The sequence below is a fragment of the Schistocerca nitens genome, chromosome 5 (assembly GCF_023898315.1).
Source record: "Schistocerca nitens isolate TAMUIC-IGC-003100 chromosome 5, iqSchNite1.1, whole genome shotgun sequence".
In the NCBI taxonomy this organism is placed as follows: Eukaryota; Metazoa; Arthropoda; class Insecta; order Orthoptera; family Acrididae; genus Schistocerca; species Schistocerca nitens.
Genome location: NC_064618.1, coordinates 481,141,391 through 481,567,163, shown reverse-complemented (window position 1 = coordinate 481,567,163; position 425,773 = coordinate 481,141,391). Strand labels below are relative to the sequence as shown.

Sequence of the window (425,773 nt, the reverse complement as noted above, 5' to 3'; positions counted from 1 at the left end):
ATCTCACTTTTAACCAGACTAGCCCAAAGTGTGCCCGTAACAAATATTATCAATGGATTTAAGACTACTGGAATTTATGATTGGGAAGTACAGGGGTTTAACAAAGAAGCAATCCCAACTTCAGTATTCAAGACAACTGATCTGATGAAGTAAAAAAAAATAATAATAATAAAAAAATTGCCTAAATCCTAATGTGCCACCACAGGCAGCTACCATCCGTCAAGAAATAGACTTCCACTCAACAGACATATTGTCTTCAGAAATCACTTCAGCTTCTAACCCTATAGACACAGCGCCACTGGGAATGGTTGCTATCCCTGCATCCACAGTTATAAACCCACCAGGAGTAGCCAGTACATCCACAGGAGTATGCCACAAAAGTTTTGAAGACCTGTTATTAGACATGCTTAAGAGTGAGAAAAAACCTGAAACAGGTGATAAGAAGCGTAAAAGACTTGTGACCAACTGTGAGATTATTACATCAAAACAATATAAGAGGAAACAGAAAAATAGGAGGAAGCGAACAGGAAGACACTCAAACAGGCTGCAAGAGAAAAGAAGAGAGAGATGGCAAAGATCAACCTTTCTAAGCCTGCTGCCAGAAAAAAAGAGGAAGAAACTTAATAATACCGCTGAACAGACAAGTAAAGAAAGTGATCAATGTTCTGTATGTGACAGTGACGATGATTAGGCTTTTATAAGTTATGCTGACGAAGAAGCAGATGAACATGATGTGAATTCAATAGAAGTGGGTGAATATTGTGTTGTCAAAGTCTATGGAAAATCAGAAGTGAATTTCAGGCCGTACATAGCAAAAGTGACAAACCAGTCAGACACTGGATATGGTGTCATGTTTTGCAGACGTCATTACCAAACAATGAAGTTTATGGAAACAGAAGAGGCTTACATTACCAAAAAAGATGTAGTAAGGAAGCTGTCAAAGCCTCTTAAAAGCAGCTCTGCTAGATTCAAGGACATGATTAGCTTTACTGATTGTTTGAGTGACCTATCACATATTTATTAACATTTTTTTAACTACACATATGGTATAATAATTAAATATTAATACCTGTAATTGGATTGATCTTTACTAGTAATTGTAACTCCTGTTCCTTAATAACAGTTGTGTTATTCGAAAATATGAAGTAATTTCATACCTAGTCACTTTGCAGGTGTTATCTTACATTGTCGGTAACTCAACTACAGGGTCACTGAAATGACTTATATTAATTTACTAATGGGGTTTACATGTTTGCTAACAGGCCCAGTTACCTCAATTCAAACAACAACAGTTTGTATGGATCTAAGGCACTTGTGGCCCATGTGCCCCACTTTGTAAGGGTATCTGGGCCCATTAGGCTTTTTTTCCCTTTAAGTTTAAATTTCATTCCTTTATAAAGTGTTTGAAGGCTGCATGTTGTATTTTAAGAAAACATATTTCAGATATTAATTTAACGTATTAGTGCTTCTCAGGCTAGTACTACATTAGGAACTACGTCCTCACGTTGTAAAATCATGGCCCATATACCCAAACTAACCTTACCGTAACCTGCAAACCAGTTCTGTAATGAAACCTAATTGTTGATTTCAAATAATGAAAAATCCAGGATAGAATGTAACAATATTGTTGGTTTTTTACACAAGTCAGTTTACAAACGGAATGTATTTGTTCTCTCGATCTGGATACAAAATTAATGTAATTAATTAAATGTGGCCAGGGGCGAACTAGAAGGCGGTCAAGGAGTGAGTGGCTACTGGGAGGAGGGAGGGGTTTGGGGGAATGGAATATCGTTTAATAAAAGGAGAGTTAGGGTCCTCCACCGAGAAATTGGTAAAATTTGGTGTTGCTTAAAGTAGTTTTTGGTTAGTGTTTTGGAGTTCAGAGTAAAAAGAAAACTTATTTTAACATGGGAAATTTTATAAATTACATAAACCATAAAAAGGTCAACTTACAACAAATAAGTCTTTATTAAATTTCTGGATACAGAAGATGACATTAAAGTAAAAACTTGAACTCGATATGAATATAAAAAAAAATTCTATAGCAAAATTCACTGGATATTTCTGTCTTCTTTACTGAGTATGTCAATGTCCATATCTCTTTCGTTATGGATATTTGCATGAACCAATCCATTGTCTCACCTGCTCCATTGTGTTACGCAAATAAGTCTTTATTCGTCTCAAAGTAGAGAAGCTTCGTGAGACCTGAGTTTCTCCTGGCGTATACAACTTTCAAATAACTTCCGGGAATTCAGCCAGGTAACACTTTCAGCGACCGCCGATATTTCGGCGGGAGAACACCCCGCCATTTTCAAGGCAAACTGCAACGGACCGGCGGCGTACATGCAAATTTAATACCTCGATTCTCCGACAGAAGCAGGAAAGATAACACACACACACACACTGAACACTAGTGCCACCAAAGATGACCAAAGTCAGAGCTATCGATAGTGAGACCACAGTCATGTTAGACTGTGGTGAGACTATGAATTCGCAGGTGAGGCAGCATTGACTCTGTTCCTCTGTTTTTTGACAAGGGAGAGAGCCGGATTCCAAACAGAGTTTAAACAGAAACTTCCATCCCTGTTAACGAGGTTGCTCGCTAATTTAATCTCAACTGCCTCCCTAGTGACACTGTCCTAATAGCTGAACGTGCATGCCAATATCTCGGTGTTATTATATAACATGGGGTGACCAGTATCCAAGCAATGTTCGGCAATAGCAGATCTATTTGGCTGCTGTAATCGTGTGTGCCGTTTATGCTCAGTACATCTGTCCCCCACGGTCCTGATAGTTTGACCAATATATGCCACGCCGCGGCTACAAGGAATACGATATACACCCGCCTTACGCAGTCCAAGATCATCCTCAACGGAACTCAAAAGTGCTCTAATTTTAGATGGAGGTCGGAAAACACATTTCACATCGTATTTCCGTAAAATACGACCGATCTTATTAGACGTGTTTCCTACGTAAGGCAAAAAGGCAGTAGACTTAGGTGTTGACTCAGAATTATCATCAATCACCCGATGTACAGTTGGTCGATAGCGCAACGCACGTTCAATTTGTCTATCACTACAACCATTTTGACGAAATGTAACTTCAAGATGGGACAGCTCAGCTGGCAAAGTCTCAGCGTCAGAAACGACATGTGCCCTGTGTACCAAGGTACGAGGGCCGGCCGAAGTGGCCGTGCGGTTAAAGGCGCTGCAGTCTGGATCCGCAAGACCGTTACGGTCGCAGGTTCGAATCCTGCCTCGGGCATGGATGTTTGTGATGTCCTTAGGTTAGTTAGGTTTAACTAGTTCTAAGTTCTAGGGGACTAATGACCTCAGCAGTTGAGTCCCATAGTGCTCAGAGCCATTTGAACCATTTGAACCAAGGTACGAAGTACCCCTTCACGCTGAGCCGAATGGTGACAACTATTAGCTTGTAAGTACAAGTCGGTGTGAGTACGTTTCCTGTAGACTGCATGTCCCAATGATCCATCATCCTTCCTCCTAACCAACACGTCGAGAAAGGGAAGGCAACCATCCTCTTCCACCTCCATTGTAAAACGAATGTTCGGGTGGATCGAGTTCAGATGTTCTAGAAAGACATTCAAATTCTCCCTACCGTGAGGCCAAACAACGAAGGTATCGTCAACGTATCTAAAGAAACAGGCGGGTTTTAAAGGCGCCGACTCCAATGCACGTTCCTCGAAGTCTTCCATAAATAAACTTGCGATCACAGGAGACAACGGACTACCCATCGCAACTCCATCTGTCTGCTCGTAATACTGGTCATTAAATAAAAAGTAAGTGGATGTCAACACATGCCTAAAGAGATTAGTTAAATCAGCAGCAAACCTGGCTTCAATTAACCGCAACGAATCAGACAGAGGAACACGAGTGAAGAGAGAGACCACATCGAAACTCACTAAAATATCATTCAGCCTCAGTCCCTCCAAACGACGTAAAAAATCAGCTGAGTTCCTGATATGATGTTCACACCGTCCTACTTGTGGACTCAACAGAGAAGCAAGATGCTTGGATACACGATATGTCGGAGCGCCGATGTTACTCACTATAGGACGGAAAGGAACCCCTTCCTTATGAACATTTGGAAGGCCATATAACCTAGGGGGAACGGCACTATAGGTGTTAAGCCTCTTGATTGTGTCCTGCGACAAACCACTTTTCTTCAGGAGGCTGTTGGTCTTTCTCTCAACACTTTTCGTGGGGTCAGCATCGATTCTGCGATACGCTGAATCAGATAGTAAACGTTGCATCTTTTGTACATAATCATGTTTATTCAAAACAACGATGGCATTGCCCTTGTCAGCAGGTAAAATAACAATACTGGGATCAACTTTGAGAGAGCGTAAAGCAGCCCTCTCTGCTGTTACATTACTCTTGGGTGGACGAGCCCTAGTCAAAACACGGCATGCCTCCCTCCTAACTTCCTCTGCAGCGTCAGGAGGTAGTTTGCAAACTGCCTGTTCAATTGAACTAATAAAATCAACTACCGGCAAATTCTTCGGAGTGGGTGCAAAATTTAAACCCTTCCCTAGCACTGATAAGGTTGCGTCGTCAAGAAGCTTCGTTCTGGAGTGCTTGCAGTGACAGGGATAGACCCAAATATTTGAAGTAGGCCTAAAACATACATTTGGGAAAAAACTGCTTGTCACAGATCTTTAAAGCATCAGTTGCTGTTTCAGGTCTTTTACTTTCGTCAGCACACTTTTTCTTCTATAGTTTCAGCCCTCCTTTCATTAAAAGCGAAAAACTCTCCAAAAACTGTTCATATCTCTCGGATGTCTGGATTACTTCATCCTCACTGTATTTTAAACAGCAGACAGCAATTGCTTGCGATTCATTGCAGCAACGTCTTTAATCACTGACTCCAATCTCTAATACACTATTATTTCAGAAAAAATTGACACTTCACTACGCATGATTCGGTCACACTACTCAAGTTACACTCTTCAACAATGTCAATAATCGTAAGCTGAAGACAAGGGGTCGCTGACAGCATGTGGAATAGTTGGAACTAGTGACAGGACAACTCACTGTTTTTAACAATCGATTGGTCAGTTGATTATTTTTTCGTCTAGTCGGTTTCTTCCCTCGGTTGCAGCCGCTATATGGATGTTTACACTCAGTTTTCGGGTTTGAGTTATTTTATTTACGTTCTCTTTCAGCATTTTCGGTTATCAATTTTTGGTTGGTTTCAAAGTTTAATGTCGGATGTTGCACTGTTAATTTATGTATATATTAATTAACCAACACTTTTTAACACGTTTCAAAATATCTATGTCGGAGTTGTAAAGATCGTTTTGGGACACACTGTATTTTCCGTACGTCTTCAATGAGACAATAAGAAGCCGCCAACAATCGGCGGTCGTATGCACCGCAACGTCGCCCCGCGCGCTAGGCAACTGAATAGTTTAAATATCATTTGCTTTCTACTCATTGAGCTGCATTAAAACGCACATAAATGACCTTCATATTCCTTACTACAAACGCGTACTACGTTTGAACATGAACGTCTCTATAATGCGCTTTCACAAATTCCTGTTACTCTCGTGTATAGTTTATAGCTACTGGTCGGTAGGTGGCGCGTCTATAGGCGTTGCCAGGACTGCAACGCGTTGCAGAATGCGCGTGCCCGGGAAAATATACGATTTGACCCAAATATCCGACGATTTCGAAGTTTTTTGTCTTGGGTCAGCAATTTAAGTGCTGGTAGGCATACCTGGCATATTTAACTTTCTTGATTATTGTAAGTGGTACATTAATATACATCCACGCCCGCTTCAAGTTAAATGATACCTGAATTAATTGGTTTAGATAGTAAGCTAATTGCCCCTCTTATTTTGTTAAAATGTGTTTGAACTACATTGCAGCCTATATTGCTACATAATTACAAAACAAATGATTGAATCTGTTGAAGGTATGTATTTGGTGTTTTCTGAAATCATTTTATCCAGTGTAATAGGGGTCTATAGCCCGCCCCTCCCCCCTTGACAGGGGTCTATAGCCCGCCCGCCCCCCCCCCCCCCCCCCCCCCCCCCCGACACGGCCACGGATTTTCGTCAGTTGTGGTGTTAGAATCCGATTCCATAACTTAGTTTCCACAAACAAAAATACTTATCACAAACTCAGTAAACAGACAACAATAAACAGGCACTACCTATTTATTCTTTACTTCGCACTCGATTGTTGACGTCAACCAAGTGCTCCCCACCCTGGCATGGTCACAAACCTACTTGACCAAACCTTGTCAGAACGCGATTTCCGCAGGCGGCGCGGCATTATTTTTCTGATAAACAGTAGGTACTAAATTAACGATTAACGGACCCAAAAGAACATAAGTTAAAGAGCCTATTAACGTTTTTCACATTAATTTACAAGTTCATCTGTTATCTTGAAAAGTTAACTTCGTTAATTAACGCTCTTGTGCCCAGCTATGCTCCCGACGCTGTGCCTGGGGATCATATGTGCGTGAGGTGTGCTTGCTTGTGTGTGTTTTCTTTTGTGAAAAAGACTGGCCGAAAGCTCTATGTGTAACAATCCTTTTGTTCTGCCCTTCAGCAATACACTGTGTTATCTTTAGCTGAGCAGCGCTCAATCCGTTATTGGCATTCCGACCGACCTGGGCTATCCATTATTTTGATACTGTAAGTATTGTTATGTTATATGAACAAGTCGGTCAGGTACCACAGATTTCATAAGCTTTCCACAAAACTGATGAATCAAGCACATAAAAGGCACTATAGCCTGCAACCAGAACAAGTAGTTGTAAACATCTTGTCAGAGGAACTTGGTAACAGGCCATCTCAGAATTTGGCAGAGGCCTAAATTTCACAAATATACTCTGTATAATTCGTGTAGAAGAAATTTTCAGTGCGGCCGAAGCATCCTCGTTTTGCCTTTTGTAGGTTCAGGCAGAAGGTGAATGACGGGACTTAACGGAGAATTTTCTTGACAATGAGATCATCCACAAGCAACATATTGGTACAGGAAAGCTCTGTGTGATCTACATCCACATCTATACTCTACAAACCACTGTGAAGTGCATGGCAGAGGGTGCATCCCATTGTACCATTTATTAGGGTTTCTTTCTACACTCCTGGAAATTGAAATAAGAACACCGTGAATTCATTGTCCCAGGAAGGGGAAACTTTATTGACACATTCCTGGGGTCAGATACATCACATGATCACACTGACAGAACCACAGGCACATAGACACAGGCAACAGAGCATGCACAATGTCGGCACTAGTACAGTGTATATCCACCTTTCGCAGCAATGCAGACTGCTATTCTCCCATGGAGACGATCGTAGAGATGCTGGATGTAGTCCTGTGCAACGGCTTGCCATGCCATTTCCACCTGGCGCCTCAGTTGGACCAGCGTTCGTGCTGGACGTGCAGACCGCGTGAGACGACGCTTCATCCAGTCCCAAACATGCTCAATGGGGGACAGATCCGGAGATCTTGCTGGCCAGGGTAGTTGACTTACACCTTCTAGAGCACGTTGGGTGGCACGGGATACATGCGGACGTGCATTGTCCTGTTGGAACAGCAAGTTCCCTTGCCGGTTTGGATGTACCGTGCACTATTCAGTGTCCCCTCGACGATCACCAGTGGTGTACGGCCAGTGTAGGAGATCGCTCCCCACACCATGATGCCGGGTGTTGGCCCTGTGTGCCTCGGTCGTATGCAGTCCTGATTGTGGCGCTCACCTGCACGGCGCCAAACACGCATACGACCATCATTGGCACCAAGGCAGAAGCGACTCTCATCGCCGAAGACGACACGTCTCCATTCGTCCCTCCATTCACGCCTGTCGCGACACCACTGGAGGCGGGCTGCACGATGTTGGGGCGTGAGCGGAAGACGGCCTAACGGTGTGCGGGACCGTAGCCCAGCTTCATGGAGACGGTTGCGAATGGTCCTCGCCGATACCCCAGGAGCAACAGTGTCCCTAATTTGCTGTGAAGTGGCGGTGCGGTCCCCTACGACACTGCGTAGGATCCTACGGTCTTGGCGTGCATCCGTGCGTCGCTGCGGTCCGGTCCCAGGTCGACGGGCACGTGCACCTTCCGCCGACCACTGGCGACAACATCGATGTACTGTGGAGACCTCACGCCCCACGTGTTGAGCAATTCGGCGGTACGTCCACCCGGCCTCCCGCATGCCCACTATACGCCCTCGCTCAAAGTCCGTCAACTGCACATACGGTTCACGTCCACGCTGTCACGGCATGCTACCAGTGTTAAAGACTGCGATGGAGCTCCGTATGCCACGGCAAACTGGCTGACACTGACGGCGGCGGTGCACAAATGCTGCGCAGCTAGCGCCATTCGACGGCCAACACCGCGGTTCCTGGTGTGTCCGCTGTGCCGTGCGTGTGATCATTGCTTGTACAGCCCTCTCGCAGTGTCCGCAGCAAGTATGGTGGGTCTGACACACCGGTATCAATGTGTTCTTTTTTCCATTTCCAGGAGTGTATTTACATATGGAATGTGGGTAAAATGATTGCTTGGATACCTCTGTGCGTGCTGTAATTATTCCAGTCTTGTTCTCATGATCCCTATGTGAGTGATACAAAGGGGTCGTAGTATATTCCTAGAGACATCATTTAAAGCCGGTTCTTGAAATTTTGTTAGTAGACCTGTTCCAGATAATTTATGTTTATCTTCAAGGGTCTGCCACTTCAGATTCTTCAGCAGCTCTGTGCCATTCTCCCATGGTCAAACAAACCTGTGACCATTCGCACTGACCTCTGTATATGTTCAATATCCCCTGTTAGTTCTATTTTGTACAGGTCCCCCTCACACAGAAAGGACCGCACAAGTGATGTGTAAGCAACCTGCTTTGTAGACAGATTGCACTTCTCCAGCTCAGTATTCTACCAATAAACTGAAATCTACCTCTTTTGCTTTACCCATGACTGAGCGTATGTGGTCATTCCGTTTTGTATGCCTACAAAGTGTTACATCCAGGTACTTGTAAGAGTTGACTGATTCCAGCTATGACTTATTGATATTATAATCATAGGATACTTTGACTTTCCATTTTTTGAAATGCACAGTTTTACATTTCTGAGCATTGAAGCAAGCTGCCAATATTTGTACCACTTTGAAGTCTTGTCTGGATCTGACTGAATATTTATGAAGCTTCATTCAGACAGAACTTAGTTATAGATACCTGCATCATCTGCAAAAAGTTAGTATTAATATTGTCTGCAAGGTCATTAATACAAAACATGAACAGCAAGGGTTCCAGCACACATCACTGGGGCACATGCAAAGTTACTTCTAGATCTGACGAAGATTCTCCATCCAAGATAAAATGGTGTGTCTTACCTACCAAAAAGTCCTCAATACAATCCTGAATTTCATATGTACCCATACGACCAACATTTTGACAATAAGCATAGGTGTGGTACTGAGTCAAATACTTTTCGAAAATCAAGAAATACTGCATCTACCCAGTTGCCTTGATTCCAAAACTTTCAGTATGTCATGTGAGAAAAGTGTGAGTTGGGTTTCACGTGATTACTGTTTTCGGAATTCATGCTTTTTGGCACAGAGGAGGTCATTCTGTTAAAGATACCCCATTATGTTTGAACTCCGAATATTATGTTCTGAGATGTAGAACAAATCAGTGTCAAGGATATTGGATAGAAGTTCTGTGGATGACTTATACTAACCATCTTGTAGACGGGTGTAATTGTGCTTTCTTCCAACTACTGGGTACAGTTCTTTGTTTGAGGGATCTACAAGAAATTACACTTAGAAGAGGAGCTAACTCAGCCTCAGATTCAGTATACAGTCTGATAGGGATTCCATTGTGATAGGGATTCCATTGGATCCTGGAGCTTTGTTTAATTATAATGATTTCAGCCGTTTTTCAACATTACTGACACTAATAGTGATTTCGCATATCTTTTCAGTGGTATGAGGATTAAATTGGGGCAATTCTCTTGGGTTTTCCTTTTTAAAGGAACATTTGAAAACAGAGTTAAGCATTTCAGCTTTTGCTTTTCTTACCCTACCCTCATTGTTGCCACAACCACCTCATGGTCACTAGTCAAGGGGGATGTGAATGCAATGTTGTCACCAAAGTGGATAAGAGTAGAAAAAGTTTTTATGGATGCTGTGTAACACCACAAGAAGATGTAACAATTATTGGTTGACCCTGTGTGCTGCAAGTCAGAAAGTGATAATACAAAGGGAATAATTAGAAAATTGAAAAACCTGTGATCAAGCTACAGAATGGATAGCTCCATTAGTAACACGCAGCTGTCTCGAGAGGAAATGAAAATTCTTCAATGTACTTTCTAGTATGTGATTTGTTGCTGAAATTGAGACGTCTAGATAGAAAAAAATAATATTTTTGTGAAAGATTCAAAACATTTTTAGAAATATTATGCACGGTGAAGATATTTGCGACTGACATTCTTGTAAGCTCTGGCATGAAATTTTTATTTACCAACACTTGCTTAACAGATACTATGCACACCTTAGGGAAGAAAATTGCTCTAGTTGTTTCTGAGCTGATCAGATTATGTCCACAATTGAGCTATTTTAAACACAAGGGTGAATTTTATAAACAACCTGACAGTGTTGCTATTGGTTCAGCATTGTCAACAGTAAAAGCTGGCTTTTTTTATGGAGTATTTTGAAAAACATAGGCTCCTACTATATAGTTACACATGTAGCAAATTTTTCGTTATCACTTCGTATTATTTTTTAAGAAACTGTTTTTGATTCTCCTGTAAAATTTAACAAAATGGAGTTACGACATTTTCATTGCCTACCATTGATTTGTTATATGACTACACAGGAAAGACTACAGAGATTCTACAGTTTATTACATGACAGCATCCCAAAATCAACTTCACCTTGGAGATAAAGTGAGTTGGACTCCTATCCGTAGAGAACACAGTGTATAGAAAACCTACAAACACAAATAGGTATTTAGATGCCACTTCATACCTAACCCTGCCAAAATGCAGTGTGTTCATACACCTTCTCTATCAGTGACAGTCACAGCTTGGAATTGGAACTGAATTTCCAAAAGGAGAGGCTGAAGGTCAACAGTTATGACAACTTATCTTCAAACAAAGTAGCATTAATTAGCTAATATGAAGGATGATGGTCCAACTTCTGACTGTGCAAGGTTACCATTCATTTCCACAGCTGATGGCCAGATAAATAAAATTCTTCCAAAAAGTTGTATAAAGATCACTTTTTTCAGTCAGTACAAAATAAAAGAATTTTTCAAACACAAAACAGACATACCTTATCATCTTTATGCAGCAAGAGTATGAAGTGACATGTAGCTGTGACAAAGTGTATACATATAGGCAAAACTGGGAAGACAATAAAAGAGCAGATTAAAGAGCATTAACACCACACTTGTTTAGAACAGAACATGAAATGTGTGACAGCAGAACATCAGGAGAACTGTGGCCACATTTCAACAATGTATGATTGTTAGCCATGAAACATTTATAGAAGAAAGCCAGAGAAGCAATTAAGATCTCTAAGACTGTGAATAATTTCAATAGAAATTATGGCTAGAGGCTTCCAGCTTCATGGCTTCCCACTGTTAAGGAAGTAAATACTCAGCCAAGGGTGTGAATTCAGGACATCACTTCTGCAACATCAAACGCTATTTCGGTAAACATACCCATTCTCTATCTCTGCCTGTTATTGCTACCTACCCAGTGATGATAGCCTACCAATAACAGCTGGAAAAATTTACTCAATAATACTACTTCTTCAGAACAAGTCCAGGAAAATTTCCTTTAACAATTTATACTACCCCTTCCGCTTCCACTTCCCCACCCCCTCCAGATTGCTGCTTGCATCCCACGTGATGTTACATTCCGGTCCGAGATGCTGGAGTTGGCAGTTGTGTGTGCGTGAGGTATATTTGTGTGTGTGTAGCCCTCTTTCATAACTAAGGCTGTGGACAGAAGCTAAGTGAGTGTCTTTAAAACGTGCTCATCTGCAACCTGATGAATCTTCTTTATGGTAAGTAGCAATCTATCTTTTCCTACATTGTTGATATTCCTACTTGGAGTTTCCATTGTTTGAAAACTTCTTTTAAGCCATCCATAAGACTGAAAGCACTCACTACCATGCACATGGTTGGTTGATGAGATTTCAGTCGTGCCAGAGGACTTTGCTCAGTTACATTGTACTTGGGGATAAATGTTGTTCTTATGCATTCTTGTCCACACTCAACAAAGTGCTTATCATCGTTTCATGTAAAGTGGATTAATATTGCTTAGCACCGGGCACCACTGAACAAGACAATAAAACCTACCATTATACACTTGTTCTCTATAGCATAATTGTCTCTCCTGCCTCTAAAAACTGGTCTCTTGAACCCCATGACAGATGCCACCAGTGTACAAGGGAGAGCGAGGTTAACTGGACAGGTTAGGCTAACTGATTCCCACTTTTAAATTCCAGCAATAGTTGTTTCCAGTGTCTTCCACTAGACGGCTAAAAAAACTGCTCATATCTAACAATTTAAGCTATTAAAAACAGTTAAAGAGCAACAAGAAATTGTGATGAGTGGCTTTTTTTGTCAGTAGTTTTTCCTACTCATTTTGTTTTCAGTTTATTTGTTACTTAAATAAGCATTTTGAAGAAACTAATTACATAAAATAATGGAAGTGCTGACACTATACAGAAGTTTGTTTTTTATTAATTTTAGTTGAGTACTTGTTTTACTGACCTAGAAGGAAAAAAGGTGTGTTTAGATTAATAGGACATAAACGCGCTTAGGTTATTTAGGCTGGGTCAGTTAACTACTTTGTATTTTACTGGTATTGTTTTTTATTTTTAAAAATCTTGTATATAATACTGTTGGCAGTAACTTTCACTGCAAAAACTGCAATGGTGTTCACTTCACACCTATTTTAGATAAGTTATAAGTTGGTATTTTCAGCTGTCACGAGTTTGTAACTGTACAACCAATCACTGGTTGTATTCAGTGTACGATCTGACACTACCAGAGACAGCTATTAAAAAGAGGAACTAGCCTTCATGCAATATTTATTAAATTTAACATTCTTCAAGCAATGCTAAAACATAATAATAACCTGTTGATGGTCATGAAGTAAACTTTATGCCATCAAGCACAAACAAAAGGATTTTAACGCCAGTTCCTGCTTCAACGAACCTGTTGGTATGTATTATAGTTTATTATCCACAGCTATGAGGAAGGTAAAATATGATTTGCACTAACAACAAGAAACTCGTGGCACACTGACAACAAGAAAAAGTATTTGAGAAGCAATGGCTTCACTCTTTTATGAAGAGCCATATACATCCTCTTTAACACCTTGAAAGGAATAGTTTGAGCCATGCCACTAATTCAATAGGACAGTTGCTGGTAAATTTTTCACAAATTCCAAAGAACGCCTTCAAAAAATTCAAACATGGACTAGAAGACACCTACAACCTTGATGATAGTAGCCTCACAATGGTAAAGATTGCCTGAGTTGTCTTTTCTTGTGGCCAGAAGCACATGGGGAAGAAAACTTGTACAGAGAGGCATGCTTGTAGCTAGTTGTAGTATTATAGGGAGCACAGTAAAAGCAGTTCCTCCATTTTTCATGTTGCAACATGTTCATTTTCATTATCATATGCTCGTCATCACACCACCTGGAACTGCAGCACCAGCTCACATCTCAAGATGGATGACTGGAGACAGATTGTCAAGTTTTTTTTCAAATGTGAATGACTAAGCTTAGGAAGACCAACATTTCTCACCATAGATAATCGTGGAGCCAAATGTCAGTAAGAACAATAAAATTGATCAAAGAAAACAACAGTTGTATTAACGTTATCGACACACTGCAGCCATAAACTGCCACCTCTGAATAATGCTGTAAATGGTCCTTTGAAGTCTCAGGCTTGTGATACTTGGCTACCAAATCATCCTGGTCAGACACTTCGTATCTACGAGGTAGCCTGGTCTAGTGTATCACACAGTTCCATCTCCTTTCACTCCTAAAATTAGCTAAAGTTGCGAAGCTGCAGGGATGATGTCTCTCAATGATGAAACACTTGGTGAAGCAGATTTCTGTGTTCACCTGTGACAGACCAGTCTTTTGAGCCATCTGAGAATTAAAGAGTTGGTTCAGAAAATAATCTTCCTGCAGCAGTTCCGCCATCTTTTCCTGCGTCTGCTTTGTTATGTGTGAATACAGCCTTTAGTAAGACTTTTTTATTTAAATTTGACCAGTTATATTTGGCCTACCAATTACTAAGAACTAAATGCTGTTGCAGTGCACTTTTACAATGTTTTTACATTAAAAATAAATTTATTTAAAAAATTTCTGTCAATTTCATTTCCTGGAACAGTTAATAGTACTGGTTAGGTTTTATTTAGTGTACGGCTTACAGCATTATGTATTACAAGTACATACAATAAAGCTGACATGTATCAGAACAAGCAGATACATCTATTTGTATGTATTTGTAGGTAATAATGAAAGCTGGAGAACGAGTAGCTAAAAAAATGTTGATGTTTGAGAGAGCTCCACATTTTTCTCGGTTGTGTAGCACCTGGGAGTTGGTCAGTTGTATATTACCAAATTTCATAGGACCATGGAAGTAAATCCGCTAATTTTCTCCATTCATCTCTTAGATTACAGCTCTATTTGGCAATTTGGCAGTGTTTACCCAGACTGGTCATCTAGATGTTAATCAAGTGTGTGGCAAGCTTTAAATGTTTCATGAATTGATAAGTCTCTGGATCTTTCATATTTCATCCATTTACTTGTTACTGCTTGATGTCATCAGAGATTTGAAGGGGCAATATTGGCGAGCACCGACAGCCAAGGTGTTGGTGAGGATCGAAAAGTTACTGTCATGATTCTTGTCACATTGTTTAGATGGATACCTATTTTATTGACATGGCTACTTGAACTCCAAACAAGAGCTTGTGCTGCAGTTCTTAAGGTGTATGCATTAGGTTAGGTTAAGTGGTCACCTTGCAAGTGAGTTAATTGTTTCAGACTTCACAATAATTGCAAATAATAGAGAGTCCTGGTGCTTAAAATTCCTGATCATGTAGTAGACTTCGCATGAAACTAACTTGGAACAGGTGGTTATTCAGTTTTTTATACCATGAGGAGATTATCTTGATGCAGAGAAGTGCCTTAGTCACACTTATACAAGACAACTTATTATTGCACTGTTTTCAGTACATTACTTATTATGTATTCAACTCCTTGACTGAAAGCAAGACCTTCTGTCATCAAACTGTAGCGGAGTATCAATTTAAACAATGGAAATTCCAGATGGGAATATCAACAGTTATGGGAGGACAGGTTGCTATTCACCGTAAAGAGGACACGATGAGTTGCAGACAGGCACAACGAAAAGACTGCTACACATTAAACTTTTGGCCAAAGCCTTCATCAGAAATGAGAAACAAACACAGATTCACACAAACAAGCATGCTTCACATGCACAAGACAGCTACCTCGAACTGAGTTTGGCCTGAGCAGCAAGAGAGAGTGGTCATGTGTGAGAGGTGTGCTTTCTTGTGTGAATGCATGTGTGTTTCCCTTTTCTGATGAAGGCTTTGGCTGAAAGATTAATGTGTAACAATCTTTTTGTTATGTCTGTCTGCAACTCAAAGAGTATCAATTTAACAATTACAGATAAAAGGACAACTGGATTGTGACTAGAACAGACACATGGAGTTCTCTAACTTCCATGAATGTCATCAGGAAAAAGACAGTGACCAAATTACGTTTACTGATTATGAGGACTCATAGTGGGACCAAGACAATTATGTTTAGCACAGGAATTCATTTCTGTAAACGTATCATTTTCTCACTACACGCAAAATACGCAACACACATTCAAATCTCTCGCACTCTCAGCACTGATGACTGGCCTATTACGTATGTCATTCACTGATCATCTGAAGCCCCACACTCCCTACCGGTTTACATGCCATTCAGTTGAGTTTATGATCTGCCCAGAGAGGTTTGCACCTGTTGTGCTTGTGGTCTTTGTTCATACCACACACTACTGCACAGTGGTAATCTTTCACCACAGTGCAGAATGCAAGCTGTATGTATATTTATTTTTAGTGTGTTGCTGTTGAACATGATAACTACATGTTCGTAGAACATGCTGACACGATGCTATTGTATGGAGAAGCTCCGTGCAATGGGAGGGTTGTTCATCAGTAGTATGTGGAGCATTTTCCAGACCACCAGAAACCTTTGCACTCCCTCTTTGCTAAGGTGAACCAGTGGGCTTTGGAGACGAGTACATTCACCGCCAGCAGGGCTGACTGTGGTGCAAACCACCAGCAGGGCTGACTGCGGTGCCACACACCAGTTTGAGGAGGTTATACTACATCCAACGGAAGAGGATATGGTGAGTACCTGACGCATAGCAGGCAGAATGAATGTGGATCACCAAACCGTCTGGTGGGTTCTGCATGAGCAGCAGCTACAGCAGTACCACCCCCAAAAGGTACAGGCAATGTGCCACAATCCAGCTTCTAAAGGTAGTTCTTGCACCGTTGTGTAGACGAGCCCAATTTCCCATGGCGGATTCTTTTCACAGATGAAGCCAAGTTCACCAGCGAAGGTTTTCTCAAATTCCACAAGTCACATGTGGGCTGATGAAAAATCTACACGCTACATGCGCAATATGGTCTGAACATTTGAGTACAGTTCCTGGATTCAAGTGTGATTGGACCACACCTTCTTTCACCATATCTCATGGGTGCCATGTACTTGAGATTCCTTGATGGCACACTGCATTGGCTCTTCGATCTTCCAAGAGCCCGTGCAGTATGCCATCAAGGAATCCTCTTGTGTTACTGCAGATGCATCAAAATGTGTGGTTCCAGCACGATGGCAGTCCATCCAAATGGTACCGACCAACCACGTGCCATCCTCAGTCGATAAGAGTCACTGGATGTGAATATGTAGGAGCATGTGGTCAGCACACTGCCCTTTCAGCCATTATCAGTTTTCGTGACTGGAGCCACTATGCATCATTCAGGTAGTTTCTCAATTGGCCTCACGAGGGCTGGGTGCATCCCGCTTGCCAGCAGCACTTCACAGATCCAGACAGCCACCCTTCCAATAGCTAGCCAAGCCTGACAGCACTTAACTTCGGTGATGTGATGGGAACTGATGTTACCACTGTGGCAAGGCCATTGGCAGCACGATGGCACACCACCTCATTTTTCAGATACCGTCTGAGATAACCTGAACGAATGATTTGGGCAACAGTGGGTAGGCCATAGTGGCCTGCAGGTTCTCCCAACACGAATCCACTAGACTACTCCCTGTGGGGTTGGATCAAAGCTTGATTTATAAGACCCTTGTGACATCTGAGGAAAACCTACTGGCATGAGTTATAGTTGCAGCGAATGCTGGAAGACCAGTGATTGGCGATCGTGTGTACTATAAAACGGTATGGAGGTGCCTTATCTGGGTCGATGTTGGTGGTTGTCGCAGTGAGCCTACTTGTACACAGACCCTGACGACAAGAAGCAGCAGGAGTCAGAGAGCAATGTGTGTTGTGATATTTTGCAGCTAGCGGGAAAACGGTATCTTTTTGAACACGAGTTCCTGTGCTAAGCTGAATTTTCTTGGTCCCGCCTACAAGACTTCAAAGACTGTACAGGGAATTTAGTTACACCCTGTACCTTATATTTCTCATTGTCAAAGTACTGCATGTACAAATCTTTTAATCTATATCAGTATCTTTTATTAATGATAAGGCTGAAAACTGAAATTTCACTACTTGTTTGTCATTTGACTGCTCCTGTTTATTTCAGAGACTGGAAAGTACATGATCCTCTTCTGCCTTAAATGTTGATGTTCATTTCAAACTTTCATTATTTTTTGTGTACTTCTCATAATATACAATAAAAGTGAAGTTTTTTAAAATAATTGAACAAGACAAATAAAAAGAAAGTGCTTTAATTACCAGCACAATAAATATATAAAAATATTATCACAGTACTTACAATATGTACAGAAATATGTACAATTTTCAAGATATACACTAAGTTAAATCCATCATCATCTTAACTGAGTATAGTTTGAAGGGGAAAAATGGGGGTAATATGTACACAGATACAACTCAATGAGACAGTTGGTTTTAGAGGGGTGCGTGGGTGGTTTGGATGTTGGGCAAAGAGACAGAGCTCATCTGCAACACTATTATCTCAAATCTTTATGCACTTTGTCACAAATGCTTATCTTCCTACTAACTCACTGACATCCAAAATATAGAACTAGAGCTTTCCCTACAGTGTCTTATGTCTTTCTGATGTCTTGCCTTTGTTCTTGTAGTTGAAAAATGCCAGCAAACCTATTTTGCAATGATTTTGTAAAAGTCTCATTGAATGATAGTAATGCAATATTAAAAATGTATTTAACTGTCACAAAGATAAAAAGGAGAATATAAATTTTCTGTTGTGACCAGAATTCCATGCAACACAGAGGATAAAAAACTATTGTTTTGTGGGTAGTGATTGTACGTTGTACTATCACACCGCAGGAAAGTTAGAATGCAGACTGTTCAGCAAAGGCATGTGCAACTACTCATGTCATGACATTTTCCATCATTTGGATAGTCATCATATTTTTTTTTTGCATATCGCCTACACAAGTCCTGGATTAGCATTAATAGTCCATTGAACTACTTCCAATAATAGTGGCATTTTGAAGTGCTTAGCAACTGCCTGAAATGTACGAAGATGTTCTGCAATGTTCGACACTGGAATTAATGTTTGGAAGTCTCCTGAGCAGTTGCAAAATCGGGTCATATTCTCCATCTTAATCTGAAACAAATATATTTCATTAGAAAATGGCAACAATAGCCTCAAGTACAGGTCTAACTGGATATATCACTGCAATAAATGTCTAGTGGTATTACTCTTTGTGATATATCCAGATTAAAGATTAAAATTTTTAAGTATACATCATACAATTTGCAGATAGAAATTTTGGAACCTGTAGAGTTACAAACAAAGGAAGTGTCCCAGTTTTAACAGTTAAAACTGAATACAAATGAGTTTAAAATATGAAGTAACTGAAACTCAACACAACAGAACAGTTCATGGCAAACATCTGGATAACGTGATCACTGTGGCCTCTGATAATAGAATACTACACTACGGATACATTGAAAGATATGTAGCATTATCATATGTTGCCCTTGTCAAATAATCAAAGGTTGCATAACACACATTGTGTTTTTTCACTACACTGAAACACCGCATCTGAACTTTTGACAATGCATAGAGTAAGAAAGCATGACAATACACCAACTTATATTTTGGGAAATATGACAAAGTTCTGTATGTATTAACACACACGTTTTCAAACAAATGTTTCGCTTTAAGCCAAATAGTACCCAATCTTATGAATCTACTGGTCATAACTGCCTGTTGCATGGTATTGTTTCTTCATCAACTTGCACTTCTTTAGTCTTTATAACATTTTACCTTCAAATATTAACTACAGAGTTTTAAAGATAAATGAATTTCCTGAGCGACAGAAGAGATGCATACCCATATTTTAAAATAATTTTTGTCGATTTTACTCATTTGATCTGCATTCTTTCCTGGCAACATACTGAATGAAGACTTGGACAATGTACATGCCATTTGGTACCTTTGGAGAACCAAGCTGCATATTCATAATGCGTCTCTGACTAATTGTTAGCCATTCTACACACCTCTTCTGTGTGCACAAAAGCCTATCTTCGACCTCTGGTTGATTTGAACAGTGACATGCACCAAGTGGATTTTTTTGCGGTAGAATTATACAGACAATGCACTATTTCAGGTTAGAAACTGACGAAAGAAGTGTCTTTCGTCTAGATGAGGAAATTAGCTAGGAATTTTTCAGCACCAATATAGGAAAACATACTAAAAGAAACAACTGCATTACTTAGACTGTGGTTTGACACTTGCTCCTCTTGACTAAAGATTTGCACGAGTGCTTACATAAATAGGTAACATTCTACATTCTGTAGCAGGATGGAAATGTTATGTTACTTACAATGTGATTATCAATCAGTAGTTACAAGGTATAGCCAAAAACTTTTTAACAATCTTGAATAAGAAAGGACTGGAGGATGAGTGTAACATTATACCATGACCCTGAATTCAACCATTCCAATTACAATCTGGTCATGAGTCATGCTACTGTTAAGTAGTGACTGCAGGTGATTTAATCATAAAAAATTAATCCTGTGCAATTCTGAACAAACTACACTGGTTTACATATCTCACAAATTCATCAAGAGGAATGGAGCAAAAGCATGTCTTTGAAATTTCTTAGTGGACACATGTATAACAACAGGGTGTACACATGGACAACAAAAAAGAATTTCCAGATATTTCCCAGTTAAAAATACAGTTTTTCTGGGTGAAAATGCACTTTTTCTAGGTGAAAATACACTATAACCCAGATGGAAGTAGACTTTTTCCATGTTAATTGACAATATACTTTCCATCGGAGCTGTAAAACATATCGGTAAGAATTTCCTGGCACTCCCAACAATAAACAACACATTTTGGAAAGACCCTTCATGCCTGGCAACATTTACACTGCATATTTTGGTATTACGAAAGTATATAAGCGAATTCACCAAACACAGCATGGTCACTTCTGAACACAGAACACCAACATATAAACAGTGCGATGCCCACACTACGATATGGAAACAGAGACTGTAGTAGTGCTACGAGTGATGTGGCAGTGAACTTCGAGTTCGGTAAAATGTGGCACGATAATACATATTTTTGCTTTGCAAATATGGCTACTAGATGATATTTTTCATCAAAAAATGCTAAGCTTTCTCGTATAATACTGGTCCTCAAAACATTTTGCTCTTTTTTTCCAAATGTATGGTCAGGCAGGATCCTAAGAACACAGCCTAAAGTGCAGCAGCTGAATATTTCAGACAAGAACGATTATGAATTTCAGTGTCGTGCACCAAACATTTCATGGGTTACCTGGCTGAGTATGTGTTCCGTCAAGCACTTCGCCTTTCTATAGTAAAGCCAATTATGTGTGAAATTGCTCCAGAATTCGCTTTGCTCATTTTTAATGATAAATTATACTTTTTGCTATAGTTCTTGCACAATTTGAACCTATGAAAGAACTACAATAAAAATGAAAAACTAACCTGGAAGATTTATCTGTTTTAATGTCTGTTCCCTTTAAGATAAATCAAACACAAATGTGCCAGTAAAATTTAAAATGATGACATAAATGGCTGGTCTTCTGGGCCTGAAATTTTTCTAAGTGGCTGATCATCAATGTCTTAAGTTTTGAAAGAGTCAATCGCTCCACGATTTAAGAAATTCATCGCACATTCTCACACGTAACAAAATCCGTTTTGCGTTAAAAGGAAATTTACTTAGAAAGTAATGCTTCTCAAACCACCATTCGAAATATTTTCCTGTGACCAGTTAGAAACGTAAACAATTGTGATGTCATGCTCAGTGAATTCAGTCTGTTGCTAATATGTATTGCATAGTCTTCATCCCAAAGCCTTTGACACAATTTGCTGTTGGCACATGCTGTATGTGCACTGTGTTTTGTTTTTGTAAATAATTCATTTTCTTTGCAACTAAAGTTTTATTTTGGTGTTATTCTCTCATTTATGTTTTATTGCTGCTGTAGTATTATAAAGTCAAATTATTTGTATGAGTATCAGTTCTTTCAAGCCAAAAGTATGGAAATTTACTTAAAAACTAAAGTGAGGAAAAATTCCCAGAATCCAGAAACATTTCTCAGATGTCCTGGGGCATACACACCCTGAACAACAAAAAATGAACTTTTCTATCTAGTTTCTGTTCGAGAAATTAAATCAAGCTTGTTTTACACTTCACTGTTTAACTGATATCTTTCTATTTACTGTTTGTGAATACAACTCTTGTAATTTCCAAATTTTTATTAGTACTAGAAATAATGTTACTAGGTCCTCTTCAATACAAAATAGGCTGCTGTAAGGCTCTGTTAACAAACCAGTGATACCTATAGGTAGAAAGGAACTGCAATTATTTAGCAACAGGTATCTACACTGATCAGACAGAACATTATAACCATCGACATACTATTGATATAAACCCATCCAGGCAATATCAGAATCACCCGGTGAGGAATGACTGCTGGTGCATGTAGTATCAGTGACCATGCTGACCTTGTCTACAGTGGTTCAAAAAGTGGCTCTGAGCACTATGGGACTCAACTGCTGTGGTCATCAGTCCCCTAGAACTTAGAACTACTTAAACCTAACTAACCTAAGGACATCACACACATCCATGCCCGAGACAGGATTCGAACCTGCGACCGCAGCAGTCGCACGGTTCCGGACTGCGCGCCTAGAACCGCGAGACCACCGCGGCCGGCGTCTACAATGGGAAAAGCATGTTTGACCGAGAGCAGATTGTGATGGCCCGGAGGCTTAGCACATGCATTTCGGAAACTGCATGATGTGTCGGCTGTTCGAGGAGTGCTATGGTGAGTGCCTTCAATGCCTGGCGAAACCAAGGATAAACCATGTCCAGACATCTTGGGATTGGGCAGCCACCCCTCTTTACAGATGTCAGACGCCTTATGCTGGGCAGAATGGTAAAATTGGACAGGCAGCAAACTGTGGCAGAACTAACATCAGACTTTAATGCTGGGCAGAGTACAAATGTGTCTGACCGCTCAGCCAATGACATATACGTGTGACAATGTTAACACCATAACATCAGTAACATTGGCACTGGACCTTGGCACAGTGCAGAGTGCTGCATGGTCTGATGAATTCTGACTTCTTCATCATGTCAATGGAAGGATGCGAAACTGTCGTCTTCCAAGGGAACAGCTCCTTGACACCTGCACTGAGGGACGCAGCCAAGCTGGTGGTGGCTGCATTATGCTCTGGGGAACATTTATATGGGCAACCATGGGTCCAGTGGAGCTCGTCTGAGGCACCTTGATGGCCAAAGAGTATCGTACACTGGTTCCAGACCACAGACACCCCTTCGTGACGCTCACGTTTCCCGACAGGGGGGTTCAAGGAATACAGTTGCTAGTTCCAATTGATGTGCTAGTTTCCCAGCTCACCATATCTGAACCTGATAGAACACATTGCCTTGTGTCTGCAGATGTGGTGCCAACTCCCTCCAGCAACCTACCAAGGCCTCATTGCAATTGTGCCAGGATGAGTCACTGTTGTTATCCATGCCAGAAGAGGACATACAGGCTATTAGGTAGATGGTCATAATGTTAAGACTGATCAGTGTACGTAATACACACATCTACATCTATATTCTGCAGGTGCATGGCAGTGGGTAAGTCCCATTGTACCAATTATTGAGCACAGGAAGAATGATTGATTGAGTGTGTGTGTGTGTGAATATGTGTGTGTGTGTGTGTGTGTGTGTGTGTGTGTGTGTGCAGCAATTATTCTAATCTTATCCTCATCATCCCTATGTAAGCGATACATAGGGGGTTGTAGTATATCCCTAGAGTAATCACTTAAAGCTGGTTATTGAAACTTTGTCAATACACTTTCTTGGGATAGTTTAAGTCTGCCTTCAGGAGTCTGCCAATGAAGTTCCTTCAGTATCTCTGTGACACTTTCTCACGGATTAAACAAACCTGCGACATTTGAGCTGCCCTTCTCAGTATATGTTCAGTATGCCCTGTTAGTCCTATATGGTACAGGTCCCACACACTTGAGCAATATTCAGAACCAGTCGCACGCACGACTGATTTGTAAGCAATCTCTTTTGTAGATTGATTGCTCTTCTCCGGTATTCTACCAGTAAACCAAAGTCTACCAGCTGCTTTACCCACAACTGAACCTATGTGATCATTCCGTTTTATATCTTTATGAAATGCTACATCCAGGTATTTGTACAAGTAGGCCAATTCCAACGGTGAATCACGGATATTACTGTCATAGGATACTATGTTTTTTGTTTCATTTTGAGAAGTGCAAAATTTTACATTTCTAAACATTTACAGCAAGCTGCCAATGTCTGCACAATGTTGAAATCTTATCAAGGTATGACTGAATATTTATGCAGCTTCTCTCAGATTGTACTTCATTAATACTGTGGTGCATGAATTTCACTGCAGTGGACAACTTATAATGGCCAATTTTCTGTCATTTTCAATCAGTGATGAGGCTGCAAATGCATGCAGGACACAACACCAGTAGAGAGTGCCAATTGCAGTGAACTGTGTGCATTTGCAGCCTCAGGACTGACTGAAAATGCCAATCCGAGGAGGATACCTCCCGAGGAGATCACGAATGTAAAATCAGAGAGATTCGAACGCGCATGGAGGCTTTCAGACAGTCGTTCTTCCCGCGAACCATACGCGACTGGAACAGAAAAGGGAAGTAATGACAGTGGCACATAAAGTGCCCTCCGCCACACACCGTTGGGTGGCTTGTGGAGTATAAATGTAGATGTAGAAGAAGCGACCAATAACAGCTGTCCACTGTAGTGGACGCTATGCGCCACAGGGTTAAAGGTAACTGCATTATCTGCAAAAAAGCCTGATATCATTAATTAATATTGTCTGCAAGGACATTAAGATATAACATGGACAACAAAGGTTCCAACACACTTCCCTTGGGCACACTCAAAGTTGATGACTCTCCATCCAAGATAACATGCTGTGTCCTCTCTACCAAAAAGTCCAGTCCAGTCACAAATTTCAATTGATAACCATATGATAGTGTGTTAGACAGTAAGTAGAGGTGTGGTACTGAGGCAAATGCTTTTCGGAAAACAAGGAACACAGTATCTAACTGCTGTCTTGATCTAAAGTATTCCGTATGTCGTGAGGAAAGTGTGAGTTGGGTTTCACATGATCAGTGTTTTCGAAATCCATGCTGGTTGGCACTGAGGAGTTCATTCTGTTCAAGATATGTAATTATGTTTGAGCTCAAAATATGTTTTAAGATTCTACAACAAATTGATGCCAAGGAAAATGGACAGAAGTACTGTGGAAAACTTCTACTACACTTCTTGTAGATGTGTGGGACCTGTGCCTTTCTCCAAGAACTGGGCACAGATTTTTACTCAAGGGATCTACGGTAGATTATAGTTAGAAGAGGAGCTAACTCAGCTGCAAATTCAGTATAGAATCTAACAGGGGCTCCTCAAGCCTGGAGCTTTGTTCAATTTTAACAATTTCAGCTGTTTCTCAACACCACTGACACTAACGCTTATTTCACTATCTTCTCAGGAGTGCGAGGGTTACATTAGGACAGTTCTCCTGGGTTTTCCTTTGTAAAGGAACATTTGAAAACAGCATTTCAGCTTTTGCTTTGCTACCCACAATTTCAGTTCCTGTCTCATTTACTAGGGACTGGACACTAACTCTGGTGCCACTAACAACCTTTACATACGACCAAAATTTCTTTGGATTTTGTGAAATGTCATTTGACAATATTCTGCTACAGTAGTCACTGAAGGTTTCACACATTACTCTCTTGACAGCCACACACATTTCATTTGGCATCACTCTATCTGTGTTTTACACCTATTATGCTGTAGTCTCTGTTTCTTTACAATGAATGTATACCATGAAGGTTCCCTCCCATTACGAACTGTTCTAATTTGTTCATATCTATCCAGCGCATGGTCAACTATTCTTTTAAACTTGAACTAGAGTTCATATACAAGCTCCTGCCCTGTGCTGAATGTTTCAAGTTCCCTCACTGAGAAATGACACTACTGACTTTTTGTCTAGTTTACTAAACATATATATCTTTCTGCTTGTTTTAGTTGTCCTTTGTACTTTGGTAATCATTGTTGCCACAACTGCATCATGGTCACTAATACCAGTTTCGATGTGAACATCCTCATGGAGGTCAGGTCTAGTCATTGTATTAGATCCAATATATTTCCATCATGAGGCTAAGTAATTTTTAGCGAAGACAGTTAGTAAAATTTCATAGGATGTCTTATCACATCCATCACTAACAAAACTGTAATTTTCCCAGTTAATTATTGCATGATTATAGTCTCCACCGATGATTTCGTCTTGCCCATACAATCTCACACGCATCTTGATTTCTATCTTAGTGGATTTGAGTTTCTTGTTTACTGTGACAAATACACGATCTCCATTTCCTGTTCGCCTATCCTTTTGATATACACCAATTAAAATTTCCCACAAAAATCTCACTGCTATCAATTTCATGTTACAATCATCTTTTTGTACCTAGCATTACATGAGCTTCACTGCCTTTCGCGAGTGCTTCAAACTCTGGTACTTCGTTGTGAATGCTTCGGCAGTTTACCATCAAGATTTTAATACTCTCTCCTGTGGGAGGCATTTCTTTTGATTTTACCCTGATACTTTTATCTGGATTAGCTGGAGAGTTCACACTGTTAAAAGAATTAGTGGAAAAAGTGTATCAACGTCTGCTATGGTGAACATAGTTTGATACAGGAAGTACTCATGTTCTTATTGCATGACTTGAGCTCTTCACTTTCAATGTATGCAACAATTAAAATCATTCACCATCTACTGGCTGTGTTATTCATTAGTGTCGAGTGACCCTTCAGAAGGAAGTGAGTATTGGTGTCCCAGTGTTTTCTTTTGAGGTATACATGTGGCAGTTGTCATTTGCAGCCGTTGTATTCAACCACACACATGCAATGGGACCTTCAGAAGGAAGTGAGTATTGGTGTCCCAGTGTTTTCTTTTGAGGTATACATGTGGCAGTTGTCATTTGCAGCCGTTGTATTCAACCACACACATGCAATGGGACATCTTAATGCAGTGCAAGTTGCAAGGGTGCCCTGTTCAATCTGAAAAGGATGGACTTCTGTTAGTACTGCTGCAGATGCCAATGTCTGTCCTTGTGTCATCCATAGGTGTGGACAAACTACAGGGAAATAGGTCAGTATACAATGTGAGTTGGACAAGTTCACCGATGCATTAGGACCCCACTTGAAGACCGATACTTGGCCATCTCTGTGATATGGCATCATATGGATACTGCCAGAGCACTGCAAGACATCCTCACAAGAACCACTGGAGGTGCTGTGTCTAATACTGTAATGAACAGGTTACAAGAAAGGACCGTCCGACTCAGGCATCCTATTCAAGTACCCAGCTTGACACAACAACATCCTTAAGCTTGCCTTCCGTTCTGCCATTCTTGTATCAACTGGCAACTTGATGACTGGACAAAGTTGTTGTTCACAGATGAGTCCTGATATCCTCCGAGACAAGGTGATGGCCGTGTTCGTGTGCAGAGACTTGTGGTGAACAGTACTCGCCAAATATTGTCCACAAAATTGACAGATTTCCAAGGTTCTATGTGATTGTGGGGAGGCCTCAGAGTTAACAGCCATACAAATCTTGTCATTGACAATGGTAATCTTACCGTCATGCAGTCCATTGAACAGATCCTGTTGGACTATGTGGTGGACGCTGGGTATGGTGGTGGCCCCGAATTCCTTCTAATTCCAGGCCCGACATGGTGGACATCAGCAGAGATGTCTTGTGAAGCCTGAACACTGAAATAGTGGAATGGCCAGTAGTGAGTCCAGACCAAAACCCCATCATGCCAATGTGGGATTTTCTTATTTCTGGCTGTCCTGTTCCATCACAGACACTCCAAGAACTTCTAAGGGCTCTCACAGAAGAATGAGAACGGATATCACAGGAGGGCCTCTGTAATCTTACAAGGAGCATACTATGTATGTGTCAGGCAGTGGTAAAAACTCACAGTGCAGATACACATTACTGAAGCTCTCAAAGTCCAAAGAAAAGCACCCAGGATGATGGGGTGAATGATTGTTTCCACTTAGTTTTCGACACCAGTTAGACATTTCACTTGTTTTTATGTAAATAATCGAGTATTGTAATGATGTTTTGTCGTGTACTTAGTTTCAGAAAGTTAAGATATAATCTGGTAACATACCCAGTCCGCAATTATTTCTCAGTATAGTATGGCAGATGCCCAAAATCATGTTCCCCTAATTCTTTCGAGCAGTGTATTACACCTCTGTCTGCATGAGCTGTATTTGCAAATCAACAACTTTGGCGGCAGAGAATCAGACATGATATTAATTGTAAATTTTTTCTCTTGCAATATCCCACATCGTGATAACAAATGTTTGTTAAGACAGAAGTAAAGCCAATTTGTAGTAACATTATATAAAACTGACTGACATTCTCAGGTGAAATTCTACCTAACTGGTGTTTGGTGAGTTACACTGTATGTATTTCCCATGCTTATTTTGGTTCTAGGCTTGGGAGTAGGTGGTGGGGAGGCAAAAGGAACAGGCAGTTATCTTTTAATTCATTATTCATTATGTTACTAATTTTGTGGCAAAAAGGGAGGACAAGAGGACGACAGCAATGCAGTCTCTGAAAATACACTGAGGTGCCAAAACGAGAGGGGTAGCAAAATGCACGCATACAGATATAAAAGCCAGTGCACTGGTGGAACTGTCATTTGTACTCCCACAATTCCTGTGAAAAGGCTACCGACATGATTATGGCTACATGGACAATGCAGTGGCTGACGGCCTCCACTTAAATAGCGAGACCAGTGGCATTTGCATTGAGTTGTCAGTGCTGACATACAAGCAATGCTGCGTGAAATATCACAGAAATCAATGTGGGATGTACGACAAACCTATCCGTTCGTACAGCGTGGTGAAATCTGGCATTAATGGGCTATGGTAGCAAATGAATGACGTGAGTGCCTTTGCTAACAGCACAATATCGCTTGCAGCACCTCTCCTGGGCTCGTGACTGTATCGGTTGGTTGGATCCTAGATGACTGGCCTGGTCATATAATCCGTAAGTCCTGATTTCAGTTGGTAAGAGCTGATGGTAGGGGCAGTGTGTGGCAAAGACCGAACAAAGCCACAGACTCAAGTTGTCGACAACGCAATGTGCAAGCTGGTGGTGGCTCCATAGTGTTTCATGGAATGGACTGGGTCTTCTGGTCCAACTGAACCAATCATTGACTGGAAATGGTTAAGTTTGGCTGCTTGGAGACCATTTGCAGTCTTTCATGGACTTCATGCTCCCAAACAACAATGGAATTTTTATGATGATAATGTGCCATGTCACGGGTCATAATTGTTCATGACTGGTTTGAAGAACATTTTGGACAACTCAAATGAATGGTTTTGCCATTCAGATTGCCCTGCATGAATCCCACTTAACATTTATGCGACGTAATTGAGGGGTCAGTTTTTGCACAAAATCCTACACTGGCAACACTTTCACAATCATTGTCAGCTATATATATGGCTCTATACTTTTGCAAGGGACATAAAATGAGTTGTTGAGAACATGCCATGTCGAGTTGCTGCACTATGCTAGGCAAAAGGAGGTCCAACACAAGATTAGGAGGTGTTCAATGACTTCTGTCACCTCAGTGTAAAAGTTCAATTACAATTAACAATAAAAATGCACATAATACATGGTGTATCACTGTCCACAGTGAAAATATTACAGAAAAGAAGGAATTGGAAGTTTTAACAGGGCAAGATGCACTTTATACTTCTATGTTGTTTCTGTATAGATTGTTTCATGTGCTAGAGCTGTGAAGAGTGGCTCAATACACAATACCACAGCATGTATTTTGCACATGAAACTAGCTGATTATTACCTGTATTATTTTTGCCCCTTTCATAGATGTTAAGACTGGACTTGGGTAGTGTCAGACTGGGTAGTGCATCTAAAGGCTTTTTGCTCTTTTTTCCTTTGCAATAATTTTCCACAAGAGACTATGATGAAACTGAGCAACTGAAAGTTTTGTTCCAGAACATGAAGTATAAAATGAAGAAATACACAATACATCATCTGCTTGTGAATCAATCATTGTGAAGGTATGTACCTTCTTAGTATCTTGTTGATTCCCAGAGACGAACAGTACAAAAGCTGTCTGCTGAGTATGCTATCATTAGTGGATGGTAACCAAAGCTGTAGTTCCATATTATTAATTATTATAATAGCCTTTTATATGGCACACCACTGAATGTTTCAAAGCAAGACCAACATACAAAAGCAATAAAATTTTTGCTTGCATTTACATATATGCAAAGTATTTGGCCACCTTACCTCATGACATTTTGAACATTGCAAATCTTGAAGAGTATAAGCCATGGTCTTTCTGTGAACTATATCCAGTAACATGTATTCAAGCTCTTTATTGTCATAACTTGTTTGACACAGTGGGCATTTCCATACAGGGCTACAGAAAAAGAAAGAAAAAATGCTTTATTCCTTTCTGTCAAACAGAAGGTACAGAAATAATTTAAATATTAAGATATTTCACGAAACATATAGAATTATTAAAAAAATAATCACATAAAAAATACTCCAAATGCTTTTAATGTGTCAATAAATCTCAGCTGAAGGTTTATTAGAATTAACTATTGGGGTACACACATCTGTTAACTGTCCATATGCTCTTGCTTTTAAGATGGCCTTACGACAACAGATGAGAATCAGTATGAGAACAAATACACAGAAAATGATTTTCAATAGAAAAGATTAATTGTGGTCAGGCACCATGATCACACTGCAATCACTTTTAAAAAAGTCCACACACTCTCTCTCTCTCTCTCTCTCTCTCTCTCTCTCTCTCTCTTACACACACACACACACACACACACACACACACACACACACACAAAACCTTAATTAAAACTGTTCTCTCTTTTCTCTATAAAACATACAAGAATACGATTTTATTTATAAAAACTGAAATTACTGAATATATCCTTTAGACATGAACAACAACTGAGGCTTAATCATTATATTTTCCTCTTTCTCTTCATCAGTTAGGCAAAGGCCTACTCAAAATTTTTTTATGTCTACATCTTATAGGCATCCATGTTGACAAAGGCTCATCCACTGTAGTTACAAATTGTAGTGTTTACATGTTGGAGGGCCTCTGCCAGCTGTCAGATGTGTCCACCTGCAATCCCTGGCACAGTGTCTCCATTCCAGCAATCCAGCAGGATCTCTAGCTGTTCTCAAATCATTAGGTCCATCCAGAACCTCTCTCCTCATCTCCACCAGCCTGTACACTCCTACCATCTACCTCAAGTCTCTCTCCCTCCCCTCATCTCCACCACCCTGTGCGCTCCTACATTTTACTTGCTTCCTTAAGTCCATAAACAAAGCCACCCAGGGTGCTCCATTGTGGCCAGTTAATGTGCCTAAAAGAGACCATCACCTTCAGCCTATTACTTGTAATCTACCCTCATATATAAAAGACACCAACTATTTCTTCCATCGACTCTCCGCAGTTATTATTTTTTACCACCCGGTGCCCTGCTCGTCAGAGTAGATGCCACCTCCCTTTTACACTATCATCCCTGTTGCTCAAGGTCTTCCCATTTTTTACCACTACCTTTCCCAAAGCCTGATTGACTCCAAACCTAAAACTCCTTCCTGGTCACTGTGACCAACTATATAGTCACCCAATTACTTCTTCTTTGAAGACATCACTTACAACAAATCCATGGCAAGGCAACGGGCACCTGCATGACTCCCTACTGTGCCAACCCATAAGCTGTAATCACTGTGCTGCTTTCTACATGGGCACAACTAAGAAGCTGTTGGTCCGCATGAATTGCTGCCTGTTAAACTATGGCCAAGAGACAGCTGGACCACAGCTGCTGAACATGCTGCCCAACAGTACGTACTTCACTTCAATGACTACTTAACAGCCTGTGCCATCTGGACCCTTCCTACCAACACCAGCCTTTCTGAACAGTGCATGTTGGAACTCTCCCTGCGATACATCCAATGTTCTCATCGTAACCCACCCCCCCTCCCCCAACCTTTCCCATTATCTACCTCTCTCTCATTCTCTCATCTCTTCCACTTCTCCTCCCCTCCCATCACCAGCACAGCCTCTTGACCGCACATAGAGCCCTGTCATGTCTCCACCATGTCCCTTCACACTCTCACAGGCAGCACATCTTGCCCTACCCTGCTATCCCTCCCCCTTCTTCAACCCATGCCGCATCCTTACCCAGACCACCTGCTCATGTGAGACATAGACGGGCCACAGTGGCTGGAGACAGTAACTATAAGCGTGTGTTTTCTGTTTCTGAAGAAGAGATTTTTGTCCGAAATCTTAAATGTTTAACACTCTTTTCATCGTGCATGTCTGTGGTGTGTAGCAGTCTATCCTTCTTCATAACATTATTCTTATTCCATCCTGGCCTTCCTATGTTGGATTAAGTCCATCAGATGTAAACAGAAAAAAACACACACACACACACACACACACACACACACACACACACACACACACACACACCTAGCCTCAACCTTTGCTTGTACTTGTCCTCCACCTACTTATCCCCTTCAGTGCCACCACTCCAGCCCTACATACACCTATTCTGCCAGTACACCTGCACAGTCAGTTCCCCTTCTCTATTTCTCTCCTTTCCCTTTTTTCCCCCACTTGCGTAGCCTCCCAATGCTGCAAGTAGCACATCTCTGCCAGCTCCCATATGCAGCGTTATCGTCTTATCCCTCCTATCAATGCCACACACCTGCTCTGTAACCCCCCCCCCCCTCCTCCTGACAGGCCCAGCAAAGATTACCATTCACCTTAGATGCAGTCAGGCCTTAGTGCCTGGAGATGTCAATGTCTCTCTCTCTCTCTCTCTCTCTCTCTCTCTCTCTCTCTCTCTCCCCGTGTGTGTGTGTGTGTTTTGTTTTGTTTTGTTTTCATCTACATGTGAAAACTGCTGATCTGCCACTCGACACCTCTATGTTGTAAGTAGCAACCTATCCTTTCATATTATTATTATTATTATTATTATTATTATTATTCCATTCCAGATTTTACATTTTCTGATAGAGTAACTGCCGTTTTTAGTTCCCTGCTGGCCATTAAAATTGCAGCACTATGAAGGCAGCATGCACTAAACACCAAATTGGTGTAAAGCATACTACATACTTAGATAAGCAAAAGTGCAGACACAATATGTAGGTAGCAATATGTAATCTACAGTCTGTGTATATAAGGAAAGAGTAAGCAGTGCGTTATCTGTCAGAAATTGCATTTGAATTTTGTTCATTTATGAGAAAATTGTATTGAATAGAATTGGAAGGAAAATCAGCATTGGCCGTATTTTTTGTTGTTTTATTGTCAGCAAAATCGATTTTTTGTCAGCAAAATCGATTTTCGGCCACTTAGTGACCATCCTCAGTGCTGTCATATACAATTAAAATTGGTACGCACTGGTATCAAGCTATAACCACAAGGCACTGGTATCAAGCTATAACCACAAGCTTAGAGCGATCACATAAACTGCCAGTACACCTGCTCAGTTTATGTGATCACTCTAAGCTTGTGGTTATAGGTTGATACCAGTGCCTACCAATTTTAATTGTATATTACAGCACTGAGGATGGTCACTAAGTGATCGAAAATCAATTTTGCTGACAATAAAACAACAAAATAAGGCCAATGCTGATTTTCCTTCCAATTCTATCCACTATTAGGTCATGTTGCACACAACACGCCATGGAGTTGCCAATCAATAAAATTGTATTGAGCCGTACATCATAGTTGGATAGTTGCAAGATCATGGTGCATCAAGACTGTCTTATATCTTTTCACGGTATTGCTGTTCATACTGGTTAGAATCTGACAACTGCTATACAAATACAATATCAAGAGGTTCAGGAGGACCATTTTCAACAACATGCAGCGTATAAAGGTCACACATGACTAATCTCAAGAAGACAGACGTATTGTTTTTTCGGATGTGCTGGATTTTACAGCTATGTCATGCAGTTTGAGCCAGTTAATGGGTCTGTCTGCAGCAAGAGAAATATCCACAATGAGAAAGCAATTATATCTGGAGCACTATGGACTGTCAGCATGGGGCTGTTGCAAGTTTCCATATGCATCGCTGCAGATCCATATGCATCACTGCAGAGAGAGGCGTGCCAATGGTTGTGCACCTGATTACAACAATGGACACAGTATTGGCACTGCATCGTCTTTTCAGACACGTCCTGGTTTGGCGTGCAGCATGACTATGGGCGTATCCATGTGTGGAGGTTCCAAGGGGAACAAATGTGCCAGGTTGCATTCGTCATTGTTAAACAAGCATATCTCCTGGCAAGATGGTATGGACTGTCATTATGTATGCAATGTGGAAATTCACAGTATTTTCCTGGGACCTATTAAAAATGTAATAGTTGTGACGTCATGCTCATCAAAAGCAGCTTGTTGTTATGCAGTATTGAATAGTCTTCATGCGAAAGCCTTTGACACATTTTGCTGTCAACAGATGCTTGTGTGTGCTCTGTGTTTTGGTGTTCTAAATGGCAAATTTTCTCTGCAACTAGAATTTTATTTTGCTGTTATTCTCACATTTATGCTTTATTGATGCAGTATTATTCTGCAGTAGTGGACTAAAGTAAAATTCTTGGTTAGAGTATCAGTTCTTACGAGTCAAAATTATAGAAATTTAACTGAAAAGTAAAACAATGAAAAATTCCTGGAATTCTAAAAAAATTCAGGATTTTTCCTGGGTGTCCTGAGGTGTATACACACTGTTATCATTCCTGAAGCTGAAAACAAGCTCCAGGGAAAATAAAGTGTTGCTTATCATTGCAAATTTGTGTCTTCTTGTGATAAACTCTGCCTAACACAGGCAGAAAACGTTGTGTTGATGTTAATAGTTAGCTTGCAACTTTGAGATGGACTGTAACTGCATAAATATTGCATGTGAAGATGTGTAATGATGAGAAACAGTTGACTGAAAATGTGGAGGCATATGCTAAGAAAATAGTCACATTAATACCAACGTTTGAAAAGCCTGTTCCTAGATGATTAAAACTAAGTGCTGGACTGGGACTTGAAGCTAGAACCTTTGTCTTTTGTGGTAAGTACTCTACCAACTGAGTTATTGCAGCAAAACTCACAACTCGTCTTCACAGTTTTATTTCTGCCAGAATGTTTTCTGCCACATCCATGTTTGAAATAAGTAAAATTACCATGATCCTCACCATAAGAATTCATATGGAGTTGGTAACATCTTCAAAAGGACACTAAAACTGTTTAAAGAACTGTTACAGTTCATTTAAGTGATATGGTTATATTTAGGATGCCTGCACATAGTGGATAATTTTTATACACAGCTTGGTTCAGAATTCCTATAGAGGTTGAAGGGGGGACGTAAAATTTTGATAAGGAACCCATGTCCAGAAATGTACTGTTTGGTTGTAAAATAAGTTTGAAGATCGCGTCACTTTCAATGTCCAGCTTGATGGTATGCCATTTCCATCTGATCGATGTTATTCTATCTGTATATTGAGCAAGCAGTAAAGGAAACAAAAGAAAAATGCGGAGTAGGTATTAAAATTCATGGAGAAGAAGTAAAAACTTTGAGGTTCGCCGATGACATTGTAATTCTGTCAGAGACAGCAAAGGACTTGGAAGAGCAGTTGAACGGAATGGACAGTGTCTTGAAAGGAGGATATAAGATGAACATCAACAAAAGCAAAACGAGGATAATGGAATGTAGTCGAATTAAATCGGGTGACGCTGAGGGGATTAGATTAGGAAGTGAGACACTTAAAGTAGTAAAGGAGTTTTGCTATTTAGGGAGTAAAATAACTGATGATGGTCGAAGTAGAGAGGATATAAAATGTAGACTGGCAATGGCAAGGAAATCGTTTCTGAAGAAGAGAAATTTGTTAACATCGAGTATAGATTTAAGTGTCAGGAAGTCGTTTCTGAAAGTATTTGTATGGAGTGTAGCCATGTATGGAAGTGAAACATGGACGATAACCAGTTTGGACAAGAAGAGAATAGAAGCTTTCGAAATGTGGTGCTACAGAAGAATGCTGAAGATAAGGTGGGTAGATCACGTAACTAATGAGGAGGTATTGAATAGGATTGGGGAGAAGAGAAGTTTGTGGCACAACTTGACTAGAAGAAGGGATCGGTTGGTAGGACATGTTTTGAGGCATCAAGGGATCACAAATTTAGCATTGGAGGGCAGCGTGGAGGGTAAAAATTGTAGAGGGAGACCAAGAGATCAATACACTAGGCAGATTCAGAAGGATGTAGGTTGCAGTAGGTACTGGGAGATGAAGAAGCTTGCACAGGATAGAGTAGCATGGAGAGCTGCATCAAACCAGTCTCAGGACTGAAGACTACAACAACAACAACAACACAGCAGTGGGTGCAAGAAACTAACAGGCTACATTTGCAACTAAAAGGGTTGGCTATGGGGTTCCACAAACATGCTCCAGGGCTTGCGGACAGAGTGTTTGAAAGAATTTGTGGCAGATACACCTTGCAAAATGAACAGCAGTATCACCACATGGATCAGTTCCTGTAGAGCACTTAGGTCAAAGCTCATTGTTTCCGTGATGTGTGCGCCATGAAGCATGTCACTGGAAAGTGACCTGATTTCAAACTGCCATCCAAATCATGCATTTTTGGATATGGGTTCCTTGTAATTTTTTGTTTGTAACAAGTTGTGAAACCAACTGCACCCAAGTACTGTATTGACTGGTGCATAATGAGTCATTTTATGGGAGCATTCTTACAATTTCAAGAATCATGTAATGTGGAAGTAACAAAATAAAATGTGCCTAAAACAACAGAATCTATGCACATCCAACTTTTTTCACTATACGACGATCCCTGCAGCTAGCTGCCACCAGGTACAAAATGCAAGATCTATAAATACCTACCATCTGAAGATGAGCCAGCTATGGCTTGAAAAACAGCTAAAGGAAGAATAAAAATGTTCTAAAAAAGTGTTGCAGAGTGGCTGGTCCTAGTAGCAAAAAACAAAAACACAACAATACTCATAGGGCTAACATCAATACAATAAATTTACTTCAGCTTATAAATGATAGATATTTTCAAATTGCTTCTTTTATTTTAATTTTTCAGAATATTAACACTAAATTCTACAAAGATCAGTTTGGTAGGTGGTGTGATAACTACTCAGCTCTTTCTAGAAATATTTAAGAAATCTAAGGAGAAATTACTGGTTTCAGTGGATATGAACTTAATGTTATTTTTAACAAACATGACGATACCTCATTTTTCCATGTTTTCTCTACATAAATAGGCTACTAATTTATAATCCTTTACATTTAAATATGGACACATGTGTTTACTTGGTGCTCAGACACAGATAATAAATTAACTTTCATTTGACATCCTAGAGCATGTAAAAAGACCAAAAGTTCATTTTTCTTTCTTTCTTCCTTTTTTTCTTTTCAAAATCATATAATTCAATTGAGTACATGTCCTTCATAAGATATAGGAATGCTGTGCACGTAACAGAACAGGTGATCATGATATCCTAGAACGTCGAGATATATTTATTTAATTTAATAGTACGCACAATGTAGATTTCTTCCTCTACCATCCAACTTCCATTTTTTTGCCACAACTGAAAAATTAATGAAAACTGCTAACAACTGAAGTCAAAGCAACTACCAGAGATTTATTGTACATGACAGTTAACTTACGTCTCGTTGTCAACTCCACGGTAGGGATCACGGCAAAGGTCAATATCTCGACAGTGATTGCAGGCTCTGCATATCACTTCTGGTAAAATGAATGAAATACAAGGATCATGCCATGTGGCAACTGAACTAAATTCTCCAATGCCAAGGAGGCGTAACATATTGCGGCGAATATTGTTGACTTCTTCCTGGACGCTAGGGTCTAGTGACAGTACCTATAATGCAGAACAAAACAATAATAAAATAACTGAATTCTAGATATGCAAAAGGACAGTTTCCAGGAAAACGTGGTATATGAGGAAATGGTGGTGATTGCACCTAAAAGATTACACTAAACATGGGTACTATTCTCAATAATTACTGAGGTATTTTACCCCTGACTAATAAAAGGGAAGACATACACAACAAACTATGATACAATTGACATAAAATGAAGGATCATTCAAATACTCTGCCAGTAGTTCAATTCTAGCACACAAAAAAGTGATAAATCTTATAAATTTCTTATCCCTAAAATCAGGAAGGAAAAATGTGTACAGTGGAGGGGAAACCACTAACTTATGGGCAAAATAAAAAATTATTTAATGAAATCAAACAACGTAATGCGAGTTAGTTTTGCTACCTGCATCACAAGCACATTACTGCTTGTCTTTAAACACAACAGAATACTCAGCAATCACAGAGACTCCAATTTTGACTATATAAAATAGAGGGAAACATTCCACGTGGGAAAAATATTTACCTAGTGCGTTATGAAGATGAGACTGAAAAACATAAATCAAAGAGTGTGAGATCAAGGAACAGTGGTTTCCTTGGAATGTGACTCACTGTACTGCTTAGGAAACTTGCAGAACTGAAGACAATATTATGGAAAGAGAAGAGATGAGGTGGGAGTCTTGATATTATGAGAAAAAATTTGGCAGAGCCCTGAAGAGTTAAGTCAAAACAAGGCACCTGGAATAAACAACACTTCCTCTGCATTATTAAGATCTTTAAGAGAACCAATCACAACACACTGTTCTATCTGGTACGGTTGATACATGAGTCGGCAAAACATCCTCAAACTTCAATTAGAATGTAATAATTTCAATGAAGGCACATGCTGCCAGGTATGAATATTATTGAAACATCAGTTTAAAAACTCATCATTAAAAAGTTAATGACATTAGGTTTTTCTAGGGAAGAATAGAAAAACTGGTAGATGCTGACCTCAGGGAAGATACGTTTGGGTTCTGGAGAAATTTAGCAATACAGAAGGCAATACTGACCCTAGAACAGTGTTGGAAAAGCTTCATGTAAGTGGTCTAGGGCTCATCCTGTCAGAATGTCTCGGCTTTGTGTGGTCCTCCTTGGAGCTACTTGGTAAATTACGACATTTCATTTGGCAGTGTCATGCAGCACTGTTATTTCTGGCATTTGGTGCAGTGTGCTTTGATCTGTACACAGTGGCAGCACTGCTTATCCCTCGCTATTTGCTTCTGGTATAAGGGAAATTTTGTGGTTCTTGCAATGGGGCATACATTCAAAAAAGGCAGATAGTGAGTGACCTATTGTCACAAGCCTGGATAGAAAATGAACGAGAATCACAGTCTTCCCTCCCAGAGAGAATATTGTGAATTCTCAATGTCCATTAAGCAGTCACATAAGAACCAGGCACCAAAAATGTCCTATAGAACTGCAAGCACAAGGAATTTAAAGATATAGTTGGTGATGAATGGGCTAAAAATTACAATCACCAAGATGATTTTTATGGGATTCGTTGTTTTGTACATCAAGAAGCACTTGGCACTAAATTTGCAGCTCATTATAATTGCTGGTACAAATAGTAAATTTTCTGAAAGCACACAGATTATTATGGTGTTAGTTTCAACAGTTTTTGATGGAACTGAACAAAGAGTGTAGGGATATATATATATATATATATATATATATATATATATATATAACAGAGGGAAACATTCCACGTGGAAAGCTAGAATTTTGAGTGTATAAAAATAAAACCCACATCCTTTCATCTTTCCCTCTTTCCTGACGAAGCAAGCGTTGGTTGCGAAAGCTAGAATTTTGTGTGTATAAAAACTATATATATATATATATATATATATATATATATATATATATATATATATATATATTACTGCAAAATATGTTGGTTAACTTAAGGGACATGCCTACAATGATTTTTTGATTTAAGTTCTGCTATTGCTGAATTTATGAAGGAAAAAGGAAAGCAGGAACCAATATTAGAAAAACCAGAATGAACGGCAGACCTCACTTTTTTTGAACTTGATTGCACACTTGTATGCCCTCAGCAAGATGTTGCAAGATGAAAAGCAATTTATTTATGGGGAAAGTGGAGCCATTTAAAAGAAAATTAGATGGTGAAAGGGACAACTTCTGACAAAGAACAGTGCCCATTTGCCTAAGCTCTCTTGTGTTAAAGAAAATGCAGTGTTGAAAGAACCATCTCAAATCTGTCTTTGGGACCATTTGATGTTTCAGTTTAAAGAGTCCCTGTGCTTTTGCAGCAGAAACTGATTGTTCTGGAATGTAATTCCCCTAAAAAGATAAATTCTTTTGCGTTAGAGCTGTCCAAGACTTTTACGAATTATACCTTGGAAAGAGTTTCCACATCTCCATACAGAGGATGCGAAACTGATATCACTATTACTATCAAAAATATGCATGTGGAAGGTTGTTATTATTATAAATTATTATTCCTATTATGAAATTAAGCAAGTCACGATTACATGGCAACCTGAGTGACAAAAATCTGCAAACTGAATGTGTTTGTCCACATGCTGACAGTGTGTCCCAGATATAAATTTTATCATGTCTTCGGTGAATTAAATGATAGCAAAAACATATTTTGTTTGTGGTCTATGTTTTTGACAAATATATCCACTGGAATGAACAGTTGGTCTGGGTAACAAAATTTGATTCTACATGCATTTGAAATGAAGATTTATTCCACCCTAACCAGTGTGTCATAGAGATTATTTCTTTTCGTCTATCTTTCTATATGTAAGCTTAAATGTTGTAAGAAATTTAAAAGGAACAATGTGGTGTGCATAATATTGTTGGTGTAATAAAGCTGCACACCCAGCTTTATTTTTATTCGTGTATTCTCTTGTACAAACAGCTACAGACTGTCACGTGATACAGTGCATTTGCTGTTTGCCCATCTTCCCACTCAGACAGTGTGGTGCAATAGTAGGTTTGATGATTACATTGCAGTTCTAACAGAGGTGGCACAGAATGAGGAATCAGTTGAATGGAATGGGTAATGTATTATAAAGAGGTTATCAAAAGAGAACAAGAAAAGTAAAGCAAGGGTGATAAAATGTAATGAAATTAGATCAGGTAATAGGAATTAGATTATGAAATGAGACACTCAATGTAGGAGATGAGGTGTACCATTTGAGTAGCAAAATGACTGATGATGGCCGAAGTAGGCAAGATGTAAATAACAGGAAATTGCTGCCAAAAACAAGGAAATTGCTTCTGAAAAAGACAAATTTGTTACCAGTGAACAAAAATTCAAGTTTTTCAAAAGAAAAAAATTGTCCATTATGGGTTGCATAATATTCAATTTACTTGTTATTGGCCAATTTTAACTTTATAGTCACCATCATATAGTATTCACATAACCTCTATGCATCATGTTGCAATAGATGTGATATACGAATCAATCCAGAAGTGTGGAACCGCTTATAAACATTAACATGATATCTATCAAATAGGAACAGAAAGTCTGTAATACATTTGAGAGAACCACACACAAAATAACTTAACTATGTATTTGACATCCAACCACTCAGAACCAGAATCATTCCATACATGAACAGAAACTCCAAAAAACAGTTAAAACAGCACAGAAAAAGAAAATAAAAACACTTACAGACCAACAAATACACTTAAACACACCAACCAAGTAGAAAGACACACATTAACTCTACCTATGTCTCAAAACTCACTGACACAAAATTTAATAATGAAGAAACACAGCTAAAACAGAAAGGTTTAAAATGAAACATAAACAAAAAAGTAAACAAGTTTACACAGAAAATTTAATTACAGAATCTGAGAGCACACAATCTTATGAACAGCAGAAGGGCATGAACAACATGACACTGGTCTAACTATGGAATTAATAGGCAAACAAATTAAAAATATCACAGATACAAGACGTGAACTCAATTAACCAACAGAGAGAACCACAGAATCTAAAACTCTGAAAACCCTTGGAGAAAAAAAATGGACAGAGCAAATATAATTGTAACCAAGGCAGACATGGGGAATAAAGTTGTTCTCATCAACAAACAAGAGGACAGTAACAAAACACAATAACTCATTACACAGAATAAAATCACAAAAGCGAAATCAGATTCAACAAATACGAGGGTTGCCCAGTAAATAATGCCCCATATTTTTTTTCTCCGAAATAAAAAATATTAGAAATGTGAAACTTTAGGTGCGAGTTATTTGAAGTTTCCCGCGTGTGTACGCAAAGTTTCAATTTCCTCCGACAGAGAGCGGTGGTGTAGGAATGTTCTAAAATGGCGTCTGCAAGTGACATCCGTCAGAAACAACGTGCAGTGATTGAATTTCTCGTAGCAGAGGAAGAAACCGTGGGCAATATCCATAAACGCTTGTGCAACGTCTACGGAACATCTGCAGTCGATAGGAGTACTGTTGGTCGCTGGGCACAGAGGGTGAAAGCATCAGAGGGCGGTGCTGCGGAGCTCCGAGATTTGCCGCGGTCGGGAAGGCCTCCCACGGCTGTCACGCCTGACATGTTGCAGCGGGCTGATGTTCTCATTCGACGGGATCAACGCATTACGACTCGACAATTGGCACTGGAGTTGTCAGTAAGCAAAGGAAGTGTGGATGTGATTATCAATCAGCTTGGATACTCAAAAGTGTGTGCAAGATGGGTTCCTCGGTGTCTTACTGTCGATCACAAATCCCAAAGAAAAGACATTTCTTTTGATTTGTTGCGACGCTTTCACGTTGACGGGGAGGCCTTTTTGTCACGGATTGTGACAGGTGATGAAACTTGGGTGCATCATTTTGAGCCCGAAACAAAAAGACAATCGATGGAATGGCGTCATGCTTATTCTCCACAGAAGAAAAAATTCAAAACAGGTCCTTCAGCCGGAAAAGTCATGATGACTGTGTTTTGGGATTGCGAGGGTGTGATTCTCATTGATGTGATGCCAAAAGGCAGTACCATTAATTCAGAGGCTTATGTCAAAACATTAGACAAACTTAAGCAGCGCTTCCGGCGCCTTGGGCGTCATGTTAACCCACAGGATGTTTTGATTCAGCATGATAACGCTCGTCCTCACACAAGTTTGAGGACTTGTGAACACATCGCGAAACTGGGTTGGATAGTGTTACCCCATCCACCCTACAGCCCCGATTTGGCTCCTTCAGACTTTCACTTGTTTGGGCCAATGAAGAATTTCATTCATGGAAGACGTTTTGCCGATGACGAAGAAGTGATTCACGAAGTGACAACCTGGCTCCGTAGGCAGAGTAAAGATTTTTACTGGCAGGGAATACACGCTCTTGTGTCTCGCTGGAAAAAGGCCGTCGAACTTGAAGGAGATTATGTGGAAAAATAAAGCAAGTAGACAAAACATCAGTCTTTCACATATGTAAATTTGATTGTTGTGGAATAAATACTTCTGGAGAAAAAAAATATGGGGCATTATTTACTGGGCAACCCTCGTAGTTTTGTAACACAAATGAAAAATGCACTGATGAGCATAGGATGCACACTTGATGACAGATAAAACTTCGTATGGCATGTATGGAACCTATTGCTCCAAAACTCTGGAGCCAACCAAAAATTCACAAAGTAAACATCTCTGAAAGACCGGTCACAAATCACAGAAACAAAAACACACACACACAAAATTATGGAACAGTCAAAAACAGAGGGGAACTAATAAACCACATAAAAGGCACATGTGTTCCAGATACAGGTGTGTTGCTGCACCCTGCAATCTGTTAACAAAGTTAGATACTTAAAATCAATTACTACAGGATTACATCTCAGAGATAAGCTCACTTCTACACCTTATTACTGACCAAAACTACTTTGCGTTTAATAAAGAATGCTACTTACAGAAGGAAGGACTGTGAATGGGATCCCCCAATTCAGGAAAGCTAGCAAATACCTTCATGAACAAAATATAAGAAGGAATATACCAGAAAATAGTACCAGGTACATACAATCTACTATAGTGCTGGAGATACATGGATGACAGCCTGTATTTGGTAGAAGAACCAGAAACGAAAACAGAACAACTACACACATAGGCAAACACACTACACAAAACCATAGTTTACTTTAGAATAAGAACATGCAGGGCAAATAAACTTCCTAGATACAGCTATTACAAAGAAAAAGAAAAATAACACACACTAATTTAGTATTCACAGGAAAAAGGCCACAACAGGCACAATACTACACCCGTCATCAAACCACCTACAGCCCACAAATCAAGCAGCTCTCAGATAGACGCTAGAGTAAGAAGCTAGACATAACAATACAAACAGCAAAAAACAATGGATATGAAGAATCTATTTAAAGACGACAATCCAGGTAGACACGAAAATAAAACAAGCTAAACAAGTAATGCAAACACCACATAAATCCAGTGACTGACACACACACACACACACACACACACACACACACACACACACACAAAAACTAACCAGCAAGCTGGCACACATTCACATATGGAAACAAGCTAATACACATACCTGGTAACACATTTAAGGACCAAGGAATACAAATAGCTTACCAAAGTAATAATTCAAAACAGAAAGGTTTGAAGGAGTAGGATGACACTGATATACGCAAAAATGTGGCATTTGCTAAAACAGTGTAACATCTGTGATGCTCCATAATAAGAACAGATCAACAGAACTTCTGAAATAAGATATAATGAACATGATACAGCATGGAAGTATGGTTGGTTGGTTTCTTGTTAGAGGTATTCTACAAATGTTGAATAGCTTGAATGGCTATTCAATATTTGTAGTATACCTCTAACCAGAAAACTAACCAACCAACCACAAAAGAAACATATGTGAAAATAATCAGATCCAGGGGGGGAAAAAAAAGAATTTAATAAAGCTACATTCACTCCGAGGGATTTGTCGCAGAAATTTGTACCTGACACAAGTCGTGGAGAAAAATACCTCGGTACATGCACATTGCAACTTAGTTCAGGGGCATGTGCCTGGCAAAAGTGGCCAATGTTAGCTTTCTCAATGGTGACATGTAGCCAGTCAGTTTCATGGAACATGGCATCCGACACAGAACTTCTATTTCTTTACAACAGCATCTGAATAGAATTGTAAAAAGGGAGAATAACTGGAGAAAGAAACGTAGGTAGTGGGTGCATTTTAACTGGTGTTGTCATGCAGCTCTCAGTTCTGTGATAAGTGACCTAAAAGTTCAAGACATACAGAGTTTCAAAAATTTTGTTCGTATGTCTATGACAGACTTTGAAGTACTACTAAATGTGACAGTTCAATACTACACATTAAAGAATATAAATTTTCGAGAAGCTGTAACCCCTGCTGAAGTACTTGCAGTTACATTGCATTTCTTAGCTACTGGAGATTCAAACAGCTTCTTAATGTACATGCATACTGTAATAATACCAAAAGCGTGTCAGGCTATAATATGAAAATCAGGTCTTGAATCCTCTTCTGAAGGACAGCAACATGTTTTTTGTTGTGAAAGGCTCTCAGTTGACATTCGACGTACTTCGCAGCTGAGGTAAACTTGTCTTCCTTCTTCCTCATGATTAGGTCATTTGCACACCTCAAAACTTCTGTAGCATCATCACTAGAATATTGTTTTTATTACTTTTGCCTTCTTGAATGGTGGGTATGTAGGAAGGCTCCGAATGAGTACTCTAAGTACTTGCTTGCCTGCCAATGATGATGATGTACTGAGGGCAGTCTCTCCTACATCTAAATACATACTCTGCAATCCACCATATGGTGCGTGGCGGAGGGTACCTCGTACCACAACTAGCATCTTCTCTCCCTGTTCCACCCCCAAACAGAACGAGGGAAAAATGACTGCCTATAAGCCTCTGTACGAGCCCTAATCTCTCTTATCTTATCTTTGTGGTCTTTCCGCAAAATGTAAGTTGGCGGCAGTAAAATTGTACTGCAGTCAGCCTCAAATGCTGGTTCTCTAAATTTCCTCAGTAGCAATTCACGAAAAGAATGCCTCCTTTCTGCCAGAGACTCCCACCTGAGTTCCTGAAGCATTTCCGTAACACTCACATATGATCAAACCTACCAGTAACAAATCTAGCAGCCCGCCTCTGACTTGCATCTATGTCCTCCCTCAATCCGACCTGACAGGGATCCCAAATGCTTGAGCAGTACTCAAGAATAGGCCGTATAAGTGTTTTATAAGCGGTCTCCTTTACAGATGAACCACATCTTCCCAAAATTCTACTAATGAACCGAAGACGACTATCCGCCTTCCCCACAACTGTCATTACGTGCTTGTCCCACTTAATATCGCTCTGCAATGTTACGCCCAAATATTTAATCGATGTGACTGTGTCAAGCGCTACACTACTAATGGAGTATTCAAACATTACTGGATTCTTTTTCCTATTCATCTGCATTAATTTAATTTATCTATATTTAGAGTTAGCTGCCATTCTTTACATCAATCAAAATCCTGTCCAAGTCATCTTGCATCCTCCTACAGCCTCTCAACAATGACACCTTACCGTACACCACAGCATCATCAGCAAACATCCGCACATTGCTATCCACCCTATCCAAAAGATCATTTATGTAGATAGAAAACTACAGCGGACCTACCACACTTACCTGGGGCACTCCAGATGATACCCTCACCTCCAATGAACGCTCACCATCGAGGACAACGTACTGGGTTCTATTACTTAAGAAGTCTTCGAGCCACTCACATACTTGGGAACCAATCCCATATGCTCGTACCTTACGTAGGAGTCTGCAGTGGGGCACCGTGTCAAACGCTTTCCGGAAGTCAAGGAATATGGCATCCGTCTGATACCCTTCATCCATGGTTCGCAAGATATCATGTGAAAAAAGGGTGAGTTGCGTTTTGCAGGAGCGATGCTTCCTAAAGCCGTGCTGCTGCCTGGACAGAAACTTCTCTGTCTCAAGGAAATTCATTATATTCGAATTGAGAATATGTTCAAGAATCTTGCAACAAGGGATGTTAAGGATATTGGTCTGTAATTTTGAGGATCCGTCCTCCTACCCTTCTTATATACAGGTGTCACCTGCGCTTTTTTCCAGTCGCTCGGGACTTTATGTTGGGCAAGAGATTCGCGATAAATGCAAGCTAAGTAAGGAGCCAATGCAGTAGAGTACTCTCTGTAAAAGCGAATTGGTATCCCATCAGGACCTGGCAATTTATTTATTTTCAACCCATTCAGCTGCTTCACAACCCCAGGGATGTTTATCACTATGTCCTCCATACGGGAATTTGTACGAGACTCAAACGGCGGTATGTTTGTATGATCCTCCTGTGTGAAAGATTTCTCAAATGCTACGTTTAAAATTTCAGCTTTCGTTTTGCTGTCTTCCATTGCCAGGCCAGACTGATCAGTGAGTGATTGGATGGAAGCTTTCGACCCACTTACCGATTTTATGTAAGACCAGAATTTCCTTGGGTTTTTAGCAAGATCTTTTGCTAAGGTATGACGGTGGTAGTTGTTGAATGCTTCGCGCATCGCTCTCTTTACAGCAGCACGAATCTCTACTAACTTTTGCCTGTCCTCATTCTTCCGATCTTTCTTGTACCGCGAGTGCATCTGTCTTTGCTTCCTGAGCATCCTCCGAATTGCGCTGTTAAGCCAGGGTGGGTCTTTTCCGTTCGTAACCCACTTTTTCGGCACATACTTGTCCAATGCGTGATTTACAATGTGTTTAAAATTTGCCCATAATTCTTCCACGTCCATCATACCGGAAGTAAATGAAGTCGATTTGTTTACTAAGTGGGATGCTAACAACTGCTTATCTGCTCTTTCTAGTAAGAATACTCTCCTAGCCTTCTTGACCGACTTTTTAACTTTTGTAACCCTAGTCGTAATGACAACATCATGATCACTAATCCCTGTCTCAACACTGACACCGTCGATGAGGTCTGGTCTGTTCGTGGCTACCAGATCAAAATATTTCCATTACGAGTTGGTTGTCGATTTAGCTGCTCAAGACAGTTTTCGGATAATGTGTTCAAAAGTAATTCACACGACGGCTTGTCTGTACCACCTATAATGAATCCATAGACATCTCAGTTTATACTAGGTAGGTTGAAGTCACCTCCGACTAATATAGCATGATCCGGGTACTTCTGCAATACAGAATGTAGAATCCCTTTGAATGATTTTAGAACTGTCACGGTGGAACCTGGTGGCCGGTAATAGCACCCCACAATTAACTTCATTTCCACTAGGCCTGTTAAATGTGTCCAGATAACTATACAATCACACTCTACTTTGACCTCAGTAGATACAATATTTTTGTCAACTGCAATGAAGACACCACCTCCTACGGTGTCTAATCTGTCTTTCCGACACAAGTTCCAACCCTCACTAAGTATTTCAGAACTTCCTATCTCAGGGTTCAGCCAGGTCTCAGACCCGAGAATAATTTGCGCACCACACGCTTCCTGGAGGGCAGTAAATTCAGGAACTTTATTCCGAACACTCTGAAAATTTACTGCTAATATCTTGATAGCTGAAGTGTCTTTGCACTGAGCGCGTCCTGATTTCCCTGCCTGCACGTCGACTGGTGAGCGTTCATCAGGACACCTCGCACTACTGCCTAGCGTAAAAAACCCCCATGTGCATGCCACAAGTATTCTGCTACCCGAGTAGCCGCTTCCTGTGTGTAGTGTTCACCACATCTCTCTTCCGATCCACTAAAAAAGGGGGGCAGGGGGACATTGTTCATACTATCTTTTTCTTTAGGCACCAGATTTTGAAGAACAATGATTTCACAAGAATTTGAGATTCGCTGGAACTTTACTGACTGCATAGGGGCAGTAGATGGAAAAAACCTGCAAACTGTCAATCCCGCTCATGTTCGAAGCACTTACAACTATAAACACTCTTTCAGTACTGTGTTAATGGCATTAGTGGATGCCAATTACCAGTTTCTTTGTGCAGAAATGGGAATTTAAGACGTATTGCAGATGGAGGTGTATTTAACTCTACAACCATTAACAAATCCTTTCAAAGCAGGTCAGCTGTGCACATACCAGAGCCAGAACCTCTTCCCCTAGGTAATTGTTGCTGACAATGCCTTTGTAGTTCAAGAACATGTTATGAAACTCTACCCAGGTAATCATAACAAAGAAAGAATATCTAATTACAGTCTCAGTAGAGCCTGACGAGTTGTCAAAAATGCCTTTGGAATACTATCGTCTACTTTTCGTGTTTTATGTAAATCTGTTCATCTTAATCCCCACAAAGCAAACTATTGTGAATTTGTATTTATCTTCACAATTTTCTAAAAAAATCTCTCGAAGCTCACCTAATTTATTCACCACCAGGGAGTTTTGATTTTGAAAATCTAGAAAGGGGTACTGTAGAACCTCGGAGAATGAAAGACCACCTACCACTTACATCGCTATCAAGAATATGTAGAAATTTTGCTGGCGATACTAAGCAAATAAGAAATGGGTTTGCGGCATATTGTGCCACCGTAAGACAACAGGTGGAGTGGCAGTATTTAGTGCTGAAGATAGTTCACTGATAATTATCACATTCAACGATAATGATTTCCTTGTCTTGCGCGAATGTAAACACCATTTTTATATTTTTCATTGTTGTCTAAATAAATATTTACAATAAAAATCATCTGCCCCCTATGAACCATGGACCTTGCCTTGCCGTTGGTGGGGAGGCTTGTGTGTCTCAGTGATTCGGATAGCCATACCATAGGTGCAACCAGAATGGAGGGGCATCTGTTGAGTGACCATACAAACATGTGGTTCCTGAAGAGGGGCAGCAGCCTTCTCTGTAATTGCAGGGGCAGTAGTCGGGATGATTGACTGATCCAACCTTGTAACATCAACCAAGACGGCCTTGCTGTGTTGGTACTACGAATGGCTGAAAGCAAGTGGAAACTACAGCTGAATTTTTCCTGAGGGCATGCAGCTTTACTGTATTGATGATGGTGTCCTCTTGGGTAAAATATTCCACAGGTAAAATAGTCCCCCATTAGGATATCCAGGTGGGGACTACTCAGGAGGTCATCATTATCAGGAGAAACAAAACTTGCGTTCTATGAATCGGAGTGTGGAATGTCAGATCTTGATATCGGGAGGGTAAGTTAGAAAATTTAAAAAGGGAAATAGGTAGGTTAAAGTTAGATACAGTGAGAATTAGTGAAGATCGGGCCGGGAGGAAAATATCTTCTGGTCAGGTGAATACAGGGTTATAAATACAAAATCAAAAAGGGGTAATGCAGGAGTAGATTTAATAATGAACAAGGAAATAGGAGTGCAGATATGCTACTATGAAAGCATAGTGAATGCATTATTATATCCAAGATAGAGAAATTGTCCATGCCTACCACAGTAGTACAAGTTTATATGCCAAGTAGTTCTGCAGATGATGAAGAGATTGAAGAAATGTGTGATGTGATAAAAGAAATTATACAGGTAGTTAAGGGAGACGAAAATTTAATAGTATTGGAGGACTGGAATTCGATTGTAGGAAAAGGAAGACAAGGAAAAGTAGTAGATGAATATGGACAGGAGGTAAGGAATTTAAGAGGAAGCCGCCTGGTAGAATTTTGCACAGAGCACAACTTCATCATAGCTAACACTTTATTTAAGAACAATGAGAGAAGGTAGTATACGTGAAAGAGCCCTGGAGACACTGGAAGGTTTCAGACAGGTTATATAATGGTAAGACAGAGATTTAGGAAACAGGTTTAAAATTGTAAGACATTCCGAAGAGCAAATGCGGACTCTGACCACAATTCTTGGTTGTAAACTGTATATTAAAACTGAAGACTCTGCAAAATTTCAGAAGATGGGACGTGGATAAACTGAAAGAACCAGAGGTTATAGAGAGTTTCGGAGAGAGCATTAGGGATTGATTGATAAGATCAAGGGAAAGAAATACAATAGAATAAGAATGGGTTGCTTTGAGAGATGAAATAGTGATGGCAACAGAGGATCAAATAGGTAAAAAGGCAAGGTCTCGTAGAAATCCTTTGGTAACAGAAGAGATACTGAATTTAACAGATGAAAGGAGAAAACATAAAAATGCAGTAAATGAAGCAGGCAAAAAGGAATACAAACGTCCCAAAAATGAGATCGACAGGAAATGCAAGCAGGGATGGCTAGAGGACAAATGTAAGGCTGTAGAAGCATATAACACTAGAGGTTAGGTAGATACTGCCTACAGGAAAATTAAAGAGACCTTTGGAGAAAATAGAAACAACTGTATGAATATCAAGAGCTCAGATGGAAAACCAGTCCTAAGAAAAGAAGGAAAGCAGAAAGGTGGAAGGAGTATATAGAGGGTCTATACAAGGACGATGTATTTGAGGGCAATATTATGGAAATGGAAGAGGACGTAGATGAAGATGGAATGGGAGATATGACACTGCATGAAGAATTTGAGAGAGCACCGAAGGACCTAAGTCAAAAGAAGGCCCCGGGAGTAGACAACATCCCGTTAGAACTACTGATGGCCTTGGGAGAGACAGCCATGACAAAACTCTACCATTTGCTGAGCAAGATGTACGAGTCAGGCGAAACAGCCTCAGCCTTCAAGAAGAAAATAGCAACTCCAATCCCAAAGAAAGCAGGTGTTGACAGATGTGAAAATTACCGAACTATCTGTTTAATAAGTTATGGCTGCAAAATACTAACACGAATTCTTTACAGACGAATGGAAAAAATGGTGGAAGCCCACCTCGAGGAAGATCAGTTTGGATTCTGTGGAAATGTTGGAACATGCAAGGCAATACTGACCCTACGATTTATCTTAGAGGACAGATTAAAGAAAGGCAAACCTACATTTCTAGCATTTGTAGACTTAGAGAAACAGAGTTGTAGCCTATCCCCAATGTCATTCAATCTGTATACTGAGCAAGCAGTAAAGGAAACAACAGAAAAATTTGGGGTAGGAATTAAAATCCATGGAGAAGAAATAAAAATTTTTGGGTTTGCCGATGACATTGCAATTCTGTCAGAGACAGCAAAGGACCTGGAAAACCAGTTGAACAGAATGAACAGTGTCTTGAAAGGAGGATATAAGATGAACATCAACAAAAGCAAAACGAGGATTATAGAATGTAGTCTAATCACGTCAGGTGATGCTGATGGTTTTAGATTATGAAATGAAAGACTTAAAGTAGTAGATGTGTTTTGCTATCTGGGAAGCAAAATAACTGATGATGGTCGAAATGGAGGGGATATAAAATGTAGACTGGCTATGGCAAAGAACGCGTTTCTGAAGAAGAGAATGTTGTTCATATCGAGTACAGATTTAAGTGTCGGGAAGACCTTTCCGAAAGTATTTGTATGGTGTGGAGCTATGTATATACGTGAAACATACACGACAAATAGTTTAGGCAAGAAGAGAATAGAAGCTTTCTAAACATGGTGCTACAGAGGAATGCTGAAGATTAGATGGGTATATCATGTAACTAATGAGGAGGTACTGAATAAAACTGGGGAGATGAGGAATTTGTGGCACATCCTGACTAGAAGAAGGGATCACCAGTTTAGTATTGGAGGGAAGCGTGGAGGGTAAAAATCGTAGAGGGAAACCAAGAGAGGAATACATTAAGCAGATTCAGAAGGATGTAGGTTGCAGTAGTTACTCGGAGATGAGGTGGTTTACATAGGATAGAGAAGCATGGAGAGCTGCATCAAACCAGTTTCTGGGCTGCAGATAGCAACAACAACAATAAAACTCATGTAAAATAAATACACTCTAATTTCCTCAAAAGTGCATAAACTCATTCTTTGCTTGTTTACACTGTTCAGAAAGAGCAACAAATCAGAGGCATATCACTTTGATATGTACGGCTCTTCTCTATCCGATCCTGATGTCTTCCAGGGTGAACATTTGTTAAGTTTGTAGACCATGGGGGAATGTAGGATCCAATAATGAATGCCTTTCGCAATATTCTTCAATTAGTTTAACGGGTTTATTTTCTGCTCACTCCATTTTCACAACCTGCTACTGAATATGCACAGCTGATCACTTGCTCCCAAGAAGCAACACCACGAGTCTGCCTGTGCATTCACAGCAGAAAATTTTATCAGGGATTAGTGCAGAGTTTTCGATGAGCATATGGATACAGACACTTATGTCAGAATGGAGTATTTCTCAGAATTCTTGTGTTGATGTTGCACACACATGTCGCTGGAACTTGCAATTTGTGCCACTGCTCATGTGATGGGCATAAGCCTACATGACAAATCTCTCAGTGTGAACGTAGCTCAACACTACAAGAAAACTGCTGTATTCAAAATGCAGTCACAGAAAAGAAACACAAAAATGACTAAATAAACATCTATAACCAAACATTATTAAGCTAATAAACATGTAGTAGATAAATTCACAGAAAAATAGGTTTAACAAAACAATGAGATGTACCAACAGAAGTTACAACATCACAAAAGAAACTAGAAGAGGTGTGAGAGCATCTACACAACATGAAAATATATCCAGCACCAGTGAAGTGGAATGTTCTAAAACTAGTGCAACTATGTGTGAAAGAACATTATGAATGAAGTAGGAAGCAAAAAATTGTGAGAAAGAATTGTAACTTAACACTACTTAATAGTAGTAATGAAAAATAAGAGAACTATTTATGATCTTGACAAACAGATTTGTACGACAAACCACACTGGTACAATGACCACTGGAGAGTGCTTTGAAATGAAAGTTAATATATGGTATAAATAAGACTTTTATTGCATGTGTATGAAGTTTCAACAATAACTTGGATTATCATCATCTTAATTTTCTTTTAATACCCGTGAAACAGGAACGTGTGGGTATCGGCACTTACATGTCAGTTGTGCAGTGAGGCAGGTTTACAGGTACATCTATGCACCTCATTTAGGATGTAGGTTATGGTAACAGTGTGGTAATGAGAACTGATAACTACACTTGCCAAAAATGTATTTATTCTGCCTAATGAGTAAATAAACAAGTGACAAAAATGAAATCAACTCGCAATGACCATTAACTGATGATCGCGATAATTGTCTTTGCATAACAGTTCCACCAGTCCCGGAGGCTGTACACTCCTCGGTATAAGTGCGTCATCCAACTGCGTGAGAACAGCTGATGTGTGTACAGAACGAAATGAAATTTTTCTCACAATTGCAAGGCACCTTGTATTTCACGGATGCAACAAAGCGAAAGTGGAAATGAACAGGAAGTGCCAACTGAACTTCCGTATGGGTCTGTGGGGAGCTCGCATTAAACCCATGTGGTCTGCGGACTGAAGTTATAGACTCCCAGAATACACATCTTTACTGTACAATGACTCAGTTCACACCGCCTGTTGCTTTTTCTGCTGACCCGCATTTGTGCACACCATACGTTGCCACAGTTTTGCCTATTGGCAGCAATGCATGCCGAAGGATATATGATGCAACTAACTCGGGCCAGCCATGAACGCCTCTGGTACTTTCACGTATTTTTGCAGCACGGCTGCCACATCAGATCCCCTCCTCGAGAGCAGAGCTCGGAAGCTATGAGAAAGTGCAGGTGTCCAGACTGTGTGACAGATATTTGGGTTCTGCACGTTTCATTCTGACATCAGTGTGAGTGTGATGGAGGTGGGCCGGTCAGCTGTGATTGCGTGGTGGCGTGTGATGTCAGCATGAAGGTGCACAGTGGGCATGTCCTTGCACAGCTGGCTAGCGACAGTAGAGGCAGGCAGCACTGGCTGTGAATTACTTGAAAAGATGTAGTCTTGCAAGAAAAACTGACAACAAGAGGTAGCAAAATAAAGCATTTAGGAGCTTCACTGTTCAAACTTCACAGACACGTTAGGTTGTGGGAGTTCGGCCCTGGGATTCAGTCCAGACTCAATGCTTCGGTACGGCGATCACAAGAAGTGTATACACTTGCGCAAGTACAGTGTCGTTGCATAAATGCAGTTCCTGGAACTGCGACGGACAAGCCTGGCAGTGCGGAGAGAGACGTCCGGAACTCGTCGGGAAAGGACACGAAAATCCGGTGTGGAAGTTAATCTGGCCTCAATGTCTGATGCGGTGGAGGCACAGTGATGCGAACACAAGTCAGGAGCTGCAACGGACAAGCAGCTGGTTATGCAGGAGATGGTTTCTGGAGTTCGACTGGAGACGACATGGCTCACTGGAGACAGGGTGTCTACTGCAGGTGATGGCATGATGCAGCATGGTCATTTGGATCGGACATGGCGGCTGGACGGTGTGACGTCATCAGCTGGTGAGGGGGGAGGCAGTCACTTTTGATGAGTGCGGCCTGGGGCCCTATTCTGTAATGTTCATATTTATCGGTGCAGTTCTTAATCCAAAGTTGCTATTCTGTAAGCTTCTGAGGTCTGATACTGATCAGCCCTCCCACTGATTTTCTGACAACTGTACCGAGAGGTGGTTAGGTTTGGATAATGCCACTCATTCGGTTCAGTGTGACTTGTTTACAGCTAGAATTTGTTAATTTAGAAATGTTGAGTGGTTTTAGTTTTGGGCTTAGTGATTACGTTTTACTGAAGAACCACCAGGACTCATCCGAATGGAAAGTGAGTTCATAAAAGACTGTTTTCCTTTGTTAGAAATATGATTTGTATTGTTTTTACTGTGAATGATTATAACATCAAAGAAACATTTTTGGTCAATATTCTCACAAAACACCAGCTATTTTTATGTAATTAAGAGTTTATGTTGGCTCTGCTTACATATATGACACGAGTGTTAGCTGAAATACTTGTGACTTTGCGCACTTTTTCCCGCAAATGGTTTAGTTGTTAATTATCGAAACATGTTTACAACTTTTTAGTTATAATGGACAGGAATTTTATGAGCCTGACCGTGGAAACCTTCCAAAATTTCAGGCATTTGTGACTTAAGCCTGCATCATTCAGTGACAACGTGAGCCTGCATGTCTATTTATTTAAATCTGGACAGCTGGTCCCACAGTAGTTGTCATGGCCAAGTGGATAAGGCAAGAGTCAGGAATGCTGTAGATTGTAAGTTTATGTCCCGCCAGGTGTAATTTGGCCCCCCCTCCCCTTCATGTTTGTAACACATTCTGAGACTTTGTTACTCATGAAAGTTACATATTTTTCTGCAATATTCATTGTTATTTACATTTAAGTGTGCACTTTCTCAGTAATAAGTATCTTTGATTTTGTGACTTCCGTATGTTTAGAAAAATGAAATTGCTGCAGATGAAATTGCTGTGTGTGAAACAACTGACAATGACATTTTTCTTTTTTATTTTCACAAGCAATTCACCATTTTTTTTCTGAATATGTAGCGATTTCGGAGTGTGTGGTTAGACAGGAATCTAAGAGCACAACTTACATTACTGTGAATGAAATTAGCAGCAATCATCTTTATAATTCTTGCTTGTCACAAGTATTTATCTGCGATTGGATCCTTAACAGCAGTCGACAGAGATGAAAGATCCTTGCCATAATATTTTTAGACTACACCACTATATATGAAACATTTTGATTCAACAGATGTATGTTATAAACTACGACGAACTTCAATACTTGCACTCACCACATGCTCACGAAAAGGGATTTTTCAAATTTTGTTTTTTAGACTCAAATTGTTGACGTGTAATATAGGGAAGTAGGCTACTTCATCATTTGGATCTGTAGGAGTGAGTTACGACCACATTCTACGCATTTTCTTACTCTTTCACACTCTCTTAAACAATTTTTCATGTGTTTTTATAGAAGTATTTGTACAGTGTGGCACTACACACCATTCCTAACTCATATTCCAAAATGTAAAATCCAAAACAAAATGTCAATTTAAATGAGAATAAAACAACATAATATGGCATTTAAGACAATTTCCAGAGCACACGCAAATAACTAATCGTTATTACGCATACTTGGAAACACATGATGAGCAAAATTTGAACAGTATTATGTACTCTAAACACATTTTTTGGAGCTGCAAAGATTAATGTGCCTGTGTCGGCTGCTAACACTTCAGGTTTGTGGCGCTCTGCACGCTACAGCGTGCATGCACGGGTCTGCGGCACCTTGCTTTTAACTGGTTGGCGTGAGGAGAACTGACAACAGTGCCTTGATGAGCGAGAACCCTGCAGCATCTCTTTCAAAATAACATGAGGGCTCTCCATTAAAAACAAGGCTGCTCGGTGCACTCGCCTACCGACTTGATCTTCAGAATGGTTGAAAGATACAGCATAGCACCCTTGGTCGACTGTGCCAGCTGGTGGTGCAAAGTGGGGTGGGGGTGAGGCTGCAGTGCACCTGATGACAGCTGGCTTCGTGTGTGCGTCACTGGCAGCCACAGGTGGGGGGCCTGCCTGACCAGTGGTAGAGGAAGTGGTCAAGACATAAGCCAGCTTGACTTGGTTGATTAATGCTTTGGTCGGCTTGCCGTTGCACTCAACGTCGAATGTTCTCTTGCCACAGGTGATGACGCGGTGTGGACCTGAGTATGGGGGTCAAAACAGTGGCTGTACTGTGTCACTACGCAGCATGATGTGTGTACAGCACTTTAGGTCGGCGTGTACGAACACTTTGTCGGTGCCACGCCGTGACGGTGCATTCGATCATAGGCAGGCCATGTGGGAGTGCAGACGTTCTGCCAGTGGAGGGGTCGATGCATTGCACTGTGATGGTACCCCCTCCATAAAATCACCAAGGATGGCGAGAGATTGTCCATACATAAGGTCAGCCGGAGAAGTGCCAATCTCTTATTTCTGTGTTACTTGCAGGCTGAACCTGAATGCATCTGTACAGGCAGCGCTGAGACAAGCTAGAGCGGCTCTTAGTGTTCAATGGAGCAGCTCGATTATGTCATTAGATGCCGGATGGTAGCTGGTAGTTCTGTGTAACTGCACGCCACACAGTCGGGCAACTTGTGTGAACAGTGCATAGTTAAACTGGCAGCTGAAATCCATTGTAACATGACTAGGGCAGCTGAAGCATGCCACCCAGGTGTTAACGAAGACTGTGCTTACGGTGTTGGCAGTGATGTCCGCTATGGGTGTTACCTCCAGCAAACAGTCTACCGTTGTTAGCAGATAATGCCTGCCTTGGGACAGAGGGAGAGGGTCCACAATGTCGACATGAACGTGTGTAAAACAGCTTGTCGCATCCAGAAAGGTGCTGACAAGTGCAAGAGTGTGCCTTCCGACTTTACAGGCGCTTGCCCATTGATTACAGACTTCCCATAGTCCTGGCCAGATGAAATGCACTGCCAAGAGCAACACAGTGGTGTTGATGTGGGAGTGTGACAGTCTGTGGACACGGCTGAAAACACTGCACCTGAATTTCTCCGGGAGAACCGAGCGGTGTGTGCCTGTTGAAACATTGCACCAAGTTTTACAAGCAGAGCCAGGAATGAGCACTAGCTCAAGCTGTAGACCGCTGGAGGTGTCATGGCGGAGGCTGTCCAGTTGTTTGTCATTCTTCTGTCCTTTGGCAAAGTCCTCCGAGTTCACAGGAGGAGAGATAATGGCACAAGTGTGGAACAGGGAGTCAGCAACGATGTTGTCAATTCTGGAAATATGATGGATGTCTGTGGAGAACTGTGACACATACTCCAACCGCCGGAATTGGTGCGGCACACAATTGCTATTATTGCATGCAAATGTGTGGTTGGTGAAAATTATGAAGGGACGAGCTTCTACTGATGGGTGGAAGTATTTCACTGCATCGAACATTGCAAGCAACTCATGATTGTAAGCATTTGATGCATGTTGTGACTCTGAAAGCTTTCATGAGAAGAAGCCAATTGGCTGCCACTGAAGCACTGTTGAAGCACTGCTCCAATGGCTGCCTCGCTAGCACCCATGACCTCGGCCATGGCCAGTTTAGTGTTATGCACGGGGTGAGCGAGCAGCGTTGCTTCTGCTAGGCTTCATTTGGACTTAATAAAGCTTCTCTTCATTGCATCCGTCCAGTTAAGAAGAGTCCTTCCCTTCGCAATAGGTGTTCCAGCACTGCAAGGCAGATGACCATGGGCTGCGTGATGGTCGAACAATGCCATGTCGCAACATGGCCTTGATCTCAGCCGTTGCTTCAGCGAGTCGCTTGGGCACAAGTCAAAATGGATGGCACGAGGAGAGTAGGCCGGGCGTAGTCACAATTAAGTGGACCATCAAATGTTTTGATGTCCCTCGGTGCACTAGGTGGGCGAGTGAGCTCTGGAAATTTGTCCAGTATGACTGCGTACAGTCTGGGGGACTTCATTGGTTTAACGTTGAAGAAAGTGGTCAGCCGTTGCTAATTTGAAATTTGCCATCGAATCAATCAGCAGGGTGTTCAAGTTGCTGGCTCATAAGTTGTAGGGGCGAAGGAAATCCGCACCCAGGACTGGCTTGTCGAGATCAGCCACAGCAAATGTCCAAAGGAACGTGCCACGCTGTCTAAGGTCTAAATTTCGGTGATGACTGCCATATGTTTTTATTGTTGAAGTCTTTGATGCCATAAGAGATGGCACCTCAGCCTTCTGGCAGCTTCTTAGCATACATTGGGGGAAAATAGACAGTCGGAACCTGTGTTGACAAGGTACTTCACACTGCCAGCCCGTTCAGTTGCGAAGAGACGCCTGGATGTTGCACTGAAGCCACGTGCACCTAGGCCCGGTTGCAGCTGACATTTGGGTGTGAGCAGGGAGGACAAACCTTTGTCAATTCCTTGCCAATGTGGGAATGATACCAGCCTAGCCTGCTCTGCTTGACGAACCTCCAGAATAGCTGGTACTGCACTACCAACTGTGTGAGCCAGATAGGCGGTATTGGGATCTGCTGCTGCTACGGCACCTACTGCCCTCTGTCCATGAGTGGGCCAACCGGTCAACCTGCGTGTTGACTGCTGCCACCTGTGTGGCCAAGTCCTGAACTAGTTGGGGCAGGTCTGCATCCGTGCGCCAGTGGCTGCAGCAGATGCGTATCGGCGCGGAGTCAAATTTGCCGGCATGGCAACGGCATTGTAGGCTGCCATGGCAGTGGTATTGAGCCCCGTTGCCAGCATGTCATGCACCGATCAGCCAAGTCTGTGACTGCATACAGCTGCAATTCTGTTTGCTGTTGTGCTAGAAGGCTGCGCATCCAGATAACATGCAACAGCGAGTCTCGGACCATGTCAGACTGTGCAACACTCCGCATATGGCGCATAAGCTGAGATGGCCTCCTGTTGCCGCACTCCTCTTGGGCCAGCAAGTGATGCACCCTTATTGCTGAGATGATAAAATTTGCCATATTAACTCCTGTTTTTGTCAGTTATATGAAGACTGTGTCGGTGGGGTGGTGATTATGTCCCGCACTTCGGCTGCATAGTCTTGATCTAGTTGGCTCACGACGTATTTGAATTTGGCGAGGCCGCAGATGGTGATATTTCTCAAGAAAATCCCCTCCACTTGGCTGAACCACATGATTGGGTTGCGGGGCCAAAAGAGCGGCAGTCTAATCAACACACGTCCTGCGCTTGCCGCCGCTCCCATAACTGTGGGAGGTGTTGGTGTGGCCAGCTGGTACCGGGTGGGCAGAGACTGTGCGTACGGAGAGTGCCTGTAGCTCGCTCTCCAGTCAGTGGTTGCGTGTTAGCAGCTCATCTATTGTCTTTTGTCTACTGTCTTTTGCAAAGTCATTATCTTGCTTTGGCACCTAGTTCACAATGGTTTGTTCAAAAATTCGTTCTTCGTACATGAGGGTGTACATGTTACAACAATGGCGGTTTCATGTCACAGTGATGAAAGTTCTTCACCACGTATTTAGCCTAGTGGTCACGTCGGGGTCACCAGTGAAGCGGGAACATGTGGGTATCGCCGCTTACATGGCTGCCATCCGGTGAGCCAACTTTACTATCTTACCCATGCACTTTGTTCAGGATGTAAGCTAAGGTGACGGTGTGGTAACGACAGCTGATAACTACACTTGCCAAAAATGTATTTATTCTGCCAAATGAGTAAATGAACAAGTGAAAAAAATGAAATCAGACTTCAATGTCCATTAACCAGCAATCGTAATAATTGTCTTTGCTTAACAGTTCCACTTGAACACTGATCCCAGAGGATGTACACTCCTTGATGACGAGCGTGTCATCCGATTGGGTGAGAAAAGTGGACTCGTGTCCAGAACAAAATGAATTTTTTCCTCAGGATCGCAGGGTGCTGTGTATTTTGCAGATGCGACGAAGTGAAAGCGGAAACGAATGGGAAGCACCAAACAAACTTCCGTACGAATCTGTGGGGAGCTCGTGTAAAGCTCGACCCACGTGGCCTGCAGATTGAAGTTATAGACTCTTGAAATAAGTGTCCATACTGTATGGCAGCTTAGTTCGCACTGCCCGTAGCTTTTTCTGTTGACCTGCGTTCGTGCACGCCACACGTTGCCACAATTTTGCCTATTGACAGGTATGCACGCCAGCGGATATCTGATGCAGCTAACTTGGGCCGATCATAAGCAGCTCTGGTCTGTTAATGTGTTTTTGCTGCACGGCTGCCACATCCGTCACAGTTGTGATAATAATTTCTTTGTGGCGACTAGTTTTGGGCAAGCACGGCCATTTTCAGACAATAGCCTTAGATTTAAGGGTAAGCAAACGGTTCCCACCAGTGTACATGTAAGTAACCAAAAATGCATTATACTCATTACACAGATACAACATGATGTGTATTATTCCTCACCATTAACCATTACACAGATGCAACTAGTCATCACAAAGAAACAACTATTATAGCAACAGTGACGGATGTTGAAGGAAAATAAGGACTTTTATTAAAGTCACAAAACATGGTATATAATCTACATTATTTGTAACAACTGCAACTGTGGAAAAAAGGAGGCCTAAAAACAAGAAAGACAGCACAATGCATATATCTGCATATTCCACTGTATTGGAATACGGGGGTGAAAGTTTTTTACTGAAATGATGTTATTGGAATGTACTCAGATTGTGAAAGTTCTAGTGTATAAAGAATAACAGAAAAATTGCAATATTTTAGTTGTTTCCAAAAATTACACAAGAACATTATAATTTTTTGAGATCCAAGTGTTCAATTAAACTGTACTTAGTCAGTGCATTATTAAATTAATAATTAAAAAATAGTTAACAATGAAATACAAATACCTTGCACACTGCCTTAACAAATTCTAATGCCGGATTCTTATTGACTGTTGAGTTTATTAATAATGGTGACACTTCATCATCAGCAGTGGGTCTATGTTTGCGAGCTTTCTCCTGTATAGACTCTGTCATCCTGCAAAACATATTAATTTCTATCAGTAACTGCATACTGCAACATTTACATTGCACTACTGTGGGATGATTTGAAACTGGGAACAATAACACAGCAAAAATGTTAATAGGAGTATAAGGACAAATACATTCAAGTTACTCTGAAGAACAGGGAAAAGATCAAAGACCACACTTTCAATGTCACTTGTCTTCCACCAATGCCAGAACCAATTGAGTTGTTACCACTCATTGCTGTGAGTACATGGCATTCTCATAGAAAGCAAGTTCTCACCCAGAAAGTACAGAAGCACCTCCACGATGTGCAAATATCAAGAATAAAACTGTAAAAAGCATTAATTTTGTCTCTCTTCTTGGTGAGACTGCTATATCAAGCAGTTACTATTCCCAGTGCAGATTATCAGCCTTTTACTTACTTCTAAATATAACATGGAAATTACAATATTGAAACTTGTAAGTAAATGGCAGTTCCTGAGTCAGAATACACACAAAGTTCTATTTTCTTAGAAAATTATGTACATTTTTGGGAGAAAAAACTAAATATTTTAGATATTTTGTCGAAAGTCGACATGTTGAGAAACGTGGATGTTGTACTTAAGGTTTATAATTTATATAAAAAACAGCTAACGGCCACATGTATGGTTTAAATAGGTTTATAGATAATAAACCTATTTAAACCATACATGTGGCTGGTAGCTGTTTTTTATATAAATTATAAACCTTAAATATTTTAGGATGCAGCAGAAAGGACAATTCTGTATTAAAATATTGATACTAACATATTTCCAGTTATCAGTACACACAGAGTTACAGGTGTTTGAATGCTGTGCATGCAAGACATGTCATAAAAATGATTCAGACCACGTAATAAATTATAGAAGCAACTTCTTGATGTAAAATAACACACATAATTTACAGTTTAAATTACATTCTCGTACATTCCACTGTTGACTCAAACACAAAATGCAGCTATCTTTCTAATGTGTTTTTTTTTTTTTTTTTTTTTTTTTTTAAAGTAGCACTCTATTTTTCATCAATTACAACACCTAAATCATTAAATAGGATGCAGTATGATGATATTGTTGAGCAATGAAGATGACTAGTATGGTAATTCACTGTTCAGACTACAAATGTAATTACCACATTGGTGATTACACCAATCCACACATTTACTGAGGACCAATGTCAAAATGTTTTTCCATAACAGTAAGGGGATTTTCATGACTCCACTGATGAGGGTTTTGGGTATTACTGATGCACAAGCAACTCCATCAGTGACAGAATTAATTAGTGACTAGCAATCGCCAATGAACAACATTCCAATAACTGACCTTCGCTGCACGTGTGAAGGTGTTGCGCTCACTTAATGGAATGACATGTTCCTTGATCACGTGATTATGTTACAATGGTATTGTGGACTAAATTATAAAGCAAATGTAACTAACTGCTGTTAACATTTGCTACAGTTTTATATGTAGGCATGAGTGTATGTGGTTTTTATTGGACTATCTTCTACTTACTGAAGATTGATTTTTACTACATCTGTTACCCTGTTCAGTATATGCATACATACATTAATACTTGTTTCATAGATCACGAGTACGACATTTCGTAATGATGTGGAATGTGCCACTTTAATGTAAGTTTTCTTCACACAAAATAATTTATTTATTTTATTTTACAGTTACTACTTCATATCTAAAAATTCATCTATTGAGTAGAAGGAGTCTCCATTCAGAAATTCTTTTAATTTGTTTTTAATCGTTGGTTGACTATCAGACTTTTAATGGTATTTGGCAAATGACCAAAGATTTTTGAGGCAGCATAATTCACACCTTTCTGTGCCAAAGTCATATTTAACCCAGATTAGTGATGATGATCCTTTCTTCTAGTGTTGTAGCTAAGCACTTCACTGTTATTTTTGCGTTGGGGTGGGTTATTAATAACAAATTTCATAAGTGAATATATGTAATGTGAAGGTACTGTGAATATACCGAGTCCTTAAATAAATGCCGGCAAGGTGATCTTTGGTGGGCTCCAGCTATTATTCTGATTACACGCTTTTGTGCAATGAATACTTTTTCTGTTAATGATGAATCATATGATGTCATATGAAAGCAGCAAACGAAAACAGGTATAGTAGGTTAACTTACTGATATGTTTATCGCCAAAATTTGCAATAACCTAATCATTTCAGCAGATCATCCATATGTATCTTCCAATTCAATTTCTCATCAATCCACACACCCAGAAATTTTGAATATTTGATTCTGTCTTAGCAACAGACTTCTGTTCATAATCTATATTTATCCATGGTGTTATGCCATTTGTACAGAATTGTATATACTGTGTTTTCTCAAAATTCAGCAAGAGTCCATTTGCAGAGAACCACTTAATAATTTTCTTAAAGCCATTATTTTCAATTTCCTCAGCGGATTCTTATTTCTTGGGTGTGTATCATCAGCAAAAAGAACTAGCTTTGCATCTTACTGAATATAGGGTGGTAAGTCATTAATATATATTAAGAACAATAAGGGACCCAAGACCCTGTGGGACACCGTTCTTGATACCTCTACTGTTAGAGAACTCTCTGTACTGTTAATTGAAACTGGATAGTCCCGGGTGGCATACAAACAATCGAAAGAATGAGGGCAACTGATCACTGTACAACTGGAGCACTGAGTGGTAGCTACACACTCACATACACACAGGCGACTACATTGTGCAGTAGCGTGACACTGAAGAATTTTTCTTCAGTTTTTATGCAGCGCATACATTAAAAGCCCCTATTATCAACTTTTAATGGGATACCTGTCATTTATCTGTTTCTATAACTCTTTTTTAGAGGTAAACTCTTCATCAGAATATGATCATGCTGGTGCTCAGACAGACAATTTTCATGCTATTCCTTTTCTTCATTTTTGAAACAAGTCTTGCTATTCTGTTTGAGATTCATTCCATGCCTGTAATATTATTCTTAATTTTCTTCTTAAAATATCTGATCTGTGCTCTGTTCCTCTGTAATAATACATTTCTTCTTCTTCTTCTTCTTCTTCTTCTTACTGTATTGTTGGCATGGTAAATTTATTGATTATTAGCAGACTTTAAATTGTCGAACTGTACGCACCATGGGCTGTCAAACAGCCCATTCGCATTTATTCCTCATAACACGATCAGTCAAGAAAGTTACCTTAAGAGAAATAACAACTGCATGGCATTAACATCTAGTTTCAACAATTTGCATAGTACTGCAGCTGACCACATCCCCATCCCAACCTTATGGCTTGGGGAAACCTCTGAAACCCTGGTCGGAATCTTGTCACCTCTGGCATACTGCAATTAGGGTAGATTCCAATGCATTTATTACAATATTTAGCTAGTGGGCACTTTCATTGCTTCATTTAGCTGTAGTACTACATCTGTACTAAGCAGACACACCAACCACTCTGCCTGGGCAAGCTGGCCACATTCCTGTGGTCACCAGTGGTTGAGAGTGGTATGTTGCACACACGTTGCTTGGCAGCACACCACTACCCACCCTTGTCACTTTTGTTGGTTGGAGGGAATGCTCGCTGCTGTGTGTAAGGGGCAGTGTCTGTCATCTAGCGGCCACCAGTGACTCTAAGCCGATGTATTTTCCTCTTTGTGGATAGTTTCTGTCATGGCATTACAAAATGTATGATATTAATGACCAAATTATAAATTTAAATTGGCCCAGACTTGTCATTGTCAAATATTCTTCATTATTCCAGCTGTGTGGTAAATTATACCCTGAAACTAAAAGCGCACCTTTCAATAGAAGAATTTTGATTATAAGAAGCGTGCGGATTCTAACCTTTCAAGTACTGGTCAGTTGGAAGATGTATATTGTTTATTCTCTGTGGTCTTGATATTTTTAGTTACTGTCATAAGATGGTCAATCAGCATCAAAGAGTCACTTTTAAAATATTTTTGAAAAACACTGAATCTATCATTGCAACTTAAAAATGCTTAAGACTTGCTTAGCATACTCTCATTTATGGTTAAAAATGATCATGCAATGGTTGTCCTTATATGAGCAGAGAGCTTTTCTTGATCTCTTTTTGTACGGGATGATTGAGGGACTGCAGATGAATGTAAAATCAATAACACCTTCAGCTGTCTATATTTCGAATGTAATTTATTTATGCAACCTGTTTTGGCATTTCACTGGGCCATCTTCAGGCCTCTTGACCGATGTACAGGAAGAATCCAGCCTCATGTGCAATCGAGATAGGGGCCACCATTCAGTAACTGGTATCTGCAGACTTCTGTTCAAAACAAATAAGACATACGCTATGTGATCAAAAGTATCTGGACACCCCAGAAAAACATACGTTTTTAGGTGCACTGTGCTGCCACCTATTGCCAGGTACTCCATATCAGTGACCTCAGTAGTCATTAGACATTGTGAGACAGCAGAATGAGGCACTCCACGGAACTAACAGACTTCGAATGGGGTCAGGTGATTGGGTGCCACTTGTGCCATTCGTCTGCACACGATATTTCCACACACCTAGATCCACTGTTTCTGATGTGATAGTGAAGTGGGAACATGATGGGACACGTACAGCACAAAAGTCTACAGACCGACCTCGTCTGTTGACTGACAGAGACTGCAGATGGTTGAAGAGGGTCGTAATGTGTAATACGCAGACATCTATCCAGACCATCACACAGGAATTCCAAACTGCATCAGGATCGAATGCAAGTACTATGACACTCAGACAGGAGGTGAGAAAACTTGGATTTCATGGTCGAGCGGCTGCTCATAAGCCACACATCATGCCGGTAAATGCCAAATGACACTTTGCTTGGTGTAAGGAGTGTAAACATTGGATGATTGAGCAGTGGAAAAACGTTGTGTGGAGTGACGAATCATGGTACACATTGTTGCCGATCCGATGGCAGGGTGTAGGTATGGCGAATGCCTGGTGAACGTCATCTGCCAGCGTGTGTAATGCCAACAGTAAAATTCGGAGGCGGTGGTGTTATGGTGTGTTCGTGTTTTTCATGGAGGAGACTTGCACTATTTGTTGTTTTGTGTGGCACTATCACAACAGAGGCCTAAATTTATGTTTTAAGCACCTTCTTGCATCCCACTGTTGAAGAGCAATTCGGAGATGACAATTACATCTTTCAACAAGATCGAGCACCTGTTCACAATGCACGGCCTGTGGCGAAGAGGTTACACGACAATAACATCCCTGTAATGGACTGGCCTACACAGTCCTGACATGATGGAAAGGAGAAAGCTACATAGGTTAGGCATGGGAGAGACAAGATGCAAAGTAGAAGGCAGTAGGGAAATGACGAAAGTTTAAAGCTTGTGTTGGAGAACGTAGGCAAGAGGGAGTGGGAGTAGTTGTGAGGGATGGTCTGAAAGAAAAGGTACAGGGGATAAGTGACAGGATAATGAAGATCAGAATACTGTCTCAGGGAAGAAGTATGCAGATGGTTCAGGTGTATGTCCCTCAAGTGGGGTGTACCCTGAGGAAGAACTACAAAAGCAGCTGAAAGGACAAAAGATAATAATCGCGGGAGACTTGAATGCGTATGCAAGGAATGAAAGACAAGGGTATGAAAATGTTCTGGGGTAAAAAGGATGGGGAAGTACAAATGAAGAAGGAAAGAGACTACTGGAATTCTGTGCGAGAAATGGTTTAGTGATAGATAACTCCTAGTTTCAGAAGAAAGAGGGCTATGAAGTAACATGGCACAGCAGGAATCTAGTGCAGAAATCTTTTGTGGATTACATGCTAATCTAAGATTGGGAAACAAAGAGGATTGTAATGGATATAAAGGTGCTATCATTTGAGGCACTGGGTAGCGACCACCTGCTACTTGTTAAGAGCATGATAACCATAAAGGAATGCAAGAACACAGTACCAGGAAAGGAGAATTAGAATATGGAAACTGAAGGAAAAGGTAGTCAAGAAGAATACCAGGAGATTCTAAGGGAAAGGCTACCAAAGGATGAACCAAAAAGAAAACAAGAGGAATGGGGAAAATTTTATAGTGCTATTGTAGAAGCTGCAGTAGCTGTGTGTAAAATGGCGAGTGGTAGAAAACGGTGGAAGGAGACACCATAGTGAAATGAAAAAGTCAAGGAGGTAATGGGAAGGAAGAACAAGGCTTTCAAACTATGGTTCAAAGAAAGGACCAGATTAGCAAGATAGGAATAAAGAAAAAGAAGAGACAAATACGAAAGTGGTTGAATAGGGAAGAAAGTGGATGGAAGATTGGACAGATATGATGGAGGAAGATAATAGATGATAAACGAAAGTACCATATGGAAAGGTCAAAAGTAAGAGGAGAGGTCTGAGAGACGATGCAATAATGACGTATAAAAGTGGGATAAAAGTGGGAGAGATTTAATAATAAAAATAGGTTTGGAGATGAGTATAGTAGACCAAAGAGGTAGAAGTAAAGTTGGGCAGCAGGGGGGGGGGGGGGTGGACTGTTGTAATTGCAGTTTGTTCATACAATATTAATCCAAAATACTGAATCATTATCAACTGATAATTAATCTCTGCAAACTAACACAGAAAGCTACATACAAATATGCTAATACACTAATGGGAAAAAAATCACACCAAGGAAAAATGTGTATTCAAATTTTGCACCCATCACATAAGATTGGCTCTAGTAGCGCCATTATGAGAAAAGCCAATCAGGTTTCCTGTAAATGATGCTGTAAGTGTCATGAGTGCTAGTTATCTTTGAGATTGGATGTGGTGAGTTGCTGTTAGTCAAGACTGACTTTAAGGTGACAAAGACACCACTATCAACACCTCATAGAGTTTGAATGAGGTCATGTAATAGGGCTATGAGAAGCTGGATGTTCCTACTGTGATACTGCAGAAAGGCTTGGCAGGAATTAGCCACTATACACAATTGCTTGCAACGGTGGTCACGAGTACGTACAGTCGCAAGTAGACTGGGCTGTAAATGGCCATGGGGCACAACCAAGAGGGAAGACCATTGTGTTTTGCGTATGGTTCTGGTGTGGTACTGCACGCCCTGTAGCGTGCATTCCTCTTCCCCGAGACCACTGCTATTTGTGACTTCAGTGGTGTCCAGCAAGAGCTCATTGGAGGGCAGGGTGGTGGTTAGCAATACTTTCTGATGACACCTGGTTCTGCCTCGGTGCTAGCGATGGCCGTGTGTTGGTTAGGAGGAGGGCAGTTGATCTGGGGTGTGATTTTGTATGACAGCAGGAACACTCACACTCCCAAGCACCCTGACTCCAAATCCGTACATCAACCTGATGATTCTACCTACTGTGTTGCCACACATGAACAGCATTCATGAACATGATAATTAGACCGCGGATTTTAGGAAAAAACCTATTTTGTTCCTGAGTTCCTATTTGCATAAAAATTTGTACTTATGCGTTTCATGACTATTTACACTCAATAGCGTTAATGCTATAGGACCTAAAAAAGCCTATTTCGACGTTAGTACCTATTTTTGCCTATTTCGGCTTTAATATCCTAAAAAGTGCCTATTTCATCATATTAGACAATGGCTCCAAGCTTTTCCACACTATACGACAGACAGAAAAAAAATATTTTCTGCCCAGCGTGCAGCAAGGTGGCTAGTTGATATGCGCTCATGCTTCGTATTTGCCCAACACTTCGATCTTTTTTTATTTTTTTATATCGCTATCCCTGTTAATACCAAATACTCTTTATAGGTGTTTTATTATTCATATGTAAAAAATAGATAACGGATCTTTAGGTTAAAACCTATTTTTTTTCCTAAGCTCCAATTTGCATATAAGTTGGTACTTATGCGTTTCATGATGAACTAAACTGAATACCGTTAGTTCTATAGGACCTAAAATTGCGTATTTCGACGTTGACACCTAATTTTGCCTATTTCTGCATCAAAATCCTAAAAAGTACCTATTTCGTTAATCTGACATAGAGTTCTTGTGTTTTCAAAGATTAGAAAAAGGAAGTAAACTTTACGTCTCGTCGAAGGCGAAGGTCGTTAGAGACTGTTTACAATTCCTTTGCTTGCCTTACTACCAACAGCACTCGGCACGGTTGAAAGGTCATCCATCCAAGTACGCGCCGAGCGCGACAGTGCATAACATTGGTGAGCGAATGGGAACCGGTCAAAGATTTGAGTTACACATTAGAATCGAACGTGGGAGTACTAAATGTTATATTTGAAAATATTTCATTCGTAGGATTCTGGCCAGCTGTGTATTTTCGCAAAGAAACGGTTTCATAGCCCTTAAGCTGAGCACGGATTAAAAAATCACAATGTTAATCGTAGATGCCCTCTATAGCTAAATTACTGCCCTTCGCGCATTTTCTCTCTGCTGTCTACAGGCAGTCCTATCAAACTACTCTGTTTCGTGAAAGGTATACGTGAATTTTCCGGTTCGAAAAATAATTTGTCAGTAGTGAGATGTTTTCATCTGAAGCACCGGTGGCCATCTGTAAGATGCCATATGTCCAGCAACGAGTACGGTACTTCCCCTACCATTCCCATGCACCGCAGTAAAAAAAAAAAAAAGAAAACAGGTCATCGTTCACTTTTTCCCAGAGAAAACAAATCAGTACATTGTGTAGCGACCGACGTGTTAAGTGTTACTGACGTTCTAAGTGCAAAATAAATTGTAGTTTCTGTGTGAAAATATTACGCCACGCCGAAAACAGCTAGTTCAAAGTCTACACATATAAGGCAGTGGCTGCAAGATTTTCCGCATTATACAACAGATGGGAAAATTATTTTCTGCCAAGCATGCAACAAGGAGGTTAGCTGATGTTCTTAGACTTCTTATTTTCCTGTCACTTAGGATTCTTTTTTATCGCTATCCTTTAGTAATACGAAATACTCTTTATATGCGATTCTAAACTGCATTTCCCTTTTCTCTCGTATTAGGTTTCGAGTGTTAAGAAATTTCACTTAATTCAGCATGCAGATGGAATCGCACATAAAGCTAATGTTGAACGAAAGTCAAAATTGAAGCAAACTCTTTTAACCAATAAATCTGGTGAATCCTCCGAAAAAAACAAGTTCTGCAGTGATTTGTGTCATGCACTTGTGGCAGCAAACATCCCCTTGCGGAAACTAGAAAGTCCTATTTTCAGAGGTTTTCTTGAGAAATACTGCCATCAGTCTATTCCTGCAGAGTCAACTTTACGTAAGAATTATGTGGGTTCAGCTTACAATGCTGCATTGCACAGAATTTGAGATGTTGGAGAATCTTGTATATGGATTTCTGGGGATGATACTACTGACAGTCTTGGCCGTTACATTGCAAACCTGATTATTGGCAAGCTAGATCCAGATGCTCCATCCAGGGCTCATTTGATTTACTCAAAACAGCTTGCAAAAACTAACCAACAAACAATAGCACAGTTTGTGAACAATGGGCTTAAGGTGCTATACCCAAACGGAGCGGATGAGAATAAGGTGCTTCTGGCCGTCACTGATGCTGCTACATATATGATAGCAGCGTTTCAACTATTAAAAGTATTCTACCCATTGATGCTGCACGTAACTTGTGTAATGCATGGGATCAACCGCATAGCAGAGCAAGTAAGACTACAATTTCCTAAAGTAAATAAAGTAATATCTATGGTGAAGAAAATTTTTGTTAAGGCACCATCAAGAACACAGGCATTCAAAGAACAGCTTCCAGATGTCCCATTGCCGCCAGAGCCTATTGTCACCCACTGGGGCACATGGCTGATAGCAGTAGAATACTATAGTACGGATCTCTCAGCTGTCCAGAAGGTGGTTGAAAATATACCGGAGGATGCTGCATCTGTAACTTCTTTAAAACGGGACTTATCTTACATTAGGGCCCACTATACATTTATGGCAAGAATAATTTCACAATTAGAAGGCTCAGGGAGACCTATCTACGACAATATTTCTTTGCTTGAAGAAGTCAAAATGAAAATTAATGAAGCGCCAGGTGAAGTAGGGGAAAAAATACAGGCAAAAATGCAAACGGTTTTGCAGAAGAACACTGGCCTGAAGGAGTTGTGTGCAGCTGCTGACATACGTAGTGGAAAATCCAGCACTCCTGACTGCAGCATTCCTGTCCAACATGTACCAAAAATGGAGTACGCCCCTGTCACATCTGTTGATGTAGAACATTCTTTTTCAGCGTGTAAATTGATTCTGACTGACAAGCGCCACAGTTTTTCACTAGAAAACCTAGAAAAGATTTTGGTTATTTATTGTGAAGCCAACTATGGTCAGAATATGTGAAACTACGAATGTATTAATTAGACCATTGCCACATCTTTTTTATGGAGATCTTCATCTTGCCGGAACTCAAAAACATTGAGAGTTATGATCAACATTAATGTTGTAGATTGCTGTGCTCTGTAACTGTGTAAATACTCATTCTCCTTGTTTTAATGACTAATAAGATTTTCATACTGTCAACCCTGTGTATTTTAATTTATTTTTATTTTCTCTGCATCATTTTTATGAGAGCCTATTTTAGGTTTTATATAGCCTAAATGAACTACTGAAGGAGCCTATTTTAGGTGCCTAAAACAAAATTTTTTACGACCTTAAAATCTGTGGTCTAATGATAATGCTTGGCCACATACCGCTATTGTAACCCAACATGCTCTACAGAGTGTTGGCATGTCCAGTCGAGCACATATGGGACGTCCGCGGAAGGCAACTCCAGTGTCGTCCACATAAAGCATTAACCGTCCCTGCATTGTATTGGCTAAGTGCAATGGGCATGGAACTCCATCCCACAAACTGACATCTGGCACTTGTACAACACAATGCACAAACGTTTGCATGCTTGCATTCAACATTCTGGGGGTTACACTTGTTATTAATGTAACAGCATTTCACATTTGCAATGGCTATATCACACTTCCCCCCATGAACCATGGACCTTGCCGTTGGTGGGGAGGCTTGCGTGCCTCAGCGATACGGATGGCCGTACCGTAGGTACAACCACAACGGAGGGGTATCTGTTGAGAGGCCAGACAAACATGTGGTTCCTGAAGAGGGGCAGCAGCCTTTTCAGTAGTTGCAGGGGCAACAGTCTGGATGATTGACTGATCTGGCCTTGTAACATTAACCAAAACGGCCTTGCTGCGCTGGTACTGCGAACGGCTGAAAGCAATAGGAAACTACAGCCGTAATTTTTCCCGAGGACATGCAGCTTTACTGTATGATTAAATGATGATGGCATCCTCTTGGGTAAAATATTCCGGAGGTCTCCGGGCGGGGACTACTCAAGAGGACGTCGTTAACAGGAGAAAGAAAACTGGCGTTCTACGGATCGGAGCGTGGAATGTCAGATCCCTTAATCGGGCAGGTAGGTTAGAAAATTTAAAAAGGGAAATGGATAGGTTAAAGTTAGATATAGTGGGAATTAGTGAAGTTCGGTGGCAGGAGGAACAAGACTTTTGGTCAGGTGATTACAGGGTTATAAATACAAAATCAAATAGGGGTAATGCAGGAGTAGGTTTAATAATGAATAAAAAAATAGGAGTGCGGGTTAGCTACTACAAACAGCATAGTGAACGCATTATTGTGGTCAAGATAGACACAAAGCCCATGCCTACTACAGTAGTACAAGTTTATATGCCAACTAGCTCTGCAGATGATGAAGAACTTGATGAAATGTACGACGAGATAAAGAAATTATTCAGGTAGTGAAGGGAGACGAAAATGTAATAGTCATGGGTGACTGGAATTCGTCAGTAGGAAAAGGGAGAGAAGGAAACATAGTAGGTGAATATGGATTGGGAAGGGGGGGGGGAATGAAAGAGGAAGCCGCCTTGTAGAATTTTGCACAGAGCATAACTTAATCATAGCTAACACTTGGTTCAAGAATCATAAAAGAAGGTTGTATACCGGGAAGAATCCTGGAGATACTAAAAGCTATCAGATAGATTATATAATGGTAAGACAAGAGATTTAGGAACCAGGTTTTAAATTGTAAGACATTTCCAGGGGCAGATGTCGATTCTGACCACAATCTATTGGTTATGAACTACAGACTGAAACTGAAGAAACTGCAAAAAGGTGGGAATTTAAGGAGATGGGACCTGATAAACTGAAAGAACCAGAAGTTGTAGAGAGTTTCAGAGAGAGCATAAGGGAACAATTGACAGGAATGGGGGAAAGAAATACAGTAGAAGAAGAATGGGTAGCTCTGAGGGACGAAGTAGTGAAGGCAGCAGACGATCAAGTAGGTAAAAAGACGAGGGCTAATAGAAATCCTTGGGTAACAGAAGAAATATTGAATTTAATTGATGAAAGGAGAAAGTATAAAAATGCAGTAAATGAAGCAAGCCAAAAGGAATACAAACGTCTTGTCTCAAAAATGAGATCGACAGGAAGTGCAAAATGGCTAAGCAGGGATGGCTAGAGGTCAAATGTAAGGATGTAGAGGCTTGTCTCACTAGGGGTAAGATAGATACTGCCTACAGGAAAATTATAGAGACCTTTGGAGAGAAGAGAACCACTTGTATGAATATCAAGAGCTCGGATGGCAACCCAGTTCTAAGCAAAGAAGGGAAGGCAGAAAGGTGGAAGGAGTATATAGAGGGTTTATACAAGGGCGATGTACTTGAGGACAATATTATGGAAATGGAAAAGGATGTAGATGAAGACGAAATGGGAGATACGATACTGTGGGAAGAGTTTGACAGAGCACTGAAAGACCTGAGTCAAAACAAGGCCCCGGGAGTAGACAACATTTTATTAGAACTACTGATGGCCTTGGGAGAGCCAGTCATGACAAAACTCTACCATCTGGTGAGCAAGATGTATGAGACAGGCGAAATACCCTCAGACTTCAAGAAGAATATAATAATTCCAATCCCAAAGAAAGCAGGTGTTGACAGATGTGAAAATTACCGAACTATCAGTTTAATAAGTCACAGCTGCAAAATACTAATGCGAATTCTTTACAGACGAATGGAAAAACTAGTAGAAGCGGACCTCGGGGAAGATCAGTTTGGATTCCGTCGAAATGTTGGAACACGTGAGTCAATACTAACCTTACGACTTATCTTAGAAGAAAGATTAAGAAAAGGCAAACCTACGTTTCTACCATTTGTAGACTTAGAGAAAGCTTTTGACAATGTTAACTGGAATACACTCTTTCAAATTCTGAAGGTGGCAGGGGTAAAATACAGGGAGCGAAAGGCTATTTACAATTTGTACAGAAACCAGATGGCAGTTATAAGAGTCGAGGGGCATGAAAGGGAAGCAGTGGTTGGGAAAGGAGTGAGACAGGGTTTTAGCCTCTCCCCGATGTTATTCAATCTGTATATTGAGCAAGCAGTAAAGGAAACAAAAGAAAAATTCGGAGTAGGTATTAAAATCCATGGAGAAGAGATAAAAACTTTGAGATTCGCCGATGACATTGTAATTCTGTCAGAGACAGCAAAGGACTTGGAAGAGCAGTTGAACGGAATGGACAGTGTCTTGAAAGGAGGATATAAGATGAACATCAACAAAAGCAAAACGAGGATAATGGAATGTAGTCAAATTAAATCGGGTGATGCTGAGGGAATTAGATTAGGAAATGAGACACTTAAAGTAGTAAAGGAGTTTTGCTATTTAGGGAGTAAAATAACTGATGATGGTCGAAGTAGAGAGGATATAAAATGTAGACTGGCAATGGCAAGGAAATCATTTCTGAAGAAGAGAAATTTGTTAACATCGAGTATAGATTTAAGTGTCAGGAAGTCGTTTCTGAAAGTATTTGTATGGAGTGTAGCCATGTATGGAATTGAAACATGGACGATAAATAGTTTGGACAAGAAGAGAATAGAAGCTTTCGAAATGTGGTGCTACAGAAGAATGCTGAAGATAAGGTGGGTAGATCACGTAATTAATGGGGAGGTATTGAATAGGATTGGGGAGAAGAGAAGTGTGTGGCACAACTTGACTAGAAGAAGGGACCGGTTGGTAGGACATGTTTTGAGGCTTCAAGGGATCACAAATTTAGCATTGGAGGGCAGCGTGGAGGGTAAAAATCGTAGAGGGAGGCCAAGAGATGAATACACCAAGCAGATTCAGAAGGATGTAGGTTGCAGTAGGTACTGGGAGATGAAGAAGCTTGCACAGGATAGAGTAGCATGGAGAGCTGCATCAAACCAGTCTCAGGACTGAAGACCACAACAACAGCATATCACACTTACATAAACCTGTGATCTTGCAATGTTAATCACTTAAATATGTTACCTAGACAAATGTATTCCTGAAATTTTATTACTCTACATAATTATTTTTTGGTGCTGCGATTTTTTTCCCATCACTGTATTTCAGAACAGTTGCAAGTTTTCCATATAAGTGTGCATCTCATACAATCATGTAGTTGCACAGCCAAATACATACCACCTTTCATTACTATCAATGTTGTTGTTGTTATTGTTTTTGTTGTAATCCTGAGTCCCAAGACAGGTTTGATGTAACTCTCCAAGCTAGTCTATCCTATACTAGTGACTTCATCTCTGTATAGTTATTCTAATTTTAATCCATTTGAAACTGCTAATTGTATTTAATTTGTCATCTCTATCTATAAATTTTACACCACACTTCTGTCTACTGACAAATTAACTATTCAGGATTTTTATTCTTGATTAATAAAAGTTGACAGTGGCTCCACAGGATTTGTTTTCAAGATTTTATTATGCCTGCCCTGTACTGGCCCAGCCCTTCTTCAGTGGTTTAAGTATCAACAGTATTATTAAAAGGACAGATTTCTATTTAGCATAAAGATGACACAATGAGTTGCAAACAGGCACAATGGAGAGATTGTGCACATTGAGCTTTCGGCCAAAGCGCTCTTCCACAACGAAAACACACACACGCATTCACACAAGCAGGGACATCTCATGCACACAGCTGCTGCAACGAGACTGCAACTGTTGTGTTGAACAAAAGCAGCAATCTGGAGTGGTGGTGGTGGTGGTGGTGGTGGTGGTTGGGGGGGGGGGGGGGGGGGGAGGAGATGGAGGGATAGCAGGATACAAGTAAGGGGTAGGAGTGGGGGTGGGAGAAAAGCGCTCTCTGGTGTGGAGCCTTCACAGACAGGCACTATCCCACCAGCAAACATGTCTCTTGTGCCATATCCCCACACACTCCCAATCCTCCCACCACTCCCTGCAACCAGCTACAAAGGAGTACCCCCTTCGTCATGTAATACCAGCCGGTACTGGAGCAGATGAATCCTCTCCTTTATCAGGGTTTTGATTTTCTATCATGCCCGGATATGAGGAGTATCTACCCAATATCTTTCCCAATCCTCCTAAAGTGATGTTCTATCACCCACCTAGCCTCCTAAACATCCTAGACCATTCCCATGCCACCCCAGCCTCAACCCGTTTCCACATTAACCTGTGATCTTTCAATGTTAGTCATTTTAAGTATGTTACCTAGACAAATGTGTTCCCAAAATTTTATTACACTACATTAACTATTTTTTTGTGCTGCGACTTTTTTTCTCTGTTACTGTTTGTATACGGTATCCATACATGTATGAGAACATTTATTGCAAACCTGTTCAAAAACAACAGTAGTTTGTAAGATGTTAGAATTTAATTACATTTACTCCAGTGTTTCACAAAACTGACAAATATTAATGAGAGCAATAGACTGTTGTAGCAGCTGTGTGAGTCCATGTCATGCGATTGATTGTCTGCGAATGTATTTTTCGAATGACGGATTTGGGGGAAAAAACTTGTCTTATAATCAGGCAAGTACGGTATATCAGTTTTGCTCTAATCATTGCACAGCTTTCTATATTGAAATGAGCACCAACCAGTTATCCTGCAGGATAAATGGCCACTGCCAAACTGTGGGCAAGAGCAAAGTCACGCCACCCTGTGGCACAACACGCAGCTGATCAAAGCATGCTGGATTTCAATGGTCGGTTGCGTCACAATCTGGATCCTTCCCTCCACTACCAGCTTTACTGAACTGTGCAGATGGGAGTAGTCCTTACAACACATTCTCCACTACCGAAATCATCCTGGGGTCAACCTAGGATAAACTACTGCCCCACATACTCCACCCAACGGTTTCCGCCCTCTGTCCCCTCACCCTTGTTGTGCACCACTCTCTGCCGACATACCCTCTGGTCTTTTCACCTTCTCTGCTTCTCTAGTGTTCTGTTCCCTGTTTCCCTCGCCTCTCCCTTCTCCATAACCCCTCGACACTGCACCTAGCAGGCTTTTTCTGATATCCCTCACCCTTCCCTGCCTCATTCCGTATGGCTGCTTTTGTTCAACATGACAGCTGCGTTCTGGATGCAGTGGCTGGAGATGGTGGTCATGCGCACGTGACATGTGCCTGCCTGTGCAAATGTGGTTGTTTTTTCTTATATGGATAAGACTTTGGCCGAAAACTCAATCTGTAACAGTCTTTTATTGTGCTTGTCTGGAACTTAACGTGTCATCTTTACAACGTGTAGCAATCTATCATTTTCATAATATTTTTTAATATAATAGAGGGAAACTTTCCATGCGGGAAAAAGATATCTAAAAACAAAGATGATGTAACTTACCAAACAAAAGCGTTGGTATGTTGATAGACACACAAACAAACACAAACACACACACACAAAATTCAAGCTTTCGCAACCCACGGTTGCTTCATCAGGAAAGAGGGAAGGAGAGGGAAAGACGAAAGGATGTGGGTTTTAAGGGAGAGGGTAAGGAGTCATTCCAATTCTGGGAGCGGAAAGACTTACCTTAGGGGGAAAGGAGGACAGGCATACACTCGCATACACACATATCCATCCGCACATATACAGACACAAGCAGACATTTGTTAAGGCAAAGAGTTTGGGCAGAGATGTCAGTCGAGGCGGAAGTACAGAGGCAAAGATGCTGTTGAAAGACAGGTGAGGTATGAGTGGCGGCAACTTGAAATTAGCGGAGGTTGAGGCCTGGCGGATAATGAGAAGAGAGGATATACTGAAGGGCAAGTTCCCATCTCCAGAGTTCTGACAGGTTGGTGTTAGTGGGAAGTATCCAGATAACCCGGACGGTGTAACACTGTGCCAAGACCTGCTGGCCGTGCACCAAGGCATGTTTAGCCACAGGGTGATCCTCATTACCAACAAACACTGTCTGCCTGTGTCCATTCATGCGAATGGACAGTTTGTTGCTGGTCATTCCCACATAGAAAGCTTCACAGTGTAGGCAGGTCAGCTGGTAAATCACGTGGGTGCTTTCACACGTGGCTCTGCCTTTGATCGTGTACACCTTCCGGGTTACGGGACTGGAGTAGGTGGTGGTGGGAGGGTGCATGGGACAGGTTTTACACCGGGGCCGGTTACAAGGGTAGGAGCCAGAGGGTAGGGAAGGTCGTTTGGGGATTTCATAGGGATGAACCAAGAGGTTACAAAGGTTAGGTGGACGGCGGAAAGACACTCTCGGTGGAGTAGGGAGGATTTCATGAAGGATGGATCTCATTTCAGGGCAGAATTTGAGGAAGTCTTATCCCTGCTGGAGAGCCACATTCAGAGTCTGATCCAGTCCCGGAAAGTATCCTGTCACAAGTGGGGCACTTTTGGGGTTCTTCTGTGGGAGGTTCTGGGTTTGATGGGCTGAGGAAGTGGCTCTGGTTATTTGCTTCTGTACCAGGTCGGGAGGGTAGTTGCGGGATGCGAAAGCTGTTTTCAGGTTGTTGGTGTAATGGTTCAGGGATTCCGGACTGGAGCAGACTCGTTTGCCACGAAGACCTAGGCTGTAGGGAAGGGACCGTTTGATATGGAATGGGTGGCAGCTGTCATAATGGAGGTACTGTTGCTTGTTGGTGTGTTAACTCCTTTGGTTCCATCAGATTCACCTGGTCCTACTCCAAATCCCATGCCACTTTCCTTGACGTCGACCTCATCTGTCCAATGGCCAGCTTCACACATCCGTACACATCAAACCCACCAACAAGCAACAGTACCTCCATTATGAGAGCTGCCACCCATTCCATATCAAACGGTCCTTTCCCTACAGCCTAGGTCTTCGTGGCAAACGAGTCTGCTCCAGTCTGGAATCCCTGAACCATTACACCAACAACCTGAAAACAGCTTTCGCATCCTGCAACTACCCTCCCGACCTGGTACAGAAGCAAATAACCAGAGCCACTTCCTCATCCCCTCAAACCCAGAACTTCCCACAGAAGAACCCCAAAAGTGCCCCACTTGTGACCGGATACTTTCCGGGACTGGATCAGACTCTAAATGTGGCTCTCCAGCAGAGATACGACTTCCTCAAATCCTGCCCTGAAATGAGATCCATCCTTCATGAAATCCTACCCACTCCTCCAAGAGTGTCTTTCTGCCGTCCACCTAACCTTTGTAACCTCTTGGTTCATCCCTATGAAATCCCCAAACGACCTTCCCTACCCTCTGGCTCCTACCCTTGTAACCGGCCCCGGTGTAAAACCTGTCCAATGCTCCCTCCCACCACCACCTACTCCAGTCCTGTAACCCGGAAGGTGTACACGATCAATGGCAGAGCCACGTGTGAAAGCACCCACATGATTTACCAGCTGACTTGCCTACACTGTGAAGCTTTCTATGTGGGAATGACCAGCAACAAACTGTCCATTCGCATGAATGGACACAGGCAGACAGTGTTTGTTGGTAATGAGGATCACCCTGTGGCTAAACATGCCTTGGTGCACGGCCAGCAGGTCTTGGCACAGTGTTACACCGTCCGGGTTATCTGGATACTTCCCACTAACACCAACCTGTCAGAACTCCGGAGATGGGAACTTGCCCTTCAGTATATCCTCTCTTCTCGTTATCCGCCAGGCCTCATCCTCCGCTAATTTCAAGTTGCCGCCGCTCATACCTCACCTGTCTTTCAACAACATCTTTGCCTCTGTACTTCCGCCTCGACTGACATCTCTGCCCAAACTCTTTGCCTTAACAAATGTCTGCTTGTGTCTGTATATGTGCGGATGGATATGTGTGTATGCGAGTGTATGCCTGTCCTCCTTTCCCCCTAAGGTAAGTCTTTCCGCTCCCGGAATTGGAATGACTCCTTACCCTCTCCCTTAAAACCCACTTCCTTTCGTCTTTCCCTCTCCTTCCCTCTTTCCTGATGAAGCAACCGTGGGTTGCGAAAGCTTGAATTTTGTGTGTGTGTTTGTGTTTGTTTGTGTGTCTATCAACATACCAACACTTTTGTTTGGTAAGTTACATCATCTTTGTTTTTAGATATATCATAATATTTTTGGTAAGACATGTATGACAAATTTCTCAAGTGGCATAACAAGACTTGCATAAAAAAATAAAGTTCCTGAATTTCATGTGAGCTGCACAGTGCCATGTGTAAAGACTTAACTATTTCTTGCTATCTCAGAATGTGTCTTGTCAGCCTGTCACTTCTTCAAGTCAAGTTGTGCCATAAATTTTTTGTCTCTTATTAAATGCAGTACCTCTTTAGTATGTAACCAGTCCACCCTCTTCTGTAGCAGCACATTTCAAAAGTTTCTATTCTTTCCTTGTTGCACTGTTGAATGTCCACATTTCACTTTCCGATAAGGTTGCACTCCAAGCAGTTACTTCTGAAAGAGGCACACTGACACTGAAAATTAATGTACATACTAACATATTTCTCTTTTTCAGAAATCTTTCCTCACAATTGGCTGTCTACATTTTATATTTTAATCATTTATTTCACAACCAAAATAGACAAAATTTTCTGCTTCTCTTAGGGCCTCACATCCTGTGCTAATTTTCTCAGCAGCATCTGACTTAATTCATCCAGACTCCATTACTTTTACTGATGTTCATTTTATAACCTCTTTAAAAGCCTCTAGCCTATCGTTTTAACTGATCTTCCAAGTCCTTTGTCATTGTTGACAGCATTACAATGCAATCAGCAATCCTTAGAGTTTAATTTAATTTTTTATATTTATTTCCCCTTTCGGAGTTTCTCCTTAATTTTTTTAAAGCTTGTTCATGTACAGGTTGAGCAATGAGGGATACGCTACAATACTGTTTCCCTGTGTGTACAGGTTGAAAACATAACTGATTTCCTCAAGTATTCCTCTCCTTCATGTTCGAGACTCCACAAATGCTAGTCATGCTTTCACTTCTTTATTTTATCCCAGATAGCCTGAGAATTTTCAAAGAGTTTATGCCATTCAACTTTGTCAGAAGCCTTTTTTAAATTAACGAATTATATAAATGCAGATTTCTCTTCTTCAATCCCTCTTTTAAGGTAAGTGATAAGGTCAGTATTGCCCCACATGTTCCCACATTTCTCCTGAGCTCAGACCCACACTGATCTTCCCCTAGATCAGCTTCAACCAATTATTTCATTCGTATGTAGACAATTCATTTCAGTATCTTGTAACCAAAACTACACCTTAATGCAATTAAAGAGAAAATATGTTGGCTTTGTATTGCATGAACATAAATGTCAACAAAGAGGAGCATGTGCAACAACTAGTTAATAGCATTGCACAGCAAAAGTAATAATACTGGAGATGGATCTTACTGGTATAGCCTGAGAGCCATTTCTTCTTTGATGAGGTTGCGAGCAAAATCTGCTGCTGTAGCATGAGCAGCCAACCCCAATGGTGCAAGCTGTGATAGTGTTTGGCTGCTTGTGACCCGTCGCCGCCTGACTGGTGTTTGTGGACCATCTGATTCCTGGTGGGAATAAATACAGTTAATGATTCACATGCATGTTTAACCGATCTTTCATAAAGACACTCTGACAATTTTTTCACTCAAACAAAAGTGTAGAGAGATTTCAAATATTTTCCTAACACAAAGCAACAATGTGTACCCTGCTAAGACAGAGAAACTTTCTTTGGCCATACAATAATTAGTGGGAAGACAAGTGAATATTGCAATTAAAAATGCAGACAGAAAAAGGAGGCAGTGTGAGTGTGTGTGTGTGTGTGTGTGTGTGTGTGTGTTAGACACCACCATACCGGTATCTATGGGAGGGGCAGGGGGGGGGGGGAGAGGAGATTTATAAAAAGCATTATTAAAATAATGTTTTAAAACAACTAAGCCCTTTTTACCCCCCCCCCCCCCCCCCAAATAGGTCACAGTACCACAACCTTATTTTTATATACATAATGCAATATACAACAGAAAGATCTCCATTAACACAGTCTCTCTTTAATTACATTTCTTACTATCTCTAACTTTTCCCCCTTTTCTTATTTTTTTCCTGTCCTAATTCTAACTGCACAGTTCATTTCCTTTCTCCGTAATCTGTCTTTACCCTCACTATGGCCTATCATCTAAACTGGAAAAGTGCATACCTATGTACTATCTCTCATATATTCTTTCTGGCACCTGACCCCTCACATTTGTCCACCTTCATCCTCACTCCTGGTGGGTCCCTCTCATCCTTGGGTCTTAGAATGGGGTGCAGGTAAAGTGGTGGCTGAGCAAAGCGTTCTACACAGAGAGAGATGGAGAACACTTGCAACGTTGGCAGTTTGCCCTTTCAGTGCTCTCAGTACTACACTGTCAGGCGTCAGCTGAATGGGGTGCTAAGCAGTCATGTTCCTAGCAATATTGTTCCTTGTGAGAGTTTCCCCATTCCAATACATACATTGTGCACCTAGTAAGGAATATTCTACTCATACTTTAATTTCATATTTCAGTCATACGTTCTGAGCAATTTGTCCCGCTATTTTTATGGATTCCAAGCTGCTTTTGAACCACTGATTTAGATACAATCTATATGACCACAGAAGTAATGCATTTTTCATTCTTATACACAATTCTTCCAAAGCGGAAATCCACTCTCTTCAACTTGTGGTAGAGATCAGTTGGAAATGTTTTACAAGGGATCATTCAATTTTTCATTTATATTGTCATGAACATATAGTTGCTGCACAGATTAATGTATATAGCAAGCAATATCATAGCCACATAATCAGGAACACACTACAGATTTTGTAGACATTGCAACTGTCTGCTACAACTTCAGAACTACCACAGACAGCAACAAAAAGGACACACACTGAAAAGATTATAACTGCAGAAGTGAAAATATTGTGTTCAAGTGAACACGACAGCATTGAGAATAAGTTTTGATAGCAACTTGACTCTACCTGGACCAGCCAAGACAGTAAGTAATGTAAAGAATATATGTGAAACTATGCAAGAAAAGCCCCGTTGATCTGTGTGTAATTACAATGAAATATTTCTGAGTGAAAATATAAAAAAAATGTACTGTGTGTTACTCAACAGTGACTTAATGTAATGCATTTCTAAATAATTCTACTGTTGATTATAAACTTGTGCTTTATTTATTCAAGTCGACCTTATGAACTACTCGTGTAAATAGTCTTGTTCTTGTGCTGCACTGTGTACTGTGTGTTACTCAAAAGTGACTTAATGTAATGTATTTCTAAATAATGCTAAATGTTGATCATAAACTTGGGCTTTATTTATTCAAGTGAACTTTATGAACTATTCATGCAAACAGTCTTGTTCTTGCACAGTTTGTCTAATAATTTTTATCTTGTTGTTGTTCTTTATGTTGTTCAGTGTCTCATAGTTACAGTAAGCTGGCTTATTTGTGTTGACAAGCAGTGTCAGTACCGCTCTGGTTTGTGACGGATGTTATTGCTCGATAACCAAGCGATAATATCAGATTTCCTGGTATGGGTTGTAGGGAATTTTTTGAATAACACTGAGTGGACACTAGTGTCCACCACAATAACTGAATTTGGGTGCAGGAATGTCAATAATTATTTGTAAACCACTTTTTAAATACACTGTATGTTGTCTTACTATGGCAATTCTCAGAGCCCTTTGACTCTGAAGCCTTAAAGATTAGTTTACTCTCAACAATAAACCCTTTGTCTGCTGACCCTGCATGTACAACATAAGTCAACTACCTTTACCTATTTGAACTGTAAGGCCACCAAATCCATCACTCATTATCCAGGAAACTGACCCTGTATGATTCTGGTTCACATACTTTTCATCGATATAATAAATGCGAGATGTCCCACCATCTCAAACCTCCTGCAGTCTTCTTAAAAATACAGTCTTTGCAGCCACAATATCACTTCTCTCCATGAGCCATTTTCTCTCTTCATTCATCTTACGATATCGAAAGCCCATGTCGTTTAATATCAAATACCGTCTGACATAAAACATTCTTTGAGAAATGGCCCAGATCACCTACTTCCTTCTTACTGTTGCATCACTTCCCTGGCAGTTTGAAAGATGCAGGTCTACTTGCTTTGATAGATGTGTTCCCTTTGCTGGAGGTACATTTCACAATTTTGCAATCCCACACTGCATGCCTTAGCTGTTCTTGCCTGGTTGCTGCCAACATTGGGGCGAGCACCACATTGTGGCAAGCCATCTGTTTAAGCCACTCTTTTAAAGAAGTTCTACACTTGGAACACTATAGTTCTCACTAGCTTCTGTAACACTTGGCACTTTTCTGTTCTGTCTGCCATAACAAACACTTTATAAACAATATAACAGCCAGCACACATACACGGGAGAAGAAATCGCCATTACACGTTCAAAGTACACTCAGAAGTGTGTGCAACAGACAAATGGTTGAATGATGCTATTGGCTGGAGTGTCATGTAGTACACTGTCTCCTGCTACTGTGCATCACCCCACCACCCGCCATCTTAGCTACAATCAGCTGCCCTTTCTTTTTATCTTTTACAACCTGTCTCTCTCTCTCTCCTATCTGGGGAAGGGTAGTGTGTAACTATCTTATCTCACATGCCTACTGCCTATTTGCAAGGGATCTGTGATTTGTTGGATACTACATAAGGTGACAGAATATTACAACTCTAATAAAAAATTAATATACTCTGAAATTTGAATTAAGCAAAACACAATATTTAGCTGAGGGCAGTCTTCACTGACAGTATGTAATAACAAATGACATGTACTGAAGCCATAGCTAGGTACACAGAACCATGATCAAGCCAAAGAGAGATAGTACTGAACTAAGAGAGAAGATCAAAGTGAGAAAGGGAAGATTCCGATAAATCTTACCACATGGCTGGTGCCTTGTTCTAAAGTCATAGTGTGAGATACTCGCACTCACGGAGTGATTGAAAATGCTTGTGCACGCGGGAAACATTGCTGCATTCTGTTCAATGTGATGAACAGCTAAACTGCTACTAACTGCAAGGTGGTAAATGCTTGTCGTAAGATGCATGACAAAACGGCAGCTGCTGGTCTGCCTTGATGCTCAACCTGAATGGGCAAGAGTGGTAACACATTAGACCTTAAGCAGGGTTTCCACTTGTTGCAACAGAAGTGACACTAGTTGGCTGCCGCTCAACTGGTGTCACTGAAGTAGCATGTAGGAACACCCAAATTCGTGTGACTCCTCTTTCAGTCACTGTCGCTCAAGTGACATCACCGAAGTAGCATGTGGAAACACTAAAATTCATGTGATCCCATTTTTAGCCACGCCAAAAACGTTCAAGTCACTCTAACGTTGTGATACCACTAACCCCCCCCCCACACACACACAAAGCAGATCAAACAGCTGCCATCTTCTGAAGCTATTTCCATATTTGGTGCTTTTCAAATTTATGCCTGGTATTACGAAAGTTACACAGCTTTAAAGACCTCTTCAAAGCACATTGACCTTTCGGACCACACAGTGGTAATTTATGTGCTAGATAAGATGTTTTTAATGTATGATGCATGGATATAATGTGTGCAAGTAAGTAAGTATTATTGAGTGATTAGTGAAAGGAGGTTTACAGTTGCACAGCAACTTGCTTAATTCTTCAAAATTTGATACTTAATCCAATGGTGATAGTAAATTCAGATTCTAGTATAATGGCATCTTCAATGCTCTAAACAAGATTTCTGAGAGCCTTTTGATGAAGGAAATCATCTATATTGGAGAAAGTTTGGTGCATTTGCATGGAGCATAACTCCAAAATTTGGTACAGAATAACTTTAACAGTTCATCGTATTTAATTGATTTGTGGTGTAAGGGTGAAATGAGTCTTCAGGGCACTGTAAATAACACCCAACACATCACACAAGAACAATGAAACTGTAGTTTTGTGGATATGGTAGAAATATTGGAGAGGTGAAAAGTAATCGCCAGATGTCGCATATTAAAGTGTCACTTGTATTTTTACTCAAGCAAATACTGAATCTCTAATTTTTTTAAAAAACAGCTTGATACGCAGATTAACAGTTACTTTTGTTACCCAAAAGTTGTTCAAGAACGGACTTTTGTTTAGAAGTGATTCTTAATTTCTAAGTGTTTTTAATGCTCCTGAGTTACTTCTATGTGAAATTCTCTTCCACATTCAAAACTGTTACACTTTCTCTCCTTCTTACTGGAGTCTAAGCTCAATTCTAATGCCATAACTTGAATGAAAACACCAATGGCTGTTCGTATGATCTCAGATGATGCCATATTGAAAGCCATAGAACTAGAATTTTTGACAGTAGTGTGTTGAAACAGTGAAACAGCAGCACACAGTACCACTGTTGTACCAGCCATCATGTGATTTACTTTGGCATATTTCTATTGCTTGTGGAAACACATATTTATAAGGCTTAACTGGCACCATATTCCTGTAAGCTTCAGATTTAAAAAAAAATACAGCTGTTGCCAACTACAGGGGATGGCACGGGCCACAGCCACCCTGCTGAGACACAGAAGCCGATCGGGTCTTTCTGTTGACAGAGGTTTTGTGTTCTATCTCAGTTCCAACTGTCTGAAAGGTAGTTCTCATGCTATTCCTGTATCTCCATGAGGAAGGACATCCATTTAAAACTGCCACAGTTTTTAATGGTTGCCGCCATTCTGAGTAAATTATCAACTCTTTGCAAAATTGTGGGAGCGGAAAATGTTTCTTGATTTTGCTTCCTCAACATGTCATAGTTGGTGTCGAAAAAGATGGCAGTCAACTTTAGGCTCATTCTCTGTACTTGACATAATGCGTTCGCCAACAGTCAATGAGCATTCAGTACTGTTCTGTGCAACAATGTCTAGGACTCAACATGCGCAAACTGCCACTGTTCACGAATTGGACTGTAGTAATCATTCTCACATGAAGTTTCTTTTCTCACGGAGATTTAATTAATGTTTTAAATCATGACTGAGTTTTCAATATTGACAGGGAAATTATGGATGCACCAGTAAGCTCATTATTATTAAAGAGCCTTGAATTTGTTATCCTATTGTTTATTAATTCACACTCGGCTCTCTCTTTCTTTGCAGCGCAATTCTATCTTTTACTTTATTACTTTTTTTCCTCAACTTAATATTCTTTAGAGACAAATAAAGATATGAGCACATACAAAAACAGTGCACCAACTAAGAGGTGCTACAATCGACAAAAATAATTTTTTTGTTTTGCAACAAAAAGTACCAAACAACACAGGTAGTGACTGCTCAACTTACCTGAAATTTTCTTCTCTGTTTTATACAATAGCATGTATTTGAAATATTCTGTCTATGTTGGAGATCATGCTGACTGCTTTTGGTTACATAGATATTCAGAAAAAATTTGTTTGGTACTTCACAGTTAGTGTGTCTCCTTGTGGTTAGTACGCTACTGGGAAGAAGCTGATACCTGAATATGTTGATAAACAGCACTGATGTAGCCAGCTATCACTGCGCTAACGTTCTCTCGGCAACCTCCAATGTTTGGCAGAAACTCCAGCAAATTCCAGTTCATAACAATAGTTGGCTGCAGAAAATATGTAAATATTATGAACAAGAAGTTGTGAATATGTTATTCATGATTAGTGAAGCAGCAAATAATAATGAACGCCATAGGGAAGAAAATCTGCAACAGTGTCTCATCAAATTTTTCTGAAAGCAATTAACCTCAGAATATGTCAAATTGTAAAATTATGTTAAAATGTATTGTTCTTTTTGAAGAAATTAGAGGAGAAAATAAAGACATTGCCGTAACATCGAGAGAAAATAAATGACACATTGCAAAATCACACCTTAGACTTAAAATTTATCATTCTCTAGTTACAGTTTTTCTTCAGAATTTCTCGAGTTGTTTCATGTAATATATGCTATGGCTTCCAGATAAATACATAATATTTGTACCTGCAAGAAGAAGAATGACTTACAAAGAAAAAAAGAGGAAGAGAAGAGCACTTGAAAGATTTACGTTTTGTGCTAAGATAATGTAAGGGCTTGTGTGCATGCACAATCTCTGCCTCTCTTGCACATGCACTCCCACACCCACAGAGAGAGAGAGAGAGAGAGAGAGAGAGAGAGAGAGAGAGAGAGGGGGGGGGGGAGGTAGGGTCGAGGAGCTGGCGGGATAAGGCACAATAGCCAAATGATGATAACAGCACACACTGCTCAGTTACAGTTACTTAGATGGGGAAAAAGTTATATATAACACAGTCATAAGCAATGCCGGTCATAATATTTAATTACACTCCTGGAAATGGAAAAAAGAACACATTGACACCGGTGTGTCAGACCCACCATACTTGCTCCGGACACTGCGAGAGGGCTGTACAAGCAATGATCACACGCACGGCACAGCGGACACGCCAGGCACCGCAGTGTTGGCCGTCGAATGGCGCTAGCTGCGCAGCATTTGTGCACCGCCGCCGTCAGTGTCAGCCAGTTTGCCGTGGCATACGGAGCTCCATCGCAGTCTTTAACACTGGTAGCATGCCGCGACAGCGTGGACGTGAACCGTATATACAGTTGACGGACTTTGAGCGAGGGCGTATAGTGGGCATGCGGGAGGCCGGGTGGACGTACCGCCGAATTGCTCAACACGTGGGGCGTGAGGTCTCCACATTACATCGATGTTGTCGCCAGTGGTCGGCGGAAGGTGCAAGTGCCCGTCGACCTGGGACCGGACCGCAGCGACGCACGGATGCACGCCAAGACCGTAGGATCCTACGCAGTGCCGTAGGGGACCGCACCGCCACTTCCCAGCAAATTAGGGACACTGTTGCTCCTGGGGTATCGGCGAGGACCATTCGCAACCGCCTCCATGAAGCTGGGCTACGGTCCCGCACACCGTTAGGCCGTCTTCCGCTCACGCCTCAACATCGTGCAGCCCGCCTCCAGTGGTGTCGCGACAGGCGTGAATGGAGGGACAAATGGAGACGTGTCGTCTTCAGCGATGAGAGTCGCTTCTGCCTTGGTGCCAATGATGGTCGTATGCGTGTTTGGCGCCGTGCAGGTGAGCGCCACAATCAGGACTGCATACGACCGAGGCACACAGGGCCAACACCCGGCATCATGGTGTGGGGAGCGATCTCCTACACTGGCCGTACACCACTGGTGATCGTCGAGGGGACACTGAATAGTGCACGGTACATCCAAACCGTCATCGAACCCATCGTTCTACCATTCCTAGACCGGCAAGGGAACTTGCTGTTCCAACAGGACAATGCACGTCCGCATGTATCCCGTGCCACCCAACGTGCTCTAGAAGGTGTAAGTCAACTACCCTGGCCAGCAAGATCTCCGGATCTGTCCCCCATTGAGCATGTTTGGGACTGGATGAAGCGTCGTCTCACGCGGTCTGAACGTCCAGCACGAATGCTGGTCCAACTGAGACACCAGGTGGAAATGGCATGGCAAGCCGTTCCACAGGACTACATCCAGCATCTCTACGATCGTCTCCATGGGAGAATAGCAGCCTGCATTGCTGCGAAAGGTGGATATACACTGTACTAGTGCCGACATTGTGCATGCTCTGTTGCTGTGTCTATGTGCCTGTGGTTCTGTCAGTGTGATCATGTGATGTATCTGACCCCAGGAATGTGTCAATAAAGTTTCCCCTTCCTGGGACAATGAATTCACGGTGTTCTTATTTCAATTACCAGGAGTGTAGAATCTGCATGAATAACACTAGGAAGACATGGACAACAAGACAGTTTTTTTATAGTGCCTTTTACGGTTTTCACTTATGTGAAAACTGTTTGTTAATAGTGGGTCTCAATGTATTTTCTCGTAAGTTGAGTGCTCGGATACAATACTAAAGCTAGAACATTATTATCACAATAATCATAGTTTTCTTACACAAACTAAATATTTCCCATTGTCACTGTGTGATTGCAGCACTAACACCTTTTGTAAATTCAAATTACCTGCAATCAACAATGAAGTCACTGTTTTATATGGCATAAAAAAAAACTTTCATCTGCCTCAGGAATTTAAGTAAATGAGATAACTGAGAAGCAACGAAAAGGACTTTAGTAAAAGAAATTTTATCTGAACTGTGCTGTCTTCAGTAACTTCAAGTTAATTATGTGCTTCAATATTACAATGTAATTTTTAAGAGCATTCTCATTTTATTCTCTGGATATGTCTGAATTAAAGCAGGATACAAAAACAATAAAATGTCCTTTCTTTATGCACTTAAACCACAAGCATGAACATTGAATATTAACAGTTAGGATTTGTATAGTGATAAACATTGGCACAATTGCTACTACACATGGGGAAAAAACTCAACATGCAGATACTAAATATAACCATCACTTCCCAATAAGTTTAAGAGCATTATAGCCCTATTTCTGATGCAACAGTTCATTCAGGCTCATACAATTAGTGTATATAGGACAAGTGTTACCAGTGTTTAATGGAGAATCACCAAAACACTTCGAGATGATTGCCGTAACTGCTTAACATTTCTATTTCATTTATTTATCTCATTTAATAAGTATTTGAAAGTATGTTTGACTCTGTCAATGTGATGCTCTAAATTGAAGATGAGGGAGAGAAAACAAAAATGGTAATTGTCGTTGGTGTTTGACACTTGAGAGACATAACAATTCACCTGTCAGCAAGTGCTTACACATGCTTACACACTTGAAATGGCCTACTTTCCCTCTCATTGTTCTTGGATCAGTAATGTCAGATGACTTAGGAATACTGAGTAAAACAGTTATCAGGATAGTATGTACAATAGCATTTGAGCAATAGATGATAACATACAATTGCGTGGGGATAAAGAAATGAACTTAAATTTGTTTATAGCAGCAAAGATTTCTCAAACTGTGTAGAAAAAGTGGTCTACAGTTGGGTAAGAATGCTGGGAGAGGAGATATTCTGTCACTGCCTAAGCAAAATTCAATCTCTAGTTAAATGTCTGGTTTTATTATTTGACAGTTGTTTTGTTGGGTGTTCATGAATATATGTAAAAGTTATAAAACTAAACAAAATGAAAATAAATAGAAATAATGGAAATTAGCTGCTGTTATGGAATACTACTTAAAAATAATGGATAAGTATCTTTCAATATGAAATAAGAAATTTTTGTTACATAAATAATGGATATGAGATGGCCTAACTCACTTCATCATCCTCAGCATCATCATTCTGGCTGGCCATATCGTTAACATCATCCTTTTCTGCTAAATTTGCTCCATCACCAGCACCAGCCAGCCCTTCTGGTAATTTACCCTGCACACCAGCATGATTTGCCTGCAAAACAAGATTTACAAACGAATTACACTGGAACCCACAATAAGCTGAAGCAGAATTTTTTTTTTAAAAGGTACATGAAAACACACTGTGAAATCAACAAATTTAAGAGTTAAGAGAGAACCCATGACTAGTTTCATCGATACCCCATTGTTGTAATGGCGACCAGTGCACCTAGTGCTTAATCCCCTACAACCATCTCAACCAGCAGCCTTAACCCAGCTATCCCAATGAACATATGACTTCAACAACAATTCCCACAAATGCAGCCAGGATAGCTTGTTTTAATCCATGCTGCAAGCCTATGGGAGTGCCACAAGCTTATGTTATGAACTTGTTTCAGGCCAACATGTTGCCAGGTATCTTTGCAACTACAAAAAAGCTACCAAAGCTTTTCTTGATATTCACATCAACTGTCACAATTTCCACCATCTTCAACTGTCCACAAGCCTTAACTGGCAGTCGCACAGGAGATGTTAAGAGCCACTGCATACTCACTGGCTAAATTTGGAACACATTATGGACAATGATCTGGCTCATAATAGCACCCAAAACATAACTGATGACACATGCATGCTTATTTTTGTATTTAAACACGTCAGACTGCCCAGAGCCAACTTGTTCGAGAACAAACCTTCAGGTCTGCGAATGAGATTTAAAATCCTCCACTGGAACATTTACTCAGCGTCATTTAACACAGAAAGAAAGCCTGCTCCTTGCAATGCATAATGTTCATCCATAAATTATGGCTATCACAGAAATGGACAGGTCTAATATCCAGATTAGTTTCACCAGATATAAAATAATTCGAGGAGACCAGATTGGTGAAAGGGGGAAAATGCCAGCAATAAATGATATTGCACGCCTTACATATAAAACTAGCAGTTGGCTTATTTACAATCATGTCATTTTATTATTCACCAAAATCAGTCATATTAAATTATTTATGGCAGGAAATCTTAAAAACACTATTTGTGGTGACCTTAGTTCTTGTGTTACAGCACGGGGTTGTGAGACAATTGACTGAATGGTTTTTCTTTCACTAACAGAAGACAAAACAATTTGTTTTGTTAAATGGCATATCATCCAGGATGCTACTAATCACCTATGTGAATAAACTTAGCTGTTGTCATATCTGTCTTTGTTGATCTCTTACTCTAAGATGTGACTGGGATGACCTGAAAGACACTGTGGCACTGGATCATCATCCTTTCCTGGTCTCTTTAACAGCAAACTCACTTCTTCCGCCCTTGATGGCAGACACACGCAAAAGAAACTGTGACAAATCTAACTTTGAATGTTATTCCACATGGGCAAAGGAGGAAATAACCAAAGTTCACTGTATCTTGCTGGAATGTATGGCGTATGATTGGTTCAAGACTGTGTTGAAGAAAGCAGCTTCTGCAACCGTTCAAAGAAAACATATTTCCAACCCCTGCAATAAGCAGACAATAATTTGCCGGAAAGTAGAATTCTCACAGCCTACTACTTTTAAGATCAGTATTAATAGAATTTGGAGAGCAGCCTGTTAGATGAAATGAACTGAAAATACCGATGTGTCAATGCCAGGATCAAGTGACCCTTTAAACAATGCAAATGTGCTGCTTACAAGTCGTTCTGTCCCTCGGCAATGCACGGTGCTAACAAGATGGACACATGGTGGAAAGTTTAGAAATATTAAATATGCTCACAACAGTGGATATACAGAAACAGACTGGACAAAATATTTTAAAGACACAATATGACTACCATTGGTTAACCCTTAAACAATTTAATTTGGGCTCATACAGAAGGATCACTTCATACGCAACCTCATCACAATGGAAGTAATTAATTACATACCAGTAAATGGCCGGCATGAATCCCCCCCCTCCTCCATCCACGTGTGTGTGCACTTACACACAAAAACTGTCACTAGACTATTTAGTTCAATTATTATATCCCACATCATAATGTTTATTGTGAATATGATCAAAATGAACTAATTATGAGTAACTAACCAAGAGGGCTTCAACTGACGACGAAGAAAACATCTACAACCGTCTGCAGAATGACAACATTTGACCACCAACATTTGCCATCAGTGACATTGCTGTACAGGACTTCTGATAGTCTGGAAATATTATAGACTTTACATAAAAATTGTAGAATTTTGCACTTAATCACGGCTAACAGTTGATTTAAGAATCATGGAAGAAGATTGTATACGTGAAAGAGGCCTGGAGACACTGGAAGGTTTCAGACAGGTTATATAATGGTAAGACAGAGATTCAGAAAACAGGTTTTAAATTGTAAGACATTTCCAGGGGCCGATGTGGACTCTGACCACAATTTACTGCTTATGAACTGTAGATTAAAACTGAAGAAACTGCAAAAAGGCAGGAATTGAAGGAGATGGGGCCTGGATAAACTGAAAGAACCAGAGTTCGTAGAGAGTTTCAGGGATAGCATTAAGGAACGATTGATAAGATCAGAGGAAAGAAACACAGTAGAAGAAAATGGGTAACTTTGAGAGATGAAATAGTGGAAGCACTAGAGGATCACACAGATAAAAAGATGAGGGCTAGTAGAAATCCTTGGGTAACAGAAGAGATATAGAATTTAATTATGAAAGGAGAAAATATAAAAATGCAGTTAATGAAGCAGGCAAAAAGGAATACAAATGTCTCAAAAATGAGATCAGCAGTAAGTGCAAAATGGTTATGCAAGGATGGCTAGAGAAAATGTAAGGATGTAGAGGCGTATATAACTAGGGGTAACATAGATACTGCCTACAGGAAAGTTAAAGGGACCTTTGGAGAAAAGAGAACCACCTGTGAGAAATCAAGAGCTCAGATGGAAAACCAGTCCTAAGCAAAAAAGGAAAGGAGAAAGATGGAAGGAGTATATACAGGGCCTATGCAAGGGCGATGTACTTGAGGGAAATATTATGGAAATGGAAGAGGACATAGATGAAGATGAAATGGGAGATATGATACTGCGTGAAGAATTTGAGAGAGCATTGAAGGACCTAAGTCAAAAGAAGGCCCCGGGAATAGACAACATCCTGTTAGAACTACTGATAGCCTTGGGAGAGACAGCCATGACAAAACTCTACCATTTGGTGAGCAAAATGTACGAGTCAGGCGAAACAGCCTCAGCCTCCAAGAAGAATATAACAACCCCAATCATAAAGAAAGCAGGTGTTGACAGTTGTGAAAATTACCAAACTATCAGTTTAATAAGCCACGGCTGCAAAATACTAACACGAATTCTTTACAGACGAATGGAAAAACTGGTAGAAGCCGACCTCATGGAAGATCAGTTTGGATTCCGTAGAAATGTTGGGGCATGCAAGGCAATAGTGACCCCACGATTTATCTTAGAGGGCGGATTAAAGAAAGGCAAACCTACATTTCTAGCATTTGTAGACATAGAGAAAGCTTTTGACAATGTTGACTGGAATACTCTTTTTCAAATTCTGAAGGTAACAGCGGTAAAATACAGGGAGTGAAAGGCTGTTTGCAATTTGTATAGAAACCAGATGGCAGTTATAAGAGTCGAGGGGCACTAAAGGGAAGCAGTGGTTACGGGAGTGAGACAGGGTTGTAGCCTGTCCCCAAAGTTATTCATCTGTATATTAAGCAAGCAGTAAAGGAACAAACAAAAAATTTGGAGTAGGAATCCCTGTAGAAAAAATAAAAACTTTGAGGTTTGCTGATGACACTGTAATTCTGTCAGAGACAGCAAAGAATTCGAAGAACAGTTGTACGGAATAGACGGTGCTTGAAAGGAGGATATATGATGAACATAAACAAAAGCAAAACGAGGATAATGGAATGCAGTTGAATTAAATCATGCTATGCTGAGAGAATTAGATTAGGAAATGTGACACTTAAAGTAGTAAAGGAATTTTGCTATTTGAGGAGCTATTTTGCTGATGATGGTCGAAGTAGAGAGGATATAAAATGTAGACTGGCAATGGCAAGGAAATCATTTCCGAATAAGAGAAATTTGTTAACATCGAGCATAGATTTAAGTGTCAGGAAGTCTTTTCTGAAAGCATGTGTATGGAGTGTAGCCATGTATGGAAGTGAAACATGGACAATAAATAGTTTAGTCAAGATGAGAATAGAAGCTTTCGAAATGTGGTGCTATAGAAGAATGCTGAAGATTAGATGGGTAGATCATGTAACTAATAAGGAGGTACCGAATAGAATTGGGGAGGAGAGGAATTTGTGGCACAACCTGACTAAAAGAAGAGATCGGTTGGTAGGGCATGTTCTGAGGCATTAAGGGATCACCAATTTAGTATTGGAGGGCAGCGAGTAGGGTAAAATTCGTAGAGGGAGACCGAGAGATAAATACACTAAGCAGATTCAGAAGGATGTAGGTTGCAGTAGGTACTTGCACAGGATAGAGTAGCATGGAGAGCTGCATCAAACCAGTCTCTGGACTGAATACCACAACAACAACATCAAAATTTTATTCTAAAATATCTTTTCAAATGCCTTTCAACCAAGGCACCAGCTTGAGTTCCTGCAATGTCTATGAGAACTGTACCATTTGCATTATGCCACATTTCCAGTGCTACGCCGAGTAAACCAGCATCCCATCACCACGGTGCTGAATAAAAAGCCCCATACATTTGTGGACAGCTAATAGGATGTGTGAGAAGGGGATCACATGATTGTTACGGGCTGCAATCTGAGGAGCAGAGTGCAGTCCAGTCACTCTCTTGTACTTCAACTTCCAAATTGGGTAGGCGGCTTCCTGCCATTTGCCTCTGATTCTGTTCTCCTCGATCGGCCACCAGCTAGCTCAAACATGAGCCAACTTCTCTGCATTTCATATTACTATGTACTGCTATTATGCAGAGTGGCAGATGCCCTCATCGTCCATCCTGGATGAGTCCTTATGTAAGCCATAATTTCAGAGTATAGTCAAAATTCAATTTATTTCTCTCTCTCATTTCAAACCACCTTTCCGAAAGCCTCTCTCTACCATTCTCAATCAAGCCGTTACTTCTCGCACCTATACAGATTGGTGTCAGAAGTCAGGATCCCCCTCCATTTGGTTTCAAGGGAGGTGCAAAATTTTGGTTCACGTTCAATGCTGTGTGGCCAGTGATACAATGTTGCCACTGTTGCTTCGACACGAGCTGGGTGTTGCAGTGTGCCGGTGCACTGCCGGGAGTGAGCTGCATCTGTACATTCCACTGCTACAGTGGGCCAAAGTATAGCCTACAGCTTGTTGCCTGCCATCCAGCATTACTAAGGAGTCACGCCACGAATACCCTGGACATTTAGGGAAGCAGAAAACTGCCCACATGTGCACTGTGTTCGAGCTGGCACTGCTCGGGGCTCATTTGACTGTCGCAGATGGCCAGAGCTGCAACACTGAGCCTGGGCATCACTGCTAAGCCGTCCCATCCATGTGGTGTGCAAATCATGCAGTGTGTCTAAGCTGCTCCTGCGAACGGTTGTTGCCTGATGCCACCCAGAGGCACGGCCCACCAGCTGCCTGCCACCCACCAGTGTTACCCACCTATAGTCCAATTAAAATAAGTTTGTGACTGACATTTCAGGAAGTCGAGTAGCAGAGGCCAGCTCTTTCTCTAGCGCCATGTGTTCACTGTGTTGCCCATTATGCAGACACGACATCTACCACATGTAGTTGCTCAGTTGAAACACTACCCTCCACCACTGCTATCTGTCAATAACAGTTTTTTTAATTGGAGTATATTACTGCTCTAGCCTGACCCACCAGTACTATGCCCGCCAAGCTGGCCATCTACACTGTTCACTGCCAACCTGTAGCCGTAGCCAACAATGCCAGTATCATGCTGCCCTCGGCTGGGCAGTACAGTCTTCCTTCATACTGCAACTGTGTGGCCCAAAGGCTGCCCCTTCATCACTGCAGTCTGCAGCTGCGTGTTCATCTTTGGGCTGCTATACCTGAGGCCTGTCACTGTTGGAACCAGCAGTCTGCTGCTGGGTCCACAACACATTTCTGGTGCTATGCCAAATAAACCAGCATCCCACCACTAACGTGCTGAATAAATCAGCGCACTAGGTCTGTAGGCAGTCAATAGGAGGTTCAGAAAGGGATTATATGGTTGCTGCTGGCTCCATCCAGTGGAGCAGTGGACAGAAGAGCCATTCTCTTGTACTACAGCTTCCAGATGGGGTTGAAGGCTTCCCGTACTAAGCTCATACATCAGCAAAAACCAGGCTCTAACTGGCTACCATCCAAAATAGCTTCAGAAAAGGATGGGGAACATATGATACTCATATAATATTAATGGCCAACATCTTTGGTGTGTTTGGTCAGGGCAGATTCCTCACTGCAGGCTTCTTTGATTTGTCGGTTGAGTGCAACTCAGGAATCTCTAAACTAACGTGTAAGACTCACACAGTGAATACCAGACACCTTCATCATAGGTATCTACTTGCTGCATACATTTGGTTGAGTGATGAGATGCTGCAGCAAGGCCTCATGCTTGGAGGGGCCCTCAGCCCAATATTGTACACTACATATAATGCTGATGCTGAAACTTCTGTACATATACTCAACTGCCACATTTCTGCAGGACACCTGCCATATACTAGTTCAAGCTGACATACTACTTCCTGACAGACTAAAAAATGTCCGCATTACACATTTGGTTCCGAGGATAGAACAAGTGACAAACATTTTTATAAGACTGCCACAATGTTCAATCTGTATCGATCACCACTGGTACAACTAGAGCTGGACTAGTGTGTGATCATCTGATAAATAAGACAAAACACACTGTTTTAGAATCTGTATTGGAGGTATGTCCTTAACACGAACCAGCTGCTCTCATGAAGGCAGCAAAATGCCTCTTTGTTTCAGCACAATTTCCGGCAGGCTAATTTATGTTGTGAAAAATTAGGACTCTGGACATAGAAAGGATAATGCGAGCGCCAGTTCATTTTGAAGAACGTAAGAAAAAAAAGTGTTAATGTCATTTAAAAATGAACTATCCGGCCGTCACCTGATGGTGATTTATAGAGGGGGAGAAAAAAAGAAACACAGAAATCTTAATAGTTAGTTGATCCTGAATATGGGTACACTGTTAATGTATGTGTACAACCAAGTATTTCTTTTATATTTAAAAACAAAGGTGATGTGACTTACCATACGAAAGCGCTGGCAGGTCGATAGAAACACAAACAAACACATACATACACACAAAATTCTAGCTTTCGCAACCAATGGTTGCTTCGTCAGGAAAGAGGGAAGGAGAGGGAAAAACGAAAGGATGTGGGTTTTAAGGGAGAGGGTAAGGAGTCATTCCAATCCCGGGAGCGGAAAGACTTACCTTAGGGGGAAAAAATGACAGGTATACACTCGCACACACACACATATCCATCCGCACATACACAGACACATGCAGACATTTAAATATATTTTTCCCACGTGGAATGTTTCCCTATTATATTCAAGTATTTCTTTTATTAGAAAATTGTGCAGTTGGACCAAACTGCCGAACCCCCCACCCCCCATTTTTCAGAAACAGAACAAGCAAGTATTGGAATTACATGTTACACCAAAGTAATAAGACATATGTATGTATCCGGATCCCACTCCAGCTACTGCCAGTTCTGGGTGCTGACAAGCCCTCTCCGTTTGGCTCGGTCCTCCCACCACTTTTCTTCCTCCACTTGCTGCCAGGTCACACCTCTCCTTTCCACAGATATTCTCACTCCCGTTTTCCACCGTGTTCTTTGGTGCCCTCTAGGTCTTTTCCCATCCATCTTTAATTCTTCCATAATTTTGGGAAGTCTCTCCCCATGCATCCTCTTAACATGCCCGTACCAACTTAATCTCTTTTTTTCAATTTCTTCTCTCATATTTTCTTGTTTAAGGTCCTTTCTAATATCTACATTCCTTACTCTGTCCATTCTTGTTTTTCCCTTAACTGCTCTGTGAAATTTCATTTCCCCTGCTTGCAGTCTACTCCAGTCCCTTTCTGTCATTGTCCATGTTTCTCCCCCATAGGTTACAAAAGGGAAATAATAACTCTTATACATAAGGGGTTTTGCTTTTTCTGAAACTTCCTTATTCCAAATCAGGTGTTTTATTGTTTTATAGAACATGCCTCCCTTCTGTAACCTTCTATAATTTTGTTGGTTATTCTTCCATCACTAGATATTTCACTCCCTAAACATGTGAAACTGTCTACCAGTTTGAGGAGTTCTCCATTCAAAATAATCTTCCCATTGATCTCTTTGTCTCTTCCAAATACTATTACCTCACTCTTATCTTATTTATTTTTAGTCCATACCTTTTCATTATTTCCTTCCACAAATCAAGTTGTACCTGTACATCTACCTCTATAATGCCCCATATTACCATATCATCTGCAAAAGTCTTTTTTTTATACTATATCTTTGACGGCCCTATTCATTCCCTCCATCACAACATTAAAAAGTGCAGGAGAAAGAATACATCCTCGTTTAAATCTTTGTCTTATTTAGAAGTTTTCAGAGTTCCCCAATAAGACATAATGGCATGATAAAAAATACAGGATAATGATTACAACCATTCACACTTCTGGGAGTATAAAGAACTGAGGGTTCACTTAATTTCTTGGTGCAGTATTTACAGCATTAAAACTGTTGTCCAATATTTTATCTATATACAACAGTTTCAGAAAGTTTACTAGCTAACTTGCTTTATTTGAATAACATAATAAATAATGACTTTAGAATTTTTCTTCACAACACATCAACAACACAACTCTACCAGAATTCGATGAATGAAATTGCAATCAGACAGCTTAACATTAAGAAAAAACATAAACTCACTCACTGGATCCAGCCACATGAGATACTCCCAACACTGCTGATATGAAATTTCAATGCTGTGGAAGAGTTCTTTATTTCTGATGCTCTGGACAACAAATTCAACATAGCCAATAGCATCTTCAATGTTTCTTTTCTTGGTGCATATAATGATCTTGTTGAAATTTGCATACACTATCACTGACCCCAGTCTCTTAAACTCTGCTACGAGCTGTAGACACAAAACAGAACGAAATACATAATGTAAACAATAAACGAAAAGTTCATGTACAAAAATGTCAAATATATTTTTCCCACAATTTGAATTAATACTCAATGAAAATAATCAGTTTTTGAAAACAAAATATAATTGTATATATAAAAAAATCTACTCACTGAGCGGCGGCAGGAGAATGCACATATGAAAAGTTATTACGTATGCAAGCTTTTGGAGCTAGTGGCTCCTTCTTTTGGCATAAGGGTTGAAGGGGAAGGATAAGGGGTGAAGGAAAATGACTGCTGCATCAGAGATAACTTACAGGATGGGATGAGAAGAAATCCTGTCTGTAAGTCACTGGCTCTGAAAGCTTGCATACACAACACCTTTTATATGTGCATTTTCCTGCCATTGCTTGATGAATTAATTACTCAAATATTTATTAGTCAAATTAATTTAAATTAGTACATTACTCATTGACAATTTTTGTCGCTTTTTGTAGAGCTCTTGTTAAGCTGACTAAGTAGTTGGCTGTACAAATACAGGTGCACTGACAGGGATAGGATGGTCATTTCGACAGTGGAGGTGACAGATTGACAGAATTAAGTGCAGCTGCTTGGATATGGTGAGCTTGCCATGCATGCTAAGCATGTTCATGATGACTGAATGGAGGAAAACCCAGTGCAGAAAACTAACTGATGAAATCACAATGGCTGCAAATAAATGCATTTTATTTTGATGAGCCTGTTTGTTTTGTTTAAGGGCGTAAGGACAACTGGGGTCATATGCATCCAACTCAAAACTACAGAACACAAAGACAGAGAGGAGTTAAAAAACGACTATATGTCAATCCCAACTGATGTAAGAGAAGACAGCTAAAAACAGGGACATGGAGAAAGTGCTACCAAAGACACCACACAGAAACAGAGGTCCATAACTAAAAATTAAATGGCCTTCACCATATTGCTACGACAGATAAAAAGTAAAACGCAGTCGATGGCCTGCGCGGGAACGTAAACGGTTAAAAAATGGGCATTCCGTCAGGTAATGGAAGACAGTTAAAACTTGGGCGCAATGGGGACAAAGTGGTGGGGGAGCAGCACTTAGCAGATGATTATGGCTAAAAAGGCAGTGCCCAATATGTAACCCAGCTAAAATGACCTAGTCCCGGTGGGTGAGCCGACAGGCGGTCATCCAATCCACTGGGAGAGGTTTAATAATCCAGAGCTTATTCCCATGAAGGGAGGACCAATGGCGATGCCAAAGTGACACTACCTCCTGACAGATGGCAACACAGAGATCATTGGAGGAAATATAGGAACTAGTGGGCTGAGGTAGGAGGACTGCAGCCTTGGCAGCAGCCTTTTTTCCTGGCAGACCAACATGACCAGAAATCCACATAAACATCACAGTGGCTCCATCAAGAGTGAGCAAGTAACTGTTTCCCTGGACCCGTTGCACTATGTACAGCGCACATAGAGTTTGAAGGGTGCCGAGAGAGTCTGAGCAAAGGACACAACTGAAAAGTCAGTATTGTTGGGTGTACCCCGTGGCCTGATACGGGGCAAAGAGCTCGGCTGTAAATACTGAGCAGTGTGTTGCAAGCCAATACTGAAAAACGTAGGCACCAATTATGAAGGCACACCCGACACCACGGTCAGTCCGAGAGCCATCAGTGTACACAAAGGTACTATCGTGAAGTTCTATGCGAAGGTCATGAAACTGAAGGCGATAGAGTGAGGTTGGGGTAGTGTCCTTAGGAAGCGAATGAAGGCCTAGGTTAACACTGTCTGCTTCATGAAGCCAAGGTGGTGAAGGGTTAGCACCCACCAGGAAAGTTGCAGGTAGTACGAAGTTAAGCCGCCGGAGCAAGTGCTGAAAGTGGACTCCAGGAGGTAACAGAGAAGAGGGATGCGCCCCATACTGGTGATCAAAGGAATCATCGAAGATGGAGGCATACGTGGGTGGCCACGCATAGCAGACAAACAGCATGTGTACCTGCCGAGGAGAAAGTCACGGCGGTAGGACAGTGGTAATTCAGCAGCTGCAGCAAACAGACTCTCAATAGGGCTATATAAAAGGTGCCAGGGCCAAATGGATGCCACAATGGTGGATAGCATTGAGACAGAGTAAGGAGGGAAGGACGTGCAGACGCATAAACAAAACACCCATAGTCTAGTTTCGAATGGACAAGGGACCGGTACAAATAGAGGAAGTACCATTGCGGACATGTAGGACATTGAGGGACTGTGTACAGTGGGCTGCCAGGTAAGACACTTGGGAGGACCAAGAGTGTTTCCTATCAAGCATGAGCCCCAGGAATTTTGTATTTTCAACGAATGGAACAGCAACAGGCCCAAGATGTAAAGATGGTGGGAGAAAACAATTCCACTGCCAGAAATTCGTACAGAAGGTTTTGTCAGTGGAAAAATGAAAGCCACAGTCGATGCTCCAGGAGTAAAGACGATCAAGAAATCGCTGAAGACGTCACTCAGCGAGACAGGTCTGTGAAGAACTGTGATAGATGGCAAAAACGTCATCAAAAATGGAGCTGGAGATGCCCGGTGGTAGACAGGCCATTATAGGGTTAATGGTGATAGCAAAGAGGACGACACTCAGGATGGAACCCTGAGGCACACTGGTTTCCTGCATAAAGGTGTCCGATAAGGCAGAACACATTCGCACCTTGAACACAGGGTCTTTTAAAAATTCCTGAAGGAAACAGGGCAAGCGGCCACAGAAGTCCCACGTGTAAAGAGTTTTTAGGATACCTGTTCTCCAGCAGGTGTCGTAGGCCTTCTCCAAATTGAAACACACAGCCACAGTCTGGGATTTTCACAGAAAACCATTCATGAAATGGGTGGACCTAGTAACGAGATGGTCAACTGTAGAATGGTATGCTCGATATCCACACTTTGCAGTCGTGAATTGGGAGGGTCGAGCCACCATACCAGCCGGGCACGAATCATACGTTCCATCACCTTGCAAACACAGCTGGTGAGAGAGATGGGGGCAATAGCTAGAAAGAAGGTTTTTGTCCCTACTGGGCTTAGGAATGGGTATGACGGTGGCTTGATGCCAACGTCTGGGAAACGTGCCCCCTGTCCAGATGCAGTTGTACATATTAAACAGAAAGTGCTTTCCCACATAAGAAAGGTGCTGTACCATCTGAATGTGGACAGCATCTGGTCCTGAGGCGCACGATTAGGATTAACTGAGAACGTGATCTAGCTCCCTCATAGTAAAGGCAGCATTGTAGCAGTCACGATTCTGAGAAGAGAAGGGTATTGCCTGAGCCTCCTCCGATCATTTCCGATGGAGGAAGGCAGGGTGATAGTGGGATGAGCTCAAAATTTCCACAAAGTGGTGGCCCAAGGTGTTGGAGATAGCAATAGGGTCCATGATGACATCGGCTGCTACTGTCAGGCCGGAAATTGGCGAATGGATCTTGTTCCCAGAGAGCCGTCGGAGGTTGGTCCACATGACAGAGGAACGGGTGCAACTGTTAAAAGAACTAGTGAATGAAATCCAGCTAGCTTTTTTTGTATCCCAAAGAATGTGACGACACTTTGCATGCATCTGTTTATAATGAATGTAATTTGCCATCATAAGATGGTAGTTAAAAAGGCGGAGAGCACGTCTCTGTGCGCGAACAGCGTCGTGGCATGCCTCAGTCCACCAAGGGACTGGGACTTGGCATCATAAAGAGGAAGTGCGACGAATGGAACGTTCTGCAGCAGTAAAGATAATGTTTGTGAGATATTCCACCTGGTCATCAAAACTGAGGAAATCTTGTTCTTCGCAGGTTGCCAGGGAGGAGTAAACCCGTCAGTCAGCCTTAGTGACCTGCCATTTGGGTGTGCATGCAGGTGGGGTAGGAATAGCACATGGGAAATGGTCGCTCAAGTAGGTGTCAGAAAGAACGGACCACTCAAGATGATGGACAAGCTGGGAAGTGCAGAAGGATAGGTCCAAATGGGAATAGGTGTGTGAGAATTTGGAAAGGAATGTAGGTGCTCCAGTGTTAAGACAGAAGAGGTTGAGTTGATTACGAAGATCAGCCAAGAGGGTACCTCTCGGACAGGTTCTGGGAGAACCCCAAATGGGATGATGCACACTACAGTCACAGAGTTGCAGAAATGGGGGAAGCAGCTGCCCAATAAGCTGAAGGAAGTCTGCCCTGGCGACATCAAATGATGGAGGGACATAAATGGTACAGAGGGAAAAAGTTAGGTGAGGAAGGAAAAGGCGAACTACAACAGCTTGATGGCTAGTCATGGAGATGGGTTGACTATGAGTGTCATCCTGTATGAGCAGCACGACACCCCCGTGAAATGGAATGCCAACCTCAGGGGGATGCCGACTAAGCTATCACATGGTAACACCATTGAAGGGGATCTTCAAGTCAGCGAAGGAGAAGACCGTTCGCCTTTGTTGGACTTCTTTGATCATTTCGGGTTAGCAGAGTAAGATTCAGATGTTGTTTGGCTGGAGGGATGTAGGAAGTCTTCATGGGAGTACTCCTTCTGTCCTAACAGTTGTGTAGCTGGTGGCTTTGCCATGTGAGGGGAGAGTTTGATGGCTTGTTGCGCAGCTGGACGAGGGGATTGCACTGCTACCTCGACACTGGGTGATTTCACAACCTTAGGGCTGAATCTGAGGTCACAAGTCTGTGTGGCCATGTTCTTCATGGAACGAGAGGTAACAAGAACAGAACTACAAGTGTCAGATGGGAGAATGCAAGGTTCGTGACTAGCCAATAACTTGCGAGCAACTGGATAAAGCACTTTTTCCTTTACTTGGATCTCCTGGACAGTCTACTCATCAAGATACATGGGACAATCCTGAGAGGAGGCGGCATGGCTGCCATTGCAGTTGATAGAGCGGGGAGAAGAAGGTGGACAATCACCCTCGTGTGCATCCCTACCACAGGTTACACATTTGCCTGTGTGTTGACAAGACATTCTAGTGTGGTTGAAATGATGACACTGGTATCAGCGCATCGGGTTCGGAATGTACGGTCGGACTGTGATAATTTCATAGCCTGCTTTGATCTTGGACAGAAGCACCGCTCTATCAAAGGTGAGAAAAAGACTGTGCATGGGCACTAAGGAGTAATCTACCTTTTTCATCACCCGATGGAAGGTGATGATACCCTGATCAGACAGGTATGATTGGTTTTCGGCCTCATTCAGACTGTCAGGAAGCCTAGTGTAAATAGCACCATGGGAAGAATTCAGAGTTCTATGGGCCTCGAAATAAACAGGATAGCCGTGGAGAAGTGAGGCAGCAAGCTTTTGTTGTGCTTGAGAATCTGAGGTAGTCTCCAAAAGCAAAGTGCCATTCTGTAAATGAGAGCACGGTTTCAAAGGGCCAGCAATTGCATCAACACCTTTCTGAAGAATAAACAGATTTACCGTTGCGAAGGACTGACTGTCTCCAGTACATGAAATCATGAGGAACCGTGGTGCAGCTGGAAGGGTCTTTGAATCATTAGGCTCATTCCGTTTACATTTCGTAAATACTGACTGTGAAGAGGATTGGCTCATTGTGAGAAAATCCCCCACAATTATCAGCGTCTCTGATGGTGTGGTCCTTACAACTGGGGGCCCCCTTCACAAGGGGGCGCACCCGCCTTAGGTGATTGTTCACACTTCAGGACACACCTGAGCACCGGACTGAGGGACCAATCAGCAATTTGGGAAAGTAGAAGATCAGGCAATCACCCCTCCTTGGGCCTGGCCTGTACCAGGGGTATGTGCAAACCCTACCTGTTGACCCAGGGCTGGGAATTATGCATTAACCAGTCACCTATTACATGTCAGACACGTGGGCCAGCCGTCAGAAGGGCACAGGGAGGAAGAAGAAAAAGATAAATCTCAAATGCCGAAGTGGAGGAACGAGAGGAGAAGGGAAGCAAAGAAAGGAAAAGGGAATGAAAAAGAGTAGTGAGACTTCTTATGTCAGCAACGGTCTGTGCGGAACATTCCCAATAAACCCCACACATGATCCCAAAGGGAGGTGACAAAGGATAGCAAGAGGACAGACATGCAGCAGGGAAGGGAAAAGATGCTGCAAAGGCTGGGACCCCGTAGTAGCCAAGCACAAACCCACCAAAGAGTGGCGAGCCCCCTGAGGCATTTGATTAGCCTCATTTAAGTAAAGGTAGCCTTATGTAGAGATTATTTTGGCATCTGTGAGCTTAAAATGATTGACTAACAACAATGTATTTACAAAATTCATTAACAACAAATGCAATAAGTTATAAACAAGATCAGCACACTAAATGATAGTCAATGAGGTGGTCTATCAAATGACACCTATGTGACAGTTTCCCGAGTGGGAAAGCGTGCTGGTCCCCGGCAGGAATCCACCCAGCGGATTAGTGTTAAGGTCTGGTGTGCCGGCCAGCCTGTGGATGGTTTTTAGGGCTGTTTTCCACCAGCCTCGGTGAATGCGTACTGGTTCCCCTTATTCCGCCTTAGTTACACTATGTCAACAACTGCTGCGCAAACACTGTCTCCATGTACGCGTCCACCATAATTACTTTACCACACAAACATTTGGGATAACGCTCTTCTGGTCTGTGGTGTTCCCGGGCGGGGAGGGGGGGGGGGGGGTCCACTGGCGGCTGAACCATGATAACCCTGGGTTCAGTGTGGGGCGGCAGTAGGGTGGGTGGAATGCTGTGGCCTGTTGTGGGGTTGTGAACCACTGAGGGCTACGGCGGCATGAAGCCTCTCTGTCGTTTCTAGGTTCCCGGTTCAATACAGACATACACGTGACAGTTTACATTTTGTGAAGATTACAATCAGAGAAACAGCCATTGAAGAGATTATGAGGAGAGGATGGCTATGAACATATTTATACGGCACATTGACTTTTCATATTTAATTTGTGAATACTTGAAGCCAATCACTCCATATTGGACATCTGTGGAGCTATAATTTGAACATATTCAAAGATTGGATGTTAACATTACAGAGAAATGTGACACTCGGAGCCATTATGAGCAAAGGCTCATCTCAAGTCTTCTACTATTAAGTTCCAGATGAAAGCTGAGGAAATTCTCTATTGCATAAATGCTGTTTTTGTTCTACCTGTAATACGTTTCCATAACTAAGTGGTAAGTGTGTTGGACTGCTATTTGGAGGACCCATGTTCAATTTCTGGTACTGACAGGGATTTTTTCTTTGTGGGACGATTGGAACAGGGCACACTCAGCCTCATGTTACCAGCCGAGCTTCTCAAGTGAGAAGTAGCAGCTCCAAGCTTTGGGAAGCCGACAAAGGCTGGGAGAGCGGTGTGCTGATCCCATGGCCCTTTGTACGACATCCAAAGGAGGCCACTGGCACAGGTTGACACTGTAACCGGTCGGTACAAAATAACCCATTATGGCCAGTAGACAGACCTTTAACTTCAGCTTATTCTGCTGGTCTGCAAAGCAGAAAATTTGAATATTATAGAAAATTTTCTCAACAAAATGGCACACCAGTTCCAAGATTTCTCTTACATAATTTTACTTTGCACTGAAAGTGACTGAAATGTATCTAAGAAGAAATTTTCAAAAAAATGTACTTGTCTCCTCACACTGATGTTTCATTAACATGTGTTTAATTACACTCTTATCTTATTAAAACTAAATATACATCAAAAGCTTATGAACTAACTTATTTTCATTATGCAGAAAGGCATGGTATTCTTTTTGGCACTTCATATTTTCCTGGACTGTACAGATTTGCAATCATTGGGCTTTTTATACCATAAGACTTTTGGTTTGCAAGGTGGACGATGCTGACTTCTTGCCTCGATTTTTCAATTGACTACCAAGTAGCCATCTTCATGTGACATTTATGACTGAAGATTACTAGTGCATGTTGCTTTGTTTATATTAATAATTGGCTTAAAACCCAGTTATTTCTTTAGTTTGTTCACAAAGACATAGTTGTACGCCTACTGCCTTCCCAGCAGTAGCTAATTTCATTAGTCTGACTGTTTAGTTTTAACTTAGCAAACGCAACAAAGCATAGCAATGCACAATGATAGAAAACTCCAGTTATGAAACTCACCTAAAGATGGTTGCTTGGTTGTTTGCTGTACCACATTCACCACATAGTGGCACAAAAGTGAGAGTCTGAGGAGTGTATTGGAGCCACACATAAGATCATGAGGGATGTTGTCACTATAATAATTCAACAAGGTTGATGCAATGTTGCGAGGTAGGTTAGCTCGATGAAGCAGTGGACTCAGAGGCACGCCACAAACCAATGCAGCAAGGGGCAAGCCAGATTTCCACAGTGGCAGCGGAGTTTCAGGATACGTGACTGGTAGCAGCACATATGTACAACAAGAATGCCATTGCCAACTGTAAGTACTGGTCATTATGTAATGAAATTATTGTTAGTCTCACAGCTCTACCAGACCAAAGGGGCTGCGCTGGGTGAGGCTGCCACACTGAACTGCCAGTAGAAGTCACTGGTTTGAGGCAAGGAGGAGCAACAGCAAGTCCATCCTGGATTCAGCACCACAGCACAGCAGGCTATTGCAGGTCTACTCCAAACCAAGGACAGTAGATCACTCCCCATGCACACCAACCATCTTTGATCATCCCGGGACAAGCCGTCTCATCGTGCTGGGCTTCTCTGACGGTGGCACAGACAGTATGCTGCCAGGAGCAACAGCAGATATGGCATCGTCAACTATAAGTGTTACTGGCATGGAAGCCTCACTGCCAGCTTACACAATGAGGCCAGCAGCGCACAGTGGAGGCTCCGCATCAGCATCGAGGTGCATGCAACGAGCCAGCCCAGCAGAACACATTGTTCAGCAGATCACTGACCCATTGTACTAAATAGTGCAGATGCTTCAACAAAGAACTCGTTACCTTTGCAGCCGCCTATCACTGGAGCCTCCTAGGCTCCTACCTCACCTCCACCACCCACTTGCACCATCCTGGTTCATAGCTGCCCCTCCCTGCATGGGGGGGCTATACTGCCAAAATCATATGAAATACTCATTACAGCAAGATACATACTGTTCTTATTTTCCCAGTACTTTTAGTGAAGAAGATGGTGGAAAAATACAATAACAAATATGAAAGTACAGTGTGGACACTTTAATGTACCAGTTTTAGGTGGGGCTGTTTTAAACTATGGTGGCTTAAGATACCTGTAGAGGTAGGGCCAGTACTACCTCGTTTATGGTGCTGCCAAACTCAGCATGTAACTGCAGTAGCCATTACCAAATATTTTATGTACTTAGCCTTGTTTTGTGTTGTAAGAGGCTACTCCAGCTCTGTCAGGAGGTTAGAGTATGTCTCCCATTACTACAAAACGTTCAGCATTCTCTGTTATTCAGTACCAGTTCTGCTTTTGTACTAGCCCAGACCTAAAATGCAGACTGCCAGTCTTGCAAAAGGAAGGTGGGGCTTGTTCCCCCAGCACATCTCCTCTCTCCCCAGTGATCGAAGTTCTCATTTGTTTACACTTGTAGCTGACTGCCACCTAAAGTGCCCGCACTACATTAGTTAAGATAGTTTTGACTATCTTCAGTATGCAAAATGTATTACTTCTTGTTAAAGTCAACAGACAAAAAGACTAGTTGATAACATTTGTACATTACCGTTTTGTTCCTATTAACAAATGACATTACAAGCTAGCTGAACTATTATCTATGGAAAATGAAAGACACTAAATGGGGGGAAGACATGTAGTGTTGTCCAATTTACTATCTTTCATTTACGTATGGAGTGAAACAAACTATCAAAAATAAACAGCAAATATGATCTGCACCTGTGTAATTACCACCTACACATTACCTGAATGAAGAGTTTTTTCATCAGGCTGTGCAAAGTTCTTCGTAAAGCCGGGTCATAAAGTAATGTGTTCGGTGACCGCAACCATCTGAATAAAATAACAGATGTAAAATTAATCTGTGTTTCATTGTACATGAGTATTCATACTAAATATGAAGAACATCTATAACAATGCAATATCGCACCTGTAGAATTGAACTATCTGAAAATCTGCAAACACATTTTTGTAGACAGAGACATCCCGAAGCCATGCTCCCACCATTGACCTGAGTACCTTGAAAGCCCCACTGCAGCGAGCAATATCATCGTAGTTGCCCAGGGTCGCTGGTCCTCCACCGGACATCATCTCTTCGAGGGATGCTTGTGGCATTGTGTCAAATGCCACACTAGAGCTAGTGCCTGTGAAGAGAAATGGAGTATTAATAATTTTTGCAAGTATACTGTGCTGCAATTTTCCTGTCTATTTCATAGTTCACTTATGTTCCAAAATTATATCGTAATTGTTTCCACGCAATGGCATTACTCAAAGAACTATTTCAATTACCAGAAAATTGATAGGTGGTACAGCACTAAAGATATAAAGTTTTACAGTGTCACAACAAGCAAACATTATGGTCTGATTAAATTGTACACATAAAGAATCATACCAGAAGCAACATAGGACTACTTCTATGCCAGAAACATGATGCGAACTCTGTGCTTATGGGGATAAGCACATTTTCTGGTTGGTAGCCTGGGGTATAACTGTCCACACTTATAACAACTGGATCTTTAAAACAGCATACACTTTGTGAAGTAATTCCAGATAAATTACTGTGGTGTATATCTACATCTACATAGATACGCCGCAAGCCACCATACGGTGCATGGCGGAGGGTACCATGTACCACTACTTGTCATTTCCACTCCTGTTCCACTTGCAAATAGAGTGAGGGAAAAATGACTGTCTGTGTGCCTCCGTATGAGCCCTAATTTATCAAATGTTATCTTCGTAGCTCATATGCGCAATGTACGTTGGCGGCACCAGAATCGTTCAGCGGTCAGGTTCAAACGCCATGTCTCTAAATTTTCTCAATAGTGTTTCTCAAAAAGAATGTTGCCTTCGCTCCAGGGATTTCCGTTTGAGTTCCCGAAGCACCTGTGACACACTTATGTGTTGTTCAAACCTACCAGTAACATATCTAGCAGCCCACCTCTGAATTATTCCGATGTCTTCCTTCAATCTGACCTGCTACAGATCCCAAATAATCGAGCAGTACTCAAGAATAAGTCACACCAGTGTCCTATATGTGGTCTCCTTGACACGTGAACCACTCTTTCCTAAAATTCTCCCAATAAGCTGAAGTCTACCATTTGCCTTCCTTTCCACAGTTCTCACATGCTTGTTTCACCTCCTATCGCTGTACAACGTTATCCCCAGATATTTACACAATTTGACTGTGTCAAAAAGGACACTAGTAATACCATATCCAAGTATTACAGCTCTGATCTTCCTACTCATCTGCATTAACTTACATTTTTCCACATTCAGGACTAGCTGCCATTCATCACACCAACTGGAAATTTTGTCTAAGTTCTCTTGTATCTTCCTATAGTTGCTCAAATTCGACACCTTACCGTACACCACGGGATCATCAGCAAACAACCGTAGATTGCTGTTCACCATATCATTTATGTATAGAGAGGGAAACAGCGGTCTATCACACTTCCCTGGGGCACTCCTGATGACACACTCGCTGTCCTGGACCAGATATTGTGTTCTTCTACTTAACAAATCTTCGAGCCACTCACACATCTGTTACATATTCCATATGCTCGTAGCTTTGTTAACAGCCTGCAATGGGGCACCATGTCAAATGCTTTCCAGAAATGTAGAAATATGGGATCTGCCTGTTGCCCTTCACCTGTAGTTCACAGTATATTGTGTGAGAAAAGGATAAGCTGGATTTCGTACGAGCGATACCTTCTAAGACCATGCTGATTCATGGACATAAGCTGCTTACTCTCAAGAAAGTTTATTATATTTGGACTGAGAATATGTTTAAGGGTTCTGCAGCAAACAAGAGTTAGGGATTATTGCCCTGTAATTTTGCTTGTCCGTTCATTTACCGTTCTTATATGCTAGAGTCATTTGTGCTTTTTCCCAGTTGCTTCGGGCTTTGTCCTGGGCGAGAGATTCACAATAAATGCAAGCTGTGTAAGGGGCCAATGTTGTAGAGTACTCTTTGTAAACTCAAACTGTGATTCCATCCGGACCTGGTGATCTATTGCTTTCAAATCTTTCAGTTGTTTCCCTATGCCAGGTATGCTTATTACTATATTGCACATATGAGAGTCTGTCCGATGGTCAAATGATGGTATATTTTTCCTGTATGGATGATCACTTGAATGTGAAATTTAAAACTTTGGCTTTCGTTTTGCTATCTTCAACTGTCACACCGGACTGGACAACAAGGGACTGAATGGAAGCCTTAGACCCACTTAACGATTTTACATAAGACCAGAATTTCCTTGGGTTCTCTGCCAGATCTTTTGCTAAGGTGTAATGGTGGTGACTGTGGTATGCTTCATGCATAGATCTTTTCACAGATGCACAAATCTCTATTAACCTTCACTTGTTGTCATTTGTGTGAATCCTTTTGAACCGAAAGTACAACAGCCTCTGATTCCTCAGCATCTGCTGCCAAATTTTGTTATTAAATCTTCGTGGTTCTTTTCCATCCTTTATCCACTTACTATGCACATAGCTCTCCAGACCACAATTTACAATCTGCTTAAACTTTGCCTATAATTCCTCTACACACATCTTACTGGAACTAAGTGATGCCAGTTCACTGTCTAAGTGAGATGCTAATAACTGCTTATCTGCTCTATCTAGCAGAAACACTCTCCTAGCCTTTTTCACCGATTTATTAACTTTTGTAATTATAGTTGCTATAATGACATGATTGCTAATTCCTGTTTCTATACCGACACTGTCGATAACGTCTGGTCTATCTGTAGCTACAAGGTTTAACACACTTCCACTGCATGTGGGCTATTGAGCTAGATGCCCAAGACAATTTTCAAAAAACATGTTCAAAAGTATTTGACATAACTGTCTGTCTGTAACCCTGCAATGAATCCGTAGACATCCCAGTCTACACTCAGGAGGTTAAAGTTGCCTCCAACTAGTATTGATAATGTATGTATTTATGCACTACTCACTGTGAACTTTCTTTGAATGACTAGAACTGTCACAGCAGAAATGGGTGGCAAGTTAAAATGTCCAACAATTAACTTAGTTTCAGCTACACCTGTTATATGCAACCAGATGACTTCACTGTCACACTCAACTTCAACCTCAATTGAGACAATATTTTTGTCAACTGCAATTAACACTCCCCCTCCTACAGCCTCTAATCTGTCTTTCCAATATACGTTCCATGACTCGCTGAATAGCTTGGAGCTTTCCACTTTGGGTTTCAGCCAGTTCACAGTCGCAAGAGTAATTTGAGCGCAAGACTTTCCAGGAGGGCGGTAAATTCGGGAACTTAATTATGAATACTTCGTCAGTAAATATGGATTGGTGGTGTGTCAGACCTTTCAAATTGACAAAGTGAGTGCATTTCCGAACCAGTGTCATTGCGCACAACAGAGTAGCGCCCTACTGTTGACTTCTTCTTGAATGAGCTACCAAAGGAGACAATTATGGCTTATCTGCACACATACTGGCACTCTCATTCCACTACCAGAGATAACAAAATGCCATTTTGGATTTAAACAGACTACAATCACTAATATCTGTTTACAAAATTAACAATGTAGGAAAAGACAGATTGCTACTTACTGTAAGGATGACATGTTAAGATACAGACAGACACAATTAACAGACACACATAAGCTTTCAGCCACAGCCTTCACCAGAAAAAGAGGAGCATACACCATTCATCCACACAACCAAACAGACCTCATGCACACATGGCAACTCGGACCAGAATGCAGCTATTACTTGGAATGGAAACAGCAATCTGGAGGGGAAGGGGAAGGATGGCAGTGTATCGATGGGGGGAGAGAGGATTGCTGTCTGGCAGAATGTGCAGTTACTACAATGCCAAGACGCGCAGTGTCAGGAGGTTGTGGGGCAGGGAGGTGGGGAAAATGGAGAGAAAAAGGAGAGGATCGGGGAAAAATGGGTGTTGTAAGTGTAGAATATGTTGTGTACTGCACTGTTCAGAAAAAACTGTTAGTGGAGGGGAGGATCCAGATGCCCTGGGTAGTGAAGCAGCTACTGAAATCAAGCATGCTATGTTCAGCTGCATGTTGTGCCTCAAAGTGGTCTACTTTGCTCTTGGCCGCAGTTTGGTGATGGCCGTTCATCCTGGTGGACAGCCAGTTGGTAGTCATACCAATATAAAAAGCTGTGCAATGATTGCAGCAAAGCTGGTGTATGACACGACTGCTTTAACAAGTGGCCCAGAACCTGATGGGGTAGGATAAATCTGTGACAAGATTGGAATAGGTGGGTGGATTGGATAGGTCTTGCTCCTGGGTCTTCCACAGGGATATGATCCTTGTGGCAAGGGGTTGGGACTGGGAGTGGCATAGGAATGGACTAGGGCATTGTAGAGGTAGGGTGGCTGATGGGAAGAATGGGTAGGATTTCAGGTAGGACGTCCCTCTTTTCAGAACAGTATAATAGGTAATCAAAGCCCTGGTGAAGGATGTGGTTCAGTTGTTCCAGCCAGGGTTGGTATTGGATGATGGGGAGGAGGGGGGGGGGACGGCACTTCTTTGTGGCTGATTCTTGGGGCTGGTGGGAGGACGGGGGGTGTGAAGGGAAATGGCGTGTGAGATTTGTTCGTAGACTAGGTCTGGGGATAATGCCTGTCACTGAAGGCCTTTGAGGGGTTTTTTGGTGTGAAAGGGATGGCAGTTGTCGAAATGCAGGTACTGTTGGTGGTTTTAATATGGACAGAGGGGCAGATGGAGCTGTCAGAGAAGAGGTAATCAACTTATAAAAGGTGGCACACTGAGTCAAGGATGACCAGGTGAAGTGGATGGGAGAGAAGGTGTTGAGGCTGTGAAGGAATGAAGATAAGAGTGTCCTGTCCTCGAGTCCAGACCATGAAGATATCATCAATGACCTGAACCAGACTAGGAGATTAGCATTTTGGGAGGCTAGGAAGCCTCTAGGTGGTCCATAAACAGGCTGGCATAGGAGGGTGCCATGCGGGTGCCTATGGCTGTGCCACAGATTTGTTTGCGTTCAGAAAAGAAGTAGTTGTGGGTTAGGATAAAGTAAGTGAGGTATAAGAGGAATGAGGTAGTGGGTTTGGAATCTGAAGGACGCTGGGAAAGGTAATGTTGCATAACCGTAAGGGCATGGGTGTGATGGATGTTAGCGTATAGGGAGGGGACAAGTAGGGATCCAGGACACCAACCACTTCCTTCACTGTATCTCTACCATCCCCGACCCTTTACCTCCTGTATACTGTAAGAGTTAAATGTCTTAAAGATCTCCTCTCCGTTTCCTGGTCCCTACAGTGGAAACACGTTTTTGCCAACAACCCTACCAACCAGACTCAACCAAACCAATATTGAATCCTGCCTGACCCAGTTCAATCCTACATCCAACAGTGATCCACCCCTACTGCCTCCAAATCACATCTGGTTAACTTTCCAAAATTTCTTAACTTCAAACCTTGGCTCACCATTATTCCCCAATCCCTCAGCATGCAAGTTAACCTTGCATCCGGAGAAACACCCACAATCCACCACCTAAAATCTGATCCTGACCTTATAATACTATCTGCTGACAAAGGCGCGGCTCCACCAATGTTGTTTTGAACTGCACTGCCGCAAGCAGCTCCACCAGCTGCTACAGTGACCCCATTTCAGAAATCCAGCAGGATCTCCAGTCTTGTCTTACAATCTTAGGCCCAACCCAGAACTTCTCAACTGAGTCCATCTCTCTACTCACCCCTACCTCTCCTCGCACTCCTACCTTCTACATGCTTCCCGAAGTCTATAAACCCAATCATCAAGGACATCCCAGTGTGGTCGGTTACTGTATCACCACTAAGAGAATCTCTGCTCTTGCAGACCAACATCTTCAGCCTATTACCCACAACCTACTCTCCTATATAAAAGATACCAACCATTTCCTCCTCTGACTTTTCACAGTTCCTGTTCCTTTACCACATGGTGTCCTGCTAATCACTCTTGATGCCAGCTCCCTTTACACTAACATTCCTAATGCCTACAGCCTTGCCACCATTAAACACTATGTTTCCCAACACTCAATGGATCCCAAACCTACACTATCCTTCCTAGTAGCCATGACCAACTATATCCTCTCCCGTAATTACTTCTCCTTTGAAGGCATCAGCTGCAAACGAATTCGGGGTACAGCAATGGACACCCGCGTGGCATCATCCTATGCAAACCTGTTCATGGGCCATCTAGAGTAATCCTTTCTAATCACCCAGAATCCCAAACTCCCACCTGATTCAGATTCACTGATGACATCTTCGTGATCTGGATCAAGGATGACGATACCCTAACCACATTCCTCCACAACCTCAACACCTAATCCCCCATTCGCTTCATCTGATCCTCCTCAACCCAACAGGCCACCTTCCTTAATGTCTACTCCTACCTCAAAGATGGCTACAACAGTACCTCCATTCATATCAGACTTATCAACCACCAGCAATATCTCCACTTTGACACCTGCCGTTCATTCCATACCAACAAGTCCCTTCCAAACAGCCTAGCCACCTATGGCCGTCGCATCTGTAGTGACAAGCAGTCCCTCATGAAATATACAAAGCGTCTCACTGAGATCGTCACAGACTATAATTACCTTCCCATCCTTGTACAGAAACAGATCTCCTGTGACTTATCACTCCAGTCAATTCCACTTCCTAAAGTCTCATTGACCAGCCACAGAGGAGCATTCTTCTCGTGACCCAGTACTATCCAGGACTTGAGCAGTTGAATCACATTCTCCAGCAGGGTTTTGACTACCTCTCGTGTTGCCCTGAAATGAGAAATGTCCTACCCACTATCCTTCCCAGAGTTGTATTCCACCACCCACTGAACCTACGCAATATCCTTGTCCGTCCCTACACAACCTCTGCTCCTAACCCCTTTCCTCATGGCTCATATCCCTGTAATAGACCTAGATGCAAGACCTGTCCCATTAATCCTCCCACCACCACCACCTACTCCAGTCTAGTCACAAGAATCAACTATCCCATCAAAAGCATGGCTACCTGTGAAACCAGTCATGTGATCTACAAGCTAAGCTGCAACTGCTGCACCACATTCTACATGGGCATGACAACCAACAAGCTGTCTGTCTGCTTGAACGGTCACAGACAAACTTTGGCCATGAAACAGCTTGACGACACAGTTGCTGAGCATGCTGCTCAACACAGTGTTCTCCATTTTAATGACTGCTTCACAGCCCGCACCATATGGATCCTTCCTATCAATGGCAAATTTTGTGAATTGCACAGGTGGGAATTCTCCCCGCAGTATATCCTACATTTTCGTAACCCTCCTGTCCTCAACCTTAGTCATTGTCCTACACCCACCTATCCCCTTCCCTGTTCCCACTCCAGTACTACAGAGCCGTCTTCTCTGCATCTCCCATCATGCGTTGTTGCTCTCAGTCTGGCCTTGTCAGCCAGAGTCTGTGGTGATGTGTGTGTGAGTTGCGTTTGCGTAACTGTCTGTTGTCTAATACTGATGAAGGCCTTTTTGGTCAAAATCTTACATGGTTGACAGTCTGTTTGTTGTGCCTATCTGCGACTCAGCATCTCCACTATGTGGTAAGTAGCAGTCTATCCTTTTCATAATACAGCCATTGTTCCATCAAGGATTTTCCATTGTTTGATTTTTAGCCATAATTATACAAGGAGGCCAATGAACCTTATATTAATTTGAAAGGTATTTTGCCACAGATTTACACAAAGAAAAAAAATCATATATGTATGTAACTTTTAAGAATGGTAAAAGGAAGAAGATGCTTTCATATTCATAACTCTGATTTACCTTCTCTATCACGTATTAAAATCTCCAATATGTGAACTCAAAGACTTAAGTGCTACCAATTTCTGCCCAGCGTACTGATCACTTGCTATGGTAGAAATGACACACGGAAGTAACAATATTTTGTGAAAACACATTCTAGGGATGTTCTTGTTTACATGGTTCATTTGCAGTAAGACACGCATACTGAGCAGCTGCAATGCGACAATTGCTAGGTTAGTGATGTTGCCAGCAGTCGAAACCGAAATATCATAGTAACAAAGCCTGTAAGTAATGTTGTATACTGACATTGTTATTTTGCTTATTTTACTGTAAGATTAACTCTGTCGTCATCTGCCACTGTTAACAGAAAATCTGAGGTTAAGTTCCTAATTTTTAATTTCATTCGTTTTCAATAACTATGACTTCTGACTTCCCTTATTAGATAGAAACTATTTGTTTTAGATTATGGCTTGAAGGAGAATACCAAGAGATCAGAGTGAAAGACGCAGAGGTAGACAGATACAAATGCATTTAAATGTCCACTGAGGGTAATTCCACATAATTTTTACAGTTATAATTGTGGTTTGATTAATTTGTAGTGTAGATTTTGTAATGCAAAACATTTCGCATCAGAGGTTGCGTTACGTGATACAACAGCATTCACATTGTGTTGACAAAAGGGAAAAGTTAAATTTCCGCCCTTAAAACAAAATTTATTTTTCAGTTAACTTTATCATGACACACTCCAAATGATCCAAGAATTCAAGAGAAATCAAAGGATTATTTCAATAATATTTGTAGCTACAATGCAGCATTTACTATAGTCAGTTCTGAGGCCAAAATTTCAGACAAACTTTTACATGTAGGGTATCACTTTAAGATACATGACATTTTTCATCATAGGTCAGGTCCAATGACTTTAATGTATGGTTGTTCACCATGTTATGCAGAATTACATTTTTATGATCTCAAGACTGCTATTCACTATAGACTTAATGAGCAATCAAATCAGTCATGCAGAACAGATAAAAAAAGTAATGTATGAAACTGCTACTGCATTAGTATGCACTAATCCTTTTGCGTGTTCTTTCACTGAGATGAAAGATTATTTTGCAGGAGTGGAAAAGAAAAATTGAGAAATCTGTATGGTTATTATACTTGATAAATATTTAGACCTCTGGCATTGCAAACTGTTGTGGCCCCTATTTTTACTACAGATGATTGTCAGCCACCATTCAAAAGAAATACAGTGCGGTTTCCGATTCCTCACTGGATCCATTAGCACATTCATTGATATTTCCTAATAGTGACACTGAATGACATTCTAATTTGTTCCTTAACACACCAAATATGTCTACTGCGAAACAGCCTAGAAATAAAGTTACCATGTTGCTGTACGCATCCTATCACCTTTCTATTACAGATGATTTCAGACTTTAAAATCATTCACATATATTATTTTTGCAGCAGATTGTTGATATGTATGCAAGTATCGAAGGTATGAGACTTCAATTCATAAGGCAAACTCAGTCTGCTCTAAGGTTAGAAATGTACAATAATTCATGTTATCATTTACAACATAACCCAAATGATACTGTAAAAGAAGAAGTTATTTTGACTTCTTCATTTAATGGTTCTCCAAAAAGATGTATGAAAATTATTTGAATGAAATGTCTATTGTTCAACATTTTGGGAAACCTTCATAATTTTTTACAATCACTTGCAATCATAATCAGACAGAAATTATTAACAATACAGCAGAGAGAAGTGACACTACAGTGCAGTGCAAGTCATGCGATTTTCGCACATTTTTGTAACGCTGTCAAGGTGCTTCTGCGCCAGCCGCCAAAGGCACTGTATTCCATGACATTTGTGCACTTGTTCTTAGAACAGTTTCTTATTCTGTTGTTTATTACTTATGGAGTTACTTTTGACTATTACAAGTTCTAATTGTCGAGTTTATTCTACTTCCATGTAAAACGTCTCAATCTAACATTCGTCATCAGCCAACTTTCTGTGCATTAGAATGAAGTGTTTGTGATTCTGAAGTGAATAGTTGCTTCTGCTATATCAGCGACTAATAGCACCCAGTAATTTTTTCGGATGGTCACAGATAGGAGGCTACTCCGACACTGCTGTCGCCTACGTCATAGAATTAACTGCATTATATCACAGGAAGGAACCGCATTCAACATGATGGATGCATTGGCAGAGCCAGTGCCTTTAGTATCATGACTCGCCATGCATTTGCCATGCTTTTGGATGCATAACCCGGCTTTACGGTTTGCGCAGTTTGAAATGAGTTTTCTTTGTGCCGGAATAATAGCAGATGCAACCAAATTTGCAATCTTTGCGAGACAGTTATATCAGAAATATGCTACACAGATCGAAGATGTGATCACCATTCTACATAGGACAGATGCAAAAGAAGTGTTAAAAATGGAACTGATATGACGGATTTCCACTTTACAGGAAGAACGTGTCAGAGAAGTCCTAACCCAAGAAGACAATGGCAACAGAAAACCCTCACAACATTTATGACACCTGAGGGTGAGGTAGATACAGGAACCGTGCCCGATAGTCTTTTGCGCATGCTGTGGAGCAGTCACTTGCCACCCCAGGTGAAAACCATTATTGCATCACAAACTAGCATGCCTATAGACACTAGTGGAGTTAGCTGACAGTCAGTTACAGCTGACGCTGTAAGGCCTGCGCCAATGAGTACAGCGACAATGGCGTGCAACAGCTTGTCATCACACACAGTAACATCGGCCGCTTATGACGTGCTGTCCTCCAAAGTGGATTTATTGATCAAGAAGTCAGTAGAATTACTGACTCAACGTGACCACAGAAGAAACGGGGGCTGTTATTGCAAGCAATCGAGGAGGCGCTTGTCTACCACATCCTCGACATCAGGTACTGAGAAGCCCAATGTTTGCTGGTTTCACAGGAGATTTGGGGACTGGGCAAGCAAGTGTACGATGTCCTGCTCACACACAAATGTCAGCAGCAATTGGATGTAGGCACATTGACCAATTGCAGGGCATTGTCTCAACACCTATTCATCTGTAGCCATAAGGCCGAGTAGAAATATCTCGTACATATTGGTTCCAACTTACGCATGACCCCATGTAAGCACAGCAAGCAGCCGCATGCTCCCTTCTGTCTGACGCCACCAACAATTCAACTGTATCGACATATGGAACGCTGCAAATCAGCCTGGACCTCAGACTGTGATGTGGCTTTACTTTGGATTTCACAGTTGTAGATGTGCAAGAACCCATAATAGGCATGTATTCTTTGGCACATTATCAACTGCTTCCTGATATAGCAATTACACGGCTTGTCGATGGCATCACTGAGTTAACTAGTGTAAGACACCAGTGGCAAGTACGTCGATTTATCGAAGATCTTCCCAGCACTAACAAGATCTCCGGGAGCATCGAAAGAGATTTCCCACGAGATGGTGCATCACATAAAAACTGCGGAAGGCCCACCAATCTCCTGCCAACCTCACCACTTGGCACTAGGTCAACATGGCATAGCAAAAGCAAAATCTGACAGCATGATTCGTGAAGGTGTGAAGCTACCATTGAGTAGTCCCTGGTCGTGGTGATGATGATGGAGATTTTGGTTTGTGAGCATTCAGCAGCATGGTTATCAGCAACCACACAAATTCCCAATCTTTTCACTGCCCAATTTTCCAGAACTACAAGGAAAACAAAAACACACAGTCCCTGGGTGGAGAAAATCCCCAACCAGGCTGGGAATCGAACCCAGGACCCCATGATCCAGAGGCAGCATTGCTAATCATTAGACCATGAGCTACGAACCCCCTGGTCGTCTCCACTACACTTGGTGCCAAAACAGAATGGTGCATGGCACCCTTTGGTGACTATCGGGCACAGAATGCTAAAACTGTCCTGATTGTTACCCAGTACCATTACTTTGGGACTATAATCAAGCATGATGTGGCATGACTGTATTCAGTGTTGTGCAAAGGCATATATGCAGATTCCAATGGCAGAAGCAGACTTACAAAAGACAGCCATTGTCACATCTTTTGGCTGTGTGAGAGTTGGTTCATGATGTTTGGCCTGCAAAACGCAGCGTAAATGTGGTGAAGGTTCTCCCAAGTGTATCTTCAACCAGGCAAAAGTTGATTTTTTGGGCCACAAGACAATGTCCTCGGACTTGCTACTCCTGCCAGAGAAAGTGGAGGCCATCCTGCAGATGACCCGGCCAAATACCTGCAACGACTGCATCGTTTCCTCGGCACTGTCAATTTCTATCGTCGACATTACCTCACGAAGTGGAGCTGCAAGCACCATTAACAGCGGCACTCATTGGCCCAAAGGGCAAGGGAAATTCACAAGTTTCATTGAGGAATGAAATGATCTCGGCATTCGAAGCAGCCAAGAAGAGTCAAATGGATGCTCCATTACTTGAGACCCAGAACCATGTCCACCCCTGTCATTAGCAGTTGATGCTAGTCAGACAGCAATCGGCACAGCGTTTGAACAACTTCATGACGGAGCACAGCAGCTGCTAGCATTCTTCTTGCAAAAGCTCTCTCTGTCTCAATGAAAATGGGGTGCTTACGACAGAGAACTTTAAGCAATCTAGGAAGCCACTAAATATTTCCCATCTCAGCTGGAGGACAGAGAATTTATGTCTTATAGCATCCGTAAGGCTCTCGCATATGCTTTCCGACAAAATAACTTGAATTGTTCACCTCAGCAGCACAATCAATTAGTCAACATATCTCAGTTCAGCGAAGATATAAAACACATTTCTGGAATAGACAATGTAGTGACCCACTGCTCCTCCTGCGTCAGCAGCATCACTCGTTCGATGGATTTCACAGAGCTTGTGGTGGCACAACAATCAGACCGGGAGCTGCACGAGTTGCTTGAAGAATCCGAATCGTTATTCAGACATCAGACAGTAGAGATTCCTGGCACCAGCACCAAGTTGTAGTGTGATGTGTCCAGTGGCAAACCTCACCCTTTCTTAGCCATGGAATTCAGGAGGTGTGCTTTTGATAATGTGCATAATTTGTGCCATCCGGGAGTTAGTACAGCAACATGAGTAGTCTCCACTCATTTTGTGTGGCCACGAGTCAAGAAAGATTGCCAAAACTGGGCATGGACATGAATTAAATACCAGTGCTTGAAAGTCAGCAGACATGTTCAACTTTTCAGATACAACAACTCAGTTTGCATGCATTCATAGATTTAGTCGGCCCCTTTCCTCCTCAAATGGTCAATGGTATTTATTAACAGTGATTGACCAGTCCACCCACTGGCCAGAACTCACACCAGTAGATAACATCTCGGCTGAGACCTTAGCTTCTGCCTTTGTTTCTAGTTGGGTGTCACACTTTGGTTGTCCTTTGCAGTGTCATGATGGATCGCAGACACCAGTTTGAGCCTGATCTCTTTGCAAAGCAGACTAAATTCTGTGGCACTGTGCTCATAGAACCCCGTGCGTAACAGGATGATAGAACACTGGCACCAATCACTGAAAGCAGCCCTCATGTGCCACGAGGCAAGTTGGACAACACTGCTGCCAATCGTGTTGCTCAGTCTGAGAAGCACTTACGAGCCAGATTGGGACACTTCAGCTGCCTATCTTGTGAATCATTATGTCTGCTAGGGGAGTTTGTGAATCCACAGTACTTGCTCCTACCTATCTTGGAGATGGTGATTTTATTTGTCAGTTGAGAGAACGCATGTCCCACATCTGGCCCTGGCAACCGCTCCGGCATGGCATCGGTCCTACGTATGTACACCAAGACCTTCACAAGTGCACACACATAATGCTATGCTCTGATGGTGTCAAACTCTCGTTGCAAACACCTTAGTCAGGACTGCATAAAGTGGCACTCGACATTGTCATTAATTGCAGAACTACTACTGTCTCACTGGACCGTGTAACACCTGCATACCTCTTTCAAGAAGAAATTCTGACGACAACAAAGCACAATCAGAACCCAGTTTCAACTGCCTTTGTCACTGCCGGTTCTGAGAGCCAATCGATGCAAAGAAGCCCTCTGGATGGACAGCACGATCGGGTGGATGAGTCCATTTCCCTGAAAGGATTTAGGACTATGCTCCTCTTTCCCATCAGAGGCTGATGCAGCAGACAGAAGTGACATTACACTGCGACACAAGTTGTGCTGTTTTCATACAAAATTTTTGTAACACTGCCAAAGAGCATCTGCGCCAGCCACCAGAGGCGCTGTATTCTGTGGCATTTGTACACTTGCTCTTGGAATAGTTTCTTATTCCGGTGATTGTTGGTTATGGAGTTGCCTTTGACATATTGTAGAGTTGATACTACTTCCATATAAAATAACTCCATCTAACATTTGTCATTAACCAACTCTCTGAGCTTTTGAATAAAGTGTTACTGATTCTGACACAAAGGGGTCTCATCTCCTCCACTGGTGGCTAATAGTATGCATGCAGTAATTTGTTTCGACAGCCACAGACATAAAGCTATTCCGACAACAACATTGATCCCCATGAATCTGCTAACTTCCATCCAGAAATTGTTATATGAGCATTCAAGGCTAAATTAAAAGAATTAATTGATGTAGTGGTAATGAAAAACATGTTTGGAAAAGTTGAGGCAGTCTTCTACACAACTGAATTTCAAAACAGAGGGTTGCCACATGCCCATATTTTAAGTTTTATGTGCAGAAAAAACTATAAATAATATAATGTAATAATAATAATTGTAAAGTTTTATGTGCAGAAGAACTCCCCCCCCCCCCCCAATGAACTGTTGACCTTGCCTTTGGCGGGGAGGCTTGCATGCCTCAGTGATGCAGAACCACAATGGAGGGCAGACAGATGTGTGATTCCTGAAGAGGTGCAGGAACCTTTTCAGTAGTTGCAGGGGCAACAGTCTGGATAATTGATTGAACTGCCCTTGTACCATCAACCAAAACAGTATTGCTGTCCCAGTACTGAGAACATCTGAAAGCAAGGGGGAAACTACAGCTGTAATTTTTCACGAGGGCATGCAGCGTTACGGGTATGGTTAAATGATGATGGCATCCTTTTGGGTAAAATATTCTGGAGGTAAAATAATCACCCATTTCGCTCTCCGGGCGGGGACTACTCAGGAGGACACCGTTATCGGGAGAAACAAAACTGCTGTTCTACGAATCGGAGTGTGGAATGTCAGACCCCGTAATCGGGCATGTAGGCTAGAAAATTTAAAAAGGAAAGTGGATAGGTTAAAGTTATATGTTGTGGGAATTAGTGAAGTTTGGTGGCAAGGAGGAACAAGACTTCTGATCAGTTGAATACAGGGTTAGAAATACACAATCAAATAGGGGTAATGCAGGTGTAAGTTTAACAATTGATAAAAAAGTAGGAATGCAGATAAGCTACAACAAACAGCATAGCGAACGCATTATTGTAGCCAAGATAGACAAGAATCCCATGGCTACCACAGTAGTACAAGTTTATATGCCAACTAGCTCCGTAGATGATGAAGAGATTGAAGAAATGTAGGATGAGATAATAGAAATTATTCAGATAGTTAAAGGAGACGAAAATTTAATAGTCATGGCAGATTGGAATTTAATAGTGAGAGAAGGAAATGCAGTAGGTGAATATGGACTGTGGGTAAGGAATGAAAAAGGAATCCACCTGGTAGAACTTTGCATAGAGCACAACTTAATCATGGCTAACACACTGTTTAAGAATCATGGAAGAAAGTTGTTTACGTGGAAGAGACCTGGAGACACTGGTAGGTTTCAGATTGACCACAATTTATTGGTTATAAACAGTAGATTAAAACTGAAAAAACTACAAAAAGATAGGAATTTAAGGAGATGGGACCTGGATAAACTGAAAGAACCAGAAGTTGTAGAGAATTTCAGAGGGAGCATTAGAGAATGGTTGACAAGAACAGGGGAAAGGAATTCAGTAGAAGAAAATGGGAAGCTTTGAGAAACGAAATAGTGAAGGCCGAAGAGAATCAAGCAGGTAAAAAGATGAGGACTAGTAGAAATCTTTGGGTAACACAAGAGATATTGAATTTAACTAATGAATGGAAAAAATATAAAAATGCAGTAAATGAAGCAGTCAAAAAGTAATAAAATTGTCTCAAAAATGAGATCGACAGGAAATGCAAAATGGCTAAGCGGGAATGGCTAGAGGACAAATGTAAGGATGTAGAAGTATATAACACTAGGGGTAAGACAGATACTACCTAAATGAAAATTAAAGGGACATTTGGAGAAAAGAGATCGACAGGAAATGCAAAATGGCAAAGCAGAAATGGCTAGAGCACAAATGTTAAGGATGTAGAAGCATATAACACTAGAGGTAAGACAGATACTACCTACAGGAAAATGAAAGAGATCTTTGGAGGAAAGAGAACCACCTGTATGAATATCAAGAGCTCAGTTGGAAAACTGAGCTTAACCAAAGAAGGGGAAGGAGAAAGGTGGAAAAAGTATATAGACAGTCTATACAAAGGTGATGTGCTCGAGGAAACGGAAGAGGACATAGATGAAAATGAGAAGGGCGATATGATACTGCATGAAGAATTTGACAGGTCACTGAAAGACTTAAGTCAAAACAAGGACCTGGAAGTAGACAACATACTGTTAGAACTATTGTTAGCCTTGGGAGAGCCAGCCATGACAAAACTCTTCCATCTGATGAGCAAGATGTACAAGCCTGCTGAAATACTCTCACACTACAAGAAGAATGTCATAATTCAAATTCCAAAGAAAGCAGGCATCGACAGGTGGGAAAATTACCGAACAATCAGTTTAATAAGTCAAGGCTACAAAATACTAATGTGATTTCTTTACATACTAATGGAAAAACTGGTAGAAGCTGACCTTGGAGAAGATCAATTTGGATTCCGTAGAAACGTAGGAACACAAAAAGCAATACTGACCCTATAACTTATCTTAGGAGATAGGTTAAGGAAAGGCACTATGTTTATAGTTCTGTAGACTTAAGAAAGCTTTGGATAGTGTTGACGAGAATACTCTCTTTCAAACTGTGAAGGTGACAGGGGAAAAATACAGAGAGTGGAAGGCTATTTACAATTTGTACAGAAACCAGATGGCAGTTATAATAGTAGAGGGGCACAAATAGGAAGAAATGGTTGAGAAGGGAGTGAGACAGGGTTGTAGCCTATCCCCAATGTTACACAATCTGTATACTGAGCAAGCAGTAAAGGAAACAAAAGAAAAATTTGGAGTAGAAATTAAAATTCAGGGTGAAGAAATAAAAACCTTGAAGTTTGCCTATGAAATTGTAATTCTGTCAGAGACAGCAAAGGACTTGGAAGAACAGTTGAACAGAATGGGCAGTGCCTTGTCGGGAGGGTATCATCAACAAAAGCAAAGTGAGGATAATGGAATGTAGTTGAATTGTATCAGCTGATAGTGAGGAAATTAGATTAGGAAATGGCACACAAAAATAGTAGACGAGTTTTGCTATTTTAGCTGCAAAATAACTGATGATTGTCACAGCAGAGAGAATATAAAACACAGACTGGCAATGGAAAGAAAAGCATTTCTGAATAAGAGAAATCTGTTAACATCAAATACAGACTTAAGTGTTAGGAAGTCTCTTCTGAAAATATTTGTATGGAGTGTATCCATATCTGGAGATGAAAAAACATGAACGATGAACAGTTTAGACAAGAAGAGAACAAAAGCTTTTGAAATGTGGTGCTACAGAACAATGCTGAAGGTTAGATGGGTACACAAGGTAATCAATGAGGAGGTGCTGAACAGAACTTCACTAGAAGAAGGGATTGGTTGGTAGGACACATTATGAGGCAACACTTTAGTATTGGAGGGAAGTGTGGAGGGTAAAAATCATAGATGGAGACTAAGAGATGAATACACTAAGCACATTCCGAAGGATGTAGGTTGCAGTAGTTATTCAGAGATGAAGAGGCTTGCACAGGATAGAGTAGCACAGAGAGCTGCATCACGCCAGTCTTTGGATTGAAGATCACAACAACATGTGCACAAATTTCAGAAATTCAAACACAATGTAAACTATATGAATGTGTTGCAAAACATATAATGCCTGGATCATATGGTGCATTTAATCAAAATTCTACGAGTATGAGAGATGGCAAATGCACAAAACGGTCTCCTAATGATTTCTGTAAAATCCCTTGACAATCAGTTAATTGATATCAATTGTATAGATGGCATGATTATGATGTTAGCATTAATATTCAATGACAAAAACTTGACAATCGTTACAATATACCATACAATCTATACTTGCTAAATGTGAATGTTGAATTTTGCACTACAGTTGAAAGTGTTAAATACATTTAAAAATATGTATACCGTATTTACTCGAATCTAAGCCGCACTCGAATCTAAGCCACACCTGAAAAATGAGACTCGCAATCAAGGAAAAAAAAATTTCCCAAATCTAAGCCGCACCTGAAATTTGAGACTCGAAATTCAAGGGAGAGAAAAGTTTTAGGCCACACTTCCAAATCGAAACAAAGTGAGACACAATTTAGGTCGAATAAATGATGATACAGTTACAGTAGTTTGGTTCAAGTCGTAAGCTTAGCATTTAAGCTTTACCAAGTAGCCATTGCTATGTGACTGCCGCTTACAATTATATATATATATATATATATATATATATATATATATATATATATATATATATATATATATAAAGAGGAATTGTCTCATAAACGAAACAATGGCAAGAGACTGCTATTTGTTGTTACTTACACTGCTGCTTTCTTTGATAATGATCAACAAGAACCAAATAATAGAGTGCGTATGATAGAAGATGTTCTGAACGAGAGTTTAACGAAAATATTTCTCCATTTGAAAATCTTTGCAGACGCCTCTTTAGTACATTACATTCTGCACAGAAATTAGAGTCATCTTAGATTTAAAAATCTAGTTAATTGCCGTGCTTCATTTCTGACTGTATCACTATTAGGCATAACAATAATACGAATATAAACATGACATGATATGTATATTCTTCCGCGTTTGCTGTTGTCTCACTCTAGTTTCGTAGTTTATTAGCAGACAGGATTTAAATGAGATAGCAGCAAACACGAAAGAATACATGGTAAAATGTTTATATTCGTATTTTACTTACAGTGAAGAGAATACTGCATGTGATTCACAATTCATAAAAGTTCCTATTAGCAACCATCTCTTCTCACAGGTAGGAAAAAATTCAGAACGTAGAGTTGGCTATATTGACAAACATCCCAGTCTTGCCAGTTGGATTTTCGTAGTACATTGAAATGCTGCGACATTCGAAGATGAACAATATGGAATTTGTATTTACTTCGTTGGATAATGTATGAAAATGCAGTGGTCAAAACTCGAGGTGGAAAAAAAAGCTTGTCTTCCACCTTCTTTTACTGACGCAGAAGTTTTGGCGCCAGTATTTATCTTTGTGCCTGCAAAGCATGCCTGTGTAGCGCTACATATATTCGACGGCAGAAGTTAGTTGTGGCGTCACCTACCAACATTTTTCAGAACTTCCGCTTACTTTGCACTCGATTCTAAGCCGCAGGCGGTTTTTTGGATTACAAAAACCGGAAAAAAAGTGCGGCTTAGATTCGAGTAAATACGGTATATAGGGTATGATAGCACAAGTATAGAAGTACACAATGCTAACATATGGGAAGGAAGAAGAATTAAGAATATTTCTTCATGAAGATTTCTTAAGGAAATACAATGAAGAAATTTCTTACAACAGAGTACTATTAGAAATTGGTGATATTTTAAATGGTCATAATTTGAATGCCAGTATTTCTTGAAGAAGATATTCTAAATCCAATCCAAGAAGAGTTAGAATTTAGTGAACTTTACGAAAGAGCTAACTGAGCAGTGTAGTATATTTGGCCATTTTATTTGTAAAATTCAGTACCATGACACTGGGTCTAATGTGTTTTGCTTGACTGCTCATACAGGATGTGGTAAAACATTGACACAAACTGCAATTATACATAAATTAAATTTGTTTAATCTTCATTTCATTGCAACTGTCTTCAGCGGCATAGCTTCATCTCTCCTAATAGGAGATAGAACCTTGCACAATGTATTTAAATTGCCCATTCCAGTATTAGAAAATTCTGTGCCCGTTATAACATAGAAAAGTAAAAACGGTCAACACATTAATTAACGATCATTGATTCCTAGAGATTAAGTTTCAATGTGTCCACTTCAAGTATTGTAACTTGTAGGCAGATTATTTGGAGATCTTTGTACAGATGGCCGTAATAAACTAACATTTGGAGGTAAAACTGTTGTTTTAAGTGATGATTTTTGACAAATTTTACCAGTTGTTCAATATGGATCATGTGCAACTTCAATTACAAATTGGAACAAGTTTAGAAAGTTTTACCATGTTACTTTAACCAAAATCATTTTGCATCATGAAGTAGAGTTTTCGGATTTTTCAAACCAAATTGGTAATGGCAAGCAAGAAAAAGTTTCACATCTTGGTGACTATTATTGAAATACCACAGCCATAGGTTGGTGATCAAAATTATATTGTTAATGATATTTCTAGCAATATTGCAGAAAACATTTTATCACAATCCGTATTAAATTCAGTTACTCTAGCACCAGAAAATGAAGTTCACACTACAATTAATAACAACATACTTAACACTATGCCAGGTGAAGCAATGATAAAATAATTTGTGATAATGGATACAAAATTAATAATTACTATCCAGTAGAATTTTTGAATCCTCTGTCTGAAAATGGCTAATCACCACATAAATTACAATAAAAAAATTATTGGATTTCAGTAAAAATATAAATACGAAAGAAGGATTAGTTAATGAGACCAGAATGTCTGTCAAATGTTTTTTAATGATGTTCATTACCAAGTTTTAACTCAAATAACACAAAATAAGTGAATTTTGATTCCAGGTGTGCATATTCAAGTACTACTTTATCTATCCAGCAGTTTCAAAGAGCACAATTCCCGATTATTTCAGCATTTGATATTACCATTAATAAGTTAGAAGCACAAATATTAGAAACAATTGGGATTTTATTGAGACAACCAGTCTTTACTCACGGTCAGTTATAAGTTGCAACAAACAGAGTTTGACCTTTCGATGGTTTGAAATTTTATATTTGTGAACAGAACGAGCAAGGGCATTTACAGAATGACGAAGGAATATTTATTAAAAATATTGTTTGCACTGAGGTTTTGTGTAATTAAATTGTAGAATAAAGCAGTTATTTGCTTCATTTGTGTCTTTCATTCTCTTATGCTTCCTCATTGTCCTGTCTTACTCCTATCCTCATAGCTTCCAAGTAAGACCTAAAAATCTGCATAGTGTTCAGGTAAAAACCACAAATAAATTCCAATTATGTTTTATTACTTTATAAACACAATTGGTCTAATTTCGAGCACAGGTGATGCTAATAAATACAAAACCATCGACAACTGCAGAATATTCCACTGGTATTTACATCACACATTATGCTGTTTATTCCCACAGTAAAGAGGGTGACATTTATATCAGTTCACTGAGGGACACCATTCTCTTCTACAAAACTGCTTGAGAGAATGTCTACCATTTAGTATAGGATAATGACTCGGCAAGGAAGGATCTTAGGGAAACTGTTAACTTTCCACAGAAGTCTTACTGTGAAGCTGGCCATTACGATTTACTTCGCAATAGTTCAATAGGCCTTTTTAATGCCAAAAATCAATCCTAGGATGTGCTTATACAGCACATAAACAGTGAGAACAATGTATTAACAGAAAAATGTGCAATGTTGAGGCATTTTTCATGAGGCTTTCAGATACCAGTGTCCAAGCAAATGTTATGTACATTGCTATGTCCACTGCATTCTGGGGGACCTGTAATGCTACACAAATACAGCAGACGTATCAGACACAACAGTGCATGGGTGATAACATAAGGACACTAAAAGGATGTTTAGACACTAATGGTCCTTTCACCAACTGTGAGCTTCTCTTTGCAACCAGTCAAGCATTTGGTGAAAGAATCTTCAGTGTTTAAATATCCTTTAGGTGTTCTGACTTCATCACATGTGCACATTTGTATCTGATGTGTCTGCTGTTTGGCTTATTGGATCGTATAGTGCCAAATTTTCCAAAAATTCTGGAGTGGACTATAAGGAAGATTATACAAAACACTCACAATCAGTCTAACAAATGACCCAAATTAATTTCAGCAAACTGAACACATGCTTGTCAGTTGTAGTTTGGATTGCACCATAGTCCATGAGCTCTTCTAAAACAGAAACAGAACTATAACACACTCCTACTGCTACTGCATACCTCCTTGTTGATGATAGATGAAAGCATTTTAACAGTCTTTAAATTACTACCAGTCATAGCTTGTTTATTAGACTAACCTTCAATGTCATGAACATGACTTGACTGCAGAAGTGTGTTTACTGCCAATCCATCGATGTCAAGATCAATGCAGAATGTTGAATAGCAGCCTGGGTTATTATGAACAATACTTGAGCTTTCTTCAAACTCAGTCAGCAGCCTGTTGAAAACAGATTTGTTTTTATGCATGTGTGAAACATTAAATAATCATTAATTTAATTCAAAGCAATAAATAGAAAATTAATACTGTTTGATTTTATATAATTTTTTTACAGTTATTATTTCTCAGGGTAGAATTTAATCTCATGGTAGTCTGTTAGCTTCATGTGTAGCAAACACACTGTACTAGTTTCCTGTTGGCACTCTTGGTGCTAGCTTGTGAGATGTGGCAAGCTGAGAAGTGTTCAGTATCACCTACCGCAGCAATGGAGGTGGTGCGCAATGGGGCTTTGAAATTCTGCTTTCGTCTCAGGGAATCTTCAGCTGAGGCCTCTTTGATGTTACAGGAGGCCTACAGACAGTGTTCCGCACAGCTTGATGGTGGTTTAATTAATTTTAGGAGGAGAGAGAATCAAATTTCAGAGTAACATGGACCTGGTACTCCAGTTACTGCTCTTACAGATGCAAACATCAACACCGCTGCTGTCATTGAGAGAGAGGATCAATGAATAACCTTACTAATGCTTTCTGAAATATTAAAAATGTTATTGGGTGTCATCTACACGTTGTTGACAGAAAATTTTCCTTGAAACAGACTGGATGCGGCATCATGATAATACAAGGCCACATACTGCAAATGTTGTTACTGGATATCTCGCAAAAATCAATGTGAAATGGTTCCCACACTGTCTGTACAGTCCAGATTTAGCCCTGTGCTACTTTTTTCTATTCCATAACCTGAAAAAAAAACCTTTCACGGCAGGCATTTTCCATCATCAGAAGTTGTGGTGAAGCCTGTGGACATGATTCTGAAGGCCCTTTCAAAAAATGTTTTCCAGCATGCTTTTACTAACTGGCAGAAACACTGGGACAACTGCATCACATCATAAGGAGGCTATTTTGAGATGCATTATAAAATTTATGAGGGTGAATAAAGATATGCGGAGGAGGGATGGGGGTGGGGGAGAAACTGTGATCATTCTAAAAACCCTCATAGTTAACACGAATAAGAAATATGTAGAGATGCAGAAGTTAAGGGGAAGTCTTCCATTCCAAATGGTCCCTGTGGAGAAACGAAGTCTGAAGTAATAACTAATTTGTAAGGCACCAATTTCTATTCACATTCTCTATGAGTGTATCACTCCCGATGAAATAGCTGTTTGAAAGTTAGGGATTTGATTACTGATAGGCATCAGCCCTGTTCCAATTGTCCTTATTTAAGGAGTTTGTTAGCAACAACTCCTCTACCTTCTCAAATATTAAACATAGAATGTATTGAAAATTTAAAAGAATCTATATTAAAAAAATAAATAAAAAATAAAATAAATAAATAAAAAACTTTGTCACATTCAAAAGTATGTGCACAAAAAGTGACATCATTTTATTTTACATTAAATTTAACACACAGATGGTAAATATTACAGAAACAATTAGAAAAAAGGATAGTCATGAGATACTGAGTTGGCTTTAAAACAGTGATGGCAGTGAGACAAGTACTAGCTATTTTAATTGAGAAATACAGAGGAAAAGAAAATATAAAATGGTGTGGGCAATAGGAAAAGAAATGTATAACCATGAAACAATAAGTTATTCAAGAGTCAAAAGCAAATGAGTAACTCCACAGACTTTGGGTTTAACTTCCCAACCATGCACCTCTTCCCTCTTAACATGCACACATTTTCCATCAAATAACTTTCCCTTCTTTCTTCTTGTGTGATTTCAACATCATCATGATGATCATCATCCTAGTAATCATCATTTTTTAATCTCATATTCCTTGAGTTTAATGATCTCTATTCTTATTAAACTGAGACTTTTTCCCCCTTCCTACATAACTCTGCCCTCAGCTGTTTACACGCCAGTCTATATACTGAACTGCCATTATGTTTTCTCAAATATAAAGTTAGCAGCACAGACCCTGTTTAATGCTGAATGGAGAATGCTTAAAGAAGTTTCTTGAAATCACCCATCAATATTTTAGTGCTTTACTTTAAGAGCTTAATCAGTTTTACTACTTGAAGTGTTGGTACTATTTCTAATATTACAGCCCTACTTACACTACACAAATTATTTAAAATGCTTTCAATGTACATTAAGACAGTGGCTGAAAGAAAATGCTGCAAACCTGTTATCATCAACTTCTCGCCCTCCAAGATCTGGTCTTTCAGTTGGAGAGCACCACAGGACAAAATTATTCTTAATGAGATGTCTTGCATAGAACAGATCTGCTCCAAACAGAGGTGGATCTGCTGGAATGTTCCCAAGTGGCGCATGAAAATATCTTGCTTGTTCTATCATCAAATTTAGTACAACATTTGAGTTGAGATAGTGGCGTACCACATTTCTTGCAACTGTACGCTGCCAGTTCAAATCCCACTGAATCTCAACATCTTTGACATGAATGGGAATCAATGGGAATTCTTGTAATCCTGGCATATTTGAAGTCAATGTAGGCAGATCTGGAAAATAAAAAAGTATTGTCAACAGAGAAGATAAAATACATGACGAACGAACACACACACACACACACACACACACACACACACACACACACACACACACACACACACAGAGAGAGAGAGAGAGAGAGAGAGAGAGAGAGAGAGAGAGAGAGAGAGATCAAAAGCAGGACACGGAAGAAAAAGTTACGCCTAAAGTACAAGTGAGACACCAAGTGATACTGAGGTACACACATAATTCACGATCTTTGCTATGCAGTTAGTAACAAGAAAGAATAAAATGGTAAACAAAACAATAATTATAGATTAAACAATGGAAAACCAGGATGGAGTGTAACAATATTATGAAAAGGAAAGTTGCTGCTCACAATATAGAGAAGACGCTGAGTCGCAGATAGGCACAACAAAAAAACTGTCACCAATAAAGCTTTCGGCCAGTAAGACTTTCATCAAAAAACTGAGGCCACGCAGCCAGCAGCAGCACCAGTGCATGATGGGAGTGGTGACTGGGTGGGGGCAAGGAGGAGGTTGGGAGCGGGGAGGGGAGGGGTGGTGGACAGGGAAGTGTTGCAGGTTAGCTGGAGGGCAGGTGAGAGGTGGGGAGGGGGAGGGAGGGGGTTGCAGAAAAGGAGAGAAGTAAAAAGATTAGGTGTGATGGTGGAATTTGGGCAGTGTAGTGCTGGAATGGTAAGAGGGAAGGGGCTGGATGGGTGAGAACAATTACTAATAAAGGTTGAGGCCAGGAGGGTTATGGGAACATAGGATATATTGCAGGGTAAGTTTCCACCTGCACAATTCAGAAAAGTTGGTGTTGGTAGGAAGGATCCATTTTGCACAGGCTGTGAAGCAGTCATTGAAATGAAGGTTGTCATGTTTGGCAGTGTGCTCAGCGAAAGAGTGGTCCACTTGTTTCTGGCCACAGTTTGTCGCTGGCCCTTCATGCGGACAGACAGCTTGTTATGTGGCACATTGGTTGCAGCTTAGCTTGTAAATCACACGACTGGTTTCACAGGTAGTCCTGTCTTCGATGAGATAGGTGATGTTTGTGACCAGACTGGAGTAGGTGGTGGAGGGAGGATGTATGGGACAGGTCTTGCATCTAGGTCTATTACAGGGGTATGAACTATGAGGCAAGGGGTTGGGAGCAGGGGTTATGTAGGGATGGATGAGTATATTGTGTAGGTTTGGTGGGCGGTGGAATATCACTGTGGGAGGGGTGGGATGGATAGTAGGCACGACATTTCTCATTTCAGGGCGCAAAGAGAGATAGTCGAAATCCTGGCGGAGAATGTAATTAAGTTGCTCCAGTCCTTGGTGGTACTGAGTTACAAGGGGAATGCTCCTCTGTGGCCAGACGGTGGGACTTTGGGAGGTAGTGGGAGACTGGAAAGACAAGGCTCGGGAGATATGTTTTTACACAAGGTTGGAAGGATAATTATGCTCTGTGAAGGCATCAGTGAGATACTCAATATATTTTGAGAGGGACCGCCTGTCACTGCAGATGCGACGGCCACAGTTGACTAGACTTCTTGGTGTGAAACGGGTGGCAGCTGTTGAAGTGGAGGTATTGCTAGTGATTAGTAGGTTTGATATGGATGGAGGTACTGATGCAGCCGTCTTTGAGGTCAACATTTAAGAAGGTGGCTTGTTGGGTTGAGTAGGACCAGGTGAAGCAAATGAGGGAGAAGTGGTCAAGGTTCTGGAGGACTGTGGATAGGCTGTCCTCACTCTCAATCCAGATTGCAAAGATATCATCAACGAATCTTAACCAGGTGAGGGGTTTAGGATTCTGAGTGTTTAGGAAGGGTTCATGGTGTATTAATAGGCTAGCTTAGAATGGTGCCACATGGTGCCCGTAGCCATACCCCGGATTTGTATGTAGGTAATGCCATCGAAGGAGTAATTGTGGGTGACGATTTGGTTGGTAATGGCGACTAGGAAGGAGGTTGTTGGTATGGAATCTGTCGGGCGTTGAGAAATGTAGTGTTCAATAGCGTTAAGCCATGGGCATTTGGATGTTAGTGAAAAGGGAGGTGGCATCAATAGTGATGAGCAGGACACTGTGTCGTAAGGGACAGGAACTGTGGAGAGCCGGTGGAGGAAATGGTTGGTATCTTTTATACAGGAGGGTAGGTTCCAGGTCATAGGTTGAAGGTACTGGTCTGCGAGAGCAGAGATTCTCTCAGTGGGGCCACAGTAACTGGCTACAATGGTGTGTCCTGGGTGGTTGGGTTTATGGACTTTGCGAAGCATGTAGAAGGTAGGGGTGCGGGGAGTGGTTCTTTCTGCTGTTGTAAGGTTAGTTTGCAGGTTGAGCGATTTGGGGAATGAAGGTGAGGCAAGGTCTGAGGTTAAGAAATTCTGAAAAGTTAAGGGGGGGGGGGTGACTTGGGGGTAGTGGGGGTGGCTCTGAGCACTATGGGACTCAACATCTTAGGTCATAAGTCCCCTAGAACTTAGAACTACTTAAACCTAACTAACCTAAGGACATCACACACACCCATGCCCGAGGCAGGATTCGAACCTGCGACCGTAGCAGTCCCGCGGTTCCGGACCGCAGCGCCAGAACCGCTAGACCACCGCGGCCGGCCGGTAGTGGGGGTGGAGCTCAGTTGGATGGAGGAGTGAAATGAGTTCGGCAGGGTTCAACATTGGTCTTTGGTTGAGTCTGATTGGTAGTGTTGGTGGCGAAAAACGTGATTCCACTGTAGGGACCGGGAGAAGGAGAGAAGGTCTTTAACAAGTCCTGCATGAATGAATTTGGGAGTGGGGCAAAAGTTGAGGCCTTTGGAAAGGACTTATATTTCTGTGGGGCTAAGGCTTCTGGAGGAATGGTTCATGACTGTATTATGGGTCTGTTTAGGTTCTGGATTCCGTGTGGTGATGGGAGGGAATTTTGGAGGGTGGGGTAAGTGTGGTAGGTCTGCAAGAAAGGGTTTGTCTGCTATGAGGGGAATCTCCCACGCCTTATCTTTCCAGTCTCCCACCACCTCCCAAAGTTCCACCTCCCGGCCACAAAGGAGCATTCCCCTCATAACTCAGTACACCCAGGACTGGAGCAACATAATTATATTCTCTGCGCAGGTTTCGACTACTTCTCGTCGTACCCTGAAATGAGAAATGTCATGCCCACTATCCTTCCCATCCTACCACAGTGGTATCCCACCGTCCACCAAACCTACGCAATACACTTGTCCACCCCTAAATAACCCCTGCTGCCAACCATTTACCTCATGGCTCATACTCCTCTATCTGGTGAGTAGCTCAAAACATGCGATCAATTTTCATATAGTTAGTAATTTATTTTGAGCACGTGAACCAATAAAATTTCTCTAGACCACCTACAGCTCTGTGCATTACCAAGTTCAGAGGACAAATGGACCTGAGTGGCAGTGAGTTTTAAAACGTCTGGAGCACACAAGGAATGTCAAGACGGTTCACATTATGACATCTAGAACACGTGGAAGGAGAAGCAATGATGTGCTTAAACACACAGAACACCTAGAGTCATGAGCAGGAGCACATTTTAACATGTTTGGACCACTAAGTGTTAAATGTCTTTGTGTGCACTGATATTAGTCTAATCAATTTATTTCACAGCTTAAATTACAAAGCCCTAAAAGTAGATAGTAGGAATAATACTAGGTACAGGGATGTATCCAGGCACACAGTCTTCATTCTCCAACCCATCAGATCTATTTCAGTTAAGAACTTAAGACTATCTTCCTAACAGTACAAAAGCCTAAAAAACAGCCAACACAAGATAGTAAGAAAACGGAGGGATGGCGCACGCATGTGCGCATCTGTGTGTGTGTGTGTGTGTGGGGGGGGGGGGGGGGGGGGGGGGGACGCGGCGGCACTTGTGCTTACTGTACACTACAGCAGTTAGCCTCAACCCCAAAACTGTGTAATTTAAGTCAATATATATTATAAGTAGACTAGTGAGAGCTTCATTTAACATGGAAATTATGGGACAGGCTTAGTATGTGTTCCAGCTGATTGAGGAATTGCTAGCATTCATTGGACTTCATTGCCCGCCCTTCATAGCTAAGTGATCAGTGCGACAGAATGTCATATCTAACGGCCCGGGTTCGATTCCCGGCTGGTTCGGAGATTTTCTCCGCTCAGGGACTGGGTGTTGTGTTGTCCTTATCATCATCATTTCATCCACATCGACACGCAAGTCGCCAAAGTGGCATCAACTCTAAAGACTTGCACCAGGCGAGCGGTCTACCCAACGGGAGGCCATAGCCACACAGCATTTCCCATTGGACTTCATGTCAAATGCAGCTCAAAACGTGTGATCAATTTCCATTTTCTGCAGACAGCATCATGCTGAGTATGACCATTTGATCCTCTTGGTGTGTGTTATCATATAACTATCTTTACAACATCTACAGGAGTTTCTCCTTTGCAATTCTAATTATTAATGTGCAATTTCTCTCAAGGACATTAGGGGCTGGCCTAGTTCTGCTCCAAAACCAATATTAAAAATTGTTATGTCCCTCTCCCCATTCCCCAGTGTCACATTTAATTTCGTAGATTTTATGGGAGCTGTTGCTAGTGGTCAAGGTACAGTCAACTCTATCACATCCAACCACCAACAGTAACTCCACTTTGACAGCGCTCGCCAGTTCCATGTCTAAAATGCTATTCTTTACAGCCTTGCCATCTGTGGACGTCACATTTGCAGGGGAAAGCAGTTGTCAAAATACATTGGTAACCTTACCAGAGTCCTTACTGACAGACAGTATCCTGTCCAGCATATCCATAAATGAATCTCCCATGCCATCTACTCCTCTGACACCTGCAAACCTGTTAACCAATTACCATCCAGCAATCCTCTGATCATCCAGTATCACTCTGGCCTTGAAAAGCTCAATCACATCCTTCATAGTGAAGGCTTCGACTAGCTCTCATTGTGGCCCAAGATAAGGTATATTGTACCCAAAATCCTATCCACATCACCCAAAGTACTGTTCTGCCACCCACCCAACCTACAGAATACCCTTACTCACCCCATTCCAATCCTATGCCCAATCCTGTACTGCATGGATCATTCCCCTGTGATCAACATAGGTGCAAGACCTGTTACTACCTCCTACTGCAGTCCAGCCACAGGTATTTCCAGCCCTACAAAAGACAGGGCCATGTGCGAAAACAGCCATCTTATGTATCAGCTAAGACACAGCTAACTGTACAGCAATCTATGTTGGCATGACAAGTAACCAACTGTCTGCTTCAAGAAATAGCCACTGTCAAACTGCAGCAAATGGCAAATTTGATTATCTCGTTGCCAGATATGCTGCACACTACAACACAAATGACTTCAACAGCTGCTTCACTATGTGGTCCACGAGGATACTTCCTTCCACCACAAGTTTCTCTGAACTACGCAGCATATCCTGCATTCTTTCTACACCTTGGCCTAAAACTCCACTAATCTGTTTCCAATGCCTCACCTATCTATCTTTTCTCTCTTCTGTCCACACCACTAATTTCCCAGCCACACCATGCTCTGTCTTCTCCCACCACTCTTCCTCCTCTCCATGATGGTATTCTCCCATTCTCTCTCTCTCACTCTCCCCCCCCCCCCCCCCCCCCCCCCCCGCACCCTTTCTCTGTTGTCAGGTACATTTTGGTGTCTGTGTGTATGAATGTATGTACTTTTCGTCTAATGGTGGGCAGGAGAGGAGGAGGAGGAGGAGGAGGAGAGCTCGTGTGAATGCAGTTTCTTATTATCTACGAGGGCATTTCGAAAAGTAAAGATACAATGGCTCGCAGTCCTTAAATACAACATTTATTTAGAAAATGTCAGTTACATCTTATTAACTGGATTATTTGTTATTTTTCGACATAATCACCCCCATTATCCAAACATTTGTTAAGTTGGTGCACAAGCTTTTGTATCCCACAGTCATAGAAGGTTGCCGCCTATTGTCGGAACCCCATTTCAACTTCATCTTTGATCTCTTCATTGTCGTGGAATGATTTCTTCATTGTCGTGGAATGATTTTCCACCTAGATGTGACTTCAGGTAACGGAAGACATGGAAGTCGGTGGGCGCAAGGTCCGGGCTGTATGGCGGATGGTCCAATACGTCCCATTTGAATTGTTTGAGTGGTGCTTTGGTTACAAGAGCTGTGTGAGGCCGAGTGTTGTCATGAAGTAAGCGGACTCCACTTGTCGGCATTCCCCTGCGTTTGTTTTGGATTGCCCTTCGAAGACATTTCAAAGTCTGGCAATATGCAGCAGCATTAATTGTTGTTCCAGGAGGCATAAATTCCAACAGAAGAATACCTTGTCTGTCACAAAAAACAGAAGCCATGATTTTCTTCACTGAAATCGACATTTTGCATTTCTTGGCTTTTGGTGAATTCGAATGGCGCCATTGCATTGATTGTTGCTTGGATTCAGGTGTATGGTGATAAGCCCACGTCTCGTCACCTGTCACAATGTGATCAAGGAACTTATCGCCTGCTTCAGTATAGCGTGAGGAAGTCGAGTGCAAAGCCCATCCTTTTCTTTTGTGTTCTTCCGTTAACAGTTTTGGAACCCAGCACGCACACAATTTCCTGTACCCTAACTCGACAGTCACAGCGTCATTAAGATTTGTCATTGACACGTCTGGTATGATCTGATGCAATTCTTTCAATGTGAGACGTCTATTTGCACGAATTGCTTTCTCTGTTCTCCAAAGAAGGGCATCAGAGATCACAGATGGCCGACCCGTTCTTTGTTTGTCATGAACATCGGTCCTACCTTCAGAGAAATGACGACACCATTTTGTTACATTTTGCCGATTTATAATGTTCCCATGAACAGAAACAAATTCTTTGTGAATATCCGCTGGTCGCTGACCTTTTGCGTGAAGAAAACGTATGACGGAGCGCACTTCGCACTTGGCAGGATTCTGAATCGGCGCAGCCATTTTAAACACGACCTACTCCAACCAGAAGCAACGTTCAACTGCCAAACGACCGCGAGGAGACAGCTAACAGTTCAAGGTTAACACCAGTGTTGCCAACTTGCTCGCCAAAACTCTTCTGTTTCTGGCGTACGGTGTGTCTTTACTTTCCGAAATACCCTAGTATTTCTGTGCTCCGCAAATCAGTCTGCTATAGATGAGTTGTTGCCTTTTTCTTATTTTACATATTGCTCTATGCCATTCAAACTGCTTTTGGCATTTGAACATTAAACATCTTTCCCTAAATTCCAATTTAATGTATTTACACATGGATTATTATCTATCTTTAACAACTGCTTTCCCAATAAAGTAAGTATAGCACTAAAAACACATCCAAAAATTCCTGGGCTAACAGAAGGAATCAAAATATCATGTACAAGGAAAAGTAAAGTGTTATGATCAGGACAAACAAAGAAATAAGATAGATTATATATTACAAGAAATGTAAAGCGTCATTTTAAGGAAAATGATTAAAAAATCAATAAACCTCTGTATAATGCCAGAAATTAATAAATCCGATAATAAAATTAAATCTATATGGACAATAATTAAAAGAGAAAGTGGAAAATTAGTTAAAAATGGGAAGACTCTGTTATTAAAGAAAACGGCAAAATAATGAATGATAATTTTTGTTCCAGTCTGGTGTGGCACATAGACTGAAAAAATACACACAAAGGCGTTACTGATGTGGCACATAGACTGAAAAATTCATATAAAGATGTTATTGCAAGATGCTTGATTCCCATATTCACTGAGTAAAAAATATTTGTATATTTCTGAATGATGTCGGAGTAAGAGCCTACATGTTCTTCAGTTTTGGTAAATCTTTATTCCAAGCTGTCCACAACTAATCCTTCTGCTCACTTGTCAACAGCCATAAAAAGCTTAACAACCAATGAAATTCACTTTAAGAGAAGCCTAAAGGATTTATTGGTGGCCAACTCCTTCTACTCCATTGATGAATTCCACAGTAAAACCAACTGATTTGTGTGTACATACCTTCTGCACAATTTCAGTGCAGTAATGTGTCCATTGTAAATGTGTGTGTGTGTGTGTGTGTGTGTGTGTGTGTGTGTGTGTGTGTGTAAGTGCAATCTAACTTCTGCGCCATTTCAGTGCAGTAATGTGTTCATTGTAAATAAGTATTATAGCAGTTGTATTACATGTTTATTACCTTATAAATAAATAAAAAAACTTTTTAATTTTAAATTCAGTGCATTAGTATTTGTAAAATTACTCTTTCATATAGTGTTCATTAAAAAATGACGATCATTCCACTTGGGACCTGTGGAATGGTACATTAGCTTATTTGTTTTAGTTGTACATATTTGTCATGTATTGTTGTTTTTCTGACATGTTCCACATCCTGGAGGACCTCCTCACTATGGATCAATTGGAATGAAAGTAAATCTAATCTAATCTAAACTAAAAAGTTAATATTATTGGACAGAGACATTGGCGTAACATGCACATATAAACTGCTGTAGATATGTAACATTACGAAGTAAAACAGCATGTAATGCGACGATCTAAACTATTGTAATTATACGACTTTATCAGATGGAGGTACTGGGTAACATGGACAAATAAACAACCTTGGCTCACATTGGGCCTCTGGTGAACATCTATATTTGTGGTTTGTTTAGCTTGAATTTAGCTGTAATGCTATATCTGAACAACGCTCTATTTTCTCTTGATTAAATACAAATTAGTATAGGTATGTATGTCATCAACAACTTAAATATACCAAAAGTGATGAATGATTTACATATTTAATTGTATGGCTGTAACACAAAAAATACTGGTCATGACATTTACTATTCTTACATTAACAAGACAAACAGCAACATCCCTTGTAAAATATCCTCCATGGTGAAGAATGGTAAAATCAACGGTAAAAGATCTCATAAAGATTTACTGTGAATGTTTGCCAAACACAACAGAAAAAACAAATATTTCTAAAAATTGATTTTCAACTGACCTATTAATGATTGAACAGCAATAAATGTGGGTCCTTTCTTCTCATCTTTGTAGTCTTGGAGAGCACGCTGGATAAGACGAAAAACCTGGCGTTGATCTGTCTCTATACGGACTTCAAATGATACATTCTTAGGAGGAAGTGAATCCTCTGATTTCCCTCTGGTAATCCTGTAGTAACATGAAAGTGTTTCAGCTTAACTTAAGACTGGTCTAGAAACATATAGAAATGAAGTTTATTTATGGAACACTAAACTAGGTGAATTTATTGTGTCTCTACAGTTAACAGCTGAGACAACACAGAAACTTACCAATCACACAAAGTTTCATTATTAAAAGTTTGGCTAAAGTGCACTAAACAGAAGGATTGTACACTTATTTCTTTTACAAGAAACCTACATGACTTCTGGATCACAACTTTATGATAATATGGAATATTTGAAAGTGTGATTGAAGTGTCATTGTAAACCATGAGATTAGGAAACTACAAATTGTTACTAACTTACTTAGTAAAGGAAAATCCAATGGTGAGGAAATGTAAACAATGAGTAGAAAGAACCCTTCCACAGAATGTGTGCTACATTGAGCGAAACTGACAACTCTGCCCATCAGAGTAGGCTAAAATGATTAATTCACACAGAAGCTCTAAATGGAAATGACAAACCACAGTAATCATAGAAGTTCATCATGAAGATCGATGGTAAAATAATTGAGAATGAGAAGATTGGGAGGATGAGAAACAAGCTACAGACTCTTGTGGAACACATACACAATCAGATTCATACTATGTGATGCAAACTGATGCAACGTGCTACCAGGATACCAAATGAGAAACACCCTCAACTGTTGTTGATCTTTAAAGTGGCTATTCTTCAACACTGCCACAGGTAGTGCAGTATAGAGGCTGTTTGTGAGCAATGGTTTCTGATGGTGTGAATTCTGTCAGATATTTTCGAGGAGAGGTGGAATGGGCCAGTACAATAATTTTTATTATGTAGAACCATGAGTCAGGAAGCAAAAAATATCCCTCTCCCCCCCGCCCCCTCCCCTCTTCCACACTAGGGGTCATCATCATCATCGTTCATACTATAAAGAAAGGTGTTCCAATTGCATTTTTTCACTCTTTTTTGCTATGATATTTATATCAAAACAAGCTCTTTAACCCTGCAGAAAAGCATGAATCTGTCAACTATTTCCAACATTAAGAAGAATTCTAATCAATTTTTGACCAAAACTAATAATGAGCTTTATGTCAAGCAGTTGTAAAAACACATGTACTATACCTCGTGCCAAAATTGTGTAACTACATTCCATGGCTACAGTGTTTAGCCTGGGCTTCTATTGAAAGACTGGTCATCACTAAAAATACACTTTTTGTTTGGAGCTGGAGTAGTAGTTTGTTTAACTTGTCTACAGATCTACATGCTGTATATGCCATTTGTCGTTCAATCTGTGGCCGCTTCTTCATACGAAAGTCTATTTTGTTACACTGGTGAATCCCATACATCTTTTTCCATTTTTGCCATCATATACTGTATGTCTGTAACTGATCTCACACACAATGCAATGGCCATATAGGAGTATGAGGGTTGGAACTTTAATAGTGGCAACTATTTATTTACAGCTCTTACAAAATAGATATGTGTTTCAACGTTTTACTGACCTTCAAAGTAGTCACCGGCATTGTGTATAACCCATTGCCAGAGAGGTGGAAGTAGTAGGATACTCTTAGCAGTGCCAGTTGTGTTGACAGTTCGAACGGCGCTGGTCGCAGGTTGTGTTCCAAAAATGAACAGCATAGAGACAGAAATGATGACACTTTCTGCAGGACCTGACCATCATTTTGCAGGACCATGCTCAAGCACGTACAGTGCAAGCTGTTACTTATTTGTTTGGCTGATGGGGCTGCTAAGTGCTATACCACCTACAGCACTCCCCTGACTTAAGCCCTCGTAAGTTCAACTCGATTGCTAAACTGAAGTAAACACTTCACGGCATTCACTTCAGAGCTGCTACAAATTCATCGGCAACAGACCACGCTGATCAACACAACTGGCACTGTTATGAGTATCCTACGACTTCCACATTGCTGGCAACGGGTTACACACAATGCTGGTGACTACTTTGACAGTCAGTAAAACTTTGAAACATGTATCTATTTTGTACGAGCTGTAAATAAATAGTTGCCACTACTAAAGTTCCAACCCTTGTATGTCATTATCATGCATATGTAAAATATTTTTCTGTCACAATGTAGGGAATGTAATTTATAATGTGTGTGTGTGTGTGTGTGTGTGTGTGTGTGCGCGCGCGCGCAAAAAAGAGAGAGAGAGAGAGAGAGAGAGAGGGGGGGGGGGGGGGGCGATCACTGCAAGAGCCCGCCGCGGGCCCCATTCTATTTCACACTAGCCGAGCTATGCTCAGCGTACATTCTCTATGTGTATTGCTACAGCTAATTGTGTATGTTACTGGTTCCTGCTGAGTGTTACTTAAATACTGTGTTCAAGTTGTTAGTTCTTCCGTTGAATAAAGTTATGTTCAGTCTACTGGTCATGTTGTACTTATACCTACTTACAACACAATTGGTGACGAGTCTGGTACTGTTCTCCGTGCAAGTTTCTAATCTGATTGTTGCTCCATATTCTCATGATGACTGATGGTATTACAAAGAATATTTTACATTGGTTGGCTGAACAGCAAGAATCATTTGCCACAGTGTTGCACCACCGATTGCAGGTGCTGGACAATCAAACTCAAGTACTTCAATCATTGGCTTCTCTTCTGTCTAGTTGGCATGCTCCCCAGTCTGTGTTGCCTGCTGTTTTGCCCTCCGTGGTTCCCAAGGTTTATCCACTTCCCTTTTCTACATAAGATGAGTCCACTGAGGAATGGGAATGGGAAGCATGTGAGAAACGTCTGCGACAACACTTTCAAGCTTTGGTATTACTGATACTATTTTATGTTGTGCCTAGTTCTTTTCATGTATATTGCCAAGAATGTATAAAATCCTGTCAACTCGCCCCTCTGTAGGGTCCTTTTTCTTTAACATTTGGCCACATGTTTGAACTTCTTTCAAAATGCTACTGCAAGCACACCCATGTTATTGCACCCTGGGTTGAGTTTTACCACTGTGGAAAGCAACAACAAGAGGTGCTACCATTCATTTAGCTCTGGATCGTGAGGTGCACGAGCATCCCTGCACTATGAAAATACATCCATCTCCAAGGTTTTAGGTATTGCACAGTCATTCAAGCTGCAGATGACCAAATTGAGTCTTGGTGTGAGGTATTAGCAATCCAAACCTCTCCTCCACACCAAGCTTCAGATACTTAGCTGGGACCAAGCAAGTTGGTGCTGTGGTTAGCACACTGGACTCGCATTTGGGAGGACAATAATTGAAACCCAGATCCGGCCATCTTGATTTAGCTTTTCCATGATTTCTTCAGGCAAATGCCTTTGAAAGCACACAGCCATCTTCCTTCCCCATCCTTCTCTAATCTGATGGGACCAATCACCTTGCTGTTTGGTCATCTTCCCTCAAATCAATCAACAAACCAACCAACCAACCAATACTTCGCAGGGGGAAGACATAGTCATGGCGATCCACACACAATCACAGCATCTAGATGGCCGGCCTTGCTCCCAGCAGCAGTAGAACCAACAAAGTAAACAAGCCAGCAAACACGAATGTACATGTTCCATGCTCCTGTCCTGTCCTTATTGACATGGATATGAATGTAAGCATTGTATCAGCTATTTCTGTTACTCCGAACAATGTTTTCATTAGTGTAATAATTTTTCATTAAGTTCTGCACATGCAAGTGGATACAGGAGCTGCGGTAGCCTTGTTAAACTCACAAATTTACATGGACCAGGGTTCCCCTCCACTTCTCCCAGTGTCATGAACATTAGGTAAATTACAATAAACAGAGTATTCTTATACTCAGCCAATTCTCTGCCCTAGTGACCTACAAGCCAGTAGCCTGGTCACTTGCATTTCTTATTGTAGATAATGCATGTAAGGAAAATCCTTATGGATTAGATGCTTTTAAGTTATTTGGTTTTACCATTTCAGATGATGTGAATTTAGTGTCTGAACAAGCACAATATACACAGTTAAATCTGTTAATAAGTTTTGAGTTTTCCTCTTTGTTCTTTCCTTGATTAGGGTTTGCCGAAAATTTTCAAGCACTCATTACCATGAAACCTTCTGCTCAGCCTTGTTTTTTTCGGGCCCATCTGGTTCCAGCGGCACTCAGGGAACACGTGAAAGATGAATTAGATTGCCTCACAGAATCCGGCGTTGTTCGGCCTATTGCATCAAGTGAATGGTCTACCCTCCTTAGATATAGTAAAGGATCTGTTGGGTCGGTTATGCCTCTGCGGTGGTTTTAAATTTCCTGTGAATGTAAAGGGTGACACACGGGAGACGGACGTTTTTGAATGAAATAATACTCAGCCAACTTTAAAATTAATGCACGTTTATTTACAAAAAATCAAAGCTCATTATTTGCCATTTTAGTTAACAAAGTTATTTGTGAAAAATAATGTCGTCAAGGTCATGTCCATCATTTCGAATGCAGGACTCAAGTCTCTTCTCAAAATCCTCCATCACACAGACTAAAATCTCTGCAAGGATGGTAGCAATTTCTTGAATGATTGCATTCTTCAACTTGTCCAAATTTCGTGGTTTGTTGTTACAGACGCAGTTCCTACGGTACATCACAGAAAAGAGTCACATACTGACAAGTCGGGAGACCTGGAAGGTCAAGGAACATTGCCAAAATGTGAGATACACTGACCAGGAAACATGCGACTAAGAAATGTCATTGAAGTGTTTGCAGTGTGCGATGTTGCCCCATCCTGCAGGAACCAAACGCGTTTTAAAGGGATTCGTTGTCTTAGTTCTGGTTTCAAGAATGTTTCAAGCATACAAATCTAACGAACCAAATTAACAGTAACTGTGACCCCGTTCTCTTCAAAAAAATAAGGTCCAATTACGCCAACAGAGCCAAGAGCACACCAGACTGTTACTTTTTCTGAGTGTAGAGGACACTGGTGGATAAGGTGTGGATGCTCTGGAGCCCAGTAACATAGGTTTTGCTTATTCACGGTCCTGTTTAAATGAAAATGAGCTTCATTGCTCATCAATAAAATTTCACTTCATTCGATCCCAAAATCACTTGCATTCTGTAAGCGAAGTCTTCTTGTACAGCAAAATCAGTTTCCTTAAGTTGTTGGACAATGAGCATTTTGTAGGGATGGAATTTTAATTCTTTAAGCAAAATTTTTCTAACCGATTCACGATTGATTCGTAACTCACTAGAATGATGTCTAGCTGACCGTCCTGGGCTTCTGACTGCCGCTTGCCCTACCCTTTCAACATTTTCTGGTGTCGTTACTCTGCGTCTCAGGCCAGGATGCTTCTTATTCAGTATGTTTCCAGTTGATCTTAAGTTTTCCACCCGAGGATTGTGTTACAGCTCGGAACAGCTCCATGTCGACTGACATTAAACAGCGCACGAAACAATCACTGTGTAGCAATAATAGACTCACCACTTTTCACGAATCTGTCATAGACAAACACTCGACGTTGCAAGTCCCACTGCTCCATAGTGACTGAGTAAATGAAATGGCGTCTTGTGTCGATCAGAACTATCCCCACCATGACCACCTCCCACACCGTGCCCTCAGTACTACGCAGTTCCAAAACCGTCCGTTTCCCGTGTGTCACCCTGTACAATCTACAGTGGATACATACCTGACACCGTGGCCAGATGAACTCTTTGCAAAGTTATTAGGTGGTAAATATTTCTCAAAAACTGACTTGTTGGATGTCTATTTACAGCTCCCTTTAGATACAGAATGACAACATATGTTAGATGCCAATACCTCTTTTGGACTGTACCAATATTTGCTGTTGGTTTTGGAGTCACCAGTACTCCCACTATTTTTCAACATTTTTTGGAACAAGTAACAGAAAAGAAAGCTTAGGCCATTGTATTTGCTGTGAAGAAATTCCACGTTTTTGTCTATGGTGCCAAATTCCACCTGGTCATCAGTCACAAGTTATTGGTTTCCTTATTCAGTCCTTCTGTGTCGTTACTGGATAAAGCGGCACACCACATTCAACGTTGGCATCTTTTTCTTTTGCATTACAACTACAAGATTCATTTCTGCCCTATGAATCACCACACAAATGCCGATGCTTTGTCCCGTCTGCCGGCTGGTCCAGACTAGGATTTGATCAGGAGGAATTACTTTGTTTTCACATTGATGTTGGCACACAGCAGACAGTTGATGGTTTTCCTGTAACTAGCACTCGGATTGTGAAGTCTGTAGCTTCAGGTCCCATTTTGCAAATCATAACATTTGTTCAACATGGCTGGCCGGATTCACCACCTTCCCGTGTGTCCGACAATCTCTGTAGTTATTAAGTCTTTCGAAATTAATTCTCTGTTGTGGATGGTGTTCTGCTTTTAGACACATATCACATGGCCCCTCAGATAGTGATCCCCTCAGTGCTTTGTTTGGAGGTTGTTTGTTTATTACATTCAGATCATTGAGTGTGTAACACACAAAAGCATTGGCCCATTGGCACATTTTAGACCAGCTTGGATTTTGTCCTTCGTCCTCCACCTGGACATCACCCTGTGCAGCTGACATGCCTCTTCCAGCTGGGTGTGGCTGTCTGGGGATGCAGTTTCAGATGTTGCCCTAAATGGATTCCAGCTGTTACTGCCAGATGCTGAGGCCAGCATATCTGCAACATTTGTACGGAGGACAACCTCTGCTCAATGCTCCACATTCAGCTTCACTTTCGTGTGGATGGCCACATGTCCCCTGATGTCACTCCACTGCCTCCGAGCCCACCCAATCAGGCGCCAAATCTCCTGCTGCTGTCGAGTCTCCACTCCCGAAACTGATAAGGGCATCCATCTTTGGTGGCCGAACCAACAGTTCCTCTATTACTTCCGACACAATCATCAGGGATTCTGTCACCTGATACCAGTATCATCAGCATCGTGAGCACCTTTACCAATGCCAAAGGTCAACATGGAAACAGCCACATGCTATGTCATCTGCAGAGAGCACCTCAGACGTGTGTGTGTGTGTGTGTGTGTGTGTGTGTGTGTGTGTGTGTGTGCGTGTTCAAGTTGTTAATGCTTCTGAGGAATACAGTTCTGTTCAGTCTACTGATTGTGTTGTACTTATACAACAAAGTAGAGCACTTTTCACGTCATGTGCCATGTTGCTCACTATCACTGGTCTACAGTTCCATCTCTTGTCATATTGCGTAAGCAAGATGCATATTGTTTGCTGTAAATACTATTTGTCAGTCACAATTTCAAAGTTATGTATATCCTACACAACACTGCACCTATAAAATGATATAAATACTGTTTTTTACTGTTGATAGTGCAGCACTGTATAAGTAGAGTTTTCTGAAACTGTGGAAACAGTTAACACCTCATGTTGATCATAACTACTGTTCATAAAAGTTGAGAGAGCTGTATGCAGGAAGAGACTGGTACTTCAAAAAATATAGCTTATATTCAATGTACATGAAGGACAAGGTTATAAACTTATGTTGATAGCTGCAAAATACTAACACAAATTCTTTACACATGAATCGAAAAGCTGAACTCTGGGAAGCTCAGTTTGGATTTTGGAGAAATGTAGGAACACACAAGGCATGGAAAAGGGAGGGAGTGAGACAGGTTTGTAGCCTGTCTCCGATGTTATTCAACCTGTACATTGAGCAAGCAGTAAAGGAAAACAAAGAAAAATTTGGTGAACAAAGTTAAGTCCAAGGACAAGAAATAAACACTTTGAGGTTTATTGATTGGCGACTTCATGGAGTGTCCTGTGCACCACGACCAAATAATGGATATACTTGGAAGGAGAGACAGCATTGGTCGTATTTTTTTGTTTTATTAACCGCAAAATCAATTTTCGGTCACTTAGTGACCATCCTCAGTGCTGTAATATACAATTTAAATTGGTAGGCACTGGTGTCAACAAGCTTAGAGCGATCACATAAACTCTAAGCTTGTTGACACCAGTGCCTACCAATTTAAATTGTATATTACAGCACTGAGGATGGTCACTAAGTGACCGAAAATCGATTTTGTGGTTAATAAAAAAAAAAATACGACCGACGTTGATGTTTGCCAATGACAATGTAATTCTGCCAGAGACCGCAAAGAACTTGGAAGAGCAGTTGAAAAGGGTATATAAGATGAACATCAACAAAATCAAAACAAGGATAATGGAATGTAGTCGAGTTAAATAAGGCGATGGTGAGGAAATTCGATTAGGGGGAAACAGCGCACTTGAAGTAACAGATGAGTTTTGCTATTTGGGCAGCAAAGTAACTAATTATGGCCAAAGCAAAGAGGATATATAAAATGTAGACTGGCAATGGAAAGAGAAGTGTTTCTGAATAAGAGAAATCTGTTAAGATGAAATATAGACTTAAGTGGTAGGAAGTCTTCGCTGGAATTATATGTCTGGAGTGTAGCCCTATATGGAAGTGAAACAAGGATGATAAACAGCCTAGACAAGAAGAGAATAGACACTTTTGAAATGCGGTGGACAGAAGAATGCTGAAGATTAGATGGGTAGATTGCATAACTAATGAGGAGGAACTGAACAGAATTGGGGAGAAAAGAAATTTGTTGAGCAACTTGATTAAAAGGAGGGATCAGCTGATAGGTCACGTTCTGAGACATCAACGGATCATGAATTTAGTACTGGAGGGAAGCATTGGGGGTAAAATTTGTAGAGGGAGACCAAGAGATGAATATAGGAAGGAGATTCAGAAGTATGTAGGTTGTAGTAGTTATTTGGAGATGAAGAGGCTTCCACAGGATAGAGTAGTATGGAGAGCTGCATCAAACTCGTCTTTAGACTGAAGAAGACCACCACCACCACCACCACCACCACCACCACCACCACCACATCTGCTGCTAAAAATGATTAAGCCGGAGAGGCACTTTTCATATGCTGTTTTAGCAAACTATACCGTTCATAAACAAACTACACCATTCATAAACAATATCACTCAAAAATTCCTGTAAATTTACAACTTATAACTATATAGTACATGAACATACTGACATAAAAAGAAGGGCAGAAGGGAACTCACTTTTCTGTGTGTGCAGTCTCATAAAGTCGACCCATGGCAGGCATGTTGTTGGTTCTTACAGTGTCCAAAACAAAAATTAAAGCCCGATTAACTGGTGTTAGGAAAAGTCCAAACATTGCTCGTGGACCCTGTGGTGCTCGAGTTTGGTACAGAAATATCCTTCTCATCGACCCACCTGTAACAAGTATAGCAGTCTTATATATCAATATAAGGGCCTAGTAAACATAATGTAGTGCTTCAGCATATTATATAACAACAATGATCATTCCTGTACGTAAAAGACATGCTTAGATCAACAATTGGAAGTATGTGCATCCCAAATGCTGATAACAGAAAAATCATTTGTAATTACAGCAATATATACCTATTCACTGGAACATTTTCAAATATTTTTAGAAAAAAGTCAACTATTATCATGCCACCTGTCAGCCAAAGCGAATGACAGTCTGTGCCAACTATTAATATTTATTTTCTGATACATTGAGATAAAAGAAATTATTTGGAAATGCTGTGTAACACTTACACTAACACTCCAACCAGAACTACACATGAAAAAAGTAAACTAGTAGAAAACACATTTATATATGAAAAGTTAATGAAATAAATTTATATCTGGCCATGAAGCACAGCAAATCATACACCACAGAAAGTGGTGTCACAGGAAACAGTTAAAACTAATTAATAAACAATGGAAAATTACAAAGCAATGTTAGAGGAAGCTGCGGAGGGATGTGTAAAATATGACAGATGTAAATTTTACATTTAATGAACTTAGAGATGACTTCTATTAATCCTTAATGGCTGCACTAATAAAGAGATAAAAAGAACTGGCTTGCAGAAGAATCAAAATGTCATGAACAAGGAAACGGAAATTATATGAAATGGTTACAACAGAGAAGTAGTGGAGATTTCATATTAAATGTACATCTATACTCAGTAAATCACTGAAGTGCACGGCAGAGTGTGCTTACCATTGTACCAGTTATGAGAGCTTCTTCCTTCTCCCTTCATGCATGGAGAAGAATGACTGCTTAAATGCCTCGAGTGCAGGTTGTGAACAGTCTGATATTATCTTAGCAATCCTGATTGGAGTATTACATAAAGGGTTATAGTGTATTCCTAGATTCTTCATATAAAGCTGCCTCTTGAAACTTTCTAATTAGGTTTTGATGGGATAGGCTGTATCTCTGTTAAGGTGCCTGGTATTTCTGTTGTCTCAGCACACCTGTGATTTCTCTCATTCGCCAAAGAAACCTGTGACCATTCACACTGCTCTTCTTCATACACATTCAATGTCACCTGTTACTCTCACTTGGTACTGGCCTCATACACTTGAACAATATTCTAGGATATGCCGCGTGAGTGTTTTGTAGGCAATTTCCGTATTTTCCTACTATCCTACCAATGAACCAAAGACAGCATGTGATTGAGTAGATGTGATCACCCCACTTCATATACCACCAACCTGTTATATTCTGGTATTTGTCTGGATTGACTGGTTCCAGCTGGGACTCGTTGATGGTGTGGTCATAAGTTACTATAGTTTTTTGGTTTAAGTGCACAATTTTACATTTCTGAACATGCCAATTTTTGCACCACATTGTGAAATCTTATCAAAATCTTACTGAATATTTGTGCAGCTTTTTTAATTACAGATAAGAGCACCCTTTCCAAAAAGTCTAAGATTACTATTAACATTTTCTCCAAGGTTATTAATATAAAACATGAATAGCAAGAATTCCAATACCTTTATCTGGGGCTCAACTGAAGTTAATTCTACACCTGTCAATGACCTTCTATAGAACATAATGCATCCTCCTTATCAAGAATTCCTTCAGCCAAAATACATATTTCACTTGATACCCCATACAACCATACCTTTGGTAATAAACATAGGTGTGATATTGACTCAAATACTTCTCAGAAGTCAAGAAATATTCTGTCCTCCTGTCTACCTTGATCCATCAGTTTTAGGATGTCATGAGAGGAAAGTGTAAGTAGCGTTTTACAAGATTGATGTTTTTGGATCCACAAGGTCATTCCATTCAAGATAACGCATTATATTTGAGCTTACAATATGTTATAAGATTTTACAACAGACAGATGCCAAGGATGCTGAACAGCAGATGTGTATTTTTTTCAGTGACAGGATGCAAATTTTTGTTCAAGGCACATACAGTATATTACGGTTCAAAGTGAGATTAACTTAGCCGCAAATTCAGTATAGAATTTTAGAGATTCCATCGGGCTCTGAAGCTTTGCAGTATTAGCAACAGCATACATATCACTCATCTCTGTAGTGGTGTGAGAATTAAACTGTGACAATACTTTGCCGCCCTCAATTTCAGTTCCTGTGGCATCAGTGAGTGCCTGCCAGTGACAAACTTTTCATAACACAAGAATTTCGTGGAGCTTTGTAGGAGGTCTTTCAATAAGATATTTATCATTAAAGGCTTTACACACTGCCACTGTTACAGCCAATAATCTTTTATTCAACATTGCCCTAATTATAGCACAATGCTGTATTTTATGCCTATTGTACAGTGGCCATTGCTTCTTTAGAAGTTTCTTTATAGAGACTGTATAGTATGGAGGGTCCCTCACATTAGAAACTATTCTATTAAGAACATATCAATTCAGCGGTTGGTCAACTACTCTGCTAAATAAATTGTTGTTAAAGGAAACAGACAAATAATGAGTAACAGGTGTCAGGTACCCACATATTTAATAACCATTTCCTGGAATTATCTCAGGAAATAAGTGCGTACAGTTCAAGGAATAATGCAATGGAATACACACAACAAACAATGCCAATGTGATGTACATACAGCCAAATTGCAATGCTCTGCCAAGGAAATTAAGAATGTAATTAGCTCCTCATAAACCAAAAATTCACAAAGTTGACAATATCTCAATTAGATTACTAAGCTGCTGTTCACACGTATCTAGTGTATGCAGTCACATAGGATAATACCATGCTATCGCAAAGTTATTTCCATGTAGACTGAAATGTGGTTTGTCAGACATCTTTACAAGATGATGATGGTGGTGGTGGTGGTGGTGATGATGATGATAATTATGAGTTTAAATGTATTAAAAGTCCTGGTTATCAGCCCGTCATACCACCAGAATTCATGTAAAATGAGAAAAGGAGAATGGTCAGCTCCAGGATTCTTGGTCAGCTCCACGATTCTTAACTTTGTTGTTGTGGTTAAAAATTTGTGGGACAGTAACTTAGCCCCTTAATGCCTGAATAAATTTCTAGACAAAATATAAAAATCAAAAATAGTGGTGCTTTAGAGGAACCTGAAACACTCTGGAGACTGCAGCACTTGTCAGAAGCGCTGGTAGCTTCATGAAGGATCAGCGTCTACTGGTGTTGTCATTCAGAAACAGTTACCCTTCCAGTTATTAGCACAGCATTTGTATGATGCAAATTCCCAACACTGAGCATTAAGGGGTTAAGTAAATGGTTAACAGTGACATAAGGTCCAGGCAGCTAGAAACTGTAGCTGGTCATGGGGAACAAATGCTGATGTGAAAGCAGCTGCAGCTGGAGGCTTCCCACAGCAGCTATCTGAGGCGGAAAGCACACCCTCTGCATCCGCGCCTACCAACATCACTAAAGCACACACCAAGAAAGGTAATCAGATGACTAACATGTGATGAGAAAATGAAGATTTGTATAGTTTAGACAGCTCATTAGTTTAAGCAGTAAATAAAATAAAATATCTACATAAAAGTTTAAAATGCATGATGATGCATGTGGAGAAACCAGGTAGAGGCATGTTGTAGCAAGAGATGCGCCCTCTGTACCTATCTGACGAACACTGAGACGTATTAACTGTTGTTATAATATTTGCTTTTCCTCATGAAACACACACTTCTTTAAGCTGCTATCCCATTGTCTGCAAGTACCTGTGATAGCGAGGTAAACAGATTCATGGCTTGCCTCGGATTATCCAGCAGGGAACACATTGTGAGAATATGGGCTATTCTTAGAGAACTACCGCAACTGCAACTCCTAATATAAAAGGAACTCGTGGGTATGTTTGGTCTGGCCGACACACAGTTGGCACAGTATGATTGCATCTTTCCCAGAGTTTGGATAGATGCCTTGGTGGCTCCCTTGATTGCTCTCAGCTTGTTGAGGGTTGTGGCAGCATACCATTCCATATCCGAGGTTTTCAAAATTTGATGCCTCAGTTGCAAGCACAGATCTGTGCCCGGTTAATCCAAGTTCATGGTTTTTGCTGTGGTTGCATTTTTGGTTAATTTGTGAGCGAGTTCATTTCCTGATATGAACAAGTGGCTTGGTGATGGCTCTGAGCACTATGGGACTCAACTGCTGAGGTCATTAGTCCCCTAGAACTTAGAACTAGTTAAACCTAACTAACCTAAGGACATCACAAACATCCATGCCCGAGGCAGGATTCGAACCTGCGACCGTAGTGGTCTTGCGGTTCCAGACTGCAGCGCCTTTAACCGCACGGCCACTTCGGCTGGCAAGTGGCTTGGTGACAGATGAATGTTGTGGTTGTTCCAAAGCTGTGTAGATCAATTAATAGGTGTTGGGTGTTAGCAACCAAAACGTTTCTGGGGTATCGCCAATATTTTCCTTGTAAGTGGCTCAGGGAGTCACTACAAATCAAGAAGTCCTTTGTTGTGAGATTTTGGATATGCTGCAAAGCCCAGTATATGGCTCCACAGTGCATGCAGTGCATGCACTCAACAGGGAATATTTTTTGTGTTCACTTGTGTATGCAAAATCATAACAAACAATATCACTGACTTTCAATTCATCTGTGTAGATGCAGTCAGGATTGGGGTAGCTGTGCAGAACTGAACATTACTGATATCTGAGAATGCTGGGATCTGTATTTCCTTTAGGGACATGGAAGAGGTCCACAGGACTGGGTACACAATATGGGCAGGGGCAGAGGGGTGGGAAGGGTGAGTTGCACTGAGAGGGAACCCTATGTACACAGATAAGAGGGAGGAATTGGAGGTCCTTATAGAAAGGGCCTCCAATAGTGACCCAATTGGTCTACCTGTTACGGGGACATTTGAAAAGTGTAATCTGCTGATTTTGGAAGAGACTCGACTAACACTATGAATGGGTGGGGATCTGATAGATAGTAAGCGCATCTGAAAGGCAGTAACTGCATTGTCCTCCTCAGGAGAATGTCTATGGAGCTTGTACATTGCAAATCAAACACCACTGTGGTGGACAGAGTCTAAGAAGTTTAGTATGGATGATGCTGCTGATATACAAGTAACAAATGCATAGTCCAGGCAGAATAAGATCAAAGCTTTGTAGAATCACAAAAGAATGGTGCAGTATGCTTTGCAGGAGGTGCTGCTGAGAGGTCGGAGGGTCTTAAGTTTCCTCATTCAATTTGCCTTAGGTGGTGTACGTGTGGTAGGAAAGTCCTAAAAATTTGATTTTTTCAATGAATTCATGTAACTCGTTACATAAGTGTAATTGTCGTTGAGAATGCATAGTTATTAGTCAACCCATGATGAATTTTCATCGAGAAAAATGATGTCCACTATCTAGGCCCCAATTTTGTATTTCCTACATGGTTCCCTGAAGTCGTCTCTCTGAAGTGCGCAAAGATGTAGAATCGTAACACAAGCAATAGCCATCCGCAAATAGTAACAATGAGACCATGGGTCCCAGGGCGGTCATTACACCATCGACTGTAATGGTGTAGAGGATTACACTCAAAAGTGATCCCTAAGGGACTCCATTTTCCTGTACATATTGGTCGCAGAGGACTGAACCTGTCAGGACCTTTAACAGTCAGAGGGATAGGAAATTCTGCATAAAGATGGGTAAGCAATCCCTGAAAGCCCACCCATGCAGTGCAAGCAGGATGTGATAGTGCCAGATGGTGCTGTATGTCTTCTGCAGATCAAAGAACACAGTGACTGGGCATTAGCAATGTGCAAGAGCTGCTTTGAAATTGATAGAAATGTCCTCTGTCTTCTGGATACCAACAGTTGTCAATTGACTGTTCTTTCACATAATTTACACAGAGTATTTGTGAAAAGTGTTTCTGAAGAAAAGATCTGTTAACATCAAGTATAGATTTAAATGTCAGGAAGTCTCTTCTGAATGTATTTGTATGGGGTGTAGCCATGTTTGGAAGTGAAACATGGGACGATAAACAGTTTACACAAGAATAGAATAGAAGCTTTTGAATGTGGTGCTAGAGAAGAATGCTGAGGACTGAATGGGTAGCTCAGGTAACTTATGAGGAGGTAATGAATAGAACTGGGGAGCAACCTGACCAGACGAAGGGATCAATTGGTAGAACACATTCTGAGACATCAAGGGATCACCAATTTAGTATTAGAGGGAGGTATTGGGTGAGGGGGGGGGGGGGGGGAATCGTACAGGAAGACAAAGAGATGAATACACTAAGCAGATTCAGAAATATGTAGAGTGTAGTGGTTACTCGGAGATGAAGAGACTTGCGCTGGATAGATTAGCACTGAGAGCTGCATCAAACCAGTCTTCAAACTGAAGACGATGACGACATCATCATCTCGTCAAATATGATCAATGGCTGAGGGAGATGCCAGGAACTACTGTGGGCAGATGTTGGCTGCAAATGCTTAGTCCACACCTCTCAGGATGGGGTGTGGGCCTTCAAAGACTATACCTACTGTTCCTAACACTCCTGCTTTCTTTTAAAAACAGTTCCTTCACTAAAAAATACTGTTAAATGTTCCATAGAAGGATAGCATTTGTCTTGTTGAAGCATCCTTCTATGTGTGCTGATAACTGAGGCCACTTCTTCGAACCACTATGGCACAGGTTTCAGGTGGGAGGGCCTGAAGAATAGGGCATCATTGCTTTAGCAGCATTTATAATCGCAACATAATCATTCCTTTGATATCCTTCTCTTGACTGGCCTCAAAAGTTGTTTTGGAGGTGAAAGGTTGCCAATTGGCTTTCCAAGGTGGCCAAAGTTTTTGTATCCCATTGGTCGGTGGTTTGAGAAAACGACAGTGATAGGAAAATCGTCATTGGTGTAGAGATGGGTAGTTCGCGAACGAATGGATGCAAAGGAACGGTTCACCAAGATGAACGAAAGGACCAAGGAACGAATTCCAAGGAACGATCGGTTCATAGTTCACTTCGGTCGTGGCAATCTACTTATAGTTCCTGGGAACGAGGAACGATCGGTTCATACTTCACTTCGGTCGCGGCGGTCTACTTATAGTTCCCGGGAACGAGGAACGATCGGTTCATAGTTCACTAGTTCATTTCGGTCGCGGCGGTCACTTCGGCAGTTCTCGTTCCAGCCTCGGTCTCCCTCTCCTGCACTTGTCGTTCTGCACATGACCACCTGTCTCAGTTCCACTGCCGACTGCTCCTAGTTAGTTCAGTATCCAGTTGTTCGTTTTGTTCACTGCGCTCGCCCATTTTACATGTGTTCCAAACTGTTCTTGCACTTGGTTCTGGCTATTCAGTGTCCACGACCGGTAATCAAAAAGTATTTTATAGTTACGTAAATTATGTAAAAATTATGTTGTATCTAATAGGTACGTCTTTTCAGGTAACAAAAGGGCATATCAGCTCACTTCATTATATCGATGAACAGCAGAAGACATACTTATAACAAGGCAAGTTTTTTTTGTTATTCATATATTTTTTGGTTTCATCGACTTGATTTAGCAACTAACTTTCAATAATTTGCTTAATTTTTAGTGTAAGAAAATTCACATAAAACGATTTTCATGTATCTTTTGTATACAAAACATTACATTTAGGAAGGCTCTAATTATTTTTAAGTTTGGTTGTTTGCAATTTGCATAACCTGCTAGTTTGGCTTCTTGGGGGGGGTGTTGCATTTTGGCTCAGTAGGAAAAGCGGTGCCTCTCCATTTGAAAAGACACAGATTGCCATAAAATCGTATTTACTTATTATCTCAAAAACATTTGTTCAGAAGGAGCTTTCAAATCAAAAAAAATTATTACTGCAAACTTAATTATTATTATTATTGCTGCATTAACTTTAATAGTGCAACATAAAAACCTAATTTCTAAGCATGTGACGCAAGTATGATGAGAAAACCACATGTTATTTTATGCTTCCATAAAGTCTCTACTTCGCCTACGAACTCAGAGGAAACGTGAAGTATATATAGGGTGTAAACGATTATTGTTTACAACGTGGCATAGCTATGTACTGGAAGTCGAAACGAAGAATTTTATACAAGACCCTTGTGGTCTATTAAGTTGGGAAACAGCCGCCAACAGGTTTACAAGACTACATGAGCTATAGCCCATGCACGTCTCGTGAGATTTTCGTGTTCTTTTCTCCAGCTCTCTACACATTGTCATCGATTGTTTCGCAATTGTTGCTTGCATTAGCTTGTTATTTCTTCACAGCCTAATTATTACATGTTAGTCTGTTTGTTGTATCTGCTCGTAACGGGCAACACATCGTCCGTAATTGGCGAGCAGTCTGTACTTGGGGCCGGTTTTCCGTGCACCACCCTATATTATTCCCCTGCGATCAGCCACACAACGCTACAGTTGGCTAAACAAGAGGTTCTGCAGAATCACAGAAATTACTTCTTAAAGTGTGTAAGAATTCTGTAATGAATAAAAACTCTACACTGCAGGAGGGAGGCAAGTGACCCCTCTTGGTGCCCTCCATCCTTCAGTCACCTACACTACTAGTTTTCAGTTTTTCATAAGAAGCATATACCACGCACAAATGAATGGTGAACGAGTAAACATGAATGGTTCCCAAAAAAGAACGATCAGCAGTGAACTAGTTCCCAAGGATGAACGACTTTGCCCATCTCTACATGGGTGTTCTACTGGATCAAGGGTGAGATGCACTGGATCAAGGGTGAGATGCTTGGGTTACAGACTGTGAAGTCTATGGCTGAGTATGTTCCATAGTTCACACTGAAATGTGTTGCATCTCCACTGTTAAGCAGGTATACTTCTCATGCTAAAATTACCTGCTGTTGCTTGGCTATTGCTAGATGTGTTTTAACTGCCCTATAGAGGATTGTGCATCAGTAGAAGGGGGAATGGAGGTAACTGTTCCATTAGCTCTACCAGCCTGTGATGTGGTATGTGTCTTTCTGTGGGTAGATAGTGCCCTACCTGATAGGAGGAAATAGACTGACACAGCTTGTAAGGCAGCATTTAGAGGCACCTGCTAAGTGAAAGTGTCAGAACATATGAACATGATGCTTCCACCAGATTGGTATTAATGAGATTTTGACAACACAATTTGTAATTTTTAACATTAGGGAGTTGGGTTTCTGAGAACCATGTCTCCTGAATTGCCACATCAACTGAAGAGTAAGTAGCCATAAGTTGATGGAATCTGATCACACAATGATGACAGCCATTACAATTCCGTAGGAGGATATAAGATTGGGATCTGAAAAAAAACAGCAATGGAAAACAAATTAATTTGCTGTTGATTTATGCTTCACACGAATGTGTGCGTCTACATCGGCATTAAGATGCTTGACCTCGGGGTTGGGGGAGAGGATGGATGGAAGGTGGGTCGAATCGACGGGAACAGCAAAACTTAGTTTCACTTTTGAGTTTTCTTTTCTGTTCCGGACAGGTTTTTGTTTCTATTAGAATTATACTACACTTCCCCTGAAGGGGGAGCATCTTGGCAGGTGTAATTTTCCCTGGTGATTACTAGGGAGAACAAGGTGTCTACACCTGTGCTGGTGGGGTGGTTACCACTGGTGCTGTGACTTTTGTGGTTGAGAGAGTTGATGTCCTCTCTCTCAACTGAAAAACATTTTTTGAAATATGCCTAAGGATTTGAGTAGGTGTTTGAGACCACCCCACCATCGTGCTAAGTGTGGTTTAGTCACAATGTTTGCAAATTATGATGTTATGTCAAATGAGTATTGTTCAAACTTATATTAGTACTTCGATTTGACATGCAGTCCAGGGTTTTATATTCTGGATTTTATTTTCTTTCTTGAAAACTGGGTATGTCAGTGAATAAGGAGGTTGGCATTTAGGGTGGTTTAGACGTCTAGGGGTTGTCTTGTCAGGTATGCTCTCATGAGTTGTCCTTACACATGATCCACAGGTAGGTTCACTAGTACAGCGAGAGGACATGTGCTAAAGTATCTCATTGGTGAGGAAAGAAGAGTTTTGCACGACACCTGTACACCAAGACCTAAACTTTCTCAGGTAAAGCATTTCCATCAAAGATTAGAATAAAAGCTCCAGTGTTTATCCTATTATCCTTAGGTCCACTCTGAATGTGACAAACGAAATATGCTCTGCACTGTTCTTTCTTTGTGTGTTTTTCTTCGCTCTTTATAGCATTAGATCCCAATGGAAGATGGGAGCCTGAATCATGTCAATTCAGCTATGAGGGGAGACAGTAACTGGTATATCTCTAAGCTTGTCAAAAGTCTGAAGTGCTTGTGATTAGTTAACACTTATAGTTTTGATCAACAGCATTCCACTTCTATTTTCTCTATTGCAGCAACTTCTCCAACCTTATCAGCAACTTCTCCAACCTTATCCTCAATGTCATCAACTAAAAACAAAGGTTCTTGTTGTTGTAAAAGATTCACAATCGATTGTGGGGCACATCAAGAACTGGGTGAACTGTCTACCTCCATTTATTCTTGCCGGACTCTCATCCTGTGGTGTGGCCAAAGATGGAAATGCTATGATGATGTACGTCTCTGTACTAAAATCTTGTTTCCTATCTGGTGAGATGACTGCATTGGCATGGCCGCCAGTGCAGGTACGTTTGCTGCGTTTCATTGCAAATTGCCAGCACTGATGCCAGGTGTCCTGATTGGAGACTCTCCCCATGCATGTCATACTGCTCTGGAAAAGGTTACCTTGCATAGTAGCAACTGTCTGGAATCCTGGTGCCCCAGGCTTTTACTACTTGATGGGCATGGAGAGTTCACGGCTCAGGCACCAGCATTGCAATCCCTGTGTTGTAAAGGGGCTACAGCTGCTGGGAGTGTGATGATTCCACACAACAAATTGGCTACTTTGTTGGATTTTGGGTGCAAACATAAATCCACTCCAACAGCAGGTGTGTGGGGTCACAGCATATGGTAGATAGGTTACAAAACATAAGTGACAAAATACCATCACTGCGATTTTTAAAGCATTTTATTGGACAGTTCACATTATTCTCCCAGAGAATCTCATAGATTAAAGATATCAGAGATACTGCTAGTAACTGGTTTTCATCGTATCAAACTAAAAGGATGCACTGTAGAATCAGGAAATCTATGGACTATATATGACAAAACAGCATCTTCAGGATTGAGAATAGTCCTGCAGGTGAACCACAGGGATTGATAGTGAATTCGCTCTTGCTCTTATAATATACATCAATGATCTGCCATCATATACCAAAGAATTGGAAACAGTTCTTTTTGCATATGATGCAGTTATTACAATCAAACACAATGGAGAAATTTTAACACTTACAAATGCAAATGAAATTTGTGGATCCCTCTATCCTGGGGTCCGAGTGACTTGCCATTCCTTTTTAACCTGCCTCATCCTATCCTCCTCTTCTCTCTAAGAAAGGAGCTAATAGTTCCAAAAGCAATGGAAATGTGTGTTCAATGACAATAGTAACATTTCATCTCCTAAAGGTAAGTACTGATCAGCAATTGTCAGCTGCTAGCAGCCCCCAACAATCAGTCCTTCCTTCTCATCCCGTCCAGTAAGTCTCCCGTGATCCGGGGTTTTGGACAACTTTCCATAACTTTTCCCATTAACTAAGCCTCACCAGTTCTTTTCCTTCATCTTTCTTCTAATAGAAGAAGGGGCCATTGGCTCTGAAAGCTTGCACGTTTCCATAACTTTTCTATGTGTTTTCTACTGTCACCACTTGTTGATTATATTTTTTTTATCCCTCCAACTATATTTTCAACAATTGATCACTTTTGTTGATATGTTCTCTTACCTTGCTATTATGGGTACGAGGAATATTGGACGGTAACTTTCAGTTCTTTTTTAATCCCCTTTCTTATAAACTGGGATAATGATCTCAGGAAACTTTCCAGTCTTAAGTGTATTATTTACCAGGAGAGGATTTTTTTTATCTATCTTAAAAATCATGGTAAGATTTACTCTTGATTAATCAAGAGTAAATCGAGCAAATATATAGTTGTGACGACCACGGCGGACAGAGCCATCACACCGACGTCATCTCAGACGCCGTCGCAATCTGTTCCACCACGCGACCGTGGCGCGGGGCTCGGACGGCGGAGTGAGCGCGCCGCGGGCGGAGGGTATTTAAATCGGCCGCAGCCGCGACCGAACCCAGTTCCCCCTGAGCAGCCATAGTGTACGGATCTCCGTGCTGGCACGTTCACAGGAGCTCAGTCCGTCAGTTCACCTGATGATGGCAACATGTATGATCGCCGAAATATTGTGCCCGTTGGACACTGTAGACCGGCAGTACACCCGTGGATATTTTGATTAATAATATTATTGAGTGTCTTCAGTAAAATGGATCATAACTTTAAGACAAATTGCACAAATAACATATTCAATGTAAATAAAATTTCAATTTTACTTTTAAAAAAAATGCAGAATTAGAATATGTAATACTTTGTGAATGACTTACTTGAGCCTTCCAAATACGGTTGATGTGCAAGAGTTCGAAACTGCAGCTGTGTCAAAGAAAAAGTATCTGAAGCATCTCCCTGCACAGCAAGACGGCGTGCTTCATTTCGTTCTACAGAGCACACACATCCTAGGCGTACAAGTGCCCGAAACTCAAGTGGAACTTGTGTTTCATAAATACCCTCAATGTCAGGGGTTGACAAATCAGCAAGCAGTTCCCTGTGTTTCATAAGTGGATTATTTCATTACAAAGAACTAATAAAAATATGACTATTAAATTATTTAAAAATTGGTAATGTAGCAAAATGATTCAATTATTAGACATGGTAAGCTGCAACACAATTTCTGCATAACAGTAGGTGTCGAAGTTCCTCTTTATATATAGAGGGAAACATTCCACGTAGGAAAAATATATCTAAAAACAAAGATGATGTGACTTACCAAATGAAAGTGCTGGCAGGTCGACAGACACACAAACACAAACATACACACAGAATTCAAGCTTTCGCAACAAACTGTTGCCTCATCAGGAAAGAGGGAAGGAGAGGGAAAGACGAAAGGATGTGGGTTTTAAGGGAGAGGGTAAGGAGTCATTCCAATCCCGGGAGTGGAAAGACTTACCTTAGGGGGAAAAAAAGGACGGGTATACACTCGCACACACACACACATATCCATCCACACATATACAGACACAAGCAGACATATTTAGAGACCTTGTAAAGGGTTGCAGCCAGAGATGGGAACTTTAAGTGTGAGGCCTTTGGGGGTTATGCCAAATGTCAGACAAGCCTGAAAAAATAAAATATGCGAGCGTAATCTGGCTAGGGTGAAGGCATGTTTGCGGAGGGAATGTAAATAAAACTTAATGGGGTGGTTGTGGGGGTGTTGTGAGGGTGACATGGTATTAGAAGGTGGAAAGTGTAACATGAGGTTGAAATGAAAATGAAAGATAAAAATATATGGGGAGAGATAAGGGTGAACTAGAAAGTAACTGGAGATCTGGTATGAAAAAAGGCGAAAAAGTGTTGGTTAAGTTGATCCTGTGGTGAACTTGGGTTGGTAGACAGCGATGTGCATGAAGGTTAGGTGGTTGTGTTGCCGCTAAAACACGTTAAAGGACGGAGAAATTCGGGAAAATTTCGAAAAAACCTGTAAATGTATTAAAGGAGTGGTGTTGTGGTGAAAGATTATGAAAATGGGGCTAACAATTGTAATAATGACGTAAAAACCTGTGGGAAGCGGCTAAAAATGATCAGTGATGTGCGAAAAACGGAAGTGGAAATAAAATGAAAGTTATTAGAACTAGTCGAAATGGTTGTTTAATACGTGAAAGCAGCTGTTATTGAACTAGAAACGGTGGATTTTATAGCAGCGGTAGTGTTGAAAGCGGAAAATAAAAATTTTTTTGGTTATGGTTTGGAAGTGGGTTACGTATTATTGAGTATATATAGGCGGGATAAAATTGTATTACGGTAAAAAGGGGAAGGTGAATACAAAGTGAGACTACTGGTAAAAACAGAAAGAGAAAATAAAGAGAAAATAAGACGACAGGAAAGATTTCGAAATGCAACAGCGACAATAACAAACGTAATTGTTGGGTTCAAATTAATGATATGGTTATAATAGAGGGAAACATTCCACGTAGGAAAAATATATCTAAAAACAAAGATGATGTGATTTACCAAATGAAAGTGCTGGCAGGTCGACAGACACACAAACAAACACAAACATACACACAAAATTCAAGCTTTCGCAACAAACTGTTGCCTCATCAGGAAAGAGGGAAGGAGAGGGAAAGACGAAAGGATGTGGGTTTTAAGGGAGAGGGTAAGGAGTCATTCCAATCCCGGGAGTGGAAAGACTTACCTTAGGGAGAAAAAAGGACGGGTATACACTCGCACACACACACATATCCATCCACACATATACAGACACAAGCAGACATATTTAGAGACCATATATATATATATATATATATATATATATATATATATATATATATATATATATATATATATATATATATATATAGAGGGAAACTCTTTGCCTTTACAAATGTCTGCTTGTGTCTGTGTATATGTGGATGGATATGTGTGTGTGTGTGCGAGTGTATACCCGTCCTTTTTTCCCCCTAAGGTAAGTCTTTCCGCTCCTGGGATTGGAATGACTCCTTACCCTCTCCCTTAAAACCCACCTCCTTTCATCTTTCCCTCTCCTTCCCTCTTTCCTGACGAAGCAACCGTTTGTTGCGAAAGCTAGAATTTTGTGTGTATGTTTGTGTGTCTATCGACCTGCCAGCGCTTTTGTTTGGTAAGTCTCATCATCTTAAGATGATGTGACTTACCAAATGAAAGTCCTGGCAGGTCGACAGACACACAAACAAACACAAACATACACACAAAATTCCAGCTTTCGCAACAAACTGTTGCCTCATCAGGAAAGAGGGAAGGAGAGGGAAAGACGAAAGGATGTGGGTTTTAAGGGAGAGGGTAAGGAGTCATTCCAATCCCGGGAGCGGAAAGACTTACCTTAGGGGGAAAAAAGGACGGGTACACACTCGCACACACACACATATCCATCCACACATATACAGACACAAGCAGACATACATATATATATATAGGGAAACATTCCACGTGGGAAAAATACAGATGATGTGACTTACCGAACGAAAGTGCTGGCAGGTTGATAGACACACAAACAAACACAAACATACACACAAAATTCAAGCTTTTGCAACAAACTGTTGCCTCATCAGGAAAGAGGGAAGGAGAGGGAAAGACGAAAGGATGTGGGTTTTAAGGGAGAGGGTAAGGAGTCATTCCAATCCCGGGAGCGGAAAGACTTACCGTAGGGGGAAAAAAGGACGGGTACACACTCGCACACACACACACACATATCCATCCACACATATACAGACATAAGCAGACATACATATATATATAGGGAAACATTCCACGTGGGAAAAATACAGATGATGTGACTTACCGAACGAAAGTGCTGGCAGGTCGATAGACACACAAACAAACACAAACATACACACAAAATTCAAGCTTTCGCAACAAACTGTTGCCTCATCAGGAAAGAGGGAAGGAGAGGGAAAGACGAAAGGATGTGGGTTTTAAGGGAGAGGGTAAGGAGTCATTCCAATCCCGGGAGCGGAAAGACTTACCTTAGGGGGAAAAAAGGACAGGTATACACTCGCACACACACACATATTCATCCGCACATACACAGACACAAGCATATATATATATATATATATATATATATATATATATATATATATATATATATATATATATATATATAACAGAGGGAAACATTCCACGTGGAAAAAATATATCTAAAAAGAAAGATGATGGGACTTACCAAACAAAAGCGCTGGCAGGTCGATAGACACACAAAAAAACACAAATATACACACAAAATTCTAGCTTTCGCAACCAACGGTTGCTTCGTCAGGAAAGAGGGAAGGAGAGGGAAAGATGAAAGGATGTGGGTTTTAAGGGAGAGGGTAAGGAGTCATTCCAATCCCGGGAGCGGAAAGACTTACCTTAGGGGGAAAAAAGGACAGGTATACACTCGCACACACACACATATCCATCCACACATACAGACACAAGCAGACATATTTAAAGACAAAGAGTTTGGGCAGAGATGTCAGTCGAGGTGGAAGAGTAGAGGCAAAGAAGTTGTTGAGAGACAGGTGAGGTATGAGTGGCGGCAACTTGAAATTAGCGGAGATTGAGGCCTGGCGGATAACGAGAAGAGAGGATATACTGAAGGGCAAGTTCCCATCTCCGGAGTTCGGATAGGTTGGTGTTGGTGGGAAGTATCCAGATAACCCGGACGGTGTAACACTGTGCCAAGATGTGCTGGCTGTGCACCAAGGCATGTTTAGCCACAGGGTGATCCTCATTACCAACAAACACTGTCTGCCTGTGTCCATTCATGCGAATGGACAGTTTGTTGCTGGTCATTCCCACATAGAATGCATCACAGTGTAGGCAGGTCAGTTGGTAAATCACGTGGGTGCTTTCACACGTGGCTCTGCCTTTGATCGTGTACACCTTCCGGGTTACAGGACTGGAGTAGGTGGTGGTGGGAGAACCGCCCCCGGTGCAAAACCTGTCCCATGCACCCTCCCACCACCACCTACTCCAGTCCTGTAACCCGGAAGGTGTACACGATCAAAGGCAGAGCCACGTGTGAAAGCACCCACGTGATTTACCAACTGACCTGCCTACACTGTGATGCATTCTATGTGGGAATGACCAGCAACAAACTGTCCATTCGCATGAATGGACACAGGCAGACAGTGTTTGTTGGTAATGAGGATCACCCTGTGGCTAAACATGCCTTGGTGCACAGCCAGCACATCTTGGCACAGTGTTACACCGTCCGGGTTATCTGGATACTTCCCACCAACACCAACCTATCCGAACTCCGGAGATGGGAACTTGCCCTTCAGTATATCCTCTCTTCTCGTTATCCGCCAGGCCTCAATCTCCGCTAATTTCAAGTTGCCGCCACTCATACCTCACCTGTCTCTCAACAACTTCTTTGCCTCTACTCTTCCACCTCGACTGACATCTCTGCCCAAACTCTTTGTCTTTAAATATGTCTGCTTGTGTCTGTATGTGTGGATGGATATGTGTGTGTGTGCGAGTGTATACCTGTCCTTTTTTCCCCCTAAGGTAAGTCTTTCCGCTCCCGGGATTGGAATGACTCCTTACCCTCTCCCTTAAAACCCACATCCTTTCATCTTTCCCTCTCCTTCCCTCTTTCCTGACGAAGCAACCGTTGGTTGCGAAAGCTAGAATTTTGTGTGTATATTTGTGTTTTTTTGTGTGTCTATCGACCTGCCAGCGCTTTTGTTTGGTAAGTCCCATCATCTTTCTTTTTATATATATATATATATATATATATATATATATATATATATATATATATCAAATAATATGGATACTTATTTAACTCATATTATCTATATCTGAGGAATACAAGGAGCATATACCACCGTAACTCATATTATAAAGCACAGCTGAATATCCGGTTTTCAGAGATTTGGAGAAACTCTGTCATCATGAGGAAGGCAGGGTTGGTGGAAGGAAATGGAAGATTAGGATTTAACATCTCATCAAGAATAAGGCCATTAGAGGAAAATTCAAAACTTGGATGAATTAAGAGTGGCGAAGGAAACCAATCTTCTCCTTTTCAAAGAAACCATTATCAGTTTGGGTAAACCTAGGTAATCTTCAATCTAGATAACTGGTCAGGGATTTCAATCTGTTCCTCACGTGTGTGGGTCCAACAGAATGGGGAAGTAAATGATGTATGTATTTAATGGAAAAAAATTACCTGGAGAAATGTCAGATGTAAAGAAGAGGTTAGAGGTACATTGTAAATGTTTATGTTGGCATTCCACAGATAAAACAGCGATATTCACAATATCATTAAATCTTTTGCTGCATCTTCAATTAGTTTTCAATTTGAAATACATTTTCAATTCCCTGATATTTCTCTGATTTCCATACAAGTTTCACCATTTTTTCCCTGACAAATTTTGAGATCTCAAGGGTAAGTTAAGATGTCAGCTGATAATCTGTCTTTGCATCTATGGCACAAGAAACAATAGTTCAAACAGGGAGATAAAAAAAAACAACAACAACAACTGGCAAGCAGATGGCGTTTCCTGATGTGAGCAAACATCTTAAGTACTAACATCAACATCTTTCGTAATGAACTGTTTTTAGACGGAGAAAGCAATCCAAATTGTATATGTGTTTCATTAAGACCACTTAATGCATTTTATTTCAATAAAACTAAACAAAAATATGTGTTTCCTTGGAGTCGCAAGACAGATTTAAAATACCTTTACTGATTTAAGAAATAACCTCAGAAAAAAGTAGTCCTCTCGAAAGAGGTGTGTAAGGTGGGAAAGAATTGTGTAAACTAACACGGTAGGTGACTACCAATAAAATGTCGGTTCTACTATGCTCGTTATTGCTGGTTATTACCCACTGTGTTGTATCTATTAAACTACTTTTGAAGTGCCAAAATGTACTAGAACAAATAAAATGTCTATAAAATGCCACAATGTACAATGTAATTGCGTCGAGAGTGTTGCAATCCCTGAAATCCATCGCCCGTGGCTTCTGGCCTGCTGAGGAGTACCACAGTCCCAGGTTCATGGATAAATCGTGAAAATTCACTGCATTCCGCCACACAAAAACAGGCCTGGCCTGCGGGCAGAGCAGTGAGACTAGATCCGACAGGCAGAGCCTGCACATCAGTGGGAAAAGAAAGGCTTCAGGTTAGCAGGCCCAGTCCATTACAGATACCAGCAAAAACGGCCCGCAGTTTTGGCCCGTTGCGGAAATCCACTCGTGCTGCCAGCTATTCGTGAGCCACAGACAGCGTGTTGATGAAATGAGACAACGGTGATCAATCCGTGCAATCGATAACTTGTTCAAATACTCTGGGAATCGATAATAATGAGGATGGTAGCAATGCACTGTAAAGATGTTTGCTGAGCTGCATGACAGGCATGTAGAAAAGACACTCACACTCTCACAACTAAATTTTCAGCCACAGAAAACAAGAGCACACACACATACACACAATCACTCAGACACAACTCGTGTGCATACGACCGCCATCTCTGGCCGCTGCATCTACAGTCTCTGAGAATAAGATCTAAAGAAAGCACTCCTCAAAGCTCCCTGCCACTCATTGGCAGCTGCTGGGCTAGTGGCAAGAAGTGGTGGCAGCACTGACTGCAAGCTGAGGGGAGTGACAGGAAGGGGTCAAGCAGTAGTAATGAGGGAGTAGGGAAACGGCGAACGTACTCAGCTGCACATCTCAGTAAACAAATCATTTCATCTACTGAGACAGAAATGAGATTCTTCCAGTTTTTTCTTTTTTCAAATATCCCTGACTTCCCTAAAGTGTTTGAAATTTCCTGAAATTCCCCGATTTACAAAACCTGTGGCAACCCTGTTATATAGCCCTTCTATATATTTAATAGAGTGCTCAAAATATTAATAATGCTCTAAAGAACACAAAAGTAAAAATTTATCATTTTCAGAGGCTAATCAATCAGATTCACATGGATTCTAATTGTATTTCTCTGAACATCCGGCACTTTTTAATAACTGAATATCACTCTTTACAAATTTAAACATTTTTTGAACAGAGCATGCTTTCGTAGTTCAGTGTCACCTGGAGTTCGGCCTCGAATAAATTTGTTTTTTGTGTAACACCACTTATTCTCCACGAATAAAATGATCGACTCCACAAAGGCATCGGAATCAGGGATACTGAACAAAAATTCTATCGCTTTGGAAACATTCGACACACTTTGCTCAGGTACTGAAGAAAATAATTTATGCCAGTCTGTAATATAAACACCGTCTTTGTCCACAAGTCTGCTAAGATAAAATCACTGACTGCTGAACTCCCGACACAGGTCATCTGAGCAAATATCTTTACTGATGTGAAACAGTTCTGCAGCCTTTTCAAAATCTTTAACTCTATCCCTTCCTACAGAGAAAATGCTGCAAGGGATGCATAGGGGCTGTCATCTGTCATATCATACCTTTTCGCTTTTTGCAAATACTGAAGCATACTGCTATAAAAACAATCAAGGTCGTCAGTTACTTTTTCTATAACAGAATTGACAATCTATTTAGGAGTTGTTCTACTTTGATACCAAAAAAGTTGTCTTCCCTTCTCGGCTGAATTTTAAAATTCAGTAGTCGAATTTGTTTACTTGTCTCTAGTACACTTAAGTCAGACTTTCTAGTGTTTTAGCTACCATTTACAGCTAACTCATAACTGAAGAAACTATAACAAAGGTGATTTTCAAGAGTTTAAGTTTTAAGATTATATTCATTCCATAAAATATAACTTGTAATAGACTCAAATACAGAAATGGAGAATTATTCATGCCTGTTAAAAAATTAATGGAGGAAAAAACACTGGGAGAGAAAACAGTTCAATTCATTAAAAAGTCAGAATCTGGCAACTCTACCTGGAACTGTAATGAAAATCTCATAGCATTCTCACATGGAAAAGCAACAAGAATTTAAGAATGGCACAACACATTGAGAATATGACTAAAACCTGCTATCATGATAATCTTGTGCTTAAATTTTACAGAAAGTACACCATAATGTATTGAAATGCTAATGAGGAAAACTTATAAAATTCTAAGATGCAGTTCTGTCTGGTCAGAACATATTAGGAGATCAAATGAAGTACCAACTCTTATTTAAAGCAACCAAAACCTATATCAACAACAGTGTGTTTGTGTGATACACTAATACTTCTTTACCTCTCTGTGGTGTGAATTCAATCACAGTACTGAAGTAGTCCTAACTGACATTTTGCCACACTTTACAAAGAACAAATTCGACCACTGTAATACAGTAATCATTGGAGGTACTGACCTAGTTGCAATATTGTGAGAAAATGAAACACCTACCACCATCCTTATGGTCTTATTTATTGTGTAGCTTCCGGTCACAGTTGACACTGAACATGTGCCCTATGTACATTGCATCAGTGGCCAACATAACTGGATTACACAGACTATCTATGACTGTGGTGTCAGCACTCCAACCATCCACTGCCAATTCAAACTGGTTGGCGACCTGACACCGTACTTACAGATAGTCTGTGTAAAGCAGATATGCTGTAGGTGTTTCATTTTCTTACAATAGTGAACAGCCATGGTTCCCCAAGACCTCCAATCAAAAGGATAGATACACAAAAGCTAGTTGCAATATATCTGCCGTTGCACATATGTTAGCCAATAATGGTTCTTATTTGCACCAATATTTTGCCCGGACTGTATTGGGAAGTTTAATGCCAAAGTTTAGTACTGTTTCATGTTAGACAATCTCCTAATATATAGTACAATTCAACACAAAGCATGACTAATGGGTTTCATTTTGGGTATCCCCTTCACAATGTAGCACTATCTATCTAAAAATTGTAAAAACAAGGGGGGGGGGGGGGGAGGGCGGTCATGGGATCACAGATCAAGAAGACTGTAAAAGAAGTCCCAACCACAACCAACCTGCTCCTGCTCTAAGACTAAAGGAGAACCTTATATCTGAAAATAAAACCCACTTTCACGGAGGAAACCGAGGACCAGTTCAACCATCCATGGTTCGTTTGCTAATAATCCATTTAAGGAATCGAGATGACTATACTTATCACGAAGGGCCAAAAGATGGTGATATTCCACCAATATGTGAGACATCATCAGTATGGCTCCAAAACTACATTGTGGGGGCGGGTTGTTACACAGAAGGAAACAATGGGTGAGCCGGGTATGATCAGTGTGTAAACGGCAAAAAACAGTGGACTCCTTCCAAGAGGAGCAGAAGGAAGAGCAACAAACTGCAGTACACTCCTCGATCATGCGGAGTTTATTACTATGAGCAGTAGTGCTCCAGACGGCATTCCACTATTGGGCAGAGAGAGATTTGACGTAGATCTGCATATCGGCAGCACGGAATCATGAAAGGAGATGGGGGTAAATATCTGCTTCTCTAGCCAAACGATCAGACAGTTCATTCCCTGGGATGCCCACATGACTTGGGAGGAAGACGACTGAACAGCGGCATGCTCAAGGGCAGAGAGAAGATCATGGACAGCAGAGACCAAAGGGTGACGACAGTAGCATCGGTTGATAGCCTGCAGGCTGCTCACAGGGTCTGAACAAATTAAAACACTGTGGAGGAAGGCCTGAGAAACAAAAAGGAGGGGCCTGTGAATGGCTAGAAGCTCTGCTGTGGACCCACCACATGATCCCGGCAATAAATGGTGTTCAAAACCAGTAGGAAACGTGAAAGCGAATCTCACCTAATCGATTGTCTTACATCCATCAGTGTAAAAGACGGTGTCATCCTGGAACTCTGCAAGGATGGCACATACGAGACACCGGTGAACCATAGGAGCGACAGACCTTAGGACCCTGGAATAGATCTGTCCTAATCCGTGGTCTAGGACCCATCTATAAGGGAGGAAAGACACAGGGTGCCGTCCAGTGAATGGAGATGAAGATCCCGACAGAGGAAAGTGAGATGTATGCCAACCAGCAATCCCACCCATGGGCGGGTGTTAGGAGGGAGACACCCCTCATTGGCGAAGAGCACAGGGTACACAGGATGGTCAGGGAATTGGCGAATGGCGACTGCATAAGAAACAAGGAGTTGGCTCCATCGAATGAGTAGAGGGGCAAGCCCCGCTTCTGTGAGGAGACTATCAACAGAACTAGGGCGAAAGGCACCAGTAGCCAGATGCACCCCACAATGATGGACAGGGTCAAGGAGTTTCAAAGTGGAAGGAGCTGCTGAGCCATAAACCTGACTACCATAATCTAGTCTGGACAAGGCCAGAGCATGGTAAAGATGGAGAAGAGTGGAATGGTCTGCACCGCAACATGTGTGTGCCCCAGTGGAGAGCATTAAGCTTCCGCATACATGTAGTCTTTAGGTGGCGAACGTGGGGCAGCCATGTCAGCTTGTTACCAAACATAAGACCCAAGAAATGGGACTGTGCTACAAAATCGAGGAGCTAGTTGCCTAAATAAAGTTCTGGATCGGGGTCAACGACAAAATTGCATAACCCGAGTCTTGGAGGGAGAAAACTGGAAGCCATGGGCAGTAGCCCACACAGAGGCCCATCAGATGGCACCTTGGAGCTGGCGCTCAGCAGACGCTACCGAATGGGAGCTGCACCAGATGTAAAAATCATCGACACACAATGCTGGGGGAATCAGAGGCCCAACAAAGGTCACAAGCCCATTGATGGCATTGAGGAAGAGTGTGACTCTTAGTACAGAACCCTGTGGGATACCATGCTCCTGAATCTGAGGGGTGCTGAGTGAAGTGCCAACTTCAACCCGGAAAAGCCGGCGAGATAAAAACTTGCGGATAAAAATCAAAAGGGGAACACGGATGCCCCAGTCACGAAGGGTAACTAAAATGTGATGGCACCAAGCCTTGTCATACGCCTTAATTAGGTCAAAAAAGACCGCAACAAGGTTCCGGTGGTGAGTAAAAGCCTGTCGGATGGCTGATTCCAATCGGAGTAAATGGTCAGCTGGAGATCACACTGCCCGGAAGCCACACTGATACAGGGACAAAAGGCCACGAGATTCGAGTACCCTACATAATCTGAAGCTGACCATCCTTTTGAGCAGTTTGCAAAGTACATTTATCAGGATAACTGGGCAGTAGGTGTCGAGAGATGTTGGGTTTTTTCTGGGTTTAAGAACGGGGATAACCATACTGTCTCGCCATTGGGACGGAAAAGTACCCATGAGCCAAATGTAGTTGAAGAACCTGATGAGCTGTTGCCTCTGGGGAATGTCCAAGTGCCGGATCATCTGGTTGTGGATGGAATCCAGGTCTGGGGCTGTGTCTTGTGAAGAGCTAAAAGCCTGCAACAAATTCCCATTCAGTGAAGTGTGCATTATAGGGCTCAATGTGGAGCAGGATGAAACGGGGTGGGGGGTCTGTTCAACTCTGCATTTCTGCCAGAGAAAGGCAGCAAGGTAGGAAGAGGACGACATTGCCATTGCAAAGTGTGTCGCACGGTATTCTGCGAGGACCAATGGATCAGTGCACAGAGTACCTTGGAGGTTCAGACCCTGGATGGTTAACTGTCACTGGCAGCCCAGAAGACTACGAAGCTTGGACCAAACCTGCGATGAAGAGGCATACGTCCCCAGGGAGGAAACATAGCGCTCCCAGCATTCCTTTTTACTCCACCTAATAAGGCAATGAGCCTTTGCATGGAGACGCTCAAAAGCGAGTAGGTTGGTCTGTAAAGAGTGTCGCTTAAATCACTGCAGCACCTGCAGCAGTCCTGGACAGCGACTGCAATATCCTTGTTCCACCACGGCACCGACTGACAAGGAGGGGGATCTGTGGATAGGGGAACATCAGGCCCAGCAACATGAAGAATAGTGGCAGAAATGCCTTGCACGACTACATCAATAGAATTTGAAAGGGAGGAGTCAAAGTGCACAGCAGACGTATATAAAGGCAATGGGCCTGGCGGAATGCCCAATGTGGGGACCTGTCTGCCGGGCAGCAGCAGGGAAGTAATAGAATCACCAGAAAGTGGTCACTGTCACAAAGGTCATCATGGGATGACCAATGTAGGAAAGCCACAAGGGCAGGGGAGGAGATTGTGAGATCGATAGCAGAGAAGGTGCCATGAGTGGCACTGATACGGGTAGGGGAACCATCATTGAGGAGACACAAATCAAGGTCCGTGATAAGTTGGTCAATTAGGATACCCTACTCATTGAAGTGACACTCCCCCACAGTGGATGGTGGGCATTGAAGTCCACAAGGAGGAGAAATGGGGGCGGGAGTTGCTGGATTAAAGTAGACAGTACAACGTAAGGAAGTGGTCTACCTGGAGGGAGGTAAACATTGCAAATGGCTATTGCCAGAGTCATTTGCACTCAAACCACTATCACTTCCAAGTTGGTACGTATGGGGTTTCAGGCACTAATGACATCAGAGCGAACCAAAGTGCAGAACCCATCAGATGCTACCTCAGGGCCAGCATGCTTCTGACAGAATGCCCAATAACCACGAAAAGTTGGGAGAGTGGTCATGACGGAAATGTGTTTCTTGAAGAACGAGACAGAATGCATACTAGGAGGAGACAAGACATTGCATTTCTGGCTGGAGACGATAGTATCTGTTGTAATTCCACTTGATGACCGTGTGGCGAGAGTCTGAGGTAGAAGCTGAGGAGGAGGTCAGGTCACTCAGTCAGTAGCCGTCACTGACAAGGATGGGGTGATATCTACAAATAAGATGTCAGACTCACGTTGCAAGGAGGAAGGTAACACCTCCCGGGGCACCGGGAGCACCTTGTCTTGGGATTTATGTTTCTTCTTCTTCTCTTCCTGAGGTGGAAGAGGGCAGGGTACAAGGGAAGTACAGGCTTCTGCAAGATCTGGTATCCAAAGAGAGTGGGCAACCTTGGGGTGCACAGATGGTGAGCCTCATGACCAAGTGGTGGTAAGAGTCTTCTGGCCTGAGAGACGCCTGGGAGAGGGGTCCCGGGAAGGAGCCTGATCACCAGCAGATGTACAAGAAGGGGGGCACTTCTTTGGCCAGGAAGGGGGAGTGGCTCCCTGATGGGAGGTCATGGGAATTGCAAGGGAGGGGAGGGGAGAGAGGGGTGGGGCTGGGGAAGGACAAGGGAAGAGGGGGAAGTGAAGTAACAGACGCAAAAGTTGAAGATAGTGACACTGGATGGTGTCTCCCACACTTTTGGCGAGCCTCAGCATAAGACAAGTGATCCAGGGACTTGCATTCTTATATCTTCTTTCCTCTCTCGTATGCCGGGCAATCCGGCGAACGAGGGGAGTGGCGGTTAGCACAATTGACACACACAGGTGGCGGAACGCAGGGGCTTCCCTTGTGGCATTGGTGGCCACAGTCACCGCACAAAGGGTCCACTGTACAGCGGGAAGACATATGTCCAAAACGCATGCACCGAAAGCACCACATAAGTCGAGGGACGTATAGCTTCACATCACATCTGTTGCACATAACCTTGACCTTCTCTGGGAGGGTATCCCTCTTGAAAGCCAGAATGAAGACGCCAGTATCGGTGCGGTTGTCTTTGCGACCCTTCTGCACACATTGAACAAAATGAACGTCACGCTGCTCCAGATTAGCCTGGACATCCTCATCAATTTGCAGGATGAGGACCCTATGAAAAATTACTCCCTGGACCATATTCAGAGATGTTGGGGAGTGATAGACACCGGGACATTACCAAGAGGATCACAGGCCTGAAGAGCTGTGGATTGGGTGGTAGAAGAAGCTTTGATCAACAGTGAGCCCAACCGCATCTCACTAAGAGACTCCACTTCACCAAACTTGACCTCGATATTTTCCATGAAAAACAATGGTTTTCTGGCAGTGAATGTGTCCCCATCTGTCCTAGTACAGATGAGGTAATGGGGAAAGGGTTCCCTCCCGAGACGGTGAGCCAGGCCCCCCCTTCCATGGTGCAGCCAAGGAAGGGAAAGTCGTTGAGTCGTACTAAGCAGCATTCAAGGATTCTTCATCACTCGAAGAGACAGCCATTTGAGAAGGCCAGATGTTTGCAGGTTGATACGCTTCATGCACCAAGCATCCAAGCATACCACCCACTCCGACCAGGGGCTCTCCCCATGGGAACCACCCAGCTACAGCAAGGACTGCCTGGCACGGCGGCCATTTCTGGAAGTTCCGATGCTCCAAGGAGACAAGCAACCATGCCTTGGCATACACGGGGAGGGAACAGTTTAGATATGTGTAGTGTGAGCCCTGTGTTGTCAGGGGGCTCAGCCATATGGGTACATAACAGCCCCACCACACGGACTGGCTATAAGTGCTGGTGACCTAGCAGGGTGGAAGAGGGCTACAGTGGGGAAGGGAGAGGAATCCACGCCATAGATTCTATGGAGTGGGTTCTTCCCCATATGGCTCACACTAAAAACAGGAAATTTTGAAATGGAGATCAAAACTCAAATGGGGACCTAAATGCCAAAAATTATGAAAGAACATGCAAAAAGAACAAAATTGCAACCAATACAGGAAACCAGGTGAACAGCCAGGTGGACATAAATCAGAACACCAAGAGAGGGGAAGGAGATGGTAATAGGAAAGGAGCAAGGATAGGGAGGGAGGGGGGCAGGGTGAAGGAAATGCAGCCAGGTAATGAAGAATGGGCCACGATAGCTCAGGGCCCTGTGTGTGCCACACACAAACTCACGAAAGAACCTTGAGCAGCCTGGTGGACCGGCGTTTTGATTGGTGGTTGCATTACTGCTTGTAATCAGTGGAAATCAGTGACTGAAAAACCAGGCGGCAGTTGTGACATGGTGTTGTTTTCCTGCTTTCTAGCACCAGTTGCGGTGCATCAGTACTCTATGTACCTACGGCCGATGCGGTCTCCTGTGTGTCTGAGTGTATTACTTCACGTAAGCTGTCATCCGGTAATGCTATTATTGCTGGCAGCCGAGATGTTGGAAGTCGGTACCTGTCTTCTCTGTTCATGTTTGAGGGCTGCTTGGCAAAATATCAGCGAGGAAGAACGTCATGTTGTTGCAGAAATGAAAAACAGCTCTCATATAGTAATAACACGAGTAGACAAGGGAAATGTGATCATTGTGTTGGACACGGAAGATTATAACAAACGAATGGAGGATCTTCTGAGTGAACCCATTTACAAGAAGCTTAAGGGAGATCCAAAGACCAAGATAATCGAATTGATGCAAGCAGATGAATCATCTCATAAGTTCCACAGGCACCATGGGTATATGGTGTACCGAAGGTCCATAAAGAGGCCTTTCCTTTACGATCAATTGTGAGTACCTTTAATTCGCCGACATACAGTCTAGCAGAGGAAATGGCTTGAATGCTCTGACATTTGGAGAGCCACACATATTCGTACATTAAGGGACTCCAGCCATTTTGTAGAACTTTTAAAAGAAAATCCTATCTCGGCCACAGACCCGATGGTTAGCTTTGACGTAAATCTTTATTCATGAATGTAGCAGTACAAGACATCACCAACATCTTAGAGGAAAACGACACATAGTATCTGTGAGCTAGTGCGCCACTGTTTAACGAACACCTGTTTCAGGTGGAAAGGGGAATTCTATGAACAGACAGAAGGTGCAGCTTTGGACTCCCCCATCTCGCCTATTGCAGCAGACGTCTTCATGGAAGCATTTGAAGAAACAGCACTCCAGTTTGCATCATTATACCCAGAATGTTGGCTCCGATATGTTGATGATACATATGTTACCTGGCCATATGGAGAGGAAGAGCTATGAAATTTCTACCAACACCTCAACCAGCAGCACAGCAGAATCCAATTCACTATGGAGACAGAAAAGAATGGGGTGCAGTCTTTCCTTGCTGTAGAAGTTTGCAGAAAGCCTGATGGTAAACTGGGCCATAGAGTATATAGGAAGCCAACCAGAATGGACAGGTACCTACACACCTTCTATTATCATCACCCTATGCAGAAGAAAGCCACACTGCACACTTTAACCAAGAAGGCTCACAGAATCAGCAAAACCTGAAGTCCATTTTTGGGGCCAATGGTCATGGGACGAAACTAATAGATAAACCATGGTGACAAAGAATGAAGGCAATAGAGGAGAGCAGAAGGAAGCACAAAACGTCACTGAATGGATGGGCTAAATTCTCCGCCAAGCAGGCATCAAGCAGAACAGCAACAGAATAAAAGATATTCTTCGCATAACAAAAGATGCAGTTGAGAAACTATAAGAGGAATTAAAACGAAACCCAGTTACTAGTGTAAAGTAATGGTAACAATTTTATTAACTCAAAAATGTAGTTATATAGTACACATACTCAAAAATAGTCGCCAAAACTATTGGCACATTTATCCCATTGCGACACTAGCCAGTCGATTCCATCCTTGAAGAAGCTTTTAGGGTGCTGTCGGATCCAGACCTGGACCCAGTCACACATTTCATCTCCGTTGCGAATCAATGTCTGCGAATACCTTGTTTCAGAGGCCCAAACACATGAAAGTCACACAGTGAAAGGTCGGGACTGTATAGCGGATGTTCCAGTGTTTCCCACCGAAACTGCTGGAATGTTGTCTTCACCGCATTGGCCATGTATTGGCAGGCATTATCATGCAGGAGGATAATGCTATTCCCTCCCAGGGGACACCGCCTTGTAGTAGGCACCTTCAGTGCGAGATGGGAGGGCTTGCGTGCTTCCATTAAGTTGAGAGTTGTGCCGGCAGTAGCAGAGCTATTGGCAGGGTCACCCAAGCTGATTGGTCTTGACTGAAGAGCCAGTTGAAGTGTGTCCTACAACATAGGGCAGGGAGTGCTCTAGAGGTGTAGTGAAGCCAGTTTCTCCAGGGGAGAAAACCTAATAAAAATCCTCCAGGATCCCAAAGATCAGAAGCTCGATGGATTAGCAGATGATGACATGGCACAGATCTTGGACAACGAGTGGTTCAAAAGTTGAAAATTGATCTTCGAACTGGTACCTGGAATGTTCGATCTTTATATAGCCCAGGCTCCCTAAAGAAATCCGATGGACAGTGAGTGGGTATTGGAAAAGAAAGAGGGCACTATGCTCTATAGCTGTGATGATAACAGACGAGTTTGGTGCAGGTTTCCTTTTTCATAAATATCTGCAACATTTGGTGATGAATTTTACATCCATTTACCCAAAGCTATCAGTAATTATAATTAAAGGAAGATTCTTTAATTTAGTATAACTAATGGACATAAGCCTACAGAAGAATCTACTGGAAACCTAAAAGATGATTTCTATGATGCCCTTGAAAAAGCTTATGGTAAGTGTCAAAGGAATGACATCAAGATCGTGCTGGGTGATTTTAATGAACAACTTGGAAGAGGAGACATGTTTCAGCCCATAATTGGAGTCCATAATAAACATGGATCCATTAACAATAATGGAATACGATTGATCCTCTTCACAGCCTCCTGGAATATGATAGTGGGATCTACCAGGTTTCCCCATAAGGAGATACACAAGGGCACATGGAAGTCACCTGATGGTGGCACCATTAACCAAACTGATCATGTACTGATAGGCCAGAGGCATAAATCTAACTTGTTGGATGTTTGCACCTTTCGTGGCCCTAACGTGGATTCAGATCATTTTCTTGTAATGGCCAACATAAGAGCAAGGATATCAAATGCTCAAAAAGAAAGACATACTAGGAAAGAATGGTACAATATTGCAGCACTGCAATTAACAGAAACTTGTGAATCGTACTGCCAGAAAGTTTCTCTGGCCCTAGAATAATAACAAGGAACAATGTGAGACAGTAATGACATAGAACAAAAATAGCCGACTATAAAAAGAGCTATAGACATTTCAACTAAGGAAACATGAGGGATGTAGAGAAAATCAATACGGCCCACATGGTTTGATGAAGAGTGTAAGAGAGTGACTGAAGAAAAGAACACTGCATACCAAAATTCATTACAGGCGAACTGCACAAGAAGCTTGTTGGAGGATTATCAAGAGAAAAGGAGGATTGAAAAGATGACACAGCACCGAAAGTAAAGGAAATGGACTAAGGCTGAAATACAATGCATGGAATTGCCGAAGAAGAATGAAACAAGGAATTTCTTTGAAAAAGTAAACAATGCTAGAAGACAATTTGCTCCAATAACCAGCTAGATTAGAGATGAAGAAGGAAACATAATAAGAGAGAGAAAACAGACTGGAAAGATGGCGAAGATACTTTAATGACCCGCTCAATCAAGAGACAGAGCAAGCAGAGGATATCTCTAATGACTGTGAGCAAAGATTGGATGATGAACAGCCACTGGATGGCCTAGGGTTAAAGGACATTAAAAAACCTTTAAGAATAACAAGTCACCTGGCACTGACAGCATTCCTGCAGAATTGTTAAAATGTGGAGCAACATTAGAGCAGTCTGTTTGAACTTATCAGTCTCATATGGGAACAGGAAAGGATACCAGCTGAATGGAATGGAGGAATATTGTGTCCCATGCATAAAAAGGGCAATCAAAAGGAGTGTAGAAGCCACCATGGGATCACCCTCCTGAAACTGGGGTACAACGTGTCATCTAATATTATTTTTGATCGGCTACTCCCACAGGTGGATAAAGAAACTGGAATATAACAAAGCAGATTTCGATGAGGAAGGTCAACAATAGACCAGATTTTCAACCTACACCAAATTTTAGAAAAAAACTGTTGAATATAGAATTGGAATACATCACCTCTTTATTGACTTTAAGGCTGCATATGACAGCATCAATAGAAACCAGTTGTTTCCTGCCTTACAGGAGGTGGGGATACATGGAAAGCTCCTGAGAATGGTTAAAATGATGATGTCTGACGTAAGAAGCTGCATTCAAGTTCGAGGAAATTATTGAGACTCCCTGTAAATAAAACATGGGCTACGTCAAGGAGATGCATTAGCACGCTTGTTATTTAATGTAGCGCTCAAGAAGATGGTTAGGGAAGCAGACCTACAGACCAGGGGCACCATTTTCTACAAGTCAGTGCAGATTTTAGCATATGCAGATGACATAGACATCATAGCACAGACAGTATCAGCACTTAAAGAAGCTTTTACATCCTTAAGTCAAGCAAGTAGGAAGGTGGGTCTTCTGACTAATGAAGGCCAGCCACATGGCCTGTGGGAAAGCATATCAACCCAACATCCTGTCAACTTTCAATGTGAATGGATATACACTTGAAAGAGTTGATAGCTTCAAGTATCTTGGTTCCACAGTCACTTGCTTTAATGATATCTCAACTGAAATTAAGGTTAGGCTGATATCAGCAAATAAGGCATATTTCACCTTGAGTAATTTATCCCGGTCAAGACTCCTCAGCCATTCAACAAAATTCACTATTTATAAAAGCCTTGTTAGACCAGTTCTAACTTATGCTTAGGAAACATGGCCCTTGAAGGAAACCGATACAAGGCTGCTCGACGGATTTGAGAGGAAAGTTTTGAGGAGAATAATTGACCCTGTGTATGACAGAGAACAAAGGAGGAAAAGGTACAATGCAGAATTGTACACTATATATGCTGATGCTTCTGTAACAAAAATCATATGATCAGGAAGGATAAGATGGGCAGGTCACATGGCAAGAATGGAGAAGTCTGAGGTGATAAAGAAGATTCTCTGTGGTAATCCAGAGGGACAGAGAGGGCGAGGTCGACCTCGAGCAAGATGGATGGCTGGAGTGGAAGAAGACCTATGGAAGCTCGAATGCAGAAACTGGAGGGTAGCATGTGACCGTGATGGATGGCGGTAGCTTATTGGGAAGGCCGAGGTTCATCCCGGACTATAGTGCCACAGAAGAAGAAGAAGGATACCACCATTGGACAACATGCCTTGGTGTTTCGCCTTGATGGCTCGTCTGAGGTTCTGTAAAGTGGTTTGATAATGTTGGGCATTGAAGGTGGTTCCCCGTTACAGGAACTTGACAAGCAGTGGGCCCTTGTGGTCAAAAAAGGACATCATGACCTTACCAGAACTGGTGTGCACAGCCTTTGATTTCTTTGCAGGTGGTGAAGACAGATGTTTCCACTGCTTGCTCTGACGCTTGCTTTCCAGTTCAAAATTGTGACACCACGTTTTGTTACCTGTGACAATACGCAACAGAAAGCTGTATTCCTCCTCATGATAATATTGCACATGAGTCAAAGATAGCGCCATTTGAGTATTGTGCTGTTCAGCGGTCAGTTGGTGGGGAATCCACTGTGCACAGATCTTTTGAAAGATTTGCATGTTCAGTAGTGGACGATAACTTGTGTGACTGCTTTCTCTTCGGCGTGAAACCATATTGGCGCTATGCAACATCAAATTGTGTGCACGTGTCAGTCTCTCTACCAATAGATGGCGCCATGATATCTGTAGTTACGTGGTGCAACCTTATGTGTAAGGCAATGGTAGACGTAATGACCAGGTTTCATTTGAATGAACCACACACATGCTGCTGGTGTTTACGAAATCAAGTGCAAATGTAGATTAGTATATGTAGGTGAGCTGAGGCGACCCATCAGCACATGGTTATCTGCACATGGAAGATGTATCTGACTAAGACATCACACAAGGATGGGCGCAGCCAACAGATTGATTTAGGAGAAGCTCCGTACTAATGAAATAGCCTCTTAGAAATAGCCGAGCGATCCGCTGACATGAACAGAGAAGACGGGTACCGACTTCCAACGTTTTGGCTGCCAGCAATAATAGTGTTACGGGGCGACAGCTTATGTGAAGCAATACACACAAGTGCACGAGAGACTGCAGCGGTTACAAGTACCGGATGATCAAAAAGTCAGTATAAATTTGAAAACTGAAGAAATCACGGAATAATGTAGATAGAGAGGTACAAATTGACACACATGCTTGGAATGACATGGGGTTTTATTAGAACAAAAAAAAAAATACAAAAGTTCAAAAAATGTCCAACAGATGGCGCTTCATCTGATCATAATAGCAATAATTAGCATAACAAAGTAAGACCAAGCAAAGATGATGTTCTTTACAGGAAATGCTCAATATGTCCACCATCATTCCTCAACAATAGCTGTAGTTCAGGAATAATGTTGTGAACAGCACTGTAAAGCATGTCCGGAGTTATGGTGAGGAATTGGCATCAGATGTTGTCTTTCAGCATCCCTAGAGATGTCGGTTAATCACGATACACTTGCGACTTCAGGTAACCCCAAAGCCAATAATCACACGGACTGAGGTCTGGGGACCTGGGAGGCCAAGCATGACGAAAGTGGCGGCTGAGCACACGATTATCACCAAACGATGAGTGCAAGAGATCTTTCACGCGTCTAGCAATATGGGGTGAAGCGCCATCCTGCATAAACATCGTACGTTCCAGCAGGTCTTTATCAGCCAGGCTGGGGATGATACAATTCTGTAACATATCGGCATACCGCTCACCCGTCACGGTAGCAGTTACCAAACCAGAATCACGGATTTCCTCGAAGAAAAAAGGCCCGATAATGGCAGATGTGGTAAATCCAACCCATACCATGACTTTCTCGTCGTGTAATGGAGTTTCCACAACAGTTCTAGGATTTCCAGTAGCCCAAATTCTGCAGTTGTGGGCCTTGACAGACCCTCGGAGCATGAAATGAGCTTCGCCGGTACACAACACGTTACTCAACCAATCATCATCTTCCGCCATCTTTTGAAATGCCCACACCACAAATGCCCTCCGCTTCGCTACTGTAAATCGCCAGGTAACAGTTCATGATGCCGATGGATTTTGTACGGATAGCATCGGAGGGTACGCCTAAGTGCCAACCAAACAGTAGTGTATGGAATGCCGGTGCTACGTGCGACTGCACAAGCGCTGACTTCCCCATGCATAGACGAACCTGCTACAGTATCCATTTCTTCCTGAACTGTCTCAGCAGCATTACACCTTGTGCTCGGTCGCCCACTATGGGGTCTATCGTCTAAACAACCCGTGGCTTCGAACTTCAAAATCATTCTCGCCACAGCTGCATTTGTCAACGGAGCTTTACCCGTTCGAATCCCCTTCCTATGGCGATAGGATCGTAACACCGAACTAGCACATTCCCCATTCTGATAATACAGTTTCACTAAAAGCGCCTTTTCAGGTAACGTCAATATGCTACGACTGCTGGCGCATCTGATTCTCTCTCTCATTACAGCTCCTTTTACACACGATTGTCATGCACAGTCACTGACGTTTTGCTGTCCAGCGCCATCTGTCGGACATTTTGTGAACTTCATTTTTTTTCTTCTTCTTCTTCTTCTTCTTCTTCTTCTTCTTCTAATAAAACCCCATGTCATTCCAAGCATGTGTGTCAATTTTTACCTCTCTATCTACATTATTCCATGGTTTATTAAGTTTTCAAATTTATACTGACTTTTCGATCACCCGGTACATAGAGTACTGGCACACCTCAGCCGGTGCTAGAAAGCAGGAAAACAATGCCTTGTCACATGTGCCATTTGGTTTCCCACTTGCTGATTTCCACAATCACAGCAGTAATGCAAACACCAATCAAAACATTGGATTTCCACCAATGAAAAGCACCAATAAAAAGAAATAATAAAAGCACCAATAAAGAACTTCCAACATTCCTCCCCTTGTCCTTAACAGCCTATCAGACTCAAATAACAGCCACATCTGCAGGTGTTTAAGAAACAAAGTTTTCTCATTCACCAGTAAACAAAAACAGCCTGAAGGAGGGTCACTTGGAACAGGGACTGAAATGTCGGTACTTTTACATATTGACTATGCTGTCACAAAAAAAACACACACACACACACACACACACACACACACTTACTGTGACAATGGCGGTGGAAGCCTTACGTTTATAAGTTACAAATAGTCTGGCTGTAAATTTTCAATACATAATCTTCTCACCGAGCGAGGTGGCGCAGTGGTTAGACACTGGACTCGCATTCGGGAAGACGACGGTTCAATCCCACGTCCGGCCATCCTGATTTAGGTTTTCCGTGATTTCCCTAAATCGCTCCAGGCAAATGCCGGGATGGTTCCTTTCAAAGGGCATGGCCGACTTCCTTCCCCATCCTTCCCTAATCCGATGAGACCGATGACCTCGCTGTCTGGTCTCCTTCCCCAAACAAACCAACCATAATCTTCTCAAGATGACCTCTTAGTACATCCGATTACTTAGAAGTGAATATACATTCATGAAAATACACTTTGGGGCAGTCCAATGGTCCCAATTATCAGTCATGCATCCATTTCCTAAAAGTAGTTTCATTCAATCAAATAATTTACAACTCCTCTGTAAGTTTTCATGCATTGGTATAAGGTAGAGTACATCATGAATAATTTCAAAAGCAACACTCTAAAATCAGTGCAAAATATCTGTACTGTTTTCATGAGCTATGTTTCTAAAAACTGCATGGGTGTTCTCTTCCTAAGGTTCCTCAAGGCCAGCAGGCAGTAAGAGAAACAATAATAAATAAATAAATAACAAGCCTTACTGATTATGTTGCTGGAAAAGTTCATCAGGGACTGTGTACTCATAGAGATTGAAAACTGGTCTTGATCGAGGCAAAATACGATTGCATTTGCGCCACAGTGCTGATTCTGGTTCTTCCCGAGGTGTTCGCTGATTTACATAGAAAATGCGTGGCACTATGAGGCGTATTTGATGCAGCTCACTACCCACCAGGGCCCATGCCTTGAATGCTCCAGGCTGGTTCATTTCAGAAATCTAGAAATTAAATAAAAACTGACATTAAGCTAATAATTATCATTTACATTAAATTTCTTATAAGAGTTGACCAAACAGATAAAATAGAGAATAAAATGAGTTGTTGTTGTTGTGTATGCAGCATCAGACAACCAAGTGCCTGTCACACATAAATAGCATTCAGTTAAAGTGTACAACAACATATTATTTATTTATTTTAATTGCAGGTCTAAAATTATGACAAAATATTACAAAGATGGGTAGTATCAACATTGGGGAAGAAAATTCCAATGTAGTTATATAATCAATGAATCAGTCACTTGGTTGCATGTTCCGCACAATCTCTTGCTGTGAAGTGGAAGGAGCCAGTCTTCCAATTATACAGCACAGTGGCAACATGCTTACCATTTACAAGATTCTTTTCAGCCACTTTTTCCTCCGCAATTGCATGTTCTCTCTCTCTCTCTCGCTCTCGCTCTCTCTCTCTCTCTCTCTCTCTCTCTCTCTCTCTCTCTCTCCCCCCCCCCCCCCCCAAATCCCTCACACACACACACACACACACACACACACACACACTATATTATTACCCAATCAATTATGAAATTATTCTATGGAATATGGAGTAGAAGGAGTTGTCATGTAGAAATTATACCAGTTTGGTTTTAAGTTAATTTTAGAATTTGTTAAATTTTTTACATCACACAAGTGCTTGAAACTGATAAACTGGTATTGTTCACATATACTTCATATAACAGTGAGCTGGAACTAAAACAAAGAGGACTGTTTCTCATAACTTAGCAAAAAGCCTTGCAGAAGTTTCATGTCTGTCTTGTTACACAAACAAAGACAAAGATTCTATTTTGAATTAACTGGTGAAATGTACTTGCAAAAGATACCTTCTCAGTGAAACCTGCTGCTACTACAAGAAAGGAACTGAACAATCAAAAACCCAGGATGAAATAAGGACAATATTATGAAAACAATAGAATGCTATTCATCACATAGCAGAGATAGTGAGTTGCAGACAGGTACATCACAAAGATTGCTAAACACATTAGCTTTCAGCCAGAAGGTTTTTTTCCAAAATACACAAAACACACACACAGCTGACACACACATGACCACTGTCTCTGGCTGCCGCAACCAATCCCTGTCCCTGGCAGGCAGTGACAGAAGTCATGGGTGTGTGAGCCGCATTTGCACGAATATGTATGTGTACGCTGTCTATTTTGGAAGAAGACCTTCTGGCCGAAAGCTAAAATGTTTAGCAGTCTTTTTGTTGTGCCTGTCTGTGACTCAACATCTCTGCTATATAGTCAATAGCAATCTGTCTTTTTCCCTTTCGATAGTTGCACATGGGGTCTGAAGATGGCATGTCGAATTGTTGAAACTGGTAGCAAAAATAAAGTAAAATAACTTCTCGATATGCATGGCTGGCACTAGTCAGAATTTGTTGTTAGTATACTTTACAGAAGTAGCCTGCAGAGGTTGCTTCTGCCTGCCAATAAAGTAGGGTGAATCACCCCACATCCCTGGACGCTGCGCTTCATGTTGGGACCTGCTATGTGTATGTATGAAATATTCCTGATGTTCAGTGTCCAATGTATGTTACCACCACTACCTGGTGCTCCCCAGAAATATTAATTTGCAGCCAGTCAAAATCTCATGCTTTCTACTGAAATCCACCCAATGCTCAGTGCAACTTCATGTGTCTATGGAAAGCATTAAGAAATATGGGGGTATTAACTGACACTGAGTAGTAGTCCTCTTTAGTCACATAAAAATTCTGTATGTGCAACTTCTGGTCATAAATGGCAAGACATGAAATCAAATGGATTTCTTAACATCACTAACAAATTTGAAGTTGTATTGCTGTTGTTATGGTGATATAGCATAGCACTGCAGACAATAAAACTGAAATTAACAAACTGAAATTAATAGGAATTGCTAGGAACTTAGATTGGATAGAACAACATTTAATATTTTTGAAATCTAAAAGAGGGACTCATGAAAATCACATGAACTTAGAAATCAGTACATGATATAATGGTTTGTTTTGAGTTTGAACTTCCTCATTTGAAAGTCCTCCTACACTAACCAAAGAACATACCTTTTTTTTTTCCTAAATTTTATAATTAAGAAAACAATACAACTCAAAAATGCTGTTCCATAATATTTCAAATTTTAGAAAACAAATCTTTATAAAATCTTGGATACACTCTTGTAGCACTAATTTCTCTGTGGAAAAAAAATATACTTTTACTACAAAAAGTTGTTAATGTTAACTGAATTTCTCGAAATTTCTTGGTGGGCTTTAACGACCAATGGGGGTAGTACTGCATACCTAAAATTCCACTCAAAACCTTCATACAAGAGTCTTTCTATAGGTATCTTGGACAATGGCAAAGGTCCCGAGTTCGAGTCTCGGTCTGGCACACAGTTTTAATCTGCCAGGAAGTTTCATATCAGCACACACTCCGCTGCAGAGTGAAAATCTCATTCTGGAAACATCCCCCAGGCTGTGGCTAAGCCATGTCTCTGCAATATCCTTTCTTTCAGGAGTGCTAGTTCCACAAGGTTTGCAGGAGAGCTTCTGTAAAGTTTGGAAGGTAGGAGATGGGATACTGGCAGAAATAAAGCTGTGAGGACAGGACAGGGCGTGAGTCGTGCTTGGGTAGCTCAGTTGGTAGAGCACTTGCCCATGAATGGCAAAGGCCCCAAGTTTGAGTCTCGGTCCAGCACACAGTTTTAATCTGCCAGGAAGTTTAATATCAGCGCATGCTCCGCTGCAGTGAAAATCTCATTCTGGTAGCAGGTCATCTACTGGACATGAAATGAAAAAGACAATTACGGTAAGCAATGTTTCAGCTCTTTCTCTAATGTAAGGAGGGAAACTAAGTTGCCTTCCTCCGGAAATCATAATATTATTCTGTATGCCAGCTTTGATTAAATTAACTATTGAGGCTTTTCTTTGCTGGACTATTAAGCTGCAGCATCATGCTATTGTGTCTTTGGTTGTTACAAGAGGTAGTGTCCAGAGGCACTGCTAAAGTGGACTCCATTCACCACATGGAGAAGGGGCAGTTATATTCTTCCTCATTGCTGGAAAAGAAATCCCAACTGTCTGACTTGGTCATCCGTGTAGCATTTTAGAGCACTGCGGCAGCAGGACTTGTGAACTCCTTGGACACTGTTCTAATGATGATGTATGTAGGAGATAATCCCAATGGCTTTCCATACTTTAAGGTACCTAATGGCATGCTCAGTTCCATATGGAGAATGAAAAGTTGCAGGCTTTAGCATTTTTGTACCTGAAGTGTACATGGTGTTGGATCCAAGCACACTTTGGCAGTAGCATTGATGAAATGCACTGCCTTAGTCAGGCTAATGTTCTAGGTGTGGTTTGGAGACACCCTTTCATCATTACAGTATCAAGGAATTGTCAGTTTAGTGGTGAAGGGAGTAAGGCAGTAGCAGGAGATCAAAACTTGAATGCAGAAGGCAGGTTCAAATGGGTGTAAGTTGCAGAGATGAAGATGCTTCCACAGGATAAACTAGCATGGAGAGATGCATCAAAGCAATCTCCACACTGAAGACCACAGCGACAACACAATAAAGTGACCAACTGGTTTTTGCCCCCTCCAGAAATCCTCCTGATGCCTTACCATATTTGTGTTCAGCTGATGCAGCAAATGATTTGGTCTGCTAATATTCACTACAACCTATTGTTGAACTCCTTAATAGCCAATCAGGTCTTTGGCCTTGCAACCCAAAAGGCTGTAATGTTATCTACTGTTGGTCAGATTTCTAAGCTTTGCAAAGCTGTACTCCTGTTCCTTATTGCTAAGCAGCACTCCACACTCCTCCAGGAAACAAAACATCTATGTAGCTGACCTGAAGACTGCGAAATGCATTCATAAGTGACATAGTGGACAACATACTGGCCACATAAATCTGTTTTGTTTTCATTTGATGTGTGAATTGTAAATGAAGAGAAAGCAGCAAATCACTAAACGTAAACAAGGGTCAACTACCCGCCTCGCCACTACAACCTAGGTTGCTCTGAGCATGCGCAAATCCGGCAGCTTAGGTGCACCAGAAAAATTTTTCTGGGTAGCATGACTGCTTCTTGCTACTGCTGCAGCCACACATAAGTTGCCAGAAGCAGAAGGTACTGCTCATATGCAACTCAACAGTGCATGCACATGAGCCCACTAGCAAATGCTCAAAACGAACTTAATGTAAACCGTAATGACGTATCGCTCATTGGAAGTAGTTTGCTGCAATGACAAACTCAGACAGGAGAGTACTGCAAATGTTAGAATAAGGAAAGGTTCTCATAAAAGTATAATTAAAAATAATGTAAGTATATTTCATCAAAATATTGGGAGTTTAAAGAATAAAATAGATGAGCTTCTGGTTTGTTTAGAAGATTTAGAAGCTGAGGATGAAATAGATATACTATGCCTGTCTGAGCATCACATTGTTACTGATATGGATAAGGTAAATGTAAGTGGATATAAGCTCTCTGCACATGTAATGAGAGAAAATATGGAGAAAGGAGGAGTTGCCATATATGTCAAAAGTTATTGTGCAAAAAGTATAGAAACAAAAAAGTTTTGTGTAGAGAAACATATAGAAGCAGGTGCCTGTGAGCTTAAATTAAATAACTGCACATTTATAATTGTAACTGTATATAGGTCCCCATCAGGAAATGTTCATCTATTTCTGAAAAATTTGGACTCCTTGTTGTGCTATCTGTCAGACAGGGGGAAGCAAATTATTATTTGTGGGGACTTCAATGTAGATTCTCTGAAAGAGGGTAATAGGAAAAATGACCTTGAAGTATTACTCGGTTCTTTCAATTTGACACCTGTTATTGATTTTCCTACTCGGGTGGTAAAGGATAGCAGCTCACTGATAGATAACTTCTTTATAGATCAAGATAAGTTTAACCAGATAAATGCTCAGCCTGTTGAGAATGGTCTTTCTGATCATGGTGCACAGCTAGTTACAATGTATGACATAGCTCCATTCAGCAATACTAAACAGTCCTCCAAAGTAGTACATTCAGTCAACAATTTAACAATTGCAAATTTCAGGGAAAGCCTGCAGCAGTTAGACTGGGATGAGGTGTACCGTGAACCTGATGCCAATTTAAATTTAATTTATTTCATGACATTTTTGTAAATGCATTTGAAAACTGCTTCCCCAAGAAAATAGTTAAATATACTCGTAAGAAACCTTTTAACAAACCATGGCTTACTAAGGGTATAAAAATATCTTGTAACCGGAAAAGGGAAATGTATCTGACAGTAAGAAAGAGTAGTGACCCAGAAACTATCAAACATTATAAAAACTACTGTGTTATATTAAGAAAAGTTATTAAAAAATCCAGAAGTATGTGTATCATGTCTGAAATCAGCAACTCTGATAATAAAATTAAAACAATTTGGAATATTATTAAAAGAGAAACAGGTCAACCAAGAGCACAGGAAGACAGTATTACCATCAAATTGAATGAAAACTTTACGAACAAAAAGTCAGAAGTTGAAAATATTTTTAATAATAATTTTCTAAATATTGTGGATATAGTAGGATCCAGGTGTTCATTAGAAGATGCTAGGCTGTTAATGGAAGAGGCCATACCTATGCAATTTGATACAATTGAAATCTCACCCACTTCTCCCTCTGAAATTAGGAAAATAATAAACTTGCTTAAAAGCAAAAACACACATGGAATTGTTGGCATTTCCAGCAAAATACTAAAAGCTTGTTCTCAACAGATAAGTAAGATTCTCAGCCACCTGTGTAATAGCTCTCTGGAACAGGGCATTTTCCCTGATAGACTGAAATATGCTATTGTTATACCTTTGCATAAAAAGGGGGATAGATCTGATATCAACAATTACCATCCAATCTCCCTTCTAACAGCTTTATCGAAAAGTTTTGAGAAAGTAATGTATTCAAGAGTAGCTTCACATATCTGTAAAAATGAAGTACTAACAAAGTGTCAGTTTGGTTTCCAGAAAGGTTTTCCAACAGAAAATGCCATATATGCTTTCACCAATCAAATTTTGAATGATCTGAATAACCGAACACCACCCATTGGGATTTTTTGTGATCTCTCAAATGCTTTTGATTGTGTAAATCATGAAATTCTGCTAGACAAGCTCAAGTATTGTGGCATGAGTGGGACAGTGCACAAATGGTTTAATTCGTACCTAACTGGAAGAGTGCAGAAAGTTCAAATACGTAGTTCTCATAATATGCAAAGATCAGCACATTCCTCAAACTGGGGAACTATCAAGAATGGGGTTCCACAAGGGTCAGTCTTGGGTCCTTTGTTGTTCTTAATATATATTAATGACTTGCCATTCTATATTCATGAAGAGGCAAAGTTAGTTCTCTTTGCTGATGATACAAGTATAGTAATCACACCTGACAAACAAGAATTAACTGATGAAATTGTCAATACTGTCTTTCAGAAAATTACTAAGTGGTTCCTTGTAAATGGACTCTCACTGAATTTTGATAAGACACAGTACATACAGTTCCGTACAGTGAATGGTATGATGCCATTAATAAATATAGACCTTAATCAGAAGCATATAGCTAAGGTAGAATATTCCAAATTTTTAGGTGTGTCCATTGATGAGAGATTAAATTGGAAGAAACACATTGATGATCTGCTGAAACGTTTGAGTTCATCTACTTATGCAATAAGGGTCATTGCAAATTTTGGTGATAAACATCTTAGTAAATTAGCTTACTACGCCTATTTTCACTCATTGCTTTCATATGGCATCATATTTTGGGGTAATTCATCACTGAGGAATAAAGTATTTATTGCACAAAAGCATGTAATCAGAATAATAGCTGGCTGGAGTCCACCCAAGATCATCCTGCAGACATTTATTTAAGGATCTAGAGATATTCACAGTAGCTTCTCAGTATATATACTCTCTTATGAAATTCGTTATTAACAACCAAACCCAATTCAAAAGTAATAGCAGTGTGCATAACTACAATACTAGGAGAAAGGATGATCTTCACTATTCAAGATTAAATCTAACGTTGGCACAGAAAGGGGTGAATTATACTGGCACTAAAGTCTTTGGTCACTTACCAAATAGTATCAAAAGTCTGACAGATAACCAACAAGTATTTAAGAAGAAATTAAAAGAATTTCTGAATGACAACTCCTTCTACTCCATAGAGGAATTTTTAGATATAAATTAAGAAAAAAAAAATTTTTTTAAAAAAATAAAAAAAACACAAAAAATAAAAAAAGTTGTTATATTAACTTAAGTATGTTGTTAAATTAACTTAATTATGTCATGTATTGGAAAATTTGACCCATTCCACATCATTATGAAATATCATATTCATGATCCATGGAACTAGTATTTAATCTAATCATATCTAATCTGTCTTTGTCCTAAAGCCTTTGACACATTTTGCTTTAGGTAGGCGCTTGTGTGTGCACATTTCCTTTGCAACTTAATTTTTATTTTGGTTTTATTTTGTCATTTATGTTTTATTGCTGCAGTATTATTCTGCAGTAGCGGGATAAAGTAAAATTCTTTGTTAGACTATCAGTTCTTACCAGGCAAAATTACAAAAAGTTCCCACCTGTGCAATTCAGAAAAGCTGGTGTTGGTGGGAAGGATCCTTATGGCATAGGCTGTGAAGCAGTCATTGAGATGAGGGATATCATGTTTGGCAGCGTGTTCAGCAACAGGGTGGTCCACTTGCTTTTTGACCACAGTTTGTCGGTGGCCATTCATGCGGACAGACGGCTTGTTGGTTGTCATGCCTATATAGAGTGCAGACATTCTTGGCTTGTACTCCCTGAAATTTCTTCCACAGTATAGTACATGTTATTGCTAGAGTCATCTGCATGATCATCTCCCAAAAAATCAATGCCTCATCAGTCAACATAAGGCAAAGTGTGGAGTGTGTCTGATGGTTTCTTACTTGTACCCGAGGCAGAATTCTGGATGTGAGAATATCACTCCTGCTATGTGGCTTGCCTTGTTGTATCTGCCACATGTTGCCTGCCCATTGCATGGAAGTACTGTGTGGCCTACCGCACTGACACTTAAAACATCTCAGGAGGTTTTGTATATATATATGGTCACACATTCAGGCACAGAAAGTCAGCTCTAATATACTTTAGCAAACTCAGTAAGAAGAATTATAATACAAACAGTATTCTTTCGAAGCTTAGTAGATCTGTATCATAATGTTTCTATCTGCAAATCGTTCACCGAACTATTCCTTCTACAATTTCTTGGCACCTTTGCTTGAATTAAGAGAAGAAAGTTTATTTCCTCTCCACAATAGAGAACTGTGGAAATTTTTGCTGGTCACTTTCATAGGCAGTGGTCACTTCAATCAGCAGTGCGCCACTCTCAAGCCACTTAATTGATTTTAGAAGTTTAGTTCTACATTTTATAGCTCTGTTAGATGATTGGGCCTTAGTGTCAACTGGTGGTCTACCTGACCCACTGGTGTTTGTTGGATTTTAAGAATTGTGAGTCATTTGGGCAATAAGTGACCACACAACCAGAGTGCAGTTTGCTTGGGTAGGCCTTACAATTAAGTTGTAGCAGCTGCCTGGGAGGCTGCTCACTAGCAACTATTTTGCTTCATAACCCGGTACCCAACTGATACATAACTCACCTCTGTGGCACACAAGGTCCAATGCCACGTGGTGCAGTGGTTACTGAAGCATGCAAATAGCTAGTAGTTGTAGAGGACTGGTGGTGCTGACAAGCCCCCACCTCGGGAACCATGGATTTGGCAAACTCAAACTCAGGCAAAAGATGAGTTTCCTGAGGAGTCCACATTTGGTACCAGTGTGCTACTGAATACCTGGCACGTGGTGTACTTTAGTCCTCCCCACCTTGGAGATTAGTGTTTAATACCGTCTCAGTGTTGTGGTCACCAGCAACAAACATCATCAACTAAATTAGAGGGTCAGAATTTATTGTTAAACTAACAATCTCAGAATTCATCTGAGATTGTAAAGAAACTGCGTCATTATGGTTCGATAGGAATCTGAAGCCCTTTTCTCCTGAGCCTGTTTCTCCTGCGCTACTCAGCACAACACTTAACTTGAGCACAATGTTGAAGTCACAACCTGCGATGTAAAATTAAGTCAAACACATAACTTCAAACACGGGTAATCAGCTGATATAGCGTTACCAAAATTGCTTAGTATCTTACATCTTTTTTACAATTAAAAAGACATCCAGCATCCTCTTACTTTCAGGTCCTTAGTGTTAACACCTTCCTGTAGCTACACACACACTATTTTTAGGTATTTCACCCAACAAAATTAGTGGTTGTAGTGAATAAAAAGTGCTTCATCAAACATAAAATGCATTACGCACCTGTATTATCTGCCAATAAGAATCAAGAAGAGTTCGCTGGGCCCTTTTAAGAAAGCCGCCCAGAGTTCCTGGAGCAGGAGCAGAAGTATTGCGAGCCACAGAGACAAGAGAATTTGAACCAACATCAATGTCATCCATTCGAGAACGTTTTGCTGCTTCACGATGAGCTGTACGTTGCTTTGTCTGCCATGCCCATTTCTTTTTCTGGAACTCTATCCATGCTGTTCTTTGCTCCTAAAATACAGTTAATACAACTTTATATTAAATAAAAAGATTTAATTTAGTGCAGCGAATTGTACACATTAACCAACAAAGTTTTTATGTTACAATACTGCTAAAAATGCACATCATGTTTACTTTCAAACCACAAATCATTGGAAATATGCTACAACAAGGTTGCCACAAGTTTCCTCAAGTGAAATTCCCTGATTTCTAGAGAAGTTTGAGCATTTTTCCCTGAGATATTTTGAGGTCTGAAGGGTAAGTTAAGATTTAAGTTGACAAGGAATTATCTAATAAAACTTGCAAGCAGATAATTTTCTGAAGTGAGCAAAAACTTTAAGTACTAACATCAACATTTTTTGTAATGAACTGCTTTTAGATGGAGAAAGTAAGCCAAATAGTATATGTGTTTCATTAATACCACTGATGTTATTTTATTTCAATAGTATGAAACACATTTGAAGCCAAAAATACGCATTTCCTTGGAGTCGCAGAACAGATTTAAAGCACCTTCACTGATTTCAGAAATAACTTCAGGAAAAAGTAGTCCTCCTGAAAGAAGTGTATGAGGCGGGGAAGAATTGTGTAAACCAATACTGTAGGTGACCACCAATAAAATGTTAATTGTATTATGTTTGTTATTGTTGGTTATTATACACTGTGTTATACCTATTATTTTACAGGCATTGTACGATTTTTCTTCCGAGAAATATATGAGTACATAGCGTACAAACTGCCAGTAACTGACACAATTCTCTTCTTATCGTCCATACCTTCTAATATATAAACTACTTTTGAAGTGTAAAAATGTACTAGGACAAATAAAATGTCTAAAATTCCACACTGTGCAAAGTACTTACGGCAAGACAGTTGCAATTCCTGAAATCCACCACCCATGGCCTCTGCCCTGGATCCATCAATAAACCACGAGAATCTGCTGCATTACACCACACACAAACAGACCCGGCCTGCGGGCATATTGGTTAGACTAGATTCGACTGGCAGGGCCTGCAGATTAATGGGAACAGAAGGACTTCAGATTGGCAGACCCAATCCATTAGAGATACCCGAGGAAACAGCCTGTGATTTTGGCCTGTTGCGGAGATCCCTTGTGTGATCAGCTATTCATGAGTCACAGACAGCATGTTGATGACATGGGGCCACGGTGTTCAATCCATGCAAAAGATAACTTGTTCAAATACTCTGGGAATCAATAATAATGAGGATAGGTAGCAACTCACATTAAAGATGATCACACAGCCCCAGAAAGGCACGTAGAAAAGGTAATCACAACCTCACAATTAAATTTTCAGTCACAGCTTTTGTCAGAAAACAAGAGTGCCCACACGTTCACACAATCATTCAGGCATAACTCGTACACATGACCACCATCGCCGGCCACTGCGTCTACAGTCTCTCAGAATCAGATACAAACAAATCGCTCCTCACCCCTCCCTGGTAGGCTAGTGGCAAGAAGTGGTGGCGGCACTGACTGTAAGCTGAGGGGAGTAGTAGGAAGGGGAGAAATAGTAATAATGAGGGAGTAGGGAAGCTGTATACGTACTCAGCTGCAACCAGCCAGTGACAATGCATGACACCTCAGTAAACAAACTGTTTTTTCTACTGAGATGAGAACGAGATTTTTCCAGTGTGGCACAACCCAATGTTGATGTGTAAACTAGGCTTTACTTTGTATAAGTAGCTGAACAGCTAAGTTCCTGGGAAGATGGAGATCACTTTGTTGGCCACACTAAACACACGAAAACAGCACATAACAAGTGAACATGAACAGAAAATTGATTCTCGGCAAACAAATAACACTTGCAAACAGAAAAAACATAAATGACAGGATCAATCATAACAAAGATGTAAAGCTCTGCTGGTGGTAGCTGTGTGAGTCAAACACAGGCTTACCTCATAAAACACAGCAGCATAAGGTCCTTTCTTTATAATGCTACTTTGACTCTGGCTACAGCAGAATTATACGACGCATACACTGCCCTGGAATGAGCTATTGTTTCTCAAGGGTAGCTACAGAAGAAGGTAACACATGTGTGGGAAAACTGATGTTTCTGTACTGTCCACCATTTTCACTGCTCTCAACTGTAGCATATTGCAGTTGCAAACAGGGTGTTCTATGAACTCTTTGTCAAACAAATTATGGTCTTTCAATGTCAATGTTAATGTTTATAAATTACATAACACCTTAATTTATTCTTTATTGTGCAACAGGTCTTGGTCAAAGTCTAACACCTGCTGTACACATCTTGGATGAAGGAAAATTTGCAGTGAAAAGTATGTTTGAAAACTGGAGCAAAAACAAAAAATTCTTATAGATGTTTGTTAACAGCAAGAGTTAAACATACAAAACACTGAGCAAACTGATAGAAAAATATGTAGACAATAAAAAGAACATTATAACACCCACAAAAGCAATCCATCAACATTTGCTATACATAGGGACATGAAAATTTCGCATTAATGGTAACGCGACAAATAACATGAAACTCGTTGTTTTTAGTGACATATCACAAAATTGGGTATTTAAAAGAAGTGTCGCAAAATTTTTCTGTGTTAAAAATGTCATAAATCTTGTGACAACAGTTTATTAATATTGGTAACTAGTAGTTATTTGACGCTTAAATTGGATCTTAAGGTTGACATTCACCTATAAACTTGAAAATGATGATTCCTGGCAAAAACAACTGATGTCCTACAATTCACCTAAAGCAGTGTTTCTCAGCCTTTCTTAGACTGTTACCCCTCAGTGCAAACAGGCATAAGCTAGTAACCCCCTGCCCCCTCATCCCCCTTGCTATCTGTTGCCCCCCCTGCCCCACAATATCACCAACTTTAGAACCTAACTAAAATGTAGAATGAACGACTTTTCTTGGAACACTTTATTTTTGAAATGATGAAATCTTTGTCCAAACAGTGCAGTAGTTTTCACATTTTGTTGTGTTTTCTCTTTGTTTACTTTGCTCTTGTTCACAGAAACAGAATTGGCAATTGTAACAGAATTGGCAATTGTATAAAGTGCTAAAGCATGCAGTTACTGTCTAAGAAAGAGCACAGGCATTTGAAGCTGATGATCTGTATGCTCCTGATAAATATATAGTATTCTGTAAATACTGCAAAAGCACGATATCTTGGGACAGAAAAGATACTGTACTGAAACATGTGCAATGTGAGAAGCTTAAGGAAATAGATCCAAGTTTTACAATGTGCAAATACAGTGACAAGCTTCAATCAGCAGCAGCTTTGAAGCCACCAAGAAAAATAAAAATGACTGAATATCTGGCTCAAAGGACTGTTGAAATGTTTTTGAAAGTGAACGTTCCATTTCACAAACTGGAAAATGAAGTTTTTCACCAGTGGATGAATGAATTCGTCAAAGGTGAGCTGTGGTTACTGATAATAAACAGTATGATGATCAAATTGTTGTTTTCAGCTTGCCATTGTATATTTAATGAAGTAATAAATTTTGTTGACACAGTCTTAAATTATTTTTAAATCAAATGGTAACAGTGGGGTTAATTTTGTTTAAGGTGCTGGTGACATCCATGCATCAAGACAATGAAGGGAACTGTTGTACTTCAATACAAAAACAACGAAAGAATGAGGTGATGCAGCAACCAGCTTGCAATGATGTTGTAGTGTTAGCAGACAAGACCACTGACAGAAGAGGTCATTGTGTTTCTTGTGAGACAGTAAAGACTGTTGAGGTGTGGAACGAACAAAAATTTTTTGTTGCGAGTGTGCAAGTTCTTGACACAGTAAACTTTACTCAATGTGTTCATGCAATTACATTCAGTATAATAATGTTAAAACTATTGTCACCGGCAGTGCTAGATATATGAATAAGAGTGTCAATCATTCATTCATTCATTTCAAACTTTTGAAACTGAACTCAGCTATAACTAACTAAATGAGTGCTTTCCTGATTACCAGGAAGAGAAAACTTTTGCATCAATTGTTTTTAAAGGAAAAGAAGAGGGATCTGAAGGCATTTCCTCTTCCAGTGTTAACGCGTTGAACCCTTGGTTTCCACAGCCACTTATGTGAGAGAATATGTTGAAGACATGGTGGAATTCTTCTGCAGTGATGACATGCAGGAATTATCCAATGCAGGGACTGATTACACTAATTTATTGTCTAGTTATGATGCACGTTCAATTTTTGTGGAGGCTATGCTCATTAAGGAACATGCAAATGATTTGATGAACATCCATGTCCACTTAGTCTTCAAATCATCTTACCTCAAATGAATTACACTAAATATTAAAACAGCTGGAAAATGGCTTTGCTATTGTCGCACATGGAATTTTTGGTGAGGAAACCCGGAAGCTTATGAAGAAGTTGAAGAGGCACAACCTTCAAATGGAAGTGAGACTACCGCATAAACACACTGGACTGCATCTCTGAACAAAGCTAACAATGTTCATGTCTACAGTTCCATGTAAGTCTGTGTTCTGTCATAGCATAGTGTTCCAACTGCTGCAAAGTAATCACAAACTCTGTTAATGCTGACATGGCAAAGAGTCTCTCATGTATACCTGGCATGGCAGCTCTTAGCACCATAGATATTCTGAAGGAAAACAAATCCTGCTTTCAGCAGGAACTGTGGACATTGTCAAATGCCTGTAGGCAACTAAACTTGACAACCCACAATTTGCTCAGCAGCATTGAAACAATTTGAATTCCATTTTCAAACATAAGACTCAGAGCGGGCAGTTATTTTCGCAATATAATGAAGTACTGGCAAATTGGCGGCACAATTTCCCAGAAGCGAGCTTAGAACTAATGACAATGATTTCATCTCAGAAGATAACTTAGAACTAATGACAACCATGTCAGATGAAAGACTGTGCTACGTTTACCTTTCTGTACAATAACGTAAACACATTTGATGTTTAATGTCTAATAAATACATGAATGAGAGGTTTATTTTCATTCTCAACAAAGTACTAAATTACAACAAATAAGACAAAAACAACAACTGTAAATATTTGTTGGGAAAATTACTTTATCTGTCCAAGAATTGAAATAGATTTGATTTTTAATGTCTACCAACATAATGTAATTGAGAGGTATATTCTCATTTACAACATAGTGCTGAAAACAAATAAAAATAAAGAAGGAATTTGAAAAACACATGTTGAGAAAATAAAACCAAAAATGGCAAAAGATAACACAAAAAATGGCAAAAAGTAACACTAAAAACGGCAAAAAGTAACACAAAAAATGGCAAAAAATAACACCAAAATCGGCAACGAAATAAAACAATTTTTTACTGCCTCTAGTTATACATTTATGAAAAAAGCATGTAGTAAATAAAACTAAAACTAGTGCTACTACTTGACATCCAGGAGAGAAAGGCAGATATATGAATCCCATGGAAGAGAGAGAAATTTGTTTACATTATGCTCAAGTTTCAAATTCCATACTGAATAAATAATTTTAACTGAAAAGTTAAAAAAAAAACATATGCTGAAAAATTCTCGTGATATATTGTTTCAAAGGTAATACTAGTTATGAAGGGCATTTGACTAGAACTAACTCCACGGCATTTAGAGATTACCCATGTTTTACGCCAACAGTTACTCATGATTCTTTGCTGTATTATTCTGTATATTACTTGGATAGGGGTCTGTAATTGACACTCCATGCATCTACTTCTGCAAGACTTAACATTATTTATAAATATTGGTGAATTAGGCAATGCTTTGCAATTGCTAAATATGTATGAGCAGTGAACACGTCATAATCTCCTTCTCCCTCTCTCTCTACTTCATCCTCCTTCCCCCCCCCCCCCGTCCATCTCCTCCTCTCCCTCCCATTCCTCTGCCCATCTCTTCCTCCTCCTCCCCCCCATCTATCTCCTCCTCCACCTCCTTCACCCCCTCTCTCTAACTTCCCTCCTTCCCCTCCTCTATGTCCAATAATCACCCTCCCCCCTATCCCTCTCCTCTCCTCTCCTCTCCTCTCTCTCTGTCTCTCTCTCTCTCCCTGATTTTGAGCCTAGTTTATTGTTATTGCCAACAAGACCTTTATTGGGAACTGAAGTCAATTAAAATGAATGGGTCAACTGACTGGGATAATTTGAATACAGTTTATAAGAGACCTCTCTGGATGCGGGAACTATGAGGATAGTATCACCAATGACAGTATTTTGCATTGCTTTGATCTGCGAACGGGTACAATTACAAAGTTTCAGGTGATTCAGGTTCCGTAGTAGTATTCTAATCATAAGCCAAAAAGCCATAAATACAACTTCCCTGTTTTCTGTTTAAAATGACTGTAGGAAGAAAACAGAACAGCACATAGTTGTGTATAGAATTTTTATTTAATATTATCTATATGGAGAAAGAATATATGCAGGAGAAACAATCTGTCTAATGGTTTAAGTGCTGTGCTATTGTAGTTAAAACTGATTGTGAGAAGGAAAATGGAACAACAACTGTCAAAAAGTTCACTGTCCAGCATTAGCAATGTTTAGTATTGCGTATGCTGCTGTTACATTCAATAGAAGGTGGCTCCAACAGATATACAAAACATGCAAATATTAGAATGCAACATAATGTCAAAATTTCAATAAAGCTTTTGGAGATTTGAGAGTTTGAACAAATGAAAATTTACATTTTTATTTATATAGATTATATTTTTGACATTGTATTTTTGATGTATGTACGCATGCAACTCTTCCTGATAACATATATGAGTAGGTATTGCCAATATTTTTATTACAATTTTCAAACATCGTTCTCCTTGCAAATTTTCTTCTTTCTATGACATATGTACAAAAGGTGCTTGAAAATGGCCTTTGATCCAAATCGGTCATCAATAAAGAATAAATTGCACGGCAGCTTCAGGTATTACATGATGTTATTTCTACTTCAAAATGTTACTGAAGCAGTTTTTATTCAATGTTGTTGTGAGTAACATTGTCAATATGGGACTGATATACAATTTATTAGCACTGCCTGCAGGAGCTCAATTTATAAATGTGTCAATAAATGGCCACATAGCATAACATTATCCAGCATCAGAATCAGCAGGATGGGTTACACATTAAAGTTGTCAGCAAGAAATATTAGGTATTTCAAATCTCTATATTTGCCTGTAAAATATTGTCTATTTCTTCATTGCAAAAAAGAGCATGTTTAATTTTATACCTTGCTTGTACCATATGGTGGTGGTGCTCCAAGCTCCTCACGCCAGCTGCGCTTTAAAATGTCTGGATCTGTGACTGAGCTGTTTCTCTTTCTTTTGTTTACATGAGCAACTGGTGTTTTTGGTCTCTCTGCAGTAACAGTCTTTCCTGCAGAATCTTCAATATCTACCTGAGGAAAAAAATTAAAATGAAATAATGGCAAGAAAATATGATCAGTATTTGATGGAATATACAGAGAGATTCATATCACTTTAGGACTTGGGTCTAAATACACAAATAATTTGAACTGCTCTCTTTTTCTTGTTAGCGGAATAGTTAACTCAGGGTGAAGATGATATTCCATGTAGAATAAAGTAGCAATAACAATGTGCTAGTAAAGGGAGACGAGATTTATAACTCACTGTAAGAATTACTGACCTCACTTCTAAAATTGAATTTGTTAAATTTATTATATAATAGTAGTTTATGATGGATTCTGCATAGTTTGTAGATGTGGAGGTAGCATAAAATATCTGACTGGCAATTTGACAGTCACTGAGTGTGCCTGGGTGAATGTCACTCCACTCATATGCAGCAGCCTTCTTCATTTGCTGAATACACCAACATGCACTCTCGAAGGCACGAGGGTGTCATACGATAAGCCATCTTACACCGGTGCGGCAGCATACACCTGCCAGGAATCTCTCTTTCCCTTTTACTTGGGAGGAACAAACACCCAGCAGTAGAAGCAACAAGTCACAACCCGAAAACTTTAGCCAGCCTGCAGGTAATAGCAGTTATCTACAAGATCTGAACCTGAAGTGTTCAATTCTGTGAAAAGAAATACAATGGTTTCATCAAAGTTAACTCAACATCACCCACATTTGTCTCAACAGATTTCTTTGTATATCTCATCTTTCCAAAATCACAAAAAATTGGAAAACTCATAAAACTTACATAGTTTTTGAAAAAGTCATCAACATTTGTCAGCATTCTGCCAAACACTGCATTCCTTTTTCTGACAACAAATTAATACAAATACAAAAGAATATATGAAAACGGCTGCATGGATGGTGTGGTATATGCAGAGCTAGGCCCCTGCATATTTGGTCATCACACTCATAGGATGTGCCACATAGAGTTCCACATAGAGGGCCACATACAGTTCCTGCTTTCCCTTGGGAGGTTGTTTGTTAATAGAATATTCATTGAGCTGTTTACTGCCACACTTCCTGCAGCTGCCACAGAGTCTAGAGGTGCAAGCCACACTGATACGTGGCATGCACATCGCTTTACACAATGCTGCAGTCACAGGCACCTACTTACTCCATGCTGTCATGTGACATCCCAATATATTCCTCTGCAAACGAGTACATAGGTTGCCACTCAGCCCTCAATGATGAGTTCATTCCAGGCTCTACACTGACTGTCTATGCTTTGGACTTTTACCACAATGCTTGCTGATGCCACTACCCATCAGACAATGCCTTCACCAGGATCATTTAGCTGCTGCACATCCACCAGTTGTTCCTGGGACTGGAACTGCATCTTGAGGGACCACGAGCTGACAGCTTGCTGGTACAGTGCCACTGATCATCCGCAATAACTCCCAACTCATCAACACTAATGACGACTGGGGACTACTACATAATTGACACCCACTACAAATCATCGCAATGCTCTTTCCAGTTGTACCAAGTTTAGTACAAGATTAATAAACAAAGAGTTGTTACAGCAACATGTGACTTCAATCACTACCAGTCACACCACTTGACCAAGGTTATAACAGTGGTAGTGAGGGTAATGATTTTGTGTTACAGAGCTTTTCCCTCGTCTACCGTGTCCTACAGTGGTTAATAAGATAATGGTTTCATGATGTGTGACACTTGTAGTTCGTATGGATTCTCAATAATTTTTCTTTGAGTACTGAATATTACAGTGCCAACAAGGAGACTAGTTTAGTGATACAATGCCTGCTCAAGATTTGCCCCTCCAGTGCCTGTCCAAGGTTCACTGGTCTGATCTGTCACGTGGCTGCAACTCTCCTCCATGATGAGTTTGATGTTGCCATTCCGTGTTGCGATCCACCCGGCCAAGACATCTGTGGCTGGCCCTCTTCCTAAGGGTGGCACTGCCCAGACAGAACAGGGATGATGAGGCTGTTTCTCCACATGTGTTTCAGTGTCCCTCAAAGTGTCTTCATTCATTTTTGCTGGAGTGAGGTTTTGTTCTTTCTCAGATGTTCATATGCTAGTTTGTCTTGATGAGCAGTGCATTAATGTCCATTGTGTTATGGCAGTCAGTATTCAAATGCTACAATGGTGAGAGAGTATCCACCTATGTAACCAGACATGGACTGTTCCTTTTCTTGGGTGACAGCTGTGTTCTATCGTGTGGTTGTCTTGATTTTGGCAGGCATTTGTTTTGCACTTGATGTTCACATTTCTCAGTGGATGCAAGTTTGCCATTGCTTTCTTTTGAGCGTAGTTTGGGTAATCTGTTCATGTGTTGTTCAATGTGAATCCTCTTGCTTGCTGTTGTTGGTTTGCACTGTTTCTGGGGTTGGGCAATTCCGGACCAGGGAGGTAGTCTTTCTCTGCTAAGTCAGATTCTAGTCTTTCCCACAATTTTCAAGTGGGTGTGATCAGAACCAGTGTTTGGTTGGGGGAGGGGGCAAGAGTTCGTGTGTGATAACCTGGGCCCCCTATCATCGAGTTTCCTGCAATGTTGACATACCGTACGGCTCTGTTTATTGTTCGCAGAGTTCTCAGGCTGAATTCTCTCCATTGTCAGCCCAGCCTTTGCATGTGATGCCATCAGATACCAACTTCTTGTCATCAGCCCCTCAGTTTCGCTCCAGCTGTCGCCGGCCTGGTCACGGTCTGCCCTTCTGACATCACCAGTCCTGTCGATGGTGCCATTTGCTCTCTCGAGGGACCTTGCAATGCTATTGTGGCCATCACCACCACTGCTGCCACCTCCAGAGCTGACCCAACTGTCCCCACTGGCACCGCCATGGCCATCCATGCAGCTGCTTCCACAGTCATCACTGGTCCTCCTGGTGCCACTCCTGACTGCTGCCTCCTCCACAGCTAACCTGACCGTCTCCACTGGTGCCACCAATCCCATTGTGTGTTGATCTGGGCCATGGAAACTCACTATCAGACCTGCTTATGCACGACCTTACTGTCACCACCTACGGCAACCAGCTGCCGTTCTACTATGCAGGCACGCCTTGCTTCTTTTGTCAGCATCTTTTTTTTCTGTGTTCATGGACCGATTGTCCTTTTGTTTTGTTCCAGTCTGTTACAGTCACTGCTCGATGCATCCTTCCTTGTGTGTTTCATGTCTTAGAGATGGTTGCACCATCTCTCTTAACAGGAGACAAGTGGAGTACATGCAGGGCTGGGCCTAAGTATATTCAGCAACCACACTCATGGATGTGGTACTGTGGCTATAACAGATACAATGAAATGTAAACTCTTCTGTTTTGTTATTTAGTGTTTCCATTGCAATGGATTTAAAAAAAATGTGTGTGTATTCAGGATAGTGTCCTTTGTGTGGTGCTAAATACATAATTGTTTTTACTAGAATCCACAACTAATGTGAGACAGACGTTATCTCAAGCATATAAGAATCACTCCAATCATTACTCCAATTGTACTATGGCAATTTAAACACTTTTTTTCATGGCGAACTCACCATCGAACAAGTACCACTTTCTGGTGGAAAAATTTAACAATATGGTTTTTAGCAGTGGGGTCCCATTTTATTGCCACAAATATTAGCAGCGAGGTGACAAAATATTACTCCATTTTGGGATAACTTAAAGGCGAATCTGCTAAGCTAATTTCAGATTTCATGTTGAGGGTGTCCACTGGCAACTTGCAGTATCCTGTTGCAGAGCATGCTCTACAACATGACATTCGTGACCTCGGTGCCTGTTTTACCACATGCACCACCTGAATTCTCCCCCCAGACACCTGTTTCTCAGAACTCCACAGGTGGAAACTAACTCTACAACACGCCCTTGTTTCTCGTCACCCACCTGGCTTTAATTTACATTAATTTCTTCTGTCTCAGCTTTTCTTCACTGTAACTACTCTCTGCTTCACTTCGCTTTAGTTTTCTACATCTTTTATTGTCTTTCCCGTCATTTTTCACCACCCCCCTCCCATCTCTGTTACGTACAATGCACTTAGCTTTTCACTCTTATTAACTCGTGCATGATGCTTTAGTAATAATCTCTGTCTTGCATATTATCCTGTCTTTCACCTTTAAGCTCTCAGATTTTCAAATGTTGTCTGATGCAGTCCCCAGCACTCAGTCTTCCCTTCTCATCCTGAATGGTAAGTCTCCCCTGACCTGCGGTTCTGGGTGACTTTCCCAAAATTTACCCCTTTACCTAGACTTCTCCAGTCCTTTTTCTTCACCCTTCTTCTTTCCCCTCCAACCCTTCTGCCTGAAGATGGCATGCCAATCACAACAGCATTTTTGTGTGTGCTCTGCCGCAGCTTGGTGAGTAGATTTTTTATCTATCCAATTAAATAATTTTATCAATAACTGATTGTTTTCATAAAGACTTTAGGTGTGCACCACATCAAAACTACTGCTTACCATCCAGCATTGAATAGGGAAGCTGAATGGTGACATTGCAACATCAAAGCAGCAATAAGAGCCTGACTTTCAGATGACTGGGTTGACAACTTATCAAAATTTTTAATGAAAAGGAAATCTGCTACTCACCATAAAGCGGAGATGCTGAGTCGCAGACAGGCATAACAAAAAAAGACAGACACACACACACACACACACACACACACACACACACACGACTGCAGTCACAGGCAACTGCTGTGTGGTTTCAGTTGCCTGAGACTGCAGTCGTGCATGTCAGTTGTGTGTGTGTGTGTGTGTGTGTGTGCGCTGTGCGCCATCTATTTTTGACGAAGGCCTTACTGGCTAAAAGCTTTACTGTGTCAGTCTCTTAGTAGTGCCTATCTGCGACTCAGTATCTCCACTATATGGTGAACAGCAACTTTCCATTTCATAATATTGTTACATTCCATCCTGGATTTTCTATTGTTTGATTTCAACATTTTTAATGGGTCTCCAAGTTTATGTGGTTCCAGAATAAAACACCATCACTGCAGAAATCGTTATCACGTGACAACTAGACTTCCGGCCGATTTTTTTGATCTTACACCAGTGGAGCGTAACATTCCAACTTTCATTTTCAACATTTAACAGCACATGACATCACATAAACCAGTTTAAGTTTGACATCATGCAGCAACATCTGTCTTTATCTATCCTCTACTCATTACCTCTTCACTGATGCACAGAGAAAACCTCTACAGTCTGTGATGGACCATAAAGACTATATTCCGGTCTAAACAGCACTTTGTAATTGAAATACTTCATGGCCAGTAGATCATCTCTATTAACAGACTCAAGCCAACGCTCATGCTGAAGAATATGGATTCTGAATCACCCATGTGAGCTTCATGTAAACAATCTGCTCATGTCCCCATAACTGCAGAGTGCCATCAGCTAACCCAACAAGCTACACATTATGGATGTACAGTGCACTTCATGAAGAAATACCTCAACATTATAACTTGGGATAGATTAATATGTGGCTCTAACAGACACAGTGGAATGTTAACTCAGTAAAAATTATAGATACACATGTAATGTTACCCCCCCATGAACCATGGACCTTGCCGTTGGTGGGGAGGCTTGCGTGCCTCAGCGATACAGATGGCCGTACCATAGGTGCAACCACAACGGAGGGGTATCTGTTGAGAGGCCAGACAAACATGTGGTTCCTGAAGAGGGGCAGCAGCCTTCTCAGTAGTTGCAGGGGCAACAGTCTGGATGAGTGACTGATCTGGCATTGTAACATTAACCAAAGCAGCCTTGCTGTGCTGGTACTGCGAACGGCTGAAAGCAAGGGGAAACTACAGCCGTAATTTTTCCCGAGGAAATGCAGCTTTACTGTATGATTAAATGATGATGGCGTCCTCTTGGGTAAAATATTCCGGAGGTAAAATAGTCCCCCATTCGAATCTCCGGGAGGGGACTACTCAAGAGGATGTAGTTATCAGGAGAAAGAAAACTGGCGTTCTACGGATTGGAGTGTGGAATGTCAGATCCCTTAATCGGGCAGGTAGGTTAGAAAATTTAAAAAGGGAAATGGATAGGTTAAAGTTAGATATAGTGGGAATTAGTGAAGTTTGGTGGCAGGAGGAACAAGACTTTTGGTCAGGTGATTACAGGGTTATAAATACAAAATCAAATAGGGGTAATCCAGGAGTAGGTTTAATAATGAATAAAAAAATAGGAGTGCGGGTTAGCTACTACAAACAGCATAGTGAACGCATTATTTTGGCCAAGATAGACACAAAGCCCATGCCTACTACAGTAGTACAAGTTTATATGCCAACTAGCTCTGCAGATGATGAAGAAATTGATGAAATGTATGACGAGATAAAAGAAATTATTCAGGTAGTGAAGGGAGACGAAAATTTAATAGTCATGGGTGACTGGAATTCGTCAGTAGGAAAAGGGAGTGAAGGAAACATAGTAGGTGAATATGGATTGGGGGGAAGAAATGAAAGAGGAAGCCGCCTTGTAGAATTTTGCACAGAGCATGACTTAATCATAGCTAACACTTGGTTCAAGAATCATACAAGAAGGTTGTATAACTGGAAGAATCCTGGAGATACTAAAAGGTATCAGATAGATTATATAATGGTAAGACAGAGATTTAGGAACCAGGTTTTAAATTGTAAGTCATTTCCAGGGGCAGATGTGGATTCTGACCACAATCTATTGGTTATGAACTGCAGATTGAAACTGAAGAAACTACAAAAAGGTGGGAATTTAAGGAGATGGGACCTGGATAAACTGAAAGAACGAGAGGTTATAGAGAGTTTCAGGGAGAGCGTAAGGGAACAATTGACAGGAATGGGGGAAAGAAATACAGTAGAAGAAGAATGGGTAGCTCTGAGGGATGAAGTAGAGACGGCAGCAGACGATCAAGTAGGTAAAAAGACGAGGGCTAATAGAAATCCTTTGGTAACAGAAGAAATATTGAATTTAATTGATGAAAGGAGAAAATATAAAAATGCAGTAAATGAAGGAGGCAAAAAGGAATACAAACGTCTCAAAAATGAGATCGACAGGAAGTACAAAATGGCTAAGCAGGGATGGCTAGAGGACAAATGTAAGGATGTAGAGGCTTATCTCACTAGGGGGTAAGATAGATACTGCCTACAGGAAAATTAAAGTGACCTTTGGAGAGAAGACAACCACATGTGTGAATATCAAGAGCTCAGATGGAAATCCAGTTCTAAGCAAAGAAGGGAAAGCAGAAGGGTGGAAGGAGTATATAGAGGGTTTATACAAGGGCAGTGTGCTTGAGGACAATATTATGGAAATGGAAGAGGATGTAGATGAAGACGAAATGGGAGATAAGATACTGCGTGAAGAGTTTGACAGAGCACTGAAAGACCTGAGTCGAAACAAGGCCCGGGGAGTAGACAACATTCCATTAGAACTACTGATGGCCTTGGGAGAGCCAGTCATGACAAAACTCTACCATCTGGTGAGCAAGATGTATGAGACAGGTGAAATACCCTCAGACGTCAAGAAGAATATAATAATTCCAATTCCAAAGAAAGCAGGTGTTGACAAATGTGAAAATTACCGAACTATCAGTTTAATAAGTCATGGCTGCAAATACTAATGCGGATTCTTTACAGACGAATGGAAAAACTAGTAGAAGCCGACCTCGGGGGAGATCTGTTTGGATTCCGTAGAAATGTTGGGACATGTGAGGCAATACTGACCTTACGACTTATCTTAGAAGAAAGATTAAGAAAAGGCAAACCTACGTTTCTAGCATTTGTAGACTTAGAGAAAGCTTTTGACAAAGTTTAACTGGAATACTCTCTTTCAAATTCTGAAGGTGGCAGGGGTAAAATACAGGGAGCGAAAGGCTATTTACAATTTGTACAGAAACCAGATGGCAGTTATAAGAGTCGAGGGGCATGAAAGGGAAGCAGTGGTTGGGAAAGGAGTGAGACAGGGTTGTAGCCTCTCCCCGATGTTATTCAATCTGTATATCGAGCAAGCAGTAAAGGAAACAAAAGAAAAATTCGGAGTAGGTATTAAAATTCATGGAGAAGAAGTAAAAACTTTGAGGTTCGCCGATGACATTGTAATTCTGTCAGACACAGCAAAGGACTTGGAACAGCAGTTGAACGGAATGGACAGTGTCTTGAAAGGAGGATATAAGATGAACATCAACAAAAGCAAAACGAGGATAATGGAATGTAGTCAAATTAAATCGGGTGATGCTGAGGGAATTAGATTAGGAAATGAGACACTTAAAGTAGTAAAGGAGTTTTGCTATTTAGGGAGTAAAATAACTGATGATGGTCGAAGTAGAGAGGATATAAAAAGTAGACTGGCAATGGCAAGGAAATCTTTTCTGAAGAAGAGAAATTTGTTAACGTCGAGTATAGATTTAAGTGTCAGGAAGTCGTTTCTGAAAGTATTTCTATGGAGTGTAGCCATGTATGGAAGTGAAACATGGACGATAACTAGTTTGGACAACTTAGAATAGAAGCTCTCGAAATGTGGTGCTACAGAAGAATGCTGAATATAAGGTGGGTAGATCACGTAACTAATGAGGAGGTATTGAATAGGATTGGGGAGAAGAGAAGTATGTGGCACAACGTGACTAGAAGAAGAGATCGGTTGGTAGGACATGTTTTGAGGCATCAAGGGATCTCAAATTTAGCATTGGAGGAGAGCGTGGAGGGTAAAAATCGTAGAGGGAGACCAAGAGATGAATACACTAAGCAGATTCAGAAGGCTGTAGGTTGCAGTAGGTACTGGGAGATTAAGAAGCTTGCACAGGATAGAGAAGCATGGAGAGCTGCATCAAACCAGTCTCAGGACTGAAGACCACAACAACAACATGTAATGTTACAAGTATTTGCTAAAATGTGAAATATTGAAAAGTTTCTTGAAGTTATATAAATTATACTTTATTATAATGTAATAAGATGAAACTTGGATGGTGGTTAGAAATAAAGCAGCTACAATGACTCCAGTGGTGGGTATGCGATCGAGTTTATAAGTAAGCATGCTCAGCAGAGGACGAGGTCTCTGGAGGTGGGTCCTTGTTTTGGTAGGTTGTCATTTGGGTGGCGAGTGCGCCATGAATTCAACAAATTTCAGACCATGATCTTGTGAACTTTGAGATATGGTTAACAAGAGGACTTGCGTAGATTTTCAGACTTTCGATGTTGATGTGATTTAATTAGTTCAAATATATTGTGCTGTAAATAGTCGCAATTTTTGGTGAATATTACTACTAAGAAATCGGGTTGTTGTTGTTGTTGTTGTGGTCTTCAGTCCTGAGACTAGTTTGATGCAGCTCTCCATGCTACTCTATCCTGTGCAAGCTTCTTAATCTCCCAGTACCTACTGCAACCTACATCCTTCTGAATCTGCTTAGTGTATTCATCTCTTGGTCTCCCTCTATGATTTTTACCCTCCACGCTGCCCTCCAATGCTAAATTTGTGATCCCTAGATGCCTCAAAGCATGTCCTACCAACCGATCCCTTCTTCTAGTCAAGTTGTTCCACAAACTTCTCTTCCCCCCAATCCTATTCAATACCTCCTCATTAGTTACGTGATCTACCCACCTTATATTCAGCATTCTTCTGTAGCACCGCATTTCGAGAGCTTCTATTCTAAGTTGTCCAAACTAGTTATCGTCCATGTTTCACTTCCATACATGGCTACACTCCATAGAAATACTTTCAGAAACGACTTCCTGACACTTAAATCTATACTCGACGTTAACAAATTTCTCTTCTTCAGAAAAGATTTCCTTGCCATTGCCAGTCTACTTTTTATATCCTCTCTACTTCGACCATCATCAGTTATTTTACTCCCTAAATAGCAAAACTCCTTTACTACTTTAAGTGTCTCATTTCCTAATCTAATTCCCTCAGCATCACCCGATTTAATTTGACTACATTCCATTATCCTCGTTTTGCTTTTGTTGATGTTCATCTTACATCCTCCTTTCAAGACACTGTCCATTCCGTTCAACTGCTCTTCCAAGTCCTTTGCTGTGTCTGACAGAATTACAATGTCATCGGCGAACCTTAAAGTTTTTACTTCTTCTCCACGAATTTTAATACCTACTCCGAATTTTTCTTTTGTTTCCTTTACTGCTTGCTCAATATACAGATTGAATAACATCGGGGAGAGGCTACAATCCTGTCTCACTACTTCCCCAACCACTGCTTCCCTTTCATGCCCCTCGACTCTTATAACCGCCATCTGGTTTCTGTACAAATTGTAAATAGCCTTTCGCTCCATGTATTTTACCCCTGCCACCTTCAGAATTTGAAAGAGAGTATTCCAGTTAAACTTTGTCAAAAGCTTTCTCTAAGTCGACAAATGCTAGAAACGTAGGTTTGCCTTTTCTTAATCTTTCTTCTAAGATAAGTCGTAAGGTTAGTATTGCCTCACATGTTCCAACATTTCTACGGAATCCAAACTGATCTTCCCCAAGGTCCGCTTCTACCAGTTTTTCCATTCGTCTGTAAAGAATTCGCATTAGTATTTTGCAGCTGTGACTTATTAAACTGATAGTTCGGTAATTTTCACATCTGCCAACACCTGCTTTCTTTGGGATTGGAATTATTATATTCTTCTTGAAGTCTGAGTGTATTTCACCTGTCTCATACATCTTGCTCACCAGATGGTAGAGTTTTGTCAGGACTGGCTCTCCCAAGGCCGTCAATAGTTCTAATGGAATGTTGTCTACTCCCAGGGCCGTGTTTCGACTCAGGTCTTTCAGTGCTCTGTCAAACTCTTCACGCAGTATCTTATCTCCCATTTCATCTTCATCTACATCCTCTTCCATTTCCATAATATTGTCCTCAAGTACATCGCCCTTGTATAAACCCTCTATATACTCCTTCCACCTTTCTGCCTTCCCCTCTTTGCTTAGAACTGGGTTTCCATCTGAGCTCTTGATATTCATACATGTGGTTCTCTTCTCTCCAAAGGTCACTTTAATTTTCCTGTAGGCAGTATCTATCTTACCCCCTAGTGAGATAAGCCTCTACATCCTTACATTTGTCCTCTAGCCATCCCTGCTTAGCCATTTTGCACTTCCTGTCGATCTCATTTTTGAGACGTTTGTATTCCTTTTTGCCTCCTTCATTTACTGCATTTTTATATTTTCTCCTTTCATCAATAAAATTCAATATTTCTTCTGTTACCCAAGGATTTCTATCAGCCCTCGTCTTTTTACCTACTTGATCGTCTGCTGCTTTCACTACTTCATCCCTCAGAGCTACCCATTCTTCTTCTACTGTATTTCTTTCCCCCATTCCTGTCAATTGTTCCCTTACGCTCTCCCTGAAACTCTCTATAACCTCTCGTTCTTTCAGTTTATCCAGGTCCCATCTCCTTAAATTCCCACCTTTTTGTAGTTTCTTCAGTTTCAATCTGCAGTTCATAACCAATAGATTGTGGTCAGAATCCACATCTGCCCCTGGAAATGACTTACAATTTAAAACCTGGTTCCTAAATCTCTGTCTTACCATTATATAATCTATCTGATACCTTTTAGTATCTCCAGGATTCTTCCAGGTATACAACCTTCTTTTATGATTCTTGAACCAAGTGTTAGCTATGATTAAGTTATGCTCTGTGCAAAATTCTACAAGGCGGCTTCCTCTTTCATTTCTTCCCCCCAATCCATATTCACCTACTATGTTTCCTTCTCTCCCTTTTCCTACTGACGAATTCCAGTCACCCATGACTATTAAATTTTCGTCCCCCTTCACTACCTGAATAAGTTCTTTTATCTCGTCATACATTTCATCAATTTCTTCATCATCTGCAGAACTAGTTGGCATATAAACTTGTACTACTGTAGTAGGCATGGGCTTTGTGTCTATCTTGGCCACAATAATGTGTTCACTATGCTGTTTGTAGTAGCTAACCCGCACTCCTATTTTTTTATTCATTATTAAACCTACTCCTGCATTACCTCTATTTGATTTTGTATTTATAACCCTGTAATCACCTGACCAAAAGTCTTGTTCCTCCTGCCACCAAACTTCACTAATTCCCACTATATCTAACTTTAACCTATCCATTTCCCTCTTTAAATTTTCTAACCTACCTGCCCGATTAAGGGATCTGACATTCCACACTCCAATCCGTAGAACGCCAGTTTTCTTTCTCCTGATAACGACGTCCTCTTGAGTAGTCCCCTCCCGGAGATCCGAATGGGGGACTATTTTACCTCCAGAATATTTTACCCAAGAGGACGCCATCATCATTTAATCATACAGTAAAGCTGCATGTCCTCAGGAAATATTACGGCTGTAGTTTCCCCTTGCTTTCAGCCATTCGCAGTACCAGCACAGCAATGCTGTTTTGGTTAATGTTACAAGGCCAGATCAGTCAATCATCCAGACTGTTGCCCCTGCAACTACTGAAAGGGCTGCTGCCCCTCTTCAGGAACCACATGTTTGTCTGGCCTCTCAACAGATACCCCTCCGTTGTGGTTGCACCTACGGTACGGCCATCTGTATCGCTGAGGCATGCAAGCCTCCCCACCAACGGCAAGGTCCATGGTTCATGGGGGGGAAGAAATCGGGAGTGCTGCTAAAACTATCTGTTAATATGTACGAGGCCACCATTCAGAAATTTCTGTTCATAGAAGTGTAAATAAAGATATTATACTTCAGTGGACATTTTATCATTCACTAACTTGTCTCTCTACCTACACAAGTAACATGATTTCTGCACATTGTGGAGTGCCGGTGTGTAGTTCACCCCTTTTGATCGAGCCATGTGATCTGTTAATGGCTGCACATTGCCCTTACTCACTGGGATGTGCAACACAGAAACTCAACTGTAGCAAGTAGCAGACACCTGGGAGTAACATTGTACACATTGGAATAATTGATCTTTTGCTTCCATTACAACTGATATTTAAAAAATATGTGCGCATTCATGGTTGTATTCTTAGTGTGAAGCTACATAAATAATTATTTTCACTAGAAACTACAGCATGTTCTTTTAAGTCTATGTGTAAGTCAAACTGATTTGAATGCACTAGCATTAATGAACTACAGTACAATATGTGTATAAAAAAAACATAACATTACAAAAGAGAGGTAGAAAATTAAATATAACAAAAAAATTAGAACTTTACTCATTACCTCTGTGTTTGAGTGTTCTTCTTGAACATCCTTTGGCTTCTTTACAAATATTTCATTTATTCTCCGTTGTTTCAGAACATCATTTTTTTCCATCATTCTTTTGTGCAGCCAATCGGGGTGCCGAACACGTGGAACAGGATTTGATACCTGTGAAATGAGAAATTATTGATTTCACACGCACTGCCATTGCTAATAAGAAGCTCACATTCAATGAAACTTTATAACCACTATACAAGCGACTAAGTTAAGAAACCAGATGGGAGGAAAGTGGGGAAAGGGTGGGGGGTCAACAGCAACTATCAGCATTTGATACATCCTGAAAGCACAACAAGGTTAGCTACATTACATTCAGAACACAAAGGGCACCTGAAGGCAGAAAACACAGGTTACTATTTCCTTACACAAGGAACAAATTTACACAGGTAATTATATTTATGGGTATACTCCCATCATAACAGGCTGGTGTCACCTGGAAGGCACATAGCAGGGATCATCAAGTTACATTGTTGGCCATGCAGACATCTTGCATCTTGCACCTTGTGAAAAGTAGCAGGACTCCAATACATAAGTAAAAATGGTGAAAACTGTATGCTGTTGTGCAGCACACTGTTTTTAAGATTTGTGTTGGGTTTAATATGAAGACAAAAATGAATAATTGAGACACTTATTACATTAACAAAGGTGCCAGTACTGAAGACTCTTCAGTCAATGAAACCTGTGGAAGACTACTTACAAGCTGTGAAACGAATATGGACACAGTAATTTTAATATTGGAAGCTAAAGCAAAAATGAGTGGCTACACAGATAGTAACTTAAGTAAGAGATAGAATGTAGTTCAGTGGAATGCATGAGGTTAAATGGTAAGGTTAAGAGTGAGTTTGACAGATTAGAAGTTAAGAAATGAATATTACATATCGAAAGAAAGTAATGTGAATGAGTATGTGAGACTATAAACATAGAAACAATTGAAATGTATGTTGTTACAGGTCAAAATCCTTCAGTTTTACAAGTAAAACATATTTGTTTGATGAGGTTTCGGGATTGCAGCCGGGTCACGTTGACTTCTTGCCATATTTTGGCTGGCAAACGTCCAGCCATCTTCAGGTGAGTCTCCGTCACTGGAGACTGCGAGTTCCTGGTGTCAGCTTTATAGCAAAAAATTGGTGCGAAAACACATGCGCATTGTCAGCCATCACAGGAGTGTCCTCTATCGAAATCTGCGATCTCTGGAAATAACTATTCTATCTGTGGCACGCAGATGCATGCGTAAAGGTGAAAACTACATGTCGGTCCTCTGTCGGAATGCGCGCTTGTGTCACAAAAACAGACATCAGGTGTTGCCAGACATGTCCTTATGAATAAACTGTCTTCTTTCAGAAGAAATTAGAGAGATCACCGGGTCCCAAGCCTTGTCCAGTTGAAAACCCCCATCACTATTTGTAAGATTTTGTGCTAGGCGTATCTCCACAGATTCTTTAATTACTGAATCCCAAAAAGTTTTCGCTGTGGGCCAAGATTTTCATGGCAGAAAAATCCATAGCATGTCCTGTGGTAATACAATGTTTAGCCACGGCCGATTTACTGGGCTGTGAAAGGCGAGTGTGGTGTTCATGTTCAACATGTACTGTGTGTGTCATCTGACCGATGTAAGCTTTGCCACACTGGCAAGGGATTCTGTAGATCCCGGTCTTCTGCAGACCCAGATCATCCTTTACTGAAACGAGAAGGGCACTAATCTTTGCCAGTGGCTGTAACATTACTTTAACTTGATGTTTCCTTAGGATCCTGCCTACTTTTGATGAAAGAATGCCGACGTATGGAAGGAACGCCGTGGACTTGAACAACTCCTTATCTTCTTGATGTTGTGGCTGGTCACGTTTCTTCCTTCTTAGCGCTGTTCTAATCTAATGTGGAGAGTAACCATTACCTCTGAACACCAACTCTAGATGTTCCAGCTCCTCTGTAAGGCTATCTCCATCAGAAACAACACGAGCCCGGTGCACTACTGTTCTAAGGACGCCAGTAGTTTGTGAAGGGTGATGGCAACTCGACACTTGCAGGTAAAGGTCTGTATGTGTAGGCTTACAGTAGACAGAATGCCCTAATGACCCATCCACTCTCCTAGTAACCAAAAATGGCAAGCAACCATCCTTCTCTATTTCCATCATAAAGTGGATGTTCTTGTGGACTGCACTAAGATGTTGCAAGAAACACGACAGTTCTTCTTCACCATGGGCCACACTACACAAGTGTTATCTACATATCACCAGAAGATTCTCAGTTTAAGTTCTGCCGAATCAAGTGCCCTTTCCTCAAAGTCTTCCACAAAAAAGCTTGCCACCAAAGGCGAGAGAGGACTGCCCGTGGCAACACTGTCAGTCTGCTCAAAATATTCATTGTTAAATAAAAAGTAGGTTGAGGAGAGGACACGATGGAAAAGTGCTGTTATATCGGACGTGAATTTATTGCCCATGATCAACAAAGAGTCCATAGGAGGCACCTTAGTGAAAATTGAGATGACATCGTGGAACCTCTTTTTTATGGATCTTCAGAAGACCATATAACCTGGGTGGCACAGAACTATGAGGTCTTAGTCTTTTCACCACTTCTTGCATAACAGAAGAAGAATTCAGCACTGCTAATGTTTTCCTTTCCACTTTTGCTGTGGAGTCTTTGTCAATCTTCCGATACATTGGTTCACTCAGCAAGTTGTAAATCTTCTGATTATAAACCTCACGTGGCAACAGCACTGTGGCGTTTCCCTTATCTGTGTGAGGATCTTCTTGTAGCTTTCGTAGTGCAGCCCTTTCCATGGCAGAAATGTGCCATCATCAGATGGCTAATATTTATAGTTACACAGATGTTTTGATGAACATGATGTTGTCTGCTCCACACTGCACAAGAATATTTCGGTATTTGGTGCCACTTTATCAGTTATTTCATTAATAAAAATACGGTAAAGCGCTTTTTCTCCTGACAATTTCTGAGATCTCAAGAGTAATTAAAGACATAAGTTGACAATAAAATGCATGGACTTCCATACTTCTAAATGTGTCAGCAAATATCTTAAGTACTACCATCAACAACTTCTGTAAAGATTGTTTTTAGATGGAGAACGCAAGCCAAATGGCATACGTGTTTCATTAACACAACTGATGTTATTTTATTTCAATAAAACGAAACACATTTTGTGACAAAAATACGCATTTCGTTGGAGTTGCAAGATAGATTTAAAATACCTTCACTGATTTCAGAAATAACCTCAGAAAAAAGTAAGCCTCTTGAAAGGAGTACATAAGGCAGGGAAAATTTGTGTAAACCAACACTGTAGGTGGCAGCCAATAAAATGTTGATTTTACTACGTTTGTTATTGTCGGTTATTATCCACTGTGTTATGTCTATTATTTTACAGGTACTGTGTGGTTTTTCTTTTAAGAAATACGTGAGTAAATAGCATACAAACTTCCAGCGACTATTACAATTTTCTTCTTCTTACTGTCCATACTTTCTAATATATGAACTACTTTCAAAGTGCCAAAATGTACTAGAATAAATAAAATATCTATAAACCACCACACTGTACAGTGTAATTGTGGTGAGACAGTCACAATTCCTTAAATCCATCACCCGTGGCCAGTGGTTTGCTGAGGAGCACCTCTGCCCTAGAGCCACTGATAAACCAAACAAATCCACTGCATTACACCACACGCAGACAGACTTGGCCTGTGGGCACATCAATGAGATCAGATCCAATAGGCAGGGCCCACATTAGTGGGAACTGATGGGCTTCAGATTGGCAACCTGGTCCATTAGAGATACCCACAGAAGCAGCCTGCGGTTTTGGCCCATCATGGAAGTCCACTTGTGTGGCCAGTTATTCACAAGTCACAGATAGCATGTTAATGAAATGACACCATGTGATCAATCCGTGCAACAGATAACTTGTTCAAATACACTGATTAATGAGCATAGGTACCAACATGAGATTTTGTGTGTGTGTGTGGGGGGGGGGGGGAGGGGGGAGTGTTGCATCATTCACCAACTACTGTTGTTGTTATTTTGTCAGTACATTTCTCAGTAATTTCTTTGTAATCTAGAGTTCTTTCAAACTGTAGCAGCTTGAGCCATGAATAAGTGAGTTGAAGAGTGGATGCTAATTTGGATTCATCTGTATGTGCAGAAAATTTGAGCTGTACTGAACCAGAGTAAACAAGGTCACTGAGGAGGTTTGCTCTTGGTACTGTGTAACACTACAACAGACTTTTGTTTGGACTGGGATTCCTATTCCACTGATAATTCTTCCCAAGACTAAAGAGTTGATTCTATAATTTTTTACTACTCTCAATAACCAATGCATAAACACAAATGTGTGGGGGAAAATGATACACGACATGTCTTAGAACTCCTATACAATTTTAATAACAATATGGAAAGGACAGTTTACTATTTACCAGACAGAGGAGGCACAGAGTCGCTGAGGGACACAATAAAGTAAACTGCTAAAATATTTAAGCTTTTGGACAAGTCCTTCTTTTGAAATTGAAAACACACACACGCATTCACATATACACAACTCCCAAACACACGGTTACTGTTTCTGAGTGCTGAGGCCTCCTCAATAAGAGATTCACAAAATCATTCACAGCATGCTCCATCATCATTAAGCCTGTATTGCTACCAGAGGTGGTTACACCCCATACTGAGCACATTAACCAATTGCCGGAATGTGTGTGCATATCCGTCAAGTTGGAAAAAACAAACATTTTTGCCTACTGTCATGCATGTTGCGGTTGTTATGTTCTGTATTCTTTGCATTGTTTCTAATTTACTATCATCTGTTTCAATGCAAGATAAATGTCAATTTGCAACATTTCCATCGGTTGCTTTAATTCTGGACACCAGTGTATCACCAATACACACACACACACACACACACACACACACACACACACACACACACACACACACAGGCTGCCCCATTTATCTTGACCACCCTAAATAACTGTTTGTCCAGATGCAAATTACAAAATGTTTCAAGCAAATATTCTTTAGCCATCAGGGGGACATCAATCAGCACGATTGTCTTCATTGTAGCTTTATTTTCTTACAAAGATATGAACAGCAGTATGACCTTTTTAAAAAGGCACCCTATATTTTTTATTCGGTAATTCATTTCCTCTCCTAAAGACCTATTCAACAATGTATCACAGTGTACCATTCACTGAAACACAACATTATTAATTACATAACACAACATTAACTTTATGCCCAGGCTCACAAACTCATCCACTTGCTGGAGTTGTCAGAAAACAAATGAAAAACAAGTACAATGATCCTCCTGTACCACTGCCCAGGAGTAGAACATTCAAAGGTGCTCAAAGTGGTTACACTGGACACCGATATACTGGTGCACTTGTTGAATGAAAGAATTATTTACTGCTTACAGTGTTGCCTGCTGAAGAGAATTACAAGCAATCATGATACGTTCCTGCATGTCCTCTGGAGTTCTTGGAATATTGCGATACACAATGTCTTTAACGCATCCCCAAAGGAAAGAGTCCAGAGGATTTAAATCAGGAGACCTAGCAGGCCAAGTAACTGTTCCTCCTCAATCAATCCATCTGGCAGGATACCTTCAGTTCAGAACACGATGTGCACACAAGTCATTATGTGCTGGACATCCACCGTGTTGATACCACATAGCCATTCTGGTTCTTAACGGCACTTCATCCAGAAGAGGAGGAAGAATTCATCTGAGGAAGTTGGCATACGCTGTGCGAAAAGACTACCATTGATGAAATAAGAGCCAATAATTGTAGTATTAAGCAACCCACACCAGACGTTAACTCTCCATTGATGCTGATGTTCCACCTGTCTAAGCCATCGTGGGTTGTTGCTGGACCAATAATGTATGTTCCTTGTATTTACCTGTCCTTTGTTTGAGAAGGAACATTCATTGGTAAACAGAACATTGGAGAAGTAGTTCCGGTTGGCGAGGATTTGCTGCTGTACCCACTGACAGAACAATACATGATTCTGGAAATCATTCCCATGCAATTCTTGATGTAGGTGTACATGGTAAGGATGGAACCAGTGACGTGTAAGAATACAATGTACACTGGTTTTATGAATGCCAATCTCATGTTCAAGCTGTTGTGTGCTCACATGTGGAGTCATAGCAACGGAAGCAAGAACAGTAACTTCGGCAGCTTTATCTGTGTGAGTGCTACAACAATTGTGTTGTCATGGGTTGAAAGTTCCTGTTTCCTGAAGCGTCTCAACAAGACGAGAAAACATCCGTCGGGACGGTGGGTTCTTGTCAGGATATTGCTCTCTGTACAGTTCCGCAGTCTGCGTAGCATTTCGCCTACCTTCAACAACAACAACAACAATAAAAGAAACATTTTGTTGATGTAGTTAAAGATCTTCGTACGAAAAGTTGCATAAGGTATAGTAATTATTTTGCTCTAAGTTTCTTTCATAAGGAAGGACAACCTTTACTGTATGCCTACTCTACACAACAATATTTAAAAGGACTAAACTACTGTACTAAATGTACCCGTACATAAGAAAACAGTATTGCAATTACTGTTCTGCTAACTTACATTCCCCACAGTTGAGTAGCATTTCTACCTTCTCCTCGCTGGTGTACATTCTACTCACACAACTCTCCAACTGACGATGGTTGACGGAATGATGGGTGTGCATTCTACTTATGTTTACACTTGTCCTCTGTCAACGTCAGCACATGGATGTGTTCCATTACCCCGAGTACCTGCACTAACCGCTGGGAGCATCAACATCAATGTTATGTTATGTAATTGGGTGGGGTTGTTTGGGGGAAGAGACCAAACAGCGAGGTCATCGGTCTCGTCGGATTGGGGAAGGAAGTCGGCCGTGCCCTTTGAAAGGAACCATCACGGCATTTGCCTGGAGAGATTTAGGGAAATCACGGAAAACCTAAATCAGCAAGGCTGGATGTGGGATTGAACTGTCGTCCATGCGAGTCCAGTGTGCTAACCACTGCGCCACCTCACTCGGTATGTTATGTAATTAATAACGTTGTGTTTCAGTGAATGGTACACAGTGATACATTATTGAATAGGTCTTTAGGAGAGGAAATGAATTACCGAATAAAAAGTACAGGGTGCCATTTAAAAAGGTCATACCACTGTTCGTATCTTTGTATTAAAAAAAAAAAAAAAAAAAAAAAAAAAAAAAAAAAAAAAAAAAAAAACAAAGCTACAACGAAGGCAATCATGCTCATGATATCCCCCTGAAGGCTAACACACACACACACACACACACACTCTTGAAGTGGAAACAGCACTGTTTCCACTTCCGGAACTAGTCTTGGTACACTTCCCATTGAACTACACAAAATACCATCTGCAAATTTTCTTTTATATTGTCTACTGTTGCAAATCTTTGTCCTTGTAATATGGTTTTCCAAGTTTGATAATAAAAAATATCTGCAGGGGCCAAGTCTGGAGAGTACGGAGGATGAGGCAACATAGTAATTTTTTGTGCAATAGTCACACACCAAAATGGATGAATGTGCGGGTGTGTTATCATGATGCAAGAGCCATGAGTTGTATTGCCACATTTCAGGCCATTTCCTTCTCACATTTTCTCGCAGGCATTGCAACAAGTCCCGATAGTACCATGAATTAACAGTTTGTCCATATGGCACGAATTCATGATGAACTAATGCTTCAAAGTCAAAGAAAACTATCAGCATGGCTTTGACAATTGACCTGACCTGACGAGCTTTTTATTAGTCTTGGAGAACCTTTCCCGACTCATTGTGATGATTGAACCTTGGTCTCAACATTATAACTGTAAACATACATCTTACCACCAGTTATGATTCTTTTAAGGAACATCTTGTTCTCATTTGTGCAATCCAAAAACTCTTGACAGATTGTGAGGCGAATGTCTTTATAGTCTTGACTCTTGAGCTGTGGGACGAATTTTGGGATAACACGATCCATTCCAAGATGCTGTGTCAGGATTTCACGACATGATCCAACTGAAATGTTACATTCTTCTTCAATATCTCTGACAATCAGTCTTCAATTGGCACATGCAATTTCATCGACATTCCTGACATGAGTGTTGTTGGTAGACATAAAAGGGCATCCTGAACAAGGGTCATCTTTAACTTCCGTCTGGCCATTTTTAAACCATGTGAACCATTCTTAACACCTAGTATGGCTTATGCACTCATCACAGTAGGCTCCCTGCATCATTTGGTGTGTCTCTCCAAAGCTTTTCTTAAGTTTCACACAAAATTTAATGCAGACACATTGCTCTTCTATTCTGCCATCTCGAAATTCGCAAACTGTTTGACACAACATTCTACTCAATACAGCACTGAATAATTACTAACAGGCATAGGACAATGAAACTTCCGGCAGTCACACATTAAAGACAGGTATGTGCAAGGATGTCGACTGCATTTTGCTCAAACACACCATTGGTGCAAAATTATGAATGTTCTGGAATTTTTGAACAGACCCCGTATGAGTACAGTATCAGTGAAACTTTACTTAACCCGTTATGACAGTTCAGCATTATATTTATGAAAATATCTACCCACGTTCATTTGCAAAACAGAGATAGAACATTATGAAGTTAACAAGACTCTGAGATGTCTATTTTTTAACTCAGGATGTGGACGCAGGCTTACAAAGTAACATTATGTATCCCCATGGTAATGATATAAAACTAAGACACAGCTATTTTTAATGTTTATTCAATTCTCGAGATATACCAAGGATGAGAGGATCTATAGGTATTAAATAAATGGTACTTTATATACAATCAGCAATATTATTTGTTTATGTACTCACCCCCTGCATAGCAGCTGGTATGGTAATGATCTTCTGTATCGTCCCTCCAAGCCTTTCAATGTAATAGTCCCAATCCAGTACATCTCTAATATCAACATCATGTATTGAAGAATCCTTAAGCCACTTTCGCAGATAGTGCCTTTTCACACTTGGCTCTGACTGGAAGATAGCCAAAGGTATAGCCCTGATGAAAAATGATATGGTACAGTAATTGATACGCCCAATCAGAAGTAAATTAAATATTTATACAAAACAAAGTTTTTCCATCTATGAGATATGTTACACTGAAGCAGTCAATTGTCAATGTACCAGGCTGTTGTTTACCTCCAATTTGTCAATCATGTCACATATAATGTTAGCTGCAGAGAGTGGAAAACCATGAAAGAATTATCAAAAATAAATGAAACTCAGTGACTGCACCACTTACAGCTCACGAAAGAAATAATAAAACGCAGAGTAATTGAAGTTCAGGCACAAAATAGTAATGTGTCTTTCTGTCATCACATTTTGTGTGTGACCTTGAGAAATAACAATTATAATTGCTCATTTTAAATGCCAAAATTCAGCAGTGTAGTCTATTGGACAAGTGTCATGAGAATCTTGTCAGCCGATGAAACCCTTCATTTGTTCAACTGAATGGGCAGGCATTACAACTGTTTGTCTCCATCTTCACAAATGCGCAAAGGAAAGATAGCCCTTCAAGCTTTGAAGCATTGTGTTTAGAAAAAAAAATTAGGAAATGTGAAAAAAGGTACATTTGGAGTGGATTACTTTACCTAATTTGTCAAATCTGAAGCAAAACTGGGCCTGCTATGGAAAATTAACCCAATTTTGGAGTAAAAAATTAATACCTAGCATACATATGGTTACAATAAAAATGTAGTCCTCTACATGAATTCCAATAATCTTGTTATTCACAGTGAATAATTTAAACATTACGTGAATGGTGGACGAGCAACATTAAGCCAAGCAAATGTGTTAGGTAGTGGTTGCATTAGTGAGAATGCACTGCCTCGTGTCAAGTGAATGGCTTACCAATCTCAACAAAGAAGATGAGAATGCAGCTGGTGCAAAGCATGACACTTGTTAGCCTAATACTTTATGGTAGACATCTCTCTAGCAGATCCATAAGCTCAGCATCGACAATGAAGCCAGAAATGTACAAAATTTCTGTAAAAGTGAGATACTTGTTCAATCTGCTCTCCAATCTCGCCTATAAACTCTGCCTTGAGGGACATCTTTTCTTCTTCAAAGCCAACATACTTGTCACCAACCTGCTATCTAAAACAGAGTGGAAATAGTCAAGACTGTACAATGATAAAATTTGCTTAAGTACCATTCACAAAGCCATCCTAGGACATTACGTTTCCATGTAGTATAGACCTCCTGCAGACTTGAGCAAAAAAGCCCCACTTATTAGCTGATGAGCATGAATTCATGTTAAATAGTTTATGACATTTCTGGTAAAACCACAAATCAATTTTTTTCTCGCACAAGGAATAAATTAAACAGTGGGAATACAACTCGGTACCAGTGTCAATACCCATGATATCAAGGTTCAATTGCAACAGTTGTCAGCTACCTTGCCTAAAGAGAGGATACAACATCTTTTTAAGACATCTTTTCAAACTGAATCAGTCTCTAGGTCAGAATAGATGTAACATTGCACTGATATGTGGGCTTGTACAGCCAAATTCTTTGTAAATTTGACTTCATTTTGTAATCACTGAAATAACATCACTTACACTCTTAACTCTTGAAGTTTCATTTTCTTTCCTCGTCCCCTTTTGGGTGCTTTTTTTTTTGTCAGGAAGTTTATTTCAATGCCAGTTATATCAAATTTACACAATTGATGCCATGTCTAAGAAATCATGATCTCTTCTGCTGGTTTGTTTATTTGTATCAAATTTAACTACATTTCTTTCTGCATCTATGTGTTTTATGAAACATTCTAATTCCTGATTTATGTTTAAAGTCTTTTGCCAAGAAGAAATTTCATATTTGACTCTTTGGGGAGAACAAATTTCATATGTGATGTAGGCTTACCCGACGCAAACTCTTGATGAAGGTGTCTTGGGTCTCCAGCTGGGTGGTAGCATTGACATATCACGACTTTTCGGGAAGTGTCATACTACCCATCTTCTGGCAAAGTGTCGAGATTCACAGAGAGCGGGGTATTTACATGCGTGGTCACCCCCCCCTCCACTAGACCTCGGGAGGCTGTGGTGGACCAGCAGCGTGTGTGCGGTGGTGGGGATAGTGGTCATCCCCAGTGGCCGTGTTCGGTTCTCGGTGTAAGACTTCTGTCTGTGTCCGCTGTGGAGGACATTGATGGGCGTGCTCCTGACAGACTGCCGCTATTGCAGAGTTCCATGCTGCGCTGAGTTGGTATCCCTCATCCCTGTTAACCAGGTTGTCATGAATCCTTATTTCTCAGGCTTCTTTGATAATACTTTCCCAGAAGCAAGATACTCGGCACAGCACCTTCATGTTTTTGAAGTTGAAGGTGTGTTCTTCATTTATGCTGTGTTCTGCTATGGCTGATTTTTCTGTGTGACCTAGTCGCACACATCTGATATGTTCCTCGCAGCATTTCGATATACAGTGCTGTGTTTGTCCAATGTATTGTTTACGACATTCACATGGTATGCTGTATATTCCTGGTTTGTTAAGCTTCGGCGGGACTGGCAGAACCTAGGAGCTCCCTCATTTTTGGTGGTGGGCGGAGAACGGTTTTGATACTGTATCTGCCCAGAAATCGTGCAACTTTGGGTGAGAGCGGACCCACGTACAGAAGGAATGTTAGTCATTTGTCAGCTTCTTCTTCTGGGACTGTCACTGCTTCCTTCTTCCTTTTAAGCACCCTGTTGATCTGCGTTTCACTGTAGCCATTTTGGTGGAAGACTTCCCTCAGGTGTTGCAGCTCAGATGGTAGGCTGTCTTTGTCACAGATGGTGCACGCCCTATGTACCAGAGGTGGTCAGTATTGTCTGTCTTCGTGCTGGATGGTGGCAGCTTGTTGCATGAAGGTATAGGTCTGTGTGTGTCTTCTTCCTATGTACTGCATGATCTAGTGAACCATCTGCCTTCCTCTTAATTAATATGTCAAGGAAGGGGAGGCATCCATTTTCCTCCATTTACATTGTTAATTTGATTTTCAGATGGATGCTGTTGAGGTGCTCCAGAAACTCATCTAGTGCCTGTTTGCCATGTCCCCACACGACAAAAGTGTCATTGACATAGCGGAAGAAGTGCTTTGGTTTCTGTCTGGCAGTTTGAAGGGTCATCTCCTCAAAACGTTCCGAGTAGAGGTTTGCAATCACAGGAGCCATTTGGGAGCCTATGGCCACACCATCAATCTGCTCGAAGAATTCTCCATTGCACTGAAAGTAGGTGGTTGTTTGTGCATGTTCGAAAAGGCTGGCTGTTTGTGGTTCAAAGTGCTGAGCTAAAAGTGCCAAGGAGTCTGGAAGGGGCACTTTTGTGAAAAGTGACGTCACGTCTAAGCTCACAATTAGGTGCTCCCTTTGTAGTCACATGTCCCTGAGTATTTTTACGAATCCGGCTGAGTTTCTCACATGGTGGCTGCAGTGTCCCACAAGGGATTTTGAGCAGTGTTGCTAGGTACTTACCTAGTCTGTAGATGTGAGAGTTGATGGAGTCCACAATCGGTCTCAGAGGTACCCCTTCCTTATGCATCTTGGGGAGTCCATAGAGGCGTGGTATTGCTGGCACTCTGTGGTACTGATGCTTCTTCATTCGCTCACGTTAGTCAGATTTCTTCAGCAGAGTTATCGTCTTTCTACTCATCGTCGGGGTAACATCTATATCGAATATTTTGAGGAGGTGGCCCTTCAAACTGCCAGACAGAAACCAAAGAACTTCTTCCGCTACACGGACAACACTTTTGTCGTGTGGGGACATGGCAAACAGGCGCTAGATGAGTTTCTGGAACACCTCAATAGCATCCATCCGAATATCAAATTTACGATGGAAATGGAGGAAAATGGCTGCCTGCCCTTCCTTGACATACTAATTAAGAGGAAGGCAGATTGTTCACTAGGCCATGCAGTACATAGGAAGAAGACAAAAACAGATCTATACCTTCATGCAAAAAGTTGCCACCATCCAGCACGAAAACAAACAGTTGTGGCCATCTGCGACAAAGACAACCTACCATCAGAAAAAAAAATCTACACCAGCGACACGTCATCCATCTGCTCTCGATGTTCTGCCTGTAGGCCCGATAGACCTGTCGACGAGTTTCGACGGGCGCTATGTTTCGTGCATTAAGGAACCTTATCACTGACCAAACCTTCCAGGCAGTGGAAGAACAAATAAGAGAGACAGTTTCGAGGCACTGCTGTCATGGTATTGGCATGATGCAGGACCTGTCTGGCTGGCATTTGACTGTCATTTCATAGCTCTGTCATGCCTGCACAGCTTTCCTGGCTAAATATGTCTACTTTAAAAGAAACATCAGGAAACTTACTTTCTGCATGTGCCTCATTTCACTTTGCAGTAGCTTTTGGTAATTGTATGCTTGAGGTCTATTACTGCAAAAGAAACAAATGAGTCAGACATAAAGCAGCTGCAGATAGAATGGTAATAGGAAGTATGTTTAGCAATGTGGTAAACAAAAAAGATGGACATATTGCCGTCTCTAGCCGCTGTGGATGTCAACAACATATCTACCCTTCCCTTGGTCACTGCACATGAAACCAATAATGGTACTCTGTCCAGTGGCTTACAAGATTAATAAATATTAGATTTCGTGCTGGCAGCAACTTATTCAATCTACCTTCTTTACTCCTTCCACCAAACACTGCTTCAAACAGTGTAACAAAGAGACAAAAAAATTAAAAATATGGTAACTCAAAGAAAGACAGCTGAAATGGCAAGTCTACAGGTTCCTGTTTAGTTTGGAAATTTACGATTCAGGAAAATAATATTGTCACTTGTCTGTGCCTTCCAAGGCATGTGCCAATTCTACATTATACGTCCAGTATACAGAAACTCCTCTCAAGAAGAACACTGGCTATCAGCTTGAAAAAATGTGGATAGGCTTTCCTATTCACATGACCAGGTTGTCATGTCACTTCTTTCAACAAACTGGAGGTTTTGTAGATATGCTTCGGAATTTCATCTGTAGCAATGCTAATGTTTCTTGCAGAGACATCTGATGACTTCTCAAGTTTTTTCAAAAATCAAATAGTTTCCTGTTTCTTTGCAAGAACTTGACACATGATGATCCCATTATCTTAGTACGGCTAAGAAATTACAAGCTTTTGTGTTAAAAATTTATAAATATTGCGCGTTTGTGCAATGTTGTTATTTCTTGTACATAAAAAATGGTTTTGCTGTAACATTTAAAGCAGTTAGAAAAGATAAACAAAGATATAGTGGTGATGGTTTAGAGACATCAAGACCACAGGAGACATTTTTAAATCGTGCCAGACAGCTTAATCAATCTCGATTTTCCTCAGAAAAAGTTGCTTAACACTGAACCCCTGTTAAGCTAATGAACTGAAATGTCAAGTTTGCTGTTTCATTGTGAGTCCACATCCTTTAATGACTTCTGCAAGTGTTCTGAATGCAAGATCTTTTTTATAAAGACGCCTTGAGAACTTTACATTGCTCCTCTCATCTCCACTCTCTCCCCAAGTCGAGTGCAGAAGCACTATATTGACGATATGGACTAAACAAGATAGTCTCTTGTATCACATTTCGCACAGTGCTGAATAAATTGAATGACTGTAATATCTCGTTCAGTTCCAGTTTAATACTTTTTCCAATCTGATAATCTCGGCAACGAACTTTCTGGTTCAATATACCTGGTCCTTATGAGTTCCCTTTCCACTATTAATTTAATGTGCAGTCATTCCCATGTAGTTTATTTTTTTAGTTTATTTTATGATACAAACTGCTCCATACATTCACTGCTGGTGATCCTCCTACATCTCTGAAAATATTCCTCATCTACCTACAAGCAGCTTCATACCGAAGATTGGTGGTTTTCTGTAACTTTCTTGAAGCGGTGGTTTGATGAGGTTCTTTCGCACTCTTAGTGCCATCTCCCAACATCAATAAGAAACTGTACTATTTTAAAAAATCCAGCTCCACAAGCAACTTTGAAATGTAAAATGTCTTTTCAGACAGCTGAACTTTTTGTTCCTCTCAGTATTAAAGAGAACAAATTAACTATTTTGTCCAGCCTCATACTTATGTTTTAACAAATTTGAAGGCACATTTAACTGTCTGATGCGAGAATACACTTTCTATGCAAGCAGCCATTATATCTTTGCTGTTTTCCTTGCCATGAGCACCATAACCAAAATTCAGACAAATCAACAAATTCAACTTGGTAACTCAAATTAAACATTATATGAAATTATGCCTACAGTATTAATTTTATTAATGTACTATCAGAAACATTTACTCGATGCCCTCTTTAGGTGGTCACTCTAGAACAACCAAGCATTAACCAGGCAAGTAGAATCTTCACAAATTGCATGTTGCAGGTTGTCAGCATCCAGAACATGCTTCAGAGATTGCATGAAAGAAAAAGCTGCAGTAACACAGAGCCAGTAGGGGGAGGTAAAGCAGTCGAAGACAGAAGATAAGGGGACATACACAAACATACCTTACAGGTACCTGCATCCTCACGAGCTTTTATTCACAAAAGAACTATTAAGTACCAATGCAGACTACTAAATATAGGGACCGATGACCATAGCAGTCTGGTCCCTTCAATCCCACAAACCAACCAACCACTAAATATAGACATTATTGTCACTGGTATTGAGAAACAGCTGAAACTGGAAAAAACTAAACAAGAGCCCAGGACCTGATGGAGTCTCTACACAATTATATACAGAATTTATAGGTGAGATAGGTCCTCTATAAACCATACTACACCTTAGACCCTTAAAAAAACTGGTTAGAATAAAGCACAGGTCACACTGGTCTACAAAACTGGTAGTAGAAGTGATCCACAAAACTACCCACCCATATCTCTGACATACATTTGTTATAGAATTTTAGAACATATAGGAACACAAACAAAATGAACTCTTACACGCTTAACAGCATGTATTGCAAAAATATTGGTCACACAAAACTCGAAGCCGACTAACCAAACTGTATTATCAATTTGGTGGAAATCTGTTACATTTTTGTTTGCCAGGAGAAAAGCAAAAATATCCTGAAAGGCATAGACCAAGGTAATTACAACGGTGCAGAATTTCTTGATTTCCAAAAAGCACTCTAATCATACCACACCAACACTCTTGGACAGAGATTTTTCTACAGATATAGAAGTACCTTCAAGAATGCTCCAGGAAAGTATGATGGGTCTCTTGCTGTTCATGTTGTGCATTAATGGCCTAGAAGACAATTTTATTGTTAACTTCAAGTATTATCTTACAAAAAAACTTCTAAATATCCAGTTTCATTTTTATAATATTTCAATATGGTGCGAAGACTGGTAACTTGCTTTAACAATACAGAAAGGTAAAATGTCAAACCTCACAAAACAAATACAAGTATTATACTATGAGTACAATATCAACACGTCCCATTGGAATCAGCAGATTCAAACAAATGCCTGCTTCCACAGCTTACAAGAATCAGAATTAGTAAAACTGAAGTCTTTATCGAACCCTCTCAGCATTTACTCTGTGGCAACAAAATAATGGATCCTGGAAATTGTGAGAAAAGAACTGCAACTTAAGACTAGGTGGATATTAATTCTCACTGAACTTGTCACATTGGTCATGTCTCACAACTTCCTCTCTCCCATTGATTTCATTTGTTTTGAAAATGGTGGGCCTAAAACAGAAATCACTAAATATTTGTGTACATACTGGAATTTACAGTGATTCTACTTTCATAAATATGAAGCACTGTGAAGGGATGTCAAACCGATATTATTATTGGTGTGTCACCATATTTCAAAATGCAACACCAAGTGAGTTTACAGTACCATCAAAAAATATTGGTAGTTTCTCCTAACACACAGTAAGTATATTACACTTTCCAGCAGCCATGAGCAAGCATAGTTCACAACATACTTGCTTTGTGAGAGGTGGGAGAATGTACATAGCATCAGACAAATAATCGCAGTAGTTTTTACTGTTTCATGTTCCAAAGCAAAATAAAGAATTCCTGATCCCTTGGTGGAATACATGTGATAGATAGTTGTAAATGAATAAGTCTGATGATTCAATTTTTAAACTTAGTCACTGCTATATTTGATTTTCAGTTCAATTTTTTAAACTGGCATTATGACATAATTTACATCACAGCACAACTTTCTAGGCCTAAAACAGGTTGTAGATGGGCAGTGCGTTCAAAGTGCTTGTTACCAGCATAGCTCTGTTTTGAAAATACAGTTATTTAGCAATTGGCAAATAAAAGTAATGAAGGAACCAGCAAGAGAGTGAGGAAACAGGTAATAATGTGATTTTACATACACTATTATGACTTACCTTTTCTATTACTCCAGCTTATTATTATACCGTAGAACAGTGTATTGTTATAAAGAGAACTCATTTACATTTATATAGCCTTTCAGTCTTTACAGATTTCCCTCACATTTTCCTTTCTCTTCCTTTCCTCTCAACAAATCTACAAACAATATAGCAAGTTTATGACATGAGTCCAATGAGTCTCATATTGTAATTCGCTCTCACATTATCCATAACTGAGTTGCACATGGACATATTGCTGTGTATTAAGCCCTGGAGAATTATATTTTTGTTTCTCCTTTCAAGTTACACAAAATTACATTCTACACACTTCTCTAGCATATCAGATTATAAAGAATTCACTACATGGCATCAATGAAAGTACTGATTTAATACAGCAAGATGCATGTACCTTCATCCGGAACTGTCCTACAGTAAATTCAGCCACACACGCAGGTTTATAATAACACATGGCATTAATATATTCACAAATGAACAAATAATGTACAATTCAAGCACTATAATTACCTTTCAGTAACAGGAGCACCTTCTGGCTTTCTTGAAATTATAAACCTGCAAGCCAATCCCGCATCCTTCACCATTTGGTCACCAAGAAATTCAGCCAGACGTTTAGCTGTTGAGATGGATGTTGATTTTTGTGCTCCATAGTCCTCTAGCTTTCGAGACATAGATCTATTTTCTGAGATGAGCTCAAATAGCTCAGAGTCAGGCATGTTGCAAGCCTGAAACATAATAGCATCACTAAGAGGAGAAAAAACTGTTACAGTGTGATCAAAAATAGAGACGTTTGTATGTTGGAGTTGCATTGCATTTGTTCATTCGATCAGCTAGTGCAAGGTAACAACACAGGTGTTCCAACAACAAATGCAGATGCAGATGCAAATTTAAAAGGTACAGGTCATGTGATGCCTGTTGTACTGTGTCATGCACTGCTTGATAAACGTGTTGTCCTAGATGCATTTCATGGAAAATGTGCAGAACAGTTCAGAAATAATGAGATTAATCACCAATTTCTGTGTATGCGGGTTGTTACCAACAAGAAAGGAACTGATAAACTGGCCATTTTGATAGGTGCTGAACAGGTTGAGATGAAGGATGTACTTCTGTGTACACCTTAAAAAAATCTGAGGACGGTGTAGGCGACTTGCCTACAACAAATAATTGCATGGCCGTCCGGTATCATGAGTTAACGAAAACATATTTATTCGTGAAAACTCACAATGAGAAGAAACTAGAAAAAACAACAGAGAAGTAACAAAAACTAGGAGATCCTATAGTCTTACGGCAAAGATAAAAAACAACACATGACCAAAAAAACTCTCGCGCACTTTTGATATCACTTTGCACCAGACATGAAAAATATCACTGCCAAACAGCCCCCCCCCCCCCGCCCCCCCCCTCTTAAAGTGCGGAGCCCCAGGGATATCTTGACACTTGAATTTTATTCGACGTCCAGCTCTGGTGTGCGTCGGGTGTCTCGGGGGCGGTGACATTGTTGTTTGTGGTCGCCGTAGCGTGCGTAGTTGCGCTCGCAAATCCTCTATTGCAGTTTTTAAATCTCTAACTTCGTTTGAACTTTTTGTTGTCTGTCGCGTTGCGACCGCGGCACAGTTTACTGCTATATCGTGAGTTTGGTCTTGCTGGTAATGGTAGTTACCGTACGTGGCATCTGTCGACGTCATTGCGACTGTTGCAGTAGGCTCGTGCATCTCGTAGATTCTGTCTGCAGCGAGCAGCAGTTTGTCAACTGATCTTTCGTCGTATATAGCTAGTGCAGTTCTTACTTGCATTGGTAGCTGTTGTTGCCATACGTGGAGTAACAGTTTATCAGAGACTGTCGATCTATCTACCAGGCTGCGTAAATGACGCCAGTATTCTGACGGGGTCCTATCTCCCCGTTTCTCTTGGTACAGTACTTGTTTGACTCTGATGTCGACTGACTTCACACACCGAGAAATTAATTCTTCTTTCAGTCTACAGTATGCTCCTTCAGTAGGCGGGTTCACTATAATGTCAGATATCAAAACCGAGGTCTGATGGTCCAAATTACTTATCACCAAGCTGAACTTCTCGTGATCACTGACTATTCTTTGTTGTAGAAATATATTTTCCATTACCGCGAACCATGTGTGTGGCTGAGAAGGCATGAATGGGGGCGCCCGTAATTGCAACCGTTGAGTTGGTGAAGCGTTGAAACCAGCGGGTACTTCCATTGCTGTTACTTGCTGTGGTTGTGCTGCCATGGTTCTTGAACCAACGTCATTCCTTTGGTCCGGTATATGCTTTAAGTTCATATCTTTCGAAATATGCAACTGTAAAGTTTCTATCTCATTCTGAAGCCTATGAATTTCTTCCGTTATCGAACCGTATCGTTTGCCGTCGTCGTTCATTGCTTTTGCAGTTAATGTTCGACGTAGCTAACGAAAGACTTAAAGTTCCTTAATCGGAGGTCACCAATTATGTAGGCGACTTGCATACAACAAATAATTGCATGGCTGTCCGGTATCATGAGTTAACGAAAACATATTTATTCGTGAAAACTCACAATGAGAAGAAACTAGAAAAAACAACAGAGAAGTAACAAAAACTAGGAGATCCTATAGTCTTACGGCAAAGATAAAAAACAACATATGACAAAAAAAAAAAAAACTCTCGCGCACTTCTGATATCACTTTGCACCAGACATGAAAAATATCACTGCCACAACGGTATGTGCCCAATCATAGATTTCATATGGTGGTGACCAGAAAGTGAGACAGAACTTTACATTTCGTGCATGCTATGTTCAAAGAGTGCAGCAGTTGAAGATCCCAGTTAAAGACAGGCATCTAGTGTACTGTACAAGGTTTCAGTCATTTGCTGACATACATAGAATCATATAGATTCCTAGAAGTGCAGAGAATTAATCACACAAAAATTTCCAAAAGGAGTTTTCTGTGATGTAGGAAAAGAATGGGGTTTATTCAAAGACACTTTAGTCAAAGCAGCACAAAAAGTATGTGGTAGAACATCTGGAAAGGAAAAAGTAAGAGAGACAAGTTAGTGGGATGATACCACAACCCACGCAGTTAGAAGAAAAATGGAGCATGGAGAAAGTGGTGGAAAACTAAAAATGACGAGGGCCATAAAAGATATATAGAGGAAAAAAATAAGTGCAAAGGAATAGTGGAAACAGCAAAGTAAAGGGCATGTGAAGAGCAATAAGAAAATGTTCCATAAAATCATGAAAAATAAAAGGAAGGCTACTGAAATACAATTAAAGATGGAAACAGAGAATGGTACTGTGATTGAAGATCCAGGGAATGTGAAAGATCTCTGGAGAGAACATTTTAAGAAACTGTTAAATGCTGAGGAGCAGGTACACGAGGAAACAACAAATAATGGAGAAATTGAGAGAAGTTGGGAAGCAGAATTAGGACAAATTAAATGAGAAGAAATGGAAATAGCTGTGAAGAAGATGAATGGGGGGAAAGCCCCAGGACCTGATGAAGTATCAGTGGACATGATAAGAGCAGCAGGTCCAGTGGGAATGCAGTGGCTGTATAGAGTACTGTGTGTGGAGAAATAGTACAATATCTGATGATTGGAGAAGAGGAGATATTGTTTCCATCTTCAAAAAGGCAATAAAAGATTTTGTAAAAACTACAGAGGATTAACCCTTATGAGTCATACAGCCAAGATTTTTGAAAGAATTTTACTAAATTGAATAAGTGAAAAGATAGAAAAGGAGATGAGTAAAGAATAGCATGGGTTTAGGAAAGGATGAAGCACAATCAACCTGATATTTTCTATCTGTCAACTGATGGAAAAAAGTTGGGAGTATAACAAAAGGGTGATAATGGTTTTTATAGACATAGAAAGGTCATATGACTCAGTTAACAGGGAAAGGCTCCGGGAAGAAATGAAGAAGATAGGTATAGAAGATGGGTACATTAATGTAATAAAGACAATGTACAGAGGACACAATTGTAGAATTAGAACACCATAGTTTAATAAGTCACAGCTGCAAAATACTAATGCGAATTCTTTACAAGAAGAATGGAAAAACTGGTAGAAGCCGACCTCGGCGAAGATCAGTTTGGATTCCGCAGAAATGTTGGAACACGTGAGGCAATACTGACCCTACGACTTCTCTTAGAAAATAGATTACGGAAAGGCAAACCTATGTTTCTAGCATTTGTAGACTTACAGAAAGCTTTTGACAGTGTTGACTGGAATACTCTCTTTCAAATTCTAAAGGTGGCAGGGGTAAAATACAGGGAGCGAAAGGCTATTTACAATTTGTACAGAAACCAGATGGCAGTTATAAGAGTCAAAGGACATGAAAGGGAAGCAGTGGTTGCGAAGGGAGTGAGACAGGGTTGTAGCCTGTCCCCGATGTTATTCAATCTGTATATTGAGCAAGCAGTAAAGGAAACAAAAGAAAATTTTGGAGTAGGTATTAAAGTCCATGGAGAAGAAATAAAAACGTTGAGGTTCGCAGATGACATTGTAATTCTGTCAGAGACAGCAAAGGACTTGGAAGAGCAGTTGAACGGAATGGACAGGGTCTTGAAAGGAGGATATAAGATGAACATCAACAAAATCAAAACGAGGATAATGGAATGTAGTCGAATTAAGTCGGGTGATGCTGAGGGAATTAGATTAGGAAATAGACACTTAAAGTAGTAAAGGAGTTTTGCTATTTGGGGAGCAAAGTAACTGATGATGGTCAAAGTAGAGAGGATATAAAATGTAGACTGCCAATGGCAAGGAAAGTGTTTCTGAAGAAGAGAAATTTGTTAACATCGAGTATAGGTTTAAGTGTCAGGAAGTCGTTTCTGAAAGTATTTGTATGAAGAGTAGCCATGTATGGAAGTGAAACATGGACGATAAATAGTTTGGACAAGAAGAGAATAGAAGCTTTTGAAATGTGGTGTTACAGAAGAATGCTGAAGATTAGATGGGTAGATCACATAACTAATGAGGAGGTATTGAATAGAATTGGGGAGAAGAGGAGTTTGTGGCACAAGTTGACAATTAGAAGGGACCGGTTGGTAGGACATGTTCTGAGGCATCAAGGGATCACAAATTTAGCATTGGAGGGCAGCGTGGAGGGTAAAAATCGTAGAGGGAGACCAAGAGATGAATACACTAAGCAGATTCAGAAGGATGTAGGTTGCAGTAAGTACTGGGGGATGAAGAAGCTTGCACAGGATAGAGTAGCATGGAGAGCTGCATCAAACCAGTCTCAGGACTGAAGCCAACAACAACACATCAACAACAACATAGGGGAACTCTGAATACTTTGAAATAAGACAAGGACTTAAGCAAGAAAGTATTCTATCTCTTGCACTTTTTAATGTTGTGATGGAGGGAATGAATAGGGCAGTTAAAGATATAGTAGAAGAAAAAAGCAAAAAGATGACCTTTGCAAATGATATGGTAATATGGGGTGTTAAAGAGGTGGATGTCCAGTTACAACTTGATGTGTGGAAGGAAACAATGAAAAGGTATGGATTAAAAATAAATAAAGATAAGAATGAAGAAATGGTACAGTTTCACTTCTTTAGGGAGTGAAATATCTAGTGATGGGAGAATAACCTACGAAATTAATAGGAGGTTACAGAAGGGAGGCAATTTCTACCAAACAATAAAACACCTTATTTGGAATAAGGAAAGTTTCAAAAAAAGAAAACTCCTTACGTATAAGAGTTATTACTTCCACACTGTCATCTATGGAGGAGAAACATGGACAATGACAGAAAGGGACTAGAGCAGACTGCAAGCAGGGGAAATGAAATTTCACAGAGCCGTTAAGGGAAAAACAAGAATGGACAGGATAAGGAATGTAGATATTCAAAAGGACCTTAAACAAGAAAATATGAGAGAAGAAATGGAAAAAAAGAGATTAAGATGGTACGGGCATGTTAAGAGGATGCGTGGGCAGAGACTAGCACTCCTGGAAGAAAGGATATTGCGGAGACATGGCTTTGCCACAGCCTGGGGGATGTTTCCAGAATGAAATTTTCAGTCTGCAGCGTAGTGTGCGCTGTTATGAAACTTCCAGGAAGATTAAAACTGTGTGCCGGACCGAGACTCGAACTCGGAACCTTTGCCTTTCACGGGCAATTGCTCTACAAACTGAGCTACCCAAGCACGACTCACGACCCGCCCTCACAGCTTTAATTCCACCAGTACCTTATCTTCTACCTTCCAAACTTCAGGAGTGCTAGTTCTGCAAGTTTCGCAAGAGAGCCTCTGTGGAGTTTTTCTCATTTCCACCTCATGGCAGTTCTGGGAAGTTATCTACTAGGTCATTTATACACATTGTGAAAAATAGTGGTCCTGTAACACTCCCCTAGGGAACGCCCATAGTTATTTTTACACCTGAAGACTTCTCTCCATACAGAATAACGTGCTGAGTTACTCATTCTCGAATACACACTTAAAGATCATTCACTGCCTTGCAAATGTGTCCAATATACCAATAAAATAAACAAATCTACATAGTTTTAGATATTTTATCATTTTAGCTATCAAACTATGCACCATGAGAAAATTAAATTAAACTAAGGCACAATGTTTACAATCTCAGTAAAGGATTTCTAGGACATGATCAATATTCCTTTCGCATCAAACAGGTATGTAAGATCAACTCACTTTGCTGTACAGGACATCAAGCCAATAATCAGCTACTCTGGCAACTGATTCATAGCACTTCTCGAGAGTGTCACCTTTAAGAAATGCTTCGAAGACGGATGACTGAAAAATTTTTACTAGCTGCAGCTCTCCTCGCCGTTTGACTTCGAACCTGTAATTGAGAAATCACAGAATGTTGCTGCATGGCAAAAGCAAGTTCATCACTATATTGTAGCCTTGATTTACAGTTGTTCCTTCTGGTTTCAGGCACAAGAAATATTGTACCAGATTTGAAATTACCAAATTAACTTCTGTAGAATCAAATGATCAGACACTTATCCACAGAAAAAGCTGATTGGAACACCAGCTTTTGGAACCAAAAAACATTTTATTCAGCAAAAGAGACTGTGAATTGAAAGGATCAAGCCTACTCAAGGATTAAGCAGGAAAGTTGATTAAGATCTGGGTTCTGGTTCGAGTGGCACAGGACAGTACATGAATATGAACTGCACAGTGATATCAGCTCAGCCCAGTCATTGAATCCACTGTTTTGAATGGCAATGGAATGCACCTACCTTTGATTTCTAGTTTGCACCTGCATCTCATCAATGGAAGATTACTAAATTGCTACAAACTGGTTTTATGGTAGCTTCTCCCATAACATACAAAACACAACTTTTAACTGATTTGACTTGTTCCACATTTACTGTTGCTATTGACAATATGTTGAGCAATTTCAGTCCTTACATAAAATATTGTTCCCAGACATTTCCAGTTGTGCAGGTTCTTTAAATGGTCTACACATATAAATAATTATTTCTAATGATTCTTGTTCACACCATCCCCATGCAGCAAGGATATCACAGGAAGGTATGATTATATCTGAGTATGCTGACAGAAAATTGAAATCTGTACAATCAGTTTTTTATGTGCCTCAAATTTCTTTTTCCCCACTGATCTCGGTGCCTGTTGGTCTTCTGAGCTGGTGCAATAGAGACGTATGTATTTACACTCTCCCAATATTGTGTTAATTAAAAGATATAACACATGGAAGTTGCAAGTTTTAATTCTCTTACCGAGCTATGTCTTACTCTCCGAATCCCGATGTGACAAGGACTTGCATTTTTAAATGGACCTTTTTATAGAAGAAGTCAACATGAAGACAGAATAGCCAACGAAGCCATGCCAGCACTGTTGTACATTGTTGGGGAGACGAGGTAAATATCAAGCCATACACCAAAACTCAAATGAATTAATATTCAGTGTTCCACAACTGCCACAACGTTTCTTAACATGCATGCATCCATACCAGCATGCGTTTCTGGACTTACAATTTCTGGTGGGCTAAAGGTGCACTGGCATAATTATGTCAGTTGTGAATAATTCACATTCTCTCTCTCCCTACCTGCTATACAGTATCCTAACAACTAAATTAACAGTGGTACATACTTTCTCATATTAAATCTGACAAATAAGCATTCCAAAGTTGTTATCAAATCACACAATTAGTGTGACACAGCTCAGTTTGTGATAACTGATGTTACTGCTCAGACATGGATGTAATCAACATGGAGAAAATATCATCATAATATAAATAGGCAGTAATCTAGAAGCATTGTACGAGGGTGGCTTGAAAAGTTCTCAGAACGGAATAGAAAAAAAAAAGTACTTACATTACTGAAACTTTTTAAATTTTTCAATGTAGTCTCCTTGTAGATTAATGCACTTGGTCCAACAATGTTCCAGTGCCTTGATCCCATCTCAAAAATAAGTTTCCTCCAGGCCTGCAAAATAGTTGTCAACTCCAGTTTGAAGAGAATATTCATCGACTGAGAAAAATTTTCTGTTTTGGGAGGAGATTGAAGTCTGACAGAGCTGTATCAGGTGAATAAGGTGGGTGGCAACAATTCATACCATAGATCGTGTAATTCTGCCATGACAATGGCACATGTGCAGATGCGCGTCAAGAGTCAGAGCACTCATCTTGCAGATAATTATTTCATTTCTAATTCTTCAGTTAAAATGTGATATAGCCTTTCAGATGAAATCTAGCAAGCATGAGCAATTTCACACGCCTTCAATTGGCAATCCTCCATTACCATTTTGCAATGGTTTCTGGAGTAGTGACACATCTTGGCCGACCACTGAGCGGATCATCATCTAAGCTCTCCCGACAAATTTAAATTCCTTTATCCACAGTTGAATATGAAGGAGCAGTCCCCCCTCCCTCCCTCCGTGAAGTCTGGAAATTGGCATGAATGTCCTATGTCCTTTGCTTTCATACCTTTCTTTACGAAATATTTAATCACGGCTTGAACCTCGATTCTTTCCACCTTTACAAATCACTACACGGGAACAACAACAGAGCCTCGTCATTGCCACAGCTCTCTTCCAAGAGCACTGACGTGGCACGTATTTACAGGCAACAGTCCAATGAATTTCACGTGAACAACTCATTGTGTTAGCGCTGACCTCTCATGGTGATTCCGAGAACTTTTCAAACCACCCTCGGACGGTTGATGGATAGGTGCAAACTGAACTTTGATCACAGAAATTCACAGCGATATTATATACGAAATCACACGATCACTGACTTCAGCACATAGATACCTTGTGTATGAATGTTGATGACAGACTTCATAATAAACTATGTTGCTTTTGTGCTAGCTCACGTGGGACTTTACTATGTGATGTGAACCACTTTATTTTCAACCACAGACATTTTATTAGTATCAGAAAACTTCGGAGTAGGTATTAAAGTCCATGGAGAAGAAATAAAAACGTTGAGGTTCGCAGATGACATTGTAATTCTGTCAGAGACAGCAAAGGACTTGGAAGAGCAGTTGAACGGAATGGACAGGATCTTGAAAGGAGGATATAAGATGAACATCAACAAAATCAAAACGAGGATAATGGAATGTAGTCGAATTAAGTCGGGTGATGCTGAGGGAATTAGATTAGGAAATGAGACACTTAAAGTAGTAAAGGAGTTTTGCTATTTGGGGAGCAAAGTAACTGATGATGGTCAAAGTAGAGAGGATATAAAATGTAGACTGGCAATGGCAAGGAAAGTGTTTCTGAAGAAGAGAAATTTGTTAACATCGAGTATAGGTTTAAGTGTCAGGAAGTCATTTCTGAAAGTATTTGTATGAAGAGTAGCCATGTATGGAAGTGAAACATGGACGATAAATAGTTTGGACAAGAAGAGAATAGAAGCTTTTGAAATGTGGTGCTACAGAAGAATGCTGAAGATTAGATGGGTAGATCACATAACTAATGAGTAGGTATTGAATAGAATTGGGGAGAAGAGGAGTTTGTGGCACAAGTTGACAATTAGAAGGGACCGGTTGGTAGGACATGTTCTGAGGCATCAAGGGATCACAAATTTAGCATTGGAGGGCAGCGTGGAGGGTAAAAATCGTAGAGAGATGAATACACTAAGCAGATTCAGAAGGATGTAGGGTGCAGTAAGCACTGGGAGATGAAGAAGCTTGCACAGGATAGAGTAGCATGGAGAGCTGCATCAAACCAGTCTCAGGATTGAAGACAACAACAACAGTGAAATGGGCAGTTTAGGCTATTAGGAGTGGTACAAGGAGTAAGGATTATTGGGATGGAAGAGGTACTTATGGACTGGCATGATGATATTTAAGTATTTTGGAAACTACACATTTGTTTATAAAATCACTGGGTTAAAATTTACTACAGTAGATTAGCTATATGTTCAAACAATAATTTGGTATGTAAAACACATAGTTAATAAAGTAAAAATTTTGCAGAAGTATTTTGTATGTCTACACTGCACAGCTGCAATTTTGCAAATTCTAATACATTACGCAAATTTTTGATCAGTGACCTAATTACGTAATGAAGGATGTCACTCAGCCCAGAAAAGATATAGCAACAAAAGCATTAAGTCAAACTTAGGAACTAAGCAGATACAATGGCACAAAAGATAACTGCAGTTTTGGGTGGACGAAAACTTCAACATTAGTTATACGATAAGTTGATTAGTTTCAGGGAAATTATAACATGTTATTGTAATTTATCAATTCCTAGTGTTCTACTGATAGGCATCATTAGTGCCACAGTTATCAATTAGCTTAGTTGAGTCCTCATTATGTGCAGTAGTAAAACTTTCAATTACTCATTTCTTTCAATTAATATAGTTTCTAGAAAAAGGACATACATTCCTGTAATCAGCACCTTCAAATCTATCCTCTGATACAAAATCCATGTCATGCTGTCCAGGCAGGAGCTGTAGTTGCTGATCCTATACTCCCATGCACTTGTTAGATGTGGATGTGACCCCATGATTAATTGGCCATACTGCCACTCATGTATGTCATCATAATTATTTGGAGACACTTGAAGGTGAAGTTTTAAGCTTCAAAACTGGTCAAGCAACAAATTAAGAAAATTACTGGCAATTGAAGTGGATTTTTACTCTAAAGTCTATAAGTACCATCCCCCGGAATAATAAATTTTCACAGAATATGGTCTGAATAATATTTGGATAGATTTGAGCACATAAAATATATACACGATGTGTATGATTTAAATGGGAATTAAGGGAAAATGATTATATTTATTATAAGAAGTGTAATAACAGCAAATAGAAAAATTCCAGCTTCTTCTGTTTCAAAGCATATCACTAACATAACCTCTTTAGCACATTAAACACTATCAGGATTGATAGGGATAACTTGTAAGATGTCAGAAACTATTATCAGCTACTGCATTAACCTTTTACACCCTAACATTTCAAATAAAAATTATATACAGCTTTAAAAATGAATGCACATATACAAACCCTTTGAGCTCAGCCAGTGAACCATCCAAGTTAAAGACAGCATATCTCTTCTTAAGTTTCTTTCCTTCCTCCTTTGAGGCAGGCAAGACCATTGCCAAATATGGCCCATCAACTTCAAAGAATATTGAATTTTCACTCCGAATTTTGTATTCTAGTGTTTCACGATTAACAAGTTCATGGTAAACATCATTTGTGAAATGATCCTTTAAACAGACAAATTAACAAATAGTTGTCATTACATTTTCAGGTAACAAAATTTCAAATCTAATGCTGAACTGCAAAATGAAGATGTCAGTCACAATTACTTATTGCACTTGGAAGATGTAGTTAAATCAAGAAAAATATTCTTGCTTTCTGTCATGTGTTGCTATCAAAACTAGGCAGGAAAAACTATTCTAATATTTAGTCTCTCTCTCTCTCTCTCTCTCTCTCTCTCTCTCTCTCTGTGTGTGTGGGTGTGTGTGTTGTTGTTGTTGTTGGTTTGTGGGGCGCTCAACATTGTGGTCATCAGTGTCCGTACAAGTTCCAATCTTCCCATTTCCCGTCTCATCACCACCTGAACGATGATGAGGACAACACAAACACCCAGTCTCCGGGTGGAGAAAATACCAGACCCGGCTGGGAATTGAACCTGGGACCCCGTGATCCAGAAGCTGCAAGCTAAGGAAGAGAAATATTTTTAGTCACTTGATATTGGTAATCAACAGCTCATTATGTAATGAAATTTCAGTACACTGCAAGTATAAAGAACATAAAGGGTTGGGGCTGCGGGGGCCGGGGTTGGGTTGATTTGTGGGAGGGGACTGAACAGCGAGATCACCGGTCCCATTTGAATAGGGAAGAATGGATGCCCTTTCAAAGGAACCATCCCGGCATTTACCTGAAGTGATTTATGGAAATCACAGAAAAACCTGAATCACTATGGCCGGACATGGGTTTGAACCGTCGTCCTCCAGAATGAGAGTCCAGTGTGCTGACCAATGTGCCACCTCGCTCGGTAAAGAACACAATGGTTTCAGTACAAAATAAGAACACACAAACAACGTCTCGTGATCATAGGAATTTTTAACATTTCTAGGCATGAAACACAGACTCAGTAAGGCAAATGATATTCAATTCCCCTACAACAGTAGCAGTGAGATAGACAATAAAAATAAAAAACACTGGCCACTGAACTCGATGTATCCTCCATAAGAGTTGCCGAAAACACAGGGAGAAAGGACAGACCATCAAAAGCAGAGCCATTGTACTTACTTAGTCAGGGACAGGAATTGCATACCCCATCAGTAACCATCAGGTTTGCCTAATCACAAAAATCATTTGATTACTGGTTATGTTGGTATTACAATCAAGGTACTAAAATCTTGTGTTGACTTGATCCTGTTGCCACTTGATTTACTATTGTAGTATGTCGAAAAGTCAGGGCATAAATTTGAAACTTCCTGGCAGATTAAAACTGTGTGTCGGACCAGGACTCAAACATTGGATTTTTGCTTTTTGCAGGCAAGTGCTTTCTTGGCTGAGCTATGCAAGAATGACTCATGACCCACCCCCAAAGCTCTACTTCTGCCAGTACCTCATCTCCTGCCTTCCAAAGTTCACTGTAGTTCTCCTGCATTCTAGGTTCAGGTTGAGTCCCAGGCTAGCACACTTTTTATTCTGGAAACAATCCCCTAGGTTGTGGCTAAGTCATTTCTCTGCAACATCTATTCTGTCAGTAGTGCTAGTCCCATTAGGTATGCAGGACAACTTCATAAAGTATGGAATGTCAGAGGAAGGAACCAGTGGAAGTAAAGCAATCGGAACAGGTCAAGCTTAGCCAGCAGAGCACTTGTCAGCAAAACGCAAAGGTTCCAGGTTCAAGTCCCAGTCCCACAAACAGTTTTTATTGGCCAGCAGGTTTCAGATCAGCACACATTCTACTGCTGAGTGAAAAATCATTCTGGTGGCAAGATATAATTCCCAAGGGAAATAATTGTGTTGTAGTAACACATATTTACAATAGAAGAGACAAGCAAGTGAGGTCTAATTACAGACCAACCTCCTTCCTTCTTGAGTTCTCAAAAAATTATGAGAAGGCGAATTATAATATACCATATTAACCAAAGTATAAGATGACCCTGATTAAAAGATGATCCACTTTTTTCGTAAGGTTTCCTGAGAAAAATTTATTTTTAACATATTCTGACTAATCACATTACAAACTGTTCTACTGATATAACGCATCTGCCTACAAAGTTAACGTTATACCTATTCTACATTGATGCAATTTACTGACTGTCTACATTTTGATAACACAAGGAAAAGCAAAATAAATGAAAAGAAATGGTTCGCATCAATTTGCAGACCGTTTTCTTTTCTATAGTTTTCACTTACTGAACCTATCATCTGTGGCATCATCATCATCTTAATAGAACAGCTGTGAAATTTATATTTTTGTTGTCACGAATATTTGGCTCGTTCTTCTGAAAATGTTGCGATGTGTGAGATTGTGGTTAATGTACGACCTGATAACACAACTGTTTTTATACGAATATACAGGGTGGTCCATTGATTGTGACCAGGCCAAATATCTCACGAAATATGTGTCAAATAAAAGAACTACAAAGAACGAAACTTGTCTGGCTTGAAGGGAGAAACCAGATGGTGCTATGGTTGGCCCTCTAGATGGTGCTGCCATAGGTCAAACGGATATCAACTGCGTTTTTGTAAATAGGAAACCCCGTTTTTTAATTACATATTCGTGTAGTACGTAAAGAAATATGAATGGCTAAGTTGGACCACTTTTTTCGCTTTGTGATAGATGGCGTTGTAATAGTCACAAACGTATAAGTACGTGGTACCACGTAACATTCCGCCAGTGCGGACGGTGTTTGCTTCGTGATACATTACCTGTGTTAAAATGGACCGTTTACCAATTGCGGAAAAGGTCGATATCATGTTGATGTATGGCTATTGTGATCAAAATGCCCAACGGATGCTGCTCGGTATCCTGGACGACATCATCCAAGTGTCCGGAGCGTTCGCCAGATAGTTACATTATTTAAGGAAACAGGAAGTGTTCAGCCACATGTGAAACATCAACCATGACCTGCAACAAATGATGATGCCTAAGTAGGTGTTTTAGCTACTGTTGCGGCTAATCCGCATATCAGTAGCAGTCAAACTGCGCGAGAATTGAGAATCTCAAAAATGTCGGTGTTGAGAATGCTACATCAACATCGATTACATCCGTACCATATTACTATGTACCAGTAATTGCATGGCGACGACTTTTAACGTCGTGTACAGTTCTGCCACTGGGCACAAGAGAAATTATGGGACGATGACAGATTTTTTGCACGCGTTCTATTTAGCGACAAAGCGTCATTCACTAACAGTGATAACGTAAACCGGCATAATATGCACTATTGGGCAACGGAAAATCCACAATGGCTGTGACAAGTGGAACATCAGCGACCTTGGCGGGTTAATGTATGGTGCGGCATTGTGGGAGAAGGATAACTGGCCCCCATTTTATTGATGGCAATCTAAGTAGTGCAATGTGTGCTGATTTCCTATGTTATGTTCTACCGATGTTACTATAAGATGTTTCACTGCATGACAGAATGGCGATGTACTTCCAACATGATGGATGTCCGGCACATAGCACGCGTGCGGTTGAAGGGATACTGACTAGCATATTTCATGACAGGTGGATTGTTCGTCAAAGCACCATGCCATGGCCCGCACGTTCACCGGATCTGAAGTCCCCGGATTTCTTTCTGATCCACAGACAACGCCTGATGACATGCGTCAGCACATTATCAATGCGTGTGCGAACATTACGGAAGGCGAACTACTCGCTGTTGAGAGGAATGTCGTTACTCGTATTGCCAAATGCGTTGAGGTTGACGGACATCATTTTGAGCATTTATTCCATTAATGTGGTAATTACAGGTAATCACGCTGCAACAGCATGCGTTCTCAGAAATGATAAGTTCATAAAGGTACATGTGTCACATTGAAACAACCGAAATAAAATGTTCAAACATACCTATGTTCTGTATTTTAATTTAAAAAAACCTACCTGTTACCAACCGTTCATCTAAAATTGTGAGCCATATGTTTGTGACTATTACAGCGCCATCTATCACAAAGCAAAAAAAGTGGTCCAACTAAACCATTCATATTTCTTTACGTACTACACGAATATGTAATAAAAAATGGGGGTTCCTATTTTAAAAAAACGCAGTCGATATCCGTTTGACCTATGGCAGCACCATCTAGCGGGCCAACCATAGCGCCATCTGGTTTCCCTCTTCAAGCTAGACAAGTTTAGTTATTTGTAGTTTTTTTTGCTTGATGCTTATTTCGTGAGATATTTGGCCCGGTCACAATCAATGGACCACCCTGTATATTGGATTTCACTGCTATACTGGGTTGAGAATGTTACAACGCCTCTTGCATCCAAGCACACCATCTGCCCACCACTCTCATTGGCTGCTTAGGACCAGCAGCTGTAACACCCCATTTTGTTCCTGTCGAAAGTCACAGCGAGTGACAACAACACTGTAGCACAAAACATGTACGTATGCCATTGGCCCCTGCAGAAATGAATGAATATTGTTGAGTATTTGTCAAATTTTAAAGTCAATTCAATTCCAACAGCAAATGGATTCACACAAACTGCAGTTTAAATGCGGTAAATGTTCCTAAAAAGCCAAAGCATGTGGTACAGATTCCCAAAGTTAGCAACATGACATAATTTGCTGCCTGCTCACTACGCCCATGCCCGCACTCATCCCTGTTCTCAACCAAGCTGGTGTCACTGTTTCCCCTCAAACCCTTCTGTAGTAACGTGCTTGAGCAACTGTGAAACACAGGCACCAAAATCTTCTATGGGACAAGTCATACGTAACAACAACAGCTAAGACAAGACTGGAATCACGATTCAGTCCACTTCTTGACCTGCAACTCATCCCACAATCTACTGACATCTGTTGGTACTATCTCTGTGACAGGTCTTGTCGCTGTAATTTATTTTTGCGGTAACAACTGCAGTCAGTTTAATATGATTTATTTCGTTTCTTTGACATTTCATTCTGGATTAATTTTCCTTCTCGTCTCATTTGAATGACACTATCATGTTCTAAAGCTGATTTAAAGCTGGTAATGTTCTTACTCAGTATTCTAATATGAGACAATGACCAAATTTCTCTTTTGCAACCCACTTAGTAAATCATTACAGTATCTCATAATCAAACAAAATACAGATCTGGTTCAGGATCAAGTGATGTTTTTGGGAGGACAATATTTCTGCTGTTGAATGTTATTTTTATGTAAAAAGCATGTATGAGAACTTTCATTGCAAATCTGTCCAAATATAACTTGACTTGGTAAGATGACAGAATTTAGTGCTATTTGCTCCTGTATTTCACAAAATTGTCAGATTTTAAGCAATACACTGTTGTAGTGACTAGTTTCTCGGATATCCCTTGTATTAGCGCCATGTGAGTTAAATATCACGTGATTGCTGGAGCAACATTGATACTGTGTCAAGGGCATTGACATATCAGAAGGGCATTGACGTATCAGGAGATCATGAGCCTGTTTAAATGTGAGTACTGTTTGCCCAGCCCTGCCCTTCCAAATTCTTCAAAATAAATCTGCTTGTGACCTCAATACCCAAAGTTTCATCTGTAATTGTAAGATGACCTAATATATAGTCTATTAAACAACATAAAAATGTTAACATCAGCAGCAATAGTTTTTGAAGGACAACATTTCCGCTGTTGAATGTTATTTTTACTTAAAAAACTTAAGGAGACACAAGGTAGGAGACTTAAAGGAAGGTAGGAGACAAGATACTGGCAGAAGTAAAGCTGTGAGGACAGGGTGTGAGTCGTGCTTGGGTAGCTCAGACGGTAGGGCACTTGCCCGTGAAAGGCAAAGGTCCCGAGTTCGAGTCTTGGTCCTGCACATAGTTTTAATCTGCCAGGAAGTTTCATATCAGGACACTCTCCACTGCAGAGTGAAAATCTTATTCTAGCAATAGTTAAATCTGTGAAGAAAAGACAACCCTGTATTTTCTGAATGACAAATATGGGAAAAAAATAATTGGGTAAATACAGTAATACAGAAACATGTTTCTGACAATAAACTCTTAAAGACAGCCCGGTATGGCTTCTTTAAATGATACTGGCAGAAGTAAAGCTGTGAGGACATTTTACTATTAGAAAATAGAAGGTAGCATTAACAAGAGACATCATGCGAAAAAATCAGAATTTAGAGTGGAGGAACGTTAACTACCCTTGGCGCACTGCTGTACTGATCATGCTCCCAAACACCTCTATACCAGACACAGTAAGCAGAATAATGGAACAAGCTTACATTGTTCACAGCAAACAACCACACTAGATGAACCATCAAGTGTGAAGTTCCCATGCTTCCAGATGAACAATAGACAAGACATGGTACAGGCAGTATTTGGCAATTTCCAATTTCCTGCATGATGTGAGGGTGGTTTGAAAAGTTCTCAGAATCGCCACAAGAGGTCAGTGCTAGTGCAACAGGTTGTTCATATGATATTCATTGGACTGCCTGTAAACATGTGCCACGTCAGTGCTCTTGGAAGAGAGCTGTGGTGGTGACATAGTTCTATTGTTGTTCCCGCGTAGTGATTTGTGAAGATCGAGATTTGAGCAGTGATTAAGAACTTCGTAAAGAAAGGTATGGAAGTATGAAAGCAAAATCCCGAAATCATTGCAAAAGTGCACAATGTTGTCATGGAGGATTGCAGATTGAAAGTGAGTGAAATTGCTCTCGCTTGCCAGATGTCATCCGAAAGGGTTATATCACATTTTAATGGAATAATTAGAAATGAAAAAATTATCTGAAAGATGGGTGCCTGGACAAGACAATGTGAGCCTGCAAACATATGCCATTGCCATGGCAAAATTACAAGAACTAAGGTATGAATTGTTGCCACACCCACCTTATACACCTTATATGGCTCCATCAGACTTCCATCTCTTCCCAAAACTGAAATTTTTTCCTGGTGGATCAAGATTCACTTCAAACAAAAAACTGATAGCTGGAGTTGACAACTATTTTGCAGGCCTGGAGGAAACTCATTTTCGGTACAGAATCAAGGCACTGGAACATTTTTGGACCAAATGCATTAATCTACAAGGGGACTACATTGAAAAATAAAAAAAAAAGTTTCAGTGATGTAAGTACTTTTTTCTATTCCATTCTGCGAACTTTTCAAACCACCCTCATACCTTTTGGCAAACTGTTGTATACTTTTGCACCAGGGTATAAAACTTAGATCGTAACTAGGTGTGGCAAACATTTCAGCTTACCTGGGCTACTTTGAAACAAGCAAGTATTTTTGACTGCATGCAATATACTTAATTAATAACAATAACTGCTGAGAAATATAAAAATGCAGTAAATGAAGCAGGCAAAAAGGAATACAAACGTCTCAAAAATGAGATCGATAGGAAGTGCAAAACGGCTAAGCAGGCATGGCTAGAGGACAAATGTAAGGATGTAGAGGCTTATCTCACTAGTGGTAAGATAGATACAGCCTACAGAAAAATTAAAGAGACCTTCAGAGAAAAGATAACCACTTGTATGAATATCAAAAGCTCAGATGGAAACCCAGTTCTAAGCAAAGAAGGGAAAGCAGAAAGGTGGAAGGAGTATATAGAGGGTCTATACAAGGGCGATGTACTTGAGGACAATATTATGGAAATGGAAGAGGATGTAGATGAAGATGAAATTGGAGATATAATACTGTGTGAAGAGTTTGACAGAGCACTGAAAGACCTGAATCGAAACACGGCCCCACGAGTAGACAACGTTCCATTAGAACTACTGACAGCCTTGGGAGAGCCAGTCCTGACGGAACTCTACCATCTGGTGAGCAAGATGTATGAATCAGGCGAAATACCCTCAGACTTCAAGAAGAATATAATAATTCCAATGCCAAAGAAAGCATTTGTTGACAAATGTGAAAATTACCGAACTATCAGTTTAATAAGTCACAGCTGCAAAATACTAATGCGGATTCTTTACAGACAAATGGAAAAACTAGTAGAAGCCGACCTCGGGGGAGATCAGTTTGGATTCCGTAGAAATGTTGGGACACGTGAGGTAATAATGACCCTACGACTTATCTTAGAAGCTAGATTAAGGAAAGGCAAACCTACGTTTCTAGCATTTGTAGACCTAGAGAAAGCTTTTGACAATGTTGACTGGAATACGCTCTTTCAAATTCTGAAGGTGGCAGGGGTAAAATACAGGGAGCGAAAGGCTATTTACAATTTGTACAGAAACCAGATGGCAGTTATAAGAGTCGAGGGACATGAAAGGGAAGCTGTGGTTGGGACGGCAGTGAGACAGGGTAGCAGTCTCTCCCCGATGTTATTCAATCTGTATATTGAGCAAGCAGTGAAAGAAACAAAAGAAAAATTCGGAGTACGTATTAAAATCCATGGAGAAGAAATAAAAACGTTGAGGTTCGCCGATGACATTGTAATTCTATCAGAGACAGCAAAGGACTTGGAACAGCAGTTGAATGGAATGGACAATGTCTTGAAAGGAGGGTATAAGATGAACATCAACAAAAGCAAAACGAGAATAATAGAATGTAGTCGAATTAAGTCGGGTGATGCTGAGGGAATTAGATTAGGAAGTGAGACACTTATGAGTAGTAAAGGAATTTTGCTATTTGGGGAGCAAAATAACTGATGATGGTTGAAGTAGAGAGGATATAAAATGTAGACTGGCAATAGCAAGGGAATCGTTTCTGAAGAAGAGAAATTTGTTAACATCGAGTATAGATTCAAGTGTCAGGAAGTCGTTTCTGAAAGTATTTGTATGGAGTGTAGCCATGTGTGGAAGCGAAACATGGACGATAATTAGTTTGGACAAGAAGAGAATAGAAGCTTTTGAAATGTGGTGCTACAGAAGAATGCTGAAGATTAGATGGGTAGATCACATAACTAATGAGGAAGTATTGAATAGGATTGGGAAGAAGAGAGGTTTGTGGCACAACTTGAGTAGAAGAAGGAATCGGTTGGTAGGACATGTGTTGAGGCATCAAGGGATCACCAATTTAGTATTGGAGGGCAGCGTGGAGGGTAAAAATCGTAGAGGGAGACCAAGCAGATTCAGAAGGGTGTAGGTTGCAGTAGGTACTGGGAGATGAAGAAGCTTGCACAGGATAGAGTAGCATGGAGAGCTGCATCAAACCAGTCTCAGGACTGAAGACCACAACAACAACAACAACAACAACAACAACAACTGCTGAGAAAAAAAAATGGTTCTTGCTTTGGGATGCATGTGAGCAGTGTGTTGGACACCCTTGTTCTAAACCATAGGCAGTGGCACATAGCCTATATGAAATTTTTTATTTCTAACATCATGGTTCTGAATTTCACAGTTCACCCTAAATACCCTCTTATTATTTACTGCAAATGACATTACTGAATGAGCGGTATAAAAGGCTTAATTATGCCTGCTTTGCACCTATAAATCATCTCACTGTGTTTCCCTCAGTGCTGTCCTATGATATTATCTTCTGAGACAATGAAGCTAAGGTCAAGACAAATACGTTCTTCAGAAGCGTGTAGTAATACTATTGTGTACAGTAGATATCTGAACATCTTCCAGAAGCCTCTCCAGGCATCTCAGTATTCTTGCAGTTTGTTCCGTAATGTTATTTGCGGTTAATAATAAAAGTCAATAAAGATTGAACTGTGAAAATTCCAAACCACAATACCAGAAATTAAAAAAAAAAAAAAAAAAAAGATTACATATAGGCTAGTGCCACTGTCTGTGGTTTAGAATGGTGTTTTATACATGGTTGAAAAGTCTGCAACAGGTTGCCGAAATATCAAGCATGAAACCAGAAAACCCCAAATATTCACTCTTATAGTTTATCACCCCATGCATGTTAAGGTGCCACCTTCAGGATGGGGAGTAGCAGTGCCCCAGATCAAATCTGCCGAACAGATTAAGACGAGGGCTGATGTGCTGGCCAGCTTGGTTGTGGATTTTTGCAGTTTCCCCACATCCCAAAAGGTGAATACCGGGCTAGTGCCCAAGTCCTGCTTCAGTTACACGATTCACAAATATTTAGAAAACTTTCACTCACTTTCACATGCAAACACTAGTTGCAGGCAGTTGGAGTACACTCATTCCATTCTGGGGGTAACTGAGCTGCGACAGGAAGGGCATCCAACCACCCCTTAAATTAAATGAGCCATGCCTGTTAATAATTGTGTCGAATCTGCACCAATATGGGACAGAGAAACAAGAGAAAGAAGGAAAAGGAGATTCACCTCTGTAATTTATCAGAGGGTGTATATGCAGACAAGAAAAAAAAATTCCCGGATTTCTCTGTTAAAATTACACTTTCTCCCGGGTGAAAATACACTTTTTCATTGTTAAGTGACAGTATACTTTTCCTCGGAACTGTAAAACTTATCAATCATTTCAATGGTTATGGTTTTATACACTGGCATAGAACTTCCCACACCCTTAGGAGAAAAAAAAAAAAAAAAAGACACACACACACACACACACACACACACACACACACACACACAAACCACAACAAAACACAATACACGTTTTGTAAAGATCTTTTTTTTTTGCAGCAACATGTATGCTGCATATTTTTGTATTACGAAAGTGTAAATTTAAATTCCACCAAACGCTGCATGTTACTTTCTGAAGCATTGAAATCAAAATTGCAATGCACTTTTGTAGACAATCATAGCTTATCACGTGATCACGCCAGCCGATGACAGTGGATCTTCTAGCGTAGGATACGTGATGTAGTCAGCCAATAGCAATATCACTGTTAAGTAGCGCGTAAACACAAATAGGAAAAGCTAATGGTTTAAATTAACATACTCAGCGTTACTACAAGAAAAGCAAAGCTTTCACATACAATATTGGTCTCTAAGATTAATACGCTGCAAGAGAAGCTAAGCTTTCACATACATGCCTTCTCTTAAGAAAAATAACGGAGAGAATGAACATGAAACTTGCCATATAGTAGCCTAACAACACAGGGCTCTCAAATGTAAAGTTTTGTTTATGTACCACTTTCCAATACTGAGTAAATTAAGTGCAAAGTTGAAGATTCTGTAAAATGGTCAAAAATGCCCTATTTTTTACTCAATTTTGTAAAAAACTGAGTTCTATAAAACTTTCCAAGCTGGGCTCATTAGGAAGATCAAGCTTTAAACCCCAAAAAAGGTGTACTTGATTTTCCAGTGCAGACGAACACTGCTAGTTAATTTAAATCAAAGGGGGGTGTAATAATCGTGGGATAAAAAAATGTAAACTTCAGATTCTTATATCTCGTAGAGTAAATGCATGCTGAACATGAAACTTAATACCAATAGCTTGGTAGCAAAAAGGTGTTGCATACAAAATTTCATTCAAGTACAATTTTCCAGTAGTCCACAAATTTGTCAGTACGATGAAGATGTTTGTGAAAAGATGAAAATAGGATATATTCGACACTTCTTTTACAAATACTGTTTTCTATTAAAGCTTGAAAACCAGTCTCACTCAAAACAACTTGTTTTAAGCTCACCAGAACAGTGGGTTTAATTTACGACATGAGCTAACAATGCTACATAAACTGTGGCAAAGGATCCAGGAAAAATGTGCTGCAAATAGAGTTTTACCTTTGGCTTCTTATATCTCGTTGATTAAATGCATGGTAAACATGAAATTTTGGAGACAACAATTTGGCAACATAAGGTTTTCCAGTACGAAACATCATTCACATATTGCTTTTCAAATTTCTAAAAAATTAGTTGCAAAAATAGTCCAATACACTTTAATTTTAGAAAATCAGTTTTCTGTAACTGATTCCACACTAATCACAATTGGAAAGAGCATGTACTCAAGCATCCAGAAAACCACGTTCAATTTTCCAATGTGTGTTAACAATACCTGAAAATAACAGACAAATTTGAGGCAATGTACCGTGGCAACAGACTACATTGCAGCAACCTGTTGTCCGTGTTTCGTTGCAAGTTGTTTTTATGTTTACATTGCCAAGTAATATCTTACTATAATGGGCTGGTCCATGATGACATTGTCACTAACGTGTCGAGAACATGAACCAACAACCCCATTGCAATAGGGATCACGCCCAATAGCTGTGCAATACCAGCCAATGGTGGATTCTTCATCCAGGTTCACAAGTCTGTAATTTGGTTTCTTAATTTGGGTTAAAAAGCCTTGTGGTGGTACCTGTCTGCTTACACAGCCATTTGCTAAGTACCCTATCTCTTATTCTCAAATCTGTAGGAGTATCTCACACAGGCAGCAAGCAAAAAGTAATATCAATTTTGATTTTAAACTTAACATTGCAGTTCCCATTTTTTGAAATTTTTGAGCCACTTGCTGCAGTTTATTTTCTGGAAATTGATACTGCAGGCCAGATGATGATATTTAAGAAACACAGAGGATGGACCGATACAACATAGTGAGATACTATTTGTCAATACACAAATACAAAGTACATGCAGCAAAATGCAGTCAACAGATTGTTGAAATGTTGCCGTGGTACTTTCCTCCAAATCTGTCTGTCATTTTCACGTATTGTTAGCCCATGCTGGAAAGCTGAATGTGATTTTTTTAAACACTCCAAAACATACTCTTTCCAACTGTGATTAGTTTGAAATCAATTACGCAAAACAGATTTTCTGAAAGCAAATTGAATGGATCTATTTTTGTAATTTTTATGAAAATCATGTCTGAACTGATTTTGTAGAAATTTGGAAAGCAGTATGTGAATGACATTTCATACTGGAAAACCTTATGTTGCTAAGTTGTCACCAAAGTTTCATGTTTTCCATGCATTTAAGCAATGAGATATAAGAAGCCAAAGATAAAACTCTATTCAAGAGTGATTTTTCTGGATACTTTGCCATAGTTTATATGGCATTGTTAGCTCGTATTGGAAATTAAACTCAGTGTTCTGGGGAGCTTAAAACACGTACCTTTGAGTGAGACTGGTTTTGAACCTTTAATAGAAAATGGTATTATCATCATCCTATCGATGAATCTGTAGAATACTGGAAAATAACAGGTGAATGAAATTTTGTATTCCACATCCTTGTGGAATTCAATGATATATAAGAATTTTCAAAGCCAACTCGGATTCAAATTATCCAGCATTGTTAGCCCATGTTGGATAGTCATATACACTTTTTTTGTGTTTAAAACCACTGTCTTTCTAATGAACCTAGTTTGCAAAGTTTTATAGAACAAAGTTTTTGCAAAATCAGATTGAAAACACCACATTTTTTAATTTTTTTTACAAAATTTTCAACTTTGCACTTAATTTATTCAGTACTGGAAAGTGGTACACACATGAAACTTTGTATTTGAGAACCTTGTGTTAGGTTACTAAATGGGAAGTCGCAGATAGGCACAACAAAAAGGCTTTCAGAAAGTAAGCTTTTGGCCAACAAGGCCATCAGAAAAAGAAAACACACACACACACACACACACACACACACACACAAATGCAACTCACACATACGATCACAGTCTCAGGCTGCTGAGGCTAGACTGCGAGCAGCAGTGCATGATGGGATAAACAACTGGGTGGTGGGGTAAGGAGGAGGCAGGGAAAGTAAGGGGGAGGGGTGGGGGACAGTAAAGTGTTGCTTGTGGGAGCATACAGAGACAGACGAGGTGGAGAGAGGGTAGGGCAGTTAGGGACAGTCGGGTGGTTAGACGGAGGGTGAGGGCAGGGGGAGGGGGTGGTAGCGGTAAAGGAGAGAAGTAAAAAGACTGTAGGTGTGTTGGTGGAACAGAAGGCTGAGTAGTGCTGGAATGAGAGCAGGGGAGCGTTAGATGAGTAAGGACAATGAACAAAGAAGGTTGAGGCCAGGACAGTATACTGCAGGGAGCATTTCCTCCTGCACAATTCAGAACAGCTGGTGTTTGTGGGAAGGATCCAGATGGCACAGGCTGTGAAGTGGTCACTGAAACGAAGAACATAATGTTGTATGGCATACTCAGCAATGGGGTGGTCCATCTGTTTCTCGTCCAGTTTGTCGGTGACCATTCATGCAGACAGACACCTTTTGGTTGTCATGCCCCTGTAGAATGCAGCATGATGGTTGCAGATTAGCTTGTAGATCACAGGACTGGTTTCACAGGTAGCCTTGTCTTTGATGGAACAGGTGATTCTTGTGACAGACAGGATTAGGTGGTGGTTGGAGGTTGGGTGGGGCAGGTCTTGCATCTAGGTCTATAACAGGGATAGGAGCCATGGATTTTCCATTGTTTGATTATTCCTAAGATATAAGAAGATAAATGATAAAATTTTTCCAGCCGTCGATTTTTACAGAAAAATTTGGCTAAAATTTTCTGGCTGAATAGAGCTCATAAAATTCGTTATTTTTCTTAAGAGAATGCATAAAGATGTACAAAATAGCCACATTTCATGTCTTTCAACAAAATATTGCCCAATATGTAACTGCTCAAAACTATCAGAAATTCACGTTCACTCTGCACAAAGTCAGGCAAGGGGGCAAAAAAGTTGCTATCTCTCGGCCAGTATTGCTTGATGACGTGTGAATTTTCACATAAAATTTCATCAAAATCTTTGATGATTGAGCAGGAAAATGTTGCAAAACTAGGTGACTTGAGACGGAATGACCCAAAGATAAAATTATAACCACAAAACAGGGGGATGGACGCAGACATGTATAGTATCAAAAAGAATGCGGACAAACTTGCTAAATTTCTCCAAAGGCAAGACATTACATTAAATACAGAAAACCATGATAACAATGATTCAGTCACATCACTGAATCATCATACAGAAAAAATATTGAGATTTTCACATGTACATAAATATGTGGTGTGAAACTTGTCAATATGGAGATTCAAAGAGACAGTACTGAAACAAGAAAACTGAATGTGACAATGGCACTGGAAATGGAGCAGAGCCTCCAATAAATTCATTTATGAGATCTTGAAACTGATTGTTCGCTGCCAGCTACAGATAGGAAGTGGGAGGTCTACATCTACATCTACATTTATACTCCGCAAGCCACCCAACGGTGTGTGGCGGAGGGCACTTTACGTGCCACTGTCATTACCTCCCTTTCCTGTTCCAGTCGCGAATGGTTCGCGGGAAGAACGACTGTCTGAAAGCCTCCGTGCACGCTCTAATCTCTCTAATTTTACATTCGTGATCTCCTCGGGAGGTATAAGTAGGGGGAAGCAATATATTCGATACCTCATCCAGAAACGCACCCTCTCGAAACCTGGCGAGAAAGCTACACTGCGATGCAGAGCACCTCTCTTGCAGAGTCTGCCACTTGAGTTTGCTAAACATCTCCGTAACGCTATCACGGTTACCAAATAACCCTGTGACGAAACGCGCCGCTCTTGTTTGGATCTTCTCTATCTCCTCTGTCAACCCGACCTGGTACGGATCCCACACTGTTGAGCAATACTCAAGTATAGGTCGAACGAGTGTTTTGTAAGCCACCTCCTTTGTTGATGGACTACATTTTCTAAGCACTCTCCCAATGAATCTCAACCTGGTACCCGCCTTACCAACAATTAATTTTATATGATCATTCCACTTCAAATCGTTCCGCACGCATGCTCCCAGATATTTTACAGAAGTAATTGCTACCAGTGTTTGTTCCGCTATCATATAATCATACAATAAAGGATCCTTCTTTCTATGTATTCGCAATACATTACATTTGTCTATGTTAAGGGACAGTTGCCACTCCCTGCACCAAGTGTCTATCCGCTGCAGATCTTCCTGCATTTCGCTACAATTTTCTAATGCTGCAACTTCTCTGTATACTACAGCATCATCCGTGAAAAGCCGCATGCAACTTCCGACACTATCTACTAGGTCATTTATATATATTGTGAAAAGCAATGGTCCCATAACACTCCCCTGTGGCACGCCAGAGGTTACTTTAACGTCTGTAGACGTCTCTTCATTGGTAACAACATGCTGTGTTCTGTTTGCTAAAAACTCTTCAATCCAGCCACACAGCTGGTCTGATATTCCGTAGGCTCTTACTTTGTTTATCAGGCGACAGTGCGGAACTGTATCGAACGCCTTCTGGAAGTCAAGAAAAATAGCATCTACCTGAGAGCCTGTATCTAATATTTTCTGGGTCTCATGAACAAATAAAGCGAGTTGGGTCTCACACGATCGCTGTTTCCGGAATCCATGTTGATTCCTACATAGTAGATTCTGGGTTTCCAAAAACGACATGATACTCGAGCAAAAAACATGTTCTAAAATTCTACAACAGATTGACGTCAGAGATATAGGTCTATAGTTTTGCACATCTGCTCGACGACCCTTCTTGAAGACTGGGACTACCTGTGCTCTTTTCCAATCATTTGGAACCCTCCGTTCCTCTAGAGACTTGCGGTACACGGCTGTTAGAAGGGGGCCAAGTTCTTTCGCGTACTCTGTGTAGAATCGAATTGGTATCCCGTCAGGTCCAGTGGACTTTCCTCTGTTGAGTGATTCCAGTTGCTTTTCTATTCCTTGGACACTTATTTCGATGTCAGCCATTTTTCCGTTTGTGCGAGGATTTAGAGAAGGAACTGCAGTGCGGTCTTCCTCTGTGAAACAGCCTTGGAAAAAGGTGTTTAGTATTTCAGCTTTACGCGTGTCATCCTCTGTTTCAATGCCATCATCATCCCGGAGTGTCTGGATATGCTGTTTCGAGCCACTTACTGATTTAACGTAAGAACAGAATTTCCTAGGATTTTCTGTCGAGTCGGTACATAGAATTTTACTTTCGAATTCACCGAACGCTTCACGCATAGCCCTCCTTACGCTAACTTCGACATCGTTTAGCTTCTGTTTGTCTGAGAGGTTTTGGCTGCGTTTAAACTTGGAGTGAAGCTCTCTTTGCTTTCGCAGTAGTTTCCTAACTTTGTTGTTGTACCACGGTGGGTTTTTCCCGTCCCTCACAGTTTTACTCGGCACGTACCTGTCTAAAATGCATTTTACGATTGCCTTGAACTTTTTCCATAAACACTCAACATTGTCAGTGTCGGAACAGAAATTTTCATTTTGATCTGTTAGGTAGTCTGAAATCTGCCTTCTATTAATCTTGCTAAACAGATAAACCTTCCTTCCTTTTTTTATATTCCTATTAACTTCCATATTCAGGGATGCTGCAACGGCCTTATGATCACTGATTCCCTGTTCTGCACATACAGAGTCGAAAAGTTCGGGTCTGTTTGTTATCAGTAGGTCCAAGATGTTATCTCCACGAGTCGGTTCTCTGTTTAATTGCTCGAGGTAATTTTCGGATAGTGCACTCAGTATAATGTCACTCGATGCTCTGTCCCTACCACCCATCCTAAACATCTGAGTGTCCCAGTCTATATCTGGTAAATTGAAATCTCCACCTAAGACTATAACATGCTGAGAAAATTTATGTGAAATGTATTCCAAATTTTCTCTCAGTTGTTCTGCCACTAATGCTGCTGAGTCGGGAGGTCGGTAAAAGGAGCCAATTATTAACCTAGCTCGGTTGTTGAGTGTAACCTCCACCCATAATAATTCACAGGAACTATCCACTTCTACTTCACTACAGGATAAACTACTACTAACAGCGATGAACACTCTACCACCGGTTGCATGCAATCTATCCTTTCTAAACACCGTCTGTACCTTTGTAAAAATTTCGGCAGAATTTATCTCTGGCTTCAGCCAGCTTTCTGTACCTATAACGATTTCAGCTTCGGTGCTTTCTATCAGCGCTTGAAGTTCCAGTACTTTACCAACGCAGCTTCGACAGTTGACAATTACAATACCAATTGCTGCTTGGTCCCCGCATGTCCTGACTTTGCCCTGCACCTGTTGAGGCTGTTGCCCTTTCTGTACTTGCCCAAGGCCATCTAACCTAAAAAACCGCCCAGCCCACGCCACACAACCCCTGCTACCCGTGTAGACACTTGTTGCGTGTAGTGGACTCCTGACCTATCCAGCGGAACCCGAAACCCCACCACCCTATGGCGCAAGTCGAGGAATCTGCAGCTCACACGGTCGCAGAACCGTCTCAGCCTCTGATTCAGACCCTCCACTCGGCTCTGTACCAAAGGTCCGCAGTCAGTCCTGTCGACGATGCTGCAGATGGTGAGCTCTGCTTTCATCCCGCTAGCGAGACTGGCAGTCTTCACCAAATCAGATAGCCGCCGGAGGCCAGAGAGGATTTCCTCCGATCCATAGCGACACACATCATTGGTGCCGACATGAGCGACCACCTGCAGATGGGTGCACCCTGTACCCTTCATGGCATCCGGAAGGACCCTTTCCACATCTGGAATGACTCCCCCCAGTATGCACACGGAGTGCACATTGGTTTTCTTCCCCTCTCTTGCTGCCATTTCCCTAAGGGGCCCTATTACGCGCCTGACGTTGGAGCTCCCAACTACCAGTAAGCCCACCCTCTGCGACCGCCCGGATCTTGCAGACTGAGGGGCAACCTCTGGAACAGGACAAACAGCCATGTCAGACCGAAGGTCAGTATCAGCCTGAGACAGAGCCTGAAACCGGTTCGTCAGGCAAACTGGAGAGGCCTTCCGTTCAGCCCTCCGGAATGTCTTTCGCCTCCTGCCACACCTCGAGACGATCTCCCACTCTACCACAGGTGAGGGATCAGCCTCAATGCGGGCAGTATCCCGGGCAACCACAGTCGTAGTCCAATCGGGGGATGCATGGGACGAGCTGGCCGTCCCCGACAAACCCCCATCCGGACCCCCACAGTGATGCCCATCGGCAACAGCCTCAAGCTGTGTGACCGAAGCCAACACTGCCTGAAGCTGAGAGCGGGATTATTAAAAGACGCACATGTAGCACAATGAAATAACTCTCGTACAGATGAGCCTTTTGCATGTATCTGTTTTGATTTCTCTCTACACAAGTTGTACATTTTCCATTTGTGTTTCAATAAGACCTGGTTCCATTAGTGCAGTTATCTTTGACTGCCACAGGCTATATTAGAGTCTAAAGTACAATCAATAACAGTACATGGCAACAACAATGATTATTTAACTTTGCAAACTTAAGCTTACAAAATAATGTAGCAGATAACCAACCTTAACCATTGCATTCAGAACGGCATTTGTATATGAAATAGTCACTTTAGACTTCTTTGGGTGTGTACTCTCAATAACATAATTTTCTGGAAAGGACTCTGGCAGTATACACCAGATACCATCTGTATCAAGTTCAAGCGGTCGACCAACTTGTTCTATGATTTCACGAGCCTTTGTTATAATTGCTGCTCCCGTGTAGCACACTATACCAGCCATTTCCATGCTGTGCCAGCGGGCTCTAAAATATAAAGTTTCGTGTAGCATTTACTTGAAAACTATCTACTTAGATTGAAAGAGTCTAAATGGAAATATGACAGAGAAATATGAGCAATAAACTCACCCTCTTCTCATTACATAACCATAGAAAGAATTGAGAATACACTTATGAGCCAGCTGCAGGGAATCATACAGCACCTCTCTGTTTTTTGCAGACTTAATTTCAGCAGCATCTCCTTTGGCTACAGCTTCAGAAACTTGTTTTTTTGCGACCTGAAAATCGTTACAAGCATCGATTTATAATTATTTTACAAACACTCTGGAAACAAAATATATAGCAACTGGCGCATAAATTAATGTATTTGAAAATCATTAAGTTGCACTATTAAAGTTTATGAACAAAGTCTAAATATAATTTAATAATTATTCCAGCCAAATACCAGAATTCCTTAGAAACATTATAATTTGTATGGAAAATTCTTGCAGAAAATTCTTACTTAGGAGTAAAGGAAACCATTCATCAAATAGCAGAATCATTGAGTCAAGCACATACAAGAGAGATAGAAAACTTACTATCTTTCGGACCACAGGTTGTGTGTGTGTGTGTGTGTGTGTGTGTGTGTGTGTGTGTGTGTGTGAGGGGGAGTGGGGGAATTGCGCCTTTTTGAGTATTTGCACTCTAGCTCGGCAAAATATTTATTCCAAAAGCCAGCAAGCTTTCTTTCTCTTTTGTGTATGCCTGTCGATGACTCAACACTTCTGCTATTCGATGAGTTGAGTTAGTGTTTCGTGGCTTATGAAATATATCATACAAGTTTCTAAGAATCAGTCAAGAAAATCACTAACTTCTCTCTTCAGTTTATTAGTATGCACTCAGATAACATAAACTGATTTTGAGTTAACTCTTGCTATGGTTGTTGTAACAGATGTTGTGTTTAATAGTATTAAACATTCTTGTATTCAGGGAATAACAGAAGAAGCAATATCTATTGATTTTCTGGCAGTGTCATCGCGTTTGACTGTCTTGCGATGGCAAACTATAGAAATTAATAACTGAATAATATGCATCACAGAACTCTTCTTTTGAAACATCAACATCTGCTTTTTATGAGATGGATAGTTGCTACCCACCACAGAATGGAGATGCTGAGTTGCAGACAGGCACAACAAAAATACTGTCAGAAAGTAAGCATTCGGCCAACAAGGCCTTCTTCAGAAATAGATCTCTCTCTCTCTCTCTCTCTAACACACACACACACACACACACACACACACACACACACACACCACAGTCTCTGGCTGCTCTGTGGCCAGACTGCGAGCAGCAGCGCAGGATGGGAGAAGCAACCAGGTATTGGAGGTAAGGAGGAGGCTGGGGCAGGGTGGAGGGATAGCAGGGTAGGAGTGGAGATGGTAAAGTGCTGCTTGTGGGAGCAGACAGGGACGAGGTGGAGAGGGGTTAGGGCAGCTAGGTGCAGTCGGGAGGTTCGATGGAGAGTCTCAGTGAGACCCATGGTATATGTCTAGAAGGGCCAATCGTCACTACAGGTGCGACCAGCACAGGTGGCTAGGCTATATGAAAGGGACTTCTTGGTGATGGAATGGGTGGCAGCTGTCGAAGTGGAGGTATTGCTGATGGTTGGCTGGTTGGTTGGTTTGGGGTATATAGGGACCAAACTACACGGTTGTCAGGCCCTTTGTCCTGACGCTAGCGAGGCTCAAGGTACAAAAACACCCAAAGTAAGTTTGAGAAAGTAAAAGGGGGAAAAGAAATGGGAAACCACATCTAAAAAGGAAACGAACGGAACGAACAAAAAACGGGGAAAACATACACCACAAGGAGAAGTAGAAAAAGGTATTAACACCATAGAGCAGATGGTCTGGGCTGGCTGATCACAATAATAAAAGAGGATGAGCCAGCCACTCTGCAACACATTAACATGTCCACCCCAAAAACACAAGGCGAGATGAACACATGTAGGGAAAAAATGACCACCAAGACAAACAAATCCAAAGAAAATGCAACAGAGTTAAAATAGAGGGAGGGTGGCAACCTCGGAGAGAAGGCTAAATGCCCACCCTTAGATGGTACGATAAAAATTCCCATTAGGAATAAAACGTAAAAGTAAATCTGCTGTTGAGGCGTGGTCACCCAACACCAAAGGTATGGTGCTGGGAATGTTTAAAGTCCGCAGCAGAGTGGCTAAAAGTGGGCATACAACAAGATGTGGACGACAGTCATATGTGATCCACACTGACACCGAGGTGAGTCCTCGCGACGGAGGAGGTAACCATGTGTAGGCCACATATGGCCAATGCGGAGCCAGCAGAGAACTAGTGTGTCCCTGCGAAAGGCCTGCATGGAGGACTTCCGCACATTTGTAGTCTCCTATTTTTTTAAATTTTTTTAGTGCAGCCAAACTGCTGAGGTCATCGGTCCCTAAGCTTACACACTAGTTAAACTAACTTACGCTAAGGACGACACACACACACACACACACACACACACACACACACACACACCTATGCCTGAGGGAGGACTCGAACCTCCGACGGGGGAAGCCGCATGGACCGTGATAAAGTAGTCTCCTTAATGGCATGCAGTTTGTTGTACGTACTGAGATTATGCCATTCGTTTCCCAAAGGTTAAAAACCTCGTGGTGCAATAATGACCGCAGGTCAGTTATGGTGATGCTGATCCCCAGAAGTGGTTTCCGTGTAGCCTGTCGGCTAGTTCATTTGCTGGGATTCCGATGTGGTCGGGGGTCCACACAAACACCACATAACGACTGGACCATTCCAGGCCATAGATGGACGCCTGGATGGTTGCTACCAAAGGATGGTGGGGGTATCACCTGATGATAGCTTGTAGGCTGCTCAAGGAGTCAGTACAGAGAAGAAACGACTTGCCAGGGCATGAGCGGATGGGCTCAAGAGCACGAGAAATGGTCACCAGCCCTGCAGTGAAAACGCTGCAGCCATCTGGCAAGGAGTGCTGTTCAATATGTCCTCCATGAGCATATGCGAAGCCAACATGGCCATCAGCCATCGAGCCGTCAGTGTAAACCACTTCATGGTCCCGATACATATCAAGAATCGAGAGAATATGACACCGGAGAGCCACAGGGTTAACTGAGTCCTAAAAAAAAAAAAAGACCATGTGAAAGGTCCAGGCAAAGCTTCAGCCTAGATGCACACCATGGAGGTGTGTGTGAATGGCTCTCGAGTATAGGTGGTAAAGTCAAGGAGTCCACTTCCCTGAACTGGGCCTCCGATGCGGGATATTAACCGCCGTGGGTGGGAAAAGGAGACGGTAATTCCGACGCTCAGGAGAAACTACGAATGTGTGCAACGTAACTAGCGAGCAGTTGTGCACGCCTAACCTACAATGGAGGGACACCAGCCTCCACCAGGATGCTGGTCACCGGACTCATCCTAAAAGCTCCCAATGCCAGTCGAACACCAAAGTGGTGCACTGGGTCAAGTAAACGCAACGCTGAGGGCGCCGCTGAACCATACACCAGATTAGGTTAGGTTAGGTTAGTCCCATAGTCAAGGTGGGATTGAACAAGGGCTCTGTAGGGCTGCAGCAGTTTAGAGCAATATGCACTCCAGTTGGTGTTGCTCAGGCAGCGGAGGGCATTGAGGTGCTGCCAGCACTTCCGCTTCAGCTGACCAAGGTGAGGAAGCCATGTCAACCAGGCATCGAAAACGAGTCCTGAGAATCAATATGTCTCCACTATGGTGAGTGGATCATCATTAAGGTAAAGTTCGAGTTCCAAATGAACAGTATGATGCTGACAGAAGTGCATGACACACAACTTCGCAGTTGAAAACTGGAAGCTGTGGGCTAGAGCCCATGACTGTGCCTTGTGGATGGCTCCCTGTAGGCGCCGCTCGGCAACACCAGTACTGGAGGAGCAGTACGAAATGCAGAAGTCGTCTGCATACAGAGAAGGTGAGATGGATGGCCTGACAGCTGCTGCTAGACCATTAATGGCCACTAAAAATAGAGATACAATCAATACAGAGCCCTGCGGGACACCATTCTCCTGGATATGGGGGGAACTATGGGAGGCACGAACCTGGACACGGGAAGCATGGAATGATAGGAAATTTTGGATAAAAATCAGGAGCAGACCCAGGAGACACCACTCATATGATGTGGCAAGGATATGATGTCGCCAAGTCAGTCGTAAGCTTTTCGTGAATCAAAAAAGATGGCAACCAGGTGTTGGCATCTGGAAAAGGCTGTTCAGATGGCAGACTCGAGGGAAACTAGATTATCAGTGGCTGAGCAACCCTGGCGGAAACATGGCATGGAACTGGTAGGCCGAGTGACTCCAGGACCCAACACAACCGGTGACTTACCATATGTTCTAACAAGGAATACAAAGAGTGGAAGATCCTCAGCGTCCTTACACATTGCCCTGACACAGCTCCTGATCAGACATCTCTCGTCCGACTACAAGCAACATCTCCTCGTCACCTTCAACCGGATCTGGTGCGATGGCGTCTTTCCATCACAATGGCGGGAGAGCACAATCATTCCAGTGCTCAAACCTAACCAATACCCACTTGATGTGGACAGCTATTGGCCCATCAGCCTCAGCAACATCCATTGTAAGCTGTCAGAACATATGGTAAGTTGGTGGTTGTGTTGAATCCTGGACTTACATGGCCTACCGGCTCTGTGCCAGGGCGGTTCATTATGATGTTCAGTGAGCGAGAAGGCTTTCCTTTCCATCTGCCGTTTGAGGGTGCGAAATGCTGGGGGGTAATTCTCTGACACGGAGGCTTGAGCATAGTGCTCAGCGAAGTGCTCGGAAATTGCGTTTACTTCCATTGATAACACGACATTGATGTTAATGCCAGTGACACTTGACGGTGTCTGGTACCCACAAACACATCTGATCTTCGTCCAGACTTGGGAAGGCGACATACGGCACCCAATGGTTGAGATGTACCTCTCCCAACATTCCTGTTTCCATCTTTTAATAAGGTTGCAAATGCAGGCATGGGGCCATTTAATAGCTATTAAGCTATAAGGTGTTTTAGGGAAGGGCGCCGCTTATGTCGCTGTAGAGCTCACCGACGTTCGTTAATGGCCTCTGTATTTCCGGTGACCACCAAGATACTGACTTTCGCCGGGGGCACCCTAAGGAACAAGGGATCACATTTTCCGCCGCAGAAATGATCAGTCTAGTGACACGCTCAACTACCACATCGATGGTACCATGTGGTAGAGATTCAACGGTGACAGCAGGGGTGAAAGCTTCCCAGTCTGACTTGTTTTAAGCCCATCTAGGTAGACGTCTGGGGGAATGGCACTGGGGGAAAGACAGGAAGATGGGAAAGTCGTCACTACCACATGAGTCATCGTGAGCTCTCCAGAGGACGGATGGGAGAAGTCCTGGGCTGCAGAGGGATAAATCAATGGCCAAGTAAGTGCCATGAGCCGCAATGAAATGTGTGGGGGTCACAGTATTTAAGAGACAAAGGTCGAGTTGAGACAATAAATTTTAGACACCTCTACCTCGGCCAGTAAGCAACGTGCCACCCCACAATAGGTTATGGACGTCAAAATCTCCCAAAAGTAGGAAAGGTTTAGGGAATTGATGAATCAGTGCAGCCAATGCATTCAGGGGTACTGGACCATCTGGAGAAAGACGTACGTTGCAGACAGTTATTTCCTGTGTCGTCCTTATCCTGACAGCCACAACTTCAAGAGGGGTTTGAAGGGGCACAGGTTCACTGCGTACTGAGTTCAGGACACACACAAACTCCACCTGACACTATTATAGTAGCTAAGGTTCTTGTAATATCCCCTATAGCCATGGAGGGCAGGGGTTCGCATTGCCGAGAACCAGGTTTCCTGGAGGGCAATGCAGAAAGCAGGTGTAAAGGTTAACAGTTGCCATAGCACAGCCAGGAGGCGGAAAAAACCGCAGCAATTCCACTGGAGTATGACTTTATATCTCCACCTCATCCTCAGGTGCAGAATTGCGATGGCGATGGTAATGTAGCTGCAGCAGATGTGAACGTCAACCGAACGGGGTTTAATCATTCAAATTTATGTTTAGTCTCTTGGTAAGTCAACCGGTCCAGGGTCTTGTACTCCATGATTTTCCGCTCCTTTTGTAGTACTGTGCAGTCTGGCAAGCAGGGGGAGTGCAGCTCTCCACAGTTGATGCAAGTGGGAGGTCGTGCACATGGAGTATCTGGGTGCAGTGGTAGTCTGCTGTCTCGACATTTGGTGTAAGAAGTGCAGCGGGAAGAGATACCCAAACTTCCACCACTTAAAGCACTGCATAGGGGGAGGGACGTACGGTTTAATGTCAAGCGGTAAACTATCACCTTGACCTTTTCAGGCAATGAATCACCATCATAGGCCAAGATGAAGGCACCGGTAGCAACCCTGTTGTCTTTGGGGCTACTGTAAACGCGCCAGATGAAATGAACACCCTGTCATTCTAAATTGGTGTGGAGCTCGTTGTCAGACTGCAAGAGGTGGTCACAATGGAAAATAATCCCCTGGACCATGTTGAGGCTTTTGTGTGGAGTGACGGAAACAGGAATATCACCCAGCTCGTCACAGGTGAGTAATGCTCAAGATTGGGCTGGGGATGCTGTCTGATTCAAGACTGCGCCGTTTCGCATCTTGGACAGTGTTGTCATTTCTCCAAACTTATCCTCAAGGTGTTCAACGAAAAGTTGGGGCTTCGTCGGTAGAAAAGAGTCCCCATCGGTTCTGCTAAAGACTAAAAAACCAAGGCGAATATGGCTCTCTCCGTTCTGTAGCTCTACATTCCCTGCATGGTGTAGTGAGGGAGGGAAATGATTTAGGGTCGTATCTGTCAGCACTGAAATCAATCTTGCCCTTCTTAAAGACTGCTAGCACCATAGGGTCACCAGTAAGAGATGACTTAGTCTGCTTCATTGTGGGTCATCCACCCTGATACCACCCACTTCGATGAGGAGCTCTCCCCACGGGTGCCACCCAGCCACAGCAAAGGCCACCTGACATTGCTGGGAGTCCCTAGGAAGACAGGCATCTACTCCTTAGCATATGTGGGGAGTTTACAGCTCAGGCATCAGCAATGCGGTCCCTGTGTTGTCAGGGGGCTGCCAGCAAATGGGTACATGACAGCCCCACCACAACAAACTGGCTACCGTGCTGGAAATTGGGCGCAGAGAAATCCAATATCATCAGGGGGGTGAAAGAGGACAGGAGACAACCGAAGAAGATGACATACCCCAGAAAGTCTGCTTGCCAAAATAACTGAACTGCAGGTGGTGAAGCAAAGCCATGGCAAGAGGTTCAGGAGATCGAATCTAAGAGCACTACGCATAACTCATGCACCACGTAAGGCATCCTTCCCCATATGGCCCACACTTCTGTAGAATGTGGAATGTGGCAGGTCAACCATAAAATTTGACCTGAACTTATAGGGCCAAAAAGTGTGAGACTCCTTTTAGTCACCTCTTATGACAGGCAGGAATACCTCGGGCCTATTCTAAATCCTGGACCCACAGGGGGGATTGCTGGTGTTGGTAGGTTTGATATGGATGAAGGTATTGATGTGGGCATCTTTGAGATGGAGGTCAACGTCGAGGAAGGTAGAGTAGGACCAGGTAAAGCGATGAGGGACAAGGTGTTGAGGTTCTGGAGGAATGTGGTTAGGGTATCCTCACCCTCAATCCAGATCACGAAGGTATCATCAATAAATCTGAACCAGATGAGGGGTTTGGGATTCTGAGTGATTAGAAAGGATTCCTCTAGATGGCTCACAAATAGGTTGGAATAGGATGGTGCCATCTGGGTGCCCATAGCCATACTGTGGATTTCTTTGTAGGTGATGCCTTCAAAGGAGAAGTAGTAGTGGGTGAGGATATGGTTGGTCATGGTAACTAGGAATGAGATTGTAGGTCTGGAATCTGTTAGGCATTGGGAAATGTAGCGTACAATAGTGGTAAGGCCATGGGCATTACGGATGTTAGTGAAAAGGGAGGTGGCATCAACAATGACGAGCAGGACAGATGTGGTAAAAGAACAGGAACTGTGGAGGGTCAGTGGAGAAAATGGTTGGTATCTTCACGAGGGTAGGTTGTGGGTAGTAGGATGAAGGTGTTGGTCTGCAAGAGCAGAGATTCTCTCAGTAGGGGCACAGTAACCAGTCACAATGGGACACTCTGGGTGATTGGGTTTATGGACATTGGGAAGCATGCAGAAGGTAGGAGCGCAAAGTGTGGTAGGGATGAAGAGAGAGACACACTCCAGGGAGTGGTTCACTGGTGGACCCAAGGCTTTGAAGACAGACTGGAGATGCTGCTGAATTTCTGTAATTTGGTCACTGGGGCAGCGTCTGTAGGTGGATGAACCTGATAGCTGGCGGAGCCATTTTGGCAGGTAATCCTTGCGGTTCAAAACAACAGTGGTGGAGTGTTTGTCAGCAGGTAGAATTATAAGGTTGAGATCAGTTTTTAGGTGATGGATTGAGTTTCTATATGCAGATGTAAAATTAGCCTGCTTGTTGTGGGATTTGGGGAATGATGGTGAGGCAAGGTTCGAGTTTAAGAAATTCTGCAAATTTAACCGGGGTTTGTTTGGGGACAGTGGGGGTGGATCATGGTTGGATGGAGGAGTGAACTGAGTTAGGTAGGGTTAAACATTATTCTTTGGTTGAGTCTGGTTGGTAGAGTTGGTGGCGGAAAAGTGTTTCACATTAAGGACCAGGACAAGAAGAGAAGGTCCTTAACAAGTCCTGCATGATTGAATTTGGGAGTGGGGCAAAAGGTCAGGCCTTTGGAAAGAACTGATGCTTCTGTGGGGCTAACACATTAAGGTGCAAGACCTTTCCCACACATCCTCCCACCAACCACCTACTCCAGTCTAGTTGAAAGCATTACCTAACCCATCAAAGGCAGAGCTACCTGTGAAACCAGTCATGTGATGTACAAGCTAAGCTGCAACCACTGTGCTGCATTCTACGTGGGCATGACAACCAAAAAGCTGTCTGTCTGCATGAATGATGAGCAACAAACTGTGTTCAAGAAACAGCTGGGCCACCCTGTTGCTGGGCATGCTGCCAAACACAACATTCTTCATTTTAATAACTGGTTCACTGGATCCTTCCCACCAAAACCAGTTTTTCTGAATTGCACAGGTGGGAACTCTCCCTGCAATATATCATATGTTCCTGCACTGCTCTTGGCCTCAACCTTCATTAGTCATTGTCACCCATCCAGCCCCTTCCCTGTTCCCATTCCAGCACTACACAGCCCTCTATTCCACCACACCACAGTCTTTTTATTTAGCTCCTTTTCCATTATACCCCACCCCCTCTGCTCTCCATCTAGCCTCCCAACTGCACCTATCTGCCTTACCCTCTCCGCACTTCGTCCCTGTATGCTCTCACAAGAAGCACTTTACCATCCCCCAACCCTACCCAGCTATTCCTCCACCTTCCTGTCCCAGGCTCCTCCTTACCCCACCACCCAGTTGCTTATCCCATCATGTACTGCTGCTCGCAGTCTGGTCTCAGCAACCAGAGACAGTAGTCGTGTGTGTGTGTGTGTGTGTGTGTGTGTGTGTGTGCGCGCGCCCGCTACTACTACTACTACTACTACTACAATTGGTAACACTTCTAATTGTGCAATTATTTTGAGGAGATACTTATAGTAGCAAAGTGTGTGAAAATATGCATAACACCAACAAAAAGAGAAACTGGTAACGGAGCAAAATAAATGGATCTGTCGTATCAAAGAAGTGAAAGAGAGAGAGGAAAAAAGGGAACAAAAAGGAGAAAGACAAAAGCACCAGAAATGGGAATACAGGAGCAATGTGGAAGAAAGTAGAGGAAATACTACTACTGACTGAAGACAGACATGAAGGAAGTTCTGGGCCGTAAGTTGCAATACAGAAAAGAATGGAATGAATGGGTTTGTAAAGCACTGTGAAAACATTCTTGATGAAATGTACATAATTTTCGAGAATTTCACAGATCTGACTGAGTATTGTTGAAATAAAGACACATGTCTCTTTGTATATCTATTCCTGTACACAAATGTGTAGATTATGGAAGAATATAACTCGTGTACATTTAAGCTGTAACTGCCAATAGAGTATAGTAAGTGATGTTCTAAGTAAAAAGTTACCTCATTTATCTACCATCTATTGTGTTTATATTACCTATACATATGTTTTCCATTTTATTTTCTGGTTTTTACTACATGCAATATTTTTGCTTGTTTTAAAAACCTATAATGTTACCTCCTCAACTCACTGTCCTTGGTACTTGCATGGTACTAAGCTTTAACCTCTTCATTTTATTTTAAATATTTATTTATTTTTGCCTGAAGCAAAGAGTCGTTAGTATTTTCAATACTATCACACAACTGCTCTAGTATTTTTATAACATAATTCTCTTTTGTTTCTTTCATGTCTATAACACTGGCCAACAATGAATATGTTAAATAAATAATTTCAGCTGATTGTTATGTATCTGCACTGCCAAATCCAAAAATGAGGGCAGAAATGTTCCATTGCCCACCAGTTTTTTGTAACATTAACCTTTTTAAAATGTTTATTAAGATGAGGTGCAAAATCCAGTAACTAAAATAATATAATTTTATTCAACTGGGTCAACAACTGGCATATTTGTTTGAGGCAACTGTTGCTCGTGAATTCAGGAATGATAACAATGTTCAGCAACGAACTTTTCCTCATAATATTGGCTTTTCCCTACCCAGGCCAAGGCTTGTTGCAAAAAACAATAAAGAAGAAGATGTATTACATATTGAAGGTGTCCTGCTTAGTTGCCAGAGGAGTAGAATCTTTATTTAATAAGAGGAGCTAATCCTGTGTGTTATTCAGCTATGAACTGACAAGTGTAGCATCAGCTGATAGTGTGTTTTCTTAAGCACTGTGTTTCAGGAGGAGGAACATATCTCACTAATGTGTAAATGTCAAAAACAATTTTTGTTACGCTTGTGGTGAATTAAATTGAAAAGCGCAGAGGCAAAATCTGACTCCTAAAATTAAAATAATTTACCAATATTATTTTGACAATAAAACAGACCAGAATAACTTTTGGGCTTCACAAAGCTGTTGTGCCATGATTAACTGACTGGTTAAAAGGATCCCTTCATATACCTTTTGCAGTTCTATGATATGGCAGGAACCTAAGGGTTATGTAACAGACTGCCACTCCTGCTTGACAAATACATCTGGCATTAGTTCATTTGTTAAATATCCATCTTTAGAATCAGCCATCGACCAGCACCTTCTGGACCACGCCTTCCCATACCAATTCCAGCAAACGGCAAAAATGTGACTGAAAATTTTGGAAGTGTTGATGATATCAGTGAATTACAACAACAGAGGTGCCCAGATTTTATGGAAGGATTAACTACACATAGTCATTTTAAAACTGGGGCTACCACAGCTAAGATAGTTATACATGGCTGATTGACAATTCACACAGCAAAAATTTTTCTAATACAGATACTAAAATTATTAAATATAAAACTGAATGAAAAGTCCAACATTCCACTGTAGCTGTATAGCGTCAGTTATAGACCCACACAACCAGTTTCACAACTTTTAAGTTGCATCTTCTGATGTATATAAATGTTATGTCATATGGTGTGGGGAGTAATTACAGAATGCTGCAGAGTAACTGTTGGTGTGGCTAGGCAAAGTTCTCAGTGCTCTTCAATTGATAAAAAACCATCATCAACTGATAAGAAACCATCATCTATGATGAATGTTATGTGTTGTGTTAAAATCACAAACTGTCATCACTTTACTAAATAAAATTTGTTCTTGTCGGCCTATGACAAGCAACAGACACTGCCTCTCATAGATGTTATCCAGGAAAGTACTGGGCTGAACAGCTGACACACTCATGTATTTGTCACCAATACAGCAGCTGACAACATAAGCTGCAAGCGTCCCATGTGTTGTTGAAGCATGTGCTGTGGCTGCCATCTGGCTACTGAGATGGTGATGAAAATTGGTCTAAGGAGAGCTGAGAACTTTTCCTAGCCACACCAACAGTTACTCTGCAGCATTCTGTAACTACTACATTCTTCAAACATGTTCCTTGCATTTCAAAACATATCAAACACGGTTTGGTGAAAATGACGCTGAGACTGAAGACAATAATGAACTGTTCTATGTGTGAATACATAGGTAAATGCAGTCAATAGAAGAACAGATTTGGAAATAATAAACATGAAACTGTGATATTGTGTACAACTTTGAATGGAATTATTTTCTGGAGACTACTGAAGCACGTCCATATTTTCCGTTTCAGACATAGTTGCAGCCGCCAATGTTTTTTCTACGTACTCCATTTTGCAAAGAACAAGTGAAGTACAACTGTCTGTTTCAAAATAAAATAAATTTATGTTTGTAAAGTTTATGCCAATTTTTTTCCAATATATATCTTTACCTCCAATATCTCAGAAATGCTTTCTTTGGACTTGCTCCACTTCTATTCTGATTGCTTCAATTTTCAGAGATGTTATTAATAAGATTACTCAGAATCTGTGGATGATTGAAAAGTAATTACATAAAAAGATTTGAAATCAGCACAAGAAACTCAGTAAGAATCACCAATTACATGCCCTTTAATGTTAAAAAAACTTAAATTTTGTTGACCAGTGTTATTAATCTCCTATTTTTATTTTTAGCCATGGACCTTTTCATTTCGTTGCTTTTTCTTCATGTTGAAGAACTCTAATGAGTAGTGCAGGAAGAAAATATAAGAATACACTTTATTTCAGGTTTAGCCTATTATGACTAATCCTTTTGCTTCACGCACTACTTTTATAAATTGTGCCTTGTCTGTTTTCTATTTTCTAAGTTACAGTGTTATAGAGGTTTTTTTTATCAATAAATCTCACATGAATGTTTACGACAATGCAGAATCATTCAGATTTGTAAAATTAGGACACAACATTCAATTCAAAATTCACAAATCCATTCTAATCCATCTGCCTTTACAGTAAGAGAGCATTCCATTTATTTTTTCATAGCAAGTTACCTATTCTCACCTTTGAAAGACCCTTGTATTCATAGCGACGATCTCGGAATGCTCTAACAGTGTCAACATAGAAACTATTCTCCTTTTGACAAATTGTGGTGAGTCTTTCTTCAGTCCTTGTAACATGAATTTTCTTATAAGCTTTTCGGCAATATTCAGTGAGTCGTTTTTTTTCATGTGCTGCTTGGTCTTCACGAGATAACTGATGAAATGCACGGTGGGGACCACCTGGCACCAGGGGAGGGAATTTTTCTGTCTCCAACTGCTGCCTGATGCGCTGAAATTCGCTACGTGATGCTGGCACTGAAATAATCACAGCACATATTTTATTTACGTCATGATCTGGGCTTCAACAACCTTTTCATTAACAATCTTTCAGAATGTAGACACAACCAATTACTTTTTGAAGATAATTAATAAACTCTTACAATTTGAACAGTTATTAGCAGCACAGGCTACACATAAAACAATCTAGAGGCTTCTCCCAGTTGTAATAGAACTATCTAGAGATTCTTTCATAAGACTAACTTCTCCACGAGAAGGAACATGATGGGGAGTTCGGGTCTCTACAGTTTCAGGATTGTTACTGAGATGGGATTATTTCATTCTACTTAAAGTCGTGTAATTGAAAAGCCTTTGACTCATCAAATTAGAGGTCTCATTTTAACAATTCCAGAGATCACGTTCTGACAGTTTTAGAGGTCACCTTCTGACAGTTTCTATGGATTACACAAATAAGAATAGCAACAAATGCTGGAAATAACTGAATTTTAGAAGCAATTGCTGGCAACAGAAAAGAAGAAAGCATTTAGTGATGTGCAAACCAGCTATACAAGTCACACAATGCTCTATACTTCTGTGAGTCTATTCATTATGCATCACCGAACTTTCAGAACATGCTAGTACGGCTTGCCTTTTTTATCATCTCTTGAAGCCTTTAATCACTAATAAGTTATTAATTGACATTTATTTATAATAAACTGTACTAAGAGAATGCATTTTTGATGGATCTTCAATGTGTTGACAGCTTGAAATAACATACTTTCTTAGCAGACAAGTATTAATACGGAACTTCTTTAACTACCAATATGACATTTCCTGCCATTTTATCACCATAAATTGTACAAAAAATTATGAGTTTTCAGGAAATCCTGAATGTACCAACGGAATACATTCATAGGGCATAAGTTACAAAACCCACTGAATATGGGCTCCAACTGAAATTCAACATGCATCTCCAAACTCTTTAACTGAAAAGAGAAAGAGATGACTTGCATAATTGTGTTCTTCCATCTTATTGGTATGGATCTAAATGCACATTCAGAATATCGCCATGCTTTTTATTGCTCTTCATGTTGGGAAAGACTCCGAGGTGTCCCTTTTCTATGCTATAACATTATCTACTTCGGCACACTCCACACTAACATTTGAATGCACTGTAAATGTGATAACATCTTTTTTTTTTAATTACACGTCTAGTTCCGTAGGACAAAATTGAGGAGAAAATCTACAAGGTCATGGAACGTGTCAGTACAAGAAATTACAACATAAAAGTAATGTTTAAACCCAAAATACGTCAAGTCATAAGTTTAAGTAAATGAAATCAACAATATAACACAGGAATCAGATTAATTTTTCAAGGGACTCATCAACAGAGTAGAAGGAGTGACCCACTGAAAATTCTCCAGTTTCAATTTAAAAATGTGTGGATTACTGTTCAGATTTTTGAATTCTTGTGGTAGCTTACTGAAAATGGATGCAGCAGTATACTGCATTCCTTTCTGCACAAAAGTTACGGAAGTGCGATCCAAATGCAGATTGGATTTCTGCCTAGTATTAACTGAGTGAAAGCTGCTAGTTCTTGGGAATAAGCTGATATTGTTAACAAGAAACAACAGTAAAGAATACATATATGGAGAGGCCAATGTCAGGGTACCCATACTAGTGAACAGGGGTTAACAAGAGGTTTGCGAACTTACGCTACTTATTGCCTGAACTGCCCATTTCTAAGCCAAAAATATCCTTTGAGAATGGGAAAAGTTACCCCAAAATATAATACCATATGATGTAAGTGAATGAAAATAAGCATAGTAGACTAATTTCCATGTCGAATGATTGCTTGCTTTAGGTACTGTTCGAATATTAAAAATGGCAGCATTAAGTCTTTGAACAAGATCATAAATGTGGGCTTTCCACAACAGCTTCCTATCTATCTGAACACCTAGAAATTTGAACTGTTCGGTTTCACTAATCATATGCCCATTCTGTGAAATTAAAATGTCAGTTTTTTTTAATTGTCTGTTAGAAACTGCAAAAACTGAGTCATTCTGTGATTTTGAGATAGTTTATTTTCTGCAAGCTGTGAACATATGTAATGAACTGCACTATTTGAAACCAAGCCAATGTTGCACACAACATCCTTTACTACCAAGCTAGTGACATCAGCAAACAGAAATATTTTAGAATTACCTGTAATACTATAAGGAATATCATTTATACAAATAAGGAACAGGAGTGGCCCCAACACTGATCCCTGAGGCACTCCCCATTTGACCGGACCCCACTCAGACCCCACATCACAGCCATTCTCAACAATGTGAATAATGACCTTTTGCTTTCTGTTGTTAAAGTCAGAGGTGAACCAATTGTGGGCTACTCCCTGTATTCCATAATCGTCCAACTTCTGGAACAATAGTTTATCATCAACACATCAAAAGCCTTAGTTAAATAAAAAAATATGCCTAATGTTCGAAACCTTTTGTTTAATCCATCCAGCACTTCACACAGAAAAGATAATACAGCATTTTCAGTTGTTAAATGACTTCTAAAACTGAACTGTACATTTGATAGGAAATTATGTGATATAAAATCATCAATTATCCTTACATACACAGCCTTTTCAATTACTTTAGCAAACACTAATGGCATAGAAATAGGTCTAAAATAGTCTACATTATCCCTTTCTCCCTTTTTATAAAGCGGCTTTACTACTGAGTACTTTAATCATCCAGGAAACTGACCATTTCTAAAGGAAAGATTACAAATATGGCTAAGTACAGGGCGAACATGTGCAGCACAGTACTTTAATATTCTGCTAGGCACTCCATCATATCCATGAGGGGCTTTAATCTTCAAGGATTTAATTATTGACTCAATCTCCCCCTTGTCAGTATCACAGAGGAGTATTTCAGAAACCAATCTCAGAAAGGCATTTTCCAAGAGAGTTATTTGATTCCCCGTAGAAACTAAGTTTTTATTTAATTCACCAGCAATGCTCAGAAAATTATTGTTAAATACTGTACATATATCTGACTTATCAGTAACAGAAATATTTTTACTATAAACTGACTTTATCGTTGACCTTGTGCTGCTGACCAGGCATTTCCTTCACGACTGACCATATGGTTTTAATTTCATCCTGTGAATTAGCTATTCTATTTACGTGCCACCTACTCTTTGTCTTCCTAATAACATTCTTAAACACCTTACAATAATATTTGTAATGGGCTACTGTAGCTTGATTGTGACTACTTCAAATATTTTGATGTAATTCCCACTTTGTTTTATATGATATCCTTAACACGCAAGTCAACACCTAGGCTGCCTTTTACTGCTAGTACCCCATTTAGAATGTTCTAAAGGAAAGCATTATATTTGTCATCTATGTTATTGGCACCACTCTTATGCCTTAACAAGGTTTAAAAAACACTCTACTACCTCTGGATTAGCTTTGCTACATAGTTTGTAATTACATGTGACACTTGATTTGAGTACAAAAGCCTTTTAGTGTTAAAATATGTGCTTCATGGTCTGAAAGGCCTTTTACTAACAGAATGCCCAGCCAGTAATGAAGAATGAATAAAATTATTGTCTATGGCTGTGCTACTGTTCCCCTGCACCCTAGTTGGAAAAAAACACAATCTGCATCAGATCACAGAAGTTCAGGAGATCTACCAACATCATTTTTCTTGCACAATCATATACAATATTAATATTGAAGTCACCACATATAATTAATTTTTTATACTTCCTATAAAGTGGACCAAGAACGCTCTCTAGCTTGAGCAGAAATGCTCTGAAGTCAGAGTTAGGGGACCTATAAATAACAAGAATTAGAAGTTCAATTTCACCAAATTCACAACATTCAAATATCTGTTCAGTGCAGTGCTGTGGTACATCTACAGACTCAAATGGAATACGAAATTAGAATTATATTAATACCGTGAGCTGCTGACGGGCATTGATATATATCAACGGGGACAGGTGAAAAATGTGTGCTAAGACTGGGACTCGAACCCAGGATCTCCTGCTTACATGGCAGACGCTCTAGCCATCTGAGCCACCGAGGGCACAGAGCATAGTGCGACTGCAGGGACTATCTCACACACGCCTCCTGCGAGACCCACATTCTCCCCTTCTATGTCCACACACTACATTCGTAGTGTCCCACCCCAACACACTCATTACTCAGACATGTCCGAAAGAACAGACACCATATCCATATTAGTTCTGGCAATACCGGCCATGACCTCCTTCTTCTGTGCGGATGCACACATATTCCTCGAACTCTAACGGGACTTGGTAAGAATGTCTTCCATGAGTAATGAGTGTTTTGGGGTGGGACACTACGAATGCAGTGTGCGGACATAGAAGGGGAGAATGTGGGTCTCGCGGGAGGCGTGTGTGAGATAGTCCCTGCAGTCGCACTATGCTCTGTGCCCTCAGTGGCTCAGATGGATAGAGCGACTGCCATGTAAGCAGGAGATCCCTGGTTCGAGTCCCGGTCAGGGCACACATTTCCACCTGTCCCCGTTGATATACGGTATATGAATGCCCGTCAGCAGCTGATGGTATTAATATAATTCTAATTTCGTTCTAGACTGCTGCAGGTCACCAATGGTGTCTGTTTTTTATGTTCATGGCCACTCCCCACTCCGCAAGGATCTCCTTGAAAAACAGCCACCTACTCTGTATCCTGCTAAAGGAAGCCTCTGAATTGTAAAATTATTTAAGTGGTGCTCCAATATACCTATAATGTCAGAGTAAACATCTATAAGAAGTTCACTAAGTTTATCTCCAACACCTCTTATATTTTGATGAAATATGCCAATTCCTTCTGTAGTTGGATACCTGACCTCCCTTGAAGGTGATTCCTCTCTTAGAGAGACTTCCTTTAAGCAGATATACTTATCAGCTCACTTCAATCTAAAAAAGGTGCAGCTCTAAAGCCAACTGCACTCCCAATCATCTCTGTTGTGTCCCTGATTGTAGAGTGACATTCCTCACTTCATCAGGGAATGAGCTACCTTATAAGCTGTCCTAAAGACTTTAGCACAAATGCAACAGTTGCACAGTGGATTGGACTGTTGGTCCAATTCACTCATTCTCAAATGTCACACTCTTCACAGAAGGGCAGCTGGCTGAACACTGTCCAGATCACATTACTGAGCACCCATCTGAATGGATTACTATCAGGCACTATTTGGCCCAGCAGGTATGTTTAGAGAGGAATATGGTTACTTGTGTGCAAATGCTAGTGATTTGGTAAAGACTGGGAGAAGTGAGGAGCAAGAAACATCTACAAAGACAGTTTATGACTTTTTATCTCTTTGTTGTCCTGTGGAGAACTTATGATACATATATCAGATTTTAAAAATATGCTTATCAGTGAAGCGCAAGAGTCCACGCCATGCTGTTCCAAATGAAGTGCCCATGGGCAAACAGCTGACAGGTGGGCAGTTGGGTAACTGGGCTGATGTCTACACGATTGTACTGTCCTGTCGAGAGCCCATTGGTGCGGGTGGCCACATGGCTCTCACAAGTGCAGAATGCACGCAAAACACGACTGTCTGGTGGGTAGCATACACTCCTCGCACGTACTTGCAGGCAAGCACAGGAGCACCAGAGAGTGCCCCTGACCTATTCTGTACACCAGCTGCCTCCCTCCAAGCCAGCAGCCACTCTTCTCGAAGTCTCTCTTCTCCTCACTACCACCTTTCTCTCCTTGCCCTCTCCACCTAACACAACTCCCAGTCAACCTCCAGAACTGCAGTCACGACATTGTGTATTCAAATGGCTCAGTCTTTTCTATGTGCCTGTCAACAATTCCACACCCCTCCTATTCAATAATTGTTACCCATACTCCTAAATTATTTACATTCTGCTACAACCTTTCATTACCCTACTGACACAGGAGGTACTTATATGTAAAATAGTGTTACCAAGATGAAAATTAATGAGAAAAATCAGAATTCTATAGAATAAAAACACTGAGTTGAAAGAGCAGCAAAAGGGACAAATTTTGGTAATACAGAAAGGTACAACACTGTAACACTTACTATATTCTCCACGCCACATCCATGCCATTTTACGTTGGCATAAGGCGCCTGGACGATTAAAATCACATGCGGCACAAGTGACTTCATCTACCATTGCAGATGGCTGCAGCCTATTAGTTAAAATTATGTTTGGATACATAGCACCTGAAAACAAACTTTTTTTTTAAGATGAATATTTGTTATTGACTGTAAAGAGACTATATGCAAATATTATAACATTCACAATCTACAGTATGAAAGCTTAACTGCATTCATTAATACTAACCTACATCCAAGTGGTATATGATTGGTTTCTCATTGCGTAAAGGATTTTCCTTCAGATTTTGTAATTTAGCCTTTATATCAGCCACAACTTCATCAAAATTAGTAACTAAATGAATAGGAATTTTCTCTTCTTCCTCTATGGCATGTGTCATTGCCCTTTCAACACCAGCAATAAGTGTATCAAAGGCCTCTGGTCTCTGAAGCACAAAAAGTAATATGTAGAACAAGCTCTTTGGATTCATTAAATGAAACTTACAGCTAACCTATGTATTAATACAATATTTGGAAAAAAAAGGTTTCATATTGTTAGTTATCAAAGAAGGAAGAAAACTGGAGAGATGCTCAAAGAAGGAAGAAAACTGGGCAGGTGCTCAAAAAAGGAAGAAAACTGGGGAGGTGCAAATGCAGAGTATTACAACAAGAACAAATTCGGAACCACTGAAGAAACAAAAATGAAAAACCAAAAATGTACAATGAATTTCATGAATGTATGTTACTTTCTTAGAAAAGAAATAGGATATTACCAGCAAAGAATGAACTGAGCAGAAGACCCTGTTCAAAACATAATGAGACATAGTCCTCACATCAGTCTTGCCATTTCTTTTTCTATTTCATGTAGTGATGCAGAATTTTACTGGGAATGATCTGGCTCCTCTCAGCTAATGTAAAAATTCTAACAATGTGCACACCATTCTTATTTCATGTGCTATAATCATAATGTGGAAAATAACCTACTGCTACACTGGCAGTGAGACTCAGCTTTTAAACTAATTTGGTTCCACTGAATTCTTGGAAATTTTCATGTCATTTTTTTTAATGACAAAATTACAAACAGATTCAATATACAATTTTTCTGTGATTGTTACAGGGATTCATGCAGAGATTAAAGTAATTCCAACCACGATAAATCTGGAAAATTACACAAATAGACAGAATGGTTGCTCAGTAGTTACCTATATAGGTTACCTATATAGGTTACCTATATAGGTTACCTATATAGGTGGAAAAATTCTAACAAGGGAGTTAGTGCAAGTTGTGGTTGCAACTGCTGTGAGTTCTGCTTTGTGTGCTTATGTTTGAGGCACTGATTACAAAAATGTATAAACTAAGTGCTATCGCCAGTTACACGGTAAGCTATGAAGATGCAATATTCCACTCACAGTGGACCATACCTAATATATCGTGACTTTAGTAACTTTAGTCATCGTAAACAGCGTTCCTCTAGCTAAGGTAGTTATTTGCAGTGTGTGCTATAGTCGACACACACCGTGCCATACCGAACGTCACCTGACAAATTGTCTGATGCAACACCTGGTGGAACCAGCCAGACAATACGCATAAGAGCAAGGAGACCAGTATAATAGTGACACTATCTGTGTAGCATCAATCTCAGCAGTTAATCTGTACGTTTGTGTTGTTAGCAATTTCATAGTGCGTCACGTTACTCTCGCTGTCAACATAATTGAGTGACAACGAATCCTGCAAATATAGTGAGCATGATTGTTGGCAACTACAAACACAAAAGAAGATCCACAGAAATTGCAGTAAAAGAGAGAAATGCAGCCGCGTTCATAATTAATGTGACAGATGAAACAGCGGCAACCAGTGGTAATAACATACATCGCGAAAATACAATAGACTATGTCAAAGAATGTGAATACACAAAAGAAGACTTGTATGATTGTGAAAAACTCATCGATTATTCAGAACCTTATAGTGATGAAGAATTGTTACAAAGTGATGGAAACCTGTCACCTCTTTATAAGCCATGCCCACTGAGGAGAAAGAAGTTACGTGATACCACTTTCAAAAAGGCAAAGGAGATAATAGCATTCCAGGATTCTGGGAAACCTAAAAGATTAAGCTCCAATACAGTACTCAAATGATATTTTACGGTGCAAGACATACATCATCTATGATACTTACGTCACGTTGCAGGGAAAGTGTTGGAATGCCAGCACTCAAAACTTCACGTCCTTGACGATTATGTACCTGAAAACTCCAGGTTGGTGAGAGCTGTTCTAGGTGATGACATTCCCAACAGGGATATTTGTGCTTAGGGTTTGGAAAAGGCCCGAGAAATAGGACTGTCTTGATTCACTGGATGTAACAACAGATGGGTTGCAAAGTTTAAAAGGAGACACCATCTTGCTTGGAGCCAATAACAAAATGTTAAACCACAGAAGCCCGGAATACAGATGGTGATGTGAATGAAAGATGTGATGAGTTTTGCAAGGAGGTAATGTCCTTAATGAAAACCATGGAATGTATACAGCTGTATAAACTGATCAAAGTGATGTATGGAAAGAATTAACTCATCATGAGCTCTGCATTTCAAGGGAGAGAAACTGATAAGAAATTTGGTGTGGAGTGATCATGAAAGACCTCATTCCTACACTATCCAACCTGTTATGTCGGCAAGTGGATAAGTGTTTCCGAAGTGGCTGGTAATTTATCAGTAACCTAGAGGTCAGTTTGAAGTGTGAGTAGTGCAATACATGCTCAAACTGCAAAATTTGATTCAAGTTGCCTCGAAGTCTGGCCTAATCAAGAAACAAATCCTGACACCATTCATTCAGGATGTCTCTTCTTCTGGTCAATGTGCTTGGATATTGTGACAGGCCTATTTTTGATGCTATCCAACTGCAAAACATGGTGTATACAGTCAAGACAAGACCATCCCTCATGGGTGCACACTTTACACTGCAATTCTTCCAATAGTTCAAGGCGTGCTAAACTGGACTGATGATCACGCTATCCTTAAAGACTATCAGCTCGCACCAATGTTGTGAGATTCGATTTCATTGCTGATGTGTATTCTATACAATCAGTTCTGTTCTTGAGTCTAGTACCGAACTGTAGCTGGATATAATAAACACTGTCCAAACATATTTTTTATGTTCAAACGCAGTGTAACTCTGAGGACTCCTTCATGGGTACACACCACATGCATTCAGCCACTTGATGTGGTATTCTTCCAACAGTTCAAGATGTTACTGAAGCGGATTTATGATCACAGTATCCTTAAGGACTATCAGTTCACATCATTGTTGTGGAATATCATTTTGTTCTGATGTTATTTATTTATTTACATGTCAAGTTCCGTAGGACCAAATTGAGGAGCAAATCTCCGAGGTCATGGAACGTGTCACTACAAGAAATTACAACATAAAAGTAATAACAGATATAATAAAATGCTTATGAACCCAAAATAAGTCAATTCATAAGTTTAAGTAAATGAAATCAACAATATACAGGAATCAGATAAATTTTTCAAGGAACTTTTCAACAGAATAGAAAGAGTAACCCACGAGGAAATTCTCCAGTTTAAATTTTAAAATGTATGTATTACTGTTAAGATTTTTGAATTCTTGTGGTAGCTTACTGAAAATGGATGCAGCAGCATACTGCACACCTTTCTGCACAAGAGTTAAGGAAGTCCGATCCAAATGCAGGTTTCATTTCTGCCAAGAATTAACCGAGTGAAAGCTGCTTATTCTTGGGAATAAGCTGACATTATTAACAAGAAATGACAGTAAGGAATATATATATTGAGGGGTCAATGTCAAAATACCCAGACTAGTAAACAGGGGTTGAAAAGAGGTTCAAGAACTTACACCACTTATTGCCCAAACTGCCTGTTTGAGCCAAAAATATCCTTTTAGAATGGGAAGAGTTACCCCAAGCTATAATATCATACGACATAAGGAAATGAAAGTAAAAAATCATGAATTTTTTCACTGAGTACTCTGAGGAGCAATCTCTGAAGTCCATGAGGTTGCTAATACACTATGTGATCAAAAGTATACGGACATCACCAAAAACATACATTTTTCATATTAGGTGCATTGTGCTGCCACCTACTGCCAGGTACTCCATATCAGTGACCTCAGACGTCGTGAGAGAGCAGAATGGGGAACTCCGTGAAACTCACGGACTTCGAACGTGATCAGGTGATTAGGTGTCACTTGTGTCATATGTCTGTATGTGTCTGTATGTTAGATTTCCGCATGTCTAAACATCCCTAGGTCCACTGTTTCCGATGTCATAGTGAATTGGAAATGTGAAGGGACATGTACAGCACAAAACCGTACAGGCTGACCTTGTCTGTTGACTTACAGAGACCGCCAACAGTTGAAGAGGGTCGTAATGAGTAATAGGCAGACATCTATCCAGACCATCACACAGGAATTCCAAACTGCATCAGGATCCACTGCAAGTACTATGACAGTTAGGCGGGAGGTGAGAAAACTTGGATTTCACAGTTGAGCGGCTGCTCATAAGCCACACATCACGCCGGTAAATGCCAAACGACGCCTCGCTTGGTGTAAGGAGCGTAAACATTGGATGATAGAACAGTGGAAAAACTGTTGTGTGGAGTGGCGTATCACGGAACACAATGTGGCAATCCAATGGCAGGATGTGGATATGGCGAATGCCTGGTGAACGTCTTCTGCCAGCGTGTGTAGTGCCAATAGTAAAATTCGGAGGTAGTGGTGTTATAGTGTTGTCGTGTTTTTCATGGAGGGGGCTTGCACCCCTTGTTGTTTTGCTTGGCACTATCACAGCACAGACCTACATTGATGTTTTAAGCACCTTCTTGCTTCCCACTGTTGAAGAGCAATTTGGGGATGATGACTGCATCTTTCAATACGATCGAGCACCTGCTCATAATGCACGGCCAGTGGCGGAGTGGTTACATGACAATAACATCCCTGTAATGGGCTGGCCTGCACAGAGTCTTGACTTGAATCCTGAAGAACACCTTTAGGATGTTTTGGAACGCTGACTTCGTGCCAGGCCTCACTGACCGACATTGATACCTCTCCTCAGTGCAGCACTCAGTGAATACTGGGCTGCCATTCCCCAAGAAACCTTCCAGCACCTGATTTAACAAATGCCTGCGAAAGTGGAAGCTGACATCAAGGCTAAGGGTGGGCCAACACCATATTGAATTTCAGCATTACCAGTGGAGGGCGCCACGAACTTGTAAGTCATTTTCAGTCAGGTGTCCAGATACTTTTGATCACATAGTGTATCTTGCTTCCCATGATACGAGATGACACATTCTTGATATGGCCTCATGGTGAAAATCCACTGCAGCAGTTCGTTGACCACATGAATGACGACCATCCGAATATCAAATTTACTGTTGAGTTGGACAGGGTTAGCAAGCTTTTGTTCTTGTAAGTTTTACATGAACAGAAGGCAAGAGGCTGGCTTGGCCGTTCAGTGTACAGGAAATCGACGTGCACTGATCACTAATTAAATGCAGTTTTCAATACCTTGTGCACAAGAAAGCAGTACTTGCCACATTAGTACAAAGGGCAAAGATTATTTCTGAGGATGACCATCTAGGGCCTGAATTTCAGCATTTGAAGTTCAAGTTCAGAGAAAATGGTTACAGCAAGGGAGAAATTGCTAAGGCTTTCAAGTGCCACCAACGAAGACGTCTCGTGGATCGGCAGAGGAGACCAAGCCAGCTGCATTCCTTCATACTGTGGAGCAACAAATAGCAAGATTGGACACGTGCTGAAGAGGCATAGACAGACATCGTTATGCCCCATTAAAGACAATATACGCCTTTGAGTTCCTGGCGTCTATGGTGACCCTGTAAGTGTGGTAGCATTTACATAATTCAAACTATTCACATAGCTGCCGAGTGTTGTGCAGATGATTCACAATGTATCAACCAAAGGAAGCTTAAGGAGTTGGCCATGGCTTAATACTGCCTAGAAAACAGGCATAAAATACAGTTTGAGAAAACGAGAGCTTTGGCTCAAACACCATTGTATAGGGATTATGTTCTCAAAGAAGCGGCCAAAATCAGAATGGACAACATTTTTAACAGAGATCAGGGGTACACACTTAGTAGGACATGGAGCAGGCTTGGGATATTCAGCTAAAGCAAAGATGTAGGTTTGAGGCTTGATGCTCGTAGGGACGCAAAGCAGCAGTTTCAAATGTTGTGCCGGCCACTCGTGCCATGTTACGTCATTCCATCCCACGGCAGGGTGGGGCCGCTAGGAGCTGCCCAAATTGCCTTCCGTGCATGCGCTTCTCTAGTCTTCTTTGGAAAGTTCCAGACACTGTCATTACATCTATATAAGCAGAACACCATGGCAGACCTGTAAGTCAGTGATTTCAATTCCCGAAGATGTCAGAGACAGATGTCAAAAGTTCTAGTGCTTTATTCGAAATGATGTGGCTGGTAAACTGAGAAGATTTTATTGTAGTTGTTTCTTACCTATTATCAGGATATGATGTCTATGGTCATAGCACAAAAATTTTTGTCTGTGGCACTATTGCTGCACATAAAAAGGTGGGCAAGAAAAGTGGTGTCAAATCTAAAGTTCATGTGAATCAAGCTGTTACATACTATGACTGATCCATATACTCACATCAGAATGTCATCTTATAGAATGAAATTTTCACTCTACAGCGGAGTGTGTGCTGATATGAAACTTCCTGGCAGATTAAAACTGTGTGCAGGACCGAGACTCGAACTCGGGACCTTTGCCTTTCGCGGGCAAGTGCTCTACCAACTGAGCTACCCAAGGACGACTCACGCCCCGTCCTCACAGTTTTAAATCCGCCAGTACCTCGTCTCCTACCTTCCAAACTTCACAGAAGCTCTCCTGCGAACCTTGCAGAAACTCTTCTTTCTTCTAGGAGTGCTAGTTCTGCAAGGTTCGCAGGAGAGCTTTTGTGAAGTTTGGAAGGTAGGAGACGAGGTACTGGCGGATTTAAAGCTGTGAGGACGGGGTGTGAGTCGTGCTTGGGTAGCTCAGTTGGTAGAGCACTTGCCCGCGAAAGGCAAAGGTCCCGAGTTCGAGTCTCGGTCTGGCACACAGTTTTTATCTGCCAGGATGTGTCATCTTATAATTCTTACGAGTCTTAGTTATCGGTTCTTCACGAAGCAACATAGTTGAATTCTATAGTCAGTGTCAGCCAAGTCAAATGGCTGAGACAGATCCGAATCTGAAGAGTTACTGTTGTCATCACTGTTGTTCGCAGCGTCAGTCCTACCTATGCCTATGGACACATCATCCACAGTGTCATCTATTAACTAGTCTTTTACCCAAAACATATTCTCTGTTTTGATTATGTGTTCATCAAATTTCCCCTAGTCTGCTATGGTCACAGATGCAGTTATGTTCTTTGCCAATTCTTGCTGTTTCTCCATGGAAATATCCCCCTTTATATTCTGCTTCCGCACATGTCCCACAGTTTTCAACCAGGTCATTTCTATGGAATTTGATTCACACACATGTGGGGGTAACCAGAGGACTGAGTGCCCAAGACTTTTCCTTGATTCGTCAAACAAACATGGCTTTTCAAGGGCTTTTAAACTTTTGAATCTATTAGGAGCATCACACACTTATAATCCTAGCTTTGGGTAGACAGGGGAGCAATTTTTCCTGCATCCCACTTCTCAAGATTGGTAGCTTTGATTTGCCTCAGATAATCTCCACTGACTTTCCGATCCCTAAAGAATCAGTTCTGCTCCATTCATAAAGTCATTCCTTTAACCTGCATAGACAAGGGTAAGTCTGAAACTTCCTGGCAGATTAAAACTGTGTGCCCGACGAAGACTCGAACTCGGGACCTTTGCCTTTCGCGGGCAAGTGCTCTACCATCTGAGCTACCGAAGCACGACTCACGCCCGGTACTCACAGCTTTACTTCTGCCAGTATCTCGTCTCCTACCTTCCAAACTTTACAGAAGCTCTCCTGCGAACCTCCGCTGCAGAGTGAAAATCTCATTCTGGAAACATACCCCAGGCTGTGGCTAAGCCATGTCTCCACAATATCCTTTCTTTCAGGAGTGCTAGTTCTGCAAGGTTCGCAGGAGAGCTTTTGTAAAGTTTGGAAGGTAGGAGACGAGATACTGGCAGAAGTAAAGCTTTGAGTACCGGGCGTGAGTCGTCCTTCGGTAGCTCAGATGGTAGAGCACTTGCCCGCGAAAGGCAAAGGTCCCGAGTTCGAGTCTCGGTCGGGCACACAGTTTTAATCTGCCTGGAAGTTTCATATCAGTGCACACTCCGCTGCAGAGTGAAAATCTCATTCTGGAAGGGTAAATCTATTTGATGAGCTGGTATTTGTTGTGAAAGCCACAATTTTTTTTTGCTCTACCAGTATTCACTAAATGAAAGATTATTGTTCACATAAGTTTTACAGAAGTAAAAATGTTCTGTACTGGGAATGATAAATTTTGACACACCTCAAGTATTTTGCTCACCAAGTGACAATATAAGAGCACTCAATGAAAATGTTTCTGTTGCTAGCACATGTTTTCCATTGGAACTCATCACATGTAACAGTCTCCTTAATGCGTCAACAGACAATGGAAATCCTACTCTTTTCACGAATGTTGTGAGGGCACAGTGAATACTCCAAGTTATTTATTCTTCTTGAGAGAGAGAGAGAGAGAGAGAGAAAGAGAAAGAGAAAGAGAGAGAGAAAGAGAGAGAGAGAGAGAGAGAGAGAGAGAGAGAGAGAGCAGCTTTGGAGACAAAGATGATGCTATAAGAAGCCCATAATAAATGTAGGAGAGGTGGGGGGAACCATACCTTAATAATGACTTTTCTTTCCTCACAGCTGAGATATACTACCCAAAGAGCAGTACTTTAATCATAGTTCTTGAACACTAATAATTTATATGTTATAATTTTCATATAATCAACACACATTGAAATATTAAGTATTTTAAGAATTGTGATTTATAAAATGCAAGAAAATTAATTAGAGTGTTAGGTTAGAAACATAGAATTCCCTGCTATTTCCCTGATTTTACCATACAAATTATAATTCACTGAAATGCCAGGTTTTCCAGAGAAATCGTCACCCTGGAGGAGCTTTAGTGCAGTAGGGACTCTTTTCCAATAAGCATATATATATATATATATATATATATATATATATATATATATATATATATATATATATATATATATATAGGGAAACATTCCACGTAGGAAAAATATCATAAAAACAAAGATGATGTGACTTACTGAACGAAAGCGCTGGCAGGTCGATAGACACACAAACAAACACAAACATACACACAAAATTCAAGCTTTCACAACAAACTGTTGCCTCATCAGGAAAGAGAAAAGGAGAGGGAAAGACGAAAGGATGGGGGTTTTAAGGGAGAGGGTAAGGAGTCATTCCAATCTCGGGAGCGGAAAGACTTACCTTAGGGGGAAAAAAGGACAGGCGCGCGCGAGCACACACACACGCGCGCACACACACACACACACACACACACACACACACACACACACACACACATATCCATCCACACATATACAGACACAAGCAGACATATTCAAAGTCAAAGAGTTTGGGGAGAGATGTCAGTCGAGGCGGAAGTACAGAGGCAAAGATGTTGTTTAAAGACAGGTGAGGTATGAGCGGCGGCAACTTGAAATTAGCGGAGGTTGAGGCCTGGCGGATAACGAGAAGAGAGGATATACTGAAGGGAAAGTTCCCATCTCCGGAGTTCTGACAGGTTGGTGTTAGTGGGAAGTATCCAGATAACCCGGACGGTGTAACACTGTGCCAAGATGTGCTGGCCGTGCACCAAGGCATGTTTAGCCACAGGGTGATCCTCATTACCAACAAACACTGTCTGCCTGTGTCCATTCATGAGAATGGACAGTTTGTTGCTGGTCATTCCCACATAGAATGCATCACAGTGTAGGCAGGTCAGTTGGTAAATCACGTGGGTGCTTTCACACGTGGCTCTGCCTTTGATCGTGTACACCTTCCGGGTTACAGGACTGGAGTAGGTGGTGGTGGGAGGGTGCATGGGACAGGTTTTACACCGGGGGCAGTTACAAGGGTAGGAGCCAGAGGGTAGGGAAGGTGGTTTGGGGATTTCATAGGGATGAACTAACAGGTTACGAAGGTTAGGTGGACGGCGGAAAGACACTCTTGGTGGAGTGGGGAGGATTTCATGAAGGATGGATCTCATTTCAGGGCAGGATTTGAGGAAGTCGTATCCCTGCTGGAGAGCCACATTCAAGAGTCTGATCCAGTCCCGGAAAGTATCCTGTCACAAGTGGGGCACTTTTGGGGTTCTTCTGTGGGAGGTTCTGGGTTTGAGGAGATGAGGAAGTGGCTCTGGTTATTTGCTTCTGTACCAGGTCGGGAGGGTAGTTACGGGATGCGAAAGCTGTTTACAGGTTGTTGGTGTAATGGTTCAGGGATTCCGGACTGGAGCAGATTCGTTTGCCATGAAGACCTAGGCTGTAGGGAAGGGACCATTTGATGTGGAATGGGTGGCAGCTGTCATAATGAAGGTACTGTTGCTTGTCGGTGGGTTTGATGTGGATGGATGTGTGAAGCTGGCCATTGGACAGGTGGAGGTCACCGTCAAGGAAAGTGGCATGGGATTTGGAGTAGGACCAGGTGAATCTGATGGAACCTAAGGAGTTGAGGTTGGAGAGGAAATTCTGGAGTTGTTCTTCACTGTGAGTCCAGATCATGAAGATGTCATCAATAAATCTGTACCAAACTTTGGGTTGGCAGGCCTGGGTAACCAAGAAGGCTTCCTCTAAGCGACCCATGAATAGGTTGGCGTACGAGGGGGCCATCCTGGTACCCATGGCTCTTCCCTTTAATTGTTGGTATGTCTGGCCTTCGAAAGTGAAGAAGTTGTGGGTCAGGATGAAGCTGGCTAGGGTAATGAGGAAAGAGGTTTTTGGTAGGGTGGCAGGTGATCGGCGTGAAAGGAAGTGCTCCATCGCAGTGAGGCCCTGGACGTGCGGAATATTTGTGTATAAGGAAGTGGCATCAATGGTTACAAGGATGGTTTCCGGGGTAACAGACTGGGTAGGGATTCCAGGCATTCGAGAAAGTGGTTGCTGTCTTTGATGAAGGATGGGAGATTGCATGTAATGGGTTGAAGGTGTTGATCTACGTAGGCAGAGATACGTTCTGTGGGGGCTTGGTAGCCAGCTACAATGGGACGGCCGGGATGATTGGGTTTGTGAATTTTAGGAAGAAGGTAGAAGGTAAGGGTGCAGGGTGTTGGTGGGGTCAGGAGGTTGATGGAGTCAGGTGAAAGGTTTTGTAGGGGGCCTAAGGTTCTGAGGATTCCTTGAAGCTCCGCCTGGACATCAGGAATGGGATTACCTTGGCAAACTTTGTATGTAGTGTTGTCTGAAAGCTGACGCAGTCCCTCAGCCACATACTCCCGACGATCCTACTCCCAACATCACCACTGCTGAAGCCCAGGCTATCCGTGATCTGAAGGCTGACCGATCCATCGTCATTCTTCCGGCGGACAAGGGTTCCACGACCGTGGTACTTGATCGTCGGGAGTATGTGGCTGAGGGACTGCGTCAGCTTTCAGACAACACTACATACAAAGTCTGCCAAGGTAATCCCAGTCCTGATGTCCAGGCGGAGCTTCAAGGAATCCTCAGAACCTTAGGCCCCCTACAAAACCTTTCACCTGACTCCATCAACCTCCTGACCCCACCAACACCCCGCACCCTTACCTTCTACCTTCTTCCTAAAATTCACAAACCCAATCATCCTGGCCGTCCCATTGTAGCTGGCTACCAAGCCCCCACAGAACGTATCTCTGCCTACGTAGATCAACACCCTCAACCCATTACAAGCAATCTCCCATCCTTCATCAAAGACACCAACCACTTTCTCGAACGCCTGGAATCCCTACCCAGTCTGTTACCCCCGGAAACCATCCTTGTAACCATTGATGCCACTTCCTTATACACAAATATTCCGCACATCCAGGGCCTCGCTGCGATGGAGCACTTCCTTTCACGCCGATCACCTGCCACCCTACCAAAAACCTCTTTCCTCATTACCCTAGCCAGCTTCATCCTGACCCACAACTTCTTCACTTTCGAAGGCCAGACATACCAACAATTAAAGGGAAGAGCCATGGGTACCAGGATGGCCCCCACGTACGCCAACCTATTCATGGGTCGCTTAGAGGAAGCCTTCTTGGTTACCCAGGCCTGCCAACCCAAAGTTTGGTACAGATTTATTGATGACATCTTCATGATCTGGACTCACAGTGAAGAACAACTCCAGAATTTCCTCTCCAACCTCAACTCCTTTGCTTCCATCAGATGCACCTGGTCCTACTCCAAATCCCACGCCACTTTCCTTGACGTTGACCTCCATCTGTCCAATGGCCAGCTTCACACGTCCGTCTACATCAAACCCACCAACAAGCAACAGTACCTCCATTATGACAGCTGCCACCCATTCCACATCAAATGGTCCCTTCCCTATAGCCTAGGTCTTCGTGGCAAACGAATCTGCTCCAGTCCGGAATCCCTGAACCATTACACCAACAAGCTGTAAACAGCTTTCGCATCCCGCAACTACTCTCCCGACCTGGTACAGAAGCAAATAACCAGAGCCACTTCCTGATCCCCTCAAACCCAGAACCTCCCACAGAAGAACCACAAAAGTGCCCCACTTGTGACAGGATACTTTCCGGGACTGGACCAGACTCTGAATGTGGCTCACCAGCAGGGATACGACTTCCTCAAATCCTGCCCTGAAATGAGATCCATCCTTCATGAAATCCTCCCCACTCCACCAAGAGTGTCTTTCCGCCGTCCACCTAACCTTCGTAACCTGTTAGTTCATCCCTATGAAATCCCCAAACCACCTTCCCTACCCTCTGGCTCCTACCCTTGTAACTGCCCCCGGTGTAAAACCTGTCCCATGCACCCTCCCACCACCACCTACTCCAGTCCTGTAACCCGGAAGGTGTACACGATCAAAGGCAGAGCCACGTGTGAAAGCACCCACGTGATTTACCAACTGACCTGCCTACACTGTGATGCATTCTATGTGGGAATGACCGGCAACAAACTGTCCATTCGCATGAATGGACACAGGCAGACAGTGTTTGTTGGTAATGAGGATCACCCTGTGGCTAAACATGCCTTGGTGCACGGCCAGCACATCTTGGCACAGTGTTACACCGTCCGGGTTATCTGGATACTTCCCACCAACACCAACCTATCCGAACTCCGGAGATGGGAACTTGCTCTTCAATATATCCTCTCTTCCCGTTACCCACCAGGCCTCAATCTCCGCTAATTTCAAGTTGCCGCCACTCATACCTCACCTGTCATTCAACACATCTTTGCCTCTGCACTACCACCTCGACTGACATCTCTGCCCAAACTCTTTGTCTTTGAATATGTCTGCTTGTGTCTGTATATGTGTGGATGGATATGTGTGTGTGTGTGCTCGAGTGTATACCCGTCCTTTTTTCCCCCCTAAGGTAAGTCTTTCTGCTCCCAGGATTGGAATGACTCCTTACCTTCTCCCTTAAAACGCACATCCTTTCGTCTTTCCCTCTCCTTCCCTCTTTCCTGACGAAGCAACCGTTGGTTGCGAAAGCTAGAATTTTGTGTGTATGTTTGTGTTTGTTTGTGTGTCTATCGACCTGCCAGTGCTTTCGTTTGGTAAGTCACATAATCTTTGTTTATATATATATACCCGTCCTTTTTTCCCCCTAAGGTAAGTCTTTCCGCTCCCGGGATTGGAATGACTCCTTACACTCTCCCTTAAAACCCACATCCTTTCTTCTTTCCCTCTCCTTCCCTCTTTCCTGATGAGGCAACAGTTTGTTGCGAAAGCTTGAATTTTGTGTGTGTGTTTGTGTTTGTTTGTGTGTCTATCGACCTGCCAGCACTTTCGTTCGGTAAGTCACATTATCTTTGTTTTTTTTTACACACAGGTAAGTCTTTCCGCTCCCGGGATTGGAATGACTCCTTACCCTCTCCCTTAAAACCCACATCCTTTCGTCTTTCCCTCTCCTTCCCTCTTTCCTGATGAGGCAACAGTTTGTTGCGAAAGCTTGAATTTTGTGTGTGTGTTTGTGTTTGTTTGTGTGTCTATCGACGTGCCAGCGCTTTTTATATATATATATAAAAACAAAGATGATGTGACTTACCAAACGAAAGCGCTGGCACGTCGATAGACACACAAACAAACACAAACATACACACAAAATTCAAGCTTTCGCAACAAACTGTTGCCTCATCAGGAAAGAGGGAAGGAGAGGGAAAGACGAAAGGATGTGGGTTTTAAGGGAGAGGGTAAGGAGTCATTCCAATCCCGGGAGCGGAAAGACTTACCTTAGGGGGAAAAAAGGACGGGTATACACTCGCACACACACACATATCCATCCACACATATACAGACACAAGCAGACATATTTATATTTTACCAGGGCAATAAGGAAAGAATCGCCGACACAAAAACTTCCTGATCACAAGATTTTACAGTGTTCCTTATTAATTCCATATCCTCACTATGAATCATCTGTCTCTTTTTATGTTCTGAAGAGGGCAATAAAAGTTATCTCGGTGACTACCAATTCAATAGTCACAGAATCAAACACTGTTCTTTGCTCATGACAAAAAACAATGAACAGAACAGCAAAACAACACAGATATAAGTAATTAGAAACTGTAGTGGGCCCACGAAAGTCAACTGTAGAGATTGTGTATCAAACAACAAAACATGCCACAGAATAGTAGCCAATGAAGTCTACCAGTAGACCAATAACGAAATGCGCCACAGCAAGGCAACAAAGAAGTCTACCAGTACGTCAACATCTGTCAGAAGGGCGATACAGCTGACGTCTGGCAGCCGTAGGACAGAAGGGACCAAAGGGAAGGACTATTTCTCTGTGCCTCCCTTACCCCTTGCAAATATTCCTCTGAGCTACCAACTGCAGCTTCTAAGTAATTTATGTTATGACATGACGATGTACAGTAGCCAACTGTAAATGGACTACTGAGCGAGCATAACAAAACCCAGCTGCGTCTCTGAAAGTAAGTTACCTGTGTCTGCGAAATACGATAGTGGCTATCATTGAAAGCTTCAGTTTTTGTTAAATTTTTATCCAGAAAGATAAGACTTTCCAAGGGCCCAATCAAAGGGCCTCTCTGGTTCATCTGACAAATAGGCCTTGGACTCTATCTGTGGCTCTCATAGGTCTTGAGCCAGATGCATGCGCTTGCACTGATCCACATGAAGCCTCTCAGCCCGCAAGGTCCGGGCGTTCACTGAACGAGGGATTACTGGTAGCTGGGAGCTCTCATTTCAAGCGAATAATGAGGCCCCTGGGAAATGGCTGCCTAGGAAGGAAAGAAATCCAGTGTGCATCCTGTGCATTCCGGGAGGAGACATTCCAGATGTGAAACGAGTTCTACCGGATGCCACAAAGAACATAGGGTGAAGCCAACTGCAGGTGGTGGCTCATGTCTGAATTAATGACATGTGTTGCTTTGGGTTGTAACAGATTCTCACTTGTTTTGTGAAGCTAGCTGAAGTGGTAAAGACTGTCAGTCTTGATTGCAAAATGAAGGCAGAGTTCACCATCTGTAGCATCATCTACAGGGCTGATTGGGGATCTTTGGTACAGAGCCGAGTGGAGGGTCTGGATCAGAGGCTCAGACAGTTCTGTGACCATGTCGATAGCAGATTTACTCTATAGGGTGGTCGGGTTTTGGGTTTCGCTTAATTGGGTTATGCTTATAGTTCAGGTGTCCACTACACACGTGTCTACATGGGTAGCAGTGGATGTGTGAAATGGACTAAGCAGTTTTTAGGTTAGAGAGTCTCAGGAAAGTACAGAAAGGGCTTCAGTGTCAAAGGGTGCAGGAGAAACACAGGAAGAGGGTAGATATAGCAACAATCAGTACTGCAGTTGTAAACTGTCATAGCTCAGTTAGGAAAGAAACAGAGCTCCAAGCACCAACAGAAAGTACTGAAGCTCCCAAATCCTTGTAGGTACCAAAATCTGACTAAGGCTAGATGTAAGCTCAGCTGAAATTTTTACAAAGGGCCTAACGGAGTTCGGACAGTTTAAATACAATTGGTGTTTGTTGCTGTTAGAAGTAATTTATCCTGTATCGAAAATGAATTAGATAGTTCCTGTGAGTTAGTATGGGTAAAGGTTATACTTGACAAATCAGAATAAATTAATAATTGGTTTCCTTTACTTCAGTTACCGAATACTTCAAAGAAAACTTGAGTATCATCTCAAATAGTTCTTCCACTCATACAATTACAGTTGGTGGTAACTTCAATCTATCCTCATTATGACGTTGAAAATACAAGTTCAAAACTGGCGGTAGGTATAACACATTGTCAGAAATTGTACTAAATGGCCTCTCTAAATATTATTCTGAAAAATTAGTTCAGGAGCCCACCAGAAGCATTAATGGTTGTGAAAACATACTTGACTTCTTAGCAACTAATAATCCTGAGTGAATACGGGGCATCATGATGGATACAGAGATCAGTGATGAGATCAGTTTAGTGAGACTGACCACTACATCATCCAAACCCACTAAAATTAAACACAAAATATAGCTATTTAAAAAAGGAGATAAAAATTTGCTTCGCATTTCCTAAGAGACAGTCTCTGCTCCTTCCCACGTAACTATGTAAGTTTAGACCAGATGTGGCTTAAATTCAAGGAAATAATATATGTGTCAACTGGCACATTCATACCAAATAAACTAATAAAAGATGAGAGTGGCTCCCATGGTATACAAAACAGGTCAGAAAATTGTTGCAAAAGCAACAAAAAATGCCAAATTTAACAGAATGCAAAATTTCCAAGATTGGCGATGTTTTACTGAAATTAAAAACTTAGTGAGACCTTTAATGTGAGATGCTTTTAACAACTTCCACAACAAAACTCTATCTCAAAATCTGACAGAAAATCTAAAGAGATTCTGGTCATATGTACTGTACACCAGCAGCAAGACACAATCAATACTTCCAACGCATGATACCAATGGCAAAATTACTGATGACAGTGTCACTGAAGTGGAGTTATTAAACGTAGTCTTACAAAATCCGTTCATCAAAGAAGACAAAGTAAATATCCAGAATTTGAATCAAGAACAATTGCCAATGTGAGTAATTTAGAAGAAGATATCCTCAAAGAAGTGAAGCAGCTCAAAGCACTTAATAAAGGCAAGTCTTCCAGTCGAGATAGTATACCCATTACATTCCTTTCAGAGTACACTGATACAACAGCCTTATACATAACAATCATATACAACTGCTCATTTGACAAAAGATCCATGTCAAAAGACTGGGAAGTTGCGAAGGTCACACCAATATTCAAGAAAGGAAGGAGGAGTGGTCCACCGAATTACAGATCCATATCACCGACATCAATTTGAATGATTATGGAACATATTCTGTATTCAAACTTTATGAATTACCTTGAAGAATATGGTTTACTGACACATGGTCAGCAAGGATTCAGAAAATATCATTCTTATGAAATACAACTACCTCTTTACTCTCATGACATACGACAGGGGATCTCAAATTGATTCCATATTTCTCAATTTCGAGAAGGGTTTTGACACCCCTCCTCACATGAGACTTCCGATCAAATTGCATGACTGTGAAGTATCAGTTCAGTTATGTAACTGGATTTGTGGTTTCCTGTCAGGAAGGTCACAGTACATAATAATCAATGGAAAATCATCAAATAAAACAGAAATGACATCTGCTCTCTGTTGTTCTTAATCTATATAAACAATTTAGGGGACAATCTGAGCAGCCCTCTTAGATTGTTGACAAATGATGCTGACATTTACCATATAGTAAAGTCATCAGAAGATCAAAACCAATTCATAATGGTTTAGATAAAATATCTATATGGTACAAAAGTGGCAACTGAATATGAATAAGGAAAAGTGTGAGGTCATCCACATCAGTACGGGAGGGGGGGGGGGGGGGGGGGGAATCCAATAAATTTTGGTTACATGATAAATCACATAAATTTAAAGACTGTCAATTCAACTGTCTACCTAGGAATTACAATTACAAACAACTTAAAATGAAATGATCACATAGAAAATGTTGTGAGGAAGGCAAACACAAGACTGTATTTTACTGGCAGAACATTTAGAAGATGCAACAGGTCTAATAGAGAGACTGCTTACACTACACTTGTCCGACCTCTGCTGGAGTACTGTTGTTCTGTGGTATGGGATCCTCATCAGATAGGATTAACGATGGGCATCAAAAAAGTCCAAAGGGGAGAGAGTGTTGGCGATATGACAACCAAGTTGGGGTGGCAATCATTAAAACAAAAGACTTTTTCGATGCTGCAAGTTCTTTTCACAATTTTTTTATCACCAACTTTCTCCTCTGAATGTGAAAATATTTTATCGTCACCAACATACACACGGAGAAACGATCATCACAATAAAATAAGATAAATTATAGCATCTACAGAAACATCATTCACCATTTTTCCCATGCACTGTTAGAGAGTGTAATGGTAGATAAGTAGTCTCATGGTGGTTCGAAGAACCCTCTGCCAGGCACTTAAGTGTGAATTGCAGAGTAATCATGAGAAGTCAATGAACTGTCAAAATTAAGTTGCCGGCTTCAAGGGGGGTAGGACATCAAACTGGCTGACTTGGAGCAGGAGAGGCACCACAGGACATTTTAATTTCCACAGTCTATACTTTTACAAATAAATTCATAAAACTTTGTCAGCATGACCAGGAAGAGTTCAGGATTTATGTTCATAGCAGTGGAAGTTCAAAAATATAACAAAATATATTTTTTTACATGTGAAATGTCATCATTTTTTCACTTACTATTGGCTGCATTCATTGCTATAGGTACACTTTTCTTCATGAGTAAGGGAGATTCTTCGATGAATTTTGCACAGCATACAAACCATACTTACAGGTGTATGAAACTCTAGAATTTTCCAAATCTATTATAAACTGTGCTAAAAATTGAGATAATTAACCATAAAATTTGAGTTTTTTCTAAACATGAAGTTTAAAATGTAACAGCTCATTGATTTTTTCATTAATTAAATAAATTCTAGTTTCATACACCTGTAAGTATGGTTTGTATGCTGTGCAAAATTCATCAAATAATCTCTCTTACTTGTGAAGAAAAGTGTACCTATAGCAACAAATGCAGCCAATAGTAAGTGAAAAAATGATGAAATTTTACACGTAAAAAAAAATTATTTTGTTATACTTTTGAACTTACATTGCTATGAGTTTGAATCCTGAATCCTTCCTGGTCATGTTGACAAAGTTTTATGAATTTATTTGTAAAAGTATAGACAGTGGAAATTAAAATGTCGTGTGGTGCCTCTCCTGCTCCAAGTCGGCCCGTTTGACGTCCTACCCCCCTTAAACTGAAACTGGCTGTGGCTGAACAACACATTATGATAAATAAAGTAACTGTGATATTTAGTCATGACCAAGAAATTCAATTTATACGCTGCATTTCTTAAGAAAACAGCCTTCAACCTGTATTTATTAAACTAATTTGGCAAGAGAATTTTCTTCTAAAATTTTTTGAAAACTGAATTTACTTTTAATCTTCCATTTTTCCTGATGTAGTCAAACTTCAGTCCTCAGTAATACCACTGATGTACATCATTGTATCTGAATATGGAAAATGGAAATGAAGTCCCATGCTTCTTTACAGAGCGTAGGGGAACGATGCGGGAGACCCGCACCGCCTTACTAGGCAAGGTCCTATTTATTATTATAATCCAAAGTCTTACCAGGCGGAAGCGACAAGGCAAGTCTGCACGGAACACTCCGGACTCAAGAGCTTCCACATGACCTCCAACATATGTCTCTTGGTCAAGAACATGGCCATCCTCTGTCATTTTATTAAGCTCTGATTCTTGCTTGTTTGGGAAAATGATATTTGCATGGAAAGCTTCCACCATTAATAGTGATTCACATAATGTGCCTGATCCTTTGCGCAATACCTGCAATAAATGAAGTAATTAGAAGGCAGGTAAAATAAAGCAATATGCTGGAAATATCATATTTTAGACACACTGATTGAGACAAAAACCTACAGGCAATGTGTAAGGAGATGCACTTAAAGGCGGCAATATCCTTCATTTTACTCACTTACTTTACTATATTACAATATCATTTTCATCCGAGTTTGTGTAATCTGTCTCTGAGCAAACAAAAAAAGGTAAGAACATGACATATCATTTTGTGATTACAGAGCTGTACCATAAAAATAGTGTCTTATTTCAGCTGTTCATGTCAGGTGCTCCATAAACTCATAGCACTTACATCTATGCTGCAACTCTCATGTAAACAATAGTATCAGTATCAAACACTAACTGAACATCTACTACAGCCAGCTTTCGAACTTAAAGCTCATACCACATATTTTACAAACTAAAGACAAAGTGCATGAAAGACATAAGAAGAGTATTTGAAACAGCAGCAAACATTTATTTTCAAAAGGGAAAAAGGAATACAGAAAACAATGTGGTTAAATTACATGAAATGGTAACAGTTCAAATAGGGGCTAGCTGTCAGCAAGTACAATTTCAAAATTATGATAAAACATGAATAAAGGAGTAGAGGGAACTCAACTTATAATTTCATTAGAAACATGACACAGTGTGTATTTTTTATATCCTTTGATTTCTACAGCTGCATGCCAGCTAATTCTACATCCACATTTACATCTACATACATACTCCACAAGCCACCATACGGTGCGTGGCAGAGGGTACCCTGTAACACCAGTCATTTCCTTCCCTGTTTCACTCACAAACAGAGCAAGGGAAAACGACTATCTATATGGATATGAGCCCTAATTTCACTTCTCTTCATAACCCTTACATGAAATGCACGATGATGGTAGCAGGATTGTTTTTCAGTCAGCTTCAAATGCCAGTTCTCTAAATTTTCTGTATAGCATTACTCTAAAAGAATGTCACCTTCTCCCCGTGGATTCCCATTTGTGTTCCCTAAGCACCTCAATGACTTAAAAAGTTTTATAATAACTACCAAGAATTTATCACTTTCACAACATGCAGATGTTTCAGGCTGATTGCCTGGGTTCATAACATTTCATTTGTTATTACTATTTGTTAGGTAACACCTTACTCTTTGGTTGTTTGTGTATCGAATTCTTGCCAGACCACAATTTACAGTTTTGTCACAATGTGACTTTGTTATAAACAAAAATATTTGCAAATCACATGTAATTAGAATCAAAAAGTGCATCTTCAGATGTAGAACACACACACACACACACACACACACACACACACACACACACAGCTACTGTCTACTGCCAGTTGGGCCCAACTGCGGGCTACGTCTGACAGAATAGCAATCCAGGGTGAGGGGTGCGCAGTACCAGATTAAGGGCAGGGAAAGATGATGTGCTGCTAGGTGCAAAGTCAGGAAGCAGTGCTGGGTGAGGGGAACGGGAGACGTAGAGTAGAGAAAGGGAAAAGACTGGTAGATGCATTGGTGGAATGAAAGGCTGTGTTGTACTGGAGTGGGAGCAGGGAACGGGACATGGATTACAGAGACGAGCGAGGGCTGAGGCAAGGGGAGTTATGAGAATGAAGGATATCTTGAAGGGAAAGTTCTCACCAGCACAATTCAGAAATGCTGGTTTTGGAAGGAAGGATCCAGATGATGCAAGCTGTGAAGCAGTCACTGAAGTGAAGTACATCATGTTGGGCAGCATGTTCAGTAACTAGATAGTCCACCCGCCTCTTGGCCACAGTTTGGCAGTGGCCATTCATGTGGACAGATAGTTTGTTAGATGTCACGTCCTCGTAGAAAGCAGCAGTGTGTTTACCGCTTAGTTTATAGATATGGCTGCTTTCACTGGTATCTCTGCCTTTGATGAGATAGGAGATTACTTTAACAAGACAGATCACTTTTTATATTTTGAGTTGTAACCAAAAACACGCATGCTATAAAACTAACAATAACTAGAACACTTCTTGGCTACCTCCATAGAACTGGACTACTGGACCATTGAGTCTGAAGTCCTGCTGTTGTTGCTGTCTTCCCCCCACCCCCCCCCCCCCCCCCCCCCGCGAAATCTTCAAAACATCCATGATTCCTTCTAATCATCAACTTTATACTTTCTTTACAAAATCTGATTTTTCTCTGATATTTCTTATTAACAAACCCACCGCAAACAGTTTCTCATGATGTATACTACCCAGTGCCACAACTGCCACTAAAATTGCAACTTTATATTACTAACTGGAACTGTATATGAAATACATATCATTAAAAGTGATTTTGTTTCTTGTAAATAAATGGTGGAAGGTACTGCTATTTTGTTAGCGTAGTAGGATAATGTAAAAACCACAAGAACATGTCACTTTCATTTTTAAAAAAATTCCGACACTGGCCTGTGTAAATTTACAATTTGACATACTTAGTGAAGTATCTGCCTTTATAACTGACTTAAACATATTGTGAGAAGGATAAGACTACAACTACAATAGTATAAAGTTTAGATGTAAGCTGTCACTGCTTTATGTAGCACAGTTCTTCATACTTAGTGCCATTTAACAGTGAGGTCTGATACAGATTAAGCATGCATATTTTGGAACTCCTTTTGGTATAAGTTCAACAATTTCTGAACAAATTTTGAGGGCAACTGCCCCAGGCAAGAGCATGAGGGTCGGGAGAGAAAGCCAACATTCTAAGCAATCTGTCTGATATTGATAGTCAATATATACTTTCACTTTTTCAACTTTATTTAGCTGGTTGTTTATGTGCTGTAGTAGACAGATATCCACTTGCTTGAAAATGTTCGTACCTCTTATAAGTTATCATTTTATTGATAGAATATTCACCAAAAGCAGCCTTCAACATGGTGCTGCATTTTACTACAATGTTAGAACAAAAATAATTGCCAGTTGTTAAATTTATTTTTTTGACAAGCTGCAATTCTCTGAGTATTCCAACATGTGTATAACTTTATCGAAAGCCAACAACAGAGTAATCATCTGGCTATCAATACGAAAATACATCAGGAACTAGAAAAATAACCCTGCCCCCCCCCCCTTCCCCCCCCCCCCCGCCACCTCCACACACACACAAATTACAAAAAAGTAGTTTCACAGGTTGGCAACATTCACAACATAAACTAAAAAAAAAAACGAATTGACATAAACACTGTTACTGTGCAGAGTGAGAAACATACAACTTTAGTTCAATTTACAAAAATGACATGCAAATAATGCAGTGCAAGAAATACTGCAGACTGGCAAAAACTGACAAGTGCATATTTGAAGTCTTTTGCCATCAACTGCTGCTAGGAAGAAGGGAAGAAGCAGCGGTTTGGAGAATACCGAGAATGTATAAACTTATGTATCCAATTTGCAAAATAACCACGGAAGATGCATAATAAATAAAAGCAAAACCTCTCTGGTGTAATTCTCTTTAATGAAACTGCAGTAAGCTCAAGACGGAAAACCGACAATAACTGATTATCACTGATTTTAACAGCTCATCTACTCATTTACATCCATACTCTGCAAGCCACCTGACGATGTGTGGCGGAGGGTACTTTGAGTACCTCTATCGGTTCTCCCTTCTATTCCAGTCTCGTATTGTTTGTGGAAAGAAAGATTGTCGGTATGCCCCTGTGTAGGCTCTAATCTCTTCAATTTTATCCTCATGGTCTCTTCGCGAGATATACGTAGGAGGCAGCAATATACTGCTCGACTCCTCGATGAAGGTATGTTCTCGAAACTTCAACAAAAGTCCGTACCCAGCTACTGAGTGTCTGTCCTGCAGAGTCTTCTACTGGAGCTTATCTATCATCTCCGTAACGCTTTCGAGATTACTAAATGATCCTGTAACGAAGCGCGCTGCTCTCCATTGGGTCTTCTCTATCTCTTCTATCAACCCTAACTGGTACGGATCCCACACTGGTGAGCAATATTCAAGCAGTGGGTGAACAAGTGTACTGTAACCTACTTCCTTTGTTTTCGGATTGCATTTCCTTTGGATTCTTCCAACGAATCTCAGTCTGGCATCTGCTTATATGATCATTCCATTTTAAATCACTCCTAATGCCTACTCCCAGATAATTTATGGAATTAACTGCTTCCAGTTGCTGACCTGCTATATTGTAGCTAAATGATTAAGGATCTTTCTTTCTATGTATTCACAGCACATTACACTTGTCTACATTGAGATTCAATTGCCATTCCCTGCACAATGCGTCAATTCGTTGCAGATCCTCCTGCATTTCAGTACAATTTTCTATTGTTACAACCTCTCGATATACTATAGCATCATCCACAAAAAGCCTCAGTGAACTTCCGATGTTATCCACAAGGTCATTTATGTATATCATGAATAGCAACAGTCCTACAACACTCCCCTGCGGCACACCTGAAATCACTCTTACTTCGAAAGACTTCTCTCCACTGAGAATGACATGCTGCATTCTGTTATGGAAGATGCCAATGCAAACAAACGTATACTTTTTACAGTGTTTAGCAATCTATTTTTTGTGTGGTTGTCTCTTTTCATTATTTTGCAACACTCTTTCATTGTTTTGTGACACACTTCTATTTTTGAATGGTTTTCTCTCACTATTTTCTGATTGTTTTTTCGTTCATTGGCCAATTTTTCTTGCTTTCCTTGCAATCTTGCCTGCTTAACAGCAATATAGTACATTTAACAACCATCTCTTGTTTCAGATCTACCATATGTATTATGCAAGTCCTTTCACCAGCCAATTTATCTGTCTACAGGAACTCAGCAATTTTGATTATTTCTTTAGTGATCCTTCCCCCCCTCCCCCCCCCTCAACCTCCCTCCCTCTGTTCAGTGGTCTTTTTTCTGTACTCAGTGATCCTCTTTCTTTGTTGGCAAGTTTTCTATTTGTTTGTTATTCTTTTTTAACAGTTCTATTATCTCTTTCCACTTTTTTACAATCCTGTTCAGCAATCATTTTCCCTTGCTTATTAACAATTTATGTTATTTGGCTACTTCATTTGGTTTTCTCCCATTTTCTCGCATTTACTTCTGAGCAATCTTTACATCATTGTTAACAACTATCTCTTATGTCCACCTCCTGCACATTACTGCAGCATCTGACTTACTCCTATATTCCATACATCCTATCGTCTGAATGATCTGACCCTCTGCAAGAGCTCAAGAGCTCAAAAGCTGATATTGATAGTTTCCCGTTGTGTGTTTCTATGTGCTGCATATCAGTCTGCTATAAATGAGTGTTGTCTTTGCCCTACTTTATATGTTATTAAATCCAGGAATTTCCACAGCTGTTATTTGCCGCATTATGAAATATTTTGCCTCCTGTAGGTATGCATTAGACAGCAATTATGTCTCATAATTTTGTAGTTTTCTTGACTAAATTTTCCTTTTGAGACAATTCATACTCCATTTGTTGCATATAACTGAATGAGCACTGTTTTTTTTTTTTTTTTTTAATAAAGGGATGGCTCTCTTGCAGATAACTTAATAATTCTGAACAAAATATATTTTACAATTTCCTATTTTGTCATCTCTCTAATGTGATTATAACAACATCTGAAGTGTTTAAAAAAGTACTATGTTTCATGTATGCTAACTGGTATTTCATTCTCATACAGGAGTGCACGTAGCACTGGACTCTACAGAATTCCACCAGTGAGTCTCCCTAATATTACAAATCTTAAACACTTGAAGGGACCTTTTGGCTTCCCATTTTTCATTTACAGGATTTGGTATATCACTGTGCCCCAAAAGTGTGTGTATCTCCTATGCTATATAGCAGGAATGCACTGAACAATTTATTTATTTATTTAATTTTTGACATGTAACAGGTAACAATGTGAACCATCTTTAAGCACTATTCAAATACTGATTTGGGACTATTCTGCCACGTATATTGCCAAAAATTCAGGTTTAATCTGTATAGGACATTATTAAGAAAACTAATAAATTAAGTATTCCTTGGATAAATATTTTCACACGTTGTACTGAGTCAGAATCTTCAGAGAGAACCCCAACAGGGAATTAATGAGGATGAACACAAAAATAAGGCTAATAACATACATTTGATCAGAAGCTATAATAACTCTGACCTCTTCCTAACATGACAGAAAACAATAGGTAAATTACATACCAGTATCAACCATCAACACAACTAGCAAACATATGAGGCTTAAATATTGCTCACCTCATCAGGTTCCATTGGAATAATAGTGCACAGAGCAAATATGAAGGGATGAACATACTTCATGTACAGGTAATATGTGGCAACTGCATCTGATACTGAATAGTTGGACAAGACTTGCGGTTGTTCTGAAGCAAGTCGGCACATATCCTCCGGATCCAACTCTACAGGATCATAACGCAGTTTTGCCTTGGCCACTGCTTTCAAATTCTGGGAGCCCACAGGGAGATATGAATCACGTTTCACCCAACTGGAAGAAAATCATGTTTACTATTCAGTCCAAATTGCCTTCCTTCATTTTCTAAACATGTGCATACAACTTAATATTTGATATCATCCTATTACTTATAAATCAGTAATATTTTGAAAATGTGGCATTAACACAATCATTACTTAGTCTACAGCCCTGTTTTAAGTAAATTGGATTATTGGTACCCATATTAAAATTTCATATTCACAACATCCACATAAGCAGAAAAAAACATTGCACGTTAAGCTCACATTCATTAAATATAAAAGGCAACATCCCGACTGACTGATTGACTGACTGACTCACTCACTCACTCACTGGCTCATCACTGCCCAGCCTAAACTACTAAGGACAGAAACTTGAAATTTGCAGAGGCTGCTGACATTATACTGTAGGTGTCATTTAAGAAGGGACTTTTTGCAATTTTTGAAAAATGTCACTATTACGGAAATTTTGAAGCTAGGCAATAAAAATTGGTATTTGGTTTCTTGGTCAGAAATAAAAAAAAAACCACACATTTCAGAATTTTTTGAAATTCAACGCCTATGGTGGCGAAATAAGGAATGAAAGGTTTTTTTGAAGATAAGACATTATTAAAGAACTATGAAAGTATTTTTGAAGCTACATCCATGAAAATTGGTATTTGACTTCTCAGTTACAAATAAAACAAAAAATTTTTGTTACAGTGTTTTCGAAATCCACCCCCTAAGGTGGTGAAATAGGGGATGAAATGTTTTAAAATAGAGGATGAAATGTTTTATGAAATTCTTTGATTATGAAAACATTTTTAAAGATAAATCTATGAAAATTTGAATTTGGTTTCTTGGTTAGAGATAGATAAATACGTGTTTCACTTTTTTTGGAAATTCAGCCACTAAATGGTGAAATAGAGGATGAACACTTAAGCAAATATGTCGCTATATTAAAACAGTTAAAACTAAATCTATGAAAACCCACATTTCACTTCTCAGTTTGATAAAAGGAACTGTGTGTTAGAGGATTAAGGTTTGTATGAAAATATCATCACACAAACACAAAAATCTACGACTCCGGCTACCAGAATCACATTTTCGTCAGAAGTACATTCAGAAAAGACCCGCTTCTATGGCTCTCAATTAACTTGAAAAGTTTAGAAGGTTATGCAATTTGTGAACAACATAAAAAAAAAAAATAATGATGAAATGTCCGGCTAATACTTACTGGCAGGAGATAAAAATTCCTTGTACAGGACAACAGAAACATTTAAAATAGAAAATACTAATCCAAGCTTTTGGAATTTGTATGTTCCTTCTTCAGGGGTCAAAGAGGAACTGGTTGGGGTATGCAGGAAAGTGAAGGTAAGTCACTCAGACATTAGGCTGAGAGGGATCTAATTCAGCTATTATGAAAATGAGGGGAGACCCACAACTGGAGGGACCCTCTCAACCTACGGACTGAGTAATCTATTACCCTTTCGACCAATCATTCTTTCCTCTCAACAGAGGAAACATACTGAGTGTATCCCTTAAGTGTCACTGATGATTTTTCTGATGTTTTGGCATATATCTGCAATTTCATTTTTCCAGTGTCAAGGTAAAGTCAACCGAAAAAAATTCTGATCATCACAGCTAAATGGTTCTCTTTCCATGCAAAATGTTTTTAAAAGTAAAATTTTATGCACTCATTAGATAGAAAATCCCTTATCAGTAAAGTGTAAAATTCCATTTAACAACATCTATAAACAAGGACAAAGAATCACAAGGAATAACCAGTATTTCAGCAGCAACTGAGTAGTGCTACTATATGTGGGTACCAGACAGGATAGCAATGTAGTAGGCGGCACACAAGACTGGACAAGTCAGGCACAGAATCTGTGGGGAAATAATGTTGCATGAAATGTGGGCTGAGCAGTATTTGTTGGGTTGATTTCATATATGCACTGAAAAGCTGAAATTACAAAAATTTGCCAAAACACTAAAGAAAATGTGCTAAACTACTCTTAAGACAGACACCCAGTATAAGATTTGAATAGTATGATTACTTCTTAATACTTTAATGTTTCTACTGACAGTATTACGATTTTCATTTCCAAAAGTACTGGCCAGCCACTCTGCCTCTTTGAAATTTTAACAATTTTCTCACATAAATTTTGTGTTTTGAGACGAACATCGGTCAGAAACTGATGTTATAATTCTGTTTTATTTCTACATGAATATTTATGTTTGGGATGCATGTGTCAAATTATGTACGGTAACGTGACTACTTGTTTCTGCACGGTACCATATTCATCACTGTTCACGAAAGTGCTGATAATCAAATTTCACTGGAGAACCCCTGATACACCATTTCTGTAACTGACTCTTTTAAATAAAAATCTGCCTAAGCTTAGTCCAAATAATGAGCAATCTCTGCACATGTGTGATATTTGCTACATGTTAACAGCTGTCAGATTCAGTTTAGCTACTTTGTAAATAAAGACTGTAATTTTCTGCAACTTTTTTTTCAGTCTATACACTTCACTCTAAGAGTAACAAATACATACAAAATAATAAAAGTTTGTTCTTAATTTGTATTATCAAGTTTAATATGAAACATTTTAATAAGAACAGTTTAATAAGAAATCATAATGTTACAAAAACTATCATACCACAGACAGTCCATATGCATCGCAGGTCGGCAAGCATATACACCATCTCTATTACACGAAAATCCAATTTGCTGTTTCATATCTAGTTCATGAACTGCAGCTCTTGCTTCAACAAATGGCCAGTCAAAAAAGTCACCGTTGTAGGTAACAAAAATGTGTGGCTTGATATCAAGGATGTGGTCAAAAAATCTCTGCAACAACCCAGCTTCATCAGGTTCATTAAAAATTGTAAAGAGTCCCTCAAATTCTGGTTTAGGTGTATATTCAAAGTCTTCTATGTCTGCAGAGATTATTTCACGGTTAGTAATGAGATATCCCTGAAATATTAAAATAAATAAAATCAATTATATCACCATATTCAGGCCTTTATCAGTTTAGAAATCTTAGCAAGAAACAAACAAAAATACGTTAGAAAATAATGCCTACCAATACTATGGAAATTAAACAATGAGTACTATTTTCTTGATAATATTATCCAAGAAACCAAATATGTTATCGGTACCATGGTGACTGTATAACAATGAAAAAATTTTGAAAATACTCTAGTGAAAAATGCAGTATTTAGTTTTCAGCTCTTGAGTTAATATGTTTTAGAGCTATGGATCCACAGGAAAAATGAGAAAAATGCAGAAAACTAGCACCTTTAAAAAGAAGAGAAGAATATTAAATAAAAGATAAGATTCATGTCCCTTGAAAAAGTATTTGTGACTATTACTTGATCATTTCGACCCTCACCACCTTTTCCATCCATCCAATGATTTTGGATTGCAGAGGATAAGTGGTTCCATAAACATAGAATTTCAGTATGTCAGCTTTCATGTTTCACATTATTTTATGAAGTATAATTCCGTCAATCTATCTCAAAATGACAGTATTTTCAATGAAGCTCTTACATGAACTCTTCTGAGTCAATTTAGTCAGGTAGAAAAACCAGAGAATGTGTTTTTGAGTAGTTTATCAGTATTGTCCATTTAAAATGTTAAAGCAGATTATCCACGTTTCAAAGGTGGCCGGAGTGTTAGTCACATCAAACAGTATATTTTGCACTCACAAAACCCGTTATGTCCTTTGAAGCAGTCTTTTCCTCTCAATCTTTATCTGTCAGTAGCCAGATTGTATAAAAATAGATGAGAAATACTTTGCTCCTTTCAGAGTCAAACATGTCATCAATTTGTGGCAGTGGGTAGATATTCTTTTGAATGATACTGTTCAACTATTGGTAATTGACGGAAAAACGCGATGCACTACCTGTCTTCTTCACAAGGACCAAAGGCACTCTGAAGGATGAATATCATCATCAGACAGTACCTTTTTATGAATTATCTATCATTCAGCAGGAGATACCATTTACAAATATCTAGTGATGGAGTCATGATTTCTGCTGTTGACAAAATGTTCCACATTGTGTCATCCAGCCTGCTTGTCTCTGGAGTAAGACTTGAACACTCTCAAAAATTTATGCAGAATAGACAATCTTTTCCTCGGTCAGGTGGCAACCTTCTAGTGGCTGGACAGTAGATTCCTTCAGTGGGTAGTCAATAAAGATAGCGAAGTGCGGCCACTGAGTGGTTCAATGTCTCTAAGCACATCCCCTTAGGGAAGAGTTACCGCTGCTCATGGCAACTGGTGACTCAAAGCTCTCTTTGTCCACTTGTGATGGCTGTGATCATGATTGACATACAAATCTCTTTGGTGAAGCAGAGTACTTAACTGAGCATCCAGACAGTTGACTATAACTCAGCTTGTAGATGGTAGTATAAATGTGTCTTCAGTGATAGACAATCAGTCAGAGCAATCATTGTATGACCTTGAGATCTCTAACTTCATCAATCTGAAGCTCCAATATTCCACAGTCTATGATTATCTGTGACGCCTGTCAGCTGGATGCATTTTTCCATTTACAACTATCAGCAGACAGATCTTGAATCTCAAAACATAGTTTGATTCTGACAGTGGTGATAAGTATGCAGCATCACAGACAATGATACCTAGGAAGTGATTAGTGCGTGGATAGGTCAGTCAATAATGATATCTTCTGATGACTTGGCAACTGTCATCCCTGGGTGATTTTTAACAGTGATAGCCTCACCTCCATACTGATAACCTTGTTTAATTTTCCTGATTTTGATGGCTGGGAGAGAGGATTTCCCTCTGAATGGTGACAAACAATGACTGTGGCAGTTTGGAAAGCGGTCTCGATCAAGCTAAGCAAGAGGTTTCAGTCCACAGATGAGCAATAATCATTTGTAGTTTCTTGGTATCCACAGAACAGCTCTGCTGTCAGATACCTTGCACCATAATAGCTGCTAAAAACTCTTCTTCTTTACAGCAGCATATGAAGTGATAAGGACATCGACAATGGAAATGTATTGAAGTGCTATTCTCTGTTCTCAGAATGTACATTTTTTTGCACGGTGACTGAATTGGCAAAGGAGCTGGTTGAATCTGTGCCAGTGAGAACCTTGGATGTTGTCTTGACAGTTGTGCCCCAAGAGATCATAATTATCAAACGAGAAATAATTGCAGGAGGTGGGAATCTGTGACCTGTGTGTCGCTAGCCAGTGTCTACAACTGCTACACCATGGAGGACAAAGCACTTCATGCAGTAACATGTTTGGGAACATGCAGCACAGCAGTAGTCACTGGATGTGGAGCTTTCAATACTGATTTCATTTTGAGTAGTACTGACTTACAGCACCTAGAGTTAATGATGTCAATCTTTCATATGGTCCCTACAATAAGACTACCAACAAGAATGGAAAGATGTGGCAAAATAGTGCCTGACAATTCATTTCAAAATTAACAATCTTACCCCTACCAATCAGGTTTGGCTGACATGGGAGTTCTACAGTTTCACAGTTATAGATGTTGATTCAGCCATACTATTCAGAGAGAATTCACTGGATGACCAATGGGAAGAAGGTAATGAGGTGCACAATGTTGATGAGAAATTTAATTTTTTCCTACAAAGATACTAAAAACACTAAGAATCAAGTTTTTCTTTACACTTGACCAAAGCCAAAAAGAGTGGAAAGTGAAGAAAATGATGACTAACATTTGCCACGAAGCAAAAACTTTATTTACTGTAAACTTGGAAAAATTCTTCACCATGTTATCAAAACAGCAAAAAATATCAGCAATGCACAAAATTTAAAGAACAGAAAAAATATGGTTTGAAATATTATTGGCATGAAACAAATAAACTTAGTACAGCAAATGATATTTAATTCAACAATGACAGTAGCTGTGAGATAATTAACAATAAATTCAACCCATTAGCAACTAAACTCAACAAATTCTTCCTAACAGTAGCTGAAAACGCAGAAAAGAAAAAATGGACTAATGAAAACAGATCCGTTATTTACTCAGACAGGCACTGCAGACTCCACCAGAAAACACCAGGTTTGCCAAATCAACAGCCAAAGAAACTGGGAAAACAAGGTCACTGGAAAGTAACAACTGTTTTGGAGAGGAAAGTATTTCAACCAAAGTATTTTCTATGATCTTGTCAAGACCTTCAGTTGTGCATTGCATAGAATTGTACTATGGAAACTAAATAGTTCTGGTGTAAAAGGCTCTCTTTTCCATGGATGGAGTCATACTTTAATAATAAAAAACAGATTGTCACATTAACAAATGCTACAACAAGAAGCGGCCTGAATTCTGATAAGGGAAACATTAAATATGGTGTCTCATAATGTTTAGTGCTTTGCCCACTCCTGTTTTTGACTTGTACAAATGATTTCACAGGGACACTGTAGGGCTCCTTGATAATTGTGATCTTGCTGAAGACAAGAGTATACTGATGAAGGGCCCAATCCTGTATACCAGACACAGTCAGGGTAATCATGCAAGAGGCTTACAACTAGTTGACAGTAAATTGTTACTTTTACAAAGATTAATGTTATGATATTCTTAACAAATAAAAATAAATTCCAGAAGTAGGGATCAATGGGAATACACTAGCTGAAATACCATGTGTGAAGTTCAAATAATGGAAAGTCCAGGATGGAGTAACAACAATATGGAAAGAATAGATTGCTATTCACCTTAAAGAAGAGACACTGAGTCACAGAGAGGCACTACAAAAAATATTACTAAAATATTTAATGCTTTTGGACAAAGTCCTTCTTCTGATGAGGAAAATGAAGACACATTCACACAAGCACAACACACACACACACACACACACACACACACACACACGGCCACTGTGTCACAAATTTGTCCAAAAGCTTTAATATTTTAGTAGCCTTTTTCATTGTGCCTGTCTGCAACTCAATGCTTCCTCTACGTAGTGAGTAGAATCTATCCTTTCCATCTTACATGTGTGAAGTTTTGCAGGTAATAAACAGCGGTAGCACCATCACGAGGAAAAGTTAAAGAAAAAGTTCAGTTCTGCCTACTTTGCACTTATAAATCTCTCTAACTGTGTCGACCTGCAGAAGGGATTGCAAACATACTCTTATTCCACACAATAATGTTCTGGGGACATGCAGCTACCTGTGATAAAGTATTTATTCTACAGAAGTTTGCAGTATAAACATTAAGTAAAGTTGATAAGCAAACATCTTGTACCAGCATCTTCAGGGACATTGGGATTCTCATGCTTAGATGCCTGAAATATTTAGTCCCTAAGGGGAAATTTTCTACTCTGGCATATTAGTTTAATACAAATGGCCAGTAGGAAATACGACAGTCCCAGGTAATTTATCTTGTATTCTTATATTTATGTTTGTGTTTATTCCTTTTGAAGTTATTAATTTTAACTAACACTACTAGGATTAATTAAATATTCTCTAAAGTGAAATGTTGTTTATTGTATTTCATTTACAGAATCACAACAGTTTGGAATTTCATGTAGGCATGTTCCTACTTTGTTAAAACTGTGTGAATCCTTGACAGCTGGGGGTTGGGTGAAATGATGTACGGACACCTTGGCAAAGAATTCCACACTTTATTGCAACTATTATACACTGAATGGATACAAAACATGTTACTGTGATACCCACCACACAAAAGACAAATGGTAACTAATGAACAAAGATCATATTTTTGGTTACAAATAAAACATGTTCATAGCTGCTGCAGCCAATATGTTGGACAGAGTCAATCCTGAAGATCAATGCCACCAAAGAGCATATCCCCCTCCCCCTTACCAGTGCAGAGCACCACATAGGTGAGGGGTGGGGTGGGGTGGGGTGGGGTGGGGGAGGAGGGGGCCTGCTGTTGACTCCTGCATGTAGTCCCATAGAAATGATGGGGGGATGAAGGAATCTGCCACAGAAGGAGTGGGGAAAGTCACCATCTGCTGTGTGTGTGATGTGTGGACATCTCTCCAGTCCTGGTGTTGAAGCTGTCGTGTAGGTCTGAAGATCCACATAAGAAGTGTTGGGTATGGGAGAGGTTGACATAAGAGGGGTGGAAAGATCTTAATCCTGCTCTTCTGTTAGGATACAAGCAGGTTTGAGATGGCAGACAGATACTGTTGTGGGTTTGTCTTTCAGTAGTATAGAAAATGTTTGTTCCCCCATTGGAGTACTTTGTACGGGCCCATGTATGGTTGCTACAGTCAGTTGCAGACTGCATCAGCCGTTGCGTGTGAGGCAAGAATGTGAGTGTTGTTAATGTAGTGTTGGATGTTCTGTACAAGCTTGCGTTAATGGTGGGGAAGATAAGGGAAAGTCCACTGGGAGTGTAAACCATTTGCCATATAGTGCCTCTGCAAGCAACAACTTCAGGGCATCTTTGCATGCTGCACAGGTGCCTAGCAGAACTCAGGGTAGAGCGGTTGGCCATTGTGTATTGTGGCACATTAAAGCGGCCTTCAATGTCCAATGCCATCTTCCAACTAACCTGTTGCCCTGTGGGTGGTAGGCCATTGTGTGAAATCAATAAAAGCTGCACAGTTTGCACAGCTCAGCAAAGAGGAGGGATTCCAATTGCTGCTCCTCGCTGTATGGTATAAATAGGAGGCAACTGAAATGGAAAATCCAGATGTTAATGAAAGTCCTTGCCTCTGTTTCAGTTGTTACATCATCTAAAGGGATTGCTTCTACCCTATGGGTCGTGCGATCAATGGGCGATGGGATGTATTTATATCCTTTGGCCTCAGGTAAGGGCCAGCTAGGTCCATGTGTACATGCTGGAAATGTCCTTTCAGTACAGGAAATATGCCTTGTGGGTGGAGTGTGTGCTGTCCATTCCTGCTACACTGGCATGGAACACAGGTCCTCGCTTATTTTCTGCAGTCTTCTGTGATCCCAGCCAAAAAAGAGGTTTGGTAATAAACATCATGGTGGGGTGAACTGCGGGGTGTGACAGGTTGTGAAATTGTTAAACATTAATTCCCTAAATAGCATGGAGATCAGTGGGCGTGATCTGCTATGTGAAGAGTCACACCATAGTTTAACACTAGAGTTGGGTAATCTTATTTGTTCAAGTCACAGGCCAGTGTTGGGGTCACCTTTTAGAGTTCATGTAAATGATTGTCTTTTCCTTGTGCATTCACTGGACCCTCAGCTCCTTGCTGTAGGACAGTGTTGATGGCAGCGTCACTAGCGTCAGTACTGGTCAACCGGTCGGCTATTGGAGAGGGGTGGTCTAGGCTCATGGTTCTCTGTATAGACTGTTTTATTTCACAAATGAGTACAATCTCAGAAAAAACTGGATGATTTATTCAAGAGAAAAAGCTTCACAAATTGAGCCAATCAATAATGTGTTGGTCCACCTCTGGTCTTTATGAAGCCGGTATTCAGCTTGGCATTAATTGATAGAGCTATTGGAAGTTCTCCTGCAAGATATTGTGCCAAATTCTGACTAAATGGTGCATCAGACCCTCAAAATTCCAAGCTGGTTAGAGGACCCTGCCCATAATCTTACAGATGTTTTCAATTGGAGAGAGATCTGACAACCTTAATGACCAAGACAGGGTTCGGCAAGCACAAAGACAAGCAGTAGAAACTCTCACTGTGTGTGGGCAGCCGTTATCTTGCTGAAATGTAAGCCCAGGGTGGCTTGCTATAAAGGGCAACAAAACGCCACATAGAATATCATCCACTTACTGCTGCGCTGTGAGGATGCTGCGGGAAACAACCAAAGGGGTCCTGCTATGAAAAGAAATGACACCCCAGACCATCACTCCTGGTTGTCGGACCATATGGCGGGCAATGGGTTGGTGTCCCACTGTAGTCCAGGGCATCTACAGACATATCTTTGCTGGCCATCTGGGCTCAGTTCACAATGGGACTCGTCACTGAAGACAATTCTACTACAGTCAATGAGAGTCTGGGCTCATCCACAGCATCCTTACAGTGCAGCACTACTTCAACAAAATTCCATACCCTGTTTTGTTGCCATTCGGAACAAGCCAATCTGGGCTTGTATTTCAGCAAGATAACGTCCGTCCACAAAAGGCGAGAGTTTCTACTGCTCTTCATGTTTGCCAAACCCTACCTTGGCCAGCAAGATTGTCAGATCTCTCCACAATCGAGAACATCTGGAGCATTATGGGCAGGTTCCTCCAACCAGCTTGGGAGTATGACAATCTAATACACCAATTGGACAGAGTTTGGCATGACATTCCTCAGGACATCCAACAACTCCGTAAATTAATACCAAGCTGAATAAATGCATTCATAAGGGCCAGAGATGGAACAAACTGTTATTGACTTACTTGATTTGTGAAGCTCTTTCTCTTGAATAAATCATCACTATTTTCTGTGATTCTAACTATCTGTTTGTCTGTACATGTACACTGCATCTACTGATTTCTGTCCATTTGGTTAATTCCTTTGTGGTGTGTCTTTCTTTTGTGTTAGGGTGTGTCTGGAACGCTTGTGACATTTCTTCCAACCATGGACAGTTCGGCTGCCCTTAGTGTTGTTTGCGGAAGAGGAGATAGTGAGGGGCGCCTGGATTTTGGTTGCCCATGGGGTGTAGTGCCAGTAGAAATGCATCATTCCTACGAATCTGCATAGCTCCTTGTAGTAGGTCGTGGGCCTGGAAGTGAGCTGTATGAATTCAGTGCTCTCTTCTGTTGGCCTGATCCGCGGTGATGAAATCGAATGTCCTAGGAAAGTTACAATCTGCTGATGCAAGTGGTCTTTTTCAATACTGATAATAACAGCTAGCTGTTCTAAGGTATGGACAGTCTGTAAGATGTGGTCTTCATGCTCTTTGGGCATAGCAGAGAATAACAGTATGTTTTTCAAATATGGGAAACAGAACTGAATTTGTGTACAGCTGAGTTGATGAATATCTGCCATGTTTGAGCTGCATTTTTAAAATCTGAATTGCATGAACAGATATTAAAATAACATGGAGGGGATGATAATGGTAGTTTTAGAAACATTTCAGCCAACCTTGGTATTTGCAAATATGCATTTCAGCAGTCTACGATGCTGCAGATCGTTGTGCTTGATAAAAAGTGTGTTAAGTCCTGTATATCAGGTGCTGGGTAGCACTCGGGGATTGTCCGAATGTTGAGTATTCTATAGTCCCTGCACATCCAGAATGTACCGCTTTTTGTGTGGGCCATATGTATTGGCGAAGCCCAGGTCCAAGGGCTGTTTGAAGGGTTGATAATGCCCATCTCTGTGGCTTTGTCAGGAGTGTCCCTCTGTCATTTCAATTCTGAGTACAGTCACCAACAAGAACGAACATGTTTGTCATAATTTTTTTATTGCACAAACACTTGCTGCACTGTCACCAGTTGGATCCTGTGTAACATTTACCAAAGAAAGGTGTTTTGCTGATGGTGACTGGGCAATGTTCATGAAGACTCAAGCAGATTGAAGCAATGTCGGGCATAAGTTGCAGTCTAGCCTCCGCTAGCTGGTTGTGACACTTGTACAGTAACCTGTGATGGGATGCGTTATTCTCTTGTAGTGCGAGGTGCTCATTCCTGGCTTCAATGTATGGATGATCAGTTGCTGTCAGCTGATTCTTGGTGGAGAACCATAGCAGATGGAGCCTTGTGTCCCAATGAAACGTAGGTGTCCTTGTGCTGTGATGTAGCTGATATATGTGGTCGTCTGATAGTACCCTCAATGGCAATATTATTTGAACCACAGAGCAGTACCCCTTCCTGTAAATCTGGGCGTAGATGGAACTGGCATAGGAAATCAGTCCCAATCAGTAGTTCATTCACGTCGGTGTGTAGGAATGTCCATGTGAAGTTTTGGTCACCTCCGAGGTCTTGTCCACTGCCAATATCAATGTTGTGGGTGAAAATTCCATAAGTTGTGATAATCAATCCATTTGCCACTCATAGTGTAAGTGCAGAGTCAGGGCCACGATGTTGGTATCCAGAATCGTACGATTTTGGACTCCAAGCCAACAAAAAGTGCTGTTTGGTGTGACGATGTCACCCACAGAGTGGGAAGCTGTTGTGGAGGGGTGGGTGGGGCAAACTGGTTTGATTTGCCAGGTACAGTGAGTGATGAACTTGGCCTCTGATGCCTAGTGAAGGTTGTGGGAGGTATTTGGATGTTGGCAGGGCTGGGAACATTTGCGTGCGGTGGTGCCAAAGTGGGTGTGAAACCACAGCCACTATGCGATCTGTTGGCTGTTTTTCATATCCTGCAGTGTAGGTGGTATCACACCATCTGTTACCATCAGCTATGTGAGTTGTGGCACAGTCGGGTGGGCTCAATGACACGCTGTGGTGGCAATGGGTGTCATCAGGTAGGTATGCTGGGTAGAAGGGCAAAATGACCGCCAATGCTCTGAGCATGGAGCGTCAGGGAACCTCTGGTGGGTTGGGTGCTGCTCAGTGGTGGCCTGACAAAGAGGGGGGCAAGATGGCCGTTGTTGTTCCGTGCTTGGCATACTGGATAACTTGGGGAGGGATCAGTGCCATTCAGTAGCAATCTGTCATCTCTGTGGGCAACAAGGCCGCCAACAATATGTAGTGCCATGGCTATGGGTAGTGAGGGTTGCCATTCTGCAAAGCGTGTACGCGATCTGCCAACTGTAATTTATATTCCAGTGAGAGTCCTGCACTGCATATTACCACAGCTTAGATCTCATGTGGCAATTTGCTCAACCATGGTGCACTGACCAATGCTGAGTCTGACTACTGAACTGTAAACGGTCAGTACATAATAATCTTTAACATGGTTAATAAGGTAGTTGGGTATGCCAAATTATGTAACTTCAACATTGAAGCCTTTGTACATGGTGGTAATGAAAATAATGAAGTAGTTCAGCACCAATCTGGATATTGTAATATTAATTGTTAAAGGTACTTATGGCGTGATATCCAACACTCATAGCTTCTACATTTTAGAAAACAAATTGTTTAAAATGTGCCTTTGTTCTCTGATGACTCTGATGTCACATGTGGAATTGCTTGTATTGATATTTTTTTCATTGTAATTAATATATAGTGTAAATGCTAATGATATCTAAGTTTGTTCACGTTGGCGTAATGTTATTTAAGGGACCACAGCTTTGACTGCACAGTTGTACAGTTTGAGTCCAGTTCAGTTTCAGGTATGACTTTGCTCAATTCATCACAGGTAGGTATGTATGTATGTTTGTTAATGAAAAGTTAAAAATAAATCACAAGATTTAAGAAAGAATAATGGTTGTAGAAAAGTCACTCATTAAGTCATAAGTATGCAAGAACACTCCAAGAGATTCATACCAACGCTTTCTGCTGCAAATGAATAAAATATGTTAAATTCATTATTAATAACAGACAGCTTCAATTGGGCAAGTATAAATTTTTCAACCACATGTTCCTACTCAAAAAGACTTCATCTAGTTTCTTGCAAATACTTGAATTCAATATAGAGTAACACATGTTAGTACCGTATGTGTCATAATTTGTTATCAGTATGCAGATCATTAAAGAAGGGCTTCTGCCTGTTAATGCATAGCTCGACTCATTCTGAACTCTCCTTCATTATGGGATTATCAAAACTGTGTGTGAAAGAAGTCATGATTCAACTGAAGCAAATTCATTATCATGGATACCTACCCTATGGGAGAGTGATATGTCACATGGAGCTCAGATTGGACACAAGCCTTTTGGAGATGGATGTTGATATCCATGAAAGTAGCTCAGTATTTGGAGAATGTCAGTTAAGAAAAATTGTTGCAATGTTGAATGAAGTTGAGTTCTTCGACATCACAACTCGAAACGACAAAGATACATCATAATCAATAAATCTGTAGCAAGGCAGCAGATGCAATTTCCAGTAATTAAGGAACACCTTTTCTATTTAGCCATTATAATGTTGGCACAGAGAAGATCCCCATGATTTATTTATAGGTCTTGTGCTCATCGAAAAAGAAGTTATGACATATTATTTATAATGTAATTTGGTTCACTGGGAAGGAAATGAAAACTATTCACTGAAGTACCAGTACTAAAATTGTGTTAAGGAATCAAAACAAGATTGCACAAAACTTACCTGTCCATCAATCATATATGATATCATCATAATTTGATCACTGCTGGCATCAGGAAACTTAAGTGGAAGTTTAGTTGTTTCAATGTCGAACGCCAAGACAATGGCATCAGGCCGCTCAATGATATCATCTCGTTTCTTTATTATTGGTGGTTCAGTGCCTCTACTCTGCACTGAGTACCACGAGCCACAGAAGATCTTGTTATCAAGTGACACTCTTATGTGGTATGGTACATCATATTCCCTAATAAAAAAGACAACTGAACATAAAGATGGAGACTCAAAATGGAATTATAAAATAAATTCTGCATGAGAGTACAAGCTGGATTTAATATTAAAATGTGAAGATACAAATTTTTTATTTGGCTACTACTGTCTTATCATAAAAAGTTCATAAGACAGAAAAGAAGAAAAAAAATGTTAAGACTCTTAACTCAACTTACCCCCACCACTTCCCTTCTCCAGTTCCAACACATCCATAAGATGTGACAGTAAACAAACTGCATTACTGCTTGAGGAATAAGTTAAGTTGTGGAAATACATGGAACTTGTAAATTGTGAGAATAGCAAAAGCAATATGAGCTGGACTATCTGAGACAGACATCACCTGTACTACAGCAAGAGCAAGTGTAAAAGTTAAGCTAACAAATTATTGTTTGTATGTGTTCAGTCATTGTTTGTGATTATCACTTATTTCTGATGTTCATGTACACCAATAATTCAGTAAATGCTAAAATATCTATTTTATTTGAACAATGAGATATAAGCAGTCTTCAGAGAAATCATGTAGTATTATTTCATAGGATGTCTTGGCACATCCATCACTTACAAAACTGAAATTATCCCAATCAAATGTAGGATCATTAAAGACTTTCCCAACTACGACAATAAGATTGGGGAACATACATACTTGTGAGTTGAGATTCCCTTTAAAGCTTTCAGTTACATCTGGGAATAAGTCTGGTGGTCAATAAAAAGACCCACTCATAAGTTTAAGCTAATCCTTCATAATAGGTCTCGCCCGAGGAGTCTTGAACGGAGCTTGAATTATATCTTGGTGGATTCGACATTGACTACTGAGGCAGATACACCACATCTATTTTCCATTTGCCCATCCTTTTGATGTACAGGAGGTACATAAAGTTCAGGAACACTTTCAATTATTCATTGCACAAGAACCAAACATTGTACAAATATCATACATATGTCATTTTGAAGAGAAACCCTGAAAGTTTTTTTCATGTATACCGCCACAGCATAGTTTGGTAATCTGCCGATAGCACTAGTCGCAAACGCGGTGAGTTCAGGTGCCGAGCGAGTTTTCTGTGTCTTGAAGTTCGAAAAAAATAAGTGTGTTACAGCTGTTCAACAGATGTTTAGAACAAAGTATCGTAAGAAGCCACCAACAACGAAGGCCACTTACCACTGGCACAACAAATTCGCTTCGAGGGCTTGCTTTCGCCCGGCAAAGAGAAGCGGACGTCCCAGTGTAAGTGAAGTGAATGTGGAGCATGTACGAGAGACCTTCATAAGGAGTCCAAAGAAATCAGTGCATTGTGCATCCCGTGAACTCGAAATGGCTCCAATGTCAGTGTGGAAAGTCCTGCGACAGAAGCTGTCTACGAAGTCATTCAAACTGGAGCTAGTGCAGAAGCTCAATGACGATGAAAAAGACAATCGTTTTGAGTTTTGTTCGCAGTTGCAACTACTGAATGAGGCTGGGAATGGCATTGTTGATCGCGTAATTTTTAACGACGAAGCCACTTTTCACACTAATGGGAAAGTGAACAGGCATAATTGTCGAATCTGAGGTACAAAGCACCCACATTAATGCACTGAATTTGTGCGTGATTCCCCAAAGGTAAATGTTTTTTGTGCCTTGTCACGTCGAAAACTGTACAGGCCATTTCTCTTCGCTGAGAGCACTGTCGCTGGATATTCCTACTTGGACATATTGCAGCAAAGGCTGATGCCTCAAACGCAATCAGATTCTCTATTCATCTTTCATGTCCATTATAATTATCCGGGCTGTTATGCCATGGTCGGTTGATGAATTCTGTGTCAATTCCCAACGTTTCGTCCCCGTCTGCGGAGGACATCTTCAAGGGGGTCTGTAGCTCGATGGAAGGTCCAACACACCCACTTGCTTGCTACTGACTGAGTCAGTAGCGAGCCAGTGGGTGTGTTGGACCTCAGTCAGTAGCGAGCCAGTGGGTGTGTTGGACCTTCCATCGAGCTACAGACCCCCTTGAAGATGTCCTCCACAGACGGGGACGAAACGTTGGGAATTGACACAGAATTCATCAACCGAACACGGCATAACAGCCCGGGTAATTATAATGGACATGACATTTCCGGCCGTGAAAGTCTACATTTTAGTATCATTCATCTTTCAGTAGGATGGGGCTCCACACCATTTTCATCATGAAGCTTGTGGGTACCTGAACACGGAGCTGCCGCATCGATGGATCAGCCGTGCTACAGAAGGGGACAGCTGTTTCATGAAATGGCCTCCCCAATCACCAGAGCTCACTCCGTGTGACTTTTTTTCTGTGGAGACACATTAAAGATCTGGTGTATGTACTGCCTCTACCACGTGATGTAGCAGAGCTCCAAGAGAGCTGCCACAATCAACAATACCATCCTGGGACTAGTATGGCAAGAATTCGATGACAATATATTGATTTCTGCGGGTCACTCATGGTTTGCATATCGAATGTTGGAAAAAAAAAATTTCAGAGTTTCACTTAAAAATGCGATATATATGACATCTGTACAAATTTAGTTCTTGTGCAATAAATAATTGAAAGTGTTCCTGGACTTTATGTACACCCTGTACACTTAGATCTACCCCAAAGATATCATTGCTGCCAATTTTTATTTTTAGCTAGTTTTCTGTCCCTAGAAAACTCTCCATTGACTTTAGACCAAGATTATCAAATTCAAAAGCTGGCATGGACCATATAACCAAAAGCATGGAGGCAGGCCTTCAACTTCAGTTTTCATACTAATGTAAATTTACTAAGGAAAATACATTACAATGCATAACTAATGAATATGACCCTGACAAGCAAGATATAGCTCCATCTCTACTTGCTTTCTTAATTAATACTGGGCATCCTTTCACCAAGCATCTACAATACTACACATGTTTGAACGCTGTTGACACCAGTTGAAAACATCATAATCACCAACACTGGCAACTTTAATGATATGCGTCAAGCAGACCTACATAGCAAACCAATACAGCTACATCATCAGATTGTGCTGACAAAGACATGAATCCCCAGCAGCGAACTCTTCAGTTTTTTAAAGCAAACACTATTGCTCCATTGGCCTGACAGCAGTGCATTCTGAAGGAAGGAGACTGCAAAACACACGACTGGAATCTTCTTCTATACTCTTTGAGTCTGTCGTATAGTAGTCGCCTACCAAAACATTCACTGCTGTAGCTGAGTCGGCATTAAGTTGATTCCTTTAACAGCTGCATTGGGCTTGGCGGGCCTACCTCAACCAATAACGCAATACAATTTTGTAAATGCCTCTATGGCAACACATCAGTGTTGTCACAGCTCTGTAGATGACATTTTCACCTGCATCTATTAGTGTTTCACAACTATGAGCTAGCAACAGCCCTGCAAGGTGATAGGAATCTTCTTACACCAACTCAACTATTGTCAGGTTTTGTATGCCAGTCATAAGGTGACTCAGTATTTACATATCACTAGACTGGTGCAGCATACTGCACATATAATTTTTTAAAGAGCCATTTGCAGCCTGTGAGTTTGACACTATTGGTCTAGATAATAGCTGCAGGAGACACCAAAATGTTAGTACATGAGCCAAAGAGTCATCAAATGTCAGCGCATTTGTGATGAAGTCTCCGAGTTTAATGTACTTTTAAGTAAGTTTTATTGCTTTTTGGGAGTGCTTCAAACAATGGGGCATCATTGCGAATTCGTCTTTACTCTTTAGTTCATTAATCCCACCCCAATTTTTCTGATCATTATTGCATACTACATACTCCTCTATCTTTATTCTGTTCACTTAATGACCACCTGTCTGGAAGTTGCCCATTTCACTATGCAAGCTATTTCATCTTGGGATTTCTCCTACCAAGACAGTGATGCCTTGGATGTCAGTTCTTCCAAATATCAATGACAATACTTCATAATACTAATTTATTGTTATATTTCACTGCAATTACATATAAAAGCATTAAAAAAACCTTCATTACCTTATGTCCATAATACTCTCCAGATGGTCAGTAGCAGTACGCTTAGTTGCAACATCTATACCTTCCTTGTTTGCCAGAGCATTGCTCAACATTTCTGAGTAGACTGTACGTCCTTTGTGCCGTTCACGATTTTTACGAACAGCAGCCAGAAGATCTTTACGAACTTTCATTAAGTCAGTAATGCTTACAAATGAAAGTTTCAGGTATTTTTGTTGAAGGCCAATTAAATGGTTTGGCTGCTCACACAGAGAAAAAAAAAGTTTATTAATATTCAAAAGTATTATTATCTATTCTCTTTTGTCATCAACAACATGAACACAACACTTCACTTACATGCACTCATTCTCATTACAGTCACACTTAGCGCATAGCTCTCACATATTGCAGTGAGTGCTAATAAAGAAAGCCTTTGCGAACACCTGGAGGATAATCCAGCCAGCAATACCACACAGCATTTACATTTTTTACAGCACATAATACATATCTTTCCTGCAGTTTAATATTACAAGCAAAATATGGCTACAATTTTATTAAATACGTCTGAACCGTACATCAAGTACAATAGCCAATAAAATGCTCCTATCCGCTACTCAACAAATACACAAATGTTCAGTGTTTCACATATTACGAAAGAAATATCTGTTTTAAAAATGCTTTGGCAATGTAGAACACAGTTGTTATTGGGTACATATACAGTGGTCCATAAAGGAGTTACCCTACCTCCAGCACAATGAATTATGGGAAAGCAGTCCTTACCTGGGTCAGTAACTAATGCTTCATATGAAAACATCTCATAGCTTGAATACCTTATTCATAAACTATGACCTGGTGTCAAGTGGATTACGGGATCGACCTCAGTCTTCTCCACATACCTACCCCTCACCCACCTCTACCCTGCTCCAAGAACTGCACTTCAAGTCATCCTACACCACACCCACTTCCCATTATCTCCCCTACCCAATCCACTCCTTCACATCATTGTGTACTACACTAGATCACTTGGTGGTGTAATGCCCATATGACATTCCTAATTCACTGTAGCCACTGCCTCTCTCTCCCATCCATCAGCTCCCATTTTCTATCCCCCCCCCCCCTTTCTCTCCACGATGCACACATTCTTTATGGATTGAAAAGGAATTCACCAAAAAGCTATGTAGGTTCTCAGTGGCGTGTTTTGACAACTCAATGCCTCTACTATTCAGTAAGTTATTACTTTTAAATCTTTAATTATATATACAGGATGGTTCCTTGATGATGTTACAAACTTTCAGGGATGATGGAGAAGGGTAAAAGTATTAATTTGAGGTAAGGGGCCCCAGTCTGGAAACAACCAAGTCAAAGTTATCAGTGAAAATCGTTCTGATACCTCTGTCAGAGAAATACATGTAATAGTGCTTTTGTTTCTCAGGTTGTTGGGCAGGCAATTTTAACAGGTGACAGTATGGACCAAAACAAGAAAAAACATACGGTAAACATGGACTCTAAAATGCATACCTTAAGAGCTACGAGCAGTTGTTCATATTCGGTACAATGAAACGTCTCTCCTACTGAACTAGTGCCCATAGCTACGAAGGTATGCATTTTAGAGACAATGCTCACTGAAGGTTTTGTTTATTGTTTTGGTCCATACTACCATCTCTACAACTTTCCTACACTACAGACTTATCAACAACCTTACCGGTATATGCATTCTACTGTCAGAGGTATCGGAATGATTTTTGCTTATAACTTTCGACTTAGTCATTTCCGGACCAGGGTCCCTTACCTCAAATTGATAAATTTATCCTTCTCCATCATTAATGAAAGTTTATAACATCATCACAGACTCATCCTGTATATGCCACAGCATGCATGAAACTTCTTCAGAACAATGAAATTACAAGAAGTTTTCATAGCTTTAAGCTAGGAACACATGTTAATGAACCATATTCATTTTAATAATGACATTACACTGATCAGACAAAACATAATGATAAGCACTTTAATAGTGTGTTGATCCATCTTTGGAACACATTATAGCAACTATTCTGCCTGATATGGATTCAGCAAGTCCTTGGCAGGTTTCTGGAGGCATGTGGCACAAGATGTCTATGCACAGGCCACATAATTCCCGTAATTTATAGGTCAGTTGGTTGATGACATGGAGTTGATGCCCAATAGTGTCCCTTTGGACTCGGAGGCAAATTTGGAGGCCAAGACACCAACATGAGTTTGCTATCATATTCCTCAAACCACAGGAGCATCATTCTGGCCTTGTGACATGCGTAGTGATCCTGCTGGAAGATGCCATAGCCATCAGACACAATCTCAACATGAAGAGATGCAGGTAGTCTACAACAATGTTAATGTAGTCTACAGGTGTCACAGCATCTTCAATTACTGCAATAGGTCCCATGGAAGCCCAGGCAATAGTCTCCCACAGAATAACACTGCACACACATGCCTGCATCCATGGCATGGTGGATGTTTCAAGCACCCATTCACCTGGATGTCAGCTATTAGGACACAGTGACTCGTCTGGTGCAACAAAAAGCATGATTCACCTTACCAGACATGTTTCTATTGATGCATGGTCCAATACTGATAATACTGAGTCACCACATTCATAATTGACAATGTCATGGGGTCAAAATGGGAATATATATTAATTGTCTTAGTGGAGCTCCATGTTCAACAATGTGCAATGAACCATTTGCTCCAGAATATATGCCTGCACCAGCTCTGTACTCTGTCCTCAGATTTTCCACAGATTGCCATCTGTCCTGCTTTACAGTGGGCAAGCCAAAGCCACCTACCTCTACATTCTGTAATGAAGCATGGACATTCAATATCTTGTCGTCTATTCGTGGTTTCACAGTCCTTCAATTACTTTCCATCAATGCTCATGACAGCAGCAAGCAAACAGCTGACAAGCTTCACTGTTTCTGATGTTCTTTCCCAGGTGCTGGACTGTAATGGTTTCCCTTTGTCAAAGGATTTCCCCATTCACACCCTGTACAGTTGTTAGGATGATTCCCCATTCATCTCTGGTCCACTTATATACTTTCTTTACTGCATCAAATGCCTACACGGCCACCAGGCAGCATTTTGTCTCACAGTGGGCTGTGGTCATAGTGTTTTGACTCACAAGTATATACAGCTGCCCTCCAGGGCAGACAAACTTAAACAGCAAATGGAAGCACTTTAGACACGAATTTTGAAACTACCTTAAAAACCAATTGCAATAAGACTAAAATAATATATAACAAACATACAAAAAATAAAACAGCTCTAATTAACAATGAAGTCATAGATCCAGTGCATAGGTTTCTATACTTAGGACAGTTTAAGTCAAAGATTGAACAATGAGAAAAACAAACAAACAGAAGAGTTAAATTGGCCTGGAATTCCTTTTGGAAAACTGAATGGAGTTTTCAAAACTTAGTTTCCAACGCATCTGAAAAGGAAAATTACAATCTGGGTACAAAACTACCTTTAACTTATGGCAGCAAGACATGAACTTTAAACTATAAAAAACCATTCAAAAACTTAGGGCTGCTCAATAAGCAATGAATTACTTGGGGGAACACAAGAACAAACAGATAGATCAGTTAACAGACTGAAGTGGAAGACCAAATCATGACTATAATGAAAATCTGGAAGTGTGCAGAACATGTGGAAGATGATGGACGAAGGAAATTATTTGCTGGGTTCCAAGAGACCAAGATGGAGAGCCCCCACAGCAGTAAGAAAATTATATTGTTACTTATTTTTTACAAAATAGCAGTACTAATCTAAAAGATTATTCAGTTAAGGAAATAAATAAGTGCAACACACCATATCTAAGTCATCTTTTGGTATAACTTCAATTTTTGCTATTGTGCCACTATACTTTTTGCTCAAGTAGCCCGATATTTCATTGATACACTCCCGTTTTGGTAGGATATAAAAATAAGGTAAATAAGCCAGTGATGCCTTGAACCTACTTCCATCTTCCTGAATAAAATAGTAATCAACTGCGCTTACAAGCCTTTTGTCTTCATCCAGAACTTCAGTCTGCAAAAAATAAAATTCATATATATTTGCAGGGAAACAACATTTCTTGAATAAAACAGAACAAATCATAAAAAAATAGTTTCTATTTTACTTACTGTGTGCATGTTAATAAGGAAACCAACACGTTCCAGATGATCAGATACACGTTCAAAGCCATATTTACTGTCAATTTTATCATTTTCAACTGCTTCACGAATTCTAAGCTCTGAAGTATCATCTCTGAAAAATAAGCCACACAAATGAACCACTCATGGGAAAATGTTCACATTCTAGTGTTATACATTGCTATCACTGCTAGTGTGGTTATTGTTGTTGTTGTAGCAGTAGTAGTATGAATCAATCTTAACCGGTCTCCTAACAACACAACTTTTGTTCTCTGAACTCTCCTCCCCTCCCCATCACCTCTTTATTAGTCCCTGTGCTTCACTCCTGTCTTGATCCCACCACATTCCAGCCTTCTGCCCTTGAGGAAGTATCACCCTTCCTCCTTTTACTTTCTTACTTTGTTCTAGATGACCAGTATCTTTTTTAGCTTATTTCTTTCTTTTAGTTGATCTTCCACACTCTCCTGATACTATTTTCTCAATGTTTCTCCTAGTGGTGCCCTACTACACCAACTGTTGTCTCCCTTTGCAAAAGCCGGTCACCTACCTTAAATACACCTAAATATCTCACACATCAGCTTTCTTAAAAACCTCCCCTAAAGCAGTGATTTATCCTCATATACATAAAGAAAGAGCATCTTTCCTCTAAAAAAATAAATGCATTGAAACTAAGACTTCTTTTATTATGACAGCTGGCATACTTTCATTTTTTCAATGCAATTATAAGTAAGATAATGGAATTTCAGTTCAATACTTTGCACATTAACTACCCAACTTTCATGCTAAATTTTGCCTTCATTTTCGTAAATTTACATGAAACAATAGTTGTCCATTATCTGCTGCACATGGTTAATCTGAAGTTAACAAAATACAACATGTACAGCAATTATGGATTTCCCAAATGGGGAACAGTTTTGATGATACTCATTATGAGAACAGTCCTGTGTGGTGAAGTATTGCCATCATGTACACGAACTTAACTCCCACTGCACCACTGTTAAGGATGTAGATCAGCATCAATGACATCCTCTGTAAGCCTGCAAAGTCACAGTTCCAAGTGCAAAAATACTAAGCTGCCTGTCCTGATTGCTTCAAATACATAACATCTTCATAAAATCTACTGTGCACAGTACTTTGTATTGCCCTGCAAATGGCTTTGGTAAGAGTAAATTGTACTTGGGGTGTGGTCTCAGTAACAGTCCTTCAAGTTGTCCCCTTTGTCTAGAAATAACTGGAAGATGAACATTTAACCAACTGGTTTACTTGCCTAAGCTGGCACTGCCTCCAATTTGCTAAAATTCCTACAACTCAGTTCATGCATCAAATGATGGCTCAGTGCCATTCTAACAGCTTTTTTTTCTATCCTCACAAAACCAACTTTCATCCTACTCTCAAACATGCCATTGTTTGACAAATGCTTGGCAGGTAGCTATATTTTCTGCTGAGAACAGGTACAACAATTGTAGAACTGACTTTCCCATTTCACAGCAAGAGGTGACAATTGAGATCCAGGGGACATACAAATAACCAATAACAGCAGCAGTGATGTACTCAGTTAGTTATCATTTAAACTGTTTCATGTTTTCATGATAAGGCGATCATAAAATCTACAACTATGATTAGGCCTACTTAACATGGAACTGGGGAGGAACAGAAACTATTTTCTTTGCATGACTTTAAAAAGCAGATCAGAAATAAAACAATATTTTATGACTGATGCCACAAATGTTGCAACATCAGCTAAAATGGAAAGAAAACATACATTAACTAACAACATTTCCTTTTGTCACAATATAAAACACAATCACTTAAAGTGTGAGACAGTACAATAAGTACATCGCTTACTATCTCTCCAGCTTAAGCAGCACTTCATTCCACCATGCCAAGCTGACAATGGAAACAGTACATTCTGTTGTTCAATTCTCAATCTGAGAGCTGCAATGCTGGAGACAACAACAAATATATCTGTTAAGCAACCAGGTATCAGTAGGACATATTGAGTGAGTATGGAATGTCAGGGTCAATGGGCATGACTGAGAATAAAACAATGTTAAATGTGTATCTGTCCTTCATTGTTCTGATCAGTGGAACTATAAATGTTCAAAATGAGCAGGCCCAATATTGATGGACCAGGGCATCCAGTGTTTGGAAAATGTGTTGTGTTTTCTATATCTGCATGGCCATTGCAAGAATTCTTCCACCCAACTCTTCCTCTCAATCTACAGGAATAAAATATACTTCTGTTTCCACATACCCCCAGTGAAAAAAGGTTAATGGGGTGAGATCCAGGGATCTTGGAGGTAAATGTACAGGTCCCTCCTGATTGCCTGAAGCATGGTTTAATGCTGCATGCAATGGTTCTGCAGAGTGAGCACAGTTCCATCATACTGGAACCACATACATCACATACTCCCTCTGATACATAAGTGAACTCCTTCAATAACATCAGCAGGTGCTCTTTTACGAATAGTCTGCACATTCTACATATATGTCTACATCATACTCCGCATGCCCCTAATGGTGTGTGCTGGAAGGAACTTTCAGTACCACTATCTGATCCCTCCAACCCTGTTCCACTTGTGAATAGTGTGTGGGAAAAATGATTGTCGGTAAGCCTCTATGTTGGCTCCAGTTTCTCGAATTTTCTCCACGTAGTCAATATGCGAGATGTATGTGGGGGGAAGTAATATGTTGTCCGACACCTCCTGAAAATTGCTGTCCCAAAATTTCAATAGTAAATCTCTCCATGATGCACAATACCTCTCTTGTAACGTCTGCCAGTGGAGTTTTGTTTAGCATCTCCGTAACACTCTCTCACCAGCTAAGCAAAGCCGTGACAAAACTTGCCGCTCTTCGTTGGATCTTCTCTATCTCCTCTATCAGTCCTACCTGATAGGGATCCCAGATAGATGAACAATACTCAGGAATCGGGTGAACAAGTGCCTTATAAACCACTGCTTTCATGGATGAGTTACATTTTATTAAGATTCTTCTGATGAGTCTGAGTCTGGTGTCTGCTTTTCCCACTATCTGTTTTATACGGTCATTCCACTTAAAGTCGCTTTGGATAGTTAAGCACAGATATTTTACAGCAGACGTTATCTCCAGCTGTCTTCAATAGTGTAGCTGTACAGTAGTGGATTTCTTTTCCTAGGTTTGCGCAATATGTTACATTTATTTATGTTCAGGGTCAACTGCCAGAGCCTGCACCATTCATCAATTCTCTGCAGGTTGTTCCGCAAATTCTTACCATCTTCTGGCGTCGCTACTTTGGTATAAACAACTGCATCATCTGCAAATAGCCTTAAAGAGCACCTGATGCTTTCTACTAGATCATTTATATATATTGTCAACAGCAACGATCCTATCACACTTCCCTTTGGTACTCCGGGTATTACCTTTATATCTGTCAATTTTGTTCCATTAAGAGCGACATGTTGAGTTCTATCTGCAAGAAAGTCTTTAATCCAATCACAAGTCTGCACCAATACTCCATAAGCTCGTATTTCTTTCATTAAACAGCAATGCAGGACGGTCTCAAATGCCTTACTGAAATCAAGGAACACGGCATCAACCTGAGCGCCCTTGTCCACTGCGCTGTGGATCTCATGAAGGAATAGAGCGAGTCGAGTTTCACAGGATATCTCTTTGCAAAATCCATGTTGATTTTTATAGAGGAGATGTTCATTTTCTAAAAACATCATAATTCTTGAGCATAAAACTTGTTCCATAATTCTACAACAGACTGACGTCAACGATATAGGTCTATAATTGTGTGGGTTTATCTTAAGGACTTTAAAAATGGGAATGACCTGCGCTTTTTTCCAGTCATTGGGTACCTTTCGTTGCTCAAGCGATCTACAATAAATTACTGCTAGAAGGGGAGCAAGTTTTTTCGCATAACCTTTAAAATAGAATCTTATAGGTACCTCATCTGGTACAGACACTTTTCCACGACTAAGCGATTGTAGCTGCTTTTTAATTCCACAATCAGCTATCTCAATATCTGTCATTTCGACATTTGTACAACAATTGAAAGGAGGGACTGTGTAACAATCTTCTGAAGTGAAACACCTTCAGAAGGCCGAATTAAGTATTTCAGCCTTCTCTCTGTTATCTTCTGTTTCAGTGCCATTGTGGTCGCTGAGAGAATTAATAGATAATTTTGACCCACTTACTGATTTTACATACGACCACAATCTCTCAGGTTTTTTACTCAGTTCAGTTGACAACGTCTTGCTTTCAAAATCACTGAACATTTCTCTCATTGCTCTCCTTATGCTCATTTTTGCTTCATTCAGTTTTTGTTTGTCAGCTAGATTTTTACTTCTCTTGACTCTGAGATGAAGTGCTCTTTGTTTACGTAGAGCTTTTGAGAAACACGGCTATTACACCAGGGTGGATCTTTTCCATCCCTTAAAAGCTCTTTTGGAACATACTTCTCTAGGGAGAACTGAATGATGCCTTTGAATTTTTTTCCATTTGTTCTCCACATTTTCGTCTTCATCACTGAATATTTGATGCTGACTTCTGAGATCTTTGTATCCTGTCACCCTTGCTGAGTAAATATATCTTCCTACCTTTCTTAACATTCCTTGTAGAACCCGTCGTCATAGATGCTGTCACAGCCTTATGATCACTTACACCTTCCTCTACGTTAACTAAAGTCTGGTTGTTGCCAGGAGGTCCAAGACGTTACCCTCACGATTTTGTTCACTAACTATCTGCTCAAGGTAATCTTCGGCCAAGACATCCAGAACAACGCCACACAAACCCCAGTCTCTGGCACCAGTTTTGATGGCATAACACTCCCAATCTATACCTGTCAAGTTGCCCCTATTACGATGGCATGATCAGCAAAATTACTAATGATATTCTGCAAGTTCTGTCTGAACCACCTGAGTAAAGGAAACAACACATAGATCCCAGGAAAGTAGTACTCCACAATAAAAGCGAAAATGTATTCTTTGATGACCTCACAAATTTGTACAGGCAAGTTTTGACAGTTCTACATTCCTTCTGAAGCAAACTGATCCTCACATGTAAACAGAAAGCTTTAATAGGAAACTGAAGCTCATTACAGAAATTAGCATACAGCTGCATCCAAAGTGCATAAGCATTTGGTCACAACGTCCGTTCTCTGGAAGGACGAAAAAATGAAGCAGCCATTCATATAACACGTTCTATATTTAACTATTCTGAACACTGAACTGAGCAGCATTTGCTCATGTACTTGCCTCCGGTCTTTTCTCAAAGCGTAACAGCACATCTCCTACAAAGGTCGGTGTACGCACCACCTGTGGTCTGTTTGCACTGGGCGTGTGAACCATGAACGTGCCAGTATTGTCTAATTGAACATGGATTGCAATAAATGTGTGATAGTGTGGACATCTTTGTGCAGAGAGATGTTTGCACAACATTCACCGAGGCCTTTCATCATTACCTTCAGCTGCATCATTTAAACGAACTGCATACGTCAAAGTTCTCTCTTTACTTACTTCACTCCATGTTATCTACTAAAACTATCAGGCAGGCCCTTCAGCATGCAGTTTGTCAGCTGAATGTGAACATCAGGATGTCAAAACACAACATACCTCAAATCACCTTTGATGTACAATGTTTTCTTTAGGAGTACTAAGGCAGGTTTAGTATTTGTGACACCTGGTTGCTCAACGAAATATATTTTTTGTTAGATCCATAGTAATATCTGTCAGTTTGGAGACTGATTTTTTTAACATCCTTTACACAATGATTGCTTTAAGATTAGAATTGTGAAAGTGATGAAAATGAATGCTTTGAAATTTTGTATGACTAAAACAATAATGTTATTTTAAAATGAAACTTTGAAAATTCATTAATTTTATTTATATCTAAAAGAGATGTCACTTTAGGAATAACAGATCTGTAGTAAAATGCATTGTTTTTATTTCTAATGTTATACCTAGAACAGTGGCAGTGCCTGTTCTGATCACTTTAATTTTTATTCATGCATCTATGTCACCGGAGAGTGATGTAAATCCTCAGTTGCATTGCAAATGCCTATGAAGTGATGCTACAACATATGTTGTGGGCTCTGAGCTGATTATAGCATCTGACTATACCTAAAATGTTTGAATGTGTGTAAGGCATGATAAAAATATTGAAAACGTCCTATAAATGGCTAGGCAAGGAAGTAACGGAAAATTTAGAACACTTGCAAGAGTTTCACAACAAAACTTCAAAGGTAATGAATATTAATGACAAGAACAAACTACGAGTGAGGATTATATTGTAACCAGTGTTTAATCACATGAATGTAAGTGCAGTGTGTTCAAAGACATTATAATAATAACTGTTACAGTGGCAACACAAACTCCTCCGTCAAAACCAGCATGTCATTCAAGAACGGATGATATTCAATAAAACAGAGAAAGATGGAGAGCAAGAGGTATCAGTCAGTTACCTTCACCAATTTTTGTGTGCCATCCAGAATTCGCAAAAGACGGAACAGAATGGGACAACTGGCATCATACCTTGAATCCACCAAGAACTTTACAAAATTATAATGTTTAACAGCAGCCAGTTGGAGCCACTGCCCTTGTGAAGAGAAACAATAAAATTCATAATGTTATTAGTTCTTGGCCATTGTTTATATTGACTCAATGCTAAAGCACACAAAACTGTGTACAGAGACAGAAACTAACAGGCAAAATGCAAACAGTAGTTAGTGTCTGTCTGAACTGAACATGTTCACTGCTGTGGTATACGACATTAGGTCTTTTTGTCTCAAAAGAATAAAAATGAGAAGTGAGTGGTTAGAAAACTGGCAACTATAGTTATTTCACAATAAACTGTCGAGGGAGAGATTTGTAGATATTATGAAGTTTTTATGCTTTGATATCAGGGAACAAAGCTCAATTAACTCAAAACAGACAAGTTTGCTGTGCTACCAGTAAGTTGGAAGTTGTTCCCTGCTTCATAGTCTAGGGCAAAACAACACAACTGATGAACAGGTCAGATCCAGATTTATGCAATACATAGCTACTAAGCTCTGAATACATCACTATGAAGCTTAAAGGACCATTTCTTAATACTGGATGGAAATGAAGGTGGCAGACTGAATGAGGAACTATGTGGCATAGTCACATCTCATCCAATGAAATGCACTCAAGTCCTGCACATGTTTTGGATAGGCAAATATAAAGGAAATATTCAGGGAATGCAGCATAGCATTAAAAGGAGTGTCCTGTTCAGAATCATCAGAGTGAATTACTTACTATATAGTGGTATGTAAGTAACAAAGTCGGCGAATATTGCATTCTGTGCAGTGAGTGCCAAGGCATACTATGCAACATCTCAAGTGTGCTCTTTGACTTTGAATTATGCTACACTCTCCAGCTGTTGGCTACACATGGTAACGTTTGGGGCAGTACTACATTGGGCTACTGTTTTTGCTTCTGTCTGCCTCTGACTCCCTCTTCTACTATCGTTATACTGTCTCAAGACAGTACCTCTAGTGTTTACCTTCTCTCATGCATACTCTACACTACAGGGTTAAGTACCTTCATCATAGCTAAACATACATGACACTCTAAGCTAAATGTTCTACACAAACCCACAAGCTACAGAGAGATGCAGCAGAATCATCCCAACATCCACCTTCGGCATTGCATATAACTTTTAAAAATGTGCTAATAGGAATGTCACTGGTCAAAGATGAACAACAATACTCAATACACTTTCTATCTCCACCAAACCTAAATATTTCTAACGCAAAACATGATCTAAGCCACCGCCCACAACTACTAAATGATATGCTAGAAACAGAACATGACGGCTACAACTGAAACACAAAGATAAAAACAAAAGACAGCATCTACGCAAAACTTCAAACCTTAGGGCCTAAACTTCAACAAATATACCATTGGCTCACAGTTGGTCCTGCAAAATATATAGGAATTAAGATATCCATCTCACACACACAAAAAAAGGTGTGTATACAAGTACCGTATCCTTAAAAGCCGAATCGGCTGATACTAAGAAGGGTGAATTCTTTTATGCTGCTTTGGACCAATGTGCCATTATAAATTCTTTGAAAAAAAAAAAAAAGAAAAAAGAAAAAAGACACTATTTTCAACAGCAGACATTCTATGAACTTGAGACGCTTTGGCACAAAGAGTTTTAGTGCCAATTGTGACAAGCATGTCATCATGTGGAATAAGGTAAACATAGATTTCTCATGACTCAAAAGATTCTTTTGGAATGTTTACACAATTTGGAATTTATGTGCAACAATGAAGGTTTAATTTGTTGTGTGCAATATCCGTCAAGAATGCTTGATTTCTATTAAATATGCACTGCAAAAGGGTCGACCGAAGCGTCCGATCCCACCCGTCGGCTTTGACCCATGACATAAGGGTGTTGGGGTGTGTGACGTCACGACGGCGCGGAATTTAGTTCGTGAGAGTGGTGTGTTTGTAGGTGTCGTTTTGATGCGATCGGTGGTGCTCTCTGGTGGTGTGTTAGGTGATGTTTTTGGTTTAGTTTGCGAGTGTGGCGTCATGTGTGAATTTTGGGACATTCCTACTTTTATTTCTTTGGTAGGTATGGATATGACTGACAGGGTCAACAGTTTTTGGTTGTCGGCTATGACGGGGTACAGTGCGTTGTCTCTAATAAAATTTCTTCAACTATTCGGATTTGATGAAGTCGTGAAGTGTTCAGTATGTCGTGAAGAAATGAGGCTTACTTAAAGTTCCGGTGTCTCGGACCAGGGACAGCTGTATGTGGAAATGTCGTAAGGATAACAGGTCAAGGGAAGTGTTCGATCCCAATGTGTGGCTGTTGGTATTGGTATCGGTATCTTCAAGGGAAGATGGGTAGATCCCATAACTAATGAGGAGGTATTGAACAGAATGGGGAGAAGAGGAGTTTGTGGCACAACTTGACAAGAAGAAGGGACCAGTTGGTAGGACATGTTCTGAGGCATCAAGGGATCACACATTTAGCATTGGAGGGCAGCATGGAGGTTAAAAATCGTAGAGGGAGACCAAGAGATGAATACACTAAGCAGATTCAGAGGGATGTATGTTGCAGTAAGTACTGGGAGATGAAGAAGCTTGCATAGGATAGGGTAGCGTGGAGAGCTGCATCAAACCTGTCTCAGGACTGAAGACCACAACAACAACAACAACAACAACAACAACAGGTCAAGGGAAGTGTTAGGTCCTAATTTATGGGATTGGGAGCTGCTGTTGAGCTATATAGGTCAAGGGAAGTGTCCGATTCCAGATGATATTGTGTTTAGTGGTATTTGGGGAGTTTTGTGATGTCGGTTTTTTTCGTCGTTTTGCGTGGTTTTGTATGGGGGTGGGTGTCTAAATTTGTTTATATTTAGTTTGTCCCCACCCAAAAACCGCCTATTTCCCACGCTTACCCCGTTAGTGTCATTAGGCTTTTTGTGGAACATGTGTGTCTTTGTTTTTCGATGTATTTTCGTCGTCATAATGTGTATGTACTTTATATGCGCCATATTGGAATCTTGTTTTATGGTCGTTTCCGCCATATTTGTGACGTCATGGGTCAAAGCAGTCGGGCGGAATCGGACGCTTCCGTATTTCCCTGCAAAATCATAAAATTTACTAAATCCGTCTTGGAAAATTTGCAAATAAGATCTCTTTTTGATGGGTGGGGTGGGGGAGGGGTAAGTGGGAGGGAGCACAGCTTTGGCAGTTTGGCCAGGGTGTGCAGGATCACCTCAGCATGGCCCAATGAACAATATATAACTAATTTTGACCAAATATGGATTCATCCAGTCACCAGGAAACAGCAATTGTAAGGTTACAATGCTGGCAGAGTGAGAAGGTGAGTCACAAGAGTCCCCCCTTACATATAATGCAGTCCTCAGGTATTTATATGTGTCACATTTTCTGCTCCCTTGTACATGTTTCTTAACATTTGTGATAATGTTTCAGAGAATTATTGCAACCATTCTTTAATCTTCCATTAGACACATCCCTTTTTCCTCCTACCCACCCATAGTCACACTTCGCATGTGAGGTGCTGTATCAATCTTTACCAGCAAAAGAAGTCCTGAGCTTTGCAATCATGAATAAAGTAGAAACACCCAATATGTTATTTACATAAATAATAACATTTGTTGCATTTTAGAGTGCAGAAATGAGTAATTTGCAAAGAATACACCAGTATCTCTCTCTGACTTCTAAAGCAAAGGAGGTTATGAGGCTTGATGAGATGGAAGGGTGCCATGCAAAAAATCAAGTATATCAGATACCACTGATTCACAGCAAAGAGTCTTATTTATTAAGATACACATTATGAAATCTCTAATAAATGAAGGTGACCAGCCTACCCACGAAGCAGAAAAAATAGTCATACACTAGGCCTAATTGAAACATTCTGTGAAGATTTCTTACAGAATAACATGTAAAAATATAGTCACTAAATAGATAAGCTAATAAAGAAACTCAGTTCAAACGGTTTTAGTCTCTGATACATCTCTTATGGCAAGGACCTGAAAAGTCCTGTTTGCCGAAAATTCCTGTCAGCTACATGACAAGCACGAGTGCCCATTCTAGGACTGTGTGACAAATAGGAGCTATGGCATTGCAAACAAAGCCTGTAATACATATCTTTTGGGTTACAAACTAAAAGTAAACAGCAGCTATTTAACATAACTGAAGGAGCAGTTACTTAAAAAAAAAATAAAGTAGTGGCTTTCCTTGTAATTTAATAGCTAAATATCTCTCGCAAAAGCACAAATCACACTAACCAGTACATCGACAGTGTAACGTTAAAATAGTTCACAGATTAAGTTTCTTCTCTTTTGTTAATGTTGACACTGATTCATTCCACTTCCCTGAAAGTTTACTTTATTTATGAGACTATGGAACATTGAGACTGCAGGACAGAAATTTATATAGAAATAATAAACTCAGGCCATCACTGAACCACCATGAGAAGGAAGTCAGTAAGTGGTTCAAAGGAAGAAACTAAACCACATTACCAATCTGTGTTTCATCGGAGACATGACCACGTTATTAACAGGTCTAATTTATAACCCATTCTGCGGACCAACTGCTGGTACCAACTAACTATTCCACAGGTCCACCACGCACAACAAGACACTCGCAAACATTTGCAGCTTCCACACCAGGATTGAACTTTCTTTGCGGGTCTGCGTATGCCTTTGGCATCCCGTCCAGAGTGCTGTCATTGTGCGCGAAACGTTCTATGTGTGGCTCTGCAAGTGGAATGAAATAGCCGCGATGTTTGCAGTTGATTAACTCTAGCACACATTCGACTCGACTCACAATAATAATGGAAACCATTGTGTGCTGATAATGGATTAGAAACATTTTGTCCTATCTATTTGTATCGCAGCGCAGAATCTCACGGTATTCACCCAGTTACGTATGCATTGCGTTCAACCAATGGATTGGGGAATAACGTGTTAGGCCTTCAAATATATCAATGTTTACGTAGTCAACTAAGATAGTGTGTTTGTTTTTCTGTTTATCGAATGTTTGACAATAGAACTGTTTTAGTACTCACTTAGGAAAACCAGTGCCTTTTGTTGTTACCTCCTTTCTTTCAGGTCTGTACTTTCCAGTATTTTCTAACACCATACTTGCAACTAATTACTAAATCTTCCTTACGTACGTATCTTCAATATCGCAAAGTAAATGCACCACACTGTGTCGGGTACACAAAAACAAATACTTTCCCGCGCAATCAGTGAAAACAGTAAAGATATGCGTGTATGTATACGGTAAATATCAACAGAAAACATTTCCACTACCAAAGAGAACGTGAACATGCATATAAACCGCTACTATCAAAATTTTCAAAGCAAAAATTTTTGGGCACACAAGTCACTCAATATACAGTTGTCTACGATAAGTTGATGATTGGCGTGATGGCTATCGGGAACGGCGGTGCCCACTCATTATGGCTGTCAAGAGGTGAGGAGCGGTGACGGGACCGCAGCATCGGCTGCTTGCAGAGTGCCGGCACCACTGTCCACGTTTTATGCTTAACAGGAAATTCCTCGCAAATAAAGAAAAATGAAAGTAAATGAAAATACAACTTACGACAAAACTAGTAGAAAGTCAAATACTGATTTTTGGAATATGTTTGCACATTGCAGTTATTAAGCACACACAGCAGTAATGTTTAAAAAGTGTAATTAACAGTGCCTGAAAGAAACGTCAAAATGGTGTTCACTAAGGATCACTGTCATTTGTTTTTGATTCAAAATCATCATCATCATTGCTTGAGGGCGTGGTATTTATGGTAACTTAATCAATTAACACTTCCATTATTCCATCTCTTGTCCAATACTCTTGCCACAGCTGCTGCACTTTCTTGAAGTAATCTCGCCAGCCCTTTGCAGTAAGTGAAAGAAAAGCACCATTAACTACATTCTTCAATCTTTCCTTCGACATGTCACCAGTGACAATATTCTCCCTGAAATTGTGCTTTATTTTGGCCCATGCCAATTCTATCAGATCTAGATTGCAGTTGTACGGCGGTAAAAGGACCGTTTTGTGGCCTCTGCTCTCAACGATTTCATCCGTGATATACAACTTTCACGGGTGTTTTGTTTTCCTTTTTCGGCAATAGTTCAATCTTCCTCATTGAGCCGTTACGATTTTTTGCCTGTCTCCAACCACCGTAACATCGTAATCCTCAAATCATATTTATTAAGCATCCCGTCGAACTTCCTGCTATAATATGGCACATTATCGATAAAATCACATAATAGTGTGTAATATAGGAATCACCATATCTGCAAACACCCCCCCCCTCCACTCCCGTCGACGACCAATAGTTTTGTCGACTTCACTTCAAGAAATTCGCCAATTAGTGAATACAGTTTCTTGCACGAAACTTCCTGACAAACTAAAACTGTATGCGAGACTGGTTCCCAGGTTCGAGTCCCGATCTGGCACACAGTTTAAATTTGTCAGGAAGTTTCAAATCACCACGCACTCCGGTGTAGGATGAATATTCGTTCTACTTTCTTGCATATTGCAGCAAGTACTTCCCAAACTTGTCATTCTGTGGAAGTTGTTCTCAAACTTAAAGAAGATGTGTGTGTTCAGTCCCGATACAAAAATTTCAGTGTCGAAAATGACAATGGCACAAAGACTACCATTGGAAACCTTCAACACATATAATTGGCACCACCAATCAAGGAAGTGCGAAATAAGCTTACGAATTAATTTGTTTAAACGAAAGGGAAAGCAGAATGGCAGTTTAGACATCTTTAAATTTTAGCAATTTTGCAATGTTACTGTAAACAAAAATGCATTACATTTATCATAAATGTAGTAAATTGAAGCGTAAGTGAAAGGCAGTCCCCTGGTGAGATACCATGGTTTGTCTTTTTCAAATGGGTTCAAATGGCTCTGAGCACTATGGGACTCAACTTCTGAGGTTATCAGTCCCCTAGAACTTAGAACTACTTAATCCTAACTAACCTAAGGACATCACACACATCCATGTCCGAGGCAGGATTCAAACCAGCAACTGTAGCGGTATCGCGGTTCCAGACTGTAGCGACTAGAACCGCACGGCCACCCCGTCCGGCGTTCATCTTTCTCCTGTTATCGAATATTTGCTTATACATTAGACAGAAGATGTTCAAAACTTGCACATGACATCCTCAAAGTTTTGAATCTCAGTGAAATTCTCAGATTTTAGTGAACTGAATAGTTTTTATTGGTGATATCAATACATATGCCTCTAACATTTTTTTCTGTTTTGTCACAATTTTTATTCATTAACAATAATGCAACACCTGTGAAGACTGATTAGCTTTTTAAGAATAACTGCACTTCTGCAATAAATACTTTCAGAAAGTTCCTGAAATAAACTTACCCCATGACATGAACAAGTAAACTTGAGTAAGATTTTGTTCTAAGGGAAACACCTCAACAAGTGCTTAGAGAAGTTACTTGTTAGTAAACACAAGCCTTTCGTAATACTTAGCGTCTAAGGGCAGCTTGCTGTTGGCAGTGCTCAAAGACAAATGGATATTTTTCAAGTTGTGATGATTTTCTCCACTCCTGGCAGCATTAGCGCAGATGTCAAGTTATTGTGGCCAAACAGTAAATCCAATCAATATCGCAACCAAGATATGAGCTAAGGATCAGGGGTCCTCATATTAGTTTCTGGGAAGGGGGAGTGGAGAATGAGGTGAAGAACGATTTCTAACAAAATAGCTGCTGCTGAAAACTACACTACTGGCCATTAAAATTGCTACACCAAGAAGAAATGCAGATGATAACGGGTATTCATTGGACAAATATATTATACTAGAACTGACATGTGATTACATTTTCACGCAATTTGGGTGCATAGACCCTGAGAAATCAGTACCCAGAACAACCACCTCGGCCGTAATAACGGCCTTGATACACATGGGAATTGAGTCAAACAGAGCTTGGATGGCGTGTACAGGTACAGCTGCCTATGCAGCTTTAACACGATATCACAGTTCATCAAGAGTAGTGACTGGCGTATTGTGATGAGCCAGTCGCTCGGCCACCATTGACCAGACGTTTTCAGTTGGTGAGAGGTCTAGAGAATGTGCTGCCCAGGGCAGCAGTCGAACACTTTTTGTATCCAGAAAGGCCCGTACAGGACCTGCAACACGCCGTCGTGCATTATCCTGCTGAAATGTAGGGTTTCGCAGGGATCGAATGAAGGTCGTAACAAATCTGAAATGTAACGTCCACTGTTCAAAGTGCCGTCAAAGCGAACAAGAGGTGACCGAGACGTGTAACCAATGGCACCCCAAACCATCACGCCGGGTGATATGCCAGTATGGCGATGACGAATACACGCTTCCAATGTGCGTTCACTGTGATGTCGCCAAAAACGGATGCGACCATCATGATGCTGTAAACAGAACCTGGATTCATCAAAAAAAAATGACGTTTTGCCATTCGTGAACCCAGGTTCGTCGTTGAGTACACCATCGCAGGCGCTCCTGTCTGTGATTCAGCGTCAACGGTAACCGCAGCCATGGTCTCCGAGCTGATAGTCCATGCTGCTGCAAACGTCGTCGAACTGTTCGTGCCGGCCGTTGGTGGCCGTGCGCTTCTAGGCGCTTCAGTCTGGAACCGCGCGACCGCTACGGTCGCAGGTTCGAATCCTGCCTCAGGCATGGATGTGTGTGATGTCCTTAGGTTAGTTAGGTTTAAGTAGTTCTAAGTTCTAGGGGATTGATGATCTCAGATGTTAAGTCTCATAGTATCAGAGCCATTTGAAACATTTTTTGAACTGTTCGTGCAGATCGTTGTTGTCTTGCAAATGTCTCCATCTGTTGACTCAGGGATCGAGACGTGGCTGCACGATCCGTTACAACCATGCGGATAAGATGCCTGTCACCTTGACTGTTAGTGATACGAGGCCATTGGCATCCAGCACGGCGTTCCGTATTACTCTCCTGAACCCACTGATTCCATATTCTGCTAACAGTCTTTGGATCTCGACCAATGCGAGCAGTTATGTCGCGATAGGCTACAATCCGACCTTTATCAAAGTCGGAAACGTGATGGTACGCATTTCTCCTCGTTACACGAGGCATCACAACAACGTTTCACCAGGCAACGCCGGTCAACTGCTGTTTGTGTATGAGAAATCGGTTGGAAACTTTCCTCATATCAGCACGTTGTATTTGTCGCCACCGGCGCCAACCTTGTGTGAATGCTCTAAAAAGCTAATCATTTGCATATCACAGCATCCTCTTCCTGTCGGTTAAATTTCGCGTCTGTAGCATGTCATCTTCGTGGTGTAGCAATTTTCATGGGCAGTAGTGTATGTTTATTAAATATCAAACGTACTGGAAGGGGGGGACATTAGTGTTTAATGTGCCACTGGCAATGAAAACATTAGAGATGGAGCAAAGAGATCATGTTAAGGAAGGCTAGGGAACGTAACCGACCACGGTCTTTCAAAGGAACCATCCCAGCATTTGCCTTAATCGAATTAAGAAAACCACAGAAAATCTAAATCAGGATGGCTGGACAGGAATTTGAACCACTGTCCTCCTCAACGTGAGTCGAGTGTACTAACCAATGCACTGGCGCTCTCAGTAGCTAAACATACCAATACAATATAATCTGTTTTCTTGCATTAGGTGTAAGTTTATTTACATCAAACCAAGCCTCAATACTTTTATCAATAGCGGAATGTAATGAGTTTTTACGTCACTCACTATTAGACATGTGTCATCTGCTTATAATACAGTTTTGGCTGTATCATACTGTAACAGTAAATTATTCACAACATGATAAAGAGTATTGGCCCTAAGACGCTGCCCTGGGGTATTCCGCAAGGAACTTCTTTTCCTTTTGAAATTAAGCTTATTTATTGAAATTCAATTCACCCAGGTGACCTCTAAAATCTGAGATCTGTTTTTGAGATATGACTAAAACCTCATTTTAACTCTTTCTTTAATACCTATTGCTTCCAGATGATCAAGGAGAGTTGCATGGCAGTCACGTCAAAGGTTTTAGATAAATCCAAACTGACTCATATAACACTTTTCTTTTTCTCCAAATTTTTAATTATTTCTTGGTTGCAGTATACAACGCAGTATACAACTGCGTTTTGCACTAAAATTGTGTTGATTACAATTCCAAAGTTCGTTGTTGTTTTCTGTAACTAATGATGTGCAACTTCACCAGAAAGAAGTCTGTCTCCATTTTTAAATAATGGTCTCACAAATTTCATGCAGTATGGTATAATAATTCAGTATGAGGACATCAATTTACAATGGGATGACAATCTAATACAGGGAGTTCAGTTTGCAAAACTTTTGGGAATGTGTATAGATAAAGCTATGGACCGGGAACACCATGTAAAATTCCTTCCAAACAGACTTAACTCAGCCTGCTTAGCACTGAGAGTTATTGCAAACGTTTGCACTTTAGAAGACATCAAATTGGCACACTTTGTATATTGCTATTACATTGCTTCGTGTAGAACAGTACTCTGAGCCAGCTAAAAATCTTATTTTAAAAAATTTTATCTTACAAAAATGGACTGTTCAAATAATTACCTACAGTTCTACACGAAGTCACTGCAGATGGCTTTTCAGGGAATACAAACTCTGACAGCAGTCTATATATTTAAATGCATACTCTTAACAAAAGCAAATCTAAGCAGTCTCTACACGAATGCTGAGCGTTACAACTACATCACAAAGAATAGGAAGCATGTAAGCTAAATGGGTATTAAGTACCACAATGCATTTCCTCAATACATTAAAGATTTAAAGGATGTCATAAATTTTAAATTACAACATAGACACTTTTAATAGATAAATAGTGCTACTCAGTAAACGAATATCTTAAAGATCAAGGAATGATTTCATAAATTAATCACCAATATATATAATGCACTTGAGTGACAAATCCCATGAGAAGCTTCTATTTTTGCATTTTTCAGTCTACGCTATACTCCTTTACTATCTATATCACTATTTATTCTATATGTAGTTATTACTGGGAAACAATTATTATACACGATCTGCATGCAAATAAATTCTAATTTTACTGGTACATCTTGTAGGTAATTTCGTTTTGTACATTTTATTTTTTAATTTCTGTGATTGACAAATACAATAGCATAGATGCTAAACAGATAAATATATAAATACTATTACCTTACAATATGTAGACTACTACACACTATCAAGAAAATGATAAATGTTACTTCTGATACATGATTCAAGATGTATTCACCACACTTTTGTAGAAATGTCCCAAAACATTACATTTATACTAAAAATCAATGTTTACTATGTAACATTCTTTCTGGGTTTTTCTTTTTGGAATACATTGAATGAATGCTTAAACTGGGATTGCATACAAAACTAGAGTTACCATGTAGCGTGTTGTAACTGCAAGTGGTGTGCTTACTCTGTGTTATTGTTAGCAAAAACGTTATATGAACTGATTGGGCAATGCAAATCCCACTACCAATAAAGAAATACAGTCACAAGATAATACATTCTCTCCCGTAGGTATTGAATCCTCTGTCCCTGCTCAAAACTAATAACTTTGGTCCCTGTGCACATAGCAAATAAATAAAATTGTCTTACCTCTAAAGCAACAACAGTGCATCGTGATATATTCTGGTCTCTCATGAAGAAGAATAAAATATACTAGCTACAAGTTCACTAGTGTGTAATGAATTACTAACACTGACTTTCCCAATATTGAAATTGTATTCGAAGTTAAGTTTGGCTTTTCAAAACATCTGACAATTGAAATTACATTAGTCAGAAAAATCCCATCCTTTTTACTAAATGAGCCACAAACGATATGCAGCAAGTATTATCTAACTCACTAAAAACATAATGACAGATCATAAAATTAGGTATACCTGTGTTAACAAATCTTACAAACATTACAACAGGGAAATATCTAATTAGACTATACATCAAATTTGGTGTTACTCAACATAGCACTCAGTGTTACCAATTATTATCAGCAAACCCGTTTACACTAATGCTCTGGCAAAACGAAAGTCATAAAAATTTAGCTTCTTTGCTTTTCTTGTGAAAAGACTTCTGCTTCCATATTTATATTTCCAGTAATGCATGTAGTCATAATTCCTACATTATACTCTAACACTTGGTGGCATTACAGAGCACATTACAGAAATTGCCTACTGCATCCTCTTTCGATCACAGACAGATATCCACTGCTGTGCGTCAAACACTCTCTTACTCCTACATACAGTCTCGGGCAAGAAGCAGTATCTTTGGCTCTACGGACGTGCACAGTCAAGGATCTGCTTTATGGAAGCTGTCAGAGACATGCATATTTTATAATATAATAGTTTCATTTTAGTTTATATTAGTATCATTACAATATTAGGGTGTCCCATGTAAGTGTACCCCAGTAGATTCCTTTCAACTGTAAGCTTTAGAGTGAGTCAAATGTTTTCCACTTGTTATACTCACCTGAACTAACGTTAGCTTGTGCAGACAACATAACATGCGCAGGACTAATGACTCACAATGACCGTCTCATAGTGTATTGTTAAAGATATCAATTATCCTTAGATGTACACATTTTTGTGTGTGATTTCAAATTTATGTGTGTATATTTTTATGTGATTTGAAATGTACATGTCAGAACTGCAAATACACACATCAAAAAAAGTTTTACATCAGCCCAGTTCAGAGAGTTCGGGAACCTGTACAGAACATTGGAATAGAGATCAACATGAACATCATTTCCTTCCTTTTTATTGCTCATGAAAACAACACACTGCATGTTATACCACCATACAGCGAGGCCTTCAGAAGTGATGGTCCAGACTGCTATACACACAAGTACCTCTAATGCCCAGTAGCACATCCTCCTGCATTGATGCATGCCGGTATTCGTTGTGGCATACTATCCACATGTTCATCAAGGCAATGTTGGTCAGGTTGTCCCACTCCTCAACAGCGATTCGGCGTAGATCCCTCAGAGTGATTGGTGGGTCATGTCGTCCGTAAACAGCACTTTTCAATCTATCCCAGGCTTTTTCGATAGGGTTCATGTCTGGAGAACATGCTGGTCTCTCTAGTCGAGTGATGTCGTTATCCTGAAGCAAGTCATTCCCAAGATGTGCACCACGTGGCGCGAATTGTCATCCATGAAGACGAATGCCTCGCCAATATGCTGCCAATATGATTGCACTATAAGTCAGAGGATGGCACTCACGTGTCATGCAGCTATTACGGATCCGTCCATGACCACCAGTGGCGTACGTCGGACCCACATAACGCTTCACTAAAACAGCATCGAACCTCCACCTTGCTGCACTCGCTGGACAGTGTGTCTAACGCGTTCAGCCTGACTGGGTTGCCTCCAAACACGTCTCTGACGACTGTCTGGTTGAAGGCATATGGGACACTCATTGGTGAAGAGAACGTGATGCCAATCCTGAGCAGCCCATTCATCATGTTGTAGAGTCAATCTGTACAGCGCTGCATGATGTCACAGTTGCAAAGATGGACCTCACCATGGACAGTGGGAGTGAAGTTGTGCATCATGCAGCCTACTGCACAAAGTTTGAGTCGTTATATGACGTCCTGTGGTTGCACAAAAAACATTATTCAACATGTTGGCGCTGCTGTCAGGGATCCTCCAAGCCATAATCCGTAGGTAGCGGTCATCCACTGCAGTAGTAGCCCTTGGGCGGCCTGCGCGAAGCATGTCATCGACAGTTCCTGTCTCTCTTTATCTCCTCCACGTCTGAACAACATCGATTTGGTTCACTCCGAGATGCCTGTACATTTCACTTGTTGAGAGCCCTTCCTGGCACAAAATAACAATGCGAACGCGATCAAACCGTTGATTGACCATCTAGGCATGGTTGAACTACAGACAACACGAGCTGTGTACCTTCTTCCTGGTGGAATGATTGGAACTGATCGGCTGTCGGACCCCCTCTGTCTAATAGGTGCTGTTCATGCGTGGTTGTTCACATAGTTGGGCGGGTTTAGTGACAAATCTGAACAGTCAAAGGGACTGTGTCTGTGATACAATATCAACAGTCAACATCTATCTCCAAGAGTTCTGGAAACGGGGTGATGCAAAACTTTTTTTGATGTGTATATATCCAGAGTCTAATAAAAACTATAACTCAAATCACGAGACTACAATGGAGACAGAAATATTGTCAATGAGAAAATACTGATTTCCTTTTAATCATAAGTAGTGGGCACTAAGGTTATACAGTGTGCAGCCAACTGTAAGGCCATTTACGACTACTGCTATGTGCTCTAGGTCTAAATGAGCTTGATAAAAAACATTGAACCTAAGAGAACAAATGTTGTCTGGTAATAGACTAATTAAAATAATTCATTTCTCTTTATGAAAAAGCACCTTCCATGTAATAAAGAGAAAGACATATTTATCTTAGTTTTAAACAATTTTGGAAGGTGACTATTAACAGCCATCAAGTAATGTATAAAATGCGTGTTTGACCATTTGTTGCATTTTTATTTTAAACCCAAATATTGACCTGTTCCCATCACATACCATCTTAATGGATTTGGTTTAAAAAATTACCTCATTGTCTTCATCAAATCTGCAGCAATCCTATGCAGATAATGTACTTTGTAAAAAAAAATTCTAGACCAGAAGATCGTAGAACAGGCTTCAGTACTCTCTGCAGCTGTCAAGATATTTTGCTTTCCCTTGGTCAGCTTCTGTGGTTTTTCATCTTTTAGTATTTCTTAAAATTTATTTTCGACTTGCATAATAAAACTCAGTAAATTACTGGAAATATTTTGTCAGTCCTAAAATAATATTGTTTTCCTTTCATAAGAAATATTTTAATTGAGAAAGGAAACTATAATTTGTAGTCAGGTGCCTTAGCTTAAACATTAGGTTGTTCCCACACTGAATGAATGTTTCATCATTGAGACTAGATGTGTTTATGCTATCATGAACTTTCATAGCTCAAACAACAAATGCAATAAATTGGGTAATTAGCTCTTTTTGTAGAAATATTAGAAATGGTGCTAAAATATTAGTTGTTATATGTTCTTTAATGAATGAAACTAATTTCACTTTATTAGCATAAAACAGAAAATCAGGCTATTTATTTTTTAAAAAAGGCAAAAAGTTGAACAAACTTTGTAAATACTGAACCACGATAATGAATGAATAATGAAAATCACTTTACTACTTTAAAGAAGAATTTGGTTCCTAAAATAATGAACTATGTTCCAAATGCAATTTTCAGGGGGTCTAAACTCAAACATCACACTAAAAAACATAGTCACTTAACACTACTTATTTCTGATTCACATGTTTCTCATGTCAGTAAGTATTTTTCTTGTCAAATGCAGAGGGAAATAAGCTGAGCAAGTTATTTAAATAATTTCTTTCTTGTAATATGGTTCACAGATTATGTAATTTATCTTTAAATGGTGTCATCTTGTATTCATCTTTTAGTAATGTAAAAGTCTAACAGTGGAAGCAATATGACACGATTTAAAAATATTTAAATAAAAACTGGTGAAAATTACGAAATAACGAAAAACATATTGAGGCATGTATTGACTCATGCTACACCTTGTGTTTAGATTGCATTGGTTTTCCTTTTCTTCCCCTGACATGGTTGTTTGATATGTTGTCTGTCATTAAGTGGCTGCTTGGTTGTCTTTAACCCCCTGCTTTCGGTATGTGCATTTTTGCTTCCGGGAAACTGCTATGGAGGAAGTGAGATCTTTGACCGGTTGTAACCTCGTGTGGTGGCGCGGAAATAGGGGCGTTGCGTGCAGAGAGTGTGGTGGACACGAGAGGGCAGTGTGGCTCTCCAGCGGAAGCAGGCGTGGTCGGTTGTACCGAGTCGCCACGTTATGTATGTCGGTACTGTGTAACGAGCGGGTTGAGTTGACAGAAGAGCTCCCCACGTGTTGGTTGTATACAGAATCGCCCCACGAGTAGTTGCTGTTCATTTCGCCTTGGTGGGAGGTTAACAAGCTTCTTTAAATCCTCCGTTTCAACACTGGAGTTTAAAAGGAGACACCCAATATGAAGGAGCGGTCACTACCCGTCAACGTTGCAGAGAAGACGTGAACTCCGGTCACAGAGCGTGTTGTCGCGTGACCGTGGCGTGTTGGGTGCGCTGGCGACGCGTGCGCGGTTGGATGTGTGGATCCTTGCCATCGGAGGTCGTGTACTGCCTGTTCGAGCATAATTGCAAGTTAAGTTCGCGGAAGGTTTAATCATTAAGTAATAATTTTGTGTAAAAAGCGTCCCTCTGCCTTGTGGCCTCCGGCGACCGCGTTGCCTGTCCCTGGCACCAGTGTAATTGCAGACAGTGATCTTTCCTCCTCCTCTCGTTACTGTACGATGGGAGGTGTAGTTTTGGCAGTTTAATTGTTTCGCTATTCAGTCTTGGGTTATGAGTAATTTCATGCTTCTTGTTGGTTGATCATGTGGTCGCTCATTCAGGATTGTGTGGTGTACTGTTTCCTTGCACGAGGTTAGCTCTAATTCTGTCAGCAAGTTAAGCTATCTTATAACAAGTTTTTTCTGGCTAAAAGTCGGTGCAGTGACCAGCCTGAGAGTGGCAATTGTCATTCTCAAGTTTGAGAAGCTCAAGGTCCCAGGTCTGGCAACAATAATTAAAATACAGTGTGGGTGCTAGTTTCAATTAAATGAAGTATGAAAGAGATCAGCTTTCTATGACAATGAACTCATGTCAACTGCCAGAATTTCATTAACCACTTTTAAAGTTTCAACGATTTTACCATCTGAAATGCTATGTACTTGATCAGGAATTTAACACGAGGGACCATGGGACTTGAGAGGTGAATGATTCTAATTCATATCAGCAGCATAGAATCTGGCAAGAAGTCTAGACACTTGATGACATAGGAAACTGATGTTGGTCCATCTAGTTAGCTAACATGGAGATGGCTAACTGAATATTTCGAAGGAGTTATGGAACCTGGTTGGGAAATATATTTACCAATAAACAAAACTTAAATAACTATAATCTTTAATTCTCATCTGAGCGAAAATGAGTAGGTAAATTCAACAAAAGTACGTCATCCTGATTACGAATTCCCTGGAGTGAAATACATGACTAAGTATGAACGCAAACAGAGCCAGAGCAGAGACTCAGGCTCAGGCTCAGGGGCTGACTACACAGATATCCCTCCTGGGCACCCATGTGAACTGTACTCTCTTTTGAAAACCACTGCCTCGACCTGTATACTGTGTGGCAGGCTATGTCCCTCTTCCACATAGGTGCTTCTGGCCACTGCCCTGTGAAGCCACGTGTTCTACCATACAGGGTCACCGCCATTGCATTGCTGCGCCTCATGACTTCTCCAAATGTGTTCAAGACCCTCACAGGTCCAAACAACATTTCCAGCCAATGCCCAAGCCAATGTCCTTCCTGTGGAGTCGGCTTGATGCTCTGGGCACTTTCTGGAAAACTTATTTGTTCTGACTTCTGTTCTGTTGGCCTTCAGGCGATGCATATTTTAAATATGCAACACCTCCCCCGTCCCCCCTCAACCTTTGGGAAAAATGTGTAGTTACTGTCATCAGTGACAGCAAAGTTTTATACACGTTTTTCACATGTTTTATTCAATTAATCGGAAGCATTCATATTTGTTTTACAATAGCACTCAAAGGACATACACAAACGCTTTCCAGTTCTCCATAACAAAAATATATACAAATCAATCATTTCCTGTAGAAGAACACATTTACATTTTTATGTTTCACACTTTATATGATTGATACATTCTGATGCTTGAAGTAAAAAACGCATTTCACATTACAATATGTGACATTTCATATTGCTACAATTTTCTTTTCTGCTAGGATAGTTATACATTTTTATTTTACTACCAATTTTACAATCAACTGCGCTTCATGAATTAATGTACACTTCATAACATAATTACAATTTTAGTACATGAAAGAGAAAACACGTTACTCTAGTTTTCTCGCTTTCCTCCAGTGTTACCATTCTTCAGCGTTTGTCCATTTTTGATTTAACACTTTGATAAGCACCACCTCTCGAATTACATTGCATATGTCTAGCAGGCACTGGTCATCTATCAACAATCATCTCTTTGTACCTCAACATGTCCTTCTAGTGGGATGATATCTGAAGACATGTCTCTTCAGCACTGATTTATAACAGCGTTTTTATACATATTTTCCAGCAACAATCAATACCAATTGATTTAAAAAGAACCTTCCAACAGCCTTTGCAACATTTACAGTATTCACATAGACAATATATAGTTATTGTTATTAGTGCACCAGAACCCACAAAACTCCAGAAAAAGAAATTATCATACGAGAAGTTGCTGAATGAATTTCTATCCTGATACTCAGTTTCGCTTTGCAACTCCTCCAGCTCGTGTCCTGCAGCTGTTAAGTCATCTAGCTCTCTAACTGTAGGTTGTATTTGAATTTCTAACTTACGTTCACTTATATTTTTCTTCTCATTATTTATTATGCAGTTATACACTTCCAAGCTCAGGTTTGGCACAATGTCAGTACTGGGGACATTGTTCATATTATATGTTTGGATTGCATCACCATTTGAGCTGTATATCCACAACATTTACATAAAAGTCACAACTTCACTTGCCTTGGAGCATGATATTTGTGGGTCTTCCTTCATGACAGTTGACGGTAATGCGCTCGTCCACTGGGGTACCAAACAGCCGTTCATTATTACTTAACATTCTTCATAGACTTTTGTTCAATACTGCATATTCACCTCACATCTCTCATGTTCATACATGAACAAGACTATAAGCACCTGCTTTCATATTTTGAGGCTCTGGTATACTGTTGTACACCATAACTGCTCGTTACATAACTTCACATAGTGCCGTTTCGCGTCATCAACTAGCCATAGCTCTTTCTGAGGGGAAATATACATAAATTAACGCCTCGTTCCGTCGACTTATAATGGTAACGATAATATTCTGAAGGGGTTAGTATTTTATTCATCTTCAGCAACTGTATTTCGATTGATTGAAATAATCAGCAACCAGCTGCAGAAGAGAAATTTTCTTTTCCTGATCAATTTCAGGCACCTAGTGTCCTTCTTCAGAAGGTTATAATCCTCTTATTATTTGCGAGTGTCGAAAATAAGACGGATGCACATTGCTGTGGTGATGTGGTTCATAGCGCCTGTTCCTATGAACCAAATTACCACAGGAATATTTTGCATGCATCTTATTTTTGACATTCGCAAATAATGCAATAAATGTAACCTTCTCAGGAAGGGTACGATGCCTGAATCTGGTACAAAAAATAAAATTTCTTTTGTGCAGCTGGTTGCTTGTTATTGCAATCTATAGAGGCAGCACACATCGTTCTCTACTAGTGTGATATTTAACACGTAACTTAAGATGTTGTCAGCAGTCAAAACATCAAGCTCAATAATTCTGATAAATTGGTAACTGGTGTCGGGCAGAAGGCTGGCAGGCTTATCCCTGAAGCTATCTTTTATCAGTTCTAGATATTTAATGTGCTAAACTCGATTGGTCAGATGCAGTTCCAGAAAGCCTTTCTGAGCGTTGACAGTCACTGATATTATCATATTGTATCCCCACTCTAGTTCAATGAAAATGTCCACAAGCTGTATGCACTGTTTGTTTGCAGATGAAGATGACTTCTCTCTGCAACCTTTTGTCAGTACAGTTCTCAAATTCTTCTAAGTGCCAGCTTAATTGTTTCATTTCTTGCGTTACAATCTCTTCATTTTTTGCTATGTAGCTTACTATTTGATTAAAACTAGTCAAGGTCGCTTTAACTATGGTCACTTGTTCCTTCGAGAGTCTGAGAAGCTATTTCTGTTCCTTAGGAGGGGAACAGCTATCTTCAACTTAAAGAATGTGACGTCATCTTCGTCTCGTGTTCCGAACAAAATCTTACTGACCTCACCCACAAAGTTTAAGATCCCTCACTTCTTTATATGGGATTCATGCCGTGCTAATTGTCCAAATATTCTGTTCCTTTACAGTTTTTCCATGTTAAAGTGGCACATTGGTTCTGCACTTCTGCATTTTCCTGCATTCATACTACATGACTTCAACTAGAAAAACTCCTTCAGCCAGTTGGCATGAACTTATACTTATTTCTTCTCGGACAGATTACTCAGACAGATTACTCCACTAGGCCCTTTGTTCATACTACTGTGTATGGAACTCCCCACTGTGTACCTAAATTAATGCGATCTTCCTTGTCGTACACTATCATCATACAACAGTACCTTTTTCCCACACCAGAATTCCTTTGCATTCCATGTTCCATCATAGTATTCTTTATTCTGCTCTCTCGCAGGTCAGTGCATTTCTCGCATGTATTCCCTTAGCTCTGCCATATGATCATCAAAATTATACCTGATCCCAGATGGATCTTTTCGCAGTATCCCTGGAATGTTACATGTTGTTCCAAAGAACAACTCATCTGGCGAACATTTGTCTCACTATGCGAAATCATATTATTCACAAATAATGCAAATGCTACCCAACTGTCCCAGTTCATTTGAGCTCTTTTTGCATAGTGCTCCAACATCTCAATTAATGTTCGATGCAACCTCTCTAACATTTCTTTCATTTGAGGATTGTAGCTGGCTTTCTGAATCATGTCAAAATAACATTTCCACATCGTGATGTATTTGTTTTTGCCAATAAAAACTACAATTAAAACTTAAAGTTTAAATCTCTTTTCCCTATTTCCAAATCCAACATCACAAATAGGGGTTTCTATGAAACAAAACTGAACCTTCAAATGACCTCCAATAACTGACTTTAAGATTATAGTTACTGGTGACCCTTATGCCCCTTCCGATTTTTATCTAACATTGTTTTTTTTGTTGTATTCCTTCTCTATTCTGATTTAATCCCTAGCAGAACCAAAAACATATTTGCTTATTTGACCTTCATTGAACCTTATGATGACCTTGTATAGTGTTTCATTTTATATGTAAAATTTGCCACTATTTTCAAATCTTAAGTCAAATATTAGGGTTCCCATTTTTAAAAATCCCTTTAACTCCAAATCTCCTTGAAAATCACTTTCGAGATCATGCTCATTAGCAGCAGTGCATGACCCTGTTTGCCATAAACAAATTTTATGTAAGACATTGCGAGGTGCCGGGGCTATCAGTGAATTTAACACTAAATTCTAGAATCTACATATATAAATGATGCTCTAAGCCCCCCCTATTCTAACTCCGACTTTTGCTGTTGCACAAGGATTAAATAGAAACGCGAACTGACTGTAATAGACCCTGCAAGTGGAGTAGAAAAGAGTTTGGCACCTGCAATAATTTAATTTGATAAATAAGTTAAATAAACGAAGGTTTCATTACGTAGAGAGAAATGATGGGTTGCTCTACCGATTAATAGAATGAAAGTTCTGTCCAAAATAACAATAGGATTTATTAAGACTAAATACAAAATAATAAACAAAAACACACAAACATTTACAATAAATCAAATTGGCTGAAATTGGATACTCATACAAACACTGTAAAGGTGAAGTTGTCCCTGAACTAGATTGTGAGGTTTAAGACGAAGTGGTATGTGGAGCCAATTCCTTGCCACTCAAATCTTAAGGGAGACAGACAGCTAACCTAACAATAATTGCTGCTACTCAAGACAGAACAAAGTTAGAAAAAAAACGAACAGGCGCGCTCTGCTGAGCTCTGATTATCACCTAGGAAAATCCCTATCTGCCGGTGCTGCGGACATACATTACCAAACTGTCTTCTTATCTCCCAGAACACGATCTGGCGTACCGGAGGTGATGGCTGGTTGCTTCGACGTCCTCGACCGAAAGGCGAGAGCCGACTACCTAGAGCACCCGTACAGGCCGAACACAGAACATTCCCGCCCCCACGACAGTGGCCGTGGTTATACGTTCCAATCAGCAACTCGAAAACGGCGGAAAATTCCACTCCATTGCCGGAGCACTACCATTCCACCAATGGAGATTCTTGGCGCCAATTTCTGTGCTGATTTTGCTACGTCACGGAGCTATGCCCTGAGCAAGCCAATCACAGTTACTATTTTGCAGAAAGCGCAGGAATTTTCCCACCACAACTGCCTGGGTACACAAGTCATTCCCACGCCTCGCTGGTAGCCCGCCAGAAAGTGTTTTTGCTAAGTTTCTGCGAAGTAACGGAACCTCTAGCCCAGCCGCTACTTCCGGCCTCTGCGGGCGTGCCTCTTGACAATGTCGGCGTCTGGAAAGCATTCACTCGACCCCTCACACCTGTCGGCTTACCCTTTCAAAGTCAGAAGAGCCCGCCTGTCACTGGACCACCCGGGTGACGAGAGACGCTGCATGGGAAGTCCGCGTGTGAAGGAATAGCAACTTCCCACCGCATGCAATTAGAGAGGAGAATCGTAAGATAGAAATATGAGAGGGGCCTCATGCCACCTCTCAACATTTTGCTGTATTCATCTCTATTTCCAGTTATTCCCCATTTTGGATTACAATGGTCCACACTGTGTATATATATATATGTGTGTGTGTCATTCTGTATGGTTTGTAAAATTTATTTCACTTTCTTTGAGAAACATACTTTGTTGTTTAAGTAAGCTACATATCATTTTGTACATAGTCTTACATTTTAGTTTGTCTTACACTTTAGCACACATAAAATCATTTATGCATAAACTCAGTTCTGTATCCAAAATGTTTTGAGATTTTTTGAAAATATATTTATTGTTGATGTCAGCTGTTTAGAAAATTTACCATACACCCTTTATCAAGAACTTCTGTTATGAGTTTACATTGGCTATTAATAGTTCCTTAATTCTGATGCTGCATGGAGAGCCAGTTGTGGTCAGAGCATACCCCTAGGATGCACAGCACCAAATTATGTTTGCAAACAGCATGAGGGACCACACAAAATGACCACACAAATAAATTGTAAAGAAGGATACTGTCATGCAATGGAAAATGACTTATTTAAATTAATATTAACAGGAGTGGAACAATTAAGCATGAAACAAATGGGCTCCACACAACTCACATAGGTATAATACTGGCAGGAGCGATCTTCTAGCTATGAATGGAAAAATGGACACTATAACAAAATGATTTATTGACTTTGTACATTAAAGTCACCCCCTGATATCTTAAAAATAATCATTAATAACTGGACAAAGAATACAACTCAAAGTACAACCTCACCACTGGTGGGCAGGGAGGAAAAAATACAATTATGTTATTAATTCACTGACATGGCCAGTGTGTTAGTTCTTAGTTAGATGTAGAAAGTACATGCAAAGATAAGAACGAATGCTTTAAGATTGCCGAAATATGTATTGACTGCAACAATATGTTGACATGACTTTACGATCATACTCGGCTCCTGAAGGGTGTGCATTAGATTCGTTGCTAAACTGTTGCAGTCGCTGTGACGATGTGCCACCTTACCAATCGGGCACTGCATACATAAACAGTCCGGCGAGAGTAGCGGCTGAAAGATGTGACTTCAGCTCTCCTTTTGTACTTACTGCTTAAGTGCAGATACCCATCTAGTGGCAGCAAGCCTCGTCATCAGTCATCCCTCCTGTCCTAACCTGAAGTCTCTACTCTACCAAACTCTATGACAAATTTACTGAACGAAGCCTAACACGAAGTGTTTGCGCTGCAACAACCTGACAAGAAGTGTGTTCTCTAAGCGCCGTCTGAAATTCGCCTGTTTTGCTGCCAGAACTTGAACTCGCCGTCAGAGAGCGCGGAGATTCCGAATTCCGACGAATGAAAAATGCGTAACAGCGTTAAACAATCATCTGTTCTTTTCTATCTCATTATACTTCAGCCAATCGCTCAGAGGTGAACTACTAGAACCAGGAGTTTTTTCCCACTCCATGACATGTTTCTGAAAATGATATATGAAAGACTCTGCAAGTGGACACAACGTGAAGACGCAGGCTCTCCCGAAAAATACAGAATGACCCCACGAGAAGGCAGTATTCTGAATGTTTAAACTGAACTTTACTCCAAGCCGTCATAACGAACACTCACACGCTTTTAGAGAAACCACATCTGCGTAGTGATCCCTTATGTGGTTAAAAGGGCTTCTGTGAGGAATTCCATGTTTCCTTTGAGTGAGAAATGTGTGTTCTCCAAACGTTCTGCGTGTGTGCTGGGTAATCCCAAGGACAGCCCCCCCCCCCCAACCTGCAGACGAGGGCGCGCCCATAGTACAACACTTTTATAAGGATGAATTCCTTTTTTAAGAGGACCCTGGTGTCGCACATCCAACTTGTGAGCTTTCAAATCTATGAAACCTTCACCAGCTAAATAAGAATAGCAGCAGAACAAACAGTGAAGGGAAAACAGCAAATGCCAATGCTTATCCAGATCTGCAATTACAGAGCAGTGTAATAAAGAGAATTTACGTATAAACCTTTCAAATATTTTAGAGGACTTTTCACAGAAAATTGGCCATTTTACACTGTATTCCAACTTTTTGTATCATGGCTGGTATCTCATAACGCTATGTTCACTGTTTAACATTGGGCTAGGGAAGTAACTTGTGTCTAGCCCCTGTGTACACACTGCATCAAAGAGGACAGTGCGCATGAATTGATTTCATGACGAAAGAGACATCTCCTTGTTCGAGATCCTAAACTGCGAACTATTCTAGCAGATGAATTAAAGAAGCAATTCCTTAGATCTTCAATTGGTACATTCATCCCAATTTCGAAAGCTCTGGCTGCCTTATCTTTCTTTGAAAGTGAGAATATGCCAATTTTACGAAATCTAACAATAATATCTAACAATAAGCTGACTCGATAGTAAATCAGTTATCAACATAGTCATGAAAATGTAGCTCAGTCGGTATGTGCTGCTTTTACACTGCTATTGGTATAGTATTCAAAACTACTGTGTTTCTAGTATTTTTTTCTTTAAGCGATAAATTCCAAGTTTTATGGCGATACATAATCCACATTAAACTCGATAAGCTAGTTCTAAGATTAGAAGAAGTGGGAGTATTGAAGAATGTATGAGAAGTGTCGAAAGAGTGTTGCAAGTTTTCAAGAACACACATACTTAAGTGTCATATTTTTTATGCATTATACATCCAACACCTGATAAAGAGTTAAACTGTGTCCAATTTGCAAATAAAAATTCTGTAATAAAATCACACCAGAAGATTTTCAGTAACACTTCATTACTCTGTAATATGAGTTTGAAAGATGGCAGTTTTCAAAAGACTTTGTCAAAAGATCCCAGACGAACAGGAAACTACTTTCAGATATGTAAATCAGTGTGTTCCAGAAGCTATTAAAGAAGGATTCTACAAGAGGGCCTGTTTACAAATCCTCTCTATTGAGAATACTGTTGAAAGGTGTGGCGAACTCGGTGTCCTTGCCTCAGAGGGACCAGTCAGAAGATATCGAATGCTGTGTCATCATCAGCCCCTAGTGTCATTTGGATGCGATAGGGAGGAGCTGGGGTCAGCACACTGCTCTCCCGGCCATTAATTGGATTTGTTGATCTTGGAGCTGCTACTTTCTATTCAAGTAGTTGTTGCCTGTGTGGACTCCATTCCAGTCCTCCCATCAAGGATAAATACCTGGCCGTACCAAGAACTGAGCAAAGGGCCTCTGCATGGCAGTCATCAATGCTTGATCATTAGGATATGGAGGCAGACATATATGTGGGACACATACCATACATTACTAACAGGGTATACAAAGAAGGGTATCATGAATGCTGTTAAGTCTGTTTGAGTTGTGGAAAAGCGCCAACAAACTGCTGAAAAGCATGATTTAGCAGAGTCTTAAAGAGAAAATCCAGCGACAGCCTACTTACAAAGATTCAAGAATCAATATTAAGTGAAGAAGTTACTAACATTCTCTATCTCTGTGTATATGGTTTTGTAGAGACCGCGATGACAAAAAGTGCACAGTAGTATTATACTGGAGATAATGTTACACGACACTGACAAATTGCCTGTTGGCTTCTGTCCTGGATTCTTCACCCGATTTTTGTTTGACGATTTTCTGCTGCTTCGCCAGCAAGAGTGGCTGGCATTGTCCAACCTTCTCCCTCCATTGCTGCTGGTGAACTGGAGTGGATCTCGCTGTCGCAGATTATATGTACCTGGCGCGCCAACGTCCAAGGGCTTTTCAATGGTCGTTTTCGCTCTGGTCCATCCCTTGTTAATTCCAACAATCGTCCTATGCAGGATGGGAATCCAGGATCCGTTTACCTTGAGGCTTTATTCTTTCTTGTTGAAGCTATTGTCATGTTTATGTATTTCTATAGCTTCCCTGAACAAGTAAGTATGATGGCTCTTATCTACAGTAAGAACTTCTGTGTCGACGAATTTCATTATATAATCAGTCTCATACAGCACATGCTCCGACACGCCCGATTTCTCCACTTACAATTCCGCTTATGTTCAATGACTTTTTGCGACTGTCGAGTCATTCCAACATAAACATTCTTTACACCGTGTTTGCACAATTTACAGGCAGTTCTGTCCGTCGCTCTGGGAATGTATGGCAGAAAAGCTGTACCCGTCATTTCTTTTCCCGCTGTATCATTTCGCCGAGTGTTCGAGTCTGTGATACCTATCGTTCATCAGAACCCTTTCTAGGTGTTGCAATTCGCGTCGGAGGTGCTGTAACTCACATATTCTTCTTGCTCACGGTATGAGTGTGTTAATCACGACTCTTTTCTGGCTCGGATGATGATTTGACAGTATGTGCAGGTATCAGTTCGATTGTGTTGGTTTTCGATACCCAGTGCATCCAAAGTGACTTCCTGAAACATCTGAACCGTCTCCATGCCGAAATAAAATTTATCATGGAGGTAGAAAAGAACCAACAGGTATCCTTTCTAAATGTGCTGGTCATGGGGGTAATCCAGCAGTTGCATAAGAAGTGTCACAGAATCAAACACTCGGCGGACTGAAAAGAAATGTCGGGTACGGCTTTTCTGCCATACATTATCAGACTGACGGACGGAATCGGCCGTATATTGTGCAAACACGGCGTAAAAACTATTTACAAACCGACAACGAAGATCAAACAGTGTCTCAGATTGGCAGAGGAGAAAAGGGACGCAGCTGCAGTGTCGGGAGTATGCCACATACGTATGGAAAAGTCTGTGTTGTAATGACTGGACAATCACACCAGGCTCAACGAACAAAATTTCTTTCAGGTTGCGGCAGGTGGTGAATACGGTTGCGACGGATGGCGCGAAGTGTGAAGCCAACGAGACAGTAAAATTCGCTGACACGAAACTTCTTTCCATAGAGACGAGCTATCACACCCGCTTGTTCAGGGGGTCTATAGAAATACGCAAACATGACAATAGTTACAACAAGAAAGAGGAAACCCTCAAGGTGAGTAGATCCTGGATTCCCGCGCTACAGCGACGAACGCTGCAGTTACCAAAAGGAGAACTGCAGCAGTAATGACCATGGAAAAACCCTTGGACGTTGGCGCGAACCTTACATAGAATCTGCGGCCGCGACGCCGACTCCAGTACACTACCACCAATAGTAGGTGAAGCTTTGACAATGCCAGTCACTCGTGCTGCAGAAGCGTTAGAATAATCACCAAACAAACATCGGCCGAAGAATCCGACATAGAAGCCAACAGATAATTTGTCAAAAAGTGGCCACAAAAGCCTTAACAATTTTTTCATGGTGTTTTTTGTAACCATAATGTTCGACATAATGTATCTGAAAGTATGGCCATACACCACATGAAAAGGCAGGGGAGTAATAAAATTCGAGTTTTATGTCCTGCCAGCATTGAAATAACCACAATTGTACATGGTATGAAGCAAAATTAAATATGTGGCTTCCTGTATGGATCTTCTGAATGTTAAGCTACACTCACACTGAGAGATTTGTCTTGCATACTTGTGCCTGGCACATGTCGGTGTGGTGTGGATCAAGCTGCAAGTTCCTACGACATGTACATGCAACATGGACGCTAGAATTCAGAGAAATTCTCTGTTCTGATACATGTTCCTATATACATTCTCTCATTAAAAACATGTCACAAATTTCTGATATACTTTCTACTGTGCAACTGCATTTACCTTACAGGCAGACTTGTAGTATTCCATCTTGGGTGTATTTGATCAGCTGTGTACATTCAGTAGCAGTTTGTGAAGATGGAGTGGACTAAAAATAATAACAATAAAATAACTGAACAATTTGGTGAAAGTGTTTGTTGTGGAATCTTACATTCTCCGATTACGAAAACCGCACCGCCAAAGACGATGCGGTTCACCAATTCGTATCTTAATTGTGCGTCTTAGGTCTGGAATTGGACAGCAAAATTCACAACCTTAGGTCACAATTTGTCTGTGAATTTAAAAAAAGTTCATCCGCGAAGACATCAGGTTCGGGCAGAGAAGAGCTGTACATATAAAAGAGCTATGCCTATGATTCGCTGCTCTTCCTGAAGGATGTAAATAAACCAAGAATGAGCTTATCCACATCTGAGATAAGTTACAGCACATTAATTTTACACGATTTTTATCAAAATATTTATTTATGTAGCAATGAAGAATATTGTATTGTTTATAGTTGTGCACAAAAAATAAAGCAGTTTCGACGAAGCTGATAATTATCAATGAACTATCTTCAACACTAAGCAAACAAATATTGTTACTCCACTTGTCATTCGGTGAGATAATATAACTATAGGTTTTCAGAGTCGAAACTCCCTGATGGTGAATAAATTCCGCTAATTTGTCAATTTAGTCTGAGCAAGTTGTGAAGATAAAGGGAGCATAAAGTGACAATAGTTGCTCTATGGGTATCAAGACGAATACGTTTTCGTAGAACACCAAAAACAGACAATAGTATTCTAAAGGCATTTTCGACTACTCGTCGGGCACTGTTATGCCTGTAATAAAGTGTTCTTTCTTTACTGCCTTTGTTACTATTACCTAGGAAAGATTACATCATGTGTTCTTGAAGCGCAAAGGTATCATCATTAACAGTTATATGGGGGTGGAGACTGCTCTTCCAATCAAAGGTTCCGATTTTGGTATTTGTAACTCACGTGCTTGAAGAGCTTAGGTAAAGGTTGTATGGTTAAATACACCTCCATCTGAAATACGTCTTTGCACTTCCGCATCTGCATAAAGAAACTGGCAATCGGCACTCACTAATTCCATAAACACAATACTGAAAATGTCTTCATAGTTGTAATTAGTGTTCTCAGCATGAGTGTGATTTACAATTTGCTAAAGTTTTTTTATCTAAATTCCCTGTGTAGTAAGGAAAGTTCCAGGGAAACAAAAATTCTTGCGAAATTTCCTTCCATTTGGCTTCAGAATTCGGTACCTAAAAAGAAGAAGCAAACAATCTGAAGAACTTTTTTCCTTTTTTTTAGGGTACATCAGAAGAGATATGTAGCAAAGAGATAGTCCTCAGTACATCAACACCATTGGAAGACGAAGCAAATACTTCGAGTAGGCCTATTCATTAAGACCCTTATACATATCCACTTCACAAGAAGCCAAAAGTAATAAACCTCTACCGACGATGCTAAAGAAGTTTCGAAGCTTGCAAGTGACCATGTCCTGAGAAAAAAAGAAAGACAAGTTTACCTTGTTTGCAAGAAATGTCGAATGTGAACAGTGAGACTTTCGCAATAAAAACATCTTTCTGTCTAGAAGAGGATACAAGAGTTGATTTTTGATGCGAGAGTTGAAGAAATTGAAGAATTTGACAGTGAGGCTTCTGGAAATACAAGTGCAACAGCGGAATTAGATTTTTCACCTGTAATTAATGTAAACGAGAGGCATCTGAAAACTTTTTACATTTCAACCAAGGAGAATTGAATTTTACTATCCAAATCTTTATTCTCTGTGCTGAATAAAGATGCTAATTGGAGAACTGCATTTGGTTTTTATAATCAGGGAACGTAGGAACGCTTTTCGCGAAATCTTTCAATTTGTTTAGTGGTATTGTAATGTACGGTATTAATTTTAAATAAAAGGTCAATAAAGATAACTAGTTTCTATCTCAATTTCACTTTGAAGTACATTTACTGTAGGATGACACACTTTTGACATTTTATCACTGATTCTAGATTTGAAAAGTTAATGATTGTGCATTATGGAGCTGTACAAATCTCCAATCGCTAAAAAACGTGATGTAACAACAATTTGTTCAGCTTTTCGAAAAATTATGTGCTATAATGTGTAGTACTGAGGTGCCATATTTAGTAGCACTTCAATGTGTGTCATTGACATGTGAACAAATTTCTCAAACCCTGTATGTCTTGAACTTATTATTCACTGATTACTGGACTGTAAGCTCCATGACTACACCATTTACCGAGAAAGTTACGCAACCATCACCCACATTTCTTGCTCCTACTATCCGCCCATCTTACTATTACGTTCACAGTGCTAACGCAGAGAAGTAGAAAAGCATCAGACACAATGTTCTGTGAAACTGACTGGCTACATGTCGCCAGTGAGAACACTTATGTCGGCTACTTCTGCTGCACATGTGTCCCTGAACTAACGAGGAGAACGTGGCAAGTGCCATAATTCTATTTTCCAGAAACTTCGAAGGTGGAAGAGGTGTCAAAAAGCGAACACATGTCTCGGCTTATCAGTAGATACTCGACGGTTTCTGAGAAGGCAACAGTCAAACTTTCTGACATACTTTATGTGCCTTTAGTGAGTAAATAGATCAGCTGAAGCACTGGCACTGTGCCTTCACACTTCTGCGTTCTGTGTTCGAAAAACGATGACTGTTTTTATTTTTATTCTTGTTTTTCATCTGTCTAACCATGTCCATAAATGATTATTACCAAAATGTTTTCCAATGAATACCAAACTAACGTTGTCCTTATTCGTCTACTAATAATATGTCAGGTGAATAAATTAAAAAATAATAATAAAAATGAAAAATACATGAAAGAGGAAATAATTTCAAATTGTTTTTGTTGAAATTCCTGTAGTGTATATTGATTCATTAGCAACTTCAAGTGGCATTTTGTGGAAAAGTGATCCATTATACCTGGTTTGCCACGAAATTGTTGCCAACGCATGCAATCTTCAGCAATGTTAAAGACATTTATTTCTCAAGTGAAATTCATATAAAGAAATGTCACACTGGCAAACCTGCCTTTGTGTGACACTTTGGTGTTTTAAGAATCTCTATATTTTAAATGTTTGTACGATTGGCATCATCTAAGCAAATGCATCAAATCATACTGAAGAAGTAACATAAGAATATAATATAAGAATTAATTAATATAAGAATTCATATAAGAATGAAATATGAGGACACCAGAATTTAAAAGATTGTAACCCTTGAAAAAACCACATACACATGAATTAATAATATAATTTATATAACAGACTTATTGCGAAATCCAGTTGTAATTATACAGTCAATATAAAGCCCTTGTATCATCTAGATTCATGAGAAATATTCCTGTAGTAACCTTCTACAGACATTGGTAGATGAATGGAAAAAAATAAAAATAAAAAACTGAGAAGCCACAACACCAGCCACTGTGTCCCCATGTCAGCTGAGGTTATTGTGAGCTAAAAGGCGTATAAAGTACTTCAAAAACTTTGTCCATAGTTTCTCCAGAAATGGTTCAGTATCTACAGAAAACGCGAGACAAGTTTTTGCTTAATTTGACTCCTCTTCCTCTCTGTGAAGCTTCTGAGAAATTGGGTCGTGGCATTTGTCATGTTTTAAGTCACGATATACATTTGCTGACATACCTTTCTCCATGGCTTGTGCCAGATACAAATATCCACAACTAATCACTCTGTGTGAAAACATTTTAGTATGTCAATAAAGCTTGTCAGATACAGATAGAAATGTGCTATAGTACAGTCTGTCTCAACCAATCACATGATGTGAGTCTGTATACATCTTTATGAAAACAACTCAGTCTTGTCGCATCTGTATATGTGACTTTTGTATTTACATGTAGCTGTTTGTGCTTTGCAGCTGAAAGATGGCAATGGCGCTACCAGCCATCAGGGGTCTCTTTTTGCTGACTGAACTATAACTATCGACATTGTCAACAGAATTCAATTCTATGAAGTATGCAACAATATGGAAACACTTTATCTACTTCCAAGTTAGAAGGTATCTATCTATTGACAAAAAGATCTATAAAACAACGAGCAACAAAATAATTTACCTTCAAATGTCAAAAGACATAAAGAGAATGGTACCAATGTGGAAGCATGAGTTAATAAGATCAACACTGGCAACAACTCTTGTGTATTATAGTATGCACTAGGTGCATGTGGCCATTGCAAGAAGAGGAGATAAGGTGCATGAACTGGTGCAAAATCGCACATGCCTCTGAATCATGCATATGTGCAGGTGTTCCCTATCCCAGACCGGGTGACACATGCAACAATTGTGCACCTGTCCACAGTTGTCTCCAATGCATGCTTTATTGCTCCATGTCTACAGATTCAGTTTCTTGCATGCATTCAAATTTCTCTTTGTGTTAGCACTTTGGCTGAGTGGTCTAACGAGAAACATATGAAATTTCATAGTATTCGTATTATCATGGATTTCCTTCTTTCTGCCTGGTTAATTCCATTACTTATAAATACAGAGTGAAATTAAATAAATGTCTATAGTTCATCACAAATAAGAACAACCTGGAAACAACGATGGGAAACCTGAACGGCCAAAGCTGTCTTAGTTCCTTTATGAGATACTTTAATTTACAAATATTAATTATGTCGATGAGAGCAAACAAAAGGACACTGAAATCTACAGCAAAAATACTCACCTATACATTACCTTTGAATTTACATTTGGAATCAGAAATGTTATATCTACTGTCTGGTATTTCTTCACTAGCCATCAGACAACCTGTGTGTTACAGATCCATATACTCATATTGCAGTAACTGCTCCCCTTCAAGTTTCACAATTTTCAGCTCACATTGCACCGATCTTAGACAGTGAATAATCAAAGCAACAACAAAATATCCAGACATTTCAGACTCTTCGAGCTGCTTCAGTTTATGAGCTCTCCAAGGGAAGCAGACATATGTATCCATGATGAATTCATGACATAAAGTTTCCTCATGTCGAATTCATCATTGCGATTACACATTTTGCGAGATAAATAAAATACACATACTTACATTCTCCTGACCTGTTCATTATAAATGTTAAGACTTCAGCAAATGTTTGGTTTCTTGCAATAAATAATGTTAGATAGTTCTAAGCCTGCCTTTAGAGAGCAAGTTTATGTTGCGGCCTCACTGGTTGCTCATCACCAATATACCTGAGGGCTCTAGAGGAAAAAGAACAATGTCCACTGGCCACTCCCATGGTGTATTGAACCTGCAACTGCAGGTTGATTACTGGAGCAGTGTGTTTGATTCCCGCTATATGCGAATAGAATCATTCATGGACATATGTTGAGTAAGAGGAATGCACCGACATGCACCCACTTGCATTTGGGGCAAACACAGGTGCATGACATCTAGCTGCAAGACACACGTCTGTGAATACACCTTAGGGCATTCAATACAGAGAAAACGAGACTTCATTCTTATTGTTGTAAGCAGTGCTCAAAGTGAAAAGCTGAAAAAGTAATGCAGTGACTGTACTTGTATAAATGGAATCAATGGTTATGGTCTGAATTAATTATGATTTTCGTTATGTCATCAAGGTTTTCGTAGCGCTTATTTCTTATATATATAATGAGGATTTAAAGATATAACCCCATATGCAGCTCAATCAGTTTATTGTGTTCCGATTCCATATACTGAAGAACTGGTAGAAACCTGTTTAGGCCATTGCAGTGCAGATCTTTGCGAAAATGCCTGTGTATGCAATAAATTGTTGCTAAGATAGTGTTTTCATATGACGCAGGTTTCAGTCTACTGCTTGCCCACCATCTGTCGGACCAGAAAAGAAATTTCAGCTGCAAGCACTGCAGCAAGTTACCCACATGCTAGCATCACCTCAGTTTGATGAATTGATCTCTATCAGTATCATCTAAAAGATGAGTTAGGTAGAGATCTATGCTAATATCTGCAGCCATCTCCCTCTGTTAGTACTAGTATGTCTTTTATCTTGTAAATAAGTGAATGGAGTTGCAAAACACAAGCAATTGTCACTGTTGTCTATAAGATAAAACTTAAACTGTGTTCCAAATGGTGCACCTTCATTGTAATCAATCAGAGAGAACTTTCAAAATACCACAAACTTAGCTTATATATTTCATTGTCCCTTGCAGTAGATCGAATAGATTTTATTACTTTGCTTATCTCTTTGCAGTAAACAGTTCACAGGTTTTTTTTGATAGTTATTACCATTCCCTTCACTGTTGTATAGTGCTAATTTCTCTGTTAAAGAATTATGAGCAACTGCCTTCATGCCTCAGTCACTGTATTCATTCCTCTTAATTTTCCACAAACATGTGTGAGCCTTCTACATTTCAATAAATTCATCTATGAACTGTCTAGAGCACTGTCACACACCTGTATTTTAAAATTCACTGCATGCACAAAACAGAGAACACTAAGCTGAACAAACAGCTGACTCAAACATGTGTCATGAGCCAGATTTGCAGCACTCTCCTGTCCATGTGCTATGATCTGTCTGTGCAGATATGTTTGGTGCCCACAGATTTGAGCAATTTTGCTCAAACAACCAAATTCAACTTACAGGTTTGTGTACAACTCAAATCTGCACAAATCTCCTGTCCACACAGGGGGATCTATCTATGCAGATATATGGTTGTGTGTGGACAGGCCTTCAGGCAGTGAGAAGTACGATGTAAGAGGGAGAAATTGAATAACTTGCATTTTTACTTTGCTCTCTGTAGGACAGTGCAGTGTGTGCATGTATGTTTTTCTTAACATGTATATTTTCTACTATTCTATTTGAAATAGAAGAAAATGTTCTTCAGCAGATTGAGTGCCAGTAATATTCAAGTTGAAGGGACTTTGTGGAGCACAATTTTGAAAATATCTCTTATCAGCACCGATAATGAATGTGTAATAAAATATTATGATTACACGGAAAAAAGAGATTATGTTGAAATTTGATGAACATAAGCTTTATTCAATCTGTATATTGAGCAAGCAGTAAAGGAAACAAAAGAAAAATTCGGAGTAGGTATTAAAATCCATGGAGAAGAAATAAAAACTTTGAGGTTCGCCGATGACATTGTAATTCTGTCAGAGACAGCAAAGGACTTGGAAGAGCAGTTGAACGGAATGGATGGTGTCTTGAAGGGAGGATATAAGATGAACATCAACAAAAGCAAAACGAGGATAATGGAATGTAGTCGAATTAAGTCGGGTGATGTTGAGGGTATTAGATTAGGAAATGAGACACTTAAAGTAGTAAAGGAGTTTTGCTATTTGGAGAGCAAAATAACTGATGATGGTCGAAGTAGAGAGGTATAAAATGTAGACTGGCAATGGCAAGGAAAGCATTTCTGAAGAAGAGAAAATTGTTGACATCGAGTATAGATTTAAGTGTCAGGAAATCGTTTCTGAAAGTATTTGTATGGTGTGTAGCCATGTATGGAAGTGAAACATGGATGATAAATAGTTTAGACAAGAAGAGAATAGAAGCTTTCGAAATGTGGTGCTACAGAAGAATGCTGAAGATTAGATGGGTAGATGACATAACTAATGAGGAGGTATAGAATAGAATTGGGGAGAAGAGGAGTTTGTGGCACAACTTGACGAGAAGAAGGGATCGGTTGGTAGGACATGTTTTGAGGCATCAAGGGATCACCAATTTAGTATTGGAGGGCATCGTGGAGGGTAAAAATCGTAGGGGGAGACCAAGAGATGAATACACTAAGCAGATTCAGAAGGATGTAGGTTGCAGTAGGTACTGGGAGATGAAGAAGCTTGCACAGGATAGAGTAGCATGGAGAGCTGCATCAAACCAGTCTCAGGACTGAAGACCACAACAACAACAACAAGCTTTTGGCGTCAGTATGTAGTTCATCAGGCATACTTTCGGTTGCGTCAAATTAGCTGAATGTAGCAGGTTTAGTCTCAGAGTTATAGCTAGGTAAAAATATTATGTACACTGAGAAAATGGGTGAAGTCTATCCAAAACATGGACAGAAGGAGTGAGGTCCTGTGAGGTTTGAATTTCCGAGCTGTATTTATTTATTTATTTTTTGTTTTTGTTTTGGTTGTATGAAAGTTTCATTGTTGACATCGTTAAATGCAATGTATTTGTCGATTTTTCTTTTGTGCTTTCAAAGTCTGTGATTTCTGCTAACACAGAGCAGACTTGAGACTAAGACTTTGCTTTGTGGTGTGGTGGAATAAGCTATTTTCCTATGTTAAAAATATGGTTCGGATTGTTGTTATTCTGATTGACTGTAACATTTAAATAGCATTTACACTCAGTATTCTCACAAAACATCTATCATTTTAATGTAACAAAAGCTTAAAAATCATTAAATATCGAGATCTATTTGCGTGATCAAAAACACTCTGTTAATGTCTGATGTTCAGGAACCGCCACAAACAAGGAGTAGGCGAAGTAATACGTGTGATATAGGAGCTCTATGAAGTTTTTACATACTTTTTCTGTAAACAGTTTAGGTGTTTAGGGATTGAAAACGCAATTCCAATTTTTAAGTAACAATAGAAATGAATATTGTGAATGCTGATAGTGAAAGCCTTGCAAAAGTTGATGCATTTATGCTCCACAGATTAGAGTGCTGTAGCGATAGACATTCTTTTCCCTGCCCCCTTGCAACATCATTAAACTCGCTCAAAGCTAAGGAATTATAGAACTTTTGCATATGGGTCTGTATATGATAAGTAGATTATCTGCTGTTAGTCATGAGCTACGACCCAAAGCACAACGAAATTATTCTTGGTAAAACTTAGTGCTAATTTCCTTTGTAGAACACATTCAGCAGAGATACTGCATACTGCATCCAGCAAGCGCTCAGTGCTCCAGCACAGTAGCTCAGCGTGTTTGGTCAACCTGAATGGATGACTACACTGAGCAAAAAAAAAAAAAAAAAAAGTAGCAGAATGGATAACATATGACACTGCAGTTACAGAGGTCACATGTTCGAATTGTGAAAGGGTCATACATTTTTAAAAGTGTTTACATGAGTCACGAAAATAGCGCTAGCAAGAACTGATTGTAGCAGCTGTTTTGATTGTGGGATATATTACAAATAGCTTCACATTAGTCTTATTCTGAGTTTGGGAAATGGACAACAAAGGATAAATGCATTTATTTTGTGAACATATTCACTTTTTTGGATTGCATTGCTAATAGTGAAGATACCACCATGTGCCCATAGTACAAGAGGTGTAGGACAATGAGGTTATATGGAGGATATAAAGTGTGTACAGCATGCACATGACACAAACGTAAGGGTGGTGATGTTTCTGAGTATAAAATTATGTTAGTGTCTGAAGCAAACTTACTTCATCCTCATGTAAGATGATGAAACTACAGAAGTTTAAACAATGCAGATCCTAGCTGGACAGTAAGAAGACTAAAACATTGCTTCTAATAAAGTAAAAAGTGTATATAAACTAAAAAATATCTTTTAGAACATGATGTCAGCAATTGCAAATGTAAGTGCATGCAAACAGCAAGGAAAACACAATAATATTCTGTTTCTGATCGCTGGGGTGACGTTTTATGATTGTAATTTGGTTTTCGTATGAGAAGACTGTCGAGTCGTTTTGGAAATAAGTTTAAATGTTCTTTCAAATTATATTCGAACCAGCGATCTTTGGATATCATTTTCTAGTTGGATAAGAAGACACTTTTCACTACGAGTTCAGTTTCGTTGAATGATTCTATCCTTCCTTGTAGCAATGGGTGAGCACTTTTGAGGAGTTTCCATAGATATATTTATACAGTATGGAACTACACACCATTTGTAACACATTTTCCGAAACATAAATTCGAAAACAAGGCATCACTGTGAATTAGCATTATGACAGTAGGGCCAGAGAGCAACCCAGTGACGTCACAGGAATCACATGACTCGAATGGAATGTTTTAGTGGGCTCTCTTATTATTTTAATTTCATTTCTGTTTTTATAAAAGAATGCTGAAATTCAAGAGGAAAAAAAGCACGTCAGGAACATAAAATAACATAAATAATCATTTAAGATAATTTCCAGAAACCAGTCAAATACTCTACTGAATTTCATGTAATAGCCATTTGGAGTTTGTATTTCAATCAGTAATAGGATATCCAGAATCAAGCAGCAGGGGTAAGTCTACAAGAAGACAGAGTTGTCATAGACAATCTGAAGTATCTAAAAAGACCAAGAACTATATCATACTAAATAGGAGTCCATTACAACTGCAAGAAGAATTGTACTGACATGCTAACTGATGCAGAAAAGTTTAATTCATACCTAATTCCAGTCTACTGAAGAACTGGAACAATCAAATTATCTCCTTAGAGGAACTGATCTCTACTGATAATAGTCAACGCCAAAGACCTCACAGAGATGAGACAGTAGCTACTTTGTGTGATATACATTTCATAATAAGGTAAGAGTAATGAGAGATGAGGCTATGACAGAATTGACTGTTTGTGAGAAAGCCTTTTAATCACTGCATGGAATTTCAAAGAAAAGATTAGAAGCTGTTAGGAATTCCCTAAAAATGAAGGCTGTCTCCAGTAGACAAACCAGGGAAACACAGAAATCAAGCTCATACATTTTCAGCAGAAACAAAACAAAACGTCTGCACTCCAAGCATCATTACAGATAAATGGAAAACAGAAACTGTATTCGCCTGAAGAATTAACTATCAAGAAGACGTTTAAGATGTTTGAAGAGACACATCTTACCTGTTCAGCGTCGTATGAAACATATCCTAAAATATGTAATACAAATTTTAATACTGGTTTCGATTTCTCGTGAAGTAATACATGCAGTATTTGTAATAAGATTTCTGTAACTTTCAAAGACTCACACATGCATCAGATGGAAATGAAAGATCAGAAGTTCAAAATAATACTAAGAGACAGAAGATTGAAAATGAACCACACCTCCAAAAAGATGATGCATTCTGTTAGCATGAAAGACAATCTCCCAGAGAAACAGAGTTTACAAGTGCTGAATTGAAATGTATGGATTTACAATAAATCTTCCATGTCCAAACACTAGCATCAATATTGTCTAATATAAGCATCAGCTTTCTCTATACCTATTTAACTTGCATCACCACTCACCATAGTATGCAGTAATTTATGTTCATCCTGAAACATTAGGAAAATACGTTCAAATGAAGTAGTTTTTTCCTTCATCATTATGTCACTACAATACTGGACCGAGAGGTTAAAAATTTGGAAATCTTCTTTGGCTCAGATGTGGGGGTCAAAACAAAAACTACACCCTTTCCAGATTCATTCACTAAATAGCCCATCACACAAAGTATTTTGATTCAGTTCATGCGACATTCCCAGTTAGAGGACTTCATATCTTGAAAGCGATAAAGACATGGACTTCATCACACATAAAACAAAAGCTAAGCTTCCGAAGGACTGGTTGGACAGGATTAAAGATGTGTGTGGGAAACACACCCCTTTTAACTTTGTTGAAGTTGATGGCTCAATGATACATGGTTGGATTAATTTCTTGCAGCCAAGATACAGACCAAAATGTCCATTTCTGTTTCAAGTTAGTAAGGAGGTGAAGGTAGAATGTCAGCTACTTTCACACTGGCGCTTATGGCGCCACGATTCAGCCGCGCGATTCAATCGGTGCAATGCGCGACTATCGCGCGGCTGAACCATGCAACTGAATCGTCAGGCACGCGGCTCAACCGCGTGGCAGCAGCTCTGTGGTGGGAGCTGTCTGTGTGCTTGTGCCAGCCAGTTCCGAAATGGATTCTGATGAGGAAGTGTTGCTTTTCGCTCTCTTGTTGACAAGAAAATACAGACGCTGCCGACGTCAAAGGAAATACTGGATTCATCCTCTACTGAATTCTCGAGAGAAACACAGACATTTTTTCACAATTTATTACGAGATAACCATGCAAAATTCATGAACTATTTCAGAATGTCTGTGACATCTTTTGATGAATTATGTGCTATGCTGAGGCCAAATCTCACAAAGCAAAATACCCGAATGTGGAACAGTATTTCACCTGAGGAAAGGCTAATGATTACTTTAAGGTATAAAAATACTTATTTTACATATACCTTTATTTTTAAAGTAGGTTTAACAGTAATTTGCTCCAATGTGTAATGTTAAAATACAGTAAACCAAAACTGCGATATTTCGCTACCCAGAGAGTAAATCAGTGGCCACTGATGAATCAGATGATACAGGTGAAAGTGTGGCATCACGATTTGATATACATGGGTTTGGGTTACATGCAGGTACAGTTATGGATGAATTTGAGTATACAGGCATTGGTATTTGTGAAGCGAACTGAAAATTATAGTTGTCTTGTGAAGTGTAAGACCTGCTGCACTTCCTCAAAACTGACATTATTTCAAATTTAGCGTCCATTTTCAAATGTTTTGGCACAGATTTCAAATTATCTAATAATGATAGTAGAAAATGTTTATCAGGGTCATCTGCTTCGGCCATTGATCCGTTTATTTTTTTTATGTTTGCTGCAAGCATTTGAAATAGTTTCTCCTCGTCTTTCATCTTTTATCTCTTATGGGAATTGGAGGCAACTCCATTCTGTACATCGGAATTATTTGCCACATCAGTATGTGCATCATCTTCTTCCAACTCTGGTCGTTTTGTGGCAGTTACAGGTGATAATTAATTAGGCATATCGAAATAGACATATTTTTTGCGGGTTTCTGCAGGAGAATCACTTTTTGAGGCTTTGCTCTTGTTGAGTTCTCTTGCGTAACAGTCACGAATGTTCTTCCACTTCTTCTGTAACTATGTTCCTCCAAAAAAACAAAACTCACTGATTTCAGGTACCTTGCTGCAGGCTGTACATTTACAGAGCTACATTATTCCTTCAAATGTGGCATTTCAACTATATCAAAAATCGTGCGAGACACTTGTCAGGAGATCTAGGATAATCTACAAAGGATATGCATGCCACCTCCATCAGAAGAAGGTTGGATTAATACAACAGAAAAATTTAAAGTGTATGCTGATTTTCTGAACTGTCTTGGTGCAATTGATGGAAAACATGTAAGAATTGTTCAGCCTGAACACAGTGGCTCTTTATTCCATAACTACAAACACCTTTTCTCAATAGTGTTACTAGCAGTTAGTGACACTGATTATTACTTTACATTCATAGATATAAGTTCATATGACAAAATGGCAAGACAATAATTTTAATTAGCCAGATACTCGACCTTCGACTGACTCGGGTGAGCCTCTTACATTCTGATTTGTTGGAGATGAAGCATTTGCACTTGAAGAAAACATGCAACGTCTGTAGAGTGGAAAACATTTGACAGAGAAAAGAAAGGGTTATAATTACAGGTTATCGAGGGCGCCACGTTACATTGAATGCACTTTTGGAATCCTATCCAAAAAATGGCGAATTTTTCATCGCCCATTAAATGTGAATGAGGACTTCTGTGCAGTAATAATTAAAGGATTTTGCGTTCTGCACAACTTCGTTCGGCAAAGAGATAGGTTCGAAGTGGAGAAAACTTTAGAAATAATTGGGTTGGACGATGTACAGAGCACCAGACCTGTAAGAATCCACTATAATGTGAGTGTACGAGACAAATTTGCTGGTTATTTTGTTAGCAGTGAAGGTGCTCTTACTTGGCAAATGAGCAAGATATAAAATGTATTCTAATTTTTATATATATAAAAAAACAACAATCTAGAGCGCAAACTTTTGAATTTGTTAGAAACTAGTTTCAATCCATAGGTGGATCATCTTCAGGCAATACCATAGTTGGCATGTAGTGGAGCAGGTGCTACAGACGCCTCCAGGTGCTGTTACTGCTTGTGAAAATTGAAACAAAGTTTGCACTCTAGCTGTTTCTTATAAAAATTGTAAGAGGAAAAGAGCACTGTTTACCCAAAATGTTCCCAAAAATATTAGATGTATTCTAATGAGAAATAAACAGAATAATGCATATCACTTTCGTTTTTCTCCGATACTGTTTTATTTTCGAGGTTAGGAATAAATTTCTTACGCATCTCCTCCCAAGCATTACGTTTTTCGATCTTATTACTTACTGAAATCCTTGTTTCTTGAATCCCAAATTATAGGGCGGCGTTCTACTTCAATGATGAAGAGTTCCACGTCGAAAGTCATTTTTGTAGCAAAAATAGCACAATAGCAGGCAAGTCAACAATCACACTGGCGAAGCGAGGCGGGGCGTCAGCTGTTTGCCCCCTCCCAAGCTGCGCAGTCGCGGTGGCAGATAGCCGCGTGTGAAAGGGTCAAAAGTGGCTGAATCGCCGCGGCCAGTCGTGGGGACCGACGGGCGCACAGCGGGTGTGCGCATAGAGTAAATATGTCTGGAGTGAGCACTCACATGCGCAGAACAGATTTTGTGTTATCAACATACATTGCCGGTCTGGTCACGTGATCTCGGGACGTCGTGTGTTTGTTCGTATAGCGCCCTGTATATTTAGAATGTCACTACATCCCTAGTACAGACGGATTCTTTTCGTACGTGTCGTGGATTATTTATATATGTTGCGAAGACATTTTAACAGTATCCATTTGATACCGGGAATAAACCAGCTACGTAACTTTTAAGGGCAAGTGATATTACATTCAGCTTCTTTGCGATAGGTGTCATAGTTCAGATGCACTCGATTTTTGGTAGTTTTTGGCATGATACCGCACTTTATAGTATTACAGAGCCTGAAGTACATTTTTGCAGTGATAGTCTTGCAAAACGACTTGACAGTACGTTAGTACTTTCGCAAGTATCCGAAAAACACCGAATTTACCACACATTAGCGATTATATCCCTGCTAAATCGTCCTTTTTTCTTGTATTTCTGCGTATTTATTTTCTCGTTTTTGCGACCTAAAGAACAATTTTTCTTACTGGTGGCACTTTGAGGTATTTATTTAACGCATTTTAAGTACTTGCTCCCAGTTCATTAAAAAAATAGTAGACGGAGTAATCTATATACATAATTGACAAGTCACTGATAAACGCATGGAGGATAGTATTTACTGAAACAACTAACCTTTCCCTTTCCTGTTCCACTAGCAAATTTACGAGAGGAAGCGATTTTTTGTAAGCTTTTCTACGAGCCATAATATCTATTATATAGTCATAAAATCGTAGAAAAATAGGTCTACAGAATCAAGTCTTAATTATAATGCGTCTCAAAATTTTTAAACGTATACAGTGTCTCTTACTAAAATGAAAACTATAATTAGAGGTATATGGAATGTACCCATGAAAAGTTACTATCCCTCCTTTCACATATTTTTCTTTCCATCCGTAGCAACAACGTAATTCACCATCGCTATTACACTATCAACAAACGGTGAAACACAACAAAAACTCTTGGTATTATAAACTTCAAACGCTGCAGGAAGCACACAGGCACAGCGACGTCCCGAGATCACGTGACAATCCAGGTTTAATGTTGATAACATGCGCAGAACGCAATGCTCACTCCAGAGATATTTACTCTATGGGTGTGCGGCTAAATCGCCAGTGTGTAAGGGGCCGTCATCATCCAACGCTTATCATACATTGGAACAATTACAATCGACCTTGGATCATACCAGTTATGCTGCACCTGCTGGACGAATGGTAGAGGAACCAGAGCTTGCAGGTGGAGAATTTTGTTCCCATCATCCTGCTATGAAAGTAAGCTATTAAAGAATTTAGTCACAGATAATGTAATTAAGCTGGATCATATGATTTCTAAAATAGCACTTCCTATTTTATAAAAATAAACCTACTGATACTATGCTAATAGGAGATCATACACTTCAGGACTGTTACCTAGTGGCAAAGAAAAGTATTGTGATCTGCAGGAACTAAAGGTTTTCTGTGGCACAGTGATCCAAGGATACTTAACAAACATCTCTTTTTGATAGTGAATTTGTTGTTTTATCAGTCTCATTTTATATTGTGTGTTTTCTATGAGCAAAAAGTGGAACATGAACACTGTAGTGTATAAAAACCATGATTTATTCTTAATAACTGAACTTTGTTCCATTGACTATATTTTTATTTTATGTGGTGTAACCCTAGATTGAATGGTTACTGGAAGTAATATACAAGGTGATTTAACAAGGATACAGAAGTTGAGACACTTCAGCATCACACTGACCTTTTATTTTTATTCTACCGACTGGTTTGATGCAACCCACCTCAAATTGCTCTCCTGTGCCATCCTCTTCATCTTAGAGTAGCACTTGCAACTTATGTCCTCAATTATTTTCTGGACGTATTTCAATCTCTGTCTTCCTCTACAGTTTTTGTACTCCACATTGCCCACTGGTACCATGGAAGTAATTACCTAATGTCTTAACAAATGTCCTATCATCCTGTCCCTTCTCCTTGTCAGTGTTTCCCACATATTTCTTTCCTCTCCGATTCTATGTAGTACCTCCTCATTTCTTACCTTATTATCCACCTATTTTTCAACATTCGTCTGTAGAACCACATCTCAAATACTTCGATTCTCTTCCATTCTGGTTTTTCCACAATCCATGTCTCAATACCAATGACTTATTAATCATTATAAATAACTCTAGTTCATTCAAAATAAAAAGAGAAAATTGATAAACAGTATTGTTCTAAAACCCATTTAGTAATGAACAACCTGTATGATAGATGACTAGATGCACAGATGAATAGAATTTTTTATCACATTAAATTCAGAATTTCATAATCTGATTTCAGGGTTATACTAAGAAACTGAAAAATATTCATTCAGAAAAAAAAACACGTAGTCCAATAAAAAAAAAATTATACCTATAAGGAATACTAAGGAATGGTCATCCAATGCACTGTAAAAATTGCACAAGCATATTTCAATAAACACTGAAACGGTAACGTTTCAAACTATAAAATTACTCCCATGAAAAACATATGAAATGGACTTTAACCCTTCTTCCTGTGTAGTCTTCATATGTGTAATAAAAGACCTACCCTTCGCTAATTTCAGTGTGTTTATGCATGCTTTCAGTTATAATACAACCTGCGTTTCAGATAAAGATCACGGTGAAGTCCTGTTGCAAAGTTACTGAATTAACCATCTATTTCCAACTCCCTTCTTAGGCCTTGAGTCATATTTGCAGGTAAGCAGTCAGGAGCAAGACTCAGGTAGCGAAGTGACATCGTGTTGATAGACTTTCTTAGTGAGTCCTAAAGCCAGTTCACACACACAAGTGTCGCCATAGCTAGTGGCATTTTGCACTTGCATGTGTGAACTCCTAGTTTTTAGTGGTGCAACTCAAGAGACGAAAATTTTGTCATGCCAGAAAAGATTCTACTTGGTTGTACTTTGCTGGGCCACTTTCCTTCCACCGCTGCTCCCTTGTGCCAGTATTTAGAAACACAAGCATTCTGTCGCAGCTATCATGGAGTAATGGCTGCTCTGCTCCATTCGATTTCAGTGTGTTTTCACTTTATTACTGAAAATAGGGAAAACAATAGTCGGCAGGTCGCAACTTCTGAAACTACAAGAGCAGCGTCTCATGTTTGATTTTCTGCAGCAGTGTATGTGCGCAGTATTTGGTAAACAATGACGTACCCAACAATCTTAAAAGATTTTTAGCAGAATAAATAAATAACAGTGTGACTAGTAGCTCACGATGCCACTGCAGTAACTCACAAGCTGTGGAGCCACGTCAGTTGCGTGTGTTAACCCTGCCTGAACTGTAAGCTCACTGTCCCTTCTGGCTTCTACCGTGGTGTGAACACATCCCCATTTGATGGTGACATAGCCTTCCGATCCGTAGAAAAGAGTCAACACATTATAAATTGATATAACACTGACACAGCCAGCGCAGGGGAGACACGCGAAAAACATACATAATAACAAAAGCAATCAGATCATGTTCCTTTTGGAAATATAGAGGATGTGAACATTTTTCCGGAAAAATTTAGCTGGCAGATTTCATGACTTTCAGTTCTTATGTTGGTCATTCTGACTTCCACGTATTGCTTCTCAGAGATATTATACATTGTTGACAGTTGTGTCGTTGTCGTTCTTCAATTTGTGTTGTTGGAGTAAGAAGTAAAGTGTGTTGTGTTAGAACGAGGCGCAGCAATGGTATCCGTGCTTAACTCAATTGATACTGGGCACGAAGATTTGATACACGATGCTCAAATGGACTTTTATGGCCTCCGCATGGCGACATGCTCGTCAGATCATTCGGTAAAAGTGTTCGACGTTAAGGATGGAAATCAAACGCTGACAGCAGATTTGAAAGGGCACTACGGCCCAGTTTGGCAAGTGGCATGGTCTCATCCAAAGTACGGGAATTTATTAGCAACTTGCTCATACGACAGGAAAGTCATCATATGGAAGGAATCTGGTACCTGGTCTATTCTGTATGAGTATACAGGTCACGAATCATCTGTGAATTCTATAGCGTGGGCGCCTCATGAATATGGTCTTATACTTGCTTGTGGTAGTTCAGATGGTTCGCTGTCCATTTTAAGCAGTAACAGCGATACCGGAACCTGGGAAGCGAAAAAGATACCAAATGCTCATACCATCGGATGCAATGCTGTTAGTTGGTGCCCGTCAACTGCACCAAATCCATTGTTTGATGCCTCTGCTTCTGGGAAACCAGCCGTGAATACGAAGAGATTAGCATCCGGGGGTTGTGACAATCTTGTGAAGATATGGAAAGAAGAAGGTGATCGCTGGGTGGAGGAATCGAAGCTAGAGATGCATTCAGATTGGGTGCGTGATGTTGCATGGGCACCATCTATCGGTCTCCCGAAGAGCGTTATAGCAAGCTGTTCGCAAGATCGGCGAGTTGTCATTTGGTATAGTGATGATTATGTTACGTGGAATCCCACAGTGCTCCACACATTTGATGATGTTGTGTGGAATGTCAGTTGGTCTTTAATAGGAAACATTTTAGCTGTATCATGTGGTGACAACAAAGTTAGTTTATGGAAAGAGAGCCCAGAAGGACTATGGGTAAGCATAAGTGAGATTGCCAAAGGACAGGCTCAGATGGTTGGCAATGAACAGAGAGCACTTTAAAAGTTGTGTCGTGTGATCATAAGAGGAAACATTTTTGTAACATTAAACGGTAATTCATTGTAAATGACTTCCTTCCACTCCATTTGCAGATTATACTGTTGTATACAATCCTATGACACCAAAGGAAACAGTATTCAAAAGTTACAGTGCATATGTTCTGTGTTTACCAACTTTTGAATTACATATTATTTGCTTAATAAATATTGTGTTGACCTTACTTGTTATGTGTACTCAGGTTCAAACTTTTTTGTAAACAGTATCCTTGTGATGAACCTTTTTCGTCCTGTTTTTACCGTGTTTTTCATTGTATTGTTTAATATAGTACTTAACATTGGAAAGAACTAAGAACCTTGTCATACCACTCTTTGAGACAGTAGGAAATCAGAAAAGATACGTGGTCTTTTAGTCATACCACTAATTATTTAGAAGAATGGATAATGGCCTCAGTGAGTGATTGAATTCATATTTGAATAGAACTGGTGAATTAATTATTTTGTGACTTGCAATTTTCTCATGAATATGTTACGTGCAGTTACCAGAAATACAAGAATTGCACAGAAGCGTCATAAAGGCTCATTAAGAACTGAATTCAGCAGTTAAGAATATGAATCAAATAACAGCTTAAGCAGTACTGAAAATATTAGCTATTATAATTCAGTAATATGATGGATTAAAAAAATTCAGCCTGTCCCCCCTCCATCACAGTACTTGCTAGTCATACCATGATTTGTGCATAAAATTGGAAGGAAAATCAGCATTGGCCATATTTTGTTGTTTTATTGTCAGCAAAATCGATTTTCAGTCACTTAGTGACCATCCTCAGTGCTGTAATATACAATTAAAATTGGTAGGCACTGGTATCAAGCATAAAGTTTATGTGATCACACCAAGCTTGTGGTTATAGCTTGATAGCATTGCCTACCAATTTTAATTGTATATTACAGCACTGAGGATGGTCACTAAGTGACTGAAAATCGATTTTGCTGACAATAAAACAACAAAATACGGCCAATGCTGATTTTCCTTCCAATTCTATCCACTATTTGGTCGTGGTGCAGGCAACACTCCATGGAGTTGCCAATCAATGATTTGTGCACATAAACATTTACTGAGTATATCATTGGAAAAGTAATGGCCTATGTGAGATCAAGAGAGTACAGAGTATGATAGTTGCTAGTGTTTCCAGCTTTCGAATGGCTGTTGGACTTGGTATTTCGAAATGTGTTCTCTCTCTGATTTGTCAAGAAGTAGCATGTTTTGAGGGACATATTTTCTCAAAATCTCAAAAAAAGACCTACATAAATTGTGAAACCTTCAACCTTTTGTACATTCATTAAGGAAACAATTTTGAAACCTTTCTTATATTGCCTTCTATGTGTAAGACTGTATTGGAATTTAGAAAAATTAGCTAAAAGAAGATTGGATTCAATATTCAATGACAGTTAGGTCATTATAGACAAGAGTAAAAGTTTGGATTGGGGAGGGAAGTTGGCTGTGTACTTTCTATGGATTCATCGCAGCATTTGCCTTAAACAATCTAAGGAACTCGCAGAAAACCTAAATCTGGATGGGCAGGTGGAAATTTGAACTGTCGTTCTTCTGATTACGAGTCCGAGTCCATTTTCAAACAATCTTGCCATCCCACTCACTAATACACAGTTTAATTGTTGAGTGAGAAGTATTTAACAAGTTGTTTGCTGCAGTTGTAGATAAGATGGGTGCTGCATGGAGGATGTTTTATGTTGAGTTAGTTGTCTACTTTGATACTTTCCACAGTTTCCCAGATACAAATTTTGTGCTTTCAAAGGGACTTATATTCAGTCCAAGCAAATTCCCAGCTCAATGATAACTTGCAAAATTAATACCTGTCCAATCATTCCAGGACATCCTACTTAGCTATCAAATTTAGAGGAGGAGGTGACATTCTATTGATTACTAGAGCATGTAAGAATTTGAGGCAACAAATTAGCAGATGCAGCAGCAAGGCGGCATGTACAGTACCTACAGTTGCAAGGTGACAAGCACCCTTCCTACTGTAGAACCTTTTTGTTGTGGAGCATTTTCATGTGCCAGTGGGAGGTGTGGTTCAGATTGATGTGACACAATCTGTAGTTAGTGAAAATATGCATGGAACTATGGCATAGCTCCTTATAGTCACCGAGGTGGGATGAAGTTAATTTGATTCCTGATAGGGCACATGCCAATTTTGTTAGAAATGTTTTTCTGCTGCTGTCATTCTGATTATTTATTGTGTGATAGATCTCTGTGTAACATGAAGAAATGCCAATTTCTTTGTTCCGTGGAACTGACTTTTTAAAAGATAAAATTAAATTGCGTTCTCCTTATAAACAATTAGATCTATGTGTAGCTCAACTGTAAAATCAAATTTGTTGCTATGAGAAGATTGCAGTATGACAAATGTTTCATAGAACATTAAAATCTTTGTAAATGAGCTTTTTAAAAGCTACTTCATCATTTTTTGTAGAAACGAGATTAGGCTTTAACACCCCATGGCCAACCAAGTCATTGGAGGTAGAATGCTCAAATTGGGAAAGGAAGCTGACCCCGTCATTTTCAAAGGAACTATCTTGGCATTGACTTAAGCAGTTTAGATAACTGTAGAAAATCTGAATCTGGTTGGCTACACAGGGATTTAAATTGCTTTTGTCCCAAATATGAAGTAAAGTATTAACCATTGTGCCACTTTTACATTGCTAATTACTGCCACGCTCATGAGATATTAAATGTTCCCCCTGATGTTCCTTTTACAGACTATTGCATATCCTTGACAGTATGATATGCTATATATGGAATGTGCTGGAGTTCTCGTGACTATATTGATACATGATGATCACTTATAGGAAGTGGTGTATCTGTAATAGCATCAGTTTTATCAATTAAAATTAATTATTTGAATCAAGTTTGTTAATGTACACTACAGTTAGGTAGATTAACCTACACCCTTTACTAATATATCTATCAATTTCAGTTTAGCTAACTGTCAATATTTTTTTTCAATTCTGTTTTAGATACACGCTTCAGAGTCACTTTTCAAATGGCTCTAAGCACTATGGGACATAACATCTGAGGTCATCAGTCCCCTAGACTTAGAACTACTTAAACCTAACTAGTCTGAGGACATCTCACACATCCATGCCCGAGGCAGGATTCGAACCTGCGACCGTAGCAGTAGTGCGGTTACAGACTGACACACTTAGAACCGCTCGGCCACAGTGGCTGGCTAGTTTCTTTTATGATCAGTGTTATTTTGTATCATGTTGACTGTAGTTTCACATTCATCATAGTTTTCTTTGTTTACTCTGCCAGGACATAATTCAGTAATGGTGTTGCAAAAGCTGCTGATGTATATGAAGAACGGTAAATACTTCTCTTGGACACAGTGGCTTATTTTAGAGTAATATGTAGTTAGCTGAGTTAAAAAGCCTCATGTAGGTATAAAAAGCAATTAAACAGATGTTCATGTCCAGAGCTTAAATTACAAATTTGTGAATTTTACTAAGGGTCAAATTAAGTAACTTTCAATTCATTTATATGTTAATTTACTCTTTTTCCCTCTAATAATGGCTTTATATTTACAAATGTTTCATATTATAGAACACAGTGAAAAATGAGGCCACATACTTAACATTTAAATGATTCTATTAGGCCACTTCCTTCCCAGAAATTTATACTTAAGTATACACAGGAGCTAGTTCCAACATGTGGCTGCTGCCCATTTCAAACAACTTTAGAACACACGCATGTATGCATGTCTTCCATTGTCATGAGCACATAACCTATCTTATGTTTCATGCTACTGTATGTGCATCTGCATGTCAGACCTTTTAGAAGAAATTATTCTTGCAGGAGAGATTATTCACTTTGGAATTAGTTAACCATGATATGACACCTTAGGTTTCTGTCTCAAAGCTTTCAAACGTTAGCCTATTTGCCAGTACTAAAATCTTGCAGCACAACTTAATGTTTAGTTATTAGATGATGGCTGCCCACTACTACAGTTTCATAGAACTATTCTACCTGCTCTTGCTCAACCCCCCCCCCCCCCTCTCTCTCTCTCTCTCTCTCTCTCTCTCTCTCTCTCTCTCTCTCTCTCTCTCTCTCTCTCTCTCTCCATAAACAACCCCCCCCCCCCTCTCAGTACCACCTCATTAGTTATCCTATCTACCCAGCTGATCTGCAACATTCTAACACAACATTTCATCTGCTTCTATTCTTTTCTTGTGTTAACTGTTTATCTCCAGTCATTCCATGTCAAATCAACACACTTTAAATAAAAATTTGACCTCACCCTCTTAGATTTTGCTGAAAGTTGGTATACTTTATATGCTGAAACTAAGAAAAATACTAACTTTCAATTTTTTACCTCAAGCCATTCCTGAAATATGGGCATGTAAACTGGCCAAAAATGTGTGAACGGCCTTTTTTTGAATTGCTCTAGAAGCTGCCCTAATTGAGCTAGAGAGCTGGGAAAGGTCTCTCATTTTCAGCATTTTTCATGCTCTTTCCAGGGATACACAACAAAACATAGCTTCTAACCAATAACCTTTTTCAAAATACTAATTAATATTTTGATTTAATTTTTTTACAAAAAGTACATAATAGAAAATTTTCAAAATATTTCCATAACTACTTCATACTGTTGTAAATCACATGGCAAAATGTGGGATGACAGTGGGTTCATTATTAAAAAAAAATTATTCTGGACTCATGCTTTTCACTAACAGCTGTAGTTTGACCAAATTGACCTTTAACAAACAGGAATTTCATTAAAATATACTGAAAGGTACTAAGGTAAAAAAGCACTAGAAATATCAAAATATCACCTTTGTGCAACAAAGCTAAGCAACATTTTCTATAACTGATTGCTTATTTTTTTAGTTTCTTACAGTTTAAACTAATAGTCTATTAATTGGCAAAATGAAATGTTGAGTGTGGGACCTATACCTAAGATTTAAATAAGGTGTGAAAAACTTGTAAGTAGACTATTGATGTAACACTTCTGGTCCAAAAATGCACATTTCATTAGCACAGACTTTAGCCACTGTATGAAGGCTGAGCATGCTCGTGTTCCTGTCTATGTATGCAGCAGGCTGTGAACAAGTTGAAACAAGCACAGTGTTTGATGTCTTTACAATCATTCAGAGACTGGAGCCATTGTTGAGAGGGTATAAGACTGTTACTTTCTAAGGCTTAGTGTGCCTACATCATTATTGTGCACTGAGGCTTTAGTGCAAATCAATTATTACCTCTGTGTTGACCAGTTTGTATCAAATATATATAATAGTTCATTTACAAGTAAATCTATAAATTGAAGGAGAGTTTATAAGTGGTTTTTGTATAAATATGGAACCAAGTAAAAAGTGCAGTGCTGTAAGAGTGCAGTGTTGTAATCCATTGAAGAAGTCAAACATTTTAATTGAGACAAAAAAAAACTGAGAAATGTCACAGCATGGATGCCTAAATTGTTTCCACAAATACCATTGAAAAATACACCAGAGGCCATCAATGATAGGTGTTGAAGAAGATTCTTCTGGATCAGAGATAATCATCTCAGACCAAGACCCTGACTTCACTGCAACTTCATTGGTTGTTCAAAAACTTAACACATCACTTCAAGAAATAGGTGATTCCCCAGTTGATAAGAAAAAAGTAACATCTAGGTGTTACGCCAAATCAAAAGTGAAAAAAATCTCGTCATCAGTGACATGTAAAATTTTTGTTGCTGCTGAAACTTCTCCATCAGATACTGATACTGATGAATCTGTTCTTCAAAATCTCAAAACAAACTTTAATAATTCTATAAGTAGAGCAAAAAAACTAATAAAGTTTTGAGTTGAAAGCAGTTTCCCAACAAATTGTCTTGGAACTTCACAGATTACATTTTGATAAAGTTTACCTGAAAAGTGGAGTGTCAGGAAAATGAGGGAATTTAATGCTCCTAATTATGTTGTTCGGCAGTCCAAAAAAATTTTGAAAGAGAGAGGATTCATGGAAGGTCCAAACTCAAAACCAGGGAAGTGTTTACCAACAGAAACCGTCAAAGCTGTAAATTCATTTTATGAAAATGATGACGTTAGTGAGGTATTAAAGATTGTGTGACAATTACAGAAACAAGTGGAAGGGGGGGGGGGGGGGAACTTATTTTGTGTAACTTTAAAGAAGCTTACAAACCTTTTTAAAGATAAGTTTCCTAACATAAAAATAGGTTTCTCTAAATTTGCTGAGTTGAGACCGAAAGATTGTGCATTTGCTGGCTCACCAAAACATAAAATTAATGATAGAAAATGCCAAACTAAATACAGTATCAAACAGCAGCTTAAACAATTGTAAGCAGTGCATTGCAAAAATGCTTTGCAGCCCATCATCAGTTGATTACAACATGGGAAACTGTGAATATTGCCCAGGAGAAACAGTCATATGTAAAATTTTACAAGACTCTTTTGATGAAAACTTAATTGAATGAGTTCAGTTCTGACAGTGGCTGTCAGTTGACCGCTGTTATCCGGAAATTGTTCCAAAAACTTCCGAAGAATTCATATATTTATTTTGTAGTAAGATGTCTATTTTGATTCGGCATGGCTTCGTTGCCAAGCAACAATGAACATTCCTTAACTCCAGAGAAAACCTTAAGGAATCTCAATTTGTTGTCATATGTGGTTTTTCAGAGCACAATACAGTTGCGGTTTACACCTTTCAAAAGAAGCTTATTTCTTATCTAAGAAATAAATTTCAAAAGCTTCCAAAAAGGATATACTATTATTCTGACAGTTCTGCTGCTCAGTACAAAAATAAGAAAAACTTCCTGAACCTTTGCCTTCATGAGGAAGACTTCAACGTAAAAGCTGAGTGGCACTTTTCAGCCACAGCACATGGGAAAGGGCCTTGTGATGGAGTAGGGGGTTCAGTTAAGAGATTGGCAGCTTGTGCAAGTTGGCAAATGCCGTACCAAAATCAGATCCAAACCCCACGAGATCTATTTGAGTGGGCAATAGATAATGTCACAAATGTTGATTTTTGCATATTCCACTCAAGAAGACTGCTGCTTCAGAAATATTATTAAAAAGCCGGCTTGAAGAAGCATTGACAGTCAAAGGAACACAGCAATTTCATGCTTTCATTCCCAACACTACATCAAAATTAATAGCCAAATACTTTTCAGGTGATATGCAGAGTTGGGAGAGGGAAGTAACTACATCACCAGACAAACTGAAGTTACAAGATGTATCAGGCTATGTCACCACCGTATATGGCAGAAACTGATGGCTTGGGTACATTTTAGGGGGGGGGGGGGAACCACACAAAGAACTTGATGAAGTGAAAATAACTTTTCTTCATCCATGTGGACCAGCTAAGTCATTCTCCTATCCTGCACATGCAGATGTCCTGTGGGTGTTAGTTGGGGATGTTCTCACAAAAGTAAATCCGTTTACTCTGACAGGGAGAAAATACATCCTTAATGAAAGTGATGTGAACCAAACCCAGTCAGCTTTATTAAAATGTAATCTGTGAAGTTCCAAGACAATTTATAGGGAAACTGCATTCAACTCAAAACTTAATTTTTTCTCAGGTTAGTGTTAATGTATATTTTATAGAAAGTTGTTTCAAAATTACTGTTGGTATCTAGGGGTGTTAAATTTAGCTCAAAAAGAAGCATTTTGTGTTTAATTTTTTTAATAGTTTCATTCCAAACATCATGGACCAGAAGTATCATGTAAATACTTGTAATTTTTCAAACTTTATTTCAGTTTGTAGCTAAATGCTCAAACTTTTTTGTTTTATCAGTTAATATACTGTTAGTTAAGTTGTATAACATTAAAATAAGCTACCAATTATAAAATATGCTGATTAGTTATGTTTTAATAAGGTGATGTTTTGATATTTCTAATACTTTTTTTACTTACCTTTCAGTATATTTTAATGAAATTCCTGTTTGTTAACAGCCAGTTTGGTCAAACTACGGCTGTTAGTGAAAAACAAGAGTCCGGAATAATTTTTTTTTAACAATGAACTCGTCATCATCCCACATTTATATTTTGCCATGTGATTTACAACAGTATGAAGTAGTTGTGGAAATATTTTGAAAATTTTCAATTATGTACTTTTTGTAAAAAAATTAAATCAAAATATTAATTAGTAGTTTGAAAAAGGTTATTAATTAGAAGCTATGTTTTGTTGTGTATCCCTGGAAAGAGCATGCAAAATGACACGTTTCCCAGCTCTCTAGCTCAATTAGGGCAAGCCCTAGGGAAATTTTAAAAAAGTCCATTCACACATTTTTGGCTGGTTTTTGAATAGTTTATATATCCATATTTCAGGAATGGTTTGAGATAAAAAATTGAAATCTGGAATTTTTCTTAGTCTCAGCACCCACTATAAGTATACTAAATTTTAGCAAAGTCTAAAATGGTGAGGTAAAATAGGTGTGTTGATTTGACATGGAATGACCCACCTTTGTAAAAGTCTTCTTAACTTTATATTTATATTCAATTTCTTGTTACTGCCAACTGAATTTATTATCCTCTCTCCTCTGGCCATAATCAGTTATTTTGCTGCCCAAATAGCAAAAATCATTTACTAATTTCAGTGTCTCACTTTCTACTCTAATTTGCTCATCACCACCTTATTTAATGTGACTACATTCCACTACCCATATTTTACTATTGTTGATGTTCTTCTTTCAGGTTTTTAGGACACTATTCGTTCCATTCAACTGCTCTTACAAGTCCATACCTGACTGACAGAATTACGATGTCATGAACAAAGTTTTTATTTCTTCTCCATGAACTTCAGTTCCTTTTCCAAATTTCTCCTTTGTTTCCTCCATAGCTTGCTCAGTGTGCAGATTGAATATAATTGGGGACAGACTACCACCCTGTCTCACTCCTTTCTAAAGTACAGTTCCCTTCCATGTTCTTTGACTCTTGTAAATACAATCAGGTTTCTGTACAAGTTGTAAATAACATTTCGCTCCTTGTAATGTATCTCTGCTACCTTCAGAATTTCAGTGTGGACCAGTCAACATTGTTGAAATCTGTATCTACAAATACAAAAAAGTCTAGGTTTGCCCTTGTTTAACCTAACTTATAAGATAAATTGTAACATCAGGATTGCTTTGTGTGTTTCAAAGTTTCTCCAGAACCAAAAGTGACCTTCCCCAAGGTTGGTTTCTGCAGTTTTTTCATTCTTTTGTAAATAATTTGTGGCATTAATTTACTACCATGGCTTATTAATTGATGGTATGTTAATTTTTGCACCTGTCAGAATCTGCCTGTTTTTGCAATTGGAACTGTTACATTCTTCTTAAAGTCTGAGGATATTTCACCTGGTTCATATCTTACATACCAGTTGAATTGTTCTGTCAGGCTGTCTGCAAAGGACCTCAATACTCCTGAGGGAATGACACCTACTCTAGGAGTCTTCTTTTGGTTTTGGTCTATCAGATCATCCTTGCAGTATAATATCAGCAGTATCATGACTCCCACCTCATCTTCAGCAACTTCATCTTCCCTTTTTATGATATTGTCTTCAAGTTCATTGTCTTTGTAGAGCCCTTCTATAAATTCCCTCCGTTTTTCAACTGACCCTATGCTTTGCAGTTGTTTGCCACTTGGGCTCTTGGTATCCATACTGCTACTTCCCTTTTCTCCAGAAGTCTCTTTATATTTGAAGAGGCTGTATCTATCTTTCCCCTTGTCATGTATACTTCTACAGACTTGCATTTGCCCTTTAGCCATTCTTTGCCATTTTATACTTTCTGTCAATTCAATTTTTTAGATGTTTCTAACCCTTTTGCCTCCTTCATTTGCTACATTTTCTCCTTTGCCAGTTAAATTCAGTGTCTTGTTTTCATCGAGGGGCCTCATCTTTCTACCTATCTAGTCCTATGTTGGATTCAGTATTTCATCTCTCAGAGCTACCCATTCATTTTCTATGGTATTCCTTCATCTTATTTCTGTCACTTGTTGCCTAATGCTCTCCCTGAAACTTCCAACAAACACTTTTTTTTAAATCCAGATACCCTATCGTTAATTTTGTAACTTTCTGGATTTTCATCAGTTTTAATCTTCAAGAGACAAAAATAAATTAAGATTTGGGAAATGTTTTGCAGTTTAAAATTTGATTTCAAAATCTCTGTCTTACCATTTCATAATCAATCTGAAACTTTCTGGTGTTCCAGATCTCTTCCTCAGCTACAATATTCTTTTGTCATTCTTATATCAGCTCTTACAAGCATTCTTAACAACTAAAACTTGGAGTGCCATAATGGAATTTCTCTTGTCATTTGCAAAGCTCTGCATATGAAATTACAGATATGGTTCTTGACTAGAGCCATCTCTTTCAACAAAGTTGCTTAAATCTTAAAATGTGCATTCACTCCATGTAAGTGATCATAATGTTTTCATAGGATTCAAAATATTCTCTAATCACATATTTATGTAGACCAGAAATCACTACTAAGCATGGAAAAATACACTCCTGGAAATGGAAAAAAGAACACATTGACACCGGTGTGTCAGACCCACCATACTTGCTCCGGACACTGCGAGAGGGCTGTACAAGCAATGATCACACGCACGGCACAGCGGACACACCAGGAACCGCGGTGTTGGCCGTCGAATGGCGCTAGCTGCGCAGCATTTGTGCACCGCCACCGTCAGTGTCAGCCAGTTTGCCGTGGCATACGGAGCTCCATCGCAGTCTTTAACACTGGTAGCATGCCGCAACAGCGTGGACGTGAACCGTATGTGCAGTTGACGGACTTTGAGCGAGGGCGTATAGTGGGCATGCGGGAGGCCGGGTGGACGTACCGCCGAATTGCTCAACACGTGGGGCGTGAGGTCTCCACAGTACATCGATGTTGTCGCCAGTGGTCGGCGGAAGGTGCACGTGCCCGTCGACCTGGGACCGGACCGCAGCGACGCACGGATGCACGCCAAGACCGTAGGATCCTACGCAGTGCCGTAGGGGACCGCACCGCCACTTCCCAGCAAATTAGGGACACTGTTGCTCCTGGGGTATCAGCGAGGACCATTCGCAACTGTCTCCATGAAGCTGGGCTACGGTCCTGCACACCGTTAGGCCGTCTTCCGCTCACGCCCCAACATCGTGCAGCCCGCCTCCAGTGGTGTCGCGACAGGCGTGAATGGAGGGACGAATGGAGACGTGTCGTCTTCAGCGATGAGAGTCGCTTCTGCCTTGGTGCCAATGATGGTCGTATGCGTGTTTGGCGCCGTGCAGGTGAGCGCCACAATCAGGACTGCATACGACCGAGGCACACAGGGCCAACACCCGGCATCATGGTGTGGGGAGCGATCTCCTACACTGGCCGTACACCACTGGTGATCGTCGAGGGGACACTGAATAGTGCACGGTACATCCAAACCGTCATCGAACCCATCGTTCTACCATTCCTAGACTGGCAAGGGAACTTGCTGTTCCAACAGGACAATGCACGTCCGCATGTATCCCGTGCCACCCAACGTGCTCTAGAAGGTGTAAGTCAACTACCCTGGCCAGCAAGATCTCCGGATCTGTCCCCTATTGAGCATGTTTGGGACTGGATGAAGCGTCGTCTCACGCGGTCTGCACGTCCAGCACGAACGCTGGTCCAACTGAGGCGCCAGGTGGAAATGGCATGGCAAGCCGTTCCACAGGACTACATCCAGCATCTCTACGATCGTCTCCATGGGAGAATAGCAGCCTGCATTGCTGCGAAAGGTGGATATACACTGTACTAGTGCCGACATTGTGCATGCTCTGTTGCCTGTGTCTATGTGCCTGTGGTTCTGTCAGTGTGATCATGTGATGTATCTGACCCCAGGAATGTGTCAATAAAGTTTCCCCTTCCTGGGACAATGAATTCACGGTGTTCTTATTTCAATTTCCAGGAGTGTATGTTCTAATGGTGTATGTAGTACTGCATATAATTAACTACACTTCAAAATGAAGGTGATGCATTTTGATATATTTTACTTATCAGAAATAGTTAGTAATACATGAACTTCATTTATTGGTACATAAGAAAATCATTAAATACTTGCTACAAAATTTACAATATTTAAGACAAGAGAGGAACCTTTACACAAATTATGTGTACTTCGACTTTTTTTCTCAATTTTTCACACTGCAAAGTATATTACATGCTTGTATTGATTATTTACAGCCTGAGAGTACCAATATAAATATGCAAGAAAACACTAGAAATCAAAATCTTGAGAAGTTCTGTGCAGCATAATGACAAGCACTAAGCCAGGCAGTGAAAGACTGTTTTATGTTTTTAAAATTCTCATATTTTCCTGTTTAGTCCTCCTTGAAATAATCGAATTTAATCCAACATTTTACGAATGACTAGATTATATTTTCAATGTCCAGTTCATGAAGATCTCCAAAATACTCATGTAAGTGATCACAATTTTTTCATAGGATTCAAAATATTCTCTAATCACATATTTATGTTGACCAGAAATAGGGAAAATATTTCTAAAGAAGTGCTATGTATAACAGAACATTATTTGAAAGTCACAGAAATTCAAAACACACACATATTTAGTTGTTTAATTATTTATTGTTTTTGGACAAAGCCCACTTCACCAGATACAACTATGTGACAAAATGATAGAGACAGGGCATTTGTCTGACACCATTACAAAATTCGCTTTTACAAAGACATATGAAATGCCAAATATATTTGGCAACAGACTTATTCATGGAACTAAGAGCTATAGCAAAGAAAAATAATCCTATGATTCTTCAGTTTCTCCCGGCGCATTTGTTGCTCGAACAGTCCATGGGTATACTGCCGGTTCATAGTGTCCAATGGGCACAATATTTCTGCGATCAGACATGTTGCCATCGTTGCATGCGCTGACGAACTGAGCTCCTGAGGGCGGGCGGCCGATTTAAATCCCCTCCCCCCGCGGGCCGCTCTCTCCGCCGTCCGCGCCCGCTTGCCGGCGGTCGCGAAGACTTGGGCTTCGGAATCTGTCGTAGTGTCGATTTGCTTGCTACGTCTGCCCTGGTCACCAGTTCGTACTTCTTGCTGAGAGTCTTCTTAATTACATTCAATGCCGGGTCCCAAGCCTTGCTGAGATTGTAGTCGCAATCTGTGTTGATAAGATCTTCCCTCGTGTGAATTTCGATAGCCTCCCTTATAACGCTGTCCCAATATTTAGAGGTCTGAGCCAGGATCTTGGTACACTCATAATCCATCTCATGTTTCTCGGACAAACAGTGCTCTGCTGCCGCCGACTTACTCTACTGGTAATGTTAGTCTTCGTAGGTTTAATTCTGGTCAGAGCCCGGCAGGTTTCCCGATGCACTTCTTCTGCTGCTTCAGGTAGTAATCGTGCTGCAACCTGTTCCACTGCACTGATGATGTCCGCGACCGGCGTGAACCTAGGGGTGGGAGCACAGATTACCATTCCTGGACGTCGTGGTCAAGAGAAGAACTGATGGTACCCTGAGCCATGGTGTGTACAGGAAGAAAATGCACACTGACCTGTACCTGCATGTGGACAGCTGCCACCACTGTGACAAGAATGTCATACGTGGACATGCTACAAAATTGGTTATTTCCTCAACTTCATGATGCTTCCAATGATTTCATTTTTGTGCACAACAGCACCCCATCTCACTTTCACAATGAGGTGCGACATTATCTTAACAACACCATACCGCAGTGTTGTATTGGAAGGGGTGGACAATAAAAGTTCTTGTTCATTGCTTTTGGCCTCCTAGGTCACCAGACCTTACACCTTCCAATTTTTTTCTGTGGTTTACATAAAATACAGTTTTTGTTCCACATCTGGCAGCAACTCTTCAAGATCTAAGAAAGCTGTTGATTTAATAAACAGAGACCTGTTTATTCATCTGTAGAATAAAATGGACTACCGTTTTCATGTTTCTCGAGCAATGCTTGGTGTTCATTTTGAGAGTTTGGTATAGTGTCTGTGTGAACATAAAACTTTGAAGCTTCCTCTATCCAGTGACACGCAATGTGTTTCTATCATTCAAAGTTTGTATGTAGTAAACAACTGAATTTTCTTATTTAAATCACCTTGTACTTTTGTGCCAGCACATGATGCCTCTCCCGTTGGGCCAACAGCTGATTTTCCTGCCCAATCTGGACAAGTACATAGGGAGCATGTGCTGGTCATTGGGAGCTCCAAAGTTAGGTGGGTAACGGAGCCCCCTCTGGGAAATAGCATGCGCAGCAGGAACAAAATGCCACTGCACCCTCATTATGTTTGATGGGGGGTGGGGTTTCATGTGTGACATTGAGGTGGCCCTGTCAGCAGCTATTAAGTGCAGTGGGTGCAAACGGCTGCAAATAGTGACACATGTTTGTCACACTTTGCACCTTTTGGAAGATGGCTGATTTGGTGAAAGTATCTAGCTTCGCAGGTGGAGTTCAGGTTAAATTAACTATTTGTAGCATTGTACCCAGGGCCAATTGTGGTCCTCTGGTTTGGAGCAGAGTGGAAGTTCTAAACCAGAGGCTCAGATGACTCTGCAATACTAGTGGATTCTAATTTCTCAAGCTCCATTATTGGGTGGAACATTGTAGGATTCCTCTTAATAGGTCTGCTAAAGAGACTGCCTACACTATGCATGTTCATTCTCTGCTGGAGTATTGCTGTATTGTATGGGATCATTACCAAGTAGGATTCATGGAGGACATCGAAAAAGTTCAAAGGGGACATCTCATTTTGTATTATTATGAAATAGGGGAGAGAGAGTCACAGATACGATAAGTGAGTTGGGATGGCAATCATTAAAACAAAGGCTCTTTTCATAGTAGTGAGATCTTTTCATGAGATTTCGATCACCAATTTTCTCCTCTGATGTGAAAATAAGAGGCGTGTTTTGTAAGTAAGTACTGGTTTGAAATTAAAAAAAAGATGTGCTAAGATATCTCAATAATTTTATTTTTACATGAAAGCCAGTACCTTAATCTATGCACTGATGCCATTACTGTCTGATTATTTCTTGTTTACGTTGTGTACTGAGTAGGATGCCTCAGATAATCGTGAGCCCCACCGACTGTGAAGTACAGGCTGTTATAAGATTTCTTAGTGCTAAAGGCCTAAAAGTGATTGACATTCATGGTGAGATCTGTGCAGTTTATGGAGAAAACATTATGAATGATGGAATGGTAAGAAAGTGGGTGAGAGCATTTAAAGATGGTCGCACAAATATGCATGATGAACAACGGAGTGGGTGTCCTTCGGTTGTTAATGAAAGTTTGGTGCAGGAAGTGGACAATAAGGTGAGAGAAAACAGATGCTTTACGATTTCCTCCTTGCGGGGTGACTTTCCTAATGTTTCTCGTAGTGTCTGAGAATGTTCTTTTATCTCTTATATCATTGCAAATCTTCATACTTTCAATGGATTTTTCAACTTTGGGCCGCAGGGGCCAGGTCTGGAGAGTATGAAGGATCAGTGATTTCAGTTTTTGTCCAATAGTCACACATTAACAGGGATGAATTTGCGGGTGTATTATTGTGATGCAAGAGCCATGAATTGTCTAGCCACATTTCATTTGCGGGTGTGTTATTGTGATGCAAGAGCCATGAATTGTCTCGCCACATTTCAAGCCATTTCCTTGTCACATTTTCTCACAGGCATCGTAACATGTCCCAATAGTACCATGAATTAACAGTTTGTCCCTGTGGCATGAATTTGTGATGATCTAATCCTTCAAAGTCAAAGAAAACTAGCAACATGGCTTTGACATTGGACCTGAACTGAGGAGCTTTTTTTTGGCTTTGACAACCTTTCTCGAACTATTGTGAAGATTGAACCTTGGTCTCAATGGCATAACCATAGACCCACATCTCATCACCAGTTATGATTCTCTTAAGGAACATACTGTTCTCATTTGCGCGATCTGAATGCTCTTTACAGATTGCGAGACGAAGGTCTTTCTGGTCTTGACTCATGACCCATGGTATGGATGAACTTGGTGACAAAATGATGCATTCCAAGATGCCGTGTCAGGATTTCATGACATGATACAACTGAACTTTTACATTCTTCTGCAATCTCTTGGACAGTCTGTCTTCGATTAGCACATACAATTTCGTTGATGTTCCTGACATGAGCCTCGTTGGTAGACGTTGAAGGGCGTCCTGAACAAGGATCACCTGTAACTTCCATCCAGCCAATTTTAAGCCATGTGAACCATTCATAACACCAAGTATGGCTTAAATACTCGGCTTAAGTACTCATCATTTTAGGCATCCGGCATCATTTGGCGTGTCTCTGTAAAGGTTTTATTGAGTTTCATGCAAAATTTAACGCAGACACATTGCTGGTCTAAGTGAAAGAACTTGCTGGAGCACTGAAAGGTGCATAGCAATTAAAAAAAAGGGCAGGTCATTCTCATTTTCTAGAAGGGCCTAGGACAGATGCAACTAATGATAGGTCTATATCATTGACATCAATCTGTTATAGAGTTATTGGACTTGTTGTATAGTCAAGAATTATCTTTTTTGGAGAACAAAAGCCTTCTCCATAAAAATCACCATGGATTCTGGAAACAGAGATCTTGCAAAACTCTGCTCATTCTGTTCCTCCATCAGATCCAAAGTGCTGTAGACAACAGTGCTCAGGTTGATGCCATGCTCCTCAACTTCAGGAAAGCATTTGACACTATCCTGCACCCCCATTTAGTGAAAAAAATATGAACTTCAAGTATTACATCGGATTTGCAAGTGGATTCAAGACTGTCTTGCAGATAGAACTCAACACATAACTCTTAACAGAAAAAAATCAACAGAAGTAAAGGTAATTTCCAGAGCACCAGTACCCCAAGGAAGTGTTATAGTACCATTACTGTTAATAACGTAAGTAAATGACCTAGTAGAAAGCATCGGAAGCTCTATAAGACAGTTTGCAGATGATGGAATTGTCTATAAGAAAGTAGTAACACCAGAGGACAGTATTGATTTGCAGAATGACCTGCAGAGGATTGATGAATGGTGCAGGCCCTGGCAGTTGACACTGAATGTCAATAAATGTAACACATTGTGCATTCATAGAAAAAGAAATACACTACTGAACAACTGCACTATTGATAATAAACAGTTGGAGACAGTATCCATCATAAAGTATCTAGGAGCAACCATCCTGGCCAACCTTAAGTGGAATGACAACATAAAATAAGCAGAAGCCAGTCTGAGATTCATAGGAAGAATCTTAAGGAAATGTAACTCATCCACAAAGGAAGTCACTTATATGACACTTCTCCAGCCAGTTCTTGAGTTGTTCATCAATAAAGGGTCTTACCACATAGGACTGTTAGAGAGAGAGAGAGAGAGAGAGAGAGAGATATTGAAATTTTGAAAGAGTACTTTCTGGGAAGAGTCAGACAACACATTACTTCCTCCTGCATACATCTCGCAAAATGACCACAAAGAAAAAATTTGTGAAATTAGAGCTAATACAGAGGATTACCAGCAATCATCCTTCCCTTGTGCCATTCACAAGTGGAACAGAATAGTGGAGTTTGTTAGTAGTACCAGAACTACCTTTGTCCTCACACTGTTATGCGGCTTGTGGAGTATGGTGTAGATGTAGAATGCCAAGTGAAGAAAACAGGGGTGACAATTTGTTGCTGAATTGCCCGGTACCATGTGCCTTTGATGTTACTATCCATATGCACTAACATGGCCCATTTCAGTTTTGTTTGGTTGGTGAGTGTACTGTGAAAATTACTTTGTGGTAGAGGTATGTCAGTGCACCATTTTCACAATTGGCCTGCACATCTGTTGCCCCTAGTACCAACATGCCACCACATTAGATGTTATCGATGAATCAGTTGTTGCAGCTTCTTTGCTTTACTGAGACTTCTCAGTGTATATTGTATGCCAAGGGATTCACAATTTTTCCTTTGTCTGCTGTCATAAGAGACTGTAGGACACTTGCGAAGCCAATACATATTAGAACTTCATCAACTTGTAAACTGATGACGTAAAGAATAGCTTGATGAATGATAAATAACTCTGTTGATAGTACCAATGCTTCTGTAGGTAGCAAGGTGGATTTTCCCCACCCTGTTTGGTCATAAGAAATACAGCTCCTGCAGAGACATGCATTTTGGACCATCCATGTACAAATTGTACCAACTTTGCCTGTTACAATACAATTTTTTCCGTGTGAAGGCTATCAGTTCACTAGAGAGCAGAGATTCTTTAGTTATTTGCCCATCATAGACAGCACACTGAATTTTTGGAGAGAGTGTTTGATTAAAGCCATATGTCTGAAACTCATGCTAACATTGTGCTGTCAGATGTTCCAGGATTTCACCATACTATATAACATTGGCGGTAGTGGTTTATGTTTCTTTGTCCCGTATGACTTACATTAGTCTGTATCAGGCTTGATAATCTCATTGTAATGGATGGTTTGTAGATCTGACACTCAAAGTTCATGAGTCACATAAAGAGTTTTCATCTTGTAACGTGTGAGGGAATTGCCAATTCTGCTTGCGTGGCAGATATGTATATCATTTTAATATCACCTCCACAAATATGTAGAGCTGCTGAATGTATATTGCCTAGAACTTTCAATCATGACGTGGGAGCAGAATCCTGCAACATGCAGCCATATTCCATCTTGGTCTTTATTAACCGTTTGTAGAGATGTAAGAGGGTCCTAAGGTTGGTTCCCCACTAAAATTGCAAGAAAAAGATTTCAAAATGTTAATTATTGTATGTACATTAGACTGGCATTCACTGGTATGCATTTGCCATGTCAGTCTAATGACTAACAACATTTCCAGAAATTTAAGATGAATAGGTTCTAAAATAGGACAGTTATTAATTAGGAAAGAGTTTGCTTCTGTGTCTATACTGAGTCTGATAGAAACATTGAGATGGCACTTCTTAGGCACTGAATACATTTCTATCCTGATGAACCCAGTTACCATTACATTGACACCTCATTGTATGTAGTTCAAGTCACAATTCTGGTCCTTGTACGTGGTATACATCACAAAGTCAGGAAAATATGTAGAAAGGTGACAGGACATCATCATCATTTTCAATTCTTCCTAGCATATAAGTTATAACAGCCTTAAGGGATCCCTTTATGGTAAACCTTTATAGATGGTTCTGGAAATCAGTTATCCATCTGCCTGACTTAATCTTAAGATCCTGTAGTGTAGTAATTGCAAGCACCAGTTGACTATTTTGGGTGATACACTCAGATTACTTACAGCTTGTCATAATATAAAAATATCAGCATTATTGTAAGCATCCTTCATGTCTAGAAAAGCTGCAAACATATACAAACTGTTATTTCAATTGCATATCTTATAAAACGACCAACCTAGTTTGCTCAGCCTCTAGTGTCTGGTGCCTTGCTGTAATTTGGATAAATGCAAGTTGATGCAACACTTAGTTAGTTAGCTTGACATATTTCCACATTTATTGACTCATGCATTATTATTATGATCAGTTTTCATACTATAATTTACACAGTATATTCCTCACATGTCAGTGTCTACATTCTACTATAAAGCATTTGACACTGCTGTCATATTTCCAGTATTCTTTCCCTACACAGTTGTGATGAAAACGCAACATGGAGTTAGGTTCATTTACATATTCACTGCATGTAAATGTTGCTCAATTTTTTGTTACCAGTGGACAGAATAATATTAAAATAGTCAATGAACTTGTAATGACACAGAATTTTTTTTACATGAGGGCTTACATGAGGTTCGCAAAATAACAGCTACCCTAAAACTGACTCAAATAAGTTCATGAAGATTTGTAGTACAAGTGACAACATGATATTACTGAAATGAATAACATCTGCAGTCTGACTCAATGAAATATCACAGAGATGTTGACAAAATAAATGTAAACCATGAACTCTGCACACAGATGTTACAATTTGATTATGAGTTGCTAACTGACTGAAGCATTGTCCAGTACAATATTTACAGGATTCTGTGCGAATAATAATTCAGGTTTATTATTACCTTTTGATTTATAAGAAGAAAGGTAGCAACATTACAGGATATGGATTTACAATCATCCAAGAAGTAATCTGGTTTAACTATGGGTTGGATAAATGGAAAATGGACAAAATTATGTGGACTGTATTGTGAATACAATGTATACTCTCACAATGAATCACAACACCTGCCAAAGTGGTTGAAACATGCAATTCTCTAGATTGAGTAATTAGCAAACTAACATGTTCACTTAGTGCAGCTGGGACTTTTGTAGTCAGAAAAATTAGGGCTACAAAACCAGGTAAATGAATTTTGGAAAAAATCACTGATTAAAAATGGAACATTCTGGAAGATGAGAACTTTAATTCTGACTTATTTTTTGAACATGATGCGTTCAGGATAAGCAAGATTTTTACCACAAAGAGGAAAGTAAGGCTTTCAGATGAGGTATTTGCTTCAGTCAGAGTCACTTATAAGCTCACTCCAAATTCTATTTACATGTTTTACTGCTCCCCAAATTAATAAATAAGAAAATGAATAGTTTGTGTAACAGTCATACATGAGTTATTCATATCAAATAAAGAAAAAAAAAATAATATTGTAAGGAGTATTACAGGACCAGGTAGATGTATACAACATGCTCTCTTCCAATATGTAACAGATACACTTGGTGAATCTATTGTGCTGATATTTTTCTGGGAACCAAATATCCTATTGTGAAGTATTTTGTCGTGTTCTACAAATAACTCTAATTTTATCTTGATCATTTTACTCATAATGTTGCAGATAAGCGAGATGAAGGATACTGGGTGGAAAGAGTTAACTGATGCTGGATATTTTGCCTGTTTGGGGACTTGTGTCATTTTGAGTAGCTTCCATTGCTGAGAGACACAGAAGTTTTGAAATAAATTGTTGATAAGCTCAAGAAGAGCGGTCTGTATTTTTTAGGTAAGAGTGCAAAATTTTGTCTGAGCCTGGTGCCACGTCTTTCTTACTCAGACGATGCTGCAATTCATTTATTATTGTGTGCGTACCCTTGATGGAAGGTTGATAGCTCAATGGCACTTTGTTGCACATAGGCTGATGATGACAGGTCTATGAATGACTCTGTGTAGGCCCTATATTATTATTATTATTATTATTATTATTATTGTTGTTGTTGTTGAGAGTTCATCCTTTAAAGAAATTACTCTTCTCAGAAACTTTTATGCGCAAATATACAGTCAAAGTTTTATGGGATCTTCTTAGCCCAAGCTATTTTCTTCCGCATGCCTACAAAATTATTATATGTAGATTCATTTTAAATATCTTCATTCAAACAGTTTTTTGACAATTGTACAAGAACATCCTGCAGTCCACACATTCCGATTGTGATATCTGTTAGCTGACTTGTTCATGGGTGTGTTTTCAATGGCAGCTGTCCAAATTGTATTCTCAAGGAACTTGTATTTACCTTTAAGGAAATCATTGGGTGTATAAGCATTAAAAGTCTTGTTTAATTTTGTTTGATTCCCATACCAGTTAATAAGTTTATAGCTGATGCCATCTTCCCATATGTTTTCTAGTCAACAGGGAGTTATGTGCCACCACAGACATTTTAATAACATGGTGGTCATCACCTAGTGTGTCACTGAGTGGTTTCCAGTGGCATTTTAAGGACAATGCTGAGGATACAAGTGAAATATCTGGTGGGTGTGGGTGTTGTGACTGACTGCATAATCTGGTTGGTTGTTTAGTGTTTAAATAAACTAGATCTGATTGAGTGATGGAGTTCAGTAGTTCATTACTGCTGAAATCATTTAACTGATCATCCCACATGTGATTTTGTGCATTGAAATCATCTACAAAAGTGCAATTCCTAGCTAGCTGGTTAAATTTTTGTATGTGGTTGCAGAAACTTTATTATGAGGGGGACATTATATAGCTTAAAATTCAAAATGTTTTGCAAGTTCACTATGCTAGGTGATAAGATCTCTACGAAAATATTATTTGCCTATATACTGTAAGGAGTGCAGTTCAAGTTTTATTCCTTTACAACCATGACTCCTCCTTTTCCATCTCTCTGTCCTTTGTAAAAATTTTAAAACGGTTGTACTTTGGCTACACATTTGCAGTAAAACATCTTTCGGAAATGGTTGGCATACTAGCATGCAGTTCACTCATAGTAGCAACCAAGCAATTCCACTTGTGACCAAAGATCCTGGCATTCCATTGTAGAACAGTAAAAGGAACACCCTTTCTGTTGTTTTATAGCCAAAAGTTCATTCTGATATGAAGTTGTAATGTATTTGATGTATTGTGCATAATGCAGTCTGGCTTATTTGATCAGTATCATGCAACTTCTGTTGGTCCACAGCACCTGTGGAAGTCACAGGTGTGTAGCAGTTTTCTGATCAGTCTGAAGGGTCCATTATCTGTTATAGCAAATGCGCCACATTTAGGATACTAAATTGTCTATGTACTGATTAATTTGGGACAGACCATGGTCTTGGTACAGACGTGACAAACTGTTTAGAAGAGAAAACTGTTGTCATTTGAGACTGCCCATTCAGGGGAGCTGAGATAGTGGATCTGTCATGAGCTCTCAATGTAATTACATCAACTGACAGGAAATTGGATCTATTGCCTCGGAGTATAATGAAACATAGGTTCGTTACGTCTGGATGCTGAAAATCAGCCATAGCCACTGTTTAGGATATAATGGGCAGTTTCAGATTGAACATAGTATTTACGAGAGCAGTACAGGCAACTAGCAGTAGACATTGCCATTCAGTGTGTTAGATCATGATCACCACCACAGCTGGCACAATGTGCAGGCGAACGGTCTATCCGACGGGAGGCCCTAGCCACACGACATTTCATTTCATTTTTTGTTCCAACAATGTACATGTACATGATAAAACCAGAAACAGATATAACAATGGCAAATTGGTGGTCTGTAGGGCTGAACCTCTCAGGTCATACAGCTAGACATATTCTGAGAGCCGATGAGACCTGAATGTCACCTGAGCTACCAGTGAAGGTCAGTAGGTAGATTCAACATCGACCACACTTTTTTAAGCCTGTTTTAATTTTAAGAATAGTAAATGGGGACTATGTATCAGTAATTATGTCCTCATCATTAATATCCATATCAATAGTGTGAATAATTCCCTGTTCATGTATCATGTGTGTAGGTACATTACATTCCAGATTTTTCTCTCTCAGTATTGATGATTTCACAAATGAATTAGCTGCATTGACAAACCTGAGTTCAACTTTTGTCCTATTTCTTCCCACTATATTGATATTAACAATCTTTACTTCCTTTAAATAATAGTCTGCCTACAGACATAGGATGAAATTTTCTCATGGGGTTGGATTGTTTGTGGGAGGAGACCAAACAGTGAGGTCATCAGTCTTCTAGGATTAGGGAAGGATGGGAAAGGAAGTCAGCCATGCCCTTTCAAAGGAACCATCCCGGCATTTACCTGAAGCGATTTAGGGAAATCATGGAAAACCTAAATCAGGATGACTGGATGCAGGATTGAACCGTCATCCTCCTGAATGTGAGTCCAGTGTGCTAACCACTGTGCCACCTCACTCAGTTGGAACTTATTCCCAATGTGACTACATTATGGAGCCTCGCCAGAGTGATCATGATAAATTGCACTCCCATTCCGTACAAGCTGAGTATTGTAAACTATTGCTAACACCATTATTTTTAGTGGAATTGTTTGCATGGACAACCATGTGACCACTGTGATCATCTTCAGTATTTGTAAGCTGTATAGAACAACTAACTGTAGCTGCTGTAATGAGTACTAGGGTCCTGGAAATCAATGAATTAGCTTGTTTAGTACCGATCCACTTGCTGGTGCTTTCCTCTGTTGATGACAACCTAACATCAGGCTTTTGCCACATTAGACTGTTGTTACCAGAGGTTATGTTGACATGCCTCTGCCTACTGCCATTACTACTATTTTGAAGCTCTTGATGGGTTGATTAAGTTCTCTATGATTGTGTGCCAGCAGCTCCAAAGGAGTGGGCTGCCTTAGCTGTGGTTGTTGTTGGCACTGCTCATACTTTTCGGCTTCCGGGAAGTCATTGTGGTGCACCTGATTGAATTGTTATTGTTGTTGTTTTTGGAACTGTGGCTGGTATAATTCAAATGCATATTGTGCTGCTTGTCACATTAGATATTTGTTGATTTGTAGGTTATGGTCAGCTTGGTAGACACTTTGATTTACAAGGGTAATATTCCCAGAGGGGTCAGCATAAGTCACAATGATTCCAGTACTATCTATCAGGGGATGGGGTGGGTTCAGGTGTTCATGCTCGCTAGTGCCAAGGAAGAGGAAGTAGCTCCACTCATGGCTGCTGCTCATGCATGCCTGAATGGTTGTATTTAGATGGATACAAGTTAATATCGCATTACTGTATGCATAATATGAGCAAAGGGTGAGTGGCTATGTGCACAGAAACTGTAATAAAATCCCAGGCTACATAATTCAGTGAGTACTTTTTGTTTTGTTCTTCAGTAATGACTTAGAAACACACAAATTAGGAGTTCTGACAGTTAATAGGGCCCCAACAGAAAACAAAAATGTTTTAAACTTATTTATTAGCCAATTAGTGGGGCTACTAATAACACTTAGTGGAAATATCTGGGAATTGACAGTACCAGTGATTTAAATGTTGATTCAGCTTGAATGATTTAATCAGGGCACCTTCAACTACTGATGTACATGTTTGGTTTCAGCCCAACAGTAACTCTTGCAAAAACAGTTGAAGAATATAGTGCAACAGTGATTGACAGTTTATTTCTAGATCCAACTCTCCATCATACCTTGTATGTGGGCTACATAATAAATAGCTTACTTACCCATGATGGTCAAATGGCAGCAATAAATCATTCCCATCAATCAGGTTTGATAAAGAGGGAAATATTAATACTTTGCAGAATTGTAAAAGCTAATTCAATTGCATTATTCAGGGAGAATTTAAAAGACAAAAAATTTGAGTAAGTTTGCCAGGGATATACATTAGATGACAGTTTGATTCTTTCCTAAAAATACTTTTACGTCACTGTTGTGTTGTGAACTTTAGTCTAATGGCTGGTGTGACACTGGTCTCCATGCTACTCTATCCTGTGCAAGCCTCTTCGCTGCTGCATAATTACTGCAACCTACTCCCATTTGTTTACTGCAGTCAAGCCTTCATCTCCATCTGCAGTCACTCCCTCCTCCCACAACAACAAGCTTACACACATTTAGTCTATTACCAAATTGACACTTCATTGATATCTCAGATTGTGTTCTATCGACCAGTTTAGTCAAGTTGTGCCATACATTTCTTTTCTCCTCAGTTCATTTTAGTACTACTTCATAAGTCACCTGATCTACCTATCCAATCTTCAGCATTCTTCTGTAGCATCACATTTCGAAAGCTTTATTATCTTCATGTCTGAAATGCTTGTTGTCCATTTTTCACTTCCATACAAGGCTATATTTCACACAAACATCTTCAGAAGAGACTTTCTAACATGTTATATTTGATGCTAAAAAATTACTCTTTTCAGAAAAGCCTTTCTTTCCATAGACAGTCTTCGTTTTATATGTTTTGTGCTTTGACCATTATCAGTTTTTTTGCTGTCCAAATAACAAAATATCTACTAATTTTATTGTCTCATTTTTAATTCTAATTCCCACAGCATTATCTGATTTGATTAAACTACATTCCATTACCTTTGTTTTACTTTTATTGATGTTCTTCTTTTAAGCTCTTTTCAATACACTATCCATTTTGTTCAATTACTCTTACAAGTCCTTTGTTTTCTGTGGCAGAGTTACAATGTGATCGGCCAACCTTAAAGTTTATACAGTATTTCTTCTCCCTGAACTTTAATTCCCTTTCCAAATTTCTCCTTTGTTTCCTTCACAGCTTGCTCAATGCACAGATTGAATAAAAGTGAGCATAGACTACCGTATTTACTCGAATCTAAGCCGCACTTTTTTCCCGATTTTTGCAATCCAAAAAACCGCCTGCGGCTTAGAATAGAGTACAAATTACGCGTAAGTTCTGAAAAATGTTGTTAGGTGCCGCCACAACTAACTTCTGCCGTCGAATATATGTACTATGTAGCGCTACACAGGCATGCTTTACAGGCACAAAGATAAATACTGGCGCCAAAACCTCTGCGTCAGTAAATAAATTTAAAAAAAGGTGGAAGACGAGCATTTTTCTCCGCCCCGAGTTTCGACCACTGCATTTTCGTACATTATCCAACGAAGTAATACAAATTCCTTATTGTTCATCTTCGAATGTAGCAGCACTTCAATGTACTATGAAAATCCGACTGGCAAGACTGGGATGTTTGTCAATATGGCCAACTACGTTCTGAATTTTTTCCTACCTGTGAGAAGAGATGGTTCCTAATAGGAACTTTTATGAATTGTCAATCACATGCAGTTTTCTCTTCACCATAAGAATAATACTAATATAAACATTTTGCCATGTATTTTTTCGTGTTTGCTGCTATCTCATTTAAATCCTGTCGGCCTAATAAACTACGAAACTAGAGTGAGACAACAGAAAACGCGGAAGAATATACATATCATGTCATTTTTATATTCGTATTATTCTTATGCCTAATAGTGATACTGTCAGAAATGAAGCATGACAACTGACTAGATTTTTAAATCTAAGATGACTAAAGATGCGTCTGCAAAGATTTTCAAACGGAGAAAAATTTTCGCTAAACTCTCGTTCAGAACATCGCTAAACTCTCGTTCAGAACATATTCTATCATACGCAGTCTATTATTTGGTTCTTGTTGATGATTATCAAAGAAAGCAGCAGTCACAGTGTAAATGCCCGTCCACACGCAACAATCTGTCTGCGCAAATATCTGCGCACATCACGTCTGCGCAGACAGATCGTTGCGTGTAGACAGATTTGCATCAACCTGAGGTGTGTGCAAACCTGGAAGTTGGAGTTGGAGGTTTGAGCGAAACCTCTCAAATCTGTGGGTTCAAACCACATCTGCGCAGACAAGTTGGAGCGTGTGGACAGGAGATCGCCGCAAATCTGGCGCGAATCAGCTGTTTGCTCACCCTTGTGTTTGTATTTGTGCGCACAGGTCATTAAAATGGCTGATACTCGTCAGTGTTCTCGAGAGTTTGTAAGTGAATTCATTGAAATATATAGAAACCACCCATGTTTGTGGAAGATTAAAGTAAAGAATATAGTGACTGAGACAAAAAGACAGCAGCATACAATGCTCTAATTGAAAAATTACCGATATTATTTCACTTAACTCTTGTTTCGATATTGCAGTTGAAAATTCCAAATCCTTGTAGCTCCTTCCTGTTGCTAGGAATCTTAATGTTACCGCCAGCCGTTCATGAGGAGAAATTGCACTTCTCTATACAAGTATTTTTTTCTCATAATATGAGGGGTTACAAGCTTTACGAAATAATTATAAGTTTCCACATCCATCCGCAAATAATTTTGCCAGTCGTTAGGTTCGCCCTGCAACTCTCGCAGTAAATTTACGTGAGAAAACTGCTTTCGCTTTAGCAGCCACTGTCTACACCATTTTGACCGCTTTCTCTGTTTCGTGCGGTTGGTCTGAATGTTTTTTGCAACACAAGTTGCGAACACAGACCACAACAGAACTTCCTCCATTTCTATATTTCAAAATAACTGAATTAAATTTTTGACGTTTACGGGGAGCGTAGTCGCTTGCTACTGATTTCTTTTCTACACAGACTGATGGCGGGCAGGTAGTAGATTGGGGTTTGTGTCGTCTGAACACACAACATTTGCTGCGAGCTTTTGCATGTACAGACATCTGCGCAGACAGATCGTTGCGTGTGGACCGGGCTTAAGTAACAACAGATAACAGTCTCTTGCCATTGTTTCGCTAATGAGACGATTCCTCTCTCTTTTTTTTTTTTTTTTTAAATTGTAAGCGGCGGTAGCGTGCACAAAAGCAAGCCATGCCACGAGCGACGACAAGTCGTAAACACTCATTACCAGAATGCGACATAACAATGCATGACACAGTACAATAATGCATTTTCAGCTTTGACGTAAACACCTATAACAAAGAAAACGGCACTTATCAGATCAAAGAAAAATATGCAATCAATACAAACCAGATGGAGCACGTGAAAAAGGAAGGGTACCCGTATAAATACGGACGGAGCACCTGACGCATAGCAATGGCTACCTGGTAAAGCTTAACTGCTAAGCTTACGGCTCGAACCAAACTACTGTAGCTGTAACGTCATTCATTCAACCTAAATTGTGTCTCATATTACAATGGACCAACTTTGTTTCGATTTGGAGGTGCGGCCTAAAACTTTTCTCTCCCCTTGAATTTCGAGTCTCAAATTTCGGGTACGGCTTAGATTCGGGAAAATTTTTTTTTCCTTGATTTCGAGTCTCATTTTTCAGGTGCGGCTTAGATTCGAGTGAGGCTTAGATTCGAGTAAATACGGTACAACAATGCCTTTCTCAGCTACAGTTGCTTTTCATGTCCTTTGACTCTGATAACTGCTGTCTGGTTTCTGCCTGGTTGTAAATAACTTTGTGCTCCGTATATTTTATCCCTCCTGTTGTCTTATTTTCACCAAGTCTAGGCCAGTCGACACTATCAAAAGCTTTTCTAAATTTACAAATACTATAAATGAAAGTTTTCTGGCCTTGGCAGCCATAGACTGTGTGTGTGTGTGTGTGTGTGTGATGAAAGTCTTTTTGGCCAAAAGCTTTCTTACTGAGAGTCTTTTTGTTGTGCTTATCTGTGACTCAGTGTCTCTGCTTATATGGTGAGTAACAACTATCCTATTCCTAATGTCATTATTCCATCCTGGATTTTCCGTTGTTAAAGTTTTATTTTCTTCATTCTGTCTGCTAAGGTAAGTTATAGGGCCAATATTGCTTCGTTTATTTCTGTATTTCTCTGGGACTCAAACTGATTTTCCCCTAGGTTAGCTTCTAACAGCTATTACATTCTTCTTGAAGTTTGAGGGTATTTTGCCTCTCCCACATACCTGGGTCTAATAGTTTTGTCATGGCTTGCTCTCCCAAGGATCTCAGTAGTTGTGAGGGAATGTCATCTTCTCCAGGGGCCTTACTTCCATTTAGGTCTTTCAGTACTCTGTCAAATTCTTCTTGCTGTGTTATAGCTCTGATCTCATCTTCATTTACTTCCTCCTCCATTTCTATGACATTGTTTTCTTGTTCATTTGTCTTGTAGAGCTCTTTTATATATTCCTTCCATCTTTCAACTTCTTCTTCATGTTTGGTACCAGCTTGTCATCTAACTTTTTGAGATTGATGCAGCTGCTTCTTTTTTCTCCAAATGCTACTTTAATTTTCCCCTAGTCATGTATGCTTCTACATCCTTGCACTTCTCCTCTGGCCATTCTTTTTTAGCCATTTACATTATCTGTCACTCATTTTTTAGATGCTTGTATTCCCTTTAGCCTGTTTTACTTGTGACTTTTTCATATTTTCTCCTTTCGTCAGTTACATTCAATATCTGTTGTGTTATCCAAGGATTTCTAATATGCCTTGCCTCTTTACCTGTTTGATGCTCCACTGCCTTCATCGTTTCGTCTCTCAAAGCTACCCATTTGTTTTCTATTATACTTTAAAACGGACTGAAATTAACTGAAAAGTTCAAATAATATTTTATATCAATGAAAATAATTATTGTTGGAAAATATAACCTAATTGAGTAGATAAAAATTTGCTCACCAAGCAGAGATAGGAGAAAACACATATGCAAGTTAAGGAACTGTGCAAGCTCTTGGAGTCAGTGGCTTTTTCTTCTAGGAGAAGGTCCCTGAAGGGGAAGGAAGCGGGATGAAAGAACTTCAGTAACTTTTCCCACTTCCTAAACCTCACCAGTCCTTTTCTTTCATCCCCTTTCCTTCCCCTTCAACCATGCTGCCACTGACTTCGAAAGCTTGCACATTTCCTTAACTTTTATACATTTTCTCCTGCTGTCACTTGATTGAAAAATATTTTATGTTGAATAACTACACATGAAAACTACTTTATTTTAGTTATTATATTTGCTGTTCAGAAGTTCCTTATTCATGGCAGTGGCTACATGTATAATATTCTGAACCTCTGTCTAATCATTTTCAAAATAATGGACTTTTTTTAACTTTTTTAATGAGCTAAAACTTTTGTTTATGGCTGGCATGGAACAACTCTTGTATCTAGGTTTTATGTATGTTGTGCATTGACCTTTCACAATTATAACTAGAGCAAAAACAAAAGTTAATCTGTTATAGTTCCCTATTTATAGATACATAAATAAGACATTGCAAATTCTTGGTGGAATTGGGGTAAAGTTGACTGTCTATTCTTGAAAGATTCTTTTATGAAATAACATTCATGACTTTGGCAATAACTTGACCTAATAAAAGCAGCAACAATGTGACACAAAGGATGCAGCAACAATTGTCTATAACAGTCTGGTGGCAGAGTGAGGAAGGCTTGTTGCAAGCAGCTGTATGTTAACTTATGAATATGTCACATAGGCCACAGTTTTGATTATATCATACAGCTGAGATCATCACAGTTGTCAGTGTGAAAATGATGCATGTGTCCAAATGCAATTCAGGTGAATCAAAGAAATACAGCCTGGGTGTTTTAGACCTGTCTCTCAGAGAATTTTTAAATGGAAAAGTAAGCATTAACAAGGTGAGCTGAGTATATAAAATTCCCAAAGGAACCCTGATAAACGGGATTCATGGTCATCATGGTAAAACACAAGGTGGTCAGTCAGTTTTTAGTGCCAAAGGAGAGGCTCTAGTGATGGGAATTCCTGATCATCTAAATTGGGATCTCAGGCATTCAGTCAAAATTTACAAACAATTTTCCAAGTCCTCATTGGACAAGAGACTTCGTGTTCCAAAACAAAGATCAAATTTGTGTTCGACTTAGTAACAATATAAAGAGGGCTAGAGCTGGTGTGGATCACTAATTTGTCCGATTTCCACGACAAACTTGCAAAAAACACTCCATGCAGTAAGTCCTGATGCAATTTTTAACTGTGACAAGAGCAACTGAAATAGTGACCCCAGGAAAGCCATTCAAAGAGCTCAGTAACTATTACATTGTGCATATCAGTAGCAGTGAAGCATTACCTCCTTATGTTATGTATAAGGCAGTCAACATGAGATTCCTGGTATGAAGGCTGCTCAAAAGATGCTCAGTTCTGTACAAAGAAATGCTGTTCAATAGGATCACATTACAGTCATACCAGTCATTTATGGTTTGACTGTTCCATGTTCAGTGATCATTTCCAGAAAGTAATTTTGCCTCACACAAAATTATTTGAAGAATGGAAAGTTTTAACTGGTGGTAATCTGTCATCCCAATTTATGAGCAACGTTTTTCAATCCTTGCGCCTCTCAAGAAATTCTGGAGGGAAATTCTAACAGACTTGAACAATGCAAATCCTGCCATGTCTGCTGTTGAAATGGGAGTGTTTCCTTGAATTCTGAGGCATCTCTTTTGTGTCCTAGGAAAGGACAGAATTAGGAAGAATGCTGCAAGTGGATTTTCAGTTTGTATTCCCCCACTTAACAAACACAAGTTAATAGACAGACTGCCAGCATTACATGACACTGACTAAGAATGACGTAGATGAAAAGAATGTACATAAAGATACCTGAATGAACTGAGACACACTACCAATTAGGCTACCACATCAGTGAAATGGAAGAAACTGAATATAATTCCAGGAAGATCTATTGCAGCTGAGAACACTCCAGTGAAAATTGATTACATCAGTTGCAAAGATGACACTTCAGTACTGAGACGCCTTGAAAGAACTTGTGCCAGGACTTGTCTTCCAGGCCTGATGATGGTGGTGGTGATGATACTCATGGTGTTGGTAATGGAGTGACTAAGAAAGGTGGCTGTACATTACTATCTTTTCTGTGCTTATAAAAAAATTTATTCAATTTTATTTCTTCATATCCATTCTGTGTCCGCCCCCAGTAGCTGAGTGGTCAGTGCGAGAGAATGTCAATCCTAATGGCCTGGATTCAATTCCTGGCTGGATCAGAGATTTTCTACACTCAGGGCTGGGTGTTGTGTTGTCCTAATCATCATCATTTCATCCCCATCGGCGTGCAAGTTGCTGAAGTGGCGTCAGATCAAAAGACTTGTACCCGGCGAACGGTCTATGCGACAGGAGGCCCTAGTCACAAGATATTTTTTTTTATATCCATTCTTTCCAGATAAAAACTCCAAATCGGTCTGAATGGGTGCTGGTTCAATGTTGCTCCAAGAAAACAGTGAAGCAACATACGGGGAAGTTCTTATGAAATGCTAAGTTACATTCCTTCACAGAAGTCAGTCTCATTTTATGTGACCTGTAACTGACTATATTGAAACAATTCAGATTTCAGATGTAAAAAATTTGCCAAACCCGGTAGTTGCAAGTAGGGTGGATTTTTCTTTGAAGCTGAAATGCCAGGGTTCAGTGTACAGTGAATGTGTTTTTTGTGTATGTTTCTTCAGAATTTCATTAAGTAAATCTGTCATAACATTTTCTTGTCCTTAAACTTTCTTTGCATCTTACTCTGAAATTAGTTTAAAATATACTTATTATGCCAGATTCATTTTTCAGCTATTGATAAAGTTTCAGAACAATTAAAGTCATCCTAGAGTCAAACAATCCACAGTTGTCACATAACAGATATTTGGTAAAATTCGCCCCATTTTAAATCTTCCGCTCTGTTAGAGCAAAAGCTAATAAAGACCAAAACTTTTGTTACTACAGCTCAGTACCCAGGCTCTGAAAGAAAAACCAATATACTAATTTTATGGGTTTTAGGAATTTTAAGTTTAAAGTCCAAAATCAGTCTATTTCACCATTCAACAGTATTCCTTTCCTGTTTCAGACAACTTTACCTAAAGCTCCCTTTGAAACTCTCAATAATCTTGAATTCTTACAATTTATCTGCATTCATCTCCTTAATTTCCTGCCTTTTTGCAACTAATTCAGTTTTAATATGTGGTTCATAATCAATTATTTATGATCAGAGCTTATATCTGCCCATGGAAATATTTTGCAGTTTGAAACTGGATTTCGGAATCTCATTCTTATCACTATGTAATCCATTTGAAACTTCAAAAAAATGGTTCAAATGGCTCTGAGCACTATGGGACTCAACTGCTGTGGTCATAAGTCCCCTAGAACTTAGAATTACTTAAACCTAACTAACCTAAGGACAGCACACAACACCCAGCCATCACGAGGCAGAGAAAATCCCTGACCCCGCCGGGAATCGAACCCGGGAACCCGGGCGTGGGAAGCGAGAACGCTACCGCACGACCACGATTTGAAACTTTCCCATGTCTCTTCCACATATACAACTTTCCTCCATGATATTTGATCCAGGTGCTTGTGATGATTAAATTGTGCTTTGTGCAAAGTTCTTCAGGCAGGTCTCTCTTTCATTCCACTCTCTGTTTCCTTCTCTTCCTTTCCCGTTTTCTAATTCCAGGTCTCCATCACAATTAAATTTTTGTCTTCCTTAACTATATGAATTATTTCTTTTATCTCATGATACCTTTCTTTTAATCTCTCTCTCTCTCTCTCTCTCCATCATCTGTGGAGATAACTTGTACTACTGAGGTAGCTGTTTGCTTCATGATTATCTGGGCTACGATAATGTGTTCACTAAGTTGTTGACAATAGCTTACCCACACTCCATTTTATTGTTCATTATTAAGTCTACTCCTGCAATACACCTATTTGATTTTGTATTATAAGCTTGTACTCACCTGACCAGAAATCCTGTTTTTCCTGCCACCTCACTTTACTGATTTCCACTGCATCTAACTTTAACCTATCCATTTCAGTTGATAAATTCTCTAGTCTACCAACCCATTGAATACCAGTTCTGTTTTCTTATGAGAACATCCTCCTGAGTGGTGCTCGCCCAGAGATCCAATTGGCAGGCTGTTTAACCCCAGAATATTTTACCCAAGAGGATGCAATCAACATTAAGCCATACAGTAGAGATGCATGCCATGCCCTTGGGAAAAATAATGGCTGTAATTTCCCCTTGCTTTCAGCCATTCACATAGCAGCACAGCAAAGCCATGTTGGCTGCTATACCTGCAGCTACAGAAAAGGCGTCACTCCTCTTCATAAACCACAGGTCGTTTGGCCTCACTACTGGTGCTCTTCTTTTGTGGTTGCTCCTGCAGTATGGCTGAGGCAAGCAGGCCACCCTACCTTGGCAACGTTCATGGTTCATGTGGAACTATGGCATAATCTCTCATTCTACAGAAGCCAGCAATAAAAACATTGCTTAAAGTTGATAACTGAGCATTTTGCAGAACCCTATTCAGTAACCAAGGGATTCTTACAATTATACTGTAGTATTTGTGGTTAATAACAAACTGTGGACTTAGGATTAGCTCTGGAATGATCTAGTCATAGGCTCAATGAGACTATTTACAGATACTGCAGTTGCAATGCCAGAAGACTGACAAAATGCTGGAAGTCCTTTAAGGGATTAAAGATTGGTGCAGGAGCTGGAAGCTGACACTGAATGTAAATTAATGTAACACATTGTGTGTAAATAGGTGAAAACATTCACTTCTGTTTGATTACAGTGCTCTTGTTTTCAGTATGAAGACTGGTTTGATGCAGCTCTATGCTACTCTATCCAGTGCAGTCCTCTTCATCTCTGAACAACTACTGCCACCTACATCCTTCTGAATCTCTTGGTCTCCTCCTACAGTTTTTTGCCC

General features: G+C 40.4%; 2 protein-coding genes across 2 annotated transcripts; one reads left to right on the top strand and one right to left on the bottom strand.

Annotated features, from left to right (window-relative positions):
• Positions 1 to 17,966: 17,966 nt before the first annotated feature.
• Positions 17,967 to 349,031, bottom strand: LOC126259790 (DNA polymerase epsilon catalytic subunit 1). The gene is made up of 36 exons (XM_049956798.1): positions 348,895 to 349,031; positions 337,333 to 337,456; positions 337,019 to 337,237; positions 333,203 to 333,438; positions 328,969 to 329,209; positions 317,546 to 317,862; positions 314,673 to 314,919; positions 308,239 to 308,451; positions 288,650 to 288,845; positions 288,385 to 288,528; positions 282,057 to 282,349; positions 269,119 to 269,267; positions 268,779 to 269,016; positions 249,642 to 249,844; positions 244,850 to 245,000; positions 238,715 to 238,929; positions 229,719 to 229,902; positions 220,864 to 221,010; positions 207,605 to 207,772; positions 200,208 to 200,441; positions 190,595 to 190,827; positions 167,024 to 167,241; positions 154,396 to 154,570; positions 145,249 to 145,415; positions 135,967 to 136,300; positions 133,703 to 133,842; positions 111,462 to 111,675; positions 111,280 to 111,364; positions 101,274 to 101,477; positions 92,325 to 92,453; positions 88,606 to 88,722; positions 82,539 to 82,693; positions 61,915 to 62,044; positions 37,555 to 37,766; positions 30,133 to 30,265; positions 17,967 to 18,848 (listed from the first exon to the last, which is right to left on the bottom strand). The coding sequence occupies exons 1-36, from the start codon at positions 348,966 to 348,968 to the stop codon at positions 18,669 to 18,671; spliced, it is 6,819 nt and encodes a 2,272-aa protein (XP_049812755.1). The 5' UTR covers positions 348,969 to 349,031; the 3' UTR covers positions 17,967 to 18,668.
• Positions 349,032 to 389,953: 40,922 nt separating this feature from the next.
• LOC126259430 (protein SEC13 homolog) lies at positions 389,954 to 391,222 on the top strand. The gene has a single exon (XM_049956228.1). It carries the CDS (start codon positions 390,055 to 390,057, stop codon positions 391,003 to 391,005), a length of 951 nt encoding a protein of 316 aa, XP_049812185.1. The 5' UTR covers positions 389,954 to 390,054; the 3' UTR covers positions 391,006 to 391,222.
• Positions 391,223 to 425,773: the final 34,551 nt, after the last annotated feature.

Coding starts and splice junctions, on each gene's coding strand:
- LOC126259790 (XM_049956798.1), bottom strand. CDS start 348,968: ATGGTGTTAGAAAATACTGGAAAGTACAGACCTGAAAGAAAGGAGGTA. Junction 329,210..333,202: donor GAGAGTATTATGGACATAAG/GTAATGAAGGTT, acceptor CTTTTTTATTAG/GGAATATGATGTACCATACC. Junction 190,828..200,207: donor CTTATTGGCAGATAATACAG/GTGCGTAATGCA, acceptor TTTAATTTCTAG/ATTTCTGAAATGAACCAGCC.
- LOC126259430 (XM_049956228.1), top strand. CDS start 390,055: ATGGTATCCGTGCTTAACTCAATTGATACTGGGCACGAAGATTTGATA.